The sequence below is a fragment of the Lates calcarifer genome, linkage group LG4, assembly GCF_001640805.2.
Source record: "Lates calcarifer isolate ASB-BC8 linkage group LG4, TLL_Latcal_v3, whole genome shotgun sequence".
NCBI lineage: Eukaryota > Metazoa > Chordata > Actinopteri > Centropomidae > Lates > Lates calcarifer.
The window spans coordinates 6,165,493-6,666,159 of NC_066836.1; the positions used below are offsets into that span (position 1 = coordinate 6,165,493).

The 500,667-nt window shown below is 40.4% G+C and overlaps 16 protein-coding genes and 6 long non-coding RNA genes across 44 annotated transcripts; 12 read left to right on the forward strand and 10 right to left on the reverse strand.

The window, feature by feature from the left end:
• The first annotated feature begins 737 nt into the window (after positions 1 to 737).
• twsg1a (twisted gastrulation BMP signaling modulator 1a) lies at positions 738 to 15,192 on the forward strand. Of its 2 annotated transcripts, none has more exons than XM_018678020.2 (5): positions 738 to 1,463; positions 2,370 to 2,573; positions 9,540 to 9,639; positions 13,644 to 13,904; positions 14,714 to 15,192. In XM_018678020.2, the coding sequence occupies exons 2-5, from the start codon at positions 2,442 to 2,444 to the stop codon at positions 14,893 to 14,895; spliced, it is 675 nt and encodes a 224-aa protein (XP_018533536.1). In that variant the 5' UTR covers positions 738 to 1,463; positions 2,370 to 2,441; the 3' UTR covers positions 14,896 to 15,192. The 2 variants fall into 2 exon arrangements, with proteins under 2 accessions (XP_018533536.1, XP_018533535.1); XM_018678019.2 differs by having other exon boundaries at positions 742 to 1,463; positions 2,409 to 2,573.
• A 1,434-nt stretch (positions 15,193 to 16,626) lies between these two features.
• ralbp1 (ralA binding protein 1) lies at positions 16,627 to 26,244 on the forward strand. Of its 2 annotated transcripts, XM_018678017.1 has the most exons (11): positions 16,627 to 16,723; positions 18,993 to 19,295; positions 20,375 to 20,806; positions 20,908 to 21,257; positions 21,785 to 21,946; positions 22,861 to 22,992; positions 23,292 to 23,402; positions 23,512 to 23,633; positions 23,739 to 23,859; positions 24,446 to 24,748; positions 25,527 to 26,244. In XM_018678017.1, exons 2-10 carry the CDS (start codon positions 19,046 to 19,048, stop codon positions 24,743 to 24,745), a joined length of 1,980 nt encoding a protein of 659 aa, XP_018533533.1. In that variant the 5' UTR covers positions 16,627 to 16,723; positions 18,993 to 19,045; the 3' UTR covers positions 24,746 to 24,748; positions 25,527 to 26,244. The 2 variants fall into 2 exon arrangements, with proteins under 2 accessions (XP_018533533.1, XP_018533531.1); XM_018678015.1 differs by having other exon boundaries at positions 24,446 to 26,244.
• Positions 26,245 to 27,012: 768 nt separating this feature from the next.
• rab31 (RAB31, member RAS oncogene family) lies at positions 27,013 to 35,378 on the forward strand. The gene is made up of 7 exons (XM_018678014.2): positions 27,013 to 27,197; positions 29,025 to 29,104; positions 29,961 to 30,042; positions 31,547 to 31,618; positions 32,109 to 32,215; positions 32,837 to 32,946; positions 33,220 to 35,378. Exons 1-7 carry the CDS (start codon positions 27,162 to 27,164, stop codon positions 33,315 to 33,317), a joined length of 585 nt encoding a protein of 194 aa, XP_018533530.1. The 5' UTR covers positions 27,013 to 27,161; the 3' UTR covers positions 33,318 to 35,378.
• Positions 35,379 to 37,945: 2,567 nt separating this feature from the next.
• Positions 37,946 to 51,963, forward strand: vapal (VAMP (vesicle-associated membrane protein)-associated protein A, like). Its single transcript, XM_018678013.2, has 6 exons — positions 37,946 to 38,112; positions 44,184 to 44,336; positions 45,575 to 45,678; positions 47,674 to 47,754; positions 50,632 to 50,811; positions 50,995 to 51,963. The coding sequence occupies exons 1-6, from the start codon at positions 38,055 to 38,057 to the stop codon at positions 51,154 to 51,156; spliced, it is 738 nt and encodes a 245-aa protein (XP_018533529.1). The 5' UTR covers positions 37,946 to 38,054; the 3' UTR covers positions 51,157 to 51,963.
• A 1,549-nt stretch (positions 51,964 to 53,512) lies between these two features.
• On the forward strand, positions 53,513 to 57,334 carry LOC127142356 (uncharacterized). The gene is made up of 4 exons (XR_007813012.1): positions 53,513 to 53,899; positions 54,787 to 54,850; positions 55,974 to 56,035; positions 57,009 to 57,334. It is a non-coding gene; the product is annotated as an uncharacterized LOC127142356 (long non-coding RNA).
• On the reverse strand, positions 56,549 to 74,658 carry LOC127142355 (uncharacterized). Its single transcript, XR_007813011.1, has 6 exons — positions 72,188 to 74,658; positions 71,061 to 71,508; positions 70,171 to 70,618; positions 69,280 to 69,727; positions 68,878 to 68,951; positions 56,549 to 57,035 (listed from the first exon to the last, which is right to left on the reverse strand). It is a non-coding gene; the product is annotated as an uncharacterized LOC127142355 (long non-coding RNA).
• A 741-nt stretch (positions 74,659 to 75,399) lies between these two features.
• Positions 75,400 to 96,559, reverse strand: LOC108884231 (protein APCDD1). Its single transcript, XM_018678011.2, has 5 exons — positions 96,119 to 96,559; positions 87,901 to 88,084; positions 86,457 to 86,982; positions 78,700 to 79,021; positions 75,400 to 78,154 (listed from the first exon to the last, which is right to left on the reverse strand). Exons 1-5 carry the CDS (start codon positions 96,156 to 96,158, stop codon positions 77,691 to 77,693), a joined length of 1,536 nt encoding a protein of 511 aa, XP_018533527.1. The 5' UTR covers positions 96,159 to 96,559; the 3' UTR covers positions 75,400 to 77,690.
• A 36,423-nt stretch (positions 96,560 to 132,982) lies between these two features.
• On the reverse strand, positions 132,983 to 135,685 carry LOC108884230 (zinc finger and BTB domain-containing protein 14). Of its 2 annotated transcripts, none has more exons than XM_018678009.2 (2): positions 135,586 to 135,685; positions 132,983 to 134,958 (listed from the first exon to the last, which is right to left on the reverse strand). In XM_018678009.2, the coding sequence occupies exon 2, from the start codon at positions 134,933 to 134,935 to the stop codon at positions 133,763 to 133,765; it is 1,173 nt and encodes a 390-aa protein (XP_018533525.1). In that variant the 5' UTR covers positions 134,936 to 134,958; positions 135,586 to 135,685; the 3' UTR covers positions 132,983 to 133,762. The 2 variants fall into 2 exon arrangements, with proteins under 2 accessions (XP_018533525.1, XP_018533526.1); XM_018678010.2 differs by lacking the exon at positions 135,586 to 135,685 and adding an exon at positions 135,308 to 135,543.
• A 1,759-nt stretch (positions 135,686 to 137,444) lies between these two features.
• Positions 137,445 to 186,522, reverse strand: LOC108884228 (band 4.1-like protein 3). 12 transcript variants are annotated; one of them, XM_018678008.2, is made up of 25 exons: positions 176,269 to 176,479; positions 167,986 to 168,182; positions 164,347 to 164,490; positions 158,863 to 158,967; positions 158,501 to 158,543; positions 158,313 to 158,388; positions 157,847 to 158,065; positions 157,128 to 157,215; positions 155,254 to 155,406; positions 154,426 to 154,523; positions 153,733 to 153,908; positions 153,015 to 153,220; positions 151,967 to 152,551; positions 150,543 to 150,596; positions 149,433 to 149,468; positions 147,967 to 148,155; positions 147,188 to 147,250; positions 145,941 to 146,657; positions 145,060 to 145,092; positions 144,787 to 144,848; positions 143,080 to 143,161; positions 142,225 to 142,323; positions 141,898 to 141,978; positions 141,421 to 141,536; positions 137,445 to 138,585 (listed from the first exon to the last, which is right to left on the reverse strand). In XM_018678008.2, the coding sequence occupies exons 2-24, from the start codon at positions 168,169 to 168,171 to the stop codon at positions 141,426 to 141,428; spliced, it is 3,606 nt and encodes a 1,201-aa protein (XP_018533524.1). In that variant the 5' UTR covers positions 168,172 to 168,182; positions 176,269 to 176,479; the 3' UTR covers positions 137,445 to 138,585; positions 141,421 to 141,425. The 12 variants fall into 12 exon arrangements, with proteins under 12 accessions (XP_018533524.1, XP_050925843.1, XP_050925849.1 ...); XM_051069886.1 differs by lacking the exons at positions 145,941 to 146,657; positions 151,967 to 152,551; positions 176,269 to 176,479 and adding exons at positions 148,868 to 148,933; positions 186,380 to 186,522 and having other exon boundaries at positions 143,080 to 143,163; positions 144,771 to 144,848; positions 167,986 to 168,155; XM_051069892.1 differs by lacking the exons at positions 145,941 to 146,657; positions 151,967 to 152,551; positions 176,269 to 176,479 and adding exons at positions 148,868 to 148,933; positions 186,035 to 186,270 and having other exon boundaries at positions 143,080 to 143,163; positions 144,771 to 144,848.
• On the forward strand, positions 138,592 to 146,425 carry LOC127142357 (uncharacterized). The gene is made up of 3 exons (XR_007813013.1): positions 138,592 to 140,932; positions 146,087 to 146,155; positions 146,294 to 146,425. It is a non-coding gene; the product is annotated as an uncharacterized LOC127142357 (long non-coding RNA).
• A 1,484-nt stretch (positions 186,523 to 188,006) lies between the features above and the next one.
• On the reverse strand, positions 188,007 to 193,305 carry LOC108884225 (transmembrane protein 200C). Its single transcript, XM_051069896.1, has 2 exons — positions 193,153 to 193,305; positions 188,007 to 190,238 (listed from the first exon to the last, which is right to left on the reverse strand). Exon 2 carries the CDS (start codon positions 190,203 to 190,205, stop codon positions 188,637 to 188,639), a length of 1,569 nt encoding a protein of 522 aa, XP_050925853.1. The 5' UTR covers positions 190,206 to 190,238; positions 193,153 to 193,305; the 3' UTR covers positions 188,007 to 188,636.
• Positions 193,306 to 196,552: 3,247 nt separating this feature from the next.
• Positions 196,553 to 209,214, reverse strand: LOC127142331 (uncharacterized). Its single transcript, XR_007812918.1, has 2 exons — positions 208,871 to 209,214; positions 196,553 to 198,893 (listed from the first exon to the last, which is right to left on the reverse strand). It is a non-coding gene; the product is annotated as an uncharacterized LOC127142331 (long non-coding RNA).
• Positions 209,215 to 212,692: 3,478 nt separating this feature from the next.
• Positions 212,693 to 368,758, reverse strand: LOC108884224 (protein tyrosine phosphatase receptor type M). 6 transcript variants are annotated; one of them, XM_051069897.1, is made up of 34 exons: positions 368,251 to 368,758; positions 322,136 to 322,258; positions 310,358 to 310,632; positions 306,448 to 306,526; positions 304,531 to 304,646; positions 303,054 to 303,228; positions 296,803 to 297,096; positions 282,880 to 283,188; positions 281,207 to 281,316; positions 277,017 to 277,218; positions 276,189 to 276,291; positions 267,762 to 268,035; positions 265,531 to 265,567; positions 264,592 to 264,666; positions 262,891 to 263,026; positions 261,462 to 261,491; positions 252,645 to 252,862; positions 249,232 to 249,312; positions 248,489 to 248,515; positions 245,308 to 245,501; positions 240,914 to 241,001; positions 239,841 to 239,917; positions 235,063 to 235,099; positions 228,786 to 228,883; positions 226,348 to 226,464; positions 224,911 to 225,065; positions 224,031 to 224,166; positions 221,897 to 222,040; positions 221,291 to 221,464; positions 219,273 to 219,404; positions 216,602 to 216,727; positions 214,542 to 214,705; positions 214,207 to 214,342; positions 212,693 to 213,663 (listed from the first exon to the last, which is right to left on the reverse strand). In XM_051069897.1, the coding sequence occupies exons 1-34, from the start codon at positions 368,321 to 368,323 to the stop codon at positions 213,610 to 213,612; spliced, it is 4,569 nt and encodes a 1,522-aa protein (XP_050925854.1). In that variant the 5' UTR covers positions 368,324 to 368,758; the 3' UTR covers positions 212,693 to 213,609. The 6 variants fall into 6 exon arrangements, with proteins under 6 accessions (XP_050925854.1, XP_050925855.1, XP_018533511.1 ...); XM_051069898.1 differs by having other exon boundaries at positions 216,602 to 216,715; positions 221,897 to 222,046; positions 368,251 to 368,757; XM_018677995.2 differs by having other exon boundaries at positions 221,897 to 222,046; positions 368,251 to 368,757.
• On the forward strand, positions 235,841 to 240,338 carry LOC108884226 (uncharacterized). The gene is made up of 2 exons (XR_001961006.1): positions 235,841 to 236,125; positions 239,889 to 240,338. It is a non-coding gene; the product is annotated as an uncharacterized LOC108884226 (long non-coding RNA).
• A 4,921-nt stretch (positions 368,759 to 373,679) lies between the features above and the next one.
• LOC108884134 (leucine-rich repeat-containing protein 30) lies at positions 373,680 to 375,142 on the reverse strand. The gene has a single exon (XM_018677800.2). It carries the CDS (start codon positions 374,852 to 374,854, stop codon positions 373,955 to 373,957), a length of 900 nt encoding a protein of 299 aa, XP_018533316.1. The 5' UTR covers positions 374,855 to 375,142; the 3' UTR covers positions 373,680 to 373,954.
• Positions 375,143 to 384,369: 9,227 nt separating this feature from the next.
• On the forward strand, positions 384,370 to 390,554 carry LOC108884223 (GTP-binding protein Rheb). The gene is made up of 8 exons (XM_018677988.2): positions 384,370 to 384,674; positions 385,528 to 385,599; positions 387,030 to 387,097; positions 387,252 to 387,334; positions 387,446 to 387,502; positions 387,602 to 387,649; positions 388,107 to 388,188; positions 389,732 to 390,554. The coding sequence occupies exons 1-8, from the start codon at positions 384,623 to 384,625 to the stop codon at positions 389,822 to 389,824; spliced, it is 555 nt and encodes a 184-aa protein (XP_018533504.1). The 5' UTR covers positions 384,370 to 384,622; the 3' UTR covers positions 389,825 to 390,554.
• Positions 390,555 to 390,806: 252 nt separating this feature from the next.
• Positions 390,807 to 392,306, reverse strand: ly97.3 (lymphocyte antigen 97, tandem duplicate 3). Its single transcript, XM_051069733.1, has 4 exons — positions 392,209 to 392,306; positions 391,853 to 391,922; positions 391,370 to 391,492; positions 390,807 to 391,104 (listed from the first exon to the last, which is right to left on the reverse strand). Exons 2-4 carry the CDS (start codon positions 391,899 to 391,901, stop codon positions 390,998 to 391,000), a joined length of 279 nt encoding a protein of 92 aa, XP_050925690.1. The 5' UTR covers positions 391,902 to 391,922; positions 392,209 to 392,306; the 3' UTR covers positions 390,807 to 390,997.
• Positions 392,307 to 393,687: 1,381 nt separating this feature from the next.
• On the forward strand, positions 393,688 to 396,517 carry LOC108884222 (gamma-crystallin N-A). Its single transcript, XM_018677987.2, has 4 exons — positions 393,688 to 393,885; positions 394,115 to 394,363; positions 394,797 to 394,942; positions 396,179 to 396,517. Exons 1-4 carry the CDS (start codon positions 393,865 to 393,867, stop codon positions 396,312 to 396,314), a joined length of 552 nt encoding a protein of 183 aa, XP_018533503.1. The 5' UTR covers positions 393,688 to 393,864; the 3' UTR covers positions 396,315 to 396,517.
• A 2,342-nt stretch (positions 396,518 to 398,859) lies between these two features.
• Positions 398,860 to 411,976, forward strand: LOC108884221 (activin receptor type-2B). The gene is made up of 11 exons (XM_018677986.2): positions 398,860 to 399,557; positions 401,626 to 401,833; positions 404,002 to 404,117; positions 404,589 to 404,740; positions 404,942 to 405,085; positions 405,700 to 405,843; positions 406,611 to 406,759; positions 406,953 to 407,067; positions 407,716 to 407,854; positions 408,131 to 408,261; positions 408,536 to 411,976. The coding sequence occupies exons 1-11, from the start codon at positions 399,506 to 399,508 to the stop codon at positions 408,728 to 408,730; spliced, it is 1,545 nt and encodes a 514-aa protein (XP_018533502.1). The 5' UTR covers positions 398,860 to 399,505; the 3' UTR covers positions 408,731 to 411,976.
• A 1,301-nt stretch (positions 411,977 to 413,277) lies between these two features.
• On the forward strand, positions 413,278 to 442,599 carry LOC108884220 (rho GTPase-activating protein 29). Of its 4 annotated transcripts, none has more exons than XM_018677980.2 (22): positions 413,278 to 413,440; positions 413,940 to 414,288; positions 426,261 to 426,404; positions 430,358 to 430,454; positions 430,727 to 430,799; positions 431,016 to 431,076; positions 431,708 to 431,857; positions 432,332 to 432,396; positions 432,543 to 432,653; positions 433,173 to 433,253; positions 433,689 to 433,859; positions 434,022 to 434,159; positions 434,660 to 434,847; positions 436,122 to 436,291; positions 436,871 to 437,005; positions 437,479 to 437,577; positions 438,316 to 438,479; positions 438,652 to 438,840; positions 438,944 to 439,081; positions 439,364 to 439,596; positions 440,071 to 440,371; positions 440,692 to 442,599. In XM_018677980.2, the coding sequence occupies exons 2-22, from the start codon at positions 414,000 to 414,002 to the stop codon at positions 441,868 to 441,870; spliced, it is 4,176 nt and encodes a 1,391-aa protein (XP_018533496.1). In that variant the 5' UTR covers positions 413,278 to 413,440; positions 413,940 to 413,999; the 3' UTR covers positions 441,871 to 442,599. The 4 variants fall into 4 exon arrangements, with proteins under 4 accessions (XP_018533496.1, XP_018533500.1, XP_018533498.1 ...); XM_018677984.2 differs by lacking the exons at positions 413,278 to 413,440; positions 413,940 to 414,288 and adding exons at positions 429,161 to 429,361; positions 429,681 to 429,803 and having other exon boundaries at positions 426,305 to 426,404; XM_018677982.2 differs by lacking the exons at positions 413,278 to 413,440; positions 413,940 to 414,288; positions 426,261 to 426,404 and adding an exon at positions 427,817 to 429,361.
• A 2,878-nt stretch (positions 442,600 to 445,477) lies between these two features.
• Positions 445,478 to 482,436, forward strand: abca4b (ATP-binding cassette, sub-family A (ABC1), member 4b). Its single transcript, XM_018677977.2, has 47 exons — positions 445,478 to 445,636; positions 445,816 to 445,955; positions 446,876 to 447,003; positions 447,208 to 447,405; positions 451,365 to 451,454; positions 454,524 to 454,761; positions 455,148 to 455,287; positions 455,869 to 455,985; positions 456,092 to 456,289; positions 458,201 to 458,406; positions 459,367 to 459,543; positions 460,375 to 460,597; positions 460,806 to 461,027; positions 461,253 to 461,457; positions 461,553 to 461,645; positions 462,486 to 462,692; positions 463,182 to 463,359; positions 463,691 to 463,822; positions 464,224 to 464,363; positions 464,512 to 464,649; positions 465,083 to 465,264; positions 465,489 to 465,594; positions 466,530 to 466,735; positions 466,928 to 466,982; positions 467,263 to 467,322; positions 468,350 to 468,513; positions 468,826 to 468,950; positions 469,185 to 469,283; positions 469,785 to 470,066; positions 470,285 to 470,317; positions 470,464 to 470,569; positions 470,653 to 470,727; positions 471,053 to 471,222; positions 471,961 to 472,138; positions 472,367 to 472,482; positions 472,833 to 472,980; positions 475,360 to 475,483; positions 476,237 to 476,366; positions 476,565 to 476,685; positions 477,401 to 477,463; positions 479,141 to 479,247; positions 479,897 to 480,038; positions 480,326 to 480,460; positions 480,740 to 480,843; positions 481,041 to 481,133; positions 481,558 to 481,807; positions 482,299 to 482,436. Exons 1-47 carry the CDS (start codon positions 445,515 to 445,517, stop codon positions 482,413 to 482,415), a joined length of 6,783 nt encoding a protein of 2,260 aa, XP_018533493.2. The 5' UTR covers positions 445,478 to 445,514; the 3' UTR covers positions 482,416 to 482,436.
• LOC108884218 (uncharacterized) lies at positions 477,542 to 498,305 on the reverse strand. Its single transcript, XR_001961004.2, has 7 exons — positions 498,049 to 498,305; positions 497,305 to 497,526; positions 485,355 to 485,413; positions 483,311 to 483,439; positions 482,349 to 482,424; positions 481,027 to 481,122; positions 477,542 to 478,110 (listed from the first exon to the last, which is right to left on the reverse strand). It is a non-coding gene; the product is annotated as an uncharacterized LOC108884218 (long non-coding RNA).
• Positions 498,306 to 500,667: the final 2,362 nt, after the last annotated feature.

The following is a 500,667-nucleotide window of genomic DNA, read 5'->3' on the forward strand; positions in this document are numbered from 1 at the left end:
TAAAGTTATAAAATGCATCTTCACCTTGTGCCTTTAATTGAATTAGTACTTTTATTTTTCATACTTTTTTGTGGCTAATACTTATTCAGTTCAGATTATGAAAGCAGGATTTAGACTTGTAATGGGGTATGAAACACTAATTAATAAAAGTTCTGGGTATGACAGTCTTTGTCCTGGTCAATCAACCCAGACGCCTCCAAACATACCTCTCTTTAAGGCCTAATATCTAATTATAATTTAATTTAATAATTAGAATTTTTAATAATTAGATTCTTTATTTCATGAAAGGGTGGGCACTTTTTGAATGGGAGTCCGTGAAGTTACCGATTCTTTTGGAGCCAGCCCCTAGCGGCTCTTGCCGGTATTGCATTTCATTTTTCAACATCCATTTTTTTCCGTGGTCCAGCTGCATTTCGCTGACGTCATACGCAAACAAGCTACTGACGTAGGATCTGTCCAATCACAAACAAGAAGTTTTGCGCCACCCTTTTTTAAAATGTCGCCTTGTTTTGTGAAATTTGTGTTTTTTGAAATGTCGTTGTGTTTTGACCTTCAGGACCACCATACACAGACCTTCACTTTGAGGAAACCGCCTCACTCATGAGCCCTCACTTCTCTGTAGATATAATAGTTAGGATTTAATTTATCTTCTCATGTCGTTGTCATTTATTTCGTTGTTACTCTTCCTGAATGTGATTGAAAATGTAAATGTACCCGCCTCGACTGGTTGTGTCTGTTCCCCTGCTGATCCACAGGCTGGAAGTGGGGCCTGTTGTGGCTTTGACGAGTTCTTAGGAAAACACATGTAAACACCTGTGGAGTTTAAATGGCCTGTCAGAGCTTTTTCTGCGGCGGGGAGAGTTACTACAAATGAGCTGTGGGGACGCGTCTCAGCGGGAAGTCCGCTCAGCTTCACAGCTTCCGAATCGCCCTTTCTCACCTAATGAGCGCACCCACAAGGCCACTGATAAGACTGGAGACAAAAGGCTGTTTAATGGAGTTGGGGGGTGGATACGCTTGTGCATAAGAGGCCAAACAGATCCCACATGGGTTGGCTATCAGTGGCCTGAGTCTTGGTTAAAGGGAGATAAACAGAAGATTTTACGCACAGGACTTTTACGCACAGAACTCCACATGGAGCGGCTGTGCATTTAATCACTTGGTGATTATTTACCGGTTTGATGAGGCGGATCATTCATGCCCGTTGCCCTGAGGACGCTCAACCGGTGTGTGTGTGACCCGAGGCCCGGTGTTTTCCTCCGCAGACGCTGGGTAGAAAATGGAGTGTGTGCCTTTAAGGCGCTCGACTGCCTGTCGCTTTGTGCTGCGGAGAGACTGACGCCCTCTGGACACAGTGGACACTTGAGCGGCGGCAGAACACACCATCCTGGAGAAGTTCAAAGAGAAAACAACCCCGGTCCCCCTTGGAAAAGAAAAGTCGTGAACTTGTTAACAGCGCCGTGGTGAGTTTTTATGCTCCTTTATATCTTTATTATGTCGCTGTTTTTTTGCGCTCGATCTTGTTGCGGCTGCGCTCGAAAGAAGCAAAGTTTTGGTGTTAGCGATGAGCAAAGGGGGAAAAAAAGAGGTGAAGAAACGCGTTCATGACTGAGGGAGCTAATGTTCCTCACATGTTTTCTCTCCGTCATGTGTAATGGTACAATGTGCAGCAAGTGGTGAGGTGTAAAAGCAGAGATCAGACAGCGTGTTAAAGCGCTACATATGAAAAAAAAAATAGGTGAAGGAAGCTGATGTTGCCAGATGTGTGTGTGTGTGTGTGTGTGTGTGTTATTCCACAGAAAAGTGAGCAGTGTTGGCTTTGAATGAAACATGACGCACGTTCTTCAGAAAGCTGATGTTTACATGTCAGAGCCGATGAGTGCTTTGCATGACAAACCTGTGATTTTCATCAATTTTCACCTCAGTTTTCACTGAAGTTTGCAGCCTAGGTGTGTGAGTCTTGGCACTCAGATGTAGGTTTCAGATGTCACTCTGACTGTACACATGATCTTTGCTCGTTTTATATAGTACACATATGAAGGAAATATAAGTAGAAATCCTTCATTAAATGTAGATTTTTGCTCTGAAAGCTGCTTAAACTGAAAAAGAGGAGGTGAAGATAAAGAAAAGCAGGATATTTTTTCAGAAAGATCAAATCTGGAAAGTCAATAAGAGGCTTCAAGTCATCTCCATCTCCTTTTTTTCTGCACTGTAACTGTTAGATTTAGTGTCAAGAAACCCTCTCTGTTGTTTTACATATTCAAAGTGTTGTATTTTTACCACACATGACACATCATGCACCAACTTGCAGCGCTTAACTTTTCCTCCAGAGGAATTTCTCTGATGAGGGTTTTGTTTATTTGTCTTAGTCGCTGGTCTCTGAGGGTCCTTCGCTTGTGTTGACGTAGGTGTTTCCAGTGTCGTGCTGGTGAGCCGTCAGGATGAGGCCTGGTCAGCTGATCCTCCCCACCGCCACTGCCGCCGCTCTCCTCTTCCTCCTATCAGGACTGTCTCTGACCTCTGGCTGCAACAAAGCCTTGTGCGCCAGCGACGTCAGCAAGTGCCTCATACAGGTAAGGTTTTCACACTTTAAAATACACAATACAAGATATGACTTTTAATACTTTAAATTTGGAAAAGAGTCTGTCTGTTGGTGTCAAACAGTCACTAAACTCCATGAAAACGTGTGTTTCACCTTCAAAGATACTGTAAAACGATTCCTGTACATCACTGCTCGCTAACAAGCTTCACCTCGCTCAGGCCACGTTGTGCCTGCAGACAGATAATCTCTGGTGAGTGCTGAGTGTAGCCCGTGAGCGTGACGTTCTTCTCTGTAGATTAAATGCTGGAAACATCAAGTTCATCAAGTTCAGGCTTTTCATCCGACAGCGTTACAGCTGTTTTGCGTAAACACAGAGTGTTATTTCTCCTGACAAGAACACTGATGAAATGTTGTCTGCAGCTGAAGTCGAGTTCAAGTTAAGAAGAGAAGCAGAGCGGTCACAATCTTGAAATGTGCATGAAATTAGCAGGACAGACTGAAAAATACAACCTTCAACTCGCAGCTGAATTAAGCAGAGGAGAATGTGCCTCGGCTTGGTTCGTACTTCTTTAAGCGCGAGCGCCAGTTTTGCACAAGTACTTCTTTTATATAATAACAAATATTCAGCAGTAGCCAAAGTCAAGTTAAAATCTGCCCGAGTTCAGAACGAGATGGATTTTTGGGCCCGAGAACAAAGATGGAATCTGTTGTGAAGAATGCAGATACATTCCTTCGATAAGCCAAGCAAAGTCTGGGAGGGAGCTTTTTCCCAGAGCGAGCTGCAGAGGAGCAGAGGACTGAGTTTATCCACAGTAACTGTCCTGTTTAATATGTATACCGGTTTTGTTCTCTACCTGTAAGACTGACGCTGGTTAGTCTGAGAGCGCACGGCCCTGAAGCAGGGGATTGTGGGAGAAATTGCTCAGTAATTTTTTGATTTATTTTCATGTCAGCACCTTTTTTGTTTTACTTTCTAACATCACTTCCTCTGTGTCAGATTTTCCCTCACGTCTGAAGCCCAGTGGGTGATGGGATGAGGGGTGGTAAAAGATGGGAAAAAAAAGGTGTTGGCCAGTCTTTCCACCTCCTGTCAAGTTCAATCTGAGCTGCTGCTTGTCCTCTGTTTTACATGAGTGTGTGTGTTTAGTGGCTCTGCCTCCGTCATTAACATGTTTAAAGTCCTGTATTTAACCTCAGTGGCCATTTCACCTGTCTGACCTCCGTGTTCTGCAGGTAGCTGAGGCTGACAGACTTTAAACAGGACGTTCAGCTCTGAATATGGATCAAGGAAACGAGAAATGATGAAAAACTGATGCTGCAAGTTTAAGTAGAGCTGAAACAGTTATAAATAATCAACAATGTAAGGAAGTATTATGTAACTGTTGTAATAAGGAGAATGGAGAGTGTCGTTCCCACTCCAACAGGTACGATCTCCCTCTAACTGGGTGACAGTCAGTGGATTAAACTGCTGCAGAATCAGGTCCGGCAAGTTCAAGAGTAATGCTGAATTATAGATCAGTTTAAGACTAAGAAGTCATTAAAAGCCAGCGATCGTCTCTGATATCCAGCGAGGAAACTTTGAAAATATCAAGAATGATAAACAGAGTTTGGTCTGTTTGTTAGAGCGACAGGAGATTTTCTATTTTTAATCTAAAAGATGATTTTTGACAGAACATCAACACATCTGGATTTTCACAGGACCTGTTGCTCAGTGACAATATGCAGAAGACCAGAGCTGCAATTCATGTTTTATTTAAGTACTGATTCATTGGTCAAGTTTTTTTTTTTTTAACAAGTAATCAATTGATCAGTTTTCCCTGAGCCAGAGGTGATGTCTCCCGGTTGTTTGTTTTATCTGATCAACAGTTTAAATACTCACATTTGAAAACCTAAAAGCAGCAGATGTACTGAGTATATAACTTTTATTTTGTAACTTTTATTTAATCAGATGATCTCTCCTAATGAATTATCAAAATTGTTGATAAATTGTATTGATTAATCACTCTAGCGTTGGAGATTAGAGCCAATCACAGCTTCACAGAATCCACATGACATCTTCAAATGTCTCATTTTGTTTGAGGAGTGGCTAAAATATTTAATTGATTATCAAAATCAATCAACCTGATCTGAAAATTTAATGTTCTGAACTTTAAAATGTGAGAAAAATACTTGCTTTTCAAGTCTAATCACAAAAAGATCAGTCAGAGCAAGAAATTTATTTTCTTATGGCTCATTTTTTACAGACTGAATTTCACAGTGAATTCTATTTTATCCATATTAGATAATTAAAATCTACATTTTCAGCCTTTTTTTGGGGGGGGGGGCACAAGAGAACCAAACTGAACGACCAACATCTGCTCCTTCTGGCTTTAATTTCTTTAAAAACTCAAACATCCTGTTATCAACAGAGCGTTTGTGCCTCCACTTTTTTTCTTCCTTCCCTCTTTTACTTCCAGGTGGCTTATTTCGCCTGATGAATCATTGCTCGGGACAACGGGCTCTGTAGCTTCCGCGACCCTGCCGACACCAACTCGCTAGCTGTCAGAGGCGAGAGCGATGGTGCGTGTGCCGTGAAGGAGAAACTTTTTCCGCCTCCAGCTCCTCTGTAGAAGCTCGGTTGTGTTGCTTGTGATTAGTGGGGATCTGCTGTCTGACGCTCGCTTTTACGCTCTGCTGCCATCTCAAGTCATTTGTCTGAATTCCCCAAAACCCCTGAGGGTGGGAGAACATGAGAGGAGGAGGAGGAGGAGGAGGATGGAGGAGGGGAGGTTAAGGTCAGGAGGAGGTGTGTGTTTGTGTGTGGATGTGGGGGGAGGTTGGTTGAGGGGAAATATACAGTTGGGAACCTGTGAAGTTGTGCAGAGATTCATAAGCCAGCTCCGTCAAGGCAGGGTGGGGCAGCGGATTTCAAAGCGGTTGCTCGGCATGACGAGGCAGCACATGTTCACTTTCTCTCCGGAGTCCTTTTGTGTCTCACTGCAGCTGAGTTTTGACTGATTACAGCGGTTTTCCTCTTTGCAGCAAGGGAAGCCTAATGAGAGCTGTTTAAGTCGTCGAGATAACCTCATACATCTCGCTGAGGAAACTGGTGTTTGTCAGGCTGCAATTCAAGATTATTACGATTAGTTTGTTTGTTTATTCTGTAAAGTTTCAGACAAAAATGCCACAAAATCACATGTTCAAATATCACAGTCTTTAAATAGCTTCTTTTGACCCTTTTAAGAGTCCAAAAGCTCAAACATGTTCAAGTTACGGTCATATGAGGTAAAGAAAAGCAGTGAATACTCACATCTCAGAGGCTGGAAGCTGTGAATATGTATATTTTTTAATTGATAAATGACTTGTGAAATGTTTAAGCGATGGTCAAAGTCCCTGTCGACTAATCTTTTGGGTGATCAGCCGTTGCAGTAATAGTTGTCTGTAGGCTCAGGCAGATGATCCTCGGATGGAAATCTTGTGACTCAGAGCTTTGGCTCTTGTACAGTTTCTGTTTATTTAATCTATTTAGATTTAGTTGGATTTCTATGAAATCTTATTTAAAGTGCTTCCAGCCAAGAGCACAGACCTGGTCCTCCTCTTGCTTTTAGCTGTGATGAAAAGAACAGTTTGACATTTTGGGAAATAATACACTTTTTTTGCAGATGTAGATGAGAAAGTCAATGTTACGCTCATAAATATAAAACTAGAGCCAGAACACGATTAGCTTAGCTTAGCTTATCTTAGCTTAGCATAAAGACTGGCAGTAGGGGAAAAACAGCTATCCTAAATTCAAAAACAACGCCACCAGCACGTCTAAAACACAATATTTAACAGCTCAGGCAGAGACAGCAGCTCCCTGGGCAAATCTTTTATTTCCCTCTGTGGTCATTTTGTGTCTCTTTTGGGCCCCCTGACCCTTTGGGCCCCTGGACCAGTGTCCATGTTTAACACCTTACTTCTTGTTTGTTTAACTCGTGCACAAACAGAGGTGTAAAAATGATCATTTGTCACTTTAGAGCGTAACTATTTCTTGACCTACAACAGTTTATCCATCCAGCATCATACAGGAAGTTCTCGCTAGCTAAGAAATGGCTAAAGAACATAACAACAAATAATTGTTTTTAGATTCGTGTTTGTATAAGGATTAAACAAAAGAGATAAGACATGTTATCTGTTTAACTTTAAAGGTGTTGGTAAGCCGATATTTTAACACTGGATAGAGCCAGGTTAGCTGTTCCCCCTGTTTCCAGTCTTTATGCTAAGCTAAGCTAAAATAAAGACGCTAGATGTGGATTTGTTTAGCTTTTAGCTAGGCTAGGCTAACAGGCCTCACAGCTCCAGCTCCAGGTCTGATAAAACCTTTCCTATCTTCACGAGTTTGTTTAAAAAAAAGTACTTTTTTCCCCTGATTCGTGAAATATGAGCTGCATGTTTTTCCCTCGGGCAGCTGTTTAGTTTCTTATAATTCCACCTTTGAGAGTCATAATTACTCCTGGGATCAGATGTTGATCAGAGGTTTGGGATTGAGAGCCTGGTGATTAAGTGAGCTGTGTGTGGTTTTGCAATCCCTCACTGGTGAGTCATTGGAGAGTCTTTTATCATTGCCGAGACTGTTTACGTGTAGGAGATGACTTGTGCGACGATATAAAAGCAGAGCGGTTGGGGGGAAGAAATTTTTAAAAGAGAGAAAAGAAAGCAAAAGGGAAGAGAAAGAGAGAGGAGTGAGTATAAAAAGAAGGAGGGAGGCTGAGCAGAGAAAAAATAGAGGAGAAAGGGAGGGAAGGAGGGGGGAAAGTGTTGTTGGGGAGCAGCAGCAGCCATGTTCTGTTCTCCAGGTGTTTTCTTCTCCCTCCCGCCGCCTCCTCCCCCATCGCGGTGACCTTGACTTGGAGGAATGTGCTCCCTGTTCGGAGGGGAGAAGGAGGAACTCCTCTGGCAGTCTCACCCACTTTTCAGTCCCACCGACACGTCTCAGTTCAGTTCCCTTCGCTGTCTCTTCGTCCTCCCCCCCTCCGGAGACGAGCCGCGTCGAGGCCGAGGAATGAGGCTGGGTTTTTTTTTCATAGAGTTTGTAGAGGAGCTGTAGAGGTTTGTGTTTGAGGATGTTTGCAGAAGCTCTTGTAATAATATTATCTTCCCTCTATAAAAAGGCAACATGAGAAACTCTCAGCCTTTTACTGTGCTAAGAACAGGATTTACATCCACTACGTTTTCAGTATTAAACACTGTTGCTTGGCTGCAGTGTTGTGTTTAAATCACAGGTTATGTGCTTTACACACGGCTGGATTAACAACCAGGCAAAGCATGCAACCGCCCGGGGGTCCCAAAAACCAAAGTTTACTACATATCATGTGCATCTACATAATTTGATTAATTGCACCACTGAAGTGTGATATCAGCCATGATGGGTCCTCCATGTTGGAGCTTTCTCTCTAAGAGGATCCCTGTGTCTGTGCTCTCTATGTCAAATATTCACATACATACAGGGAGTTTTAAATCTGGCGTCTGTGGCGACATTTCTCTGCTGGTAACGATGCATTTTACATCGCTTACTCAGACCAGAGTCACCGAACAGAAGATCTGAGACACGACTTACTTGAAACTTGACTCCCTGAAGACTTGACCTGGTTTTGACCTGGTGAAATAACAGAACAATAATAAATAAACAGGATTGCATCGGGCGAGTAGCCACGCAGCTTGAACGTCTAATTATCAGGCCTCTGCATTTTAAGGACTGGTGTGGGAAAAAACACTGTTAGCATCGTTTTGAAAGGTAAATAAACTGATTCCATGACTTTTTAATTGTTAGCATTCAAACCTGACAGACTTGCATCTTCCATCTTATGAGGATTTGTCTTAAAAACTGCTCTGAAATCAGTTACAGGCCTTCTGCTCAGCCTCTGTTACACTGTAAAACCATTCAAGAAAATAATCTGAAAGTTGAAAACTTTAACGTGTCCAAACCTGCTCTGTTCACGAACACAAGCACACTGGAGGTCTGCAGTATTTTTTATCACAGTGTCTGTTCTTGGATAAATACCTCTGATGCCATGTGCAGCGCACAGTCGCTCCGTCTTGTAACGGCTTGTGTGTAATAGTTACTGTATGTGAAGCAAACCTGCTGTTGTGTTGTTGTTTTTAATGGTACACTGTCTCCTGTTTGTACAGTGAGTCTACACGTTGTCTGCTTTTTCTTTTAACACTGATGCTGCTACTGCACCTATCAAACCTGAGTCTTTATTATAAAAATGTAATTTAGAGAGATGGACACTTCTGTGAGCTGTGAGCATATGAATTTTTTGGCTGATTTATAATTAAAGGAACAATAATGACGCTTAAATTTAGAAATGAGAAATCCATAAATACTGACTTGTTTGTACTCAACCTATTTATACTTCAGATTGTTGTTCTATATGATTGCAGATCATATTCTGTTGACAGTATTATTTATGCAGCACTGCTCTTTGGGTTTGCTGTATGACAACAGTATTTTACGGCCATTTGTGTAATTTTTTTGTCTGCTTTTTCAGATCTGTGAGCCTGGTCTGTGGCACAGAGAGAGATTTACCACCTCAGTAATTTTCTACATGTTGGGTTTAGATGAAAAGAACATTTGAAGGAAAAGCTGGTTGATTTTCCAGTTGTTTTTCTGGGGGGAGGTGTGAATGTTTAGTCAAGTCAGATCAATGTTATTTGTCGCCCATGAGCTAGTACTTGGCGACTGGTGGTTTTAACATGTAGAAACCTGGAGCTGAACCAGGCTGTAGGTGAGCGGTTGTCTGCCTTGACTGGTTGTGATCAGATCTGTGGTCATTGTCAACACAACACAAAGGAATATCCCCAGTTTACAGCCCAAGAAAGTTTCACGTTGTCTCCATGTTGTCGGCCTGCTTCCACACAATCATACAATTTTATCTGTGATATTTTGTGTTGAGGATCAGCGATGATGATCTCTGTTCGGTGTCAGCTTTGTCTTTGTGTGTCTTTACTGATGCGTGTTTGTGTTTGTGTCCTGCAGGAGCTGTGCCAGTGTCGTCCGTCTGACGGGAACTGTTCCTGCTGTAAAGAGTGCATGCTGTGTCTGGGGAACCTCTGGGAAGAGTGCTGCGACTGCGTGGGTGAGTGCAGGGAATGGTTTATTAACAACATATTTGTTTTAAAGCTGACAGAGAGTTAGTCAGCGTTCTTTCGCACTTGTGGAAAACTTTACTTGCTCCCCGGCCAGCGCTGACGTACAGTAACCGAGCGGGTTCAAACGGACAGTTCAGCAGCAGGACACACAACTGGTGACGACTGCAGAGCTCTACATCTGTAGAAGACATCAGTGCCAGTAAACATCACAACTTGAATTTGTCAGGCTCGTACTGGACTGATGCACTTTTAAAAAGATTTGTAAGACTGAAAGCACAGGCATGAAATCGATTTTGATGTCAGTGTAGTAAATCCAGCTCTAACGTTCGATCAGAAATTTCACTCCATCATCTCGAGTCAGAAGCAGCTTTATTGAGCACATACTGGTAGATAGAGGTAAATATTAGCATAACTATTGGTCCCAGCCACATGATTCCGATTTTTACAGATATTTCTGAGGGTGAAAGTAACACATTACGTAAGGCAGCGTGTGGGGAAACTCAGTTTTAATGATTACCTAAAAGCTTGATTCAGTTCTTCATAACCTCTAAACAGAAATCCAGATTAACTAGAAACCAGCACGTGCACATATTCAGCCTTTTTTTGGGAGAAAGTGAGACGTTTAATATCAAGGATCCTGGGTTTTAATATTGATGGCTCATTAAAGTTGTCCCTAAAGGTTTGTGTAAACATGATGTCGACCTTTTCAAGGATTTTTACGGTCGCAATTAAAAAAAAAAAAGAAGCTATTACTAAACACAGACTTCAAAGAAACCCTCCCATTATAGACCTGTTTTATTGACATAATGTCAGTAATGCTTAAACCCATTCAATATGTGCTGACCACATCCAAGCCCTCGTGTTTGTCTTAGGTTTGTCTAAAGGTTAATAAAAATAAAAGCAGGTGAATAGATAAGACGATGACATGAGTCTGGCTGTTTCTGCAGATTGTTGTGGACATGTTACTGTAGATAAAGTGTATTTAAAACAGTCGGTACAGGGTTACAGCTCTGGGATTCTGGTGTCATGTGACAGATTTAACAGGTGCTGCTGCTGATTGTTTTCACCTGCCACCTGCAGCTGGTGTCCAGTGACAGAACAGAAAAGAAATGAGGACAAAGATTTGTAGCAGTAGTTACCTGCATGTGTTTTTCACAGTGTGCAGTCTGCGTTAACCTGATCGTCAAATTCAGGTTCAAGATATCGATTCCTGTCATGCAAAGTCATTTTCTGGATTGGTTTATGCAGCATTCATTCGTTTTTAGAGTTAGATATGTACAGTGTAATTACTTACAGGTGAATATGTTCAATCAGTTAAATACAGCAGGAAATGAGCCATACAACTGATCACACTGTGACTCTAATTTACACAGAATGATTCTGGCTCTAATCTCTTTCCATTTACATGACACAATCTCTCAGTCGCCTCGCCGCCGAGCACTTTCTCCCTGTGAAAAATGAGACCTGTGGCTTTAATGCACTTGGCAGTGGAGGAGCAGGAGGGTTTAAAAGAGGAGTCAGTTTATTCAGAGTGTTGCTGCTCTGATACAGGATGAGTGTGAGGCGAGTGGAGCCAGAAACTCTGAGAGGTGACGATATGGAGGTTGATGCAGAGCAGAGCCAAGAGGTCTGCCGCCCGACAGGAAATTAAAGGAATATCGTCCCTACACAGAGATCAAAGGAAGGAGGAGCTGGAGGAAAGAGAGAAGGGGGGGACGAGGAGCGAGGAGGTCGACCTCCTGAAATGAACTTTAACTTTCAGCCTCCGACCGGGGAGCAGTGGGGGTGTAAATCCCCGGGAGATCCAAAACAACCGGATTTGTGAAACAAGAAAACATTTGGCTGATTTAACGCCTCTCTTCATCTTTAGATCAGCAGGGGCACGTTTGTAAAAGAAGTAAAAACACCTTCAAGACTCAGATTGTAGACATGTAGAAGGCCCCCATTATAAAGCAGCAAGACACCAAGAATGTCCACATTGACTGTAGGCGTTTTGTGTCTCTTCGTGGTTATTTAGCATTTCTTTCTAGTTGTTTGTGTTGGTTTTTAGTCATTTTACATCTTGTTTTTGTGTCATTTTGGTTGTGTTACAGATTGTTTTGTGTGTCTTTGTGGTCGTTCTGCGTCTCTTTGCAGCCATTTTGTTTCTCTTTCTAGTGGTTTTCATTTCTCATTTTGTGTCTCATTGTGGTTGTTTTGCGTGTCTTTGTGGTCATTTTATATGTTTACAGTCTGTTACATCCACTTTATGGTTTTATGAGTTGTAAAATAAGATGTAAAAGGAGCTGTTGTGGGACATTTGGTGCAGTTGCTTTGCGTCTTGTTTTGTGTCATTGTGTCTGGTTGTTTGCGTCTCTATTCTTTGTTGTTTTGTGTTTTTTGTCTTTGTAGTCAGTTGTTGTCATTTTGTATCTCTTTTTGTTGTCTTGCAGCTCTTCCTCTTTTTACTTTGTACATCTCTCTTTGGTTGTTTTGTCTCTGTTGTCGTCTGTTTTTTGTTGTTTTGTGTTTTTGCCTTTGTTGTCATTTGAGTATTGTTGTCCTTCTGTGTCTCCTGTTTGCCGTACAGCTCTTCCTGGTTGTTTTACATCTCTCTTTAGTCATTTTTTTTTGTCTCTTCACAGCTGCTTTGAGTCTCTACAGCTGTTTATCTGTGTCAGATGTGTTCTCGCCTACTGAAAAACACTCGGTGCTTTTGGTGAGGGGTGGTTCCTGGGTGGAGCGTGCAGGAGGCAGGACAGAAACATCATTGACAGTGACCGGCCCTATGCACATATTGGCTTTGTATGAGGGAGGTGGCAGGGTAAAGTCAGTTTAATGTCCTGCTCAGCGATGATTCTGACGTTTGCGTTCTCACATACATCTCCTCTGGGTAATGCCTCCATAAGTTCAGGGTTGCAGTTCATGTGTGAACAGTGAACAGTTGCTTCCTCTGGAGGTTCTGGTCCTGGTCCTGTACTGTAATGAGGGTGGAGGTGTGTGTGTTCCTGCCCCTGCAAAACCAGCATGCTCTCAGATCAGCTTTGACAGACAGATATTGCCGTACGTGCTGACAAGGAGGCTTTATTAAAGCTCTTTCATGTGGAACACAAATACAAGCATCTGACACTGAGTGCTGAACTCGCTGCTGCTGCTGCTGCTGCACAGATGTTCCAGCGGTGGACAGGCCTTTTTACAACACACTGAAGACAGCCTGTAGCTCGGAGCAAATATGTATTTCTCGTTTTCTTTCTTGCAGCACTAGCCTTATGACCACTTTAAGTAAATTTCCCCTCTAAACATGTTGTCTGTGCCAAACGCTGGCTACTTTGAAGTGTGTATCTGCGAGTGGTTAGAGGAGCGGTGGGGAGAGGACAGTTTGTATTTTAGAGGGAGGGAGGGAGGACACGGAGGGGAGGACCCATGTGTACGCTTTATCTAAAACAGCTGCTCCGGCTCTGCTTTTAGCATCGGTCTGTAATCCAATTCCTCTGTCAAACTCCGTTCCTCATTAAATGATTAACCCATTAGCTATAATTCACTTTGACTCATTTAAAGGGTTAGAAAGATCATATCTGAGGATGTGGGGACTTTGTCGAGTGATTACTACTGTATTTGGAAATTAAATGAAGTGTTAAAAAGATCCTAATGGAGACGAGATAGTCTTGACAAGCGGTGTGGTTTTACAGAACGTCCCCCGAGAGCGGAAATCATGTGTGAAACTATTTAACTGTTAAACCTGTGGAGTCTGAGTAAAGTTAGGATTTTAAAACAAAAGGGTAAGTTCAACAAATCGCTAAAGGAAGTAGAAGTCAGAGCATGTTGGGTCTTTAAAAGCTGATTCAGACTTTTTTAAATGTCTGAAACTGTGACTGTTTTAAGGCAAAATAAATTAATAAAATGTAGTTTTCTCTAAAAGTATCTGAATGGGTGAAATACCACCAGAGGTCAGTGAGAAAATCAACACTCTGTACATGAAGTGACTCCTCTTCTGTCTCTGCTTTTGTGTCAGGGATGTGTAACCCCAAGAACTACAGCGACTCTCCGGCCACGTCGAAGAGCACCGTGGAGGAGCTCCACCGCCCGATTCCCTCGCTGTTCCGCGCCCTCACGGAGGGCGACGCACCCATCAACATGATGGTCGTGTCCTTCCCCGTTGCTGAGGAGCTCTCCCACCACGAGAACCTGGTGTCCTTCCTGGAGTCCCTCGACAACCAGCACCAGAACGTGTCCGTGCCCGGCAACAGCATCCACGCCAGCTACGACACTCAAGGTATCGGCAGAGTTCCTCACAGTGTTAGTTCACTTATATGAACCACAAATTTATCAAGACTCAACAGATAATTTAACAGTAAAACAACAATGATCATTAATAAACTCATTCATTGCTTCTGACAGACCTGAATTAAGAAAAACTAGCTTGTCACTTGCTTTTTCATTTCCTGCTGCGTCACATTGGTTTTACTGCTTGTGCCAAATCCTCATGACTAATAAAGTTTCTGAATGAGTTCCACACGAGTCACGCTACGTGAGAAAATTGTTCACATTTCTTCAGTTTTCTGGTCCTGTCGGGTCCAGTCAAATCTTTCATTTGCATTTATGCATGCTGTGGTAATAAAATCAGGCCAGACTCAGAGCTGAGGCAGACTACAAAGTCTTGAACTGAGACCATTTCGGGTTGGGTCGCATCTGCTGCCAGAACATCTCCAGTTTAGGGAATTGTAACTGGGTTGAAAGATGTTGTTCTGCTGCCATTTAAAAAAAAAAAAAAAAAAAGTAATTTGTGGCTGTTTTGGCGTTCGCTCACTCTCTATCTCTAAACCAGTGCTATTTGCTATAAAGACTCACTCATAATAGGAGCGTTCCCACAGAGCTGAGCAGTTAACTCATCAAGCTCACCAGAACATATGGTCGTACTTAGCTGCAGCAAATTCATTTCACCCCTGAAGTAAAAGTAGGAACGTTGAGGGTTAAAGGTAATTACTTTAAAACTGGGCTTGTTTTCATAAACCACATTTACTGGATCTGTGACTCACGTCTTCTTCTGCTTCTTTTCTCCCTTTTTTTCCCATTTTATTTCAGAAAACATGTGCACAGTGGTCTACTTTGACGACTGCGTGTCCATCCGTCAGTGCAAACTTTACTGTGAGTCAATGGGAGGATCCAAGTACCGCTGGTTTCACAACGCCTGCTGCCAGTGCATCGGCCCTGAGTGCGTGGACTACGGCAGCAAGGCTGTGAAGTGCATGAACTGTCTCTTCTGAAGTGCGGGCACATATTGGTACCAAATGTCTGGGCTACACCAGAGGACTGAGGGCAGAGGAAACTATGACTGTTATGTGTTAGCATTCCTCGGTTACCTTGTAAAATACCCCTTACCCCTCCTCCTCCTCCTACCCCTGCAAATTGTTTTTATTCTGCTGTTATATTTCACTGTATATTTTTAGATATGTTTTCAATAGTGTTTTTTACTAGAGGTGTATATGAATAATGTATTTTTACAATTACAGTCTGCTAAATCCCAGTCTCATGCCAAATAAAGAAAAGTTTGGTGACGTGGACTGCTTTGTCTCACAGAAAGGAGTCTGATTTTAAAATATCTTTTCTTCCTTTTGCTATATTTTGATTTTTAAAAAAAAAGCTGCATAAAACAGCACAGCATGAGCAGAATAGTAAATGTTTGTCTTCTCCGTTGCCTGTCTCCCGCTCTAATCTTAGCCTAGTGTTGCCTGAGTCAGGAAACGCATCATTTCCTGGGGAAACAAAGTTGTTATTATACCATGCTGGTCCACAGGTGTTCAGTGCTCACTGACCGTCTCGTGCAAGTGGAGGGGAAAGGGAACGTTTACTGATGCCAATCTCTAACCGCCACACACAAATGCTCTTTGTAATGCCAGTGCATTTTCAAAAGGCAGCAGGGTGCCCTATCACTGATTCTGTTCCCAATTGGCATGCAACAGCAGTTTGCACAGACTAATGTACCAGACGCACAATGAGAGCTTGTTTGTCTTTTTTTTTATGATATTGAATCACGACCTCATTTTGCGACTGCAGCTGTGGGTTTGGAGCAGATGGTGGAAAAAGTATTCAGATACAGTAATACAGAAAAGCTCTGTTACAGGTAAAAGTCCTGCTTACTTACAGAAGTATAAATCTGGCCTCTCTGTAGGATCGCCTGATAAATCCAAGGGGACATGAGATGACTAAGGAAAGGAAAGAAGAAAAATACACAAACCTATTTTCAGGTTTCTGGTCTTTGGATTAAAGTTTTATTGAATATTTTATAGTTTTGTTGTTGAAACGAAACCATGTAAAAAAATTTAAAGGGTAAATATTTCAAAGACTTCTGAAATGTCACCACGTCTACACATGATTTGCTTTAATAGGTTAAAAACCACAAAGGATGGAGACCACCGGTTTTATTTTTAACAGTGTGGTTAAAAAAGAAGTTATGTTTTTCTTTATGTGTATAGTTTTAATCTAACTAAAGCTGTAAAATAAATGTACTGGAGTAAAAAGTATGACATATCCCACAGAAATACAGTAGAATATAAGTGTAAAGTTTCATTAAATTGATTAATTTTAATGTAAAGTACCTCAAAAATAATAAAAAAAAATAGTTAAGGAAAGTAGTCTAGATCAGTGAATGTACTTAGTTACTTTCCACCACTGCAGATGACTAATGTGTTTCATGTGTCAGGATGACCACCAGTCCTCTGAGTCCAACCACAGGGTTTGGGAAAGTACACATGATTCAGAATAACAAGTGGTTTCACCAAATTTAGATTATAGCTTCTTTTTGAAACACTGTTTGACAGTTTCTCTTGTCCACGGGCTTGTATGACAGCAATCTCGTGGTTAAGATCAAAACGATACCACAGCCTAAACATCCCTCATTAATTCCAGATCATTCTTGGCCAAGAAAACCCTACATAGACTATACATTTGCGGTGAGAGTTCCAAGCAGCCGAGGCGTTCTCTTTCGAACTACATTCCCCGTCGTGCACTTGTGCTGCCGCGCAAGCGCAGACGGGTTTATTTAGTATACAGACAACCGGAAGCTCCACAATTGACCGAACGGGATAGTGCCTGGTAAAGTTTCTTGTCTTTTGTGTTTTGCTCGTTCAACAGCAGTATGGCGGTTACAAGATAGAGTTTAGCACCCGTAGCTAACCGTGTGTCTCATGTTGGTTTCCTCTGGGCGACACAGCGGCTCTAATCGTGACGGATAGGCTGGCTAATCAGCTAGCTTAGCAGCTAGCTGAAGTAACGTTAGCATATGGGCCCTTCCATTCAGAGGAGAGCTTCTACTTTATGACTGGTTTTAATCCAAATATGCTTAAATTCAACAGAACAGAAACCAACCTGAGTATTTTAACAGCAAGTTGGTGTTACTGTGAGTAGTTGTTGTGTTTGAGTAGTTTTCGTCTGGAATAAGGAAGAGGAAGAAAGTCGTGAGGATAATCTGCCCACAGCGAAGGAAGATTAAGTGTATTTGTATGTCAGACAGACTAAGATTAATACTTTATTAATAGTTTTATATCCAGAGCTAAATGAAGACAGTGTTGGTGAATGTGTTTCTGCTGTTTTGCATCAGTTATCATGTCGATCTTCCTGTTTAATTTCTTGGTAAAACTGCCCACTTGAACTTAAAGTTGTTTCTGGTGTCAACATGGAAAACTTGCTGTCAGTTTGAGAAAGATTTTATCATTTTACAGTAAACAGCAGAGTAAATTAAAGCCTATCTTCTTTTATCGTTTATAAACACACCCTGTCAGTGATGGCGTGAATTAATCTACTTCCTAAAACATGTTCAGCTGACAGCTGGGGAATTCCGTTTTTCTTTTTTGTTTATTTATTTGCTTAATTTGACATGAAGAAATAAACAAAACAAATCAAAAGAAGGCATCATTTAATAAACTAACGCCTGCACACCGACTTCAAGCCACACAATTTATTCACAAAGACAACATTTCGATCTCAGACTGATCTTCATCCGGTCAAAATGCTCATAAAAAGTCACCACAACCATAGATCACCATCATATAGCGTATAATATTAGCTGATGACAGGTGTGATTAATCCTTTAACCTTCCCTACGTGATAAACATCTTTGAATGCTGCAGTGGGATAAAGTGAAAACTCAATTAAAAAGAGCCAAGAGACAAATATACTGATTATAATTAAATATGTGCTATGGTTTATTTATGATACACAGTCAGTTCTTCTTAATGGTTTTTCATAGCTTGGACCTTAACATGCATTCATTAAAATGTTAATTTATAATGAGTATGTATCTATTTATTTCAAAGATATTCTTGATAAATAATTGTTTACTATGACTTTATAATGTGTGTAGTGAACCATCCAACCCACCCTGAGTCATCAGTTAGGAAAGGAGATTTTAAAATGTTGTATAAAAATAAACTTAAACTGGATATATAATCCTATAAAGGTATGTCAGAAAACCTGCACACATATGCAATGTATTTTACTTAATACACACATTTTACATATGATGTTCGAGGGAATGAGGAGGTAACAGGAAGAAGCTTTACTTTAAATAAGTCTAAATTAGAATCTACAAATGTTTTACATCATATTCCTGATTGTCAGATGATTGTGTGAACGTCCAGCTCATCAGATGAATAAATGTCTGCTCATCCACACTCATCAGGGTGGAGTGTGTTTCTGATAAAACGAAGCTTCTGTGGTTGGTGAGGTGGACTGTAGTTCAGTTTTTGCTGACTGTCGATGTCTGAAGGACATTGAAGATGTGATTGTTCGTATGGCAGAGCCCCATCTGGTGGGTGGACTTTACTGCTGCAGTTCTGCTCCTGCAGTCATCGTCCACATACTCAGGAAAGAAAGAGGAAGAACTTAACAGTCATTAACTTACAGCATTTTTCAAAATAAAGTTTAAAAAGTGCTTTACATAGTTGGACCAGGACTATGTTATGGTTAAAAATGTTAAACATGTAATCAAAAAGATAAGTTTGGTGAAATGATTTTGCGAGTGTCAGATTTACAGCAGGAAAGAACTACAGCTTGTTTTATTGTGCTTTTTAACTTTGTCTAACATGGTTTCTGAACAAACCAGTCTTTTTTTGTTAACACCTAACTTTAAATAACCTTCTTTAGTATTAATCAGCAGTATACAAACATATTATTAATGGCTTTTAAGACACCCTGAGAACCACACCAACCTGGCTGCTGCCTGTCACATACACAATACCTGGATAACAGTTGAAAATATGTAGACCTGCTCTGATCTAAGCAGAAGGAATAATGAAAGAATGAAAACTGATCTGCTCTCCCTCTAGATTATCTGTGTTGTGTCTTATATTTCTGCTCACTGCAGGTGTGATGGAGAGGTGATGTGCCCACAGCCAGAGGAGTGATAAGGCCAGAGCCATGACCGAGTGCTTCCTGCCCCCCAGCAGCAGCCCTGCCGAGCAGCGCAGGGCCGAGCACCCGGGGGGCGTGGCCCGCACCCCCAGCTCTGAGGAGATCAGCCCCACAAAGTTCCCTGGGTTGTACCGCACCGGCGAACCGTCGCCGCCTCACGATGGCCACCATCACGAGGCACCTGACGCCTACGTCTCAGACGACGACAAAGAGCACAGCAAGAAGAAGAACAAGTTCAAGAAGAAGGAGAAAAGGAGTAAGACATGCTCCTGTAATTTGAACTTGAATGGATGTGAATTCTACATATATACTTGGTTAGTCGGTTGGTTAGTTATAGGTAGCTCCAACGAAAGTGTTTTTACTCAGGAAAAAAACCCATTAATCCATTCATTCAGTCAAGAGTAAGTGTTCCTTATTATCTTAGTATAAAGTGTCCAACACTCACTTCTGTGGGAAAGTGGATAACATGTCCTCAGATGTCAGGGACATAACACAAACACAGTGTAACAATGGGTTTGGCATTTAAGGTGTCCAAGATAAAAATCAGAAAACTGAAAACTTTATGAGGACCTGAAAAGTTTTTATAAATTTTAAACTCCTCATGATGCACCTTTATAAAAATCAGGGAGTTTTTAGCCTTTTATTCATGAAGGACAGTAAGACTCTGTTTACAATAGAGCAGCTGAGAACTGAAAACCATTGTAACACTGCTGAATGGCTCCTCACTCGTAGCCGATGAGAGCTTCCCACATTTCCATCCGGTTGGCTGATGTGGCCTGTAGCAGTGAAAAACCCTCCTACTGAAAATGTTTTTCACTGAGTGGTTGTCAGGCCCTTTGTCCATTCTGTATCAGGATTTTTCCATGTCTGTATTTAGCTCCCTACACCAGGGTACAGTGGGAGAGAGGAAGAGATGGACAGTTTCAGGGCACACCCAGAGAGCCCTGTGAAGGTGTGTCTGAGGCAGATACACAGTGTCTGTTTTGGGGGAAACCCGGAGTAGAGATAATTAGAGGAGGAAAAAACGGTGAAGAGGCCACTTACTGACTTTGACACTATCCTGCAGCTGTTTGCTCGGAGGAATAATATTTAAATTGAGCTGGTTCTGGAGAGGAGAGGCGTAAGGTGCAGTGGGAGCTATGCTAAATCGGTGGCTGACCTCTTTTCCAAGTCCCTGTTCTCCCCCTCCTCTGCTATCTTTTCTCTCTCACACATCTCTCTTCCTGTTTCTATTTCACTGCTATCATAGTTCTGTCGTAAGAGCAGGATAAGAAAACAGGGGTGTTTCTCCCTTCAGCTCTAACCCTATTTCTGCCTCTTCTTCTTCTCTCACAGCGGAGGGCTACGCCGCCTTCCAGGAGGACAGCTCAGCAGATGAAGCAGAGAGCCCGTCCAAGATGAAGCGCTCCAAAGGAATCCACGTCTTCAAGAAGCCGAGCTTCTCCAAGAAAAAGGAAAAGGACTTCAAGGTGAAGGAGAAGGGCCCCAAGGAGGACAAGGCCAAGGATAAGAAATCTAAAGACCTGACGGCCGCGGACGTGGTGAAGCAGTGGAAGGAGAAGAAGAAGAAGAAGAAGCCAACAACGGAGGCAGAGCCGGTCCCGGTGGAGACCCCCACCTTCAGGCCAATCTTTGGAGCTCCCCTGGCTGAAGCTGTGAAGAGGACTGCTCTGTATGACGGCATCCAGCTGCCAGCCATCTTCAGAGAGTGCGTGGACTACATTGAAAACTATGGCATGAAGTGTGAGGGCATCTACCGGGTCTCAGGTATGGAAACTTTGGGATGTTGTTGATTTTACTCCATCTTGACAAGACAAAAACTAGTATGTTAGTTAATCTGATTATTTGTATGTGTGATTGATATGAAGGTATGAAGTCCAAGGTGGATGAACTGAAAGCGGCATATGACCGTGAGGAGTGCCCCTGCCTGGAGGAGTATGACCCCCACACGGTCGCCAGTCTGCTGAAGCAGTACCTCCGCGAGCTGCCGGAGAACCTGCTGGGCCGAGACCTGGCCCAGCGCTTCGAGGACGCCTGCGGTCGGCAGGTGGAGGCCGAGAAGGTGACAGAGTTCCAGAGGCTGTTGACGGAGGTGTCGCCTGACAGCCGGCTTCTCCTCTCCTGGCTCGTCACGCACATGGACCACGTCATCGCCAGGGAGGCCGACACCAAGATGAACATTCAGAACATCTCCATCGTCCTCAACCCAACCATACAGGTGAGAGAGGGGAGGAGAGGTGAAGCAGAGCATGATGATGATGTGTGGCAAGAGCAGTGATTCAACAGCAACAGGGAAACTAAACATCAAATGCTAAAAATGGGAATTTGGCTCAGGCTCAACTGTACCTAAAAGATAAGAAACCTCCCCTTAGCAACAAACCAAGTGAGTTTTTATTGGATCAAACAGTCAGTTCATCTCAGAAACCCTGGCCCAGTTTAGTGAAGCTAATTTATTCCCAAAGGGGGACAATCTGTAGCTGCTCCACTTCTTCTGAACCAGCAGCAGCACTAGCCACATCACTGTTAAGTAAACAGTTCTTTCAATTAATGAGTGGAGTCCAGAGTCAGTTTAATCAGGCTGAGTAAATATGCAGGAATTTGTGTTGTGTAGAAACTGGCACAGAGACAATTCACACCACAGTCTGACACATAATACAAAGACTACATCACTCGGCTGGTTAGTTTGTGCAGTGCTCTATACTCCTCAAGCATGATTTGTATTCACTGTTTTTACCTTATGTTTAGATCGGGAACCGTGTTCTTTACATGTTCTTTACACACGTGAGGGAGCTGTTTGGAGACGTAGTGCTGAAGCCGGTGGTACGACCGCTCCGCTGGTCCAACATGGCAACAATGCCGGCGCTGCCCGAGACACAGGAGAGCATCAAAGAGGAGATCAGACGACAGGTGGGTTCAGGCCTGACGCAGATAATGTGTTATAATTTAATAATTTAAAGGAATAGTTTGACATTTTATTCTATGTCTTGCCAAGAGATAATCATGATCATGTCTGTGCCTTTGATATGAAGCTGGAGACAAAAAATAGTCTGACACACAACCCTGTGTAAAACCTCAGCTTGTCGTCTTTACGCTGTGATTTCTGTATGAATTAAACATATGTTGATTGATTAATTTTAGACGTGCTGGTAGGCAGATTTTGACTTTGGATAGAATCAGATTAGTTCTCAGCGTTTAAACTAAGTGAGGAGTCCTTTTGGATATAAATGTGAATTACAGGGGTCAATTGATCTAAAAAAGCAAAAACTGTTGTACAGATTAATGATCAATGAACATAACTGATCACAACTCAGTGCATTTCTTGCCAAGGAGTCCTTGAACAAGACACTGGACCTAAACTATTCAAAGCAGTGCTGCTGTTTTTAGCACCTGCTTTATGATGCTTGCATATACTGTTCATCTTCAGAGAAATATGTAGAAATTAAGTCCTTATTATCCTGGGTATATTGCTGTTTCTAAGCTCTCTAAAATACTTGTCTTTTTTAAGTAGGGATTAAAGTGTTACAAGGCAGAGACACCGTAATGCAGCAGGAATTTAGCAAAGTAAGCTTCTTTTGTTTATAGTACATTGTCTCATCAGCAGTACAGATCTTTATCTTTGGCTCAGTTTCTCAGTGTGCCAGGACTTGATATTTTGTCACCATGTGTTCCTGAAGTTCCTGCTGTGTAGTTTATCTGCCTGTACATGCATCACACTGCAGTGGAAACAAGATTTACCCTGGTTTAGATGTTCTTAACTTTACAGCTTGATTTGAGGAAATAAAACACCAAGGGGTTCTTAAACATGACTCTGTGTGTTTCAGGAGTTCCTGTTGAACTGCCTGCACAGGGACCTGCAGGCGGGGGTGAAGGACTTGTCCAAAGAGGAGCGACTCTGGGAGGTTCAGAGAATCCTGACAGCTCTTAAACGCAAACTGAGGGAGGCAAAACGTCAGGTAAGTTGTGTCTGGATATTATCTGTATATATGTTTCTAAATTTCTTTTAAGGGCAGATTTATTTTGGTTTAGTTGTTCTGGTGTGGGAGGTCACTCCTGCAGTATTATGGAAACTCTTTGCCAGAAATTGAGCACTAGAATTTATGAAGGAGTGAACTTGACCCACAAACCACAGCTGAAAAAATGACCATAGAGCTGAATTAACACCTCAAACAGATTTCTTCACTGTTGGACTGTTTGCATGAACTGTTTGACCATTGTTCTCTCTTTCTGTATCTTCCCTCTGTCGGCCTTTTAGGAGTGTGAGAGTAAAATAGCCCAGGAGATAGCAAGCCTTTCAAAGGAAGATGTGTCAAAAGAGGAAATGACTGAGAATGAGGAGGAAGTTATCAACCTCCTCTTAGCACAGGTGAGTCACTCAAATAAACACAACAACACACACGTTCAGGATCCGCTCCCACCAACAAAATGCCTGGAAAACCGGCATTAAAAGCTTCTTTTTTTTTGTTCACAATCAGGAAAACGAGATCCTGACAGAGCAGGAGGAGCTGATCTCTCTTGAGCAGGTGCTTCGCAGACAGATAGCTACTGAGAAGGAAGAAATCGAGAGACTGCGAGCGGAGATTGCAGACATACAGAGGTAAGAGAAGGCTGAGGATGTTTGAGTATGAAATGTGTTGTAATGTGATGCACAACGGACACTACACACTCTATTAAGTGTGTAATCCAGTGATGTTTTCCTTAGTCGGCAGCAGGGTCGCAGTGAGACGGAGGAATATTCATCAGACAGTGAAAGTGAGAGTGAAGATGAGGAAGAGCTGCAGATGATTTTGGAAGATCTGCAGAAGCAAAACGAGGAACTGGAGGTGAGAAAAATGCTCAGGACCCATTGGTTAAGTATCATCTATATGTTGAGCTCTAACTGAGTAAAATCTAGAGACTAGTCTGCTGACGAATAACATTTTCATTGATGAACAGTTTCTTTCTTCAGGGGCTTTTTTTATGGACCTCAGCAGTAATAGTTCATATATTTTCACTAGCATACACGTAAATCTGGTCCCTTAAATATGCAGCCTCAGTGGGCTCTCTTCCCATTTTAATTTCCTATTTTTAACCAGTACTATTGACAAGTAAACATAATCTGTAGTGGTTATTCTGATTTATAATGCATTTAAGGAAGTTAATGCAGTCTGAAATCGCAGCATATTTAATTTAATATTCTCAACATACTTTAATTTTTGTTACTTAAGGTCTTCATTTTAATGTTTTATTTGAAAAAGTAAAGTGAATTAGTCTGCAACTGGTGCTAAACCTGTTGCAACATAGAAAGTAGCATAATAAAACTTTAGAAACCAGAAGACATAAGACTGTTGTAATGCTGCTGTAAGCACAAGAAAAAGTCAGAAAAAAATCAAAATAAAACCAACCTTTCTGTATTTTGTTTCCCTGTAGAACAAAAACACCCACCTGAACCAGGCCATCCACGAGGAACAGGAAGCCATCTTGGAGCTCCGCGTCCAGCTCCGCCTCCTGCAGAGCCACAAACTGCAGCAGGAACTGACTGTCCAGCCACCAGCCGAGCAGGTGCCGCCCGCGCAGCCAAGCCCTGAGGCTCGCAACGAGGAGCAGACCAAACGCTCCGTCACCGCAGTGGCCGCCGGCCCCGACACAGCTGCCTCGGCCAACGGAAAGGCAGCTAAGGATCCTTCAAAGCCCTCGCCAAGCAAAGACAGGAGAGACACCAACATGTGAGAGGTCGGTGATGTATTCGGTGGCTCTGCGCTGCCTTGCGTCTCTGCTGTTGCGTCAGTTGTCCTGTAGTGTCACTTGTTATCCACTGGAGATTTCACACTGCTGGATTCATTAGTAAATAGTGTCCACCAAGTGGCAGCCATGTAAAAAGTCTCTTATGTCTAATGTCTTTGGCTTCCTGACTCTCTCAGTACAAATCAATTTCCCATTTTCCCCCATAGAAAACACACACACACACACACACAGAAGAGCTAGTAATAGAGTAGCTGCTGTAATGGACAACAGGCTTCTAGTGTGAGTGACGAGGAGGGAACATATCTTCAAATCCACAGTGCCAAGCCTGTATGGAGGAGGAGGAGGAGGGGGGTGGATAAGGCACGAAGGGATTTCTAAAGCGAGTAAGAGGATAGAGGCAGTTCACAGAAAGTTTATTTTTTACAGGTAAGGGCTTCAGAAATAATCACTAGATATAATCTCAGCCCTGTAACTCCCTGTTTTGTCCCTTACCTGGATGAAAATTTGTCATGTGAGGACAGAGACCATTGTGCCATACCTGAAGATGCCAGACTGGACAAGTTCCCCCAGAGAACCACTAATACAAAAAAGCTCTTTGAATAATGAAGAATTTATGATCGGTCTGTCTATATATTATATATTTAAGTGGTATTCTGAAGAATACAAATGACTATTCAAGAAATACATTGATTTTAAATTACAGCTTTGTAGTAATATATGAATATATGTATAAATATATTGTAGATGCTTTCTTTTCTTTGAACAGCAGTGGTGTTTGTACCTCGCGGCTGACCTGTGGATGAAAACACGAACGGCAAACGAGAAACTAAAGAATCCATCACTGCTAAATGTAGACAAATAAAACAGTTTTCTCTGCAGTGCAATCGTCCTCTCCGTTATCTCTGCCTCTCTTTGCACAAAACAAGGAAACATGGGAAATGGGATATCAAATCTGTAGTGATGATTTTTGTCTCCAGAGACACGCAGGAGGCTTGTTTTACTTTACTTGTGTACTTGTTCGTGTTTTTTAACTCTTGACGTGTGGAGTTGTTATTCGTGGCGTCAGTCGGCAGTAAGTGAACACAACATCAATCATTTCATTTCATAACCGACCCATGTCTATTGCTAAGTACTGTCAATAGCATGGCCTGACTTACTTACCGTATCTGTATATTATTGTAAAATTGCAAACATACTGTGTTTTCAGCTCTTATGTTTTGTCATATGTTTTCTTTTTTATTATTAATGACCTGTATGAAGTATGCTAGTGTGACTGCGTCTGCTTTGGTCATGGGCAAATCGAAGCAATCTCATCCGGACTCATGATTCAATGTGTTTATTAATCCTGTGACTGAAACAGATAAATGCTAGATTGGGCTCAGAAGCTTCTCATAAGGTTATTTTCATATTGTTCCAGGCTTTTGTAGCTTATTGTTGCAGACGGAATAATGCTGTGAAGAATAAAAGTGTCAATCTGAATCATTTTTCTGAATCTCTGTCTCTTTCTTTGACACAAAGCTTAAACATTTACCTTTTTATCCAACTATGTTTAACTGGAAATGTGGTCCATATTTAGTGATTCCCATTTTCCATTACACATTCTCTGAATACTTCTCCCTCTCACTGTCTAATGAGGCTGTAAATAAATCCTGTGCACCTATTTTGAGGAAGTGGACTCTGTGATAGGTGGGTTTTTTCAGAGTCCAGGCTTCAACACTAAAAAGATAGTGGAACCACCCGACTTTTTTGTCATTGCTGTAACTGGTTTCCGATTTGGAAATTAGCCATATCAAGTAGGACAAAAACAGCCAGAAATAGACCGGACACTGGCACATTTGTATTTCAAAATTAAAGCATACTCAACTATATGACTGCAGTAAATGCAGTCTCATTGCTTGTGATCATTGGTATCTGCAGTGGAGGAATATAAACAAGTAAATTTTCCATCATTATCTTCATCTTAAGAGGAACTATTGCACTTTTCCTTCAAATAAGTTATGTCACAGTTTTATGTAGTAGTCAGTATTATGTGATTTAAAACAAAGAGATTGACTTAATGCAAACATAAATTGTGTCTTTTTAAAAGCTATTTCCGTAAGGGATCACAGGTTAAAAAGAAGGACAGATCACTGATTTCATACTTAAAAATCCAATATATTTTATAAGCATGTAGTAGTTTAGAGAGCTATATGAGTTTTATTTTGAAAGTCACCCCGGAAGTTATCTTTGCCATTAGTTACACTTGACTCCAGTTTAAAGGAGATGGTCAGTCTGTCTGTTTGAGGGGCTGGGTTTCTCTTTTATCCAAGAAGAAGAAAAAATCAGAGTTTCAAGCATGACGAGACAAAGACACTGACTGAAACACTGACAAATAATGATTTAAAAACTTTTACAACTCACCATGGCTATAAGGGAGCTCAAAGTTTGTCTTTTAGGGGTAAGTGGCACAGGTTTTTTTTGTTGTTCCATTTTGGGGAAAATTCCTTTAGCCTGCTGCGAGTGTAACCAACTAACCGACAACATTTTGACGTTAACAGCACATTAACAGAAGTTGGCGTCTCCAACCGACGCTGTCAATTTCGGTTACTCTGCCGTTTCTTTATCGTGTTGTTCGTCCGAAAACTTGTTAATGTAACTAATGTTTAAAGCTAGGTGACTGAAAACCCCCCAATAGCTCATCGACCGGTGGGCGCAGCAGTCATTTTGGGTCTGTTTTCTCGTCGTACTGCGTCTAATTTTCATGTTTTAAGACGACTAAATGCTGCTTTTGGTGTGTTTTTGTCTTACATTTTTAACGGTTCTGACAGTTTATCATCCATTACGTCATCATTAGATCAACCGCTACAAGCCAGCCGTTAATTTCCTGCTGCGTTAGCAAAACACAGTCTTTCTGTGTAAACGGTGACAGGGATGGTCAGAGGCGTCTGGGCTGCAAACTACCAGCTTATCAATGGAGTAAAAGCGGAACTGGGAACTTGTAAGAGCTACATAACGCTTACCAGGCCTGTGCATGCCGCCACAGGCCACTGACATTGCTCACCAACACATTTTAAAAGCCATATACTGTCCTCACCAATCTTTTGTTACCCGTCAGCTGATCTAAACAGAAGATTGTACATTAATATTAGCAGCAAAATGTAGTTAAAGTATTAAATAAAAATACTGGTTTGGTCCCTGTGAGTGCTATATTATTGTATATGTGATTATTATGTGATATAGTGATGCATCAGTGTGTAAGCTGCATGTTACTGTGGCAGCTGGAGGTGGAGCTGGTTTGAACTACTTTGATTTATAAGCAGACTCCAGACAAACCTGAGGGGTCATCAGGTGATTGATAAGAGAGGAAAGAAGAAAAAAGACCTCCTGACAAACTATGTGAGAAGCTTAGAGGGAAAAATCAGTTTGGTGGAGCTGTTAACAACTTAATGATATCTGACCCCAAACTACTACATGCTGCTTTTTTTTTTTTTTTTTTTTTTGCAAGGAGTCAGAAACCAAGAAAGTTGGAAACCACTGTTTTAATATTTTGTGTAAAATCTTAATCTTAAAAGTAACGAGTATCTGTTAAATAAATGTGGAGTAGAAAGCACAAGTACAATTCCACCACTGCAACATATATGAAAGAAAGCCAAAGTAAAATAAGTTGCTCAAGTGCTATTGATCACATCACACTCATAGATTATATCATTTTAAAAGTAAAATGTATTTCTGTGAACTCTCTATATAGATAGGCATGAAATTATAGAAAATTGAAATAGAATTTAGTACTACACTGACGCGTGCAGACAGTAATGATGCTTAGACAGTGATTGCCAATGGCAGTGCATCTCAAGAGTAAATGCTTCAGTTGTATGCACAACACTTTGTTTGCTCTGTATGCTGCTTGTGGTTTGTTTTGAATCGTCTCTATTGTGCTTTTTTTCCCCTTGTGTGTGTGTGTGTTTCATGTTGTTTTAATCAAAGTTTTTTTTTCTCTCTTCTTTTTTGAATATCTGGACAAGTGTGTTGTTATGAGTGGGTTGTCTTATGATAGAATCAAACCAAACAATGAACTGAACAGATAAGTGATATTGACTATAAACACAGGGCCAGTTGCAGGATTCATGGACTAACAGGAACCTATCTGATGGGGTAGGCATGTGACCAGGCAGTTGCATAATCAGTAGTGTTCAATAGTGAGCACTGACTCTGTTTACGAATGTGTGTGTGTGTGTGTGTGTGTGTTCAGGGTGCTATGACTGACGTGTAACCTCTTTATTTTCAGGACACTGGAGTTGGGAAATCCAGTATTGTTTGCCGGTTTGTTCAGGATCATTTTGACCACAACATTAGTCCCACAATAGGGTAAGAGCATCACAGTGTGAATCCTGATGAACAACCATAAGAGCAGGAAATAAATCAATCACATAAAGCTATTTAATTAGATAAAAAGGTTTGATATCAGTTCAAGCCTTAAGTCAGAATCTGCAACAACCTGGTAAAATTCAGGTTAAGTGAAGTTTTTCCTGCTAAATACAAGTGTCAAATCAGATCATGTACAATAATAATAATTAAGTCAGCACACATACTGATACAGCTACTACCTGCTACTGCTGATTATAGTAATCAGAAACCTGTCAGACTTAAATGCCACACTAAGAACCATTTAAAGTCAAGCAATTTGCTTTATGGGGAGAGGGAGTTCAAGTCTGATGTAGAAAAAAGGATTACTCCATTTCACAGCAGACACAATAGAATATGTTTCCTTTTTTTGTTCATTTAGCCCCAAACTATTGCTGATTGTTCAGGTTTCTATTAACAGATGTTTAAAGCTAAATCCTAGGATGTAGCATGAGCAGGGAGTTACATTATAGTTTGTGTTTGTTCACTTTTTTGTTAAACCTACAGAAAATAGACTCCAGTACCTGGCCTGTAGGGAGCAGTATTATGCAAAAAGTCAACATGTCTGCACATGACTGCACAGTAGAGAAACACTGAGAGAAAATTAGACTTACCTAGACTCTGATTCCTCAGAGGGAAACATTAATCCTACCATTAGTGTAGTTTGATGGTTGTTTTATTTGGAGTATGTGTCTGTACATGGGTGCAGGGTTTGTTCTCAGTGTTACTCATCTCCTGCTGACGTGTACAGATTTGTTTCCTGCGTCTTTTAAAGAACATGCTTACAAACGAAAAAGTAAAATGCACCATATCATCACAGAGCATCGTTCCTGACCAAGACAGTGCCATGTGGTAACGAACTACACAAATTTCTGATCTGGGATACAGCCGGACAGGAAAGGGTGAGTGCATCTACAACTGAAATTCAGTTTACTTACTGTTGCTTTACTCCATGGATCACGTTTTAAAAAATAGGTTAATTTTTCTTTTACTTTTTTTTGCGAATCAGGAAGCTTGCAGTGACACAATGGCTTGACTGTCAGGGGTCCTCATGACCTGGAGTTATTATTAGGCGTGAAACAGGATGATTCGCACAGGGTTCAAGGGTCACAAGACTGTGGTAGCGTCATAGTGATTCATTTGATGGAGGCGGGGGATGGTTGTTGTGTGTATTTAGCTGAAGCTTGCCAGACTTGCTTACAGCATGGAAAAACCAGTGCAAGTATTTCCTGCTTGTGTGTTAAAATGATACCTTGAAGCCTGTTACCAGGGTTCAATGTCTCTCTTTATTTGTGGGACTAATATCACATTCATCACACTCGACTGTCTTCTTGATCTATCTTGTTCAACATCTGTGAAGAAGATAACACCATCAAAAATGTGAATCTAATACCACTGTGAGTCTTTTAGAGGGTTATTCCAGGGAATTATGTCACTGCAGTTGATTAACAAAGACAACGTTATTATGAACACTGGCAGCGTGAAAAATAAAGACTCTCTCTGAAGCTTTTCACCACTAGTGGTGCTATAGAGCAGTAATTTGATGAATAAGCCCCAATATTGTTTGACTCACATTTGACATGTTTTCAGGTGGTGTGTAGTGTTACTATAAAGGCAGCAAAGTGCCTGTATAGAGCATAAAGGTTGAATATAGCCTGATTGATGCAAGACTTTGGGGCTGATACTGACATCAGAGTTTGAGATAACAATAACAACCCTTACATTTGCTTTTTCTTTTTTTTAATCAACTTGTTAGTACTCTCTGATGGACACACTATGTGATAGAGACACTGTTTTTATATTATTTCAAACCTGGCATCTGGCATTTCTGTATTGCAATATCACATACTCAGTGATGTATCTGCATTAAGCAGATATCAGCTGGTTTATCAGTCTGGCTCTAGTTTTGAAACATTAAAAAGGTTTTTAAAAGGTTTTAAAAGGATAGAAATCAATTGAACCTGATTGTTAGATCTTAAGGATGCACTGTAAGAATGTACTGTAAATACTTTTCTCCACAAGGGACATTTAGGGTGCTGCGGTGCACAGTGGTCAAAATATACAAAGTAAGAGAAAAAACAAGCATCGCAAAAGTCAAGTTAATGTGATGTGTAGTGTCCATATGGTAAGAGGATAACCTCCAGAGTGAGGTAAAAGTGTTGAAACATGTGAGGACACAGCTTTTTTCCATCTGCCACTCATCACTCAAGAATGTATGGTCACAGTACAGCACACTGAGTTAGTCTTTTATGGGTTAACACAGCATTTTTAGTCTTTAGTCTTGTGCGTTGGTTTCACACGTAAGATTAGTTTAGTTATAAAGGTCATGCTATGGGTTTTATTGCTGTATGACGTTAGAGTTGGTGTGAATCACTGCTTTAAATTGTGTTGTATTGTCTTTTTTAGTTTCACTCCTTAGCTCCTATGTACTACAGAGGATCGGCTGCTGCTGTCATCGTCTATGATATAACCAAACTGGTAAGAATAACACAACACTCATCTCTCATCTCTAAATGAATGGAGTGGCAGTAATTTAAACTTGAGTTAGGTAGTGACCTTTAAAGCATCAGAGCTGAACTGAGCAAAAATGAATAATGAACAATCTTTTTTTCCCTAACTAACAATTGTTAAAGCGTTCTTGAGCAACACCCTTCACACCTAACTCTACCAGAGGAGCTGCTGTTGTGTTCAGCGACTCCCCCCGCCCGGTGTATTAAATGTGTGTAACTGAAGAAGCCGGATTCACACTAAGAGCTTGATGTAAAATTCAATTACTTTTCCATCACTCTGGGATGCCTTGCTTCCATGACCTACAAATGCCATTCTTTCCTGGTCGGTTAATGGAAACTTGTCTGAAAAACACCCATCTAATGCGATGAATATGTGACATGGCTTGAAGAAAATGTGCAGCACACTCTCATAAAGTACCTATCCCCAGAATTGACCGTGATGTGTTCTTGTTACTCAGGACTCTTTCCAGACACTGAAGAAGTGGGTGAAGGAGCTGAAGGAACATGGTCCGGAGGACATTGTTGTAGCCATAGCAGGAAACAAGAATGATTTAGGAGACATCAGGTGGGATTATCTCCCTCTCTCAGGCTCTCATACCTGTAAAAACATGAACAAAAAGCTGCTTTATAAGGAAATTTAGTGACACTGAAGTGATACGATACACATATCACATGTGAAATCACATGTTCTGTGAAAATGTCATTTCACACTCTCTATAGAGCCAGTACAGTCTGAGTCAGGGCTCTTGTTTGACTGCATCACTTCCTTTAAGACTTTCCACTCAGTAAACAAGGTGTCTGTCGGTCGTTCACAACAAAGGCTCATTGTTGTGCACAAAACAATAAAGTCACCTTCTCGTCGTACCTGTTATGTCGCTCGTGTCAAGTGCAATATGACAACTGCAACTAAGTTGGCAGCACACCTTAGTTGAGGCATTAGGAGTAAAATTATTCGCCATGCTTTGACTGTCACTGGCTGTAATTTGTTCTGTACATACAGGGTCTAATTAAACACTTCAAACACATTGATTAAATACATCATAATATCAGTAAGGGGAAACTATAAAGTCTGTTCCCAGAATCTTTATGTGTCCTCCTCCACGTATCATCTTCCCCAGGAGGAAGTCATCAGTGAAAATGTAGATTTCCCACAGGACCTTACTTCACTTGTCCTTTTCTTTTACAGGGAAGTTCCGATGAAGGAAGCTAAGGAGTTTGCTGAATCAATTGCGGCTATTTTCATCGAGACTAGTGCCAGAAATGCTGTCAATGTTGAGGAGCTCTTTCAGAAGATCAGTAGGTGTCATGCCTTTATGTTGCAACTGTATCATGTTTGTCAGTACTGTATGAGAGAAGAGAAAAAGACTTGTACCATCGACTCAAAGCTTTGAAAGATTCTGATGAGGAAATGTAGTGGAAGAAATGACTAAAAAAAAAAGGCCTAACTAAATATGGCTCTTACTATTATAGAAAATAGTTGTAATGACAATGCACTGCCAAATAAATGACAATATTCCCGTTAAACACAGCATGACTGCTCTGTCAATGACCCTGTGCTGTGTCTTTTAGGTAAACAGATTCCGCCGCTGGAGAATCCCGAGGTGGACAGCAACGAGTCCTTTAAATTGACCCGGCAGCCCACCATGTCCTCCAGGAGGTGCTGCTAGTACCAACAGTGGCAGCTGAGATCACTTCTTTCGGCACCAGGGACCCCACCAGCACAGCACATAGTCCACAATGCACACAATGTCTTACTCCAGGGAAAGACAAGACAGTGGACAGATGGATGTCAGCTTGCACATGTGGTCACCTGCAACAGAAAACCTGCCAACAGTATTATAAATGGGTCTGTGGACATTTTATTTCATTTAATTGTAGCAATCTGATGAGGTAAGGAAGCAGTTTGTCCCCCTCAGGTGGTGTTTTGCCTGAATTACATTTCTGTCTGTGTGATGTGACACAAAGCTCATTACAAAAAGGCAGTTTTATCCTGTTATCTACAGTAACTTTGAAATTAAGCACAAATTAATAACAAATCATTTGGCTGGCGTGCTCATTAAAGCTGGGTTTTGGTTGTAAATGCAACTACATTACATTTTCATTTCAAGAGTTTCATTGCACTGTGGCTCTTAGGGGGCACACATTAAATGAAAGTTTTTTTTAATATTAATTTTTTTCAAGACTACACTTTTTCTCCTTGCGGAGCCTTTGTGTTCATGTATGTGTCACTTGTATAGCATTTGTTTAGAATATTTGAATAAGAGGTTCTTAAGATGCATTCGGTTGAATAGCTCAGATACAGCGGCTTTACATTCCACACACGTTTGCTGTATGAGGGTTTAACTGTAATGCTGCAGAATACAAACAGCTTAGAGGCCTAAATTGTAATTACAGTATGACACCCCCCTGTTGAAACACTGTGACCAATACTAGACTTGTTTACATAGTGATTTGTTGAAGATGTTTTCTACATGCTGAGATGTATTGTCTGAGATTTCACTACAGGGAATGACTGTATACGACTGCCAAACATAACAAGTGTTTTATCTGAAAAAAGGGTTACATTTATACCGTTAGGAAGAGAAAAGACTTGCATGTATTTTAATCTAATCATGTCTACAGCTGTTAACGCTACAGAAAGGTTGTGTTGTATATAGTAACCAAACTCTAAAAGAATTATGGGAATGTATTCCTAATTTTTGGCTTGCAAAAAGTGGAACAATGAGCAAAGTCCTTATCCCAGTTGTGTAAAATGAGATTATGTATTGTGTTTGTTGCTGTTTCTTTGGCAGTTGTGCCCTTGGTTTTGATGCCTTAAAGAATTTATAACAGCACTTTTGCATACATTGACCACAGTATTATTCAGGAGTAACTTTTTAAAGTACTCCATAACAGTAGTATTAGATGAAAGATTGAAATGGGCATGAAAGTTAACTTCACAACATGGTTTCATATGTTAACTAGTCCCACATTTCCATTGCTTAAAAAACATGTTTACATTTGTTCTTCGCAATTATAGCCTAATTTTGCCAATAGGTACTGCTCTCTGTGTGGAAAGTCACACCAAACTCTATTCAAAAATCTACCAATCATTGTGGCTTTGCTCACTAGAAAAAAAAAAAAACATACAGTACATTCCTCCCTGGATGTGATGTAACTTTTATTTAATCCTGAGTTTTCTGTGGGTAAATGTGTCTCACAAATAGAATCTTTTACAACAAGCAAATGCCAACCACAATCTTCCTCCAAAAAAGAAAGACAGTGATTAAGTGAAACTGAATTATGAGTTGCATAGTAGGCCAGATGTACTGTATATCAGATTTTACTGGCACGTTGAGAATAACTTCATGAAATGCAGATTTTTTGATGCAGTCTGGTGTGACATTACCTCCATACCAGAGACAAAGATACAGAGAAAATACATTTTATTAGAAGTTTCATGTTGCCATTTCCAACACATACTTTATGTGTAGCCACACAAGTGCCTTTTGTATGTTTTTCTAAACAAATGTATGACATGGCTAAAGAGAGCGTACTGCTAGAATAATGCATGAATTACTAGTCTAAATCTGTACAGAGTAACCTGTACGCATAGCAGTCAACTCTGAAACTACCAGTTACCTGCAGCAATCCTTATACTGTATGCCTTAGTCATGCTTCCCTGTATCCTCTGTAGACCAGATTAACTTTTGTATATTAATCAGTGTAATAAAGTAGTAATTATTCTATTTTTTGTTTAGTTTTTGTGTTGTTTTTCCTACTGATTCTCTGATTTTATATTTTAAGTTTTGTCAAAAACCAGATAGATGAGCAAGTGGACTCGCTAGTGAAAGGTCATGACTTGGATTAACCTGCTGTCGTGAGAGCGTGGTATGCATTAGCCACCTTGACGCCTCAGAAATCGATACTCAGAGTGAAACGTAACACAATTTGGTCACACAGCACAGGAGCTGCCTTCATTCCTTATTGCAAACCACATTATGTGTAAGTAGTATGCCCTGCTTTGTCCACTTCACCCACTACAGCCTAAATTTAAAATTTTGCTCTCCCTTTAACCCTTGTGTGGAAAAACAACTCCTCTGGAAAATTGATATTAGTCTCCCACAACCTTTGAGCTTTAAACCCAAAATAGGAAACACTTAACAAATTTGTTCTGTGTTATTTTTGCACATATATGGTTAACATGAAAAGCTCGGCACAAATTACATGCAGAATGGAGTTTTCCATAGGGTCCCATTCAGTACACTGCAGTGACTTAGTGCAGATTACTTTACCCTCTCAGCAGCTTATAGAGGGGAGGTCTACACTTCTTGTCACGAAGGTGGATATAACGGCAGCTACAGTTGTCAAAGATATCTAAGAGAGACTATGAAACACCAGGATTCCTCATAGTTTCTTCTCCTTTATATATATTTTTTGTTATTTTTTCTAACTCACATTATCAGCATCACAAGTTGTGGAGGAAAAAAAATTCTCTTGAGGAAAATTGGGGATTTTTTTTAACTTTCACTTCGTTACAGTCAGTTTTTTTGCACGCAGTCTCTAGAGCCCATGAGACGAACTGTATCATGAGGATTTTCTGAACTGGCTTTAGTATTTAGACAATCAAACATGGAGACATGTAGACAAATCTGAAACTGATCCTATAGTTTGACCTGCTCAACAATGGTAATCTGAACACAGTCTTCTTGTTTACAACTCTAATTTAAGTCAGAGAAGTCCCAGTATTGAAAAAAAAAAAAAAGTTTTTCATTTGGGTTTTTTTTTCTGGTTCTGTCAAATCCTACACCTACATTTTATTTCATGGCATGTACATTTTATAACTCCTGAAGAAAAGACATCTTTGTTAGTGAGTTTAACATAATGAGTGCTAATAATGTACTGATTGACAGCATGTCTCTTGTTCTTACAAAAGGGGTAAACAGAGTTAATAATAGTTAAGTGTGGGAGAGAGGAATAGAAAAGAAAACCTGCTCAACTAAACACATTAGTTTAATGACCAATAAAGTGGTAAATAGTGCTTGTGGTGCTGTTAAATCATTTCAGGTCAATACATGTAAAAATTATATATATTTTACACCTTTGATGAAGTTTTCTATTTATTTACAGGTTTATTTTAAGGTTTTAGTGCATGTTAACTACAAAGAGCCTGCAACTAATGATAATGATTATTTTCATTATCAATTAGTCTACTGATTATTTGTCAGTTAACTGATTGAAAAGACAGAAAATAGTAAAAATGCAGTCCAGAATCCAAAGATACTCATTTTATTTTAATGCATGACAAAGAAAAGTATCAAATTCTCACTGAGGAGTAAATATTTGACCTTTTTGCTTAAATTATGACTAAAATGATTATTCAGTGATCAAAACAGTTGTTGATTGATTAATCGATTAATTGACTAATCAGTTTAGCTCTAAATTACATAAGATATTGTTAGTACATTTGGTTAATAATTAATAACCATTTTAAAATGTCTTATATCTGCTTACAGAGTGGTGTAAAACCATTTATGAAAAATGCAAAATAGGAAACTTAAAGTTACCAATGTTGGACAGTTAATACGTATTGATAACATGTGATTTTGGGTGTAGGAAGTAATTGAAAGTAAAAGGTGAAATAACTAAGTCCCACATGTTTAACCCAATTGTATTTTCTTGTGTACAAAATAACCTCACAGTGTGTAGTTTCTAGTTAAACCACAAACACAAACCCAGGCTGCATTACCAACCAGGCAGAGCAGAGGGCTGCCCAGGGGCCCCAGACTCTCAAGGACTCAAAAAGTCCCAGGTTTACCATACAGATTTGATTAATCATGTAGACCCAAATTACATGGAGTAAACCTGAGGCTTCTGGGCCCCTTTTGGGCAGTTGCTCACTTTGCCCTGACACAAGAAAAAAAGGCATTGTGATTAAACACAACTTTAAAAGAAGTGACACTAAAAAAAATGGAAAAAATATGCTGATTTTAAAACTAGATTTTGACACAGACTCCATCTACATTATAGGGTTTCTATGGAGTAAACCTTTGTTTTGTGGGGCCCCTGAGTAGTACTGAAATAAAAGTCTGTAAATAAACAAGTCTGTTGTTCGTTGATACTACAGACGATTAAGGACACGTAAGGGTCAAATCAGGATTGTGTCGTTTTAATAGCTGTTTTTTCCTCCGAATTATATCAGAGCACATCCAGTATAACTAGTTTACTGTACCATAATCACATCAGTTGCTGATCCACGGGGGCGCGCAACAGGGTCGTGCACCCGCGCGTTCAAGTATTTGTACCCACATGCTCGTTCGCAGAGCTCAGTCAGCATTTGACTCAGTGGTGGCAGGGGATCCAAGATTTCCACTTGTCAGTTACTCCCCGGTACCGAAATCAAGTGCATCCCCTGAGCTAAAAAAATGTCAAAGTTGGATCAGGTCCTCGTTCTTGACCCTCCCTCCGACCTAAGATTTAAAGGTAGGTGGATGAAAATTTCTTTAATGGAGTTAGGAGTGTTGCCCGGCTGAAACGATTTCACACTCCCTCAAGCGAAATTTCGTTGCTAGCGAGCTAGCTAGCATTCACCGCCATTTTAAGTTAGCCAGGGACAAGACGGGCCGCTGTATCCTCCTCGCACTGTAGTGACGTGGATAAACCGGTGTGGCGTGTATCTGGACGGCCTGCCATTCATGACAACACCTAGCAAAGTGGTGGAAGAATGTGAGGCAGCTGCCTGTTGTTGTTAAGATAAAATTCAAGTGAACACCGTGTTTTCCAGCATCCTCACTTTAGCGGCACCATGAGCTACTACGCTGCTTGTTGTAGTGTTAGCAACAGCAAACTGTTGTTTCCTTGGGGCTCAGCCTATTCCCTGAAATGCTTACTGCTCATAACCCGGACGTTAAATGGAAGGAAATTAACTTTTTTAGCGACAAATGAAGCGTCCAGCCTGACACACCTCTTTTAGACACTTTGCCATGTCAAACTGCTAAAGTGACTGACAGCTGGGGTGACAAACTTAGCTAACTAATGTACATTGTAACGTTAACAGCCTACAGGTTTCAGCAACATTGGGCTAGCTGTATATACTCAGTAAAATATGTAAACGTGTCCTGGACAATATTATTGCTTTTCACATTAACAAGAAACTAAAGTAATTCGTACATTTGACCGCAACTGATTTGTTTTCTTTGGCAGGGACAACGTTCAACGATGTGTCATTTAACCGTTGGCTAACGTTAACCGTTGGTTAGCCTGCTAATGCAAAAGTTGATATCTAACTAGCCTCATTGTTAGCCACTCTCCAACAACAAACTCTCTTCTTTTACATTTAACAGGGCAATCAACCACATCTCATCACTTCAGAAATCCACAGATGTAGTTAGTTTGTGACATTTATTTGGTTCCAACTGTTGCTCTTGTTATTAGCTATGTGACCATTACAGGTGATAGGAGAAACCATAAAACTGAATTATGCTGATGTGCAAGTTTCAGTGTTTCTAGTGGTGCTGTAAAACAATCCCAGCATCTGAACTATTTATCGCAACCATTACTCATTTTGACCCAGAATTCCTTTCTGCATTTCTTGTATTTGTCCCAGTTTGTAATCTCCGTCTCTGCTGCAGACATTATTGCCAATGAGGCATTTTTTTTATTGTTGCTGAATGTACCACTGTTTTATAATCAAGAATCTTTCAGCCTATTGTCTTGCTGACTCTAAGAGGCTGATTGTTAGTTAAGGACTAGCTGTGAGTGGATACTGGTTGTAGCCTGAACTTGACAGAGTTGTTTGGAAGGTCACCGGTTCAAATACCAAGCCCACAGGACAGCTTTGGGTGGGGTATAGTCATTGAGATGTTTTGGTGATGAGGTGTCCTGTGTGAAACTCATTTATCACATCTTGAGGCACCATTACACAGTGCAGATCCTTTACCTGATTATTCCACAGGCTGTGAAGAAGCAAGACAGCCTCATGTTGATGTTAAAACCTACAAACACTCTCCTTACTTTATTAACCTGGTCAGTGTTTTCTTCTGCTGCTGTTAGGTCTGTGGTTGTGAAGAGAGTCTTCCAGCAAGAGGCAGACAGTGTATGGAGGATACGACTGAAAATTTATTAAATTCATTTTGAGTTAAGGTCAAAACTAGCCAGTTGAAATGTAGCAGTTAGAAGAACTGATTTAAACTTGACCGTACATTCCTGCTGTGCTGTAATCGTCAACTTCAGTCTTCAGTCAAATTGTTGTAAGTCTAACAGTAAATGTGTGGCTGCATTTCTTTTTGATAAATATAGATTTAAAAAAAGAGGTCAAGAGTTAAACCCAAATACATAAATGAATGTTTGTCCTTTACTCTTAAATTGATGCTGACAGTCAGATGGCAGAGACATGGTCCATCATCATCTGATCATGGACCTCCTCATTTTACCTGATTACGAAATTCAGTCATTCATTCAATTCAGTCACACGGTTTACATTTTCTTTCATCAGATTAAACTTTTACCCTGTTCTCTACTGGGGGGCTAAATTGCAAAGTTATGACAAAGGTAATGTAGGTACTGATAAGCTATAATTGATGATCATTAATCCACCACCTGTTTTGTTCTGTTGCACCGTCAACAAAACACATAATTAAGGCATGAGGAAGAAAATCCCATACTAATGGCTTGATATGAAAATTGTATAAAATTTTGAAATTTTAGATGCACTTATATTGTTATTTCTGCTTAGGAGGAGAATAACCAGGAGTTTATCTGAATACTGTGTGTTATGCACAGTAAGAGTTTGGTTTTTGCCTGCCCTTGGCACACACTCAGTGTTTACCACTGGTACGATCCAGCATAAAATTAAATGCGAGATTGATCAAATATAAACCAAGCCCCTCAAATTGAAAGCGAAAGGATCAGGCAGTTTGCATAGGAACGCAGAGGAAAATGAAATGGTTCCTGTTCGGTCTTTGAGAAGCAATATGAGGAGAGGGAAGATGACCACAGCTCCGTTACTGTCACAGAGACCGAGCTAAATCGGTCTGCGTGTATCTGAGAGCTGGTCTGTTTTAGAGCCTCTGCTGGGATTCCTCCAGCGAGCTAGAGGGGGCAGCCCTCCTTTCCTTGGTTGGTATTTTTAGAATAGGACTGGCCTGGGGGACCCTAACTCAGCATACATGCAACAAGATGAGAGAGACGATGCTAACGCTGCTCGAGCAAAGGTGGCATCTCAGAGTTAGGCAGTGGATGCAGGCTATGTGGGTGTATCTTTGATGCGCACAACTGCACAAGTGTTTTATCTGCTTCAGTCTTGGTTATAGAAATGCTCACAGTGTATAAAACACACACAGTAGAATTTATCCTAGTCAACATTTGGTTGTTTTTTTTGTAGGAGCAATTTCAGTTGTCTTAAGTCTGAATGTGGATTCATTAAATTGAGTCAGTGTTTTACTTCCTTAGTCTTTCTGGTTTAAAGAGCAGGTGCTGCTCTTGATAATTTCATATGTGTGGTGCGTTATCCAAAAGGATCTGTTTCCTGTTTGTCCCACCAGCAGATACAGGACTTCAGAAAATGCTTCAGGCATGTCCAGAATCAGGAGGAATGGTTTACAGGCTCAGACCTTTGACAGGCTATAATTATCATGTCTGCCATATACTTTTTATCTGCACCAAATGATGTTCACTTACCTTAATGCCTCACTTGTGCAAAATATCTGAAAGATAATTATTGGACTGACATTACTGCACTGAGTCAGCATCAGCATCATTGCCAGTTTCTTCCATTTGTGTTTACTAGGTGTGGGATGGTGGATAAAACAGTACATCCTAACAAACAACATCCAGGGTAGTCACCTGTAGAAGTTTATAACCTTGCATCTGTGTAGAACCACATATTCTTTGCCACTTGCTTCATGGCAGCTATGTAAACAAAACTGAGATGTTGGATGCAGAGGTTCCTGGTAGAAATATCAGATGTTACAAACGCAGCACCAGTTACAAGGTTTTTCAGGTTTCCAGGAATGTCTTTGTGGCGCACCTGTGTTGATAACAACGCCCCAGTCATCACCATAACTCTGTATGTTAGCTTTAGCTGGGTGGAGCCACGGCAATCTGGTCATGCATTACTCCTTATCTCTCTGAGCACTGCTTGTGAAGGAAGGCTGAATGTGGGCTTTGTGAACTCCAGAGCTCCAACCAAGAGTATAGAAAGTAGAGAAGATATTTTGAATGCATGTCTTTATATGGCTTAAATTTTTATTTATCAAAACAGTGCAGAGAAGTTAAACTGTGGGTGAATTAGTTGACTTTTTTTTTTTAATACTAGTCCTGCAGGTCGGGGGAAAGCGACACCTGATGATTATTTAGTATGTAAATCTAGGTCATACAGTGTATCATACAATGAGCTTAAATGAGCAATTGAATTATTGCATTTTAAAAATTGGAACGTGTCAGTTAGCGGGTATAAGATTTTATAAGCTTGCATAAAAATTGCAATTTGGTCACTGAAGACATAATTTGGCCATCATCAGCACTTCACATACACAAAGGGGTTATCTACGATGAAGAGTATAATCTGATATTGCCGTCCCAGATCAAAATAAAAATATTAAACCCAGGCTTTCAGTTTTAATTGCCCAAGATCTAACTGCATGCACTTTTCAGCAAATAGAAAACTAGAGTTCTGTCAGTTCAGAGGCTGGACCCTCTGTAGGATTCATCCCAGAGAGGTGGATCCCTCAAAGGATCTGATGGTCAAGTTTAACCAGGGCTATATTCAGTCTCAAAACTGTGTACACCGTTTCTGGGTTAAATTATGTATTTCGTTGAAACTGTGTGCAGCATGATTCAAGGTGCATTTTCTCTCATTTGATTGGCACATCAGAGGTGTTACCCAATCAGCAGAGACATGTATGTAAACCCAGTGCATTACTAAGCCGGTGCGCATGCTTAACACACAAGAATGTTCAACCAGCCACTGTTTCTGTTTAAATAAGCATTTTACCACATTTCGTCTGGGCTGAACGTGACCCAGGACTTCCCTCCAAAATGAGATGGTCTAGCCTCACAGATGCTCCCTCGGAGATCAAGGTCCAAAATTTTCAGGCATATCAAAAAATCTGAGACAAGTATGAAACCCAAGTTTTATTGTAGAATTTCTGACATCAAAATAAATATGTGATGGACATCTGATAAATAGTGTTGCAGGTAAAATCAGTGGACCTCCACCATAGCACCCATGTTGTTGTCAGTTAACCGTGCATCATGGGACATGTGTTTTTTCCAGGCTCCCAGGCTAATTGTGCTGATCGAGTTTGGGGTACCTCTGACTTGGCGTCCAGTTGTGTTTTCGACATGTCATGGCTCATCAAAGCTGGATGTTGCTGACCATGGTTAAGGACCTAATTTGAAGCCAGCTCTGTCACAAGATGGAGAGCTAACTATTGATCTCCTGATATATGACCTGAGCAGGGCAGGACCTTAATTTCCAATATGAACATGGGACATCTTTATGAAATTAGCCGTCTGGAGCAGAAACGTAATTGATTCAGGTGGTTTGGCCCGTTGCTTCTGGAGGGGAAGTTTTGGAGATCCTGGTCCTTCATTCTACATGAATGTCTCATGCTAAGCTTTGCATTTATAGGAAGTAATACTCCTACATCAGGGCTGGTGACATATTTAAGATGCATTTTTAATATTGAATAAGTTCATACTTTTAAAGAGGATGGCCATCTCCTTAAACAACGTGCTCACTGTCGCTGGAAGTTAATACTCCAGCACAGATAATACTAGGCATGTGTATAGAATGCCTAGTATTATCTGTGTGTGTGATGATATGTGAGTTTTATTCTAGGCATAAGATTTTTTTTTTTAATGGATTGATACATAAATAATTTATAGATATATTTCATAATTGAATCAAATGTGTAGCAGTAACCGGTAATGTGTCAGTGTTGTACTGTCCACTGTTTCTTCATCTATTGCGTTTACAGAATATTTACAATGTAACGATCCTGAAATCCAGCTTTAAGCCAAGAACTCACTATTCGATTAGTCGTCTCAGTTATGTAGGCCTAATTGAGTTCCAGTCTGACAGTATTTTTCAACTAATCTTTTTAAAGTTCTCTTTGAACCAGGACACCACACCACTACAGGTCCATCTGTCTTCCAGGGATAAGGTGTAACTTGAAATATTGAATTTCCTCTTATTTCTGCAGTTTCACTGTAAACATGCAACATATTTACCCTCTATTATCTGCTGCTAAATTCAGCCAAATCTGCTGTTTCCTTTGCAATTTCATGCAGCGGTATGAAACCTTCAGCCCTGCAACTAGTGCAGGATGTGCTGCCAGTAAAGTGTTCTCAAATATTCCTCCAGTGATTAATCATAGCAAACACATGCCTGTTAAAGTAGAGGACTGCACTGTCTTGTATTTTTTTAAGAGAAGAAATACTTACAGGATACTTTTTGTTGCTTTTGCATTTTTATTTTTTGGTGCACCCAGAGAGTGTACTCCAGAATACAGGAATAATAATGCACTTATTTTTGTCATTCTTTTTGTCAGGTCCTTTCACAGATGTAGTCACCACCAACCTCAAACTGAAGAATCCCTCTGACAGAAGAGTGTGTTTCAAAGTGAAGACGACGGCGCCGCGCAGATACTGTGTACGGCCAAACAGCGGTGTCATCGATGCCGGTGCTGCTGTCAACATTTCTGGTAAGTTTTTCATGGTCCTTTTTCTTCAAGGTCAGTGGGCAAACTTTGCCTTGGCCCACAAAATTTTGTCGATTGATTTGAGAGAAATAGAGACTGGGAAACCTGTGCAGCGAACTGGGTCAGGGAAATGTAGCACAGTTTGGTCAGAATTTATCATGGCCACATGCAGAGCTGAAGCTGAGGTGTCAAAGACCCAAGCTGTGACTTGTGGAAGCAGTTTTCATCCAGTCCACATGATCTCCTTTTCTAATTATGGCCTGTGTAGTGTACATACTTGACAGAAACTGACTTGTACAACAGTTGATGAGTAGGCTGTAATCACTACGCTGTTATTTTTGAAGGTAGAATAGTTACATAATGGTGCTTTAATGGACTAGCCCTTAAAGGACCAGAGGTAAACATCTTAACTGGAGTAATGCTACTCTGAGTGTGGTGATAATTCAGTTGTTTTTCATGTAAATGTAGCAGTTGGCAAATGCCTTTTTAAAGTTAAGTTAGCCTCAATTTGGCTGCTGTAACTTGTTTTTTGGTTCCTTATTCGGGACTGTTGCCTTGTGTGAATTGTCTATGTTAATGTTTCAGTTTACTTCAGTAGAATGATTTGTTTATTTTAAGATTATGGCTGTTAAAATTAGGTTTGCTATAGCAACAGCTTGAAGTCATGCAAGTTGCAAGGTACTTCAATGATAACATTTGCACAGTGAAGTAAAAAGTGCCAGTGTCCACAGAAACCTCTCAAACCACTCCTGCAGCATACTTCACTTGTCTGTTCAGTATGTTCCACATTTATCCAGAATATTGGATACAGTGCTTCCATTTGTTGCTTGTATATTGATTAAGCAGCTGCTTTGAAAGCACATCAACACTGGAGTTTATTATAATGCATATAATGTATTATAATACATTATAAGGAGCTATAGATTTGGAAAGAGTATGACTTGGCAATGATCCATGATCATGGCAATTTATATTCACTAAATTAAATTTGGAAAATAAACAACATCCTCTTGAAATTGGATAGAAGATAGTTTGTGAAGCAGTTTTAAAAAAGGAACAATCTGACATTGATCATTGCCTCATAAGGAAAATAATGTTTACCTTGCTCAAGTGTGCATCTGCTTATACATGGGTATTGTGTCATGTATAGGGCTCATCGTGCTGAATGTTTAGGTGTCTTTTTTTTCTGTTTGCTGAAGGATTGTTTTGTTTTAACGTGTCTTTTTACCTTTCATTGACAGTCATGCTGCAGCCCTTTGACTATGACCCCAATGAGAAAAGTAAACATAAATTCATGGTGCAGACGATTTTTGCCCCGCCAAATGTTTCTGACATGGATCTATTGGTAAGTGATTTTCTTTTAAGAAAATTTTTGCAAAGATGATGTTTAAAGTGTGTGTGACAGAAGCACATTGTAGCAGTCTTAATTGTACATTATCTGTTGTGATTTAACTGTTAAATTCAATTCAATTTTATTTATATAGCGCCATATCACAACAACAGTCATCTCAAGGCACTTTTCATATAGAGCAGGTCTAGACCGTACTCTTTAAAATAGGTATTTACAGAGAAAAACCCAACAAATCCCACCATGAACAGCACTAGGCGACAGTGGAAAGGAAAAACTTCCTTTTAAGAGGCAGAAACCTCGAGCAGAACCGGACTCAGGGTGGGCGGCCATCTGCCTCGACCAGTTGGGTTAAGAAGGAGAGGGGGGGTAGAGAATAGCGAAAGAAGAACATAGCATAACACAGGTTCCATATCAAGGTGGGGCCAGTAATACAGCAGTAGTAATGATAGTATATTAGTACTGATAGATAGTAAATGCATTCAGTTGCACCAGTATGATGATTCTAATAGTCCCTGCAACATAAATCTGCATTAAAACATTATTGTTGTTCATTAGTTTTTATTGGAAAAAATACAAAAAGGGGGATAAATCAGAGCTTCACCTCCTCTGCTCTTTACAGAGTCTTTCCCTGTTCCCTACAGATACAAAAACACACATCTCACATATATACTTAATAGACACTTGCCCAGGAGAGTGGTCTGGATGGGCGGGCGAGTGTGTGTGACAATATGTGAGTTTTATTCTTTTCAAAACGCCAAAATGAGTCTCATGCTGGTAGTTTTACTAACAAATTGTATTAATGTTTGTACATTTATTCATTTATTACATCCTACATGGAGCAAGCAGCAAAACATAGAGTATATTCAACATATCGCCCACGCCTACTTTACAGTAAATTAGGGCCTCTGTAGCGTGTACTGCTCAGTGTGCCTCGCCTGATACAGACTGAAGTAAAATGCATCAACTGAATTTTGGATTATTTATTTTTTCTTTTCCATGTTATTTTTTAATATATTCAAAACACAGATTACTGTCTTCATTTTGTTTATTAAATGAGCCTAATGCCTCAGAAATCTAACCCACACTCACACACGGACATGATTGATTGAAAACTTTGATATTCGACAAATGTTCCACAACTCGTCCTCAAATTTAAATTTACCACACATATTGAATATGGTTGTTGACTGTAGCAGTATTGTCATTCTGCTGAGCTGCTTAACCAGGCCAGGCTCTGTGCCCTTGGAGAAGTTTTTTGTACAGACAAACTGAGATGGGTTCTCCAGTTGTCCACCAGAGGACAGCAAAGGCTCAGTCAGTCAATAAAACATGCTCATACCCTGTAGTCCTGGTCATGAACTGACTTGTCTTGAATGAGAAGCACAATCCAGGAAGTAGAGAGGAACAAAGGTCTGACTGGTCCTGATGAGTAAACTGGAATCCAGTAAGGTTACTCATTTGTCAGATAAATTAGTTCCATGGCATTGCTGCAGTTCTGTGTTACACCTTTCACGTATGACACAGGTTATTCCTTTAACTCGCCCATAAAGTTATTTAGTTCTTCATGAGCTTTTTAAATTACAAACATGTTTGTCATTGTGTGTATAAAATCACAAAACAAATTGCTCTGAGTTAAGGAGCTGACTTTATGGAAATTAATCATTCTAAAAATACCGACCTAAAACCAAAGGAAACATCTATACTTCAGACAGTTTGTGGCTATTTTGTGTAGGAAAATGAGTCTGAGGTTATGACTGGTTTTTACATGAAGCTGTGCATGTTTTATATTTATGCAGCTCCTATGGATACAAGGCTGCATTGCATGTGAATAGTATGAAGTAGGTTGAAGTGTGTGTGTGTGTGTGTGTGTGTGTGTGTGTGTGTGTGTGTGTGTGTGTGTGTGTGTGTGTGTGTGTGTGTGTGTGGATAGATTCCAGCTGCTAGCAGTTTGAGTTGATGAATAACATGCCCATTTTTCATCTCCACCAGTGGAAAGATGCAAAACCCGATGATCTCATGGATTCCAAGCTGAGATGTGTCTTTGAGCTGCCTTCTGAAAATGATAAAGTGGTAAGAGGTGCTGCTGCACATTAAAAGCAGCTTATTTCCACATAACCTGAAGTTTCATTTTGTTGATGAACAGAAGTTTGAAAATTGCCAGAATAGCGTAGCTTTCCATAGAAGCAAAAACACTGGAAAAATACGCCGCTATAATGTGAAATTAGTAGAAAGTGCAGTACCAGTGGAAAAACTGGCCAAGGCCTCATGTGAAATAATATAAAAACCATAGCTTCATAGGATTTTCTTCTGTGCATTTCTCTCGCTTAGTCACTCATTATCAACTGTTTCCTTCCTAAGACTCATCTAAAATACTTAATTGTATTGTACTATGTCAAAAAGTCACTTTTTCAAATGTTGAAAATTGATTAACTGGAGGATATACATTGTTAATCTCTTGCTGTTAGGTGAACAAACAATCTGACAGCTCCAGGCGTGTCAGTCTAGATGTTTTCAGGTTTGATAGACAACAACCAGTAAGAACTTAGCAGATGGTACATGCTGAACCTCTGCACTTGATATTAAAAACTGCCTGTGCCAAAAAAAGAGATTGCACAATTGATAAAATAAAAGCACGGTACAATGACAAGAAACAACAGAAGACTTCAATTTACGAATATGTTTCATTGTTAACTCCTCACATACCTGCTCAAGTAAAAATTGTAGTAAAATTTAAAAGCAGCGTTGACATTCAGCAAAATCAAAAATCACACTAAATGTTCTATTGTATGATGTATGAATTCTTTGCGTGCACCTTGTTGTGGAGCACAAGAACCGCAGCCGGTTGGTGCCTTTTGCACAAGATTTTGCATTTTAGCGACTTACTTCACCCCATGGCGTCTGCATCAAGCACCAAGCATGAATAACAACTGCAGCTGCTGTGAAACTCTTTCAAGGTGAGAAAAGAGGGTGAAAGATGTGGGTAAGGGGTTTAGTTTAGTAGCTGGCTGCTCCAACTTCTACAGACTGTGGCAATTAACACTGAAGAGTACATATGTTGAACTCGCCAAAGATTAGTTCAGACTTTATATATTTTAGAGGTTTTTGAACATAACCATCATTCCCCAGGAGTGAAGAACGTGGTTGTAGAGCTGTTTTATTGGACTGCAAGAGGTTTCCAAGACAACTCAAAATGACGATATAGCTGAATAAATGTATTTTATTCATTACTGTTAGAGTATATTGAATGGCATTAGGTTTTAGTTAACTGTGAATACTGTGAGCCTGGATTAATGAGCCCTCAGTGTAAATAGGATTTAGATCAGCAGTGCTGCAGGATAACTCAGCAGGCTCTCACAGTTCAGGTGAAAATGCCACCAAGATTATGGGTATGTGGACTGCTGAGTCAGCACAGTATCTGCTCTCTACTTTGGCATGTGTAGCATGTTTGTAATCTGTAACATGTAAAGTATGTAACTTTATAGGATTGGGGTGTAGTGCAAGGTGTAACATTATAATGCTGAATGCATGTTGAGAAGCTGCGTATTTGTAGCGTGTTTGGAAAAAAAAGGGCTAAGTGGTATTTTTGTACACGTTTGTGAGTGTGTAGCTACAAGTATCAACAACCTAAGTACTTGTAGCTGGTAGCTATGACTTAATTGTAGACCAGAATGTGCATCAGGTGCAAAACTGAAAGAAACAAAAATAATCCCTCACACTGTTGACTGCTTCTTTTATCTAATGAGAAACAAAACCTCATAAATGGAGGGAGTACAATGATTGACTCTGTGCAGGGGTTTTGTTTCTTTAACAAGCAGATATTTTATTTAGGCTTACGTCTTGTATAGCTTCTCATGTTTTAGACAACATTTAACCAGGGCTGCAGCTAATGATTATATTCACTGATTAATCACTTGGGCTGTAAAAAAAAAAAAAAAAAGAAAAAAAAGTTTGTTATGATGTTATGACCAAACAAAGCAACATTTATGTTTGAAACTGACAATTATCAAAATAGTTTTTTCAGCTCTACTTTTAACAGTTTCAGGTTATTTACTTCCCTTTGAGGTGCTTGAATGAATAAAACATCTATGAACAGAGGTGCCCACCTGATAACATCAGTCACAGGTCCACACCCACTCATCTGTCAGACAGAAAAGCTCAGTGTTGAATACACAGGTGTAGATTTCAGGGGTGACAGAGTATCTATCAGGTCTTTTTTCCTCAGCACTGGCTCTTTTTTTTACCCCCACAATACAAATATGAATTATGAGCTGTACAACCACTGACACACACACACACATAACCTACTCAAGGAGAAAATAATCATATGAATAATGGCAGTTGAAGTCTTAAATGTGACTTTTGTGTAGGAAGTACCAGTGATTGAGGGAGAGTGGCAGAAAGAGAGAGGGATGGTGACAGACAGACAGGTAAGAGTTCAGACTACACTCAGGATCCCAGTGGTCATGGAAACACCTTGACATTTTAGAAAAGACACTTGGTGCTTGAAAATTCACCAGACTGCAGGAAGTGAAGTGTTTGATATTTGTCCTGATATCTGCTGTAGCATTTACTATTTAGCACATACACAGTATACTGTATAAATACTTCTCTTGGATTTTGGCACAAGGGAAAATAACATCACATCCTGTCTGGGTATTGATTGTCATCCTTCATCTACAATGCAGTGGTTGTATTTTCATTACAAAGCCCCCCATCTCCCCATGCCGTCATGTCGTCTGCCCCACAAAACAGAGCCACATCAAACATGACTTCTGGAGGGATGCATTTCCTCCCTGGTCTCTTTGATCTGGCACTGTGAGCCTCTGGGCCTCGGGACAACTCTGCCTTTCTTTGGCACTGGCTCCCGTCTAGAGGCTAACCTCTCTACTTAGCTCAGGGCATGCTGGATTTCACTTCAGCGGTTCTCTCCCTCTCCTTGTCGGGCAGAATGACGTGGAGGCGACCAAAGCGGCCCCCATGATGAACTCCGCAAAGGCCGATTCAACAGCATCCACGGTGCCTGCCAGCGCCTCGCTGGATGATACAGAGGTGAAGAAAGTGCAGGACAAGTGCAAGAGGCTGCAGGCTGAGATGAGCAAGCTGGCTGAGGAGAACCGGCAACTAAAGGTTGGCTGTGTTGAAAAGTAATATTCATAATATGATGAAATATTGTGATTTAATTCTAATGTGTTTTTAAACAGGACCACACTAAAACCAACTGTCTGTGTTTTATATAGCAGAATGAAACTCAGAAAATATTTAGTGACTCTACTGCGAAAAGCTCTAAATATGATTTCCTTTGTTTTACAGGAGGATATTATTAGAATGAGAAAGGTACCCCGCTCAGACCACATGACATCAAACTCAACTAGCCTCCTCGGCCGAGAAGCCACCACCGCCTCCCTGCCCTCCCTCCTCGTCGTCATAGCAGCCATCTTCATCGGATTCTTCCTAGGGAAGTTCATCTTGTAGACTGGGAGATGCATGCCAGCCGTATCACCCGCCCCGGCTCCGGAATCAAAAAGGCCTGGAAAAAACCAAGAAGTCTTTCTGTTGACTTTGCCATATCATTGGTAGTGTGGCCTACAGTGAACACATCTGTACAGCATCATTCAAAGGCGTCGCCTTTTTTACAATCTCATACGGTTAGTACACACAGAGAGTTGAGAAAAGGCGACAAAAAAGTGATTGCTCCCTTTTTTTTTCTTTTTTTTTTTTTTGATTGCTGGATTTTACAGGTAATGTGGCGGGACAATGAAAGATGTATACTATCAGTCAACATGGAAGATGCACCCAGAGTGAACCATGGGCAAGAGGCAGTCAAAAGATTAGATTTTTTTTCACTCTCTCTCTCTGTTGTTTTTAATAGGAATTGAATGGAATGTTAGGTGTCTTGTAAATGTTGTTTTAAATCCTTTTAAACAAAAAAGGAAAGAAACTTCCATCAAAATGACCTTGCTTCCTGTTGCTGGATTGCCTCTGAAGTAAATTTGTTCAGTTTGTAATTTCTACTTCTTGTCTTGGAATGTTCAGGTCCAGCTGGGGATATAGGTGCCTCCTTGTACATTTTTGTCCTTTCCTTTTCCTCACAACACCAATGCAGACTTTATATTATTATTATTAATTATTATTATTATTGTTATTATTATTATTTTATTATTATACAAAGCATATATTCCTTCTGAGGCAAATATTGACTGAAATAAGGTCTCCATTCTTAAAATCCTGTCCCATGGTATTAAGCATTGAAGAAATAAAACTGAAAAAATGTGGTTTTGATAGCCGTCTTTTCCTGTGTCTCTCTTCAATAATACACCTCAAATATTCGTTATTTAACGCCATGAAATCAATGTACTATGATTGTGTGCCGAGTTTCCTGTCAGCGTGGCTGCCAAAAATTGTAGTGGATACTTTTTTTTCTTCTTCTCTTAGGACAGAATGTGAGCTAAACATGTGTTTTAAATACACTGGAAATTTCAGCTATTATTATTATTTGTCTTTCAGTTAAAAGTTGCCAAGAGTCACAAAAGTAGAAAACGCTTCTCAACCTCAGACATCTGCTTTTTTATGAGCTTGAAGTGAAAGTTCATTCTCTGCTATTTTACAGTGTTTTTTACACTGACCAGATGAAACAAGGTGGAAGTCTGGGTCTGTTGTTGATACTTTTTAATTAAATTTAGTTAGAAATGGAGGGAGCTTTAATATATTCTAATGATTCTGATCTTGTACAAAATAGGAGCTGTTATTCAGTAGTTCTGAGTTTGCTCTCTCAGTGTAATTTTATACATTTTTTGGTACATCATGGCAGTCTATATGACAGACTCTGCTGTGGTCATTTGGCCCTAAACTTAACTCATTTCAGCCTGATGGGCAAAATACAGAACCCTCTTTACAAGATGCTTGATTTTCCCCAAAACTGAAGCCTACAATCATTTCATTAAAGCATAAAGTAATATGCTTCACTCTGACTCCTGGACGACAGGGTAGCGTGGGAAAAGACCACAGGATTTTTTTTTGTTTTTTCTACTGGGCAGTAAAGAGAGGGAGAATTACATGTTACATTCTTTACTGTGACTTTATGGCAGTGGTGTCAGACAAATACGTATAAGAGTTAGAATTAGAAGTAGGGGTGTAACAATTCTCCAAATCCACAGTTTGGTTCACTCCTCTTTTTTTTTTCTTCTTCTCTTTTGTTTTTGTTGGGGACAAACCAAATGTTCCCACACTTCTAACCTGAATATACATTCAGGGATCTGCAGTCCCAGGGTTAATGTCCATCTTGAGATAATTGGTAGTCTGGTCTCCTTGTGGACGTTTACATTTTCGAATTACATTTTCAGCCCCAGTTTAAGAATCGTTACACCTCGAATGAGCAGACAAATTCTTGAATCTAAAAAGGATACTTAGGAGAAATGTCAGCAAAATCTTAACTTATCACAGATACAGTCATGACCAAAAATATCGGCACCCCTGCACTTCTTTCAGATAATGCACCACTTCTCTCAGGATATTGCTGCAATTAAAGATGCTTTGGTATTCACATGTTTATTCATTTTGTTTGCAGTGGAACAACACAAGAAAACAGAGGGGAAAGGCAAATCTGATATAATTCCACACAGAACTCCAAAAATGGACTGGACAAAATTATTGACAACCTTAAGAGTTGCTAGCACATCCTTTGAAGATTTCATAAATCCAGTGCCACGAGCAGCAAAGAAACCCCATAAATGACTCAAAGCCAAGCCTTCACACAATATGATATTTTGATTTTTGTCAGTCACTCGTCAGCGTTTGTTCTTGAACGTATTTTTAAAATTAATTAGCCTCGTAAGGATTCACTGACATGACACGGCAGGTGATTTTTCGTAACTCCCACCGTAACAGTTTACTTCAGCCTATATCCATAGTTAATCAGCGTTTTACTGCCAATCTTAGCTGACGTGTCTCGTCATTGGCCACGACATTCTGGGGGAGGAGCTTAGAGAGGCGGAGAAACGGAAGTCGGAAAACAGATTTAAACCAAGTTTGAACCGTCGCCTCTGTTTGCCGGTGCTGTGAGAAAACGCCGCTATCGAAGAGGTCTGGATGCTAAGACAGACTCTGGAGCTGTTTTTTGTCTTTAACGAGGAGGTTTTGATGCTAAAACAAACTCTGAAGCTGTTTTTTTTGTCGAACACGAGTGAGACTGGACGCTGAACACATCTGCGGTGCGAAGGTAAGGAAAACTGTTAGCGGCTAGCGTTAGCATTAACGTGATTGGAGAGCGTTCGCACTAGCGGCGAGCTTTAGCATTAGCATTACCTTGTAATGATATATTTTAATTCCACTTTCAGTCGTTTATATCGCGTTCCCCTGACATGAGTTGTGTTTAGTAGCCTACTGTTTAGTAGCCATACAATTACTCTGCATACATTTTACGGCTTCTTTGTACTTTTGTGCTCCGTCTTGCTCATTTTAAGTCAGTGGCGGATTATCATGTCGATGTGTCTATTTGTGGTGGTATCGCATCGTTGTGCGTCTCTAGCTGGCTGTTTTACACCCACTTTGGTCAGCGTGGTTGTTTTGCATCATATTGTATCAGTGTTCCAGGTAATTTAACGTTTCTTTGTGGCCATTTTGTGTTTCAGTTTGGCAGTTAAGCGTCTCATTGTGATCATTTTTTGCCTCTGTCGTTTTGTGTGTCTTTATAGCTTTGTGGTAGTAATCTGTCCATAGCCATCCATTGATCCCCTGTCGTGTATATTATTGATTAGACTTTGTTTGTGTTTACCTGAGGCCTTATTGAGCTCAGTTTTGTGTTAAATACAAGCTTGAAAACTAGATCTTTAACTCTGTGCTCCTCAACAAGTTTTAAGCCTCAAGAGTAGGTCACAATGTATGAGCTGAGATTACTGTTAGAAATAAAGACTATTTAAAAAAATTGCTTTTTCCTCTGAAACCAATTAAGTCATATTCTTGTAACATAATTAATTTATTCACCCCAAAACTCAAAGTGTGATTGTCAGGGTTCTAGTGTTAAGTGCCAGTGTTAGTGTTTAGAAGTGAACTATTCTTTATCAATTAGGTTGTTTGTTTTTCATGTGTTGTACTTGTGTTTTCCAGGTTTACTGGCTCAGCTGCTGCAGCCTGGACAGAAACACCAGCTCTCACCTTACAAACCCAACAGGTATGTGTCCTTAAGATTTACTCAGTATGAAAAAATGTGTAACAGTGTTATTGTTTAAATCCTTGGTATTTAATCAGTCTAGTGTTGAATATAATAATATCTGATTAATCATGTCTATAAATTGTCAGAAAAAAAGGTAAATATAATAATATCTGATTAATCATGTCTATAAATTGTCAGAAAAAAAAGGTAAATTACAAACTGCTTTACATCAACTGTCCAACACAGAGCACTGAAATTAAATAACATATCTTCAGTGATTGATCTGAAGTCTGAAGAGTTTGATTTGTCTTTATTTACATAGTCCATGAAAGTGCAGTTCATAGAAAATTAAGACTTTAAACATCATCTCTCCCTCATGCTCTAAGGCTGGGCACACACTAAAAGATTTTTAAAATCTTACCCAATTTAGAAAATGTGAGAGCCCACACACACATGACAACAAATAATGTCAGATTTCACGGTTTTGTTCTCATAGTATGTGATGTGCAGAGAGCAGACCTACACCGCACACCACACACCACACACTAACAGATTCTGGCCACCAACAACCAGAGTCTTGACTCTCAAAGCTCACAATCTCACACGATCAAATGAGACCGTAGAGTAAATAAGCATGGCAGACACCCCGTTCCACATGACAGTCAACCAAGAACGCGCTTGGCTCTCCTTGGTGTTCCCCCCACACAAGTCTCTCACTCTTTCCCCCTCTGTCTTTCCCTCTCTGACTCTCTCATTAGTACAGTAAATCATAAAAATATGTAGAACTTAATCAGTTCAGTTTCACACTAGAAACACTGTCATTTTGGCTTCTATCGACCAAATTCAGTTCATATTTTAACTGACTTTGGAGAAAAAACATTTCCATCCACTATTGTGAATATCAGGAGCTGGTGGAGTCAGTTCTCCAGTCAGAGCAGCAGCTTGTGTCTTTGAGTATGAGGCTAATTTAACTCTTGGGCTAGTTCTGATTAGTCCAGAACCAGTTAGTCCACACTTTGGTTTCTTTGTAGATTACTTCTCTATCTTTTGACAGTTTGAAGTTCAATACCCAGAAACTCTCTCTTATTTTGCTGTTAAAAGTCACATCTTTATATGATGTTTGTTGTGTTTTTCTCCACAGGATTCAAACTTCAACCATTAAAACACAGAGAGAAGAGACAGACGTGAAGACATTTCCAGAAGGTCAGTGTTAGTTTATTCTTTTCAGTCTGACACTTTAAAATCTGTTGTCTGGAACAAATAGCAACAAATTAAAGCTGCTGTGACTTATCAGTTGTAATTAGAATTAAATAGTATTATTATTTTTTTAAGTCTTAATATATGTATAACAAAATATAAAGATAAAACAGAAAATATAAACCCTTAGAATAGAAACCCTTTAAATAAAACTGTATAAAACTTAAAATATATATAAAAAATGAAATAAAATTAAATGTAAAACCTTTGAAGATATGTGTAAAAATAAATATAAAACCATTAAAAAATAAAATAAAAACCATAAATAAATAGGTCCAAAAAGTAAGTAAAAAATAATTTAAAAATACATGTCAAACCTAAACTAAACATTTTTTTTAAAAAAAGTTAAAAACAGGTTTGATAAATAAGGTTAAAACCTTTTAAATATTCAACATTTAAATATATATTTAAAACTAAAACATAAGTATGAAAGTTTTTAAAGATTATCTAAAAACTCTTAAAAATATGTCTGAACAATGAGTTTAAAAATTAAGCGTATAAAACCATAAAAAATATGTTTTCAAAATGTTTAAAAATAGGTCTAAAAAAATTAAAACATGAGAATAATGAAATTTTTCTTAAAATAAAATGATTTGTATAACATCAGTTTCAAAACAGAGAAATGCAACTGAAAAGTTTAGGAAGACACTTGTAATGATTTTGTTCCAGACAACATACAATTATGAATTAATTTTAATTAAATAGTTGTATCATAAGCAGTTGAATATTCTCACAGGTCTTTAACAAAGACATAGGTCTATGGAAAATGTGCCCATGACAACATTACAGAAAGCAGAGAAAAACAAAGTTTTTTTTAGTTAAATAACAGGAAACCTACACTTTACACTTTACCAAAGTTAGAGGTCTTTTATGTAATTAACAGCGTCGTAACACTTTTGCTTTCTTTCATCTACTTCAGGTCTTCAGCTGCTGTCGTCCTCTCCCCCTGCAGAGACAAGAACGCATGTTAATCACAGAAACTGACCTTATTCATTTCTGATACCTGATTACAATGATTTACACTAAACTTTTCAGTTCAGGATATCAGTGCTCAAATCCAAACCATTACTGTTATACTGTTCATATTGTTTGTACTTTTTACAAATTATATATACTCTTGTTTTATATCTTGTCTTGTTCAAGTCATGCCTTTATCTATTTTTGCTGCGATGAGACTAAAAAGGATTATCTTACTCTTACCCAAATAAATAGTTCTGAACACTGAATATTTTCTGTCTGTTAAATATTGTATGAAAGTGAATATTTTTTACCAGGGGTTAGGGTTTTTAGCCTCAATTATACATTTTAACTGCAAGTAGAGATTTTTTGACCATTTTCATCCCTTATTTTCATTTTTGGACCGATTTTGACGCCTTATTTTACTATGACATTATTTGACCAATTTTGATTCCCTACCACCAGTTTTGAGGCCAAACAATACAGTGACAATTTTTCAGAATTTTTGATGCCTTACTGTACTATGACTTTTTTGGTGGTTTTTGACCTTTTTTCATGCCTATGACATTTTTTGACCATTTTTCATGCCTTACTAAACTATGACTTTTTTGGTGGTTTTTGACCCTTTACTATACTAGGACATTTTTTGACGGTTTTTGACCTTTTTTCATGCCTTACTAAACTATGACCTTTTTGACCATTTTTCATGCCTTACTAAACTATGACATTTTTTGACCATTTTTCATGCCTTACTATACTATGACATTTTTGATGGTTTTTGACCCCTTACTATACTAGGACATTTTTTGACATTTTCTGACCATTTTTCATGCCTCACTATACTATGACTTTTTTGACCATTTTTCATGCCTTACTAAACTATGACCCTTTTGACCATTTTTCATGCCTTACTGAACTATGACTTTTTTGGTGGTTTTTGACCCTTTACTATACTATGACATTTTTTGACCATTTTTCATGCCTTACTAAACTATGGCCTTTTTTGACCATTTTTCATGTCTTACTAAACTATGACATTTTTTGACCATTTTTCATGCCTTACTATACTATGACTTTTTTGGTGGTTTTTGATCCCTTACTATACTAGGACATTTTTGACGTTTTTGACCATTTTTCATGCTTACTATACTATGACATTTTTGATGGTTTTTGACCCTTACTATACTAGGACATTTTTTGACGGTTTTTGACCATTTTTCATGCCTTACTATACTATGACATTTTTGATGGTTTTTGACCCCTTACTATACTAGGACATTTTTTGACGGTTTTTGACCATTTTTCATGCCTTACTATACTATGACATTTTTGATGGTTTTTGACCCCTTACTGTACTATGACCTTTTTTTTGACCATTTTTCATGCCTCACTATACTATGACTTTTTTGGTGGTTTTTGACCCCTTACTATACTATGACATTTTTTGACCATTTTTCATGCCTCACTATACTATGACATTTTTGATGGTTTTTGATCCCTTACTATACTATGACATTTTATGACCATTTTTCATGCCTCACTATACTATGACATTTTTGGTGGTTTTTGACCCCTTACTATACTATGACCTTTTTTTGACCATTTTTCATGCCTTACTATACTATGACATTTTTTGACCATTTTTCATGCCTTACTAAACTATGACCCTTTTGACCATTTTTCATGCCTTACTGAACTATGACTTTTTTGGTGGTTTTTGACCCTTTACTATACTATGACATTTTTTGACCATTTTTCATGCCTTACTAAACTATGGCCTTTTTTGACCATTTTTCATGTCTTACTAAACTATGACATTTTTTGACGGTTTTTGACCATTTTTCATGCCTTACTATACTATGACATTTTTGATGGTTTTTGATCCCTTACTATACTATGACATTTTCTGACCATTTTTCATGCCTCACTATACTATGACATTTTTGATGGTTTTTGACCCCTTACTATACTATGACCTTTTTTTGACCATTTTTCATGCCTTACTAAACTATGACATTTTTTGACGGTTTTTGACCATTTTTCATGCCTTACTATACTATGACATTTTTGATGGTTTTTGACCCCTTACTATACTATGACCTTTTTTTGACCATTTTTCATGCCTTACTATACTATGACATTTTTTGACCATTTTTCATGCCTTACTCAACTATGACCCTTTTGACCATTTTTCATGCCTTACTGAACTATGACTTTTTTGGTGGTTTTTGACCCTTTACTATACTATGACATTTTTTGACCATTTTTCATGCCTTACTAAACTATGGCCTTTTTTGACCATTTTTCATGTCTTACTAAACTATGACATTTTTTGACGGTTTTTGACCATTTTTCATGCCTTACTATACTATGACATTTTTGATGGTTTTTGACCCCTTACTATACTAGGACATTTTTTGACGGTTTTTGACCATTTTTCATGCCTTACTATACTATGACATTTTTGATGGTTTTTGACCCCTTACTATACTATGACCTTTTTTTGACCATTTTTCATGCCTTACTATACTATGACATTTTTTGGTGGTTTTTGACCATTTTTCATGCCTTACTAAACTATGACCTTTTTGACCATTTTTCATGCCTTACTGAACTATGACTTTTTTGGTGGTTTTTGACCCTTTACTATACTATGACATTTTTTGACCATTTTTCATGCCTTACTAAACTATGGCCTTTTTTGACCATTTTTCATGTCTTACTAAACTATGACATTTTTTGACGGTTTTTGACCATTTTTCATGCCTTACTATACTATGACATTTTTGATGGTTTTTGATCCCTTACTATACTATGACATTTTCTGACCATTTTTCATGCCTTACTATACTATGACTTTTTTGGTGGTTTTTGACCCTTTACTATACTATGACATTTTTTGACCATTTTTCATGCCTTACTAAACTATGGCCTTTTTTGACCATTTTTCATGTCTTACTAAACTATGACATTTTTTGACGGTTTTTGACCATTTTTCATGCCTTACTATACTATGACATTTTTGATGGTTTTTGATCCCTTACTATACTATGACATTTTCTGACCATTTTTCATGCCTCACTATACTATGACATTTTTGATGGTTTTTGACCCCTTACTATACTATGACCTTTTTTTGACCATTTTTCATGCCTTACTAAACTATGACATTTTTTGACGGTTTTTGACCATTTTTCATGCCTTACTATACTATGACATTTTTGATGGTTTTTGACCCCTTACTATACTATGACCTTTTTTTGACCATTTTTCATGCCTTACTATACTATGACATTTTTTGACCATTTTTCATGCCTTACTCAACTATGACCCTTTTGACCATTTTTCATGCCTTACTGAACTATGACTTTTTTGGTGGTTTTTGACCCTTTACTATACTATGACATTTTTTGACCATTTTTCATGCCTTACTAAACTATGGCCTTTTTTGACCATTTTTCATGTCTTACTAAACTATGACATTTTTTGACGGTTTTTGACCATTTTTCATGCCTTACTATACTAGGACATTTTTGATGGTTTTTGACCCCTTACTATACTAGGACATTTTTTTGACCATTTTTCATGCCTTACTATACTATGACATTTTTTGGTGGTTTTTGACCATTTTTCATGCCTTACTAAACTATGACCTTTTTGACCATTTTTCATGCCTTACTGAACTATGACTTTTTTGGTGGTTTTTGACCCTTTACTATACTATGACATTTTTTGACCATTTTTCATGCCTTACTAAACTATGGCCTTTTTTGACCATTTTTCATGTCTTACTAAACTATGACATTTTTTGACGGTTTTTGATCCCTTACTATACTATGACATTTTCTGACCATTTTTCATGCCTTACTATACTATGACTTTTTTGGTGGTTTTTGACCCTTTACTATACTATGACATTTTTTGACCATTTTTCATGCCTTACTAAACTATGGCCTTTTTTGACCATTTTTCATGTCTTACTAAACTATGACATTTTTTGACGGTTTTTGACCATTTTTCATGCCTTACTATACTATGACATTTTTGATGGTTTTTGACCCCTTACTATACTATGACCTTTTTTTGACCATTTTTCATGCCTCACTATACTATGACTTTTTTGGTGGTTTTTGACCCCTTACTATACTATGACATTTTTTGACCATTTTTCATGCCTCACTATACTATGACATTTTTGATGGTTTTTGATCCCTTACTATACTATGACATTTTATGACCATTTTTCATGCCTCACTATACTATGACATTTTTGGTGGTTTTTGACCCCTTACTATACTATGACCTTTTTTTGACCATTTTTCATGCCTTACTATACTATGACATTTTTTGACCATTTTTCATGCCTTACTAAACTATGACCCTTTTGACCATTTTTCATGCCTTACTGAACTATGACTTTTTTGGTGGTTTTTGACCCTTTACTATACTATGACATTTTTTGACCATTTTTCATGCCTTACTAAACTATGGCCTTTTTTGACCATTTTTCATGTCTTACTAAACTATGACATTTTTTGACGGTTTTTGACCATTTTTCATGCCTTACTATACTATGACATTTTTGATGGTTTTTGATCCCTTACTATACTATGACATTTTCTGACCATTTTTCATGCCTCACTATACTATGACATTTTTGATGGTTTTTGACCCCTTACTATACTATGACCTTTTTTTGACCATTTTTCATGCCTTACTAAACTATGACATTTTTTGACGGTTTTTGACCATTTTTCATGCCTTACTATACTATGACATTTTTGATGGTTTTTGACCCCTTACTATACTATGACCTTTTTTTGACCATTTTTCATGCCTTACTATACTATGACATTTTTTGACCATTTTTCATGCCTTACTAAACTATGACCCTTTTGACCATTTTTCATGCCTTACTGAACTATGACTTTTTTGGTGGTTTTTGACCCTTTACTATACTATGACATTTTTTGACCATTTTTCATGCCTTACTAAACTATGGCCTTTTTTGACCATTTTTCATGTCTTACTAAACTATGACATTTTTTGACGGTTTTTGACCATTTTTCATGCCTTACTATACTATGACTTTTTTGGTGGTTTTTGACCCCTTACTATACTATGACATTTTTTGACCATTTTTCATGCCTTACTATACTATGACATTTTCTGACCATTTTTGACCCCTTACTATACTATGACATTTTTTTGACCATTTTTCATGTCTTACTAAACTATGACATTTTTTGATGGTTTTTGACCATTTTTCATGCCTCACTATACTATGACTTTTTTGGTGGTTTTTGACCCCTTACTATACTATGACATTTTTTGACCATTTTTCATGCCTCACTATACTATGACATTTTTGATGGTTTTTGATCCCTTACTATACTATGACATTTTATGACCATTTTTCATGCCTCACTATACTATGACATTTTTTGGTGGTTTTTGACCCCTTACTATACTATGACCTTTTTTTGACCATTTTTCATGCCTTACTATACTATGACATTTTTTGGTGGTTTTTGACCATTTTTCATGCCTTACTATACTATGACATTTTTTGACCATTTTTCATGCCTTACTAAACTATGACCTTTTTGACCATTTTTCATGCCTTACTGAACTATGACTTTTTTGGTGGTTTTTGACCCTTTACTATACTATGACCTTTTTTTGACCATTTTTCATGCCTTACTAAACTATGGCCTTTTTTGACCATTTTTCATGTCTTACTAAACTATGACATTTTTTGACGGTTTTTGACCATTTTTCATGCCTTACTATACTATGACATTTTTGATGGTTTTTGACCCCTTACTATACTAGGACATTTTTGACGGTTTTTGACCATTTTTCATGCCTTACTATACTATGACATTTTTGATGGTTTTTGACCCCTTACTATACTATGACCTTTTTTTGACCATTTTTCATGCCTTACTATACTATGACATTTTTTGGTGGTTTTTGACCATTTTTCATGCCTTACTATACTATAACATTTTTTGACCATTTTTCATGCCTTACTAAACTATGACCTTTTTGACCATTTTTCATGCCTTACTGAACTATGACTTTTTTGGTGGTTTTTGACCCTTTACTATACTATGACATTTTCTGACCATTTTTGACCCTTTACTATACTATGACATTTTTTGACCATTTTTCATGCCTTACTAAACTATGGCCTTTTTTGACCATTTTTCATGTCTTACTAAACTATGACATTTTTTGACGGTTTTTGACCATTTTTCATGCCTTACTATACTATGACATTTTTGATGGTTTTTGACCCCTTACTATACTAGGACATTTTTTGACGGTTTTTGACCATTTTTCATGCCTTACTATACTATGACATTTTGATGGTTTTTGACCCCTTACTATACTAGGACATTTTTTGACGGTTTTTGACCATTTTTCATGCCTTACTATACTATGACATTTTTGATGGTTTTTGACCCCTTACTATACTATGACCTTTTTTTGACCATTTTTCATGCCTCACTATACTATGACTTTTTTGGTGGTTTTGACCCCTTACTATACTATGACATTTTTTGACCATTTTTCATGCCTCACTATACTATGACATTTTTGATGGTTTTTGATCCCTTACTATACTATGACATTTTATGACCATTTTTCATGCCTCACTATACTATGACATTTTTGGTGGTTTTTGACCCCTTACTATACTATGACCTTTTTTTGACCATTTTTCATGCCTTACTATACTATGACATTTTTTGACCATTTTTCATGCCTTACTAAACTATGACCCTTTTGACCATTTTTCATGCCTTACTGAACTATGACTTTTTTGGTGGTTTTTGACCCTTTACTATACTATGACATTTTTTGACCATTTTTCATGCCTTACTAAACTATGGCCTTTTTTGACCATTTTTCATGTCTTACTAAACTATGACATTTTTTGACGGTTTTTGACCATTTTTCATGCCTTACTATACTATGACATTTTTGATGGTTTTTGATCCCTTACTATACTATGACATTTTCTGACCATTTTTCATGCCTCACTATACTATGACATTTTTGATGGTTTTTGACCCCTTACTATACTATGACCTTTTTTGACCATTTTTTCATGCCTTACTAAACTATGACATTTTTTGACGGTTTTTGACCATTTTTCATGCCTTACTATACTATGACATTTTTGATGGTTTTTGACCCCTTACTATACTATGACCTTTTTTTGACCATTTTTCATGCCTTACTATACTATGACATTTTTTGACCATTTTTCATGCCTTACTCAACTATGACCCTTTTGACCATTTTTCATGCCTTACTGAACTATGACTTTTTTGGTGGTTTTTGACCCTTTACTATACTATGACATTTTTTGACCATTTTTCATGCCTTACTAAACTATGGCCTTTTTTGACCATTTTTCATGTCTTACTAAACTATGACATTTTTTGACGGTTTTTGACCATTTTTCATGTACTTACTATGACATTTTTGATGGTTTTTGACCCCTTACTATACTAGGACATTTTTGACGGTTTTTGACCATTTTTCATGCCTTACTACTATGACATTTTGATGGTTTTTTGACCCCTTACTATACTATGACCTTTTTTTGACCATTTTATGCCTTACTATACTATGACATTTTTTGGTGGTTTTTTGACCATTTTTTCATGCCTTACTAAACTATGACCTTTTTGACCATTTTTCATGCCTTACTGAACTATGACTTTTTTGGTGGTTTTTGACCCTTTACTATACTATGACATTTTTTGACCATTTTTCATGCCTTACTAAACTATGGCCTTTTTTGACCATTTTTCATGTCTTACTAAACTATGACATTTTTTGACGGTTTTTGACCATTTTTCATGCCTTACTATACTATGACATTTTTGATGGTTTTTGATCCCTTACTATACTATGACATTTTCTGACCATTTTTCATGCCTTACTATACTATGACTTTTTTGGTGGTTTTTGACCCTTTACTATACTATGACATTTTTTGACCATTTTTCATGCCTTACTAAACTATGGCCTTTTTTGACCATTTTTCATGTCTTACTAAACTATGACATTTTTTGACGGTTTTTGACCATTTTTCATGCCTTACTATACTATGACATTTTTGATGGTTTTTGATCCCTTACTATACTATGACATTTTCTGACCATTTTTCATGCCTCACTATACTATGACATTTTTGATGGTTTTTGACCCCTTACTATACTATGACCTTTTTTTGACCATTTTTCATGCCTTACTAAACTATGACATTTTTTGACGGTTTTTGACCATTTTTCATGCCTTACTATACTATGACATTTTTGATGGTTTTTGACCCCTTACTATACTATGACCTTTTTTTGACCATTTTTCATGCCTTACTATACTATGACATTTTTTGACCATTTTTCATGCCTTACTCAACTATGACCCTTTTGACCATTTTTCATGCCTTACTGAACTATGACTTTTTTGGTGGTTTTTGACCCTTTACTATACTATGACATTTTTTGACCATTTTTCATGCCTTACTAAACTATGGCCTTTTTTGACCATTTTTCATGTCTTACTAAACTATGACATTTTTTGACGGTTTTTGACCATTTTTCATGCCTTACTATACTAGGACATTTTTGATGGTTTTTGACCCCTTACTATACTAGGACATTTTTTTGACCATTTTTCATGCCTTACTATACTATGACATTTTTTGGTGGTTTTTGACCATTTTTCATGCCTTACTAAACTATGACCTTTTTGACCATTTTTCATGCCTTACTGAACTATGACTTTTTTGGTGGTTTTTGACCCTTTACTATACTATGACATTTTTTGACCATTTTTCATGCCTTACTAAACTATGGCCTTTTTTGACCATTTTTCATGTCTTACTAAACTATGACATTTTTTGATGGTTTTTGACCATTTTTCATGCCTTACTATACTATGACATTTTTGATGGTTTTTGATCCCTTACTATACTATGACATTTTCTGACCATTTTTCATGCCTTACTATACTATGACTTTTTTGGTGGTTTTTGACCCTTTACTATACTATGACATTTTTTGACCATTTTTCATGCCTTACTAAACTATGGCCTTTTTTGACCATTTTTCATGTCTTACTAAACTATGACATTTTTTGACGGTTTTTGACCATTTTTCATGCCTTACTATACTATGACATTTTTGATGGTTTTTGACCCCTTACTATACTATGACCTTTTTTTGACCATTTTTCATGCCTCACTATACTATGACTTTTTTGGTGGTTTTTGACCCCTTACTATACTATGACATTTTTTGACCATTTTTCATGCCTCACTATACTATGACATTTTTGATGGTTTTTGATCCCTTACTATACTATGACATTTTATGACCATTTTTCATGCCTCACTATACTATGACATTTTTGGTGGTTTTTGACCCCTTACTATACTATGACCTTTTTTTGACCATTTTTCATGCCTTACTATACTATGACATTTTTTGACCATTTTTCATGCCTTACTAAACTATGACCCTTTTGACCATTTTTCATGCCTTACTGAACTATGACTTTTTTGGTGGTTTTTGACCCTTTACTATACTATGACATTTTTTGACCATTTTTCATGCCTTACTAAACTATGGCCTTTTTTGACCATTTTTCATGTCTTACTAAACTATGACATTTTTTGACGGTTTTTGACCATTTTTCATGCCTTACTATACTATGACATTTTTGATGGTTTTTGATCCCTTACTATACTATGACATTTTCTGACCATTTTTCATGCCTCACTATACTATGACATTTTTGATGGTTTTTGACCCCTTACTATACTATGACCTTTTTTTGACCATTTTTCATGCCTTACTAAACTATGACATTTTTTGACGGTTTTTGACCATTTTTCATGCCTTACTATACTATGACATTTTTGATGGTTTTTGACCCCTTACTATACTATGACCTTTTTTTGACCATTTTTCATGCCTTACTATACTATGACATTTTTGACCATTTTTCATGCCTTACTAAACTATGACCCTTTTGACCATTTTTCATGCCTTACTGAACTATGACTTTTTTGGTGGTTTTTGACCCTTTACTATACTATGACATTTTTTGACCATTTTTCATGCCTTACTAAACTATGGCCTTTTTTGACCATTTTTCATGCCTTACTAAACTATGACATTTTTTGACGGTTTTTGACCATTTTTCATGCCTTACTATACTATGACATTTTTTGACCATTTTTCATGCCTTACTAAACTATGACCTTTTTGACCATTTTTCATGCCTTACTGAACTATGACTTTTTTGGTGGTTTTTGACCCTTTACTATACTATGACATTTTCTGACCATTTTTGACCCCTTACTATACTATGACATTTTTTGACCATTTTTCATGCCTTACTAAACTATGGCCTTTTTTGACCATTTTTCATGTCTTACTAAACTATGACATTTTTTGACGGTTTTTGACCATTTTTCATGCCTTACTATACTATGACATTTTTGATGATCCCTTACTATACTATGACATTTTCTGACCATTTTTCATGCCTTACTATACTATGACTTTTTTGGTGGTTTTTGACCCTTTACTATACTATGACATTTTTTGACCATTTTTCATGCCTTACTAAACTATGGCCTTTTTTGACCATTTTTCATGTCTTACTAAACTATGACATTTTTTGACGGTTTTTGACCATTTTTCATGCCTTACTATACTATGACATTTTTGATGGTTTTTGACCCCTTACTATACTAGGACATTTTTTGACGGTTTTTGACCATTTTTCATGCCTTACTATACTATGACATTTTTGATGGTTTTTGACCCCTTACTATACTATGACCTTTTTTTGACCATTTTTCATGCCTTACTATACTATGACATTTTTGATGGTTTTTGATCCCTTACTATACTATGACCTTTTTTTGACCATTTTTCATGCCTTACTATACTATGACATTTTTGATGGTTTTTGACCATTTTTCATGCCTTACTATACTATGACATTTTTTGACCATTTTTCATGCCTTACTATACTATGACATTTTTTGGTGGTTTTTGACCATTTTTCATGCCTTACTATACTATGACATTTTTGATGGTTTTTGACCCCTTACTATACTATGACATTTTTTTGACCATTTTGACCCCTTGCTATACTATGACATTTTCTGACCATCTTTGACAACATACCATACTATGACTTTTTTGGTGGTTTTTGACCCTTTACTATACTATGACCTTTTTTGACCATTTTTCATGCCTTACTATACTATGACATTTTTTGGTGGTTTTTGGCCCCTTACTATACTATGACATTTTTTGACCATTTTTGACCCCTTACTATACTGACATCTTTTGACCAGTTTTGACACCATACAATACAGTGACAATTTTTCAGAATTTTTGATGCCTTACTGTACTATGACATTTTTTGGTGGTTTTTCATGCCTTGCTATACTATGACATTTTTTGATGATTTTTGTCACCTTACCATTCTATGACATTTTTTTGACGCCTTACTATATTGTGACATTTTTTGACCATTTTCATCCCTTATTTTCATTTTTGGGCCGATTTTGACGCCTTACTTTACTATGACATTATTTGACCAATTTTGATTCCCTACTCTACTATGACAATTGTTGACCGTTTTTGACGTCTCACTCTGACATTTTTTGAGCATTTTTCATGCCATACTATGCTATGAAATGTTTTGACCGATTTTGATGCCTGACTACTATGACATTTTCTGACGATTTTTGATGCCTTACTAGATGTAAAGTTGTTAATTACCTGGAGGCCTCTGGTCGGTCCTGGTCTCAAAGAATTTCTTCATTGTACGAAGACTCTGTGATCATGGACTTAACCTGGAGGAAATCAAAGAGAAACATACAAAGGAAAAATGATCAATACACTACTACCTATTCCTCATCAACAGTTTAACCATGAAAACACAGATAAATACGTAAATAAGTGTAGAACTGGTACATCTTACTTACATTACTTACATCTTACTTGTGATATTGCTTAATTACTTTAACATTACTTCTATTGATACAGATTACTAAACATGATTTTTTATATAGCAGATTACTTCTATTATAACACGTTTCTGATAAACTGAATACTGAACAAAAACAATTTAATGTGAATGCTATGGGTTGGACAGTTGATGTAAAGCTGTTTGTGAATTACCTGGAGGCCTCTGTCCTGGTCTCGAAGATCTTCTTCATTGTACGATGTCTCTCTCTGATCGTGGACTACGTCTCTGTGATCGCGGACAGTGTCTCTTAGATTATGGACAAAGTCTCTGCAATCATGGACAATGTCTTTGTGATCGTGGACGATGTCTCTGAGATCATAGACGGTGTCTCTGTGACCATCGACAATGTCTCCATGATCGCGGGCAATGCCTTCAAATCGGTGACCCCCGTCTCCGCCGATTCTATCGCAAGGTCTCTACGAAGCATGGGACAATGTCTCAGATCATGGACAACGTCTCTCTCGTCTTTGACAAGGTCTCTGTGATCACAGACGATGTCTCTGATCGTGGACAATGTCTTCCTCATCTTCAACAATGTCTCTCCGATCATGGACCATGTCTCTGCGATCATGGACGAAGTCATGGACTAAGTGGTGACACCTGGAGGAAATCAAAGAGAAACATACAAAGGAAAATGATCAATACACAACTACCTATTCCTCATCAACAGTTTAACCATGAAAACACAGATAAATACGTAAATAAGTGTAGAACTGGTTGTTAAAGATATTTTTAAAATCACCCTTTGACCAACAGTTACAATTAACACACTAATGAACAACTCTCTCCAATATTTTATTTGTATAACTTTTACTGTTGCAAACTACAGCTAGTAACAGATTACTTTGACTATTACATCTTACTTGTGATATTGCTTAATTACTTTAACATTACTTCTATTGATACAGATTACTAAACATGATTTTTTATATAGCAGATTACTTCTATTATAACACGTTTCTGATAAACTGAATACTGAACAAAAACAATTTAATGTGAATGCTATGGGTTGGACAGTTGATGTAAAGCGGTTTGTGAATTACCTGGAGGCCTCTGTCCTGGTCTCGAAGATCTTCTTCATTGTACGATGTCTCTCTCTGATCGTGGACTACGTCTCTGTGATCGCGGACAGTGTCTCTGAGATTATGGACAAAGTCTCTGCAATCATGGACAATGTCTTTGTGATCGTGGACGATGTCTCTGAGATCATAGACGGTGTCTCTGTGACCATCGACAATGTCTCCATGATCGCGGGCAATGCCTTCAAATCGGTGACCCCCGTCTCCGCCGATTCTATCGCAAGGTCTCTACGAAGCATGGGACAATGTCTCAGATCATGGACAACGTCTCTCTCGTCTTTGACAAGGTCTCTGTGATCACAGACGATGTCTCTGATCGTGGACAATGTCTCCCTCATCCTCAACAATGTCTCTCCGATCATGGACCATGTCTCTGCGATCATGGACGAAGTCGTGGACTAAGTGGTGACACCTGGAGGAAATCAAAGAGAAACATACAAAGGAAAATGATCAATACACAACTACCTATTCCTCATCAACAGTTTAACCATGAAAACACAGATAAATACGTAAATAAGTGTAGAACTGGTTGTTAAAGATATTTTTAAAATCACCCTTTGACCAACAGTTACAATTAACACACTAATGAACAACTCTCTCCAATATTTTATTTGTATAACTTTTACTGTTGCAAACTACAGCTAGTAACAGATTACTTTGACTATTACATCTTACTTGTGATATTGCGTAATTACTTAACATTACTTCTATTGATACAGATTACTAAACATGATTTTTTATATAGCAGATTACTTCTATTATAACACGTTTCTGATAAACTGAATACTGAACAAAAACAATTTAATGTGAATGCTCTGGGCTGGACAGTTGATGTAAAGCTGTTTGTGAATTACCTGGAGGCCTCTGTCCTGGTCTCGAAGATCTTCTTCATTGTACGATGTCTCTCTCTGATCGTGGACTACGTCTCTGTGATCGCGGACAGTGTCTCTGAGATTATGGACAAAGTCTCTGCAATCATGGACAATGTCTTTGTGATCGTGGACGATGTCTCTGAGATCATAGACGGTGTCTCTGTGACCATCGACAATGTCTCCATGATCGCGGGCAATGCCTTCAAATCGGTGACCCCCGTCTCCGCCGATTCTATCGCAAGGTCTCTACGAAGCATGGGACAATGTCTCAGATCATGGACAACGTCTCTCTCGTCTTTGACAAGGTCTCTGTGATCACAGACGATGTCTCTGATCGTGGACAATGTCTCCCTCATCCTCAACAATGTCTCTCCGATCATGGACCATGTCTCTGCGATCATGGACGAAGTCATGGACTAAGTGGTGACACCTGGAGGAAATCAAAGAGAAACATACAAAGGAAAATGATCAATACACAACTACCTATTCCTCATCAACAGTTTAACCATGAAAACACAGATAAATACGTAAATAAGTGTAGAACTGGTTGTTAAAGATATTTTTAAAATCACCCTTTGACCAACAGTTACAATTAACACACTAATGAACAACTCACTCCAATATTTTATTTGTAGACTTGATATTGTTTTGTACAGTGTAGTCTAGTGTGTCTAGCACATATGCAGCACAACACAACATAATTAAGAATTTCTGATCATGTACAATCAAACTGAAGTTAGGATATTTTTCAATCCCCTTTTGACTGATCCTTAACAACAACATTTGACATTTTTCATCTGTTGTGGATTACCATTACTTATGCATTGCTTTTATATCACAGATTACTTTTACCATTACATAATACTTTTCTAATTACATATTACTTCTATATTTACAGATAACTTTTACTGTTGCAAACTACAGCTAGTAACAGATTACTTTGACTATTACATCTTACTTATGATATTGCTTAATTACTTTAACATTACTTCTATTGATGCAGATTACTTCTATTATGACACGTTTCTGATAAACTGAATACTGAACAAAAACAATTTAATGTGAATGCTCTGGGCAGGACAGTTGATGTAAAGCTGTTTGTGAATTACCTGGAGGCCTCTGTCCTGGTCTCGAAGATCTTCTTCATTGTACGATGTCTCTCTCTGATCGTGGACTACGTCTCTGTGATCGCGGACAGTGTCTCTGAGATTATGGACAAAGTCTCTGCAATCATGGACAATGTCTTTGTGATCGTGGACGATGTCTCTGAGATCATAGACGGTGTCTCTGTGACCATCGACAATGTCTCCATGATCGCGGGCAATGCCTTCAAATCGGTGACCCCCGTCTCCGCCGATTCTATCGCAAGGTCTCTACGAAGCATGGGACAATGTCTCAGATCATGGACAACGTCTCTCTCGTCTTTGACAAAATCTCTGTGATCACAGACGACGTCTCTGATTGTGGACAATGTCTCCCTCATCTTCAACAATGTCTCTCCGATCATGGACCATGTCTCTGCGATCATGGACGAAGTCATGGACGAAGTCATGGACTAAGTGGTGACACCTGGAGGAAATCAAAGAGAAACATACAAAGGAAAATGATCAATACACAACTACCTATTCCTCAACAGTTTAACCATGAAAACACAGATATATATTCAACATTACAGCAAAACCACAACATTTAATAAACATTAGAGAGCTGTTTCAGAAAATGAACAGTTGACTGTCATCACCTCTTTAAGAACCAACAACAACAAATGTTTGGGAAAAAGTGATTATTAATTGTGTGTCTATCAACTAATCACTGAAGCAATCATGTATGTTACTGTGAACTGCATAACAATAATAAACACTATCAGTTAAGTACATTTTTTAATGCAGGATTATAACTTGTGTTGTTTATTATACTTAGTATTTCTCCCACCATAGACAGTCACATACAGAATCATTATTTCACATTTTAACCTTCTTATTAAGACATATTTAAAATGTCTGTTTTGTGTTGTTCTGTGTCAGTCATGGTATAATGTTACGTTTTATGCAAGCAGTCAGATTTGAACGGCTTTTTAATAACGTTCTTAAGTGTTTGCATTAAAATATAATATTAACAACTGAGGTGTTCTTAGGGTGAAGTGGAGATTTGTTTTGAACATGTACTCCGAAAAAGGCTTTCCCATGAGCTTCCATGTTTTCCCATCTTTACCCACACGTTTTTCTGAGGCCATCAACTCATAGGTGACGTCATTCTCAGTTTAGAGACCATATCGTGTAGCTGTAACCATCTCTTAACTCTGTATCATGCTTGATGAAAAATTTGGTCAGTCTCTGCACAGTATTGAGTAGTACTTTGATTATTGTTTGCAAGAAGAAAAATTTAGTTTTATTTATTTTTGTTATTTATATTTTAATTTTTTAATGTTCTATTTGAGTAAAAGCGTTAATTTAGAAGGTCACACACACACACACACACACAGAAGTTAGAAACTCATAGAAATTTTGAAATGCACTTGCATTGTTTGCATTTTGTGACTTTCAGTCAAATAAAAGATCTAAAAGAATAAAAGATCTTTCCAGTTAAGTCATTGAAGTTTTCTTAAAAATAGTGTCTTGTGATCTGAGTGTATTGTCACACCCCTAGTAGATATTAATTATTATAGCAGAACCAGGACTTTCCTCAAACACTATAGGAGTGTTTCAGAAAATGGGCTGTTTACTGTCACATAAAGCAAGAAAAAGCATCAACATCATTAGGAACCAACAAGAAAGTAACTAAAATCAGGCTCAGGTTTCAGGCTCAAACTTGTGGAGGAGCACAGAGTTAAAATTTAGTTTTCAAGCTTGAGTTTAACATAACTGAGCTCAATCAAGTACTAAGACAAAAAAAAAATTCCCATAGCTATGGACAGATTACTGTCACAAATCTACAAAGACAAACAAAAACGACAGCGAAAAATAGCAAAGACGCAGAATTACGCAATAAGGCCACAAATAGACACAAAATGATCATAACGACGAGATTATCAGACAAACAGACTAATTAACAGTTAACTTGCCTCCGTACGGTGCTACAGTCACAGAAACACAAACACACTTTAACCCACACAAATAAAAACGATGACAAAAGGAAAAAGCCCCGAAGGCATTAAAAGATAAGACTAATGCTAACGCTAACATCAGGTGTAAAGCAGCCAGGTACAAACGCAATATAATACAAAATGACCACAAAGAGACACAAACGATGACAACGACATGATAACGGCTATAAACTGAGTTAAAATGACCAGGACGGAATATAAAGTTACAAAGAGATGAAAAATGTCGGTAGAGTGACTGTAAACAACTACAACAGGGATTTAAACAGACTATCAAGAGCTCGTTTTGTTTTTTTTTAACCCATCTAGGTTGGGGGTCCACAACTCACGTCAGGGGCGCCTGAGTCACACTCTTACACAGGCAATAAAAAGGGTTGAAAATGTAAATAAGGTTTTTAAAAATGTCATTAGACGAGAAGGTTAATGCTAACGCTCGCCGCCAACGCAAATGCTAACGCTAGTCGCTAGCTAGTTCTCTTCTTAGCCTTACCTTCGCGACGCAGGTGTATTCAGCGTCCAGCCTCACTCACGTTCGACAAAAAAGCAGCTCCAAGGCTTGTTTAAGCAACCAGGCTTCTTTGATAATGGAATTTCCTCACAACACTGACAAACCGAGTCAACGGTCCAAACGTTGGTTTAAATTTGTTTGCCGACTTCGTTTCTCCGCCTCTCTGCGCTCCTCCCAGAAGGCCATGACCAATGAGAACACACGCAAGCTTTTGATCTTCCGATTCTGTTCTAATAAGAACTGAATACGGCGTCGCCGCTCAGCCATGCAGTCATTTTTTTTTTGCATTTTATACTTTTAAGCCATGGAGCTTTACTCTTTGTAAAACTTTTAAAAGCCCAGAAAAGTCATGTTTCTCCGAGTGACGTCGCGGCTGTGTGCGGGCACTCTACGCGCGGCCACGTTGTGTCTCGGGAACGAGGATTGTTGCTAGCTTACAGCGGGCGCTGCGTGATGTGAAAAATGAAAGGTAAAACTGAATAAATGACTCAAAGCAGAGCCTCCATTTTCATACACTGTGATATTTTGAAGGCGGATTTTGCCTTCAGTTGCTCCTGTAAAGCTGTTCAGTGGCCTCCAGCACAGGACTGGTTGTCCTTGGCAGCTTCCCTGTATAACTCCCTCCTACATCTACTCCCCAAATCCATAAAAAACAAGGCGTTTTAAATGCTCCGCTGGGCACCATAAAATCTCATAAAGGGATTAACAAAAAATACTGTATGTTCCCTGTTTAATGTTCAGTATGTAAAATATACAGAATGTCTATTAGAACAGGAATGTTACTATACATAATAGATGGACACTGAAAAGTGTCAAACCTTTCATCTTATACATGTATCCAGTTACAAAGACATTTCTTGGAGACTACTACAGGTTTTTTAGTCTGGGAACACTGAAAAACTGGCCCTCAGAAAGCATCGTCACTTAGTTTTCCCATTGCAGAAACAGAGTTTGCTGTGATGGCCTGTTAGTCCTTTCTCTGCTGAACAGTTTTCAAAGTTTATGTGAGTTAGAGGCATGCTGCTAAGTTCCCCAAACAGGTACTGGTCCATGATCCAGAGGGTGAAGACATCCCTGCAACCTCTGTGATCCCACAAGTGAACCCATCAGTGCTGATACTGCACCACAACCTGGTGACTTTATTCCCAACAGAGGTATTTTGAATTTATTCCACTCTCAGATTCAGAAACCACCTGGAGGAACAAAGAGCACTAATCTGTTGTTTCCTTTCACTGGTTCCTCACTGGAAGAGACTGATTCATGGAGCCACACATCTGGACAGGTAAAACGTACTCTGCTTCCCATTGTCCTGTCTTCATACTGATTGCAAATCCAAAAAAGCATGGAACTAAAATCCAATCCAATCCCTGATTAAACTTCAGTCTTCTTTGTCATGACCTACTGCTTAAAAGTTTGACAGTAGAGCCACAACAACGCCATACTGTAAAACATAATGGAAATGAGGGACCTACAGTATTTAAATATGAGAGTAAATTTAAAGGCAGATTTTGATACAGTGCCTCTGGTTTTTACAATATCACTTTCAGAAATTGGCAGCAAGTTGAATTCTGATTTGCACACTAATGATTTAACATTTCTCCAAATCCATGGTTCAGTTCATACCTCAGTTTTTGGGTTTGTTTTTTTTTTTTACATTCTTACACTTCTAACTTTAATGTGCCAGGCCGTCTGTAATCTCAGGGTTATTATTCATCTTGAGCTAATTAACCTAGCCTTACTTTTAACGCAGCTGTGATCACTTGATCACGATTGTCTTGGTTTCAGAGTCGATACATCCCTTACGCTAATCTATTACTTCCTTTCACAGACTCGAGGCAAAATTACCCCTCCAAAAACATAAGCTGGATTTATGTATCTGGGTCTATTTTCAACCAAGAAAATTGAAGCAGATAAATGCCATATTTTGATATATCTGCTTTATTTTTTCAAGATTTATGAAAACAAAGTTTCACTGTGGTATAGTTAAACCATGTAACAGCTACAAGACTAGTTAACAATTCGATATCTTACAGTGACAGTATGTAGTGGAATCATATTGTGTAGCTAAATTCTGCTCTGCTATTTAAAGCTAAAACATTTTACACATGTTAAGACAGGGCAGAATTTGTTGCATTATTTTTTCCATGTGGTTTTGAATAGGTTTACCATTTTGATATAGCAGATAATTATTCTCATCAATACTTTATTGACTTAAGCCGCATTGCCCAGTCCTAACTGCTTTAACCATTTTTCTGATTTTACAGTGCATCTCAAGTGTTCAGTTGTTGAGGCAACTCTAGTTTATACGCCAATTTTCCAGGTACAGTTTCCCAATCTGAGCAGGACATAGTTTCAAAATAGCCCCAGTGGAAACCAGGTCAAGTGTCGACCAGTGAAGATGCAGCTGTGAGCAGGAGATAATTGCCTGCACATGAAAGAGTTTTATTGTATCCAAAATAGCAGTATGATCTTTATGTGGAATAGATGACAGAAAATTGTTGCTGAGTTCAGGCTATATTTAGAGAAATTGGTTTAATATAAGTACTGTAGTTCCCTTTTACTGTAAACAGTGACTCACAAGCATATCTCCTTGAGACAAGGAGCTTATTGTCAAAGAGTTCATTGTAGAAAACGCTTCCACACATCAAATCGTGTTTCTTTTTTTTTTGCCGTACCAAACCAAGAAATGACTTGATAGTTCTAGGTAAATACACTGTATAAAACATACTCTCAGGTCTGTGTGGATATATAGACATCTTTGTATATTTGTGGAAACACAGACATTTTTGGTTCCACTGTAAAGTGCAGTTTCTGTGGTGCAGCAGTGTTGGAGTCTTTGGTAGCTGGGCAGGAGTTCAGAGGATCAGGGGCACCAGTTTTCATCCTCATTCTCATCAGAAAGGCAAAGTTAAAAGTTTACATTTGCTGTTTTAACAAGCAGTCTCCCAGTACGCTCTTGTAATCCACACTCCTGTCTTGTGTCTTCATGTAGAAAAGCTGCTCTCTAGCTTTGCCAGAAAAGGAGCGCAGACACGACGAACGCAACCAAAGCCACAGTGACGTGTTTCTGGCTGCCTCTGTGCCATCCTGTGCAGTCATTGTGGTGCAACAGAGGCCTGTCGCCGTCATCCCCTTGGCTGTAGTCGGACGGCTGGCTGCTTGACGAGCACTGCACCAGGGGCATCTGGTAGGATGTGGCCCGCTTCTCCGGCCGGTCCGGGCTGGTGCCATCGCTGGGTCGCTGGCCGTTGTAGAGCAGGTAGCGGCCGTGGGCGTCCTGCTCCATGCGGAAGAGCTCATACTCCGTGTGGGGGAGCCGGATGCCCAGCGCCACGCAGCCGTTGGTTATGGTGACATCCTGCTCCACCCCGACCTGCCATGACCCCTGCGCTCCGCACTCGTTACCGTTGAAGACGTTGAGGAGGGAGGTGGTGGCCAAGTCCATGGGCGTCACTCTCATGTGGTTCACTGGAGGAAGGAAGACAGGAGAAGACATGTTGGCTGCAGTCGCAGGTAAAACAGACACACTGGCCTCACGCAAGAACCAGAACAGATGTTTTATTACGTGATTCATACACTCAGATTTTGAATTTTGTCTTAGGTACAAACACAGTCTATAAGTAGCCCTGACCTGTCGATGATGCACATTGATTATGATAATGATGATCACCTGCTCCTCAACAGGTGTTAATCATCAGGCTGAAACCAGTGATTTATGACCAGTTTGTGCCGTTAAAGAGTTTAACTTAGAATGATACGTGTAAACGTCAGAGAGATCTCCTTTCCCTCTCTCCCTATCTGTCTCTCCCTCTCTCTCTTTTTGCATCTCTATCCCTTTATCTCTCTCTCTGTTTGTCTCCTTGTGTCTCTTTGCCTCCCTTCTCTCAGTCTCTCTCTCCCCCTCCTTGTATCTCTCTGTCCCTCTCTCCTTCTGTCTCCCACTCCACCCCCCTGTCTGTCTCTCTCCCCCTATGTCCCCCCAGCTCTCAGAGGAAAGAATATCACCCCTTTACCTTTGAAGACAAAGTCTGTCCCGCCCATGACTCGGGTGGAGTGAAGCCCTCGGCTGTAGCGTCCACGGGCGTAGATGGTGAAGGTGGGGTGTTTGCAGACGGGGTCAGAGTAGTGGTAGTAGTGGCCCTCCCAGGTGTGGTTGTTGTCATGGAAGATGAAGTGGCGGGTGAGGAAGAGGACCTCAGGGCGGACTTCGCAGCGCTGGCTCACCCACTGGCCGTACAAACCCACGGTCAGGTCGGCCCGCGGCGGCAGGATCGGAGGGTGGAACTCATCGGAGCGGTAGATGATTCGACAGGCGATGCAGCCGTGGTCATGGTTCTGGACATAAACAGAGGGGAAGGCGTCACTTAGTTACCTCTCAAAATGCAATAAACTCAAGAAATAAAGTCACATTAAAACGTGTCAGCTTCATTTACACAACACTGATTTTCACCAGTGAACATGTTAACAAACAGATGCCTATTTACACATGCAAAAAAGACAGGGGAGTAAAATATACATATAAAAGTAGAAATTAAAACCTGTGGTGGGTGATTTTGATTACGGATACTGGATATTTGAGGCAGATTTGATATGAATATGATTTGTTATGAAAATCCAGTAATAATATATCTCCACATATTATTTGATTTTTTTTATATCAGCATGCACTATTAAAAAACCCTTAAGTTTACACTAAAGTAGTCAGTTCTCTCTAGTGGACTAACAATGTGAGGAACATAGCATTTCTGCACAGCAATTTCTTCTTATATCAATCACAATATACACTTATTATTGTATCTGCAATAACCCAGTGTGATGAATCGTTTTGGCTCTAGCAGACAACAACAATATAAAGGCTAATTTTTACAGACGAGGTCACAAATCCGAGGCACCTAAAGTTTAGAGATGAATCTGAATCAATTAGCTGTTGAGGCTGTAAAACTGTTTACAAACTCAACATCACTGGATGAAAATCCAACACGCTCAATGAAACCTGTCAGTGCTGAGCGCTCTCTTAATCCATCATCAGTATATTGTGTCATGAAATTCACATAAAGGACGGCTGGCATCTGTTCAGAGGTGAAAGGAGGAAAAACTATTTCCTTTCGGTCTGAACCTCTGGAGTGTTGGAAGCCAGACAAGGTTCCAGCATTTTCTCAGTGTGATCACATCATTTTTACAGTAAAATACAGATGTCTGGTTGAACAAAAGCCGTGACACTGGGAACAGCGAGTCGGGCTTTCATGCTCCTTACAAACAACACTCTGACAACCTTCATTCACTCTCCTATTGACAAAAGAGGGTTCGTAAATCCATCAATGACCATTACTCATATTGAAATTCACATCATTTCTGGTTTAAGTGGAGCCCTGGAGCATCCACAGACAGGACAGCTGTGGGTCTCTGGCTGCATAAAAAGATTGGAGGGTCCTGATGGATTTGGAGCTGGAAGCCTTCATACTGAACTCCATGAAACCTTTCTCAAAGACCTAACTCCAGGGAGGCAGTGGAGCTTTGCTTATTTGAGGGTGGTCAAAATTTAAGACCTAACCTCCCCGACCCAATCATTCTTTTCCCAGACAACATTATGTCTGCATTAGATTCACAGGGAGTTTTTTAAAAAAAGGGAAAACTGAGAATGCTAAAAAAACAGGAGTATCACTGAATCCTACAGATGAGATAATCCCAGCGCAGCTCTATAACCGCCTCAGAGTGAGAGGTTAATGGGACGACCGGAGGAGAGGCCTCTTGCGACTCCAGCACTGTGCGCATGAGAGCAAAGTATGTTTTTATACACTGCACAAAAGAGACATTTTCTTTATCATTCAGGCGGCACATTGAACAAATCTGCTTTTCTTCTGTCCCATTTCAACATCACGTAAAATCTCAGCTGGACACAGAGAGATCTTAGCTTAATTCTCTTCTCTTTTTAGTCTGTATATCATCAGCTCTCTAAGCTTTCCTCTAAGCAAACACACACTCTCTGAACAAACGAATGCTGAGCTTTTCTTTGTTAAAAAATGCCTCACAAAATCCTGAGCTGTAGAACAGTGTGCATACATCTTTTGACTAAGAGCCAATCATTTGTTTATCCCACATAAATATCTTTTCTTATCTGCCTGCTTTCTTCCATATCATGTAAACAATGAGAGATACACATCTTTCAACAATCCTAATAGATATAGTTTTTAATTTTCCTGCATTTATATGTATTTTAATCAACTGAGCAAGTAACTAATTATGTTAAAATGGGTTATTATGTTTTTCATAATAATAAGAGCAAGATATTTTTGCCCCACCAAGCCCCAGGAATAAGGTAGGACAGCCTGTCAGTAGCCTGAGAGGCTGAACCCAGGGCGAAATAAGTGTTTTAAAACCACTACCACTGGTATTGACTCAAGGTGGCAACAGGAGGGCTAGAGAAGCATGTTCAGAGAGATATTCCATCTGTTAAAAATGAATCTACAACCAGCAGCATGTTAGTTTAGCTTAGAACAAAAGACTGGAAACAGGAAGAAACAGCTAACTCTGTCCAAAAGCAACATCTGTCCAAAGGTGTTGTTGTCCTCTCATCTAACTCTCAGCAAGGAAACCTATAAGTGTATTACCCAAAATGTCTAATTATATCTTTAAGGCTTCAGATGGGTGTGTTTGCCTTGGTTAAAAAGTCTCTCATGCTTCAACTCTAGGCAGTTTGGTGGTTGCAGTTTTCTTGCTTCACCCCAGCTCCATCTTGGAGCCCAGATATGTATTTTTTTGACTCCAACACCAAACAAAATCACAGTGAGCGTTAAACCGAACTCTAGGCCTGCAATCAGTCTCACATTAGCATGTGGTCTTTCCTTGACGTCTTTCCTTCAGTAAGCCCCCTCAGGGATATCTGATGTAAAATAAGTGAGCCCCTCAGCAACAAAACATGGCAACGGATAATGATAATCTATATTATCCATTAATCTGCCAGTTATTTTTTTGTCATAATCAATTTTTTGGTCTATTAAATGTCAGAAAATAATGAAAAATTCATTTCACAAAACCTAAAAATATTCAATTTATTATCTAATAAGACAAAGAAAAACAGTTAAACAATGACTTGAGTGATTAATTGATTATAAACAGCTGCCAGTTATTGACACTTCACTGCCAATAAACAGAAGTGCTGTTTTAACAAACTTTCCCTTCATCTGAATGGATTCAAGCATGAACCAGATGATCACAGCACAGTACTGTACACAAACAAACAATAAAATCACAAACTTAAACTTCAGATTTAACAGGAAATCATCAGTGAGCAGGTCTTCTTCCAACAGAGCACCTACAGTGTCTGACTTGTACAAGCTTGTGTTGCGATGAACTGCTGCAGTTTTTGCTGGAAGCATTTATACCCTTTAACTGAAGAAACACAAGGAAATGAGGGAGGATATTACTGCCTTTGATTCATATAAATTACATTCATTCATTTCATTTTTTACTGCACTGGGCAGACGCTTTTGTCTGAGGCGACGTACAAACGAGGTACAATCCAAGCCACAGAAGATCAAGGAGAATTAGAAGTAAATTTCACTTTGCTTGGCAGCCATCTTTCATTTTGGGCATTTTGGGGATTACCGCCATGGTTCAGAGGAGGACAATATCCAGAAGCCAATGTTTTACAAGGAACAGAAACCACGTCAGGCTTTAAAATGCTTCTAAACCTTTTAGTGATAGCATCAACACTACACCCATGTTTTTCTATGTTGGTATCCTTAAAGCTTAGACCAGCATCTTTCCTGTAAGTTGACTTCCCAGGAATTCATAATAAGAGTCTTATCGCAGACTGACTGGCTTCATTGCTGAAGTTTTAAATGTATTTCAAGGGTTTATAGGATCATAAAAAAGTAGGAAAAGACAACTTAACATAAACCAAACCCAGGAAAGCAAAATGCATCTTCACGAATGAGTCTCTGCATGAGGGGTATACGTAAAAACACAACAACCACTGAAACACTTTCCCCAACAACAACAATATAAAAACCCAGATCCCTTCCTAACAAGGCTCATTATCAAGTGGTCATTACTCCGCCTCAGTGACGTAGCAGCGAACCAGGCGACAGAAAACAGAGGGGGAAAAAAACGAACGATGTCTGCTGCCTTGCCCTTGCATCACTGCTGAGATCCACCCAATAACCACAAAATGCTGGCACCAGCAAGTGTTCTGGACTGGGACCAGCTCTGGGTACACAGCTTAAGATTAATGGATTGGATAGTCACCATGGCAATAAAAAAATCCCTGAAAAGCAACCATTACGACCTCAAGAAATGGTCAGGTTGAGAGTGGAAGGAGTGAGGCATTTTCTACTAATGTTCAGCAGAAAAATATAGAGGTTACAAACTAATTTACTGTATGTGTTCAGTTGATGACCAGTTGGGCTCGAAATTGACCAAAGCTGTAGAACTACTCAACATGCAGGCTTATTATAGAATCGTATTACCAAGCTTAAAAGGTAGTTCAACCAAATTACGAAATATCAAATGTCTTCACTTATCTCTACTGGGATCTAGCCATTGTGTTTCTGTGTCAGAGATTTCAGTTTCCACCCATTATTATGATTAATTTCTGACCACCTGGGGGCAGTGCAACAAGTGGCATTTAATAAAATTGAGCAGTTGCCTATTTACACATGCAGAAGACACAGGACAAAATCGGCATTCATTTGAAGTCATTTTTCAGGCAATTTGATAAATTTAAGTCCAATTTTCATTCTCTTTTTGCTCCAGTTTGGTCTTCACCAACTCCTGAGGGAAATATCTGGCTCTTTAGCTGCTACATGCTCTACTTATATTCACAAGCATTTACTCAAAAAAAAAAGGCTCTAAAAAACCACCTGCCTGCTTCTTTAAACAAGATTAATGAGATTTAACCAAAAGCATTTAAGTCTCAGGTTGTAAAAACCAAAACAACGAGCTGAAGGAAGCTAAAATGTTTCACAGAGCTGAAGGGAAACTGTAGAGCTGGGTGAGAATTCTGTGAGTTTGTCACTACATGGACACTCTTCACATCAAACTTAGTTATTTGAACCACTGTTTATACAAAAATCAACAGCCGCCTCTCCTTCCAGAAAAAATGTCCCAGTTACTCAGCATAATCAAGAAAAACACACTGTGAACAGTTTATATTGGAACTAGTTTCTGCCAATGAAAACTGTTAACAGCATGTTCTTTTGATTATCCACAATAAGGAAGGGCAGTGTTTCTGGAAAGAAATGTTGCCGTTATTTAATTTTTTAAAGTAATTTTTAAAATGCTGTGAGCATCACTGAAGCCGGGTGGCAGCAGAAATCTTTAGACGTGTATCTCAAAATTCTGGGAAACAAACAGGTGATCTTTTATTAAGTAGCAAGTAAGTTGGCAATAAGTTTCCTGTACTCATATTTCACTTGAGTATAAGTATAGAGTGTTGTATCTATATCATATATTATAATATATTAAAGTTATTAATTAATGTTACAGCAGCTTATAACAGATATGGATTGGTTTTTAAATTTGTAATCTGAAAAGTAATTATCACTTTCAAATAAATGCAGTAAAGTAAAAAGTACAATATTTCTCTCAGTAGAGTGAAAGCCCTAGTGAATCAAACCTGTACTTAAGTAGAGTACTTGAGTACATGTACAGTTACTTTCCACCACAGCGTATGGCTAGATACCACCAGCGAGATGTTAGTTTATTAGTAAATTTGGTGAACTGACCCTTTAAGGCAGTGCTGTAATTATGTTTGACTATAACTGTGAGTAAACACCTCGTCTTCCTTTTTTATTCAGAAAAGATGGCAGAGAAATTGAGCACATGCAACACTTTTTATCTGAGCCTCAGGCATGCATAAAATCAGACCTGGTATGTGCTCGCTGGAATAATTCATATCGCCGCATGATTCCAAATTCTAGGAATACCACATGTTGATCGCTCCCAGAGATGGGCCGGGTTTCACGCTGCACCTCTACGGGCCAGAGGGGGGCTTAAGGAGAGCAGCTCTGGTCATTACAGCGCCACAGGGGAGTTTGTCTGATCACAGCTCTTCACTCCACACTGTGTTTACATTCTGATCAGCAACACCAAGCCCCATCATCCCCATACAAATGGATGTTTATTTAGACAGAGGACCTGAACAGGATTTCATTGTAATCTCTGTGGAGGGTGACAGTGAAAACACCACTCTAGGGTTTCACCCAGCGGAGAAACTGCTGTTCAGCAGTGTAAATAGAGAAATTACATCCCGTATGCACAGCAGAGGGAAGAAAGGGCTCTTTCTTAACACTAGATCTGGAAGATGAAATCAGCATGTACATAGTTTCTGGTTTCTACCAGTGCAAATGTTTAGTGTATAAGGGTGTAAGGGCACGATTATTGACATAAGCACTGATCCTTAATCAGTATTTCATGTTTTGTGTGTTTTAATCTTTTTGGTGAAACAGGTGGGCGGAGATTACAGATTGTATCACAACGTCTCGATGACAGAAAATTAAAATAAATTGACGTTTGAGCTTTCTACACTTGCTAGGAATTAATTGTTTTTCTGATCGGTCCACCTCTTTGATACTTCATAACCAAAATGTTGCGACTTTCTTTCAAATATTGTTTTACCCAGGTCTCCTCACTACCTCCAGTAGACTATGCTTGAGATAACTCGTATAAAAAAAAATTGTGTTTTTAAGGTCAGTTTAAGCTCTTTTTGTTGGTGTGTGTGGTCTTTGCGGTGTGGAGGCTCGACACAGTAGGAGTAGAGTTCAGCAGAGGTTACTCACTGAGGCGCATACTTGGGACAGAAAACAAAACTCCGGCCTGGTCATACGTTCCAACAAACACAAAAGGCAGTTCGCAGGTGGGAAGCTGCCGCTACACCAGTGACTTGTACTGGTAATAAGTAATGAGAGACGTCACGCTGGCCAAAACAAACTTTGTCAAGGTCTTTGCAAATGCTAGACGTTCAGTTCAGACATTCTGATAATCACTGGCTTGGTTGTCATTAGCAACTTTTTAATTGGCAAAAGGGAAGAAACATTTGCTTTAAATGCCATCACTGGAGAACTCAGCTTTTTTAAGATAAAGAGGTTTTTATTTGAGGCCAAATTATCAGCAGAGGTCTCCTCGTCTCCAAAACTGACTGACTGAAACGGATAAAAACACTGAATAAAGCAGTTTCACGAAAAAAGTCAGTGTTTTTCCTTGATGCTCTTGGGCGGACACAGGATGTCAGGGGGAGTGGCTGTTAACTTGTTTCTCTGATTACTTAAGAGCAGAGAGATGCTTCATCCAGTTAAAGATAACAGTTAATAGAGGAGGCGGTGATGTGATTTGAAATATTATTAAAGTAGCTGGCTGAAAATGTTTCAGTGTTCAGCCCTCTGGCTGACAGGTGGTGCTTATGGAAAAGTCTGTAGTTGGTGGCAGAATCATGGACAAAAGCATTGTGAACTGCAAAATCAGATGTAAGAAAACATAGGCTTTGAAAATGTTCTATGTGGAAACACTGAATCTAAATATAGTTTGTTTGTTTAAAAGAAAACTAAAAAAAAACCCTATTTCCTTTATATTGCAGATTTACGTTCTTTCTCGTTTCCTATCCCAGTAATCATCCCACAACCTTTAGACCCCTTCATCTTGCAGCCTCTTGCAGGAGGGAAACCAATAATCTACCAAATTCCAGCAGCTCTGAAAAAACTGTAATTTTTGTTCTACGAGTCCAGAGGCAAACTTCACCCTGAACTCTAAAACAGGGGCGGTATAAGGGACTGACCTTGGCGTTCTGCAGAGCCGTCTGGTAGCTGGACGGCTTGTAGTAGAGCCTCTGCGACGGCTCGGTGTGGATATCTCCTAGAAACAGCTCCTCCACCAGGTGATCCAGGTTGTGATGCAGGTACTGCTTCTCCACCCTCAGCAGCTGCAGCTCATGCATGGCAAAGTTAAGCTCCCTGGAGCAGTCATAGCCGCCCTCCTCGCTCCACAGCTCGTAGATCACACTGGGCTCCCAGGAGCCCCTCACCGCCCCTCGGCAGCTGTGGTTGAGCCTCTGGCTGAGCTCTTTAGCCACGGTGGCCGTGTGACACACCATCTGGACACGGTGGAGGTGGTACTCTGCCTCTGTGCCGCCACGGATGATCCAGGAGGCCTGGCGTAGGCGCAGACGACCCCGGATTACCAGTGTGTAGGTGGGTTTGGTGCAGTGGTTGTCCTCGTAGTAGAACTGGTGAGCCTGGAAAGTGTTGTTGGGGTAGAATCTGTAGGAGCGCGTCAAGAACTCCGGTCCTGGTCTCACCTCACAGCTACAACAGAAAACAGAGGAGTTCAGAAACAGTTAGCACATCCATTATTGATTATAATCAGGTATTGTTTATCTTAGAACGTGCACGTACACTGCTGTTTGAGTAACATTTTAGCTGAAGATCAGATCCTTGTAGAGATTTAAAATTTGTTCCAGTGTTAATGAAGCTAAGGGGATGTTCTGGCTGTTTGCATGTCTGTAGCCTGGCAAGTACAACTTACACATACTTAACATCAGCTTTAAGGTGGATGAATGATTTTGTTTCTATGACCCAGACAGCCACTGCATTTAGTTCACTCTAGTGCAGTAGAAAAGTCAGTTTGCAGAGAGTTAAAACCTTGTTATAGTCCACTTGGTGTCAAAGTTACATTATGTTTGTGAAGTAGTATGTCTGAGCAGCTGCCAGCAGGGGTTAACTATAAAAAACGGTGCTCTGTGGTGTATTCAGGGAGCCTCAGAAATTCAAGATTTAACAGTTAGCTGATATAAAGCATGGCATTTACAAGGTATGGCTTTTAGGGAAAAAGATAAATGAGATGTAAAAAAAGAACACTGTGAAAACAATCATGTGAATTTAGATTCAAGATTTGGATAAAAGAACTGTGACAAATGTAATCTCAAAGCATGTTCAAAACAATGCTTGCTCTCCCTGCACAAATATAATCATGAACTGCTGAAAGCTCTGTATGAAGTAACAGTAATTGCTACTTAAAAAGCAAAAAATCAATCTTCAAACTTATGATAGAAAAGGTCCCCAATAGCATGTCTATCACTGAAACTATTTTAGGCTACATGCCATGTTTTAATGCCCCTGTTTAAAGTGGATTAGATTATGTATATATGTATAATATCAGAACTTCCTGCCTTCCTATAAAAAATGATACACAGAAACCAGGAGGGAAAATCTGTAGTGGTTTACCTGGTGGACACCCAGTGACCCTCGACATTGGGAGGCATCTGCACAGTGATTCTGGCTCCATTGTGGAGGTGCTTCAGCATGTGATGGCACTGGGAGTCTTTGACTGACCGGCCGAAGGTTTTCTCCAGGGAGAGACGGCTGGAGCGGCCGTCTGAGTAGTGAAGAGAGGAACCTGTAGCCCAGCCTGAGGGAACAACAACAACAATGATTTAAGTCAGGTCAGAATGAATGTTTGAGGGGAAAAGCAACATAGAAACATTTCATCCAAGACATTTTTGTGTCAAATGGAGCATTTCAGGACTCAAAAAAGATCAGCAACTTTCATGATGAGAAGGCAGAGATGGGAATGAGAGGGACTTGTTCTTTTGCTGACAAAAATTCAAATAATTTTCTTGTTAAAAATATGAAATTCTAGGGTTGTTAGTGTCTTTATTTCATTATCTTTGAGTAAGGGCATGGTTATATGTGCACACTAAAACCCTGTAAGTATAAGTTTAAAAAATGCAAACCACAAAAATGACATTTAAAGACAAAATTGATGCTTGACGTGCCATTCAGCAATGTTTTAATGTAAGCTGTTTGCCACAAAATGTGACATAAACAACTAAAGAATTGGTTTAGTTTGGCAGAACCTTTTCTTTTAGATCTTTATGTCCTAATAAATGAAGCACAACTCTGTTCAAGGCAACTAATAAGAAAGTTAATTACACTCAGATCAAACAGAAAAAGCAGTGGCCTTTTTAGTCTGAAGTTAGCTCTCATGTTTTCAGTATGCCATGACTCTTTGAAGCGTTTAGAGGGTTTAGTTCAGTCATTTTAACTCATGTCATCACCCGGGGATTACAGGGCTTTATCAGTGACCTCCAACACCTGGTATGAGTGCAGTCTTTATGGGTTAATATTAGCTGATCATGTGATGAAAAGGCAAAGCTTGGATGCCAAAAGTTGAAGACCTGACAGGTGACTCTCTGCTCTCACAACACAAACTCTGACATCAAGCTGCAAACAAAGGACGCGAGCGGCATTCGAAAACTCTCAGTCCCCATCCTGTCCGCGTACCTTCGATGCACCATATGAAATAACAATACCTTCAACAATGCGCTGAGCTTAAGGGGATAAAATATCGGAAATGAAAGCATTTCCAAAGCCTGCAGCTAAAGAAAAGCCTTGAAGCTCACATTCCAGGGAGGATTTTATTCCATGTAATACTCTAATATCATCAAAATCTACCTTGAAATATGAAGACTTTGCATTAAATTCTTTTTATCAGACCCGACTTGCCTTGCAATATCACTTAACACCAAGGAATGCCGCTGCGGTTGCCTCTGTGCTTTTAATTTGAGACTAATAACACCAGCGGAGGAACAAAAACATCTGATTAAAAGAGGCCAAAAGCTCCATGAAGAACAAAGCTCCATCCAGCTGTTTTACACCCAGTGAGGCAGCTCCTATGTGCGTTAGCCGGGGCTTGTGTGTAAATCACCACATCACAGCGCTGCTCAGTGGAAACACTGGACAGTGGGGAGACTTGATCCCCCAACTCAGCTGGTGGCATTAGTAACGCTGCTCTGCTGGAGCTGTGTTAAAAATCAAAGGACAGGCTTCATAGTTTGCTGCCTGTTACGTGTGTGTGTGTGTTTATGTGTGTGTTGGAGCCCCCTTTTTTTGCACCTGTAGTCAGTTTGGACCAGGGCGAAAGATCTTGAGTGGCTGCCAACAGCTTGTTTTCACAATGAGAAGAACAGAAACTACCAGTGTGTGTGTGAATTTACAAAGGAAACCTGGTGAGATGTGTAACACAAACACACTTTTAAACTCAATGAGGTTTTCTCTGGTCAAATACCACCACAGGTTTAATGGCAGGTTAATTTGAGGGTAAAACACAGAAACTCTCAGAAAAAAACTCCCACCATATTTAAATATTGAAAGCAAATGTGTGACTACATGCATGGAATAGATGCACTGTTCCATGGATAATATATAAAATAACTAGGGCTGAATAATACACAAAATATATCAAATTACCAACATCATCAGTCAATTACAAACTTAAATGTGTTCATACTGCAGTTTCCTAGAGCTGAAATGATCTCTCAACAAGTCAGTCAATCAACAGAAATTTTACGGGCAACAATCTTGATTACAGAGCCACAAAAATGCCACAAATTTACTGGTTCCCAGTACTGGTTTTCTCAGTCTTCCATTGATGTCAATTCAGTATTTTTGGATCCCTTTGGACTCTAAATCAGATAAAACCAGACATTTGAAGACATCATCTCAGGCTTTTGATCAATTTTCAATATCTTCTGACTTTTTTTAGTCTTGACAAGTTATCGATCTATTCAGAATGAGCAGTTTGTCACTACGTAACTGAACGCCAGTAAAAGAAGACAGTGGTGTTGTAATCAGTGAATAAATGCATGAGAAACTGCAGAAGGTTTACAAGACATTATGTGGAAATACTTATTGGCTGATGATTCACGGTCAATTCTTTAGTTAATGGTTACTAAACCAAACGCTGGCTCTCTCTGATTTTCTCCTTGCTGAAGCTGAAGCATAGTCATCCAAAACTGGGTCGTAACAGTCATTGTCTTGATTGTTCTACAGGTAACAATATTTTCTCATGTCTGGCTACCTGAACCATTGGGAATTGTGGTTCATATCAAGTAGATCCAGCAATAATTGTTCAACCAAATGATGAGTAGTTAGCTTTGTGTTAAGGGTTCTGAGGATTTTCCATTATGTAGGCTCAGTAATAAAGTAGGTATCTGATATGACGCTCATTTTGGCTTGAGACATTTGAGTGGCTGGAATATTCATGTGCAGATTTCATGGTAAATCAAATCCAAACCTTTCCTTCCCTTCTCCAATTTACATTTTTTAAGCAATGAGTAGCCCTCAAATGCAAGAAAAAAAAGCATGGAAACAGTCTATTACTAAGTATGTAGTTAAAAGTTTTTTGATGGAGGAGAATCTGAGTTCAGCCAACGCCCCTGGTGACAGCTCATCTATTTTCAACATCTGCCAATTAACTGACAATAGCTATGGTAACCAGTGACGTTGAACCTTAAGTTCAGCCAACAGCTATCTATCAACCACATCTCACAGTCTTCCTCAGCAGATGGAGTTATCATCACATGATCTAAATGTGGAGCTTGAGTCACATGACAACAGGTGGTCATATATATGGGGGACATTGTTGACCCCTGTCTATGAAAAGGAGATGCTGCTGAAAGCTCCAGAAAAAGCAGATAAATGGATTTATAATTGACTATAAAATGGATTCTTATATATGCTGTTGATTTTTTTCAGTCCCAGCTACTTTAAAAGTTTCTTGGGGATATTAGAGAGTTTGTGTCAACTCCACTCACACACGAGAGGAGCTGAAAAGACAGACGACGCAGTACTGCAACCAAAATCCCTGACAAGCTCCCAAAGCTCAGATAAGAGCTATCTGCTTTACAAAAGGACCCGGACGTAAAGGAAATGTTGTATTAAGACACCGGAGGAAGCCAATGATAATTATCACCTGATGTTTTGCTGCAGCTTTCTGGGGATTCAAAGTAATGTATGCCAATGTCAACAGAGATACTGTGGAATATTTTGAATGCATAAAAAGCGTTTTGGAAATTTAGTCTGCCAGAACTCGTGCTGCTGAATAAAACAGTCTGAAAGGGTTCAGAAACTCTAAAATCAAAAACTTTCTCTCCTGTGTCTCCAGTAATTCATTAGTTTCCTTCCCAGCTCTCAAACAAACTGTGGACTATCCTCATTTTTCTCTTTTCCAGATTAAAAGTTCAGCATAAGTCTTATCTTGCTTTTTTTAAATGGTAGATATGGGTAAAGTAAATGTTAGCCTGTTTGATCTGATGTTAAACTGTGCATCCAGAATCAGCACTTGTTTAAGAACCACTTGTGGCTTGGTGAAATGAGCTTTATTTAGAGCAATTTTAAACACAGTTACAAATCTTTACAAAGAGTTATGTTAGATTAAAGCCAAAAGTGAACCACCTCAAACAGGCTTACAGGGAGATAAATGGGGAAATGATTAAAAGGAGGTTATGTGTAGCCTGTTTGTAAAATTACTTTTAAAGAGGAGGCGTCATACGCCTCTTTCTCTACACATTTAACAAGTGTTGTATGTGTGAGTAGTGGGAATTTCTTCCAAAAGCTTTCAGTACAAAACAAAACACAAAACAAAAAACCCCTCCCTCATTAGAGCAATAATCAGAACGGCTTGACTCAAACCCTCTCTGGTCCCTTTCCGTCGCCGCCACTTTCCCTAACTGCTGCTCTCTATCTAAATCAAAGCGCCCACAAAACTCCCAGAGCCCTGAACCACAGAGAACATTTCCAGTTGGCTTGATCCCACTGGTGAGGTAACAGCACTGGGACCCCTGACAAGCAGAGAGACTCCACATCGTTTATGGGAAGAGAAAAAAAAATCCAGAAGTGCCAGAGCAGAGACCAGACAAAGGACTGTTCTTTGTGTTATCTCAGAATTTGGCAGTGACTGAGCAGGACTTGAAGGGGGTAGAGAAAATAACATGACACGTTTAAGGACTTCAACTTTAAAGTAACTAAATCCAGCAGTGGGAAATGACCAAGTACTGCAGCACAGTTTTAAAGATGGTACTGGTGCATTAGTATTTCTGTTTTGGAGGACTGGATTTCAGTAGTTCTCTCAGTGTATTCCCTAAGTTTATAGAAGACTTTGGTATTTGTTGGGAGGTTTGAGTGTCCCCACCCATAAATATTTAAATATGCAGTTTCACATCATGTTGGACCATTATTATTAGTATTTCTGTGTACAACAACTTGGACAAGCTAGAGCTTATAATAAATAAACAACTTCCAAAAAGCTTAAAGACATCTGTGGAGAATCATTTAGTTAGTTCTGATGCTCTCCAAAGTTACTTAACATTAATTCGGCTTAGGTGGTGCCCAAAGTGGTTTGGGCGCTACACCTAAGCCTTATAATGGTAGGAAAAACTCTGCGACGCTTTTTGTACTCCAATCCACATTTATCTGACATTTCAACATCTGATTAAATACCCAGCATGTATTGAGTTCTTAAAATACTTGTTTTGTCTTTGGGGTAACGAGAGTTTACGGCCATGCTAGCAGGACTGTGGCGATGCTAACGTTAGTAAGCTAACATGCTCGAAATACCTATGCTAATGCTAATGTATAACTAAGAAAATAAAGGAATTATCCATACAGTAGATTAAATATGCTGCCTTCTCGCTAATATACTGTATTATGTACTATTTACTGTAATAACACTGTTTATATAATTCGTTGAAAACCAGCATTTTTACATACATCATCTTAGGTAAAAATTATTAGAGCATTGCTAACGTTAATGTCAGGTCCGACAAGCAGCGAACTCAACCTACATATATTAGCTATTTGGGCTAGCCCTGGTTAGCTGCCCAATCGTCTAACATTAATCATTTTAAGTGCATAATTCAACCATCTCATTCCCACCTGCAGATATAACAGGTGCGTCAGTTCCGGGTTTCAGCTGCACTCACTCGCTCCTGACGCAAAGATTACTGCGCCAGTCACGCACTTGGCCGATACTACCATCTATTGGTGAAAAAGAGTACTGCGCTACAACTATTTTAAGTGACAGCAGGTGCATCTTAACCTCTTCCAACAGTGAAACAAACATTTTAAATAAGGGATATCAAGGTAATAACACAAACTACTAACAGATATTAACCATTAAAACGTCCAGGACGCCATATTAATCTTCAAAACTAAACTGAACTGAACTTCATCCTCTAGGCACAGTGGACAAATGTACCTAACTTCATGACAATACACCCGCGTCTCACAAAAAGGCAGAAAATGTCAACTTAAAGACGACAAGAGATTAAGTCAGGAAACAATGAATGTCTGTACAAAATTTCACGCCTGTCAATACTGTCAGTTCAGTCTCATCCCAAAGTCCAAGCAGTTTCAAGCTTTTCTGAGGCTTTTTTTGTTGCTAGAAATAAATGGAAATGAACATCTGCATTTCCCTGATAACCTGCAAACTCCATCTACTCGTGAAAGTCAGAATCACGAGTTCAAAAGTTCCATAACAGTGACTAAATTGACCTTAAGGGTGTGAGTGTTTTTCTAAGGGTCCATTCTTCAATCTCAGCACTGCAAGATTAAAGAATATTCTCCCACTGCGGTGCTGCTATTTTCAGCTACATGAAGAATTTGAGTTGTTCTTCCACCTCTGAATGAATCACCACTGAAATGCTGCTGATACATTGGGACACACTGGGCTGCATAGCAATTAGCACCATCTGTCTTTCCTCAGTTTGTGTGTTTGAACTTGTGGTTGCCCTTTCTTTCTGTTGCTGAAGTTTGACTGCATTTGTCCAACTTATATTGACATGATTTTGACTTTGATTTTTTCTGACTGTTCCCCTCTGACATTAGATTATTATTTTGCCAATTTTCTGACTGATGCCTCTATAATTACAGCGCTGATTATTTGGCCTTGTTGGAGCGCTGTTAGTCAGCTCGTGTTACTTTGAAAAGTCATAAATCAAAAAAGTGTTTATTTCCAGACAACTTTAGCAGCTGATAAATGCTGCTAATTGGCATTCAACCTGAAAATGAGCAGGACTTGCAACAATGTTCAACAACATATCAGCAGCTGATATCTTATCTCTTTGGTTGAGATGCTTTGAAAAGCACATTTATCTTCTCACTTGCAAAATCCTTTTCTAACATTATTGTATTATATTTTGTGCTTTGTTAGCTATTTACTTTATATATGAAAGCTAATACATATATATGTATGCAGCTATATGTATGTACTGTATATGCAATATGTATGCAAATAAATAAATACATTCTGAGTATATAAAAACAAGGGGTACATTTTTGACACTTATTCTTCTCAGTGTCCCTGTCCTGTCCCTCGCTACACGCCAAAGCTCCTTCATAGCTAAATTTGAGTGTGCATTGCTAAAAATGCCTTTTTATGTAAGTTGTTTGAGTAAAGAAGTTTGGTATGATGCAGCATCGGTCCAGTTCTAGCTTGTAATTGTGATTAAAATTGTTAAAAATCTTTTCTTTGATGTGTTTTTCCAGTTTTTTGTTGCCACAGTCTGGTATTTTGTGTGTTTTCTGTGCTGGCATTGACCAAAATCTGGGAGAAACTCACACATATTTTCAATTCCAACCACCAAGAAGAACATAAAAAGTTGAGGGATAGGCCACTACTTGAGCAAATCATTCTCATGCATTTTAAAACTGCTGAATATATACAGATGGAATGAAACTTAAAGATCCTGTCGAGCGCCGGCAGAAGATTCATATCAGTGAAAAGGTGAAGCACAAGCTGCTGTTGCTCCACCTCAGTCCATTTCTTTATGGATGTCTTTTTATTTTTTACTTTGCTGTTTTACTCTCCGGAGGTTCGATGAGGTTTTCTCCACCAGTAAATTTACGGCACACGCTAATCTGGGCTGACAGTGCATTTTCATTGCCACTATGAAAAGCTGCAATAACACACCACTTAATTGAATGTTAGATTCACTTAAACACACTTAAGGATAAGTGGACTCTGAAATATCGTTTTATCTCAACCCGGTCATTTGAAGTTGCAGCCAAATGTTGCCTTCCACTGTCACTGGCGGCAGATGGATCGGGTCATCTGCAGTCCCATAATCCTCTGCTGCTCAGACAGGGTTTTCATCAGGAATGGGTGCTTTAAGTGGCTCTTAACTCTCCCAGCGCTTTCATCTGCCCACTTGCCCCGGGGGAAGCTTTTTATTGCATTTTAGCCTTCAAACATGTACATCACAGTGTCACAAGGGATAACTTGTCCAGAAAATATTATTATTATTAGTCCTGTTGGACACACAGACACAAACACACAGCCATGATGGCAGACAGGTGTGCTGAGGTCAACAGAGGCAAGTCAGCTTCTCAACTGAGAAATATGCTGCACAGAAAAAGTGGAAAACGTGAAGATCCACTGGAATTTCTAAAACATAAACACAGAATTTGGATGATCTCGTCCATTTTGATGTTAAAGCTAAACTTTGTGCAGCAAAGGCTCTCTCACTGGCTCGAAGAGCGCTTTGTTATCCATGCACACGTGAGATAAACATGTTTCTTCTCCAAACCTCCACACTTGTTGCACCACTCTGACACACCAGCGTTAAGGTCAATAAATCCAACAGAACATGGAGAAGCTTCTTACCTAAAAAAGCAATGAGAAGCAGTGTGGATGACGGCCCCATCCCGCTCTTTGGAGGATCGAAACGAGCTTCACTGGGTCACTCTGGGGAGTTTAGGTTTTCCTTTACTCAGCGTCCTTGTTTATTCCGACACAAATCCTCACATTATGGATCCAAAGCGTGGGGCAAACACTCCTGTGATATCCGAGCATCATAGGAAACACACCTCCGGTTCGCTAGAGAGGAGGAAAAAAATCCCGCGATACCTGAGGCTCAAATCTGAGAATCGCACATGTGCAAACAAAGGAAAGTCCAAACTTGTTCTCTAACGGACACCCGGAAGGAATTACACTTTATATCACTGATATAATTCAACGTGAAAATGACACAGATCGGCTGCTTTGACGCGCGTCCTCCGTGCGTCCTGCGCCCCGGAGGAGTGTTAGTGAGTGACTGGACAGGACTGAGACCCCCCCGCCTCTGTAGACATTTTGTGGGCGTGGAGTGTTCAAGTTTTCTCCCGTTAGGTGCACGCTGCTAAAACGCCCATGTGCGTAAGGTGTATTGAACCCGGAGATGCTACATCAACAGCATAAAATCACAGTGCCAGTGATATTTTTGCAGGAAAGACATTTCACTTACTCTTTTTTTAACCGATTCTAAAAAATATATTATTTATAATATTATTTATTTTGATAAATATCTTCTTTCCTCCTCATTATTCAAAATCACAATCCCCAAATGAGACATTGGGATAATCTAAAGTTATCTGAAGATTATTATAAGCACTCACTGAGTACAACAATGATGTCCCATAGGAGCAGACTATAACTAGAATATCTGAGATGTTTGCTTTAAAACCCTCACACAACGCCCCATTTTGTGCACAAGCCCAAAATGTTAAACCCTAAATAAAATACTAATTGTTTTTAGACTCTTTGGTTTACATTCCTGAAGCGGTCGTCAGATTAGAATTAAACTTGTGTTATTTGGAATTAACTAATGGTTGAGTTGTCCAAAGACCAAACTGAGTCTTTACTGTTGAGTTTTCATTCATTTCATTTGTTTCCAGCTTCCTCCTTGTTATCATTCATGATGAATGCTGCACATTTTTCTTGACCGTGGCTTGCAAATTATACACCCTCTCATCATAGCCTGAATGCCTGGAGGGAAGAACACCTGCTCAGTGTGTGTATATGTGTGTGTGTGTGTGTGTGTGAGAGAGAGAGAGAGAGAGAGAGAGAGAGAGTGAGACCTTGGCCTTGAGTTTCTGCCTCTTTTCAACTTATGGCTCTTTGCTGGTTTCTCTCTGATCTTTTGACCCTCAGGCGACTCTCCAGCTCCTCTTCTTTCATCCAGTCAGAGTCTGAGCCTTTGAACACTGATTGTATCTGTGCAAAAGCCCCAAACCTGTTTTTGTTTCTCTTATTGTATTACATACATATTTTGTCGATTTAAACTTTCAGCTTCACAGCTCATGACTTTTATTAGTTAATCAAGTTTAACTTTAAATTGTCAGTTAATAGAAAATCTTGGAAAATAACAGTGTGTACAGAGAATAGAGGATATATTTCCTGTTAAAGCTTCACCTTTAATTTTCTGATGGAAGTTTTTATCATAGTAGAGCAACAAGTAGAAGAGAGCTCCGCAGATTTAGCATTGCACTCCTCTAACATTGTCTGACTCTGGATGGAAAGTTAAAAAAAAGAAAAAGATCAAAGTCAGTACAGCAGACCCAGAGATATTCTATTTTCTATTGCATGCATTCCTCCTCCATGTCAAAACCTGGCGACTTCATTACCCACAATGCAGCTTGACCTCCAGTACAGTTGGAGATTTGGGTGTATTATGTTTATAGAGGATTCAAGCCTCTAGCGTGCCCCAGAGACAAGGAGCGGGACACAGAAGTCTGAAAAGGTCACTTCTTTTGAACTCCACACCCTCAGATTCTTTTCATTTTGAAACTTTGGTCCCAAATGACGTCATTTATACAACGTTTGTTCTCACGTATGTATCAGTACTCCCTGAGACTGTCAGCACAAATTCATGGCATAGAGCCAAACATTGTCCAAATTCACAGGACTTTATTTTAAATTCTAGTGAAGAATGCAACAGCTGCAGTGATAATACAGGGAGGTGATGATGCATGAGACGTCTCAGTGCAGCCATTAAAAACATGTAGTCTGAAGTTTGAATATTTCACAATATTTCACTGAGTGTAAACATCATGTAACTTTAATGAAGACCTGAAACTAACTGCTGCAGCTAACATATACCGCATATTATGTAATTAATTGATCATTTAGTGTAAAAATGTTGGAAAATATCCATCATAAGCTCCCAGAGTACAAAGTGACGTCTTTAAATATCTTGTTTTCTCCAACCAAAGTGGCCACCGCCCAACGATGTTTGATTTAGAGCGATATGACACAGAGAAAGGCAGCAAATCCTTACAATTAAAAAGCTGGAAGCAGTGAATTTATGATACTACCAGACAGTGTGGAAGCAAGACTTTTTCCAACCTTAAAGCTACTTAACGGGGGGAAAAGGGCTTACAGACCAAGTGAACATGTGTTGTGAAATCCTAAAATATTTTTTGCAGTGTAAAGTTTGTGTCCATGCTTTCACACATAGAGAGGAGTGATAGAGAAAAGGAGGTTTTCATGTGCTTATCCAATAATCCTCAAATCCTTAATCAGTAGAGCAATGCTCCACTGAGGGAGTTCTAATTAATTTTCTATTGTTTGGAGTCTTAAACCTCACGCTGCCTCCCTCAGTACACTCCATGGTATTTGCTCTTTTTCCCTCTAATCCTGGATCCACGCTCTGGGAGAGTGACTCCAGCCCTCCTCTTCTCTCTCAATTCCTTCTTTTCTCAGGATCCGGAAAAGCCGCAAGAGCGAGATCCGGACAAACAGACTGATGGGATTTGGAAGAAGCCCCCGGAAGGGGTATTAATAAGGGGGCTGTATAGAGGAGAGGCTGGAGGCAAGGAGGTGAAACTGGGAGGCTTGTTCTGGTGTGCTGACCCCTGTGTTGTCCTGTGTGGCTAATCAAAGCATCACTGCACTCTCTTTGTGTCCCCACAGGAATGTGATCTACGTGAGGTGGAAATAAGACTGCCTTGACTGTCAAAAGGCTCAGTGAGACAGTAAAACCAGGGAAAATCTGAATCCAAGTTATTTTGAGATTGCATTTCCTATAAGAAGTGCTGATATTATCTCGTAAAAAGCTGTCACTGCGAGACGTGATTATGCTTTTGCCTGCTGAAACTTGTTATTCTCTCTGTATGCAGCGAGGGACCTCTCTAACATGTTTTTTGGATTAAACCTTTATCATCTGTGTCCCTAAACATGTCAGAGCAGATGAATGTGAGTGGGGACATTTCAAAGTCACTGTCTCTCTGTTTCTGATTAAAGCCATGTTCTGAAGATCTGGATGACTGCACTGTTTTCTGTTTTGCCTCTCTCTCCGTGTCTCCCTGCAGACGTTTGTGTCATTTCTACAGGGTGCTGTAAAAAGCAGAGAGTGAAGGGAGTGGCGCGCAATGAACATAAACCTCACACTGAGTTATGGGACGTTAATTGTTTAACTGTTGATTGTTTGTTACTGTATGTCAGGGCAGAGCAGTTACTGTGTTAGATTACTGACAGCAATAGCAGTGTGTTCCCAGTGACATGTTGAGTTTTACCTCTGCAACCTCAACAACCTACTGGTGAATCAGTCAGTGTATATTCATACCGTGCAGCCAAACACACAGGATTTTATCTTCAATGGTAGAAGAGGCTGAATACTGGGGAAATTCTTCACCCATATCAAATCTAAAGTGTCAGGTTTGCATATTTAATTCAGTGTAAAGATCTTATACTATACTAAGACCTGGAACATGCAGATACAGAATGTACATGAAACTGTCAGACAGAGTAGAATAAGGTCATTTTCCAACCTTAAAGCCACTTCAAGAGAAACAAAAGAGGGAAAACGAGGTTTAAAATGTCTTAATTTAATTATTAAATACTTTGTTAAGAAATGAGGGGAAAGGGGGAATCGAGCATGCAGTTAAAGGAGTTCCTCAGTTATTTGGTATTTGGTGTTACTGACGTTTCTTTGTAAGACAACCAGAAACATTTTCCAGGTATGGGAGGATGTGATGCAATTCTATCATGCTGGGATGGAGAGTATCCTCAGCTTTGGAATAAGTGTCTGGTATGTAAACACCTGAGCATAAATCCACAGGCTGGGAGCCGCCATCTCTGGAGGCTGAAATCTACAGCAAAGTGGACATGAGATCCTTCATGACTCATCTCACCTCCTTGAAAGGAGGCTACTTTCCTTACATGCAACTCAAAGTTCATGTGTTGGTCAAACACGACCCCTGGGTTCTTTGAGGCTTGCATAACATTTGCTTCCAATGGACCAATTTCTCAGACATGTGCTCAGGGCTGATAGCACGGACTTCTGCTCTGTCAGGGTTAAGTCGTCGGACATCCAGTCTGACTATGGTCATCTGGTCTAATGAGAAGTACTGCTGTGCATCGACCACATAACAATAATAGGAAATATGCTTAAAATGAATAATTAAGGATCTATCTGCCTCTGATGAAAACCAGACAGGAATATTGTTGTTGTCCAGGACCTGAAGAGACTGGCTACAGAATACTTTCTTTTGGAAAAGAGAGGAGGTTTGGAAGTAGGTTGATAGTTACTGGGATGTGATGGGTCGAGGTTTGGCTGTGAGTTCCTCTGAAGAAATGGGGTTAAACTGGTTCAGTAGAAAAACTTGGGCTGGACAGTCAACCCCAGGGAAGGCAATACATTAGCTCTTATCAGTGACCTTATCCACAAAAAATGATCATTCACAGTCATTATCTGAAAAGACCAGAACAGTGGAGGGGCAGGGCTCACCGATCTGTCAACTGTGCTGAACAAAACTCCAGGGTTCTTGTTTCTCTCATTTTCTGACAAAAACATAAAAGTAGCTCCTTCATGTTGGTAAAACAAAGCTGCAGATTAGATGTTTTCCACCTACTCTCAGCCTCTCTCCATTCTTTTTTTAGACAGAGTAAATTATCATTTATCCAAGGGGATGTATGAACAGTATGAACTGATTTGTTTTTAAAAGGAGCGACCAAATCTAGGTTGTTAAAGGAGCAGACTGTCACTGGTCTGGACAGGGAAAGTCATATCCTTTCTAGTATCCGTAAAGATAGAGGAAAAGTTGTTAGTCGCTATTGAGAGCATGTGAACGGGCAGTGTGTTTGATGGACTGCACGTCAGCATAAAAAACAGTATCAAAAATATGGTCGGACGCAAATGAGTTGACAAACAAAGGGAATTAATTTTCAGACCCAAAGTAAAAACAAAATCAAGAGAACGACCGTGACTGTGGCTGCAGTAAATTCAGTGTTATGCTTAGCAACAAACTTATCTGATGTATCATCGACGTGTATATTGAAATCACCAACAATCATAACTTTGTCAGACTTGTCAAACAAACAATGACAGAGAATAAAAACTCAGTGAATTCAGTTAGAAAGCCATTATTTAGGCCAGGTGGACGGTAAATCAACACGGAGAAGAAAGGATCTGACGATCCAGTCCTGAGCTCACCAAACCAAATTCCTATCAGCTACGCTGAAATGTCAATGAAGTATTGAATTTTTAATCTTGAATCTATTACACTTCAGTTCAGTTACAGGGAAATGGCACAATCTGTGCAGCAGAAGCAGGGATACCCTAACTTTTAGTCTCTGGTATGAATTAAGCTCCAAAAACACTTGATCCTACATTACCCATAATGCATAATCCTGCTAGATTTCACCTCCCTGGAAAATATATGACTGCAGTTTGTGATGTACAGTCATCAATACACCCAGTATTAGCTCAGTATTAGCCTATGAATCTTTACAGTAAAGATTTGAAGTCCACACTGAGAAAACCCTGCTGACATCTTAATGAGTTCTTTTCTTTTCTAGAAAGCTCGTCCAGAGTGGCAGAGGAGGTTATACAACTGTTTTCACAGGCTGAGTAGTTCTTTTCATCACACGTAAACCGAACCTGTGAGATGAAACACATAAAACATATCTGCAAACACTTCCTAATCCCAAGCTGGCTCCGAGTGCAGAAGGAGAACAGTGATCCTCCACCACCTCCGCAGTTTCCTCCCCACCCCCGGCCAAACAATGAGTCAAACATGTGCAGTAGCCCAGAGCCCGCTTGAGAAGGCCTGGCTCCAAGTTTACTTTCAGTATGGCCGACATCTGCTGCTGCAGAGACAATTGAAACAGTACAGTTAAATCAATCCAGACTGAGAGCGGGAAACAGAGAGACAGAAACAGGAGGGGGGAAAAAAGGAGAGAGAGAAGGTGGAGAAGAGGAGAGGAGGGGAGGGAAGTCTTTTCATCTGTGCTGCATTGGTAAATACTCCCATGTGCAGTGAGAGATCTCATTGTGGAGGAGTTCTCTGAAATAAAGAGGCCTGCAGGGTCAAGGAGAAATTGTCCCTGCAAAAAAAGAGAAAAAAAAATTCCCAGAAACAACCTGGAGAGAAGGGACAGTAATGAAGGGAGAACATGCCGAGGCTGAAGAACTCATATCCTGCTGTCTTCATCTTGTTTTCTTTTCACTCAGACATTTAGATTTTTTTTCTATAATTTTCAAACCCAAGTTTTCATGTCCAGCTTCCAGTAGCTTGAAATAAATCGTCCCATGGGAAGACCCAGATGTTACATTAACGTTTGTGAGGCAAAAAGCTTTTGAGCGAACACTTCCTCTAGGAGACCTCCACGTCTTCCTGCGGGTGTGAGGTGATTGACAGTAAGCAGAGCGTAACGTTATATAGCGCTGATATGAAAACACTCTGCTCGGCGCAGAGGAATAATGATAAAGCTGAAACACTGACAGAACCCATGAGCTGTCATGTTTTCTGTGATGGATTGTTTACCTTGGGCGATTTTCAGGACTGCTGAGGTTGTTTTTCACAGTGGACAAGAATGAGCTGCAGCAAATGGCTCCAACTGAGGGAGGAAAAACAACAAAGTGAGGACAACGAAAAACAAGATGGAGGCTTAATTACTGGCAGACACCAAAAAAAAAAAGAAAAAAAAAAGAAATCCTTAAAATGAACAGAAATCCATGATGCAGCATGACCATTTCTCCTGCTAAACCAACCTAAAAGAGGCCTGAGTTTTTGGTCTGCCATGCCAGAGTCAGGATTCTTGTGGTTTTTGTGGCCTCTGGCCTTCTCTGACAGGCCCCTGTTTGTCCTCTGTGGTGCCAGCTGCTTGGGTGAACACACAGGCTGACTCGGCACCGTCCTGTTCTAGCATGGAGCAGGCAGAGGAAGCAGAGGTCCTCAGACGACTGAAGCTGCAGTGATTTATGCTAAAAGCACGGCCATAACCATAAATATACATGATGGATTCCTGTAGTGGCCAGAAAACCAGCTCTGTAGGTACTAAGTGTTTGAAAAGAGGGAATACAAGAAAATAAACTAGAGAAGCCGTGAGTGTGCTTCTTCAGATGTTCGAGCAGCTTCGAGTGCCATTGAACCACTGTAGAAGAAGAAGGTGAAACAGAAGAGAGGTGGATGGTGCGATGGAAATATCACATCTACACATCTATAGTTTCCCGATCCCTTCACACAGATCTGATGTTTTTATCTGCTGCTAATTTTAATCTCTCCAGCGGATATTTAGGTCACATGCCTCATGTTCGTCATAATCAACCCACCCAGCCGAGCATGAAAACTTTTCTGTAATATTTTGACCTTTCTCATCATTGCTGGTGTTTCCTCTCAGTTTCTTTTCTGTGCAAATTGAAGAGATGTATAAGAACAGTTGGATGGAAACAAATTTGCACGTCATCCAAGTCTGGTTGCACTCAGATGTTGCATTGCAGAGTTATGGCAGATTATATTAACAGAACCAACACCTCCAACACTTTAATCAGGTAAAGAAAAATGATATAGGATACCAAAAACAAATGTATGAGCTGTGTTTGGGGTAATCCAGTCATGGACTGTACCAAGCCAAGTGAACATCAGATGAAATATGGAGACTCTGAAACAAAAAATGAACTGAAAATGCTGGACATCGTCACATCCGTCACAGATCTTATCTTTTTTTTCAGGTCTAATTATAGGGATCCTGTACACCAAATGTATTCTTTGATACACTGCATAGCATCAAGCATTTTTAAGATAATACACATTTTCTATTGATTTCCCGCTGAAAATAATATAGCTGGAATAAAAAAGTTGTGTTGGTTTTGTATCCAAGGACAAAACGTTAACACTTCTATCACAGTTGAAAACATCTGTTTTGATAACAGATGTTGTCCCGGCTTGATTTTGGTGCTTTATAATGACACGTGTTAATAGCATTTGTTCAACATAATAATGTTTGCAGGGCAGAATTGCACCAGTTGGCAACTTGTAAACAAAACATGAAAAAGAATCAACAGTAAATAACAGCTCGGTTGAAGGGTTGCCACAAACTCAGATATAGAGATTTAATTTTATTTCTGTCCAGGCGGTTTTCCCCTGGGTGTGACAGGCAGCTGCAGGCATCAAAGGCTCTGGCTCGAGTCTGAGGAGGAGGAACTGTAAACTGTGAAATGCTCCCCAACTATCCAGAACGTTCTGCTCACAGGTGGCAGGAAGATGACTGCCTCGCAAATCAGGCGTCTCACTGAGGATTGTGATGACGCTCTCACAGAGCCAAAAATGTATCTGTCATCGCCTTTTAAAGTCATGCCATCACTTTTAAGTTCATAGAACTTTCTTTTTGTTTAGACCATGTTTTTAACCAGACAAGTTGATGACATTATTACTTATGGTGGAGCTTTAGGGGGATGGAAGTTGAAAGTAATAAAAAGAACTCTTCACATGAATAAATGATTGTTGCGACAGCTAGGGCCAGTTTATTAAGGTTTAGCATTTGCACGCTGCAGTGATGTCTTTTATGATTATGGTTATTTGTTCAATAGATAAAAGGAAATCCGAGAAACACACAAGGTCAAGTTGTACTGGAGCTTTTGATTATATCAGACAGAGGGAGTTTTCTGGTTCTCACTGAACTGAAGATGTTCTTTGCCTCTTTGGCCTAAAAGTTGTGACTGAAATTTTATTCTTGACCTCAGAATCAGTAGTTTAACTCCTATAATCTTGTATTCACCAGCCTTGTTGTAAACATAACTCTTGCTATTATAATTTTCAATTCAGGCATGTAACAGAGGATAAACTTGCTGAAATCTAAGATTGTTGTTAGTTTGGTTTTTCAGTGGTACACTGAGGTAATTTAATACAATTAAACTGATGTGATTACAGTAACCACCTGGACTTTTAAGGGAGCAAATGAGTCTTAATTTCAGTTATTAGAGCATTACAGAAATATAAACTGATTGTTTTTATTGGTGGTTGTTGCCCTATGGTGATCAGTGACTGGAAGTAGTGGTTTATTGACGGTGCAACCACAGAAATGTTGTCCTGCTCTAAGGCACCTAACAAGTAGCTGCTGTATGACAGTAAAGTGTGTCTCGTACCTCTCTTCTCCTCTCTTCCCAAAAAGCTGTAAACCAGTGTCCACAAAGCGAAAATGTGTCCAATTATTATGCAGCATTTAAGTTCAATCTGTATACAGTTCTGGGGCTTTGTATAGTAGGCTTCCTTAGTGGGAGGTTTTCCCTTGAGCTTGTTGGTGCGGCTCTAAGCTTTATCCCCTCTGTCTGAGGACTGACAGGTGGATTTGACCTCTGCACTCACAGTTTCTCTTGCTAGCCCCGGGGCAGGAGGGAGTTTGACCCGTCATTGGATTTTCAGAGCAATGAGGTCACGGCGTTGGCTCTGCACTGATGCTGTGTGTGGTCGGGATTTTTATTTCACACCACAGCACTGCAGCTGCAAGACAGAACATTCTTCGTTTTTTTTTTTTTTTAATTGTGTTATGTTACGATGTTATTGTGATTTCAGGCCTCTTCTCTGGAGGAAATGCCTTACTAATGTAGAAAAAGATGAGGGAACTGGAAAGCAATTACTATCACAGTGTTATGATGTGTGTAATAGTCCACCATTATCAGAAACGGTGAACATGACACAGATCAAGTGGTTTAAACACTTTTAAAAGTTGTTATCTGGCTATTTACGCGAATGATCTGTGATAGATAATTGTCCACATTACACTAAAATTCCAACATGACTCAACCTCGACAAACTATAATTATTTAAAAGCAAGCGAAGCCTCTCAATATCAATAACCAGCATGGCTGTGGTTGCTGTTTTTTAATAGTATAATAAAAATTGGTGAAACAATATGTCACATTTCACCATGTTTGTCACTGTCACTCAGACTAATTCCGACTTTTTGGGATTAAATTCCAAGTTACCATCACCAGAGACCAGGAGTGCTTGTTGAAGGACTGAAATACTCATCTGTGTTGGCAAAGACACCTTCACATTTTACGCTGAGCACTACAACTCTGTGGGCCCGGCTGTCATCTGTTACTAATATAGATGCCTCAAAGCAGGGACTAAATGTAATGTAACGGTAATTCATTACTGTCCACATCAGTTGTCCAAACATGCCTGTGCAGAGTGAAAATCGCTCTCTCTCAGATCTCAGCTGTCAGAGACAAAGAGCAGCAGTGGCAGGAAGCGGCAGGTACTCTCATGTTTGTGTTTTGGTGCCTTTCAGTGATGGGGAAATTGCTAAAAGGTCACATTTCAAAACGTTACCATCACACCCCTTCAACATTTGATCTTCTTTTGTGTATGTGTGTGCATTTGTGTGTGTGCAAGCCTCAGCCTGAAGAAAGGGAAGGCATTAAAAGGATTTTAGATCACTGCTGAGCTTTTTCATGTTTCGTTTGTTTGTTCGGGGCCTTCTAAGTGCATAGAGGTTGAGCTTAAGTCTTGCCATTACAGCTTCACTGACATAATTGTATAAAAATGATGTAACACTAATATAATAGAGACTGACAACAAATTTTAGAGCTTAAAAACTTCTCGCCAAAGCCTCTAAAACAGGAAAAAGATGAGCGTGGGAGCTAAAGTCAGACTATCTGTGCAAGTGAAGTGGTCAGGGCGCGGAGATTGATGGATCCTCAACACAACGCCACTGATGTGCGCTGCAATTTTTCCATGAGCAAAGACAGATTTGTGGTGTGTGTGTGATACAGAATTTGTCCCAGATTTTCTCTCTTCTTCTTCCTCCCTCTTTGCTCTCCTCTCTTCTCTGCGGGCTGGATGGAAGGAGCTTTGATGTGGCACTCTCTCAGTGTTGTGACCGCAGGCCCAAGAGGAACCAGATGCTCTTTGGACTGGCTTGTGGTGTGAGAGGCATATATATAAATAAAAAAAGAGAGAGAGAGAGAGAGAGAAAAGATGGATGCAGGGTGAGAGGGGTGGGTGCCTCCATGCCAGCCGAGTTTACTGTAAAGCTTCCCGCACCAAGGCAGACAGAGAGGGTCTTGGTAGTGTAACAGCCTGTGTAGGCAGGCAAAATGGTGACTAACGTGTTAAGGATTTTGAAGCAGGAATATATCAAGTCATCGGCATACAAGGACATTGTAGTTTGGGTTCAAGCTCCTAAGAACACCATCAGGCTGTGAGCATACTGGCCGGAGTTGATATTGCATATCACATGATGCTCTTGGCCCCAGAAAGACTTTTGCCCCCTTGTACAACTTTTACAAAATAAAAGTCTGTAAGAGAAAAATAATAAGATAAAAAAGAATATAAATGATCCCAGGAGGGAAGGAGAAGAAAAGCTACGCAGCATCACAAATCTGAAAAAATCTGTATCAATCAAAACTCAAGCCTATCTTTACATTTTTACATTTTCACGCTGAGTGGGCCATGTCAGCCAAAGAAAGGGTCTAATGAGCATGCCTAAAAACCCAATGTGAAAACCCGAAGCAGCTTTAGTTGGATTTAATTGTTGGCCATCTTGTGTCAAACTATTCAGTTCTTCTAAGATTTACACGAAAGGCGAACATCACTAAATAGACTTTTTAAAAGGTACTTAGAGACTTAAGTGAATAATAGTATCTCTCCATTTCATAAGACTTTGAAAAAGCCTCTGAAACTTTGACCATCATGTTGCACAGTGAAATGATTGTTTTACATTTCTTGTTTATTTATAAAATCACTGGGTTCAGTTAAGTTACTTAACTTTAAATAGGCGTCCTGCATCATTACAGGTTAAAATATAACTTCCCTGAATGCCTATGTGCTGTAGAGAAAGAAAATTTGGTGGATTTACCCTTTAGGAGGAACGAGCCCTTAAAGAGAGACAGGCTATGATTTTGGCTGAAGAAAAAGACATTCTTGTATTGACCTGTGGTCATAAAAGTTGCAAAAATGAAAATGGATTTGTTTTTGGCTGTTCATTTTTTGTTCACAAAGACTCTCTGCCAAAGCAATTTAGCAGCTGTTAAAACTGGTTGGTTCACCCTTATTAAGACATACGACTACTGTTGCTAAATGATCAAATAAAATTTAACTTGATTGTAGTATTTGGCTGTTTAATGACGATGTGGTCAGAAAGAAAAGACTAATATTAACAGTGGATGACATGACTTGCTGATGTGGATTTTTTCCATGATATTGTTGCTGAATATGACAGTCAACAATAAAAAGCAGATAGTATCTCTCACCACAAAAACAGAATCAGGTTCATGGAATCTTCAGACAAAAGAATTAAATTTGTTGAGGAAAACTGTTCTGATTTATATCCAGGATTGTGATTTAATGAGGAAGACTAAATCCAAACAGCAAGCTCAGAATCACAAGACTATGACTGTGCCATTTACACTGAAACTCTTCAAGGTGCTTGATTGAAGTTAATTAGTGTTTGTTGTATTTTACCCACTTTCCCCCATTAATCCTATTAACATTTTACTTCAGTTAGCGGTTTCCTACATTACCCATAATGACTTGTGACGACACTCTAGAGAACATGCCTGAACTTGCTTCTTTCGGCTGTGGAGTTTTTCTGTGTAGGTGGAGGGAGTGGTGGCGGCTGCAGTAAAAGCGAGACAGCAAGAGTTATTCTGGTCAAAAAAGGGGGAAAAAAGTTGCAACTGTTAAAAAAATTCTGCATGTTTTGTTGTCTGTTGTGGCTATACTGTAACAACAGACTGTTGTAGTATATTGAGATCAGTGGTGGAAGACTGGAGAAATACCACAGTGTAAAATTAAAATTAGAAGTTAAAGTCTGTCATTAAAAACTTGAGAGTAAAGTAAAAGTACAATGTATCAGATATACAGTGGCATCGGAAAGTATTCAGACCCCTTCAGGGAGGTGATCAAGACCCTTACAGTCACTCTAAGAGCTTCAGACATCTTCTGCAGAGATGGGAGAACCTGCCAGAAAAATCATCTCAGCAGCACTCCATCAATCAGGCCCTTATGGTAGAGTGGCGAGACAGACACCTAAAGTAAAAGGCATATGACAGCCTGCTTTGAGTTTGCCAGAAACCATATAAAGAACTGTGAGAGCATGTGGAAAAAGATTCTCTGGTCTGATGAGACAAAAACTGAACTCTTTCAGCAGAGCTCCAAACACGAAGTGTGGTGAACACCAGACACCGCTCATCTCATCTCTCTACACTGAAGCATGGCGGTGGCTGTATCATGCTATGCGGGTGCTTCTCAGCAGCAGAAACAGGGACACTGGTCAGAACTGAGGGAAGAATTATTAAAGAGTAGTCCTTGAAGAAAACCTGTTCCAGACTGCACACTGAGGTGACTTGAGTGGCAAGTCTGTGACTGTCCTTGAGTGTCCTAGCCAAAGCCCAGACTTAAACACCATTGAACATCTGTTGAAAGACCTGAAGGCGGCAGTTCAGACTCTTTTCATCCGATCTGACAGAGCTTGACAGGATCTGACAGGAAGATTGGGATAAACTGCCCAAATCTGCTGAAGGGGTTTCTACAAACTAGAATTACTTTTGTAATTGGTGTTTGATGTTTAATAAATTACCAAAAATGTCTAAAAACAGGTTTTCCTGGCTCTCAGCTTTCCAGGCAATGAATTTCTAAAAGGAGGATGATCCCTGAAGTTTTTAGATTTAGATTAAAGATAATTCCATCATTAGCTGTGTTGGAAATATGGAAATGACGCGGTCCTTTCAACATTTGCCCATTTACCAGAATAAGACGAATATACTCCAAAACAATAAAAACGGACTCTTTGAAATCCCCTGTACATCCCCAGTGGGTGATTTTCCATGCTGACTTTTCCTTCAAGGACACTTCAGCAGTCTGAATATTTGCTGACACAGCGGGTTTTCAACACTGGTCCCATGTTTGAAGGACAGTCTGTCTGACCACTGGGCCACCAACAACCACACCAGCATCAGTAGCATGACAGAACACGAGCTGAATCGAATCTGTCTCCTCCACGACTCTCTCCATAACCGCCCCGTACTGTACCATTACGCAAACCTCATAATAGTTTTGATTTATGACCCTCATGTGACACTGTAGAGCCTGGCAGGAAGCCTACGGAGCTCCGTCTTTGGCTCTGACCACAAAAACATAAAGACGTACATTAAGAATTTCCCTCGGGTCGCCGGTCAACAGGGGACGATAATGTAGCCCAGAAGACATGAAAAGAAATGAGAGCTACAGACAGAAAGATTAATCTGACCTCCTCATAATGATGTTTTCTCATCTCTGTCTGCTTGGAGAGGAAGGAAGGATTATAGCAGAGGAAAAAGTCAGTCTTTCCATCATCTTTTCCTTCCTCTGCTTCCTCCTTCTTGTTTCTCTCTCAATCTCTCTGTGAGGCAAACATGACATGAGCTGTTTATCTTATATGTCAGATAACTGTTTATGCAGTAAACCAAAGCAGGGCAATACAATGGCTGGGTAATGGACACTGGACGCTGGTAAGTACAATAAAATGAGCCAACTGTTTTGATTGGAAGGCAATCGGACCCGGCAAACAAAAACAACACAGAGCTGATTTTGTTTAGTAAAGATGAAGACAAATACTGAGAGCGGTTCTGTGAGTGACAGTGTTTGAATCCTGCTGCTGGGGCAATTTCTAAAGGTTTTAAATGAGCTGCAGGATCAGAATCACTTTAATCGTCACGTATAATAAACACAGCAGAGTTGGTGAATTTACAAATGAGGGACAACATGATCGTCCAACTGGACTGTGTAAGACTATGACATTATACAAAACATGTAACATTTAGTGAGTATATGGATGCAGAGCTCTGCAGGTACAGGTAATCTGAATGGCTGGGTTGACGCTGACAAAACATTTCTTTTCCTCTACCTTTAGGCTGTATTCTGACCTCTTGTCAATGAGTCAATGAAATGAAACAGCAAACACAACAATAACTGAAGCTCTTGGCAAACAACCATTATCACCATCACCACTGCTGCCACCCACTCCCAGCAACAAACCACATTCAGCAGCAAAGAAAACAAGTGATAGGTTTAAAAGCTTTCCACCGCCGGAGACAGCTCTCAGTGAGTAAAGGAGTGACGTTTGATGCTGAACTCAGAGCGTTTCTTCTAGACTGGTGAGTAAACAGCTGTTAAAGCTAATGTTGGCTATGTAGTGATAGCAAGAACTTACATATAGCTCCTTTAATCAACCACTGCTGTTAGAAAACAATTGGAGATACAGCATTTCATTGTTTTTTTCCTCCTGACAATTTATGTTTGTTTAAAAGTATGATTTTTTTTTTAACAATCCTGGTTCACATGCACTGTAGTTTAGATTAAGCTTTATTCATCCTTTAAATGTGGTCTTTCTGATGGGTTAGAGGCAGGGTATAATGAGTGTCTACTTGTCTACTAAGTGGCACAACAACATCAAGTTGTATCCAAAAACCTGTTTCTGATAGCCCATTTTGCATCTTCTTTCTTTTGATATACCACCTTTTCCATCTAAGCCAAGCATAAAAACATATTTTAGCAATATTTCAGCTGTGAAAAAAGTCCTGTTGCTTCCACTACTTTATGTGCAAATTAAACATGCACACAAAAACAGGTGGATGGTAAAATACTACTACCAACTCATGTTTTGTCAACTCAAGCTGGAATTATGCCTCCACATCTCTAGACTGATATCCCTCTTCAGGGAAGGATGTTGCAGGTAACGACAGATCACAGAGGAGGTGAATCACACACCACCTAAATGTTAACAGCATGTTGTTTGCCCAACAAGCACGCTGACTGGTGGATCCAACTCCTTTTGGCTCTTCAGCCTCCTCAGGTAACATCCAAATAAAGAGAGTCTCTTTGACTCTGCCCACTCATGTCTCTCTTGAACAATAAAATGTTTCCTGCCTCAAACAAATCATTGTGTTGCTAAACCTACAAAGTGCTGGTTTAAGAGTTTTAAAAAAGCAGATTTTTTCCTGCAAGCATCAAGTCAGACGAGAGTCGTTGACAGAAAAACTCCCAAACTATTCCAGTGGCTTGTTTTATGTGGAAAAGTGGTGCCAATTTAAGGATCCTCTTTGGTTTCCCTCTTAAAGATCAAAGGATCTCAGGGTAATCTATTTGACTGGGGCCCGCTGTCTCCACGACAACAAGATCACAGACAGGAAGCCTGTCCTTCCTTCACGGGCCCTTGTCATCAACAATGCAACCACTCAGCAGTGTCTGACTCTCCCATAAGTCACTGTGTATGTGCACGCAAGCCTGTTTGGATTGGTGTGTAATTCAACTCTGCAAAACATGAAGCCTGTCTCATGTTTCTCCTGTGTCTGCGCATGAGGGCATGTTTGTAGAAATCCTCTAGTTTTGGAGTGATACGCAATCTCTGCTGCTTCTCTTTTTATCCTCAGGTGTGTGAGATGTAAGTGAGAGTGTTGAGTTCTGCTTCAGTGACCCAGAAAACATCTTTAAATGCTGCGTTTTGAGGTCACTATAGAGCCCAACACACGATTAGAAACTAAGACTAAGCTGTTGTCTTTGGCTCTGAGAGGGGACGAAGCAGTACCACATCATCAAATAGATCTTCTCTTGGAGAAAACTCTGGCTCTGTCTTTGATGGGAGTCTTACATAAAGTGTTCTACCAACTGATACTTTCAGTGTGTTTATAGCTTTTAAACATGAAAACAAAACAGCATCAAACTAAAGGGTTCGGTATGCTTCAAAATAACCAGTGTTGTCTGAACATCTGTAAAGTTGAAAATGTTTATATGTGTTCTGAATGGCCAAACTCCCTTCTCTCTTCTCTTTCCATCCACTTACAGCAGACGAAGCCTCTCTCTCCCATAATTTCTCAAATGAATATGTAAAACAAACATAAAAGCCACATTTCTATCATGTTTTTCTTTAGTTTTAGGTTTGAATGGCACTTTTTTAAGCATTGCACCCTCTTCTTCTGCAGTAGTTTAAGTTACTTTGATGCACCTTACTCTTAATATTGGCATAACAGTATTAGATGGAAACACAACAGTAATATGACATTTTTTTGCAGAAGTTCTCTTAAACTTTGCACTACATGTGTATGGATTTATATAGAAAGGAGTTATTGTACTAATGCTGCACATTTTTGAACAGTCTCTCCTTGAAGGTATTTGTAGTGTTGTATGATTACACACAGGAAAACTGTTGGAAGTAGTCGTGTAAAGAATGAAAAATTAAAGTTCAAAGTTCAAACCCATATGTCAAAAATTTCAAGGTCTCAGAAACTTTTTGATGATCCAGCAAGCACTTTGTGTAAAGGATATTACATCTTAAATCATAGCTTCATTTTTTTCCCAAGTCTGTCTTACAACAATACTCACACACCATCTGCCGAGACAGTTATTAATCACTGCAATCATTCATCTTCTCGATGCTGGCTGTAAAGAGATGCCCTTGTGACATGACTAGGCTGTAAAAAAATAAATAAATAAATAGGGAAAGTCCCTTGTTTGTGCAAAGATGGAAAACAACTAATAAAGCTAATATGTGGCTTAAACAGTCTGAGTTAGTCTAATAAATTTGGCATCTCTGTCCTGGTAGTTGTGTGTAGGTTAATTTCTGGTGTTTTTTCCTGGCAATACGACTACCAGGACTTTTCCTGTTGCTGTGGGTCAGTGAGGAAACACTGTTTGGGGAAACACAAATTGGGAATTTCGTACTAAAAGATTTGTAAGATACTCACTAAATTTGGATAACACAAAACAATCTCCACAGACTTGGCTTGGTAACCAATGGTCCTTAAATGGATTCAAAACTAAACTGGATGGAAAGCCTCGCCAGTAATCTCATCTAAAGTTTCCAGAGATCTAACTTAATTTCCTCCCGGTACATTTCCAACCAAAGATTACAGCCTAATGTCCCTCCCCAACTCTTTTGTGCTCCTTGAGGTTCACAGTTACCAGTGGAGCTGTGAGCACAATGTGCAGATCATCACCTCACTCTCCTCCTGGCCATGGCCTGATGAGAACAGTGTGTGGATGTGAATATGTGTGTGTCACAGACTTTTTGTCATCTCCAGACTGTTTCAAGCTGAATGTGAACAATATGATTTGGATGCCCCCTAGGCCCTTACGGACTTGGGGAATGTGGAATCTGTATCCTATTAAGAATCTGTTATAATCTTATGATTGAAAGATGGAATGAGGCCGTGAAAGCTGGGGGGATCAGCTGCGGCACATTAGGACTTAAAGCCTGACAGATCTCGCTCTTCTGGGTTCAAGAAATGGATTCCATGGTGTCCAACTAACTGGATTTTTTTCCCTCTCCACTCCATCTTGTTTGCATAACATCAAGAGCTGGGTAAATTGCAAAGATAATCCCCATTCTTTTGTGTGTTTCTGTGAGGTATGTGGTATTTTGTGCACTGAACACTGAATGTGAAGCAGAAACAGCCGGTGCGTATAGAGGACGTAAAATATGAGCCTCGTTTGTGAGCTGGATCAAACTGCATTCAGATACAAATAGCTTTTAATGGCTTGTTTGAGCTTTTTTCCGAAACATGGTTTTGATTTGCCCACGAGTACATAAATGTTTAATAGTACCGCTTTAAATCATACTTTTTAGGTTTATTGCTTGGTAGTAATGGCTGTAAAATGGTTAATAATGCTTTACAGGTCGCCAAAAGACAACATTTGGGTGCCTAGACTGTAAAAAAAAATCCCTTTAGCTGGTGTATATCTCCCTTTTAGCACAATTAATACTTTCTTTTTAGCTAGTGCTTTAATTCATCTTGGTGGCAAATTAGAAAATAAGAAACCCCTGCCCTTTATTATTGACTTACTGACATTTCTAACTACAAACTCAAATGCTTATTGTAATGCAAGACACTTCATTAATGACTTAGCTACTTTTTAAATCTTGAGCTACCATGACGAATTAGCTAAAGAGCTAGCTAAAATGACTAGGGAGTTAGCCTGAGCAGGTACTAGAGGGGGAGTGAGCAGTGTGGGCATCATTGGTTGTTTACTGAAACATGTCTGAACAGTCTGTGTTTTCCTAACATTTTTCTAACAAACAATGTTTCATGCTTATGCAAATAATGACTTTTGTAATGATTGTTGAAGCAAAGATGTCATTGGTGGGACTGACATTGTTAGCGCCACAAAATCTCTTAAAGAACGGTCACAGTGACCTCAAATGAGGCTTGAATAAAAAAATTCAAGATGATGTTTTTGGTTTAACTTGCCCTGTGAATATACATGTGTATATCAGTGTATATCAGTCTTATCTCCATCTGGTCTTCTGCTTTATCTTTATAAACAGTAAACCCCAAACCATTTTTAATAATGAAAATGTAAAATAGGAGCCATGAAATAAAAGTAATTTAGACAAAGTTCAATTTAACGTAAAAAGGTTTCACTCATACAAAATGGATGCTTTTACAAGTATTTTATCACATGACAGAATAAGAACTCATCATTCTACTCCGATGAGAGGAGGGGCTGGTTTACCAGAATATCACTTTTCATTGGTTGAAACTGCCTAAGTGGTACAAAAAGTAGCCCAAATCATACCAACCCAGCCAAAACAATTTTATCCGCCCAACTGAATAAAAAGTAAAAGAAAAGAAAATCACCCAGTCTGGCAACAGTGGCTAACATGCACACATGTGGCTTCCATCACGTCTCCCACCAACAATCAATGCTGGTGTCTTTTAACCATGACCACAATCTCCCCCTAACCTTAACCGAGTAAGTTAAGTTTACTGGACTGTCAGAACATCTTGCCAGAGTTTCCAAGTCCCAAAGAGTCAGCATTAACCACAAACCATTCACCATCTTAAGATCCCAAAGACAGGAACACCCCAGAAAAACAAACTGGAACATGGAGCAACAAGAACCGTAGACAAAGGACTTAATGATCTCCAGAACCAACCAACATCAGCTGTTAACATCACATCAAGAACTGGGAAGTGGTCAAAGCCATCAGCCATCTTGAACAGAAGCAGGGTTTATAATCTTTCCCTATGTACAACCATCTGTTACTGGTCTCCCAATGACACCTGAGCCAGTTTAAATCCCTGATGAAGACTGTGAGATACGGTTAAAAGCTCTGGATGGGTGCTAGGTATTAGGACTGGTTGGACATCTTGTTGGAAAAATTAAGCCATATAAAGTATGCCCCAATAGAAAATGGTACCAGTTAAACCAATCACAAGAATGCAGACTTAACTGTGAAATGAACTCTTTGTTCAACTTCTTGTAAACCCTACCATTTGCTTTCTTTGGAGTCTGTAACAATAGTGTTTTATCCCTGGTGGGAATGATTTAATTTCAACTACAAACCATTGTGTGGTTTACCTCAGCGACCTAACACTGTCCACCCATCAGAAAATCCAGATGTGCTTCCCTCACCGTCACCATCTGAGGTGAAATATTGAGTAAAGTCTGACTGTCACGTTAGAAAGACACTGATTAAGAAAAGTGTCTCAGAGCCTCAGATGCTGAGTTTATTAATGGTCAGGCCAAAGTGTTGTATGACTCTTTCAGCCATTAGAAAACCTGCAGAGGATTTGTCACAGAGCCTGAAACCGCCTCATTCCTCCCCTCCTCCTCTCCAGCCCGCAACAGTTTCAAACACTTCATTACTGATGAGTTGTGAGGCAATGGATTTTCAAACATTTCACTGACTCCGTCTCCTGGCAGGGTCGTTCTTGTCTGGTCCCTGCAGCAGGTTGGAAACAGATGGAGGAGTGACCGAGGAAAATGTTGTTCCATATCTAAACTATCTCGAACACTTGCCTCATGATCTGTCAGAGTGCCCGCGATATGCAATCTGTACAGAAATCTCACAAGTGCAGCTGCAGATTTTCAGTAAACACAAAATACTCCTGTTATTATGCATCTTTTTAAAACCTTTTTCTGTTTGTCCTCATTGTATAAGTAGGGAGATCTCTGTTCTGAAGGTAAAGTATGTTTGTTTTGGTTTAAAATTAACTAAGCTGATTCAGATTAATACTATTTCAGCCTCGCTAAACCACATAATCGTTACTGGAAAGCAGGAACAATCCTCTCACAATTTTTCTATTTATTGCTATTTAAAGAGGGCTCCTCAAAACTAGTGGGCAGCGTCAGAAAATTCCTTCTGGCTGCTTTGAATGGACACAGTTGTGTTTTCTGTAAGTTTTATGAAGAACTGGTATTATTATTTTCATGCAGCTTTCCATCATTATCCCTCACTTTTTTTTTCCTTTTCATTTATGAAGCTTATGCAAAGCGATGCAGATGAACACATGGCTGTTATGTGTTTAATGCAGTTTCTTTTTTCTTGCTTGCAGCTTGTTGCATGGTAAAGGAGAAGGAACGCATTTATCCAATTCTGCGACACATATGCTAGTAGATGAAGCCAAGTAATTCATCATTTGTAAACATTTGGTTTCTATTTTATAAATGCATATCAGATTTACATAAAGCACAAATGAGTCCCCAACCTTTGTCAACAGGGACTGTTTCTCCGAATGAAGCTTTTTTTTCCCTTGCATACATGCTTTGTGAATTAAAAAACGTCCCTGATTCTGTATATTGTGACATTTTCCTTCATATTTATTTGCAGATTGATTGATGTTTTCAATATACTGCCCTACACCCAGTTTAATCAGCAGGACAGATATAGCACTATAAACAGATTTTAAAACTTGGGCGCACACCCCGAAATGCAGATTACATGTGCCTTATTTTGAGGATGTGAATTATGTGAAGCTGCTAACCCGAACTACTTTTCTGAATCACCAAGAAAAGGGTAAAAATCCTTGTGAGTGTCAGGAAGTGCACACCAGGTTATCAGAGTAGAAGATAAATGAAGAGTATGTACTAATCCTTTAACTACTGCCTGTCTCTACTCAAAAGGTCCTGTGTGTGCAGCTTTAGTTTTGGGGTGAGGAAAGGTATATCTCTCGCTTTAAAAAGCAGGAGAGAACACTCTTGTCTCTGTGCCACCAAGCAAGGCACTGATCCACCACCTGCTATCGGGCATTGCTCTTACTTTCACCTGTAGAAATAAAAGGTCGAATAAATAATTTTTAGGGCTGCAGGAGGAACTGGCAGGATGTGACGGCTTAAGTAGGGTTTTATGCTCTGAGGTTGTAAAAAAAACCCTCATTATTAACATATATGTATGTTCAGATTTTATAGTAGTTATAAAGATTTTATGACGGCCCTGAGGTTCCTAAAGCCTTAGCTTGATTTAGGTAAACTCCTCAGCCTGATCCTCAGGACCAATACTCATGCTGTTTTTTTACTGTATTATTTTTGCTGTATTTTTAAGGTGGTCTCAAAAGTTACTCATTAAAAAGATATAACAGCTCAAACAGAGGTATTTCCTTTAAGTTCTCTGGTTCTCCTTTAAGTGTGTGATAATAAATGTTGCCCTTTCAGCCACTCAGGCCCATGAACACACACTAACTGCTGCACAGGTTCACATACTGAGCAGAAGCTGGACCAGCTTTAAACCTGTCATCGTACTTTATTTCTGGGGGCGTTTGTCATCGACATGTGTCAGTTTCACTGGTACAGTAACAGCAGTGGCAGGTGAAATGATTAATTGGGGGTGAAAGGTATGTAGTTGTGTAGAGTTTCAGGTCCAGCAAGAAGCACATTGAAAAGGTTTACTTAATTTTTTCCTGCATCAATATTAAAAAAAACTATTTTCCTCATAATAGCATTAATAATATGTGAAGAAAGGTCACAGGTTTGGTGACAATGAAGCAGAACAAAGTGAAAACACCATACTTTGACTTGTATTGGAACATCTTTCGGAAAAGGGAAACGCCATTACATAAACAAAATGATCATATGCAAATAAAGGGGCATTTTAAGCCATTAAACACAGTTAATCTAAAGCAGTTTAACTTGATTCATGCCTCTCATCTTAGACTAAAACACCAGTTATGGCCTCAATAGTCAGACATAAAGCCATTATTTTTTATATGTTAACCATTTAATTTGTTACTCATTAAAGAAAATTGTGCTTTTGTTAAGAATTTGTTTAATTGCCTTGACTTTCTGTTTTGGAAAGGACACTAAAAAAAAGTCAGAGGATTGTAAAGCAAGGACACACTTGTGAATCCATTCTCAATATTAACATATAGAGTACTGACGGGTTAATACAATGATGCATTTCAGAACAGCTTGAAGGTCCAACATGCATGTTTGCAGGTGGCAAGGTTTAGGATCAGAGGGCCAAATCAGATACTGAGCGACAGAGCAATCTGTATGAGCTCAAAGGCAAACTTTCAGCATTCCTCTTTCAGGGGTGGACCACCCAAAAAGACCCCCACACCACCCCCTCCCTCCCAGCTCCAGCTCAGCCCAACCCTCCCCTCTGTCTCGCGTTACAAGGCATCGCTGGTCTCCAAAGGAAAATGTCACAAAAAAAGGGAACTTGAACTTCAAAAGGCGACTAATCTGAAGTAGTCTGAGTTAATCGTGTGCATCTGTTCCACAGCTCTGAGGCTTCTGACCCCGCAGGAGTCCAGCTCTGCTGGCTGCCACACTGCGCAGCAAGCACCGCGAACAGTAACCCAAACACTGTTCAAATTATTACTGCTCAGTGTTTGGACGAAGAAGCTCTCTGGTAAATTTTGTTGACAAAGCCACATGGAGAGATGGACTGTGATTTGGAGGTTGTGGAGGCTGATGTTCCCTCCAAAAAGTCTGATTTTATGAGACTGTTGTCAAGCTAGTGTCATGACCTCAGTGGAGTATTTCATCTTAACCCAGAAGAACCACTTCATTTTGCAGATACTAAAATCAGGAAATCAAATCAACCAGGGGGGTCATCAAGTAATACTTCACTTATTATTTTGTCATACTTGAGGTTAAGTAACCTCTCATCGTAAAAAAAATACCATCAATTACGAAACTTTTTGCAGTGTTGAGCTTGTAATGTTTCGAAATGTATCTCTCTCAGTTGAACCATAACAGTATTAATCCTTCTCTTCAGCCTCTTGGAGTCAACACAATATTATCACCTCATTAGGTTGATATGGTGAATGTGTTAACAAACAGTTGCTAATTGTCACATCCAGCAGACACAAAGCAACAATAGCATTCATTTGGATTTGTATTTCTAGTCCCTGACAAATATAAGTCCAACATTCATTGTCTTTTCAGGTGTGTAGGTAGTGTACTGTTGAAGCACAATCATTGTGGACTGTAAAAACAAAATAGACGTGCAGCTCTATGTTTTAACAGACCTGCAGCAAAGCTACCTAATTTTCTTAACTGTCCAACAGGTGACAGGTTAAATGCCTTTGTTCAAACACAACCACACAAACTTGGAAACAAGTCCTCACCTGAACTGCTTCAATTATCTAAGACCTGAACCTTGGTACACAAAAGAGAAATGCAGTGAAAAGTTTGCATAAAGCACCCACACTGAAAACAGTCTCTTTGGCTGCCAGTGTTCAGCATCTGGGTCAGTGTCTTAAAGTGATGAGATCTGTCCTGACAACACTTTCTCCTCAGCCGACCAAGCCCATAGGCTTTCCTCTCTACGCTGTTTTGGACTTTTACAATATGCTGCTAGGCCAAAGGACACCAGAGCTAACCTAGGTAAACAAAAGGTGTTCCTGGCCAGTGACAAACAGCTCTTAACGTTCACCAATTAAGAGATTATAGATTATAGAAAACTTCAAATTTACCTTGATGCAGTGCAGCCACAAGGAGTGTGGTGTTTTGAGGTGTGTTTCCATCTTGTGTGACTTGATTGGAAAACCTCTCAAAACACCTGTGGCCCACAGCTGAAAGGAGTAAATTTGGGTGCAGTGCACTCTGGGAAATGTAGGATATCCACATGAACTTAGAGCAAAGACGGTTGAGGTGCATTTAAGCAGGTCATCACAGAATGACAAGTGAAAAAAATGTAGGTAACTTCTAGTAGCCTAGTTATTGTTGTTGTATTCTGCACTGGATCGACCTGTCTGCGATCATGCGACACACAGGAGCCAGCATCACTGACATCAGCTACAGCAGCATTAGATTCCTCTCTATTTGGGAGTAATGACATATCCCCGACCAAACTGTCTGCATTCCTCACTGTGGGACAGAGGCAGGGAAAACATCGCCTATCACATTTCATCCTCAGCACCACCTTTGCCAAGCAGATAGCAACTCCAGCAACATGTGGCCTGCCCTTGAAGGCTACCCAAAACCACATGTGTGAATCCCCCACCCCCTCAGACACACACACACACACACACACACACACACACACACACACACAGACAACCTGGTGTTGTTGCAGTGGGGTGATTAGGGGGAAGCCAAAATCAAAGGTACAAATCTTGAAAATTAAAGGACTTGCAGACCGGCCATCTTTTCCTCTTTCTCAGGCAGGAATGCTTTTCATTAGACGACCGCCTCAATGTGAACCAGCAACCCACAGATGCAGATTGGAGTGGGCGTTTGCTTTTCGAAGCCTCTTCAGAAAAGCGAAACAAAAAAATGGGGGGGGGGGGACTTAAAAACTTAATGTTTTCAGTGTGTCCGAATGGGTTCAGCTCTGGATTTAACAGGGTGTGTTGCAGGGTTTAAATCACATTGATCTTTGATGCACAATGAGAGTTAGTCTCCCCACAAAAAACATATATTCTCACTTTCTTGTAGTGGTTCATAGCAATGAAAAGGCTCCGGTCTTGTGGCCTAAAGCTAGTTATTTCTTTTACTCAGTCTCAAAACAACAGAGCAAGATAGATGGATGACATGAGTTAATAACTTGTCTCTGCTTATGTATTTTTTTTATAGTGCAACAATTCACCAGACATTAATCATGCAAACTGACATAGCTCAAAATTTGATCTCATTCAGACTGACACAGATTGTGACCAAGATTTTATTAGACCCATCTTACACAGTGTGACATGCAATGATCCTCCAAAACTGTTTTCATAGGGACTTTTATTTTGTAGGCAGTTGTTGTTTGTACATAAAAAACAAGATATATATCTCAAAACCTCAGCAGATAAAACTGAAGCTGCGTGAGCTGAAAGACAGATAGAACTGTACGATGATGCTAATGTAAGGTGATGGATGGGAGCAGGTTAAAGAGGTCAAACAATAATAATAATAATTTAATCATTAACTAGCTCACTTCAGTTACAATCACCAGCCTTTCTTTGTGACAGGAACAAATTTGTAAAGTGTCAGAGTCAAAAAGATTAGTTGCTCTCATCTCTGGAAGGCCATTACCTTACCTTGGGAAAACAACAGTTTAACATCTGAACTAGTGAAGGTGTGGAGAGTCATAAAGCAGCTGTCAATAAATCACATCCCTTCCTCCACCCTCCTCATCTCTCTGTCCATGACATGATGCATAGATCACGTGTTTATGTTTAAAGCTTCTCAGATATTAGACCCGTTGCCCAACACCTATGCACATGTTTAACTTATGTGTGTGTTTGTGGAAGGCGGCGATGGGTGATGGATGAGCAGGAAGTGCACATTCAAAGTTTACCCCCCCCTCGCCTCGAGTTTCGAACCCCTGACTCGCATCAACTTTATCGAGCTGGTGAATTATTCACAGAGAGAGCCATTTAATCAATGCTTCTTCAACCTCTCAGAAAGCCAGCCTGGCGGCCAACAGGGCCGTGTCATAGGTGTGTGTACACTGGAGGGAAAGGCATCCGCTAAGTGAGTGTGTGTATAGAATCAGAGTCAGCACCATATCCTGTTTACATTCACACGCTCCACTCCCATAAGCTAGTTTGCAGTCCGGGATAAGTCAAGCTAATGTCCGATCGCTCCACGCTTTTGTTGCTATTAAGCAGCATTAGCTTTAAGTTTAGTGTATCACAGATGTGTAGAAAAATAGGTCGCCACTCTTGGGCCCCCTCCCCTTCCTCTTAGCCTCCTGTAATGACATCGTCATCGTCGCTCCACCTGTTCCCTGCACAGTGTGTCCATTTTGTCTCGAAACAGCAACTGTTGGGCTGCAGGGGATTGAAGTCCCTCTGAGAGCGGCCCGCCGACCTTCTGCCTGCGAAGTGTTTATGGCAGCAGGTTGGATTTTAGGCACTTGAGCTATGTGACCCCAGCACTCCCACCCCGATCCCACTCTTAAATTTAAAAACAGTGCCTTCATTCCTCGACCAGAGCCCCTACCACTGCTAAGCCTCGGTTTGAAATCTTAGATTGTGGGAATATGGCAAAGAAATGTTCACTTTTCATCTCTGTAAAGGACTCAAAGGCACTTCTCGTTTGATGCAGATAAACGCGGCCTCAGACGATTTCCGAGGAAGTATGTGCACGCAACAACTGCAAACTACACTCATATCTTTCCACCACTCTCTTTGTTCTATTTCAAACATTCAGTGGGCTGGCGGGCACTACCTGGAAAATAAAGAGATTTCCTTCGAAAACGTCAGCTACAACATTGGTCTGATTGAATAACTGCTTCACTGTCTCTGCTGATCCACCACATTACATGATGTCGGATGCTTGGTGCCAGATAGTGAGTTCAAAACCTTTGACTGCGGAGCTGTTGACCACTTGTGAAGGTTTCGAGACAAGGCCTCCCCTGTTTGTGGAGCAGCTCTCAGGGGCTACAGCTGCTGATAACGCTGGCCCCGGACTGATTTGAGTCATGTGTGGAGAGGATGAAAGCAGACGCATGGAGGGTGAAGTTTAAAGTGGTAATCTCCTGGATTGATGTTGCTAAGCGGTTATTGCTGTGGTACCACACCTCCCAGTGATCACTTGTCAGACTGAGACTTTTCTTCCTGTGACGGTTAAATGTTTTTAATGTAGACAAGAAAAACATGGCAGTGTTTTAGAAGCTCTAATGATCTTTAATCTCTTGATTGTGTAGAGAACAAATAAAGGTTGTTAAATGTTGTGACACAGGCATGTAAGTAAGTCAGTGAGCATGCCATCTGCAAACATGTTAAGCAACAGCTGCCACGCAAAGTTAGGTGCATTACACAAAGTCAAAAGCATCATTTCAAGCTGCGCTAAATCAATATTTCTTATATTAACAACAGATTAAATGACAGCGTGTGTCAAGTCAAGTCAAATTTTATTTATATAGCGCCAATTCACAACAGAAGTTATCTCGAGGTGTCCCTTTTAGCTCTAATGCTACAAGCAAAGTTAGCAGCTAGCTGCTGAACGTAGTGAAGCATTTAACAGCTAATGAGCCAGACATTTCTCTACAGTGGTCGTGGAGAGTAAAATTTATCTCTAAAAATCATGAATATTCCTCTTATGTTCACCAGGTGGCCAGAACACGACTTCAGTTCTTGTGTTGTATTTTTTATAAATTTCCTTTAAACTGACGATAAGTAAAGTGTCTTTTTTCTCTGAGTAACAATGAAAAGGTTTGTGTTTCTTTAGCTGATGTTCTGTCCTTTGGCTGTTCACCCTGTTCCTACCAAACAATGATTAAGTAAGGAACAAGAAAACTTTTTTTTTTCCTGGAATGACCGACCAGACAGACTCCAAACTTTGACTCAAATCACTATTGTTTTATGATAATCTGTGATAAAGAGCATCCAAAATGGAAATGTATTCAAATGAAAGTGACATGGAGTTTCCTTTGAACTTACTGACTTTCATGCTTAATTCAGAATATGACCCAGCGGTCCACAGCTGTGCGGTAACAGAGTCTGTGACATACAGGCGCAAAAATGAAAAAGCGGCACTTTAAAGCTCTCAGAGTTAAGCTGCCATGATTCTTCAGAAGTGTGTGACTGGAGGTGTTAGCTTAACTTAGCATAAAGACTGGAAACAGAGGGAAACAGCTAGCCTGGCTCTGTTGAAGCTAAAAAAAAAAGGCTGTGTCCTTACTCTATTCTATTAAAAGAAACAGAAATTCTGAGTTTAAAAAACAGGCATATCCATGTAACACAGATGCTCTTATTTCAAATTCCACAGAAGTGCGTCTCATGATGAGTCAATATTTTCAAGGACTCCCTCTAACCTCGCGCGCTGCCCAGTGAGGGTCCTGTGGTCCGAGGGTCTGGCAAGAGAAAACAGAGGCCCCTGTCATGAACCCAGACTGACATCAAAGTTTCCCTCCACGCTCAGACACAGACAAGACACAGAGAGAGGCCAAGCGGAAAAAGATCGAAGCGATACCTTTACTCATTTATTTTCTCTCAGTGGGGACGTCCTCAGATTAAACATGAAAATAAAAAAAACACTCCTGGAGACACAGACTGGGGAAACAAACGCTGATAATTGATATTTGAGCACCTGCTGAGCAACAGAGGGCAGCGAGGCTCTCGACTTCAGGCCACATATGGCAACGTCTTAACACAGCTATTGTTCTCTGAGGATTCACTTAACATTCAGCTGAATGAGATGTTTGCTTCACCTCTGTCTGTGCTTTGACAGACCTTTATGATAATATTGTCAAGGTTGACATGTGCCTTCTTAAACGGCAAGACATACATCTGAATCACAAGTAGAGAACATCAGTGAGGCCCGGGATAACATACAGGTTTACTTCACCTTAAAGATGAGTGCCCCCCCCTCAGGGGAAAAACCACAGAGTAAAATGTTGTGGTGGAGTCATACTCCAGGAGGTGGAAGAAGACAAGAGCGTGGGCTGTCTTTGCCCTAAGTTTCGTCTGGCAATGATTACAAAGCTGATTTGGAAATGGATCTGACTTTTCCAAGAGGCTTTTAAGTGAAATGCTATTTGTATAATTTCTTATGTCATGCGAGTAAATCAAGGTTGTCTACACAATCTTTCACAACAGAGTACAGTGTGAGGTCGCGGGGGCAATCACTCAAATCCTATCACTGGTTAAACTCACTGTGTTTATGTGTCGGGTTAAATGCTCTACTGGGGATTCACCATTGATTCTTCCTCAATTCCACTTGAAACGCTTTTGACAGCAATATTCTCCTTTGAAAAAAAAAAAAAACCCTCTGAGCTATGAGGAATAATTTATAATACCTTTATTTCTAAAATGTGTACCACCTGCTCTGAAAGATTGATTCAAACATGGAATAGGATGCATGAGAATATAATTACATGATCAAACAGGGTGTGGATCAGAGTTAATTTAAATTGAATTTCAAATTTGCAAAAAGCCATTTAGACATCCAACTTTTCTTTGTTTGTTTTGAGGATCATCAGACATTAATCTTGATATGTCATGGCTGCTTTATTTTAAGACAACATAGTTAAGATTACATCAGACTGTGTTCATGCAGGGTGGAGTTCAGAAATATATATACAGGCAGGTGTAGCTCTCAGCCATCTCTCTTTATCTCTTGAAAAAGATTTTAATCACATCATCAATTTGTATCTGTTCAAATAAAGGAAATTGAGATGAATGTAAATATGTTATGTTCTGTTGTACATGACATGTGTCTGCAAAAATATGAAACAAAGACAGACTATGTCTGCTGTAATTTATGTCTAATTTCTGCACAAACTGACCTCAAACCATGTGATACCTCTGCATCTTAAAACACCACTAAAAGTGAAGTAATACATCAATCTACAATCTGGATTTCTTCCTTAAGAGAGATCCTATTTCCAGTATAATAAATGAGCACAATGTTGTTATGTTGCCAGGATTTGATATGATATTATATACACAATCAAATACAGGATGGTAGCCAGGATTTTAAAGCTACTGAGGTCAGAAGTCCAGGGTTATTATACACCAGAATATTCTGACCAGGCAACAAAAAGAAAGTATCTAAATTTATAATGAGGTAGGATCTTTCACATGTTCTGTCTCATTCTTTATAAATAAAAATTACCATCACAAAGGTCATTTCACAGCTTGTCATCTCAACCAGGAGTAAATTCTGGTGGGGAAATAGTGAGTCCTTTATCTACTGCTTTATGTTGCCAACTTAAGGGTAGCTTCATAAACTTTAAAGGAAATGACCTCATAGTGCACAAATGCACTGTAATCTACCCAATGTTTATGTCTGAGAAACAGATTCCAGATTAGGACAGATTACAGGTAACTTTTTTTTTTTTTTAAATAATCTGATTACAGCTGCTTTTGCCTTTCATGCCCTCAGCTACTCCCCAGATGTGTTCTCCCAACAAACGCTGCCTTTAGATCCGTCACTGTGATCAGCGGGGGAATTTCATTAGAGTGAGACCTCCCTGGACGAGACTGATAACAGCAGAGGAGAAGGGGGAGGGAGGGGAACAGCATGTGCTGTGTTTGACCAAAGACAGCCCTCAGTTGTTATCTCTGATGGAGGGTGAGGAGGAGAGGAGAGGACGTGAGGAGGGGGGAGATGGAAGGCAGCTATGGTTCAGATAAGAAAAAAAGAGATGATGTGGGGGGTGGGGGAGAAATGGAGGGAAGGGAGAGTGGGGAGGAGAGGAACGAGAGAGAGTTGAGGAGGGGGGGATATGAGAAGATGGTAGGGGAAAGGTAAAGATAAGAAAGACAAGAAGAGAGGAGAGAAGAGGATTAGGAGACAAAAAAGAAAGGAAAAGAAAGAAAAGGAAAAGAGGGGGCCAGTAATAGGGAGTAGAGGAAAGGAGAAGAGAGGAGGAAGGAAAGGAGAGGACAAGGAAGTGAAAAACAGGAGAGGGGAGGACAAAAGAAGTTGGGAGGAGAGATAAGAAAGAAGGAAAGAGGGCAGGAGAGAAAAGAGTGATGGAGAGAGGAGAAGGGGAGGACAGGGAGAAGTCAGGGGAGAGGGAAATATAAGGGAGGATGATAGAGGAGAGAGAGAATAAAGAGGAGTAGAGAGGAGGAGAAGTGGAGAAAGGCGACAATTTAGAAAGGAAAGCAAAGGAAACTACGGGTTGAGGGGGAGGGAGGGGGGTAGAGGAAAAGGGAGAGGGACAGAGGAGAGGAAAGACAAGAGAGGAATGAGTAGAGAGGGATAAGGGGAGGAGAGAAAAAGGAGGGCAGGGAGAAAGATATAGATGAGGAAGGGAAGGAGAAAGGACAAAGATGTACAGGAAACCACGCAGGTGGTGAAGGTAGAGAGGTAAAGAGGAGGGGGGGGTTACAGTGACGTAGGAGAGGTGTGAGCAGGTCTGGACTCCCCACTGAGGAGTGATATGATGGTAATCTCTCAGCTGGAACATCTGGTCCAGCCCTGAATAATGAATCCTGCAGGCAGATCGCAGCGATCCGGCCCGGCTCTCCTAAACCTGCGGAGATGGCCTGATAACCCACATCCACTGGTCTGACTCCGCAGGTCAACGCCATGCAGATCAACAAAGACGTACCTTGTGTGAGTACACCACCGGGTCACAGTTAATAAACCTGCTTCTATGTGATCTGATGGGAAAGGAGGAAACTGGTCAGATAGGAGATCCTGTGTTCAAGGTGATGAGTGAAACCCCCCCGGGGAACATTCCTCAGAGATCCTCCCCGCATTAATGTGACATTCACCCTGAAGATGAGCCATTAATCGAGTGTTATTTTACAGTTGTGTCATACTTTAAGTGCTGCCTCACAAATCATTTAAATAGTGTGTGAGTATGTTTAAACAGTAACTGGAAATATACACATGAATGGATTACTTAGTGGGCCCACCAGGCACAGGCCCATGGGCCAAAGAGATGCAAAACTCCAACAAACATACACAAAATTACTACAAAGAGACACAAAACTGCAAGAAAGAGGCAGTAAACAACTACAAAGAGATGCAAAACAACCTGAAAGAGACACAACAATCAAAATGAGCCACAAAATAACGTCAAAGAGACAAAACTACAATAAGCAGATACAAAATGACTACAAAAAGAGGCAAAAACAACTACTAAGAGAAACAAAACTAAAACAAAGAGGCACAAAATGACTACAAACAGATGAAAACATCTACAGAGATGTGCAAAACAATATAAAATAACCACACATGAAATGCGTGACACAAGAAAGCGCTACAAGGAGGCATGAAACATTTATAAAAAGACCAACAAAGAGCAACAACAACAACAAGAGAGACACAAATCTATGACAGAAAGACACAAAATGACTAAAAAATGACCCGAAACAACCACAAAAAGACACAAAAGTAATACGAGGAGACACAAACTGACATAAAACTTGTGTTTGCAGTTGCTTTGTGTCCCTTTCAGTCTGAGGGACTGAAGGTTGGGGAGCCTTGTACATGTCTGAGTTCAGGGGCCTGTTGTCTCATTATCTGTCCATAGATATACAGATGATTTATGCTTTTTTTTTTAGGTTTAAGATGCTTTGGAGATCAGATCAAGGGCATAAAAAGACAGTGGGGGACAGAGAGACACCACGGTCATGAAGTCCTTAAGAGCCGAAGACATTCCAGATGGTGCCCAAGTGGAGGACGACATCACAGGAGACTATATGGCTCATGAATGTCAACAACTCTGATTAAAAGCCATTCCGCTTGGGGGGAAAAAAACTGCTGGCTTTGCCTTTCATGCCCATTTATCACATGGAATTGTTTGTATACAGTTGTTTTATTCTCCCCAAGTGTGTGTGTGAGTGAGAGAGAGAGAGAGAGATGAGATGAATGTAATTAAAGTTTTTTAATTAGACGCTGTTCTTTTCTGGGAAGCCTGTGGCAGCGCTGGGTGGAGCCAGAGTGGAGACAGGAGGTTTGTGGTCTGGCTGAGGGAACCACGCCGGCCGGGGTAATGGAAACCGGGTGTTCACTGTACACATATACACATACATGCAAACACACACACACACACGCTACCATACAAATGCACCAGCGCCCACACACACACACACACATAAACCGAAGCTGGTGAGGGAATATACACACACAGAAAGCCACATAAACTTATGCAGAAATGAATCTGAATGCACAGCCCCCCATAATACTAATGTATGCTCTCTCTCTCTCTCTCTCTCTCACACACACACACACACATATGCATAAAGTCATTCATGTGACTACCTGCATTATAAGATTCAGTCTGCTGACACGTAAATTCCCTAAATAGTGATGATGTGTGCATTTGCATGCACATGCATGCGTGCAAGCTCATGCATATATAAAGACAAATAAGGACTGACACACACACACACACACACACACACGCAACCTACTCCATACTGATACGCAATCCACACGCACAGGCATGGATGAGTACACGCAGAGAGGCACATGCATGAATGCACACTCACTCGCCGCCTGTCACTCACACAGGGATGTGCGTGTGCAAACACAGAGCACATTATAGATGCATATACTGTTCATATGCACACAAACATGTAAACACCCTCTGATGCACGCACACACACACATGGATGAATGCACACTCCCCCCCCCCCAAACTCACCCTCTCCCCTGCCCCCAGTCATTACACATGCATACACACGCACACATGCATGCACACACATATAAATGCGCTTAGGCACATGCTTGAGCACACACATACACGCACACAATAAGCCCTCGTCACTCAAATCCCATGGCACGCACACACAAACACACACACACACACTACATTTCAAACCTTCTTCACAAACACACACACGCACACAGGCAGTCACGACACAAAGGCAGGCACACACACCCAGCTCCAGTCAGTCCAACAATGTGATATAAAACCCATATCCTGCATCATTCACTGGCTTTAATGCACATTCACACACACACACATATATACACACACACATACAGTACAGCAGGGCCAGGAAATGCAGAAAACAGATCTCAGGCATCTACTGACATCAGTGAGGCAAGGCCCGCCTTTTCCATTAGACACTGACGTCAGTTTTCCACAAAACAGTTTCACCCTAAATTACAGGAGATCAAACCCTTCCTCTGTTGACAGTTAAGAACAGATCAACCTGAGATACATGCAGCGAACACGGACAGCGGCGAGGACGTTCTCCTTTCACACTGTGTGGTCAAACAGGTACAGAGTATCTCCATCTGACAGAATGGCGACTGTGAAACCCTGATACAAACACTACACAGTCTCTCTCCAACCACTGGAGCCTCATGTATGTAAACATATGTAAAACACTGAGGTGTGAGGGCGCATACATTTAACACAGCCACCATATGGGCTTTTCAGTGAGCTCACCCTCACTTAATCATAAACCTCCAGTGGCTTTTATTTTACTGTTCCATCAGTATCATCAGTGCTCCTCTTTAGTCCTGGACAGTCAGCATGAGCAGGTCAAATTGGGCAGCAACAGGTCAGTCACTATGAACAGGGCACCATCTAGTGTTGCATGCAGAGTATGGGAGAGCTGCTGAAAAGTTTTACTACATGAAGAAGCCACAGCCATGTTGGGTGTGTGTGTGTGTGTGTCTGCTGGCTCTGTGTCCTGTGCACAAGCGTCTTCACCCTCATGAAACTCTGAGGTCGCTGAGAGTTCAGTTTGACATCAGAGTTAAAACATTGACGGAGCTGAACAAAGCTGAGGTGCAGTGGACTTCAGGGTTGGGTGGGGGTGAGGGGTGAGGGTGGGGGGATGGGCAGCAGTTGATGATTGTTTGCATAGGCCAGGCTTATAAACACACCAAATCCTGAGGTGCTGCTACATCTCTCATTGGAGATTTTCAACTTGTACTTAAGGTTCATTATTATGAGCAGAGCTAAAGCTTCAATTGACTAATTGTTTCAGAGCTGCAAAGCAACTTTAAATAACTGTCACCACATTCAAATGATCAATTAATGGTTTGAATATTTTTTTAAGTGGAAAAAAATTATCTTCTTATTCTTTCGTTTCTGCTTTTCTTTGTCTTTTGATTCTAAAACCGAAATATCTTAAGGTTTTTGGACTATTGTTCTGAATAAAACGACGAGGGCTGAACATTTTCTGACCAATACATTAATCACGGAAATTACTTTTTAATGAAAACAATCGTTAGTCGCAGTCCTAGTTATTATACTGCCATTATGTAGACAAAACATGACCACAAACTGCAGCCAGGCACTATTACTTTTCAATCACTTCTCCAAGTGTGAGTCGGATCAGTGTGTGTCACCAGCACGCACCTGTAGCTCCACTCTGACCCTGTGGTTTGACCGGTCAGAGGAGAGCTACAGGAGATACAGGTGCCATTGTGACGGTTAGCAGGTGCACTTCACACCTCCTGTAGCTCCACTCTGACCAGTTGAACCACAGAGGGTCGGAGCGGAGCGACAGACTCAGTGTCAGTGACACAGTTTGACTTCAATCAATCTCACTTTTGTGTTTCAAGTGCAATTAAGTTTTTTTCTTTCTTTTTTTTTTAACGGTTTTACTCAACTGGACACAAATGTCACATGTAAGTAATTTTGTGCTTTAAGGTTTGACATTAAGGTCAACACACCTTTTCACAACGACCAGAGCAAACAAAACACATCAACATCTGATCCATTTAACTTTTGATGCCTCTAACATTCTCTTCTTTAAAGTACATTTGGTTTCTACTTGTTCAGTTGGAGATATTATCTGTCATATTTGAAAGCATGTTTTCAGGTGCTGAACGCCTGATTTGGGCGTGGCAGATGAAACTGAACACTGCGGGATACAAATCCTCAAAGACTCAACACAAAAACCAAACTTTGCAAAAACAATAAAACACAGCAAATGGTGTTTATTGTCAAAGTGTAGGAGTAGGACAATGTTATATGTGCATAATTCATTATTGTGTACTCTAATTGTGCAACAAACTAAGCTACAGTATATACAGACATCTATCATTAACTGTTGATAGCTGGATGACAGTTATACTGTATAACAGTAAATCTAGTTGGCCGGTTGCTTGGGCAGGACAGCCATTAAAAGACAATCCGTCGAAGGCCCAAGACTTTGGTTTCATCTGCGTCAAATGCAAAATGGTGACTCTTACTCTTACAGTGTAATATCAATCAATACAACTAAACACATCCATTAAAAACATCCACATGAATATACTCAATGCAACAAATGTTATGCAGAAAAATCTTTTTTCCCCCCCAGACTCTGCTTCTCTCTTTTATCTCCATAAAATCCAGTAAAGGTTAAACAAACATTTAAATGTTACATATCCCATAAAAGTAAAAGAGAATAATGTTATGAGAACCCCCAGTCTAGATAGCAACGATGCTTTGTGAAAAATATATGTATAGTAGAGTGAACTAAACATTTACATGATTTTACAGGTGGAAAGAAAACATTGTTTTTGACATAACTTTTTAGAATAATAATACAGCCCCACAGTCTTATGAACATGCTATGATCTCTCGTTACTCACTCCGATCATTGTCCATGTCAGGCCTTCAGCCTGTCACAGGGTTGTGGTTGTGTCAGTGTGTTTACATGTTTTAAGTGTGTTTGTATATGTGTCAGTATGTGTCTGGTGTGTGCGTGCAGGCTCAACAGTCCCCCGAGTTATGCGAATGTGGCCCGGTCTCCATTTTCCAGTCTCTCTGGTCGGTGGCGTCTCCCTGGCCGTGCTGGGAGGCGGCGGGAGACAGGGACATCTGTCTGCGGGGGTTGCCGCTGTGCATGGTGTTCCAGTGGCGCTTCAGATCCGACGCTTTGATGAAGGCTTTGTCGCAGGAGCCGCAGTTGAACGGCCGCTCGCCTCGGTGCTGCCGTTCGTGGTCTTTCAGGTGGGACTTGTGCTTGAAGGCCTTTTCACACATTTGGCACGCGAAGGGCCTCTCGTTGCTGTGGACCCTCTCGTGCCTCTTCAGGTCGGGGCCCCTGATGAAGGCCTTTCCGCAGACCACGCAGCGATGAGGCTTGAAGCCAGAGTGGATCTTCAGGTGTTCCTTGAGGTGGGCGGCGGTGGTGAAGGCTTTGGGGCAATGCTCGCAGCCATAAGGGCGGTTGGCGGTCAGCAGCCGCTCCTTTTTGGCGTTGTGGTCCATGGGCTTCGCTCCCGTGCTCTGGCAGGAGCCGTGGTCGCGGTGGCCGTACAGCAGGTACTCCAGCTTCATGTCGCTGGAGGAGGAGGAGCCCCAGCCGTGGCTGTGAGGATCTTTCCCCATATTGGTGTTGTAGTTGTGCGGCTGCGTCACGTGCGAGCCGCCCGGCCCCATGCCATCCATCCCCTGGTCGTAGAAGCTGTTCTTCCTCACCTCCTCCATGGCCAGCTCCTTCAGGATGGCGTCCTGAGCTCGCATCCCATGGTCACCCGGCGCCTGGTTCTCCCGGGTCTTCATGTTGGTCAGCTCGCGTTTCTGGGTGCACAGGTTATCCAGGAAGTTGATCCCCAAAATCTGGCCGGACGACATCATCATATTGATGTCCTTCTTCCTCACAGCGAGCCTGGCTGTGTACATGTAATTGAGCACCTCTTCGAAGATGTCAGAGCGGATGAAGTCCAACTCCACGATGGAGTTGTCCTCGTCGCTCTGTTTCTTGAAGAGCTTTTTGAAGTAGTTGCTGCAGGCCGCCAAGACACAGCGGTGAGCCCTGAACTCTATGTTTTCCACCACCACCACCACATCACAGTGCTCACCTTCCATCCTCTGTTGGTTGAGCATCTTCAGAAAGGTGGCTTTGTGGTCATAGTCGATATATCTCAGTAAATCAGACATGTTGCAGGTCAAATAGGAGCAACCTGCAGAGGAAACACAGCAAGCAGTCAAATATTTTGATTCCCACAACAAAACTGGGCATGTAGATTCAACTGCACAGCTGAGGGTGGAGCTCTGTTTGCACGCCTCTTACGATAATATATACAGGTTGGGTATACACTACACATTCACAATTAAAAGAGTAACTTGCAACCAATATTGCATTTTCTTTTTTTACACCTGACTGTCAAAGATGCAGAGAGTAAACAAAAGTGGCTAAATCAACCATGCAGAAAGCCTTTGGAAAAAAAAATACGATAGGCCCGACAGCGATAAAAGCCGCAGCAATGTTAATAAAAATATAGAAACACAAACAGAAACAAACAGACGCACTTTTCTTAAGTTGAGTAACGCGTTTTCGCCGCCGTGTTCGCGTGACAGTCGCGTCGCGTGCAAAAAGGATAACCTTAGCAAGAATATTTCACATTTCACTGCGCCCAGCCATTTTGGTCAGCAAGCCTCCATTGGCATGTTTCTGGTGTCTTTAAAGCAGTTCACAAACAGCGGAGAAGACGGCGGCGAGCGGGCGAACAAGACCGCCGAAAAACGCCGCGACGTTTTCTACGCCGTCCGGGGCGACAGAGAGAAAATAGAGAAAAAAATGTTAATACCCGAAGCCTGAACGCGATCCCTGTGTTGTCACGCAAGGCAGTCGACGACGATCCAGAGCTGTCGTTTTTCCTCTTCCTCCTCTTGTTGTGACTGTTGGGCTCCACAGGAAACGCTGCATTGTTCTGCTGCCATCTACAGCACCGGAGCAGGTACTCCACCGAGATCGTCTACGTCCGAGACGATGACTCACTCTGAGGAGGAGGGAAAAAATAAGTGTTGATTATAAAGCAAACAGCTCCCCAGGGCTCCATGTTTAATTCATATCATTTCAGGCTCCATAAATTAAAGATTCAAATCACTTTTTTTGGTTTTATCCAAGGTCAAAAACCTTAAAATGTTGTGTTTACGGTCATCAAAAACTGGGAAATATTCACATTACCATTCAATTTTTGTCATTTTTGCTGAAAAGATTGTCGTAAATTGTTGCCAATTAATCAGCCAACTGATTAATCAACTAATCATCAAGGTTTGCCCAGTGACCTCCCACTCGATATGTAATTCAATGTTTTGTCTCACAGGTGGGTGGAAAGTTGAGTTTTTGTTGGCTCCTCCATCTGTGGGACCATAGAGTTATCACCATAATCCTGTCCTGCTGTGTAGTGTTATAACATTACACTGTAAACAGCTCTCCATCTCCACTCTGAACCTATTTCAGAAACATAGCTGATCTAAGCTTGTAAAATATACTGCATGTATGTAAAATTAGCAGATTCACCTTTCATTTATTCCAACAGGTGTCCATGTAGAAATTGCACAAAGCACAATTTACAATAAATTAAAATTATTATTGTTTTCTTTAAACAAATTTAAATGGGTTTTGGTGTTGTACCCCACTTTTTTAACATGTTGTCTTTGAGTAATATGAGTTATTATTACTCATATTTGCGAACAAAGAAAGAAAGAAAAGAAAAAAAAGATGGTCACTTACTGACGGTCCAGATCCACAGTTCAGCCAATTAGTTCACAAACTGAGGAGGCTATAGCTCAGCTGGCTCCTTTTTAAATGAGTAATTCATTTAATGTGGTATTTCAAATTATCTCCACAAATATGGACCAAACAATATGAATCAGGAATACATTAAGCTACAACTTAGGAAGTAATAATAATTTAAAAAACAAAAACAAAGAAACAGAGTATTTTTTAGAAAATGGGATGTAAAGACAAACTCTGTGACACACAGCTAAACACACATCAGTTTGCTGCGATCCACTCGCACCCAGCAACAGAAGCAGAGTGAGAGCTCTTATATTTTCACCTCTCTCTGGGTAACACGCACATATCCAGCGAGGGCGGGGCTTCAGAGGCCTCGGTGTGTGCAACATAATTACCCACAGCAGTAAAAATCCTGTCTTAATTAGCCCGAGGGTTCTCCTTTTTACAGATCAATTAAGTGTTTAGAGCATTTGGTTTAATGAATAATAGATAAGCTACAGTTTATAGATTAAACCCACTGCAATTAATACATTTAATTATTTTTTAACCAATGTTTAAGCTTTAAGGTCTTAATAATCACACCTTGATCATCAGGTTATTTTAGTTCCTGAGGACACGAAATCTGTGATTTGTCTCTTATTGCTCAGGTTGGGCCCATCAACTTTATCACATTTGTTGATGGATTTTTTTAATCGTCCAATTAAAATTGAACAAATAAATTATAAAAAAGAGTTGACTAGAATTTAGAATATTAAATTTAACACGGCAGCCTCCTAGAGGTAGTTATAATATTATGGCTCAATCTATGCATCAGGGCTACAGAGTGTCATATACCTTACCTGTACAAGTCATTACTGTGATATAACCCTAAATCATTTTAAAGTATATTTGGCTCTCAATCAATACGTGCACTGCGGACACAAGTTTCATTACTGTGGTCGACATTTTATTATTTGAGAAGAAAACAGCAAATTAAAAACAAATGCATTTGCCACTTTTATTTCACCATTTTGAGGAAAACATGGCTGTACATGAACAATACTTGGTTATTCAGATACAGATAAACATATGAGGGAGGCATACAGCGGACATGTTCAGAAGGTGGTAGTGATGGAAAGGGGGGGTGGTTGACAGATCTCTTTTGGCTTTGCATCTAGTTTGGGCGTAGCTCGGCAGTCTGAGCCCTTTGCCTCACAGTCACACAAACCTGGGGACTTGTGCTGCAGCCGATCATCTACCCTGGAGAACATTCAAAGCCTGCACAGGCACATAAAAATCTATTTCTTGCACAGAAATTCTTGATTCCTTGGCGTTTTGCCGTAATAGACCTCAAAAAAAAAAAGAAAAAAAAAGAAAAAGATGGTCGTGGTGATGGAATCAATGGATGAGAAACAATAAAAATACTGAAATGATCATTAAAAAGGAAAAACACAATTCAAGTAGACATGACAAAATCAACTGTGAAAGATAATTTGCTATTTTCCTAAGGGAAGCTTTGATATGTACAGTACTGGGCTGCAGTGATTTCTGTAGTGACACACCTCACGGAAAATCGTTGGGTTGTTCAAGTGGGTGAGGCGATGCTTGCTGGCAAATGAGGTTGGCACTTCTACAGCAAGGTTAAATAGTGTATGCTCTCTAACATGTACAGCCTACGGCGATTTAAAGTTTCTGGAGTGATGGCTTTATTTCATAAATAAAATGTTGCTACAATAATTATTCTCAGTAATCATAAAAATGCATCAAAGTCATAAGGCAGTGAAAGCAAAAAGGTTTTGCTTGCTGCACACAGGGATTCGGCGTGCAGATGGAGATTGAGAACCATTTTTTAAAAATCGTACGGTTTTCTGTATAATCTTGCCATTTGTTTGATAATGCAACATTGCATCCTTCTCATGCAAAATGCTTATTTATTTTGCAGTTGATGGTTGCGACTAGCGGCGAGCTGCAGCATTTGGAGAGTAAGGAGCCTTTCTAGTCTTCTGAGAGTCCCGGCGTTAATATGAGGAGTTCTGGATGTTGGATTGTGGGAGGTTGAACAGAAAACAGCCCTCGGTGTTTACTCCTGGAAGAGCAGAGGAAACAGCAGTTAGAGCATCCTGCATATTTAATCATATCTGCACCCTGCCAAAGACTGAAAATGAACCTCATAAAAGGTTATGGCAGTTTTTATCCCCATAAATAGATGCACTACTGAGGGACTACAAAAATGTAAATACACAGCGTAGATACACACAGGTTTCTTGGGCTTTCTGGCTTTAACTGCTCCCTGATGCATCCCAAAAAATAAAACTACTTCACATTATTAAGCGTGAAGCCAGCTTGTGTCATATCTGAGTAACAAAGACTGTAATACTATGCCACATGTTTCCTCTCCAGTAAACCAGGCTTTATACACTCAGTGTTTCTGCCTTCATCAAAGAGAGAGGGGGGAGATGTGGAGGAATTGCTCCCTAAGAGGGGGAGGCGCTCTGGATTTCTAAATTGGGCATATTAAGCCCAAGAGGGTTAAATGAGGAATTAAGACTTGAAGCCATTTTTTGCAGAGTCTACTGGATTATATACGAGCTCAGATCAGGAACATTTTGGAGAACAATTGGAAATTTTGTTCATGTGCGGATGTGTTGAGGTTAAATGAAGACAGACTTTAAAATTAGCTATGATAATTTAAGTTTTGGAGGGAACTAGAATATGCTGTGCTATGAAAAACTAATCTTCAGTGTAGTATTAAGCCTGGCAATTGTCCACGTCAGAGTAGTGGTTGTCAGGACAGTGACAGGCTCAGATTGTGACTAAGTGTCAGACAACATTATGGATAGGATTCCTACAGAGATCCTTTCTGTTTAATCAGAGACATCGCTATATGACTATATTGCTACCAGACTCCATTGACAAAAACAGCTATTTTACCGAACAGAACACAGGAGCTGCTGGAATACCGCTGCCTCCGTCAGCTCCTTTATGTTACTGTGTGACTTTCAGTGGTGGGAGATGTATTCACATCCCAGTACTGCACCAATACTCTGTCCTGTATTTATGATCATATATATTTCAAACTACAAATAATGACAATTTGTATGACATTTTGCATGATATTTATGGTGATTTACAAGTCACACAACTGATTAATGAATGTGTATAAAGACACCTGAACAACCTGAGACACCCTGATGCAGGGAAGATATTGTTTGGTGAATAAAGCACTGGAGGAGAGCTGTGTGGCATGTTTGAATTTTAATGTTAAAGACACTGTGGACAATGCAACATCACATTTTTCTGATTTTGCCCCAGCATGCTGTGTGTATCTACAGTGGAACGAGACAGGCATCCAAAAGACCACAGAAAAAAGATTTAGTAGCATGTTAACAGTGCTACTCAGAAACAGCAGTTCTGACAGACAGATATTAGACAGCACACACACACACACACATACATACACACATACACACAAGACTGAGGGCAAGGCTGCAGAAACAAAGCCAAGCATTCCCATCTGGTGAGTCCCACAAGTACACACATGCACACTTGCACATTTGGTTATCCCACACCCTGCACCTTAGGATCATGTCAGTCTAAAGCTAATGAAACAAGCTTCAGAGCCAAAAGGTGAATTAGAATAAACTGAAAAATGTGTAGTTTCCAGAGACAAACAACAAGGAAAAAAAAGCTTAAGAGAAAAGGTGGCGGGGTTATAACAACATGCTGTGGTACGATGGAATGAGAGGCTCCCTCACGCAGCTCCACACCTGACATAATGCTGACACTACTGACAGCGGACAAGTTGAAACACAAATGGCTGCATTTGTGAAGTTTGTGGAAACACTGCCACAAGGACCGCTGACCTATTTCCCCCCCGACACAGAAAGGAAGAGTGCAACTGAAAGGAGCAGTGTGTCACAAACTGTGTCCCAGAAACACAGTTTCAGTGATAGACCCCAAGCTTGAATATTCCTGCAGAGACTGCTTAGTTAAGCTGCCGTGCAGTAAGAACATAACCAGCATAAATAAACATTTTCCTGCAGATTTATCTATGATCACTTTCAGAATTGGTATCAGAAGGAGTTTCCCCATTTCAACTGGTGATTGTTCATGTGCGAGTTGAAAATAGACTAAAGCACATCTATGTATGCTCAAGATCAGATTACAGTCCATACGGGTACGTTTGCAGCACTCACTGAGCGCTCTGAGAAGCAGAAGCCGGTCGAGCCGGTATTTAATCGCTCATCACTGCCAGTGTCCCTTTGTGAGGCTACACAATGTAGACACAACAATGCATAGACATTTTTTTTTTTTTACAGAATATTGCACGGCATGAGTCGATGGCTTAAGTATTTCAACTTCTTTTTTTATTTTTTCCACCATATTTTCTTATGAAGGAAGCAGCTTTAACTTGTTTTGGAGGAGTGTTGCAGGTAAGATTTTTTTGAATCACAAACCAATTGTCTTTACAAAGGAGAGAGAGGTCTGTGTCACATGTACTGTACATGCACAGCAGCTCTCTCTGATAAAAAGGGATTGTGGTTCCTTCCAGCAGGGGGGAGTGTTGCAGCCTAATTACAAGAGATTGCATGAGACTGCCAGCAGCATTACTGTAAAGGTTTTTAAGCCTTGTCATTACGAGTAGAGACTATAATACCCGTTGTGTGTGTGCACACACGCACCAGCCGACCTTTTCCCTGCAGGGGGAGCGGAGCTGGAATGACAACAGCATGATGCATTAGCTGTAAGTGCTACAGAAGCAGGGCTGTCTGTACAAGTGAGAAGAAGTGCTGATGGAAAAGCAGCATGCCCGAGAAATGGAGACCAGCTTGAAAAAGCCCAGTCCAACTAAATTAAAACCAGACCAGATCAGACTAAACCGGACAGCGCCGGGACCAGGACTGGGGCCTCTTTGTCTTACCTGGGTCAGTCCTCCCCCTCCTCTGGCGTGATCTCTGTCTCTTTATGTACCACTACTTTGGTCACTGACATGTCAGGATGCTGTTCTTTAGCCTCCTTTATGGCCTGAGCCAGAGCCTATGTACGGGAGTGCAGTGCCAGGAGGGATCACCAGGGGGAGACAGAGAACGGGGAAGGGCAGGGAGGGAGCGGGATGTTGGATTGTACATCAGTAAACCAACAGGGAAGTCACCTTTAGTTACACTTATACTTCCAGTATTTGTTAAAAGTCACATCACGAGTTAATACTGTTTTGTTAAAAATGTCACATGCTAGGCCAGTCTGTATCATCTGTCTGTGCTAAGCTCACAAAGAGCCAGAGTTAAGGTCCTGGGTCCTTGCTCAAATTCAATCACTGACTTCAAAGGCAAAGAAAAAAATAATGACAATAGTGGATAAAAATGAAAAACAGAATGAAAAGATAAAAAGTCTAAGAGACCTGATCGTGGTCGATGTCTGCGTCTCCTGTGATGACGATCCTCTTCTCGATTCTTGTCTCTGATATTCCTCCTTTCACCGTCTGACCAACAGAGAACAGAAGGACACTTTAATCAGTACAGAGAACACATATGGCAACAAATATTTTAATTGAGTTTTATAGGCCACATTATTTTCAAGTTTAACTACACAATATATTATATATATGTTATATATATATGTTTTCTATTCTGCAGTAAGCAGAGAGGCTCGCACATGCAGACGCTCCTGGCATGTTTGAGGATTCAAGTGTTAGAGAGGGCCAAAGGGACAATAGATGAACCCTGACCTTTGTGATGTGTGTGGTTGTCGTGGTGCTGGTGGTTTCCGAGGTGATGGTCTGAGCGCTCAGCAACACCCCGGGGTCTGCGTCACCGTTAGTGTCGACCTGTTGATCGGCAAACACATTTGCAGATGACATTTCATGTTTGTGCTGTGGATAAAGTCGAAATACTCATTAAGACAGATTAAATGAATATGAATGAAGAGTCTTAAAGCTGCATGAATTAATTTGTTTTGCCACTGGGGGGCAGACGAGCTCCTCAACAAGCTGAAAATAAGACGTGACAATTATCTTGTAAAGCTGAAGTTTTTAACAAATTTAGCAGACACAGAGCAACATTAGCATTCATTTTGTTGTGTCTGTGTTCACCACAGTCCAATATTCACCTTCCTTTTTCTCTCTCATGAGAGGAAATATATGGCTCTTCAACTCCTAGACTTACTTAACCAGCTATAGAGTGTAAGGGCAGCTTTCTTGGCTGATGACAACTGCTTGATGTGACTAAAAACAGGATTAATAACTGAATTTCAGCCATGCAAAACCAAAACAATGAGCTAAAAAGGCTAAAAAGCTCATATAAAAAACATCTATATTTTTATGTTTATAAGGACTGGAAGTGGAAGGAGTTGCTTGTAGTGGCGGACCCACAGACACACAACTATGCAGGTCACCTCAGTCCTACACTGCTCTCATTAACCTCATTTTCAGCAACAGCAGGCAACTATTTTCAGAACACTGAAAACTACCTGCCCTGTGACCAAAGAGTGGACAGACAAACTAAAGAGACTAGTTGAGGGAACAAAGTGGAGAAACTGGCAGATAAAAAGCAAAGATATATAGAAGTGATGTCAGATTTTGTACCTCTGCAGCCTCATAGGTGATGGTTTTTGTCTCTGTGTGGATCACAGGCATCTCTTTGGTACCTACTTCACTGATCTCAAGACTCTGGAGGGCAAAAAACAAAACAGGCACAAATAAATACGCAGAGGGAGTACAGGCGTACCAAAGCCATCTGTGCTCTAGTTAATTTAGACATCACATCTGAAACAAACTGCTGTAGGTGTTCACTGTTAACTGTGCACCTTTGTTCTTAAAACAGCACAGCAATCTCGTAATGAAATCAAATTGACACAAATAAATACCACATGCTAACACACTAAACCAAAGACGCTCACTGAAGGGCTTAAATCTCTCAATGAGCATGCAGTCATGCATTAGAGTCCCTAATCCAGTGAAGGAGAAGATACCGGAGAATGCAAATCACAAGGTTTTGATCAAGTGTGTGCACCACATCATATTCAGGTCCCCTGATCTGCTCAGTGACAAAGTTAGCAAGTTGAGATGCATATCCATGCTTTTGGTGGAGTCTTGCCCTTGATTATTAGCAGCAGATTGTGTCAGAGGGAGGGGAGGGTGGTGGTGAAGTTACAGGGCCGAGGCTTAGGCCACTGGAGCTGATGCAGGGTTACCTCCAACTGAGACATGGCTGGAGGTGAATGCGTGAGCGCGGTGTCAGATGTCGGGGGTTCAATCAGAGGCAATTCATGTGAGCTGGACTTCCAGTCTTGTTCCTGCATTTCCTCTTTCTTCAGTACTTCAGCTTGGACTAGTTTCACTTCCTCTGATACCATAACATCTCTCTCTTCTGAAGCCTTTTCATCAACACAGCCTTCTTTCGGTTTCGAATCCAGTTCTTCTTCATCGTACTTCTTTGGTTCTTCTTCTCCCTTTGCATTCATCTCTTCCTCCTCCATTTTCTCCATTTCATCTTCTGAGCTGTCTGTCTGTACGTGGTAGTATTTCTCTTTTTCAAAGGGCAAAGGTTTTGAGATACCTGGAAAGATTTTATGTCCTTCATCTACCTCCTCAAAACCATCTTCTAACTCTGTAGGGAACTCTTCTTCCTCAAAATACTGCACTTCATTGGAGAACTGGACTCTCTTGCCATCTACTTCTGTCTGCTGTCTCTCCCTTGCATGTTTTAAATCTCTTAATTCATCTTCCAAAGCCTCCACACAACTCTCTGCTGCTTCCTCTTTCTTGTGTTCCTCCTCTGCTGATGACGAATTCTCTTCCTCCTCCTCACAATCTCTGATGTAAGCAGGAGTTACAGTGAAACTGAAACCGTAATTTTCATTTTTTGACATCAATTCCTCCCACTCAACACCTGCATCCTCTCCCTCCTTATCTATTGCTTCCTTATTTTCCTTTTCTGCAGCTAAGCTGAGCACTGCGGGCTCTGGCACAACCCTACTGTCAGACAGACTCTCGTCAGACCCCAAACTTGTTGCTACTGGCTGCATTTCTGCTTTCACAGATGCACACTCTTGCACTTGCTCTAAAGATGGTGCGGTGCCAGAAATAACAGATTTTTCACAATTAACAGAGTCAGCTAGCGGATCTCCTGGGCTATTGTCACTAATATCCCTGTGTAACATTACTACACCGCCTGGCTCCCGCTCTGCCGGCTCTGCTGACACTGTTTTGACTGCGAGCTCCACTGTAGTGAGCACTGGTTCGGCCTTTGCAGCCTCTGTGGTCTGGATATTCACCGTTGGCCCTGTCGACTCAGCTGGCACTGCCTCTGTCTCCGTGGCAACCACTGCCTTCTCCTCTGGATCAGCGGATGTCTGTGAATGATAATTGTACCATTAGATGATGTGTTTGTATCACCACGACAAAGAACAGACCCACGCAGCACAGGGCAGTTTCACATCAAACCTGATAGAGAAAAATGCTCATGTTGGTTAGCAGATTTCACTGTATACAACTTGATAGAATTACACATAACAGGCACATATATTTAAAGATAATTTATGACGACCAGAGAGGAGTGGTCACCTTTTGAGAGGAGGAAACCCATCCCAGTGTAGACTGATGGGACAGAAGGATGGACGGACACAAGAACAGAGAGAAAAGACAAGAGAGGACAGTCATAAAGTCATAGTGAACACTGGACAAAGAGCGAAGGGAGAGAGGGAGGAAAAATGAAAAGGTCTGGAAAGTAAATATTGTATGGAATGTATGGAATACCATTATACGGCTCATTAAATCTGCTGAACATAATACCAAGTTAAACAAATCCTAAAACCTGAAACCAAAAATCTGATTCCAAAATTGCTGAATCCAACAGAAGCAAATTTTAGCTAATCTGCTTTTGGAAATTGTTTCTTAAAGAAAAGTGAAATCTCTTCTCAGGTAGACCCATACATTTATTTCTCCTGACTCGTTACAGAGGCAGAAGGGGGATTTTGGGAGGATGAGGTGGGGAAAGCTGCAGCGGTGGCACTGAGCCAGGGCTATGAAGTCACCGCTTTCAGGGAACTGATAACAAGAGCTGAAAGAAAGGGAATGGTGCAGCTGAGCAAAACGGCAAATAACATTTCTTCCTTATCAGCTGTGGGAGCCAGCTGCTAAGGCAAGGTGAGCTGTTTTAGCTGTCAACAAACTGAAAACAAACCCAAAACAGTTGTATCAAAAAAAAAAAAAAAAGAAGCGGCAGGCTTGATTGCAAAACAAATCAGCAGTTTGGCAAGAGTGAGAGTAAACGCTGGGTGTTAAGGGGCCGTTAGCCATGCACAGCACTCGATTACACTGTTGTTAGACTGGTTTGGCTGCTGCTGGAGGGAAGGCAATGGGAATAGGCTGCAGGTGGTGGTGGTGGAGATATGGAGGGAAGCAGCCAAAACCAGGTTGTTGTGTTTTTAGTTTTCATACAGTACCACTGCTAAGGATGTAGCTGAAGATTCAGAAACTGTAATTTGAGTCAGGCTGGACTTTGACTGCTCGGTGTGGACTTCTTCAAAGGTAAAGATTTCTGCTTTCTGCTGCAGACTTTCAGAAGTCATTTCTTTGACTTTCTTTGTAGACACACTGATGATCTCTGATGCCCCGGTCTTCACCTCCTCAGAAATCCATGATGCCATGGCCTTTTTAGGTGAGTCAGTAGCTTTAATCTGAGTCATGTCATCAGTTTTTATCTCAGTTTTTGGACTCATTGTTTTGACTACTGTGGTTTGGGCTTCTATGATAACAGCAGTGTCTTCTTTGACAGTTTCTTTCTCTCTCAAAGCAGGCAGCAATTCTTCCTCCTCAGCATCAGCTTCTCCAGGGTCCTCAGGCTCCTCTTTTTCACCCATCTCTTTACCCTCGGTGTCTACTTTATCCTCTGCCTCCTTCAAGATAATGAGTGTCCCTTTCTTGTCACTAATGGCCTGGGACACTTCCTGTCTGACAGCTCCTGGGCTAACCTTCACCATCGACCTCTCTGACACCTCATCCTGTGAGTCAGGCGTCTTCTCCTCCACCTCCCTGAGGGTCCCGTCCATGAAGACATCGTCGTCCATAGTGGTTGACAGACTAATCCCGTGAGGCCCCGAGGAGGTGGCCCCATCAGTTACGATACTATCCACCACGTATTTCACCAGATATCCTGTCGCCTGGGGAGACACTTGGCTTATTGGAAATGGATCGTTCAAGTTAATAGACAAGGGGAATCAGATTGCCAATACACAGCAAAAATAATCACAAGAGACAGTTCATCTGAAAATGACACACGTTCACTCTGAGCTCCACAAGTACTAGGACAGAGACGCACACTTAAAGAACAGTGAGAGCAGTGCGTGGATTTACATCAGGGACTGATAACATCAGATATTTGTTCTAAAAAGAATAGATTCATGATCACAAAATATTGTAGTCGTATGATTTTTTTCCCCAAACAGTGGAGAACAAAGTAGACATTTGGAGCTTTGATTTTAATATGAGATGATGGGAAAAGGGAAGAGGCAGAAATGCTCCTCTTTTACTGCACGTGAAGTAGTGAGAACCAAATTACCAAATGCTGTTCTTGTGTCCATATACGTGTGGAGCTAGGTAAATACAAAAGGCAACAAACATCACCACAATCACAAAAAAAAACCACCAAGTTTTCAAAAGAGACAAACTGACCAGAAGCATTTTTTTTTACCTGAGTGACTTTGGGTTCCACCTCCTCTTTTGTCTCATCTCCTGCGGGCTGCTCATCTTTAGTCTGCAGAGGAAATAAGAATTGAAAAGTCACACACAATGAGCCAGACACAAGAAAGGACATGACCAGCGCAACTACATGTTGAAATGGACAAGAGCTGGGTCCCAAAGCTCCTCGAGAGAATTGGCCTCTTTTCATTTCAAGTCAGTCAGATACATGTGATGTCAGTGATTATTCTTCAGAGACTTCAATTAGTGTCGCTTATTAGTCCTGGATGAGTTCATCAGATTGTGTCACACAACACAAGTAAAGGAGAAACTCTGTCAAAACTTCAAATAATGTCAGCACAACAACCTCATTACTGATAAATGACTTCATCCATTACCGAGACTTATTAATATGTTAATCAGCTGCTGATGAGATATAGCGAAGACATAAGGTGATAATGGCAAAGAGAAACACACTTGCTGGATTAAACGTGCAACTTTATTCACGTACTAACTTTGAATGACTTTACAAATTAATTCCCCTATCGAGGATCCCATATTCTCTTTAATATGTGCCAGAGCCATTTGCAGTTTAAATATACTGCACCAGATTCAATTTGATGTAGAAAATATGACCCTAGTCCCATTATGAATATCGAATTTACTGCACTATGTCTCATTATGCAATCACTCCTCAGATTGATGTCTTTGTTGATACAAAAATCTCCGTGGTGATGTCATGCTTCACACACACACACGCCGTCATTCAGCCTGCTGTGGACTGCAGCTTACATCCTGTGGCTCCAGGGGCTCTATCATTGGTGGTTCATCAGTTTTGGGTGAGCGCGCAGGCGACGAGGAGAGTCTCTTCTCCCATTCCGTCATGCCTGGCGTGGTGCTGCCGCCGGTCTCGAGGAAGGAGCGCTTCAGTTCGCTGATGTTGGTTTGGTGCTTGACCACCTCCGCTGGAGGCTCAGAGTCCTGCAGTAGCCGGTCAACCATGATACAGAGAGATGAGGGCGGGGGCAGCGCGGAGGGAACGACGGCCATGCTTTATGTATGCAGCGGTAGCTTGCATATCCAATAAATTACCCCCAAAAAATGTTGGGCAGCATAAAATGCAGTTCTGAAAAGGTCTGGATCCAAAATGTAAACTGATACAGACCTAAATCAGTTGCATTATACTTCTTTCTTTGTGGTTCACAGGCCTGTTTAGGAGGCTGTGCAGGCTACCTGTGCAACAGCTCATACAAACAGCAAAATAACAGCAAAAGGCCCACCCACATGGCAGCTGTAACTAAGAGAGCTCCAGCTTGTACTTAAATGCTAAGGGAGCATTTAGGACCAGCTTAATTCAATGAAAACAAATGGCGTCATGCATATGTTCACAGATTTAGTTTTACAGGTTTAGTTAAGCACAACACTCCCAAATCTCATTAGAAGTTAAGATCTGTACAAACACTGACTTAGTTCAGTTTGATCTCTGTTGCTTAATTTCTCACAAAAAAGAACTCTGTTAGATTAAAGTGTGATAATAACTCCCATTCACACGGGAACTCCAGAAAACAGTACTCCACTGGCAGAGCTACTAGCAGGTTAGATATAAATGCTATCAATCCTGTTATTAGTTAGGATTCCTCATAACATAAGCACCTGCATGCATATTTCAGTCATGCGTTGTTTTCTTACCAACCTCTAGCATCAGATTACTATGCCTGATAAAAACGTTCTCCCCTTTCACTCGTCTTATGAAACTATACTGTAAAGAAAAGAGGGGAGAGGGATTGTAGTTAAGGTTGCTATTGCATTTTAAATTTAGACTCTTGTTAGGAGAGATGGGAGCTTGGACTTCTTAGACATGGATGTCAATGACATTATGGCAAAAGTCACTGAAAAAAAACCTTGAAAACTGTAAAATCTGAGTGTTTGGTACAGCAGCGGGAAAAGAAATCGTGACTCCACCATTTACAAACAAAAGCACTTGAGAAATGAGCTGGAATGGTGTGTTTCGAAGCAGCGACAGCTTTGCAGCAGCACCAGCAGCAACAGTCTGTGAAGTGAATTCAGGCGAGAGTGAATAGTCAGTCTGGTGTGTGGTGTGATAGTGAGTGTGTCAACAGTGGCAGAAGCAGCAGGCAAGCCAAAGGCAGAGGGGATGACACAAAGTGACTGATGGCTGATGTCTGAGTGGCTCAGTGCATCTGGTGGTGGTGGTGGTGTGATGCACTGAGCAGGGCCATGAAGCGAGCCCAGTGTACCTGAGTCCGCATCTCAGAGTCCTCGTCTGCTTCGGACTGACAGCAAGTAAAGAGGGAGAGGACAGAGAGTGTGAGACAAGGAGGAAAGGAGCCATTTAAGAGAGGAAATGCAGAGGGCAAATCAAGTGATGGGAGAGAAAGTGAGCAACAAGGAGTGGCAAGACGAGAGACAAAAGAAACTGACTGTTTGTTAAACCCCTCCCTTAAACATGCTTAGCAACCATAACTAAAAGCAAGCCTGTCAAGATTTGGATTTGTCCACGTGGTGTGCAGTGAGAGTAATACTAAGGATTTAAGGAGTTTGCAGGGTGGTGTAAGGACTGGATGGTTTGTCTGGTAAAACATAAGCTGCTAATATTAGCATGCCCAGCTAACCAGCTTTTATTTCTGTCTTCTGACCAAGGGGGAATGTGTATTAGCTCTTTCCTGCTTTTTACTGTAATGCTAATCCAGCGACCCCAGCCAGTGCTACTGTCCTCATCACGTAAAAATGAACTGAACATATGAACAAGAATGTAAGCTAAGCAGCTAATCATCTCATCTTACTTTTTTTCCTTCCTTTTAATGCAAATTCTGTTCATGTTCATTAAACTCATGGAGCCATTGTTAGCTTAATTAGCTAGCTAACTACAGCTAGCAACAGGTGTCATTTCAGACAGCAAATAATCAGCTAGAAATGAGAAACTTGATTTCATCTATCAATGTATGAAACTGTTGCAAATTCTACAGATTTTAAGTGGTAAATCTTCTGATGTTACCACTGTAAAGTCGGGAGAACAAAATTGCCCGGCCTAGCAACGGTAACTAAGGGGGCAGAGCTTGGCAAACAGTCAATTGTAATGTTGGTGGTTGAAAAGATACTGATATGGAGGAAAGTGTGTCAGAAACGTGTTGTGTTCATTTAAAGTGTGTTCATACATTACATAAGAGGAAAAAACAAAAACTCAAATAACAAGATGCAACGCATGCATAGCATGCAAATCACCAAGAAAAATTCTTCTGAATGTTTCAATGGGCATTACACCAATGATCCAGCATAACTTTCTTTCTCTTCTCTGTCAGTACGTCTCTCATGCCTTAAATATGACATTTCTCCTCTGGTGTACAAACCTCGGTGGCGGTCATCTCTCCATCAAAGGCAAAGTCAGTTTGTTCGCTGTCAGTCTGCGTTCGCAAACAGACCGAAACCGTTCCGAGTGGCAAGCAAGAGAATAAGAACCCAACTTGTAAACCCTTGAAAATGCATTACTCATCAACAGAGATTCTTCATAACCACAAATGGGACGAATGGAAATGCACTGGTTGTTTCTGTAAGCTTCACAGTATCAGACAAACACTACAGGTAAGGTTAGCAGAAGGAGAATGTAAAGAAAAATAAAAGCAAATGCAAAATAAGCAAGCAAAACAGACTCAGAGGAAGTTGAAACCTTCGGTCAGTCACTTTGACATTTAAGCGAGATATTAATAAATTTGCCTTAGATTTGAAAAGGCTAAATCCTGGTTATAGATTTAATGAAATTCAGTCTAGGCAGCTAAAATATTTGTTGTGTTGTCACACATCGGATGACAAAAAATTTTTGATGTGACGCTTTCGTTGCCGAACAGTAACCTGACTTTCAGGCCCTCCCCCCTCCTCTCCATGCATGTTGACACTAAAGGTGATCTGGGATGCATTTACGTGTCAAAGTCTCTCTGCATCACAACATGCATTACATTACATGGATTTGTGAATCCAGGGGGTGTTGCTTGAGGGAAAAATATCACATCTTGGCACACTCCACGGTGAGCTACTTCGCTGAAATGCGAAGAGCCCTTTTCAGCAGAGGTTCCATTTAAATGATTGAATTTAATTTGTGCTGCTTGAGTCAGATGGCGATGCAGAGAGACTGGGTGCTGAGATAAATATGGAAGTGTTTCCATGCAGCTGGTGTTGAACAGTCACTTTCTATTCTATAAAGTCATGAATGTAGATGATTAACACTGAGATGGGTTAGGCACAAAGATATGTTTTTAAATATGAAGTGTGGTGAGGGATTAGTGGCTAAATGAAGACAGGTGACTTCTTCAAATCCTTATTATCTCTAATAAACACATTCAATCAAATATTTAAATGTTTGCATGATGAACTGTTTTTACACTGCAGTGATATTTCATGGTAACTTGTTAGTGACACACAGACGTGGTACAAAGTAAAAAGTCCCAAATGGCACACACTATTTGTGTCTAACCCTCTCATTAAGGTGAATAAAATACAAGCCAATCAAATATGAAATGGTGACACTTGCAGGTTCATCTCTGTGTACTTGTGATGTTGATGGGGATGTAGTCTACGGGATGAGAGTATGACTGGGCAGAGATGAGGTTCTGAAAGTAGGAGAACTGACAGACACTGGGACAGACACAGTCTCCAGGTCGGCTCTGAACTGGTGAAACAGCAGAGCGAGATACAGGACAGGATAAGGGGTTAACTGTTATAATGAACTGTCATTCTAAGCCAGAGTCGGGCATTGGAACATAAAGGCGTACGCACACACCTCCTCTTCCTCTGAACTGTCATGGTCATGGTAGCCCTGGGCTATGGAGGCGGTCAGGGAGGCTGCCTTGGGCTCCAGGTAGCAGAGGCACAGCGCCAGGGGGAAGGAGAGGGTGAGGGCGTAGGGGACGGAGAAGGAGGTGGAGAGCAGGAAGAAAAAGATGAAGAGGAAGCAGGGGATGAGTGAGGGTGACTTAATGGGGAGAAAGTTCTGCGCGCACTCAGGGAGGAAGCGCATCTCCGACAGATCGGGGAAGGTGATGTAGCCATCCTCGTCCAGGATGGAGGACAGGTCGGGCAGGTGCAGGGAGAAGGAGAAGAGCGTGCCGCCGCGGCTCTTGCCCTGCTCCAGCCTCTGCTTGCGGGCTGAGAGCAGCAGTGCCTGCTCCTCCAGCAGGGCGGCTTTGCGATCGGCGTGGGCTTGCCGGCGGCGGCACCCGGCGCTGCTCTTGGCCGGACTGACCGACGAGGCCCGTTTGCGCGCGTTCTCCCTGCGCCTCCGCCGCACTTTAGTTGATGAAACAGGAGATGAGGGGAGTGAGAGCTCGGAGCGGAGGGGGTCGGTTGTGTATACAGGAGGGGAGTACTGATGGAGGGAAATGTCAACGAAGGGATGACGTGTGTGTAAATGGAGGGGAGCGAAGGGGAAGGGGGCGAATACGCATGAGCACACACGAGTGTAGTGTGGGGTCAAAGGAAGGACAAGAAAAGAAAAGCTAATTAGTAAAGCGCACACAAGGTGAAAGCACTTAGGCCTAGTCTACTGCAGAGGGTTAAGCTGAAAGCAACTGGGAAATTCTCATCAGCCATTAAGAAGTTAGAGAGAAAGAAATTTTATCAAGAAAGAAAACAAAACTGAAATCTCAAGAAGGACTAAAAAGACAGGGTCGCAGCAGCTTCTAAGAAACATGATCCATTTCTTTGAAAATCCAGTGGCACATTTATATATGTATATCCCTCTTTGAACCAAATAGAAAAAATAAATAAATCAAAGCCTCTGAAAGGTTCTTTAATCTAAATTAATCACAGGTCTGACTGCAGTGGTTTACCTTTGTGTCCTGTCTGAGCGGTGTGGTGGCAGCGGGCTCTGGTGTCTCCACAGCATCCATCTGAGCGTCCTCCTGCTCCGCCTTCTCTTCCTCTGCTTTCTTCTCCGTCGTTACCGTGGTGATAATGTCTCCCTTGGCGATGACTTTGGCTGCCCCATCAGCGGCACTGTCCTTCATCAGAGTCTCGTGGTTCTCCATAATGGGAGCTGAAACAACACACAGATGGATGTGTTGGACTGGAATCAGTGTCGTTTTATGGACAGCAGCGGTCTGGGAAAACTGTGAGCGGTGTAATTACAGGTTTGATTTTCTCCTGCACATTGTTGTTAAAATACCCATTGTGGCTTTGTCACTGCACAGTGAAAATGAGCCAGACATCTTAGCTTTGCCAGCTTTCAGGTGAAAAACACATTTTTCTTCCTTTTGAAAGAAACACAATAGGAACAAAAATTTATTTAGCACTTTTAACAAAGAAACTTTTATCTTTTAACAAGAGACGGTTTTCTTCTTTCCTCAAGTGTGAAACTAGACGAGTGTTTGACTCAGAGGCTTATTTAAAATTAGACATTTATTAAAAACAACACAAACATGCAGATGACAAAAACAGGGTCACTGCTCAAAACAAACTGGATAAATAAAGAAGTCTTTGGTTGACAGCATTTCAGCTTGGGTGGCACTTGTGGCCAGCCATTAATCACCACCTCACACTGCTCCTCACCTCCATCTAAGCTGCGGGACATGTTGTAGCGTTTGCTGGAGGAGCGTTCGAAGTACGGAGCAGGTCTGATGATCTGAGAGCTGGCCCTGCGGGTCTGAGCCTGTGTTCTGCCGCTGTAGCGAAACTTGGAGCCGAGGCTCAGGAACTTCTTCGGGGGTGCCTCCGGGGATACAAGCCTGTCACAATTCACAAACCCTCACATTAATCAAACCAGAAAACAAAATACAGATTTAGGCTACGCACTGTAAAAAATGAGAACTCCTACTCATTTGAATACTCTCTGGAGGGCCCTCAGGCTTGGCTCGCCGCTCGAAAGAGCCTGGGAGACCATTTTTTGCTTAAAGCAGCACAAAGCAACTTTGCATGTTGTCCAAATGGCAACAGCTACTAACAGTCTGGACACTGTTTCACTACAAAGACATCGTTTGAGGTGATTAGTAGTACACTCATGTTTACAAAGCTGACATTATTGTGATCACTTGTAATCAAAGGAAGCCAGAGAGTTGAGAAAACAAAGCAGCTTGTGTTTGGTGAGTCTAACAGTCTAAATGCTCTCTCTCCGCTATGAAAATTTTGAATCATCACTCATTGAGGAGAGCAATGAAATAATTCTTCCTGCTTTCAGGTATATCTTTTATTTAAAATCAAAATCCTGATTCCTGTCATAGTCAAAGGTCATCTACTATTTCTTACCTGAAGAAGGTGTGGTGTTCAACACAGACCTTCCAGAGCCTTTTGGCAGCGCGATGATTTGGAAGCTTGAAACCAATCGTGCTTTCAAACTGCTCAAACTGCAACACAGACAAAACACTAAGATTCACTATATGGGTAACTCTAAGTCATTTATTTTTAATCCCTTTCCTACTAAGATGTCGTATGTTGCAATGTTAATGGATCACATTTTACCAGTTGTTTATATAAAACTCTGTAGAAAAATAACTGCTTTAATTTGAGCATTACATAAATAGTGATCCCATTATTTTTGCCCCAGATTTCAGTGAGTCATTTAATCGTCCCCTGATTCCATGTCCTACCCTCATATTAATATTTTCCTACAAAAAAACAGCTGCACACTTAACAAAGATGCTACAGTTTACATAGGATGTTTGACAGGTAAATGGCTCTATATGATCAAAATATCGCTGCATTACAGTTTTCCTTTAATGCAGTGTCAGTAAGAGAGGGATGTCAGTGCAGACATGTTGGGTTAGGAAATTTTAGACAGTAATAGGACAGCGTCTCTTCATCTTCAGAGAGTTCAGAACTTTAGAAACTATTTTCAACCAACAGCAGCACTTCAGAGCTGTAGGGCAGCTATAAGATGTTGCTGTAACAGAAGCAGATTTGACAGCTGCTGTAGTGAGAGGACAAAGTCTTTAAGAATAAGAAACTGGTTGAGCTTTACAGCAGCTACTGATTAAAAAAAGCCTTGATTGACCTCAACACTGAACCAACAGACATCCCCATAATTAATATATATAATTTATGTTTTTCAGTATGTATCATTGATGTTCTCTTCACCTCGCCGGGCCGGATTTTGATGTAGAAGTTGTTCCTCTTGTAGGAGATCTTGAGGATTTTTGGCCAGGCAAACCTGTTGATCCGCAACCTGTCTCTGTAGATGAGGAGGCCACTTGCACAAACTCCCAGCATGATCTCCACACCCTCAGAGTCCTGTGAACATCACACACACACCAAGAAATTATAAAGAAAAAACACACAAAAAATATAAAATTAGTTAAATAAAACTCCCTCATGATGTGTCACTTTGGTAGAGTGACAAAAACTCTGACAATCTTAAAGAAGAAGCAACTAAGCAACTAAGCACAGTCCTTCTTTTCCTGTTCTGCAAAACTTAAACCTATTCCATAAACTCAGACGCATATACTGTATGGCAGGTATTCAGGAGCCAGTGCACAGCAGGGTAAAGTAGACTTCAAAAAGAGTCAGGTGTGTGGTAATTACGGGGTAAAGCAGGCAGGTGGAGAGTGGAATCAGGCATACTCTAATCTTCTCTATGCAGGCTGTGTTGACGTCGAACAATGACAAAAAGGGGCACAAAGTGAGTGAGAGTGGCAGAAGCAACAGTGAAGTCTTGGGAAACGGTGGAGGAAGCACAAAATGATGCTCTTCACTGCACAAAGAATGAGATGAGCAGGTGAAACCGATGAGGTTTTTTTTTTTTTTTAGAGGGGAGCGCTGGTCCAAAGCAGGAACAGCCAATCTTAAATAACAGTGGGATGTTGAAAATGACACATTTGTATGTAACCATGCACAAACCACACACACACACACACTCAGGTAAGCACATGAAATGCAGCCTCTTACCTCTCCCTCAGCTGGAGCCAAGCATTCATAGAGACTCCCTACCAACTTTGCATTTAATGAGAGAGGAGAGAAGACAAAACAGGGATGCTGGTCTGATATGTACATATTTTTCTTGTGTATCAAAACTATGACTCACAGAACCAACACTGAGCATTGATGTCGACTCAGTTTGATCAAGGCCGCTTCCTCGTCTCTGTCATCTCCTCCATTCTGATCTAAATCTGCAAAGGCAATATCCTCTCCATCACCCACATCTAGACCCATTTTTGACTTTCAAAGGACTTTTGATAGTGGATTCATAACACGACTGATGACTGTAATTTAGCCTTTTTTTTTTTTTTTTTTTACAACGACAGTGGTCCTGCTGTCGTACTCCAGCTCTCCCTTTACTGCCTGTGTTCTAAAGATGCGTTTGATCCCCATCTGGCCGGCGGATTTAGAAAGAGCAAACAAATCATTCAAGTCGAGCTGGGCTCCAGACCTCCCGCCCTACCCCCACATCGTCCCTCCACCCTTCAGCCCCAAAACCACAGAGGCAGCAGCAATATAATGTCAGTAACTCAGCAGTGCAGCAGAGGCATGTTAAACGGAGGCATTTCTGTGGCAGCCATGATGTTTCTGAAGCAGCGGTGTTGTGGTGGCAAGCGTCACTATTGACTGCATGACTGGAATGTTAGTTTTAGACTGCATATAGAGAACACAAGACATTATGTTCAACATATCACTTGAACACGTCTTAATGCATCGTGGAGAGACCCACCATTACTGGAGACACGAGTTCTGACAGTTTGGGAAATTAACCTTCTTGCCGAGAGTTTGATGAGAAGAATGACACCGCTCTTGATTCCATGAGGTAAATATGAAGCTACACCCAGCAGCTGGTTAGCTTAGCATAAAGGCTAAGCTAATGCTCTAGTTTGATTTTTACACACTGCTTAATCATTAAAAAACTTGACATCTACAGCTATGATGAGCCGTCTCCATTGTTTAAATTTAGTTTGACTTGTGAGAGACAACAAATTTGTAAACTGTACACAAAGAATTAAAAATGTGTAGTGACTTGTTACCTTGGCATGATGGAGGTCCACACCATACATAGACAGCTTCTTGGCGTTTTCCAGGAAGTGCATCTCTGCTTCGGCTGGTGTCATCCCCCTGATGAGACAGGGCAGATCAGACATCGAGGGTAAACAAGTGCAAGTAAAGCAAAGAAAGATTTGATGCTTTCAGACCAATGTGAATATGTAAGACTCCAGCGAGATCTAAAACAGGGATAATTCACAGATTTATTGCATAAAAGCTTTTTAGAAAATGGTTGTTTTTATGGATGCTTTTAACTGGAGTGCCACAGAGTACCATGAGTGCATCCAATTTTAGCAGAGATGGCCTTTAGAGAGAGACCCTAATCCTGGCACTGTCATTGCCTCGCTCCACCCACTGGGCGAGACGGGATCGCATCAAATTACCCACAAATCATTGTAATACAGGGAGAATGGGGGGGCTCAGACAAAAGGACAGCCAGCTAGATCCATTTATAGATAAACACAAATCCAATGACTGCAGACATGTTGCCTGTCAAGGCAGATTATTACCCCGGGATATTAACATCACTCAGGTAGCCTGACTGACTGACTTCAGGATTTAAGGCTTAAAGGATCCAAAAACCTATTTTCCCAATCAGCTTCATATTATGATCAACAGGGTAAATATGTAATCTCACAATTTTAAAACAGTTTTGGTTGTTTCATATGATAGATTTCGATACACAAATCAGTTGTTGACTGACTTGTAGGTCTTGTGGAGTTCCATGACCTTCTCCTCTAGCTCTTTGGTCTGGTTGGGTGCGAAGCGCAGTTCGCTGATGTAGTCGCTGCCCAGTTCCTCAGGGTCGTAGTCTCCCAGTTCAGACTGCACTGTGTAGGAGCCAAGCACCGTGTGTGTGGCAAAGGAGCAGGGCAGGCGACCTGAAACCACGTCATCTCTTAGCTGCAGGCACAGGTAGTACCTGTGTGAGGGAGCAGAGACAGAATACAAAACAGTAAAACCATTTTGTCTGGATTTTCTTTTGCATTTCTTTGAAAACTTTTTGAGGGTTTTTTTTAATACACTTTCATCTACGTAATCATTTTTTATTTTAAAGTTACATTTTAGGCATCTAAATCTAAAACTTCAAAGTCTATTTATAAGACCATTACAAGAAACAAACATCCACAACAAATCACATAATCACTCTAAATGCACTGCTCACTCACCTTGTGATATCCTCAGTCAGCTGGGAGGGATCTGGGGGGTAAAACTTTACATTGAATGCAAAGTTCCAGGGACCCACTGGGACACAGCGAGAACATTAAATTATTACGAGCAGCATTTTTCAACTCATCTGTGTCTTTTCAAATCAGGACAAAATACTTGACTGCATTCATTTGGATATGGGACTTACTCCTTATCTGCTTCTTCAGCTCCTTGGAGGGGTCCAGCCAATTCTGCAGCAGACAACCACAGATGAAAAGTGTTAATTATCACCAATTTGTGAGCAAATTAATAATAACTGAACTCCCTAAAGTGGGACATCTGCACTGTCCAAGGACATAAAATGCAAGAAATTAATAAGACATTGTCACTGTGAAGATGCTTATCATGTTAAGCAGAGTCATGTTATAAATTTCTTACAAAGAGACATTTTTACATGAGGGTGTTTTGGTGTTACATATTTCAGTGCCAATTTCAGTATTTTCCTCTAGTCTAACTTGCATGCTAATTAAGATGTGATTGGCAGATTATACTGTTATTTTTTTAAATTACCTTCTGGTTCTCTACATCTCTGTATGTGATTCCAAAGTAGTCTTTCTCCAGTAGATTGAGGTGCTCACACACTTTATCAAACAGCACTTGTCCCTTGGCTCGTTTCTGTGAGAGGAAAAAGAAAACAAAACACATATTCAGTGCAATTTGAAGGCAGTATGCATGTCCACATCTTTTAGACGTTTTATGATCAAGAAATTGTCATTTAAAAATGATTATACCAGAGATATCTGTTAAATTCTAACACACAAAATTTGTATCCAAACTGTATTCAATGGTTACAACAGAAAAACATTTACATAAAAAAGAACACAAGAAAACCTGAGACATGAACATCCAAAGTTTTGAAATTGGGCTGTTGAATTTGCTGATGCAATATGTTCCCATTTATCTTGGGATAAATAAATTAAAATGAACTCAAAGCTCATTTTTACAGAGCAGCAATGTGACATTTTTCAATTACAATAACAGCATGATGAAACAGCACATTACACTGCTGCGTGATGGGAGCTTTTTCTGCACAGGCTAACCCTCAAGATATTGGAGCCTTGTTCGACTGGCTCAGTCACACTCTGAATCAATTCCTTCTATATAAAGTATTAAAGTTTATAAATACACCTTCAAATTCCTGAGCTCTAGGTGAACATCAGCTATGTGAAGGCTCAACAGCGATCGATTGCACATCTCTAACTGAGTGCCGGATGCCATCAGCTGGAGCTCCCTGTCGTCTCTACCCCGCCCCACGTCACAGACTCATTTGGCCGACTCACATGGGATATTTTAAGGCCCGAGTTGCCACAACACAAACGCCTCCTGCCTCAACAGAGCTGAAGCCAGCTACTCATGTCTGGAAATGCTGAAAGCCACTGCCACATTCTAGCAGCAGGAGTCATAACACGCCCATGCATCTGTCCGATCCACAACCTGGCAGAATATTGCCCACATATTCCAAGACAGGAAGGCAGGTATGTAACAGAAATAGCAGCAATATGGTCTTCGACACATATGGTACATTTGTATGAGTATTCACCACACTTTTTAAGCACACACGCTGTCTTTATGAAAACTCAAGTGTACGTGCGTGATTTTAACTGAGCCACAAAGCTGCTGGTAGCGCAGAGTTAATCCTACCAGAGCATCTCAGAGGGAATTAGCAGAGTCGTGTCAGACTATTGCTGCCTTGCTGTGACAAGTGGCTTCTCGATGCAACACTTAACCCTGGCTTTACTGACAAAGCCTACACACACATGCAAGACAGATTGTGATCTGGGAACCTCTGTTTAGGCTCAGTCTCATAGTTGCCTGCTCAATATGGCTGCAGTAACTAGAGTAAATGTGTTAGTGCAGCAGTTGCAGGTGACTGATCTGGCATGTACCCTGAATTCCCAGGAAATTGATGTCAGATTACAAAAGAAACAGAGACTGGAGATTCATAATGATTTCATGAAGGGATTGGAACTCACATCACCAAACCACATATTAAAAGTTGGTCTACAAATAATTACTATTTTCATTATTTATTAATCAGCAGATCACTTTCTTGGTTAATCATTTGGTCTGTAAAATCTCAGGAAATATTGAAAACTACTCTTCACATTTTCCCAGAGTCTTTCTTAAGTTCATTAGACAATTGTGTTTTCTCCAACCAACAATCCAAAACACAAAGAAATTCAGTTTACAGTGATATAAAACAGAGAAAACCACAAAATCAACACATTGGAGAAACAGAGAATCTCTGGCATTTTGCTTAAAGACATTACTTTAATGATTAACAGATGATCAAATTAGTTGCAGATTAATCAACTAATTGTTGCAACACTGTCACTGTTATGTACTCAAGATGTGCATCTAAACTTAAAAGATTTTCAAAACAAAAACAAAATGAGATGAGGGATTTTTTCCCCCCTCCACTGAGACATAACACTCTCTGAAGTCAAGCAGAGGAGGTTCAGCAGTTCTGTGCCACAGAAAATGATAAGAAACGATTAGTGCAGACATTTTTTCCCAGAGGAGAAAATTGAGTTGAGCTGGAAAACTACAAGGTCAGGAGGATAAAAATGTCAAATCTCGACTTTCTGGGCCAGTTTCAAATGGGACTGGGAGGAGGATGAGGACTCTCTGGCAATTATCTGAGGATCCCCTGACCTCAGTTGTATCACTGTGTCAAACACCATAAGCTGACCTACTGTAGCTTATGTCTGCTGCGTTTCACCCCGGCTGACACTTCCATACATACACACATATATATATATATATATATATATATATGTGTATATATATATATATATATATATATATTTTTTTTTTTTTTTAAGTTTCAGGCAGTATGACCAGTCATGTTTGTGCCTTACTGGTTGCTATAACAACTCCTGTGGGAGACAGGGGAAAAACAGCTACAATGTGACATATCTCGCTTTTTAATGTAATGAGTGTTTTTTTAATGAAACCTTTTCAGTCAATATTAGTAACTATTGTATAAAATACACCCATGAGAACATTGTTACTGTGATTAGATGAATTGTCAAACTACCAGCATCACGCAGGTAGGACTCATGCTTTATGCATCACCACTGCTTCAATTAGCACAGCTTGATTTTGCATTACTGCTCTTTAAAAAGGCTCCTGATTCAGTCACGACCATGTGAAGAAGCAGGTGAGACTGTTACTTAGACACGGTTGTGTAACCAATAATACAAAGGCTTGCTTGAGTGCTCTTAAAAGGTCTGCAATTAACTTAAATTTTCACTTCATTTAACAGTTGTTTTTTTTGGATAATCAATAAGGTCTATAAAATATCTACAAAACAAACTGATCATCAGTTATTTTGATAAGAAAACACCTGTTCGAAAACTTCAGCTTCATGGATGAGAATAATTTCAGATTTTCCTTGTCTACTATGAGAGTAAACTCATAATCAGAGAGCAATGTCTTGGGTTTTGAACTCTGAATTCCTCAGCTAATAAGTGCCAGTGTCGGAGGACAGTTAAGTGGGGTGAGACCCAGGTAGCAATACTCTATTAGACAGAAACACACAAAGTAAATGGTGATGTTTGCATTTCTTCAGTGTGTTTTTGTCAGAGTCACACATTATCAGAGATTAGTCAGATCTATTATATAAAGGATAAACCCTTTGAGATGTATCATTTTGCTTTCAAGGGGGTCCCAGTAGATTAAAAGCTCAACCGCAGTGTATATATTGTAATTTAATTTACACTCCATATCCCCAGGATAATTACTCAACTTTTTTCTGATTAATGTGTGCTCACAGAAACTGAAATAATTAAGATGCACTCAAAAGGCCAATTATTGATTTTCTGTTCATATAACTGAAGTATATTCATTTAGATAATTAAATAATCAAAATCCCAGATGAAAAATAAGCATTCTTGTATTTTTAACTGCTCATATGTAATAACACAGACTTTAGATTTAGTTGCTCTCTGGTGTTAGTCCATCTATTTAAGCGGGGCTGTGTGACGCAAAAACTTCTGTCTGTCTCAAGGGTAAGAAGTTCAGTTTGACCCCCATTTCCAGTGTCCCTTAGAATCCTTCCTTGGTCCCAGTGGGACATCAAATAATCATGCCAGTGCACAGAGTCAATGACACTGATTCCCTTCAACAAATGCTCCCATTTCACGGTCAGAGCCCCTCACCTCACCACCGCCACCAAAACAGTCGGCTAATCCCTCTATCCAAACCCCTGGTGGGGAGGAATCTGCTCAAAGGAGATTTGAGGAGAAGGGTCTGGTTCTTTCCATCAGCCCGCACACATTTTGGGAAAAGTACAAAGCTGAAAGTCTCATAACTTTTATAAAGGCTGAACTCTGCATTATTATTAGGAAGAAAATATGCAGAGTGAAATGTCAGATAAGTTCACGGGTCAGATTTATTCCAGAATTCCTAATGCTCTGAGAAAGAAAGACTGTTTGAAGGCAGAAAGCAGCTATTATGCTGTGGAGCTCCTACACTTAAAATTACAACAAAAAGACATTTTCCTGGACTGATTGTGGGCTCTACTTTGATTAGAAGGGTTATTTGTGAATACTGGAAATGTAAGAGCTATAGATAATCAGAGTAATTGTTTCGGTCAAAGCCACATAGTGCTGCTGTGGGGAGAAAAAATAACCTTACGCTGCAGTTTGACACAATACAAATGTAAATGTGCAGTAGGACTTATGATACACACTTTATGCTGGCAGCCATTGTATAGAAATGCAACAAAATCTTGGTCAATTAAATTAAAACATTTAATATTAGTCTTTTGCGACATTGTCCAGCCCAGAAAATAATGAATCTATTCAGCACCTCACCCTGCTCTCATTCTAACCCATTATGATTAACATCCAACTCATGCTCTATTTCTTCTCCTCACAAAAACATCCCACCTCCATATTTAATTTTTCCACATTATGATAAAAGCCACACTGCTGGGATGGTGGGGCTGTGTGCGTCACATTTACAACACAAAGACACATGTTTTTCACTGATCGTTGGCTCTCCTTTCCTCGCAGGGTTTATTTCTGGATTGTGGATGAGCTTTGAAGTAAGAACTAAACATTTAAGAACCATTGTATGAATTATATTTTTTCTCTCAAGGATACATAGAGAAGAAGCTTTGGAGGAAAAACAAATCCCCCAAAGCAATTTGACACAATGCAAATGAAAAAGCACAGTGAAATCCATGAAATCCCTACTTCTAAGAAGCATTGCCAAAATAGAACATTTTATTCTATTTTATTACAGTAGGCCAAGTATCACAAGACTAATATAAGGAGAAATATGAGAAAGTCTTTGTGGGACACGTTTTTATATTTAAATATCAACACAGAAATTGAAGTTGTTTTCCTCTATGGAGCATAATTTTAATGTTTTGGAACCCAGGCCTAAATGGTGCCACATGTTGCATTATTGTGTTTTTTGAAATGAAGATAACTTTTCCATGAACCCTTTTCCTCCCTTTGTGCAAAGAAAAAAAATCACATTTTTCATACACAGAGTTGAACAAAACAGTGAATATCAAATAGGCCTTCAAACTTCAGATGAATTAAGTTACAGTGGAAGAGAAGTAAGGTGTACTACTTTCAAACTTATAAAACCTGAGTCTGAGAGCCTAAGACCAGAGACCAAGAATACAAATGATGCCCTATATACCGTACACCTGTTGCATTCCTCTGGCCCATGTAGCAACTTTCATCTGTACTGTCTCTGATAAAGTCTATGAATAAAAGAGTCCTGTGTTGTGCCATCAAAACATCTTCATGTCTGGTCTGGTTTTGGCTCGAAACCGTTCCCATGTGGGTTACATCTCTTTCAGATTAATGAGCTGTAAAACGACAGAGTAATGAAAAAGCTGTTCGAACCTTATGTTACGTGAAAGTGCTACACGCGACATCATTAAAATTTACCCTTGCTCTTTTGATGCAGTAAAACGAGAAGGGATTTAATAATCAGACACTCACACCCACTCTGCACCACCCGTCTCACCTCCACATTGAGTGTGTAGTCGGAGCCGTCCAGCAGGGTGACTTTACACTGCATGATCTTCACCTTCTTCACTCCTCTCAAAGGAGACCTGGACAGACGACTGGTGGACGACCTGTGGGACACCTGGTCCTCTTCCTGCTGCTCCTGAGAGGAGGAGAACAAGAATCACTTAACACTAATGAGTTGAATAATTCATTTATATGTATGGTAATTACTAATCAGTGAGATGTCTCAGTTTATTCGTTTTTGGGCTGAATGTGTTCACAGACCAGAAAAGGAAAATACCCTCTGCACCCCGTTTCCTTACCTAACTGCCTCGGACTGACCTAGATGTCAGACACAGTTGTAGCTGCCTTTGACAAAACCGCTAGTTCTGTCACATGCCCAAAACCTAAAAATAAAAACCGGGACCCTGAGTGAATGTAATCAGGTCCCACTGAGAAGACCTAGAGGTGTACCGCCATTTTGTCTCAAACAGAGAAAATCCAATTTTCCACCTCGCTGAAAACAAAGGCTTCCTGACTGACTTTATGCTGAAAAAGAAGCTTCTGGCTCCGAGATATTTCTCCTTCTTACTCACGCACAAAGTGGATTTAATGCCCCCTTTTCATTCCTATATTAAAAATTTCTTATCTTGTTCTTCGGGCTATATCCATCACATTGTTTCTACAGTATCTACAGCAGCTCGTGTGGACCAGTGCTCCCAGTGGACCCATTCATACATATCCATACAAGAAAATTACGATCACTTTTAGAGAGCATGGGAGTTAAAGTGACAGTATCATTTAGATTTGATTTACTCAGAATTTCCACAAAATACCAAAAGATGTATTTCAAACACTTACAGATGATTTATGAGCAGTAAAGACAAGCACTGCAGGGGCATGAAATCACAGTGGAGAAACTGTGAACGGAGGCCAGTTCATTTATATGTGCACCCTCACAGCAGAGACTGTGTTGTGACAGAGTGCTGTGATTTCTCTCAGTCATGTTTCTGCCAGTTCACACAGCTCCGACAATGGCAGAGCAACGTCCATCACCCTCTGTGGAACATTATGAGCGCTATGCAACCATGATACGGAAGTTCACAATACAGTTTTTAAAAAATTTTGAGCTGTGCCAGCAGCATCGCTCCAGGAATGTCAGTGTCAGTGTGTTTGGTCCACCACTTCGGTCCAGACGGAAATATCTCAACAGTTATTGGATTGATTGTAAAGACATTTGGACAGACACTTATAGTCCCGAGAGGAGGACTTGTAATAAGTTTGATCCCATGACCATCTAACACCAATATCAGGTCAATTTTCTATTTGTTTAATTATTTGGTTTATGACTGAATTTTTGCTAAAAAAAAAAAAAAAAAGACATTCCCATCAGCTTCAGTTGCACTTTGTGTTTAGCGCAAATTAGCAAATGTTTCCATGTTTCTATCATCTCTATGCATCATTATCTGGTCCAGTCCAAGTCATTCAAGAGTGGCTTTAACATCAAAACATTAAAATGCAGTTATGATGTCTTGCTACATTGACCTGCTTGGGTTGTAATGAAACTACCCCATCACCTCAGCCCTGCCTCTGCTGCTCTCTCATTACAGCCCATTATGATTCACGTGTAAACTCACGCTCCATTTCTTCTCTTTATCAAACACCCCATTTACTTTTTTTCACATCATGATACAAGCCACACTTCTAGGTCAGTGGGGTTGTGCGCCTGAGCATGCCCAAATTGCAGTTACATGGTTTAACATGAGGCAGATCATGAGAAAGCGAAACCTCTCAAAACCAGCTCTACTCTTTTCAACACTTCCACATCTGGCTGTTGCAGCTTTGACCTTTAGACCCATTAATACTGGTTTCTTGTACAGACATCTACAGGTTTAAACTTAATCCAGCGCTGCAGTGAGATAAAACCATCAGCTACATGCCTACAATGTCAAGTAAAAGCAAAAATAATAAGACAAGACAGCTCACAGCTAATCCCCACTCTAATGCGGTCTGAGAACCTACATACACCGGACATCATTCAAAGCTCTTCTATCCATTTTCCAATTGGATTTTGAAAATGTTTTCTGCTCCCTAAGTTATACCCATCGAGAGAGCAATTTTGGCCTGATGAAAAATAAACATAAGTGGGTTTCAAAACCTTGTGCAATGAGAAAACATGTTCTGCAACTAAATTGGTTTGATTTCAAGCTTGTGCACATGGGGCTCTTTAAAGCAACACACCAGAAACAGGCTCCAGTCTAGGAGCTGCAGGTACTCCAAACTTCAATTGTAAGTAATTTGTTTGGGATAAAGTAGTACCCCGAGGTACATCTGTGCAAAGGCTGCCCATACAAATCTGTATGTATGCACAGCTGGCCGAAAGGTTTTCCTTCAAGGTAGTAAATTAGCGAATAGGCAGGAATCTGTAGTAGACTGTAGTTTCTAAGTATTGGAAATTCAATCTACAAATCGATTAGATAGTGAGCCCAGGAGGTTGTCTGGCTCAGAATCTGCAGACAAGCACTTAGTAACATCAGAAGCTACCTGGGCTGTCTGCCTATATGGCATGGACCAGCCAGAGGCTACACTTTTATTCATAACAGAGACGAAAACACTGGCTTGAAAAACACTTAGCAGGGTTTTCCACTGTTCTATAACAGAATATAAAAATAACTATTTAGCTCACAAACCTGCTGATGGATCATGTTTTTTGTTCATTAAATTTAACAGCAATAATCATCACTTCGTTGCAGCTGTTTATGTGACAAAATGATGGGGATTTTATGATGAAGTATCCTACAAGAAAGACAAGACACTTACAGCTTTGCTTTCCAAAGACGGTGAGTCAATGAGATAAATTTGGAGATGATGGTTGTTTGAAAAACGTTTGAAGTTTTTCAAAAGAAAGCCTCCATCACAGATCAGCAGAGTCAACCATACCAGGCGTTCCCACAACTATCAAACGTTACTAACTTTTGGTTTTAGGGCAATGAAACGAACGGAAATAAGCAGAGATCTGAAACCATCAACCACTAAAAGCCATGAGGTTTTACTTTCAACCAACTTCAGTAGCTCGGTTTACTTTTTCATCCCCACAGCTGTGTGAAGCTGTGCTAATCAGTACAATCAGCTGACGTAATGCTGGCAATGAAAACATCCACACTTTGTTGGCGGTTTCTAAATCTGTGTTTTCACCCCATTACCAAAATAAAGGCACAGAGCACTGATAAGCGCATGTCTATTTGTCTAATTGTTCAACGGATGCATTTGATGCAGGGCCTTAACCGCTACTGAGGACACTGAGGCCATGTCGTCAGTATGTTTTTGTTCCCCCCATGTTCATTTCCATTTTTCACACAAAGACGCAATTCAGGGGAGGGATGAATGGTGCGTATTGTTTTTGTTTTTATTTTTCTTCATTGTTGTCTTAAATTTGAATTCAAGCCTAAACTATAGGAATATGTGCAGCGTGTACACCCTGAAAATCCATCCTCAGTCAAAATATTAAAGTGTATCTTGTATGGTAAAATGTTGAGGACAATACTGTGGTGAATGACATTTCATTAAATTCCATGTCCATGACAACTGGCTGGATACTGTGTAGGCCCAGTTCAGACAGAAATAAAGGGGTGGATGTGGTTTTGAAGGGGCTGACCTGTTCTTTCCTGGCCGGGGTGCTGTGTCCGGCAGCGGCTGGAAGCTGTTCCGGCTGGTTCTGAGGCGAGGTGGGTTCGGCTGCCGCCTGGCTGGGCTGGGATGCTGCTTTAGCTTTCCCCTTCTCCGTCTCCTTGTTCTCCTGCGGCTGCTTGGCCTCCGAGTCTGCGCCTGATTCAGTTGTCATGGTAAATCACACTAGAGTGGAGAAAAGAGGAGGATATAAAGAGGAAAAATAGATGAGTCAGCTGACTTGCTCTGAATTGATTTACTGTCGGTCTCTCAGCCCTATGTAACGATAAGCTCCTCTATGATGCAAATGCAGAGATGTGGATATGGTTTGACAGCAGAATAAACACTGAAATTAAAGTAAGTGGCTTAGGTGCACTCCAATCTCTTTTTAAATAATCTCAGTGGTTTCAGCAGCTGATGATGGAAAGTGCTTAGACTGCTGGTCCACAGATTCTACAACATATGTTTTCTCACATGTACTCATGTGCCTGGATTAAACTGGTAAACTATGGATTGCTTTCATTATTTTTGATCACATTCTTGATTAATCTATTAATCATTTGGTAAAATGTCAAATAACATGAAAATACACATCACCATCTCCCCAAACCCAAAGTGATGACATGTTTTGTCTGGCTAAAGATGTTCAATTAACAATGATAGAAAACAGAGACAAAATAGTTGCTGATAAACAACCAACTTAATAACTGACTAACTGTTGCAGCTCTAGTCTCAACCTCTGCTAAAAGCATCTCTTGGGTAATTCAACCACCCTATTAAACTGCTCGTGAAACTATTAGCTGATTAATTCATCAATTAGATTAGACCAATGAGATGATTAAGGGAAAGTGAACTGACAAAATTCAATAATGTATTATTAATCTTAAGAAAATTTTCAAATGAAAATGCAAAATAGCAAAATAGATCTTGTAACAATAAAATCAGATTTATTTTGATTAACTGATTAATGATAAGTGTAAAATATTAGAAAATAGAGAAAATTGAGAGACTATTTCCTGAAGCCTGAAGTGACATCTTCAAATGTCTTGGTTTGTCTGACCAACAGTCCATACCCCAAATACATATATATTTTTTTAAGCTAAAAAAGCTAGAGAACCAGAGAATATTCTGCATTTTTGCTTTAAAAAAACAACAATCAATTAATGAGGAAAAGATTAATTGTTAATGGAAATAATCAGAACAGCATGCCCCTCAATTTCTGTCATAGCTCTCCTGTTCCTCTGTGGAGTATTTACACACAACCATCCAAAGTATTTGAACAGCAACAGTCTTTCATAGCATGACCTTCTCCCTCTGAATAGCAGCATACCAGCACCAACAGATGCTGTCCCAGGAGCCTAAAACTGGGTAATAAGAGGAAACATCTAATGGCCAATTTTGCCAAACAAAGATGACAGATAGGACGGATAGCACCGGGGGCCCCCACACTAACTGTACCCACAGGCTTTGACATTGGGATGTGGGGTTTAGAGGGCCTGTGAGCGTGGGACAACACACTGGGCCTCTGCTCAGAGTCCGGGGTGGTGTGTAGTACGGATGCCTGTCATTCTGCTGTTGGCTTGCTTCTCCCTGAGCTCTATTTATAGGGCCCTGTTTACTCCAGGGGATGATTCAGGGGAGGATCTGTGACTTCCAGCCGTAGCTGGGGACAGCAGCCTCTGGATCAACAAAGACAACACTGTGGGCTGAGGTGATCCCCAAACTACTAACACGCTGATGAACAACTCAAACAACCACTATGGAGAGATGCGGCTCTGACAAACAAAGTGTGGCAAAACAGAAAGAAAAACACAAGGTATTGATTATCTGTAAATGTTTTACAGATTACCACTTGCAAAAATGTTTTGTTTGTTTTTACAATTCGTAATAAAAACTTGTCTCAGCCAGAAAACTTCAGGCTTTTTCAAAGACTAAATTTGGCCCACATGCCTAACTCCTCGTGCCCTGCAGTGAACAACACCGGCTGGCACATAGCTGGATTATGAACAGCTGGAGTCCTCATCATGCCTCCGTGTTGCTTTGTTCATCTTGCACCTTGTGACAGACGCAGTACTTCAAAATACTCTGCGCTGAACGGAGCTGAATGTTTTGTCGTCTCTGATAAAAACCCACAGGAGTGATTACTAGTGTGTAGACTTGGCAAACTAAGAAAAGTCTCTTCATTCAATATCATTAGGTATTACCTCTTAAGTAGGGGATTGCTTTTTGAATGAAACAGGGTAATCTATCTTTGCTAATGAGCAGTGGGTTGAATCCCCAGTAAATCTGGACTCAGAGATGAGTCAAACAAGTTGGGAGCCTTGACATTTTTTTAGCTTTTCTGCCCTTGCTTTGAACGAAATCAGAAGCATGGGTTTGAAGCATCAAGGGTCACTGAACACAACATGCTGATCCGACTCTTTCGAATACTCAACCTCAGTAACTACAGGTGCTATAAAAAGGCTGTAAAGATTACCAAATCTAAATTACAGGCTTGAGTAGCAGCAATGTGAAAGAAGTGATGTAGTCACAAGATCTGAACTCCAACCCCGGCTTTTAAAAGGAACATGTTTTCCTGAGCGAAGATAAGCAATTTAAAAGAAAAACCACACAGCCGAATCCAACCAGAATCCTGTCAAAAGCTCTCTGCTGTTCCTTCATTGCGCCATGTGTGGCAGAGTTGAGGAGCGGTTCAAGAATCAGCTGACAGATGATGGCTGCACAGCTAACCTTTGCTTCACTTAAACCCCCAACCCATGAAACAGGAACTATGGTAGGAGGAGAGGAAAGGAACATCTTAGCACCATAGAAATGGAGGAAGAATACGTTCAGTCACTGGTGACAGGCACTCTTCACAGGACCACACAACAGCCCACACAGTAGCCTTGTGTGTGACCCTCACCATGGACTGGCACATACATTATGCATTCAGAAAGCTGTATTCACAACTCATTTAGTGCCTTGGATTTCTCCTAGTATACAGGGGCGGCTGATGATTGCACCAATATAGCTTTATCATACTGAGTGCAAGACTGGAAAATGCAGGCAAAGTCTTTTTAATCTAATCATCTGTGATACTTTCAAATAAATAAATGTGCTTTGCCGCTCTATTGCTGATTAATCTTGCGTAACTAGAGATCCAATCTCTCGGGTCATGAAAGCTTTTTACATTTGGAGGCATAAAGGGCTGGTGTTTAGTAAGTTTCAACTGGGAACATCCTCAGGCACACTGGAAATATGAGTGGGGTATGACAGCATTTTATCAAATCTAAATCCTGCTGAATCCCTTAGTGAATCTTACGAGGTTTACATTTCAACATTTGCAATTCGCTTAAGGCTAAAAACCACACAAGCCAAAGATGTCAAATCACCTTCTGTTGCCAGAGAAGGCATAAATATGACAGTTTAAAGGGTTTACTAAGGGATTCATTAGCATCTGAGCTTAATGGATCTGGATATTTGGTTGACTGGGAACCAGGTCCAAAATGGAACCTGCTGTTGAAACTCATTCCTCAGTAAATTTGAGGAATAAATAAAAGAGGAACTCAGCACTTAGCATGAAAGTGCTGTGACTGAAAAGACGAATGAAGAGAATGCTGAGAGAAGAAAAAAAATCTCAAACCTCAGCTACAGTAAATGCTAAATAACCCTACAACAATGAGCACTTAGTGTCAAAGATGTCATCAAATGCATCTCTCAGATTACAACTTGGAAAACAGCTTTCCACTCAGCTGTCACCTGATGGAAAACACATGTTTATCTCTGCTATTTTCAGATAGAAACTGATATTCTCAGTAATAAAAGGAGAGACGTCTTCCTCCAGGAACAAACCTTCCTCAGTTGAACAATTACATCATTAGTGCGACACACCCATTTCTCCTTTACAAAATAAATCAAAACAAAACCACAGTTTATCAAACATGCTGTCTGCTACAAGAGAAACTAATTAAATCAGAAATCGAATCGCATTCAGACATAATGCCGAGACAACCCACTGCAGTGGACATTCATGTCCATACTAAAAGCTCAGCAGAGGCTTATCAGTATGTAGCTGCGTTACATAATTGATCACTGACTCTAACGGCTGTGGTGCTGCCCCATGGATGCAAATCTGCATTTTAAGGTCCATTTGTGTTTGTAATGCACACTGTTGGAAAGTGGCCTGTGCACATGGAGTCTCACATGCACACAGACACAAATGAGAGGACAGGGACTGCCATCTGTGCTGAGTGCCATTAGCCGGAGTGCACCACAGCTGGGCCCATCCCTGCCACCCCTGCCCCCACACTCCTAACCTCCCCCACACCCACCCACCCCTCCCCTTGGGGGCTTATGGAGGTTACATGGAGGGGAATAGCTGGCGTTTTTTGACACGTCAAAGCCCATCCCGAGCAGGCCTGTCGTACATGATGCGACCCCTCTCCATGGCTGCAGGGCTGACAGCTGTCACACAGAAACCCAGCTACTGTAACAGGATACCATGTAGCTGGTCTGGCCACTCAAATGAGACACCTCTGCTGAGGGGTTACTGATCCCAAAAGTGTTTTTAAATGTTCTGACTTCAAAACAACAAACAACATTATTGACAGGTTATGTTGTCATGAATGGTATGTCCTCTCATAGACAAACAAAAACAAAATGTCCTAGAGTATTTAGTGTCCCTTTTACAGTAGATTTAAGGCATTCAACAAACACTGTTAACTGCAGTAACTTATAATAGATGCAATATTATATTCATCTCTGCATGCATAGAGTGCCACCATTAGTGGCAACCACTGGTTAGGAGTTGTTCTGCCACAAAAACAGAACCTGGTATTATGTTTGGGAAGACACTTTTACATTTGGTTGAATAAAACAAGACAGCTGATAGACATTTTTCACTGTTGTATGATGTATATAAGGCAAACGACTGAATAATCAAGAAAATAATTACCACATTAATCGATAATGAAAACAATCAGTTGCAGCACTAGTTTTGCATAAACCTTTCACACATCTGTCAAACATGCTCTTCAGGATCATCCCCAAAGGGCTCAAAGTTGAACAGTTAAAACCAGAAAAACTGGAATGAACAGAGCTAAAACTTAGCTGCATTGAAAAGCAGAAGAAGAGGCTTTACACTGACGTGTGTTTACCTGACTGTCAGTAGACCTAAACTGGTGTAACAAGCAACACGAGAAACTCATTGTTTATCTGACTCTGCTTTTTCTGTGAGAGATAATAACAAATGACCGACATTTAACTTGTCATAAGGCATCTGCAAAATGTTACTAAATAACATGTCACATTTCGCTTAGCACAGTTTGTCCTGCCTTCAACAATTCAATATTTCAAACAACCCAGATCTGTTTTCTAACTCAGTGTGTTCAGCCAGGACATTCTCCTGCTCTGGTAGCATGGAGACAGATCTAGCAACTACTACTTTATATAAAGTCAACAAAGATGTTTAACCAAACCACAGAAACAACCCCGTACAAAAGTTCCTAACAAGCTACAAAATGTCAAAAACTGTAACATCAATGACTCAGCAAAACATCTCAAGACTGATGCTTTGTGGCACCTCTTTATCTATTTTTCTCATTAAAAAATCAAGATATATTTTGCATAAACACTCATGCATGCCATTACACCCACAAGTGTTTCTATTAATTTGTCCACTCCATCTATATCATGAGGTATGATTGGCTAAAAAACATCTGTATCATGCAATACAGTTCAATAGCACCACAAAGCCCTGCCTCCTTCTATGAAAACAGTCTCATGACAGCAAACTAAAACGTCTTAGTACATTTGATTTTTTAGCAGCCATGTCAGAGGCTTTTACATTCAGCCCTCGTATCAGTTTTCAAAAATCACTTAGTTGAAGCCTTCCGGACCAAAATGGACGAGGCACTTCACAGCTGAGCAGCAGAGCAGCAGTTTTGGGGAAGGCAGACTGGTCACATGAAGGTGACTCTATACAGAGAGCATTTCTGCTGAGGAGGCCATAAATCCTGTCAGCTTGCTGCGTTTACATTCTTAGCATTACTGTCTCTAGCAGCGAGGCGTTCGGGGGATACAAAAGACAGGCCAGCAAACTTATTGTAATCTCAATTTGACTGACTTGACTGCACTTCGTTAAGCAACGCAATCAGTGTGTCTTCATTGGTGTTTTGTTGCTTAAGGCCAGGGTTGGTTTCCCTGAAAGCCTGGTACAAACGTTACTGAAGTGAAAACAAATCATGAAATACACATTAGCGCTCAATCCAGCTGTACTGCTCCGTTGACAAAGGGAAAATCTCCTATTTATGTAAAAGATTAGAGCAAAATCTTGGCAGCTAGATGAAGAGCTAATAACGTCTCATACAGCGACTGTGACGGGCCAGCAGGGATTAAGCATTTTATGAGATTAGCTATAGGTAATCAGTAAATCAGCTGTAACTTGATTACCAATAATGTCTGCCGGCAAGCATAAACAAGGGTCAAAGCAGCAGCATGTCACAAAACATATCTCAATGTGGAGAGCTGCTGTCAGAGGCTTCTGTGACCCAGACTCATTCAACAGCCTGGCAGCAGCACAGAGATACTCCCCTCCAAAGTTTTAGGGTGAGCCTCGCCCTTCTCACCAATCAGAGATCCACCATCTGGGGTGTGAGCTCATGTCCGTCAATCAATATATGAAGGGACTCCAGGTTTGCTACTCCTCTCCCAAACAGGCTCCGAACTGCTGTTAGCTGTGTCTGACTCGTAATCTAGTAAGCTCCCCATTCCTCCATTAGCAGACGCGGCAAACAGAGAGGGGATGTAGGTGAAGGACTGGGTGGAGCGGGGAGAGGGAGGGGTGGGTGGGAGAAGTGCTTTCGATTCTCATGCTAGCTCTGACTTGTTATCTAGAACTTGCATATCGTAGCTTTAAAACAAACCTTTCGGGTTTATTTTGGGTCCTCGCTATAATTCTCTTTTGAAGATAGTTGTCAAAAACAATGAAAAGATGCTTTTATAGAACCCAAACCATAATATTGTATTATACTGGGACCTATTGTACTTTACCAGGAGGAGTCACAGTTGGAGTGGATGATACATTGTTTTTATGTCATTTTTTGCTTTAAAAATATGCATCACCCTTGTTCACCTCAGACAAAACCAGTAAAAAGAAGCTGTTGCTATTGTATTTGCCTTCATACTGCATGACCCCATTGTGTCTCTGCAGAGCCCAACAGAAAGTTTAAAGTGTGCAAGTCACATATTTGGGGTGTTTCCTTATCTACATCAAGCGTCTAAGGATAGAAAGTGTCATACAGTAAGTTATGATTATGGGCTGTAAGAATAGACCATGTAAAGCAGATTTTTGGTAATGCTAATAGCTCTGCCTAATTCATATTAAAAGATGTCAGCAGTGTGTACCTGCATTTTCCAATACACTGTATGCAAGTTGAAGTAAATTCAGGTTGCTCTCAAACGGTTCACTCCCAATGAATGAGCTACAGTACGAAGCCCTGCAAACTAGGCCCACGATGCTGCTGCCGTTCAATGCTACTGCAACAACAGCTTACTGTGCATCTTAATTAAATTGTCAAGTCAGACTCCGGCCATTGCATGCCGTGCCTTCTGGGATGTGAGGATGCTAAAAGAGGATCCAGACCGTGTCATCCAGCCCCTAACCACGCCTACCGCACTGCAGATCAAAAACACCCAAGTATGTCGTCTTAAAGATCCGACAATTTGAACAGTTTTAATCCACGAATCGTCTTCAAATGTCACCATGTCTGCCGGTGACTCAGCGCTGTCCTTCACCGATGTAAAAGCGCTGGATTAAAGGGTTGGAAAAGCATCTCTGTCGTGTCGTTTCACCCATTTTACACTTTATGCCTCGAAACTGGAGCACGTTAGCTCACTGTACCTTAAGCGGGTTGTTTCTTTGAAGTATCTGTGCAGGCTTTGACTTTTAGCTACAAAATAACCACCGCTGCAGGCAGCACATTCAGCACAAAAAACACAACAACACGCTGCTACAATGTTACGCACCGAAAGGCTACAGTACAAAAATACAAACCATAGCGGAATTCAAAAGGTTGACCACGGTTAGCCACGTCCACCCGACTTTTCCGCCTGAGTGAATACACCAGAAGTGTATTTTAATGTTAATTATCTGTCATCGGCGGTGGGTGTTGTGGTCTTCAGAGGCGAGAGAGGGAATAAAACGGGGATTTGCACAAACCGAGTAGCAAGCATCTCTATTAAGAAGGTCACATAATAATAAGGAGAAAAGCAGCAAATAAGAGAGGTTTGTTACCAGGTAAACCGTCTTCGTTCAGATGGTTATGCGAGTTGCATTCGTAGTGGGCTTCTGTTTCCTGACAGCGGTGCTACTCTGCTGCAGTTCCCCTCTCCACCAGCCTATCAAACTCCACTATGCAGCTGAGAGTAGAATTGTGGGATATCAGGACAGCCGCGGCATTATTTTAGCAGCACTCCCCCACCCCATTACTTCCACACACACGAATACAGGACACACATATACACTGAGCATGGCAATTAATGACACGAGGTTTGTTGTTTTACTGGGAAAAAAGCAGTGCGAGTAATCTCTATTTAAGGAAATGTGATTAAAATGAAACTGAATCAGCGGTGGAATGTAACAGGGTACATTTACAACAGTCCTGTATTGAAGTACTAAATTGAGATTCTTGTAAGCCTGCTTTTACTTGAGTAGCTACCTCCAATTTATGAATGAATAACTTAACTTCATGTAATGCCCAGCCCACATAAGACCACCTCTATAGCTAAAATGATGAGTTGATTAATCAATTACTCGATCAACAAATAATAACTGACTGCAATTTTCATAATCAATTAGTTGTTAAAGTCATTTTTCAAGCAAAAAGAACAAACATTTTCTGGTTCCAGCTTCTCATTAGAGAAGATCTGCTGCTTTTCATCATCTCATGTTACATTTAATGAAATATCTTCAGGTTAGTTGGATAAAACATGCAATTTAATGACTTCACCAAGTGCATTTTTCAGTATTTTCTCACATTTTATAAATAATTAAACAAGAAAATAATCATCAAATTAAAGTTAAATTGAATTATGAAAACAATAAATGAAACTGCAGCCCTAGATGCCACAAATTCATATAAGCCAGATACTGAGCATCACGTATACATTTTCAAAACATTACTACAAAAGGTCCAAAAAAGAAAAATGATTTGTATAACTTTCACTCTTACATGTTCTGTTATTGTCTACAAAATAGGTCATAAGGCTTAGGCTTACAAGACAAAATTAGCAAATTTATTTTTTACTTCACTACATTTCAGAGGGAAGTGTAATTTTTCTACTTCCCTGCATTTATCTGACAGCTGTAGTTACTTTTCAAATGAAGATTTTATATATAAAACCTGTGACTTTGCAAAATATGATACATTGTTATAGATTTTGAATACAGAGTAGTTAAAATTAGCTTGCAATGATCCAATAGTGTAATACAACACTGACAGGAACCATTCTGCTGCATAATGAACATTACATTTGATTTTTCAAGTACATTTTGTTGTTAATACTTCTGTAAAAACTGACATTTATTTTAGTATTTTTACATTATCGTACTGCTACTTTTACTCAAGTAAAAGATCTGAACACTACTTCCATCACTGAACTGAATATAAGACAAAACACTTGATCTGTTGCTACTGAATTTCAAACAGACTTCCTGCCTGTGAGCACCCAGTCTGGACCACTTTATGAAATTCTCCAAATTGGAAAACATAATCCAGGGCATATTAGAACAAGCCAATAGTAAACACACAAATATACTGACACACATCTGCTACCCTATATGTTTGTGCGTGCACAAACATGGACATAAAAGCACGTTTTTAATTAGTGTCTGGGTTGTTCCCTCCAAGGATTTGTGGGTTTTGCCTCCCGCCTCCCACTGGGAACTTGACCCAGCTTGGTCATCCATTTGACTTTTATTTCATCTAATTGCTTTCATGCTCAAGTAGTATACCACATGCCAACACTTTCCTGTACAGTATGCAAACAGAAACACACAGTTATGTGCATTTATGTCTTCAGAGAACTTCCTGCTACATAAGTTCCCTAAATACAGACGGAGACATGGCAAGCATGCTCAGATAGTAGAGGGTAAATGTAATAACACACACAGTGCAGCTCTTATGCACAGCAGCCAGACAGCTGGCTCCTCATTCAGCCTCTAGCTAATTGTAGCACAGCTCATAAAACAAGCTCAATGACAACAACGATGAATGTTTTACAGTGAAGACATGTAATTTACATTACAATATGAGGTGATTCAGCTACTTTATGTGCAACTTTAAATTCCTAAACACCAACCTTACAAGCAACCAGCAATAAGGAGGGAGAGAGAGGTTTAGAGCTACAGTAGCCTGACAATAGATGTAACAAAATATTCCTGTAACCTTCAAGGCTAGGAGGAGAAATAATAGCAGAGGGAGGCTGTCAAAAGGATACTTCTTTCAGAGTGATCTCACACACTGTAATAACTTATTGAGCTGTCATCCTGAGCCTTAATGTGATACCTCCATTAAACATAACAAGTCAAAGTTCCACAGTTGGTCACTTTAATGATTCAGTGTTTTTTGGAATTTTTGTTTTTTTGTCACATACTGTAATTATTTCATTTCTCCAGAGTTAGTTTCTTTCACTTCCCCCTTCATTTCTTCTTCAAACAGGAGCATTATTGTAATAATAACCCCCCGCCCCCCCCAAAAAAAATGTCATGTACACTGACACATCACCACAATGAGGCTCTCTGAGAACACATACTGTATAAAAGGCAGCAGCAACTAACTGAGAAGTCTGTCCTCTGCTCTGCCAAACAATACTTATCTACATTTAGAGTAGGTGGAGTCTGGCACAGTATTGTCATGACCCAACTGATCGTCTCAGACATAGCTCATCAGGGCTTGTCTGGCCAGTGGGTGGTGACTGTGTGCCTGTAATGCAGTAAACAATCTTAAAATGGAAATGAGGGGTTACATACAAGCGTGTCTCCAAAGGAAATATCAAATCTTCCATGCTTGCATTGTTAAAAATGGCAAATTACAATGGAGCTAAGATTTATGATTTTTTTTTTCCTTTTTTTTGTCAGATGAAGTTTTCTAAATTCTACAGACATCAAGTCAGGACCCTTTCATCTTAGAGGCATATGCAAATGTACTGTAGCTGATTCTAATGAAAACTGAGTGCAATAGTATAGCACATATACAAAAGACAGAAAACAAAAACTCAATACAAAAAGAAGCGTACATCAAGAGACCCATCTAACCAACCTGGCAGAGTCAACCTTTATCTACATTTGAGGATAAGAACTTAGGACCTCATTAAGAAAGAAGTTGTACTCATAATGCGGAGAGTCCACAGGGACTAAGGTCTGGGGCTGCACACAGGTGTTCAGACTATCATGGACTTGGGCAGATGACGAAATTGTCATGCAGACCCACACAAAATCTGGATGCAGAATCCATGAACTGACCTTTAAGGTTGCCTTAAAGGGGGCAAAAGATCCACAAACATTTAGCAAACATGCTAGTTTCCCAGCAGATAATTCAATTGCCAAAACAGGTAGAACACTGATAAGCTCATAAACTGAAAAAGCTAGCCTTCAGCTTTTTATACTATTGTGCTTGTGAACAATTGCCTATGTAATAAAAACAGAATAACACAGGCATCTGCTGCGAGTCCCTTTCATCTACCTGTTAAATTTAGGTCTAATATTGACTCATGTTTTAGGCCTGTCTGGTTTTGTGACAGAAATATTTCACTCTCTTTGGTTTGACTACTCTCCAGCATTCTTCATCAATCCTTCATTTCCTTCAAATCTAGTCTATTTTTGTCTGGTGTGCAGTTGTGTGGTGGCAGGCTGGAGCTTACAGTTTTATATTTAGTGGCATTGTGTTGGTTTTGTCAGTCTGGAGAATCAACACAGTGAGCTAACAGCACATGAATGCTGCTGCAAAGTGTTGATCTTCAGTGGTATCAGCAGTACTATCAAAGCTTTCACAAAACCAAGAGACATTTGATTTAACATTAATAAATCAAACGACTAGGAGGACTATGAAGGCTAAGGTTACTGTTTCAATTCTTCAATTCTACTTAGTATGTCTGAGCAGAACCAATGGAATATAACAGTCACAGCAGAAAAAAAAATCAAAGCATACTTCACCTCTGTTTTCAGCTCTTTTGATCAATGTGTAATATAAAACAGGCAGCACACTCTTCAGAGTGTTTAACTGCTGACCAGTTTTATTCTGTCTAACACGAGTGAAACGGCACTGAACTTTGTTATCTCATAACAATCAGCTTTTTTATACTCGTTAGTTAATATATGTTGATGATTACATCCCTCTTAGGAAAAATGCTCCACTGCACCAGAGGTATTTTTTTGATCATGGTATATCCCGCTCTGCTCGACTGAGAAAAGATCTATGGTAAGTTTAAATGAGGTGTAAAAACAGATTATTGATGCTATAATTTGTAAAATACCAGCCCCAAACTTGTAGAAATATCTGATGTTCTGAGTTTCTTCTGTTTGAGTGTGAGTGCAGACCTATGACTCCTCAGAGCCTCCAGAACAGCCCTTGGTCGGCAGAATGACTAATACCACACAAGACAGACAACATGTGATCTCTGGACTCTACTTAGCTTATGTGGCTGCTTAACTCTTCACTTTTTTCTGCTGTGTACAGACACTTACTTCCTGTGCAGCTCATCTGTTCCAAAACCTGACCTTGAACTTTGTTAACCTTGAATCCACAGCCTTTACTCACAACTTAAACCAGTGTTAGCGTAACCGGGCAACGTAAGATTATGTTTTCCATTTTCAATTTTAATCAGCCAATCCTGGTGTGTATGAATATGCATATTTGCCAAGTCTCTAGAATCAGTAACCTTATGAACCTCATTACAGCAATCCAATTTCCAATGCTGCAGTCAGAATAAGCAAGCTGGCACTTCATGAATCAATACATAATTACATTGAAGCATGTCCCTTTACAATACATGGCAAATTACCCATGTGATCCAATTAAAAAACAAGTCCTGACCAGCAGTCGCTGCCATCCCCAGGGTCTGGGGAAAAATAATTGCTGCTCAGAAAGGACCTCTGCCCAAACATAGAATCACATTTCCATTTTGTCTCCTGGCTTTCACACAGAACCGCTGTAATCAGGGAATTTACAAGGCTCTCATAACACTGGATTATGTGTACTGCATTTGTGCAAACCTATGTCGTCCTCATATGAAGCAATTTCTAATTAGAGCACTTTCAGGCTGAGGTTTCACTCTAAAACAATTGAGACTTTATGGTTATTACAGTACATTTATTGCAGTGAATTGGCTCTGACTCTCTTCTGTATTTCACAGCTAACTCACCAAAGCTACTATTCCCTGCTGTCCAGCTCTACTTAGCTGTGAATGCCTTCACTCCCAAAGGGCTGCAGGTCAGCAAGCACACACACCAAATTAGTGTCCGGTTCTGACACCCCCCAAACTGGGCCAAAGCTCCCTAATCAGCTGCCTGCCTTGAGCTCACCCTCATCACACTACATCTCCTGCTAGGGAAGTCATTCTTTTCAACTTTGGCTCCCTTTCATGTAAAGCCAAGGGTTACAGAGATTAATATGAAAAAATATATATATATTTTTTTTTCACAATGGTGAGGACCACTCCCTTCTTGTTTTTTGCTTGCGGGAAACACATCTTATCTTGAGGAATCATAAACGCGGTCTGTATTTCTAACCTTTGGAAAGTGGCAGGCTAATGATTGTGCCCTTCGAGTGATTGCAGACGAGGACTTTTCAGAGAAAGGGAGCATGTGGTTGAACAGGAAAAAAAACTGCAGCAGTATTTAGAATCATTCTTCCCTTTCAGAGATTTCTATGGATATCAATATTTCAACTTAGGACAATAGCCAAGCAGCCATGTGTGCAGTGGCTAAGGCAGTGACATCACTTAATTGATTTCATTTTGACAGCATGGTCCAAGATATTGGATTATGTCTCTTCTCTTTTTAAATCAAAAAGGACACAATATGTTCAGTCAGGTTTTCTGTTTTCATCTATACTTTTAAAAGGAACTTGTAGAACTAAAATAAGATACAATGATCATTTCAAGAGACTGTGTTCAGTTAGTAGTAATCAAAAAGTGAGGAGACACATGGTGCTTTGGATACACTCAAGTGTGTTCATAGCAATACCCTGAGGAAATTAACTGGAAGCAGTGCTACAGAGTTTTTGGCAGTAGACAAAAGTTCCTGCACAATAGCACATTTGAAGAGGACTTCAAATAGAGCCCAGTTTGAGACTAACCCCGACTCTCTGCTATAAATACCCTGTGATTGTCAAGGTGCCATCCCAGGAGCTGCAGCTTTATAAGGCAAAGACAGCCCCACGCCGCTCTCAAGTGATCAGGCATCACTGGGAGATAACAAGACTCCCAACAAGCTTATCTCTCCACTCAACAAGATTGAGTCATATGTGTTATCTGCTCTAGCCTCCCGAAGGCTTTGGTGATCATGAGCAGCACTGCACTCACGTGTCGAGTTCAGCTCGCTTCAACTGACTGTGAACTACTGTACACCCTGGAGCAAAAAAGAAAAAAAAAATTTTTGCTGATGGTTTGGGCTGAAGCTCTTAATATTACAATAAAAACAACAAGGCTGAAGACTGAAATGATTAATCAATTATCAAAATAGTTGCTGTTATTTTTCTATAGGTTCTATTTTATCTAAGGGAGGGAAATCAGGCTGTTTGGTTAAAATTTTTGAGTTTGGTCGCTTCGTGTCACAGGAGATTTTACATGGGTAAAATAACACAATGTATTAAAAAAATGTATTATTGTACTATTGATTTTAGAGCTGGAACAGTTAAGCCATTGATAAATTACTCGATCAGTTGATAATCAGTGACTATTCTGATCATCACTCTGAATCTGAATATTTGATGGTGTTCAACAGTTATGATAATACGATGAATATTTTGGGGTTTACTGTTTGGATAAAACATCATATTAGAATGTTAACTTGGCTTTTGGGAAACTGTGATGGTAATTTTTCACTTTTTTCCCCAGACATTTTATAAACAAAACAAGTGTCTGATATATCCAGAAGAAAATAGCAGATTAATCAGATCAGTGATAAAAATAATTTGTTGAAGCCATAACTGACTTGAAATATTCTGTAAAAAGTAAAGTAAGTAAAAATAATATTAAGAAAAAACTAAATTTGTATATTTTAGCATTTAAGAGTTAAAACACAAGTTACATTTTACTCCACTGGGGGTTCAGTATGTGCACTGTGGGAAGGTCGTGGGTGTAATATAATAACTCAACACTTGGCTCAGCCCTTTTATTTCAAAGAGTGTCTCCAGATATTACTTTACTCCAACCTTTGCATGGCTTATCACTAAATCATGATAATGGCAGAGATCTGCAGACTATTTCTCTTTACCTTTAACCCCTTATTTCTGACTCACTCACACACATAGCCTTTCCACATCCTTCATTTTGCCACACACAGCACAATGAGTCACAGCATCAAAGTGTAGTGCAGTGGGTGAAATAATGTCTTCTCCTGCGGTACAATGCTATTGATCATCATCTAAACTGACAGTAATATTGATTTAAATTCCTGAGATGAAGAGTCAGAGATAGTCTTTATCACTGGTAATACAACATCAAAACAGTGGGAAATCTCTTCTGAAGAGCTTCTGAGAGCTTTAGATGTCTGCAGCAGAGGAAGCAACACTTGTGAACATGAATGACTCTTGAGAAATTAGATTTAATCTTGTTACGTCATGCTGTAGGGGGTAAAGAATGTAAAAACACGCAGGGTGATTTCCTCGGAGGGTGATTGTTCTTTCTTTCTGAGCAAAGGTCATGGGGGTCACAAGATGATCTCCACCACAGGTCGCTAAAATTGGCCTTTCAGTCACAATACTTTAACCACTTCTTCAGACTCTATACCTGATGAAACCTACAGTTTTTGGTACATACACTGCATTCCACTCAAGTCAAAATTTGGAAATTCCCCACTGCTTGCCCATAATTACAACCTTCCTGTGTTCCAGTGGCCTGGCTTGGAAAAACCAGGCAACAAACATGGTCACCCACAAAATTTAAATACACTTTCCCATGTTAGAGTTGGTATCAGGTAATTTGGAGCATATACTGTATGACAGTGTTTACTAGTTAGTCTGTAAGAGCAACTTTCCATTTTGAGTTTACAGTCATGAGATTGTGACATTTTTAACAGTGTGGCTTTCTAGTGTTAAACTGCAGCCAGTTTATGTGCCGTGAGACATCATCTTGGAAACCTCTTGTTTGGAAATAATGCCTGAGTTTCCTGAAAGGATTTCCACTTTAAATGCCATGAAAAGTTGTTTTTTCTTTTTTAAACTCAGTCTTGCTATGAGTGACAGAATCCTACATGAGTACATTTTTTTCTGCCAAATTTAGAACAGTTTTGGTTCAGTCTCACCACTCTGATGACGTCATTTCTGGCCACTGCAGACAGTTTTTCTTAGTAAGAAATGTCTAAAATGCCACTGTAAACTACCTGCTCAGCACCAGATGGCAGAAAGACACAGTTAGAACCTAGCTGGTGAACACAGTGGAGCATTTAGCAACTAAAGAGCCAAATATTTCCCCTCAGGAGTTCGTAACGACCAAAAATTGAGCTAAAAGAGAGGGAATATTTTGGACTGCCACTTGCCATGTGGCTGAAGACAATGATGTGTAAATAAATTACAGGTTGCCTGTCAAGATTTCAAGGGATTTAAGGAGCTGTTTGACTTTGTTTTTGAACGCAGCACATGAGCTTTGGTTGGTGGCTTTGTCAGAGTTTTGCCTACACTGGAGCACAGTTTCAAAGAGTAATCACACATTTTCTCCCTGGGGATCCACTGCCTTTGGTTCCACCTCTCAGAACAGACAAGTGTAAATTATGTACGACAGCTATGGGGTGACATAACACTAACTCTCCTGCATGCATGGTGTGACATACATCAAGTACTAGCATCTCTTAAAGACAACTAACTCCCAGCACAGGAATGCTTGAGCACGGTACAGAGAAATGTGCAGGACTGTGCACGCTGCCATGAGCCAATGAGCAGGATGAGTCCCACGGACTTTGCCCGAGCCTTATCTCCCCGGTCCTGTACATTCACCTTCATCATTCAACCTCATAAACTTGTTAAAACTACTGAGCTATCAGAAAGGCCATGTGGCTCTGTAAAAGGTAACAGTCCATCTTAAAAATATACGTCTAAAACACTTAATATCAAATAAGAGTTAATTACAGCCATATAGACCCATAGGACATTAGGGAATTACAAAATTGAACAAGCAATAAAGTGTTTAAGTATCTCTCTTGGTCTCAATGTGCAGTTGAGAGTACATGAAAGAATATTAAAACAAAGAGCTTTCCTCCTTTGATTCATTCACATTTCTATTTTGAGGAGAATCTAAACGGAAACACATGCTGTGAGAACTTCCCATTTCCGAACTGCCTGCCTGTGCCCAGCAGACTTTTGATCAGGTGTGTGTGTATGAGTGCATGTGCCTGTCAAGGAAAACAAGCTGTGCTTGCTCAGCAGTTATGAGAAGAATTGAGTTAAGGAACAGCCAGAGAAAAACGCTGATAAAGACTCTATAGACATGTCACCATGACAGAAGACAATCAGCACGTTCAAAGGCTCTCAGACCAAAGTGTCAGTGGATTTCTTCTGATTTTGAAATATTTTCACTTTTAAACAGCTGCCATACCAACTTTTTGTACACATCAGTATTTTGACAAGAAGGCAAAGCAAGAGTTGTGATCACTCTATTAACTCTTAACCTTTAATGACATGTTAGTTTTCTGCTTGATCCTGTAGCCTGAAGTAGAGAAACTAAAACTTTTTTCTTATTTCTTTTCGTATATTGAGTCAGACTGTCTAATCATGTCTCTGTCTATTGTGTGTGAACTCGTTAATGTGTTTTACTTCCCGCTTTTGTGAATGAATACTTGTACTCACCATTTCACATTTCAAGTTAGCAGGAAAGCAGCAGGTCACAGTGTGTCGGGAAGCCCGGTGGTTGCAACATAAAGACAAATGAAAAATGAAACAAAAATGTTACTGAGTGGATAAACAGTGAGTCATATTGTGGAAATTACCCTGCCAGATGTTAACAAACAGTAACGCTGCAGTTAATTCTGCCCAAACTATGTAAAACACACTTAATTCACCGTCCAGAGACAGTGTAAATATGTAGTACAGTTGAACGCAGCTAAACAACTCAGAGACACAACAGGACACTTTACCTGACTCTTAACGTGCGGAGACACAAACTCCCTGAACACTGAGACCAGTGTGAGTTACCGGAGACCAGGAATCCCGACGTGGGGCTTGTCTGGTTTGGAAAGGACCAAACACCTGTAAGCGCCTGTTTTGGCAAACCTTCGCAGAGACAGACTCGTGCTAACCCCGCCCCTGCCGCCTCCAAAACGGCCCCCATTGTACTCATAAACGGGCACGCCCACGATAACAAGTCAGCCGGTATCGTCCCAGTGCCACCTGGTGGTAGCTCGCGGGAAGAAGGGTGTGTTTAATAATAATCTTTATGTCACATGACCACTAGATGGCCACATTAGTTGCTTTTACGATGAGTCTGCAAATCAAGGACAGTGTCCATAAAAGGTGGCATTTTTAACTCAAGTAGTAGGGATTGTTGACAGCATGTAGGCTACTGTGTGCTTCATTACTGAGTGAAATAAATGTGAAAATCAGTGGCTGAAATATTCAGATCCCTTACAAACTGTAAATAAAAGCTGCAATATTCCAGTAAAAAGGAGGCACTGATTCAATGTTATGAGCATGTTGGAAGCTGAAGTTTGAGGTGCTGTTGAATTGTACTGTGTTGGACTGATAGGTGTTTCTATTATTTTGTTAAATAACAGAGAAAGCTCTCTGAATAATGCAATACAATTCAATACAGTAACCTCCAAAATAAAAGGTCAAATAAATAGTAAGTAAAATATAGAAATAAAGTAAAAAGTACAATATTACCTTCTGAAATGTTGTTTAGTAAATATATAAAATAGTATAATACTCAAATAATGCACAGTACTGGAGTAAATGTATTTAGTTACATTCCACCACTGGTGAAATGAAACTGCTCCAGGTCTTGTAGCAACAACTGAAACCAATCAAGGATCCCTGGTGGTTCAGGGACCACATTCAGATGACCACTCACTATGGCAGAAAGCTATGTAGGAATTATTTCCATTACAGCATGCACAAAGTGGTGTTATACAGTATGTAGTGAAAATACATACAACGTGAGTGGCAAAACATATTCAGAAGTTTCCCTACAGGCAACAGGGCTCACTGAATGATTTGAGGGGTATGAAAATTATATGAATCGTGCTACAACCTTTGAACAACTGAGGGAGAATTTGGAGTGATGTGTTTGACAGCGCTTTCAACCACTGCCATCAAAACAACAAATTAGGAGATATCTTCTGGGGGAAAATGGTACTGGAGTTAAAGAGACTTCTAAACTAAGGAGCTCTGAAGTTGTTCTAGAGGCTTGTGGTGGCGAAACACTTTATAGTTTATATTAGTTTTTCCTTTAATTTGTCGCTCATCTGAATCAGCAGAAGTCAGCTAATTTCCTTTTTTTTAAACAGTGAAAATAGTTATTAAAAAGACTTATAGGTTACTGGTCTCAGTTCAGTTAGCACAGATAATGTAATATCAATACCACTGCAGCAGTCTTTCCCAGTAATGAGAAATGCTGCCAAAGTGCAAGGAAAGAAAATCTATAGCTTTAGGTTTGCCCATAGGGTTTACCACACACTCAACCACGCATAGTCCCACCTTGTTTTAGATTTTCATCTTTTTAATTTTTCTTAAAATTCTAGGTAAAAACTATTTGGAGCAAACAGACCATTCTGCAATCGTTGCATTTAATCTAATATCACACAAGGACACCTGTTAGACTGAAGAGGAGGTGTTACAGTCAAGTTTATTCAACCATGAATGTTTCATATAAACAAGTGTGCACATAGGGAAGACCTTGTCCTCAAGGTCCCGATCCTAAACAAAACGTCTACCTGAGATTCAATTCATTTCACCTATTCACGTGGTATTCACACAACAATGTAGAGAAATAAATCTAGACTATCTAGTTTTCTGTGGCATATGTTAATGCTACAGTACAACATGTCAGACAGGAGATCTCAGTGATGGTTTTGGCAATTCTACAAGCTACAATGTTTGCCTTACTGTTATACAAAAGAAAAGTTAAAACTCATCAGATTTGATTTTCTTTTCTTTTCTCTTTTTTCTTTTATTTTTTACAAATCTCTACTAAATCTTCTAACAAGTCTTTAGTATTGCTCTTGCTACATTGAAAAAAATAGAAAAATTACATCTGAATATTGAGCTGTGGATGTGGTATTTATAAAGAGCCTTGCTCTTGAGTGTTCATGGCTATGTTTCAATAGTCCTTAGCTGCTTACTCTCCACATTTCCTTCCCTCTGTAGTGGCAATCGGAGAAAAAAGTATGAACAGCAAAGAACAGGACATCAAAGAGTTTTTAGAGGCTCATCAGCAAAAAACAAAAAAATGAGTCTAGGATTCTGCAGAGGTGCTGGGTGTCACCAGGTCCTCCTCTCCCTGAGCTTCTTCCTCCACTGCTGCTGCTGCGTCCGTTGCTACTTCCTGTTCGGTGGCCACTAAAGAAGTGTCTGTGTCAGGGGCTTCGAAGGACTCGCCCCCCAGATCAGTCAGTTTGATGTAGCCCTTACTGTTGGAGCGCTCCAGACGAGGGCAGCTGAAGCGCCTGGCTCTGTCGCCTTGACTACACACAGACAGAGACAGGCTGCAGCGTCGAGCAGACCTGGGCTGATCCGTGAGGGAGTTGAGCGACAGCCGTGACCCCATCGCCCTGGCAACAGGTGATGGAGGAAACAGCTGGGTCCACTGTAGCTGTGGCTGAGGCTGTGCCTGTGGCGCCCCCTGTTGGCCAGCTGTGTCTATGGAAATGTCCTCATGGCTCTGAAGGGGTGGGAGGGGATCTGTCGTCGAGGCCTCCTTCTCCTTGGTGTCGGTGTCGTCAGTCTGGCTGCTGCTGGCCTGTCCTTCCTCGCTAATGTTTTCAGCAGCAGCCTCGATAACGACTCCTTCCCCCGAGTGCCCCTCTGCCTCCGCTCTCTCTGACTCCTCCACCTCACAGTTGTTGAGTTTGATCACAGGGAGGGTGAAAGCGTTCACAGAGGAGGTGACGATGGAGGTGGTCTCCCACTGTCGGGGTTGTGGCGCCTCCTTGCTGCTATTGCTGTAGTCTTTGTAGATGCTGTAGACAGTGTCTGTGAAGGTCTGGACATCTCTGGACCAGCTACGAGGTCTGCTGGCTAAAGAGGGGTGTCTAAACACCTCATCGCCACCCAACTCACCCTGGAAACCGAGTCCAGTGGAGGGCCAGGAGCTGCGAGTGAGCATCCCACTTGCGGGGAAGGAGCCCGATGGACCCTCAGCACTCCTCGACTGAGTGTAGTTCACCAAACCGTTTAGAGGTGAGTACTCCTTCGACCGTATGCTGTGCAGATCTATCACTGTGGAGTAGATATCCCTCAGGTTGATGATTTTGGTTTTCTTGTCGCGGTTTTCATGGAGGACTGCGTTGGCGCAGATGAAGAGGAAAATGCCGATTCCCATCACCAGAGGTCCGAAGACTTTCAGATTGTCTGAGTACAGGTAATTATCCAGGAAGTCACAGAGGAAGCCACAGTGAGGGGAGGGGTTGGGGGTGCTGCTGTTAGCATGGCTCTGGTTGAATAAAGTTGTCTGGCTGGAGGGAGGCTTATCATGGGTCAAGTTCGAGGAAACAGGTGGACTTCTGGAGTAGCTCATCCTGTTGGCGTGGTATGCTCCAGTTCTGCGGCGCTCCTGGTATGCATGCTGGTTCTGGCTGGGCCAGTAGCCCAGCACGGCCATGGAAATCCCCACCATGAGAACGATAACTCCGACAGCAGCCACCAAACCGGCCGGAGAGCACAGGTTGAGCTTCCCTTTCACCACCACCACATCATTCTTCTTCTTTTTTTTGGATTTCCTCTTCCTCTTGTTTTCCGCTCGGTTCTTGGAGCGGAGGGAATCCTGGCGCCGGTTCATGCGCAGCAGGCCCCCTGTGGCTATCATGGTGGCGACGGGATGGCGGGCTTGTCACTCAACCTAGCAGGAGACAAATCAGAAAAGACAGGGCAGAGGGTCAATAGTGTACATGATAAGCCAAAGGTTTTGGCATATAGAACCAGCCACAGAGTAAATATGTTCATTTCACTAAGAGATTACACATGTAATCCAGATTTATGAAACATACAAGGCTGGATTACTGGCCAGGCAAAGCTGGCAACTACTAAGTACTTTGTTGTATTATGATTAATTCCTAAATTTGCCTGGTGATGTGCACTAAAACAGAAAATGACTGAAATATCAAAGGTTTTAATGAGTAAAAATGTAGTTTTTACACCTTTAAAGACCAAAAAAAAAAACAAACTATTTTTAAATCAGCTTCTTACGAGCAGTGATAGAGTCCATCATGAAAACATGTTTCTGCCACAGAAAGTTGGGGTTATTTTACAAGACATTTCTGTATTTCTTCAGAATATGATTATAGCTGATAGGTTGTTTGGTCACCATCAGTCAAATCTGATCAAACCACACCCACACAGTTGTGATAAAGCAGTTCTTGAGTGTTAAATAAAAAATACCTACAGATGTTTTTTTTTTAAACTGTGATGCTGCTTTTTTTTTAAAGTCATGAATATTTAATGTTAAAGACAAATTCTTAAGATTTGAAGCTACATTTTCAGGCACTTTAATATTCCAACGTAGGAATATTGGTTGGTTTCTGAGGCAGAACGGCTTGGAAGAGGGGAAGGGGAGGGGGGAGGGGGGCTCACTTCTGCCCCAGGATCCACCAGCGGGTTAATCCGGCCCTGTATCTGGGATTATCCCACAGGTAGAGCAAACACTGCTTCTTTGCACAAATCCATCTGAAGGCAGATGCAATATTAGTCATAAGATGGACACTGGACGAACAGATAACATCCATCTGCTGCTGCTGAATCTATAAATACGATGATGTAAGCAAAACAGAGACAAATACCCAAGTTGACAGCAGAGAACAAGGAGTGCTATTTATCTATATTCAGCTGTGTCGGTGCGATATCAGCCTACGAAAATGTAATGTGTCCAGACAGGAGGCCAGCAGGCATGTTCTCCCCACCTCGCCCCTTGCTTCCTTTACTCTCTTTCTCTTCCTGCCTCTCCTTCCTCCCACCAATCTCTCCTACCAACACTTCACCTTCCTGCTTTTCACCCCAAATCCATTTCACTGTCAAATTGACACAGCTGTGCCTCGAGATGATGATGTCTTGTGCCACGTAAGATGTTTGCATTTGTTATGTGGTTTTCTGATCATGCAGCACAGAGCAGTCATAGTAGAAGCTGCAGTCCAAAGGGTAATGAAGCCACCAACACTCATCATGATTACAGACATCTGCTGATGAGTTTCAACCACATGTGGTGAATAGTAATCAAAGGATAAGGCTGATTAATTAGACAGACTCTAGCTTGATTGTGCTGGCTGGTAAGCTAGGTATTTAATTTGACTAATCACGCCTAATTGTGTATGACTTAGGGCTTAGGTTCATGAATAACTTATTCCACAAATTCCTTTCAGAGCAGCAATTAATAAGACGCTTTCAAAGGTTGCTCTGGGTGTTGCTGTCTGAGTCTTAACAGTCAAAATAATGATGATGAAGGCCACCTCAAATCCCTTTATGATCCAAGTTATTACAAGCAGTTTCCACTGAAAGTAGAACACGGAGCTCTGCACCTGAGCTTCAGCAAACATCACACCGGTACTCAGCTGCTCCTTATGACCGCGTTCTCTGTATATCACATCCAATAACCACTCAAATGCCTCCCGGCTGACTGCAAGTCAACCTGCACTAAAACTGATAAAGCGTGGGCGGACCTCTCTCTGTGTTTGGGGAAGAGAAGGGCAGCGGTAACGTGGACCAGAAGTGGGTGTGGACAAGTCGGCTTGTGTCTCTGTCTGCGGTGCTGAACAGGAAGCTGCCAACTCCTCTCTTCGTCTCCCTTAAAAAAAGCCGCACGTCTGGCGAGGGTAGAAAGAGAAAGAGAGGGAGAGATTTTAACGCTCAAGTCCGTCCGAGCGCTGCGCTGTGCTGCGGGGGCGCATATTTTTCGCGCAATGTTGCGTGAGTAATCGACTGTTGACATTACGGCGCATCTGTTTCCCTTCTGCTGGAAAAGCCCGTGAAGCACACACACTCACACACATAAAAAAATATGAGTCGCTGTGGAGCTGGATGTGCCCTGAAAATGTCCAGAGCCACAGCGACGCATCTCGCTCTAACACAAAGCCAAAACACTGTAATTTTTGGGGACTCACAAGGTGCAGACAGATGACAAACATCCACACCTCTTCCACGGCCTGACGAAGCCCATGCTTTCAGAACTAACACTACAACTCAGAGCTGTGCGGTAATAATACACCGCTGTATAAACGAACAATACTGGTCTCGACTGATTTGCACTAATAACTTATTAGAAATGAGCAACATCACAGTCATAAGTAAAGTTTAACTGGATAAAATAGAGCCGCGATTAAAACACGAACGTTTTCTAATACCATCACATTTGTTTTTACTTTAAATCACTCTCTAATCTGACAGATAAGACACTCGATGTGTTTGACAAACCGATATATCTTTACCAAATTGCAGCAAAATCACCATTTTAATCTCTCCGCTGAAAGTAAACGGACTAGACTCAGTGCGCATCGCTTCCTGACATCAAAACTCTTGTCTGTCGATTGATTCAAGATCAAAAAATGCTCTCCAACTAAACCGATCTGTCACAGAATTAAAACACTTCTCAAACCTCTTTTCACTTCGACACAGCCTGTTCGTGCGAATCAGACGCGACTGTAAAACACAAAAGAAGCGCGGATATTCAGCTGGAGGTGAAGGCGCAGGAGGAACTGATGGTAGGCTGCAAGAAAAAAACAAACAAAAAACATAAGAACATTAAAAAAACCCAGCACGTCTCTTACCAGAAATTGTGGCTTGACAATCAAGCATCTTCAAAGGCGCACTCGTCGTTCAGCTCTGCTGCATGTCGTGGTGCGCCACTTTGGTGCCAAGGCTGGAAGAGTGGTTTCCAGTTGAACGCGGATTCACAATAGAGACCGGCAGGGGCGGGCCAACTGCTTTTCCATTGGTGGTGATTATTGGGCAACGTGAAAAAACGAGAGCTGTTCAGGACATTCATCACACTGTACGTTATACTCCAAACACTTCCAGTATTTTTCCTAGATTTTTCCCATGTGTGGACACACATACACACTGAGTCATTAACTGTGCTGAGTTATATTTGATGGTATATTTTACAGGGCCATGCCAGTTGTGTTTTTGCCATCTTTTCCTTTTTTGTTTGGAACAATGGCCCGGGTTTTTTCATGCTAACAATGACAAATGACAAGCACAAGGTACTTATCTGCACGTGCACACCTGTGATTAATAGTTTAAAACATATAATGCATGAAAAAAAAGCTATGTGAAGGGTTTAAAACTGCACATGGTGTAGGTGAGGTCAGAAAAAAGGCAGATCTAAATACACCTAATTCATCATCTTTTGCATCATGTCGCTTCCTCTCCCTACCTTTTCTCCCTTGAGGTGTATTTCTATAATTGCTTGTGTGCTGCATCCCCATGTTCAACAAAATGAAATATGACAGAGTCCAGATGTGTTCCAGTGATGTGAGACTGGAGACAGAGGCAGGAGCTATGCACTGGGGGGGGGGCGTGAATAACAAAGCTTAGTGCTGATGCTCCAGAGAGTTGACTGCAAATTTATGACCCAGAAATGTGTTTTGTTTATGGCATAAATTAGTGGAGGGAACAGAGAAAACTCCAGCGTGTGCATGCTGCAGTCGGAGTCAAAGTATACACGGACATGGGAAATAATCCAGGGGGGGGTTTAAAGAGCTGTCTTTAATCCGTGGCGTTAACCGGTGCTCTGGAGGTCTGGAGGTCTGGAGCAGCTTTCAGTATATAACTCTAAGCTTGTGCAATATAGGAAGATACAGTGACACACAACAGATGTTTCTGAGCCTCTGACAGAGGCTTAGAGCATCTTAGAACTCTGTTACTGAGGACAAATGTTACAAAATATGCTGCTCCAAGATATCCAAGAGAAAAAGACAGCAGCTATTGTTACAAAATGCATCTTAACAGTCTGTAGAAATAATATGAAATTCATGATAGTACTTGACTTGACTACAGGCCTAATGTTGGAGAGCTGCTGTCATTCCTGAAGGGGCACAGGTAGAAGCTTCACCAGTCTGTCCAAGTGTTCTTATAGCCTCAGTTCACTTGTTTTAAGTAGCTATGAGTAAGCAGCTCAGTGCCAAAAATGTAAAATGTAATATGCACTATAATGTTTTTGATCTTCCCACATATAAATGTAGAAATGAACTCTTCAGCTTTAGCACCAGAATCCGATCAAAACCACCCCAGTCAACACCATAACTCACATCGTCATCTGCTCATCATTTCCCCAGTATTATCTCTCATTCAAGAGCTTTCTATTCCCCCTCAACAACTCTTGATTCCAATCAGCAATCAGTTTGAGAGCGTACTCTCAGATTTACAACAACTTTTCTCTGGCACGTGTCCTACTTCTGCTGCGTTTCAAAGCAAAGCCTGGTTTCACTTCTCTACCCACAAAACGAGGTCTGGGATTCACCACGAGTTCCCTCGAATGGATCTTTGTTGACAGTGGCTAATGCGCTGTGTGCCAAAGACTTGCCAGCACCTGTCCTGCTTAATTAATTAAATATATGCAAGAGGAGGGACAACTTAAATTCATCAGTCTTTACACAATGTAGGGCTGTAGAGAAATATTCAGGTTATTGGCTATCTAACAGTTACAGGAGGTGTGGTTTCCATGACCTACAGGTGAGAGAATAGACACTTGCGGAGGCTGCAGAAAATATACATTAATTCTGCACACTTCCTATCTGACCCTAATGACTTTACCTCACATACTTATTAATCATTTCTTATCAAGACATCCCCAGGTAATTAAACTCACCTAGAGTATGTTGATGAATTAGGGGTTCAGTGCGTATTCACTGTCACAAAGAAAGAAAAAGAGAATCTCAAAATGAGACTTGATAGATACAGAGTTTTCCTTGTTATACTCTCTTAATACTGGAGGTTTCATCTTTGGGTTGGGCTTTCCCATCTATTCTGCAGCAGTAATTCAATAATTCAATTTATTCCTCAGTGATCATATCATGTCTATCACAGTTATTTAAGACACCCCTCTCCCATCCTGTCCGCTGTGAATGATGTGCCTCCTACACACGGCCCCATCCAGATCTATATCAGATCTGCTCCTATACCATTTTCTGATGCTTATCAAAAATTAGATCATCCCTCACACAACACACATCCAGGCATCCCAGGAGATGGTGCACCAGAGTAGGGCTCACATATACTGTAGTGTCAAAAATAGTTCCAGCGGATCTCCTTCCGAAATCTTTGTTACTGTGTCTGCACAGCCACAGCACTGAGGGAGACATTCACTCTGTCCTCTGGCTTCCTTTGCTTGTCAGACATTCTTTCTTACAGTAATGTGCTGGTTAACAGCTACGAGATCTATCTGAAGCAGCACCAGGAGCCACGGGGGGTTCATTTCATTTCTTAAGCTCAGGCTCTACTGGCTAATTGGGATTGTGGAAACCTAAAATATGGGCTCAGTGAGAGATCAACTCCCTCCAGGAAACGCTGTCATCATTACTGCCTTAGTTGCTGCGGGAGTCAGAGGGCTTCACAGTTGGAGAGATAAAAGCTGTGCTCCCTTCTGAGGCCTTAGAAATGAAGACACAGTAGCTGAGAGCGTTTTAGAGATTTGTGGCAGATGATGGGTCATCAGTTACACTGAAAACAACTGTTCTGAGTTGTTGTTGTTGAAAAATTTGCCTCCTGTCTGGTTAGATGTACAATCAGTACTTTAAGTATAAGGCTGGCATATTTCAAAATCTTTCTGATACTTTTCTTATCAGCTTATCCAGGCCCATTAGTTCCTACTCAGATCTTAAATCTTGGGAAAAAGAGATCAGTAATTTCCTAGAACAGCTGGGCACTGTAGTTTTTATCAAACAAGACTAAATAGTGCATTTGATGAGGACTACTTTCAGCTGCAGATTAATACACATTTAGCACGTTTGTGTGTATTTAAAGCAGCAGAGTGGACTCAGAATAAACCACTGTGCCCATGTTCACAATAACAAAGAAGCATGTCTCTCAGTGCAACAGTGTGGTTCAGTTGTGTGGAATAAACAATTTAGTTTTTTGCTATGTGGGCAATACTTGTTAGTAGGATCGATTCATTGTTGGTTTTGGTCTTTTAATGGGATTTGTTGATAATATCAATCATCCTGTAAGTATAATACCACTCTTTATTTACACCTGATACATTTTGGAACCTGATTATCCATTAAAACTCTACCAAAAAGATCAAACTTTCAAGCCCCTGCATCCTTCAGTCAGCGTACCAAACAGGGGCAAGAAGACATACTAGCTTTTAAAACCCAAAGTGTTCTTCTTCACCAAACCAAACTATAATTGATAGTAATTAAACTCAAACACATCAATCAGTCTGTGACCTTCAGTTTTAGACTGAAGCTACAACATGTTCGTTATCTTGCACAATGGAAACTCAAACAGTAGAAAGGAGAACGTCGTCATAAATCACACCAGAGCTTCCCACACTAACCATCACCTGCACCATTGTCTGCTAGGCACTGTAGGGAGAAGGCCTTATTTTGATGAATGACCATTAGGGTCCATTTGCACCGTTTCTGGTCGTGGCTAATGAGATGCGTGACAGTGTAGCGACTGATACAGGTCATGGAGACATATGGGCATTTCTGGCGCATCCATTGCTATGTTCGGCAGCCATGTGTCTCTGACATTGTGTGGAGCTCTGGAAATGGAACGAGACGCCCAGTTGTATCAGGCAAGGGGACCAGTAGTTGGGTTACACGGGAATAGGGATCAGGAGGGTGTGGGTGGGTGGAGGAGGAGGGTGGGAGTGGAGAGCAGCAGGTGAACACTTGTTCCCAGCAGGTAGCCGGTTCCCACTGGTGACCTTGTTTCATTTCCCCAGTATAAGTGGCTGATGAATAGGCAACCAAGGACCCGAACACGAATAGAGGCCAGCATTAGCTCACATATCATCAGCTGGTAACACTAATGGGAATTCATGGATAAAATATGGAGGTAATATGTAACGGAGGATAGCCCTAGTTAGGGAACTCAGACTCTTTTAAGTTTGAAGTGAGTTGTACCAAAGTTTGCTTCAACATAATGTACAAACTAGTTCTTTTCTTTTTCCGCCACTTTCTCTTAATATGCTTATGAAGTGGATAATAAACAGCACTGAGCAGCGTGTGCATTATCTCAAGAAAAGACAGTAATTACAATCCTCGACATCAAAAGCTCTGCTCCTCCTAAACTGCAGGATCATGAATCCTGTAGGCTGAGCAGCTACAAAGAAGCTGTTTTTCCACTCTTTAGCTTCATGGCCACATTTTGCAGTGCAGCGAGGCAGTTGCGCAATCAGGGCTGATTCTCGGGGCTTGTAAGATGCAGGCTTCATGGGATCACAGTGAGAACGCCTTCTTTGATCTCCCATCCTAGATAATATAGGTCATCTCTTCAGGGAGAAACAACAAAGACCAAATGAGGCGGAAAATACCATTCAACCCACCTCTGTGGAACAAGAATTAAATAGCGACTGACCATAACAAATAGCCTTACAGACCTATTTGTGGGGTCCTGATCTTTGGCATTTTTAACACAATGGTCCGTCAGCTTTTGTATGCTGATGAGAGAAAAAGGAATTTTTGAAATGTGAAATATTGCATCTGTCATTTCCTACTCTGCTGCCTGTATGTGGAGCCTGTTCAGAGTGGGTATCCATGGCAACCGTTTTATAATGGCTCGCGAAAACACCTTAGAAGAGGTTCCTTTTTATCTGGGCTGGAGGGCTGGGACAGAGGCAGCACAGAATCAAACCAGAGGGCAAAAGTGATGGCTGACGGGAGCTTGTTCATCAAATATTCTTTTTAGCTGACCTGTTTGTGAATCGCCCCCTCAAAAGGTGTGACTTAAGGCAACGTAGGGGAAATAATGAAAAGAGCTCACCCTGAGAGACCAGAGGAAATGTGATGACACAAGAATATGTCCATTTTTCATAGCAATGCCAAATCTCCTGACAAACCTCTCCTGGGTTGCAGATTCAGAGATCCTGCTGCTGCTAATGCTTATTTTTATATTAACATTTGGGGCAAATACATAGAAAGACTGCAATCGCTGCATGTGATTCAGTGAGACATTCTTGCTCCGACATTCACTGTACAGGAGCATGGGTTCCGTGTCCTAGAGGACAAGTCCAGTCATGTGGAATACAGCAGGCGTGAGCATGATGGGAGGGGGGCATACAGCCAGCTGGGTCTTCTGCAGGGGTAAGTCAGAGCCCATGCCAGGAGCTGACAGGACCAATCAGGGAAGAGCTCGGGCCTCATCCATGCATGCTAATCAGCCCTGTCGGAGGAGCCCGGGTCGAGGGTATCTGCAGGTGTTCATTGCCATGGATACAGCAGCAGTCACACAATATTACCTGAGCAGGTAAACCAAGCGGAAGGAATGCGGTGTCTTGGCATTGGTTGCACGAGGCTCCGCGACCTTCAGTTACGTCATCGCTTCTCAGAACAGTCAAAGGCTGTGGAGTGAGGAAACAAAAAGGTTGACTACTTTTCATATTGTTTGGATGCTTAGCAGCTAAAGCAGTGCTTGATTAATGAAGGATTGCAAAAATGAACATTTTCCATTGTTTTCTGCACAAAGAGTTGGGGAGAGAAGAAGAACACTGAGTCTGAAAACTAAAAAACAAGAACACAGAGTCTTAAAAACATGTAGGCTGTGGAAAAAGAAGTCGTTCATCATTTCAGCACAATCCTATAAGTGGATTTTCAGCTAATGCGGCCAGTTTGTCTTTTTGTCACACCTCCACTCCTATTTCTATTTTCAGTTGTGTGACACATATGGTGTTACCTCAATTTTGTGTCAGGTGATTTTGATGATGGTGTGATGGGAGACCAACAAGCAAACTCCCAAGAGTGTTCATTCTTTGGATAAGCTTGTTAATCACATTAAAAGGCTCCACTGAGTCACCAGAGTGACTGATACAAAAACATCAGTAGATGATAGATAGATATAACTGTTGGGAGGGGAGACTTAATTATATTATTTTGACTTTGAGAGGATCAAATATGCTATAAATTTGACAATGTGGATTCTCTCCAAAGCTGATTCGCTTATTTGCACTACAACACACTGTTTTTCAATGCATATATTTAGCACATTAATCACTTACCTCCATCACAACATTTGTTGTCAGTTGTGTAGCAGCTGCTGGAAAACGTATTTCCAATCAAAAGGGTTTCATCTTGGTGGTCGACCTAACACAACCACTTTTGACTGCTTTTATCTGGAGCATCTTTGAGGTCATTCATCTTTTCATATGCTAATGTTTTAATCAACATCTACCAATGAATTAAGCTTTCGCAGGGCTCAGACTCATTTGTGTTATCGGGCAAATTAACCTTTACCGCTGGAAGGACAGTTGAAAATCTCAACTGTCCAAGTGCATTCAGGAGGTATTAATTTCCCCTCAACAAACTGAAGACTGTGAATTGAGTGGTGACATATTATTGTGGGTGTATTTTGCAATTTGCTTCAAGCACAATCCCAAAATACATTGAACTGTTCAGATTCTTTTTCACCACAAACTTAAACAAGGTCTCACTTTATCACACTGACAGCAATATGATCTAATAAATATTGATTCTGTGTTATCCTCCTATTTTTGAGGGTCAGAAAAGGGTCACGGTTCTCAGTGATATACAACCTGTTCTGTCACTGATCTCCTGTATTAAAAGGTGACATAAAAAGAAATAATGGTCAGGAGAAGATTCAAAGAAGCAAGCAAAGCAGAGCAAGTAAGCAAAACTTATATAGGACATTTTATTCCAGCATGGATACAATGTGCTCCACAGGGAAGCAAAAAACATTGTAGGAAAGGATTGTTTTCATTCTGCTTTTAAATTATTCTTTAACCCAACAAACTGCAAACAAAACACTTATATATTATCACCTTTAAAATGTGATATGTTGAGCGTTTTACCAAACCAGCATCGAGCAGAGGGTACATACAATTAGCTTTTATTTGGAGTTGTGTTTCTGGCTACCTGATGAAAGTAAGTCCAATATTCACTCCTCCTCTAGCTCTGTTATTGGTCTGCAATGCACCATCTCCTGAGGGAAATATCTGGCTCTTTGGCTGCTAAATGCAATCTGGCAAAATGTTGCTAGAGTTAGGACCATGGAAAAACAAAATCAGTCTCGACAACTTTCGATTTGGCCCTTGGAAGAGATGACCTAAGAGATGTATTAATATTCGATAAGCAGGATGGGGAGGTACTGTAGAGTGAAGCTATATAGGGCAATACAGACAAGTAAGAGTTTAATTTTTAATTTTGATATTAAACAGGAGTCTGTGCAGAGGTGTGATTTATGTTTGGCATCTGTTGCATTTTGAATTAATGTACTACACTTAGCCCATAGCTTTTGCCTGTGTTCTTCACAGTAGGCAGACGAGTAAGGAGCGAGCTGCAATAATACCTGTGATAAAAAGCTTTTCATTTAAAAAATATATATTTTTAGCCATGCTAGCATGTGGCTCTATAGACAGTAGTGTCAGTTGGTGCATCACTTTGGTTCTGACTTTGGTAGTCCTCTGACTTTTCCTCTGGCACTACAATGACGTTGACATTTGTGGTTTTGAGTGAAATATCTCAACAACTATTGAAAGGTCTGTCACGGCAGTACAGTACAGTTTGTGTCCTTCTCAGATTGAATTGTAATTACTCCTGTGATCCTTTAATTAAGCACCATCAACAAGTCAAAATTTCAATTTGTCCAGTACTTTGATTAATGACCAAATATCTGCAAAACTAATGACATTCCCCTCAGTGGCAGCTGTACTTAATGCAATTTATTGTCCTTGTTAGTATGTCAGTATGCTGAACCGATGATAGCATTTAGCTCAAAACACTGCTGTGCTTAAGTACAGCCACACAGGGCTGGGATAGACTCTCACTTTATATGATAAAAATGTGCTTTTGTTCCACTGGTGAAATGACTGTGGCATATAAAGCCAGAATCAACAATAACCCCCAGATGTCCGACCTTTGTAGAAACCTCATTATCATATTTCCTGGAAACAAAGCCAAAAAAAAGGAGCACATTTTGTCATTATAGTAAATACTGTGCAGTGCCAAAAAGCCTCCTAACATTATGAGTGCATGCAGCAGAACATGTTGTGTAAAATCACTCAGACATACTGTACACTCTAGCATTATCACCTTCTGCTGCTGGGGAGTGCATGAGTGGGAGACAGAAAAGCAGAGAGGAGAGGGAAACACAACAACAAAGCAGGATGTACATTGGCCAAAGACCAAACTGTCCAGTGAGAGCGCCTACTCATCACTTTCCTCTGTGTCTGAAACGCACTGAGAGCAGTGGAGGGTGGCAGCACAGTGACTGATTCACTCCTTTGTTTTAACTACATTAATATCGACACAGGCAGGGCAGAGCTTAGCAGGTGCTTATGTGCTCTGACTTTGCTTTATGTTAATGCACATTATGTCCTCGTTGTGCATCGTCAACTCTTCGCTTTAACAATGGATGTTCTGTATATAAAAATCAATAAACAGGAAGAGACCTACACAAATAGCTTTAAAGAATATGCTCTGGTTAGCATATAAACCATCAATGTGCATTTGCTGAACTTGCCATGGTTTGAGCCAGTCACTGGAAATATATACTCCTTAATGCAGTTTTTTATTAGTTTGTGGCATCTTTGTCTTATCTTATCCTTGTTTTGTTTTTGTTTTTTTTTACAAACTGCTTTATATTTCAGTTTGTGAAATTTACTTGAACCCTAAAGCTCAAAAAACTCTGGAACTGGGTTTAAATTTTTTCTTGATATATTAGTTTTTCTGCAGGATTGTCACGATAGCGCTGATGGTATCACAGGGAAATTCAGACACTCAGTAATCCAGGACAGCTTGAATTGTTTCAGATGCTGTATGATGACTGAAATGTTCCACAGGTATCTCTGTTCAGCCTGATTTGATAGCATCACTGACATCCTGCAGATTTTTCAGAAGCAAATTTATGCAGTGAGTCTGTTCCCTTTTACACCTAATCTCAGCCATGCTCTACTGAAATGAGCCGGGAGTGAAATTAAACCACTCTCGTGTTCCTGCATCCATTGATGAAGGAGCACACACAGTCAACAGGCAAGTTAATAAAAGCTGTGTGCATTCAAATAATGCACAGTTGTTACCAGGGGCCCACTGTTTGCCAAGAAAAGCTAATATGCAACAACCAAAGGCCTGTACATTTGACACAAGGCCGGATGGATCAATCGATTCACTCTGTTAACAGCAAATTGTGACCCTGACATCAGCATCTTGTGACTTGTATTGTAATTCATCAAACCAGCAAAACATTTTCCACTCAATTGTGCAGTCTTGGTGATCGGTGCTGCCAGTACAGCTTGTTCTTAGCTTAAGGATAAGATCAGTTCTGCTGCTGTACTGTTCATCCACTGGTGACAGATTTGCCTGAAGAGATCAAAAGGGCTCCTTTCAGAAAGAGGAGATCCTGAAGGCAGATCCCGCTAAGGAGCGGAGGAGTGCTAACACTAATATCTGAAAAGTAATGCTTCAAGACAGTGACCCAAAGACCAACCACCCTCCAAAGCCTGACATGACAAGAACAGATTGCTGACACATACATTTGATAGTAGGATGTGTCAGTTTTAGCCCTGCAGGTTCTAATGATGGATGGATGTGGATGCAGATGGAGATCAGACTGACAGCAAGGAAAGCATAGAGAAGTTTTCATGAATACGGTAAGAACCACCCTTGGGGTCGATATGGGCTCAGGCTGAAACAGATCATTTTTTTCTCTTGTGCATTTCTCTTCTCTTGAGCTTCATTTTCAGAGAAAGTAAAAACACTTGAGTTGAGGTTTTGCTTTCTATGTATGATGATGATGTCAACTGTGGGCAACCCTGTCAAGGAGGCCCTTCTGTATGTCTTATTACGATCAAAAACGCCTACAAATTAAAGGACAAAATAAGTCATTGGTTTGCTCTCCAAAATGGTAAAGGTCTGTTTAGATTTAGGCATGAAACCAATTTGGTTAAGTTCAGGGAAAGAGCTTTCTTTAAGGTTAGGAACATTCGTCATCATGGTTACAATAATAACCATGGTAAGGGAATGACTAGAATCATGTTTTTTTTTTTAAAAAAAAAAGCCCTACAAATGAGTAAGAAAGAGCTACATCCCACATTAAGGTCTGAAATTGAATTAATATCAAGCTTGTATCGACTGAAGGATCACCTCTTATCTGGACTTTGGTCTTCCCTTTGCTGGAATTAAGTCTGCAGAACCAGAGATAGGAGTCTTAACATTTCCCATGTTCTTGCCAAACTCCGTAGTCTGCTGAACAATGGTTTGCTTACCACAGCTAAATCTCTAACAAATATCTCCCATTGAAAGACCTGGAAGAAGAATTTCACCAAAAGGGGAGTAAGACATCCTTTGAGGATACAAAGATGATGCTCCTGTGGCATGAGACAACTCTATCCTGCCTGGTCCTACAGACCAGTATGCGTTTCTTCTCTGAAAGGGTAAGCAGCAGTAGCAGCAGCAGTTGGTCTGGGAAGGGGTCAGAGGAGCCAAACATGAGTCACCACGCTCAACCTCTTTGTCCTCATAGTGAGGTTACCAAATGGTGGGAGTGATGAATGTAGCACTGCCATAATCTCACCACAGCAAAGCCTGGCAGTTCTCTCAGTCTGGCTCTGGATCCAGAGAGAGGAGGAAGAATGGGCGACTGATGAAGGCCGACGAGTGGTGAATGATATGATAGCGTCACCACTGTTGCATATAGAGGCAGTCTTCGTATGGTTGCAAAGGGTCATCTTGTTTGGCTACACCAAGTTGTGAGATAAGGAGATGAGGAACCACACTTGCAAACAACATTCAACTTCATCTCAAGGTGAACAGTTATGTAACATACCTTGAATACTTTGTCCATCACTAATTACACACAGAGCCTTGAAGTATTTTCTCTTCTACTAAGAGTAAAAAAAATAGGAGAAAATGGTAAAGTATTTACATTTTGTGGCTCATCTTTCTTTTCATTTTTCCCCTGTAGGGTAAAACATTAATCTGGGAGCTCATCCAAATTGTAAAAGTACATATTTTCACATTGCAACTGCAGGGAGTTTTTATTTTATTTTATTTCTCGGGGTTTTTGAGATATCCGTCTCCAACCCAACACAATGGAGGGGATGAGAATTTCTTTTGCAGAGCTCAAAGCATTGAAAAATTACATATGAAAAATTAAACAGCTCCATCTCTTTCCAAAAACGGTGCCCCAGTTAATCTGGATAATCCACAGAACACAAGATATACGTATCACTGATGTGCCTCTCCAGTAGGAAGTTATTCCAATGAAAACTGTTCACAGTGAAAACAAGTTGTGAACATAGTTTTAACATATCATCTCCTTTTAATTTGATATGCTGAAATAGTTTCTGTACATATCTAGCTGTTATGGAGCAAAATTATTACACATTGGAGTTGTGTTTCTGTCCACCTGGTGAATCTAAGCCCAGTATTCACTCTCCTTTGGCTCTGTTTTGGTACCAACTCCCAAGAGAAATATCTGGTTCTTTAGCTGCAAAATGTTCCGTTATGTTCACCAGCAAGTCTCTAACTCTGTGTCTCTGCTGTTTGGTATTGAGCAGATAGCGCACAGGGGATTTTTAGAGCTTCTTCACCAGAATCACCTGCTTACTGCAGCTAGAAACAACACAATGAGAGCAGTGAAAGTGAACCAAAACAGAACTTGTAGGTCAGAGAGCTGAATAATTAAATGAAACCTGCGATTAATCTCCATAAAGTCGAGGGGAGCTGCAGATTCAGGTGATTATTTGCTAGTTTCATCACTACGAGCAACCTTTTACATTGTCACAGTGTTTTCACACTGTCATTTGATACATTGTTATATAAAAATACTGATTAAAACCTGCAGTGTGGAATCTTTGTCTCCCCCCTCTGGCAGTGACTGTTATTACAATCCGTGTTTGTCCTCGCCATTGATGGCTTTCTTTGTACTCCTTCCTCTGAATGCTGGGTTTCTTTTTATCTGGAGCAACGGGAACTTTATTGTGGAAACTTCCTAGGTTTTTCTGCCATAGGCTCCACCATGCTACTAGCTGCTGTAGCCTACTTCTTCTCTGTTGCTACGGTTGCTCTCCTCCTCAGCTCTGGCAAATCAATAACTACTGGTGTGCCGGCATGGGAAATGTCGCCACAGACACCAGATTTAAAACTCCAGTGTACTGTGAAATACAGGGAGATTTACCTGGTGCTGATAGGCTTAATCAGCAGTGAACCCGTTTGGTGAGGACTTGATTGTAATGGACGTTAATTTATATGTGAAAGTCCCTCTCTCAAAGTGGAACTGGAAATGCTTGGCTCCCTGACTTCCTTTTTGCTTGCACACATTTGAATTGGTTCAGTACTTCCTCACTGCAAATGCACCATATGACTGCACACATCCACTCATTCTAATACAAAATGAGTCAGCTGAAGAGTCCACTCCAGGTTACCTTGTCATGCATGTCTCTAACATCCACCATCTCTATGTACCTCCTAATTAGCACCCGATGAACACACCACACATCTAAGCGCAGCACTGCTCTGGATCTCAATATAGATACACTATCTTGACATCTACCTTATCCCACTTTGGATCCCTTTGTCTGCTCACCATGTTGCAAGCGCTGAACACAGGCAAGCTCGGCTCGATATAATGCGTTGGAAGATAAAGGAACTGACTCCCTGCCATGCCAAATCTATCCAGAACGCTATTACGGTGCCATGGCAACAGATGAAGACATGCAGGCCTCTCTGGATGGGGGCACCGCTGGTTCACTCGTCTTCTCTGCTAGACTGACTGGCAGGAAAGCTCCACGGGGCTGCTATGGCAACAGACTGATCATATGCAGAGAGAGGGGCTGTTGGCTGCCACGGCAACATGGGGGCCAAGTCGTCTGTTTCCCCCTGAGTTGCAGGAAATTAGATTGACTTTGATGAGGACTTGACCTCGGGCACATTCCCAATATCAGTTTGCATCTTGAGGATTTATGATGTGATCGAGATTGATGTTAGAACATCAGCATATACTGTACCTGTGTGTGCATATATTTTGGCATGTTAGACCTACAAAAACACAGTAAAAATGTGACGCAATATGCCAGCCATACACCAAACTAGGCTATCCACTTGTGGGTTGACACTAAGCTTGCAACTTCTAAAATATGTAGTCAAACTACTGAAATATGTATGCCACGTCTGTGCCCGGGAACACTGTTTCTCCAGCCTTCTCACATCCACCCTCTAACCAAGAGTACTACAGCACCAGCAGAGTCAGAAGGCTGACAATGCAATCACATCAAACTGTCAGGGGGGATAGGAACAATGTCAGGAGACCAGAGACATCTTACTCTCTCCCCTGTCTCCCCCTCCATCTGCATGAAAATGGAGGAAATATGAGATATGGATTTGCCTGAGATGTGAGAGCTCGACAGGGGCGCTTTTTGTTTGTTGAGCTGGTCCATTGATTGATCGCTCGCTTCCCCCCTTGGCAAACGCTCGATGGCAGGGCTGCAACCGAAAGCAAATACGCTGAATTATTGGAAGTCAGCTCAAAACAGCTGCTGCATCACTCTCCGAAAAGAATAACGAGGATGTAGGAGTGATTAGGAGCTTTAAAGTCTTAGAAATCACTGGCAGAACTTGTCATATTTTGAGATCACGTCAGTGGTGGTTTGCATTTTCCGCACCAACACTTTTATAGTCGATTAAAATATGCAGAAGAGAAAGACACACAAGGGCCATTAGAAGATGATGTCCACTTCTGCTCACATACAGATTTACAGTCCAGCCTGTGCAATTGTTTGTGGTAAAAAAGCAAAGGAAGGGGTTGGGGTGGGGGTGGAGGGGTGGTGGTTAAGAGAAGAAGGCAGGGAGAGAGAAAGAGAGAGAAAAAAAGAGTATAATCCAGTCCCTGGAGATGGAAGCAGGCTGTTGTGCTCCAGTTGCTTCAGCTGCCCTTTGACCTATGTGTGGATCTGTGTTGCATGTGTGCATTAGTGTGTGTGCGTGCATGTGTGTGAGAATCTGCAGTGATGTATGTGAGTGTGCTGCGGGGCTGTTTGCCTGCAGTTCAGTGAGCATCTTGATTATGAGAAAATACACCATTTAATCTTTCATCGGCAATTGCAGGGTGATTAATTATTCATTGGTTTATTCATTACATTGTTACATCAGCGCAGAGGAGACTGAGTGTGAGAAAATATTATGTTCGTGACTTCAGTATGCATATGCAGGGTGGCGTAATAGACAAATGTAGTCCTATAAACTGAAGATATCCGACTCTCCATCTATCTATGTATGATTGACATGTAGAAGTGCTGATTCATTAGTGTCAATACAAACCTGAAATATCACATATGCTCTTATCATCATCAGGTCATTTGAAAAATGTAATAATTTAAAGAAATGTTTTTTATTGAATTATCAACTTTGGTGAATAACATGTTAATGATGTGAACATGAATATGAGCTTTCAACTAGGGATTAAATGTAACCTGAGACTGTATCAGAGTGAAGAGTGCTCTCCACAAGCTGCTGTTGACTTTATTTGACATTGTGCGGCTGAGAGCATTGCCTGCTCTACACTGCCATCTCCTGGACATGTAACGCCACAAAAAGCAACTCAAAGCATCTCAAGGCCAGTGCATCTGCAGCAGCAGACCTTGCTCTTCTCAATTGCAGCTCATAAAAAATTCATTTCCAAAGGTAATGCCTACCATTTTGGAAAATGTGAAACTTGATTCCTGCAAAGTGATGTCTGGGATTAAAGTCAAACTCACTGTCAATAATAATTGAGGCTGGTAAAATAAGTATATGAATAGCAATACATTTTTTTCTGCATATTTTTGACACCTTGTGTCTCCTTGTAGTCATTTTCGAGTTTCTTTGTAGCAGTTTTTAATCTCTTTGTGGTTGCTCTGAGTCTCTCTGAGGTTGTTTTGCATCTCTTTGTGGCCTGTTAGAATCTCTTTACAGTTGCTCTTCCTCCCTTTGATCCCATTTTGAGACTTTTTGTTGTGGTTTTGCATCTCGCTGTGGTTGTTTTTTGTCTTTTTGTGATCATTTTGCTTGTCGTTGTGTTTGTTTAGCTGACACTCCTGAACAGATATTGTACTGAATACTACAGCACACCATACAAATTATCCTAGTGGTCCTGTTAAGTGCTCTATCCATGCATACATGACAGGTATACACTGAGATCAGTTAGTTAATGATCTCTGTCATTTTCTTGGCTTCCCATTCATTTTTTGAGTGTTAAGGATCTCTGTTGCTGATTGCATTGGACATAAATTACTATACAGCTCTGCAAATGTGTTTGTGTGTCCATATGTCATGCCTGTGCCTCTCCACTCAGGGAACATCTGGTGTGAACTCTCCCTGCAGCTCAACTCACATCAAGCATCAGCAGCCGGAGCAGCTCCCCGTCTCCTCCGTATCTCCTTCCCCTTCCACGCTGCGACTCATCAGCTCCCCCGGTCTCCATGTGTGAACAGAGGAATAATTCACTGCACCAGTCTTGCAATGAAATATGAAACCATCCCCGCTGCCACAGCGCCTGTAGCTCTGACCAGACGGAACATTCTGTAAAGGGAAAAGATGATACCTTCAGCTTCCATGAGGCTGTGCCAGAGATTCCTTCCTCCTGTCCAACAGAAAGTCTTCAAGGCACTGCTACAGTCTGCAGGGACAACCTGCTGAATTAAGAGCCAATAAAAGTGAAATATCATATGTTTTAGGAAGTGGGACACTGTTAGCTGTTTCAGTTTTTGAATCTACACTATGTAACACAAGGAAACATGGAAGTTGTGTAAGTGGTGAATTGGTAATTAGTTGTCCAAGGCTGTGTTTCTGGGCATAATAACAGCAGAATTGCCAAGAGATGCATAGTGTTAGCATAATATACGCTCAGTCACAACAACCTTATTTCAGAGGGGTAGAGTCACAAGAGTAGCCTATCAAACTGAAAACCATCATTTACTGACACTGCAGAAAGAAAAACATTTCACCCAGCAAAAATAAGATTTCATAATGCGTTGTTTGCAAAGAATGATCAAACTAACCCCTACTGTTTTCATTTATCTACTAGGTAATCAATACAAGTTACTCAGTTTCTAAAGTCCTACAGTGCTGTACTGATTACTAACAGCTCCAAGTGTCAGAGTTGTTCATCAAATAACTTTATGCAAGCTATGTATTCTCAATCCTGCTCACAGGAGTGTAGCTTTTTGAAAGCAGCAGTCTGAGGCTTACGTTTGAGTGCGTGAGTGTGACAGGAGGTTTGTTGGCTTGGCTCTTTGGACTAAAGCTCTGAAGTATCTGGTGAATTAACCAAAAGCTCAGTGATTCTCTACTCTCAACTGATGCTGATGTGCCCTTAAGTAATGTGCATCAACTGCTCTGGAGTATCTGCTGAAAAACATCTGGTTTTGTGTAAGCTCCCAGATGTGAGTGCGCATGGCAGAAAGAACGAGCAGCATTCAGTCGGTGTCTGTGTTTCAAGCGTCACAAACATAAGCCAGCAGAATGGATCTGTGTGTTTGTTGCCTGCTCTTTCCTCATTTCTTCCACTGATGTGTCCTTAACCAAGACACACTATAACCCCTGAACTCATTCAGTGGTTTGTGGTTAAACTGGGGAGCTTCCAATTCTGTGTCTGTGCACGAGAGTGAGAAGAAGGGTGTCACTGAACAAAGACGATCAGCAAACCTAACCTGGATAAATGAAGTAGTTAATGTTTTCCTGATGTGGGAGGGTGAGTTGACAATGTCAGATAAGATGGAGAAGGCTTCAGTCAAATCTAAAAATTGTTTGCTGACACTTAAATACCAGAGTGAGAGGTCAGGAAATGATCATGTTAAGCTTGTGTCCTAGATTTTTAAGTTTTAAAAATTCAATGGCAAAGACTGTTGAGGCAACAAAACACTTTTGCTCAACAATAAACCTTTGTACATGATTTGATATCATCTGTACTGTAGTATTGATAATGCGTGGGCAACAAAATAATTTCCCAATTAATTACCAGTAGTTTTCCTGCCCATAAAGAGGTTACTGCAAAGAGTTAACATTTTTAGAGCAGTTCGTCCCTACACATGTTATGTGGGGTGACCTGTATTGGCTGTTAAAGTACAAGCAGTGTGGGCTAATTTGCTCACTCTTTGCACAATGACAACATTACCAGAGACTTTTTTCCTCTTTCATTTCATTACTTTTTTGGGGCAGAAAATCCTTTTTTGATATCTGCTAGCCAGCAGTTAATATATCTGTATCTCTGTCCCTGGCAGTGCAGGAGTTATTCTGGGAGACGGCTCATGAAAAGTACTCATGAACACCACTAGGGGGAGAAAAATATAAAAGAAAAAGGAAGACTCAAACCTGTTCAGTGCTTAGTTTTCACAAGATACAGTTACAGGAAATCACACAGACTTGTGGCGATGGACATCCATCAAATCAGCCCCTAATTCCAAACCCTGAATGATTTTACAAAGCTTAACTTAATGAACTGAAAGCTAAATGTGTCTCCAAAGATGTAATACAGTTGTTTTCTGAGGAGTTCTTGAAGCAGTCTAACCACCAGTTTATTTATTTATTCCTCAATTTCCTTTATGCAGTGCATTGTGGGAGCTTAGTATTAACCAAAAGAACACTCAAAAATTGATTTAGTATGCAAATTCATTTGAAATCTTGATATTTACTTTTCCAGCGTGAGCATACTACATACTCACTCCTGTTTAGAATAACTGTGGTACTGGGATGGGACACAGCTGTTCTATCTGAGCTTTTTTCAGGTTTCAAAAAATTCTGGTGATAGCCCTAAAGGTATAGCTAACATACAAATGCTCCTGAGACTACAGCAGTACTACTGTACGTTATATGTTTACTTATCCACATTTCTCCCACTTCTACATTATCAGTCATCCAGGTCATGGTTATGTAGGAAGGGTTGAATCAAACGATAGATACTTGATGTCTCACCGTACATTCAATTTGTTAATCAACCATCTGTGTATGAGTCATGTTTTTGTTTCTGTGCTTCAGGTGCTTGACAAGCTTTTCAGAAATCAGTCTTTGTTTTAATTTTGAAAACAAGCTCAGGTCATCTCTGGCTGATCAGTCAGTATAAAGACTAAGAGTCTGGGGTCATCCTGGTTTGTTCAGCATGTAGTGAGATGAAATAATTTATAAGAAACTGAAATGTCGGTTTAGGTTCCAACTTTTCAAATTCACTGCACACTTAAGATATAAGACTTGGATTTGTAAATAACTTTTTGAAAAGGAGAGTAGCTATGGGCCAAATGTTTAAGTTTTCCACAAGGTTGTAATACTTCTGAATCTTTTCTTTCTTTTTAAATAACTGGAAAAAATAATAAATAATATAATGCATCCCACTCCATCATCACGTATTATTGTCTCAAAGGATGACCTTAGAGCTGCATCAACAGTTCTCTACCAAATATAATAACTCTTATAGAGGAAGCGTTCTATTGCTGGATTTCTGTGTTGGATTGTATTATGTTATTACAACTGTTCATATTAATGTGTCCACCTTCTGTAGGTGTAATCAAAGGCCTTTATTTGAGGAGTCATTTGGCCAAACTCAGTGAAATGAAAGTTTTATATTACTTTTGAAAAAAATACTATCATTGTTTATAATAATTATTTATTTCAGAATAAAACTAAAGATAAACTTGGTTAAATGCCACTATCATCTGCAGCCCTGCATTTATACTGTTGAATTAAATGGCTCATATTACAGGTTCTTATATTTTTTATATACATACAATAAATGGTTTAAGATGTTAAGAAACATTTGGTTGTCTTTCAAAGTGGTAAATAAAAATTATATCCACCATTATTATCTCATGGAGTAATTATATTACCTTCACTAAACCTCTACTAAAATCTACTCACTTGGACACATTTGTAGAACTTGAACTGCAAAGTCTCCAGTCAGACAGTTTACCTTCTTGAACTGGTGTTGTCGTCCACTCACTGTCCACCATTATGACTTCCATATTAATATAACTGCAAGAAAATCATTGTTGTAATATTAAGACAGTGTAATGGAAGACAAATTCATGTTCATGTTCAAGTTGATAATACTGTGGCACCTTTAAATTCTGTCAGCATGGACTGTTTTTCCTCATCTCACCAACAGATGTCCCCCTAACGTCATTCTCTCCAGCTCCACTCAGAAAAGAGGCAGAGATACAGAATCCAATGTTTATAATGTAGATACATTTATATAATATCTTTTTTTCTTTACAATGGAATTGATCATACAAGATGACCAGAAAAAAAGCACACAATACAGTCAATAAACCAAACCTATAGAACATATGATTGTCACTTACTGCGAGTCACAAAAAAAGTACATACGTGAATAAATAATCTACAGTAATATGTACAATATGCACAACAAGAATTCAATGGAAGTGCAAATAAAGCTTTGGATCCCTGTACAGGAAATAAGGTAAGCAGATGTAGACTGAGCCAGCTGTCCCCAATGTACAGTATGAAGCAATAATCATCAAGAAGTCATAAATTTACAGGACATTTAGTAACATTTAGGCTTTGAGCTCCTGCATTTAATGACTTTTAATAATGAGCTGAGCAGAAAAAAAGAGAAATCAGAGAGAATAAAATGAACACATTACAGTATGTACAGTGTATCGCATTCCACAGAAAACTGGAGAGTATTTAATGCTCGTCGTCCAATGAGGATCAAGGCAACAACCACGGGACTACAGGCAGCTGAGAGAGATAGAGACAGAGAGAAAGAGGGATCCAGAGAGGAGGCGACTCACTGCAGAGCAACAAAAAATAAAATAAAAAAAATAAAAAACTGACTGTGCTCCTGCTGGCTTTCCTTAGTCGGTACTGAAAGAAACAGGCTGCGATTTTTAACACTGTACAACTCTGCTACCTTTTCCCATCTAGACCAACCGAAGAGCAGAAGAAGAAAAGAGCTGGTCAAAGGAGCCGGATGTATGGTTGGAGTGTGTGTACCTTGTTCCTTCTCGGGTTGGTAACACACACACTTAGCACAATGCACACAGGTGAGCTGCAGTCATCTGTAATGTCCCAAACTTTAAGTCTCTGGTGTGTGTGTGGGGGGGGTCCAGTCGCTCTGAGTTACCCAGAGTTCAAGTACTCCAGTGCCACTTCATAGCAAAACTTGTACTGGTCCTAGAAGACAAGAGGAAACAGAGGAAACATGAGAGAAAATAAAAAGAGCATGAAGTCCACTGTCTATACTAGAACAATATGTGGTTAGCTGATATTGTGCTTTAATGTTTACAATTACGACAAAACATTTGCATCACAGTAAAGCCAGGGCTTTTGGGGCCCTGGGGTACCTGTCCACTTTTCCCTTTGTTAATCCGAACGTGGACATGTATAGTGAAATAAAAACATCTTATGAAGAATCTTAGAAAACGAGGGGAGATAGAATGGAGTAATGTAAAGACCATGACCAGACTCAAACTTAAGACTTAAAGCTTTAATTATATTTTCAGTCTAATTCATATTTAAAAGAAGTTCATTTCACTGTCAATTGCATCATATATAGGGAATCAAATCCTCGAGCCACACATATTTTACAATGAAAATACCACTTTTAGAAAGTGGTGGAGTGCCTGTTTAAAACCACTTGGTATTCTGAGGAGGGAACAAACTCTAACAATATTTTAAAATGTTTGTATTTTCAGACAAGTCTCAGTGGTTCCTCACCAGTAGGTCCACCATGTTGGGTTTATTGTTCCTCAGTGTCTTGACAGCGTGGAAAACATCCACAGAGCGCTGGTGCTGAAGCATCTCACACACGATGCTGATGGCACAAAATGTCCCGCTGCGGCCGCCTCCATTCCTACAGTTGTAACGGAGGAGAAAAAGGAGTTAAAATGAATTTTAGTTTGATATAAAAAGTCTGGGTTTGATGGTAAGCTCAGAGTTGCCTGAGAGTTTCAGGGTTCAGTATTTATTTTAATGCAGTAAAGCTCTTCGATCAGTAGGTGGAGATGTTTCATTTTTAATGCCAGTGCTGAATGAGTGTTGGGGAAACTTACAGACAGTGGACCACAGTGCGTCCCTCGCCCCCATCGTATTCCTCCTGCCACTTGTCCACCTGTCGAATCAGCTTGAGGAAGGAGCGCTTCGACATGGGTGTGTCTCTGTACATGGGCCAGCCCAAGAACTGGAACTGCTGCACCATCCGGTAGCCGTCCTGAGGCTGGAGGGGAGGGACACACCGGTTATCCCAGGTTAACACACACACACATACACTCATGGGGGGGGGGGTTAATCGCTGCTGTGCAAAGATGCAATCAGACTGTAAAGATGCAGGACTGAGCTAAGCCTCCATGGCGACATGTAGGACAAGAGATGGATAAGGGCACCAAGAGTCACTGAGGAGATGAACGAGCAGATAGACAGGTTGATAGATGAGCACACGTACTGCTGGAGACAGATAGTTAAGCAATCTAAGATACAGACTCTCTAAATCTCACCTAGACATATTGATCAATAACACTTGTCAGTGATCATGTGTGATTAGACTGTATTGCTTCCTATCATGCTGGGGGTGCCTCTGCCGGCCAGAGGATGATACAACATGTTAATGTGAGGAGCGATTATTGACAACCCCAGGCAGACTGTTGGGGTAAGGAGCTTATACAGGTGAGTGCAGGTGATGCCTGTCTGTGCAGTGATGCCTAGTAGCTCAAAGTTAAAGGGTCATTTCACCCAAATTGTACCTGCAGTGATACAGTATCTACAGAGCAGAAAGTTTTGGTTTTCTTTGCCCCAAGCTGAGATATCCCTCTCTGAGATTTGTTCCTCCACTCCAATGAAAAAAAAGCACATTGAATTCAGTCTGTGCTGCTCACAGTATTGAAATGTGAAAATTGAGTTAAAAACTTGTTCAACAACTTGTCATTCTGGAATCAGAATTCATTGCTTGGTTTGTCTGGATAATCAACAAAAACACATTGTCAACTGCTTACAAAGGGACTATTTCCTTATTAGAAAGTAGTTCCAGTAAAAACATTTTAGTGGATTATCTAGAACAGTGGTTCTCAACCAGGAGGTCAGGACTCCCTATGGGGTCCCAATGATAAATCTGAGAGGTGGGGACGAGGGGGGACGATTAAAGGGATAAGAACAAAAAACATATGCATCTCTTTAAGGCTCCTGAAGGTAATTCAAATTAAACAATATCACAAGGAAAGATTGGCTGAATTGTTCACAACTCATACACATTTTAACACTGCTAAACCCTGTGGGTCCCAGGTAGACACTGCTTCATTTCAATAGGTCAAAAGCCAAAAAAAAAAAAAAAAAGGTTGGGGACAACTGATCTAGAGCAGTGGTACCCAACCCTTTTGTCTTATGTCCCCTTAGAACAAAGCATGTCAACATGTGAGCCCATGTCACAGGTTCAATATGTCTATGAGTTGTTAGTGTTGCAAAAAATATATTTTTTGAAGGCCTGACAGTGTAACACTATCCAGTATTCAACAAAAGGTACATGAAGAAAAGTCAAAAAATACATATAATTTGGTGTAAAAGAAATATATTTTCAATTCTTTCCTATAGCATTAATCATCTTGTGACCGTTCAACACTGATCTATGGTAACAGAGATATGCACCACACAAGTTGTTTATTGTGCATTGTATGTAACTTGTATCTAACAACCCCATGACACAGATTCCTGCTCTACCAAAAAGGTGTTGATTAATGGGAAACTCAGAGAGTTCAACTTGGTTTCCACCCTTTGAACTGCTTGTGAAAATTTTGCAGGCTGTCTAAAAGACATGTGACTTGTGGCAGTCACACTTTGGTCCAATCAGTAGTGCAGAGGCATAGTTAAAGAACAGAATGACTCTACCTCTGCACAGCTTGAATGGACAGGCATATGAGTGGGACGTGTGAGGTGTGCAGTCACAGAATAAATTGGCTGTTGTGATCACCGCAGGGAAGACAAACAAGTTACAAAAGTTACAAGAAATGGGCAACAGAGCAGAAAAACGACATGTCAACCTGTTCACATAAATACAGTGTTTGTTCTTTTTCCCCCTAAACGAACACCTTTCTGTTTGAAGCACGACCCAACTGTGTCACCATACCCGTGCAGCATTGTAGATCCGAAATATTCTGCTGATGATGTCCTCCTCCAAGTCGGCAGAGACGAACTCTACCTGGATGGGTCCATGGCGGTGGACTCCATTTTCTGGCCAGTACTGTGGGCACAACTAAACAAAATAGGCATGTACACACACACACGCACACACACGCACACACACATAGGTTCGCACAGAGATAAATGCAAGTATACCAGCACACACACAGACAAAAAAGGAAAAGGAAAAGAAAAACAAAAAACACAAGAAACACAAAGAAAATGGAAGATTCATTAGTTTTGGAATCCAAACTTTACTGACTGAAGTCAGTGACACTGATTTCAACTCCTTACACATAGACGTTATAAGAGGTTTATGTGGGATTACAAAGTTTGAGGACACGAATGATAAGGCACAAGAGGAAGACTGAAAAAGGTGAATTAATTCAATGTGAAGTGGCTTTCTTTTTAAAATATGATGACTTGCTTCTTGGCTGCAGAACATTAAGACAAAAGCTGGAATATATTGTTGAAAGAACAAAACACTAAACACAAATGCACTTTAAGTGTCAGAGCCTTCTCCTAATCATCCTATGTTTAGTTCAAGAAATCAAATAAATATTCCTCAAAATACCCTGGTTGTTATTTCTTCAAGAAAAAAGCACATTTTTTCTATAAAAGCTGTTCTTTATTATTTATTTTCAGGATGAGAGAAAATCTGCCAACTGTCTCTATGAAGAAAAACATAAGAAAAGATATGTTGATAAAAAAGACTGATTAACTGAAGGGTGAATAATTTATTGACAACATTTTTTGATCAGTCAAAAGAAATCCAGCACTCACACAACACCACCATCCATAATCCATTACTTCTAGCTAACAATAACCGCTACTTAGCTTTAGCTAGCTGTTTTCAACTGTTTAGACAAGCAACTGAAATAGTTAGCTAAAAATAATGTCTACATTTTGCTACTTTTATCTAACTATTTCAACTGCTACTGACAGCATTTGAAATAGGTAGTTAAAAGTAATGGCAAAACTTAATCCGCTACTTTTAGCTAACTTTTAAATGTTTAAAAAGTAGCCTCCTTTTTGCTAACTATTTCAACTATCCATCATTTGTAGTTAGGCTAACTATTTCAACTATTTACCCATTACATTTAACTTATTCACCATTTGTCCAAAACTGTTTCTGGATGTTGGACATTACTTTTGTAAGTGTTCACGTTTTTGAGCCAATGACTGTCACTGGTTTCAGCTGACGCTATATGTGGACATACAGTATCATTTTAAATCAAATCATATTTCATTTTTTCCTTCAATGTACAACTGAATCCCCTGGTTGGGAATCAATCATTCATCAAGCAAAGATCTAGTTTTTGAAATGTGCTGACTGGCTGCTTCTCTGTATTTTACATTATTGTAGCTTCAATACTCTTGACTTTTTAAGTGTTGGATGGACAAAGCAAGTTACTTTAAATGTCACCCCGGGCTCTATGTAATTTGTGTTTGGTGGTTTTTGACAATTTACAGAGTATACAATTGGTAAATAATTCAAAAAAATACAATGAATAGATTACTGTGAAATAGAAATATTACAAAGCATTTATTGATAGACAGTGTTACAGACTGCTCTGGCAATGTGTGTGTTGAAAAGTACAGAGGGAGAAATAAACCCCGGGGACAGCCTTGTAAGAGCAGCAAAATCTCCGCTATTTTCGCTCCTCAGGAGAGAAAGCCCAGTTAAGAACATGCACCTGCAGAGCACACTGCCAGCCTCATAGCACTAAATCAGACAACTGGCAGTGTACACACACAGATGGACAGATTCTGCACCGACACACATGCCCACATGCAGAGTCACACAGTCATGAACAAACAAGGGGGGGGACTACCTGAAAAGAAGGTAAATAACAGGCCTGAGTACACGCATACAGATGGACAAACAAATATACGCTCACTGTCTTTCTCTAACACAAAAAAGGCACAAACACACATACAGGCTGCGTGGCAGCTAAAGCACCTCTTTCTACCTTCCTTTGAGAGTGCGTCAAAACTTGACAAATTCAACAGATGCAAAAACAAAGACACTGATGGAGAAGATAGTACACCTCCACCTCCCTTGCCTCCACCTCTACGTCTTCCACTCATCCCACCTGTGCTTTTTCCTTGGCTGGCTGACTGGCTGGCTACAGTGAGAATATTGAATGAAAGGCCTTTTCTATCCAGCCAGTCAGCCAGTCAGTCAGTCACCTAGGGAAAGGGGATTTGGATGGGGAGAGCAGCCTGGCTTCAGGCTTTGATCCCTGGGTGTTATGACAGAGCCTCGGGCTGAGAAATCTGGAGAGTCTCTTCCACAGGCCTGTCTCTGCATCTACCTGCACTTTCATGGCAAGTCCTTTTCCACTCTGCAGCATCTACCTCATTTCAAACATAGTCTGTAAACACATATATATGTGTTTTCCAGTGCAGATACATCCTGGTAAAAAAAGCAATCTTTCTCTGAATCCAGTTCCCATGCTGTTTGGGTGATGTTATTAGAAACAGACTTATAATGAAAGGAGCTGTTCCATGTGTCATCTGTTTGAGAGTGCACTTCTTGTGATATCCCATGAGGATTATTCTGTATATATTGCTTGTATGTGAGTGTTTGTGCACATGTATCAGATCGGGTTTACCTGGGCTGGGTCGACATCGTTGAGCATTACTATGGAAGTGCAGTGGTAGTCCAGCACCAATCTCCAGAAGTCCTTTACTGTGTTTGGCAAGGGGTGTTGGGTCACTATGAATGCAGAGGGCTGCTTGTAACTCTGGAGGAAAGGGAGGAAAATAAAGACAGAAGCAAAAGATTGAGTTAAAAACCTATCACTGAATACATCACATGCATGTAAGCTAATAACTTACCGAAAATAAACCTGTAACCATTTCTAAAATGACCTCCATCCTTTGACCTGCCTCTCTGCCTCTCTGAGTGTTGTTTTCTAATGGAGATTCCATGTCTAGGGAGATTATATTAGGACACTGCACTTTTAATGTGGTTTCTGGCTCCCAAGGTAGCCTATGTTAACTGAGAGGATCCTGTACCTAAAGGGTCACCTGCTCAATCCAGGCAAGAGCCAAAAAGTCCATCACTGAACATGTGCCTTGTGAAGGTGTTCTTTGTTAGGTCCACTCAGAATAAATGTATCACTTGAAAATTGCTATACATTGCACAAACACTGCTTTTTCAGACTGAAATGGCACTCAGTAGAGTGCCTACCTCCGCCAAGGCCAAGCAATCCTACGCGTCGGTCTAGCTTTTAGAAAAAACACCAAGATTCATACATTATTTCCTGAGAAACTAACTGAAAAATGTTGAAAAATGCCCCATGTCACAAGGTTTGATCTACACCAAAATCTAAATGTTTTTTCCCTGACCTATGCCCCATCCTTGCACCACATTTGGTGCAAATCAGTTCAGTAATTAAACAAAAACAAACATAACAAACAAACAAAACAGACATAGATGAAAACATTATGTCCTCCATGGAGGTAATAAACAATTGGAGATGTTGAAAACAAGAAATCATGGACTCTAATAACTGAACTAAATTTATTTTAAACTTCTCAGCAGCTGAACACACGTGTGATATTCTCTCTGTAACAGAAATCAAATATTGCTCAGACATTTTAGTCCAACACTGTTTTACAGAATTTTCCATGAACATGTTGCAGTGGTATGTTGCTTTACTCCCACCTTCTGTTCATCCTAAACTAGTTCAGTGGGGTTTAAGTCTGGAGACAGTGCTTTTCCTCCATCATGTGAAGCGACTGTTTAGTTCTTTACTTCTAATGTTTTGGTTGACCAATGTCTTTTCTTTTTCTTTTTTTTTCTTTTTCTTTTTTACCTTGGCCAGATTTACCACTTGCCTTTGTATCATTTAAGGTTATTCACTGGACTTGAACTGCTTTGTTTGTTTAGTCAGCTGGTAAAGAGTAAACTTTTACCAAGATTTTACCTGAGATTTAATATTTTTGCTCTCAAGTCTCAAGCCAAGTTTATAAGAAGTCAAGTCAAATCTCAAGTTCTTAGTTTTGTGGCCTGTGTTTGACTCCACCACTTAGTCACTGTACATATTCTTTCCATATTGGTTATTTATTTTTAACTACACTTCATGAATATTGTTCAGCACCTGTTGTCAGCACAATAAATTTTAACTTGTATTTGTAAGTTGTTTGTCTTCTCTTTTATGGGTGGGTGGCTAGAATTTGTGATGTTTGTCACTTTACATTTTACTGTGCACCCTGCACTGTGGTGGTGTGCGCATGATAACAAACAGTCACTGACTCCTTGAGCTGAAGTTAAAGTCTCATGGTAATAGTTCTATCTTAAGATGTACAGTGGTCCCAAGTTAAACGATGCTGAGATACCAACTACCTGTGATGTTTTTCATTAACTGTCAAAGGCAAAATACCTGCTTTGACATCAGTGATTAGCGTTTGACAAGAAAAGCAACACATGGGAAAGTTTCATCTCACACACACGGATGGACAGCTGCAATTCCCTGCCTTGTGAGTCAGTGTCAATTTACCACTTTAAAATTACAGTGATGCAATTAGGCAGAATCCAAATCCGGCTCCTTTAAGTGACTCTGCACAGGAATGTGAGCAAATGGGCTTAAAATCTGAAGTGTTCTTGTCAGTGTTTGCCTCTTACATCCATGAGCGCGGCGTTGATGTAATTGGAGCTCTCGCCATCAATGGTGATCAGGAAGGGGAGGCAGCGGTCTGGAGGCAGGACGTCCATGCAGCGGTTCTTCTCGTGGTTCCTGGGAAGCAGGGCGATGCTGCAGTCCTCCACCCGCAGCGTGGGAGTCACCATATTCAGAGTCTGTCAGGTTAAAGCAGAATTACACACTGTCACATCAACACGGGAAGGTAGGCACTTGGGTTTTGAGTGTGCTAATTATCTCCCGATATGGTAATTAACAATGCAATTCTTTAATCAGTTATGTTAGCGATAGCTCTGAGTCCCCTGATGTGACTGTGATGAAACTTAGGGGGATGATGCATCTCATATAGCACTGATTGGTCTGGGGGGGGTGGGGGGTAGGGGGTGCTACTATTACCGATTAAAGTGATATATTTACTACTGATTGGCCCAGAGGGAGACTGTGCCATTCATCAAGACACAACATGTTTACTGTTGTTTTGAACTTATGCTGCACTTGAGATAATGCTTTATTAAGGATTCGCATACACTCATACACTGTGTGTGTGTTTTTTTTTTGTTTGTTTTTTTATTACATCAAAAGCTCCTCACCCTGAATTCCTCCTTGATGGGGCTGGAGTTGGTCTGCGGGTCCAGGCGGTTCATGTCATAGTAGACGGAGCGGAGTTGACTGGCAGGTATAGTGGTGTCGCCACAGAGACATGCCTCCAAAATGGCATCGTGGATGAAGACATACTGCTCCTGCAAAAAACAGCATCCTCATTGCGGATCTATCAGACTACTAAAACTCATGACAACGGACAACGTTCGCAGAAAACACCAGCGCTGGCAGCAGAACTACACGAGCCAGTGTTCCTCTGCATTTTGCTAGAAGAATTAAATGACCTTTCCACGACCTTACCATGATTATTCTTTACCCCTAAGGTAGTTTCTATGACTAATATTTGTCATTGTCTATGTTCAAAGGTTACATTACATATTTTTGCATTTTTTGGTACATAGCTGATTTAATTTTCTTCTAAAACTCAACATTTCATGACATTTTAAAAACCTTAAAATATTTAGAGGCCAGAAAAAAAGGTATTTTCTTCAATTCCTTGACCTTTTGAGGCTTTTCATGATCAAACTTGAAATTTCATCATCATCATTAACATGATCAAGGCACGAACATGGTCGACATCTCAACAACAAAAACACGCCCGCTGTCCTCAGCATCATGCAGAGCAAAACAGGAAGTTGCAATACATGTCTTCCTCCTCCTCCTTACATCAGTCAGTCAAGCAGTCGACATGGTGACACAGCTTGAGGCTTGATGTAAATCTCTTCTGAAGTGACATTTTCAGCTGACACTCCCCTGTCACTTCAGACCAAAATCTGCACACATGCACAAGGGTCACTGATTTACAGATTTACTGAGAAACATGTGTTGCCAATTGTTAAGTCTAGTGCAGAATGTTAACTGTTGACCCAAGAGTTTGACTAGAAATGGCTGGGTCGGCAGGTCAGTGGCAGTAGGTGCCCATGCCAGAAACCACAGACTGATAGATCTTATCTGAGCTCATAAACTATAAACAACAACAAGGCTTTTCATTTCCGCGGACAGATTAAACCACGTTGGAGAGTTAGTGTCTGGCCGCAGGCTGAGGAGCCGTGCCAACGAGCCTGAACACCTGCGAGGGAAAAACACACACATACACACACTCTGAAGGTCACTAAACTTGAGGAGAGTGACTCAGGGTGAACAACATTTGGTCTCCAGTTACTCAAATCCCAATTCGGACGTCAATGATGAAACATTTGCCCATTAAGTCCAATGACGCTTGTGATTTAAAGGGAATTACGGTGAAATGATGCATTCAACGAGACTATGGACACCTCCAGATGGCCAGTGTTCAGAAAAGCGCAAAGTCCTTCGGTAGTCCACACTGGCATAAAGCTGGAGGATGAGCCAGGGATGTTTTCAGCCATCAATATGAGCTAAATGCTGACAGTTACAAGCCTTTAAACCCTTTTATTATAGCATGTATTGCAAAGTATGTGTGTTTAGCACCCTGGGAAATAGTTAGGGTGTGCACTTCAATAAATGTCTTTTGTGAGAAATGATCATTAAAAATGTAAAGGTGGCATGAATGACTACATCATGTACAATAAAATCCACATTCCTGCTCTAACCATAAATAAGTCTGCTGTAAATGTAAACAGCATTCACTTGACATTTCAAGCAGAGTAAAACAAGCACTGAAGAGCACTTGCTTTATAGTCATCAGATGTTAATTAATATTTTGATTGTTTGGTTGCAGCATGAAATATATTCCCACTGTTATGTGAGACTTGAACTGGTACTTGAAAGTGACTGACAGCAAAAAATTAAAACTAATTACGCTGTATTTTAAAACATAATGGGCATCATCAGTCACTGGCAAAACCTCTACCTCACCTAACCTGCAGAATTAATGACTAATAAATGACAGGCAATGATTTATTTTTCCCAGAAATAATACATGTTTTTGGTAAAAGTCCTTTCTTTGCTATTAATTCTAAGCATTTGTTTTGGAGCACCAGAGAAGTGGGGCTTATGCTTAGAATTACTTGCAGATACTAGTTAATCCACCACTGATGGTGACAGGCTGTCAAGCTGCATCCTCACTCCTCCATATTTTACTGAGGAGTCTCTGTGGACCGGCCCAGCTCTGCTGAGGCCAGTGTGGGACCAGATTTGCCGTACCTCAGTCTGGACCATGTTGACCCTCCGTGAGCGCAGCTCCCTCACACAGTTGTAAATATCAACCACACCCTCTCGCTCCGCCATGTCCAGCATGATGTCGATGACAATGAAGCAGCCTGTCCGGCCGGCCCCAGCACTGGAAACAAACACACTGATTAGAAGATTCAGAATAAGATACATTAAGTTTGACATAATTTGAATATGTTCGAATAGTTATATTTTTTTACAGGGTTATTCATACGAGTTTTATCAATAGCCACATTTAAAAGAGAATATTTCCTACCTTACCTCTATTGTTAAGTGGTAGTGGTATCTGACCATGAAGTTTCGATTATTTTTTTTTTGCCTTGAATTTAAAGAGAGACTAAATAACTTTTAAAAGAAGAGATATCATATTCTTCTCTTTCAAATAAAAAGTAGAACTTGTGAATTCTCTTGAGTACTTGAGAGGTTTTACAGCTGCAGCCTTGCTTGGCCTAGTATGGCCCCTGTTAAACAAAAGTTACATAGCTCACTTGAAGCTATCTGTCTGTGAGATTTCTGCCTCTGCTTAAAGATACAATAGAAGGGAACAGAATTTTGTTTGTGGTGTTAACAGCAGTGACAAATTATAATTTAAAAAATCAGGCCTTGACTGAAAATTGTTCCTGGTATTCAGGACATTCCACATATTTTGCAGGCAACACTTTTCTTGGGGACTATTTCTTTGGTAAAAAGTTGTGATGAAAACTGTTCTTAGGCACACATCTCAAAACAAACACCGTCTGCTACTAGAGGTAAGTGAGACTCATGTCAGAAGGACTCCTGTTGTCTTTCATATTCTTTATCTTTTTGGTTAGACAGAGTAGAAACAGAGTGGTCAGTTCCACTGCACACCAACCTGCAGTGAACCACCATGGGCCCAGCGTTGGTCAGGGTCTTGGACTTGACTCTCCTAATAAACCCCAGCAGGCCCGTGGCATGATAGGGCACACCGTGATCCGGCCAGCCCGTGAAGTGAAACTGACGGATCTCCCGGATCTCATGAGCTCCTCTCTGAGGAAGAGAGTGATCATGATAGAAATAGAAAAGACAACAGAAAACACCGGTGGTGAGAAGACAAAGAGATACAGGCGACGTCAGAGGTCCTTATAAAGCAAATACAGAAGCAGGTTGGATACAAATGCACACTTCATGAACAAAGTTAAGGAGTCGGTTGAGCAATGTTTCTATTGTCTTATGGCCTTTTTTCTCCTCCTACTGTGGCACTTCTCAGTCATGCCTAGTCCTTCCAGGAACACAGGATTATACGTTACATTTGTTATCTGGGGACTGTGGATTTAACATATAAACAGCACTTCCTGCAGTTTTAGGAAGTTGAAATTTAGGTTTATTCTGCGGGTGGATTCATTGCCTGTTGCTTTGGGTAATAACAAGTCACAGTATAACACTTAAAATGTCATTGCAACCTAAATTAGTAACTGTTTGTTCTTCAACATTAATTAACCAATATTTAAAGTTAAGCGCTGGGAACCTTGTGGTTAGAGAGGGCTCCACCGGGATGCATTTCAGTAGATAGAGTGAGCAGTATGTGTGATCCTTCTTTAGCAACAGTGCTGGGGCTAATGTGCTACTGAGAAATGCATTAGATTACTCTCATTACAAAGTCTGTTCCTGTTCATATCTTCATTTTATTCTGACAGCATACGTTTGTGTTTGTAGAAATTCTGAACAATCCCGGAGAAAAGTGTTACAATCTATGTGTTGCTTGTAGCCCATTCCTCTGAGTATGATCTATGGGGCAGGAACTACATGCATTACTGACAAACAAACAACAATCCAAACAGCAATACTATTCAAATCCCACAAGTGGCTTACAGTGTTAATAAGAGTTGAGAAAACCAATAATTCTCCAACATGTTATCAAGGACCATGCTAGGTGCTGCTGGTTGAAAAAAGTGGAATTTGAATCATTTTAAAACAACAATTAAAAACACACTTGGCAGCATTAGACATATTGTTATGGCCTTGATGACCTGTTTTCAATAAACTAAGTGTCTGAAACAGAACTAATTAATTTTTAATCAAGTGACATTAAAAAATACACTTTAAAAGATGACCCTCTACCCAGACCACTTATCAACCGCTCTCAAGGTTCTTATGAGCTAAGCACATAACCCATAACTTCTTCAATTTAGTTTTTTTCAACGACCAAAGGTTGGGGGTAGTACTGAGCATCTCCTCGCTGAGTGAGACTGTGGTAGGCTGATGCAGAAAAAGAACAAATGCTGTTAAAAATCTCTTTTAAAAAGTTATGGTCTTAGATTAAAAAGTGCACCTTTTCTACAGCAAATGTCCTGATGACGTATTCTGACAACAGCTCGGTCTCTATCAGCGTCACCTTGATGTCCCTGTAGATCTCGGTGTCATCAGGCCAGTACTTGCAGCACTTCACCTGAGAGTGACAAAAGCATGTGTGTTAAAACCACATGCATACATACTGTGCACCAACATCAACGCATTTTCATTCACAATGCATCCTTGCACTGCACACACTCATACAAATGATTTGAATGTCTGCAAGTTGCTAGGCCGTCATTTTTTTCCCAATAAAGATAATTGTCACATAACGTTACCTCCCATTTGCCACCTGATATCTCAGTTTCTGAAGCATTTCTTTCAAGTTAAAATGAGATTCGCTTCGTATTAGTTTCGGCCCCCGGTCAAGGATCTGCTGTAAATGGGAATCTTATGTATCGATAGAGAGCTCATTCTCACATTATTGCTTTTTCATTCTCACATCGATAATGTGAAAATGAGTGTAAAGGTAGACTGTAAAGAAACCTGGAACAAACCAGAACAGGCACAGAGGGATGGGAATTAGATTTCTCCACCTTAAAATTTTGACTACCAGTGCGGAGAAATAGGACAAAACATTAAAAAAATAGTGTACTACAATTGGATGAGGGAGATATAATGACAATCCAGTAATGATATGAAATAATAAACCCTCAGCTGTTTAAAAGAGATTTCCCAACAGAAATCTAAAACACCCCACTGGAAATATTACTTGTATTAGGTATCATAAGAGCGCAAAATTACCCCACTCCCCCCTTTTTTCCCCCCGTTCAATTAAACTGTTGATACTGAGGGAGTAAGGCTGGTAATAGAGACTGAGATCATGGAGGTATATCAGAGAATGATAATTTTTGATGAGGGATAAATGCGACATCAGCCACAACTAGATTCAATTTTCATTTCTGGAGTCTATGCGCTGATTAGGAATGAAATGAGATTTCGGTTTGTGGAGTGACACAGACAGAGGGGGACTTTCAGGTCCCTCTCTCTGACACCCCTGATGACTAATCCCTGATGACAATCACAAATCCACCGTCCGCTTCCAGCCAGATTGAATTAGGCAAAAGCCATTACCTTATTAGATCACTCTGAATCAGGCGCCTGGTTTGCGGGGGGGAATTAGCCTTTGGGCTAAATTATGCCAGCGTATACACAGATGTTCTTTTGCGTGGACACACTTATGAGTATGTGACTTTGTCTACATGGCTCTTGAACTTGCTTGCTCACATAGATAAAGTATAAGGAAAACAGGCACATGTAGCATCACCTCATCACACACATCAGCACACTACCTTCCAAACCAAATCTCTCATACATCAAAGTGTGCCGGGCACCGCCCTTGTGTGTGGAACCAGCAGGACGGAGTCTGTGTGTGTGTCTCTGTGTGCGTGCCAGGATTTCCCAGAGTTCATCAGCAACCGTGCCGAGCAGATGGCCCACTGTGATATGGCGGAGTGATTTTATGGGGCCCTCTGTGGAGCCACCACCACTGTGACCAACTGTGCCTACCGCCCGCCATTGGACAAGGATCATATAACAGACGGTTTGGGGGCCGGGGCCCGCCGAGGACGGCACCGCAGCTAAGCAGGTGTGGAGAAGGTGTGGGGCGGGCTGGGCTCAGCTACTGTAGAGGAACGGCCTAATGAGGTACCTAGAGATGGGCCCATGAATCATTATCAGCTCTGCTACATTTAAGCCTCACCAAAAATGCACATCAGCAAAATCAAGGTGTGCCTGTGTTTAAGGGGCTTTCAGTGTGAATGTGCTTAAAATTCTTGAGAGAAAATCCCCTGGCAGTCAAAGCATTACAGTGTATGTTAAGACCTTCATTTTCTCTTGATTATAACCTAACCAGGAGGAACTACAGTGCGAGTTAAGTGGAACAAATTAGGACTGAAGTAGGACTGTGGGTTTTTTTTCCCAGAGTCAGGCCACATGCTGTAGCAAGCGAAAAAAGTCAAGGCTCTACCATTAGTTTGAACATTATGAACCGTCCACACCACTCAATAATAGTCCCCTTTGTCCAATGAGGACAACATTAAGAGACGTTTCTGCTCAGAGGAACCCGGCCAGGCGCTAGCGGCTACAGCAGAGTATAATCTCCTGTTATAGAGCCACTCAGATGAAACAGTAGTCAGTCGCCTGGATGCCTCTCTGGTAATGAAGGCCATCAATCAGTTTCTTCTCACTTCTCACTGATCAGATAGATGGAAAAAGAGCTGGCGGCACGCGAGACCCATGCCTCACTAAGCCAGCACACACACATGCACACACACACAAAAACATCTGGGCATGATGTTCAAAAGCTCACACACACTAAAAAACATGGCTCAGTTTGCCTTGAGATACAATCACACTGTCAGTTGTAGGTAATCTTATATGAGATCTGTGGATAGAGTAAACGTGTTCAATACCCACCCTGCCCACTTCCACCAGGTTGGTCACCATGACGATAGCTGCCGTGTTCTCCTGCCAGACCATCCTCCAGAAGTCAAAGACCGTTTCCTGCATGGGGCCTTTGAGAGACAGAAAGGGAGAGAGAGAATGGAATTTTACTAATAACATTTTTCCCACATTTACCCTTAAAATTTTAGAGTGGAGCATATTCAAAGTTCTTTTGATGAAACTGTTCATCAGGCAGAACTGTCAGGAGAATATATAACTGCTTGTCATAAAGCCAGACATGGTTTCCCTTCCATTTAACACCTACCCCCCTCTTGAGGGTGGTCCGCATGAATTAGAACCAAAGGACTTTTTTGATTCTTAGACTGCTAGACAACTATGAAGGCACAACAACTTTTATCTAAGGGATTAGTTGTATAGTCTACCATACATTGCATAGCTCCTGGATTATTCTAACTGTCATGTTAGAAGACAAGGCAGCTTTCTAAAGGCAACAAAGATGGAAGCAGACTACTGTCTGAAATATCACTGATTTTCCTTGACTGGAAATAAAGCACCTGGCTCAAATCATGGAAAACACACCTACCCTTCAGTGTATATTGCTTGTCACAGTAAAGTACATGTAACTCTTCATAGTGCTAGCAGTTTGTGAAAAGCTGCATTCTGAAATACATGATCCATCAGTCTTTTTCTCATTCTGTGTATTTCTAACTGTATTTATTTATGATTTTTTTTATAAGCAACTGTCTGATTCAATGTAATATTCATCACTACATTTTTCTTAATCTACTTTACACTGTCTATACACACACTGTGGCAACATGCGTCTTCATCATAACATCATGCCAATAAATCTTCTTTCTCTGTTTTCAGAAGCAGACTGACACTCACACACAATATAAACACAGGGGATTTGGAGGTATTACAGTACTTCAGCAACAATGCAGTTTATAGAGCATTTTCCCCTCCATTTTCACTCAGCGGATCCAGCAAGTGAAAAACATGTCAAGTCAGATTTATTTATAGTGCTTTCAACAGATTCATAGCAAAGTGCTTACTCTACAGCAAAAAGCTTAAATACAGATGAGAACAAGAGAGTACAAATGAATCACAAATTTGAGGGTGAGGCTAAAGCCTGTGCCTCTACGTGTGTGTGTACGCGTGTGGCAAAGCTCAAAGTAATTACCACTACACCTCATCTGTTCAACACCAACCTTTCCACCGAACCGGATCCAAACGTGTCTGGCGAACATCGAAATAAATGAGCAGAGAGCTATTCATTGCCTCCAATATTTAAAACTTCACCGAGCAATAATTGTGGATTGATAGGAATTTAATTATTATTCTGGTTAATTAAAATGATTAATATTAGTTTTAATCAAGCACCAAGTCAAAAAAAAAAAATTACTTCTGACAAATTAATTAGTAAATGCAAATCTCAGCAGTTGTGCATTCTCCTGCTCTGGCCCAGATCACCTGGAGACATGACAAATTATGCAGACACACACAGAGATACAGGCTAAGACACAACATGGCACAGACACAGATTATTAGTGTTTTTCTTCCTTGGCATTTATGTATTAAGTAAATTAAATAACCTTTAGGCCCCCCAGGTCTGTTAAAAAACAGGTTATGTCGGAACAGTCACTTTTATTGGTTACCCAGTTTTTGCAAGCCAGTAACTGTTCTCTTACATCCTCAGTTGGGCACCTTTGTTACTTGTCCTCCTTTCTCTCTACTCCTTCATTTTCTGTCTGTATTGCACATAAAATGAACAAATGATTTGTTTGATAACTTATAGGAAAAGCTGGTTGACACCAGTTGTCTATCATTGTACTGTTTTTGCTCCTTATTGGCCTATGCCTTGTGCAACAACCTAATTTCCCTCAGGACATCAACAAAATGTCATTAACATTTTATTCACTTGATTGATCAAGCCATGTTTGATCTGCTTTCTGTGGTGTACAGCCTCGTGTGACATGGTTTAAATCACTTCTATTTTTCAAACTGCAATGAAATTCTCAAGATTTTGGCTGGAAAGAAGATTCAAAATGAACCATCACTCTACAATCAGGTTTCTGCTGCCAATATATTCACGTGTCTCTCTTTGGGAAAACATTTTGCAGAATATAATAGTTGCATTTTTGAAAAATTTAGAAATGAACTTCTGCCGACTTCTTTCCATCCCAAATGGATATCTAGAAATTTGGAACAAAGCTCCTCAATATCTTCCATTTGTATTCCCTCACTTCTTCCGCTTTGCATGTGGTGGTTCGTCTTGGTTTTAACTGTAGGACCTCAATCTCCAATTCCAGTCACTTCCATTCTCTCCAATAACTACCCAACCTGATTGAACCACCCACTCAGCTACCTCCTACACTTGTCCCCGAGGGAGGATACACATTGCTGAGAAGTTTGGGAGAGGGAGACTGAGAAGCAGGACAGCTGGTGTGTAGGACTTCAGTAACACAATAACACTTGGCATTATATGGTAAATCATCCAATGGGAGACTCCTGCCAAGCTTGAGCCAGCCAATTTATGTTTCCATATGCATGCAGAGATGAAGAACAGGTGAGGAAGCAGCACTGAGCTTGATGACACTCGAGGAAGTGAGCATAGCTCTTAATAAATAGGTGACAAAGGCATATCAAACACAAACAATATGATAGCTTTCACATTAAAGTCATGCAGAGCTTCTAGAGTTCAGCTGAACTTTTGGTACAGAGGGAAGTTGGACACTTCAAAGGCTCATTGTTTTTGGTTTTTACCAGTCTTCACTGAAAAACAGCTCAATTTTAAAGCAGTTTGGAGTCAACTTTTGCACAGATTTCATGTCAGCATAGATTGAAAAGTTGACACGTCCTTGTTGCAAGTTGACTCTGCAGTTAATGAGTGGTTCTTTTGTGATATTTACATCTCAGAACATGACTCAGGTAATAGAAGACAAAAATTGCGAGAAAGAATGAAAGTATGCTGAAAAACAATAGCATTGGTCATTTGCTCAAACCCTCAAAATGACCTACATTCTCCTGATAAACGACCTCTTGTGGTCATGTGAATAATGACTGTTGTCTGTCGAGAACAAAGGCAGAAGGAGTATAGTGTTGTATTAACACCACAAAACCTCTTATTATGGACCTAAGGGCAGACAGCCGGATGAATAAAATATGTGACTTTGACACGGGAACTGCTGTTCTCACCCAGTCTCCTGCCAACAGTCACCACTGATTTCTGTTAACTGTGATCATGATCCTTCCCTAATCTCATCAAGGTAGTTTTAGCAGTGTCATCATGACTATGATGATTGGAGGGCAATGACAAACAAATTATAAATTGCATTGCATTCATGTTGATTTTTCTGCGAGTGCTTTTTTAGGTTTGACTTAGACCAGGTATTTTAAAAAAGAAAAAAAAAATCTTTACAAAATTAAACCAGAAAACATCTCAACATATATCAATGCATGCATAGATTTAAAACCTGCTTCAGTCATCTTTATAAAAAGCCTTGTTGAATGACTGCTTACAGCACCACAGGTTATTGGAGAGAAATTGGTTTGAGAGCTCACTTGAGGAGCTACAAGGTGAGAGCAGTGTTTCTAGTACGTCGTGCGTGGAGCCTAGTTGGAGAAGTTTGGAGGAGGCACTTAACAGGAGAAGAACACCGGTAGGAGCCTCAGTTCCAGCTGTCAGAGAGCTAACGCTGCTGCAGCCGACGCTGTGTTTTGGGACCAGGCCTGTTCCTCCTCAGCAGCAAGGAGTGTGACAGCTGTAGAAATCCCCCAGCCAGGTATGCCACAAAACTCCTGATGAACGTGCGCCCGTACACACTCGCAGACAAACGTGGAATACGTTCCCCTCTTGCCCATTAATATTACATGCAGCAGACTCTGGCATAATGTACACTCACTTATCATTGATTTGCTCTCTCTCTCTTTCTATCTGACACCCCCACCACCCCCCACCCCCACCTCCCCGCTGGGGTTTGAGATGTTAACCTGTAAATAATAAAACTTTTGCGCTGCTGGTGACATTTGCTGCTTGTGAAGGAGGGGAGGGAAGAGCAGAGAAGACTGGAGGGGAAAGCTTGATGAAATTGAACCCTTTCCTGCATCATGAATATTTCCCAAATCACCAGGAGGACGCGGGGACTTATCAGAGCTGTTTGTACCCGGGCTTCAGTGTAATTCACAGTCTCCACCAGGAAGAAGCTCATGTCTGATCGGTATTTAAACGATCCACGGGATATAAAAATGGACAGAGGCAAAGCGACTAACTGGGAGGGCTGTACTGCATGCACACACTCAATCTGCTAAGTAGGTGAGCTGCTGTTGGCATTGGTGAATTACTGAGAGTCAGTTGTTGTATTGCTGCAGCAAAAAAAGTCCTGGATGAGAGAATGACCTACATAATGACGAGCAGAGCTTGGGTGATGAGGCTTTTATGGAGTGACAGCTGTTCTACCTGCCATTGTCACCTTGACAGAGCAAAGGGACTCGTCAATAAACCCCAAACTAATGAGTGTCATTGTAGTTTATAGCGTAAGAGAACGGGGACAACGTTATCCCACACGTCTGCCATATTAAGCACACCCTCAACCACCTCCGCAACCAATTTATGACAAAGATTTTTTAGCTTATCCAGCACTATTGCAGGTCTCATCATTTTCTGAGCTGCGGCTGGTCCCAGTGGACTCGAGTGGAAGTGTCACTCACTGAAAAACTTTACTGGGGGAGAGAAGAGACTACTTCCTCATTTTCAGCAACTGTGCCAATGCCCAGGTGCTCTTTTCAGGTGCTACAGTATGCAGTTTGTCTGACTGAGAGAGACAGGTCTGTGTCTGGCTTCCCTATCATCTCTGGCTGCTCTTTGCCTCAGTGTCAGCAGACTGAGCCTTCCTTCCTGTCAGTCTGCCGGAGCTGATGATGAATTATAAAAGGGTCTGCTCTCCTAGAGAATACAGATGTTTTCACACACACACACACACACACACACACACACACACACACACACACACACACACACACACACGCACTCCCACTCTTTTGCACTGGATGTGTCTACACAGTGAAAAGCCTTATCGTGCTTGCGATACAGTCAATGGAAAATGAGGACTTATTATGCAAACTCAATGAGAAAACAGGGGCTAATTAACTTGAATGGAAAACACGTTTGGCTTCTTGAGCTTTTCATCTCAAAGCGGGCTGCTATTTGCAATATTTCTTTGACGGCTGATCTCCATATGCATATTTTTAAATGAAATATAGAATGCTTTTAATGACTATAGGATATTATAAGTCATAATATTCTGAAATCCTTTCAGAGGTGAATGTGCCTGTTAAAGCTGCTTGTTTTTGGTTACCGGCGCCCCGCCGGAGAGAGCCGGCACCTGACAGACAGCTCAGTTGTGAGTGTTTGACTCGGTGGTCAGTATATACCAGGTGCTGTGCATACAGACAGACAGACAAACCGAGGGGCTGCTGCCTGATCGGTACGCCATCTCTTTCTGAAGCAAGAGCAAACAGAGGGTTGATTTTAATTGAGACACTGAGGAAGAGAAGCAATGCACTAATAAACAGGTAATTATGCAACTCCCAGCTCCGCCAAAGCAGATTGTGAATCCATTAAGGCCTCTTCGCAAAAATGCCTCTTCCATTTTTTCCCCCCTCCACTGACTTTTTTTTTTCTAAAGTGGTACGCAAAATCCCCGTGCATACAGCCCACTTGCGGGGGGAGTGAGGCTCTCGACGCAAAATTCATAACAATTAACCATCAATCAGGCTTAACCTCTGGGGTCATGGTAAGTGCTCCTCGCCCTGCAAATCTGCCGGCCAGATTAACACAGTGACAAAATGTGCCTGTACATGTCAGCTAATCCATTTATTTATTCAGCTTTCTCCCAGACTGCCTGATTAATCGCTCCCACACCACCGATGGAAGGGAAGAGGGAAAGAGACAGAGAGAGAGAGAGAGAGAAAGCATGCTGCTCTGCTCGCTCAGAGGTGTGTAAGCGTGCGTCCGTGTGCATGTGTATGCATGCGTGTGTGTGTGTGCACCGAGCGGCAACAGATTCCCTGAACACACACTTGACTGAGCATCAAAGAGTAGTTTGCAAGAGCGTATGTAAACAACGATGGGGATGTTCAGAGAGATATTCGTGAACACCTGCACACATCCACTCCCCCACCACCACCACCACCACCACCGCACAAACAAACAGGCAGCCTTAAATTCTCGCCGCCCACACATCCCAACCCAGAGTGCCTTGCAGTTTTTAGAAAGTTTTATTCTTACCTTGAGTCGCGATGTAGTGATTTGGCCTGTGGTAGCCCTGAAAACAGAAAAAAAGTGGGAGAATTTGAGAGTCACTTCACTTTCCTCCTACTCGTAAAAGACCAGCTGTCGTGAGGCCATTTCTCTCACTGTCTTTGATATTTAGTCTGTTTTCTGACGGTGAAGGTTAACCCTTGCATGCAAACAAACACAACACTTTACATCGCTGAACAGAACAGATTTCAACTGTATGGAATCCCAGTTAACAGCTGTTGTTGTTTCAGATGCAGCAAAGATGAACTCTGAGAGCACCACTGCTCCACCTTAAGAGGAATAGTTTGAGAAATCTGTGTGCTGCTCAAGAAATACTGTGCATAGTCAGGCTGCCAGCTGTCGTGTGTTTGCTACTGTACCCCCATTCGTTTCTTTTGTTTCCACATCTGACTAAGTCTGAGTGAAGAAAAATGCACGACTAACAGATCATGATGGCTGCTGCTGGTTGCAAGATGCACTCTCCCTCATGCATTCTATATGCAGCACACCTCTGGAGTAAGCAGCCAAAGTGTTGATAATCCCCAAGATACAACTAACAGCACTGATCTTCACAACGGGCCCCTAGTCTCAAGGATTACTCTAATCCCTTCAAGTTTTATTTGTCCAATTCCTTGTCTTCTCTCCAGAGATATGAGGCAGGAAACAAAACATTAGGACTTAAAGGCTCTTCCCCAGCCCTGCCTCTTTTTGATTGCCCCCCCCCAACACCACCTCCTCCCACCCCCCACCCACCCCTGCTGCTCTGCTTATCTCACTCATATTCAATTTAACTTGGACTGTGATTAACGCTCCTCCAATGAAGGGAGAAAGACACAAAGGATATTTTCCTCACCCTCTCTCTCTCATCCACAGGGCTCCTTCAGCTATTCAGCTGTCCTCCATTTTTAATGACTTCTTTATCTCTGGACTGAGGAGGAGATTTGTTTGTGCTTTCATGTATGTTCTGTCAAGTAAAGTGGAGGCCCAGTACGGCATCGGATTAGAGAGAAAGAGACAGAGAGAAAGGAAGGGCCCTGACAGTGACTGTCAGGTGAGTAGAGCTTACTATAAATGGACTTGCAGCTTTTTATGAGCATGTTACATTAGGTACATAAGAGTGTTTCTTCAGCACAAAGAGATAAATGCAGAAATGTCAATGTTGAAATTATTAATTGAACAGGCTTTGTTTCCTGGGATGTGTAAATTACTAAAGAGGAATTAAATATGTGTTCTATTCTTTGTATTTTGCTGCATTGCTTATTACAATGATCATTTACATAAATTCTTTCCAGTAACAGCGAGATGATGAATGTCTAAAATATGCAGTATGAAGTGTTTTTGCCTGTGGGCATGAATTTGTATTTTCAGACTGAATATTATTGGACAGCCCACTTGTGCTAATATGGGGAGCCAGCCCTATCACCTGGAAAATGCATTTATATAGTACTTATTTGCTTTGCCAAATACATTTAGAAGAAAACAAAGAGTAAGTGCTGTCTTCGTCAACTTCACTGGCAGTGTTTCTTTTCTAAAGCAGAGAGTAAGATCCTTCTGCTACATAAAAGTCATGGAGAGGGGTAAGGCCAGAGTACTGACAGGGCAAAGCAAGTAACTGCCCTGAGGCCCCAGAGCTTCAGGGCAGATTTATGTGTCAGTGGTTTTGTGGTAATTTTAATTTATTGCAATAAACATAACAAGCACAATCCCAACTGAAATTATATGGGCCTTAATGTGGGTCCTCCTTCATCGGCAGTCTTGCCAAGTGATGGTTCCCAAATTAAATCTTACGGTCAATTAAAGATAGAAGCTAAAATATACATGTAAGTTTTTGTCACACTTGCATTTCTGTTAATTTTCTCTGACTTTTACCTATTTTTTCATTTTTCCTTCAAGTAGAACAATCTGAGAAGGCCTTATCTATCATGGGTTGAATGTCATGTTAACTCCTAGCCATAATCTGTGACACGAGGTTCCTAGTAGACACAGATTTGTTTAAAGGGGTCACAACCCAAAAAAGGCAAAAAAACAAAAAAAACAAAAAACAAAACAACAACAAAAAAAACCCCTAGAGCTAGGGCTGTGTGCCAAAATTTAAATGGAGCATATTCCTCAAAAATACAGTGCCATCCATCCATTATCTATATCGCTTATCCGTTAAGGGTTGCGGGGGGGTGGGGGGATGGGGGCTGGAGCCTATCCCAGCTGACATTGGGCGAGAGGCAGGGTACACCCAGTACGGATCTCAAAAACACAGTGTTTTAACCAAATAACCATGAGCAGTGGGGTCAGTAGGGGTCCACTGCTGAACTAATCCAGGGGGAGGATGGATGGTTGGGTGTACAAAGCGCAAGACCAAGGTTTGTGTCCTGTGTGTTGTTGGTTTTAGGCTACAAGCACACTTAAAAAACATCATGATTTTGGTTAAATATTGAAAAAGTTAACACATCTGCTCTTATGCCTCAAGTCTGTGTGGACTTGTACAATGTTTAACCAAGACCAAAACCTTTCCCTAACCTTAACCAAGTTCTTTGAGTTGCAAAACCATAAAAATGTTAAGTGTAGAAGTGTATCTGCTTACTCGCAAATGAACATGAACATTTAGGAGACAGGGTTGGGGGCACCTGAGCGACTTGATTTCTATGCATGCTTGCAGTTTTATCTTGCCACAGCATTATTTTGGTATAAACAATGGTGCACAAGCCCAGCAAACCTTTTTGTGCCCCATGTGCGCACAAACAGAAGTCTGCAGACAACAGACCATTACGTTTCCTTGCCTCTTAAATGCTTATGAAAATACTCAATCAGCTATGGAGGAGAGAAACACACCCGACTGGTTCTGCTTACTCGTACATGACTCGAAATAATCGGCAGTATAATAGAGTACAATAACAAACACTGTGGGAAATGTTCTACACATAAGGGTTTATTGGGCAGGACAAGCTTTTAGATGGGTTAAAAAGCTTTCTGAAGAGCAAAAACATCATTACCCATCTGCCTGCATTTCTACTAAGTACTTTTCCAATGAAGCTGGCAGAGCAGTGGAAATCCTTTTCAATCAGGACCCTCTTTAATATGCGTATATTCTTATCTTATAATGGGGCCTTCTCTATTGTGAGAGTCTTCTCCGCAGCATCCCTTTTCGCAGCATAATGGGCCATAAACTGAATAGTAGGAAAGGTAAATAATTTAAGCCCCCTGCATTTGCTGTGGCACACCTTGCATTATGAATTTATGTTTGAAGGCGTAACAAGAGATTACAAATTACCACATTAGAGGGGCGGGGGAAGAGAAGATGGGAGACGGAGTGAGAGTTCTCTCCTGAGCAGAAAACCACTTAGGGAGTCAGGTACATCACCAGCCCATTACACATGGAGTGGAAGCATCTGCTCAAAGAGGCCAATGAGCTGCTGTGATTGGTCACATCCTGATACTAACACTGCTATTAACAGCAAATCAGGTCAGATCAGGAGGCTCTATATTGTCTAAGTGAGTTAGGTCTGTTTTCAACGGGAGGCATGTCTCACGCCACTTTTTAATGACTTTTACTTACTGTAAAGGCATGCTAAGTCACTTAAGTGCATGTAAAAGCTGTGCTGCAAGTGCTCTCCTGTGGTATGAAGTATAACTAAACCTCTGTACGGTCGATATCTACTGCATCCAGTTTGATTCGCTGTTCTATTGAAGAGGTTTTCCAGTAGAGGCGATGGCAGCTGCCTGGTAGACGCAAAGCAGAGCTACGCTGATACAGCTCTGCAATCTTTCCAGACTGCCCTCACAAGAATAAATGACAACAGGAGCTGACTGTTCGAATGCTTACAATGACCTGTGTTTTTTTTTGTTTACCAGAATCCAGAGGATTGTATGAACAATAACTGCGCCCTCCCTGCTAAAGCTAGGGTGGCAGCAGTGTGACTTTGTTATTGTGCAGCAAAACATCTTAGGAAGTAGATGGTTGTGTGTACAAATAGTCTGCAATTCACACCGTAGATCACAGTTTGCATTATGTTCATGACCAGCAGTTATTACTGGTTTCTTTTAACCATGACTGCATCTTTTCCTGCGCTTCCCCAAGTAGTTTTAGTTACCTAAACCTAACCAGACCTTAATCATAAAGGTAACGGTAAAGAGTATTTTGTTACTTTAGGTATGGAGAGTTGTTGAATATTACTTCATAGATAACATTTGTCAAAAATTAATGATGCAGTAAAGCAGCAGGTTAATTATATTTGCCATACTAATGATTTTGACTTGCTCTATTTGTGCATTTGCTATGTTTCTAACTGTGATGTTCAAGGCAACATATTGTGCTCTCTTTGTGTATTTTGTGCTCGTTTTAGTTTTACCCATCATTATAACTTCACTAATTAATCATCCATGAAACTTCTCCCCTTTTTTTGTCTCCTTTCTGGTTTTCAAAATGTGTTCATGCTGTTGTTCAAAGCAAAATCCAAAACTATAACCTCAGTTTCCCCTGTGTGCTGGTTTGCCTTTTCTCTCACCCAGCGCTGTCAGCCTCTGATCTTTATTCTTCTTAATATATCCAATGAATAGAGTGATACAGCAGCTCTCTAAAGTTGAGTATAAAGGCAATGTGTATGTGTATGAGAGGGTTTCTGTGTGTGTGTGTGTGTGTGTGTGATGGGCAGGCAGCAGGGGCTGCTTTGTCCCTAAGGCTCCCCGCGATGGCGGCACCAGCGCCCTCTCTCTCCCCGAGAGGAAACGCAGTGACCTTTGCGTTGGTGGCGCTGGCTGGTGTGTGTACTTACATCAACGTAATTTGCATTAATGTAATCGGAGCTCTGTTCCCCCTCCAGGGCCTGCAGCCTGACACGGGAGTGATCATCTGGAAGAGAGGCAGAGAGGAAGAAACCAGCATTGAATTAATCATATTAACGAGGGCATCAGGAGAAGAAAAGGGGGAGAGGGACGGAGAGACAGACAGTAAAACACATGAACACTGAGAAAATGTGGTGAGGGACGACTGCAAGAATGACCAGACATAGCAGTATACTGTGGCACAATTACAAGTGGAGCTGATGAGATGCAACATGGCTGATGAATGTGACTGCGTGCGACAAACACAATGACGCCCACTGTCAGTTTAAAACCTTGATGATTTGGACTGAATGAAAGTATCCAAAAAAGTTAGAATTAAAATTGTATTTTTGGAAGTTATTGACCTTAGAATCTTGCTTAATGGTTAGTAATGTCAATATGTGTGCATAATGCAAATGCATTATAATAAACCACAACATTTACTTTGACTTTCTGTGACATAAATTAATGGTCCAATGAATTTCTGAATTAATAACCATCCAGACCTAACTGTTCAGGTCCATACCCATATTCAAATCCAAATTAACATATCAATCTATATTCTAAACTTGGGTAATATACCATTATAGTCAATGAGAAATCGGACAATCACCAAAAGTTGACCTTCAAGGTTTTACAGCAACAGTAGTGAGTTGAAGGAGGGTTAAAATGACATTTCCAATCAGCAGTAATTGGCAAATTTGCATCACAGCTCAGCTCAAGTTTGGATAAGTAACATGAATTAATTGTGAAATTAAATTTTACATTTTTATAAACACTGCTGAGGCTACATGTTATGTGCCATATGCTGCAAAGCTTATTTCTCAGAACTGAAAAGACACTGCGGGAAGATGAATATAAAAGTAGATTGGAAAGGTCAAAGCTGCTCTTGTTGGCTGATAATAAAACTCTGTTTGAGCAGCTTATAGTTATCCAGAGTCACAAGACCGGCCAATAAATCAGCCAGAAGAATGGGAATGGCACACAAAAATTCATGAGCACTGAGGAGGTGCTTTGTACACACATGCAATAATATTCCCATATCGGTTCTTCATGCGGTTCTCATCCTTCTTGGCAGAGTCCCATGGCGCTGACTGTCCTTCAAAAAAGCTCTGAAAAGAGAGAAAACAGAGAACAGAGAGGGGGGAGATGAAATATGGTGTCATGTGTGAGCACTGTAAATGATAACCAGGCTAAAGAACACAGTCTTCCTCTTTCAGCTCTAAAAAAAAACAAAAAACAGGAAAGGAACATTGCAACAGAAAGGAAGACACACAGAGAGATATATTCACATCATTATTAGACATGAAACACAGGGAGGATGGTGGATCCTGGGAAGCTGTGTCAAACAGCGAGTGCCATTAGGGCAGAGGCGGCGGGAGTCACGCTCAAACCTCTCCCCCTGCGCCGCTCAGCCGGGCGGAGCCACCACAGTGACTGTCTGTCTGCCTCATCTGAAGGACTCAATCAGCTCGTCGCGGGGAAAAATAAAGCCAGCTCATCGTCTGCAGATCAAAACTGCTCCGCTCAGATTACCCTCATGAAATATTTATCATCTCTCGCTGGGGAGATTTCCATTCTGATGGCACACCAGGCACAATTAAGCCAAATTATGAAAATACATCTCCACTGCCAGTCCACCGCTGTTCAGTAGGGGCGGGCGGGGTTGGCTCCAAGCAGACTGGTCTGGACAAAAACATGTTATTGTTCTGGCTTTTTGATAGTCAGCTAATGCACATTTGAAGAGTCAGCTACTACATTAGAATGCAGACCATCTGCAAATAAAGACCTGAGAGCATTTATCGAAGGTTAAACAGATTGTTTGGGAGAGTTCTTTTAGTGTGGTTAGCCAGTCTGAGAGAACTGGACGCGCTGTCTTCAATCATCAGTGTTCTAGGGCATGATGGTTTCATTCATCTCAGCGCTATGGCAGGCAGCAGGCCATTTGTCTGGCAAATAAAGGCCTTTCAGACACCACACAAGGACATATTCCTGTATTAAGTCCTAAGGATTAGTGATTTCACTGAGAAACAGCTTTAATATGCTAAAAATATGTCCCATCCTTCCAGTGAAGATGGAGGCATGTCTCAGAGATGGATTATATAAACCTCTCCTCCTGTGGCAGTATGTCTTGAGTAAATGCGCGGGCCAATGTCGTTCTCTCTGTCACTCTGAAGGATACGGGTCTAATATCAAGCATCTGAAGACAAATCATCTTCAAGCTGAGAGGCGTTACCTGGCAACTTTATAATCGCTCTCTCTTAAACTGGGTGACCCTGCCTGTCTCAGATGCTATAGTCTCATTCCTTCAGCTGCTAAATTCGGAAAAAATAATTATGGTGACAAAGTAGTTTGTGTCCAAAGAGACAGAAATTATATAAAGGTTTCAAATTTAAAGGCTCTACATCCACACTGGGAATAATTGGCTACCTGAGATACACCAGACAGTGATAGAAAAACAACGGATGGCTCCACATGTAAAGCTATTTTTTAGCAAATGCCTTTGATGTATTTCACTTCAGTGCATCTGCTGGTAGTTTTTCACCATCCTCAAATGATTCCATTGGCCCAGATCCAACTTAGTATGTTTTTAATTACAGGCTACCTGCTGTACTCCAGTCCCAGCACAGTTTGTCTGCATCGCTGCTTCTTTTCCCGTGACTGCTGACTGTAAGTGTGAAGTACATTACTTAAACTATGGGAAAACCTACAGAAGGTGACAATAGAGCACTTGATATACACACCATGGCAAAGTAAAAAAAAATAAAAATAAAAATAATAATACAAAGGATGGTGACACAAAGAAGCAGAATTGTTTGGTGAATTCCTTAATCATTTACTGTGAGAAAAGGAGACTCATTCAAACTGACAAAGTGTTCATTTGTGGTTGGAGCTTAAAGAATTTCAGGATTCTCACGCAACACATTTTTTTCTCTCACATAAAACAAGCTGAAAACAAGTGAAATACAATGACAGCATGACATTCTTTGATGCAGTTGAAAGTTGTTCTCTGCTTCCTGTTTGCTCACTCAAACCGTGTCAACGTGCAAAGGAATTTAGACATGCAAAATATTTCCTTTTAGTTTTTCTTCTTTTTTTATTATCAAAGATGGCTTTATAAAGCTTTTGTAAAGTATACACAATGAGTTTGTGCTGTATTTTTCATGCTGAATTCCAGTTTTCAATCATATCATCAATTTTAGATAAACTTTGGTATTTAGCCAGTTTGGCCATGTGATAATGAAACACACTAAAACATTTGTTGACCCACACCTTGATTTGTAATTAACTGTTGTATAGTGTCTTTCATGGTGTATTTCAGTTTTCACACTATTATTTTTTGAGTTTTTCTGCTTGTATTGGCAGTAAGTATGCTTTTAAAAAGCTTTGTAAAGCAACATCTGAATTAAGTCACTCAGCATTTATGGATCTCACACTTCCTGATAAAGGAAACACATTTCATAGTGACATTCTCAAGACTTGACATGACAAAAGCTAAAAAGGAAAATGTCATTGTTTCACACATTTCATCATCTGTACACTGCCAGATAGTTTGGTAACTTTGCATAGCTTCTGTTGGTAAATGCCCTTTTCAGATTAGATGTTACGTGAGAGGTTTGAATCCCACAGGGCCTTAAAAAAACAGCCAACAAGCACCATCAATCTGTCAGGTTTGTGATATCATCTACAAGTCTAAAAAAAACTCACAAATAACCAAAAGTATTGGCTTACCTCGTTTATCTGATCCAAAGTTAACGTACAGAATAACAAGAAGCATGGGTCAGAGAGAGATATAGTACAGAGTAAGTCAACAGGTTTAGAGGTGCACTGGGCTCCAATCTTATCATCAAGTTATCATCAAACGGTTAAAAAGGGCATTAACCTTAAGACAGATTGATGTAGAGAAGACAGCAGCGGGAACACAACATACAAATGAATCGCTCTAGCCAAGAGAGAATGAGCTCCGTTACACAGTTTAAGCATCCCACAGGCCTTACTTTTTGCAACAGGCTGTGGACAGCTAGGTGACGGGAAGGTAAGGGGACTGGGGGCCAATCATTCATTGCGGCATTGCTTCCTCTTGATTGACTGCTACGCGATCGTGCGATGCCGGCCGCGTGGACCCCAAAACACCTTTATCCATAATGGATTAGGCCCAGAGGGCAGCCCAAAGCATTCCAGCCCTTCAATGATCTGATGCTGCAGGTAGCAACGGGAGGCTGCATTATTTAATTCTGTAGTCATGAGGGGGAGTGGGGAGTTAATTACTGATAAATCTGGCCCACACATAGTAGAACTAAGCAGAGAGGGGAGATGAAGAGAGGGAAAGGAAAGCAAGGAGGGAAGGCGGGAGGTGTAGATAAGTAGAAGTTACAGAAAAAGACATGAAGCAAGAGAGAAACAGGAGAGCACATAAGAGGTAAAGGATATGAGCTGAGAGGATGGAGAGAGATCTGATGCAAGTTAAAAAGAGAGAGAGGATGGGGATGGAGAAAGGTGATAAAAATAAAGACAGAAGATGTAAGTAAGAAAAAGTCGCAATACTATCAGTGAAAAAGGGAGTGATGTGAGATAGAAAGACAGAAGTGATACAGATTAGATGTTCAAAAAGAAGGATTTAAAAAGTCTAGCTTGAAGCCAGTCTGTTACAACCTGGCATCAGGGTGAGATGAGGCTGCCTGGTGTGGTGCTGAGGGACGGCAAGGAGGCTGGAGAGCTGCCAAGCCCTGCCAGCCTCCCGCACTAATGAGAGGAAATGAGAGTGATGCTCTTCTGGGGAGAAATCTTTTGTTTTGGTGTCAGCAAGAGGCATGGTGTCAGATTATGGATGCTGCTGTGTGACAACAGTCTTAAGAGAGCAGTGGGCTGCCGTCGCCGGTGCCTAATCGGACCTGATTCAGATAAAGGAGGGGACTTAGGCTAACACATAGCTAGCTGCTCCTCACACCTTCTAGGAGGGAGGGATTTTTTTTTTATTTTTTTTTTACATTTCACATTGGTCTATAGCTGAGTCTCCAAGGAGAACTGGGACAACAGCATTTGACACAGACACACGCACAGGAAAATGCACAGGCGCTGCAAACAACATGGAACAGATGAACAACAAAACGAATCACACCATAAACACACTGAGACAGGGTACATTAACAATTTATCATAAAAGTGCATCTGGGGAGAAACAAAACAGTTCTGCTGTGCGGTGCAAAAACAGAAAAAGAGAGACAGACAGAAAGAGAGAGAGAGAGAGACAGATACAGAGAGAGAAACACAGATGAAGCCTCATATTAGACTGATAAACATTTCCACTCAACGATCTCCATGGAGATGTTACAAGTCTATCACCAGGCTTTATTTGTGTTTGCAACCTTTATAGTGGGGGAGGGAGGGGAGGTGGTGACAGCTGTGTTTGCGTCCTACCTCGTACTCCTCCTTGAAGCCGTAACCCTCGGCGCACTTCATCTGGGTGATGTGCTGGAGGAGGTCGGCCACGCGGATGGCCGGGTGCAGCTGACCCGTCTGGTACGGCACGTCGACCGGCTCCCGCTTCCTGAGAGAGTGAGTGTGGGACTGCACCAGGCTGCTGGTGTCACTGCCCATGTTCTGGCTCTCATCTGTGGGACACAAACACAGGAACAGGCCAGGGCAGGTCAGGATGGAGAGGTAGGTACTAACCTCAGGTGACTTATTAGTAGACTGTTATAAGACACATATGGGTGACATAGTGCTTGAAGCAGTAAATGTCAGTGGCATTTTATGACTTTATTGTAGAAAACTGAAATAAGTTCTTTAGGTGTTGTCAATCTTCAACCAGTTAATATCTCACTTACAACTGTTCCCATTAGCAGATGGCACATTATCTCATTTACTGTTAAGCATTATGTCACCACCCTCCAGATTGACAAACAACTCTCAGCTAGTAATCTGCTTGTTATGGATGGTCATAACAACACAACATCATTGAGTAATAGGATGAGTCATGTGGTGGGAAGGTTCAGGTCCATCTGTCTCAGTGTGTGGCTGGAAAATATTCAATATCATAGGCCTACTGTACTGTACAACAGCCTATAGCCATTAGAATACAAGGCTCTTTAAGTAAAGACTATGAGCATTTAATATGGCTAGAGTCAGAATAAAATGCACCAGTGGCCCTCAACTGCGAGAAAATTCCACATGAAGATGCTGTAAAACAACAAGTTCACTTTTTTTTTCACTGGCAGTACAGTATGCTAGTTTGGGCTGCAGCTCATATTGCGAGTCAGAGTCCATTCCAGCTCTTTCATACTGTAATCCAGTCAGTGGCAGACATGAGGCACAGATGCTGTGGGGAGCCAGCGGACGATGGAGGGTGTCCAGAAACATGGAGGAGGAGGATGTGGGGGGGTGCGGTGGGCCACAGTGAGCATGTTGCAGCAGGCACCGTCAGAAGCATCACACAAACACAGCGTGGATTCAACCCCCGCCACCCGTTCTTTCCCAAAAAAGTTAAAATAAAAAAATTAATCAAACCTAAAAAGAAAGGTAAAAAAAAAAACAACAACCCAGGAGGGAAGCGGAGATGGGAGGAGAATGCATGGGGTGATGCTGCCATGGGGCATTGTACGTACTTTGACCATGCTAGGCTAATGGTGGCTTGGTGGCACGGTACGGAGGGTGGTGAAATGCTAACATGTCCACTGGTCATGCAATAAATGGTCGTAATGTCCATGTCAGAAGCAGCCTCTCATTGTCGGCTTGCTTTCTGAGAAAAACACCACCTCCTTCCCCCAACCCAGGGCCCACTTGGGAAAACTTACCATTAATGGGCACTTTTTAGATAGCAGATACATAAGAGGTTACGTATGTAAAGAGAAAGAGAGGAGAAGAGAGAGGAGAGAGGGGATAAGCAACAATACAGCATGAGAACCTGTTACAGTAGAGTGTTTTTAGAGCTACGCTATAGGGCAAGATCACATGCCTTCTCAGTCCAAACTGCCTAGGTAGAAAGCCTAGTCAAGGGGGGATGTTGAGTGGATGGATGGGGCAATTTCAACAGTGCAAGACAAAAGTAAAAGAACAAAACAAGGAAGTCATGGATTTCAAGGGAGAAAATAATGGTGAAATACTGGTCGTCTTTGGAACAAGCCGTAATTGTTTCAGATCTGTAACTTGCATATTCTAATGACGCCAATTATTTTTTTGAGTATTCTGACATTTTGAATTTCTTTCTCTAATTGCTATAATTATATTTGCATGCGCTAGTGGTGACACCTGTATTTATACCTTTTTTTTCTTTTTTTTGAGAGGCGTTTGCGATGAAATCAGAAACATTACCAATCCTCTGTGATCTAATCAGTTTTGATCATTAACCTCAACAGATGAGACAATGCTGTGACTGAATGTGTCACAACTGAAAGCATGTAACCTTTTCTGGCTGCCATAATTTCATGTTAATTGTTTCATGATTCATTAGATGTGAAACTAACATAAGCAGCTGTTGCAGCCGCAATGATGAAAGATGCTGCTTCCAGTTACGATAATGTGAAAGAAAATATGCCTTAACTGTAAGTTGTATACTTAAAAGTGCAGTTATGGTGCTTGTGGTGAAGCTGGAGTAGAGTTGCTTATTGTGTCTTTCTTATTGGCCTTGAGTATTAAATTATTACAGTTCTAGTGCCCCACTTAGTAGCTACATTACGTGCTCCACTGGTAGAAAAGCATCTGCTCGTATAAGATGCTGCTCTTTGGGCTGCTCTGCATATTCAACAAAGGCCAGTAATAATTAACAGAAGAACAAAATGCTTTTTTATAATTCTATTTTATCACTGAACAGGATGAATAAACACTGGGAAAACCAAAACAAAAACAAGTAGGTCACTAGCAGTTAGCCAAAGGCAGGGGGAGCAACATTAAAAAGAATAATAGAAAAGGTTGTTGTTTTGGAGGGAGGGAGGGGAGTTAAATGCGTAGTGAGGAGAGAGGGGAGGGAGGGGAGGGCAACACAGCTAATGCTAGACTTTACATGTTCAGACCGAACGCAACCCGTTTTTTAAAATTTTTTGGTGAGGGGGGCCAAGAGAGACCGTTTTTCTGTCTCCCTCTCACACTGATTTCTGTTTGTGTCTCAGTGCAGCTGCTATGGCTTCAGCACACTGTAGCCTTGGCGCTGGGGCAAACTGCCCCCCCGCCCCCCTCCCGTGCCCCCCTTAGACACTCCCCCACATCCAGTCCACATGTCTGTCCATGCATATGAGAGGTCAAACACGTATGTGACATCACACGCACGACACGCAATGCGGATGGGATGGAGTGAAGCCAGCCTCAGCCCAGGAGAGCACCTCGTTTGACGGGGAGGGAGAGGAAGAGGGGAGGAAGGAGGAAGAGGAGGAGAGGAGGAGGAGGAAAGGGGGAGAAGCGGCAGGCAGGTATGAAGGTGAGGAAGCCATCTTTAGTAAAAGAGCCAACCAAAACCAAAAATGGAAAGAAAAAAAATCTGTTTTTTGTTGTCCTCACAGTTAAGTCTTCAAACAACCATCTTATGAATGTAATGTTCTGTCATTTTCTTTAACATTGAAGTAAGAATAAATAATCAACAGCAATGGGGAAAGAAAATGTGTCTCACCTAAGATAGCAGTTGGCACAAAGGGATCTGCTCATACCCCCATAACAAGTGCAGAAGTTGGAGGAGGAAAGAGAGTTAAAGTAAATAAAAGAAGCTGAGATAAGACCACAAAAAAAAAAACAACAACAGCAAAAAATAATGGACAGTTTTTTTAATTCTCTCCAAGCTGCCTAACAAGAAACTTAGCATATTTTTTGGAAAAAGCTAATTATACAGTAAGTTTAGTTGATTATAAATCTAGCTGCTCTTTACTCCATCTAATCAATGAGCTGTGATCTGATTGCATAAGACACACAATTATGGATTTTATTTGGAGAAACTGAAGTCATAATTGAACAGCTAAATTCCATGTTGGCAAAGTGATATAACAAAGAAAAAAACACTTTCTGTTATAACAGGAGATGTAGCAGCGTGTAAACCCATCTAAAGTCAATTTATCTACCTACCCATTTGTGAAATCATTGTCTAATTTTTAAAGCACATACTGTATAAACTCTATTAGGTAAATTCATACCACACATTACAGCCTTAGTCTGTAATTTACATAAAAAAAGAAGTCTCACAGAGAACATCAAACTAATTAATATCATGAAAATATGTCTCTCATGAATTTATCCTGCTACTTTTGCAGGTTTGCAAGATGACTGAATGGTTTCTGGTTTCACTCAACACCACTGCTTACATAGCGAGCTCTTCTTTGTTGACATACAGGATAAGCATGAGGAAATACAGTGTATGTTTACCTGGGTAGTAGGAGTTGGTGGGGATGGAAGTACTGAGCGTGTTGGCTTTAGGCAACGTGAAGGAAGAGGGCGATGATCCAGCTACAGATGGAAAAAAAGAACACAACACAGGTATTCAGAACTTTTACTTTAATTAAATATACCACTCTAAAAAAAACAACAACATTGCATTCCTGTTTTCAAAAGTACACTTAAAGGACCACATCACCCGAATTACAAGAAGACATGTTTACTCACTTACCCTGGGGTATATGTTATTTTTTAGTGCACAAACAAAATTCCATTCACCTCCACTGTATGGTGGTGGCAGCTGAAATCTCAGAGAACACATTAAATTACACTGCTGGAGGGAAGGTGAGAAAATGTGTTTCTTTGTGATTTGGGTGAATAGACCCTTCAAATAAAAATACAGAGGTATTAGAAGTGAAACTTACTCAGCCCTCTGGAATCCAGGTTGATTTGGATTTATGTTTGCTGATTTTCCATGCATTAATTCTTATCTTCAATTAGCACCTTTTAAACTGCCCTTACCCCACATGCATGGTTCCCCTTTTTTCTAACACAAACTCAGCTCTAAGTCTGACTTCTCATATTGTCAATTTAACAAAGTATAAATCTGCCAGGAACCCAAAACACATAAAAGAAATGTCATGGGTGTCTTTACAAATGTATAATGTTTTGTCCTAATAATATTATCATAAAACAGTCCTGGGTTGTGAAAAATATAGTTTCACAACTTATACACATGAATTCACCATATACAGCATTGATTGACAGTGATTTTATTCCAACTAATTTCATGCTTTTTTTTAAAAATCTATGTATGCATGTACATTGCTGAAAATATTTATAATTCAGTTTTTATTCATTTTTTTTTCAAAATTTTTTTTGTTATTTATGGTCTACAGACATCAATGAGGTGTAAAAGCCTGTGTAAAAGCCCAGCTCATTTCATTTCCCAACATTCTCTTACGTCAGTTGCTTTAAAGATATCATCATTAGGTGGCCCGACTGAGAGCAAGTGAAATGGGACTACAAACAACAAGCATATTTCCAGGAGCTACAGTGTGTTTATTTCATTTTTTTTTTTTTTTTTTTTGGTGATAAAGCCCTTTAAATGTTTGTCTGTGACATGATAAAACATAGTGCAACAGTAGCAAAGCAGAGAAAGGTCATAAAGTGCAATATCTTCCTAATGTTAGCTAACATTAGACAGCATAAACCAGACTGTAGCAGCCAAATCCCTGTGTGTGTTGAACTGAGTAAGAGTGCATTTAAAGGGGCTATTTGTAAGTTTCTCTGCCACTAAATATGGTTTCTTGCTAAGACCGAGTGGTGGTGACGGTCATTTACCAACAGCTTCAGCCATCGTTGTGGTTACAATACAAGAGGTTAGTATACACCCTCTGGCTTGCATTACTTCTTCAGGGCTGTCTGGATGCTACAGTGACTCACTATTGGAAAGTAACATGATTGACCTGCCAGGCTAGGGCTAGCTGGTTAGCATGCTAATTTCAGTAGAAGGGAAGAAGTAGAACTAGAAGCACTTTCCATTTGTAAGAGGAAGTTTGTGTTATTTCTTCTTTCAGATGTTACATTGTGTTGCTATAAAGTAGGGCTGCAACTATCAATTCTTTTCATTATCAATAAATCTTATTTTCTCACCAATTGAATAATTTTTTCAGAGTCCAAGTTACATTTTTAAATATCTTGTTTTGTTACCCAAAAGCCAATAAAACAAAGATGCCAATGTTAATATCATAGAAAATGAAGTAAAACTGCAAATATTCAAATCAGGATCCAATGAATTGAACCAGAGCAGAGCTGTTCTGATATGGACGACAGAGTAAATGTCAATTTTGCCATTTGGCAGTCTGCTTCATCACCTGGTCTCACAACAAAATAAAGACTTCTCGTGCAACATCAACAGAGCCAACTGTCACTAACAGGGTTTGGGTTTCGAGTGCAGTATGTTCAGGACTGTAATCTGTTGGCCATGATGTTTTGAGCCAAAAAGACACTATTGACAGTCACATAAGGTCGTTGAGAGCATGGCACAGATTAGAGTGCAGTGTTGAAGACATTACACTGACAGGCAGGGTAAGAAGTAATGCATTTAAATCATTTGACACCGGCAGACAGATTTGAACATCCACACTAACAGACAGTTAATCAAGGTCAGAGCATCTTTGGGGCTCATCCCCTGCAGGGGTGCGGAGACAGAAGCTGCTGTGGAGTTTTAATCTGATGGTTTTGACTGGGATTATACCAGGTCAAGCCCTGGGTGCAGATTTAGCTGAGCTGTCCATCAACAAAGTATTAAGTTTAACCTGGGACAGGGAAAATTAATAGGTTATCACCCCAGAGCACGTCTGGTATGTGTTTTGTGCTTCCTCCATAACTTGGAAACAGAAGGGGGCCGAGTTTAAGACCTCATGACAGTCTTCCTGTAGTGTTCATGTTTACTGATAAGCTTTGAGGTCAGGTTTGGGATTTCAAGCTGTCTTGATTATTGATCAAAATAGCAGACTCTCTTCAAGCTATTAAGAAGCGTTTACACAACTATTACCACGACTGACCAAACTATAGTGCGGGCGTCAGCAACAGAATCCTCAAAGTAAATTATTCATATTGCTGATTTAAGTTTACTTTTAACTAATTTAACAAAAAATTAATTAGAGAAACTGGAGAATTTTAAAAAGGGAATGTGTAAAAAGGGTAGAACAAACCCTTGAGGGCCTGTGAAGAGGGATGAATCTCCCATTGAAGAAAAAAAAAATGAAACAATCTTTCTCAAAATCATATCAAAGTCTTTTCTGTCAAATGAAAGTAAATTCTGTTCAGCTGTTTTGAAGAAGCCGTTTCCCTCCTGACTACCACTAGCTCTGGAAACAACGGGTAGCTTTTCAAAAGCTACAAAATTACTGTCAAATCATTTGCACTGACCGAATAAAGTCTCGGTTTGAACAAGGCAAAAACAAAAAAATAGAGGGACACGAAGACAGTTCTTCATTAAAAATCCATTTTCAAAACTAATTAATGCAACTGGTTGTGGTAAGTGATAAAAAAACACCTTTATCAGAGTCTTGATACCTGTTGTTCAGCAAATTTTGTGTAGGGGAAAGTCAAAACAAAAATAATTCCATGATTTCATTTTATGTTCACTCTGCAAATTATTATTTTTTTTTAAAAGACTGAGTTTTTTTTCCCTGAAGATGTTCTCCACAGTTCACTTGGAAGAGGACCAAGACTCACATTTTCTAGTTGTCCCAGTGTGAATACTTCCTGTGCACCCAAGTTTGATTTCTTTCTCACCTGACCAAACCAAATAAATTGCTTCCAGCCTGCTCGGTGTGTGTGCAACTGTTAAAAAAAAAGAAAAGGCAGGTGGCTCTGATGCTGGACCGTCTTACCTCGGCCATTGAGAGTAAGGGTGCACTCGCTGCGGCCGTTGAGTGTGAGTGCACACTCGCTGCGGGTATTCAGCGTGTGGTTGTGTGTGTCCATGAAGGAGAGCGCCTCGTCACAGTTGGTGCCCTGCTCTGTGTAGCTCTTGTCCATGGAGTTGACCATCACTGTCATTTCCTGGCGGGTGCTGTTCAGTGTCTCCTTACGCTTCTTAGCCAATTTCCTTCATGGGGGGGGAGATATAAAAACAAACAATCAGAGAAAAAACAACAACGACTGTGCTTGACTTGATCTGATGTGATATTGGTAGCGATGACTCAGTGATGTAATGAGATGGCAGAGCTAATGTGCCCAGGGGTTGTGGTCACATTAGGGTTTATTAGGCTCCAGATGCTTTTTCAAGCAGTGAAATATAAATCCTTGAGAATGTGGAAAGGTGTGACACCCTAACCCAAATACATCAGTGGCCCTGATGATTTAAAATTAGCTATAGTATTTGGGGGCAGAAGAATTAGAGTTGTTGAACGGTGAACTGAAACAGTCAACCTGCTTTTATTGGCCTACTTTGAGTTGATGTGCTGGAGCCTACAAGCAATCTGTTCCTAATCAAACACCATTAAAGCATTGTGTATGGAGTAAACACACAGACACACACACATACACAAACTCACATATATGCACACCAGATATCAGGAGACTGATACTTATGTTAAAGAAGCTGCAAAGCTCACATCTCATCTGTCCTGGCTTCTGGATGAAATACAGAATCTTATGTGAGATTTCACTGATCACCTACATGTACGAGAGCCTGCACAATCAAGCCCCCACACTCATTCATGAACTATTACCTCCTTACTCTTTAAATAGGGCTTTAAGATCTTGTGACCATGGCTTGTTGTCTGTCTCCTGGTCAAAACGCACTAACTAAGGATCATGAGTATTTACTGTTGTGACCCCAGGCTCTCAAACATCCAGTTTAAACAGTGTCTGAAAATATTCTTGTGCAGAGAATCATTTCATTGTTGTGTGTTTCAGCGTTGTTTTGCCATGTGTGTGTTGGTTCTCAGGCTCACTTGAGATATTGCCCTATGGCATTGTTGGTCAGTTGGTGAACCACTTTGATCCTGACTGAAATATATCACCTCAATATATAATGGATGGATTGCAATGTAACTTTGTACATAGTTCCCAGAGGATGAATTCCTCTTCTTTATTAAGTCAAAACTGTAATGTGTCCAATAGATTGATTTATGTTTGATTTGTGTTTAGTGTTAAACACCAAATCTTAGAATGCTAACACCCTAAACTAAGATGGTGAACATGGTAAACATTACTCTCGCTAAACATCAGCATGTTAGCATTACCATTGTTAGGACGTTAGCATGCTGAAATTAGCATTTATCTCAATAAATTTTTAATTTTCTTCTTTTTAAAAATATGCTTTTTCCTGAATTTCATTTGTATTATTATGTTTACTTTGTGTGGTACTGGTGGTATTTTTCTGCCATGTGTGCTCAATTTCTGTGATACTGCTGAATTTATTTTAATAATTTCCACCTGATTCTATCAACTTGCAAAATGGTTGGACAGTGCTGATCAATAAATCTACAAACTAAAGGAGGCATTATGAAGTTTTTGCCTGACTTCTGCATTCTAAATGAATGTGCGCTGAATGAGAACTCTATTAAAAGATTGTATAACTCTTATTTTTTAATGTGAACCACTTTCCTTTTCCACTAACTCTGCTGAAGTGTCCTAAGTAAAGTTCTGAATCCCTGAGGGCATGCCATTCTGAAGCTAACCCTCACCTCTGACCTCCTAGAGGAAAGAGTCACTCACATTAGAGAATTTCCCGATGGTGATAAATAATGCATTACATTATCACTCTGAGGAGTTAACCCTCCTATATTTCCACAGACATTGTACTACAGAAAAATGGCAAACAGCTTGAGCGGGAACATACTGTAGCTATAGCTATATCTGATGCCTGCCGCTGCTCTGTAGCTGGAGGGGAGCAAGCGGTGTAAAAATTAACTATGGCAGCCCTCACACTGATCCTCGCACTTTGTTACTCTCTGTGTGACCCCTCTGCCTATTTGAATTGCAGTCTCTCTCACGGACAACTGCTGTCTAATGACGCACTCCTGCTGCTTTGTTTTCGCAAATCTCCTCTGTTTATTCAATTCTGTCGCTGTCTTGTGCCATATGGCAACAGGCCCCCGCTGCCTTCAAACAGTCATTTGCTCTGAAGGCCGCGACGTGAGGCTAATAGTGGATCCGTTCTTCAGAAAGGAAAGTGACAAAGTAGTGACATTTTCATCTGCCGGACCCACTTTTTGTCTTTAATCTGCAATTAGAGTTGGGAACAAAATGGCAATCTTGTCTCTTTTTTTCTGCTATAGCTTCATATTGTAATAGGAAGGAGTGAAGAGGGGAGGGGGAGCTGTATATACCCCAGGCAATATTAAGACTGATTCGGCACTGTGTGAACTCATGGGGAAGACTGTTTAGAACCACTATATACCAGGCTTTAATACTGTACCACTGTTCTTATTCCTACATCTGCTAAGACTTGGATTTCTGCTTTCCTGGCCTGTGTAGCAGTTGAAGCCGGAGCGTTGGAGACAAACGAGGCTGCACAGACACCAGTGCCAAAATGAGGAAAGCACCAGCAATACTGGGATGTTTGCTAGGCACGGTGGGTGTTAGATGAAGATTAATTGGCACGCTATTCTCTCCTCATTTGTAAGACGGGAAAATTTAATGATAGATGACTATATTACAGGATCTGATGTGCTGAGAGAGATAGTACAAGGAAGTATACAGTAGAGTGTTTGCGCATGTTGATGAATGTGACCATTTATCATATCCCCTGATAGTTAGCGTAAAGCTGCACATGGAAAAACCCCAAGAAAAAATTTGTTGCGCTGATTGCTTGCAGACATGCCCGACAATAAAATCAGAAATTTCTCTGAACAGCACTGAACATGCGTATTAAAGGCACGAGACAGACAGATGGCAGAGATGTCTGTAGAAGTAAAGACTGAGCAAACATGCCAGGTAACTATAACAGGCAACTCTCATTAGAGAGATTGTCTGCAGTTCAGTACATGACAGGCCTGGCATATCCAGGATCTAAGTGAGCAGAGCTCCTAACTCCATGGGTTCAGCTACAACAAAAAGGAAGCTGCTCAGATCGTATGTCTGCGTGTGTTTGCCAGAATGTCTGTTCTGTGGGAGGTGACGCTGCTGCAACTTCTAAAACAGGAGCTTCAAAACCTCAAGCTCAGCATGGTGGGCCTCATTTCAGCACCAGAGCAGCTTAAACCTTGTGACACTGGGACAAAGAAGGCTTCATTAGAGGATCCACACACATCTGCGGTGCATGGGTGTGTGCGTGCGTGGTAGATGACTGACACCCAGCTGGGAGGGGCAACAGAAGCGTCTTTGATTAACCCAGTGGGGGCATTTCAGTAGTTGTTTGCACTCTGTCTCATTTCAAACTTGTCTTCCATCAGGTTGTCTGGTCATCCATCATCTATGTACTGTACTTACTTATGAAGCCAAGACAGCTCTATTCAGCAATGCACAATACGGTTTATCTGCTAACTTGATTGCTTCATCGATTCTGTAAAACAGTGTTTTTTAAATAAACAATAATATAAAGAGTGACCTTCATAAGTTTTTTCATTTTCTGGCTTCTCATCTATCCAACAACAAGAGTGAATTTTGCTAAAAAGACAAAAACAAAACAATAATAAAAAAACAGCAGCAACATGAGGAGCCTTGGTTGTGCTCTCTGGGATTAGAACTGCAGGAGTTCAACTGAAAAACATTGAATTTACTTTATAAAATAAGTGTATATGTTTAAAAATAAGCAGCACACTGTAGGGTGTTTCATTTATTTGGGATTTTAAAGTAACACTGGATGAATTCTGTCATACAGTAGTAATATATAAGCACCATTTTTGGGTGTAATGCCTCTAAAACTCATGCACAAATCTATTTTTCCTCTGTTGGTACTGCCTGTATAATCTCAATACACGTTTTATGTGGTTAAGTAAGGGCTGGTGAGTGCATCTGTGTATAGTGCCAAACTGTGACAAACATGTTTTACAAGTGACACATCATTTTAAAGTGTATCTATTTAAACTTCATTATTCCTTGCATGACATCCCTTAGCCCTGCTCAAGCTGCTCTTCCTCTTCTCCCTCCCTCATCAACATGCAGAGCTCGTAGGTGAAAAAATCTGCAAGGCTTGTACCAATTAATGTGATTCTTGCTGCATGTTCGGCTTGTAAGGTTTAATGAAGGTGTTTGCCCTGAGCACATTGTGTTATACATGGTACATTTAGTAGGCCTCCCATTCTGACACCGAGTGCAGTGAGAAGTGATTATGAAAAGTAAGATTCCTAAAGAATGGTGATGATGATTTATGTATCTGTCTGTCTGTGCATTTCTATTTTCAATAACAGAGGAAGCTATTTAGTTATTAAAAGTTAATTAAAAAAATACTAACAGTGGCTGATTCTATTTAGGTTTCTCTCTGCGAGTCAGAGACAGTGCCAGGCATGCAGGTGAGTCTTCCATTGGGGCCACTCAATAAAATGTACACACTCATCATACGCCACAGGATTTATGATTTAAGTGACCACCTGTCTGATGGAAATGGAATGTCACTCCTGAATGGTGTTGGAGGAAATTGTTTTTTTGAGCTGATACAATAAAACATCTGGCAGACACATCAAGCATGACACTAATATTTATAGACTGAATTCATCAGAAGATAGTTGGTGCAAACATGTGATGTCCTCAAAGAGCGTATCTGGCTCTTTAGCTGCTAAAGAGTCAGATACGCTGCACTGTAATATTAGTTGTTAATTTGCATGTTTGCCGTTTGTTGCTGGGCTGGTAGTGTACAGTGCGGGTTTTAAAACTTTTATGCAAATGAAAAGAAGCTGCGTTCTGCGACCAAAAGGAGTGGTGAGAGTGAACTCAGACACTAAAGTTGCGTGCCACAAAATCAAAACAATCAGCCTAAACTTAAAGCTAAACTTAAAACTAAAAAGCTCTGCAGAACTGAGAGGAACAGCACAAACATCATTACGAAAAGCTAATGGTCTCTTGTTAAAGGCCAACATTTGTTTGATACTTAGATAAATGTCTAGATTGATTTTACCTGCAGCTACAAATGTCTATTAGTAGAGGACCTAAGGTAAAACCAGAAAATCTTCTATATTTTCTATATTTTTAGTTTCTCGTTATATTTTCTTGTGGGTGTGTGGGATTTTTAAGATTATTATGTTGAGAGATTTTCCATCAAGAGATAAGTTTAATGTTATGTTACATGATAACGAAAGTACTTGGGTTAATTATACAGAAGATATCTAGTCAGTCACATCACATACCTGAGTTTTGGAGAGCACATTGGCAAGCCTGACAAATCAGTCAGAAAGTGATGCATTAAGTGTGTTTCTACTTAACATGCCTGCAGCTTGATGGATGAATCCAACTCTCACAGGAATAAAGATCCGATCGCAACCCTTGCCCTATGCCAATTGATCTCTCTCTTGTCCCCCAGCAGCAGCAGGCACAGCAGCCGGTGCGGCCACCTGATTAAAGAACGGTCACATATTTGATCACACATGTAACCGCATCCCTAATGAGCACTCTGACTGATGTTGTGTTGCGTGCTAGCCCCCACAGCCACCTCTGGAAATATACCTAAAGTGCATATTTTGGCGACGGCGGGATGTTCTCATGCCTTTAAAAGACTTTGATGAATGCATGAGAGCATTAATGGGGTTCATCAATCATAGAGGTGTTGTAATCTCATGGCTGGTAACAAGACTGTCATCAGAAGTGCAGATGAGCACTTCAGAGAACGCTCCAGTGGAGAACTTCTTAAGAAAGCAGCCTATAATTAATTTGACAATATAAACTTTGGATGTTTGCAACATATTAGTTATGGCTGCTTGTGAACTAAACCTGGACACCTGGAAAGTCATAACATAAGGGGGGAAGAGGACTAAACATCTATGGTGTGATCAACATTTTCAGTTTCAGGGTACTTCCCAATTAGCTAACATGCTTCTGCTAGCTTCCCTCACTTGCATTGCACCTTAGCTCCCCCCACTTAGACACCAGAGACAGATGTAGGGAGAAGATTGTAGAAAGGGGGATTGTTTTATTGAATGGGACTTCCTTGCTCTCCTCAGCATAATTCTCAACGTCAATTACTCATGAAGCACAGCTGCACCACCTCTTAATGGCCTCGTAGAAAATTCTTTTGCTTTTACTTGGTGATGCAGGCTGAGCGTTAAACACCCTGACGTATTTGGCTGAAAAGTTATTATGACACTTTTTAATCATTTACTCAACAACAAAAAATGTGACAAAAGTGCAAGTAAGATGATGAATATTATTTATACTGCCTCTGAAGTTAAATAATTAACACGCAGTGAGCCTGTTAAATCCATACATTAGACAGCAACAGTGGAGCACTAGGTGAATAAAATCAATCAAATCATCATTAAAATTACTATCAACTGAATTATTTTTGAAATAATGTATTACTCCCTCTAGCTATTCATAAATTTATAAAGGAACAGGCATCTTGCATGACAATGTTATGGGGCTGTTGCAGTTTAGACTTTCTATAACAGTGGGTCAGTGTCACTTGTTGCAGTAACCCTACAGTTTAAATGATATTTAAAAAATCTGAGGCAAAATCACTTTTTCTTTTTCCTTTTATGTCCATTCAAACCTAATTTGCTCTGGTCTTATTTATTTCCACATTCCCTGAGAGCGGTTTATCATCTATTAGTATTTGCTGCTGTCGTGGCACGTTTCCACATGGGGATCATTAATCCTTCATCTTATCTAACTGTATATTATGTTGTTATCTTGTCAGCTTTAGAGAGGAGTCACAACACTTGCAGCCATGCGCTTCCCTTCTTTTTAAATCTTAACAGCAAACCCTCAATTCATTTTGACACACGAGACTGCAGAGAAACATGGACCTAGTGTTACAGAGCCTGCAGTTTGGCTTTGCGCCACAAAACCATCCTGTCAATTGTTGGGAGCCGGAATATTAAACCTGAAACCCTGTCAATCAATGCAAACATGCCTCCAAATAAGCCCTCGTCTGAGGCTTAATGTCCTTTTAATGGAAGAATAGAACATAAAATATAAAATTAGCTGTGAAATCCCTAACTTCTTGTGAGAAATAATTAATTGCCTCTTCTACAGTAAATTAGGGTCTTTCCCACTGTCTATTTCGAAGCCAGCTTTTAGCAGCGACCAGAGGAACTACAGTACATCTTAATGCAATTCTGTCGTGGTTGCTTTGGTACGACTGCATGCATACTGGCATTAAGCCAAGAAAGCAACACACACACACACACACACACACACACACACACACATTCACATGTAATAATTAAAATAACAAAAACACAAAAAACTATATTTTGAATGTTTCACTGACAGCCTCATCTTTTCCTGCTTAGCTCGGCCAATGTGTGTTCACAGCTTTGATGACACCACTCCTCTAAGTCATCGGGCTTTCCATTCAAGACAGCTGTGATCCAATATGACTGACACACTGAGTATTCAGAGTAGTATTATCTCCAGGTGTATTCTGAGATGTTCTTTGATGCGAGGCAGCCTCCATTCTCTCCTCTGATCACAGTCATCTCAAGACAGATTAGTTGGCATCCATCACAAAGACAGTACAGAGGAAGCCTGTGAGCTACAGCAGAGAAGGCAGAGCTGCAGAATAAGCTTCTTTACCATTCAGAGGTGTGATGTGGAATTGTCTGTTATATTAAGAGTGAATCAAGCAGCGCTGTAGCTATTGTTTTCTGATGCTGGAGACATCTAAATAGAAAGGAGGCTAGTCTGTAATCACATTAGCTTGTTCAGTATAGGCGATGCAAAAGTCTTGTCAGCTAAAGACACAACTCCACCATCACCATAGAATCAATGGGGTGGACGTGCAATAACCCAAAAAACATGCTTGGAGAAAAAAAAAAAAGCTGGAAAAAGCATGAGCTGAAAAGCTGAGATGGTTCGATGATATAGTGAGTGGATGGAGCAGGGGTAGAGAAAAACTAGAAATTACCACATGCATATGGAGCCAAATTGGTAAGGTCAAGATGTTAGCTCATGCTTAAATTTTCAGTGTAATACCTACAAATGTGGTCAATTCTACAAAGTTATTGACTGCATTTTTTGGAATTTTGCAGAGTGTATACATAAGTGTACAAAATGTGAAATACTTGAACTACCTCATTGAGGTTCAGGGCACAACTAAAGCAACGATGCACCGTGATAGGCACTTCAAAAAATCTAACTTTGACAAGTCAACAGAGATGAAATCATTGGAGGCGAATGAAAAATTCACACTCAGTAAAAATGCAGTAGCTGCTGCATTGATTTTTTTTCTTTCACAAGATGAGTTTGGCAGCCATACAATCATTAAGGCAGTTTAGTTCATCATTTGATAAACAAACCCCCTTAAAAGTCTAGCAGAAATTATGTCTGCAGTAACATCTTGGTGGCAGGTTTTATTTCGTGGGGGTGTAGCTGCTGTCTGTCTGCTTTTGTCAGAAGTCGTGCCAATGTGACATACAGTATGATGTGCTCATCATGTGGAGATGCATTGGAGTGGCGTCCTCCGTTTTCCTCCAGCAGAGATTACAGTTGGGCCTCTGTAATAGCTCTGGGCAGGAGGAGAATGACATGGCTCTTTGCATGCATGGGAAAACAGCGTGTGGGTGAGAAGCATGGCACTAACATTACACAAAGTGGTTACTTACAGGTAGTAAGTGTAGGAGTGATAGGTTCTTCTGCCGAGTGGGGTGGTGGTAGGATTTAAGCAGTGGAGGGGGGGGAGGGGATGGAATGAAAAGGAAAGAAAAAGTAAAAATATATTAATGTTTGAAAAAAGAGTAGAAATGAACAAAATCAGATATGGTGGCATACGTGGAGGTAAACTAGTGATCGTGAGGGCAAAGGTGATCGCTTGGAGTCATGTCATGCTTTGCGAGGGGGGAGGGGGGCCTCAGTACAGTACAGTTAAAAAAAAAAAAAAAAAAAAAACTCTAATTAAATTGATACTGAGCTAGTCTACACCATGAGTTTGTAAATCAGAAGCAACCAGGTTGTCACTAAAACCCCCTTTTATGAACACATAATTTTATCCACCTATAAAAATTACCATATCTGACCTCCAAGGCTGAAACTTAATGAGTGGTTTGAATGTCTAAACACAACTCTGATTCCCTGTTGGTAACAGTAAATTACACCAAATTCAACCAATGAAGTCATCTCCATCTCTGGTTTGATTAAGGCTAATTGAAAACAATTCCATTACTGTGTGCTGATTTTCACACCCACCCACTGATTGTTGTGCTACACAGACAAGCCTTGCTGTAGGAAATGAAAAATCTTATATTACTGTCAAAAATAAACACGGAACATAGTAATTTTTATTAGTACACAACTACGCCTTCCCACTCAGCTACATCTACTGTACTGACCTTTGCTCTTTAATTCAAGACAAAGCAATCTAAAATTAAAAGGAGAAAGTACAGTAAAGTACAGCTACTAAGTTTGGTAGGAAATTTTATTTATTTATTTTTTTCGTTAAGGAGTTTGGCAATTGAGATATTAAAGGAAACAATCTTGTGCCCACAGACGAAATCTCTGGAGAAACTAACATCGTATTATTTCAAGCCTTGGTGTGGACAAAAGGGGGTTGATATTTGCTGAGCTTTAGCTCCTCTGATTGCTGGGATATGTACAGAGGACCTCTCTCCAGTATGGGGTCCAGGGCTAATGTAAACTTAGCCTTCAGCTATGCGGCCATCCTCTTTCCTTTTGAGCCTTTCATCATATTTTCTTTCTTATCTCCTCCCCGCCTCACTCCATACCACAGGCCTCAAAAACCATTTTTCCTATTCCCATTCCAATGTCACTGAAGCGCTGCACATTTGTTTGAGGGTGCCGTGGAAAGGGATTAATTTTTCATGGCACACTGTATCTCATGGCTGTAAACAGCCGTAATGGGGCGTATCAACATAATCAAATTAATTATTTACTACAACACTGACAATACTACTGTTTGAGGGAGGAACATACAAAATGATAAAACAGAAACTATGCATTTGTGAGCACTCTGCGACTACATTCAACCTCTTCCACAAATCTGAATGAGTATTTCAACGAGTAAGAAAAAAAGCTTACCTTTTCTTCATGAGGAGTACGACTCCTAAGAAGATGATGACGAAGAGGAGGATGCCCGCAATGACCCCCGCGATCTTCACCGTGTGGTCAGTTTGCTTCTCTGGCTCCACCGCATCAGGTTTGTGAGTGGCTGCTCCTGAAAAAGATCACAACGCATAAAGATCGAACAAAGAAAGTGTAATTAATAGAGCGGAGTGTGAATCAAATGTAATGAGTTTTTGCTATTGTTCTACATGCACCAAACAGCAGAGAACAATTCTATATTTTCAGTGTTTCCTCTTATTGATTTGACTGTGTGGAGGACTGGGGTTGATTGATCAATACACTGGTATTCTGTGGCATTCTGTGGACCATAAATATCAATACACAGTTATTGGCTCAGAGTAATGTTTATTCTGAAAGTAAGAGACTCCCTATTGTTCCGAAGACTCCACCTTTAGCTCTGTCCTTAGTGAGCATCAGCGCTCTGTGGATCAAGCTGCACTGGGAGAGATAAGTGCGCACCATCTTTACCCTTGGTTAATCATGTTTGGGGCAAATGGTTGCTTGGCTGTAAGAAAAATGTAGGATGCGGGACGGGGAAGATAATACCCAAGAAGATAAAAAAGCCTGAAATAACCAAAACATTAAATATCAGCTCGGGAGGAGATAGCCAACAAAGAGAGAGGGAAAGGGAAAAAATTGCAGCTTGTTTTAACAGCATCTGCTCCCTGGGAAGTGATAAGAAGCACTCTGAGGACGACAACATTGCCAGAATCACAACTGTCCACCTGAACAACACCATTATTCCTTGTCACTAGGGGTAAATTTAGAATGACAAATTGTTATGTCAGACAAATCTGTTAGAGCGGGCTTCCTTCACTCCTCAGCGCTGCCATTTTCTCTCCCTATCAGAAAGGTAAATATCCATTCCAGGCTGGTTATGACATATTGTTCTTGCTCTGGTGTGTTGTTATCAACAGCCATGTCTTTATTTAAATAGCAGTTTTTAAGGCAGAGCGGCGGAGGATTTCAAGACTGGTGAGACATTAACAATCATGTCTGGACTGCAGGAGTTGATTTTGTCCCAATATACTCTTACGGGCTAATCTTATAGAAATGCTGTCAGTGTCAAATCTCCATTTGAGTGGCGAGAACTGTACGTTTGCTGCCACAAGTCAATATCCTTCCATTCTAGCCTGAGAGAGCTTGAGATTCACACTCAACAAGTAGAAACTGAGCAGAATTTTAATAGTTAGATGCTACGCTCTTGGAAACTCTCAAGATCTTCACGGTGAGCACTTCAGCTTCCTTTTGTGTGTTTACAGTTGTCACAACTGCACCAACCAACACCAACCAACACTTAATCTCCCAGAAATAATGAGAAATATTCATGAAAGGGGATTAACTCCTGTCAGAAATCTCCAACACCAACACATCAAATGACAATCGCACCTCAAACGGGGCTTTCATGTCCAGTAATGCTGAGAAGATGAAGGTAGAAGACAATGTCCGCAAGTCTTTTGATTTAATCACGCTGATTCTATGCAAATAGCAAGGCAATAAACAAAACCACACACATGCAATATTCCGCTTGTTTGTTGTTCCTGTTGAGGGAATCATCAGTATGGCTGCCACATTAAACGTGTAGCAGGTAAAACCAGGCTGTGGACAGAATAACTCAGGATGGTCAGAGAATGTGCAGAAAGCTACGGGTCTGACCTGTTAGTTGGTTGTCACCGGCCGCTGGGGCGATGCGGATGTAGGGGGTTGTGAGCTGAGTCACGAGTATGGCGGCTGAGTATAGTCAGTGGATCCAGGATGGCATGCAGAAGAGAGAGAGAGAGAAAGAGAAAGAGAGAGAGAAAGAAAGAAAGGCCACACTGAAGCTGAAAACAGCCATACCAATAGTTCCGATCATCATGCAACATTGAGGCAGAGAAAGGCACTCATTACAGTATTAGAAAGCATTTCACAACCTGTTTCGTCGAGCCACTCACAAGTTTTATACGTCCGTGAGCCTAATGTAGTGCATAAAAATGTGTCCCCTATTGCTGCTATGATCTTTCCACTTCTAGTATGTGTTATTTGAATTCAATCTATTGAGCCATGTAGATGGAGATATCTGGAACTCCACAGTAAAATCCATAATGGGGCTGCATGCTAACTTCACAATATACAAGACTGTTGGGGCATGTGACAGGACCTCCCACGGCTCAGAACAGAGTGTGACTAGGGCTCCTTCTGGCCTTATCAATTCTGCTCCCAGATCAATGGTGCTTAGACTTCATCACCCCTAATGTGTGGAGCAGGACATACAGGCAGTATAGCTAAGTGCCTGCAGACCTCAGTGGACACACAGGCGGCCTTCCAGTCATGGAAAAACACATGTTCTTAATCAATCTATTGACCAAATTCATGTGAAGGCCATATTGCACATTTTTATCTTTTAAGACATCTACAAATGGATCAAAGCCTGTTTCTAATGTGTGTTTTTAATGAGGAGTGAGACTAAGATGTGATCGTCAGCATATATATCGATTTCAGTGACTCTCAGTCAAAAACATGTTAATTTTGTTAGTTCTCAGAAATCAAACACAAGTGATGTCAGGAACCACATGTGGCAAACACCCTCATGCACACAATCTGGTCTAGTCCTACCTTTGGTGGCGACTCGAACACAGTCGATTTTGGTCTCCTGCGCAAACAGATAAATTAAGGGAGGAAAGGGGACAAGAGGGAAAGAAAAGGAGGAGGATTAGAGATTATTATGACACACATGCACAAACATGACACACACACACACAAAAAGACACACTTACAGTGGCAGCAACACCTATCTAAGAACCCATGGTTACAACAAAACAGCTCGACCAGTTCCACGCTGTCCCCTATCATCTGTTGAGCTCAATGACTGTGACACAAAACGCAGTTAGGCGAGAGGGCCCATAGCACAGATTAGTGGTGCTGAGCTGTTGATTTGTCAGCCAACAGCGATCTGTCGGCAGCCTGCAGCTCAAGGTGGTCAGCCACTGTGGAGAAACCAGAGCCCTGTGACAAGCGACACCAACCCAGCATGCGGGGCTCCAAAATGACACGTCAGGGAGCCTTTCTGAATATGTAATGGAGTTTCAGCTCTGACAACAGCCTTCAACAACAACATAAAAAAAAACAAAAAAACGAAAACACTCCTCATGCTGTTGGCAGAGAAGTTTCTTGTCAACAATGGTCTAGTGAACAGGAAAAAGGACAGAGACAGGAACAGGGAGGCAATGAGTAATACAACACAAAAGACATGAGTGCTGTGTCCCTGGGTTTGACCCAGCCAAGCTGTCCAGTGAGCAATGAGCACACATGGGAGAGACAGCATTTAGAGACCATGAGAGGCATAATGAAGAGAAGAAAGGAGGAGAAAAAAATCAACATCCATGTGATCCTGGGTCACATGCATTCCCATTACTGCAGCTTTTAAGCTGTCAGATGGTCCTTCTGTTACAGAAGAAGTCATATTAGATTTTTATTTGAATAAAAGGATAAAAAAAACCTAGGTATGGATGGCACTCACCTTCTCTAAGTGCTAATTTTGTTTAAGAGGCCCAAACAAATCACTCCAACATCATTAGGCATTAATTAAAGCTTGCAGTGCTATCCACTGACAGTGATGGCTTAATGAAAGAGAGTGCATTTGGCCACTGTAAATCAAAACACTGAATATAAAAATAATGTGAGAAATGTCTCTATCACAGAGATGGAGCTTTATGCTGTGTCAACAAGGGAGTCCTTCATTTTGTTTGTTCAAGGAGGAGTATTATCAGCCAATTCATACCACTCACCGATTCGCCATGGAAAAGTTTCAGACCGCCAGTGCTTTACTCTCGAGAGCAAACTCACTAATTGCATTCAGCGCTGCTTCACGTGTTATTTCTATTGCCTCCTTTAAGACGTGCTGGTGTTTCTCAAGGAGGCTGTTTATGGTGATTCTCATTCAGGGCCACAATCGGTGGGGCTCTTGAAGTGGCCGCTGAGCTGTCTGCACGCGGCTCTGCGGAGGGAGGGCCCCGCCAAGTGCCACTTGATGACAGAGGCTGCGACCTGTGCGATCGGTAACCCCGTTGTTGTCGCCTGCCTCCCACACTTAACTGCCGCTGGGACGAGTGCCTCTCTTAAATGCCGTTGATCAAAGGCTCGTCTGGCATTTGGCATAAAGCTCCATTGGAAAAGGCAGGAGAACAGGAGGCCACAGTAATGGAGGAAGAGAGCATGTCACTGCATAGAGCTCTGCATTCCAAGCTTGACCCTGCTGTAACCTATTAAGAGTGCAGAAAGTGTTGTGGGTACACCCTACCAGAGGCCACATGCAATTGTGCTGCTGCGTGCATGTGTCTGCTCGTGCGCTCAGTTACTGTGTAGAGTCAGAGAGTTCTGTATTCAGGCACTTCAGACCCTTTCAGTCACCTCAGTGTCAGTAAATCTGTCAGTCTGTCAGTCAGCCTTCATTCTCATTAAACCCAACTTAACATTTAACACTGATTCATGTTCACTTTTACGGGCAAATGCATATGTTTAAAAGAAGAAGCATGCTTTGACAAGGACGTATGTTACAATAAGTCAAATAAATGTAGTTACATTTGTTTGACAGTACAACAAAAATTAAGCACAGTATTTCATTACAACATTTAGTATCATAAAATGTAAATATTTAAAGCATAAGAGCCTCAAAATAGTACTTTAGTACAACATTTCATAAATGTACTTGGTTACTTTCCACCACTGGTTGTAAAGCAAATACGTACTAGCCAGGTTTCAAAAATGTCTAATTTGGAGCCACGGCGAAGATTCAGTGTAGCTAACTAAAATTACACAAATTAAATAAAAGCTTGAGAAACACCCACCCCGTTGGCTGTGCTGACAGCCTGGTAATAGATGCTGTAGCTCTTCTGGGGCAGCAGAGGGGCATTCCAATAGCCATTGTAGGTCTTGTTGTCCCCCACAGTGAAGGGCTGGGGCGAGTGGATGCCGGCGGCGGGGAACTGAGCGGTAAAGTAGTACTGGGAGTTGAGGAGTGTGGCGTTCTGGAAGTGAATGGGAACTGGGTAGCAGCGCAGGATTTCTGCTGTGCCTCGTGCTCTGCGTGGACGTTCCTCCTCCACCACCACCTGGTACGCACTGCAAACACAGGACACAAACAGAGTTAACAGACTCCAGTGGGCCAAACAGGCACTCGTAGAATGCTACTGCCAATGCTGGCAATTTTCAATCTCACCAGTTAGCAGTACCAAGTGTAAAAATGCCTTCTTAATGAAAGGCACAGAAATGCATGTATCAAAGCTCCAAATCTCAGAGTACACCAAGGCTCAAGAAACTATTCTTAATTTAAACGTGAGACAGAAGTTGTTAAAAGTGCTATGATATTGTACAAAATATATTTAGTAGAAAGCAATTAATGAAATGTACTCACATTAATGTAGATTTCAACAACTGTTGTCATAAACAAATTTGAGTGAACGGGACAGACTCAAAAACACAGTGCAAGAGAAATGAGCAGCGACACAAGACAGGGCCTGACGTTATTTGCTTTTTCATTATTCAACAACTGAAAAGGTTAACGGCTCTTTCCATTTCCTCTCCATCCAAGCCTTGTGTTTAGCTAGATCAAAACTGCAGCCCTCTGTGCCTCTGACAGAGATGACATTGTCTCTGAGCCGGCCACTTAGCTTGAGGGGGAGACTGACTGTCTTATAGACGTTCATGTTAGTATGCATCTCGCATCCACCTGTTAAATCTATTGAGTCGCTGAGTGACAAAGAGTCTGTTTACAGCTGCCACGGAGAATAACCAGCCATGATTGGGGACTAGTGTTCCATTTCTAAAAGAGTCATGCAAACAACAAGTTATTATCACAGAGGATGGAGCAAAGTTGCACTGCTCAGTGAATGAATGTATGAATAAATGTGTGAATGAATGAATACTATGATGTGACATGCTCTGGTGCTCTAGTTTTGGAAAGCTGGTTTCTGATTTTAGCATTATTTCCTTTTTCATAATCAGATGATACATTTACAAATTAAAAAATAATGAATAAATAATTTGCACATTGTTGAAGTGCATCTTTATCAAAATCACTTTTGTTTCTGACCATTAGTAGTGCTATGGAGCAACACATGTGTCCCCATGCACATTATTTCTCACTGTGGTGATGTCAGGTTACTACATATAACTACACAAATAAATGAGTCATGCACAAGTACACTGTTCCCTTCATTGATTTGCTTCCTTAAAATAGCTTTACAATTTATAAATCTATTTTGCAAACATCATTCAGTCATTGAGAAGTATTTGTATCTATCTAATTATATAAATGTAAAATGCCATTTAAAAAAAACAGTGAGCAAGGATGGGTAGGATGTAGAGCTTCTTGGATGACACTGGACATTTTCTCAGAGTCCACATTATTAGAACAACATGTAGAAAAATATCTGCACTGTATTGGCTGTACTCTTAAGTTGTATAGTGGCAGTACAAACAGCCCTGGAGATGATCAATTGTTCCCCGCGGTTGGTACTGGATGATTAAGTGTCCCCTTGTGTGTACAGCATATGCTCTTTAACCCTACAGTTTATCATAAGGTGCTTGCAGTGTCATTAGAAAATCCCCCTTTGCTCCTACTGGGTGTGTCCCAATTCCTTAGAGCTCTCCTGTTTAGTGCTGGGTTGGGAGGTGATGAAATATTTAATCCTGCAGAGAGTCTGCAGGAGAAATCAGCCTTTAATTACTGTTCCCTACTGAGAGCAGAGGTCAAAGGGCAAATGGAGATGGTACATGGGAGCCACTTAAGTAGCTGCAAAGCAGCAGAGAAATGACTGATGAGGCTGTGTGGAGGCCTCAGCCCAAAGATCTGATGTCAGCTATGACTGGGCAATACAGTATTAAAAATGATAACTGCTGTCAATCATATTCAAGTACTCATTAGGTTTCATGGACGAACAATAACTACTTAAGTTTTAGGAAAAAACCCAAGAAACAATAGAGTTGAAAAATCAGTTATATCTCTCATGAATTATGGCCACAATAAACTACAGTGCAGCTACCAATGTTTTCAATGATGCACACTCACTCGTTTCTTGCCCATATTGGTACTTTATATTCAAAATCAATCTGCAGATAGTGAAATAAAAACAAAAGCTGGTTCCCCCCCGGGTGCCTCCTCATGATATGATGATGTGGCTGTGCCATGACTTAATGATAGACACAGTATGAATGGGACTGGTTTCCTTTCCTCAGGCAAAATACCAAGTGCCAAAGGCTATGAGGCTCCAAGGGTAAGAACTCCTGTAATGTAGAAATCCAAACCGCTGCTGCACTCCTACAGAATATTCACTGCAGCAAGAAACTAAAAACTTGCTCCCAATAAATTTGCAATTTAATAAAACTGTTTTGTTCATCTTTGTAAGTGATAGCGACAATAATATGTACTTTACTAGCTTCACTTAAAGTATTTTCCAGCAGTAAATTGCTGCATGCTTATAAAATATTAAAGAAGCAGCCTTCCCTGGTGTTTGAAAAGTATACTGTTTTCACCTCCTTTTACCTTCTTATAAAATGTAAAACTGAGTCACAATTTCAATGTTGGCAATTTAAAAATGCAATGATTTCTATCTTTTTTTCTATAATTACTGCTGTCATGTTAATGTGCCTCTGAGCAGCTGACACCTTGTCACCCCATGCTGAGTTCACAATTTACATTATGAGTCATTTTGACAGACCAGAGTCATTTAGTCATATTCTTGATTTAATATGACATGAACGAGCAACCAAAAAACCCTACAAAAAAAACAAAAAACAAAAAAAAAACAACAACAAACAACAGATGAACAACAATGGCTTGATAGCAAGAACAAAAAGTCATTTATAGCTGGTGTTTCATTTTATCTGATACCACTGAGAGAATTGTAAGATATGCACTCATACTGACAATGTTAGTCCAGTGATGGACGATGTATTCAAATCACTTACGAAGCAAAAAAAAATACCACGCAATACCACAGTGTAAAAATACTCCATTACATGTAAATGTCTTATATTCAAAATATTACATGAGTAAAAGTATGAAAGCATTAGCAACAAGTAAGTATAAATAGTACAAGATCTCATGCAGAACGGCCTGTGTAAATGTTATATTAATATATTACTGGATCGTTATTATTGATGCATTATTATGTAAGCAGTACTTTAAAGGTGCTATATATAAGTTTTTGCTATCACTGCATAGCCAGCGTTAGCTTTTACAGCTGCTTACTTACCAGTGTAGAAGAAACATTGTGTGAGTTCAGCATCACACCATTCCTTTACCTACCCAGGGGTGTCTCCAGCAGTGGAAAGTAACGCCAATGTTAACTCTTATTTTGCCTCTATCACTTCTTTTCTGAAGTTAGTTTGCTAACCAGCTAGCACATGAACAGCTGTTAATGTTAACACTGGCTATAGCAAAAACTTGCATATAGCACCTTTAATGTTGTAACTGATCAAGGTGGAACTCATTTCAACTGCTTCTTAATACTGGTATGTAGTCTTGTCTGTAAAAACCCATCATATTTTTATAAACTAATTAGGTAGTTTGGTTGTAATATCTAACTGTTAAATATATAATGAAGTAAAAAGAGCATAATTTCTCTCTGAAATGTTGTGGAGACGAAGTATTAAGTAGCATGAATGTACTTAAGTTCAGTATTTGAGTAAATGTACTTAGTTACTTTCCACCAGTGTGATTATCTGTATCTTTCCAAATATACATCCAGTAAGACCTGTTCTTTTGGCAGTGCTCTTGCCAATCAGGTTCAGCTAACTGTTAGCTCCTAATACTGGAAACAGCAAACGAAACCTTCACAAACACACAGTTAAAGGAGAACTCAGGAGAGGAACCCCACAGCTCTCACCGCACTCCTCTGTGAAAGGTGGGTAATTGTGCTTAATTTCAAAAACTGCTGAAATCCTCAACTCCTCCCCTTGAGCAGAAGATGGAAAGACAATGGGGAGACAGAAGAATGAAGGGAGATGGTGTACAGGAAGAATGGGATAAGCTGTTAAAAGTGGTCTGCCAGAGGGGCCGGCAGGGCAGACCTGTATTCCTGCAGTAGTGCTGCAACCTGAGCTGACACCAATTAGGCCTCCTCCAGCCTTGCTGCCCGATAGATTTCAGCTCTGCCGCCATGTGACGCCAACCAATTATGGCGGATTGACTCGGAATCGACTGGATTGTGACCTGAAACTCTGATTTATTTTTCATGTGGGTTGATAGGGGGAGAACTCCAGGCTGTTTGAGCAGATGAGAGAAGGGGTATGGGGAGCATTTCAATCACTGTCTCTCTCTCTAATGCTAATCGGTTGGCTCTATATGCCTACATGTCTGATTTAAGAGCGGTTGTAAGTAACACACTTCTCCTGACCCAGCATCCTTCCTCCTTGCCTCTATCTCCCTACTCTTTATATTTCCCCAGTGTCCATAAAGCTATAAAGCAAACAAATTAGAAGGTGCCATAGATTACATTTGCCATTAAATCGTAAAAAGCACTGAGTTGTGTCACGTTTAGGCACAGCTATTAGTTTTTGCTATGCCGTGATCAAAGAAAGTTAGTGCTTATTTTAGAACTGTAGAAAATCACTGATTTCAGGCCATGGTTGAGTACAGATAATCTGATGCTACAGGGTAGAAGCTACACTGGAACTCAGTTTCCTCAATATGCTCTTTGCAAGGCTGGAGACTGCTGTATTTTATAGCTTTTTCTGTTTATGTACATGTGTGTGAGCTTGCTCAAGGCAAAGGTTATGGCAGAAAAAGAGAGAAGGGCTGATTTAGTGGTGTGAATGATAAGGAAAGCATCTCAAATCATTTATTTCTGCAGAAGCATGTAAACATTTATTTTGATGCTATGGAGTGAGGAGGCGTATTCTGGCTCTGACAAGGGGCCATTGCAAACATTAGTTTAACACGACATGACTGATAGACAGTTCACTAATCCTCTTAAAGGAACAGTGTCCCCTCTGGTAAAAATTGTTCCCGGCTATGCGTGTCGTCCCCAGAGATTAGAAGCCAAATCCAAGTTGGAAATGTTATACTGATTAGCAATTACACAAATATGAAATACTGACTGCCTCCTTCAGCAGTGACAACGTCTGCCCAGATCTATCTAAAATATGATTTGACTTCAGCATGACTGCAGGATGCTGAAGTGAAATGGACATTTGTCGTCTGTTATGCCCTGCTTTTTTTCTTATGACCCAGTGCTATCGTGTCATCTTCCAGTGTGCTCCCCTTCCTGTATTACAGCAAAACATCTGCTGTTTGAAACTCAAATGTCTGGAGCTCTATTACCTCCCAAACCCAATCAGCGTGCAAGATTGCCTTATCAAATCAAGCTTCATGCTGCTCTGCTCTGTAGTGCTGTGGATCAGCGTTCTCCCTTGTCAAATCCCTATTTCATAGGGGCTTTAAAACTGATTTCATAAAGTATTCAATTTCAAAATGAACTACCCACCACTCCAGAAAAATGATGGCTACAGTTGCAACATGAGCAGAAGCACAGACCTTAATCTGACTATGGTGTGAAATTTAAGTCCTTGGTTGACAAAATGCAAACTCTTCAATAGATTGACTGGATCAGCTATGTTTCATAGTTAGACTTCAGGGACTCTTTTCAGTATACCAGGTCCTGAACATTTTGGAAAACATCTCTTTATATGTGTCTTAACTGAGAATGTCACTTAGTCATGCATCTCAACACTATAAACCAAAAGAGATTAGAGATGTTGTTGCTTGGGAAATTTATCATTATTGGCCAGGCAGCAGATCCCAACAGAACGCCTAACTCAACTCCACTGAATGGGCACTACTTTATAGTCACCTTAAATTTTCAAAGGCATCGTGTGTCACTTGAGGTGGAGGTGGAAAACACCTTCAAAAGCCTGCCATGTCTCGTCTTGGGACTGCATCATAATCTCTCCTGTTCGGTGCCCTCCGCCACCTCCTTTCTTTTGCAATTCATATTTTTCGAGACATGGGGCGCACACATGAAGGCAGTACAGTGGCCTTTATGTCCTATGAGACTTAAGTGAAGTGAGGAGGTGGGGAAAGAAATGTGAACCTGAAAACCTCCAAAGTTTAGATATGGAGAGGCTCTGCTGTGATCAAAGGATGCCTCAATTAGTTGCGAGGTGTAGTTGTGCCATGTACTGAACTCCACTGATGAATGTTGATGATTGTTTTGAAATGGATTAACCTGAGACACTCATTAAACATATATGATCCCTAAAACTAAACGTCTGTATCAAAACACACACACACACATTTTCTGTTTATCTAACAAGCACCCAGTGTATTCCCATCTAAAGAAAGGATTACATTGAAAAGTATTAGCACACAGTTATGTCTCAGCTCAGTCAAACAGACTGAGGTGGTTCTCAAACTAAAGTTTATATCTCCAAAGGACAGATCTCTTTCATCTGCTCCTGAGGTGAGCATGCTTTCCAACAACAAACAAAAGAGGAGACCAGCATGCTAATTAATGGAAGCTCTGATTCACGACACTCTGTTAATTATAATTAGGGGTTTGTAATTAGCCCACTGAAAGAATGGCAGCCTGAGTAAGGCCTTCTGAATTGTACCTGTGAGAAGATTAAAAACCGATCACTCTGTCTCTCTTGCTCAGGCCTCTCCGTTTGGTGCTGGGGCATTAATCTGGGCAGCTGCACATATGGTAAACATGAGCTGACAAGCCTGACTAAAGATCTCCAGGCTGTAATCTTTAAAGGACTCAGATGAGTTGATAGTGTAAAATTGAGTTTTACAGCAAGCACAAGTGTTTGTCACTCCTCATATGAAGAAGTTAACCCACTCTCTAAAGGTATCAGTGGCTGAAAGCACAAGCTGTCATAGCCTAAGAACATAAACTGGTAATAACACAACACATAAAATAGACCTTTTTTTAAAAACTGGAATGGGCAATTCAGTAAACATTGCTAACTCCCACTGTTGGCCTAGAAAGGACATAGAAAGGCATGTGTCTCCTCTGACATACATTGAGTTGACAGTCCTTCTTTGTACCTACAACCATGGAGCTAACCAATTAGGGAATGACATAAACAAATCCCAGTGAATGTCCAAACCTACCAGCTGGAGCCGCAAGGGCTGCTTATGTGAACATGATCCCTCACTGGCTTCCCACTACCAGTTGTTTTTGATGGTGCACCCTGGCTAAGCAAGAAGCACCTTAGCTGGGGATTTTTTGTCAGATGCTTTTTACTCTGTGCATTCAACCAAAGGCAGCACTTTAAAGAAGTGGTTTGACATTTTGGGGAATACATTTTTTTGCTGTTTTGTAGAGAGCTAAAAAGATCAATGCCAAACCCATATCAGTGGATTAAATATGAGGTTATTTCCATCTACCAGCTGGAAGGTGGATTTTTGTTTATGTTTGGACAGAGCTGGGCTAGCTGTTTCCCTTTGCTCCTAGCCTTTATGCTAAGCTAATCTAGTTGTCTCCTGGATGTTGCTTCATATTTAATAAAAACATACAAGTGTGGTATCAATCATCTCATGTCACTCTTATCAAGAAAGCAAAGAAATATATTTCCCAAAATCACACCACACTGTAAGAAGAAAATTATGTACTTCTTCGCTTACCTTATTCCTAATATTCTAACTTGATATAATATTAATGTGTTGTCAGCAACCATTCATATTGGTATCTGTATTATATATATAATATGAACGCTCAACAACTAATACTGACCAACAAAAAGATGATCAAGCCAGCAGAATTCCTGCCAGAGGGACACAGTGGCCTTGAGTAAACCAAAATTATGACATTTGCCCAGCAACTTGGCTTTTAAACAGACCAGCTGTACTGCTCCCCTAATAACAACTAATAAATGCAGCATCAAGCAGGTGAAATTCCTCCGTTGCCCCAGAAGCCCACGGTGGCTCGGGGTGGGCAGCCCAGTACATAAAAGACATGTAAAGGCAAGAGATCCTGAAGCTATCCTTGGGTGCACTGGAGCTTTGTTCTCATCTTCAAAGGCTATGCTGCTTTTTCACAGGATCAAAATCCACAAACAAATAAAGCTCAGAAAATGAGATACATACAGTAAGGTACTGAATTCCCTGGCAACTTTCCTTCACGGTGGGGTATTGATACAAAACACAAGCTCTTTGATAATTTTTTGTTGCTGATGGTGGTTCCTGGTGTTTTAATACACAGTTTTGTTGTTTTTAGTCTGTGCTGTGTGTGTATGTACACGTGAGCATCCTTATTGTGAAAGCATACCTCACAGGAGCACCTCTGCTCTGGGCAGGTTTCAGCAGTACAGTGACTGTGCTGTCTGTTTGGTTCAGAGAGGTCTCCTGGTCGTATGCCGGCATGGAGGGAGCTAAGGAGAAAACCAAACACAAATGGGGTTTTTATAGCACAGCCCAGCAAAGTTAACACAGTTCAGTTCTGAGCAACATCAAGTTTTATTATTTTTCTTGCCTTATGAGTCACTCGGCTTGGCAATAGATAGAAAAAAAAGCAAACCCACTTTTCTCACTTTTACACTGAGCACTTACTGCCTTTTGCCTTTATGGCAACATAATTTAATCATTAAGTATAGCAGTAACAGAAGAGTGAAACAGTAGCTGCTGTCACAAAAGAATTCACAGTGTCTAGCTAAAAGAAAGTCTTCAAAGCAGTGCATATAGATCAGAATAAAAACTGTAGAGGGTAAGAAAAATGAGAAACTTGCCTTATGGTCATCATCTATGTCAAGTCCAATTTTTAATGTGTACAACAGGCAACATGTACAACATGGAAACTAAAAGCACAATTTGTCTATGACCAATCAGGCTATTCTAATGTAATAGCCAGATCAAATAACATAGAAAAAACACCTAGCTGCTTCAGTGATGAGCTGTTGGAGCTCATATATTAATGGATGAGACAGTGTATGCACAAAGTTTTTGTTGCCCCATTTCATGTCTTTGGATCAAAGATATCAGTGAAGTAAAACCAGCACAAGTTCCATTCACACATTTTGACATTAAGAGCTACTTATTGGTTCACTAGTTATTCGACATCATCCACACATTAACTGGCCATGCTATTGACCCGGCTGACCTGAAATCTTGGTTGTGAACTGGGTGATGACAGGAGGGCCGTAGCCCTTGGCTGTGCTAGCACGAAGGGTGAAGGAGTACGTGGAGCCCGGGTAGAGGCCTGTGAACATGTGGGTGGTCTCGTTGCCCAGCTTCACTACTTTCCCACTCTGGTTGGAGAGGTCCAGCTCAGGGTCAAAGGAGCTCACCGCCTTGTAGGAGATCTAGGAAGGAAAGAAATGAATATTCTGATAGTGGTCTCTGGTACTCCATGTTTAGCTCTCTTCAGCTGAGGGGGGATTTGTATTCACACAATGAAAACATTTCATGCTGGAGGCATCAGTGAGCTTAAGCATTTACTGTACTCACTGCGTTTAGGTTTAGTATCGCACTCATGGTCGTTCGAGTTATCTCTTTTTCCTGTCTTTTTCCTCTCTGCACTTATCAGTAAGGCCAAAATGCCACGATTTTGATATTGATAGTATATCATTATATGGCAAAAATGCATACAACATTCACTAACAATAACATCTGCTCATAGCAACTAAAATATAATTAAAAAGTTTAATGGTTATATTTAGACAGTCAAGGCTAGGGCAAGACTGATCTCACCAAATATAATCCTGGAAGCATCCCGGCAAAACAAATTTGCGGTTTATAAAGACAATAGGAGATGGGGTTGCAGTGTCTCTATCCCCTAGAGGAAAATGCCACAGACCAATATCTAGAACGTCATTTGTTTAGAAAAGAAGCTCTGGCTTTATGTGTGAGCTTCTGACTTTATGTCAACAAGGCATTTCCAAAATTACAGAAGTAAAAAAAATGGCTGTGGAGTGGCATTGTCTAGTAGCAGTGGTTAGATCCATCTGTAAAAACAGAGGTACACATTTTTAAACCAAAGCTGATGTGAGCTTGTGGTTTCAAGGAGAGAGGAAATATTCTTAATGTATTCTTTCTCCATTAATAAACACAGGGAGCTCTGGAGGGAAGCATTAAGGTGAGTGTTTTTGCAAATATCCATTTTGAATAACTCTCAAATCCCACTTTAAGAAAATGCCTTTGCTCGTAAAGGAAAACCTCCATTATAATTCCAATTAAGGAACACAAAGGGAGTTTGGAGTACTGCATAATTTGTGTCCATCAAGTTTTGCAATGCTTCGAGGCCTCCTCATTTAATCTTTGTCTGTGAAATGAGCCTGTGATGCCAAATCCTATATCATAACATTTCAGGAACAGGAATTTGAAATGACTTGTCAACACTGGGCACACGGAAAGGCTTTTACAATTATAATGGAACTGACGGGAAAAATAATAGAGAATATTTGAGCAAATTAATTTGAGCTTTCTTGTAACTATTACTTGACCTGATATATTAAGCTTTTTAAATCACATTGCTTTACATGTTTCTGTCTGAGGGAGGTAAATGTCAAATTTATGAAGTGTTCATAAAATATAAATGACTATATAATCTCAAGCATCTTTACTTGCAATATAATGAAGAATGTTGTTGATGATAGATCCTGTATAGATCCTCTTCCTGTCATAAAATAGTGAGAGTAGAACGGAACAGAAAACCCACCTAAACTCAGTTTTTTATTTGCAAAAGAGGTTTAAACTTCTTAAGCAGACCTATGGTAAATATTAATAGTCTAAATTCAAGTGATATGAAAAGGCCGCAGGTTTTATAAGAACAGTCACTTTTAAGGGAATAGTACTTTTTGTTTCCTGAAAATGCTATGTATTTTTTATAATACTGTCTATTTCTATAAAAAGTAATGGGATGCACAGCTTTTATGTGGTAAACAACAAACACTACTTCAGAATTAATTTGTATTGCTAAATATACTGATGAACAGGAAATAAATGGCTGTGTACCTTTAAAGAGATGCTGGCTCATGTCTGTCTGGAGAGTTGTCAATAAAATGGCATTCACAGAGCTTGGTCAAAAGGAATGAAGTTGAAATCTCTTTGATATCAGGCCTTGTCAGACAGCATTTCACTTCGAGTCCTTTGATAATGTCAAATCAAAGCAAGGTCCTGACTTATAAGAAGTAACTTCTGGGGAATATCTCCAGAATACATGGTGGGTTACTTTCTTAAACCAGAGTCAGACTGTACAGGTGTGAGGGAGAGACACCTGGAGCAAGCTGCTGGCTGGCTAGACTTTCCTCATCTGTCATCCCGTTTGAGACAGGTTGATGTGAATATTAATAATCTATCTTAGTCTAAAATAAAAGCTGTCATTCTAGGTGAAAACTATAACAATGCTTTACTATATACCAAAACCTGACAATATCAGCATGTCAGTGACTTATTGCTTATTCTAACTAGACACATATTATGTTGTTAATGCGTTCTAGGCAGAGACAGAGAGAAGTAATTGCGGCAGCATATGAATATAATACCCTGGAGTGGTATTTTATAAAGTGAAACACATTTGGCTCAACATAAATAAGAGTGAACCTGACAAAGCAGCAATGCAAACCAAGCCATTTGCTCTGAACGCTTTACTTGTGCCATGAAAATTTAAAAAGATAAATAACTAGAACATGTTGCTCTAAAAGTGATTAAGTGTGCCTTAAACCTACCATTTTTATGGACACTGTTTTCCTGCACTCTGCCAGCACCTCTCAGTGCCATTTACAGATGTTCACTACACAAACTTGAGTAAACAGGACCGTGTTATGATTCTGACTGTAGGACTCCTGCTTTGATTGAAATGTCTCTGTGCCGCTGAGAGAATATCTATTTCATATTTCATTCACCTTAGTCACCTGATGTAATGGCAACGGATGGAGCAACCTATTGCACCACTTTTACCATTCAATCTGCTCTCCTCATATGAGAAGCAGCCCTGTCAATGATTGCTAACCTAGTCAAAATACTAAGCGTGAGCAAACGGTGACAAGAGAGAGAATCAACAGAGGAGAATCAATCTGTGGGAGAGGCTGGAGGATTACTTCCACCTTAAGCTGGTTTAGATCAATGTGTACATATATCGTGTGTGTATGTGTGTGTGTGTGTGTGGAGACTGTTTCTATTATTCAAGACTCAACAGAGCTCCCAGACAAGACTGGCAGGGGCTGCGTTGGAGCCTTAAGTCAACATTTGCTTGGTGCCGAATCGTGATATGTGTTTGAGGTGTGTTTGAGAGATTGTGTTTTTTTTAGAGGTCGCCCATGTGTCAAAGGACAGAAGGTGACAGCAGCTTGCAGTTGATTCTTTTCTTGTAAAATGATGAACATGTTACTTGATAACAGAGTCTAAAGAGACTGAGCTTACTGTGCAAAGTCTGACTTGAGTGAACTGAACAATCTGATTCAGATTTGAGCTGTTCCATAAATATAAGTTAAAAGTGATCAGTCTAATTAAAGCCTGGTTTAATCTGTCAAGATAGTTGTGCAGCATGCAAACTTCATGCACAAAGGCAAAATTCCTGCAAAACAAAGATATAATGAATTTCTGAACTTTGTGGAGCAACATGATGCACAGACTGACATTATAACTCATTAACCTCAACCTGTCACCTTATAATCTTGCCAAGTTGGATTCAAGTCCACTCAATAAATTAGTGTTTGATCTTAAACACGGGTCCTAAGATAATATGTCCGGGATTAAATGTGAACACACATTTGGACCTACCTGTATGTATTTGTATATCAAGGTGATTTATTTTATCACATTTTATGTTGAAGGGCTGCACAGGAAGAACTTTGGAGGAATCACTCTCTTTTACTCTGGTAGGAAGGTTATAACACTTGTTAAGCCTAAGGTGAATTTAAAAGCCTGAGAACTATCTCTTGACCAGGTCTAGCTTGGTCTGACAGAGTAAGTTTCCATGCTATCTTCAACCATATGTAAATACTTTAGTAACCCTGCTTTAACTATAATCTCATTTTATGAAATAACAGACCCCTTTGTTGCGTGGGCTGTCTAAAACCAAATAGATGCAAAAAAAAAAAAAAAAAAATCCCAAGCCTTAGCTCAAGAAAACAAAAAGATTCACATGATAAAAAATCATTTTGAACATTTTTCTGGCAGCTGTATACACCGCTGCCCATCACAGTTGTGGAAAACAGGACTCAAAGAAATGCACATGATCCACTGAGAGGTGGAGGAGAAAAAACAGCTTAATGTTGGAAGTAAGTCTGTTTACCACTCAAAAGGGTGATCAATATCCCTAACATTTTGCTAACCCTGGTGCTTGTGTACCTCGTACTGAGTGATGATCCCGTAGGTCTGCGCTGGTTCTCTCCACTTCAGGATGATCTTCTCCTCATAGGCGCTGCCCTGAATGGACTCCAAAGGAACGGCCCCTGGCACTGTGGGGAAATTATCACACACACATTTGTTTCTCAAATGCAGTAATTTACATGGTAGAGATATGTTTATGAAAAGTCTAAACAATAGGATTTCCTTGATACTTTATTTTATATATTTTTTCTCCATCCATTGTTTGTTAAGTTAAAATTATGTCAATAAAAGTTGGATAAAAGCCATTCCCACTTAAAAGCTTTAGTCTTTTGTATTATGATTTACTCTGCCCAGCACCTCATGCTGATGTGCATAAAGCAATCAATAAAAGAGCTTTTCAAGGACCTACAGTGCACAAATGGCCATGAGCCAAAGTCAAACACATCTTAATAGAAATCTGTGAGATTATTTGAAGCCATTGTTACTAAAAAAACATGTTTTACAGAAATATTGAACACTTTTCAAAATTTGTTACAAAGATGAACTAGTAACCCCATGAGAATAGTGGGAATCTTAATCTTTCCACAATGTTTACTTGTACTGAGGTACTGCAAAAGAGATCTGGTCCTTTAACCCCTCTTGTGAATTGCTTTCATTCCGTAAGTGAAACAGAATGATGTGGAGATGTCTTCTTCTTTTTTTTTTTCCAAGAGTTATCTTTAAGAATGCAACTACAGCTACACCCTGTCTGTACACTTTTTTCCCATGGGACCCTATACACACAGATCCACAGACACACACTCAGAAACACACAGCAGTCAGATAGTGAGAAACAGTTGCCACTTTCAAGTTTCCAACCAGAGATATCTGAGCCAGACATGACAAGACTCTCTTTTCGTCAGCTGAGCCTGTTTGTTATCTGGCGGCCGGGGTTCCTTGAGACTTCTGTAGAGTTCATTTCCTGTGTCTGCTGAGGCAACACAGAAGATGTTTCATCTTTGGAGGAGGTGAAACAACTATACAACACAGAGGCTCGCTGTCTGACTTTTGTGCTCTCCTGAAAAATATCTGGAAAATCCCAAACTTGTTCTTAGTACAAGCTGTTCATGCTCAGGTGAGAATTATTCACCTAGATCCACTTGTTATAACTTTAATAATTAAAATGAGTTTTTGTACTGTTTGTGAATTTCCATGCTTAAAAAAAACATAGTACATTACAATGACTTTGTAATTAAATATATATATTATTACATTTGTCATTTGTTTACTGATGTAACTGCCAATAATTATGACATCTCCAATGAGCATCCATAATAGTTATGTATAATTATGCAAATGAATAAAAATATATAAAGCATTTTTTATTGTTTATAAACTAATACAAATCTGGGTTTTAAACTGTTAAGAAACAGGCTGAGAGCTCATGAAGAAATATTCTCTAATTACAACTACAATATGTTATATCACATTATCAAGCATGAATTGACCAGTAATGGATGCTTCATAGTTGCTTATATGCCTCTTGTCATCAAATTCATTTTAGCAAATTAATTGTTGTGTCTTTGGTTTAGTTATTTGAATATTGGATTGAGTGGTTGTCTTTCACTTTCTGTGTTTATTTACACTCCATTTTTATACATTGAGTTATATTTCCAAGAGGTGTACAGGACCTAACCCTCCATCACACTTACCGTCCTCGTCGGTCTGAACCTCAAGCTCTGTGCTCTCCTTGACCCCTTCCGGATTTCGCAGCACCAGCTTGACACTGAGGTTGGTAAAGGGCGTCAAGTTGTGGATGGTGTGCTGAGGATCGCGGCTCTGTGTGTCGTAACACACCTCCTCCCGGGTCTCCTCCTTGCCCGCCACCCTGGAGCGGTACTGGACGGTCAGGTTGTAACTGTGGCAACGGGTCACGTTGTAGCCCAGGGGCTCCCAGCGCACCGTCACCTGCTTGGACTGGATGTCCACCACTTCCAGCCTACGTGGGCCGTGCATGGGCTCTGGCAGGATGGACAGAGAGAGAGGGAGGAGTGTGAGCATACAACAAGATAATCAATTAGGCCATATGAAATGGCAGGTAGGACAAGATAGTTTCAATAAAATCAAGGAAATTACAAAGGTCTATGCCAGGGCACAGAGACAGCGGTGTTCCTTTGGGTGAAAAAAAAATCTACCAGCAGATTTTTCGTAACACTTGAGACCTGGTCAATACTTTTATTCATATTTGAAATACTATTTCCTCTGTTTGGGAGCTCATATTTCCAGAAAATATTTTAAAATTTCAAAGCCACAGCCTGATACAGAGCATTGCCACATCCCATCACCGTTGCTAACTTGGTCTCACAGCAGCTGCACACACCAAGACACCACAGGTTCTGTTGGTGGAAACTCTCAGCAGGAGGTGTATCATCCCTTCAGAGCGTGCCGTTCCTCTGCTCCTTCTACCTTGTCCTCCGCCTTTTCCTCTCTCTTTTCCATCTCAGCCCAGTGGCGGTCAGCTATTAGCACCACACTGATACAGAGTCAACCAGCCTGTCAATCCAGGCAGGACACAACCCCCACTGCCATACTATCACCTCTAATCACATACACTGTGTCTCCCCGCCTTTTCTCTTCTACTTTCTCAATTTTTTTTCTCTGTGCTTCTATCTCCTCTCCCTCTCTCTCTCTTTTCTCTCTATCCCCCCTCTCTTTTCCCTCTCTCTCTATCCATCTCCTTTTCTGTGGCTCCCCGCATTTCTATCTCCCACTCTCCCACTCTCTCCCTTTCTCCTCATCTCCTCTCTCTGCTTTCCCTCGTCTATTTTCCTCTCTTGCTCTCTCTCTCCCTCTCCTTTCCTTCGGGAGGAAAGCAGCCCAAGCACAAGGTAATGGGATCAATTTCCATTCCAGGTTAAATTCGCAGTCCATTTCTCTGGAACTTAACACTTTACCACCTATTAGGAAGAGCCAGGGCTCAATTTCCCCGTTCCCCAGGAGACACAGTCCAGCAATTCAGAGGCAGCCACGGCAGCCATGTTTAACATTCTGGAGGTGCATGGGGGGAGACTGGACTGGAGCTCCAGCGTGCTGTTCATTTCTACAGACTGTGCAAAGGACATGACAAACAAGCACAAATCTGCAAAAAACACTGTTTCCAACTTCTAATGTGATGCCTCTTAGTTCTTTTTGTCATGTTCCTATGTCCAGTGGATACCTACTGAAATATACCGTCTAAATGATAAAATGTTATTGAGAATCCTTTCAAACTCACTTATAGGAATAAGAGATTCAATTCTATGTAGTACTACAGTAATGCTACAAGACAGAAATGAATGGTTTTCAAGAAATTAGGTCATGACATGTGATACAACAGAGGCTCGTACAAGTTAGGAAGGATAATGCGAGAATAAAAACGGAGCCAGAAAAAAGCACCTGCTAGTTGAATGAAAGATGGAACACTTTCAGATTTCACAAGGAGAAACAACGGATATGATCTCTCCTGCGTTTTCATAGAGCAGATGAAATAGCGTTCGAAAGGGCCCGAAGGAGGCAGAGGAAGAGCTGTTGAAGACAGATGGGGGGAGGGATAGCAATGTGTAGCATACAGTACATGAAGCATACACAAAGGTCTAAAATTCTAAAGTATGCCTGGAAAATGAAAAAAAACCTCTTTCTTAAAGGAAGAAAGCTATTAGCTTCTGTTTAGTAAGGATCTGTCACTATAGGTCTATGCAGAGTGCAACAACTCACCAAAGTCCTTGACAGAGTAATGTCAATCAGCCTTTCTTGACTAACTGAGAGGTTATAGAGAAGTTATCAATTGCAAAAAAGAGAAATCTTTCTCTGAAATGCTGTGTTGGAGTGCTTCTCACAGCACTGACCTCCTATTATTGTTAATTTGAAAGAAATGTTGATCTGTGGTAGAGACTGGTATGTAAGACATCTTTCAAAAGTGATGAGCTATAGAATTAAATATTAAGAGTGAAGTGCCAGCAGACAATAAATAAGCCAGCTTTAGCACACCTGCAAACTATGTCAATAAATGTACTAATTCACAAAGTGCTCCACCATTTTACACAAATTCAATCAGACCCTCCCAGAAAAAAAGAGATTCTAACACAGGACGGGGAAGAATTCGTGAAGGAAAACAGGCCTTTTCAAATCGGTTGCAATGTCGGGAAAGCCATCCAGAAAATAGAAGTTTAAACCCCTTTATTTGCGGAACTATCTGTTGGCCGCACTCGGTAGGCAACGGTTACACTAAAAGCACAGAGAATTGCAGGGTGGCCAGGCACAGAAATCAAATTAAACCAGATGCTCTCAAAGTGACAAATGCACCAAAGTGTGAATCTCAAGCAGACGTGCGCGAGCAGCTAGGAGGGAAGTCTCATTTCTGGAGCGTTCAAGGAGAAATGTCACACTCCCATCTTTGTGGAGCATCACTGATAATGTCCACTGCACCCTAATTCTGGCCGATGGAGGGATGCCAACAAGAATGGGGAGCACTTGTGGAAAACCTAATTTGTGGGGAGAAACAGACCATGCCAAATGAAGAAGAAAAATCCAATTGATTTGTCTTTTATTGGCATGTGGCAAGAACATTAGACATATTTTTGTTGGTTTACCAACAGTAATAGTAAGGGGACATAAAAGGAATATTGGCCATTTAGTAAACAGCTTTTATGACCATTCCATAGCCTCTCCCTGGAGTTTTGTTGAGAAAAGGCTAATTGTTTGTTGCCCCATTGGCTCCCTGCAGTGCAAATGCCAGCTGTCTGAGGGAGGCAGTAAAATGTGAGGATCTGTAGCAACGCCCATTCACAACTTGTATCCCATGACTCAGGATGACATCATCTGTTTGCATGAACAACAAGGTGCCTCATCCATTTCAGAGCCTGGTCATGGTTGACTTTGAAGAAAGAGGAAAGAGAAGAAGAAAAACAACCTGCACCCTCTTCCCCCCTCCCCACTTAATCTGAGATGAACGGGTGACGCCGAGTGGCTGATATCCTTTAAAAATCCTTTGGTGCATAAATGGAGGCTATGCAGCCATTTTCAAATAGGCCCATAGGCCGGCCTGCGAATGACAGCTGATGAGATGAGCCTATTACCCCCAGTCTAGTGACTGCTAGTTATGTTTTATTGACCGGGCGGTAAGAGGCTCAGTATCAAAAGCACAAGCACAAATCACAACAAGGAATAACAGACATTACAGATCACACACTGAGGGCGACATTGGGGTGAAAGTACTGAAAATATGACTCTAATATCTCTCCAGTACGCCAGATATTTCTAGTGGAATAGAGTTATAATAATGGCTATGAAAGCATCCCTTGGAGCAGGAAATTACTGAGGTCTATCTTACGCCAGGGCACACAGAATGAGCTCCAGCGAGAGCCAGATTGGTATTCCAAGCGGTGGACAAATTATCACCTGCCCCACACTCGCCCATGTAATTGAATAATTTGAATTTGACATTTACATTGAACTATTAGTGATTTTTTTGTCATTACAGCCTGACATTTAAATAATGTTTTTAGAAATTATCAGCATATTATTGCCTCTTGTTAATTTGAAGGGGCCCTGCCTGCGTGCCACTGCAGCTGAGGTGATAACATGATTTCCCCAAAACATGAAACAAAAACAACAAATAACTGCGTGTTGCAGCCGTCTGTCCTAGAGGGGGCTTCAAATGGTGCACTTAGCCCCTGGGTAGAGCGAGACATTAGTCCTGGATGAAAGGAAACAAATTGGGCATGTCCGGAGCACAAGCCACTTTACTGCGAGACAAGTGTGTGGTGCATGTGTATGTGTATAAGGGAGACAATGTGTGCTTTTTAGTGGTCTTATGCGAGTAAAGGATTGTCCATATGCGTGCACAGCAGTACACGTCTGGTTCCACAGCATCTCACCCGCTATATGTACAGAAGAACGATTTACTTATCAGATCTTCCTCAGGCTTCGCAGCGTACGAGTCATTCGGAAAGCAAGGATCTTTATCAGATCCACATCGATTAAGAGCAGAAAAGCCTGGTGCTGGCACAGACTTCCATCTCCCTGCTCAGCAAACAGAACCAGGAAGGGGGGGGGACTACTTCCCCAATGATTAGAAACCCCCAGCAAGTCAATGTGGCTCCGGAGCCCAGTCGCTATCTCATCAGGATGAAACAGCGCTCAGGTTGAGGAGGAGGAGGGAACCTTGTTGTTTGGAGATGAAAAAAGAGAAATGCCTCGACTTTCACAGGATGGCATGTAGACTGTCGGATTCCTTGCTGGAGAATGTCAGCCGGGGCTTGTCACACACAGGCGCCTTTGTCGGAGACAGTACCAAAACAACACGACAACGGCGAAGATTAAATCCTGGTCGGAGGGCTGTTTTCATGTAAAGTGTTCCATTCCAGGCAGTGAGGCCTGGTATTGTCGTCACTTATCTCTCCATTGCTGTGTGTTTTTCACTCTGTTCTGTTTGAGCTGGGCGGGCACATTTGTTTGCCTCTTTCTATTACATCTCAGTGATAGCACTGAGGCCATTGAGGTAATGACATGGGTTTTACACTTAGGAAATCATTTTCATATCCCGCAGAAGCGAGCTGTAATGATAGCTTTTGATAACCGACAATCAAAGCTCCATCACCCTCCTAGAGTGCTCCTCTATGCAATCCTCTGGAGGAAGAGAAAGAGAGGAGGGAGGGGGTTAAGAGTGGGAGGTGGAGGGAGTCATGTGTGGGTGGGTGGGTGGTACTGGAGAAAGAAAGCTAAGACACAAGAGGGGGAGGGCGGAAGAGAAATGGTTTTTGTTGCCGTCAAATGCAACAAGTCCAAGCAGGCCTTGGGGTTGACGAGTGTACACATGTTATAATTGATAGCACTTAAAAGGCACTGTACATGGACCTCTTATGTTCCAACATCACCCTCTACACCCATTACAAAGTCAGAGACAAATGCCCACAGGCTCAGGACACACACACACACACACACACACACACACACACACACACACACACACACACACACACACAGGCACTTTGCCCATACACCTTGGAGGCGTGGATAATCACAAGGATTTATTGAATGGTGGTGGTCGCTCCTCACTCTATCAAGTCCTTCTTTATAGGCCCTGTGATGAATGGGACTGCCACGATGGGTGAGGATGAGGGGCGGAGGGCCCTGCAACATGCCGGATCGAATTGAAACCACAGAATGAGCCCTGGTGCTGGACCGGGCTGGGCTGCCACCTTGTCTGATGAACCCCCCGAAGCTGTAGGGGTGGAGATGAATGGGTGAATGCCTTCCTTCTCACAGCACTGAATAGAAAGGGAGAGCGAAAGCGTGCGAGAGGGAAAGTAAGACACACTTTACCAGCACAGGAGGATGATGCATGGCAAGACACAAGACTGTCAAGCCATACCAAGTGAGCGTTTGTCTTTGCTCATGAGCGACCAGCCAATGCTGCCCTACAAAGCCAACTAACAACTGTGTAAGTACAAAACTTGAAAAAAAATATATAGTGAAGTATTTTTATTATGTGTGGCTAAAACTCTAGCTTACATCTGACCCTTTTAACCCATGGGTGTTTTTGCTTGTAATTCACTCCTTCTCTTATCGACCCATTTCTGTCTTGCTTAAAGTTCACTTTTTTGGCAAGTCCGCTCCAAGACTGTTGCATTGGCTATAGCTTTGGCAGTTGTTGTGTGCACTGTACTCACAGATGTATAGACCACAATCAACTAGATTACTTGTCTAAATTTGATGATTGTGACACAAAATATTTATCAGTTATGAGGGTTTATGTTCAGTGGAGCAGTAGAGCGGCTTGTGCGTTCCTGTTTGTCTGCTTTGTGATGCTACAAATTAGCAGTGCAATTAGTGCTGTCCATGTGTCTGATTTGAGTCTAACTGGGGAACTTCATTGCCTTTAATACCCCTTTTAGCAGCAAATATACCTGAAAGTAAAATATACTTTCGAAACCGCGAGAATTGGGCATTAAGGGTTAAAACCCACAAAAAAAGAGTGGGTACTGCTTTCTGTCTTTTTTCTTGTCTTATCAATTCTTCCACTATGCCTGATAATCCATATATATTGTGTACTTGCCTGGAATCAGTAATTTCATGAATTAATAATGGCTACTTTGTTCCACCATGTTTTGTAATATGCTAGCCACTGCTGTAGTTTAAAGTCCACTATTGCTAAGAGTGGTTCTGCAGTTTATTCATCATGATGGTAGCATTTAGCAGGGTGGAGAAGAAGTTATACTCAGTCATACTATGCTGCAGATAACAGTTGTGAAGCACTTGATATTGCCATTGCTAAAGTGTTTTTTTTGTTTGTTTGTTTTTTTGCAAGAGGCAAATAACCTCTTCTAGCTTCGCTTCAAATACCAGTAGTTGTATAGAGTTTCACTTGTTGGTTACAGCATCTAAAAAATTGGAAAAGGAATAAATAAACCAATAACTAACAGGGTATTAAATGTCAGCAGGTAGTCTTTTCTATCAGTGACCATTTATAGGGATTAAAAGAACAAACCTAGCAAGTGTGTCTCAGGGGCAAAAGGTGAACGGAAGCGCAAGTCCACTGACCAGATGAAAACAAATGGACAGCCAGTTGATGGGAAAAGTGGAGACAGCGGAGGTGGAACTGGTTAAATCAATCTTTCATTTCGTTTCCACCAATATGCTGTGTGGTGATTGGGGTCAGAGTGACAGGTAGAATGACCCCCCCTCCTCCTCCTCCACCCCCACTTCCCCTCCGTATCCTCCATCTGTCTTAACACATATACATGCCCACACAGCCATCTCTAATGTCAGACCAGGCTTTGTCTTTCATGCTTCAGGTTCCTGGGGAAAATGCCTGTGGTTAGGGGGCTTACAAACAGGAAGAACACAAGCCCTCATTTACCGACGGGGACGCAATCTCTACAGGAGCAGTGGGAGGTTACCAAGGTGATCCTTCAACTTCAACACTCCCCAGATGGCCCAGTGTGGCATTGTCATTTGTCGCCAAAAAACCTGCATGTGTCGCACTCAAGTCAGGGTGTTACCTTGAGTGTAAATCAAAGTGAAGCGCTTGACTTTGTGAAATGGTTGCTGTGTTTTCTGAGCCACCTACTTAGGAGATATATGAGATCTAAGACCTAGCTATCTAGGTGGGGGAATACAGGGAATAAATCGCAGCCTGCCTGACATTCCTGTCCTTTAGCTAAGGAGGAGACGCAGAAATGTTCTTGAGTTAGAGTTATACAACCAGACTGAATGAGTGCTTCCTGGACGCCTAGCAAGGGGAATGGGACATCTATAATTCAGCAAAAGGATGGAGAAAATCTGTGACAAAAATTACAGCAGATAGACCATGAATAATTAAACATGGAGAATAGAAACATTTAAAGACCTTGAGAAGCATTTCAGTTCAAATTTAAAAACAGCAGAAAAAAAGGATCTTGCCAAGCCTGACTAAACTACCGCTATTTATCATTCCTTTGAGGCTTAAGAGTTGAGGATACAAACAACCTCAGTGATAACTGTTTGTGAGGAGCTGAAGAGGCAGCTCTAGAATGAGAAGTTTATGTGGATGTCACCGGAGTATTGCTTGTGCACATCTGTTCTCAGAGTCTCAATTCCTGCGTGTTTGGGGAATAGATAGATGGAGTGATAGAGATGAGGGAAATAATAATAATGAAACAGCTATAAATGCAGAGTCTCTATCACTATCTTTTTCCTTTCCAACAGCAGTTGTTTGAAGAAGTGTCCTTGAGAAGAACACAATTTGCCTTTTGCGGAGTCAATATCATAGAACACAATTCACCATTCTACTTCCAACTGCCTGTGATAAAAAGACTTTTATTGTGGTCCTCCTACAACCTTCCTGCACACCACAAACTCAATCTACCCTGTTTTCTCTGACTGACAATAGAACCAAAATTCAATAGGCCTCGAACCAAGGCTTTTCATTTGCTTTGCCACACAATATATAAATCCTATAGGTCACATGACCAGCAGCTATTGTGGGTGACAAAACCAGACCAATGTTATCTGAGATGGTGAGGTGAAGAGGTGAAGTTCTATTCATGCCTCGAGGCAACAATAGCACTAATTAGACACATCAAACCTGGCAAACAATTTCCTTTCCATTTAGACCCAGAGAGACAGATCAGCTCAATCTCAGCCTTAGTTAAAAAACAAAAAAACAAAAAAAACAACCATCATAAAAGGTTTAGACCTCACTGAGGCACTTTACCCTGTGGACATGCATGAAGCGATAAAGAGATACCAACTGTAGTTACAGCTGACAGATCATTTCTCTCCCTTTGTTAATGAAATATTAAGGTTTGGTGAGACAAGAATTAGTAAGGCGAAATCTACTGATGTAAACTGATGGAGGTAACCTGGTTAGCAGGCTCACAATTTCTATTCCATTTCTGTCCTTCGGCATCCTTCCTACTCCTTTGTTAACAGTTCCAGTATACACACACCAAGGTAGAAATGATAAATTCTTCTGAACCTGCATACACATTGGAGAGTCTTGTTATTTTGTTAAGTTCCTTAAATTGAAATTGCACTAAAACCAGGTCCCAAGTTCTTCAAAGTGAATAAGAACATTCGCAAACTTAATGTAAGTGGTGCAATGTCCTAACTGTCCTTAAGTCAGGTCAATTTTCTTGTCTATCAAAGTGAGTGGTTTCTTGACAAATTAACAATACATTGGAAAAAGGGCCTTTATACTGTAGACTGTACTTCTCAAAGCCCTCTTTGGCAGCTGAACAATGGGAGACAAAAAAAGGAATGACATTAAGTTACGTAAATCAGGCTTATCATTATTCATTAGTCTTTAAAAGAAAAGATGGTGAAAGAAAAAGTTATTTTTTATTTAAATGCCATCAACAGACAGGTAACTGTACACCTTATATGATTTTTATTATGTCCACGATGCTTACGTAACAGCGTAACAATTTTTTTAGTTTGTGTGTGAACCTCAAACTTTTCAAGGGATAATACAGATCTACACAGGAGCAAAGCTTTCATAATATAATTCATATATCATGTTCTATTTAGAATAAAATATTTACGGTGCATTTCATCATGACTGCAGTTCTCACTCCTTATGCAGTTGAATGCATATCTATTTTGTCAAGTGACACTATGGAGAGATAATGCTTTAATAGATATTTCTTGCTATGATGAACATTGCACCTTTTCTCCACAGCTACCCTCTCTAACCCTTGTCTATTGTTAACTCATTAGTAAAGGGATTCTGTCTTATTACATTTTCAGTATTAACAGTATTGCAATGAACATAAAATGTTCTAATCAATTTCATAGAAACTAGTTTCAGTTGCAAACAACAAACCGACGAGATATTACCAGGTAGGGTGTTAGAAATGGTGACAAATGACATTTAAGCACAGAATGGGGAGAGTTTTTGATGAAGCTAGTATTTGTAGAAGAATATTGTATTTTTATATTTCAACAAAAAAGACAACTGCAACCTCCTTGCTTGAAAAAGAAATTATTTTTTATTAAAGCTTCTGATGCAAATGTAAACAGAACAACAAATTGGCATCATGTGTTTTCAATATGTTTTTTATTACCAATCTGCAAATTCTGTTGTAGCAACTCTGGTGTCCATCTTGTGCATAAGAATAAATTAAATAAATATATATTTATATTATGAATATAAATGTTATATTTATTTACATTTTTGACCACTTGAGTCTAAAATGTGATATTAATGGGGGAAAATGAACGGATTTTCTGATGGTTAAAGTTTGCAGGAATGTTTACAAAGAGACACTGAAAATTGGGTCTTCACTGTACCAATATTCACATTTGTCCCTTAAGGTGTTATGTCCCTGCACCAATGTCACTGAGACAAATGATTGTACTTGGCAAATAAAGTGATTCTACCACCACTACTTTTTCCATGTTGCCAGACACTGGCATCATTCTTATGTGCATCAAAACAGACCTGGTCTATCACAAATTAACCATGAGGCTAAATGCAAATAACCAACCTTGGTGTGGGTGAACATAATTGCGCAGCTCCTCCCTACTCTCCACTGTTGTAAACGACTGTTTAAACGAGGGCTGATCCCTGATTAATGCTGATTCCCTTGTGTTTAATAGCACTCAGTGCAACAGAATGGCAAAGTAAAAACAAACAGATGAGACTACTCCCACGTGGTACCGGAGCGCAGATGGAGTCAACTTATAGATGGAGATGTGGAGTTGGCAGAGGCCGGAGTCTGAGCAGGTGTTTGGACTCAGCATGGACATCATGTACTGCCATTTTTAAAGCGCCTGAGAGCCAGTGGGACGGCAAAGGCCATAGGGTGGAGATGAGGCACACAGGACAGACTGTTCCTCTACCATGGAAACTAGTATGAAATTATCTCTGCTGCATCAGAAACAAGTGCTGTGTGGATAAACACACCATGTACAGACCTTACTCTGCCTCAGTCAATTTCAAATGGTTTTAAAAAGCATTGATTGATTTAGACATTGTTTAAATGACAAAACTAACTGTCATCAGTCAATGTGGGCTGAATAGACAACTTTGAGAATAACGGTTTTATTGGAGTACCAAAGTGCTGCTGCAACAAAACCACATTCAATGCGTCTGTAAGTGTCTTAACCCAAAGCAGATTATTAATGTGAAAAAAGAAAAACTCCAGCTAATATACAGATCTAAAGTACAACTGAGACTACAGAGGAATAGTTGTTTAAGGTTTGTCTATCTGCCTTCCTAGTGTGGGCTGGAAATGGTTTCCCTGTGTGAGATGGACCCTCAGCAGTGTTGCTGAAATGCAGAACACCCTGCTGTGATCCTGGGGCACCACCTGATAATATAGTGTCTTCCTTCAAGTAGCACTTACCAAGCATGGAGGACTCTGAAGTGGTAAACAACTTCACACAGACACAAATTTCACATGGAAGGGAACCACAGTTACCAAGTGCCTTTTCTCTCTCAGCTCAAAAAATGTTTGGCCAGTAATTCTGGCCAGTAGGAAAAGAGCAAAATAACAAATTGTAACAAGTTGTGAAAATCGACATCGACAGTCCAAAGACGTGAGGATATGCAAAAGCAAAATGTTGTTTCAATCATTCTGCAAACCCTTGAAACCCACAAATAACCCCCGAAAGCAATCACAGAGCCTTGGATAAGACACTCTTTTGATGTTCACTAGGAAAGTAATGAAAGTGCTTCATGGGAAAGAAAACCTTTCAAGGCTACTCCCTTTCTTCCTCCTGCTTCTGAATTGAATCGGTGGCGTCCTTGCATTATACATTCCCCATTTTACAGAAGATTGAATTAAAACATCCTTTGTCATCAGAAACATTGCTCAGTTTGCAAAGTGACCAAGGCATGGCTATGAATAATTATGTGAGAGACTGCTCTAAAGTGGCCACAGATTTTCATTAGCGCCTCCAGACAGCAGTGCGGGGAGAGGGGGAGCGAGTCCCTGGGCCTGTCTGTATCAACAGTGATGTATCACACAGCCCTGTGAGTCTTAACCGTTCAATTAGGAGCTCTGCTGAGGCCCAGCCTGTCAGTAGGAAAGACCAGCAGAGAGTCGGACAAGATCAAGAGCTGCTTCCTCAAACACACTTCAGGAGCCTGGGCCATCAATCTCCTCGACTGTGACCGGCAGGGTGGCCAAGGGGCAAGACCCCTGCGGAAGCTGGGCCTGGCTCGGAAGGCTGCACAGGTAAGGCCATTCATCCCTATCAGCCAGACTAAAAATGAATAAGCCTGTGACCTTCACAGTAGGAAGAGGGGGTTACACCCTGGGCAGGGAGGGGAGAAAAATCTCATTTTCATCAGCATTTCTCTGGACACCCAAACAGCATTAGCCTGGGAAACTGCTGAGGCTAGGTTTGTTTTGTTCCCCGAGTTGGCATCCTCGTACAGCATGGGAATTTAGCTGGTTAATGTTGTGAGAAGGGCAATCATCAGGCCTTTCAAAGTGTTTATGTACATGTTGGAGTTTGAATGCCCACAGTATAACAGCAATATAATGATCCAAATTTAAGGTGCCACTCTGCCTCACACATGATATCAATCTGTGTTGCTGATGGATTAAGAAAGTTGCAGGGCGTTTGGAATTAGAATTAGGCTGAATAAACAAGTGGTTATAAAGTTAACCACGTGGCAGGCCAGTTTTCAGCTCTGTGCATGGTGCTGACTATAAATCATATCAATTATTGTGACACACAGCTGTTCGAAATAGCAAGGGGCGTTAAGAGTTTACTTAAACTTGTTATTTTTCCACTGGTTCACAGGTTTTATCAGTTTTTCTGTTACTTTTATATAATGTTTAAAAAGTATGCACAGCTCTAATTGTTCCAGGTGCCCACTGTAGATTACATTACTTGGAAAAAAAGACAATTTATGTCCATATGCCAAACATCTTAATGAAGATCTATAGGCAGAAACAATGAAAGCATAGAGAGCTGTGTCTACTATAGAAAAATAATTACCTAAGTGAACTGGCAAAGATATATGTTGGCCAATAGTAGCTGCAGTTATTTGCTTCACATGCAATGAGGCTTTAGAGGAAACACAATGGAGTTTTACCAACAATGGAGCCCTGATGGCTATTTATTGTATGCAGGGGGTGATTTGTTAAAGAAAAAAAAACAGGAATCTTTCTGAAATGTTTTGTTTGTAAAAGTAAATTAGGAGTGCTGCAACCTCCAATACAACAAGCCTTAGGCAATAATAGTAATATAGTACTTTTAAAAATGCTGAATGAATAGACTGCTTGAACTGCTTTGACCACTCTTTTCATATGATTGTTTTAAATTTCAGTATCTCTATCTCTATTTATTCAAGTGGGGTTCTTTTGTTCATCGTTGTATCAGACAGTCATTGTGTTGGAACTGTGCAAAGTACTGACACTTGCTAGCTCTGTTAGCGGTAACAGAGATGTTATCTTTATTTCCAGATGCAAAGCACTCAGAGGCACTACATTTTAGCTCACTTACAAACTCATTGATTCCCATCAAACAGACTGCAGATTCTCAGTGAAGGGTAGTTAAGTTCTGCCTATTATACATGTGCCAAAACAGTCAATGCTGCCACCTTCAGGCAAAGAAAACACTGCAATTTTAACCACTGCACCACCTGTAGGGAAATAATTGTCAAAACTGGAACTTTTTTCACTTCAACGGTAGCTGTTTTATTTTTGTATTGGTCAGATTTCATCATCATCTCCATGCTGTATGCCACCTACATGTGTTGACATAGCAACCATGAATTTGGTATGGCTTGAAGTGGTTTGCTTTATGTATATGTCCTTCTTGATTCCATTTCTACCTAATACAACTTCCTCTTCAATCCTGGCATGTAACTGTCTTAGAAAAGACAGAATATACTTTGTATAACTCCAGATACTTTGCAGGGTACAAGGTGACTAAGCTTTCAAAGTGTTCATAGGTGCAGCTCCAACCTAAAAAGACCCAATTTTCCCCTCACACTACATTTCACATTTGAATATGAATGGATGAAGGACGTCCAGGTTCTAGTTTAATTACAAAGTTGGAGAAAATCTCTTATTATATTTTTATATTTCTGTATTGATTTATGTTGCATAACATTTAGAACCACTACAAATTATTTTTTGTATTTTTGGCCTTACCAGCACATTTGGTCCTGGCCCTCAGAGGAGGTCCTGGGGCTCCAGTGCCTCCCTCCAGGGGCCTGGTCAGCAGAACACTGATCTCATACTCTGTGTCTGGGTCCAGGTGGCCAATCTTGTGTGTGGTCTTGTCTACAGGCTGCAGGTCGTACATGGTGCCTGACACTGTGCGGTACTCCACCTCCCTGTCGATGATTGGGCCGTCCCCATTGATGGAGTTGGCGTTCAACTGGATCCAAAGGTAAGTGGCACCAACAGCAGTCAGCTGGGGTGGTGCAATAGGCACAGGGGGTTCTGGGGAAACAAAAAAGTTTTTGATGGACGTTAGATAACCATGCTAAAATGGTGAAAAGGAAGAAAGTCTTCACAAAACAGAAAACAATTATGTATTTCTAATATTGTAAAAAGCACCAACATTCTTCCGAAATTACTGTAGATAAATGTTCATACCGAGCAAACAAGATGCCCAAAATCAATTTGTTCTTTTAAACAATCAACCACATCAAAATCCTGTTGGAAAACACAAGGAGTCTCTTCATGTTTTTCAATAAAAAAGGTATTTAAGAAGAGCCACGCAGCAATCAATAGTTCCAGCTTGATGAATGGAATATCTCATCATTGGTACATGCACATTTTTTCGAAAGTGACGGCAATTTCTAACAGAGGTGTAAACGAAGTCACCCAGACCTTGGCAAATGCTGCTACCATTGAACAACGTATTGATTTCAATCAGAGGCCTTCTATGGAAAAGCCTCTGGTAATCGACAACTCCTGTGGTTGTCATCTCTGCTTTCTGAATGACGAGTTGCTTTAATCTCTCAACTCATGACAGCTGTGGAATTTTGTAATTCTATTAAAAGCTGAAAAGAACTGATTAGAAACATTGTATGTTAGCTATTCTTACTTTTACAAGACAATGTAGTTGTAATTTGCCCATATGTTATACTATTATATGTGAGAATTTAAGATTACTTTTTCAAATATATTAACATGTAAACAGTATTTTCATCTTTTAGTTTGCTGAGGTGAAGTAAATTCTGACGATGCTATGTACTGTTGGGTCATTATGCATCATATCTTATAAATCCCACCGTCTAAATACTTTTTAAAAATAATTAGTAACTATGGCTGTCAGATAAATGTAATGGACTAAAAAGTACAATGTTTCCCTCTCTAAACTGAAGCTGATTAGAAGCAAGTTCAGTACTTGAGTGAATGTACTTAGTTTCATCCCACTACTGTTGTTCAAAAGCAGGGCAAGAGTAGGCAACAAGCAACATTTTGAGACAAATTACTGCATTGTTCCAACAGTTTCAAAATATTTTATCCCTCCAAAACATTGTGTGGCAACTGAAAAACTGTATGTTAATATCAAACAGCTAAAACTTGCACATTCAATGTGACCCGCAGTGCGAGGATGGTGTATTCTGTGTACCAGGTTTTGTGTCAACCAGACTCATTGTAAAAATGTTTTGAAGTGCTTACAAATAAGAGAAACATTTTTGCTGGCTCCATTGTACAAATATTTAACGAAAGTAAGGGCCTTTTTTTCTCAGAAACGAAAAGTATAACAATAATGAATCTATTTCTGGACCCTTTTAACCTTCAATGTGTCTGTTTGGATTTTTCTGAAAAATATTCTCCGCTTCTAGTTCAGTACAAGTTTATCTCTTTCAGACAAATTCAATGACAACCTTGAAGATGACCTTTTTCTCTGTTATGTCACCAATGTTTTTCTAATCTTGCTTAAACCTTGTGCCATTTCTGGTTTAATGAGGCTTCTTGAAATGTCAGACAAGTTATTTCAACTGTGGGATATTTTCAGGTTATATATGAATATATATATATATATATATATATATATATATATATATATATATGATAAGGGGATAATGCAGTAACATTTGAGTGGGTGTTAATGGGAAGTGAAGTCTATAAGAACAGTTTTATACTGATGTGTTCACTGTTTTCAAGTCACCCTTGACAAAAACGCACACAAAAGGTCACAGTGACTTTCAGAACATGCAAAGTCTCCTTTCAGTATTTCAATAGACACATTTATTCATTTTCTAGTACGGGGACAACAGAACAAATCCTCCTCTGCTATCTCACCTAGATGTCTTTCATGCTTCAAACACTGTCTCCTTGGTGCAACCAAAAACTTGCCACTGCCAACAAAGAGCTATGACCCACAGCTAAAGCACTGCTTTGGAATCTACCCTTGTCACGTACTACAATGGTTACATGTCCCAAAGGCAACAGTGAGTAGCTCTAATGAGCACACACATGTAACAGAATAATGCCATTAGTCACCTGCTTGCTTCTCATGGAGTTGTCATGGAGAGGGAGAAGTCGCCAGGCACATTAGGAGCATGGTTGAGGTGTCCTACAGAGAATTGGAGGCTCTCCCCCAGCAGATGGTTACCCCACGGTGACCTCTGTTGCAGGTCCCTAAACTCCCACTAATCCAAGCTTCCTGTGTTGCTGTCAAACATCACCTAAAGCGAACCAGCTAATCCAGCGGGTCTTCTCTTGGACTTACACGCAGTGCACCCAGTCTGCGTGCAGGAGCCAGACAGTGCACTGAGGTGATCCAAAATCTGGGTTCAACCACAGGCTTCTTTTGATGGTCTTTTATGGTTTGTTGTTATGTCTTAAAAGGGGTTTAACCATGTTAAGTGGTAATATGCTCAGATTCATTTAAACAACAGATACCACCAAAGGCTCGTACTGTAATACCAGCCTTCATAGTCCGGTGGTGTACCAAAAATATCAATATTGTGATGGTGTCTGGCATTTGTAATATTTAAAAAACTGAAATGAGACTGAAATGTATAAAATGGGTTTGTTGCTTTTGGAGAACAGATAACTCAGGTTTTCTTGTAGTTCTTTGGCTTCTATTTTTTCTCTTGAGGAAAGCAGATGGCATGTACAATTAAAGGACCAGATGTAATTTCTTTTATTGCATAATAATTATCTTTATTCTCATTAAAGAGAACCGAATTAAAAGTAAGAACTTTGTAAAAGATCTAACTAAAAGTACAAGTGAGAATCTGAATTACATATCACTGTGGTACCTCTGAGGAGGCAAGTGTAATGTAGGTTGTTACCAGATTTTATTGACACATTTGCCAATAGTCATTCTATGATAACACCTTGTGATGAACAGGACCAAATGGCCCTCAGAATATGACAAAGTTTCGAGCTGCTGACTCAATCATGACTGGTCCACAGGGTGACAAACTTGGCAACACAAAAATCCTCCAACTAATATCTACTGAAGTTATGTGCTGCATCTTCTGATTATCTGGTTTCACCTGGTTGTATTTTATATGCTTTCCTGTGACACAGTCAGACTGGAGGATACAAATGTCCGGGGTTTCAGGCAAGAGCTCTTCAGTCACCCAATCAGTCTTTTTTCTCCACGAAAACATACTTTTTATTCACTGTGATGCACGGGTGCCGCTGCTGCCATTCAATCGTATTTTTGCTGAGATCGTTCAAGACCATTTCCACAACAATACGACTAAGTAGCATGATGTATTATAGCAATAAGCATTTCATTTAACTTTGAAAACCTACTGCTCCACAAAAGCAACAGCAGGTTATAGTGATGAAATAATTCCTGTAGGTGCAGTAATCCTCTGTTCAACAGCCATAGCAGACGGATTACCGGTGTGAAATACACTCAAGTGCTGGAACACTTTAGGATATTAACAACTCAATTCCCACTGTTTAAGCCTCACGAGGCGGCCTCACAGCAACGGGGACCATGGAAAGGGCGCTGAACTGAGCTCTGCGCTGGCTGGAGTTGGGTGATGGCGTGCAGATGACAGTGGCAGCCATACGCAGGGGTCAGCGAGCAGCTGTTGTCATGATGTTGACCAGACAGGCAAACGGCCCGGCGACAGCTGCGCCCTCCTCTACCGCAGCACCTGCCTGTCTGCCAGAACGCAATCACACAAAAGCACACTCATGCACATGAAATGATGCACACACACATACACACACACACTGGCATGCACATGGACCCATTACCAAATGACAAAGACATACTAAGAGGTGGGAGAAGCTGCAACTACAACAATTATTTTCATCATCAATTAATTTGTCTATTTTCTAAATGAATTAATTAACTTCCTACACACCAATAACACACAATAAAATAACACAGAGGAAAACAACAAATCCTCACATTTGACAAACTGGAACCAGTTCATCTTTAGCATTTTTGCCACTTAAATGATTAATCCATTCTCAATTATCATTTAGTTTTCTTTCCACTGACTAATCGATTAATCAACTAATCATTTCAGCTCTACAAAACACACAGTACATAAATAGCACGTACAAATGCAGACACACACACACCTTGCCACCAATTTGCTATTCAGCACACAGAGAGCAATAATAAGAGCTGCCACTCTGCTCTGTTGTTAGATTAGTTAGACTTGACTGTTTAGAAATCCTTCCTTCATTTGCCCGTTACATCTACTGAGCCTCTCTTGTTAAGATGCAAGAGGTCCTCATTACTCTGTGTGCTCTCCTAATTGGGCTGCTGTGAGTAAAGAATTGATCTGCTCCTGATATGAGAAGAGGTGGCTGCGGGAAAATGACGAGCTTGACTGGCCGTCCTTCGATTTTTGGTGGCTACTCTCATTAGCGCTGACACGGCCGCGCCTCGGCAGCCTTGAGTCGGCAGCATGGCCCAGAATACTACGCTGGAGCGGAGCGAATGTTTTGTGGGCTCCAGGTGATTCTAACCAGGCCAAGAAAAGAGCCAGCACTTGGACAGGGAGTAATTATCCCCCTTTCAGAACCACTGGCCGCACTACAGGAGAGCCCATCACAAGGAGGGGGCACAGAAAAGGGGTTGCACCAGGTCAATCCGTACAGCACCCTGGAAATACATGCAGTGCACTTCCACATAGGCACATAAATCTGACTGAATACTGGCATGAAAGCAGAAGTGATTATCTGGGATAATCAAGCATTCACTCTCCTCATGTTGAAGAAAAAAGGCAGTGTATGGTAATGAGGAATGGGGGGGGGGAGGAGCCGGTGTGTGACTGTAGCAGGCTCATAATCCACAGAATCGCTCCGTGGTCACTCCTCCAAAAACGAGTCACGGACGAGGTGAATACACATTTAAGGAGGATTTACGACTCAGACACAATGCTAGGAGGGTTAAGCTTTTGTTTTATGACTGGTGCGATAAGAGGAGATATCAGCTTTTTTATGTGTGACACTTATATAACCATGACAACGCCTCTTTTCTTCCTTTGACGAGTTAGCTTATGGTGGAGTCATTGAGGTTTGAAATCTCTGCAGAATTTCAAGTGGGTTGCATTACAAGACAATATATTCTTAAATCTAGCAAATTACTGTATTTTAAATATTTATGACAAAAGCACTTTACACTTAACTGGTTTGACTTGTGTAAAGATATATCCAGTAACCCACTGAAAGCAGTGATCAGCAAAAATATTGCTGTCGGGCGAGCATGTGTAAGTGCACAGATATGCGCGTGATTGTGTTACTGAATTTATGCACAAGTGTGGTTTAGAGAGCCTCCAGTATGTCAGTAAATTTTCTTTGAGTACACCACTGAAACCCACTGATACACTCGGGCAGAGAGACTTTATCTCCCTCTTCACTCTGCTGTGTCTGGACCCGGCCATTCTCGTATGATTGACAGACCTCGATCTGGACAGCCAGGATTAAACCTATCAATCACATAAAGCTTGGAGACAAAAAAAAAAGAAAGAAAAAAATCGGGGCAGTAAATTCAATTGAGAGCACAGGGAGAAAATTGAGGTGAAGAAATATAGAAGGCCATTACCGGGCTATAGGGCTGTAGGAAAGTGAGGCCTTGCAGGATTTAGTTTCAGACGACTCCATAAATTCATATCAAATGACTGCAGGAGTGAAATATCAGTGAGGTTACTGTAAACCCTGGTGCCTCTTGCCTTTGTGATCTTTTTGGTGGAATTGTGCTCAGTCAAGGACAGCCTTTACTGGGGAAGTATTAAAGTCCTCTGGATAACAAATCAACATAAAAAGCTTGTATTTTTAGTATCGCCTTAGAGGACATTTTCATCTATGAACATGCAACACTTCCTGTTTATTTCCTGTTGACTTTGCTGTGTGCATAGAGGTCATGTGGATGAAACAACATTCCTGCTGTTTGTGCTGTGTTCATTCAGACAGGCTGTGTTTGTGTTTTACCGCGCTTTGGGACCAATACTTACGTTTTATGGTTAGCTCCCCATAATTGGACACTCCAACCCCTTTGTCTGAGTGGACAATGCAGCGGTAGCGGCCCGAGTCGCCCTTGGTTGTGTTCTCCACATCGAAAGTGCCTATGAAGCGCCGGTTGTTCCAAGGTTTAGTGGCCTTCATCGGGGCCTCCCGTCCACCGATGCCCTGTTTGGAATCGAGACAAACACACAAGTAAGCCTCCAAAACGGAAAGGTTTAATAAGCAAAGTGGCCTGACCTTGTGTGTTTTAGAAACTCTGGTTGAGTGTACTTGTTGTCTGTTCTTGTGCATGTTTGTTTGTGTCCTATCATTCCCATCGGTGGCTGATAGTAGGAATGCATTTATCACACAGGGATGCACGCACACACATACGCACAAACATGCAGTGGGCTCTCCCCAGCTGTCACCCCTCACAGCAGGCAGATGGGGGACATTTGTTCATTAGAAATATTTCTTCATTACTGTCATCAAGGGACTTCACTTAATGTTTGTTTTCCAGCTCCTGTGCTAATGAGGACGTGTTTGTTAAAATGATGGAGTACCTGGCAAAGGACCTTTACACAGCGTCATGCTCCCACTGATCACATGTGTGACAGTGTGCTTAGCAGCAGAGCCGGCAGGGTTATGTCTGCCAGATGCACTACCTTCACTGCTCAGAACAAGGTCAATTCAAGACTGCTGTGCAGCTCAGTTGTGCCGGATATAGTGCACAGTATCCACAGAGCCAACATCTATATAGGTTAAGACCATACTGCGGTGATCTGAAACAACTGTAATCCCCTGCCTCCCAGACACAGAGGCCTCTGGAAATGTGGTGAGCAGGTGAAATCTCAAATACAAAGGCACACTAAAGCAATGTGTGAATCTTTTAGCTTTAATTCGTAAAATATATACGGTGAATTATAAATGCTGCTTCTGTTTCCAGAGAGTAATTTTTAAAAGTGGTTGTGAGACTGGCAAGCAGGCATAAGCTTTGATTCCTACTTTAGAAAAATTGTTTCCATTCTTCAAAGTAAGTTTGACCCATAGTGCTTTTAAGTTAACCAGTAACAAAGCATGAAGTATAGCACATTTGGTCCTATGTAATTAGAGCTACAGTTAAAGGTGCTTTATGTAAGTCATTGCTAACACTACATAGCCAGTGTTAGCATTAACAGCTGTTTACTTTCCAGTCTAAGAGAAACGTTACAAGTTCAGCATCAAACTCACTGACAGTTGTTACCATCTGGCCTATTTCACTTGGATAAAATGTTGATTTAGGAACCCTCTGCTGTCCCTTTGATCTTATGTGTTTAATATGATTGACTTTATGAATCTACTACATTAAAGAAAGACACAGGCCTGCAGGCCTCACAGACCTGATGGCACAACAGTAGCACACATATCAAGTCCCCTGTTCTGAGGCTGATTCAACACCCTGAATTTGTCTCTGATCTAGGGTTAAGGAATGGGATAAAAAAAACTCACCTGAAGCCAGAGGCGGAAGTTGTCCCTTTTGCGGCCATTGACGGTGCAGTGAAAAGAGGCTGTCTGTCCAGCGTTGACCTCTACTCCCTTTATAGTCAGGAAGTGAGGTGTATTCACTATGAAAAAAAGCAAATATTTATCAGGCAGAGGCCAAGAAGTTGAATATCATTACATGCTGAGATGCAGAGTTGGCTTTGTACTTTCTAAGAATGAATCACCAGAACTGGGTGCTGGAGTATCCGCTGAAAGCCTGCATCAAGACTCAGCCAATTCATCTTGCTGCATTTCACTGTTACCCACTTCGTAGCTCTTTTGCCAAGATTTGTATTTAAATTTGGACAACTGAGGGAAGTAGCCTTGAATGGATACTGCTTTTTATTTCACTATCAAAGGAACGTTTCCACTAAACATTTAAAATGAGACAACAGAGTGTGGACTTGCACCTTCCTAAAACCCAATTTCTGCTGTCTCTTAACTGCATCTATTCATTGATTGAGCAGATTTTTCCAAAACCATTATTCTCTTTCCAACTGTGCTCATTATCAGTGTGCTCACTGACTGGGATAGTCCACAGAAAGTAACTTATGTAGAACATTTTTGATTAGTACCGCTATTCTGCATAGAAAAATAGGGCAATTCAGCGGAGCGACCTTGATTCGAAACATAACCAAATCTCTAAAGACTTGGCAAAAGCTAATTCTATCACTTTCATCATCAAGACTTTCACTCCTACTTAATATTTTACAACCTCCTCTTCGAACTATACATCCTTTTGTAACTTTGCCCTGTCAATCCATCCATTGCTAAAAAAGACAAATCTATTTTCCTTATTGCTAATGTCTTCTTTAATGATGGAGGGAGAGGCAGACCACCCAGTGGCATAATCACACCTTTGTGCTAAATATTCCACATGGTCGTATAAATAGAAAATTAATTGGCTGTGCTCCACTGAGGAGTCGCTCTGATCACTTTGCTTATCACTCAAAGAAACCCAATTGCCACTGAGTGGGTTATTGATCCTCTCACACTTTTACGCATTTAAACATTGATCACATTGCAAGGCCTCATTGATTTACTCAAATACATTTATATGCAACACCTATTGCTATATAAATCCATCTTATTGGCATAACATTTGTAGGAATTCGGCTGCTTTCAAATGGTTACCAGGTCATTAGCGCCTAACAATCAGAGCTTGATACTTAAGCTATGAGCAGTAAAGTATAAATCAATTGATGAAAACCCATGTGGTATTGATTTATACTTAGACTGTAGAGTGTGAAAACCTCTTAGTATAAACTTAAGGAGTGCCATATGGACTAACATCACTCTCGGCACTCAAAAGCAAAGACTCGAGGAATCCTGAAGAGCCCTCATGTACTTGTACTCCCACCGCAGCAGCCAATCCCAAAAGCAGAAGCAGAAAAATTCTAAATACGCTGGTGATTACATGTTCATTAGCTCTGCAGTGCACTCTAAAGTGCTCGTACTTCTATTCAGCAAGAGTAGCAGAACTCTGAACATCTGAGAGATGAGATGCTTTTCTGAATATCCTTAAGGGAGGAGAAAAATAGTGGAATCCAAACACAAGCAGCAGCATATTGTATGGTGGTATTTGTTTTTCATCCTCTTTTTTCATTATTTCTCCCATCTCTCAAAGGAGAGATTTAACACAGCCACACTACAACATTATATCCTGAGCACACTTCAGCGTGTCAACTGTATGCTCATAAATCTTCAGGGAGCTAGGAGGATGGAGGTTTACGCTTTGGATTGACTGTAGCATATTCTTTGAAGGCCTTTTGTTTGACTGGGAGGCCTTGAATAGAACAACGATGCAGGTATTTGGGAGGGTGTCATGGAAAGGACAATGACTGTTTGATGATATTCTTTTATGGTGAAGGAAAAAGGACTTACTGCACTGGTGGCCCTGGACCACGACGTCTTTGATGGCCAGCAAGCCACGCTGCCCTGAGGTTACGGCTTCAAACACAATCTGAGGAGGAGAGAGGAGACTCATAACACCAGTGATAAATGGGCACATGTCTTCAAATGGCACCTGAGTGAGGCTGTCCGTGTGCACAGAGAAGTCCAGCTCCTGCTAATGCGATATGCTCTTAGCTGAGCTGCAGCTGGTCACACAGCTGCGGGCCACTGACATTATTTCCACAATATGTCACAGTTGATAGGTGCTATGACATGCAAGTGTTAAATTAAGTTTGAGCCTTGAGACGATTAGCACACAGTCTGCGACAAGCACACAGTGAAGTGGGGGGGGGGCACCTAACACGTTGAGCAATGTTTAAAATTCCAAATTCCAAAAAGCATATTTTCTGACAGACATTTCATTTAATTTGTGCAGGTTTCATGATAAATGTTACTGAGATTTTTGACATAATCCCAGTGAAGGTAAATCAAATTTGGTTTGGGCAGTGAATAATGCCAAAAAAATTCAACAGCAATGCTTCTTTCCACATCAGTGTCCAGGACTGGGTTGCTTGATTTATTTGTAAATCAGTCACTTTGTTCTTAAGTTTTAAGAACAAAGTGATGTTTCAAATGAGTGATTTACTCAATTGGGTCCTGCTAGAGAACCTACTTAAGAAATGTGTCTGTAATGCCATTAAATCCAAAACAATTTATTTATTTATTTATGCAAATATAGAGAATAATAAATTTTTAAGATAAGAATTATTTACAATGAGGCAGAAAAATTTAGTCATTTAGTCTAATATTATTGGCGTAAACATATGAAATTTCAAAATATTTTCAGTTTCCACCATTATTAAACAGTATTTTAATCAAGTGTCGGGTCAGGTCAGATGTGTCGACAATATTCCATTACTTCATTTACTGCTCAATCTAAAAATGTAACATGTTAGCACGCTAATGTTAGCTATGTATCAGTTCCACCTGGCAGTTACTAGGTGTAAATATTTTGTTACAACTACTCCCTGTAGGAACTAGTTGTGATGCAAACTTTTTAATTCAGTGATGGATAAATCTCCAATTAATAAACACATTATAACTTAAGTGCAACCTTCAAAAATACATATATGTCTGCATGGTTAGATACCACTACAAGTGTGAACAAAAGCTTTTTTTCATATTGTGGGTAAACTAACCCTTTAATGCATATTTGAGAAGCTATCTCTTCCATGAGAAGGGACTGCTGTTGCATTTCACAGCTGCTGTGTGTCTAGTGTTACTTGCTCGACACATTTCTGACAACAGAAAAACTTAAATCGAGTACAACTGTGCTGTGTAGGTCTAACTCAACCCTATTTTAAGGGACAAGTTCTCCTGCAAAACAAATGGTCCTAAGCTCTGACAGAGGGCGTGTCCCAGCAGAATGTCAGAGTTATGTACTCCATGGTCTGCAGTGTGATAAAAAGGGAAACAGAATGCCAGTCCCTTCCCAAACCCAGGGTGTGGTGCAGAGACCCATTACACCACACGCATTACTGCTACACATGTTTTGCATGCCATTATTCCCTAAATATATAAGCCTATATCTGCCAGTGAATCGTATATATTAATGGATATGTTCCATATATGGTGTCACCCATAAACTTGTGTCCTGCCAGCTGTAGCTAGGCTGCACATGCATACTTCTGAGATTCCTTTGGTAGCCAAGGAATGTGGATGCAGAGATAGTTACCATTGTCATCTGGGAGGGAGGATGCCTTCAGATAAGGCTGTCTAATTATAAATTTCTTTTTTTGTCTCATGAAATATGAAAGTGAATGTCTTGGGTGCCAATTACGGCCTCATTACAGGCTAATTTAAAGGAAATTAAAAGGCCAACCACTCCATATATCGCCACCAGACAAATGAACTGGCCCCCACTCACTAATTGAAATCCTTTGTTTGTGCAACAGACATCAGTCAGCCTGCCTAATAGCTGTGATATAATTGATTCCAACATCAATGATAGTGCAGTGCATAATTGGGCCTGACCCACAGAGTGAAAATATTCACATGGGACGAGAAGCTGTTGATGTCACGAGAAAGTTCACCATTCTCATTTGTCAGAGAGACAGACAGTGAACCCAACATTCAACGTCTACATCACCACACTGGCTGGCCCTAAGGGACTTGCCTAAGTACTACATTACAGCAGGATTGATTAGCTCTGCCATAGGCTGTACTGTATTGAAATCAAGATAGATGAGGACATTAGGGTTTTTCTTTCTCAATGGTGCCCTGCTGCATATCATGATAAATAATGGGTATTCATCTTATGCCCAAAGTACATATTTTGAATAGGATATAGATTACATTTACTGGAAATTGCAGGGTTTTGCACAATGTTCAGCAGTTTTGGAGATGCATGACAATCTCAATTAAAAGTTTTAGGGATGACCTGACAGAAGAGTAATTATCAAAGGCTCATGATGACTGAAAGCCTTACTGGTAATTAAAAAATAATTTCCAAGCATCAGGTGGCTTCCCTTTGACAATTGCGTAGGTTACTATGCAATTAAAGATACCTATAATTAGTGCCATGCTGTTAATTAGTGACAATTTCAAGCATTGGTCTCTCTTTTCTTGACTGAGAGTGGTGCTAAGATCATTAGCATCCTCGCATTTACCCATGTTGTCAGTTTGGGTCTGGAACAATTACAAACGGAGACAGACCTTCCGCTGGGGTTTGAAAGGCAACAGATGCTGGGAGTTTCCCTGAACACACTGGCAAGCATAATACGTCATTTAGGGTCTAAATGCTCAACCAACGCACAGAGATTTTCTGAAACACACCAAAAACAGCATGTAAAAATGTTCAATAGTATCGAAGTTCACTTAGAATTTAAACGCAACATGTCGTTCGGTTTAAGGGTGCACATTTCTTTGGTCACATTGAGGCTGCAGTTGAAGTCAAAATGTCTGAACTTCACAAACAAAGGCTGAGCAAAAGATTTTAATTTTTAATTTCAAAAGAGTCAGTGACAGTTGGTGCTCAGACTTGTGGTCTGTACTTCATTTCAACCACAAATGTCTGCATGTAGGATGGATCCAAACATAACAAGCTGTGCCTCGACTACAGGCTTCAATCTGTAAGTGTCTTGAGGGAAACTGAAAATATTTGACCAGGCTGTCTTTGCATCATTATGTCACACAAGGGTCACTACCCTGTCAACAGCAAGCAGTGACTATTATTGGTAGCTGCAGCTCATTCTGTCCTTCTCAACTGTTGCCTTCCCCCTCTTCTGTCTTTCTTTTGTCCATGTGCCTCTCATTAAACTTCCTATCTTGGATTCAGGAGTGAGAAGCTCAGCGGTGTACCTTGTTAACTAAGTTATCAGGGTGGCTATGATGAGCAGGCAGGCGGACACCCCTCAGCTCCACTGTGGACCTGCTCCGCCAGGCCATAATGAAATAATTCACCAAGGGACCGTCTCCCATCGGGAGGTTAAGGGGTTGCTCTGCATCAATTAACATTTGGTGGACTCGTGGAACAAGCCCGGTGAAGACTAATAGCCAGGCAAGTGTGAAATCACCTTGCCCCGGCCAGCAGTCATGTGCATTGGTAAGTGAAAATGAGTTTTCAGAATTGGAAAAAAATAGAACTGGCTCAGATGGAAGGGAGAGAGAACAGATTACCATGGATACCGAGGTAGTCCCAGAAATCAATGATCTTAGGTGGTTTGAATGGGCCATTGTGCGAGTGTTTGGACCTTCTCAAATAATAAATTTGTCTTGCTCCACCCAGTGAACAGGCTTTAATGACTTTGGCTTAGCTATAAAGGCTGCTTACAATGAGTAACCTAGTTTTGTGATGAGACATTATGCAAAACAGACCTGGATTCAGACCATATTTCCTCACCTGGTAGAAGTTGGGCCAGTAGGTGCTGATGGCCAGCTCTACCTGCGCCCAGGAGCGAGTAGCTGGACCTGACACGTTCCAAACGGGCATCCCCATGGGACTGTTGTTTTCTTTGATATAGACATTTAGGTGACCTGGGTGGCTGTTGTCTCTGCCTCCTATATAGTAGTGGAAGATGACGCAGTGTGTGTCGTTTTCCTTCAGCTGGGGAGTCAGCAGTAAGGCCTTCTGCCCTGCAAAGCGTCCTGATGTGTTCACCATCATGAAGGCGGAGCCTGCAACATAAACAAGAGTTTTACGTAAGCAAGAGTTTTATATCATGAGCTGGGCTACTTTAATCCAACCACCAGTTCAAACACTGTCAAATCATAGAGTATGTCCTATATACTGTACCTGGTGTGACAGTAAAATATACTACAAAAGTACTTGGAAATATTATTTCAAACATTGGTGATATATTATTAAGAGAAAGTGGTTTTAGCCTGTCGGTCAGTCAGTTGGACAACCAGTTCATCACTTTAGTCATGAATAAAATATTTGAACAAATATTCATGGTTCCCAGATGATGTATCCTATTGATTCTGGTGATCCTTTTGCTTTTCATATAGGACCACCACAAGGTCAAAACCTAATTTGTCCAGTACAGTGGTTTATATACAAAAATAAAGACATTCCTATCAACCTGTCTGTACTTTGAGTTTAGTGCTAATTAGCAAATGTTAGCAGTGCCAAAAAACTGCAAAACTAAAAACATTTTACCTGCTACAAGTTAGCATGTGAGAATTGCTTTGCTCAGGGACACTAGTATGGCTGTAGACTATATACACACTGACAGCCAGAATATGTTCACTGCAGGGAACACTGACATTGTATGACAAGCATCAAAACACATTCATGTCATGTTTTCATGTAGGACCACTGTCCTACTTCTCTAAAATAAAAACAATTGTATCACAGTTGCGTTCTGGTTTGGCTCATCCTGGCCACCATACTGCAACTGTGTCTTCTGTGTGGCATGGTCAGTGTGTGCTTTGGGTGCAACGCCGCATTTGACATCCACGATGCCTGTGCTGCACTTTACTCTCCCTGATTTTCCATTTCCATCACAACATTTCTCCAAACTCACTGTTTATGTTTTGAAACTCGAGCATCGGCTGTGCTGAGTTTCAAAACATCAACACTAAAGTAGGCAAGAATAACATCATCATGTAATGCATCTTTAAAATAAGGCACCAAACTAAAGTACTATTTCATAAGTTACATAAGACTTGCAAAAACTTTGTAATACACTTGGTGGAATAAAGATGGCTATGTTAATTACAGTATTTGATTCAGTTGGCTCTGTTGGTTTTAAGAGGCAGATCCTTATTAATAGCACAGAAAGATATCCCAGACATGGATCAGATTATTACCATTGAACTGGTCCTGAGGTTTAACAGTAACTAAATAAACGACATAATCTTATAAAGTGTATGCAGAAAGCAGGTAAATGACTGTGCTGAGACCGTTCATATTAGCACTGAGAATTGTAGCATGTGACCCTTAATGAGAAAATGCTCTTATCTTTGGATTGATGGAAACACTCTAATTATTATCATTCATCAAAATATGAGGGCAGAGAACGCTAATTCCTAAAAATGCTGGATGTTTTAGAAGAGTATTTTTTTCCTAGATGATAGAGAGAAGGGAAATTATGAGAAATCAATAAGTTAAAATCTATTTGCCAAGCAAGCCCCATTTAGATTTTATCGCTTTGGTTCAATATTAAAGGTTAATCTAATTCTCTCCCCTCTTGCCAATAAAACACAAGTGAGAATTATTATATTGGCAAACTTTCAAGGAGACGCTGAACACATTCTATTTGTCATCATCCTATTTAGCTTGGCTTGGTAATGAGATGGCACAAATCGTAACAGCATTTGAGACACAGCCAAGAGAGACTCAGTTTATGTTGAAATACATTTTTTTGGAAGTGTGGTAATAACTGGGAGACACAGTTTTACTTAGAGGTGAGACAAACAACCTGTTGGCAAAAAGCTCCGCTCTCCTGCACATGAAACAGAGCTGAACCGCAGAGGATGTGAATCTTTGTCATTAAATTTAACATCTGGTGATGCACTCAGATATGGTGTTAAAAAGGGTGAACAACGTCAACTAAATCAGCAGGCTCTGTCCCCGAGTGTGTCAGCCAAGCAGCCTCTCACAAAACCCTATTTGTTCCATCAATGACTCGAGCTAGCCCACTTGTCTTGTTGTGCTGCACTTGTAATGCTCACCAATTCCATCTGTCTCCAGCTTCAGATAACGAGTGGGGGGTTCTGTCATGTTTACACAATGAAACAGGAGGAGAGGGAGCAGCGTGGGAGGAAGAGGAGGAGGAGGAGGTGGAGGAGCAGTGAGTTGCGATGACACTGAGTCAGCCTCCTGGGTTTTGTTTGTCAGGTACAAGTAAGTTGTTGTTTTAAAGGATCTTAACATGTTTGGAATCATGGGGGCATCATATCTTGTGACAGACCGCACTGTAATATGAACTCACAATAACTCTCCCACACATAAAATCAATCAGGAACACAAACCAGTGAAACTATGCTATACTGTGTAGAAACCATACATGTTAGGTATACATAATCCCCAATCAAATGTGGATCACATGGACCCCAACTGGAATACAGAATTTTATAGATGCAAAAAGCACCACTGCACATCTGTACAGCTGATAGTGATGATACCAAATGATGATGATAAGTAAGAGTCTCAATTTTCTGCTCACTATTGAGTTAACTGCTGAGTGTGAATGAGTGAATGAAGCAGTGACTTCGGACCCAGTCGTGCTCTTTCCAGCTGTCATGGAGATACCTCAGTTGTCATCACATGACCTAAGTGTGGAACTTCCGAAGTAGAGAACTGTCACCATGACAACTGAGCCTTTGCAACGTTCCATCACCATCACATGATGACAACTGAGATATCACCATGACAACACCAAGACAGGTTTTTTTTTCTAATACCTCATTTTAAATAAATAGATTTTAATTAAATATGGTGTGAAGAGGCATTTTAAGAATTTGTGTGAACACATTTTTTCATTCACTGCAAACATGTGGGCATTAAAGTTTGAGTGTGTCACGCAAGGCCATTCATAATATCTCCCTGTGTTTACTGTAATAACAGGCACCTTTTCAAGTTGCGATTAGTTATTTATGATTGTGGCTTTTCTGTGTTATAGATTTTCTTGCACAGCATGATCACTCTGCTATGATTCACTATTGTGAACAGCACAACTGCTGTTCTCCCTGCGCTTTTTAATGTATTATTCACCTTCAGTTTGTCTCTGGTTCAAGTGCTGAGGCTAATTATTTCTGAGGCTATGCAGGAAGTTGTGTAATGCACATGCAGAAGGGCAGGAGATGAGTCGACTTTGAGACACTTGTTTGTCCAACCTCAATTGGGTGCCTCTATGTGAGGGCTCTGAGGTCTCTTTAATAACATCCAGCCATCTGCTCAGGTATTCAGAACTGTTTTGTTTTTTCTCTTTGAAATATCAGCAACCCTTGATGCGAACCAGCACTAATAATCAGTTGATGAATTGTTCAGTTGTAGCTGATGTTACAAAGACTAAGATGCTGGCACCACTGCTTTTCTTTATGATTAAAACAGGCTGTTTGCTATTCATTTCAAACAGGAGGTTTATGCACAGCATTGCTCTTTGTTGGTAATTAGAGATGAAAATATCAGATCAGTCAAGCTGCATTTGTACAACCATGTTGATGAAATATTAAGAAAACAATAGCTACCTTTTATAAGTAGTCACTTCTTGTTTAATAAAGCTTAACGCAATAGCTGTTAGTATTTCAGTGCAATTACTTGAGGGTAATACAAGTTAATATTAGGACATTTCTCCCTCACTGTCAGGCAGGCTGCAGAACAGTGGCAATGACGCTGTGAAATTCCTGTCACCAAATTTGAAGCCTACAAATCATCTTGATTTGGGCCAGTGAAGCCAAACACAACAAGGGAGGAGAAAGTCTTTCCTTTCCTCATTATTGACCACCATGAAACATAAGAATACAGTGTTCAAGTAACAGTGTGACAACTCATCACGCAGTTATTGTCTATTGCTTTTGGAGAACACCGATTGTCATTCAGTTTCTATGCTCTTTGAGCCTAATGACCACATACTGTGCAGGACCTGCTGCACCATGACAAACTAATTAGCCAGCGAGACTAAGAGCAAATTATAATGACACTGTGTTAGTGCTGTGCTAATGTGCTAGTGATGCACAAGGGTGTTTTCTCTCCCTCTCTCTTCCTCTTTCTCTATCTCTTATGCCTTAACAATGGTGTGTTCAAGACCAATTAAAAATAGAGAGCTCTCTGCACACTCAAGGCCTGTCTCTGCAACTCTGTAAAGGCCAGGGCTCCGCTATTGTCTAAGGTATTCAGAGGAACAGATTTATTATTATTCCAATGTAGGCCAACTTCAACTTAAATTACAATGATGGCTGAGCATGGAGAACATGGTATAAAAAATAAATTAGTAAAAAGATGGAGTGCTACTGTTGCAGATGCTTCATACATTCAAGTTGCTGTTCTTTGCAGAAGGGCACATATTATACGCAATTTTCATTTTACTGAGATATTTTAGACATTATTAACAAGAACACTGTGCATCAATAAGTGTTTCTGCTACACAACAAGACATTAAACATACATTGAATTTCATACAATTGTGCCAAAAAAAAAGGGTTCACATTTGGTTGTGGGCCCAAAACTCTTGGACCAGTTTCAGTGAATTTCTGTCTGTGCCTTATTTTGATTAAAGGGCAATGTCACTGGTTTTACATATCAAGATCTTTTTACAGGCACTATTGCACACTGTATGAGGAAAAATAACGTATAATTGAACTACAAAAAACCTTTTGTTGCTCCAGAGATCCAAAGTCTGACAAACTGCCTCAAATAATGCCACTTTGAGTCAGGAAATCTACCACACCTCTGTAGCCCGCTCTTCATCACTCTACATTAGCTACTATTAGCATAACACACCTGAACTGTCAGCTGTCAAATTGCCTTGTGGGTAATGTAGGCACCTGGCTCTGACAAGGACAGGAATAGGTTGAAAAGACAACACCTCTGGCTCTGCTGTATCAGTTTTGGTGCATCCAACAATGTTATGGGGGTGCAATACTAAATTTGTGGAGTACTTTTATGAAAGAACATTGAAAACTTTACTAATCGGCTGCTTAAGAATCACTACATTAATGCAGTATTTTCTTTGAAAGTCTAAACTAATAAGACACTCAAACAAACCTGAACCATTACAAGGCTGCAGCTTTGCGAGATGAATATCTGGTGAGCAGCAATCTAATGAGTGCTCTCTATTAAGATGAAGTCTTTTCCAGCAAGTGCAAACCCACAAATGTTCAGGTTCAGCTGGACATTAAGTAATCCAAAATAACAGCCTTAGTGGTTTAATAGTATTATGAGTCATTCAGAGAGAACCATGGACATACTCCAGGGGAAGGCTTCCATCAGGTTAATCCTTTACCCTGTCAGGTCACTCACACTGGCAGAGCAGTTGGGAGTTGGTCACAGCTTGTGTCAGTCCATATGGGAGGAAAAGTTCCTTCAGCTAAGGCAAGAAGCTAGTGGCAAAACGGTAATGAGTACAGAGCTAAATACAGTCATTTCATGGGTTTTTAGCACCTAATTGTTTAATAAAACAACTTTTTGGTGTCCACCAGAACCCTGGTGTTTCTATTGAAACAATACATTAAAGCCTATTTATCTAAGCATAACTACTCTGACATTATCCTGAGGAGACAGTAATAGTAATGACCATAATCCTTTGAATGACTAACAAAGTCATGTACAATATGAATTCCTGCTTTTATGAAACAATCAAAACTCAATTTAGAAAAGACAGCTTTTCAGGATTACAGCAATGTGACAGACCACATCCAAGTTCATTCTCTCAGTTCTCTGCAAGTCCCATGTCTTCAGAGTCTGACTTTTTTTTTTTACAATCATTGTAGGAAGCAAGAGGAGGTTCAGCATTGAAGAAAAGTCGACAGAGACCTGAGACAAATGTCAGATGAATCCTATTAACCCTTTTCTGTTGAATTCATACTTCCTTGTTTGACTGTAGGAATGAAAAACTAAAAAAAACGTGTAACCAGCTTCCAATGTGCAAACATTCCACATTTTTCAAGCAGAATAAAGCGTGATGTAGAAAAATAGGCTGAGCTGGTGAAGTGGCTACATTTGTACATATTCTTTTTTACTCAGTTTCCGTTCTTAAACAGGTAGGAAAGTCTTCTTAATGGGAATAGTCTGATATAATTTAGCTCACGCAAATATGGTACTGTCTAATCCTAGGCATCAAAGTCTATAGGTTGAAGGTATTTAGATTAATTATGAGTTGAGTGATGGTCTGAGCAGAGGATATAATTTGCAATAATGACTAGCGCTCATTATTTCTCCTCCATTCAGGTCCTGAACTCTGCGAAAATCATTATGTGGGGGAAATCAGAATGAAGGGGCGCTCTTTAAACCCAAACCCTCCAGGTCTCATTTGCTAATAAAATTCACAGAGGTCACCACCGCAGAAAAAGCACGGCTGCTGCTTCGGAAATGTCAATGAAGACAGGGCTATTCTCACTGTCTGCCACCAATCAAAAACTCTCTCGCTGTGAGGGTGAGGCTGTTAATGCGAACATCCGTGGCCTCCACTCAATTTTCCAGAACTTTCCCTGTGTCCTTTGAAACATCAAAGAGGTCTGATAATATAACACTGAATAAGTTTGGGCTCCCCATATGAAGGACCTGGCAGGTTTCTTTGACAGTGTCAGATAGATTCACCTAAAACCATCCATCATGTGCAACACGTTTCAGCCCTGTCATTTTAGTCAGGGGGAACAACTGACCCTTATTATGTTCCTTGGCAGCATCCTTTGTTGCTGTATGTCAATCAACAGCAATTCTTAATGGCTTAATATGTCATCTTAATATGCAGTACGCACTACTGGCGCTCTGCTGCAATAAATGGGTCATATAATGGCCCATTTGCCTGATACAAACCCATTAGACAACACAGAGTTTTCACGTGAGACACACTGCTGCATCATTAGCTGTAATTGTACATACCATGCACACTAATGGAAAAAGATACAGTATACAAATATGACCTCCATCATGACAGTACAGTCTGCTGTCATAATCCTGTTTATAGTAATGGGTGCAATCCTGTTTACTCGGACCATGGTACACTTCTTAAGCTCACAAACATGCTAAATTGAAAATCACAGTCCGCCATCCCCAGGAATTAATTCACGAATTGATCAGACGTTGTAATTTGTTGTTCAGTTTCATCCCATAATCATATAATGGGCTTTCTCCTTAACCCCACAACCTTGCCAACACCGTGCAAGGTGTGATTTTCACACAAAGTTGTGAATGGCTCAAAAGCAATTAGCTTATTTTCACAACACGGTGCCCCTCCCTACTCAACAGCAAATCCCATCTTTTGCTGATGTGATTTAAATTCTGATTAAATTTCTCACGTCCTTCAGTCAGTGGATGTTCTCTCCTCTCATATTTTAAGTGGCTATAGCCTTCGACTCTTTCATTTGAACAGCATAAACAACAGCAGTTGCCCTGGTAAGGCGGAGGAGTTTTGTCAATTCATTACCTCCTGATTGAAATGGTCAAAAAGGTGAACAGTTAGCCTTTTGAAATGATCCATCTTATCCATATGCAGCAGCCGCACTCTCAAGAAAGGCACCCCATCTGGGTTCAAGAGTGAGCTGCATTTGCATGAACGCATTATGAACCTGACAAGAAAGAGAGAAGATCGCCGTCACCATATGAAGAACCCCATTCTGCCAATCCTTCACTATTGTCTAGGTGTCACTATCGACCAAGGGCGCGCTATCAAAACAAAGACCCTGTGCAACAGTGAGACAAAAACATTCAATTTCTCTCCCGCAACATATTTAGAGCAGACATTAAGAATAAAACAATAAGTCATTTAGCCTGAGCTGCATTTGCTATTGTGTCTAGCATAATACAAAAACCCTAATTAATCTCAGTTAGAAGACCTTCTCTCTCCTCCTCCTCTTGCTATTATTCCCCAGAATGAGTCTCAGGGGAGAGCCAGGGAGCAGCAGCCTACTGCTGGCAACGTCCATGACACCATCAGAGAAGAGGCAGCCTCTGCACCAGCTGGGGCTCACTAAAAACAGCTTCCTTCTTAATGGCATCTGGACACCCCCAGCAGCACCACACACTGCAAACTTCCCCACCCAGTCGGCTACATCCATTCTTCTTTGAGACTAATGCACCACATTGGGGAACTCATAACAACAGAGAGTAGAGTGAAAACTAGAGAAATCAGTTTTGTAAGACATGATATAAATGTCTTTGATTCAAGTGTGGTAATTTTCTCATCAAATAATATGTAATTAGAGCCAACATCTGATTCTGACAGAAGTGCATCCAGCTCCATTCTCCAAGGCTTGAATGAGTGTTGTCTTGGCTGAGATGGTTTTATTATCATTGTCCAGGACAGATGAGGCTTGTTGGTAATAACAGGACTGATAGTGACAGTTCTGCCGGGGGTTTCTCCAGTTGGCTTGGGAGAGGGCGCGGGCTGGGGAGTGCCCAAGCAGACACTCAGAGCCTCAGAACTGGGCTGAGCCACCCTAAAGGAGCCAAAGCATGCAATCAGAGCTGCGCAGAGGCATAAACAAGGCTACTCTCCATCCAGACGTAGCAATTAGGTAGGGAGCGGATCATCGTAAACAACAGAGAGTTTCAGGCACTGCTTGTCTCCTCTTCGTGTGACCAGGGTGCTTGTTTTCCCTGTTGCGCTTCATTCCGCTTTTCCGTTTTGGTACCCTTTTATTTACATGTTAGGATGGAATCGGGCCAGTTGGGTCTTTGGTTGCAGGATGAAGGAGAGTCCTCAGCAGGCTGACATCAAACTCTGCTCAAGGCCTCTCATGAGCACATTTGCTACACTTACCATATTGACACAGCATCTTAATTTAGGATGTCTCTTATTGATTTCACAAGCCTTTGATACAATTTTTGAAAGCAGATAGACAGTGGGAAGCTTTAAGGTCTGAATGCCTTTTACCTCTAATAAAATGAGAACATCATATCATTGCATAATGAACTTGACAATTTATTTTTTAAAACCTCATGTCTAATCCAGTGTTTAATCTCATCACATTCTGACCTGCATGGTATCTAATTACAAATAGGAGATTTAACAGACAAGAACATCAATGCTCAACGATTCTATAAACTGATTACATTTAAGGATATCTTTTTTTCATCCAGTGACAACTTTCTTTTTTTTTTTTTTTTACCACAATACCTGCTATGGGTGAGGTATGTTTGGGGTTAGACAACTGGAACACTTGGTTAAGGTTAGAGAAAGATCCTGGCTATGGTTGATAAAAAGTGAAACATTGAATGTAGGTCTGCAAGAGAAAGAATGTCAGACGTGTTGCTCAACCTTATTTGCTATATAAAGGGCATATTACTTAACATAAGTCCAGAATTGTCCAACTTAGACATAATTCTTAAGCCAGGATCAGACTACTTGATTATTTTTTTTTTGTCACAATGCTCATTATGTCAAATTAGTCAATCTAAGTGCCATATATTCTTGCTGCATCTTGGTCGGGAGGCTGTCCACACTACAAGTTTGACTCCGACCAATCATCACTCATGTCCTTGTGTGTTGTCAGGGAGGAGGGTCAAGAAATTGTATGCTGTAGGCGCTGTCAGGAGCGTGCCAAGCCAACAGGTGGTGGGATAACCTTTATCCAGTCTGTTTACTCCAGAGAGTGTTCTGGTCAACGTAAAGGAATAGATTGTCAGAGATTACACAGTAGGCAGGAAAATAAAAAATTTGGACATGGCAGACTGTTTGAAGCCTACTTCTATTCTATTTCCATCCAGGCGCCACACCAGGTAGGATAACAATCTGCTCTGTGAGTATGATAAGGTCGTTTTGTGAAGATTCATAAGTACAGGTTGAGAGAGAGACAGCAATCAAAGGTGAGATAGCTTTTCCACCAGTGTGGCTTTCACCTAAATGCATTTCTACCCATCAACCCCCTCTCTAGTAGCCCTAAAACAATTTCAGCCGTCAAGTACTCTACATTTCACATCCCTTTCAATGTGGTCAAAGAGGAGAGATTACAATTTCGCGTGGCAGGTTGAGTGCTCATACCGAGAAATGGGGAAAGAGCTGCAACCTGTTAATTACACACAATTCAAGACGCACAGGTAGAAAACAAGCCTTTCTGAAGTGTACTCAGACTAGGAAGCACAATCAGGGACACCTCTTAACCAGACATGGGATTTTAATCAGATATGTTAAATTTAGAACATGTGCAACGTGTTAATTTGTAGGTCAAGGCTTTTCCAGATTTCGCTGTAACCTTTGCCCAGCCTCCATGTGTCCCGACATTAATCAATTGCGATGGAAAAAGTAGACACTTCCCCCTCCATGGAAAGTAATTTCTCCGGGGCGCTTCAACACACATCATCCTGATGTACACACAAACAGGTCTGGGCAAAGGCTGCTTAAAATTAGTGAGGGCCTGCTAATTAATTCCCCCTGTGTCACTTGGGGGGGCCCAGTGCAATCTATCTGTGATGCAGCCTTTGTGAGATTAGGCGTCAGATAGGGGAGGAAAACAATATCCATTAGTTTGCATCGCTACCTTTGTTATAACGTGAAAACAAAAAAAATAGAAAACGTCATTCCATTAGTCTAATTCCTTAGGTGCCTTCTGCTCAGTGATGGTGATATCTCTGCATTTCAAATCAAATGAAAAGCGATCAATGGAACATTAAAGAGACAAATTGTGTGCGACAGACACAAAATGCAGGGAAGGCATTTTAATGAATTTCAATGTGTGGCTGATGGAAAGACTTCTTTAATTAAAATGGATCTGAGTATTTTGATATCAAATGTCGCTTTTGTCTAAGCTCTTGTGACTGCCCCAAAGATCCTGTGTAGTAGATACTCATGTGGAAAGAAGCTGCATCAACTTCCCACATTAATAACAAAAGAGAAGAAAATAGTGTTGGAACTCAAGAGAAGAATAATGTAGAAATACTGTTTTCCCTTTAAAGTTTATGCTTACAAGACTAAATAGTAGTGCATGAACATATGAGCTGTAATCAATATTTATTAGTCTCTAGCACTAAAACTGTTTACATGGAGCTTTACAGTATATTCTAATTATAGTCAGATTTATAGCCTAATTAGAAAAATGTCTCATGGAAACACCTACATCATCAGACTGAACTGGCCATTTTAATTTCAGAGAAAAAGCATAGCAGAAAAAAAATCTATCATGTAAATGCTCTGTCAAATTAGTTGCATGTTTAGAATATTTATAATTGTTGTGCATATAGCTTGTCCACTTGAGCCAAGTAGTATTTACTATTTTCAAGGATAGTCTTAATCATTGCAGATGTCATGGGCGACTTACCTTCTTCTTTTGAGTATTTTTCTGGAATTATCTATATATTTGTCCTTCACCAGACTGAATATCATTTTGACAAGTGGGTTCTTCCTGTTTAGAAAATAATATTACTTTACGTAAAAATAATCTTTCCTTCAAGGCAGTATACTGCTTCTTACATAAAACAGTCTATGTCAAATGTGCAGACTATGGCAATGATGTATTCTCTGTAAGGTGATGGAATAATCATTTCTCCTTTTCACTGAGCCAGTGTCACCGTCCTTACCTGAGGGCATCCATGGATCTGATGAGGGTTTCTCTCTAGTGTTGGCCTGCTCCCAGTCAAGGTCATCATCTCTGCCTTGGCTGTACCCACATGCTGCCAGAGGCTTCTCAAAGTTACAATCGCCTGTGACAAAAGGAAGAAATGTATATGGTTATACAGTTTTTCCATTAACTTGCTGCTCAAATGAATGAATAAATTAAATTCTTTTTTTCCCCAGCAGTATTCATAATGCAATATGCCCGACAATGAGATGCATTTAAGTGAGACAGAGTGAAGGATTACTGTAGTAGGCTAGGCACAACATACATTACCATCATTAGCAACACGGCAGTCCAATTTCACAATGACAAGTATGAAGTGTCCAAACTCCATCATCGTTAGGCATTATGTTCCCAAACTGCACCGCCATCAGGGATAAATTGATTTATTTTCCTTGCCGGCCACAGAACTTTGCTGTTCATGCGCCCTTACTCCACAGAGCCACTCTAATCCTTTTTACAAGCTGCTTGCAAAATGACAGCAAGCAACCATTAAGGCCAGGCTTCAACCAGGCTTGGCGTGTGATCGATTAATACAAATACCCCTTTATTCCTCGCACCTTAAAGGCCACACAGAGAATGTGAGAGTTGAGCTTTTTTCCCCCAAAGTGCTTTTCAATCCACTCATAAATCTACAAAAAAGGCATGTCCGAACAATATGTGGCTGGAAAGGAGCTCATACAGAGTAAAAAATGTAGAACGAAAAAGCAGCTTTTACACTATAGGAGGTCGTTTTCAGTGAAGGCAGATGACTTAGACAAGAAATGGACAAAATGATATATATAGAGCTTCAAATACATGATTACACTGATTTTTTGTTGATAACAGATGTGCAGCATATTGCCCTGCTCCTAACCAGAAATGAATCCAAATTGTGAATCAGAAAATGTTTGCTTGTGCATTGCTAATAAATTTCTAAACACAGATGACATACAAATTTTATTGCCTCTGGGAATGTCCTTTGAGCCAGAATCTATGCCAGGCCAAAACCAATATCTCATCTCTTACAAGCTCCCTCTGACATTCTGCTGCATAAAGGCTACGAGCTGGGGTTTTTGTTTTCCCATTTATCTCTCTGGTGACATTTACAGTACAAGTGCAAATGAGTGGCCAAACGAGGAGAACACTGGATAATTAATATCCAGCTTCATAGGGCAGCTGCTAATGATATATTTGCTGCTTTGTCTGTTTTTTGAGGGGGTGGACATAGAAAAGGGATGATTGCCAAAGTATGTATGTTAGGTAAAAAAGGTTGAAGAATTGTTGAGAGCCTGTCCAGAAATGCATTTCCTCCTACAGCTAACACATTATCAAAGCAACTTGTTAACTGACTGTACCTGTATGTTAGATAGCTAGGTTAAGTGTTAAGTGTAAAACATCAGCGAGAAGTGACAGTGAACAAAGCCGCTGAAGTTATTCCCAGCCTGCTAGCAATAATTTGAAAAACATTTGAAACTAATCAGCACACAATGGGCTTTTGTCACAGTAGAAAAAACACAGTTGTAATAAAATTAACAATGTCTGTTATAGCTTACTGGGACAATTTAGTAGAACCATTGTTAATGTTATTCATAAAACTTGTGCTTTTGCTGCTATTTCTGCAAAGTCTGACATTAATATAACTATTATATAGCTATAGCTTGTTGTCACCGCAATGCCATTAAATAAAAAATTTTGAATGTATGACTTTTATTTTGGGTATTTTTACACTGTGGTATTGCTACTTTTTAAGCAGTTTTTCCAACACTGTTAAGTTACTGTTTGGTACTTCTTATATTAATTTATGTCTTGATATTCAGAACCATGGACATAGCCAGAATCTTAAATTGTTTACATTGGTCAATGTAAAAAAAAAAAGAGATTCTGTATAAAAATGTAATAATATTCAACACACAGAATGTTTATCTCCATGTAAATTTCCCCTATATACAATAGCTTTTCCCTCCAAGCCATAATGCTAAGCTCATTAGCATTCTGCAACAGCTGTTAACTGCCAATGTATAATTAGTTGTGAGTTCATCATTTTCTGGAGGAAGCTGAACAGTGGATCCACCCACTGTATAGCAGCATAATACACAGCCTGTACAACCTATAATGTTAATTGCTGATTAAATGTGAGGCAGCAGTAACAGGTGGCTGAAAACTTATTCCCAAGACTAGCTGAGAATCTGTGTGAGGAATGAGAAATCTTTTTTGAAGTACCACCAACAAGCAAGGCTCTTAACCCCCAATGGTTCAGTTGGCCACCAGTAGGGAGCTGTGGTTGTCCTCCACCTCCCTGGAGTGTGTGAATCTCTAGGCATATAAAGGCAGTGCTGAAAGAGAGCTTGTACTTCATGCTCAGTCAGCTTCCTCTTTAAATAAATAAAAATGTCTACGTTGCCAAGAACTTGGGGAACATTAACATGAGTCTTTGGCTGTAGCGTCACAGGGACTGGCTCCGTTCCATCAATATTTTGACTCAGTAGTTCAAAGATCCTTCACCCTGTGCCGCCCACCTTCCTCTCACAGCATGGTGGAGCTCAAACAAACCCAAAGAGGTGGCTTTTGTTGGTGTTTGATATTCAAATCGATGGAGGAGCGAAAAGGATTCCGAGTCAGTGGGTGATGGGAGAATTCTGAAGAAAAAAAGCCATCTAAAAGAATGTGACTAAAACAGAGCCCATTTCTTGTTTAATTTTGAGAGGTTTCATTTTTTTTAAAACGTCAGCTCTGTATTTAATAATAAATCAGGAAAATGAGAGGGGTGAGGTCCCAATTTGAAACTTCATCCCTTTCAAAGACATCATTAATGGATCTGTTCTATTAATGATTCTCTTGTTGCTGAGTTAATTTGAATGCAAAAGAAATTAAAGCTGCGAGCAGCGTTGAACGGGCCCTCGCACCCGGCGCCCGTCGGGGGAGCGGCGACCGCGGGACCCCGGCAACCGCGGGGTCAACGCAGGTCGCAGGGCACACGCTGGCGTAACAGTTCACACTTCCCAGATGTAAAAATTTTAAATAAAAGCTTTTACGCTAATTATTTTCTGTGATAATATTTTTCAGAGCTCATCATCTGTGACAGCTCTTGGCTCTCTTGACTGTAACCTCTCTGTGGCAGCTTCTCACAGACTCAATCAACTCCTCTTCCCCTCCCCCCTCAAACACAAACACAAACACAAACACACCCACACACACACACACAAACACACAGAGAAATACCCCCTCCCAAAAGGAGATAAAACTCAGTTTTAACTTGAGTTTACAAGCTTTGAGCTTTGAGCAAAAGCATTTTTTTAAGTTCTGTTATTGGGTGCATATATAAATCATTTATGCTTAAACAAGGGTTATAATGAAGTTATTTGAACAGTGAATATCTCATCTGCCTAAAGTCAGGGCGAAGCCACTAACCAGCTGTAGGGATGGGTATCATTAGGATTTTATCTTTATCCATACAGACCCCTATCAGTCCAGCTCAGACTGTTACTGGTTTAAGAGAGTGAAGTTTATAGCAATTTGCCAAATTTGGAGATTAGTGACAAACTAACCAGTTAGACTACATACAGACAAGCTTTCATTTTAGCTGTTAGTAACAGTTTGCCATGAGCTTAACCAGCGTGCTGTGCTTCCTGTTAAACATGTTATGAGACTGTGGACAACGCTGAAAATATTACTTTACTAACTACTGGCCAAACAGGCGCTTTTACAAAGAAAAGGTAAAGGCCAGCAGCTTTTACTTTTCAATGCACTTGTCGTCAACTTGAGTGGCTTATATTCAGCTGGTTCACCTCGACGCCGGTGGACCTAGTGCACTTTTCCTGTCGCCGTACACTGAGTAAGACGAAAAAAATCAGCTGACCCCGTGTGAAATTTCCTAACTGATCAAAACCAAACTGTAAAGACAGCATCAATCCACGCTCAGCTTTGGTCAAGGGGAGACATATGGTAAGATTACATGAATTCATGTAATCTTCTTTGAGACTACAATTTCAGACTTAACTAAGTCATTCACTAGTGTCTTGGCAGCATTTATGGGTTCTTTAGACAGGTCTCTAACTGGTTTTCTTTCCAGGGTCATTGAAATCTTTGGCTTCCTACCTCTGCCAGGCTTGTTCTGCACAGTGTGGCTCTCCTTGAATTTCTCGGTGACGCTTCTCATTTGAGTTCTTGACGCTTGGAAATGCTGTTATAACTTTGTATATCCTTCTCCTGCTTCCTAAGCATCGACAATTCTTCAAGTCTACAGTGATTTCCTTAGTTTTTGGCATGATGCTTTCTCAAGTGACAGCTCAAATCTTAACTGAAGTTTTTATACCGCGTGTAAAGCAGCTCTTGGCTCTCCTGACTGTAACCTCTCTGTGGCAGCTTCTCACAGACTCAATCAACTCTTCTTCCCCTCCCCCCTCAAACACAAACACAAACACAAACACACACACACACACAGACGCACACACACAGAGACCCCCTTCCAAAAACCCATCAAAGAGTAATACAATGGCTCCATCTATAGGATAAAGTAGAGAGTCGCAACAGGAAGTTACCCCAAAATCTGAGGTTTCAAACAGGAAGTTGGGTTTCTGAACTTTGACGGGCCAGAACCGGCACACGCTTCGACCAAAACTCACAATTTTCGGAGCCAGTCTTCCAAAAAATTCCTCAAGGAGGGGCTGACAACATTTGAAGTGAATCTGGTCACCCGTCTAGAAACTGGACATCACACTATAAAATATGTCATTTCCTGCTATAAATAGGTGGTGCTACAACAATTGTATGAATATTGACATATGGATGTGTGCAGATAGGTACCATTAACAATCCTGTAAAGTTTGATGCAGTTTGGACAAAGTATGGCCGAAATATAGCAAAAATAAAGCAACTTCCTGTTTCGTGGCGAGTAATCGAACTTTGAGGGGCCATAACTTCCACGCCCTTCAACAAAAACTCAAAATCTGCCGCAATTTAACATCGTCTATGTCTTAAGAACATACTATTAAGTTTTGAAGTCAATCGGATAATGCGTCTAGGACTAGTTCGCGTTCAAGCGACCCCTGGAAATGGCCAAAAACACACAATTTTTTCACCTTCCGGTCAAAATAAAAATACTTTCTGTTGGGTTTAGAATATGGCTCCAAGAGACTTTTTGGTGCGTCATGGGATGTTACATATGTGTGCAGATTTTCAGATTTTTAGGCGCAACGGGCTTGAGGGGCTGTTCCGTTTAAAAATGTAGGTGGCGCTACCGAGGCCATTTTACCACGCCCATGCTCAAGACCCCTAAATTATTAAATTTTTCGCCGTGCCTGACGCGTCTGCAAATTTTGGTAAGTTTTCACGCATGTTAAGGCCCTCAAAAAGCCGATCTAAGAGGCGGAAAAAGAAGAAAAAAAATAATAATAATAATAATTAAAGCTGCGAGCAGCGTTGAACGGGCCCTCGCACCCGGCGCCCGTCGGGGGAGCGGCGACCGCGGGACCCCGGCAACCGCGGGGTCAACGCAGGTCGCAGGGCACACGCTGGCGTAACAGTTCACACTTCCCAGATGTAAAAATTTTAAATAAAAGCTTTTATGCTAATTATTTTCTGTGATAATATTTTTCAGAGCTCATCATCTGTGACAGCTCTTGGCTCTCCTGACTGTAACCTCTCTGTGGCAGCTTCTCACAGACTCAATCAACTCCTCTTCCCCTCCCCCCTCAAACACAAACACAAACACAAACACAAACACACACACACACACAGATACCCCCTCCCAAAAGGAGATAAAACTCAGTTTTAACTTGAGTTTACAAGCTTTGAGCTTTGAGCAAAAGCATTTTTTTGCAAGTTCTGTTATTGGGTGCATATATAAATCATTTATGCTTAAACAAGGGTTATAATGAAGTTATTTGAACAGTGAATATCTCATCTGCCTAAAGTCAGGGCGAAGCCACTAACCAGCTGTAGGGATGGGTATCATTAGGATTTTATCTTTATCCATACAGACCCCTATCAGTCCAGCTCAGACTGTTACTGGTTTAAGAGAGTGAAGTTTATAGCAATTTGCAAAATTTGGAGATTAGTGACAAACTAACCAGTTAGACTACATACAGACAAGCTTTCATTTTAGCTGTTAGTAACAGTTTGCCATGAGCTTAACCAGCGTGCTGTGCTTCGTGTTAAACATGTCATGAGACTGTGGACAACGTTTGAGCCAGCTTTGACATCTGCAGATATGAGTTTCTGAAGAGGGGCCTGCTGAGGTTAGATGTGCTGAATAATATCCATTTTCATATCAGAAAAAACACTGCATTAAACATTGTCTTAGCTCACTGAGCTGAGGTCAACAGGTAATATAACCAACCTGTGAGGTGGCTCACCCCCGTAAGATAAACACATAAATGATCCCTGATAGAACCGATAATTAAAGGCACATCAGTGACAGGGAATGCTATTAAAACTAAACTATAAACTGGTGACATTAACTGCAAAAGAAGATTTTTATTGATACATTTCAGGTAGAATTTAGTTTTCAATAAGGAAAATGCTGTAAGAAACCTGAATTTGTTGCAACAAATTTAAAATAAAAGCTTTTATGCTAATTATTTTCTGTGATAATATTTTTCAGAGCTCATCATCTGTGACAGCTCTTGGCTCTCCTGACTGTAACCTCCCTGTGGCAGCTTCTCACAGACTCAATCAACTCCTCTTCCCCTCCCCCCTCAAACACACACACACAGACACACACACACAGAGACCCCCTTCCAAAAACCCATCAAAGAGTAATACAATGGCTCCATCTGTAGGATAAAGTAGAGAGTCGCAACAGGAAGTTACCCCAAAATCTGAGGTTTCAAACAGGAAGTTGGGTTTCCGAACTTTGACGGGCCAGAACCGGCACACGCTTCGACCCAAACTCACAATTTTCGGAGGACTTCTTCCAAAAATTGTCAAGGAGGGGCTGACAACATTTGAAGTGAATCTGGTCACCCGTCTAGAAACTGGACATCACACTATAAAATATGTCATTTCCTGCTATAAATAGGTGGCGCTACAACAATTGTATGAATATTGACATATGGATGTGTGCAGATAGGTACCATTACCAATCCTGTAAAGTTTGATGCAGTTTGGACAAAGTATGGCCGAAATATAGCAAAAATAAAGCAACTTCCTGTTTCGTGGCGAGTAATCGAACTTTGAGGGGCCATAACTTCCACGCCCTTCAACAAAAACTCAAAATCTGCCGCAATTTAACATCGTCTATGTCTTAAGAACATACTATTAAGTTTTGAAGTCAATGGGATAATGCGTCTAGGACTAGTTCGCGTTCAAGCGACCCCTGGAAATGGCCAAAAACACACAATTTTTTCACCTTCCGGTCAAAATAAAAATACTTTCTGTTGGGTTTAGAATATGGCTCCAAGAGACTTTTTGGTGCGTCATGGGATGTTACATATGTGTGCAGATTTTCAGATTTTTAGGCGCAACGGGCTTGAGGGGCTGTTCCGTTTAAAAATGTAGGTGGCGCTACCGAGGGCATTTTACCACGCCCATGCTCAAGACCCCTAAATTATTAAATTTTTCGCCGTGCCTGACGCGTCTGCAAATTTTGGTAAGTTTTCACGCATGTTAAGGCCCTCAAAAAGCCGATCTAAGAGGCGGAAAAAGAAGAAAAAAAATAATAATAATAATAATAATAATAATAATAATAATAATAAACAGACCGAAAACAAGAGGGTCCTTGCAACTCGTTGCATGGCCCCGTTGGGCCCACGCAACTCGTTGCTCGGGCCCTAATTAAAGCTGCGAGCAGCGTTGAACGGGCCCTCGCACCCGGCGCCCGTCGGGGGAGCGGCGACCGCGGGACCCCGGCAACCGCGGGGTCAACGCAGGTCGCAGGGCACACGCTGGCGTAACAGTTCACACTTCCCAGATGTAAAAATTTTAAATAAAAGCTTTTACGCTAATTATTTTCTGTGATAATATTTTTCAGAGCTCATCATCTGTGACAGCTCTTGGCTCTCTTGACTGTAACCTCCCTGTGGCAGCTTCTCACAGACTCAATCAACTCCTCTTCCCCTCCCCCCTCAAACACAAACACAAACACACACACACACACACACACACACACACACACAGATACCCCCTCCCAAAAGGAGATAAAACTCAGTTTTAACTTGAGTTTAAAAGCTTTGAGCTTTGAGCAAAAGCATTTTTTTAAGTTCTGTTATTGGGTGCATATATAAATCATTTATGCTTAAACAAGGCTTATAATGAAGTTATTTGAACAGTGAATATCTCATCTGCCTAAAGTCAGGGCGAAGCCACTAACCAGCTGTAGGGATGGGTATCATTAGGATTTTATCTTTATCCATACAGACCCCTATCAGTCCAGCTCAGACTGTTACTGGTTTAAGAGAGTGAAGTTTATAGCAATTTGCAAAATTTGGAGATTAGTGACAAACTAACCAGTTAGACTACATACAGACAAGCTTTCATTTTAGCTGTTAGTAACAGTTTGCCATGAGCTTAACCAGCGTGCTGTGCTTCCTGTTAAACATGTTATGAGACTGTGGACAAGGCTGAAAATATTACTTTACTAACTACTTGCCGAACAGGCGCTTTGACAAAGAAAAGGTAAAGGCCAGCAGCTTTTACTTTTCAATGCACTTGTCGTCAACTTGAGTGGCTTATATTCAGCTGGTTCACCTCGACGCCCGTGGACCTAGTGCACTTTTCCTGTCGCCGTACACTGAGTAACACGAAAAAATCAGCTGACCCCGTGTGAAATTTCCTAACTGATCAAAACCAAACTGTAAAGACAGCATCAATCCACGCTCAGCTTTGGTCAAGGGGAGACATATGGGAGAAGATGAGTAGAGAGATGGAAAGAAACAGAAAGGGTGATGGAGAAAGATTACATGAATTCAAAATAACCTACAATTCCTTAAAATTAATTTGAAGCCAGTTTAATTTTTTGAGCCAGCTTTGACATCTGCAGATATGAGTTTCTGAAGAGGGGCCTGCTGAGGTTAGATGTGCTGAATAATATCCATTTTCATATCAGAAAAAACATTGCATTAAACATTGTCTTAGCTCACTGAGCTGAGGTCAACAGGTAATATAACCAACCTGTGAGGTGGCTCACCCCCGTAAGATAAACACATAAATGATCCCTGATAGAACCGATAATTAAAGGCACATCAGTGACAGGGAATGCTATTAAAACTAAACTATAAACTGGTGACATTAACTGCAAAAGAAGATTTTTATTGATACATTTCAGGTAGAATTTAGTTTTCAATAAGGAAAATGCTGTAAGAAACCTGAATTTGTTGCAACAAATTTAAAATAAAAGCTTTTATGCTAATTATTTTCTGTGATAATATTTTTCAGAACTCATCATCTGTGACAGCTCATGGCTCTCTTGACTGTAACCTCCCTGTGGCAGCTTCTCACAGACTCAATCAACTCCTCTTCCCCTCCCCCCTCAAACACACACACACAGACACACACACACAGAGACCCCCTTCCAAAAACCCATCAAAGAGTAATACAATGGCTCCATCTGTAGGATAAAGTAGAGAGTCGCAACAGGAAGTTACCCCAAAATCTGAGGTTTCAAACAGGAAGTTGGGTTTCCGAACTTTGACGGGCCAGAACCGGCACACGCTTCGACCCAAACTCACAATTTTCGGAGCCAGTCTTCCAAAAATTGTCAAGGAGGGGCTGACAACATTTGAAGTGAATCTGGTCACCCGTCTAGAAACTGGACATCACACTATAAAATATGTCATTTCCTGCTATAAATAGGTGGCGCTACAACAATTGTATGAATATTGACATATGGATGTGTGCAGATAGGTACCATTAACAATCCTGTAAAGTTTGATGCAGTTTGGACAAAGTATGGCCGAAATATAGCAAAAATAAAGCAACTTCCTGTTTCGTGGCGAGTAATCGAACTTTGAGGGGCCATAACTTCCACGCCCTTCAACAAAAACTCAAAATCTGCCGCAATTTAACATCGTCTATGTCTTAAGAACATACTATTAAGTTTTGAAGTCAATGGGATAATGCGTCTAGGACTAGTTCGCGTTCAAGCGACCCCTGGAAATGGCCAAAAACACACAATTTTTTCACCTTCCGGTCAAAATAAAAATACTTTCTGTTGGGTTTAGAATATGGCTCCAAGAGACTTTTTGGTGCGTCATGGGATGTTACATATGTGTGCAGATTTTCAGATTTTTAGGCGCAACGGGCTTGAGGGGCTGTTCCGTTTAAAAATGTAGGTGGCGCTACCGAGGGCATTTTACCACGCCCATGCTCAAGACCCCTAAATTATTAAATTTTTCGCCGTGCCTGACGCGTCTGCAAATTTTGGTAAGTTTTCACGCATGTTAAGGCCCTCAAAAAGCCGATCTAAGAGGCGGAAAAAGAAGAAAAAAAATAATAATAATAATAATAATTAAAGCTGCGAGCAGCGTTGAACGGGCCCTCGCACCCGGCGCCCGTCGGGGGAGCGGCGACCGCGGGACCCCGGCAACCGCGGGGTCAACGCAGGTCGCAGGGCACACGCTGGCGTAACAGTTCACACTTCCGAGATGTAAAAATTTTAAATAAAAGCTTTTACGCTAATTATTTTCTGTGATAATATTTTTCAGAGCTCATCATCTGTGACAGCTCTTGGCTCTCTTGACTGTAACCTCCCTGTGGCAGCTTCTCACAGACTCAATCAACTCCTCTTCCCCTCCCCCCTCAAACACAAACACAAACACACACACACACACACACACACACACACACACACAGATACCCCCTCCCAAAAGGAGATAAAACTCAGTTTTAACTTGAGTTTAAAAGCTTTGAGCTTTGAGCAAAAGCATTTTTTTAAGTTCTGTTATTGGGTGCATATATAAATCATTTATGCTTAAACAAGGCTTATAATGAAGTTATTTGAACAGTGAATATCTCATCTGCCTAAAGTCAGGGCGAAGCCACTAACCAGCTGTAGGGATGGGTATCATTAGGATTTTATCTTTATCCATACAGACCCCTATCAGTCCAGCTCAGACTGTTACTGGTTTAAGAGAGTGAAGTTTATAGCAATTTGCAAAATTTGGAGATTAGTGACAAACTAACCAGTTAGACTACATACAGACAAGCTTTCATTTTAGCTGTTAGTAACAGTTTGCCATGAGCTTAACCAGCGTGCTGTGCTTCCTGTTAAACATGTTATGAGACTGTGGACAAGGCTGAAAATATTACTTTACTAACTACTTGCCGAACAGGCGCTTTGACAAAGAAAAGGTAAAGGCCAGCAGCTTTTACTTTTCAATGCACTTGTCGTCAACTTGAGTGGCTTATATTCAGCTGGTTCACCTCGACGCCCGTGGACCTAGTGCACTTTTCCTGTCGCCGTACACTGAGTAACACGAAAAAATCAGCTGACCCCGTGTGAAATTTCCTAACTGATCAAAACCAAACTGTAAAGACAGCATCAATCCACGCTCAGCTTTGGTCAAGGGGAGACATATGGGAGAAGATGAGTAGAGAGATGGAAAGAAACAGAAAGGGTGATGGAGAAAGATTACATGAATTCAAAATAACCTACAATTCCTTAAAATTAATTTGAAGCCAGTTTAATTTTTTGAGCCAGCTTTGACATCTGCAGATATGAGTTTCTGAAGAGGGGCCTGCTGAGGTTAGATGTGCTGAATAATATCCATTTTCATATCAGAAAAAACACTGCATTAAACATTGTCTTAGCTCACTGAGCTGAGGTCAACAGGTAATATAACCAACCTGTGAGGTGGCTCACCCCCGTAAGATAAACACATAAATGATCCCTGATAGAACCGATAATTAAAGGCACATCAGTGACAGGGAATGCTATTAAAACTAAACTATAAACTGGTGACATTAACTGCAAAAGAAGATTTTTATTGATACATTTCAGGTAGAATTTAGTTTTCAATAAGGAAAATGCTGTAAGAAACCTGAATTTGTTGCAACAAATTTAAAATAAAAGCTTTTATGCTAATTATTTTCTGTGATAATATTTTTCAGAACTCATCATCTGTGACAGCTCATGGCTCTCTTGACTGTAACCTCCCTGTGGCAGCTTCTCACAGACTCAATCAACTCCTCTTCCCCTCCCCCCTCAAACACACACACACAGACACACACACACAGAGACCCCCTTCCAAAAACCCATCAAAGAGTAATACAATGGCTCCATCTGTAGGATAAAGTAGAGAGTCGCAACAGGAAGTTACCCCAAAATCTGAGGTTTCAAACAGGAAGTTGGGTTTCTGAACTTTGACGGGCCAGAACCGGCACACGCTTCGACCCAAACTCACAATTTTCGGAGCCAGTCTTCCAAAAATTGTCAAGGAGGGGCTGACAACATTTGAAGTGAATCTGGTCACCCGTCTAGAAACTGGACATCACACTATAAAATATGTCATTTCCTGCTATAAATAGGTGGCGCTACAACAATTGTATGAATATTGACATATGGATGTGTGCAGATAGGTACCATTAACAATCCTGTAAAGTTTGATGCAGTTTGGACAAAGTATGGCCGAAATATAGCAAAAATAAAGCAACTTCCTGTTTCGTGGCGAGTAATCGAACTTTGAGGGGCCATAACTTCCACGCCCTTCAACAAAAACTCAAAATCTGCCGCAATTTAACATCGTCTATGTCTTAAGAACATACTATTAAGTTTTGAAGTCAATTGGATAATGCGTCTAGGACTAGTTCGCGTTCAAGCGACCCCTGGAAATGGCCAAAAACACACAATTTTTTCACCTTCCGGTCAAAATAAAAATACTTTCTGTTGGGTTTAGAATATGGCTCCAAGAGACTTTTTGGTGCGTCATGGGATGTTACATATGTGTGCAGATTTTCAGATTTTTAGGCGCAACGGGCTTGAGGGGCTGTTCCGTTTAAAAATGTAGGTGGCGCTACCGAGGGCATTTTACCACGCCCATGCTCAAGACCCCTAAATTATTAAATTTTTCGCCGTGCCTGACGCGTCTGCAAATTTTGGTAAGTTTTCACGCATGTTAAGGCCCTCAAAAAGCCGATCTAAGAGGCGGAAAAAGAAGAAAAAAAATAATAATAATAATAATAATAATAATAATAATAATAATAAACAGACCGAAAACAAGAGGGTCCTTGCAACTCGTTGCATGGCCCCGTTGGGCCCACGCAACTCGTTGCTCGGGCCCTAATAATAATAATAATAATAATAAACAGACCGAAAACAAGAGGGTCCTTGCAACTCGTTGCATGGCCCCGTTGGGCCCACGCAACTCGTTGCTCGGGCCCTAATAATAATAATAATAATAATAATAAACAGACCGAAAACAAGAGGGTCCTTGCAACTCGTTGCATGGCCCCGTTGGGCCCACGCAACTCGTTGCTCGGGCCCTAATTAAAACACTTCAGGTTCAGTTGCATATATTTTCGGATGAAGGCAGTAAGAAAAATACATTAGAAATATTACATATACTGCAGTCTGATTTTTTAGCAATACCAAATGCTTAAGTCGATACAGTGACAATTAAAATACTTTACTTTTAGCAAGGTAATAACAAATCCAATACTAAACAAGAATGTATAGTGATACTAAACCAAATTACATAGTAGCATCTCTTGGTAACTATGTTTCCTTGTTGATTTTCTATGGATTTGATGTAAGAAAACAGTAGGTGGGACAAACCCATACTGCTTTTTCATTGACAGCACTTAAGTACCATCCACATGCATTGCTTGAGCTGAACTATTTTGACCATTAAGACAGGGTAACAGGGTGTGAACAAGCAATAAATCAATTTGCATTGCTTTGATTCTTACACAAGGCTCTTGGTATCAGACTTCAGAGTTGGGAAAATCTCCAATAATGCCTGCAACTTGTTATTGATCTGCTATAGGACTGTTCTGCCCTGAGGTAAACATTCAAGCATCTTGTTCGAGAGAAATTACATGACATCATGATCTTATGTGTGACTTCACCGTTGTGTGTAAGTGCCATAAACCAAAATCAAAATGTCTCACCAATCACATGTTGCACACCATCAATACAAATGGCTGCTCCTGAGTAAAGAGACTGTTCTCATGCATGCAGATGAATGCATCAATCAATAGCATCATAATAGTCCTTCTCTCTGTAGGAGGTTTATATCGCTGCCAGTGTGTGGCACAACCCCCATATAATCAGCTCCGACAGCTGCTGAAATAGATATCCCAATGAGAAGCTGCCAACTCTCTGAAGGAGATTTAACTTTCAATAAAAGCTTCTATGAGGTGTGGGTAGTCTGGGAGTACAGATGAATGTGCTCCACCCTGTCAACATTCCCCTTTCAAGAGAAGCAGACAGCTTGAAGCTAAAAAGGTGGCCCCAGATATGTCATGAAACAATTTATTCCTGAGTGAGAACACACAACAGTCTTTATATTCTCACGCAGAGTGCATTTCAAAGAAATCTATCCATCTTTTCCTGGACTGAGCCAGAGGCCAGAATCAATACCTCAACCCCTCAATGCTGGAGCCAATTTCTCCTAAAGATTTTCAAGTCAGACTTAAAAGGCCTTTTGTTATTGCACCTGTAACAAAAGTAAACTTTCAGCATTAAAAGCTGTGTGTGTGGAAGTTTGGTACTGTAGTGGAGTGCTATGCACATAGCACTCTCCCTGAATGCCAGTGAATGAGTGTGGGAGGCATTGTGCAGGTGGAAATGAAAAATTGTAAAAGTGGATAAGTGGCAAGGCATTAAATGAAAAATAAGATGTTCCTGAACAGGTTCAAAACACAGCTATTTAGTGAGGTTGAAATTGACATTGCTCTCTGTTGTTTTGCAGCATTTTTACATGTTCGCAAGGTTACATTCGTGAAGCCTTTTTTTTTTTTTTTTACTGTTATTGACTGCTTTTCTATTTTTGCTGTATTTATTGCACAGGTCTTAAAGACAACATGACTGTTTAACATCAAAATCAGGGATGCGGATCTGTTACCAACAGTTGTTTCAGGTCCTTGACTTCATCAATAATATAGTCATATGAACAGAGAGTTAGATGAAAAGACACACTCTCTGATACCAATTTTGAATCTGTCCACTCAACATGAAACTTGAGCCAGCAGCCAGTTAGCTTAGCTTAGCATGAAACTGGGGCTAAACAGCTAACCTGGCTCATTCTCAAGATAACAGAATCCACCTACCAGCATGATTAACGTTCATTAATTAACTCATTATATCTTGTTTGTTTGTCACCCATCTATCTCTTGGCAAGAAATCCAATTTTGCAAAAATGAAATATTTCTTTTAAGGATTTTTTTTTTGGGGGGGGGCAGAGACAGAAGACTGGAAAGTTTCTAGGCAGACCATGAACTCAGGACTTTGGAAGCACTGAACATGGTTGGCACCCACCCCACAAGAGCACCTGTATGATAATTACTAGCTACCATATAATTATTGGTCATTTTCCACACAGTAATTTAGAGAGAGTTATGCCATGCTACAAAGCAGGCAAATGAACAACAGTGCCATTAGTGTGTTGTGTACTGTAGCTTCTGTGGCATCAGATAGAATATCCTCCCGGGGAGGAAACTGAGCCCTTTTCCAACATCACCAGTACTTCAGTCCCAGTGGCAGATATCATTGCTGCAAGACCTCCTTAGCCTCTCTGCCAATTCTGCAATTACCAACCCTCCAACCTGTTCTGTCTGGCTAGGAAATCGCAGGTCTGCTCTTCGCCCCAATCTGCCTCCATGTCTGCACTTGTTTTAACAAACATCTTGTCTGCCGGCGTCCCCCGCAGACTGAAACCACAAGGCAATCTTGGGTAATTTAAAACCAATGTCGACTATCTCCCTCCACCACGGCCAGTTTAGAGCTTCACAATCCTGCAGCTAAGCCCCTTAGGGACTGATAGGCCTTTTCACTCTGGCCCTATTTCACTTATCTATTGGCAGCTCCTGCCAAGTCCTATCTCTGGACTGAATTGCATGTATATATACTATCTGTTTGGGGACTTTGAACTGTGGGAAGGGATTTAGACAATCAATCTCAATATCATTATCAATCACGTCTTGCTGTTCACCACATTGATTCGAGGTGAAATAAAGAAGTTGGAGTGGAGATTTCCACTGATAATCTGCCTGGCTGAGCCATGCACTTGTCAGCAATGTTTTGCAAAACAAAACCGACAAACCACATCTAGCGTAACGGAACAACATCGGGGCAAAAAGAGAACATTGCATTTTTTAAGTTAAGATGGTGGAATATGCCTGATGATGTATGAAGCTCTGAATATTTAGTTTTTAAGACGCTGTGCACAAATTCATTATTTAAAAAACCCTTTGGCACTATGTTTAGCTCAAAACCATCTCATTATAAAACCCTCTTTGCCTTTCCAGGGCATTTTTTTTTGTCTTGTCAACCAAATATCAACTTGATGAATGCGCTTTACATCGGCAGTACAACACAGTTCCTGATCAAATCCACCCTTGTGCACGGTTAGATGTACATCGAAGATGACAGGCAGCCTTCTCCTTAGATATGCTAAAGTTTGACGGATGATTTTCAAGCTATGTATGCCAGCACAGGGCTTGACGTTCTCTTCCCCCGTGCCTGTCAAGAACTTTCAGTAAATGACTTCAAATCCGTCTCCATTCTGTATAACCTGCCAGGCACCAATTAAGATGAATATGGAATCCAACTCAGAGACATGGAGGATCCTCATTGTCATTTTTCTCTAAGTAATAAAAATGAGGACTACAGGTCTGTCAGTACCAAAGTATCCTGTGGTGATAACACCAAACATTATGCAAATTTTTTCTGACAGTAGAGGTCCATTGTGAATCACCACTTGCTGGAATTTTACAGTGAGGTTAAGGTAAAATTGTGTAGTTCAAAGGCTCATTTATACTAAAAAAGAAAACAGGAGAGCTCAGATCAGATCAGGTTTAATCAGTTTTGGTAGACTGAGGACAACCACCTGCTGTGCTGTGTGTTCAGTTTGCAGAGAGGTGGCTTAAGCCTCAAATATACTCCCTTGCAGACACACACATGGACAGCTGTGGACCCCACCGACGCAAAGTTGTTCTTGTTGGACTCTTTCAAGACTGCTTGGGGTTAGCTTGGAGGATGCATGCGCAGTTGATGTGTGGACCCTATGCGAACAAGTCCGTGTGGGCACAACAAATTGGCTCTTGCATACTCTCAGATATAGGAAGTATAACACTGGCCTTAGGTGCATCCCGACTCCGACTTGACAGCAACAAGGCTGGTTAACAATGGCTTTTCCCCCTATTGTTCCCAGCATCCTCATTCTTTTCTCTATCCACAGAGAGAGCCACCGTCTGTCTCTCAGTGTCTTTGCCCTCCAGAGAGAGAGGGAGAAAATAAGGCTGTTTCCTATTTAGCTTAGTGCCTGTTGATACACTGAATGGCAGAGGGAAATAGGCTTGTTTGGTTTCCCATTTTGCTGTGTTCAACATGCCCCCAGAAATGATATGGTGACTGAGCGTAAAAGGCGCTCACTGTTTATTTGTTGCACGTGTTAAAACTGCACCGAGGAGAAGATGTGTTTTGATCAGTGAGGTGAGAAAAAGCTGTGAGAAATGTGAAGACTTTACTTGTCAAATATCCTCAATGAAAAAAAAGGAGATATTCTGCCATGTCTGAATGCCCTGCTCTTGTTGATGTGTATCCTGTGTTGTAGAATCAACTCGTGAAGATGGTTTAAAGTGGAATTAATTGATTCACAACATGGTTTTAGTTCAATACTGTTAGACTGGAAATTAAAACTTCCTCAAGCTTGGTTTTACATTTGATCCAAGTGTGATGGGCCAGACCTGGACAGGGAGCCCTCTGGAATAGAAAAAGGAATAAGGGCCCAGCCTGTGCTCAATGCTAAACCCACCCCCCACCTCCCCATCAGCTCACTCCAACAGAAAACAACATCCCTATCCCACAGTGGATGACCCTTCAAACTGAACCCCTTCAATCCTCTCAAAATCTGCTAAGTCAACAAACCTTTGAATTCTGCCTTAAGAGTGTAACAAAGACGGGCTGAAATGCTAATGTCAGTATCAGTAGCTTTCCGCCCCTGTTCTCTCTGAGTTTCCCAGAGTCTAATTTGTCAAACATGCAAGTAACAATGCCAGAAATTAGCCCAAAGGGAGATTTCCTCCAGAGGAGAGAATGATTATGTTTGATCAGAGAATAAACAAGAACATTAACATGCTTTGTTGGTTTTCCAGAACTGGAACAAATGCTTGTTTTTATGTGTGGAGGAGGGAATAATTCAAGGTTGAATGTCAAAGAATTAGGAAATCGCTAAAGCTAATTAGAAAATGTAAAAGAATAGAAGAAAGGTTGAATCAATCCCTCTTGAGAAAGGAAAGAAAATCTAGGCCACAAGGCAAAGCTTGTGCATCCAGGCAGAATTATCAGCTTGATGAAATATCATTACTTTGCTTTTGTGTCATGACATATTGTCGATCTCATATGCAGTGCTTTTAATCCCTCGCCACACAGCGTCGGGTCGAGCTAGGCGAGCTGACCAACATGTGGATGGACAGGGCACAGGTGGAGGGTGGATCCGAGCCCGGGTGAAAGGTTGCCATGCGGATCTGAGCGTTTGCCTTGACAGGTGTGGCTGAAGAGATTTCAATCCCAGTGGGAGCTTTTTCAAAGTGCCGTCTTGGGGTCTTCACCTGCACACTTCAAACACATTCAGACCCTTTGTTTCTCTGCTGAAGCCCCATAAATCAGCTACCTGAAAGAAAAACCCTGTGGCCAGGCTTAATCCTCCTGGGTCAGGGGAGCCAGTGTGGAAGGCTTGAAGCATATGAGGCCCGCTTTCAAATTTACTGCGTGTGCTCTTGTTGTGCTTGGCAACAGGAGAATCTGCAGACTGGTCAGCGAGAATCTCAACACAAGTGGGAGGGATCTTGTCTTACTGTGTTTAACTACAGCCTCAGTTCCTACAGCCATGACATTTAAAGACAATGCAGATAATTATACCAATAAAGATCAGCAACAGCATTTACCATGACATTTCTCTCCTATATAAAGCAGCTAACAATATCATCCACATGATTTTGTCCCTGTAGCCTAAAGTCATTTCTGCAGCTGGGATTACAGACCATTTCCACTGTGTCAAAATGCTGCCCAGTATCACAGTTGATTGGCAGTCAGACTGTCTCTAATTAGGGATTCACCAATAAGATTGTTATTACAGTTCAACAAGCCAAAGTTTATAAGTAAATATAATGACAACACTGTATACAGTGTGGATTGGTCATGTAATGGCTGATGCCCTGTCCACTTAACGTTTTGGGAAATACACTTATTTGGGTCCTTGCTGACAGATGGGAAGATCAATACCACTCCCATATCTGTCCATTCACTATGAGGCTACAGCGAGCAGCACTTAGCTTAGCTTATCATAAAGATTGGAAACAGGTATAAGAGCCTGACCAAAGGTGACAAAATCTGCCTTCCAGCCAGATGACCAGCTGCTAGTTCTAGCTGCCTATGTACCTTACAGACTTGAGAGTGGTATCGATTTTCTCCTCCAACTCTCATCTTAATTTTTGAAGTAGAATACAGTTGCATTTTACTGTTAGTTAACATAGATTTTCCAGTGTCTCAGTGGCTATTTAAAAAGAAATTGAGAATAATCATACAACCAGGGTATCTGCAGGTCTTGAAAAGTCTTTAAAAAAACTGAAACTGAAATCAGTTTCCTCAATAAAAGGCCTTAAAGCAACATTAGCCTCGGCAGCCACAAGTGGTAATTACACTGACACTGGCACATTACATTCTGTTGAGCTCCAAGTCTGAGCAGTTACAGGCACTGGAGGAAGCCACATATCAGAGATCTTTACATTTTGTGGCCAAAACCAGCAAAAATTTTAGTTTGAAAATGAGACAATTCATCGACAATCTAAAGAGTTGCCAGTTTTCTCAGTGGACTAATCAACTGACTTATCACTGCAGCTCCAAAAAGAATTAATTATTTTTAATTACTTCATCCATCCATTCTACTGCTTAACCAGGTCACATTCATTTAATTAATTATATCGTCAGGAATTATTGTTATATTGCTGCTGAGAAGCTCTAAAATATTAAATGATTGTAATCCATAATGTCCCTACTAGTTTTCTTTCACACTCTGACCAGTAATATGATGAAATAGGTATTAATTTGCATTCTATGTGGCATATCAAATAGTTTCAAATCAGACAAATATATGAAAATATCTACTCCATAAGAATCTTTCCAGCTAACCTACTTTATAATACATTAACAGGTCACCTCTATGCAGTGAGTGACAGAATACTGTGAGACAAATTAGACTTTTCAGCTGGTTTGTTATCAGTTCAGACAGTCAAGTGGTATGAATAAGTCAAGGAAACAAAGGAATTCCCTGAGTCTCATTAATATTATTAATTTTTAAATCCAATTATTGTATGACTGCTCGTGACCTATTTTCTGATTTAAGTGTCCTATCAAAACCTTACACATCACAGAGTGGAAAGGAACCTTTAAGGTTTTAGATGGTTCTCAAGCTCCTGCAGGGTGCTCCTTTGGGAGATTTTGGGTTTCCAATCTCGGCCGCCTTCTGTCGTGTCCCCTGCAGGAGAATATTACAATCTAGCTACTGTAACATCCAGGTGACTTATCGTAGGTATTAGTGCAGAGCACACAAACTTCCAAGGCACAGCACCTCTCTGATCTCTCGTTACACTGCAGGTTTTTTTTATTAACAGTGTGACAAACGTCCCTATAAAGTCATAGTGCAAGCACATTCTAGCTGGACAGAAGAAGGAATTTATACTGGAGGATGACCAGTGTGGACACAAGTCAGGCCAGTGAATAGAGTGAATGTGCAGAGGGAAGCAAAATAATCTGATGGGTTCAGTGTAATAATAAAGAAACCAGTTTTTGGAGTGTCCAACATGAATAGCAAAGAAGGAGCCTTATTCTAAATATAAATTAAAGAAATGGCAACAATTTCTTTTACTCGTTCTCGGTCATGACATTCAAGATCAATCTAGCCAGAGAGAGAGCAAGAGAGCTACGAACTTTATGGCTGATCTAAAATCATTTTGGTTTACTGACCAAGACATGGTTTTACTGTGCATGAATTAATTCTAAATGTAATCAAATTTGTTTAAATCTCTCATTCATGTAACATTAAAGTAGAATGTCCACCACATAGCAATGTTTGCAAAGATCAATGACAGTATAATACACAGAATTACACAAACTTTAAATGTATGAGACAGAATGTCAAAAAGATATTAAAGACACTGTTCTGGAAAATAGTGATAGACATTTTTTGCTCTTTTCTGATGTTTTCCATCAAAACGCCTAGCTGATTAATCAAGGAAATAATTAACTTTAACTAATAATGAAAAGTATTTGCAGCCATATTTAGTATAGTATTACACATGTACAAAATTCTGTGTCCACTTGAAGATACTAACCTTTTTCATCACCTTAGAACACAGGACTCAACCTGTAGTCCTTCAAAAGGTCATACATAAAAGCAACATCACATCTGTAAATACGTGCCTACACAACCATGTCAATCAGTAACCAAAAGAAGCTATGTTGAAAAGGTCAAATCAGTCTGATTCACCATGACTAAAAAGAGATGTGGTAAGATGTGGTTTTAAAGTGTAAAGTGTACATAAAGGGTAATGCCTTGAGTACTGTCATCATGAAAACTGCTTCCCTAAAAGTCTTAGTCCATGGCTCATGGAAACACTTAACAGGCCAGCACTGAAGGATAGAAAACTCAAAAAGGAACATATTGTACACACCCTGAAATAGTCTAATGACATGTATTCAAGTGCTACTTCATGGAGCAACTTGAAAACCAACAACTGAAGCTTTAACTCTAAAAGAGAGACTTAAAAATAGATGTAATGTGTGATTTCTTCTTCTGGGTTTTGGTCAGCACACTTGCTACTGTATTTTTGAATGATATATCATTTATCTAAAGCTTTCTCAGATCAGAAAAAAGAACTTCAGCAAGTGGGTAAGTGATAAAGGCAGTATTTTCCTTATAAAATATGTAAATAGAAATATTTCTGTGACATTTACATTCCCTCAGTTTCATGTGGCATGGTGAACAGAGTTTCTGGTCAACACGTGAGCACTGCCTGGCTCTGTGAATAAAACACTGTTGGACTCAGTCTCCATAATTACATACCGCTGTATATCCTGCCATAAAGGTGAGTAGCTGTGAATTTAAAAAGTAGCAGCATAAAAGATGTGTTAGTCATCAGTCACTTTATATTGTCTCAGCTTGAAATGTCACTTGTGTAATTTAGTGAATGCACTGTTATTTTCCAAAACATTGAGTCCATCTCTCAACAAACCTAAGCATTGTGAAATGTACTAGAATTGTTTCAACAAAAAGTTGTTGTGATCAACTTTTATTTGCTCTATTTGGAGGCCAATCATTCGTAAAAGCAATGACATCTGTCAATCTGTCCATCTGATCCCTCAGGTCTCTCTAAGAAGTGTCACCATCTCAATGACCACAAAGGTCATGACACTCATAATTCTCTTACATTTGAGGAAAATGTCTGATCCGGTCAAACATCACTTTGAGACGTCTGCTCTGCTTGACCATCCCACAGGCCTTTCGGCCTATATTGGTTTGGCCAGAAGACGTAAATCAATCATGAAAACAAGGAGAGCTGCCAAAGTGTTCTTTCACACCCCCAACACTGCAGCACTCACTGCCATGTTTAGGCTATTTTGACGTGGTCTCAGAAATGTCACGGACATCAACAGGGACAGCATGGAAACGCTGTGGGGCAAGTGGCTGTCATGAATTTGAGTTTGAGAAGATCGAAAAAGGATGAGACAGAGGGGGATAAAAGATAAGAGATGATAAAATATTTAATGATACTTGGAACAAAGAAACTATTAAAATGCCTTAATAACTCATTTATGGGAAAAGCAGTAACAACCAGAGAAGTTTCATTTTATATGAGATCAGCTACATATTTCTTCTTTATCGGTAAAGTCCCAACACCAGGTTCAGTCACGTTTACATCAAATGCTGCTAATCCAGAATAGTGAAAGAAATGATCCCTTTGATGGAATTTCACAGTAGCGCAGATCAACAAATTGAACTAAACCACAAAACACACAAAAGTACCTCCAGGCAATGTGAGATCAGTAAGAGAGAGGGAGAGAGAGAGGGAGATGGGGATAGAAGGGGGATAAAGACAAGGAAACGGGGGTGGGGGTGGGAGGGTTGCTCAATCTCGCCAATAGCTGCTAGCTTCAGGAGGACTACTGAAGAATCGACCACAACCACATCTTCAATGCTAAAATCAAGAGGCACAAAAACGGCACCAACAAAAGCACATATTTTTTCTCATTAAAACATGAATGTGAATAAATTTGACAGATACTAGACCGAGAGCCAGAACACATTCGATATACAGGAAGAGTGTAACCACACTGAAACTAAGACCAAAACAGTGATACAAACATCTACATCTTGTATCACGATACAGGAAGATAGAACCATGTAAGTCACAAAATCACTGTTCTATTTTGAGCTAGGGTGAGCTGTATATTTTCTAAATATTACACATTAAACCCATTTCATTTAGGCTAGTTTCATTAGCCCAGGATGATTAATAACATTGAGATTACAGACTATCAACAGCGTTGGAACATTTTAGTTACTCGGATTATATGGAGATTTGTGACACCACTAATATATAGACAGAGAGATAGAAACATGTGGTAAATTAAAAGGAAAAACCTGAATGTATGAGTAGAAAAAAAATGAATGCAAATGTCTTCCAAAAAGAGCATGAGGGTTCACTCAGTGGTTTGATGAGTTTAAAAACAAAATGAATCATAGGCTACGGCCTTCACAGTCACCAGATCTTGACCCAACTAACCATCTATGGGAGATTTTGGACCGACATGTAAGATAGCTCTCTCTCGCCACCATATATTTTCATTCCTTTACTAAGGTTCCAAAGATGCATATGAAGGAGAACTGAAACTGTGCTGCAGGCTCATGGTAAGCCGATGCTAGCTCCTGTAAGTGGCTAAGGATCTGATTTTCCAAGAAAATAATTACCTAGCAATCTTTGAAAAGATTTCTGTGACTGGAAAATAGTGATAATACAGGAGAGGCACAGACTGGGGATAGTACCAACACCTTACTAAGACACTTCATGTGGGTTTTCCCTTCAATTTGCCACCCATCTGTAGATCAGCAGTCATCATCTGTCCCTTGTTTTTATTTGATTTCATGTAATTTGGAAGTTGTCCACTTCAATTTGCCATTCTTATAGGCTGGTACGACAAGTCTCACACAGAAAAAACAAAACAGTGTACAGCAGTAGATAGGCACACGAGGTGCAGATGGTACTGCTGTGTATTTTTTGTAGGTAGATATCAGTTATGGTAATCATGAGGGGTTTCACTTTCTTATATTTCTGTATACATAGCTGTGAGGAAATGTCATTTTAACAATGATTTTTGTCTCCTCAGACGGAGACAGGAAGAAAACAAGAAAGTTGTTTCCCACTCATGATGACTGAAAGTAAATTGGAAGCTTTTATTTTAACCTTGTGTAGCCCACTTCCATATGGCAAAACGAATCTGAGAAAGTACACAGTGTAATTATACAAAATATGGTCAACTTGAGCCGCAGTTGTTATAACTCTAACATCCACATGTTTTGAGTGAAAAACCAACAAGGAATTTTACACTATGACCATCTGTATTGCTGACCTGATACTACAAGTTAAAAAAAAAAAAAAGGCTGCTGGTTTTGAAAGCATCTGAATTTGCATCTCCAGCAATTAAAACTGCACTTATTCCAAATACAAACATGGATTCTGTGAAGCACAAACATTGGAAACTTTTAACTAACACACTGGCACTTGGGATAAACCATATGCATACACAAACAAACAATGCACAAAACACAAACTTATCCAACAGATTGAGAGTTGGCAAACTTCCCATGGCTCCTACATGACAAATCTGAATATGAAGATAGCTGGCGACTGGGAAGCATTTCCTCCTTAAAAGGAAAATGTGAACATTCAGCTGTATTCAACAAAAAATACGTGCATAAATGTGTTATCCATCTTGTGTGTAAAATTAACAAGCTGTGCCTCATTTTGACATTCACAAGCTTTCATTTTCTAATGATTAAGGTGCAAAGTTGCAAAGTAAGTGGTAAATTTAGTACTGGATCATTTTTGTGGATTGTGCCTCGGGCTTCGGCTCTTAATGAATTAGATGTGTGAAACTTTTCAAGAGGCATCTTCCATTTCACACACACATTTCATTAACCTGTAGTTCATTCATTATTGCTGTGGGTGTGGAGGAAAGTAGCAGCCCCAGATATAATTGCGTTATTGGGGTTGTAGGGCTGCGGCTAATTACTGGCTGAGAACACAACATAGGCACTTAGACATCAGTCTGATGGAACAAACCACAATGGTTTGTGACAAGAGCTGTCCTCCCTGGAGTTTCAGGATAAGACATGATAGCACAGTAATTCATGACTCATAACAGAATCACATCATCTCCATAGCATGGAAGATGACACACGGACACTGAAATAAGTCAACAAGTTTACTACAACTCAACTGGAAGACCAGATCTGACAGCAAACAGCTAAAAACAGGAGGAACATTTTACAAGTCAAAATTTAGAACTACTTTAATCACCATGTACAAGAAATCCACAGCAAATTGTCGTGGTGATGTGGGTGCTGAAACATAATGGTTACACTGCTCATGGAGTAAACTGGCTCTGAGCCATGGAGTCGCTAAGGTCTTTTTTCAGTTAATCTGTTTACAGGGGCCTTTGATACCCTGAAACTGGGTCTTGTGATTGTCAGAATATTCCAGTAAACCTGTAGCCTCCTGTCCACAGATAGCACAGTTTACCAGCAACAAAGGTAAAGTCTAGTCAAGTCACTTTAATTTTTATACCTAGAATCACAAGTTGGTTTCAAAAGCTTTACAATCAGTGCAGCAATACAACAGCCTTTACCTGTACACCCACAATTCATTTATGAAAACTCTTCACAAAAAAACAATCTTTTAAGAAGAAAGACATGGGAGCAACTTCAAGCTAAACAACAGAAGAGCAGTCCAATTAAGGAATTAAAACATTACATAAATAAAAAGTAGAATATACAGAGTTGGTAGGATACAGCATATAATACAGTATAATAAAGACTGAGAGTCTACAGCCATGCTAGCAGCAATGTGAGGATGTACTGAGCCAAATACTAATGTTAGCTAGCCAGCATCTCCATGCCAATGTCTAGCAGGTGTAATGCTAACTACTGTCACCATCTTAGTGAGCATGCTATCATTTGCTAATTAGCACTAAAAACAAACTATAGCTGAGGCTGGTGGAAATGTAGTTAGTTTTGTAGCTATGTTGTCATAAACCAAACTATTGGACAAGAGCACTGAGCATTAGATTAAAAGTGAAAAAGGGATAATCAATGTATTTCGAACTCATTCTAAATACTAATAATACGGGAACATGAATGTCTGTACCATATTCCAAGACAATTCATTAAATACTTGTTGAGATATTTCACTTAAAACCACAAATATCAACCTTAACCTCACATCAACCTCTTGAGGTATTTCAGCCCTGACCAAAGTGTTGGAATGACCAACAGACAGACTAAACATTACCATTCATAGAATAAAAAAATGTGACAGAATGGAATAACTAAAAATATAAAAAGTATGAAAAAGTCTGCCTGATAACAACCTTGTCCATTAAACTACCTCTAATAAAGGGGGAAAGAAGACCACAGTGTCACCACTTTCCTCTTAGTTCTTAGAATTGGAGCTTAACCAGGTTATTATAAGAAAATTATAGAGCTAAATGTGTCGAACAAAAACCAGATTACTCAAATAATAGGGTTCTCTGCGTAGTCTCTGACATTTTACAGATTATTATATGAACTTGTTAAATAGACAACACAGCACATGGCATTTAAACATCAGCAGGCTTAATGTCTCAATACACATCCATAATCATTGTTTAGCACCTTTAGCGTTCAGTAGAGTACAGAGTAAAAGACCAGTATATAGGTAAGGGTAGTTAGTTAAAGATTCACGCTTTCCAGCTACATTTTGTCTAAACTGTGGTTAGGAGTCTTTAAATTAGTCTCAGTTCCTTCCAACCCATTCATGTAAAAGCCAAAGTAAGCAGCCTGACATGAGCAGTGCTTATCCCACAAGTCAGAGCGAGCCGAGACATTGTCTGTCACCTGGCCTCCCTTATCTTCTGGCCAGCACAATGTCTGACTCACTGCAGCTCTGAAACTCCACATTTAGAGCTCATGAAAAGCGGTTTGGACAAGACATCCACAGCAGCATATTTCTTCACAATCAAAGCTTTACAAAGGAAGAAAAGAAGAGCGCAGACGCTGGAGAGTTATCCTCATGAATCTCTGGCAGGGTTTTTTTTTCTTTATCCTCCTACCGACAGCTTGTCTGATTCTTATAAAACCCATCCGTCACTCGTGTCTGTTTGTCTTTCATTGAATTGGCTGGAGATATCTTCTCCACTCATTGACCTTGAGAAACAAACTAAGAGTTTTCAAGTCCTCATAAACTTCCTGAGTGAAGTATTCAACTTTCAAATAATTATTTTTTCTTTTACATGAAGGAGAAATAAATGAGAAAAATTTTGAAATAAAAAAGGAAGATGTGCAAGTTTTCTACCTTTTTCTGAAAACCTCTCTGCAAAGCTCACCAGCCCCAAAGATTCTGGTGTTGGGAGGGAAGGCCAGACTCAGAGGCTGACTAGTTTATTTTCTCTCTGCCATTTTTATCTCTCTGTTCACATGCTGTTCAGTGTCCATTTATCCGTGGTGAGGGCTTCTCCTTGGCAGGAACGATCACTTTCAACAACGCTCCCTGCGAATCAGAGCGACGTGTCACATCGTTCCAGTGACAACTAACGACTACCAATGTATCTGGGCAGGCTGCCAGTGCGCTGGGTTAGGAACAGCCGGGGGGCGAGGGAGAGAGGGAGGGGTTGAGGGGGTGTGGGGGTTTGAGGAGATGGTGGAGGTGGGGGCTGCACGCTCCAAGGAGACAGAGGTTTAGCTCACCAGTGGCAGCATCAAAACCTCACATCACATCCCCTCAGTCAACAAAGTCCCTTACACATCATGTGTCGAGAGATGAAATCAATCTGCTTTGAGAGGCCGACTCTGATACTGTATGTCTGGAGGCCAGCTCAGACAGGGAGTAAGAGAGACCAATAACACGACTGAGAGGGGAGGGGGTGGGACAGCTGAGACATGGGGGTCATCTGATTCATCCAACAGTCAAGCCCTCTTTTCCTCTCCTCCCGTCTCCTAATTTGCATTCCCAAGGTCAGAGGGGTCGCTAAAACTTTGCTTTGCATATATTTTTTTTGGCATTAAGTTTAGGAGTAAAACACACTATCCCCATAAATAAACACTAATTGGTAGCTAATTTTCTTAGTTCTTGCCTGGATGATCCATTGCCTCTGGGTTAGTATGAATTATTCATCCAAGTGGCAAAACAGCTTTATGTAGAAACCTACAAGGCACCGCATTCATTATGCTATCATGCCGAGTAATTCCAGGCACTGACGGCTGGTATTAGAATAATATGCATATTGGGTATTCTTTTTTTTTCCCGGGGCATTGGCAGGCAGTAATAGCGCTTCCGTTGGCAGGGACTGAGAGGGATGCAACACCCCTCATGGCTGACAAAAACCCCTTGTTTTGACAGAGGATTGAGCGAGGAGGGGGAACGAGTGTTTCAGCTCTGCCCTCGTGGAGAGAGGATTAAGCTGTGTGGTCGTGCTGCCGGGTGGCGCAGGGAGTTGGTAGGATATGTTATCATGTCAATCCTCCCTCCCATGGTACCGCAGATCTGCGCTGGCCCCGTGACTCCAAAAGAAGCACCTGGCCCGGCTGCGGGGAGCTCATCAGGCTCACCGTTCTCCCTTGGGAGCGAGACTGCATCACACTTTCCTCTGTATCCCAAGTCTGGCTGACTGCAGAAGGACAATTCAAAGACATATATACTGTGAGGCTACAGGTTCTGTTTGTGCTCAGGAATAAGCTCTCCCTCCGCTGCTATCAGATCTAGAGCCCTGTGTTTTTCCTGTACACAAGTTTACGGCGACAGCAGCAGAGCGGGGGCGATGAGTCGGACGGGAGACGGTAAAACAGAAATGTCAGTTCAGAGTAGGGTGAGACTGTTAAATGGCAGCAGGCGCCTGGCTGAGGTATCTGTCTTCCCAAGTGTTCCCTGTCTCTGCAGATCTGTCTCTGCGCCGGAGATACCTTGCCTCCGGAGGCCCACACCGTGTCCTCAGGCTATGGAAACAACATCATGAGGAGAACACACGAGGAATACGGGTGGGCTACAGCTGGTTTTCTCTGCCATGTTGTCATCACCAACTGGACGAAGAAGAAGCTTCCTTGTAAGCACTGATTTGACGATTTGTAGGTCAAAAACACAACCAGAAGTGTACTTTAAAACCAGCTAAGTTTGGCTGAAAGTCAATGATTATTTTCAACATGTAGTTAGGACATGTCAGTACACATTTCCCTTCCCAATTTCTCAACCAAATACAGCCTAGAAAGCTTAGGAAAAAAATTGTAACTAAACTTTGAGTTAAGAATCTTTTCTTAGTCTAATGTGTCCAAAATCACAAAGGACATCTTTTGACCCGAATACTTTTTATGGAGATTTGTCTTAATCAAGTCTAAGGTGTCATAAAATTGTGATTTTGAGGTACATAAATCAATTTCACTTGGCTTGAAATCATCAATTTGATGCTTACTGGGGTGTAATTTACCTACAGCTCTATGAAAGTATTATTTTATTAACCAAAGAACTTAAGCTAACCCCTATTCATAGAACAACAAGCTGATCGAGTTAGCAAACTTTACTATTACTGTACAATTCAGACCCCAAGTGAAGCAGTGTGCAGTAAGTATGAAAAATATAGTGTAATTTCTGCCTGTTTGTCACTGCCTGGTATCATTTAAGAGATCTCTGGCCAATGTGTCATTCTTTTGTTGGCACCAAAAATCACTTGGTCTGCCCAGACTTCATGCTGAGCAACAATAAAATGCGATCTGTCTAATAGAGCGTGCACGGAAGGAGGAATTATCTGTACTTCAAGTGTTTTCCTCATTATACTGAGTATCAAACTGTGTGCTGCCAGACATTAGGAGGCATTAACATCATACATGCCAGCTGGGGTGGAATACAGCCTGTCTCTGGATCCAAACTGGGAGCTGTTTTACATGACATTCATTTCAAAAAATTAAGACAACCCAGGACTAGGTCAGGTGAATGGCTCTGCCTCGCATCCAGTGTGCTGTCAAACTCGAATCTGAAGCAAGTTGTAACTATATCCTCTGATTCAGGAAGCACTTACATTCAAGGACAGGGCTTTTCAGCAATTTCGATTCAAGAACAAAGGACACACGACGAAGGACAAGATTTCACGACTAAGAAAATCAACCCTCCAAGACAGCTGCTGTTGACTTTCTCCTATGAGAGCAATACTGTAGATATATTAAACACGTTAAGCAAATCTCTACATATTCCCAAGTAAATTGAAAAGATGTTTAAAAACTTATTAACGGGCAAAGGATAATATCCCTCCTGGAATTAGGGATTGACAGAATTGGAGCAACTCAGGCGAAACATTAATTAAGCGCAGGGTTTGAATGTTCCACCACTGCAGCCAGAGGACTGTTTGGTATCCAGTCCAACATCATGGCAAGAGGCCATGATGCAGGCCTTATGCACACATCTAAAATGTCAATGCATATGTTCAACATGACTACATACTGCACACATTTTAAGAGACGTCAGCGATGCAAGACCAAACTATTCAGACAACTCCATTTTTACTCCCTGAGGGCAAATCTTACAAGCCATGACACAAAGTCACACACTGGTAGAGTACAACAGTAATGAAAAATTGTGATGGAATCTAGATAAGAGTGATATCATAAATCCAGAGGCAGAAACCAAAGGTGAATTTTCAGAGTAAATGTCAGCTCCTCCCACAGGAGGATAAGCCTCTATGCCTCGCCACTGTCACTGCTCCATAGTGTGTGTGCGAGTGTATTAGTATGAGATAAGGTGCGCACATCCGAGGGCGTCCTATTTAATTTCTGAAAATAGTACCCTTTTACAACTGCACAAGATGAACTTCCACCTCGCCAAGCTACTTATAACGATTAGAATGAAATTTCAAAAATTGTCTTCTTCCACAGTTCTAGATAATAGTCCAATGAGCACACAAAACAATGTGACCCCCTCTGCTGACCCTCTTTGTGGCAGGGAAATTGCCTCTAATGACATGCTGTAGCACAGACACATTAAAAAGATTTCTCTTACAGCTTTGCCAATTGACACATCCTCAGAAAAAAAAACTCCACATGCAATAAATACAGTTACACACTGTAGCAGAGTAGGAAAAATGCATTTTTTGCCTTCAGCAATAATCTTGCATCACTCATTCAAAATCACAATGTATTGCTTTGATGTAGTGTGACAACAACTACACATATTTTGAATAGAATCTGGAGAATGAAACAACCTAATTTTTATAGAATGGAGTTGGGGGGCGTGTGTTTAAGAGATATGCACTGCTGGAGTTGCAGCAGTACACTTGGGCATATGAAATTAGAAGGCCAGCCATCAAAGTAAAATATGTAATTATCTTGGATAAAAATGAATGTGCATGAATGCATTAACAAAAATTAATAAGACTAATCCTAATCTATCTTTTTTTTTGAGTCAGGTGCTCCTGGAAAAGCTGGACAATCATCTGGGATTTCTTCAATTAAAAATGTGGCACTAAAGCTCAGACCTGGTTATTATAAATCTCACCCCACCTTCGTTTCATCTCACAGCCAAAATCACATATTTTTCTGTTGTCACTGCTGAGGCAGGCACTAATTACAACTCATACATAATCTTTTATGTAAATGTTTTTGCCTTCTTTGATCTCCCTATGTAGTCGAGGACAGCCAGATCACAGACTTGGGCTAGATCTGTCACTTGAGTAAGAGGGAGAGAAGTGAAGTGGAAGGAAATCTGATTTGTTGTGATGTTTGTCAGCCCATGAGCACAGAGAATGTTTGATCAGGTCATTACATGTGCAGTCTAAAACAACATGGTCAAACCACCCGGATCTTTCATCCTGATCTTCTGGGACAAACAAGCTTAGCCTCAGATGTGAACCAGTGGAGACGGAGGATAGACAAGGATTTGAACACCTTTTAGTCTCAGGATTAATCTTTCCTAAGCTGCAATGCAGTCACTTCATTACATAGTTGTTTAACTTAATGAAATGCTGGCTATAGTGTATGTTAGAGTGAATCATTCTTTAGAATTAACTTTTAAATGGCTCATATAACTCTGAATTTCAATGACAGGTAATGATTGGTATTTGAAATAAATGGGGCAAGTAGCAGCCACCAGTATGAGTCCAACTGAGCACCACAACTCATACTGTACCTCATTTGCGATTACTCCAACATAACAGTAGAGTAGGCCCCTGTGGTCCTTTCTGAGGCATAAACACAGCTGGGAGCATGACAGATAGAGGCCGACAGTACACTACTCCTGCTACCAACAGAGAAAGGTCAGCTCTGACACCCTGGAAGGAGCCCTCAAGCTCTGGTGGACATAAGGGAACCAAACTGGATTTCCACGAGGCAGACTAGTCAGACAGCAAGCCCGGTGCAAGGCAGAAGAGCCACCGACAACCTCAGGCAAGTCCATCCAGGCCCAGCTTAGTGGGGCATTTAACCAACTTACAAAAGAAACATATGAACTCACTTACAACTAGTGGTATCTAACTGTGCAGATAACAATTTTAGTTTTTGAGATATCTGTGTGAAATGTCAGCATGTTACTCCTGTTACAAATCTCATATCACTGTTTCACAGCAAGGTCTGAAGATTAACAAGGACATTGTGACTAGGAAGACACATTGCTGCTGATTTTGTTAAAATGACATTTTTAAATGATGTTAGTACCACAAATGATTCCTATCCATCCCCACTGTATAGAGGAGGCAGCAGAAATCTCAGAGATGAACAAGGGGAAAACCAAATTAAACCAACACTTTCTTCATGGCTACATCCTAGAGTAGTTGTGAGAAAATATGTCTTCTATATTATTTGAGCAACAATTGTGCAACTTGTTATGTGGCCAGTGTGGCCTCAAGTGGTAAATAATGCTTAATACTTAATGCTAATAGTAAATGTTAAAATGTAAAGTCAGTGAACTGAACCAGTGCTGTATGTTATACAGCAATATTTAACCTAAGTTTGCTATCATTAGCCGCCACAGGCATGGCAACCAATGTGCAGCTTCAGACCCTTGTACAGGTGCTATATATATGTTTACGCTATTGCTACATAACCAGCATTAGCATTAGCAGTTTACTTACCAGTCCAGAAGAAATGTTGCAAGTTCAAGTTCAACCAGTTCACCATCAAACTTCTCTCCTTTACTCATCAAAATCTGTTTCCAGCGGTGGAAAGCAACGCCAATGTTAACTGCTGTTTTGTTTCTATTTGTATCGCTTATTTTCTTCTATTGAAGTTAGCATGCTAACCATAGACTGTATATAAAAAGCTAGCTAACAAGCTAGCCCCAGCCCGGCGGGTCTGTTATTTAGCAACAGAGCCATTGTGGTGTCCAGTTCGCCTTCAATCCAAAATGAGAGGAAGAAGTAGCGTTGCCCAGAGTGAGTATTATATCCTCCTGTCTTGTAAACACAACAATGGCTAAAGCTTTTGATAAGTAAACAACTGATAACGCTAATGTTGACTGTGTAGCAATAGCAAAAACTTACATATAGCGCCTTGCTCATGATTTTAAGTTCTTTATGAGATGGAGAATGTATGTGTGTGTGTGTGTGTGTGTGTGTGTGTGGTTTTTTTTTTTTTCCAAACATGGCGTTACTTTAAGACCTACTGGCTTTTGTTACTAGTGCAACTCTATTTAGTTATTTTTCTTCACTATAAGCCAATCTCTGATGAAAAACCAAACACCATGAAGAAAAGGGACAAAGGCTCATCCTGAGTCAAATCTAACTCTTTGAAAGTGAGGGCAAAAGAGAAAGACTTGACAAGGTATAATGAAAAGGAGAAGATTGAAAAGGAAAACTCTGCTGAGTAGAAAATGTGGTTACCGGGGCTATCTTTGGTCAACCAGCGGGGAGTTGTGCATTTGCAGGATTTTGATAAGAAGAGTGTAGGTGTTCCCTCCTTCTGTGTGTTCTACAAATGAACATGACGGGCTTAATTCACTGGTGTGAGGGCTGGACCCGCTGTCTCCTTTCCTCCTGCCAGTCTGGTTACTGCCTCTCTCATTCCCTCGCGCCACAGTGTCACCAATTAGCCAGGGCCTAGGTTTCATTAAGGCATCGGCGCTGCCGCCTGCCGCCTTCTGTCACAGTCCTGATAATAAGCTTGAGATGGGTCCGCTACCTGACACACATGGGGATGAGGAGGAAAAAACACAGACACACACACACACACAACACATAGACACGAGACACCAGCCCTGACTATGCGCACCAACACACATCCAAGTGCACACTTGTGGAAAGCAGCCACAGTGAGAGAAACGCTATAAACACTGTCCACGTGTTTATGTGCACAAACGCCCACACACACACACACACACACACACACGCATGGACGCAGTCAATCTGTCAATGCCTGAGCGTCTTTTGTTCAGATAATTATAGAAATGATGGCTGAATGATGAAATGTAGAATGATAGGAAGAGGGGGAAAGAAAATTCAGTGTGTTGATCTCAAACAAAAGTCATAGCAGCAAGCAATGTCATTACTATGCATAAAACAATTACATTATAAAATGTGACACCTGACTACAAAAACACACAGGAAACAGATCAAACTGGAGTCATGATCAGCAGCAGTTTGAAATTTTTGATACTAGTGCCAATATAACACAAGTTTAACCAGATAACCTAATGTGAATTAAAATTCATATTTGACCTTGAAAACAACAGTTGAGGAAGCAATTTCATCACAAGGTCCACTTAGTAGCCATTTTGGAGCTTTCAGTCATATCACATGAACCTCATCTTTCATGTTTAAACAATATGGAAGAGAAGTCCATGAAGTGCTGAGAAAAATATAAAATTTGAACATCTATAAGTTCATCACAACTGGGAAAACTGCTTCTGCTGATCGAGGTGCAGTTATTAAATGAATCTTGTGGTGAGAGTGTTTTCATAAAATGTTAAAATCTGGGTCTTTATGCTCAAAGAATACATCAACAAGATTAAAAATCTGAGCAGACAGATTTCTATGCCAGTTTTTGTTATTTTCAATATTCTTTCCCATATTACAGACAGTACCAGAGAGGTATTGAGGTTCGACACCCAGCCCTAATTATGTTCAAACTTTCCTCTGTATTTCTGAGTCCAGTCACACACCACCCTGCTGAAGACTGAACTATATTTCCTCTGTACATTTCTGTCCTCCCAGCACAGCATTCCAGTCACAGCACTGCTATTCTGACAGTTTGGAGAAAGCACAGCTGGGGTGATGCTGGGGTGAGGTTTTCCCCAGGGAAAGGAACCTGTGGGTTGAAGGGGGGAGATTTTCAGACACACAGGTGCTGTTGAATATTAGTCTTATGGCAAGAAGTGTGGGCTCATGGGAGTGAATTATTCATCCTCTGAACCCAGCCTGCGTGCTTCTGCCTCGGCAGGCCACTGCAATCCTGATCTGCACTGTTTGATGCTTCTGCATCTTCCCAGCAACTAAATGAGGCTGTGGAGCTGCTCCAGAGATGAGCCACACTGGCCTGTCCAAGGAAGGACTGGGTGGTATATGGAAAATCACAAACACGAAAAAATAAAAAAATTTCACTGATATCAAATTACTTTTGCTCACATCCATATGTTCAGTAAAGTTTTCCCTGTCGTTTCCTCTAAAGAGGTTACAGTGTATGCAGTGACATCCAGTCCACCAATGTCAGTGTCAAGTTTGGTAAAGTGGGCATACCACAAGGCTAAAATAATAGAAATATTTAAATTTTCTACCGTCTCTGACTACAGACATGAAATTATTTAATTAATAAATCATTTAATTAAGTCATGAGGCTGACAAGGACATGAGTAGGTTGCATATAAGATCTGGCACTGAAGTGTTTCAGGTTCATTTTGGCTTTAGCAAATGCAGAATGGAGTGGAATACATGCTCAGGAAACAGTGCCAGCTATCAAAGGGAACACAAGCAATTTGTTAAATGACTTGTAATATACACCTAAGTGACAAAATAAATGGGAGAGGAGAGACATTGATTTTTCTTAAATGACTGTGAAAAGGTCAACTTGTTTTAATGTGTTTTAATTTGACGTGAAACTTCAAGACCTCACTCTCATCCACTCTGGAAAAACCTAGCCAGCTAGAACAAAATGTGTACTCTGGTGGGAACATATGTTGAACTACAGCTGTACATCCTCAATTCAGAACAAAACAGGCCTAAAGAATGGCTTTAAATATATCTACTGCTTTCATTCTGTTTCTATTTATGTATTTTAGCTAGCAAGGTGCTAACCAGCAACTAGCAGGCTTTCTTCCTTGAATAAAGGCTAGTAATTCTAACCATGTACACAGTTTGTAGGAAGAGAATGGCAAATCAGGAATACAGCCTGTCAACACCATTACAAGAAATAGAAAATAAAATGGACATAAACATGTTTACGTTTGGTTAAACAAACCTATGTGGCGACAAAACAGGGAAACTGAAAAAAATACATAGATTTGATTCCAGCTTCTAAGGATTTTTTTCTTGTCCCTGCCTCTTTTTATAAAGGTCTCTGCAGTCAACCTTCAGCTGGGATCCTATTATGAATAATGCCCCATTTAGAGATCTGGGAATGGCAATAGGGAAATCCACGATTAGCCTTGGGACTTGCTCAAAGACTTAGTAGGACAGGGAAAAGATATGTTTGCATTTTAGTCAAACCATATCTTCAGCAGTGGGTAATGATATTCACACTACAGAAAAATATTCACATTGTGTTCAGAGCATTTTAGTTGTAGCTCTCGAGGCTAGTATGCAGAAAGATAACTGGACAAACTGCTTTAAAACTAAAAAAAATCAAACAAAGTGACGTTGTTTCACTGATAGTTTCCACGAAATATAACAAACACAAGTTATTTGCTTTGCAACTTATTTGAGGCGAGTGCTGTTCTTCATGATATGTGACGTTGAGGCGGAGGGACTGATGATAACGGTGCTGAAAAACAAACTGGTGCTAGAGGCTTTCCACATTAATTACTCCATCTTTTGCCCTGATACCAATAAGTCACCAAGACATCACATCCAACTGAATTCATGCTCCCGCCAGGCAGCATACTATCATTACAATCAACTTGTCAGACTTTCACCAGTTTGTTTATTCAGATGTGCATTATTCCAAAAACATGTGTTTTCAACTTTGTTTCCGTTTGCAATGCGGAGCTGCACCCACACTTCTAATGACTCCTGTGCCCTGTAATTTCTTTAGCGTGGCAAACTCTGATTACAGGGTGGGAGTCAAGCTTCAAGCCAAGCATCATCTTTTCCAGTTATTGTTTTGTGTTTGCTCTGTCTTTAACATGGGCCCTGCAGCTGTGCGTCTCAATAGCTGTTACAATGAAGCAGTGTTTAACACCAAAGTGATTTGGTACAACGGTTTGCTGCATTACAGCCCAGGGCTACTGATTTTCAATGCATTGTTTGCTCAGGCATGATGGCAAATTAAACAAGGAATGTGTTAGGAATGGAGCTGGCATCAGTGGTGCTGACTGATTGTCCCTGATAGTGGACGGTCCGAGTTAGCCAAGTTGTCCCCAGAAGAGCTATTAATGCATATGACTCATGTCAGATTTCAGTGAGTTAACAGACTGTCACAGCAAGAGGCACAAGTGAGAATATAATTTATGTTGTGATAAGAGATTTGCCACTTGGTTAAAAATTAAAATGGTGATTGACAGTAAAGGAAAACACTACTGTATCATCTGATAATTCCATTCCCACCAGCTACTTAGAGTTTAAGGGCACAAAAGGGTCATTCACATCATCATCCTCATTTTCCAAATGTTGAGCAAGAGACAATAGTACATCTTTTCTCCAATACCGTTCCCACCACCTTATTCTTTCCGTTTCCCTTCTGCTTCTGAAGGCCATGAACGCGCCCACCCCCCCACCTCCGCCTCCGACTCTGACATCTCCGGAGTGACCACCCTGTGTGGTGCGGAACGTACAGTAATGCCATTAAACCTCCGCCTGGGGAATCAGTCACGCGGAGGTTTGCGCTTAGGGCCAATACAAAAGAGACCCGTTTCAAAAGGAGCCAAGCCCAGCCTGAGGAGGTCAGAAGGCTGTTTACAGAACAACAGTCTCTTATCGGCTGCATGCTTCCCCGAGGAGTCTCCACCGCAAACAGATAACAGCCTCCAAATAGGCGCCAGAGTGTGACCGATAGGAGTATAATCAGGTACATTCTGCTTTGGGAGGAAGAAGTGGAGGATAAGCGTGGATAATAGTGTACTCGACCGTTAGTGGCCAGATCATATGCTACAGGAATACAGCTGCATTAAAAACATACAGAATAGCAAGTCAATTAAAGCTGAAATTTTCCATGTGTCCCTGTTAAAAGGCCATAAAAATGTATATAATAGTTGATTTAGTTTTTTTTTTCTTTCATGTTCTAATAACCATTATTCAACAGCACCGCTGAGGCCTAATTCATCCTCAGGGATCGCTTCATTATTGAACAGTTAAATGGTCAATAGGTTCAGCCAAGGCAGCTTTTAGCACAAGGGCAAATAGACAGTGTAAAAGCCAATGCAAATAACTGGCACTCGAACAAGGCCTAATGCATTAATGACTGGATGACGTGTGCTAATGTGACGGCAACAGATTCGGACTGACAGTAATGGAGAATTTTGCCCCTGGTTATACTCATAATGCCTCAGACTGGGGAGAGGAGGAGGAGGGATGTACACCTGCCTACTGCCTGAGCCTTGACAGAAGCCTAATAAATAACAGGAGACAAGGTGAAACAGCAGTAGCAGTCCCCCCACCACCCCACCCCAACCTCCATCCCCCTTACCTCCACCACCTACACTAGCACGAGTTGTGTGAGGAGCAGCAGCCTACGCTGACAGCTTTTTGGCATGAAACAGAGTCTCCTCTAAGTTAGCAAGTGCACTCGTCCCATGAAGGAGGCAACTTGAGTTATTCATGAAATTACAGGAGAAACTTTAAGCCTTGTCAACTATGCGAGTCTGCCGTCAAAGTGATGGCAGGAGTTTTTATCTGACAGATCTGAAATTAAGCTTCACACCTCAGGTCTAGGCTACTGTATACGCTCACCTGAACCAAATATCAAAAGTGTGCTCCATCAGAATCAATTTCAATTCACGTAATAACCCCTGGGTTACAGGCTGACAATGCAGAATGGAAACCAACTGACTCAACAGCAGGTTTTGAAGATATGTGAAGAATGTGCCAGGGTCAGGGTCAATTCAATCTAAGTGCAAAACCATCTGTGTGGCTGCCAGTCATGGTCACTGATACAAATTTAATTCTCAAGATAGCTAGGCGTGAACAATTGTAACACACAAAAAAAGAAAATGTTACTTTATAAAAAAGTGAGCTGACATCCACCCTGGTATGCAGAGAGGAGGCCTGACACTCAATTGAGCAGACATGCTGTAATGTCCTGATTTAAACTGCTTCTCTTACTCCTCCCTCATTCACCTCCCCCTTTCTCATCACCATTAATAACAATTGAGACCCTTAGAGCATTAATTAGTGAAATTTTCCTGTGTGCCCGGACTCTCTGAGCCACCTACAACGAATGCAGACTTCTGTAAACATGATCTGCTGCATAGTAAGTTGTTTTTCTACCGGGGATTTTTTTTTTTTTTCTAGACATGGTGATGAGATCACAGAATTGTTGGAGCATGCCTAACACACACAAACATCCTCTCTCTTTCTCTCTCTTTCTCACAAACACTCCCTTCTCTGTCTCTCACTCTCTCTTCATTAGGCAGCCCCTGTGCTGGCCTGTGCGCGATTCATTAGCTTTTATCCTCTTCATTTGAAGAAGAAGCTGTGTATAATTAGAGCATCTCTGTTTGTCCAGCATCCTTCACACAGTCACATCTCAAGGCCAATTATCATTCCGCTGCAGAGCTCCCAGATAACATAGCCACATCAGCCGCCTCGAGAATGAACTTCAAACTATTACTGCCTCTCAAGAATGTAAATAAAATCACTTGCAAATCAACAGCTAATGATTGAATGTGGAGTGGCACTCCAGGGATATGAAGATGATGAACCATATTTTGGCATTCCAAGATTTTACTCACTTTCCTTTGCTGGAAAGTGCTCGTGATAGGCCAACACTTAACCAATTTCCACACTTACAGTGCAGTCCACTTGGACAGTCACATGTTTGTTGTTGTGTTGGCTCTGTAGTCCAGCACAGTCATTGTTTCCTGACTTCCTGAAGTGCTTTCAACTTTAATATGAGCTTTTTAGGTTGAGCTGTACAGTAAATATGGGTATTTTAAACATCCCCACCAATTTTAGGACAATGCAGAAGGACAATGATCTTTAACATACAGTCAAAACAGCTATAATAAAGACTTATTTATGGTCAAACAGTGGAATGTTCTTGACCGGCCAGGTCAGTCATCTGACTCTGTCTAAATTATCATGTGTTTCACTCACTGAAGACCAAGCTGAAGGCAAAAAATCCCCCCCAAAAAAATAGCAGCAGTACAGGGAAAATACCAAGTGACTGCTTAGAGAGGCTTTGACACAAGCTGTTAAATTACAGAAAAACACAGACGTTCTTCAGGCATTCGTATTTAGTCAAGCCTACTGGTTTTTTCATCAGGGCAGAAATGGTAACACACCTGGTACTCAGTCACCAGAAACATTATTCCCTCTTGTAATGCAATGACAAATACATTTCTTTGCTTGTTCTTTGCATTTATGTTGTATTTGGACGATTAAGTATAATGACTTTATTTAAGTTCATGTGAACTTATCCAATCACTTTCTGTGCCCTAAAGTTGGGGCCTCTGTATTAAAAGAGCTATAGTTGTGACACTGTTCATTTTAAGTGGATTTAAACGTGCCCAAATTAAAGGTTAGAGTCAAGACTTTAACCTCACAGCTACTGTTTGATTTTAGATCTGATGTGCTTAGTTATGGAGCCAACAAAACAAAAAATGTGTCAATGTGCAAATACAGATTTCTTTTTCTGTCACCGTCTTAAGCCTCACTATAATACTGCTTTTATTAATTTTTAGTTTGTTGCCACTGCAGTAAAATATATTTTATAAGGTAAAAAAAACACAGCAAGGTGGAGAAACAACAGAACAACAAATGGCCTGTTTCTCTTCCTGATCATTGATGAAGACATACTTTTTTACAAGATCGAATGTCTTCTGTGGATAAGTGACTCCTAACAAAATGGACAGTATCCCATTTTAGTTCTCTTATAAACTGTGTCGGTGGCATCTAATCTTGTTTGGTTTAAGTTGTGTTGTGTTACTTGCTACTTAAATTAATGGAAATGTCCACTTTTGATCACTCCTGCACCACTATGCATCATCAATCTGTGATGTTAAATGTGTCCCATGAGTTCTTCCATCTAATGTGTCAATTTTGCCTCAACCTCCCTCATCTTCTCCTTCACTCAGTCTTACAAAGCCCTTGTGGCAACTGCCAGAGAACAGATGCTGACTTTTCCCACAGAAACGCAGTGGAATAATGTGTCAAGCTGTGCGCCCTTTACTCAGAATGCAACATGTTTTGTTATTCTGCTATAATAAGTCTAACGAGGATAGCAAAATGTTGGATAACCTTCTCTTATATGACGGCTTTCTCCTGGTATGACTCTTAAAGTCTGGAAACACGATGTTGATCTTTAATTCTGAGACACTGACGTTAGATTTTGACCTTTGCTGCTGATGCCTCAGATAGCAGATTTTATTTTGAAATGTGGATGGCCTAGAAATAGCTTGGTGTGATATCATGTTGTCTATATTTGGGCAGTAATCTGCGCAGAGAAATGACCTATGAAAGGAATATCACTGAGGGCTGTGTTACCAAGTGTTAAGAGTGTAAGTTTTCTTTAAGAATTGTGATGCACAGATCCTGTTCCAGGTATATTATAACTCAGACAGCAGCGATTTTATTTTTCATATATAAAAGTATATTACACCTCTCTTCCAGTGAAAAATGGATAATACTGCTTGTCAGTCTAGTCACTTCAAACGAATGTGCTAAGTCTATACAGCAGCACTTAATGTTTGAAGGTTCTTAAAGTTAAGTTTTTAAAGTGACACACTCGCCATATCTACCAGCCGTGATCAGTCTTAAGACAAGCTTTGCTGACAAACTCAACAGACCCTTTTCTAGGAAGTCACACATGTACCCGCCGTGTTTGAACAGCTTCAGTAAATCCATGTGTTTCCACCGCCTTCATTATCATCATAATAAAAGTGTCTGAAAAGCAAAGTTACAGAAGAATGTAGACACCTCACTTTCTGCTTTGTACTATCATCAATCACCATGGAGCTTTTTTTTTTCTCCTACAACACTGGTTGAAGCCATCGTATAAAAAAAAAAATCACATGCATATTTAATTTCATTCTCCACTGGCTCACACAAAAGAAACTGCCACCCTTCAGGACACCTTTCGGAAAAAGTCTCTATTAAATCTGAGTCAGCTGGGAGAAAGCAAAAAAAAAAAGGAGAGAAAGAAACATTTCATGAGTGAAAAACTATCTGAATTATTGCCAGACTTCAAATGAAGTGCTGTTTATCTTCCCCAAGCAGCCAATGTGTTGTTTTACTCCTTAGTCACAGCTTGGATGGCAATCAGGATCGGTCAACCAGGACGCTATCAGCAGCAGTCACTCTGCAATGACAAACTACAGCCCTCCACTCCCAAGCATGGGCATTATTCTCAACACACGGCTCACCCCTATCAGAAAACAAGGCAGGTTTTATGGCTGCTGGAAAAGGTGGTAAACATAACAAAGCGCATAGCTCCCTGGAATTTAATGTGCTCGGTCAAAAGACAGAGTATAGATATCAAAGGCCGGGCCTTCTTTAAAAAAAAAAAAAAAAAGCTGTCCTCATAATGTAGAAAACAGAAGCACAGGCCATACACAACAAGTGATTTATAGTGTTGATTTTTTTGGCTTTCTCTCTCTAAACCTAGAGTATCCAGTGTGCATTGAGAATGCAAAAGGAAGGAGGGAGGAGGGGGGGTAAAAGAGCAGTTCATCTCTACCATGCCACTGAGAGCAGATATACAGGTGCATAAACAAGTTCACAAGGGAAGCAGATGGAACTGATACAGTGTGATCCTGATTATAGAGTCAGTTTTTTTTTTTTTTTTACAAGTAAATTAAAAGACTTCCAAAGGACTGCTCTCTGTGATCAAATTGAGGCTGCAGCGGTCACAAGGCGCTGATGCCTCCCACTGAAGTCGACCGGTGCTCTGGTTACCTCAGTGATCTAATTATCACAAGAGCTGTTAGCAAATACCCTCCATAACAAATGTCTCGAGCCGCACGCGCTGGCTCATATTTAGCCCCAACCTCTCCATCCGTGTGTTGCTAATCCGTCACCTAGCCTGAGAGAGTAAAACACATCCAATTGATTTCTTCCTGGTTTACATATTTACACACACACTCATGCAATTAGGAGCACATTTATCGACGGGTTTGGGCACCACTGGGAGCCCTGCAGTGCAAGCCCACTCCAATAAATCTCCCAGTCCTGAGGCTGCCAGCGGGCAAGACTGATAAACCTCACACAAAAATGGACTGGGAATACTTTGAGCTTCAGGGTACGGGAGTTCTCAGTCACAAAAATTGACCCATGGCACTAAGAGTACCAGATAAACACTATACATCCATCATAAAATGTTTAAATACCACTTCTGTTGGTCTCTGAATAAGGAAGATCCCCTCTTGTAAAAAAAAAGAAAACTGTTAGGACCAGGACCAGTCTGGAGAAGACTGGTACACATAAACAAAATAAAAATGTAATTCTTTTTGCAGCTAAGTTATTTTGTTGCCTCAAGAGTTGAGATCAAACTGCAATTTTGCCACAGCACAGGCTCAAGATGGTTTCCAAAGTGCATCTGGATTCTGATCTATGAGTCTGACTCGTGGTCCTCCACTCTGAGCAGCTTAACTTCATCATGTGGGTATCATATTATATGTGTACCATGCTGCCCCCAACAGGCTCTCTGAAAAATGCATCTGCTGTCTGTCGGGTCCCCACAGCAGCAGCATCCAACCGGAGCTGAAACCACACATCTACAACTACAGCTTCAGCTTGCACGCCACTTTCCCAGAGTCAAAGCGGCACGTTAAAGTTTAGCATTCAGATGTGGAGCCAGTCTGTTCCATATTTTTATGAGCTTTTTTTTTAAGTGCAGCTCTAATTGTATTGGCAGTATGGATCACCTTCAGACTGGACACTCATCATCTATAAATTGATTGGCTTGAATATAGGCTAATGTGCCTTTTTCCACATATAATGCCGTTGTGGAAGCAGCAGAAATGACCCCTTCAGGGCATAAATTAGACTCTGAATGTTAAGTCCCCTTGGGCAATCTACAGCCATTACCACTGAAGGTGAAAGTCTGCACTATTATGTGGGTAATTCTAATAAGTAAAACCACTATCTGGTACTAATCCCAGAACTTCTTCTCTCCACAAAGCTTTGAATAGACTTTCAACAAATGAACTTGCCGATGTATGGGAATAGCATTAATTTGAGTAGGAGTGCTGTGTTTGTGTCTGCGTGGAGAAGTTTGCATCAACAGCCCGTCAAACAGTGAAACAACAAATCCATCAAATTTAATGTAGAAAATGACTAAACAAGCACTTCTCTGAAACATCCTAATGCATATCTTCTCAGCTGAAATCAGACTGCAGGCCAGGGGAACAGTTCTGTTCAAAACAATGAGAGACTTATTGACCTTTTTTTTTTGGCAAGTAATGACATTAAACCTAGATTTTTCAAGAGGGACATGAACTGCACACATGACAGAAATACAAAAATATAAAGTGAGTTATATGAACTCTCCTATTCTTTTAGAATAGGGTACATATTAGGGGGAAAAGAAATGTAAAAAATACATTCTATATACTGTAGGTAAACTACTGTAGATGTGTATGACATATGGAATTTTATATTATGTTAAAAAGTTGAATAATTTTTGCACTACAGCTGAAAAACCAAGACAGACACTTAGAATGAAAAGAGCTCTGCACACCAAATATAATCCCCACTGAGCATGTTAGGATGGGAATTATACTTTGAGGTGACTACATGGTGACTGGGACAGTAGAAATGAAGTTCTTAAAGAGTTCAAGGAGGGAGTAAAGACAGGAGGTCCTGTTTGGCTTATAACCTCGCTGTGTACAACCAGCAGCGCACGGTGACACTTCGGTGCGCGGATCTCTTGAGGTTAATCACATTAGACAGCAACTTATCAAGATAAAGTTAGACACAAACACTGAACTCCTTAAACTCGCGGTCATAACGTGGCACTGAAAGCAGCGGAGCAGCTCCGGTGCCCGCAGCGCACCTGCTCGTTGCGTACAGCAGCTCCAAAAGGTGAGATACGAACTACTAATGAACGCCACAGCTGTAAACTGTGACGGTCAGGTTCACTGTAAATCAAATGTCAGCAAAATGCATGTTTTTAACTTTGTCTAAAAAATGCCAACCCTCGTGCCACTCACGTTGCTTTCACGCTGCCGCGTGCGCTCCAATTTACACCACAAACATTAGTTAAAGCCGAAAATTTGCGACCAAACTGTCAGACAAAATAGTGGGCAAACTGAGTTTAAGTGCCTTCAGCTTCCACTTCATTCCCCGGCTGTGGCGTAAAACAAGACCGCGCATATGCTGTGTACGTACAAACATCTCCAGGTAATCCTCCTTACCTTTAAAAACTTCCCCTCGCGCGGACAACAGCAGGGTTATCGCAGCAAACAAGCAATTGATAACTTTATCCATGTCGACAGCCTCCGTCGTAGCGTTAACCCCCAGCCGCGGGGTTAACTGGCAACTCTTCTTTTCTTTACAGCAACTTGAATCCTACCTATACTTTTAGGAGTGTTACGTCTAAAAAAAAAAGTCTTCACCCTGTCCTCCGTCCCTGTGCGTGCTGTCGGGGGGGAAGGGAGTGGAGAGGACACTGTCGCCGACACGGCTGCTCCTTGCCGGCTTGCTCCACACTTGGAGGAGGAATGTGTGAGTGAGTCCTGATTCCTGAATTACGCCTGGATTGAGTGGTCCGGCAGCTCCAGGAGAGCAGCGGCTGCGCGCGCGCTGTCTGGCCGGTAGAGGGCACGTGTGAGCCCCGCCTGTGAGTGAGGACAGGCTGAGGTGTCCCCTCCTCCTCCTCCTCCTCCTGCCTCTGACTGTGACTCTGTTGGCGTTTATTTGGACCAGCTGTGGAGACTGAAATTAGTAGAGGTAAAACAGTGCAGTTAACCTGGGCCATGTAAAAATCTGTGGGCTGTTAACCCAGTCAGCCATCTTTAATTTAAGGTGGCAATCAATCAGTAACATCGGTTCAAGGTTTATCATAAGCTCATTTCTAATATTAACAAAAATCTGTTATATCAGAATCTGAATTTTTGAATTATCTTTTGTCGGTGTTAACTTTACTCCCTCATTATTCCCACAGACTATTTCATCTGTAAAAACAATAATAACTGTAAAATCACAGTTTTTCCATTATGTTTATCTTTCTTCTCTTCTGACTTTATTAAAACCAAATATGTAGAAAGGTATTGAATTTTTAATCCTTCCTTTTGCTACTAACTCAATTTGAACATTGAGGTGATAAAACACTGAAATAACCATAAAGTAATATTAATGCAACAAATAGGGAAATGTTTTATATGCCATATGAGATATGCAGAGCAAATAAAAACAAATTTTGCTTGCCATTTGCAAACAAGCAAATACCAACAAGCTGTTATTGAAACTCCAAAACAGAAAATCAAATAGACTTCTTTAAGAGTTGGGTGGGTGCTGCATAATACAAGTACTGTCAACACATGATCTTATTCTCATACACCTAAAATGAAGATCGCATTTCCTAAAATATGTTCATATCATGTCTTTTAAGGACGTTTGACATTATAGAAATTATTCTACGTTAGCATAATTTTCTGTCTTTATGCTAAGCTAAGCTAACTAGCAGCTGGGTTATATCAGTCTTCTTGGAAGAGAGTGAATTTTTCCCAAAATATCAAACTGTTCCTTCATGACTAATGCCAGCCCACATGTGAAAACCTTTAAAACTGAAATAAACTCAACATAGAGTTAATGAAATAATTCATTGGTCACCACTGGTAGATTCATTTTGGCTCAAATCTAGGCCCTCCACTAAATAAGCTACACAAGCCTTTTTCATGCTCAACTACTTGACACCTTAATTTATGAACTTAATATAACTTACAAACTTAAAATCTTTGCCAGCTGGATTCTTAATCATAGTTCGCACTGTGTGTCCTCTCTGATCAAATTCGCACATTGATCCTGTTAAAGGGAAACCTGGGCTGACATTCAAGAGGACCTCATCAGGTGACCTGGAAAAACAGGACTGCATCATCACACACACACAGACACATACACACACGCACACACACACACAGTTTTGTTTTTTTTCAGCTTCAATGAATCAATAATGATGCTTTACTTTAAAATATGCAAATATTTGTGTAAAATTAGTCTTATCTGAGACAGCAAGTGCAAACAGCACCAGGGTATTCTCACAGCAATATCAAATACAGTGATGGAGAAGCAACTAATGACAAAGTCAAACAATGTCATTCCCTTATTGTTTTTGCATGCATAAACACACATGGCGATTTCACTTGTACCAGCACTTTTCATGGCTAATTAAAATGCGGCAAGATTGACGTGGGTCCACATTTAGTTTCAAAATGACCTCCTGTTGTCAAGGATATATGGCTCCAGTGGTTGTTTTTCTACACAAGTCCACCAAACAATGGCTGGAGCGTTTCATAGAAACACCAGTGGTCTCTTTGTGGTCTTTTAGGTATTGTCTTGGCTTCAGCAGTTCTGTTGCCAGGAATGCATGAATGCCAGCCTGAGCAGAGGTGTCATGGGAGTTGGTGAGAATGTAACTCCTCTGATTGGATAGAGGATTGAATGGATAACATCATTGTCTGCAGAGAAAGAGAGAGAGAGAGCGTGTTTGTGAGTGTGTGATTGAGGGGTGTGTTTCAGCGGTTCTCCATAAACACAGTCCTAAGTCATGTTCAATAAATAAATCATAATAATATAGTAATATCCTTCACCAGTGGCTCCAACCATTTATCCATTTAGCTAACTATTTTAATCGTATATCCATTTTCATGCTCTCTTAATCACAAAATGTCCTGTTAAGGTGATAAATCTGACTCAATATGTGTATAAATTTCTATTTTCTATCTCTCCAAGTAACACCTGGCAGCTGCTGGTTAGGAATTACTGCAAAAAAAAGCCCATGTGCCACTTCCATTACTGAAAATACTTTATGTTGGCCTGACACTTTTTTTTAACCCAGCAACATTTCCCAAGCTTACTTTCCATCATGCTCTCAAAGCAAGACACAGAAAAGCTTTGACATCACCCTGATTGGATGGAAAAGACCAGACCAGCATCAAAAGATTCCATATTTAGGCCTCAAAGGTTACAGCAGTGGGCCGCCGTTCCAGTGACTCACGGTTGCTGATTTCTGAAACAACATCCTGAGTGAGTGAATGAGTGATATTGACATTTCATTGTGGAGAGTCACCGGCAAATCTATTCCCCTTCATATTTTTCCCCACAGGCATGGTTTAAAATCAGTTAAACATAAGAACAATGAGATAAATAACACTTGGTAGTAATTGACATAAGTGGGAGTATAATGCTGTTTGTCAATAAGTGCCAATCACCTCACCCTATGTGAGGAGTCTCAGTGTGACTGAATAAATCACACAAACTGCAGTACAAAAAGAAAGACTTATTAAGTCTCTCCTCGTGTGGCTGCCAGACAACAGTGATTTTGTCATTTAATTCCATTGTGATTATCCTGTGCCTTGATTGTCACAAGCTCAATACGAGATTGATTAGCTGTCCTTCATTATGGGGAGCCACTCGCTGCCAGTGATGCTAAACTGTTTTCTAAGCTTTCGGCTTATAAATGCATAATGCCTTTGAATGAAGAACACGGGTGCCAATCTGTGTTCTACCTGGTTGTTATATCTTGCCCAGTGTCTCATTATAAAGCAAAGTTATCAGAGCATGCAGCAATTAAATAAGATCAGAAAATCCTGCAAAAGCCTGGTAACTGCAGTCATGGGTGATCCCTAGTGCAGAGCTGACCACCAGTGAGTGAGCAGTGTTCATAGTAAAGGATCGCTTTAATTAATTGTCATAGTGGTTAAAGTGTGTTTTACTTGACTGCACACAAGACACCCCAAACATCACCTTGTTTTTTCAATCACAAATAAGTTTGAATCTACTAGTTGCTTAAGTCACTGATGGAAAATGTCTGTTTCTATATATGTGTAGTCTTTATTTTATCTTAAACACGTGATGCAACTAGATAAAGTCACTGTATATTGTATTATCACAAGAATAGTAACATCACCATGGAACACTAATACCTGAATTCAGGTCATCTGCCTCACATTGAAGCAATATCTTTATAGGTGCTTTATTTGACAACATGTCCCATGATCACTATCTAGGACAAAGACTTATTCAGGAGGGGTTCATCTATCATGAATGCGTGGGTTGTGTGTGTATCTGTGTGTGTGTGTGTGAGTGTGTGTGTCTCAGAGAAAGAGAGAGAGAGAGAGTTAGTGGATAGCTCAGCGTTCACTTTGACTAATGCAGTAACAGGTACACACCAACAGAGGTCACTTTTTTAGTCTTTTTTTTTTTTTTACAGTCCATTCAATCTTCAATGCACATTTCCTTCTTAAAGGTGGTGAGATACATGTACACCTCATTAATATTCACGAACGCAAGTTGACACAAACTCATATTCACAGGGACAACCTACAGAAAATAGGCACACATATATGCTGTACATACAGACAGTAACTCATCTCATGTCACATAGCTGTTCTACTGCTGCAGTTCAGGATAAAGTCACTTGATTAAAAGCATCTTAATGATGCTGAAAGTAGTAAGAGGGAGAAGTGCCTGTTTGTCCGCATCACAGTTTGCCAGGGATTTTACCAAGAGACTCTTATTTTGGAAAACGGAGGACTCAACTGCAACAGCAGGGGTCACTTGTAATTCAGAATAAACCCTCTTCTGTCCAAGTTGACCATAGAGTGAGAGGGTTAATGTGCTTACATGATTTTTTGGGTTAGAACATCTGTTGAGAAGAAAGAATCTTGACCATAAACTAAGAACCAGATCCACAAAAACAGAAAAAGTTTGTCACAGTGGTCACTTAGTGGTCACAGTATAGGGCTGTGTGATAAGATTGAAGTCAATGTTACACTTTCAAAATCACAAAATAATATTCAACTGATTTTCAGTTGTTACAGTGTTGGGTCCCACAAGAAAAAAAGTTTCACACTTGTTATACAAAAATGTCAATACTATTACTTGCAACTTCAGTTTGCAGGGATTTATATATGTTCTAGATCAGTCATTTTATCTGTTTTTAAAAAATGTTTTATTCACTCATAAAAGCTTGTGGGGCAGGCATGCGCTTTTCAGCAAAGGTTTGCACTTTGTAACACCTTCACACTTAAACCACAACAGCTACAGTTTCAAACTTAGGCAGTGAGAGCTATTAGAAATCATAGCATCATTTAAGGGTTCTGCATGATGACTTTATTAATTAATTCTTTGCCTTCTTTTGCATCTTTCTATTTAAGATATCTGTGGCAATAACTACATATATGTAATTTAAAAAAACAAACAAACTGAAAGGTCAACGTAAATTAAATTACATGTAAGTTTACTTTAGGTTATTTCAAGTTAATTTGTTCCACAGTGGTCCACATTTGCTCTGTTTACTCATCACATCATGTTTTGTAAAACTTTTTTCCATAACACCCAACAGCCTCAGAGGAGCTGCCACCCAGCAGCCCTACTCTGATCTGTTGGAGTGGAACAAAGTTTAATCAGAGTCCAAGTCCCTCCCTCCACCGTTCTTTCCACTGACCTTACCCACCTGATCCCAGTGACCTGAACGCAACAAAGACAGTGGTGATCTGTTGCTGAACTCACCCCTGTGCTCCCTCACCGCTACAGGCCAAACAAGATCAACTGACCAGTAATCAGTTCCCAAATGTAGACCTGTGAATTTTTGTGTGAGCTGAATGACTTGCTCTGACAAATGTTTAGACATCACACAGCAGTTACTAGTTCTTTATTTATATCCAAACTTCTATATTACATTAAAAAAACTTAAATCTGTCAGTCAGTCAGAAGATATCCTGTAATATTAACACTGAGTAACAGCGATCTGTCTTGAGTCATAATATCTTTGTCAGTCAGTCTGTGGTAACAGGGGACTTAGAGCATGACTGCCACGTGCCAGGGGTCATATTTGTGCCAAAGTCTCATTACGACACAGTCTTTTAGACACACACACATACACACAGTGTTAGTCCCTCACGTGGGTTTGAGGTAGTTATAGAGGGCGCTAAGTCCTCCTTGCAGCACCTCCTGAATGGGCTTGAGGAGGGGATTGTGGATAATATGAAGTCCTTTATCCAGCGGGTGGCATGCCAACCTCCTGAGCCTGCTCAGTAAATACATTTCTACTGGTACACTTTGTAGGTCATTGAAGTCAACATTGAGGAGTTCTAAAGACTCAAGAAAACACAGAGTCTTGGGCAGGGTGTGGATACTGTTTCCCTCCACGATGAGGATCTTCAGGTTAACCAAGTCCTGGATCTGGTCCGCAATCGTCTCCAGACGGTTGCAGGCCAGGTGGAGGAAGACCAGACCCTTCATGCTGTAGACACAGGTGGGGATGTGAGAGATGCGGTTGTGGCTAAGGTTGAGTTTAGTCAGATTGTGCATGGCTGCCAAGCTGCCAGGGAGGCCTGTGATCTGGTTGTTAGCCAGACTGAGCACCTCCAGACAGGTGCAGGAGCCCAGCTCCTCAGGAACTTCACTCAGGCGGTTGCGACAAGCAAAGAGCACGCGCAGCTTCTTCAGGAGACCAATCTCTGGTGGGAGTCTAGACAGGTTGTTGCCCCACAGGTTGAGGATCACCAGATTGTCCAGAGCACTGAGGGCAGGAGGCAGAGAGCACAGGCAGTTCATGGACAAGTTTAGCTTCTGAAGCTCTCTGAGTTCCCACAGCTCAGCTGGGGTCTCATCAAGCCCCCGCATGGCTAGACTCAGGGTGCTGTAACCAAAGTGCACCGTAGCGTGTCTACGGATCCTCTCAGCAGCCGAGGATAGGCTGGGCTGGTCGTCTCTAAAAACACTCTTCCTCCGTTGACTCATATTCACCTCATTCAGCTCCTTGTTGGAAAAACTGCGAGATTGCTTCCCACCCATCGTCCTCACAGTGACGTTGATTCTATCGTCTATAACAAGGCGATTAGCTGATTCACCTCCACTTGGAGCATTGAGAGGATTGCTAAGGATAATGGCTGCTCATTGATCTCCAGGGTCCTTGAACAAGTCACACAGAACATGATCAGCTCCAGTGGCACTGTGGTGTCTGGTTGTTGTAGAACTCCTGGTGTTTGGCAGCAGTTACATTGAATCCTGGCTTGGTTTTTCCGAGTTAAGTTGCAGGCTGCTGTAACTGAGCAGCAGTTGGTCTCCTAGACCAAGTGCCTGTCTTACTGGATTTCATTCCCCAGCTGGTCCTGTCACTTTTCAAGTCCACAGATAGCACTATGCTCCCCACCCACTACAGGAGGGCAGGACTGGGGATAGGATGCTGTGTGTGTTCAATCAGTTGAGGTCACTGCCATGATCTCATAGCCTAACACACAGAAATACACCGGTGCTCACAAACTCTGTCACACATGGTACATAACCATGTTTATTTAGTTACCTACAGCTGCTATCTTTTGTATTATAGTTTGCATTTAAAATGATTCACATATTTAACATACCTTTTCTGGCCAACCATAATCTCTTCTCACTTTTTTGTCACGTCGGCCCGTGTGCCTTTGTGCATGTTCCCCTTGTCTCAACTTAAATATGGCACTAAGCTGAGAGCTGTGAAAACACTGAATCATCTCTCAAAAAAGTAACAGTTCTTAGAGGAATTAGTAGAACCTTATGCACAGACATGTGCCAGTTTAATCTCAAGTGCAAAAGGACATGGAACATTCCGGCATGTTCCTAGAAAACTCTTCTGCTATTCAAAATCTCATTCATGTGGCCCCGAGGGGTGAAGCTCTCTTTGTGTGAAAGAATACACTGTAGTGCATTTACATTTTAGACTGTCTTTCCCCCGAGCAACATACACACTGAGGTAAAAAGTTCTTCATGCTTCTCGCCTAAAGAGTTCTTTAAGTAGAGTAGCGTAAAAAAGCTATTTGTTCCACTTCCTTTCAAAATCAAAAGAAAAAAAATCTAATATTTACTTATATTTATTACCATTTATCTCCTATCTAAAAGTTGTACCTGCATGTTTATTACACATTGTAATGTAGTATAAGAACATTTTAACTTTTTATCTACATAAAATGTTAATATACATTATTTTAACAATTACAATTTCTCCTATGAAGATGTATTTAATATAATCATATTATTTTGTCATTAATTATATGTTCACATAGAAACATATAGCTATGGATCCTTGACAGGAGGAGTTTAAGAGTTAAAAGTACCTTATATCTGCTTAAAACTACATTATAGTGTGTTATAAACCACATATGATATATATATATATATATATATATAAATGTAGAATAATAGGGATTAAAATAAAGCGTGATCTCGTTCTTGAAGATTTGTATAACAACATGTAAGTAAAACTGTTATTTTGTGGTGTTTATTTTATGGCAGTCATGTTAATTTAATGGCGTCAGTCATTTTCCATGAGGTGTCACTCTAATGATTAAAGGGGTTTGTGCAACAGGAGAGGTCTACATTCATGAGCCGCAAACACATTATAAAAACGTTAGGGGTGTAAATGGGTCCTTGGACTTGATCCACTTTCCTCGACAGCCTTACAGAGTCTGACTAGGACTTAGAGTGGCCTTAGTCATCATTCTTCTCCCAGTCCAGTAATCAAAGTACTTGGATGACAGTTAGCAGCAATATCCAACTCTGGGGACTTGGTGGCTCTGCTCTGAGCACGGCTACATCAGCACTTATGAATGACAGGTTGAATCATGTGTTTGCTGAATTGGACACTGGAGATAGGGCTATTGGGCTGCTTTGCCCAGTGCTGCATGTCTCATCTGGACATTTTTTAGTGAATGTTAATACCTTCATACCACAGGAACTGTGCAGAATTAGGTTTCTGGCTGACTGGTACATTTCTTGTACGTGTGCTCACAGCAAAACATTTCATCACAGAGTCTTTATACAGCCCTCAGTTTTAGGAGGAGATGTGCTACTGATCTTGTGTATATGTGTGCTACAGCTAATTTCACAAACAGCATGATTGCTATATCCTGCCATCCTCTATTTACATGAAAAATGACACCTCAGCTGTAACCGTCAGAGCATTCCCCCCATATGCAAACAGATCCCCGGAGTGGCAACACGAGGCTGGGAACACATGCTGTCAAATATGCAGAAAAACCTTGGCTTCATATGCATATCCCTCATTATGGGTTAACTGTAGCATTGCAATACCTGGATAAAGCTGAGATGGGTGGACAGATGGAGGGGAGGAGGGTGGGATAGAAGCTAGATAGGTAGGTGGATGAATGGACAGGGGGAATAATGCTCGTTTCTGTGACAGAGGGATGTCATCATGACATACCTCCCCATAACACACCATCGTCTAACACTTCATCATCATCTTGTGAGGCATGAATCTTCATTAAATGCTCCTTTTCTTATCCTGTGCATGTTTTGTTTCTAGGCGAATCCTCCTTTCTATCAGAGGAACAGATGTGTGGAAACAGCTTGAGATTTAAATTACAAGAAAATGGGATTTACCATTCCTCTTGCATTCGCACAACACCTTAATACAGAGTCCCATTAGCACCAAATGAGGATGAGTTATTTACTCTGAGAACAGTTACACCCTCCAGTCCTCAGGGTGACAAAAATGATCTCATTTGAGAAAGCTCATCTGGTTATGTGGCACAATAATGACTCTGGATGAGCTACCTTTAGAGACTCAAGTTCAAGATATGTACCATTATTACTTGTTCATTACTGTGGAGGCTTCCAGCGATGACAGATGATATATGGCCTTGCTGCCTCAGAATCTGCCGCAGGTGTCTCTGTCCTGTTGAAATGTAAGGAGTACCTGCCAAGACCTGAGGCTCTTTAGAGTCTATATTGCAGACACATTAGTCCCTGAAGCCAGCACTCTTACTGAAGAATATGTTCCGTCTTCAGACAGAATACAAGACAAGATCAGGTACGGGAGACAAGAAATATGCATTTTAGCAAGCCCATTGAGTATTCTAGACAAAATTAGCACTGTGAAATGGGAGAGAGCTTGTGAACAGGGGTGGATGGCGAGCCACCTGAGCTGATAATCGTCTATTATTCAGCAGGTGCAGATGTGAATATTCACACCACTGGACACTTTCCACTTTCCATTTGTGCATGAATGCGTACACATCCCCCTCAGCTAATGGAGTCTGAGGAAGTGGCCATGCATTTTTTTGTCAAAAAATTGAGAGTATGTCACACATTTGAATTGCCATCTGGAAACTGGCTGCAACACTGCTCTGCCCAAGCCTCCAGGTGACACAAAGGATCTACTCAGCAATGCAAATTAGCGGGGAGGAAATTTGAGGGAGTGTCCAACAAGTCTGCTTGGAGGCTGAATACTAGGCCAAGAACATTTCATTTCAATGTTTCAAATGTTCATTTATTTACCAGATTGGACACACTGAGTTTGCCCCCCGGCTGGCTGTGCACATCGTCACCATGGAAATTACTGTAGATCAAGACGGCTTTAGCATATTCAAGACTACTTTGAAGACAAATCGGTGCTAAAAGAGCACAAACACGAATTCATAACCATTCTACATCTTCTTAGAATATTTTTCACCTCCTTATCAACTCTAAGTGAAGCACCTCCGCTGAGTATCTTTGTAATCTACTAATCTCTTTCCCCAGGCCACACGCCAGGTATCTGTAGTTAGATCTGTAGTGAAGCAGCCAGATTCATCTTGAGATAAACTGGGACAACATGATGAATAGATAATAAAGGCACCCAGGGGAGAGCACTATCCGGGTTAACTCCACCGCATAAAGATACCATTTGTAATGATGGCTGGAATCAACGGGGAAGTGCAGTGAGCGAAGCTAACTGGGCTCCAAAGTGACCAAATCACTTCTGACTTTGCTGATGCAGCAGATGGGGAGTACAAACCAATTGTGGCGGTGACAACAACAAGCAGAGTGATAAAGTACCACCGAGCAGCCTATCTGGGTCTCACCTGCTCACAGTGGCTGCTATAGGCTGCTGAGTGCTAAACAAAGCAGTAGTACAGTGAGCACCGTTGTGGAGTAATCATGACCAGATAAACTGTCAGTGCGTTGGGATGCCAATGAGATTGACTGATTGATCGGGAGTCCATGCTCTGACCTCATCACTCCTCGCAACCTCAGCAGACTCCCACGAGTGATGATAATGAACTTGGTGCATTAGATACAGAGCCTGACGCCAGCTAGTATGTGTGGTATCTAATGTGTGTGGGCCAGGCACCAGCCACCATTCCCCTGCTAGGCACCTCAGATCACTAAGGGAATACAGCAGTGAAATCTCAGTGCCAGGCAGCAGCTGCCTTGTGATTTTTCTTCAACAAACTCCCTCCAACCGTTGGGGGAAATACACTTTGATACCCAGTACTTGGAGCTGAGTTGGATAATTCAAACCCTCAAGACAGTCCAATACAACAAGAGACAATCACAACAAAAACAAAACAAATCAAATCTGCAGCACAAAAAGAAAGGAAAAGGTTTGTTCTTGACCTTGGATATAGTAAATATTAAGTTGGCTTTTTTTTAAAAAAGACCACTTAATAGCTTTTCCCAGAGCTTTCAATCAAATATCGTGGATGGAGTTTCCATAGTTGTCATGGAGATAACTGAGTTGTCATTACAAGAAAGTAAGTGACAGTTCATATTATCTTAAATACTGCACATACACAGGTGGCAACAATGTAAGAGCATACATTAGCATCAAGAAGATATCAACCGCCCACATGTAGATCTGGGAGAGAGTGATAAAACCACCAGCAGTGATGGCTGCCTGATAATGCAAAACACAGACCAGAGCCAGGACATCAACTCAAAATATGCACGTTAGCACATGTAGCAAACACTCATGTTAGCTTGGTGAAGCGCGGCCGTGATCCCAGCACCTCACTGCAGAGAGTAAAGCCTTGAAGGGGTTTTATGGTGAAGTTGTTGCCTATTAACACATCCAGCAGATAAAGGGCAACATTAGCTTTCATTTGAGTAGTGTTTGTGTCCAATATTCACTCTTCTTCCAGCTCTACATCAGACCCTGTGGGAAATCTCTGGCTGCTTAGCTGTTAAATGTTCAACTGAGTTCACAAACTAGCTGCTAACTTTGCCAGTAGTTTGGTGCTGGGCTGTGAGCAGCTAAGTTTTATCATTTATTTGCTGAAAACAGCTGCCTACTGTCTGGAAAATACAACCCTTTCCTATTACACAGTCATTTGATCTATTGTTAATTTAAAAATATTGATTATAGCAGGTTTAGCCTGGTTTCATTGGAGCTAAAGAAAATGCTGTCATGACATGTTACATGTTACATTCAGCGGCTGCAGAAAGTGCATAAAAACAGAGTTAGCAAATCAGCAGTGGAAGCAGAGGAAGTGACTCTGCCAGGTTGAACAGACTGCCTTATTACAAAGGATCTGTTGGATATATACAGTGTGAGTTGTCTGTTTGAACTAGGCCTTGATGGTGTGTCAGGTGTGGTTGAGAAACTTATATTACAAAGTCCTCATTGTGACCACAAGTGATCGTACAGAGGTTCCAGGGCTGATGATTTTTATGTTCATGCCACCAGAACTAGAGACAATAGGATCTGACAAGCTCTGTTCTAGAAATTAGGATGCTTGCCAGACCACCACTGCCAGCAAGCCATAAATGTTTCATGTGGTGCTGATATGGTAATCATTGGATCCCTACAATGACACCTTGTGAGAGTTGGATAATGATGGCTGTCTTTCAGGCCTGTGTGACTCTGGACACAGTCCAACAGCCGAGGCATAGCCTGAAGTGTGAATCTGCCAGTTAAAAAGGCCACGTTGCATCCAGTAGGTTGGTAAAAGTCTCAAACATCGAGCGAAATAAAGGTGCAATGGGTGTCCTCCAGGAATCACACTGATATACAGGCTCGCTGCTGAAAGACACCGCACAAATGCATTCCTCTGAGTTAAATATGCATTCCGTTTCATGAGGTTTTTTGCGAGTGGGTCCAGGTGCCCGTTGGTGGCACAGACCCAGCTGGAGGATGTGGCTGACTCGCTCCGCTGGCGCTCAGGCTGGCATACTAACAGAGCCAGGGGTGCTTTCACAGTGAGTTGAAAGAGGCTGGCGCCGGTGCCACACACCATGGTTCAGAAACACAGACTCCAGCTGCATGTCCACTAGTTCGCATATAGTTAAAGAAATGAGAGACTGGAAATCTAAAGTGAATTTTCAACCTGCAACGCCGTCCGTGGCAGGAATATTGATCTCATGACATTTACTATCACGCATAGCACCACCACCTTAATCACATCTGTGACTTATTGCACACAAGATTGTGTGAGATTAATTGTTTGGATGAAAAAAAGAAAATTTCCAATCACAGGGGATGAAGCAATAAATGGCTAACATGTCTAAAAGAGCTTAATGTATTATTTCTCCGAGGCTTGTGTAAGCCTTTTATTAAAGTGAAACAATCTTGTCAGACACCTGTTGCTCTTGCGGGGGGTATTTATTGTTGGCCTATGTCAGCACACTGTAATCCCTGGGCTAGAACATGGCTGTATTACCAATGTGACCTATTCTTGGTCATCGTAATTTCCCGAGAGCATGTATGAGTGTGTATGTGTGTGTGTGTGTGTGTGTGTGAGAGAGAGAGAGAGAGAGAGAGAGAGAGATTGGAAGAGGGAGAGGCAGAGAAAGTGACAGTGTCCATGCGAATGAGTGTATATTTGTGAGTGTGTGTGTGTGTGTGTGTGTGTGTGTGTGTATCCACTGATTGCAGGCACCCTTCAGCCATTTCAGTCAAGGTTTTTTTTTTTTTGACACCCAATGTCATGCAGAACAAATCGCCTATTGCTGACACCAGTGATTTCTTGTCTCCACTGCTGAGAAGTGTATGTGGAGGCAAAACAGTTGGGTCTTACTGACGGGGAGTTGGACATTTCTGTGATTAAGTAGTAATGGCCCGGGACGTGACAGGGAAACAGGGGATTTCATCGGTCACAGGGCAGGAAAAACTGCACACCCTTGGGCCCGTGGGCTATTTTTGAGGGAGTATATAATTATTTCAAGTTTTGCCACCAACACTCTCTAAACTGGCATTTAAACTGTGAGAAAAATGTAAATATTTCAGCAGTTTTAAGACCACTGTATAGAAAATGCAGTTTCACAGACTGCATCATTGAGTTTGTGAAGTACGAAGAAATGATTGACATACATGAGTAACGTTAGATTTTAAAAGCAAACAGGACTCTAGCCACCTTCACCACGCCTGCCTTGAATTCCAGTGTCTGTCTCTGGGCTTAACCCGCTAATTGTGGCTTTAGTTCCTATGGTATTGTTGCATGCCTGTGGTTTGGTTTAAGGCTTCGGTTATATTAAGACCTGAGTATTTTTACCATCTATAATGGAATACACCATCAGCTCAGATAATCAAGGATGTGTGTTGTCTGATTTATGTGTGAGGTTGTTGAGGTGCAGTGTGTATGGTGTTAACAGCTTGAGAAAATAGTGCGTCATTCATCTCTGAGTCTGAACCGAAAACAAGAGATGGAAATAAACAGTAATTAGAAGGTGATGTTTCTATGGGAATATATAATAGTTATTTGAGCACTTACACATATAGGCTCCATGGTACTGTAGCTGGATCCTATGTGAGATTTAAATGGTGTTATGGGGACATCTACTGGCGAGTGAAGGAGGCTTTTTTTTCTACTGTTGAACAGCCTGTTAATTTAGATCATGTGGTTGTATTCCAGTAATATTCTCTCTGGGGATTATAGTACATGTATCTGTGGTATGAGTCCATGCTGTTCTTGTATTTCTCACATGACCTCTCCTATTTCTCTCATTAATGTTCCTTTAATATTTCTATTGGCACCAGGGTGTGAAGTATCCAGGATTGTAGAAAAATCTAAACTATTCACAAAAAAATATGACGAGTCATTAAAAGTCTGCAATTTCTCCTGTTTTCCACTCATTTTATTCATTAATTCATTGAACTGTCCAGTTATATATCTCCATGATATTCCTACGTCTTCCTCAAGCTGTCAGGATCTAATTCTAGTAGTAATATTTATATCTCTCTTATAGTTTCTATTAATATTTTTAGCTGTATTTAAAAAGACAAATTTTAAGATATTTAGTCTAAACGATATCAGAATTAGCAATCAAAACCTACCACGTGTAATTTGTGTTTAATCATGGTATTGGTAAAACCACCAGATTTCCAGAGACAACACCTTTAGTTTAGTAAAAGTAGGAATACCACAGTGTAAAAATGCTTCATTACAGGTAAACAACCCGCTCTCAGATTTTTCACTAAAGTAAAAGAACACATGTCTTACCAGCAAATTGTAGGTACAGTGTAATCAAAGTGTCAAAAGTAAAGATACTCATTATATGTTGCATAACGGCTCCTCTCAGAGTGTTAGTGGTGCATGAATATATGCAGTATTTTAATGCTGTAACTGGTCAAACAAGACCTAATTTTAACTTTAATGTTGAGGTTCATTCTTCATCTTATCTTGGGTCCATTTAGAAGCTGTTGTGCAGCTTTTGATCACAGCACATGATCTTCATCAGCGAATATAGTTTACTCAGTTGACAGCTACACTTTAAGGTTGTCATGTTATTGTTGACAATAAAAAAAATAAGTCCATATACAGCTAAAATTAAAATTTTGTTCTACAATCGCATGATAACTGAACAAACTCCATTTGCTGATGTGGATCATGTAATGCGATCAAAAGCTCAAGAAAAGCTACTAAATGGACCTTGAGGCTTGTTTTGGCTAAATTAAACAATAAAAATGTCATATTGTAAGCTTGTGTGCTTTGAATGTAAAATCTTTATTTGTAAATCACCTACAGCTGTAAAACAAAATGGAATGCTGTTTTTTTCCCCTCAAAAGTACTGTAGTGAAGAAGAAAGTAACATACTACTGGCCTAGTTAGATTATGCACGACAGCTAATAGGCTATATTGTTTTAATCACTTATTATTGGCTATAACCCATGAAGACACTGGTTGTATACTAAATTTATAACCCTATAATATTACTATGGGCAATAATGGTGTGTCAGCGATGAATTTATATATCTTATTTAAGCCCATTTCCTAGTAATTTTAGTCGCTATATAATCACTATGATGTCTAATGTTTTTACACTGACTAACATTGTGTCATTGATACAGAATTACTACGCTATGTCTGTGTATTTAAGAAATGACGACGTCCTCTCAGTCAGCCCAGTCTCCCTGCTCCCTGACCCTAAAGATGTGAATGACATTGCACCCGACCACCCAGCACGTCATAATGCCTGTAACAGCCAATCATAATTCAGAAACCTCGCGGTGTTGCTTGACGAACACCTGTCTCATCCAATCAGAGTTTTACAACAGGCACCGATGCCCGCCTTCACCTCCCGTGTGGCCAATCAGTAAGCAGCAGTAATTACTAATTCATTACATTGCAAAGGGGAGTGACGCAGTTATTGTAGATCTATAGATACTCCATGCTTTTTTCATATGACCTGAAATAACATTTTATTTCAAGCCGTGGACGCAGAATTCCTCATAAACACATTAAAGAAGGAGGATTCCCGCTGTCATCTGGAGACTGTATGTCGAATCTCTGCGCCCCTTGAATTTGGATGCCATTCCGGTTGGAGGTTGCGGTACACCCCGAGGACTAGATGCGATAACCAGGACGAGATATGCCGCAGCCGAAATCACGAAAAATCGCCATCCTCGGGTACAGATCCGTAGGTGAGTCCCAACCAGACAAAATGTGTATGTGTGTGTTTATGGTTGGACTACACCTCAAGGGCCTCGGATGCGACGCTGAGACTACATTTCAGCGGCCTTTCGGGTCAATTGAAGTCCATTATGAGAGCGGTTTACGCCTCCTATAATAGACTTAAATTATAGGGAGTAGCATCTGTCACGCAACATCACTGAGCGGGCGAATGAGCGCCGCCAGGTGAGATGTGGCCTTGTAGGATTTTTTTAAAGCACATTGGGCGGGGAGCTCCCATAATGTATACAAGATGGGATATTTTACGCTAACTTGTCCTCCTAGTTATGCGTTTCTATCAATGACCCCAATCCCCGGCTGCGTGAGTTAGTGCCATGCTCTGTGAAGGCCCTGAAGCGACCACCGGATTTGACGCATTACAGTGTACTTTACCAAAGAAGCGCACTTTGTATGCGGTAAAAGGATGTTCAGGATGGCAAGATGGCACACACAGATAGCACTACGACTGGAGGCCCAGCCAGCATGCCAGCACTAACAAAAAGAATCATGTAATATTCCCATGGAGACTCGTATTGTGTTTCTGGTTGCCTACACTTGAGTGAGCTGATACAACCCCTGTACGAATTGTAAACATCTCTCCTACTGTCAGGGTTTTGTATGGTGTATTATCCACATAATTTTTTCTCAGTGTGGATGGGGCAATCATCTCTTTCATTTTGCTTCATCTTCTTCACTAGTTGTGAATGACTAAAAAAATATATTAAACACTCTGAAGCTGTTAATGTCTTATTTCCACATTCACAAGCATTTTCAACACATCTGAATAATCCCTCTGTCTAATCATTATTGTTTGTTGTTTTGCAGGAAAGTCCTCTTTGACAATTCAGTTTGTGGAAGGCCAGTTTGTCGACTCCTATGACCCAACAATAGAAAACAGTAAGTGGGGATTTTAGTGGACTTACACCTTGACACAGGGTTTCCCCCAGGAAACTGTTTAGTCGAGGTGGTTAGCCGCCCAGATCCTGTGCAGCTCATCTAGTGAGCTGTGTAGTGAGTTAGTGATAGCCAGCCACACAAACAGCAGCCACACAAAATACGCTGGCTTTTGAAATGACACCTCTGCTCTTTTTTCAAGGTTAATGTTATAATTCTTAAATATGTATTAATATAATATTAGAGGAGGTGGTCGACTTCTACTATGAAATACTGTGGGGAAACTCATCATGAAACTGAGTGTTGTATACGCTCAGTGGCCAGTGTATCAAACTAATACAACTGTCTTGCAATAATTCAGCTGAAAAAAGGACACAAGACTGGACAGTATGATTGAAATCATCAGTATTATGACTGCTGTTTGACAACAACCACAAAAAAGGTGGTTCCAAAGGTTTACTCAATTTTACTCATTAATTTTACTCATTGAAACCAACGTTTATCACATTAAACTTGATGATGAATGGATGGAAAGTGTGATGCCAGACAAAAATGTGGACAGTAATCCTCCTTAAATTGTTTTATCATGCCTCATTTTGCTACTGTTAATGTAGACACTGAAAGATGATAAAAGATATGACTGTTACCCAGCAGGGTGCAATGTTCCCTCTAAACCAATGTGTCCAAACACTACACCAGCTGATTTCACCACTCTCCACACTTTTAATTGGAAGAACTTTCGTTTTGTGAAACTTTTCGGAAATCTGCTCATATAATGTTTGGGTGAAATTAAACCCTGTAGACTTTCTCGTATATGCCTGGACATCTCTGGCTTAGGCAGGGACCTTGCTTGAAGGTACTTTAACAGTACATTTTGCTGAGGGAGAGAACATACAGTAATCCATCAACCTCCTAAACACACACACATATTCCCAGACACTCTAGAGATTTGAGTCTAAACTTTTGCCTGCAGGCTGTTTCTCTTCTTCACCAACATGTTTGCTCACATACCACCCTGCGTTTTCTCCAATGTGTGGTCTGTATCTATAAATAATCCATGGATGGTTAACATAAAGTGAAGTATCAGCATTATCAGAGAAATGCTGCAGGCTGTGCTATCCCTCAGTTACTGCTGTAGATAATATGACCCATCTCCAGGCAGATATTGACATTCCTGTGCTGAATGAACTCAGTGGACCCATGCAAACCAAAAATGGATCCATATCTGGGTTGTGTCTTGTATGTCTCGAGATCTGCAAAGTGAAAACACCGAGTAATGAAGACGCAGTCGGCTGTATAGTATGCAGTGTTTGACACTGTATCTGTCGTTTTTGGCTTTTTCTTTCTTTTCCATCTTGCTCTCCATCCATTAAAATGTTTAATTTGTCATTTCTATTGGTTAATTTCTAATTAGTCTTTTCTCTTGACTGCAGCATTTACTAAAATGATCACAATAAATGGACAGGAGTACCATCTTCAGCTGGTAGACACAGCAGGACAGGTACGACACACTGCATCTTTTATTAGCCTGTCAGCTACGTGTTAATATATGTTGGTATAATGCTGTTATTTCATATTTTGGAGCTAACTCTGCTTCATTAATTTGTCCATATGATGTCTGATTTCTTCAACTTCCTCTCTCTCTGTCTCCACAGGATGAGTACTCTATCTTCCCACAGACTTACTCCATAGATATCAACGGTTACATTCTGGTCTATTCAGTTACGTCTAATAAAAGGTATACTTTACATCCCCTCTTTAAAAGGCAAACAAATTGCTCTATTTAATGGGTTGGACTGCGTGAAGTTCATGAATGCTGAAGCAGAAACGTTCCCCTCATTTCTTCCAGCTTTGAAGTTGTACAAGTTATCCATGAAAAACTGTTGGACATGGTGGGAAAAGTTCAGTGAGTATCACCTGTTGTCCTTTTACTGTCTGATGCATTCAAAGACATAATGTATCATGCACAAATGACATTGTGCCATTTACTTTCCCTCCATTGCAGAGTACCAATTATGCTCGTTGGAAACAAGAACGACCTACATATGGAGCGGTACGTCCTAACACACACTCAAATTGTACATTAGGTCCTCTATATTCAGTAGGTATGCACATGGGTCAAAGTACTCTCCGGTTTTAAGCATAATTTTTCTTCTCCTAATTTTAGAGGCTTTCAGCAGCATAAGTACAAAACTCAACATTTCTGTCATATGAGACCAAAACAAAAATACAGAGCAGATGCTAATATTTGGTGCACAGATGACCCAAGTGAAGACGGCAGCCATTTCCACCAAGCTAGCGTGTTAAAACTTGTCTCTGTGTGTTTGTGTGGTCCCTCAAATGTGGCACATTCAGGACCCAGTCAATAGAATCATTTATAAGTTCCTGGGAATTAAACTCTGGGGGTTTTGTCAAAGCCTGACACTGCAGCCTTACTGTGAAATATTTATGTGTTTTATCCTGACTGGCCTGCTGTTCCTGTGGATGTTTTTTTTTTTTTTTGTCTGTAGAGTAATCAGTTGTGAAGAGGGAAAAGCATTAGCCGAATCCTGGAACGCTGCCTTCATGGAGTCCTCAGCTAAAGAGAACCAGGTAGGAATTGAGGCTGTACATATAATATCCACCAGCAAGTATTTTTGGATTTGATTGTTATCAAAGTCTATTTATCTACCTATTTGAAAAAAAAAAATTACAATTAAAAAAAGAACAGTTGTTACAGGTATAGGGCGACGTGGTGATTCACACTGTCGCCTCAAAGCAAGAAGGCTGCTGAGGCTGGGGCCTTACTGTGTGGAGTTTGTATGTTCTCGCTGTACGTGCGTGGGCTTCCTCCCACGGAGACATTCAGGTCAGGTTGACTGGCAGCTCGAAATTTACTGTAGGTGTGAATGTGAGCATGACTGGTTGTCTGACTTTATGTGTCAGCCATGTTATTGATTGGCAGCCCGTCCAGGGTGTACCCCACCTTTCTCCCAGTGTCAGCCTGGACCAGCTTCAGTCCCCCCATTCCACTCTAAGAAGTATAGATAATGGATGGATGGATTGATGGATACCTATTGGCATGCATTTGTTGGCTAAGTAGTAACAAAATGTTTTTGTGTGACTTGTCTAACAAAGGCCTCAGTCTCATGTAAAGTTATAATCCTTAAGGTCTTGGAATTTTAGTCTAAACACAATACCACAGGCAGACTTGGAGAGTACAGATTTGTAATAGAGATTGAAGACATTTGCCAAATATCAAATTGCATTATGGGTGTAGAAAGTGTAGGATCTAGCATGTTTACAGCTTGACCCAGACTAGGGCCTGAAGGTCAAGGTATCTCTGCCTCTGCTGTATAAATTTTATTATCCCTCTATGAAGTTTTTCCATATGGAATATGCCCTTCCTGTACTGGATTCAAATAGCATACCCACACATATATCATATAACTGTGTGTGCTGCAAACCAGTACAAGTTGCTCTTCTTCTGTTCCATTTCTCACACCACTGACCCCAGTCATCGATACATTTTAAGTATATTTCATGTAATTAAGTGCCAGTAACTACAGGTGTCATAAATCAACCAGAATTTAGATATTTAAGGTCTGTAAGTAATTTTAAAACTACTCTAGTCATTATTTTCATATTAACAATGGATTAATTTATGTCTTTACAACCTATTATGCTGCCCCCAAGTGGCCAAAAAATGCAGCTCTAGCAATTATTTAAAAGTTTATCCACCACAGCCTCCAAGATACAGCATGATGTATACACTGTTCTTGAGATATTATTCATTTACATGCAGGGAGAGGCCAAAGTCTGGCCAGCATAAGCTAATAGTCAATAACAAAATGGCAACATGTGGGAAAGAAATAATTTTTTTGAAACCTTCTTTCCATTTTCTCGTGGATGAAACAGCTCAGTTTCACATTCAGGAAGTCAGCTAATCTGCTACAAATCAAGTTAGCGAGCAATATTACTTGGCTGTTTAAATGCAGATACAAAACAATGTCTGTTGTACGTAAAACCAGTGAGGCTCCAGTGGATGTAGCATGTGTGCTTCTGGAAAATTCAAAGTGGTGTGACTGAGGCATGTGACAGCATTTTTGTGTGTGTGTGTGTGTGTGTGTGTGTGTGTGTGTTATTTTTTTCTCAGACGGCCGTGGAAGTTTTCCGGAGGATGATCCTGGAGGCAGAGAAGATGGACGGCGGCGTGCAGCCAGGAAAAACGTCCTGCTCCATGATGTAGAGCCGCCCAATCAACACACAGGACACTGCACTGGGATATCCCGTTACTTGAAGGCTATCTGCCAGTTCTCCTCCACCTCAGCTGACTCCACCCCCCAGGGTCCTAAATATCCAATACTGTCTATTTATGGCTCTGAATCCACTGTTATTTATCAGTATTTCCTATTCCCTTTTGTCATCCTCGTTTTTCTTTGTGTGTTTGATAAAAAAATGGATGAGTGGTGGTTCCCTTGTCTTATATTTCCCACAATCCACCCCTCCTCCATCTCTGTGCTCAGCACTGATGCAAAACACAGAACATCATTTGGGTGTATCAGAAAAAAATGTTTTCTTATGCTCGGTAATGACTACAGCCGTAACTAAGGCCAGAGACAGTAGTGGCTTGATGCATCTTAGCTTCTCATTATGCAGCTCCCATATAGGCTACGAGCCCTTATCTGTTTAAATAACACGAGATAGGAAGAGAGGAAATGTCATGTCTGCCATGCATACGCTCCGAAAATGGTTAAGTAAACACAGACGTTTCTTCTGATACATCACCAGCTGTTTGGTCCCTCCAATATACAGCTCTTTTTCTACTTCATCTCCACGCAGTACCCACCTCTCTGTCCCTCAGTTTGTTTTCATAGCAGTTACTGTCAGCCAAAAAATCTGCATCCATTTTCTAATGTTGAAAATGTTGTACAAATGTTTTTGATTGTAATCATTAAAGCAAAAAGTGGTTATGTAAAGCAGGCTCGAGTGTGGATTATTAGTTTTGCTTATGATTGTGATTTTAAGTTTATTTATTTATCCCTTGCAGGAGGGATAAAATAAATACAATAGATGCTCAGCTTTTAAAGTTAGCATTAGAGCACAAGCATAGAATTCATCTATGATTCTTGCTATTTTTTCAGGATCACGGTAGGCACATTTTGTTATTGACTTGATGTGACTGTTAAAAAGAAAAGTCAAAGAACATAAGAATGAGCTCAGACACATGCTCTTTTTCAAATTCCTTTATTTGGGATCAGTGGGGTTTAGTGTTTTTTTTCCCTTCTTTTTTAACTAGCTGTTCTGAATTCATACATGTGCTTCTGGAAGATGCAGCAGCTGCAGTCTGCAGTTGCTGAGGGACGTATTCCTTGCTCAAACATACTCCCAATACATTGTTCTCTTATTTTTATACCACATTTTAAAAGGTGTTGCACATGTCATCGCTACAACACTTCATATCGATGTAGGCATTACGTTTCAGCATTTCGCAGTCTGACATGGCCATGCATTTCTGGTACTGGCCATCTAAGAAAGTAAAAAAAGAAAAAGGTTAGCTTTTAATTCACACACTGCAGTAGAGACAATATAATTCACTAGTGATGCCTTTTGCTGTCTAATTTTGGTGTCATGGTATGTGTGCAAATGTTCTTCTTCAGCGAACTACTCCTTTAACTTAACTGGGTTTCACAGCAAAGACAATATCTATATTTTACTCTGGTTTGTGAACTGCCAGTCTTGAGGCCATGTATTTGTTATCGACATAACAGTTTTATTGTTTTGAGAAACTTACATGGTTCTCTGAGGAACTTGGCAGCAGCACAGGCATCCTTCCCTGTTCTACAAGTCTCTACAGAGAGCTCACAGTCTCCACCGGCCGTTCTGGAGACACAGTGGTGACAGTTCAGGGCTTCACCTGGGAACAAAAACAGCAAGAAAATATTACACATTGTCCTTTTTTTCCTGGCCACAATAATTGGCCTGGCCAAAATATGGCAATTTTTTTAGTCAGAAATCTATCCTGGGATAGATTTAGTCTACTTAGATGTTAAGGAGGCGGATAGAGACATATAGGAACATCACAAGTCAGTCAAATGCTTTTTACATAATTACTTCCATTTCTCAAACTCCTCTAGTCTGTTGCAAAGTGAAAAGAGTTGTCTTTGAGTCTCTGACAGGTTTGCTGTGATTGTGCTCCTGTGCAGTAAGACAGAAAGCAGATCTGCACAGCAGCGGAGGTTGTATTTATTCTGTGGAGAATCAGTGACAGACTCACCAGCTGTAAACAGCAGGGCGATGGATAAAGCCAAGGCCAATAACTTCATTGTTCTGTTCAGTAATGCAGCCTATGAAAGATAAAGCACAGAATTGATAATACTGTATGTACTGTACTTTGTCTTCTATTGCATTGTGTTTCAGTGTGAGACGTGATTATCTTATAGTTTTGAGGAACAGATTAGAAGTAGAGCTCATGCACAGTGATACTGACAAATATATAGAAACATTTCTACCTAATACTGATTTTAAATATATTGTTATTAAACACATTTCCAAAAAAGCACTTAAAAGGTTAAACACACAAAATAAGATAAGTGAAATATGAAGAGAAAACATTGTCTTATGTGCACATACCTGGCTGATTTGTTTGTCTCGGTTTCTGTCAGCGACTGAGATGTATTCATCGACTTGAGCTGTTTTTATACCTGCTCATACTTTGTCCTGTCATGGTAACGTCCCATTAAGTGGAGTGTCTTTGTTGAGTCAATATGCTCAGCACCTCACTCACCCTGGGTACACTGTGTTCAAGGGTTACAGTTTCCTAATGTTCAGATTCCTGCATTATGCAAGAGCTGTCCACCCTTTGTCCACTACTGTATATAATTTATGAAACTTTTGTAAATATTAATGAATGCATTTGTCACAGACTCAACTAAAGATTATATTAACAGGATTTGTACCTTAAGAGGACAAGAGAATATTAGTCAAAGGTACAGTATGTTTGCTTTAGGTGGATTATGTCTGACCCATATGAGCTGTAATACCCTTGGCTTAGTGGTCTTTAACCAACATTGGCATCAGGCATAATAGACTTAGTAAATACGAAGCATACAGTCTGAATTTACCTGCACTAGAGCTTAATATAAAACTAATTAAATGAGAAAGAGTCTGCAGCACTGTAAATGCCTCTAACTCATCAATACAGAGATGCTGCACAATAGACTAAAATATTTTCTCCATTCAGCTTTAATCCAGTTCAAAATACATACAGGAAATTGATCAAGTACTTGAAGGCTGACAGGGAAAATAAATGTTAATGCTTTACAATAAAAATAAAATAGTCTGTTAAAAAGCAAAACATACACAAAAACCTCAAGAGGCCAAATGAACTGACATCTCTTTAGATACAGAGCAAAAGTCTGTGATTTTTGAATGCATATACATGCAAATGTTTTACACGACTCAAGGCCTTGAATGACTGCTCTAATATAAATGCTAAATGTTGTACTCACTACAATCACCCACGCATGTTTTAACTCTCTGTACGCGGGGAGATGGAGCTACAGTAGATGAAAAACAGGTTCTATCTGTCTTGTTGTCTGTTCCCCATCCCTAAACTTAAATCTGATGGTGTTTGATGTCGCAGCTGAGTCTCCTCCTCCTAGGTTTTCACAGGTCAAGGTCAAAACTGATCCAGGGATCGTCTCTGGATCAGCAGCAGAGACAACAACGGAGACAAAGACAAGCTGGAGGGAGATCTGCTTTGGAGTTTGACATCTGGGCTGCCACGCTCACCCTGCTGCCATTAAAACTCAGACGTGGATAAGTAGCTCCACGTCGACCGGGACCACACCCCATTGTTCCCACATTTTCACAGTTACTCTTCCAATCTGTCAGAGGATAGGTTTGTTATTCACACTGGGTCGTCCATGTTCTTTCACCTCTGCTTTAACTTTCCCTCTCTGTGTTTGTTTTGCTCCCCTCATCTGGACGCAACCCAAATATTACTCTGCAACCCTGACTCAGAGCAACATCACCCTCAAAGCCCAATCAAAGCAAAATCTCTCTCATTCTTTTGTTTCGCCGTCTACAGCCAAAGTCCAATATCAGCACTGGCATATGTAAGGGAAACTGTCCATGTGGCAAAATGTCTAAACCCCCCATTGTTGCGCTTTTGTGGCCTCGGCCTCGCGATACCACCTCGCTCCCCGTCGGCCATATATATCTGGGTGTCCAAATTTTTCCAGCCTTATACTGTGTGACTAGTGTGGAACAGCTAACAGTGGAAAAATGTCTCAGTACTCAGGAAAGGTGAGTACCACAGCAAGGGTGCAGCCACAGAGGGGGCTTTTCCGAAACATATGCAGGTGTCTCACAAACAAGTCAATCACAGACAATATAGATGACTGGTCCGACCTCATTTAACAGTGTTGAATGGCACTTATATCTTTCTGATTATCTGAAGCTCAGTGTGTCTGTGCAAGTGTCTGTTGGGAGGTAAAATGTTTAAATCTTCACTGTTGTTCTGGCAAACAAACAGATTGTGTTCTATGAGGGAAAATGTTTCACGGGGAGGAAGCTGGAGATCTGTAGCGAGTGTGACAACTTCCAGGATCGAGGTTTCATGAACAGGGTCAACTCTGTCCGCGTGGAGAGCGGCGCCTTCATCTGCTTCGACCACCCAGACTTCAAGGGCCAACAGTACATTCTGGAGCATGGAGAGTATCCTGAATTCCAGCGCTGGAATGCTCATAATGATCACATGGGCTCCTGCAGGCCAATCAGGATGGTAAGAGTGTGTGTGTGTGTTAGACTCCAGGGACTGACAAATATTTGGTTGGTGAAAAAGAAAAAAAAAAGCATGGCAGACTGGCATATGTGTCGACTCATTTGTGCACATCTGTTTGTGAGACAAATCAAAGTCAGAGTGGTTTTAATTCCTTGCATTTAGAATGATGCATGAATAAGTCTTGCAGCACAAAGGCGTATCATCATCTATTCACATCATCAGCTGAAAGAAAACCAGACATTTAGAGCACTTAAAGCATACTGCAGACTGTGGGTTATACATGCTTTCATCCACAGATCATCTTTAGATTTATATAAGTGCACAAAAGTCAGTCCCTGTCACGCCGAGGAGAAGGCCTTGGTTTTTTACAATGAGGTGAAGCCAAACACTGTTGCTATGACTCAACGAGCTGGCATGTCATTATCTTCCCCAGCACGGAGAGCACTACAGGATGGAGCTGTTCGAGGGAGACAACTTCACTGGCCAGTGTGTGGAGCTGTGTGACGACTGTCCATTTCTGCAGGCGCGAGGCCTGACCAAGAACTGTGTCAATTCCATCAAGGTTTATGGAGATGGAGCGTACGTGTCTCTGCAACATCTGCTCAAATGTTTTAATTCATTATACTTCACTGAACTGTTAACCAGGTCACTCAAATCACAAAAGGAATATTTCCTCACATGCCTCTTTTGGTATTTAACCATGCTTATAGTTTTAGTTATATTTATTAAGAATATGACTGATCCAGCTGTGAGGCAAATGAATTTTGTCTTTAATACTATCTTCAGTTAATTTTTGCCTTTATTAGACAGGAGTAGAAAAAATAGGCAGGAACTGTTGAGAGAGATGGGCGTGGCGTGCAGCACAAGTCCTTAACTGTACTCAGATCAGGGATGTGATTACATGGTCACCATTTTAAAAAACCCCAAATGATTCTTTCAAGAAATAGTGTCCTTGTTACTCTGGACAAGTCACTAAACACACTGTCAGCAGTTTAAATAAGGACTATTTCTTTGGTAAAAGAAGTAGCAGTAGTAGTAGTTCCACTGGAAACTTTTATTTTGTATTTCAGTTTATTTTATTTGTTTGCACGTTGGACAAATACAATCATTATAAGAGATATGACACATACACAGAGACATTCACCATGTGCTAACACACTCCTACTTACATACATTCAGATATACATGAATTGAAAGTAAACAAAAGCTTGTACAGGAGAGGTAGGAGCTTTTAAAAGCTTATACAAAGATAAGTCAAGGCAAAAAGAATTACAGTACATTCATTTTTTACATGTCATTTTCAATTATTTTAGCACAGCAAACAAAATGTCATTCAACCTCATTGTGTTGGGGAGCCCTAGTGGCTAAGGGGTTTAAGGTGTGCCCATGAACAGCAGCGTCCCCTGGGTTTGATTCAGGCAGAGGGACTGTGTTCCATATCCATTTCCATCTCTCTCGGTCTCCCTTCATTTCCTGTCATCTTTCAACACTTTATTGAAAACATAAGAAAGAAAATGTTTCTTTTAAAAAAATATGCATACCACATACATACCACAAAAGGCAAGTAATGTGTTTTTAATCATTAAACGTGCCCTTTAAACCATCCATAAACATCACTTTAGATGTATATAAACCAGGTCAGGTAGAATAATGTCAGAAATATGTCATAAACTTTACTTGTATGTTTTTAGAAGTACTTCAAGCACCTTGAAACTTCCTCATGTACAAATTTTGCTGTATACATATGACTCCTCTGTATTATACTAAACACTGCGTATCTAAACCTCATTATTTTGGATTTATTTCTCCAAACAGCTGGGTGTTGTATGAGGAGCCTAACTACCGTGGCCGCATGTACATCGTGGAGAGAGGAAGCTACTGCACCCATATGGAGTGGCAGGCAGAGAACCCCAACATCCAGTCTGTTCGCAGAGTGTCAAACTACTTTTAAAAGCACCTCACTGCCACTGACAACAATGTGATGGCAGGAGTTGGGAAACATCCATTGAAGAAAAACTCACTGTCGAGTAATCTCACGCTGACTCTGTGGGGCCGTAAAATAATAAAAGATGCAGAAAATGTTTGACGTTGCTCATTGTTTTATTTTTGTACTGAATTATTCAAAGGCTGAAATAAAGTAGTGATCCTACAATATGTTCAATCTTATTTCCATTTTTTCTCCTTTTATGCTCACTCAGTGTGAAACTCCTAACTTACCCATCCCATTTGATTGTAGAAATGGCTGCAGGCTATGATTCAGGTAATTGCTTTCTATTATACGCCATAACTACAAAACCTTTAAGTGCTATGCTTTCCCTCATACTAATGGATCCATTACCAAGTTATATGAGTTATATGATTCTAAAAACCACTGAGCAAAGACTATCAGATCGATATATAGGCATTTTATTTATCCAGGAGGCAAATTAAAATGTTTTGATAGTAAAAAAAAACTTGTGGCCCAATAATCAACTGAACAAAAAGCTTTAATTAGAACTCACAAAGATACAAAAAGCTGTCGCCCAGCCTTTAAACACAAACATTCCCTCATAAATGAATGTTTGGCAGTCAGTAGTGAACAAAAGAAACTGTGTACCCTCTCTGCACACACAGTGTATAAATCAAGAGTGAAAGGGAGATATTGCACAGGTTGGAGCAGTATCGGCACCTGCCCCAGGGAGCTCTGCTACCACCTAGTGTCATTTATCTATTTTACTGTGAAGTCGTGACGCTCACCTCGGGGTGTTCTAAGTGATACAATGGAGACTTCCACCTGCAAAGGCACAAATAGATAAAAATATCAGAATGCTTAGGATACATAAAAGGAAAACATGAGAGCAGAAGCACAAATTTCAACTCATTAGTTAATTAGTTAATCTGCCTTTGGAGTCTATCCACCTTTTATCCTGTTTTTCATCACATTACACACACAGTGTAGTATTATTGCTGTGTACAATACAGTATAAGTGAGGACAGGCTGGAATATATTGCATTTAATAATGTTTTACAACACAACCACCTCATAGTTCCCTGTTTTTTGAAGTACCACTGCATCATCTCGCCCTGTGCTCTCTTTCTTCGAGGGATGTCACACCACGGTTGTGGCTTGTGGACCTTTAATGAGCACTCATGTGCTTTCTCCTCCAACTGTCATGACAACAGAACATCTATCTTTACAAGGTTTCGCTCATGGCCTCTATTGAGTTACAGGGTCAATATAGGATAGCTTAATGAGGAAATGCTTTGTCTTGAGTTACACTCAACGGCACTAGTTTAACAGCGATTACCTATTGCTAACCTTATTCCCCGGCCATTTGCTGCATGAATTGGCCGGGTGTCACCAACATGCCATTAGTCTGGATGTCAAAGTTGGGTAAGAGAGAGGGACCTGCGAGCAAGGCTTAATGGCATTTTAACAATGTCACTGTTGATTTTCTGTGATGATGGGATTTATTATTTTACGCAAAGGGCTTCAGTTTTGAAAAAGCTGCTATGCAGCAAACTATGTGACAGGATACTTTATTATTGTTGGCAACTATTCTATTTCAGAGACCTAGATTATTTGCTCTAATGGAGGTAAGAACTTCTTAAGAGGGGAGATTACAAAAGAGAAGCAGACCCAATTAGCCAGAGGAAAAGAACTTGAACCTTAATTCTTAGAAAAACACTTTTGAGGTGACTGTCTGTTGACTGGGAGACTGGTAGAGTGGACATGCAATGCAGTGTTACAGATTGGAAACTATCAATAGGAATACCACAGACTATTAAAAGAACACCATATTTGGAAATTAGGGAAGATTATTGTCATCCATTTCCGGCCTTTGAGATATGAATAAAAATGCTTGGTGGTGCATTGTAATCCACGGTTTGCTCTATTCTATTCTTTTTTTTTTTTTTTTTTTTTTTTTTTTTTATTTTGCTGTGTGAGATATATTTTAAATTTAACACTGTGCGGTGGTGAAATGAGTAATTAGAGGGGAATAAATTTAAAATAGCATTTATTGTATCCTGTTACTCCAAATTGGGTCAGCTATTTTTAGCACTGCCACTTATGCATAAAAGATAATTCAGATGGAGAAAAATAACATAAGAGTTTATACTACTTGTGGGGCTGAGAGATATTTTATCCTGTTTAAATCGACAAAAAGCTATACTATATTGCATAAATATACGACGAGCTTATACATTTAGACTTTTAATTTGTAAGGGCTGGTTAATTGTATTAGTATGCTTGTGAAAATACAGGCTGTATGTTTAGCCTGTCTTTGTATCGGGTAGCTGTTCTTTCTCGACTAAAATATTCCAACACATTATTTCTGTAACACCGCGTTATTTTTTAAATAATAAGTCAAACATTTCGCACTTCTCTTTATATATATATACGGTAAATTCAGTAGGAAGTAACAAAAACTAGAATTTAAACCTTGGGCTAAATGAAAAGAACAGAAAAGTAGACCGAAAAACCAACTCTGACGACAGAAAGTGCAAGTGTTGTATCAGCTGGAACCGGGACAAATACCAACGTGGAAAGCTCACGGCTTTCACCAACCCCTACTATTCCTTTTGTTAGGGTTTATATGGTTAAAATAACGTGATATTTATCGACACGAGGCTAAAATAAAGTCATTTCAGGCGTGTATCTACGGTGTCGTGCTAAGGTCATCCGCTCGCTGCCTGAATTCCCCTCTTTGTGTTTACACATCCGGGTTTCCCTGTTTGCAGCCCATTCCCCATTTAGAAGCCATTTTGGACACAGATCAGTAACATGCATGTAAACCCCGACCGACCTCCCGACGCAGCGGTGCTACTATTCAAGTGAATAACCTCAAAAAGAGCGCTGAGTTTTCGTCTCGGATTGTTCAACGGCTTCCCATTCGGTTTCTGGATCCCGTTTCCGATGCGAAATGCTGCACCTATTAATGGACTAACAGCCTGGCAGTCAATTAATCGCCCCTATCTTTTCTTGCAACATTGTTGCACCGTCGCGGCTATTGACACGCGTTGTGGTGGTGGTTTAGACCGTGCTGGAGGGACCGAAGGCCTGTGGTCGTTTTGATCCTGGACTGATGTTTTGGACAACCTGAGTTTTAATGTTCGCTACGGAAAGCGGGGGAAATCTCTGTCCTGTATTTAAAACGGAACATGTCTTTTTCATGGCTGACTTGTTCACTTCTTCTGGGAACTTTATGCGCAGGTAAGCTGCTATTGTTGGTTTAGAAATTGCAACAGTGTTTCCCCCCCATTCGTCCCTCCCGAGGCAAACACATTTTTGTGTGTGTAATTGTCTGTGTTTGAAATTTCGACCCGCGAACGAGTTTACGATTGTTTAGTTGTTTAAACTTTGTTGGCAGTGGGTGCTATCGTGGAGCTGTGGGAATTTTATTCTCTTCCCCGTAATCTCGTTTTCTCTGTTTGTCCCTTAACACACCAAATTTCCAGTCGGGAAACATCAAAGGAATAGCTGCGACTTTCTTACATTTCAGAAACACATCTCGGCGTCATTAAATGTTGCGTTCAATGCTAAGAAATTTAAACGTATTAATCTAAATTTAACTGTTGCGTCCCCCCTTTGCCTTTCCTAACAGTGGCAGGAATAGAAGGCAGCAGCTGCATCAACATCCTGAAACCTTATAGGCTACATCTCAGGTCTGTACGCTTGTTTTGTGGTTAGAGCCCGAACAAGAGCCACATTTCCTCTGTTTCTTTTTTTCTCTTTAATAAATCGATGGCGTTTGATTTGAAGACACAGCAGCTGCTCTCGTCTGAAGTCAGGTCTTTACCCCGAATTGAGGTTACTGTTACACACAGCTCCGATTCCAAGAGCCTGTGACTTGCTACCACGTGAAATTGAGCATGAGCGTTGTTTTTCTTTTGTTTGCCGTGCTTTTTTGCCAGCGTTTGCAACTCATATGGAAGATTTTATTGTGTCTCAGACATTAACACAACATCTACCATAGCTTACGTGATGAAATAGTCATTACGAAAACAATAATATCCACTTTCCCCCTTCACGGAGATATATATTTTTTAGTTTTTCCTCGAACTTTAATAAAATTTTAATACAGGCACAGCTGTCTCCAGTGTGCCAAATAGCTCTGTGGCTAATGCCTTTATGGTTTATAGATTACGACTCGGGAGTGTACAGTATAAGCTGCTTCTCCAGAATTCGTGTTGTTGTGGTGTAAGCCTCAGTAAGTGACAGAGGGAGGGGGGTTAGGGAATGATCTTGTAGTAAAAGTCCTCCCGGATCATGTGACCACAGATATCAGAAATGCCATCTCGGCTCAATGGAGCATTGAGCATCACCGTTATGTATGTGTGTATGTGTGTATTACTTGTCCCTACTACCTTCCTTCCTTCCACCCTTAATAATGAGCATGATGTTTGGTCATTGCATACATCCCTATATGCCATAATGAAGTCCATTGTATGCTGCTGGACAACTAAATGCATTTCTGTGTTAGTGGATGTGTGCCTGTGTGAGTGTGTGTGTGTGTGCCTGTGTGTGTGTGTGTGTGTGTGTGTGTAATGGGTTGGTGGGGATAACACTGGGGGATGGGCAGCCTCCTATAGGCAGGGATTTAAAGAGACAGGCACTATTTTTTCTGTGAACAAAGATCAGGCATGAATGTCCATAAATATACTGTGAATGACGTGTACTGTTACATGTTATGTGCTTTACTGTCTATCAGAAACACGTCTCCTATTTAATTCTGGAATGTGTTCAACATTGTACCCACTATGATGAGTAATAATACATTTGTCTATAAGGAATTCACCATCAGGAGACTGACAGCTATTGTTACATTTCAGCTTGGTTTCCCCTTAAAGAAGAAGGTCTTATCTGTCTTTCCAGATGTGTCATACTCCAGGAGGATGCAGGAGTCCTTATCTATAGAAGCTGCATGTCAGTGTGTGTGTGTGGTGTTTTTATACCACAGCAGGGCAGATCATTGTTCTTATATTGCTAATTAAATCCTGTAATTTTCCTCTTCTTTACTTGTTACTCTCTGAAAAGATTTTTTAGTGAATGGTATTATGTCGAACTACTATTCAGCAACAATTTCTTAGCCCAGAGGAACTCCCTTTTTTACTATAGAGAGCTCCCAAAGTTGGCTGTGTGCCAGAGTGATGATAGAGGCGCTGCTCGAGAGATGTTTCTTCGTGGCACTGAATGGATCCTGCACCATATGTCTGTGCTTCCGCCGCTGAGTTTCAATTCATTACATTGCGAGCTGACTGAGGCCTTCTGTCCATTACAGGGTACAGTCTGGGCGAAGCAGAGACCCGGGAGTGTGTGTACTACAATGATAACTGGCGTACGGAGAGGACCAACCAGAGCGGCTTCGAGCGCTGCGAGGGGGAGAAGGACAAGCGACTGCACTGTTATGCCTCCTGGCTCAACTCCTCAGGGACCATCAAGCTGGTGAAGAAAGGCTGCTGGCTGGACGACTTCAACTGCTATGACAGGTCGGGTCACTGAGCGAGGTCATCACCACCGCGCTTTTACATTCATATTTTAGGTATCTGGCTCATACCCAGAGTGACTGGCAGTGAGTAAAACAGCCTCTGCACTCACATGTAGCTCAGTACGGCTTTATTTATATGGCCTGGGGCGTGTTCAGGGACAGAAATAGCAGATCAAATGTTGAAACACCTTGTCAATTAGCCAATAAGCTGAAAAAAGTTAAACATTTGCTGCTTGTACCCTCTCAGATGTGACAGTTCACAGTTTTTCTCCTTTTGTCATATCACTGTAAATTTAATATTTTTGGGGTTTTGGCCTGATGGTCACACAAAACAAGCTATTTGATTAGATGTCATCTCATGGTCTGGGAACATTTAGGCATTTTAAGTGTGAACAATAGAGCAACACAATTATTAATATCATCAATTGCATCTCTAAATCCATCCCAGCTTGCTAAAAAACATGACACAAAACAAAGAGATGCATGATCTATACATCACCAGAATAACTGTGAACATTTGCATATTAATGGCTTTCTTAAAAAAAAAAAACACACATTTACAGTCCTTTATCCCCTCGCATTAGTCTCAGTACACAGTTTCCCAGAGCCCAGGGTAACCTGCCTCAGTTGCTAATTTTTATGATCAACACACCAAAGCTCTCAGATGTTCAATTTTCAATGATCCAAAGCAGAGAAAAGCAGAAAATGTACAAATTTGGGAAGCTAATGTTTACCATTTTAGCTTGTAAATATGGCTAGTATTAATTTCCCGTTGCTCAATCAATCAATTAATTGTTTCATTTCATGTGTAAAACCTGACATTAACTAGAAGGCATACAGATTACTCCACACATCTATACACAGAGAATACACACAGTGCACAGTATAGTGAGTGTAAATTATTAAATATGCTCTACAATACAAACTGTAAGGCCAGCCAAACAGATTGAGGGTGGACTGAAATGATTTCAAGTCTTGATATAAAAGCATAGATAGAACCAGACTCTATTAGATGGGGAAAGTGATTTCCACAAGTAGGGATTTATGTTGGGGTAAGATGCTCTGCAACCAGCCCAGCTCCCATCTATTCTTTCTGGAAATAACCAGCAGTCTGCATCTCAGTGTCCACAGCCCCTATGATAGCAGATAGATACGGTGGCACCAGGCCACTCAGGATTTTCCAAGCCAGGAGGAGAATCTTAAACTGGCCTTTATCGGCATGCAGTGCAGAGTTGTGTGGCACAATCAAACTATCGTCTAGTCTTTAATATTCAAGCCACAGCATTTTGAACAAGCTGGAGACCTCTGGTGGCTCACGAACACAAGCTGGAGAAGAGAGCAACTGCAATAATCTCTCCTAGATGCTGTGTATAAAATAGGTCTTTTTGCTGCACAGCCTTTTTAGTATTTAATGTAAAAGTAGTTGTGAGATTGACCTGCAGTTTGTGAATATTACAGAATCAAGACTGGGGTTGTGGAATAGCAGTTAAATGACAGCTACCTCGAGTGACACAGTGGCTATTTGACGATGATCAGCGTGTGTCTACATTAAACCAAAAGCTTTGCCAGATCGGGGTGCATACAAATTGTGGGCTTAGATGCGCCTGCAAATATGTTGACATTTTCTCAGGAAAATTTCTTCAGCCTGAAGTGCTGTTGGAAGTAATTACAACAACAGAAGAGGAATATAATGGGACGTGGAAAAGTAAATTTGCTCCCGGTCAATTTAATCTTGAGTGGAAAGCTCTGTAAAATAGTGACAGGTAATGAAAAGGTGGGCAGTTTTGACGAAGTTAAGAGACAATGTCACTAAGATTAATAGTTGTATTTAAGAGCAGAGATCTGCAGTTATGTGCAGATTGTGGTAGAAATCCTCTGAATTTGGCATGTTTGCTGAATTGAAAAGAGGCGATATTCTCAACGAAAGGAAGATGTTGAGCACTCCAGCACCCTACAAAATTTAGTCTTTGTTGGCTCATACATTACCAAGAACCAACACCGAGCGAGCGAAGCACCTACCTGATCCTTTAAATTAAAGTCTAGATCACAAAATGTTATGTTGGTTTTACTGTCATGACATTTTGGTCCTATTAATTATTAAAACAGTTTGATGTGTATCTTGTTTTTTAATCTGAGCAATAACGCAGTGTGTGGCATCTGCTGTTTTAGGCAAGAGTGTGTTTCCATGGAGGAAAACCCTCAGGTCTTCTTCTGCTGCTGTGAGGGCAACTACTGCAATGAACGATTCACCCACCTTCCTGATATGATTGGCAGTGGCAACCGAGGTGAGCAGCAAATACATCCTGCATATAGTACAAGCAAAAAATAGGTCTTTGGCTTTTCCCTTCAGATTAGTGGGAGTTAAGCTTAGCCCTGCACCCAGTCGTTAAATATATGTGCCGATCCCTTTTACTAAATTATTCTTTGCTCGCTTTAGAGAGCCACAGTTTTGGACTTTCATTCTTGTGATATTGTAGCATTTATTATTTTTATTTGCACAGTCCATCATTGATTTTTAGCTGGCTAGATGGTGGCAAGGTGAATGTTTTTTAAAGTGCTGTCTCTTGGCTGTTTGCTGTATTTCTACAGATTCTAATCATTTGTCAGTCGAGGATCAAGGTTGTGCAGTGTAGATAAAATGTTACCTCGCTCTTTTTAAAATCGGGTCGCAGTCTGTGACGGACGTTTGTGACGCTGCTAATAACCCACATGCCATAAAGCTGACATGCTGTAATTATTCTGTTCCTCCTCAACAGTGAAAATCCGGCCTCCGCCCCGGGTGCCGTCCCTGCTCAACGTGCTGGTGTACTCCCTGCTGCCTCTCTGTGTGCTGTCCCTGGCCCTCGTTCTGGCCTTGTGGATGTACCGCCACCGCAAACCTCCGTACGGCCACGTGGACCTCAGTGAGGTGAGACGGGCCATACTCAATCCGACTCACATCTGAGTTTCCTCTCTGCTCGTCAGCCATGTTGGCTGCTTTGTTGATGCTAGTTTCCCAGTTCTTCTGTTATATTCATGTGATATTTTGCAGTGAGGGATGTCAAAGTTTCACATGTTTAAGATAAATCTGGCAGAAGAATGAGACATGTTTTCCTTCTCTGTTATTTAGGATCCAGGACCCACTCCTCCCTCCCCATTGGTGGGTCTGAAACCTCTGCAGCTGCTGGAAATCAAAGCTAGGGGGCGCTTTGGTTGTGTTTGGAAAGCCCAGTTGATGAGTGAATATGTTGCTGTAAAGATATTCCCTGTTCAGGTACGAGAACAACATTAATTCAAGACATTTGGGTACATTTTTGAAATCTCGTTGAATGTTTTGTAGTCCCAGTTTGTGCCGCGTGTACTTACATTATATTTTGGTCACGGTGATGAGAGAAAAATATATATTCTGCAACCTCTCAAAAACACAGAGTGTTGTTAATTAACACTTGGTGCTGCTGTGAAATCATTCTCTGATTCATGAAAGACTCTTTTAACCATCTGGATGATGAAATATTCTGTCAGTTGCATGATTAAAAAGTGTTATGTTGCATGAAAGTATATAAGTTGGTATGTAGCAGTGTCTGTATGTACCGTTATAACTCTTGTCATTTTTGGCTTTTTGTCATAGTGTAGGCTGAATATTTTTTTAGATAGAAGAGTCTTTTAGGGTTCTGGAAATACCTTCAACTTTTTTCATAGACTGCTATGTATATGTTTTTTTGAAAAAAGGATGACTCGTGTTGTCACTTGAATGTGATGATAATATATAAGAGGTACATTCTGAGGCTGTCTGCTTTGTACTACATATAAGGAAAGAACCCCATTATAGTGCTTGTATAAATCATCAAGACCTAAACAGAACTCTCTGCTCTGTGTATGTTTATATAGGATAAGCAGTCATGGCAAAATGAGCGGGACATTTTCATAACTCCAGGGATGCGACATGAAAACATCTTGCGTTACATTGCTGCTGAAAAACATGGAACCAACCTGGAGACGGAGCTTTGGCTTATCACAGAGTTTCATGAGAGGGTGAGCGCATGTCTACTCGTATACACCCACATATAACAAATTCCTGGTGAGGTATAGGGCTTCTGTGTTGACTAGAACTGCTTTCCTATATTGGCTGAGGCCTTTATTTACCTCAACAACAGACCCTCACAGATTTGATTAAAGATTTTATTGCTTATGGCAGCTTTGCAGTACCAAGTATGCCTTAAAGAGACAGAATTGTGTTGCTTGGATTTATACATAATACAGGCATTTATGTCAAATAATACTAGTATTGAATATATCTATAAATACACCTCAAGGCTACCAGAACATTCTGCTCATAAGTTTTGTTTTAAACAGTAAATGCTATAACATGTAGCATTACATTTGTGCAGTGACTGTAAGGCGCCTGCTCATAGCACCTTTTTAACCATGGCAGTGACACAAACAAACAGACAAAACATATTTAGTCACATTTAATTGTCTTAGTTCCACGAGTGTGTGTGTGTCATCTCTGTTTGCTTTAAATGTTTCCATTTTAGTCAGTACTTGTAATGATATTTTAAGCTGTATTGTATGAATGAAGTCCTGGCAGTCAGGCTTCAGGCTGCTCTATATGGCTGGCAATGGAAGTGGAACATAGGACAAATATAATCTATACCTGTTCCTTTGTACATCAAACAACAGTCAACAGGATCGTGGTTGTCTGACTCCCTCCCTCTGACAGTAAAGCTTCTAAGAAATGGATTTAAAATTAGATTTTCGTGCAGTTGTTAATCTTTGTGTGTGTGTGTGTGCGTGTGCAGGGCTCACTGACAGACCACCTGAAGGGTAACACTGTGACCTGGACTGAGCTGTGTCACATAGCAGAGACCATGTCCCGCGGCTTGGCCTACCTCCATGAGGACATTCCCAGCTACAAGGGAGAGGGGCCGAAACCCACTATTGCACACAGGTATGCGAATCTGTGCTTAATACACTGAAAACAAGACTTCATTTGATTTTAGATCTCATCTTAAATTAATGGTGCACTTTCCTGGTTGTGCTCGATTTAGTAATTTTTAACCTGGAAAATAATGGACTAATTTATGTGACTCAACGTCTTTATAATTACGGCACTGTAATGACTTCTAAAATGATTTTCCCAGGGACTTCAAGAGTAAGAATGTGATGCTTCGAGATGATTTAACTGCAGTTATTGGAGACTTTGGGCTCGCTGTACGATTTGAACCAGGAAAACCTCCAGGAGATACTCATGGCCAGGTAATGTAATATCATCACTGTGGTTTTAATTTCTGCATTATCAATATGGTGCATATCCAAGTAACGCTCCCCTTGTTTTTGCCGACACATTCATAAAAGCTTCATACAGTTTTTGCAATTGACAGTTTCTCTTGTGAATCCTGACTTGAAAGGAGTGAACATTAAGTTATCTTTTTCTGGTCATCTGTTTCAAATAGCTCAAAAAACCCAGTGTGATTCAAAATTTAAAAAAGGTTAAGTGTCAGTGTTTATACAGTAAGTAGGAGTTAGGAATAGAGCACACAGAGGCTGTTTCCTATTGGGAGATGGAGTTAAAGATTAATCATGAAAAGAATTCAAAACTGTTTATACAGGCAACAAAGTAACAAGATAAGTTAAGAGACTGCTGCCTTAAGTAGAGCCAGTTTACCCAGCAGCCGGTCTGGATGTTGTATGATACTGAAGCATTGTTTCACATTGATTTAACTGGCTCCTGGTTACATATGTTAAATGTCTAGGGGTCATAAGATAGCAAGTTTCAAACCAGGCAAAAGCCACAGATTTGATCAAAGTATTTTCTAAATAAATGTTGCTCGTTTGATAGCATTGAGTGCCCGTGATGATGTATTTATTCACACTCACAAAGACTCAAATCCATTGTCCTGCCAGGTGGGTACGCGGCGTTACATGGCTCCAGAGGTGCTGGAGGGAGCCATCAACTTCCAGCGAGACTCCTTCTTGAGGATAGACATGTATGCCATGGGCTTGGTGCTGTGGGAGCTGGTGTCTCGCTGCTCAGAGACAGACGGTGAGTCAGGCAGTGCAGGAATGCTGCTGTTTCACCCACAGGTGATAGGTCACTGTGCTTCAGGCCGACCCAATAAACAAAGGATTAGTTTTCGTTTTTGTCTGGGGGAAGCCATCTGATCCAGGTCAAAGGCGTAATGTGGCTAAAGTTACCGTTTAAATACAGAACTAGGCTTGACTTTTGTTGTATCCTTCCAAAATCCAAACACTGCACTATTTACTTGGCTTGATCTCTGTGTAATGCTTTCTATCCTGCGGCCTCGCTGCCTCTCTTCAGGTACAGTTGGCGAGTACATGCTGCCGTTTGAGGATGAAATAGGCCAGCATCCCTCCCTGGAGGATCTGCAGGATGTGGTCGTGCACAAGAAGATGCGCCCAGTCATCAAGGAGAGCTGGCTCAAACATCCTGTGAGTAACAGTGGTAGAACAGTTCCTGCAGCTTCAACAGTTATACCATGCATCCTTTTATCCAATGAATACAGCACGTCATAGTTCCATGAATCAGATATGTTTCTGTTGTTTCTGAAACTTGAAACTTGTCTACAACTTTAAGCCATAGAGAAAGTGAGAAATATCTGCCTTATTAAACTGATTGTTACTTAATGTTTGGGTCCAAACATATGCACAAATTGAACTTGATTTGTACTACAAATTGACTCTCCTGTCTTGTTTGTGACTGCAGGGTTTGAGCCAGATGAGCGAGACCATTGAGGAATGCTGGGACCACGATGCAGAAGCACGACTGTCGGCCGGCTGTGTCGAGGAGCGCATCGGCCAAATCGCCAGGGTGATCAGCAGCACTACCTCAGACAGCCCCGTCTCCATTGTGACGTCTCTCACCAACGAGGACCTACCTCCCAAAGAGTCCAGCACCTGAACGGGTGACCAACCATCCTTCACCTGAGCTCCTGACTTTTTATTTTTCAAACCCAAACTCAGCGGATCTCCGTGAATATTTAAAAAAAAAAAAAAAAAAAAAAAAAAAAAAAATGAAAAAACAACTAGCAACTTGAATGCAGCTGCTATTTTATCCCAATACTGGTATTTTTTCTGTTTTAATGTTTTCAGTGTTTAAAGTCAGATCTTACTAACACATCCATCTGCTGTAGTTTTTAAGTAGTAATAAGCTATGCGATGGGCACATCTGATAACACCCATGTGTCAAATCTTAAATGTTGTCATTACCTCATGTATTTCTCTTGTGTTAGTCTGTTTTTTATTACCTCATGAGTCGTTATCGTTTCGTTTTTTTTTTTTTTTTTTCCCGGTCTTGGTCATGATCGTCTGCGGCCAAATGAAATGAATCCTTGCTCCAAACCTCGGACAATGTGCTGCACACCTCGGAGGAACCGTTTTGAGACTGTTAGAAAAATATATTCATCTTCCTCAGGGGTCGAAGCTTCTCAATTTTTTTTTCCCCCCAACTTGAGTGTGCTCCCATATTTTAAACCTGTGAATGCCTCAGAATGAAAAAAAGTTTTTTTTTTTGGTTTTTTTTTTAAATCAGAGCACAGCTGTTTTATTGTAAGGGAGGGAGCTAAAATGGAAGCTGAACAGTTGTATTGGACTTTTTGAACCTTTCTGAAGATTTGGGACGAGCGTCTTGTCCCCGGGGAACTACCTCTCAGGTATCCAGTAGGCTTCTTTGGAACATTTTCTCTAATTTGAGAGCCAAGCTATCCATCTAGCTATCATGGACATATATTCCTGGTTTTTCTTTTCTTTTTTTTTTTTTAATTGTAGAAATTCAGAGTTACTCCTTAGCCAGTGCCAGGGGCATTGACGGATGCTGTCTGGAGTTGCAATGTTACACATTCTTGATTTTAACTATCTGTGTGAGTGTGTACACGTGTGTGTGTGTGTGTGTGTGTGTGTGTGTGTGTGTGTATGGGTACCTGTGTGAGAATTTGAAGACTAAATGATATGAGATGGATAGAGAGTGTTTTTGAGGAAAGAATCACGGACAGGTAGTTGGGGTTTATCCTTGCGAGGGCCATACTTGAGTAAGCAACATGTCTGTTTTTAATTTCTTGTGGCTGTTTGTTCAATAGACTCAGTCGGACACCAGTCCCCAGATACCTCAGTCACTGTACGTCATGCAAGGAGAGCTCAAATGGTTGCCTTTGTCTCAAATGCAATGCCATAGTCGTACCATAACATGAATACCATACATTGAATGTCCGTTATGCTGCTGTGACTATTCCAGGATACTCAAGGATTTGTAGGTGTACATGTATTCTTTGTTAATATAACGCTAACATGTGATAACTATCCATGATATTATGTGACGCTAATATTCTGTTTTTGTGTTGTTTTTTTTTTGTTGTTTTTTTTTTTGACTGGGTAAGCCCTCAGCTGCTTACTCCTCCAGACTGACCTCAGATATTCTGACAAGTACCTCAGGCTTTTTCTACATGTATATCAAGTTGTGTTATGTATTTTATTGTGTTTTAGTAGTCGAGATATTTTATCGCCGGTTGGGCCTCTTTGTCTGTGGAGATTTCTTTTTGAAATAGAGCCTGACCAGTTGTCACAGTGTTAAATGCTGTACAAAACCTAAAAGAAGAGAGGCAGATTCTTGTAAATAGACGTGCACACACAGTTGCAGAACACTGATCTGTTTTATATATATATATAAAATACAAAAAAAACAAAATCAGGGCATTACAGTTCTCATTTCACAGAAACAGAAAGGGATTTCTCAGTTCCACCTCTAGATATTTAATTCATTTGGACAACAAGCCCTGTGATTATATATTCCGATTTTTCAAGAATGGTGGTTGTGTTACTGATTTCTATGAATAATGGTATCAGTTCCTCTGGATCAGAAGCTGTGTAGGTAGCACTTGCATCGGAAAGCTTAGTGAATATCATCAAAAAGATCATTTTAAAAAAGGCAACAAAAAATCCTAATGTTTCGGGGCGGGTGGCGTCTGTGATTGGCCACTTGTTTGAACAGTATTACCTCAATATTAACCCACTGATGTGATGTTCAGACCTTGTTCAGTGATAGTTTAGCCACCTTGGATAACACACAGGGCTCGTCTGTTGTGCTTTGATTAGTGCTGTGGAAAGATGGTGATTTTTTGAAGTGGTCTGTAATGCTTGCTCCTGTGCAGTTGTGGTGAAGAACATGCGGAACAAAAACATCAGTCAATACAGAACAATGTTTTTAGTGTTTGGAAGTCATCTACGTGTCTATAACCACATGATTGATTGTGATAATGCAGCCCCATTAGGAGTCGTGTAAACGGTGGCATGTGCGTGGTCCAAGGGTCCAGCAATATTTATTATACAGCAATAGTCATTTGAATATCATAGTTCAAGTCCATTATACTCAGCTGTGACTTAGCAGTTTTCTCCTGCGGATCAGTCAAGTACATCTCATCACACCTGGATCATGTTCTGACGAGGACACTGTCCTGATAGAAAAATGTTGTGAATGTTGTGAGGTTGAATTTGTGTGTGTGTGTGTGTGTGTGTGTGTGTGTGTGTGTGTGTGTGTGTGTGTGTGTGTGTGTGTGTGTGTGTGTGTGTGTGTGAGCTGAACGTGACCCAGGTGCTCTCACGTATTGTGCCAGAAAAAAACACAACGATCGTGTGGGAAAATCTTGCTGTGATCGGTGGTAATCTCCAAATGCTGTCTTACACCCAGCTCTTCTGAACAGAAAAACCAGTTACCTCATGCAGTACCTCGTTAGTAACACTAACATGGAGTCAGTCTCATCTTCAAAAAAAAAAAAAGAAAGAAAAATATCAATTATTGTGTATATATTTACTTGACAAATGTAAAGGGTTTCTTCCTTTTCATGTGTGAATCCTGTGAAAGCAAAGCCTTTTTTTGATTTACAGTCAACATATTGTTCATTTCTTGTAGCGTGAATGGATGTTGGACTGAATCGTGTGACCTTCCCTGTTTATGTGAACTGTGTGTATGTGTATGTTTGTGTGTGTGTGTGTGTGTGTGGGCGCGTGTGCGTAGTGTGTGTTTGTTGGTTTCACTAAAACAGTACGAATGGTAACTTTATCTGTGAGTTGAAATGCTTAGAAATATAAACTAGATGAGAATACATCCATCTTTTTGTATATTAAAATAAAGACAAACACTGATTAACCATGAAAATTGAATTCTTTGAGTGTTTCTCTCAGTTCACATCTGTTCCACCACACAGACATACTCTTACATGACACTTCGACTCAACATAAAGACGAGATGCAACTGATAAAACCAAGAAGCTGGGTGGTATTTTGATGAAGTATTGAAAATACAAAAGGCTTTTGATAAGCAACATATCATAAAACTTACAATGTGCATTACTGTTTTTTTTTTACTGTAAATCGTCTGTGATAGCACGTAGGATATTTGTTTTTACTCCTATAAATACTGTACAGTATATATACAACATCCCCAAACTACACTTACCAGGATCTTTAACATACTGTAACATAGGCCTCTATAGCACCATTTGTACACTAGATGGCAGCAGCACCATCAGCACTATGGGCTGGTTTACTATTATTATTTTTTATAATGCCTATTGCTCAAAACTGGATAATTAAAGTTAGTCTCTTTACTACAGACAACAGCACGAATGTGCAACAGTCATTATGAAATGAATATTTCAAATGTATAGTGGTACTGTGACTACTTCTACTACCACAAGTGCTACAACAAGAATTAACGATGATAATACTTTTTTTTAAATCTCTTAAATAGCAATCATATAAAAGAGAAAGCAAAAGTACAAACATATAAATCAACGAGCTAAATGCAATAAACCTTTCAGTTATATATCAAGGGCTCCTGGTGCCCTTTAAAGGCTACTTAACAGGAAACGTGTTTTAAAAAGGATTTATTTCAGCAAAGAAATCAGGACTTCTTGGCATACCTTTCTCGACTCTCTGTGTCAAAAAATTCCACTGCTGAAACAACAACAAAAAAATTATATTACAACACAAACGTAAGGTGTGGCACGTTTGTCATGTAAAGGTTACAACTCTGACATAATGATTTATTTAGCTGTAGGCCAGAGCTGTTAAGGCCATAAATGTTATATGTTAGGAAAACAAAAAACAAAATACACACACACACATTCATAGGTCATAAGAACATTCCACTTACAGTTGACATAGTGTGATAATGTGACAGTAAGTGTCTTAGACGTTATAACCACAAGAACCATTATTTTTTAAAACAACACATATTCTATAAATGTGCATTATACTACCACCCACTCGTTAATTCAAAACTCCTCCAGTTAGAGTTGAGCTGTTTTATGTTTATTACGAGATTCAGTTATGGTACAGAAAACGTTCGCCAGCACCTGAAGGCATCACAGCTCCGTTCCGTCTGGCCAATCAAAACGCGTCTGGTAGATCATGTGACAAACCGACTCGTAAATTACAATTGACTTGAGAGTTGCCGATAGTCGGCTACTTCTCGATGTACAGTGACTCGAAGCGGACAACTTTTTGCCTCTGTTGGAGTTTGTTTTGTTAACAGAAATGCCGTTGGGTTTTTACAGACACTGTTAAGCAAAGTGTTGTTCGGATATCGTGGCCATTATGTCAGTAAACTGCCGAACAGGTGAGTTTAAATAGCGTTTTTTGGCTGTGCCAGCAAAGCAGTTTATGACCCGGGTCGACTGTTTTTACCGGGGCAGCAGCATCACTTTTCACTGTAAACTGTCCGGAAAAAGAAACGTTGAGGTCGTGTAGTTTTCGTTGTTGTTGAGTGTTTTAAAAAATACTTTTCGTTTGGCTTTGTTAACGTGTTTATTCCTCCAAAGTATTTTATTTTTATGAAGATGTATTGAAGTGTTTTCGTGTATTGATAGGCACTGTTATTTTACAAATGTAGCGTTAAGCTAAGTTAGCTAACATTAAAGCGATGCTCAACGTATCAAGAGACACAGCAGAGAGCTTTTAAAGACATCAAATAACTACTTTGGGAGTTAACATTTATGACAGTAGACACTGGTTTAAGAGTTCACTACATATGTTTAACAGGTCTTAAATAGTTCAGTTATACAGTAGATAAATGATAACCACACATCATCTTCATCTATCACTCTCTTGTCTCTCAGCCTTCCAGGGACCAGGGCTGTACCCCCTGTAAAAGGGTGGTAGCTGCACTGGCTGCTGGGATGCTACGGAAGAACAGCAGCAGCAGTGGTGGCAGTGGGACAAAGCACACCCAGGGTCTACCACGACACCTTTCCAAAACCCACACAGCATCTCTGTCAGCCGGATCTGCCAAGACCTTGGATATGGGTCGCAACTCCAAGAACTCCAACCCTCTGAGCAGCATGGGGCTGTCCTCTCGGCTGGTGGGGGCACCAGGAGTGGACCCAGAGTATGTAATGCAGCTGGTGAATGATGTGCGGTGGTTCGCTGATGTGCTGCTCAACCTCAAGGATGCTTTCCAGTATAAAGGTGAGTTCAGGAGGAGCTGGAATGTGGGGGGAGTTTGTAGAGGGGCTCTGGGGGTTAGGGAAGTGGAACACAATGAAATGGCATTCTCGAAGAAAGAAAATCCACTTTTGGGTACTTGTTACCTATCATCAGCATTGTATGTTCAGTGCAATGTATGTATTCAAAAGAAATGTGTCACTTTCTACTTCTACTTCTTCTTCAGTTTCAGGTTTTTTAGATATCCTAGAAGGACTTTAAACAAACCACAGATAGCAGTGGGGAATGTGCATTCAGGTGCTGTTTGAGAGAGCAATATCTATAACAAGATAAGGGCAAGAGAGATCGACTTTTTCAGGTTGAAGAAGTGCTTTACATAAAATCAAACATGTCAATTAGCTACATTACCCCCCACTTTCATAAAGGCTACTGTCTGTGGATAACTTATCTCTGTCTCCTCTATAATGCATTTTTCCTGGTGTATACCATTTCTCTAAAAAAAGAACCCTTGCTCTTTGAACTGAGGCACTGACACTAAAATCTGGTGTTTACCAATGATGTTATAGATAGCTGAAACTCTCTACTTGCAAATTCCATCCTAGATATACTGGGAATGTATTGACAAGAAGTCAAGTAGTGTTTGTTTGGCCAGTTGCCCACAGGAATGAGGAGTACTAATGTGTAAACACACTTTAAGCCTTTTAAACAGTATCACAGTTAACACTTTTATTGACTCATAGCTGTTCTGAAAAAAACACCCACAAAATATAGTTGCACTCATTGCACTTTGAAGTGTTTTGGATAAAATGTCCAGGAAGGCTGTGTGTGTTTTTGTTATGTTAGAGATAACTAAAGCCCAAAGTTTGTCATTGTGACAGACAGCCAGAACCACCTGTGGAGTGTCAGTGCACAGTGTGATAACAACCTCACTGCTATCATGCTGGAGCGCTTGCTGTTAGTGTCTTAACAGCTATGTTCAACCACACACTGCTACACACAGGCACACAAGTGGAGCAGCAGACACAGGTTACTTACTTTCCCTCTGTTTTTCTCACTTGGTTTTGATGGCTTGGCACTTGTTTGCAGACACGCACAAACACTCAACCCACACAAATGCACAGACAGTGTTAAACAAGGCGTTACAGCAGCACAAACACTGATGATAGCTTGCTGTATGTTGTTGTGTGGGTGCAGTTACTATTTTTTTCTTTTCCAGTTAATCTGTGCATTACTTGTTTTGATTGATTCATTGTTGACTTTATAAAATGTGTGAAAATAAGGATCTCTACTTCACAGAGTCCCTCTGATTTTGCTTTTTGGTGTGTGTTATATTAATTGACTAAAGTAATTTGATTGCCACTGTTACAGCTGCTACTACTCCTACTGTACTGCTAAAAGACACATACCTACACACAAGCGCACACACACACACTGGGATCCAACTGAAGGTCTGGCAGGAGGAGTGAGTTGTTTAGCCATTCCTCTGGCTGGAGGAGTGAGGCCTCTGTGAGTGAGCCTTGGCTTGCGTCAAGCTGAGTGTTGTTCTGGGCCATCACAAAAACATTTGGGATATTTGCCTCCCCGTTTACAAGGGCTCTTATTCAGCAGGTGGGGATGAAATCATACCATATGACCCTATAATGTCATTCAGCTATTTGCCAGTTAGATTAGTGGTTTATTTTTGTTTTTCCTTTCTCTGAGACACTAACACAAGTGATTTGGTGGAACAACTCGTGCAAGATGTGGTTGCTATAATGTGGTTTTCAGTCCAATGAAAAGCAAACACTGAGTCATTTTCATTACTAATACAAGGAATGGTGGAAGATGTCCACTGTTTAAGAAAATGTAATTTGTCAGTAGTCCTCCCAGCTCTAATACACCGTGATCTGACTGTAAATAACACCATACAAGCAAGCAGGGACCAACACCTCTGTCATCTCTGAACTAATATTTGATTTAGAGACTGACAGTTTGGAGCTTATGAGGATGTGTTCTTCACTATTTAAGGAGTTTCCAGTGTCCCATATACTTTACATCCCGAGTATTGTTAGTGATCAGTGTGGCTCCTGCTTGCTGGCACTGGAACAGCCCTAGCCCTGATTATGGGTTAGGGTGAGAGTTAGAGTTGGAGTTTTTTCATTGGCTGGTTCATGTGATCTTCATGTCCATAGACACAGGTATTTATAGCCTTACAGAAAATATTTAAAAGAAAACACAAAACCTTACGGTCCCTAATGACATTGTACATAATAGTGATTTAATAATCTTAATCTATCTCAGTATGTTGACTTCTTGTTCAGTGTGTGTGTATGTGTGTGTCTGTTTGTTTGTTTGTGTGTTTGCATTCATAATTGGATTGGATTAATGACTTGTCTGTTTGTCGTAGGGGTCAGGGAGGTTACACAGTCTGGGTAAAGAAACAGTCAAAGTTCTGTTTTCTACTGATTTAAAGCAGACTATTCTCTATTTAATGTATGGAATCAGTGCATTACATTCACAAATTTAAGTGATTTAAACTGTCTAAAGTCAAAATTACTAACTTTAAAGGAATTTAGTAATTGGTATTTATATATTTTTATTGATATTTACAAAAATGGCCGACAATCTCTTAAAGGTACCTGAGAATTTCTGCTCAATTTTCATGAGAAAGCTTTTTACATAACTCAATCAGCATGATTGCACCTCCAATAACAAATTCACATCATCTCAAGTGCTAATAGGGGCGTATTCTGTCTCTCCAGCACACACTGCATCTCTTCCTGTAATGTCATGTTTATGTTGTGTAACTGCATGTGTTAGCCTTTTGCTTGAGAAGACAAACAGCCGGACAACAGCAGGTCTCTGTATGGTTGAGGGAAGTTGGGAGGAGGTTAGCGAGGCACATGCCAACTCTCATGTTGTGCTTTTCATATTTGGAAAGGTCCGTCACCGGAGTACTGTGTGAAACCAATATAATATTTTTTTTGGTTTTGTTATGGTTTTGTTTTTTTGCTGATAGGCGTGCGCCCTGTTGAGATCTGGCAGGCTTGTGTTGCTGTTACAGAGAGGCAGGTTTTACTTGCTGTGTGTCACATAGCTTCTCATACAGAGAAAACTCTGTGGAGCATTTAGCTTGGAAGATGCTTATTGTTTCTGTCAAGGGCACCTGCCAGTTTTTTGAAGGACTTAGTGCATGCACACAGCATGTTTGGTTGATGGGAACCCACAGGGGAACTCCATCAGTGACTATAAGCTTGGGTTAAGTAGACCCACAACGTTCACACCCACACCTTTACACCTATGGATTCCCCAGGGTCAGATTGTGGTGTAGATTTACACTTTCTCTTGTAACTGGGCTCTCAGTCACGAGTTGGGCAAGAACTGTTGACCAATAATGGTGAAGCTGTCAAAAGAGTGTAACCAACGAGAAGAATGTGAGGCTGTATGAGTTTTGACTGAGTAGGTGACCTCTGTCCCCATCTCCCTGTTGTCCTGAGATGATCTTTGTTCACTTAACATGTGGCGTCAACACACGCCGTTGATCAGTGAACCTTGCCCTCTCATAGCTACGCATCATACTCATATTAAAGAAAGCACATCTTATAATGGTACATTAAACCACTCAGCAAAACCTTGTGGGATCAGATTGTAATTGTTCTTAACAGTAAATATTTTCTTAAGCTAGAATATGTCCAACTTGCTCTTACCTCAAGCACACTCATTGTGGCTTAAATTCCCCTGATGTCAGTATTACAAGCATTCAGCAGTAATAGTACAAGAGCAGTAATTGTGCAGCACTTCAGGCCCAATATAATAAAAATGTCAGAATGCTTTCCTCATTCTTTGCATCTGCATAGCAGAAGACAGCTTGGTTAATGGTTTTAATCAGGATGGAAAAGGAGTCCTCTACACACAGCCATGCTGCTGTCCCCCTCCCATCCCCCCACTCTCCTGCATACTCTGCATTCCTTTAGAACAAATGTTCACTTGTAGCTATAGTGCCTTCAGTAGAGTAATGGTAGGTGTGAGGCAGATTGACCATGAAAACTCTACTAAAATAAATTCAGTTTAGAGTTATCTACAACTCTTAATGATTATCTGCTCAAGGCTGTATTTCATTCAGAAATTTCAGGCTCGGAGAGTGGAAAAATAATGGCTGTTTTTATGGAATTCAAGGGGAATATCTCCGGGGGTACAGCTGCAGTACTTGAAACAGATTAAATGCAATGGTATATTTTTATGAGTTAATACAGACTGAATGGTCCCTGAGGAAATTGTAACCTGCGTGTAGTAGTTACTCAGAGGAATTTACTCTTTTCACTTTGTTGACAGTGAAGAGTCTTTTTACAAAATGCCACTGTTGCACAAGCTCATATGCTAAACACAAGTTGTCACTTCACCATTTCACATTTTTGTTTTGCTTTTATTTTGGTGACTACGTCAGGAAGGAAACAATTGCAAATTTCCCATCAAAGTGTCAGTTTTTTTCCCCACAAAGTGTGTTTAAAAATTTCCACATAGTTGCAAGTAGCTCAGTAGTTTGCTTTCATTATCAAGCCAGAAAAGTTTAGGAATGTGTGTTAAGAAATGTGTGGTTGTAGTTATGGATAGTGTACAGGCCAACAGGGCTGAGCAGGGTGAGGTTTTAACTCTAAATGACTTGTGCTGAAACAACAGATAGCCATCAGGACACCAACGGAAATTCTATTTTCTTTCAAGTCCCTTTGCTCAAGGAAGTCTGAGTTACCTATTTCATCCTCATAGCCACAGGTGGAAAAGAAAAACAAAAGAGTTTCACACCAGCACTTTTACAGTTCCACTTCAGGCTAGAACAAACATCTTGCAGTGTAGTTGCAGAGCAGGAGGTTGAAAGCCTATTTACTTGATGTATGGTGTGCACTGTACAGTTTGTTTGACAACAGATAAACCCTGGAACATTTCACCTCCCATTATGCCACAGAACATGTTCTTCATACAGTGGTGTGCCGTGACAAGAGGCATTAAGTGACTGTAAATGAGGGGGAACATATCTAGCTGATTCACTGGTCCTTGTTTCATTATGAAAACAGTGGCTTTTTTCAACTGTTGGTGTCATCATGACACTCTGATAAGATCTGGCTGTACTCCAGCTAAAATGCATTGTTCAGTGTTTCACAGCACCAGCCTCTAACTGTGTTGTTGTTGTCAAAAGGGCTGATTCCTCTTTTAGTGGTATATGTTCAGAAACTTGTTATAGTCTTACAGGGACTCATTTACCTTGATAGTGATTTTAACAAAGTTCTCTGTTCAGAAGAGTTTGAATTGCTGTTGTTGAGGATTAGAAGTGTTTGTTGTATTGAGTCATTTCTCTGTATCCTAATCTTTAAGAATGAGGTCAATTTTCATGTTTTAACCAGTTTAAAGTCCCAGTTTACGGTCCATAAAAGCCACCACTACCTTGTGAAAAGTAAATCCAGCAATAGCTACCACAAACATCTCCCCTTCCCACACAAGTGCCCCTGTGCCAACTGAAGTGGCCACTTGCGGGTGGTGCCTTCAATCGAGAGAAAAGCCAAATTCTAGCACATAATGGTCTAATGGCCTGCTGCTCTTTGGAGAAAGAAAGGAGAGATTTGTTGGGCAGTAACTTTCCCCTGTGATGCTGAAGGATGTTTTTGTGCAAGCTTGTGGTTGGGGTGTGTTTCCTGGGGTGGGATTTATGGTTATGGGCTCTGGATGTTTGTGTAGGAGATTGGTCATGGCAAGGGGTGGATTGGACAGTGGAGCTCCCTGCTAGCAGGGGGACGTCACTTGCTGGTGATTGGGCAGACCTGCTGAAATTTACAACTGTGGATCAGGCCTGCCCTGGAGGGGGGCTGAGGCTCGTGATGCTGTTTTGTGGGTCAGACTGTTTTGTTTTTTGTAGAAAACCAAAACCGGCTAATGTTATGTTCAGCTTTGAAAGACACAACAAAAACACAGTTATGCCCGTCCCAGCAAATTCTTAAATCCTTGATTCACACGTCTGGAAGAATTAGTCATTTCTCTTGCCCAATTCAGTGCACTTTAACACCCATTCCCATGCTGTATTAGGTGACATCATTAATTCAGTTGGTGGAGATTCATTCCCAAAACATTGTACCACCAACATCTTGAGGTGAAGTCATCCACAGTTGTGCACGTCTGGGCACTAGTGGAATACAATTGGATGACAGTATCAGCTATCATTCTCTGTATGTCTTTGTCCCTGGTAGCATTACAACATTGCAGTTAGAGCTGAAACAATTAGTTGATTAATCAATTTGTCAGACAAGAATGCCACATATTGTCTGTTTCCAGTTTGTGAATGTGAGGCTTTGCTGTTTTTCTTTGTCTTGTATGCTAGTAAATCTAATACTTTGGGACAAAGTAAGCAATTTGAATGTTATCTTGAGCTCTTGTAAATTGTGATAAGCAGTTTTCTGGTGTTTTGTAAACAAATTAATCACAATTATCCAACTTTGTAAAAATAAAATAAGAATACAAAGTAGATTTGTTTCATAATCTTGTAAAACTCTGTGGTTTGGATTGGAATTTTTGAGTGGGTGGCTTTTATTTCCTTATTTCCTTTTCTGCTTTCTTTCATCTCCTACTGTAGCTGATACCCAACTGATAGACTGTGTTGATTCGAGAATGCAGTCTTGTTTTGCACCTGCTTCTAAAGTCCCTCAAACATGTAATGAAGTGTCAAAGAATTAGCCCGACTGTGAAGCCCAGACCCCACAGAGTGTGGTTCACTAATAGGCTGAGAGCAGGTAGCTGTTTATGGAGTGCCTGCTGTTTACTGTCTGTGTGATGTCTGGGGGCCCGCTCTGTCTCCAAACAAGGCATGGGAAAGACAGAGCGGCACCCAGCAATGCAGCGTTTGTTTGGACAGAGGGGGAAATTAGTATTTGGAGATGGAATCCTGACCAAACAATTCCACCTGTCGCAGATCAGGTTGCAGGCAGCTTAGCAATGCAAGCAGAGTGTGTTACAGTGAGTATTTAATGTTTTCTGGCCTCATGGTTTGTGTTTGAAGAGACTTGTGGATAATCTGAGCTTAGTTAATTGAGCCCAGTTATCTGTGTAGAAAGGACAAAAAGGGTCCAGTTTCCAATCAGAGCACTTTGGGGTGATGACTGAGTCTGCACAGAGGACAGTGCGTCACCATCCTGGAATGAGGTTGACGGATACACATCTAAAAAAAATATCTGAAAATCATCTGCCTCTCTAAGTGCAAGTCCGTCACCCTCCCTCTTTCTAGCAAAGAGAAGGAGGGGGGAGGGATGCTGATGGAGAAACGTGGCCTCCTTGGCCTCCTGTAAAGCCCTGCGGCTGTTTCCCAAGCAGCACTGTGTCACCAGAGCTGCTGAGGCTTGTTTCATGTCAAGCAGATCGCGTGTCCAGACAGGCCAGTTGATTGCCTGTTGTTATCAGTGGGGGGAGCAGAGGCTGTAACCTCTGTCAGGCCACCTGAAGATTTGGATTAGATTGGTCCTTCTCTGCACTAGACACACAATGAGCTTTGTTAGACACAATGGGAACCCCCCACACACAGCAGTTTAGTGGGCGACATTAATTTAAAAGGCAAATGTTTGAGCTACAGTATTGTGTTAAAGTTGAGTCACCACTTACACCTGCAATTTTTTGGCACAGATATTTGTATTTGCAACACACTCAGCATAGAGATTGACAGCAGAGAAGTGGTTTATTCTTGATAAGTGGTTTAAAAGGTTTCCGTTTTAGTTTGTATCCAACATTTTCTTGGGAAAACTCGTTACTAGTGGAATTTGTTGTAACTGACATGGTGACATGATCTAGAGAAAAAGAGAATCCTTTGCTTCAGGAAAAGAAGAAAAAAAGAAAGCAACACAATATACTTGTTTGTGTGTGTTGTGTAAATTCAGAGTCTTACAGGGGCGTTTTCTGTTGTTCTTTTTAATCTGTTGACATACTGAGCAGCAAAAGGATAAAAGTTCAAATTATAATAATAAGCGTGTGACGAAGCATCCTGAGCATCATGAGCATTTCAACCTTGCATCAGGAACACTGATGGAAAACTCTATTGAAAGAAAGTAAATTTAGACCTTTAGTCTGCTAGCCTGGTGACTTTTAATTCTAAATTAGATTAACAAAGTTATCTGTACAGTTAGAGCTAAATCCATGTACTATAATTGTATTTTTAACACACAGCTGTCAGGAGTTGTGTATCAAAAAAGGGAATAGAAGCATGAAGAGCATGACTGTCATCAGGTGCATGGCTCTGCTGCAATCGCGTCAATTGACAGAAAATTAATCAGCAACTCTTTTGTTAATTAATTAATTGTTAGATAATTTTTCAATACCAAGCGTTTAACTGTGCCAGTGCCTTTTTTTCTCATCGTACGTACTGAATTTCTTTGGGTGTTGGACAGTGGAAGTCAACTACTAGATCTATTAGTCATAGTAAATTTTTCTCTTAAAAGCAAGGGAGGTCCTGATCTTGTAGAAAATAAGTGAAGCAGACCGAGCGTGAAGCGTGGCTGGGACACCATCTCATCCCACCACTGTAAAGAAAGACAAGTCGGCCTTGAGCTGCATTGGCATTGGCAGGGGGTCTTCGTTCAAACAATATGGCCCAGCTTTGTGCCTCTGTGCTGTTATCTCTACCAAAACAATGGCATGGTCCCTCACAATCGCCAACAAATTTCCAGTGCGCTTTTTGATGCCATTGTTGTGACAAAACCACTCACCGCTGATTTTTTACCAGCTTTCTCTCTGCTGTCTCACGCTGCACTGAGCACAGATCCTCTCACACAATTCAAAGGGCAACACTGGTGGTGGTCAGTATGAGCTGTCACACAAAATTTGACCTTGTTTTGATAACTTTATTCCCATTTCTGATTGTTAAATGGAATTCTTTTGTTTGAATTTTTAAATCTGGGTTTTTAGGGTGAAGAATTAACAATGATCTGAGTAGCCTAATTGCACACAGGCTTTGATGACATACACATACAGTCTGGAGGGCTAGGTCATGTGCACAGTTGTGTTTGGAAGAACGGGTAAACTATATTTTAACCATCATGAAATATGTTTTTAATATCTTTGAAGAAAAAAAAACAATGCTTGGATTTTACTTATCGCCAGGCATAGTTGCAGTTTTTTGGTTGAAGTAGGCTTACATTATAACAAAGAGTACGAAAAGAATTTTGAATATGTTTGAAATCTCTGCATAAAAATACAGCATCTGTGAAGTCTAAGATGTTGCTGGAAATAAATTCAGGATTTTGACAGCCTCTTTTTCCAGCTTTGTTGAGCTGTGGTGTAAAATATTGGCGTAGGTGCATGAAGCCCCGCTGTCATTAGTGTGGAGGTGTTCTTTGTTCACTGAATTGTCAGTGTGTATATCATTAATTAAAATAGCTGGCTGCTGTTTATTTGTTTGTGCCTCTCCGTAACAGTGTTTTAACTCTGCAGCATGGTGTGAGAGCTGGCAGTCGGTGACAGTAAACAAAGGATACAGCCGGTACCAATCCATGAAAATAATGCCCTTTTTGGCCTCAAGTCTGGTCCAGCACATTGGCTCAGGACATCCTTCTGTCTTTGTTGCCACAACATCACAGCCATTGTTATTTCCTCTCAATTTGTGTCCCCTCTGCTTCTCTGCAGAAAAGATTAGTCTAATTAAATTGTTTTCTCTTCAGAGGAAAAGGAAATGGGTGATCCTAAGCTGCATTACTGCTGTGATCCCATAGCAGCACCTTCAGTCATGTTCTCTTGTGTCATGCAAAGTAAAAATTCTCAGGTGATCTCATTACGACTGGCTCTCATATGCTAATGCACAAACCACATGCTGACTTTGATAAGAAAATCTTCAAACGTCAGTGGGCCAACTAAAAATACCCCAATGACCACAACTGAGGAGGAGGGTTTAAAGGAAGGGGAGGGTGCTTAATGAAGGTCCATTATCTGTACTGGTAGGGATGGTGACTTCAAAGTGTGTGGTGCAGGGTCAGGGACCTCTTGCCTTGGGGCAGGGGAGCAGGTGAGCCCACCCCCCATCCCCCAGCATGCTTTTTCTTTAATCCTCAGGGGTGGGAACTGGGGATAAGGATTGGGAAGCACTTGACAAGCAAATTGAATGCAGTCATATTTATGTTATTTAATTTTAGTTTGTTTGGAGCGTGTCATCAATAAACACCTTCTTTTTCTTGTTAGTTATGTTTCTTTGTGATTCTTTTCTTGCTTGGTGTCTTTGTTAATACCTATCTCTCCTGTTGTTCATGAAATAGTGTCACAGATGGCCTTGGCTTATGTTGTCAGTTGTGGATTATGCCTCTTCTACCATGTTTTACACCAGCCAATTCAATTAGTACATGTATGTATGAATATGAGGGGAGCAGAAAGGGTAACACACACGCACGGACACACACACACACACACACAGAGGCTCTCATTTTCACTCCCTCTGTAATTCCTTTTAACGTTCCAATAAATTCAGTCTCTCATCTCACCCTACTGCCTGGTGGGGATGGCCTTGATTAAAAACAGATGGCTTTTCTGTTTCCAGCCGATGCCCTTGCTTCTTCCAAAACAGTGAGTTAGACATGAACTCACCTATTGTCTGATGCCCACTCACAGAGGCCCTGCCAATTATTCTGCATCAGACCCTGACACACACTGTCTTCCTGTTGACTGGAGAAAATTCATCATGTCTCTATTTGTTTTTTCTTTCTTGTTGAATTTTTATTTTGCCCAAAGCATGAAACTCACTGCAACACTGATACAGGGATTCTCATGAAAAAATGTATATAGAGGACCTTTAAGAGATCTGAAAAACAGGGCATAGGGTCACTCTTGGTTAAACACATAAATGCAGGCAAATGGGGTACTACTCTTCACGGCTTTGCCTGGTTTTACAGGAAAAGCAGCTTTCATAGCAGAGTTACTGATAGAATGTGATATGCTCAAAAAACTAAGTGAGAGGAATAATCTGAATGCATTCTGTACATTCTTTGCCTTTTCAAGTGTCATCTTCTGAAACCTCACTGGTAATGGAGAGTAGTCATCTTTTCCTGCCACTCACTGTCTGCTGCTGATTGCTGCAGGAAAAGTATCGCCTGCATAATAGCTACCATGTGTGCCACGTTTGTCACCTCTAAAATTTAATTTCGTCATCTTTGGCACAGCTGCCATTTTATTGGTATGCAGTTTACAAATCCTGTCATACACAAGCTCAGACTCTGCACCATAATTGTATTTACTGGGTGCTTAAGCAGTAAATAGTCAAATAAATAAATAAATATGACATATAGCTGTCTGTTAACACTACCAGGGACCAAGGACTGCTTTCGATGGGTACAGTGGCTGTTGTGTAGATAAAATCTGTGGTTTTTATGTTAAGTAGGATGTTTGACTCTGCCTCACATGTCACCTCAACAGCACAATAAGCATGTCATCATTTCTCTATTCATCATCTCTACCTGTGTGGGAATGCTATATAACCGTGACTGAGACTGTAAAATGTTTATAATACGTGCCTCTTCCGCTGTACACGGTATCTCTGTCTGCCTGGAGGAAGCAGAGAAGATGTTGCATCACAGTAGTTTCGTGCAGCTGAGTTTGTGACTGTGTCTCAACCACAAACGTCTCTTGTCTTCCACATTTCATCTGAAGGTAACATAAGAGAGCATGTACTGTTATTTATTTGTCCTGAGGGGAATTGTCTAGATTAGACAGAAGATTGACAGCATAGTTTCATAGTTTCAAAATGACAGTATTTGCCAATGTGTGTGGCAATGACAAAAGGAATGCAAAGAATTAATTTGACGCTGGCTAACCTGTGACTCAAACTGCACTGTGGGTGCAGGGTGGTGATTGACTAATACATGAAAACACATGAGTGGAAAGTGTCCATGGTGGTTGACTTTTGTTGGTCTTGTCATGTCTTGATACTTATGACCTAACCATGGTGACATTCTTGTGCTTTCTCCCTCTCTCTCTCTCTCTCTCTCTCTCTTTTTTTTTTTTTTGTCCAGACAATCTGGAAGGTCTTCAGGAGGTGGTGCAGGAGCGCTTAGCAGAGTTACTCCGCGTCCTCAAGGCTGTCATCGGCAAACACCAGACACTCAACTCGGTGGACATCCTAGGAGCGGCTGGCACGGTCATTGCCAAGGTCAAAGGTAAGTAAGTACTCAATAGCATGCATGAGCGCACACAGACGCACAGGTAAACACACGCAGGCGCCCAGATGATGCTCAGATATCTTGGCATGAGGTCTTATTGTTGCATTACTGGTTCAGGCTAAGGGTCTACGTCAGTCTTTCAAAACTGGTGTGGGAATTACCTAGCAGGAATATTTTATTGATTTCTGCTTGGTTTGAGTTGGCTTGCAGATTTGTTTTTAAAAGGTCACTGTGTGAGAGGTTATTATTCCTTCAACAGAAAACCCATTTCCTATCCCCTGAATGAATACAAAAGGAATCTCAACTCACTAGTTTATCTGCTAGAAATATGATCCACTGCAGGGGTAATTCCTCACTTGACTTGCACACAAGAATCTCTACAGCGGAGACTACATGGCTGTAATTTGCATTCCATATTTCAGCCACTGCAGAGGCCCCTTGGCAGGCTGTTTGTCGGCCAAGCACATCCACATTTCTTCTTTCTTTTCCCCGTGTCATGAGGGATAGGTTGTCTGACAGCTCACCTGCTCTGTCTCAATGTCTGAGTTGTGACCTACCTCTTAAGAATGCATGTTTGCAGTCTTTAGGCCACTGAGTGGTGCTTTGATAATGTTTAGAATGCAGAAAGGAAACAATAGAAATCCAGGTTTAGATCAGCCAGTGAAACTATTGGCATGGCTAAGACAAAGTGAAGACAAATGAGACAGACTTTAATGTCAGTGACAGGATGGAAAAATGACACCAAGCAAATTCTTTGTATCATGGATCCTCTTCTGAGTCTGAAATGAAGTTTGAATTGACTGTAGTTTCCTAAAATTCCTACATTTTCTAAAGTACTAAGAAATTGCTTTTTCATAGTACCAGTGGTGATGCATATTAAACAGTGTCTTTGTCAGTGTCGTCATAAAAATCTAAATTTCTGCTATCAGTACATTCATTCAATTTTGGCTAGCTGCCATATCATTTTAAAAAGCAATAATTTCATTTAAGAAGGACTCCAATATGTTCTATGCAGTGAGGTAAACAAGTTTTAAATTTGGGAGGAAGAGAATCCAATCTCCAAAAGAACTTGTATCCAATCAGTACTCAGTATCAGCTGAGGTTGAGTATTTAAATCGGTATTGAGATAGAAAATCACATCACTCTGTCAATCTTTTCCCAAATATTCTGGATATGAAGATTTCAGAAAAGTGTATTATCAATATATTTAGTATGTTGCATCTTAAATTTGTCTGAAAATATGTGTAAACACCCAGACACAGATGAAATAATAGTGTGACTGTAAAGTATGTGTGCCACTGTTCCTATTGTTGAAGGAAAGCTCTGTCATTTAGTCCTGCAGTAAACACACAAGTTGTGGACTATATCCAGCTGACAAGTAAAAACTTGGGAATTTGCCTCTCCACAAGGGGGTGCTTTACATCACCTCACTCCCTGGCTGGACTGTCCCTAATGGCCAGACAATACTAGCACATCCAGAAAGCCAGAGGAGAACTGAAAAGGAGACTGAAAGAAGAATGAATCAGTGAGACGTCAGAGATCAAGACTCCAAGGTTTGGATGATAACAGGTCTTGCGCACCTCTCTGTCTTCAGAGTGTGTTGTCTTCTTACTCATGTTGCTCTTTTGATGCTTGGTCATGACACTTAGGGCATTTGGACAGCTGCCAGAATTTACTGGAAAAAAATCCTCCTCCCACCCCCTCTCTCCAAACACATGGTTGCCTAACCAGTTTCAAATGCCATTTACATGTCAGTGCTATCCAGTCAAGGTGTTCTCCTTCTATTGTTTTTCCATTTGACACCTCAGACACATTTTTAATAAACCTGAAAATGTCAAGAACATATTCAGTGCCATTCATCCGCATAATGCACAGGGTTTCAGTCTAGACAGAGACAACTATTGTATCACCCATCCTCCTCTGTTTGTGTGTCATCAAAGATATGATCTTTGCAATGGCTTTCATTGGCCTAAACCAGACGCAGACAAGGTTTCTATCCTGGTCACATCTAAGAGAGTGTTCATTTTCCCCTCTCCTTGCTGAAAAAAAAAACAAACTTCAGGGCACTGCAATAAAAGTGTCAACCTCCTCAACTTATTGAAATTCTTTCCTTGCTTTCTTTCCCCCTTTGTCTAGAGAAGATGCTGGCAGCTGACAGAGTGTATTTGTTTACTGCAATCAATCTTGTATGTGCATGCCAAAGATTTTTTCTTTTACTGTGCAGATAAACATATTGTAGGTTTATTTAATTAAACTAATAAAGTCATGCTGCTCTGTGTTAATGGAGACTCTTTTCTGCATTTAATATGATCGTTTTTTAGTTTGCCTTCCTAATAAACCTGTTATATTTGAGTAAACTTTTGTTTACTCATATTATATCACAACATAATTATCAGAAAATTTTTATTTTCTATTTTAATTCACTCAGGGTCTTTTTTTAGGGGTTAATTGTCCCAGTTATGGCTCAACTGTGAGAAAACAATGGCCCCTGTACTTGAATGATGCAGTTTCCATATTTCAATGGTGACAAGGGGGGCAGAGCTCTGGAATCATTGTTATGAGACCCACAGGATGTCCTGAGGAAGAAGTCAGTGCAAAGTTGTACGCTAGCATTCAGGGCCAGGGAGGTGCTCGGCAGGGAGGCTCGCTCCACTGCGTCTCTTCTCTTTTGGTGTCTCCCAGAAGAGTCTCCCTGGAACAAGGGGTTGCCTCCCCGACCCAGAATGCCATGACCTTTCTGTGCTTCTTCATAGGTTGGGAATTCACAATTACCCAGCCACCACTGACATGGATTGATTTTGCGCTCATGAAGAGAAAATGGAAGCACAAAAGCTAGCGAGCAGCCTCGAAACTGGAACTGCTTAGAGCTTTGCTTTTTTCCCAGCAACTGATTCATATTGTTGAGGTTTTCTGGTCCTGGTCTAGACTGTGATGCCAGGTGACAGAGAGAAAAGGTAAGTCTTGTCACAGCTGTCTATAATATAACATGTCACAGAACTCAAGCTGTGTGAGTGTTTCCTGTTGCAGGGCAGACAGGAAGTAGTCGGATTTCACTGCCTGTGTCTTCGGTTCCTGTCACTGCTTTCTGCAAATGTCCTCTTGCTGAGTAAACTCTTTTCTGAGAAGGAAAGCACTGTGCACATGTTTACGGAGATTTGTCGAGCTTTGGTGGCCTTAAGGTTTTAAAATCGCCGGACGTCTTGCTGTCAATAGATCTCAAAGCGAAGAATGTGCACAACTTACTGCCCTTTTTGTGTATGATCAACATGAAAGATGACCTATGGAATTACAACACATTGGAACAAAGGAGGGAAAATTTGGGATTGTTTCTGAGTATTCCTTGAAGATCCATCCTTGAAGATTCTTGAAGTGATTCCAGAAGACATTTATGATTTGGTAGGAAGACATGCTGTAGAGTCTGTACTTGTCATTGCCTTGAGCTACCTCTGCCCTAACGGATGTGGTTTTTGAACTGTTTTCACAGCCTTTTCTTTAAAACCCTTGACCCTATGTAAGTAACCAGGGGGGTTTGACTTTTGGTTTGCCATTGAGGATCGTGTCAACACTTACTTGAAATAACTTTAGCCCTTGTAGAGGCGATAAACCACTCCCCACAGAAGCCAAACGGTTAAGTATGGTGTCAATTGATCATGATTGCCGCAAGAACAAAATAAAGACAGTGCTGTGGGGCAAATGACATACATCCAGTCTGCATTGAATACATTGTTGTTGGTTTAAAAATTAAATTTAGCTTTTTGTTTAACTTCTGTGTCATTTATTTGATCTATTGACCATGTGTTTATGATATCTGTGGTTAGAACGTCATCGCCCACCAACATACAGGCCCACTTCTGTAAATACCTTTGTTGAATGATTGAGTATACATAAACTAGTTTGCAATACAGTTTTATTTTGGCTGACGTTTTTGTGTATTTTATCACTCTCCACAGGCGTTAACTTCAAGGAAGTGAACCCAGAATACAAAAAAGCTATATTTGGCGAGATACACTCATCCATCGACACTTTGGCTTTCACATTTGGCAATGTGTGAGTTCAACATTTGTTTTCCTTTTCAACACCACTGGATTTTTATTACTGTTTTGTGTAACTTGCAAGAAAAGTACAGCCAATTTCAGCCAACAGATGTGAGCTTGTTGGTCTTGTCAAACTTAGAATCCTTCTACCTTTATGTATGTTTTGAGTCATTTCCTTTGTCTGAATAATCAGTCAAGAGTTACTCTTTACTGAGTAGGTTGCAGTTATGACCATATCAGTCTTTACTTTTGTCATTTATCTGTATCTACACATCTGCCCTTCAGAGTTTCTGACTTCCTTATGGGAGATGTGGACAGCGGTTCAGGGTTGGGGATCCCCCAGACCAGGAGAAGCAGGGTGAGACACCGTTTTTCTTTTCCAAGCTTTGAATCATGACAGTTTTCAAAAGGGTGCACTTAAAGCAGCAATTTTACCATGCATCTCTTAAAAAAAGTCTCAAAGACTTGCTTTCTGTACTTAATTGGGGTGTTGAGAACCCAGCTGCTTCTGATGTCTGACTTTGATTGTACGTCTGCTGTTCCCTCCTTTTAATCTGAAATGTCGTTTTCACAGTCTTTTGACAACCTCTCTGTGGATCCTGAGGAATATGTCTCAGAGAAAAGTGACCTTGTGGGTAAGTGTTATTCACATTTTGTCTTTTACCTCTAAGCAAAGTGGGTGTAAAATAAATTCATTCTGAAGTGTAATAGCTATTAATGGTTGCTTTACAAAGCATTTAATGGTTGCTTTGTAGCCCAGGGCAGACTGGAGTGTCAGTTTCTGAGTTAACTGAGTGATTTAGGCTTTGCACTCCTGAATGCCTGAGGTAGACCCGCCCTAAACCTCTGCTTCCACCCCTGTTATTTCTGCTGCTTTTTTCATACTAGCTGCTCGTTTTCCTCCTCTGTGTCCACATATCTGACATTCCTTGCCTGTTAAGCTGTAGTTCCGTGTGGGATGGGAAACACATGGGGTTTGTGTTGAATCAGATGGCGGGTGGCTGGGAGAGGTGTATCACGGTTTAACCAATAAAAACAAAATAATGCTTTTGGGCTATTTTTAAAGATACCCAGCACTTTTACATCCTCCTACACTGTCAACTTCAATTACCTCAATGTTTTTTTTCATTTACCGCCCACGCATGTCTGTTGGGATAGTGGAAGTGAGACACATCAATCCAGTATTTGGCAATTTTGTTGATAACATGTGTTTCAATTCACTTTTTGTGTGTGTGTGATTTTTTTAATATGTGTGTCTTCCCACAGGCCCAGAGGTGTCATTGTCACGGGAGGAAGAAGTTGACTTGACCCTGCTGAAGAATGACAGTGGAGTGGAGTCCGCTCTACTCTACGCTAAGGCCTGGTCCAAGTATATCAAAGACCTTCTGGCCTGGATGGAGAAAAGAATTGCCATGGGTGAGACATTAAGACTATTAACAGTGCACTGGGTTACAAACAGAGGGTTACCACATTAGGACAGTCTAATTCATTATATGAGAAGGTATGGCCTCTCTGCAAATTCTGTAGGAATAAGGGCTTCTCTCCTTTTTACCTGAAGGCAAACTTCATAAAAATGTGGTAGAATGCCTTTTTTCATTATCTAAATGATAAGAGAAAATGTGTTACCTTTGGCAGGAAGGATATGGAATTTCAAAATCAGCTTTCTTGCTGATATGCTATACTGTATATGCACATATTCAATATTCAAGGGTTAATGTATTGTTATGCTTTAGCTGATTAAATGAACAAGCAAGCTAAGTAATTTAACATGCCTGTAGAGAGCTACAGCTTGATTGGGATCTCACAGCTCCTGCTCATATGCATTTATTAAAAATCTCATTACAGACATAAACAAGTCATCACCATTGTGTGCACTTTTTTCTCTTCCAGATATTGAGTATGCTAAAAGTTATGCCAAAATGGCTGAGTCTGCTAAGACACTGGCCAGTCAACAGGTAACCAATGAGCTATTTTTTAAAAGAATATTGACTTTATTGGTAGTGTGTAATTCAAATTGAATTGTTACCCCACATCTTTATAAAAGGAGTACTAGTGGCAAACTATAATATAGACATCAATTTCTTTCTTTCATCAATCCAAGGACTACATGCCATTCAGCGAAATCTACGTTTCAACATTCAAGAATGACATTGAATACAACCAGCTGCTTATTCAAACTGCAATGGCCCTTCAAACCAATAAATTCATACAGGTAAGAGTTATAAGGGGAATTAGACTGTAGCCCACATAGAGCATTTGAATCTGTTATCTTGACTTGCTCCTAACCAAACCTCCTAACCAAACCTCAAGACAGAACAGAACTATTAATTCAGTTTATTAGACTTAATTCAGTTCAAACCTCCTGGCTAAGATACCACACTCTTAAAGCAAAAGGTATAACCTCTACCATAATTTATTTCTTATATTACATGTGTTTTTCTTATTCCTAGTCCATTTTGTGTCCTGTTCAGCCAAAGGTTTGCACATACCCAGTGCTTGTAGCAACAGAAGTGGTCTAGAAAGTTTGGACTGAGGAGGTTTTCTAGGGTTTGGATGGGGTCTCCTGGATTCCTTGAAAGCATCTAGTTGATAGTAATATTATGTATGACTACCAACTGATAAAGACACAAGTATCTCTAACATAGTTAACATACACATCTTTTGTCTTTTGAGAATAAACTTGGTCAGAAAAGGGCCTCATTGTAATTATAGACCTTCCATCTGTTTTCAGCCTCTTCTGGCTCGCAAGAATGAACTGGACAAGCTGAGGAAAGACATCAAGGAGCAGTGGCAGAGGGAGCAAAAGAAAATGGTATGTAAAGATAGTTACTATCAGTTCAGTAGCAATGCGAACAGTCTTCCTTTCTGTGTAATAGACTAATCAGCTTTCTGCAGTAAATGTAGAATTGTCAGCCAGCCAGGAAGCTGTCAGATATGTAAATGTCAGCACAGTTGGAATCATGCCATACTGGCAAAAGCACAGAATTATTTGAGAATATTTAACTATTACTGAATGGAAATAAGAAATGAGAGTTTTTTCTGCTTAACTCTAAGCAGTGTTTGTTTTGTGGATTAATAATGTCATAGTTTCTTAATAGCCTGGCTGTTTACAAACTTTGCTGTGTTACTTCACATGCAAAGCTGATCAGCCACAAAGGTGTGTCTGATTATATTTGAGATAACTGTTGCACATATGCCCCAATTTAATCACATGGGCTTATGTGGTTGATCTGTGTGTTTTTGGCAGCAAGAGGCAGATGCAACCTTGCGTAAGGCACGAGCACTCAAGTCCCAGAGGAGAGAAGAGTACCAGAAAGCACACTCTTCTACCAACCGCTCCCAGGAGGACCAGTCTAATAATTCCGGTAACAAACAGCTGGAGAAGAAAAGGAGGCTCGAGGAGGAGGCCCTGCAGAAGGTAGGCAAAGAAGAAGCTAACAGTGGGAAATTAATTAGTAACAATATCTGTCTTTACAGATGCAGGTGCATTTCAGTTGAATTCCTGCACATGTATTTTCTTGTCAGTTTAGTGCTTCTTTCACATCCTTATACTATTCTCTGCATCCATTGTTTTGGTCAGGCGGAGGAGGCCCAGGACCAGTACCAGAGCTGTATGGCTGACGCAGGCGTCAGGAGGATGGATCTGGCCAACGCTAAGAGCACCATCCTCACACAGATCCGAGAGATGGTGTTCCAGTGTGACCTCACACTCAAAGCTGTGAGTAGACAGCACATAATATTATTAGTCAGCTAACAACCCAATGAACTTAGAGAGGAAATTTGATTTTCCAATAACATTTAGTGTTATATATACATATCTTAACGCTACAGTGCATGATGCTATTTCATTACCTGAAATTAAAACATAACACTAAAACTTATTTCTTTCAATTTGATTTAAAGATCTTTTTCTACATGGACTAACACTAAATTGTTGTTAGAGACTTCAGAAATCTGTCAAGTACTGAGAGTTTACACTAAATGCGTAGTCAGCTTCTCAACTCATTTATTTATTTTTCTGATTTAAATAGTCATTTTTTAATTTACTGAACAGCAGGAAAAGAAACTGTGGTACATGCAAGGATGTTGTCTGCCTGTATTTCTGTTTATATCTGTCTGTCTATTTGCAATCACTTCATTACTCATTTGCCTGTTTTTCATTCAGTCAATGAGTGACTCACTCACTCACTCATTTAACTTTTACTCTTAACTCTTCAGGTGACAGTGAATTGGTTTCAGATGCAGCAGGCACAGACTGTGTCATTCCCTGCCCACTACCAGGCCCTGAGTGACAGTGCCAAGTTGTACGAACCGGGTGAATGCTATGCTGAGTTTGCCCGCAACCTACCCAAAAATCTGCCTAAAGAGCGTCTGCACTCTGACTCCATCTCATCTGACAATACCAGGTACCCAAAGTCTGTGGCTTTGAAACTGTTACACAAAGCATGAAATTAAAATCTCCAGAGTCAGACTTAAGCTCCTCAGTCTTTTGCAAGTATTTTGAAATCAGCTTGCTGCAGTCATGTATAACTGTTTACAGTAGTTTAAAGACTTTGGTCATGGGGCAGATTGTTGCACATGCAGCCATAATATGAGACAGTCTGTGCTGTCCGTGAGGTCATATAGTTATATTTGTTTAGCTGTAATGTGGTTTTAGGTCATTTTGGATTAACACTCAGTTTTAGAGAGCAGTCTTTCGAAATATCTTGAAGTCGCTCCCACCCATTTAGAAGTTACTTAGTTCTTCTTTCAGCAAAGGTAACAGTGAGTCAGAGCGGGAGGAAGCGAGAGAGAGAGAAGCAAGGAGAGACAGAATGCGTGTTGAATTTGTTGCCCTTCCTCAGGAAATATCTGTGGTGCAGGCTGAATGCAGCAGGGGAGATTGTGAGCGTGAGAGTTTGGCTCTGGTTTAGAGCTGTCCCTAAGACTCTAAGATTGTCAAAGCAGTATCAGATTCAGCTTCCTACACACAAACGCTCACTACCACAAAGAAAATAAGCAGTGCTTTATAACTTCAGTTTCTTTGTACAAAGTTAATGTTCAGATTAATGATGTTGTAGCTCTGTTAGTTTTTAGTTGCACTTAAACAACCACAGTGAGCATTCTGGATTTTATAACTTTGATCAACATCAATTCACAGCTAAGGAATTAGAGCTCTCAAGCTACAGTTATGTAAGTCTGTAATGGATAGAAACAGAGAGGTCACATTTTAGCAATGGAATTAGGTGAGCTAACTGTAACCTAGAGGAGGTAATATACCAATAATGCACAAAAGTACTGTATTAACTACATTTGATTATATTACAGCTCAATATTACCCAGTAGTACTATAGTATACAAATGTCAGATAGAAATTTGGCTTAATATGTTCAAATATGTTGTGTAATTAATTGCTCATTCATGACAGTGGTCCATCACTAAGTAGTTAAAATGACTGTGGTCTTGGTATTAGGTGTTGGCAAAACAAATTACATAGACAATGAAAATGAAAGCCAAAAATATCAGTGCCCTGTGAAGTAATGGCTGAGTGACTGGTGACAATCAACCATCTTTAAACTGCCACAGATACACACTGTGTAATGTAATAATAATGAGTTTTAGGACAGTTGAGGCGATAGAAATATTGCTGAACAGTAAAATTAATCACATGTAACCTTAAATGCTGACTTTATTTCCCCAGGTTTCTGTTCAACAAAAGGTCAGTGGGCAGCACTCACTCCTCCCATGGCAACCTGTCGCAGGCATCTATCACCTCCTGTGACGTGCTGAGCGGAGATGAAGTGGACAATCCATTACACCGGCCAGCAAAGATCAGTGAGCAGAGGTCCAACAGCAGCACAGACATACAAGGTGCATATTCAGATGTCATCTAAGGTGCTCATGTGGCATGATCACAAGCCAAACAAGGAGAGCCTTTGTATTTGCAAGTGCTATGAATATCAGCAGACTTTAGAGAATGAGCTACTTGATATCTGCTTTTGTAAAGCAGATATCAAAGTAAAGAGTGCAATATCAATAATCAGTTACTAATTGATAAAATTGCACTTTTGTAGACATGGGTAATTGTTATTTTGACATCTTAAAGTAAATATTTTTCCAACATGCGTATGTACATGTTTTTGTACTGTTGCTGGAGGTTGCTGGTAGGTTATCTGTGGATCAGATCAGCCTGCAAACCTGCTTGTACATTTATATGATCCTCTCAGGGACTTACCCTTTGATCTGAGTCATGGAAATTTTCTCAGGACTGAAATCAAAACAGTTTGAGTTGTGTGTTGCTTACTCATCATAAGTCTGGAATATCTGTGTGACTGCTCTTCTCTGAAAATAACCAAAAGAGTCGTTAAGAATATCACTTAACATGTTGCTGTCACTTAGCTGTATTTCTCTGTTTGTGTGTGACTGGTGGTCTGTATATTTTTCTTACAGCGCTAAGAAGCCAGATCCCGCTGAGAGCCTGGGCCTCCAGCAGTCAGGGAAGCCAGGGCGGGATGTGCAGTGACTCGGAGAGTGCTGGAGGCAGCAGCGAATCGAGGTCCATGGACTCCCCCACCGCCAGTCCTGGTATGAGGATTTTAAAATGAGCTTTTCTTGGTTTAAAAAACATTTTGAAGCTAATTGTTGATGGAAATATTCAAATACTGGAGGAGTGGGTGAGGACATTATATTTGTGCAGTTGAGATTAATAAATTAAGTTAGAAAAGCAAAAAAACATAACCAAATCACAACAAAACTAAAGGAGGATGAAGCACTATTATAATCTTTTGTCTAACTTCCTCATTGCACACCAGACCCACAAACTACTCATCTCATACTTCACTTCCCTCAACAACTGAAACTACTTGTCACACTGTACAAAGCTATGAAATGTTCAGCACAAAATGTACATAGTGTAGAGCATCATAGCTTGTCTGTTCATGGTACTGCACTGCACTGTTGTCTTTCTTCCAGTCTATGGCAAAGGTACACAAGTGCCATTTACAGTTAGTCTTTTTACTTGGTTACGTAAAATTAATGACCTTCCTTTATTTGTGCAGGTGACTTCAAACGACGGCTACCCAGAACCCCCTCTACTGGAACGATGTCCTCTGCTGATGACTTAGATGAGAGGGAGCCACCATCACCCTCAGACAATGGTTAGACATGTCTGTCTGAGTGTGTGTGTGTTTTGTCTTTATGACAGTGTGTTATGTGCAGCCACCTCCTCAGAAGAATGCATGCTGATGTGTATACCAATTTTGGGCTTGTGTCTGCAGTAATACAGCCAGTCAGCTGGTCCATTTATGTGACAGAGAAGTTGAGGAGGAAGGGAGATCACTGCACACCTTTGCAGATACATAACACTAGTGTATGGGTCTGACTTTGTGGGGAGTTTGCTAACATCAAATGTTTTTTTCACTTGACGCATCTTTACAGAAGGGGGTCATGTTAGTTTTTTGCATGTAGCCTCAGCTTACACTTCCTGTGTCTATGGTGAGCTTGTTCCAGTTAGTGCATGTGTTTATTTTCTCCTTGTCAGTTACAGCAGCAGACCAGCTCTTTTATTTGACCTAAATTTAAAAAATTTCTGTGAGAATTGACACGTATTTGTGTGTTACACAGTAAAATAATGGCAGTGTGTTTTATTCATGTCATCATATCTTAATTTCATCTTATCTGACATGGCTTTTCATAATTAGGAATGTTTTGAATTGGGTTTTGAATTAATGAGTAACCAACTAGAATAACTAGAAAATGGAAACCACTCTAAGCTACTATTTGTGTAATGACTTGACACTTCTGTAATTCCTGCATAGAGTTTCAGTTTTTGTTGCTCTGAACTAATGTTAGCCATCTGACTGTTAAGTTCCCTCATCAACTGATATGATTTTCAGGTCTGGCAGAGATGGTGACAGAGACGGCCAGTTCTCCTGGTCCTTTCCGAAATGCTCAGATGTCCAAAGCTGCTCAAACCCATAAGCTAAGAAAACTGCGAGCTCCGTCTAAGTGCAGGGAGTGTGACAGTCTGGTTGTTTTCCATGGAGCTGAGTGTGAGGAGGTACAGTACATTCACAATTTAATTGGCTGCAGAAATTACAATGTTTACATGTTTATTTACAGTAAATATTAACAAAGCATGAAACTTTCTCAGCCACTAATCTAAGCATTTATCAATCAGCTACTAAATATTTGGGTTTGTTTGACTTTCTCTGTCTCCTTTTCTTTGCCAGTGCTCCCTGGCCTGCCATAAGAAGTGCCTAGAGACGCTTGCTATCCAGTGTGGCCATAAAAAGCTGCAAGGCAGACTACACCTGTTTGGTATTGACTTTGCCCAAGCAGCAAAAAACAGCCCAGATGGTATCCCCTTTATCATCAAGAAGTGCACATCTGAGATTGAGAGTCGAGCCCTCAACATCAAGGTAAAGTCAGTTTTTACGATGCATGGTGGAGTTTTTTGTATTTATCACTTGACATCTTGTTTTACAGTGCTTTTTCAAGCTAAACATGTACTTCTTTTCACAGGGGATTTATCGTGTTAATGGTGCCAAATCACGTGTTGAGAAGCTCTGTCAGGCATTTGAAAATGGGAAGGACTTGGTTGAGCTGTCTGATCTCTCACCACACGACATCAGCAACGTCCTCAAACTCTACCTGAGACAGGTATGTCTCATCTTCTTAAATAACAGTCAGGGAAGGTTATTGAAAATCAGAGGTTCACTTATTTTAAAATATAAAGTTAAATTTGTCATTCTAAAATGGGACATTTCAGCAAAGGAGGGAGTCAAAGATGCTTTTACTGTTATTCCTTAATTCTTAAATTTTGGACTTAGTTAGCCATCTTTTGGGTTCTACTCTTACATATTGATACATATGCTGTGGTAGTTTCTTAACACATTTCCCACTACTAGGAGCACTAAACACATTACTTTTTCCATTAAACAGTTACCAGAGCCATTGATCCTGTATCGATACTACAACGACATCATTGGCTTGTCAAAAGAGTGTCAGAGAGTGATAGTGGAGGAGAATGATAAACCTCAGAGCACCCAGACAGGAGAGAAAGCCGGTCCGAGTGTGCAGCTCAACAGAGTCATCTTCAAGATCCGAGATCTGCTGCGCCAGCTGCCCTCAGCCAACTACAGGACTCTGCGCTACCTTATAGCACACTTGAACAAGTAAGGGCTCTAAGTCCTCTGAAAGGATTTCTGTCACACAAATACACTGATTGGCAAACTTCCTCAAAAGATGCAAAGGTAACTGGAAACTTCCCTGTAGCACAGAGGAAGTGGTACAAAGAACATAAAAGTCATGCTGTATTTATAGTCTTTTTCCTTGGGGTTTTTTGTTTTGTTTCTGGTTTTAAAGTCTGACACAATCACAGATATTTTTAAAACCATTCTATTTAAATTTCATGATTTCCTTGCCTAGAAATTACTGGTATTTGGTATTTTACGTCTTAGTTGTTTTTGAATGTGTGCAGACTTTCGGACTGTCACACGTCAGAGAAGTGTTAGCAGCTTTGGTAAAACGTTAACTCACTTCTTGTCACAGGCAACACTGGCCAATTTTATAACTTTATAAAGGAGAATATATTGGCCTGAAATATGTGTGTTATAAATTAAACTAACAATTGCTCTTTACTGCCACAGAGTGACAGAGCAGGCAGAAGAGAACAAGATGACTGCGAGTAACCTGGGCATTATCTTTGGCCCCACACTGGTGAAGCCACGGCAGACAGATGCAGAGGTGTCCCTGTCCTCCCTGGTGGACTACCCCTACCAGGCCCTGATGGTGGAGCTGCTCGTGCGACACTTCAAAGCGGTCTTTGACGCATCACTCCTGTCTGGCTCGGACATGGCCCCCACTGGCCAAGGGTCTCCCAGACTCACCCCTCAAGAGAAAGTGCAGAGGCTCAGCAGACACTCCACCTCCCTGATGGACATCAAAGAGGTGAGGAGGGATTCAGGGTGTGGGTAATGCTGTTCTCACATCATCATCATCTCCACATCATATTGTAGAGAATGCTGTAGCCTGCCTTTTTTGTGTTGTATGTGGAAGTAATTGTGTTTGATTAGGAATACATTTACAAAGTGAAGAGGGGAATGGGATGTTAACTGTTCTTGTCCTAGGTAACCATTTAATCCTCAAGTTGTACAGAAATTGTGCAAGTTATGTAATTTTGTTATGTAATAATGTAAATTATTACATAACAAAATTCACTTAACTACATTTCCATGATTCAAAAACAACTGTTCATTATGTCCCTCCAGAGTGCCAAAGCCTACAAAAGATATTCATCAGTGATCCCATCCTCACACATCCTGGACGAGGTGCAGGAGGTCCAGCCAGGAAAAGACAGAACAGAGGTCTCAGCCCTGGATAGACTCAATGGGATCCAGACATCTAGTGGAGCAGAAGTCCAGAGGTCAACCCTAGTGTTTGGCCGTCCCAGCACCACCGTGGCCTCTACCACCAACGTGGCACCAAAAGTCCAGCTACGCACCCAGCGCACCAGACAGGCGTCTCGACCGATCAGCATGCCGCTGGAACGTCTGCCTGCCCCCGCTCAGCTCAGCGAGAGGAATAATCGTAACACTGCTGCTAATGTTGACGTAACCTCCTCTGAGCGGGATACCACCGCTGAAACTATACAGGAGATACCAGAGCCAGAAAAGGCACGCCAAAGTGGCTCATCCAGAGTAAGCACCTACTACATCACGCCATTCATTGACACACAGGCGATGCAGAGGAGAACATGGGACAGGAAGTACAAGCACTATGATGTTACACCCAGGACTGCTATGATCGTTGCCAACCTGCCGCCTGCCAGCTCTGGAGTGGCACCTATAAAGGCAACAGTGCCTCTCAGTCATAACCCAACTGTAACTACTGCCTCTGTGGCATTGACCACAACTAGTGTGAGCACCATATTCTCCACCAGCCCTTACACAGCGTCAGCCAGGCCTGTCTGGACTACTAAAAGGGAAAATGACACAAATAATTCAGTCAGTGAATCTAGCAGCTCACCAAACCTTCCACTAACACTCAGGGCACCGAGGACTCTGCAGCCTCCTCCTGGAACTTTCTACAAGCCGCCTACTTCTATTAACAGCAGAGCAAGGACGCTTCCTAACTGGACTACTACTGTCACCACCATCACCACCACCACCACCACCACCTCCTCCTCACTTGCCCCCATCACCTCTAGCCAGGTAGTCACCCCATCCCCTGCCCCTACAAGCCCCCCACCGACACGGCTCCAGACGCAGGACTCCACTGACAGCGCCATTGACCCTGGGGTCTCGACCTCAGCTAGCCTCTCACCCCCCCAGTCCCCACCCCCAAGTAGCCCTGACGACCTCAGCCCCAGCGAGACTAAACCCGTCTACCAAAGACTGCGACCTCGGCGGCTGCAGGAGCTTGAACACAGAGAAGCTCATTTTGTCTGATGCCAAAAAAATATATTATATCTGTAAATATTAATGTATCTGTGCCATTGTGTATACTGGGGGAAACATCAGCAAGCTGAGATTGGGGAGAAAAAAATGGGTCTGTGAAATAAACCATGAAAGTGTTTTAAGTACTAATATATTCTATTCTACATGTTGAAGTCATAGTTTCAACAGTGGTTGGTCTAAGCATTCAAAACAAGCAAATAGCAAAAATGTGGCACAGACTTGAATGTTTAGTGTCACATTTTTAAATAAATATATGTGAATCGTCTGTTTTTATGTCAAAAATGTCATTGTCATGTCAAGTTATGTCATTGCCAACCACAAAATGGATTTCTTTCTATCAATGTTTGATTTGTTCCAAAATTATATTTTATTGTAATCACACAATGCACTTAATACAGGTTCAAATTGTAATGTTGCCTTTATTGTTAAAATGTTGTATTTTATTCCACAAGGAATGGATGGAAGTATTTTTAACATGAGGTTCTTAATTATAAAGAATTCAATGTTTTAAAGTTTTGAATTTTCCATTGTAGCCTGTGATTGGTACATTTTTTCTCAGTATGTAAACCTTATGTATCTGTTTACGATTTTTATATTCATTCATACATACTGCATGTTTGTCACAGTAATTTTGTCTCATTGCAATATTGTGACTATACAGAAGAAAAATGACATGACAACAGTTCTTGCTGCAAATTAAAAATGTAGTTTAAACTGTTACTACTGCTCCAGTTGAGTTTTTTAAAATGATCTCTTGAGGGCTTCAGAGAACAAGAGTTGCTTTTTAAGCTTTTGTTGTTTTTTTGAAGCCCTGTAGACATATGTTTTTATTGTTTGTGTTATTTATACTGCTTAACAATTCCATCCCAGTATCCCTGTTAAATTTCAACCTATTTTGTATTTCACCCACATCTCCAATCAGATCAGATCTGCTTTATTTTGCTGTACTGGGCAAATTAGAGAAAAATGCAGTGTTATGGTTTTAGATCCAGGGCTGCAACTTATGATTATTTTCAGTTCTGTTTTATCTGCTTTTTTTCCCCTCAATAATTTTATGTTAATTTTGCCCATTAACCAGCACATTAACCAACTAGTCATTTCAGCGTTATTGCAATATTCAGTGCCTCAGAGAACCACAGTTATAGCTGAAACTTTTTTGACAGATTCTTCTGCAGCCATGTAGACTCACTGTAAGTTTACTTTATGTGTATTGTTTATGCTGTGTGTTACATTGCAACCTATTGTGTATTTCAGATTTGTGGATTTGTTTTGCTCTATTTGTCAATTAAGAGAATTAGGCAGCTACCTGCTCCACCACGACGCACGGAGTTAAGCCTTAAAATTAACCTCAGTCTGTTCTATGCATATAGTTCACAGCAGGTTGAAGTGGTTTTACTGTGCTTCTGTCAAGGCGTCACATTCTCCCAGCCTAATTACCCGTGACACCTGTTCCACCTTGTCGAGCTGCTCAGAGCGGTGACTCACCTCAGACGTGTGCGTACACAAAACCTGCAGCAACGATCATCTGAGTCTGCTCTGCTCTGTATGTTAAAGTCAAAACTCTGATTATTTTGTTGATGTTTATCTGAAGCCTCACATGCAGAATTAATTACAATGACTCTGCAGGTAAATCTTGCATGTCTACACAGTGTTGGCTGCTGTGTCAATCAAACCTCTATCCCCCCACGCCCTCTACCTACCCCCCATCCATCTACAGAACAGTGTTTCTCTTCACCCATCCTCTTGATATCCCCCTAATTCTGCCTCAAAATGGATGACTGTTGTCTTTTTCTGCCTGCCCATGTTGAGCTGGGAGATTAGAGCAATCAGATTAGGAGTGCTGCTGACCTGCAGGCAGAGGCGAGAGAGAGAGAGAGTGGGCAGCTGGGAGTCATACGGAGCTCCTTTACCTTGCTTATTGTTTTCCATTACTTCAGCTTGTTCCTGAACCTCTTTCTCTAGATGCCGTTCAACTTTTCTATAATTTCCTAAGAGGTAAGGATCAGAATCTACTGTTTTGTTCCTCTTGTTCACAAAATTAGATGTGCTGGAAGAGCCGACAGGTATATGTTTGCTAATTGCTGCTTTAGTTTACAACATGGTTAGATTCTAACGTAATGCAACGATGTAAAAACAGATCCCGGTGGATTTTTTTTTATTCTTGTACCTGTTGTTCCCAGTTATTTAAACATGCAGCAGATAATGTGTTAGCCACAAAATTCCTACACGTTTCTGTTAATCTTGCACAAGGAAGTCCTGTCATGTGTAATTACTGTATCAGTGTTTGAGTAATACGGTGATTTCAGTGAAGTCAGACACATAATGATAGCCTTTACTCTCCTCTTTTAGTGTCATGGTCTTTATCCTCTTGTTTTTCTAGACAAGTGTTTATGTCCCTGCATCCTCAGTCTGACAGTCAGGAGTAATCTATTGGACATGTCACTCTGAACAAATTACTCTTCATGTTTGACATTTTCTCAGGCCATCTGCACATAACCTGTAGATGCGATTGGCATTTGAGGGGGTTTTTTTTTGTTTTTTTCCCCTGTGTTGCCAAAATGAATTTGTCTTTTGGAATAAGTCCCAATCAGGTATACAGTTACATGTGTATACATATACCAATTCATGTTTGTATGTTGTTAATAATGGTATTCAACTATAAGTTTTTGTAGTTTTAAACATGTTACACCAACTTGTTTTTCCTTGTAGACAATTTCCCTTGGTTTGCCAGCACTCCTACACAGTTAACCTTAAAGCTGATAGTGTTTTGCACAGGAGCACTTAAGCAGAGTGTATATTTCCAGTAAGTGGTAGGTCCAAGGTTGTTGTTGTTGTTGTCAAGACCACATTAAACAAATCCACGGTCAGGCACTGTGACGTTTGAGTAAAGGTCAGGTCAAAACCAAGACCAACCAAGCAAATTCAATCCATTTCAAGGCTAAGAATAAAGGCAAAAACCCAACTCTCCTCCAAGAGCCAACTACTGTAGTCCTGGGTCTTTCTGATGACTGGACTTAATAAATGTTATTCTCTAATTTGTCCACTGTCTGTATAGCAAGTGTATGTCATCACTAACGGAGTTGTGTGCCTGTAGGTTTGTCACAGTCTGATGACCCCTTCCAGGGGTTAAGCTGCGGGGCAATGAATACAGGCTCTCAAATCCGCCTGTTGCTGTGGAAAAACTGGACTCTCCGCAAGAGACAGAAGGTAAATTCATTTGTGTGAGGTTGTGGACAAAACCTTAGAAACACTATTCAGCCTAATGCAATACCATCACAAACTACAACTTCCATTATCGATAGCAAAGTCTTAGAATAAACTCAATAAACTCAACGTTTTAAGTTTCAACTTATAGGATTAAATCTAGGACTGCACAGGTGCTCCTGTTTTTCTTATGACTTATGCTTCACCCATTTCTGTCCAGATCCGCTTCCTGGTGGAGATCTTCTGGCCAGTGTTGTTATTCATTGGTCTGGTGTGGTTGAGGAAGGCCAACCCACTGTACCAACAACATGAATGTAAGAATAAATTCCTGACTAACAAGCTACCTCAGTCTACAGTGACTTGTATCTAGGGCGTCCTACTAGAGTGCCAATGTGTTGTCTGTTTCTTTAGGTCATTTTCCCAACAAGGCTATGCCCTCGGCAGGGATCCTGCCCTGGATTCAGGGCATTTTCTGCAACGCCAACAACCCCTGCTTCAGATATCCAACCAGAGGAGAGTCTCCAGGAGTCGTCTCCAACTATAACAACTCTGTGTAAGTCACGTAGACTTCCACTGTAGCAAAAACCTCATAAAACTGTAATTGCATAAAAAAAGTTGACATTTACACATCTGCCTTTAATACAAGTAATTATTTGGTTAGCAACAATCTATATAATGTAAAATAGTTTATAAATCAGACCAATTTAGTTTTTTTTTTCCTGTTTTTTCCAGACTGGCACGGTTCTATGTTGATGTCCAGGAGCTTCTGCTGAATGACACAGAAGTCCAGCAGTTTGGCCAGCTCTGGCATGAAATGTCATCCTTCTCAAACTTCATGGACGCATTACGCAACAACCCATCTCGGGTGTCAGGTAAAAGGAAAAATCTGTGGCACTATCCCTGAGAGTAAAGCAGTAATTTTTTTCCTTTTTTCCACTGTAACTTTAACCAGAATCCAGCTGAGGCAAAAGCAAGCCAGTTATGATATTGAAAGTAATTATTATTCTTATATTATTTTTATAATATTTTTCAAGCAGAAAAGTGAAGTGTCTTTCATTTCTGGGGATAGAATACAAGAGTAAAAATGAAAATGAAATAATGGAGTCATTGTGAGTTTCTGGCCAAGTTGTAAAATCCGAGCTGGAAATCATTTGGAAAGTCTGTTTTTACCCTTACTAGAGACGTTGCCTACCACCGGATAATCTTAATGTTGGCATCCTGTTGTCTTTACATCCTCTCTCTGTTAGTGTTTCATGGCCTCTGTTTTGTTTCTGCCAAAGCGTCTCCTCACTTTCTCTTTCATTTTTTAAAATTCTGTGTCTGCCTCTCTGTTTATTTCTTCGTTCATATTCAATGTTTCAAAATCATTTGAGGCATTTTTTCTTGTTGGATGTAAACCATATAAGATATTTACAGTTGCCTCTGTGACTGCTGCACTAAGATTATCCAGGATAAAGGGGCCCTATTCCACTTACTCTTATTTTGATTAACTGCTCAGATATTCTCCTGGTCATTCATATGCACAGGATTGTTCATGACCCGGCCTTAAGGCACACACTAAAAAGTTATTCTTAATATTACTTCAGTTGAAATTAACCCTACCTGTTGGCACAGATTTTTACTTATAAACACATGCCTTCCTTTTGCTCACTGGACTTTCCCTGAAGACCAAATCCCTGCCAATCTGTCTTGCTGTGAATCATTTCCTCTGAGCAGTCCAGTGCTGGTTGGGTCAATGTTGTCTTCAGTGCTTCTGACCTTTCCCTATCTCTGTTTCTGATTTTCCGTCTAGGCCGGGGGCTCAAGATAGATGACATTCTGAAGGATGATGAGGTTCTCACAGCCTTCCTGTTGCGAGATGCTGGCCTCTCAGAGTCAATAGTCTACCAGCTTGTCAATGCACAAATTAAACTGGAACAGGTGCATTTGCAGCTTAATTTAATATTAGACCATTTTAGCTTATTCCTTACTCATTCTTAAGTTATGTCTGGGTTGCATCTACATGTTGGGAAACAGTATTAAAAACTTCTGGATGGATGAACACAGAGCCTTGTCTTTAATACTTGTCCCTGAGTCCAAACATAACTATATAGCCCCTTTTCCTTTCTCTTCCATGGTCTCCAGTTTGCATTTGGTATCCCAGACCTGCAGCTGAAAGACATTGCATGCAGTCAGGCCTTGCTGGAGCGCTTCATAATCTTCCCCAGTCGCATGGGCCTCCATGGGGTCCGCAACGCCATGTGTGCTCTCAGCCAGCAGAGGCTGCAGAAGATAGAGGACATCCTCTATGCTAATCTGGACTTTTTCAAGATCTTCAGACTGGTTAGTAGCCTGTGTGAAAGTACTTTTTGTATATTTTCTAAAATGAGACACTGCTACATCATATCTAGTGATCCTCTGACATTGAAAATGAGAAATATTTTGCAAATGTGTTTTTTCCAGTAACATGCCAGTCGTTATTTCCACTCTGAAATCCTGTGGAAGGCTGCGGTTGTTGGAAAAATGATGTCCCTCTTCCTGTTCTGACAGTGAAGGCCATACCAGTCTTCCTGGTGGTAGTCACATTTGAAATGTATTGATTCAACTGAATTGACAAATCCTATCCTGCTACTATATTGCAGAGTGGTTTATGTGTGCATATGTATGTGACTGTGTAACAGCTCCGTCCAGGAAGCAGTAAAGGGCACGTAATTTTAAAATAACCCATTTCTTAGTGAGGCCTTTCAAGCGACGCCAAATTTTCAATCGCTCTGCCTTTTTCCCTCGCGCATATACTGTGTGATTTACGGTAATGCTGTGACGGACGTCGTTCCGTTCTTTTTCTCTTGCGCATATACGATGTGATATTGCGTAATACTGTGAGGAGGCTCGGGGTCGCGCGGGCTACATACAACTCACCTGTACTCGAGGTGGATCGTTAGTTCTACTTTGCTACTGTTTTGTCATAGGAATAAACACTCTACATCATGCCTAAAAAGAAGCTAACAACAGTAACAGCAACGCCGGCAAGACGCCAAACACGAGAAGTCAGGTCATTAACTCTTAAGTATATTCCTGATTCGCCAATTGACGTTAGCATGCTAATAACGTAGCTATCTTCTTAGCTAGCGCGACGGGTGTTACGATTTGTGTTGCGGGCTTCAGAAATCCGTCTGAAGTACCGCAGTAAAGATAATTTTGGGTTGGATATTCGACAGACATTCACAGCTGCCATCTTCTTATTCAGTTTTCCACTTAGCTTCGTTGACTGTAAGGGGGCGGTTAGCCCTCCTCTGACCCCACGCTCTTGACCACAACTTGACCAGCTACATCATACATTCACATAAATATCAAGTAGTATAGCTTCACGTAGATGTGACCTAACCTATCAAAGTAACAACAAAGGTCCATCTGCACATATTAGTAAAATTACTTCAGCAGTTCTTAATTATTATCAAAAGTACAGATTTAAAACGTTCGCAACCCATTGGGGCTGTGTTCTATTCTACCTTGACTCTCTCCACACCTGCCTCTAGTTGACTAAATGCTTCAAACTAAAATTACCAGAATTATGAAGCTGCTGAAAAAACCTCAGCCCTCTAAAGCATTAAAAAATAACAATAATAGAATTAGGAAATATTACGCACTGTAAGCAAAATTATCAGCCCACAGAACAAGAAATTTTCACTTGCTAAGAATTTTCAAACAAAATATTATTTTTGCAGCAGCTTTATATTTGTGGTTTTTGAGTTTTTGCTTTTAACTTTGTTTATACTGTTGGCACTGAACAACAGTAGCAAATTTAAAAGAGTGCTGCACTAGAGGTTGCTGATGGAGGGGAAGACATGCCCACCTCACCTTAATTGTTTCTGTAGGTCAACTAGCATTCTGAATTTATAAAGGATGTTCATTATCAGTGCTGGTTTGTGTTCATTTTTTATGTGAATTATTGCATGATTGCTGGTTATATATGGAGCTGGTAGCTGTTCCAGCACTACATGTGAGGTCTAGTAGCTGATTCCAGGTTGCAGCTGACTCTGCTAAACCTGCTGACTTAGTCACTGGCTTTATTTGGGGCTTTAATAAACCGTGGGCTCTGTTTCAAACTGTTTATACGGTTTTACCAAAGAAACACGAAGGCAGGCAAAACAAGAGAGCTTCTCTTTTTTAACCTCTGAAGTCACCTTTTAATGAAAAAAAAAACTTTGATATTTATTTGAATGTATTTGTCAAATATATCGCCTTTCAGAAGTAGATAAATCTCAGCAAACGTAATAGAAGAATAAGGAAAATAAAAGTACAATTAAAGGAAACAAGCTGTACTATATTTGTACTTTTTCCTTTGACATCCTCCATTTTCTTTACTGTTCAACCTGAGTCAGGTGAATTGGCTCAGGGAGTTGGCATGGCATTATCCCTCTTGGCCTGTTTCTCTAATGGGTTTAGCGAGGGCCCGCCCACAGCCTGTGAGGTATTCTGTAAGATGTGATGCTGTGTGTTGTATAAATACATTACCAACATGTGCCAATCTAAAGAATTCAGTCAGCATAGCCGCCAGCACACCTGGTTACCTTTTTGCTGGAAACCTTGGCTGTAGGACTGAAACAGTGAGAATGCGACAGGGTTACAATGCTTTGAATGACCTATTTATTGAAAGTATATAGATGAAGATTGTGAATATGTGAGAAGTTGGAGAAAATGTTTGGACCTGGTACACATAATTATCCCTGAGAGGGTGTTTAAGAGTCTTTGAGCAGGCCACCAAGCCCGATACTGTGCCACCAGTGAGTGGATGTGTGAATGAGAAAATGAGACATACATTGTAAATTACTTTGAGTGGTTGATAGGCTAGAAAACATGGTATAAATGCGTTCCATTTACCATTTTACCAATTAAATGGCACTGAAGGATAAATGGACTCTAACAGGTGCAGGAGTTACATGAAAGGGGTACAGCCTTGATAGATGTAATGGAAGTTGTATTGATGGATAAATGACTATGATCAACTAAATCCACTGGCTGGTCATTTCATAAGCTTGGCTGTAAAATTGTTCAATTGACGTTCTTTCTTTCTTTCTTTAATGCAAAAAGCTCTATGGTGCTAGCAAGTGGCGATTAACTGCAAGAAAGTATTCATAAGGACCACTTCATATATACATAATACTATGTATTTCCCTTTAACTTCTGCTGAAATATTAAAGTTGATATAATAATAATAAAATAAAGTTGCAGAATACCTGGTTGAGCCGAGAGGGGGAGAGAGAAAGAATTGAAAAAGAGCTTAGCTTTTTCTGTCACGAGCACAGTGCCATCAGCAGGGTTTTTTTCTGGATTCATTTTGCTGTTTTTATTTGTCCTAACACAACGTCTGGCCTCACACTGTCATTAGCCACTATCACTCACTTGCTCTCGCCAGGTTTATTTGAGTTTCTGCTGCTCTGAATTACGTGGTGTAATGACACATTGTCATTGGCTGAGGGCAAGGAGCGTTCGTTTTGATGCAGCGGGTGTCTGATGAAAATGCAGCAGAATCGTTGTCATTTAATAATGAGATCGCATAGAACTCTGAATCAAGATCGCGATTTTAATACAATTAATGGTGCAGCCCCAGTGTACTCTATCATTTGTAGTACAGTAGCATCTTAGTGTTGATCTGTGCATTTAAACCATTAGCTCTATTAAGTTTAAAGTCCATTACTGCAATGACCTCTGCCTTGTAACAACTTTCCTCCCCTCTTGACTCCCTTCTCCTGTCAACCTCTCACCACCCTCCCTTCCTATTCTCTCGCTTTCTCTTTTTCCCCTCAGCACCGTGCTGCCTTTCTCCTTCCTTCGTTCATTGAAATGCAGGCACGAGGAATGCGAGAGGAAGGATATCTCATGTGCGTGTTTGTCTTGGCATTCAGGGTTTCCGTAGCCCTCAGCACTCTGGCCTGACCAGGCATTTTCTAACACCTACTGCTAATGGTTTCTCAAGAAGATAAAGTCACTGAAGGAGGTTTTAGAAGAATAACGTCAATGTGTTTCCATATCAAAAAATTCCACTACTTAATAACAAATTTTTCTTGGAAGTTTCCAGTCATTTAAGGGTGTTTCTTTTTGCTAGAAATGAATGTGTTTATCTGTCCAAGGTCATCATGGGACACAACTTAAAAAAAGCACCAGTGGTTTTAATGCGAAAGAATAAAGAGCGGATTGTGTTTATTGTCTGTGTTTTTATCTGTATTTATCTTAATTTTCAAAACACTGAATGAATACCGGTCACTTGACTGATGCATCTTGTGACTTTTTTGTTTCCCCAGATGCCTCAGGTTATGGACAGCAGCTCCCAGGGGGTTGACCTGCACTTCTGGGGTCGGGTTCTTAACGCGGCATCAGAGAAGATCCAAATCGTAAGTGCCCCAAAGTCCATCAATCCTTTCCACTCCTGATCCAGAGCCTGCTCCTCTCTTCTTCTCCTCAGTCCTGCAGGATCAGAGGCCTTAGTATTTTTAGCCCTTGCAGGAAACTCACCTCTTCCGCTGCTCCCTGTTTGAGAATTGCTCACAGAGGAGGCTGAGTGATGGGCTCAACAATGTGGGGTGTACATGCATGTGTTAATGACGTACATGTGCACTGTACAAGCACTGATGTGTTTCTGTAGGCTCATGTGATTTGTGTAGGGGAGTGTGCATATGCATTTGTGTATGTCTTGTGTATGTGTGCACAAATGTACAGATTGTGTTTGAGTTGCCATGTGCAAGTAGAGTTGTGCATGTGCCGTGAATGCATAATGAATACAAATTAGAATAAAATAGAATGGAAATGGAATATAATTTAATCACAATTCTGGAGGTTTCAATCATATCACATAAGTTTTATCTTGGGGGTGTAGATGTTCATATTTCTTTATCTGAGCACTTTTAACAACTTCTTGTCCATCTTGACATAAAAGTTTAAGGCCAAAGTTCATTCTTGACCTTGAAAATGACAGTGGAGAAAACAATCTTACCACAAGTTCCATTTAGTAGCATTTCTGGGGCTTTTCCTCATAACACATGATCTATACCAGCAGTTGTCATGAAATTGTAGATCAGATTCAAAATAGGTCAAATTTCCTTTTTTTCAACTGCTATAGGGCTTATTGTCCATGTTAAACAAGTAAAGCGCAGAGCAGAAATTGAGGAGAACTGAATAGGAATTGACTGGGATAGAAAACAAAATAGCTGTCATAATTATCTAACCTCAAGATCAATTTAGAAGCTTCCCTGGAGCTTTCGGTCTTATCACATGATCTCTGTAGCAGATGGAGTTTGCCTGAGTGCTCTGGGTCTTGTCCATGTTGGATGAATATAAAATAGACAAGAAGAGAACATAGAGTTAAAGCAGAAATTAAAGAGAAATATAACATAATACAGTGTGATAGATTATAGAGGAGAATATAGAAAAGAATGGAGTAAAATAGAAACTGAAGTGAAGTCGAAGAGAAATATAATATAGACATAGTACAATAGAATGAAATATAATCTAGTGTGTTTACTATATTAACACAATTTAAATTGGCTACACACACACTCACTTTCACACTCACGCACATTCACACACAAAGACGAACAACAAATAGACTGGGATTGTGTTGTGTGTTTCAGCACGTTCACTCTATGTCCCGGGGGAGGTGTATCCCATCATCACCTTAGCCATGGGTGAGAGAGAGTAAGAGGGGAATGGGGCGTAGAGAGAGAGAGAGAGAGAGAGAGAGGGAGAGAGAGACATTCTTGTGAGGTGACACATCCTGTAGGTGGGACCTTCGTATCACCGTGGTGACAGAAAGTCGAGCCAAATGCTCTCATTACCCACCTCTCCTTCCTTTGAATTTAGTGAGTGTGTGTTTATGTGAAATAATAAATAAGAGAAGGGAGGAAAAGGGAGTGAGGGTGAAAGAAATCCAGGCGTGTGTTTTTAGCGTGTGTGTGTGTGTATGTGCATTTTCACACGTAATGGTTATCTTTGAGTGGGGGACATAGAAAAGCTGTGAGTCATTTTAATCACTGACCCCTAATCAGTGTTGCAATACAGCCTATGTTTGAAACTGAAGGGGGTTTATAGAGCCATGTTAATAAAATGTGAACGATTATGAACAAATGTTCCTGGAAGAACTGAACTCCACTTAAAATCTGATCCCCTATGATATCATCACATTTGAAACGGAAATTTGATTACATTACAGGATGATTTCATTATTACCTGATTTCATCTTTGGAGCAATGTGTTACTCTCCCTGTTAACAAAACCAACTCAAACATTAAACTCAAATTATTGGCAACCTCCTCCCTAATTCTTTAGAAAGGAAGTGATACTCACCGGTGAGAAATGCTCTTGGATGAAGCTATTTTGGTTCTATCAATTGGAGGATATTTAGTCCCCCCCTACAACCATCCCCATCATGTGAGAAGAGGCAGCCGTCTGACATATTTGCTTATCTTTGAAACTATTGTTTTCTGGCCATAGTTTATGCAATGAAATTCACAGGGTATGAATGAATATAAAAAACATAAATATCCCTACCTTGTATATAATTATCTGATTAAAGGTCAAATTGCTCAAACCTAATTGTTTATACATCCCAACAATACTCAACCTTCACTCATCCTGTTGAAATTTGGCTCTGCTTGGCAACTCTGATGACCCGATTTGAGTATATGATATTTTTTGTTGTAGTTTAAAGTAAAGTATCACCTGTTGTTTTTGGTACTTCCACATCATGACAGTCAATGAAACACAGGATTGAATTTAATAACGTGACATTTTAAATATTATATCTACACTACACACAAAAAAATCAGACTCATATCTGTTGCCTACTTGCTTTTCAGTATTTTTTAATATTTAAATGATGAGACCACAGACAGTTTGTTGTCCTGGTTAATTAATGGTGCTCCATGCTAACACTTAAATGTATTTTACACTGTGTTTAGTAAAAATAGGTTATTAACCATTAATTAACAAATGTTAGCATGCTAGCACACAGAATTAAGACAGTCAACAAGGTCAACTTTATACCTGCTAAACATCAGCATATTAGCATTGTCATTATGAGCATGTTAACATGCTGACATTGTCATTTAATTAAAAGCTCAAGGTGCCTAAAGTGCCTCATAGAGCTGCTAGCATGTAAATGAACTATAACTGAAGTTTGGATTGTTGCTCAGTCGTTGGTACTGCACCCTCATTGTGAGAAGGTCTTTCAATTTCAGTCGTGTTTAGTTTGTACTTATGTTTTAAAAACTCAAAATTCAAACTACTATGTGTGTCAGCAGTGTTACAAACACCTAAAAGTTAGAGGAAGCGGGTATCCCAAACTGAAATACTGTTAGTTTCTATGGACTATGAATGGATGTATTGTATAAAGGTCTTAGTTTATCAAGACAGGTTGACTGCTGAGAAAATCTCTTTTCAAATTTTCCTCTTTATATCTCCTACAGCTGATGGAACGGGAGAGCTCTCAGGAGCTCCTGAAGGCAGTCTCCTCTCTGTTCCAAGCTGGGGGTCCCTCCTCCTTCACCCAGCTGATGTCCAGTGTGTCGAGCCTCTTCTGTGGATACCCAGAGGGAGGTGGCTCCAGGGTCCTGTCCTTCAATTGGTACGAGGACAACAACTACAAGGTGTTTCTGGGGGTCAATGGCACCAAGAGCCACAACTATGTCTATGATGACACCACCAGTAAGTGAATTTTGGTGCAATAGTCTCCAACAACAGCACAGCAAAAGCTAATCTAATTTATCAGGTGTATGACATCTCTGAGTACACTTGAGTACACTTACACTTGTCACGTTTCTACACCACATATTCAAAACCCAGTTTAAATTACTTCACAGCTGTGGTCTCACAGATTTACTTATATTAAATCAGTTGCTGCTGGTATTTACTGTATTTAACATTCAGTATTTACTGATAATTCACATTATTTGAATGGAAATTAAATTGTGGCAGATATGAGGAACTATCTGTGTTCACTGAATGATATTATATGATGGTCCTTTGTTTGTCTTTCTTTTTGTGTTTTCATACTTTGTTACAGATTATTTTTGCAATTCTTCTGTCCATAGCTCCTTTCTGCAACGCCCTCATGCAGACCCTGGAGTCCAACCCTGTCACAAAAATCGTGTGGAATTCAGTCAAACCCCTGCTGATGGGAAAGATCCTGTACACTCCCGACTCCCCTGCCGTCCGCAAGATATTAAGGAGTGTAAGAGAGACCACCTCCAGCCCGACCCCTCACCTCTCTCTCTCGCCCTCTCCCTCTCTCTCTCTGTCTGTCTCTGTCTCTCGACTCGCTCTTTCTCTCCCTCTTCATTTCTTTTAACACCCTCAGAATCTGTTTATATGCGTCAAAACCCCCACCCCTCTTAGGAATGAGCTGACTACCAAAGCAAAGAAGGGTGGAGGGATTGGGGGTGGGCGGGGGGCAGTCTACTGCGGTGTGAGGGAAGGGAAGAGGAGGGGAGAAATAAACAATAAATTGCAAGTGAGGGTGCAGCAATGGAAGAAAAAACAGAATATATGCATTCTGTCACGTCTTAGTCATTTCTCTTCACACAAAACAGATCTCAGCTGGATTTCATAGATTTCATTGATGTCATCTGGCACTGTTCCCATACAACAGAAAGCTCTACATTACTCATTATTGATTAATATTACTAGCACAGAACAACCGTGCTACATGTTGCCTCTTTGTAGCAGGTGCACTAGTCTGGATTTGTGAACTGTATATCAGTGTTTTTTGACTTTAAATTGTGTTTATGTTTGTTTTAATTTGTGTGTATCCAGGCCAACACAACCTTTGAGGAGCTAGAGAGGCTCCAGAACATGGCTAAGGCCTGGGAGGAGGTGGGACCTCAGCTTTGGGCTTTTTTACAAAACAGCGTCCAGATGAACATGATCAGGGTATGAAGCATAAGTTTAACAGATATGCAGACATGAATACTATATGTTATCATACCCAGAGGAAACTTATTTACAATTTTATGCACTTGTGTCTCCATAACTGCAGGACACACTGAGAAACCCAACAGTGATGGACTTCATGGATAAAAGTCTTGAGGACACTGACTTTACCACCAAAGACATTCTTAACTTCCTGTACAATGGTCCTGAGGAACAAAGGGAGGCGGGAATGCCAAACTTTGACTGGAGAAACATTTTTAATATCAGCGACCAGATCATACGTATGTTCAACCAGTACGGAGAGGTAAGAAACCTGCTTCACTCTGCTTTTCTTTGTTTCCCCACTCACTATTTGCCAAATCTCGCATATTCCCAGGACTGTGGTTTTGGCCTGTCTGTGAGACCTACTCAGTTCATCAGACAGGAGCATCAGTCTTCCAGGTCTGCCCCCAGGAGACTGCACCCAGGCCCTTTTGAAACATAGCAGGCCACTTAGCACAGCTATAGAGCCGCTCTCCTTGTCCAGTAGGCTGAAAGGTGGGGAGAACAAGCCTGCTGTCACCCCCTTCCTTTGCTTCCATTGTGGAGCCAATAATAAAGTAGAGAGTAGGTGGGAGTGAGTCACCCCCCTATGAGCTCAATGCTGTTTTAGTGTATGGCCCCACATTGAAACAGACCCTTGCGCCTGTGAAATCAAATAGGGCAAATCACTCTATCCATCCCTCACGCCTTTCCTCTTCTGCCTCTCTTCCCTCTCTCATCTGATTTAAATGGGGGGGCAGGGGTGACGGTTTTGGAGAGAGTCCTATCAGTGCAGGCATCTCAATCTGTCCTTTGTTTCCAAGTTCAACACCAAGACCCTTCAGAGCCCCCACAAACAAACCCAGGCGATTTAGCCAATTAGATATAGCTGTCTGCTAGCATTTGGCTGTAGGATTACTGCTGTAGTTAGCATTAGGTCCTCTCACTCTGTCAGGGGTATGTTTCTCACACTGAAGTCCCATTGGAACATGTGTGTCAGTGAGAATCTGTCTTCTCAGCCCATCTCTGAGTGAACATTATTGTGTCGAGAATGTATGGTCCCGTAAAGATGAATGGGAAGTGGTCTCTCGTCTTTCTTTGAGCACTCTCAGGGTATTATACAGTAATGTGAATAGAGACATTAGACACGGTGTGCATAGAGTTGTGGGGGGGTTGGCGAACAGCGTGTTTGTGCGTGTTTTTGTGTGTAGGGTGGGAGTTTCACATGGTAATTATGCATGTTTCACAGAGTGTGTGCATGGGAGTGTTAGAGTTGCATGTGTTTTTTGCATGTATGTGTCCATGCCTTTGCTTTGCTGCATTTGTGTGTGTGTGTGTTTCTGCCTGTCTGTCACTGCAGAATTAATAAAGTAGCTCAAATTTTCCTATGTCACCTGATCACTTCAGTGAAAGGCATACTACCCACACTCTATTGACAGGGTTGGGTGTTTGCATTTTTTCAGCACTGGTGCCAAGTCAGTAATATGAGTTTGGATTTTTTAAAACATTTTTAATGTTTATTTCCTGTATCACTTATAAATTAGTCAAAACCTATTTTTAATTTTTATTTCTGTCAGTGTATTTGGTTTTCATGTGTGTCCAGAATTTGGTTCTAATTACTGTGCCAGTATGTAGACATTTACATAGCTTGATATGTACATGTATTCTTGGTAAAGCCTAATTGGTTACTGTGATATATTGTGATCATAAAAACACAAGCAGCCATACAAGAATTTGTAGCAGAAGCGGTCTAAATTGTATGATTTAATTCAGGGAATATCTGATAAGCAAACAAGACTAAGACTCTGACCTAGTATTCACTGCTGTATTACAGTACAAGACAGGTTTTGATACTGGATGTTAGAGACACATTGTGGTCGGGACTGAAAAACTATTGACGTTCAATACCTAGCTGTATTTGTCAGTTGTTTCTAAACAGAGCAAATGGCACATGCACTTAATCCAATGCACAACTGAATTTTACCCAAACACACACTGATTAGACACACACTCACACACAACCAATGACTCCAAAAACATCTCTTTTTAAAGGAGCACATAACCAAGCATTCATAAAAAAATACAATCAAATATTTATTCTCGCAGTCCAATCTTCCCAGTTCCCCAAATCCTTTTGAAAACTAAACCATTGAGCCCACAGTACTCCTTTCTTTCTCCTCTTCTCTGATTGCAGTGCATCGACTTGGACAAGTTTGTGGCCCACACAGATGAGTCCCAGATGATTCACCAGGCTTTGTACCTGCTAGAGGAGAACAAGTTTTGGGCTGGTGTGGTCTTCATGGACATGTATCCCTGGACTACGAGTGTACCGCCACATGTCAAGTATAAGATCCGCATGGACATTGATGCAGTGGAGCGTACTAACAAGATCAAAGACAGGTCAGTATTTTGCCTTGTCTGGGTTTTGTTAACATTTCCAATAAAGTTTTTCTCCTTTCATTTGAGTTCATGTTTGAGACATGTAGTCCTGAATTTTAAAGGAAAGAAAATGTACGTAATTTCTTAATTCCTGTCCGGTTAATCATGCTGTAACCAGGATACTGATCTCCAATCCTTTAGGGCTTCAGTTTCCCAAATAGTCATCGTACAAAAAATGAGGGATATAAATGTTTTGTTAGCAAAGAACAGAAGGTTAATTACAGGTACTTTCCAATTCATTTCTCTGCCAGTTACTGATATACATATACACTGGGGATAACTACAATACAGCTAGCAATGTCTTACTACCAAATGATCTGCTGTTTCAACATTTTTTTCATGTTGTTAGTTTGTTTTAATGAGGCAATTTATATGGACTTGTCACATTCCTCAAAGGAGGAAAAAAAGACCTCTCCAGCTGGCCTCATTGTGTTTTCTGAAAAGTGTTGGTAGTCCTCTATTAACTCAATACCTGCCCTTTCATCCTGCCATGTGAGGCTCTTATATGCATTTTTCTTTCCCTTTGATCCCTTATTCATAAACAGACAGTATGTCAATAGCCCCCAGGGTGAACAAACACTTTTAGCTGTTTGCAGCGCACCAACAGGGTGTAATGGACCCAGTGGGAGTCTTGCCTTTACACAATTGAGTAATCAGATTGTAAGAGGGCTTTGCCTCTGACTTATCCGCTTAGGTAAAGGCAGTGTATGTGCGGTGTGTGTGCGGCTTTGGGGACTTTGGCTTTAGGATGCTTTATTATTACAATGTTTTGAATGGACAACACCAAAAATGCTTACATAATTCAGTTGTATAACCTCTTATGTGATGCATGATGTAGTGGCCACATTTTAATAGCTACATCATCATGATATTGGAACCTAAGAGACACCTCTGTCATTCACTCCCTGTGTCCTCCTTCAGGTACTGGGACCCTGGCCCCCGGGCAGACCCTGTTGAGGACCAGAGGTACATCTGGGGAGGCTTTGCCTACCTGCAGGACATGATTGAACATGGCATCATCAAGCTTCACACAGGCAACGACTGGCCACTCGGGGTCTACATTCAGCAGATGCCCTACCCGTGTTATGTAGATGACCTGTGAGTAAACTGGTCATTTAATGTAATTGCAGGTCAAAATATGTCAATGATCCAAATTGAGCACATGTTGTTGTGACGTTACTGACTTTCAAGGATACAAAAACCTCTGCCATGATGCTTTTTATCAAATAACTAGTAAAAATAATTATGCATACCTGAATGTGTTATGGATTTGTCAGAGGGCATCAAAACTTCTGCACACTGTCTCCTACTACTGATTTATTTATTTAATATAACATTTTGGTGTCTTCATTAATCTAATTAACTGAAAAAAACAGACTATGAGCAGAGGTTTTTCTACTTTTCCACATATTCAAGCCATGATGTTTTTAGAATTTCAAATCAACACCATTCATTCCACTTCCCTCTTGAATTGGCCAGAAATGCCTTTTTCCTCATTTTGCATTAGTTTGATGTGACATTGAAGGGCCCCTGACTGAACCAAATCTGTATATACTAATTTGTTGGTGTGAATATTGAGTTGGCTGAAAACATAAAGTTGGCTGCTGTGTCAGTTTTTCCACTTGAAGACTTTTCTAAAAACAGGGAAACACGCATAGCATATTTGTGCACTTCTATGAAAAATTATCTGTTAGTGTGAAGCTATAATTTGTTTACACATACTGACTTAATGATCAGGTACCTGACATGATTGATTGGCCGCTTGTGTGAGCGATTACATTTCCATGTCGTTCATTCAAAGTGCCAGCCCAGTGAGGGCTTCCTCATAGAAATCAAGTTACCAGGCAAAAAATGGTTTTTGTTTTGCTTAATGACTTCTCTCAATCCAGTATCCCCTCTCACCACCTCCTCCTCCTCCTCCTCCTCCAGCTTTATGATCACACTGAACCGCTGCTTCCCGATGTTCATGGTGCTGGCCTGGATCTACTCTGTATCCATGACTGTGAAGAGCATTGTGCTGGAGAAAGAGCTGCGCCTTAAAGAGACCCTCAAAGCCATGGGGGTGGACAATGGCGCCATTTGGTACACGTGGTTCATCGACAGCTTCATCATGATGACTGCAAGCACTGCACTGCTCACCTCCATCGTCATGGTGAGAAAACAGGATGAGTAGTGTAGAGAAAGAGAAAGAAAAAGGTTATGTTGATAGCAAAACTAGGCTCAAGTTTTATTTGCAGGTTTGGAAGGTTCATGTTTTGTAGTGTGTAATGGTGCCCTCTTGTGGATTATTTCAAAAGCTCTGAGTATGGAGAGAAAATGAAAATCCTGTCATCACACACAATCTGTCTTTTTCCTCTCAGGGTGGGAAGGTGCTGAATTACAGTGACCCCATCCTTGTCTTCTTCTTCCTGCTGACTTTCACCATTGCCACCATCATGCAGTGTTTCCTGATGAGTGTTTTCTTCAACAAGGCCAACCTTGCAGCTGCCTGCAGTGGCATCATCTACTTCACCCTCTACCTGCCTCACATCCTCTGCTTTGCCTGGCAGGACCGCATCACAAAAAACATGAAGTTGGCTGCTGTATGTCAATATTTTTTTGCTTCAGGACTTTTTCAAAAGCAGGCAAACACAAAACTAATAGGAGTGCCCCTGATGGAGCAATATATATGTAAATTTCCAAGCTGTTTTTGTCAGAGACATTAATAATTAAACTGAATTGAGTCCCATTGCTACTGTATATGTAGATATTATACACCGTTTGCAAGTAAATTAACATCCTGTGTACAACCCTCCTTATTACTTTAGAGCTTGTTGTCTCCAGTGGCTTTTGGCTTCGGGACAGAGTACCTGTCACGGTATGAGGAGCAGGGTTTGGGCCTGCAGTGGGACAACATCCAGACCAGTCCATTAGAGAAAGACACCTACTCCTTCCTCACCTCCATCCTCATGATGATGTTTGATGCTGTCCTCTATGCTGTCCTGGCCTGGTATCTGGATAATGTCTTTCCAGGTAGGGCTGCTGATGTATGATATACTGTGTGATATACTTTACAGTGTATCGTAACACTTCACAGGTTCTAAGAGTTTCAAATTTCTCCTCTACAGGACAGTATGGCATCGGCCGGCCCTTCTACTTCCTCTTCCAGCCCTCATACTGGCAAAGACTTCCACCCTCTCACACAGAAATGGCTGATCCAGGTTAGTATCACTGCCTCTGAGATTTTACATGCCTCTTATCTGTGTATGTTTAATGTGAAGAATCCAGTGACTGGAAGATTGTTACTTCACTCAGATTGGTAAGTCAACCTGAGATAGAGAAGTATGTGTTTTTATCCTTTGTTTCAAAGCTAATTCCTCCTGGGTTGGTTATCTAACACCCAAACGGCAACAAGTTGTACTGAATAGGTCAATATAAAGTACATTATGAGTCAAGGTCCCACAGGAACAATGTGCTCTCTTACACTCCTAGCACCCCAAGAGCATGGACTAAATCAGAGTCTTGGTAAAAGACAGTAATGTAGAGTGCCTCTTTCCAGCACAGGGTCTGAAAAGTCCTGTCTTTGAAGAATGGTCCTTCTAACCACACTGTAGGTCATTCTAGCCAACATAGTTTAAATTTAAGGGAAATAGAGGAAGCTTTCTTTAAACTTCCTTAGGAAAATTCAGCTTGTAACTGCAGCTCTTGATCTTAGATGTATATTAACATTTTATCTTATTTCATACATACAAGCGATTTGGGCAAATGACACGTGTAAGCAAAGGCATTCATGTTCATGCAATTCCCATATAAACCAAGTATTTCTCAAACCCATGTAACTGCAGGTAAAAAGGTCACAAACAAAATAACGTTTTGAAATTCTGAGCCTATCTTGTTGTCATCTTTAAGATATTTGGCCGTCCCGTGTCCCAAGATGATAAAACAGTTAAGAGTAGATAAATGTCCCCAACACAACAATTGTAGTTGAACTTTTCACATAAGGCAGATAAATCTTGATCAGCTGTAATCATGAGAAGGCTCTTACTATCTGTCTCCTCTAGATCCTGAGAAACCTGAACCAGAAAACATGGAGAAGGATGTTGAGAGGAGGGGCACACCAGAGACATACACCTGCAACGGCTCAGCCAGCAGGAAAACCTGCAAGCACCAAAGTAAGAGGGAACAACTTGAGAGAGAGAAGGAGCTGCTGAGAAGACAACAGGAAACTCCAAATCAGGAGGAAGACTGTCAGGACTCTGGGAAAGAAGGTGAGGATACAAATACAGAACTGCAGCCCTAGGATGAAGGATGGATTGATCGAAAATTGAACACTCTGAGGACATCTAGTGGACAGACAGGGTGACACACCTCACCTGGATCTGGAAGACAGACCGGGAAGAGATGAGAGACAAGGGAACACTTGAAGAAAAACACAGCAATAGTGTGGCTGTGTCCATATTCATGATGAATAAGAAGTGTAACCGACTAGTGCTGCTATTAGGGACACTGAAAATTTGATGTTGCATGTGAGTTTTTAGGTTACAGGACAGATGTCAAAGTCAAACATGATACAATCTTTGTCATTAATGACATGTAATATTCCAGTTATGTGAAATAAACAGTCACAGTAATTGAAATCTCACAAAATTATTCATTTCTTAAATTACAATGAAGTTTAAACCATAGCCACACTATCAGTTATATTATAGTTAAGAGATGTGTTAATAACTTTTTTTTGTATCTGTTTACCAATGCAGGTCAGTTGTTCTTTGAACCTGACCCAGTGGGACTGACAATGGGAGTCCAGATCCAGGACCTGGTAAAGGTGTTTGATGGAAGCTCTCGTCCAGCAGTCAACTGTCTCAACATCAATTTCTATGAAGGCCAGATCACATCCTTCCTGGGACACAACGGGGCTGGAAAAACCACAACTATGTAAGCTGAAATCAGATCCAGAAGTTATGAATCACTTATATTTGTAATTGCACAGAATTGTTGCATTTGTTCACAAAATTCAGACTGAAACCATCCGAAAAGATGTTTTTTTGTTCTTGCATGGTTTTCACAGCAGAGTCTACATTGTTAGAAAGCTGATGGCAATAATTTTCCATTTGAACATAACAATCAGATCTTATTATGTTCTTTTTAAATTTGCTATTTAGAAACTCTTTTTTTCTTAGCCTCACATTCAGACTGAATGTAGGTGGTGAGTCATTTACCTACAGTTTGGCCAGGCCTCTGTTATGGATCTCATACTGTTTTCCAGGTCCATCCTTACTGGCCTGTTCCCACCTACATCTGGCACAGCCTACATCAATGGAAGAGATATTAGGACTGATATGGAAATCGTTCGTTCCTCTATGGGCATGTGTCCTCAATACAACATCCTCTTTAAACAGTAAGTTCCACTGCAGATAGTTAAATGAGTTCAGTTTGACTTAAGTCAGTAAATTACTTGCACACATATTTCCAAACTTTTGGAACACAGCAAAAAAAAGAATGAAAGACAAAAGAAAAATTATTCATTTTGAAGATTGTATTTTGTTTGTTAAAAGTTAATAATTGAACTTTGAAAGTTTAGAATATGTTCAGCTGTGATAAAGTGGGGATCAGCCTTTGTTAAATTCGATACACATTCTTCAAAAACAAAGACTTTTTGTTTGCAGTTAAAAGTTGAAAGCTAAGAGTTAATTCCCCATCCAAACTGTAGCCATTAAAGCTTTCCCACAGTGAAAAAAACAATCAAAATGCTCTTCCTCTGTAAACCTCTTTATTACCGCTGCCCTGTTTTTGTTCCAGTCTCACAGTGGAAGAGCACATCCTGTTCTACTCGCTGCTGAAGGGTCGGACTCAGGCGGAGGCAAAGAGGGAGGTAGAGGACATGCTAGTGGACCTGGGGCTGCCTCACAAGAGAGATGATGAGGCTCAGAACCTCTCAGGTCAACTTCTTGTGTGTGTGTGTGTGTGTGTGTGTGTGTGTGTGTGTGTGTGTGTGTGTGTGTGTAAGTAAGAGAAAGTGTGAGATAATTTCATTTATTATTTTGTTTTTCAATTCTTTTAAATATCTTTCTCTCATATGCGCTACAGGTGGTATGCAGAGGAAACTGTCTGTTGCCATGGCGTTTGTTGGAGGGTCAAAGGTTGTCATCCTGGATGAACCCACCTCAGGAGTGGACCCCTATTCCAGGAGATCTATATGGGACCTCCTACTGAAATACAGAAATGGTAAAAAAAAAAAAAAGAGAGAGAGAAAGAAAGAAAGAAAGGAAAAAAAAAGTGCACTGCTGCAATGTCACAAGTCCACATTTTACCCCCAATGCACCATGTTCTGGCTGTCTAAATTTTCTAAAATCTCACACCTATGGTCTACTTTTTACTATTACATTTAAGACACTGAAGAATGAAGCAAAATCTTTCTTTACCAGTTTCTCATCTTTCCTGAGGCTTTTGAATTAAGTAGTGAAATGATCAAATGGAAAAATTCAGCTACACCGTTACAACAAAAGCAAAAAAATGTAGTCATAAAATCAATATGTTTTAGAATCTGTTGACAAAGGCACTTGAAAGCTGTGGTAAACTCTTTTGACAATTAAAATGGAACTGAAATTTCCCTTTGATTCAGCAAAAGAACTTTATCAGACATTTAACCCTTGCGCAGGCCGTACAGTGATTCTGTCCACCCATCACATGGACGAGGCTGACCTGCTGAGCGACCGCATCGCCATCATCTCAAAAGGACAGCTGCACTGTTGCGGGTCCCCCCTTTTCCTCAAGAATTGTTTTGGAGTAGGTTTCTATCTGACACTAGTCCGCCGCATAAAGGACCTGAGGAAGGGTGAGGTAAGGATCACCTGTTACACAAAATCAACCTGCTGCAGTGTTTCCTTTCCCTGTCTGTTCATTCTGCATTAGAAATTGTACTTGCTTCTAAGACACTGTAGACACACAAAAGACAACACTGGCTTTTCTTCCATTGAGGAAAGGTTTACTTTTCTGGCAGGATTTTTTTATTTTTATTTTTTGCATTGTTAAAAGGTTTTTCTTGTCATTGCTGTTTCTGTCAGAATGACTGCGACTGTGCCTCAGACTGCTCCTGTTCCTGCTCCATATGTACCAGATACAAAGATCAGTCTCAGCACCAGTCCCAGCACTTAGATAGAGTTCTAGATGGTAAGTTTATATTGTATATTTCTTCTACTCATGAGCTACTTAGCTACTACTTTGCATGCATGTATGTGTTCTCATGCATGTTGTCATTTTTACTGATGTTATATATAGTAGAACCTGTTTTTAAAAAGGGAGACATTTCGGTTAGTCCTTACCTCTTCAAGGTTTGTGTCTGGTTGGAATTAGATATGTAATTGTGATCGTTAAGGTTGGGATAAGGACCAGTATGTTTATTAAAGGTATTTTTCTGTCTGATTGAAAATTCATAACTAAATAAACAACAATATAAGTCCAAAAATAAAATCTTAAGTTCTTATTTAAAACTTACCTAGTCTACTTAATTAGGACAGTGGGTCTGGTCTTATCTAATTTTACTGACAGACATTGTGCTGGCATTGCAAATAAGCAACCCCAAAGCGGTCATACAAAGCGGTCATGCTGTCTACTTAAAACCAAAGAGAAGATCACAAATGAAAATACAAATTTAGAAATCTCCCGTGTAAAAATACCAACTGTTTCAGCTTTGTCAGAAAATTATCTGCCCTATTGCTAAACAAAGCAATACAAATATGTGTTTTCATCCAAAGTGATGTGTGTATCTGGTTGGACATGATTGGCCCACTTATCTCAAGTTGTAGAACAGACACAGAAACAAAACAGGATTTTTCCACATTTATAATTTAGTGGTGATATTGACCCAAGAGCCTTTTCCTCTTAATTCTGCCTGAGGACACTGTACTTGAGATGCAGTGCCATGAAGCTGTCCAAGCACAAATTACTCATGCATTTTTTAATGCCTGAATAATACTGTTTGTTTTTTGTTTTTGGCATAATTAAGCAGTTTCCCTTTTTCCCGTCGTCGTCTTGGTTTCTGCTATTTCGGGAACCTTTTATTCTTCAGTGCCTCTTCCATGTGTGATTTTCTGTTGTCTTCCCAGGGGATGTAGACAGCATCACAAGCCTCATCCATCACCATGTCCCAGAAGCCAAACTGATTGAGATGATTGGACAGGAGCTGACCTATCTGCTTCCCAATAAAGGGTTCAAGCATCGGGCGTATGCCAGTCTGTTCAGAGAGCTGGAGGAGACTCTTGCTGATATGGGTCTCAGCAGTTTTGGCATCTCTGATACATCACTAGAAGAGGTAGAGATATCTCGTATTTCCTGATGGAAACTTCCAACTTCTGGTTATGTTTTTTTCAGTAGATCTTCAAGTTTAATAGGGGAAAACAAAAAACCTGTATCTTATAACCGCTGAGCTTAGAGGAGGAACTTTATTTCTATTTAATGTGTGAAAAGTTTTGAAAGTTAAAAGATTTTTTTTTTAAATTTTCAGATATTCATAAAGGTCACTGCAGATGGAGAAGCAGCGAATAATGCCACCACTCCTGGTAAATAACACCACTGATATTCTGCATGGCCTTTTCCTGGAATTGAATTTCTGACCTGTTGCCCTGTCTCTCCAACATGTTGTTGATCCATTTGCCTCACACCTGTTTTCATTATGCTGTTTTTGTGAGACAGCTGTCACTTGTCCAGTAGCCACAGTACCTGTACCAGTACCAGTACCTACCAACTTTACAAGTTGCGTGGTGCATTTGTCAGTTTTAACCCTCTAGTTTGTGTGTGTGTGTTTTGTGTCTCACTTGTGTGTCAAACTCCCACCTCTAGAGCAGTGGGTGTTACAGCGGAGAAAAAACAACAGCACTGGTGGTGTCGAGGGAGATGAAGGTCAGAGACTTGAGAGCCCCTTGACAGAACTCTGGCAAAAAAAAAGCTTTTTTCCTTTTTTGTTGAATCTACTAGACCTGGATCAATCAAAAAGAATTTCATCCATTAAATTTGAAACTGTATCTTTTTTTATGTGGGGTTTATCACATAAGGATAGTAGTTTGGATATCATTATGTAAGTCTGTGATTGTCTAAATTTTATGGCAATAATTAAGTCTCAGTTATTTGTAGGGGTGTAACGATACATTGATTTATATATATACATTGATTCAATGATCCGGTAACGTCAATCCAAATTAAAACATCGATTAGTCATCATACATATTGTAACGTTCCTCACCAAACAAAATGCAAGCAACTAGAAAAAAGTCAGTGAAGTGGAGTGAACAGGAGGTCTATCTTTTTTAATAGAGAAGATTGTTTTTCATTTTAATGTCTTTTGGAGCTCAGGAATAAAAATGTCAAATGGTATTTTAGTCGCTATTTGTGATTTGATATAAATGGAAAGGATTGTGTTAAATCAGCAGATGATATCGTCTCATATCGATTGCCGGCTCCAGAATTGAATTGAATCGAAATTGTATCGTAGCAGACTTTGTGATATCGGCAAACATTGAATCGTTGTCCATTGAATTGATATAATATCATATTGTGGTCAAACTTGTGATTTACACCCCTAGTTATTTTGGCACTCCATGCAGTTTGAGTGATCCAGGTCTGGGAAGATGAACCTGTACAGTAAACAAGAATGCAGGGAGCTTTCAGAAACATTTTGCTGCTTCACGTCCTTTTCTTGCACAGCCCTGCATCAGATTCATACATTCACTCATTTTTGCTTAAGACCTGCACAGAGCAAAAATCAGAAAGATGAGTTAAGGTCCTCTCCTCTGTCAGACCTCAGCAGTAGAGCTGCTGATCCGAAGCCTGCCTCTCCAACTTGCTCACACTGCCTCTCTTGCAATTGTTTTGTCCTCCATATATATTTTAAAGTGCAAAACTTACTGAATGTTTTTCTTTTTGACCATAGAACATAATGGCGTGAATGGCACTGCCCACGGTGAATCAGACAGCAGTGCAGGAAAGGGCTCCAGGCAGGTCAAAGGTGCCACTCTGATCCTGAAGCAGTTCCATGCGCTGCTGGTTAAGAGGTTTCACCACGCCACAAGAAGCCAGAAAGACTTCCTGGCACAGGTACAGTTGTTGTATAGGTTTGTGTTGTTGACAGTTACTTCTCACAGTTTGGACTGATGGTAGACTTGGGAGCTGTGAATAGTCCTTATGTGCAGCTGAATGATGGTATATTTACTAAAGAAACAACATTGCCAGAACAATGCCAACAAGTGCCAGACGATTTTTGTCAAAATAATGTAGAAATTCAATGCTAAAAACAAATGAATATTTGACTGATGTCACTATCTGATCCCAAACAGATGGGAAACATATAGTAATGCACAGACATTCCCTCCAGAGTGTTGTGACTATTTTTTACCTGTGTGATTTCAGATCATCTTCCCTGCCAGTTTTGTCCTGATAGCGTTGATTTTCACCATGATTGTCCCTCCATTTGGAGAGTATCCCAGTCTGACTCTGACGCCCTGGATGTATGGACAACAGTTCACCTTCTTCAGGTCAGACCTCACGACAAACGCTGTGAAATGGCAGTTTGCCAGGTCCATGCAAATGGATTTTTCTTAAGTATCTGTAAATAGGTAAATGTACAGGACACTAGCTTTAGATATGGTGTCAGTATCACGTTAACACTGAGGTATGTGAGAGACTGGTGATGGTAATCTTACTTATATTTCTTCAGTGAGTGTCTTCAACCTGTTGTTTTTCTTTTACATTTTCTCTTCTCTGGTTAGTAATGAGCAACCATTTGACCCCAAAATGAAACGCTTCACAGAGCGTTTGTTAAATTCACCAGGCCTGGGGACACGCTGCATGAAAGGAGAACCACTAGGGTGAGTATCAGGGCAATAGGTAGGATAAGACAAAATAGCATACAACCACAAACAGTAGGAAAGGATGAAATTATTGCAGAAATACCACATAACTTCTAGCATTTGAAATAACTGTTCTTCCTGGCTTCCTGGACCATTGAAAGATATTGAGGAAAAGAAGAGGCGCCTACCTTGTCTCCGATCCCTGGAAATACTGTCTGTCAATATGTTTTATATGTATAAGTATATTTTTTAGTCATACATTTACACTTTAGGCAGATAGTTAAAGGAGTTACTAGTGCAGAGAGATATAATACAGACCATGAATTTAGTAGTTGTAACAAAAATGAAAAAAGTAAATACATAGAAAAACACACTAACTGGAACTAACTTTCAATTAAGGAGGAGTGCACAGAGACAAAGCAACCAAATCATATACTTAAGTAGATACATACTTATTGCCTCTAAATGCTCAATGATTTGACCTGTTACACTCAGATTTCTCCACACATTTCCCTTCAGAATGCCGTGTAGTAACAGTACATCAGAGTGGGAGAATCCCGATGTCTCGCCTGTGGTCAGAAACATCTTACAGAGTCCCGAGTGGAACCAGAGAAACCCGTCTCCCTCCTGCCAGTGCAGCACCAGTAAGAAGCTGACCATGATGCCCATCTGTCCGATTGGCGCAGGCGGCCTCCCCCCTCGCCAGCGAATCGAGGCCACGGGAGACACGATGCTGGATCTGACAGATAGGAACATCTCTGACTACCTGGTGAAAACCTACCCCAGTCTCATCAGAACCAGGCAGGTTTATGTGTGAATTAAAAATGATAAAATTTGGAAACATGAAATACAAACCCTCAAAGGGCAACATGTCTCAAATTAAAATAAAAACTACATTCCATCTTTCCTCAAAGTTAATAAAAATGCTTTGATTGCTTTGTAAATCATTTTGTCTGACTACTGATTTAATCCATTTAAATACCTGTCTGCATAATCAAATTCTGATTTTCATTTCACAGTTTGAAGAGCAAATACTGGGTGAATGAACAAAGGTAATAATTTGCACTTTATTGCTGCAAGTCTCTTTCCATACCTATCAGTCGTAGTCTCCCTCCTGTGTATATTATTTGTTACAACAGCACCTTGGAGACAAGTTGAGGTGTAGTAATGGGTGTAAGTTTTCTGTCTCTGCTGTCAGATATGGAGGTCTGTCAGTAGGAGGACAACTTCCTATCCTGGATGTGGACCCCAAAGACATCCAGAACACTTTCCATCAGCTGGGGCAAATGCTCAACATCACAGGGGTAATTATTTTTTTGTTGTTCATTTAGTAGACACAAGAGTAGTGTCCATTAAGTCATTTTACAATGATTGTTGCCTTTCACAGGGTAACAGTTCTAAACTTGCACTGAGGGATATTGGTCCATTCTTGCGATATATGGAAAGTGAATTCAATATAAAGGTATGTGTGGGCTGATTAGAAGCAGTAGCTAACCAGTGAGTAGCAGAAATAATGTGCAAACATTCTTTGTCCCTGGTCTGGTCTGATGTCTACTTCTGGCACTTTGCTTTTATATCACAAACTTTTCAATTTATAAAGTCAGTCATATCACAGGGACGCTGACTGATGGCTGTGCTTGCTTCAATAGCTTTGCTTCTCTCTTAGCAATAAAGCTTTTATGTAAACAAGGTCAGCTGGCAAACTCATGTATTATAGATCAGGGCTGTAAGTATCAAGTCAGAAGGCTGTGAGATGCATTCACTTAAATCTGCTCATTGTGCATCAGGTATGGTATAATAATAAAGGCTGGCACGCCATGGTGGCCTTCATGAATGTGGCCAATAATGCCATCCTGCGGGCCCTCCTACCCCCGACTGCCAAACCTGTCGAGTTTGGCATCACTGCCATCAACCACCCTCTGAACCTCACCAAAGAGCAGCTCTCCGAAGTCACTGTGTGAGTGTTACTTTTCTATTATTTATTTTATTTATTTATTTTTACATTAAAAAATGCCATTAATGTAAAAGATATGTACAAATTCAAGACAAGACATTCAGTAATAATTTTACCTACATATACCTACATACACTGTACGTGAAATTAATGTAATCAAAAGATTGTGCAGGAGAGGTGAAAGCTTTCACAAAATCTCCTTTATAGAGGAGTCATATACAGTTTGCTGAAATTTAATTTTATTTTCTTTATTTATTGCTACATTGAGCAGCTACAACACCTGCTGCTCTTTCTCTGACATTTCAACACCCAAAAAATTGGTATAAATAAATCAGATCACTATTGGAAACGAGTTGACATGACCTTAAGGTCTGTTAAAGTAAATAATTTTATGTTATCAGTAGTATTTTATTTCTCTTGGAAGAAAGTTCCACCTGAGCCTACATGCTCAAATTACTCTGACTTTTATTTTAAGCCATCAAGTGTTATTTGGCTTTTGGTGTAAAATCTTTATATGGATTTCCTTCTTTTCACCTCTTGCTTCTAGCAGAATTTAATTTATTTTATTTTTCATAAGTACATCTTTCAGTCAAACAACTATTTTTACCCTTACTTTTTTCACATTTTAATTGTGAGTTTACATACCAGCCTTTGTGGAAAATATTGTGGCAGTTTTAATGTTTGATACCAAATTTCCATGCCAGAATGCAAATCACTGACTTTCTTGGCTTCGTTCTTCAGGTTGACCACCTCTGTGGATGCCGTAGTGGCGATCTGTGTTATTTTCGCCATGTCCTTCATTCCTGCCAGCTTCGTCCTCTACCTCATCCAGGAGCGTGTCACCAAGGCCAAACACCTGCAGTTTGTCAGTGGGGTCAGCCCTTTAATCTACTGGGTGTCCAACTTCTTCTGGGACATGGTAAGTCAAGATGAGTTGGACTCGATATAAAATCTAAATCTAATCATTCTAATATCAGTTTTCAAATCATCATTGGTTTTAAAATAATTATTCACATCGTATTAATAGATGTACTCACCTCACATACTCACAAAGCAGATATTGTGGATTAGAGTAAAATTTGCATATTACGCCTTGATACTATTGTATAATTGTTAATTTCTGTATTATTATTATTTTTTCTTCTAGATTAACTACTCTGTCAGCACTGCAATGGTGGTCGGCATTTTCATGGCTTTTGACAAAAAATGTTACACATCACCGTCCAACCTGCCAGCCCTAATAGCACTGCTTCTACTATATGGGTAAGGCTTTGCCCAGTTTCATTTGGTTCACTGTTGTTTTGCACTTAGAAACACAAGGGGAAAACACAGACTGTGCAGGTGAGGTAATGATATACTGTAAGAGCACCCAGAGGGCCTTATTAGGATGACTCACATCCGAAGCAAAAACAAATTTGTAAACAAATGAGACAAGAGGAACTGAGTAACACACCAATTCTCCAAAAAGGAAATCCATAGAGAAAGAACAAAATGCATAAATGACACAAAGGGGACATGAAATAAACTAAAACAGACAGAAAATTAATGAAAACCCTGATGACTGGAATTCATTTTGAAATATTTCTCTTTTCTCTGGCTCCGTTGCCTTGCAGATGGTCAGTGACACCCATGATGTATCCTATGTCCTACATATTCAGCATCCCCAGTACTGCATATGTGTCTCTGTCCTGCATCAACCTGTTCATAGGCATAAACAGCAGCGCCATCACCTTCATCCTGGAGCTTTTTGAAAATAATCGGGTAAGAACTTACAGTATAGATGATAAAATATCGCAAGAAAAAACACACACCAAAAAACCCAGATTATATCCAAAGGTTTAAAGTTTTCTATTACTGCAAAAAGTAGTTGTGTTCTTTCTGATAAAGATTTTGTTTGGTGTGAGGCACCATGTTCAGCAATATTGCAGAGCTGTGGCTCCGGTGTTTCATCTGGAGAAAATGCTAATAGTCTAAGTCCTCAGTGTATTGATTAAAAATGTACAACCTAAATAATTTACTTTTTGGCAACTTGGAGACACCAGAACAATCTATGAAGCAACACTGATATATTATCAACTTAGAAAAGTGGTTTTGGTGAACTTTCTAGCAAACAGTTTACACATCTTGCAGACATAAAGCAGCATCAGCATTCATTTGGAATTGTGTCCTGGCCCCTTGGTGAATATAGGTCCAACATTAACTCCAAATATTTGCTTAGCAGAGAGTGTACAGTGGATATATCAAAAGCTTATTTGCTGAAAACAGTTGCCTGCTATATTTTTATAGAACCAAAACTTTAAATGTATAGACAAGATGAAAGATGTTTAAATGCTTTGTAAATCTGAGGGGAACTGCAGTCTGGTATTATATAAGAACTTTTGATTGGTGAAGCTTTAAAAGGGCTAAAGACCTATATCTGTAATATATAGAATGGATCAAACAACTACTTGTATTGGACTTTCATTGTTTCAGGTTTCCAGAAATCCAAATGAATGCTAATGTTGCTCCCTGTCTGCTTTGTAGAAGGAAATTGTTTGCTAACACATTGTGTTGTTCAGCTGCCCCAATGTGGCCATAAACTCAGCTAATGTGGCCTTAAGCTCATTATTTGCAGAAAGTTTGACTCTTTTAATGAATCATACAGATTCATTGCCTCCAAGTAAATCCAGCAATTTTCATGCTTTTAGTGCTGTGTCAAGTGTTGGGTGGCTTTTTAGCAAACGAGAGGAGAGACATGTAAGGTAGTTTGGAACAACATCAAGTTATTGTAAAAGCACAAATTAGTTTTGGATTCAAGAAATTAGTTTGTGTGTGAGAAGACACTGTGTGAGTCCAGCATGAAGATAACAGACCTTTTTCACAGCAGACATTTCGAGCTGTCATAGCAGGAAAATCACAGGTGCTACTAATTACACCAACAATAGCTCTGTTCTAGTGAGCCAGCATGAACAATACCAGAACCTTGAAACTTAATCAGCTAAACCATTTATTTTATTGCTGTGACAAAATGTCTTGGTTGAAAAGGGCAACTTGACAAAAAACTGATACAGTAGTTGCATAAGCAAAGACAAGGAGCAGCAGGATTGACAAGAAGATGAGTCACAGGTGTGCAGGGCAGAGGAACACGCTGAGTTTACCTGTCGGACTGGCAAGGAATGGCTGGATCTAAACATCCAACAGTAAATCTGGTACAGTTACTGTGTGCCATCTGTACATTTTAAGGAAAAAATACAGGTGTAGGCAGAAACAGAAGTAGGGGAAAAGGGTGCAGATGCTGCTGTTGTTATGACAGGTGACTTCCATCTCCGTCAAAAAATGGACATGGTTTTTCCCACCAGATGGTTCTCTCCACCGTACATCTGTACACCTCTTTACGGCTCTCATTGATGGATTTCACAGCAGATGAGTCACGAGAAAACCACCGGAGGTGGCGTGACCCAAACTGCATTTTATAGTGATATTTCGAGTCCTAAACTTTCTTCTTTTTTTTCATCACTTGCAGTAAATCACAGCTGAATTAACATAACCGTGATTACTGGACTAAAGGAGGTTCTGGTACAACTCAAAGAAAGGGTGATTAGTTCCTCTATACACAAGGTCTCCTCCCTTACAAAATTTCTTAAATTTAGGACATGATAATTGATCTGATGTCAAATGTGTTGTTGAAATAGGAAACGTGTGGACAGGAGATGCAACTCACATGACTCAAACATGACTGGTTTCTGGTTTTGTACAGCTGATAAAAGCTCTGATAGCCAGTGTTCAATACAGACAATAAAGCCAAATGTTCTCTGTTTTCTGCTTCAAGTGAAGTTTCATCAAGTTTAGCAAGTTAAATCAAAAGCAATTTAAACCAAAGCTTTAGAAGCCAAGCTTTAACCACAAAGCTATATGTATTAATGTAAACATAATTTGTTTTAGTGCACTTCATGCTTAGATATCGGGCAACTTGAATTTATTTGTTAGATATGAAAACTAAATACAGAGATACAGTGATTAGTCAAATATTTAGTGCACAACTTTGGAAATGGGTCAGAAGTTTAATTTGGCCCAAGATATTTCTCCAACAGCACGAACCAAAATATGAATTCTGCTCCTCAGGGAAATGTGAATTAAATGTGTGTGATCTTGTGTTTCCAGCCTTTGCTGACGTTTAATGAGTGGCTGAAGAAAGGCCTGCTGGTGTTTCCTCACTTCTGCCTGGGGCGAGGACTGATAGACATGGCCATGAACCAGGCTGTTACTGATGTTTACGCCAGGTTTGGTGAGTGTTATACAGGTCATTTCAGTTGATGAAATCTCATGAGTGTTCTATCATTTATTTATTTTGATATATAGCATAATGTCCATCACTAGACATGTGTCAGATAGCAGACTTGTTTGGCTTCAAAAGCTAAACTCCTACATAAGTAATAAGAAAAAAATGATTAAATGATTGTTTAATAATTGGCGATGAACACCTGGTAGGAATGTCCATTTTGCCTACATTTTCCAGTGGACAAAGGTAGAAATTTTACAAAACTGAACTTAAGTAGTCAAAGTTCTAGTTGTTTACTAGAAAGTTGCAACCAGTTGTCAGTCATGTCAGACTTCTGAGTGACAAACGACAGTCACTGTCCTCACTATCTGGAACTACCGTAATTTCCGGACTATAAGCCGCTACTTTTTTTTTTTCTTGGCATCAATGAATCAATGGTGAGACGTTGGAGACGGGAGCCAGAATGTGTAAATATCTCATGTTACAACGTAGACACCTGCGGCTTATACACAAGTGCAGCCTATACACACACACACACACACACACATATATATATATATATATATATATATATATATATATATATTTATTTTATTTTTTTTAATTTTAGTGGCTTATATTCAGGTGTGCTCAATAGTCCGGAAATTACGGTATGTTTGTACAGCCTGTGAAATACATAAGGTAAAATCATGTGGAGTTTTCTGTTTACTCACTGAACAAAGGGTTCATTTTCAGCATAGACCTCATCTCTGTTTCCAGGTGAGGAGTACATAGCAGACCCTTTCCGGTGGGATTTTGTGGGAAAAAACATTGCTTTCATGGCAGTGGAAGGCTTTGTCTACTTCATTCTCAATCTTTTCATCCAGTACCGGTTCTTCTTGGACCACTGGTAAGGGACTGGCTTAACACATATCAGTGTACAGGTTTACACAGACAGCAACTCAACCTCTTTATTACACCAGTACTCTTGACCTTTCCATGGAAACTTAACCAGAGAAAATGGATTCACACATTAGGACTCTGGCCAAGTTATTAAAAGATAAAGGTGCACTAAATGTTTGACAGATGATTTTCTCTGACCCTTCAGGTTATCAGACAACAAGCAGACTGCAATACTAGATGAAGACAATGATGTGGCAGAGGAGAGGGAGAGAATTTATGATGGAAGGAGCAAGACAGACATCCTGCAGATCAGAGACCTCTCTAAGGTAAAAATCACTGACTTGAACATGTCTGTGACCAAATATAACTTCATATAATCTCAATTTTCTAATCATACAACATGCAGTAATAGATGTTATATGTAAAATAAGCCCCTTGGTTTCTTTTTTGCCATTCTGAAATCCAGTTTAATTCATTATTGAAGTTTTAGTTGATTTTTGTTTTCATTAATCCTTTGACTCATATTTATATTAGTATACACTTAAATGAAATGGAATTTCTCCCATGAGTAGCCATGTAGTCATAGGCACTGAATCAAAAAAAAGAGAAAAAGAAAAAAAATCAATAAAATTCAAATATAACAACACATTAGAATTACAGCTCCCTTTATTTTATTTTATTGATGTTTCAATGAACTTCAGGTTTTATAAAAGAAACATAAAACACGCACAAAAACAAAAAGAAGGCATAAGATAGACACAATACAGACTAAACGATAAGAAATGAGCAATTTCTTGACAAGCCCGACAGCACACAATATAATCAATATTATATAATTAAATATCAAAGACATTGTGGATTTTGTTTGGTAGAATTGAATTCATAAGACTGGTTATATGCAAAAGATTAGATATACATGCAGCTTAATGCTTAATGCTTTATATAAAAAAAGGCCAACATAGAGTCATGAGTACACAGAGAGTACACAAATAAAATTACAAAAATAAAGTGAGTTATTATTGTTTCCCTGCCTCTGCACAGACGTATGTGGGCAGGAAGAGGGCAGCTGTGGACCGGATTTGTGTGGGAGTTCCTGCAGGAGAGGTAAAGTCATTGAGTTCATTGAAAGCTACTAATCCTTTTTCTGCGTTTCCAAGTTTTGTCCTTTTGGGTTTGTTCAAGTAAACCCACACACTGATTGAGCTTTGAGCCAGACAGCAGTTACCATCAGTAGGCAGCATAATGAGGTATATTTATCTCTGGTGTTATTTTGTCTGGGTGTCTGTTATAGCTCTGTTATGTCCTCGCGTTTTTTTTATTAATACATTCACGTATATGGATTAGAGGTCGCCGATGGGACGTTTTACAAACTATCGGAATCGGCGGAACTTGGCTCTGATAGTGGCCGATGGCTGCAGTCTTTTTCCACAGCGTCATAAACAAAAACTCCCTGTCGCTCTGATCACTGAGGGGCGGGGCGGCTCTTCACAGAGAGAGAGAGAGAGAGACGTGTTAATTTAGAACTCCGCTGGTGCGCGGGCGCCCCACGTGATAATTCCGTGATTCGTTCATCATTCATTACATTTTGTGATAAAAGCGTGGAAATTATGTTAGCGGACTTCGACTTCTGGTCGGTCTTTCGACCAATGAGATGCTCCGATTTCTTCTTCTTTTGTTTTTATACTCATATAACTATTGATCCATTCATGTGGCATCATTTTAGAATACATATTATTATTGCCCAGGTTGTCCTGAAAAAAAAAAAAGATGTTCATTACTTGACTGTGCATGAAAGGGTTGAGATTGCATTACATGCATTAATAGACAGAGAGGCCATGCGGACAAAAAATAGCAATAAATGGCTTGGTTTTTTAAGTTTCGTTGTGTGGTTCCTGAGATATTCTGCAAAGCACAGACGCTGTCGCGTGGGGCGCCTGCGCACCAGCGGAGTTCTAAGGGTTAAGCGGCAGCAGAGAGAGGAGACGACACGCGTTACTGTAAATGCAATAGAACCTTCAGGAGTTGAAAGTCAACAAACATAACCAATAAGGCAACAAGTCCCACTTGTTCAACAAGCATAAACGTGCATCATATTTCAGCATAAACAGCCACATTTCCACCGGCATGTTTTAGCCTACATGACCGCAGTGCTTGTTAAGCTAACAATTAACAGCTTGTTAAGAACACGCTAAAATGAAAGCTGTCTGTCTGTGTGTAGTCTGTTCATCTTAGTTTGCCATGAATCTGAAAATTTCTTGTAAACTTTAGCTTTGAGGGAAAGAAATAGCTCCCACTCCCACTTATTAATCACTTTGAGTTTGATGTTCAGTTCGAGATTTATATATTCATTTAGTTGTTTACTTTGAGACTGATGTTCAGTTATTCAGATTTCTTTATTTATTTAGGTATTTATTACTTTCATGTCCATTTCCAGGATTATATATTTATTTTGTTATTTATTACTTTTGACTGTTCAATAAAACGATTAATAATAAAGTGAGATTGTTCATTGCCAACAGTGTTGAAAATGATGATATGATATCGCCCGATTAATCGGCTAACCGCTTTTTCCTGCTCCAAACTATCGTTATTATATCGGCTTTTAAAAATCCACTATCGGTCCTCTAATATGGATATTTCTAGCCATTTTATGAAGCCAAATAGAATATTAAGAGATTAATAAGGCAGCAGTCATTCTCTTTAGGGGAGTTCGTTTCAGTGCTTCACTTTCAGTATCGCAGCTGAATGTGCTCTGCATGATTTGTCTTTTGTCCCGTTTAGTGCTTTGGTCTCTTGGGAGTTAATGGAGCTGGAAAGACGACGACCTTCAAAATGCTGACTGGTGACACTGATGTCAGCTCTGGGGACGCTACTGTGGCTGGTTACAGGTACAAAAAGATCAGTGAAAACTGTCCCTGGACGAAATAACACAAACCCTTTTCAGGATGGTATTTATTTTTAAAAGAATCTTTTAGTTTATCCCGCATGCAGTTCCAGATGGGTTAATCACTGGAAACAGTCCAATGAGTTAGAAATGTTAGAGACTTGGGAAGGCTTTTGAACATAATTCACTGCCTGAATCAAAAACCCATGTGTTTCTCTAAATAGGCAATAAATGTAGAGGCTAGGGCTTGATTGACAAGTTTGAATTACCAAGCCAAATTTTGCCATGTAGCAGTGGTTATGGTGCCTGTATTATATTGTTAATACCATCTATTTGAAAGCACCCAGTTTTCTCCTCAGAATTCTGGATACTTTGACACATACAGATACATAAAGTAACTGGCAGTAACTTATAACAAAAAGGTAAAATTAAATGAATAAATAAAAAAGAAATTAATCTCCTTGTCAACTGTATTTATTCAGATTTGACATAATTTTGCTTAGAGGAATCAGCATACTCTCAGCCCTAGAAGACATGTTTTTTAAAAAAAATGACATTTAAGTCCCACCAATTGATTGATATTTTGTTATTCCTACAATGTTGCGTTCTGTCATCTCACGAAAATGAATGGCACCTTGTGTCTTGTTTTGTAGCATCCTGACAGAGATTCTGGACGTGCACCAGAACATGGGCTACTGCCCTCAGTTTGACGCCATCGATGAGCTCCTTACCGGCAGGGAGCATCTCTACCTCTACGCTCGTCTCAGAGGGGTTCCCGAGTCAGAGATCCCCAGGGTGAGTACGACTCCAGCTGCTTTACATCTTATTCTGCTACCCAAATAAAACTATTGGTTGGCTAAGCACTAAAGAGAGCTTATCTGTTTTGTTAATTTTGTTTTGCACTCCCCCTCCCCAGTACTGTTGCTCAGTGTTTGCTAATGTTTGTTTTGTCATTTTAATTTTGCAGTAGTGCTGGTGTGAAGTGCTCAGTAACAGCAGGGGTCCCCCATTCTAAAAATGTATGCAGTAAGGCACTTAGGGTAGAATGTACCCTCCACACATGTATCCTCTTTCCCTTGTAGGTGGCAGAGTGGGGCATCCAGAAGCTGGGCCTGACAGAGTATGCCGGCTGCTGTGCAGGGACCTACAGTGGAGGCAACAAACGGAAACTCTCCACAGCTATAGCAATGATTGGCTGCCCAGCGCTGGTGCTGCTGGTGAGTTAGCCAATGACGAAGAGCTCATGAGCCCATTATTTAGGTTTTATGCAAGGATTTATCAATAAAATGGTCTATGGATCCAGATGGGAGACCATATGGGTTCAGTCAAGCCTGGCCTCGAATGTTTTATACATTGGCAAGCAACAGCTCAGTTCAATTCAAATTGGCATAAATCTAAGATCTTTGCCATATGCTGATAGAGATAAGGATTTGGTCTCTGTTCATATGGAATTGCGTGCCCAGAGTGTGAAATTTGGCGTTTGTGTGTGTGTTAAGGACGAGCCCACGACAGGGATGGATCCGCACTCTCGCCGCTTCCTGTGGAATGCCATCATAAGCGTCATTCGGGACGGCAGGGCCGTGGTGCTAACATCACACAGGTTCAGTATCTAATAATGAATCCACTGCACACATCTGCGGCAGCAGCTGACCAAACACAGTTAACTGTTCTGCCAAGAACTGTTAATGAAATCACAACTAGATTGGTGTTTGCTTGATTTTTACTGTGAAATTATGATTTATTGCTCGTAGACATGAAATGGCAGTAGTAAAACATGGATTACTGTTTTTCCACCAGCATGGAGGAGTGTGAGGCCCTCTGCACTCGACTGGCCATCATGGTCAATGGGACCTTCAAGTGTTTGGGTACCATCCAGCATCTGAAATACAAGTGAGTGGTTTTGGGTATTTTAGCAGGCTTCTGCATTGTTTAGAAACTATTTTAATATCCAGATTTCAAACCTTAAACATACAAAAACCTAAGCTCTCTCAATGATATGGGACAACAGTTCATACATAATAAAGATGCATGTTCTAAAACAAGCTGAGATGTGGTTAGCCTTAATATGCAAAGGGTTTGTTGTCTAAGATAGAAGGAGATGAGTTAAACAGCTCTCATTACATGCACGTACAGTCCAACTCTTTTGAGTGATTATACAGAAAATTTGAAGTTAATAACTTAAGTGGCATTTCTGTTTTGGGTTACTGAAAATTGCAAGTCAACACAGTCTGAGAAAATGGACATCAGCTTTTGGGCAGTCAGTCTCTGAATGTGGATTTGAACTTGTTTTTATGTACGGTTTTCCCTTATCCAGGTTTGGTGACGGCTACGTAGTGACCATGAAAATCAAGGCAGCTAAAGCTGGCTCACCCCCAGAGCTGGAGCCTGTTGAGAGCTTTATGGAGAGCAGCTTCCCCGGCTGTGTTCAGCGGGAGAAGCACTACAACACACTGCAGTATGAGATTGCCTCCTCCTCCCTAGCCAGAATATTTCAGGTGGTGGTGGCCAATAAAGAGAGGCTCAGCATTGAGGACTACTCTGTTTCTCAAACAACACTGGACCAGGTATGTCAGAAACTTCAACTGTGTTTAATGAATGTAAGTGAATTTGTCCTACAAACATTTGTGAAGGAACTATTGTCAGTCACCTCCTGACAGCTTATTAAAATGCTTCTTCTGTATAAGATTCAATATAAAAATATTTTTGACCTCTCTTTAAACTGTTAAATTTTTTCTTTTAAATATATGAGGGGTGATTGGTCAGTTTGTGGCCTGAGGGAGAGAAGTTAAACAGCTCTCATTACGGGCACATGCAGTTCAACTCTTTGAGTAATTATGCAGAAAGTTTGAATGTAACGAGAGCTGTTTAACTCATCTCCTTAGATTATCAATCAACCTTCATAGTCCAAAAACTCTGCTGGGAATAACTAAATCATGACAATCAATCCTGAACAGATGCAGTATATTTCGGTGTGCCATAGGTCAGTTAAAAAAAAACAAACTGTTCTTATTGTTCCTTCAACTAGATTAGTTTACTGAATCACTTTGTTGTTCAGGTCTTTGTCAACTTTGCCAAGCAACAGATGGGAGAAGATGAGGACGTTACCTTAAACAGACGAATGGCAGGCAGAAGAAAAGACATCAAGATCTCACCAGTGAAGAGGAAAACATGAAACGGTGACCTGCAAATGTACAGTGACACAAATGTTAACGTTATTACTCTGCAGGGCAGTTAATTAACTTTTAACTAGACCAGCCTGACCAGGTTAGCTGCCAAAGTCACTGGTAGAACAGTTAATCAAAAACCAAGTATGTCAGACACAAACTGAAGCAAATATGTACATATTGTATGTATGTTAATGTCTACAGTAATGTACACACCTCAATTTTATTTACTGGTTTAAATGAAGTGTCATTTAATGTTGGCTGTCTTCGCTGTCTGAATTCAAAACATGTTTACTATCGCTTCCACTCTTTACAATCATTTACTGTTGTATATCTAAGTATTTCTTTGTTTGCTGTGTTTCATACATTGCCCTGTCACATTGTTCCCCAGTGTCAGTACAAAATGTTCCTCTTACAAGGATTAATTGAGAAAGAATAGGTTTTAGATTGATACAGCTGTAAATTAAGAGGAATTATATTTTGTATCTGGCCAAATAAACCTTACACTTGCTTTATACTTCATGCTCTGTGCAGTCTTGCCTACCTGATTTGTACTTCATGATCTCACCCAAATAAAACAGTCCTAAGTTTCATAAAGTATCAGTGAATCATTAAATATTTCAGCCCTGCCTTGCTTCTGTGGGTTATTTAGATTTGAAAGGCTTTTTATTCTGCTGACCTACTATAATTCCTTTGACCTCCACTGAAAAGCTAAGGAAGCTACTGCAGGTCAGTGGAATGGCTCAGAGGTACATAGCTTGGCATTGGGGCCAAGGAAACACTGTGCTGAGTGGCTTCTCACAACCTGGATTTATCTGACACACAGTCCAATTACTGTTCCTCTGCTGCAAGTGATGGTGTCATTGCCTCAGGCCGCCCACTAGCCTGAATTTCATTGGTTACCTGAAAGAAACAGAGGGATGATGGTGCTGTGCAGTCCGAGGCCGCTAATGAATTCTCTTGTGTAGATCTCTTGCTCCTCTCCTGCCCATATGGTCATCTGGATGAATCTGATGAGCATGAATAGTGCCACTGTGGGAGGGCAAAGAAGTCATACTGTTACAGGCTGTGAAATGTGATTCTTTGTGCACTGCTGAATACTGGAAAAGGCTAATTTAGAGCATGCTGAGACAAAAAACCTGCTACTGTCTCTGTTACCAAAATCATTTTAACACAAATTCATATTAACAACACTGTGGACAGTAGTGGAATGTTACTAAGTACATTTACTCACTACATTTAAGTACTGTACTTAAGTACAAATGTGAGTATTGAGTCCATTTTATGCTACTTTATAATCTACTCCACCACATTACAGAGGGAAAATGCTGCTTCTTTACAAATCAGGATTTCACATACAAAACACTGAAAGACTTAATCAACTGAATTAATTAGTCAAGAAAAAAGCACTAACAATCACCCACAATAGTGTCAAACTGTTCAAAGTTGTTTCCCCTCAACCAACTGCAAGAGTAAAATGCTGCTTTAACATGCAATACATGAGTCATCAAATGATATACTATAGTATCATATCATATAGTATCATAAGATAAACTATAGTATTTACAGTCACAGGGGATAATATTCTGCAGAGTGCTTTTACTTTTGATACTTTTTTGTAATTATTTTTTAATATGTCCTCCACCTCTGATTGTGCATTCAACTGATATTTGTGTGATTTGTGCGTGACACAAAAGGAGAAAGTGAACAGTGGCATAACACGTATTCAGATCCTACTGTGTAATGTTTATCGAACAGCAAGCACAGTGGCTACAGTATTGACAATTGCGAGCTATTTATAAAACGTGGAGAAGAATAAAATTTTGTATGCATACTCAGTAATGTCAGTCACACAACAGTATGACTCTGCAGGGCCACTTACAAAGCCATAAATTAGTCGCAAATTAAGAGTATTGGTTGAACTGAACAAGGTTTAATTTAGTAGATTATGAATTCAACATTTTCTATTTGAAGTTTGATACCACTTCGACTGGCAGAAAGACTGCATATAACTACTATCTCATAATGACTTTTCTGTTTGTGTATGTATTAAACAAATAAAAGATAATGTGTTAAGAATTGAGTTTTACAGATGACTTAATGCTAAATGATAGTAATTGCTGTTACTGATTAGCATGAAAGCAGCATTTTACTGTCAGGTGGTTGAGGTGGTGCTAAGTTTATGTACTTTATATTCTCTTAGGTAGTTTACCCTATGTTTTGTCTTCCCCTGCAAATTAACTAGTATGCTGTCAAGTAACTGTAATGGAGTAAAATATGATGTATGTACTGTGTAGTACTAGAGTAAATGATGTTCGTTATTTGCCACCACAAGAGAAGATTTTTGAGAAATACTTCTTGGCTGACTCCCTGTTGCCATGACAGAAGTGAGAGACAGTTACTAAGTGATGGAAATATCTTTCCTGTGACAGGAGAAGAGAAGTGTATCAACATGTTCGGGCTCAGGTCAATGATTAAGTCATGCCATACATCAGTGCACAGCTGTTACCCTCATTAAACCCTTCTCTGTAGCCTTGTTTTCAATGTGGCAAGAAGTCAATCTACTGGAACTGTTGCAAAATTACTGTTGACTTCAGACCCCTCTGCTCTTATTGTCTTAATGTGACACTTCTTCGTAACGTCTGTCAGCTAAATGCCTGAAATGTGACTTTAATGAAGTTTAATTAAACATAGTGTGTGTTAAGAAAATCTAAAATCACAGGCGGAACAACAGCTACTACTAAAGGAAAGTGAGGTGAATGTGATATAAGAAAAGTAATTAATTTACTGCAGCAGCCCTAAATTATTGAAGCACAGTTAATGGAAAACTGCCTAAGTCACATAACTAATCAACCTAGAGATTTTTTTAAACCAGTCTCATAAACTAAACAACACTATAATACATAATAAAACTTTTTAGATTAGAAGATTTCATAGTCAGACTCACCTGGTGGTGTGGACAGCGGGTGATCAGTGTAGCTGCAAACCCCTGCTGATATGGCAGTCCTGAGAAGAAGATATGAAATGTTTATATTTTTAGTATTGTGATAATATCAAAGACTTTCAGTCTACATGTTGCTTGCACAACCTGACAGATATTCTTGCACAGAATTCTCTTATTTTTCAGATGCCATATGGTCTAATGCAATCTGACTGCTGTAGAGCTTTTTTTAAAAGTCAGACAAACTTCATCACTAGTTATTATAGTGTAGAGTCGAATCTGTTCATCCTAGAAAACAGACCCCTGGGGACTTGACAGGACCAGTGGCTATCAGCTTAATAAGCACTGCAGCTTTTGTAGTACATCAGTCTCTACTAATAACATACATACCATGTATTGATCCGAGGCTTCCTGCCTTCGATCAATACATGTGAAGTTAATTATGTGATAAACTGTTTATTACAAAATCCATTCTACATTGCAGCAATTCCAATATAAATAAAACTGTCCTGAACTTTAAAAGTCTCACTACCCTAAAATACAGAATCTGGTGCCTTCAAATTAAAATGATCTAATGCTTTCACTTAAAATACATTGAATTTTTCTCTGTATTAAATGAGTACTATAAAAATAACTGACATGACTTAATACCTGGTATTGATTTCTGCTTACGGCTTAGCATCAGACTACTGGAGGTGTTTAAAGGCTTGATTAGTCTCACATAGCCAGACCTATCTCCACTAAGGCACAATTAAAACATGTAAAAACAAAACATCATTTTGAAGATGTCAAACAGTCTTTTGATGAAACAAGTTGCACCCACTGTAAGTTAAAAGGGGTTGGAGTTTGACCCAAATGACAGAGTCTCAGTCTCTTCTGCATTGATCATCCTTTTTTAGTCTGCGTGTCCCTCAGTTACATTAACTATATGTTGACTGTTAATTATGTTTTAGACATTTTCTTGATCTATCTTGATATTCTCAGTCAGTTTTAAAAAAATATAATGAAAGAAGCACAAAGTCTGAAAATCAGTATCAAATCATTACAGGTAAGCGTGGTTAAGTTTAGCCGCGATAATGGTACAGGTTGTAGTGGAGACTGTACGATAATTCCTCCTCCAGCAGAGATACATTATTTTGTTGACATAAGACATGTAAATTAGTCTTTTTCATCTGTGGAATAAATTAGAAATCTTTATTTTATCTTTTGCAAATTTTAGTTAGCATAGAAAACCTAGTTCAACTGTTGATGCTGCTGTGAGGTGTGGTGTGAGGGCTTGTTGGAGGCAGAAATATGTCTGATGTTTTTTTTTTTTTAGTTGAAGCATAATGCCCTTTTAAGCCTTTTTTTTAGCTTGTGAGCCAGAGCAGTGGATATTTTGGGTCATAAGTTTAATTGGGGGCATGGTTGAAGGATGGACTCAGACAAGGTTACTGTTGTGTAGAGAGTCTATGTAGAGATATCGATGTAGAGAGTGGACAGAAAAACTAAATTCCTGGATGAGAGACAAAATTGCTGTTCAGCCAAAAGGAGGAGAATTGTATGTCCAGGTTGGTGTGTGTTATAATCTACGGCCTGTGTTGTCTGAGAGATTGAGACAGGGATGGACAAAGAAAATGAATGATAAAGACTCGCATGTACAATAACCGGTAAAGATCCTGATTGCACTGGACAAGAGGAGCAAAACTGTCACTCTGACTACACATTCAGCATTCAATCACTGTGCATTCAGGCAGCTTTCCATATAGATGTCTGCAGCATTATCTGTAAGTGTCTAGCAGCACAATCATCTAATGCACCGTGAGACAGCTGACAAGAGGAAGATGAAAAGCATGAGAAAAGAACAGTGTTCAAAGCATTTTGTTACCTTGGAATTATTCAAAGTTTGTTCACTCATTTCTGCAAAACCTAAACGTTTCCTTTTTCTATTTCCTGTTATTATTCTGGCATACTGAGTCTACAATATATCAAAAGTTAGCTGGCCATCTGTGCTTACTAGGATGAGATATAAAGTACTGTGTAACTGGATTACATAATGCAATTTTTAAGATTTCACATTTGTCCAAATCTACCATAAAACAGGCAGAAGCACAGTGAAACAGAGAAAATAGTTTGAAAGCCAATTGTATTGGTAAGATTAATAAATATATCGAGTGATCCATTTAAACCTTACAGGTCCACAAAGTTACAGAATCAGAAAGGTTAGAGAGGAACATGCCCATCAATAAAGTCAGTACTGCTCAGCTGTTTCCTAAATGACCCTACTCATGGCGTTTTCCCTGGGAAGGCTGGGATCATCAATCATTTGTTGGTAATCGATCAGATACTGTGCTGATGGAATCAAAGTTGGGGATGTACGTAGTTACAGTAGAAGAGCTGCGGGACTATTATTTTGTTTTCCAATATACTGCAGGATTTAGCAGGCGATGATTTCTGATAATATAGGACTGTCGTCAAACTTTTGTGCTGTTTTGAAAGTGTTTTTGTCCTGTTTGCGATGTGGAAACAACCACATGAGGGCAGCAGCTTTATGAGAACACCCCAATAAAGTCTTATGTCGGAAAAAAAAAAGCATCTCTGCTGAGGCATCCCCCCTGTGATCTACTGCGCTCTGTGGCCCGAACCTTCAGGAGGTGTCTTTTGAAGTCTGAGGGATGTGTGGGCTCATAGAAGGAATTGCTGATCAAGTGTGCTTTTAAAGTGCATCAGAACTGCGCAGCCGGCCTGCATCTTCCCTACCTCGTACGTGTGGGTTCTCGCCTCCACGGAGGCTGCAGGAGCCGCCCTTGAGAAATCCTGAGCAAATATTTCTCTCCCTCCTTCACACACCCACACACCATTATTCATGCTACATAAAATGTACTCATGAAACTCCCAAAAAATACAAATGAAAAATGCTGCTAGCTCAAACTTTCATTGTTCACACTTCAGCACTCACACTATACTCAATCAACAAGTGAAGAATAACTTATGTCCTTGATAATTTGTGGTAAATTGGTAACAGAAAAAGCTGTGGAGAATTTCAACTTGTGGACTAATTACTTTGATTTCTTAAATCAATGTTAATGTATTTCTTATGATTGTTAGCACTTCTCTGTCATCTTCTTCAGTTGTGCTCTGTACTTTGCCACAACTCGAGACATTTGGTCATTTGCATTTAGAGTGCATACTATAGATAAAAAAAAAAAAATACAGCTTCAAAATGAAGTCACTTGGGAGTTAATGGAGGCAGATGAAGTTCTGCCAGTGGATTAGATTTGTGAGGCAAAAAAGGGACAGTGAGAGAAAGTTTCTGGAGTTATCATCTCAGTATAACTCTAGAGTAAGCTGATACTGTTGGTCTGGGTGTGTGGGCTCGTGTGGGCCTCAGGGACTAAAATAAGCACGCTCTAATCAATAGTAGAGTTGGCTTATCATTAGTTTGCCATTCTTGCACTCTTGCTGAGGCAAATACCAACTTCCCAGCTCTGTGTGTTTAGGCTATCATTTACCGTGGCACATTGTCAACGTTTTCACAAGTTTGGCTCAGAAAAGACTCCTCTGCCGTCAATTTAATGCTCTCCTGAGGTGTCTCATCAGTGCAGCCTGGTACACAGAAGCTAAAAATCCTAAGACAGAATGCATTTGCTTCTCTGCAGTCATGATTACCATAAATCTCAAGCCAAGGTGCTGTGGTGATATAGTGAGCCATTAGAGATATGACAAATACATTCATTAGCTCCCTCACAGCACCTCAGCTCCATGCTGTTATTCCCTGGGGGGAAAGTGTGAATAACTTTGTTGTTGCCTCTAAAGGCAGAGGTATCGACCCCAGGGGTAATAGAGGAAAAGATGATTGAGAAAGATGGATCGACATGGCTCACCTTCAAGTGCTATTCTTGGTCTATTGATTATGATTATGAAAAAAGTCAGGCACGGGTTGTTTTGCTGCACTGACAGGTCACAAAAGTAAAGAAAGAACAGCTGTGAAGACTTTTCTGATGGAAATCTCAAAACATCTGCACACAGGGTGCCACCGTTTGCACATATGTGACAGATTTTTGAATTAGAGCAGAATCGTCTTTACTATAGGTCTTCAAAGTTGCCTCAGTTATTTAAAGATGCTGTACAACAAACTGAATATTGAACACTCGTAACTTTACATTTTCTCGTGTCTTAGTTTACAAAACAACATGAATTAATTGAAGAATTTGTATTTTTAACAAGTCGTTACGTCAGTGCAGATGATTCAGTCCAGTCTCCTGAGAAGCACCATCATGCCAATGAAAAACCGATGCTTTAAAAAAACGAGATGGGATGGTGGAGGTTACACGATCACACATCTTTTATCTCCTAGGAACCAGTCCAGCTATGACAGCTATGACCTTAACGTCCAGTTTTCCACTTTTATTTCCCCAAAAAGTCAAACTGAGCTGAAGTGCTGATTTTTTTTTTCTCCTGGTCCAGCATACATATCTGCTCCTGTACTTCCCTTTGAGCCCAAAAGGTAGAAAATCATCTCCTGTGTTTTTCGGTTTCATGACAGTGCCTATTGAAACTAGATGGGTCATAATTAAATTAACAATCAATTCAGTTTCTGACTGACTGACAGACCAGTGATGACTACATGCAATCTCTCTGTGTGACTTGATGGCTTTTGTCTAAGTTTCTGTCGAGTGAGCAGTTAATTGTAATTGCTTGATCTTGGTTGATTGACAAGCAAGTGTCATTATGAAATAAATAAAAACGACCTTTGGAGGAAAAATAAACTCGCATTAAAAAAAAGTCAAAAGCCAGCTTCACATAAACACTATAGGACAGAGTTGGAATGACAGAGTTTTAGAATAATAAACAGACTAATTTACAGCACTGAGTTTGTTCCTGTACTTATCTTCCATGTGTTATATATAAACTTGGTATGATCAAAATCCTTGTCTAATTGCAGTTGGACTTTATATATTGGTTGCCTTTTCTAAGTCCTTATGAATTCTCCTTCACATCTTTCCTTGACCACATCGTGTTTTCCATCGGGGTCAAGGAAAAAGTGATTTTATTTCATTTATTTTTTTGACATTCTGACCACAGCCAAGACCAGAACCAAAAAATAGCATTTCTGTTATTTCCACAGACCGTATTTTCCCTCCTGCTAAGAATTAAAAAACTATTACAAAAAACCAACTAAACTGATTTCAGTTGGACAAAGTACGCGGTTGGGAAAATCATCTAATTGATTACTGACAATATCTTATTCCAACTTTTAAAAGTGCATGATTTTATACACATTCTTCAAATTCAGCCTGACATATTTGGTATTTTTGAAAACTTTGGGATCTTCATTAGAATTTAACTAAAGTTCTGCAAGTTTTAACAATGCTTGGCTGCACATCACAGGCTTGTAATGACTAATTCACCTAGGAGCTGCTGAAAATGATAACTTGGTCTACCACACTAGCTTCTACTAGATATTACCAAAAAGGAAAATCAAGATAGCGATGGTTAGTTGACCAGATTAACTACCCAACACACCTAGTATATATCTACAGTGTATTATCTAAACACAACTTACACCACTGTTGCCCAACAGCTGAGACTTTCCAATATATCTGCCAAAATCTGAATGATAAGATTACAGATTGTGTTATCACCTGACACCATCTGAAACATCCTGATATTGTAAGCCATATTTGACGCATCAGGCAATGCAAAATAGATTAGCTGAACCATGGAGGCAATTGTGGAAACTGAACTATGACTAGTTCCTTTTTAAAGGTCAGTCATGCTTCATTTACAGAATATAATTGAATCATTTGCCTGGTGAATACATATGATTCTCTCATGAATGGCTAATTGATTTAATTTTAGACCATTAAAAATGACAAAGTCAGAACCAGTTACAACGAGCTGAAAAATACAGCACTTAAGGCACAAGGTACACTCACATCCACTGCACCACACAGAGAGATTACACAGTTTTTGGGGCAACTACAGTCAAAACAAAATCCACAACAGTTGCTGAGTGACAGCTTTTAGCAACAGCTGATGTGCCCACATCCACAGTCTGCTTCAATCTGTCCTAATATAGAGCAGGCTGACAGCACATTTGTCCCACCTAACCTGCTGAGTGTAATGGAGGTGATGCCATCCCCACTGTTAGCCCATTAATGTCAAAGGCAATAAGGAGGACTGCCTGCAGTCACACATTGTAGCTTATTGCAGGTCACTGTCAACCTCTATTCTTTCCATGACTGATGCAGGAAACTAATGCACAGGTTATATTAACAATGCTGACAATATAGTGAAATAAACCAACTGTATGCTTGAAGAAAAAAGGAATAGTTCCACATTTTGGGAAATATGCTCTCTTGGTAAGAGTTAAACAAGAAGAATGATTCCACTCTCATGGCTTTGCATCAAATATGATGGAGCTGTATGAATTTTGAGTTTGGATTAAACAGAGCCAATAGTTATTAGTTATTTAGTTCAGTTTTTTCTGTATCAGTTTTGAGGGGCTAATATGTGGATTTTTGAAGACAGGGAGCTAAGATAGCTGCTGCCCCCTTCTTCCAGTCTTTACACTAATCTAAACTATAGCTCTATAGAGCACAGAGAAGGTGAAAAAGCCTTTCCTAACAGTACAGCAAAATTTCAACAAAATTCAAACAACAAAACTGTGTAATGATTAAAGACACTCACACAAATAAATACACCTGCAAAGACCTTAAAAACCTGTGTCTGTTTCACTTGACTCATATTGTGTGCAATAACTTTTTCAATTAATTCAGGGTTTTGGAATTTTAAAGGAATCTAACCTCTGCAGGAACTGAAAGAAAAGTGACCCTGTCAAAATCTGTGTGTTTCTATGTGTATGTGTGTGTGACCACATCCTAGACAATGATTGTAAGTGACTTAATAGAATTGCCATATTTCTTTTATCATGCTCTTTCTCCCATAACCCTGGGAGCTTTTTCCTTGAAAGAACGGATCCAATCTCTTTTTTACAATACGCTCACCAAGGCCTTGCCAGTCCTTGGCACAGATCAATCTCTGAGGCTTGAGCAGGGGAAAGTTAATCTGGAAGAGGGGGGCCTATTCTTCTCTGCCTTGACATGCCTGGCTGTCAGTCAAAGAGCTCAGCGTGCACCTGTCCTGACAGCTGTAGAAGCTAACACCCCAACCATCCCTCCCACGACTGTCATCTCTTTATCATCTACCGAACCCATTAAAAAATTCTTGCAAAAAACTGAAAGTTGACCAAGTGAGTGACTTCTACTCTACTGTCCATCCTGAGCAACTTAAAGTATGTGCTACAGACTGTACTATTAGACTGCCTCAAGCATCAGCAGTTCATTGGCTAAATGACAACCATGCAATATCATTTCAACTGTAGGTTACTGAAAAATAATACACCAAGACACTGTTGTATTCTTCAGCTCAAAGCGCTGAGAGCAACAACAACTGAGCAGAACAACAAGCAAGTGAACTATATTAAAAGACTTTGTGTTTTAATGCCATTGTCATGTGTGAGCAGAACGCCACATTGTAAATCTGTAGCCAAACTGAAGCCAATAAAAAGGATGGATCCCTGTAACCTGAGTCAGTACAGAGTCAACAAGTCTGGGCTGTGACAGGTTTATTGAGCCCATTCATTCAGAGAGACAAACCCTTAGCTGCTGTGCACACAGATAAGGGGTGATTGCAGAGGAGTGCAGCCAAATACAGAAATGCAAACCTGAGAACAAGTGACATTCAAAATTAACACAGTGTGAGGAGCAATGGCCCGAACAACAAAAATCTCCCTCTATCTTTCTATCCATAGCTGTCCATCTCTAACTATTTCTATCTATCAAAAGAATCTCAGTTTCCAAGCAGGGTGTATTCTTACAAAAACTAAAATAAATTCAGAAGAAGTACCCTGTTTCCATTTCCTCTACTTTATCTCCCACCATGAAATATCTTAAAATCTCAGATGATAATTCTCGCCTCAGGGTTCAGTAATTCGTTCTAGCAGACAGACCAGAGTTTACAGTAGCTTTGATCATCTGTAACAACTCGAGGGGATGTGACATTTGCAGGGCTCATGTGTACATGGTTTTTTTGTCAATAACTGCTGGAGGAATATTGGAGGAATAATACAAAACAATGTTGTGGAGAAATAAAGGGAGGTGTTGGCAGAATGTACAGAAATGTTGTAGCTGTTGTGTCTGTTTTATTCAGGGAGTATTTCTTCTTCTACCACATATCTGAAACTTTAAAGACAGAGTAGCGAAGTGATTCCCAATCATGCATTAAAAGTTCTAAACTATTTGCTCTGCGAGGATACAACTGTCTCCAGCTGTTATGTAATTCTATTACAGTCTGTGAAGAATTTTGGTGCTGACATTTTGAATCTAATCATTGTTTGTATAAAGTATATTAGCCTGTGGTGTTTAAAAACAGATAAAGAAGAAGCAATGTAATTTTAAAGCAGTATTTCCAGAGGTTGTTGTTGAATTTGCTCAGAGAAGAAATTTGGAATTAAGGTTAGGGCTGAACAACTGACAAACAATATTTTGTAGAGAATCAAGATAAGTAATGCTCAGAGCATTGTCAGAGTAAAAGAAAATTAAAACACAAAATAAACAGACTGAAGCACAAAGGCCGTGAAGAAATACCGGGACGCAACTTTTAAAAGAAGAAAGCCAATGAAAATTTGTACAAAATTTCACTCTGGGATTTTTACTTGGTATTTAATTACTAGAAGCTTATGGAGGCTGATGTTAACTAATGTTAAAAACTTAGATATAATAAAACAACTTCACTAATATGACTCTACTTCTGTTATTGTTATGTTATACTTTATTATTTCAGTGTTTTTTCAACAAGAGTTAAACAAGATGTAAACAAGGCTTGCCTCACAACAAGACATGATGGTGTTGATGCCTTTAGAGCAACTGCCCCCAGAGTATCCTGGGAAATGAAGGAAAATTCAGTATGCATTCATCCTGTAATTATGATGACAGTTGTTTAGTAATGCTTATCAGAGTCTTACTTAAAATAGAAAATGACAGCAGGAACAAAAATGTTAGTTAACAACTAACAGCTACTAAGATGTAATGTATTCAGAATTTGCTGCACTTTGGCTGCCCCAACTGTGCCACTTCCAGCTATTCATATATTCAACTCTAACTCTGTTTTTCATTTCTGTATTTTGGGTTCTCTGGTAGAGGCAGACTCTTTACTCTTCCACTGCAAATTATAAAGGTTCGGATAAATGTCTGGATTTTGGTAAAGTGTTAAGTAGGCTTTTACTACCCAAATCAACATTTCAGTGAAGCAGAGATTTGGCTCAATCTCAAGCTATTATATGTTAAAATATCATAGCAATCAAAACCCAATTATAAAATCTGACATGTAGAGGGATGCTTTCAATGGAGACTTGTTATAGTCCAGCTATAAATGTAAAGTCTAAGTGTTCCCTTCCGCCAATAGCTGTTAACTTTAATGACTTCAATCACCACAGCTGACTTGTTTTGCAGACATCAGTCTGCAGCTCTCTCTCTCTCTCTCACACACACACACACACAATTGAAACTGAATTGATGTTTTCTAAAAGCAACTTTTTCCCTCACTTAGGCTGGAAATTGGCACAGGAACTGAAAAAATGTTTTTTCAAACAAAACACTACTGGATGCCCCCCCCCCCCACACACACACACTTTTCATAAACATAGTCACATCCATCTCAAAGTGGAAATATTCCCCTGTGTTTTCCCATGCCTGTCTTTTGTGGTTGTGAAAATCCAGCAATGAATGTTTGATTATGATTTTAACACAGAGATAAGGTAACACAACTTGGTCTCCCACTCTAAAAGGATTATTTCTCAGCTGTCAGGATGATTTGTAGATCACATGCTATCATTTATAATCCGATGTGTACTTTGCATTTCAGCTAAAGTAAGTAAGTGGTAAAATGATACTTTCTGTAGTATAAACATATGATTTCATTCTGATCCTTTTGCGTTGACAACAAACTGACAGCTAAAGTCACCCATGCTGTTGGTCAAAGTTAATGTTTACGATGTAATAATGATAAGTAAGTAGTCTCGGTGGACAGCATCAAATGGACAACAGTAATTATGTTTCTCATTTGGGTGGTGGGCTGGCTCACAAAGGAAAAAAAGGTGCATTGTATGTTAAGTACAGCCTCTGTTTCATTTCTGCGGACTGCTTCACAATCAGCAGTCTAAATTGGTCTGGGTTTATTTCCTGTTAGGGTGTTTGTTTATATCAGTGGCTGACAGGAGATAAATTTCAACCCCAAACTGTTACCTAGCAACACAAATGTGATGAACAGGAAGAGGATTATCCTTAATGTTAACAGCCCATCACTGCACTGGCTTTGAACTTGGCATATTAATGTACTTATATATCACTAGCATCCTATTTAAAAGTTTAGCTCAATTAATTTCATTTGAGTGGGTGCCACAAACTAGCTCTTACATATCCATGACATGCTATTTTCTGTTAGAGGGCAACTAGAGCACCATACCCATCATACCTAACTACACCAACTTGGCAATCCTTTTACAAGCAGTTACTTAGAATGTGTGTTCATGTGTGCACTGCAGCTGCTATTACTGCAAGAGTTTTCTTCACCCCAGCCTCTGTCTGCTTTTTAGATTTGTTTGTGTGCACCCTGAAGGGTTTTTATCTCTAAATCAATCCATGCTGGGGCTGTATTGCCTTTAATGCTCCCTGCATGTTGTTTCTCATGTTGCTGTGTATTTCATGCTGTTATGCTTTACCTTCTGTAGCAACCATTATCAAGAGCAGAGTGATGATGCCAAGTCAAACTGAATTGCCAATTGGCCACTTGATTAAATGTCAAACTGTGCATGACTCTCTACAGAAATTCACCCAAAGTTATTTGTTGTTAATGGAAAATCTGCAAAATGTTATCATTCACAACTTCTATTGTAATGGTGTAGAGACTTTTGGAATAGCAAGAAAAGTTTGGGAAACATACCTGTGCACCTTGCCAAAAGAAGATTGATGACACTCTCATATCGGTCTGGTAAAGCTGATATTACTAGCTGGCAGACAGTTAGCTTAGCTTAGTATAAAAACTGAAAACAAGGGAAAGCGCTAGCCTGGCTCTGTCCCAAGATGACTAAATCTGCCTACCAGCACCTCTAAAACTCACAACTTAAGGGGTCATATCTCATTTTTTTTTTAATCGGTACAATGAAACAAACAGCTGCTGCGATGACAACAAGATCACGACAAAATATGTCCACTAAGGTGGTTGTTTTTGCCACTGACAGGCTCAGATTGTTACTGTAAGAGGATAGGACTGGATAGGATTCTTACAGAGGTAGACCTTTTTGTTTAACCAGAATCATTGCTATATATTGCTACCAGACTCAATTGACAAAAATAGTTATTCTGTCAAGCAGAGCACAGCAGTTGTTTCCAACCTTTTTGCCATATGATGTCTTACAAAAGCAGTGTAGTCTGGGTCACATTTCAAATATCTGAGAGCTGTTAACAGCTCCACCAAATAGAAATTTTTCACTCCAAAGTTTTCACAGAGTTTAATTTCAGTAAATGTTCAAACAATCCCATATTTCACCAAAAATCAAAGATTTGAGAAAAAATCCAAAAACTGAAAATAGATTTGTGAATCAGAACTTTGTTCTTTCTTTTTTTTTTTTTATCTCCCATTAATCATCTCACGACCCCTCAAGATTTTTCTGGTGACTTTTACTGAAGTAGGATTTTTAATGCAGAACCTTTCCTTGTAATGGAATATTTTTAGTGATCTATTGGTACTTTTACTTAAATGAACTGAATACTTCTTCCACCACTGCTGAGAATATACTAAGTAAGCCTAATTCAAAGTTTAGATACTTAATTTGATGTCAGAATCGCACCTGCTTTATCCAACTATGATATAATATAATGGCTAGTGGCTTCGCTTATCAAGACAATTCATTTACCTTATAGATTGTGTAACATTTCAGTGACGTCCTCTGGCTCTGGGTAATAGGCTGACTCATGGAGATCCAGCAAGGCCTCTGCACCACCTGAGATCGTCTCTGGACTTCATCCTCACCTCATGTAGATGTGATGTATCCGACATGGGCATACCTCTCTGATAACCAAGGTTAACTGCAGGAGCCCAGTCTACAGACACAATGTTGTTGAAACACTGGGGCAGCCTAAAGAGGACAACAAAACCATAATTAAATGCTTGCAGGAATAAGGTTGTGTCACACCCATGAATCACACAGAACTCAAGATAGACAGATTTTAACAAAGAGAGGATGGTTTTAATCTGAATTTTTTTATTTGGCTGGTCTTAAGTGGCTTTACTGATAGTGAGTGCAAGTGCTGACTCATCTGGCTTAGAACAAGGTACCATGTCTAAAGCAATAGTCGTATTAAATCAAAATCACAGTATCCCAAAATAGTAAAATAATTCTGTTTAAACTAACACCGCGGAATTCAACCCCTGAGAAACCACGTTAGCATTTACTGACGGATGCATACTGCGGTTTGCCGTTACCTAAGTTATAGTTCCTTCAAACAATATAACGAGGCACAACACAAATCAACTATTAAGAAGAAAACATAGCTAAGTGAGCGGACAAAGTTCCACCCCGCAGAAAAAATAATGAATTTAACGTTAGAAAGTAGTAGAAGGAAACAGTTAGCTACATAAACACAGCTGCATGAGTTACCTTAACTTAGGGGAGGTTGTCAGTACACACACGAGCATTAGCACTATCCGCCTCTGCTCCAAACACCGGGTGTAGCCATTTTGACGGCGTTTTTCGGTCAGTGTCTTAAAATTTCCTCCTTATTAACAACAACATTTGGTACTCCATAAACGGTAACGACGCAAACCGTAGGCCTGTGATGGCACTTCCCATGTATGAACTTATCATCAGATTCACGTCCCCGCGTGGCATGGCAGTGTAAAGTATCACTTCCTGTATTCCAGTGGCGTATCGCTGACGTCATACGCAAGGAAACTATTGACTTGGGTTTTGTCCAATCATAAACAAGAGTGGTGTCTCACCTTTCCCCTAACCTGAAACGTTGAAATGTTTTGTGAAATATTGTGTTTTATAAAATGTTGATGTGCTTTTACCTTCAGGCTCACAGCATATTTAACAAAGGAAAAATAAATATACATTTAAATATAGTTGTAAAAATCATTCAAATATTGCAAGAATATCCATTTTAGTTCAACACTTGTGATTGTTTTGATTAATACTAAACAACCTGATGACAGTAGAGTGTTACAGCCTCACGGTGCATGAGCCTCATTGTGCTATTTCAAGTCTTGACACTAATGAAACATTTACTCTAGAAATATGATGTAGCCACAGTGTGTTTTCTGGAGAAAAACTGTGCTCCAGATCTGGTGGATCAATGGTGCCAGAGGACAGGTTAAGTCTGCCTATCAACCCTGATTTAAAATGAAAAACATGGGAGTAACTATAGACCCCAAGTTCATGGTATTTTGCATAGCACCATCGTGTAAATATATGTTTGTGGGTCCACATAAATCTGTTCTCTTTATCAGTGAGAGGGGTACAAGCACTTACAAGAACCTAGCTGAATAAGAGTGTGTTGCACAAAAGCAAGCAACGGCACAAAGATGTAAAACATGAGTGAACATGATTGTGCCTCACTGAATCAAGTGCACTAATAATAGAAAAACTGAAATGCTGGCCAGTGGCAAAGTTAGTAGCGCTCTTGCTTGAGGGAGCTAAGAGGAACTACTATAACATGTTAGATGTACAGTATTGGATTAATCCCGTCAGGATTTTTTTTTTTTGGGGGGGGGGGGTTCACGTTTATTTAGATAGGGCAGTGGAGATGAAACAGGAAACAGGGAGAGAGAGCAGGGGAATGACACACAGTAAAGGTCCAGCTGAACCGGGAGTCGATCCAGGGACCAGCGGCTTAGGGCACTTATGCCCATGTGGTACGTGCCCCAACCATTTAGATACACCCCCTCCCCTGTCAGGATTTAACAGAACTTTTGACTTCTGCTGTATTGTAAGGCTTGAAGTTATAGTAATTCAAGAGTTCAATTCTTTACAATGCTGAAAGAAGCGTATGAGTACTTGGGGAAGTGCTTAACTTCGGTGCTCTCAAGGGATCAATATCTCAGGAGATCCATACTGTGTTTCCTGAAGGCATGGAGCTGGTGTTGCTGCATCTCTGACCTTTGAGATACTTCATGTCTGGCTGACCTGCATTGATCTGACCTGGAGAAGAGTTTCAACACAGAGCCTGTCAGTTGGATATCAGTGTGTCCTTTACATGTGTATGAATGCACACTTGTGTGTACAATATATTCATATGGTCTAAGAAAACTTGTTCTTTACCTTTGGGCATTTGGCAGTGGATGGCTAAAAGAGTCCTCAAGGCCATCACACACACACACAGTGAAATCACACCTCCTCACCACAGAAAGGCTCCCTAATGAGTCAACATTCACGAGTCAACAGACCAGCGCTGCATAATGTGTGACTCTTAACAAGATTAGTTTGCCTGAAATCATAAAATTCTGTTTTTCTTTAAACAATTCATCATCGTAGTTGGTTTATTTTTGATGTAATCTCTCTCTATTTTGTATTAGTCAGTATATTATTATAACCAACACCACTTGTCACAAGTCATAATTTACAATATAATGATGTTGAGAACAAAGATTTATTTCTCAACTGACCACTACATTAAAATGCTTGGAAAGTTGCAGTTTTTTACACTGAAAAAGAATTGCCTCCCTCATTAACCTTACAAGAATGCTTGGGTCAAATCTGGCTGCCTAAAAATGTGTTTGCCTCACAATTAATTTCTATTCTTGGATTTCACTGTATCCACCAAATACTATTTGAAAACCTTATTGTTTACCAGTGAATTCTTACCAGATTCTTATCTTACTAATCTCTTCATCTTGCATTAATTAGCATTTTTATTTCAGAACTAGAAAAAGTTAAACAGCTAGAATCATGTGAAAAACTCATTTTATGTCTTTTTATTCACACACATTGAGTCTTCATCCATCTGAGTGAAGGGATTAGGTGTAACTTGTAGTTTTAGGCTTGGCTGCCTGCTATTAATGGTCCTGGTGCAAGTAAGAAGGGTTTATTATCTGGTATTTGTGCCTCCTCTTACACATGATGAATGGTTCTGTAGAGAAAAATAAAAACGTTTTCTTTTGTTAATCCTTATACTATTATACTAACACTTAGTCTCTGCAATGGATTTCAGAATTATGTAACACTGAAATGAATAAAAAAAGATTTAAATGAACGTAACATTGAAATTGATATACTTTC

Excerpts from the sequence above, each read along its gene's own strand:
- vapal (XM_018678013.2), top strand. The coding sequence starts at position 38,055 with ATGTCAAAGTTGGATCAGGTCCTCGTTCTTGACCCTCCCTCCGACCTA. Across the intron at positions 44,337-45,574 it reads TGCTGCTGTCAACATTTCTG|TCATGCTGCAGCCCTTTGAC; the intron begins GTAAGTTTTTCA and ends TTTCATTGACAG. Across the intron at positions 47,755-50,631 it reads CTTCTGAAAATGATAAAGTG|AATGACGTGGAGGCGACCAA; the intron begins GTAAGAGGTGCT and ends CTTGTCGGGCAG.
- twsg1a (XM_018678020.2), top strand. The coding sequence starts at position 2,442 with ATGAGGCCTGGTCAGCTGATCCTCCCCACCGCCACTGCCGCCGCTCTC. Across the intron at positions 2,574-9,539 it reads TCAGCAAGTGCCTCATACAG|GAGCTGTGCCAGTGTCGTCC; the intron begins GTAAGGTTTTCA and ends TGTGTCCTGCAG. Across the intron at positions 9,640-13,643 it reads AGAGTGCTGCGACTGCGTGG|GGATGTGTAACCCCAAGAAC; the intron begins GTGAGTGCAGGG and ends CTTTTGTGTCAG.
- ly97.3 (XM_051069733.1), bottom strand. The coding sequence starts at position 391,901 with ATGAAGTTATTGGCCTTGGCTTTATCCATCGCCCTGCTGTTTACAGCT. Across the intron at positions 391,493-391,852 it reads CGCCCTGCTGTTTACAGCTG|GTGAAGCCCTGAACTGTCAC; the intron begins GTGAGTCTGTCA and ends TTTTGTTCCCAG. Across the intron at positions 391,105-391,369 it reads CAAGTTCCTCAGAGAACCAT|ATGGCCAGTACCAGAAATGC; the intron begins GTAAGTTTCTCA and ends TTACTTTCTTAG.
- LOC108884221 (XM_018677986.2), top strand. The coding sequence starts at position 399,506 with ATGTCTTTTTCATGGCTGACTTGTTCACTTCTTCTGGGAACTTTATGC. Across the intron at positions 407,068-407,715 it reads CAGGAGATACTCATGGCCAG|GTGGGTACGCGGCGTTACAT; the intron begins GTAATGTAATAT and ends TTGTCCTGCCAG. Across the intron at positions 407,855-408,130 it reads TCGCTGCTCAGAGACAGACG|GTACAGTTGGCGAGTACATG; the intron begins GTGAGTCAGGCA and ends GCCTCTCTTCAG.
- LOC108884223 (XM_018677988.2), top strand. The coding sequence starts at position 384,623 with ATGCCGCAGCCGAAATCACGAAAAATCGCCATCCTCGGGTACAGATCC. Across the intron at positions 387,503-387,601 it reads GACATGGTGGGAAAAGTTCA|AGTACCAATTATGCTCGTTG; the intron begins GTGAGTATCACC and ends CCTCCATTGCAG. Across the intron at positions 387,650-388,106 it reads AACGACCTACATATGGAGCG|AGTAATCAGTTGTGAAGAGG; the intron begins GTACGTCCTAAC and ends TTTTGTCTGTAG.
- abca4b (XM_018677977.2), top strand. The coding sequence starts at position 445,515 with ATGCCCTCGGCAGGGATCCTGCCCTGGATTCAGGGCATTTTCTGCAAC. Across the intron at positions 461,028-461,252 it reads AAAACATGAAGTTGGCTGCT|AGCTTGTTGTCTCCAGTGGC; the intron begins GTATGTCAATAT and ends TTATTACTTTAG. Across the intron at positions 481,808-482,298 it reads CTCAAACAACACTGGACCAG|GTCTTTGTCAACTTTGCCAA; the intron begins GTATGTCAGAAA and ends TTTGTTGTTCAG.
- LOC108884134 (XM_018677800.2), bottom strand. The coding sequence starts at position 374,854 with ATGGGTGGGAAGCAATCTCGCAGTTTTTCCAACAAGGAGCTGAATGAG.
- ralbp1 (XM_018678015.1), top strand. The coding sequence starts at position 19,046 with ATGACCGAGTGCTTCCTGCCCCCCAGCAGCAGCCCTGCCGAGCAGCGC. Across the intron at positions 19,296-20,374 it reads CAAGAAGAAGGAGAAAAGGA|CGGAGGGCTACGCCGCCTTC; the intron begins GTAAGACATGCT and ends CTTCTCTCACAG. Across the intron at positions 20,807-20,907 it reads GGGCATCTACCGGGTCTCAG|GTATGAAGTCCAAGGTGGAT; the intron begins GTATGGAAACTT and ends ATTGATATGAAG.
- rab31 (XM_018678014.2), top strand. The coding sequence starts at position 27,162 with ATGGCTATAAGGGAGCTCAAAGTTTGTCTTTTAGGG. Across the intron at positions 31,619-32,108 it reads TCTATGATATAACCAAACTG|GACTCTTTCCAGACACTGAA; the intron begins GTAAGAATAACA and ends CTTGTTACTCAG. Across the intron at positions 32,216-32,836 it reads AATGATTTAGGAGACATCAG|GGAAGTTCCGATGAAGGAAG; the intron begins GTGGGATTATCT and ends TTTCTTTTACAG.
- LOC108884220 (XM_018677980.2), top strand. The coding sequence starts at position 414,000 with ATGCTACGGAAGAACAGCAGCAGCAGTGGTGGCAGTGGGACAAAGCAC. Across the intron at positions 414,289-426,260 it reads GGATGCTTTCCAGTATAAAG|ACAATCTGGAAGGTCTTCAG; the intron begins GTGAGTTCAGGA and ends TTTTTTGTCCAG. Across the intron at positions 430,455-430,726 it reads GCTTTCACATTTGGCAATGT|AGTTTCTGACTTCCTTATGG; the intron begins GTGAGTTCAACA and ends TCTGCCCTTCAG.
- LOC108884225 (XM_051069896.1), bottom strand. The coding sequence starts at position 190,205 with ATGATAGCCACAGGGGGCCTGCTGCGCATGAACCGGCGCCAGGATTCC.
- LOC108884231 (XM_018678011.2), bottom strand. The coding sequence starts at position 96,158 with ATGGGGCCGTCATCCACACTGCTTCTCATTGCTTTTTTAG. Across the intron at positions 88,085-96,118 it reads GCTTCTCATTGCTTTTTTAG|GCTGGGCTACAGGTTCCTCT; the intron begins GTAAGAAGCTTC and ends TTGTTCCCTCAG. Across the intron at positions 86,983-87,900 it reads GGTCACTGGGTGTCCACCAG|CTGTGAGGTGAGACCAGGAC; the intron begins GTAAACCACTAC and ends TTTCTGTTGTAG.
- LOC108884224 (XM_018677995.2), bottom strand. The coding sequence starts at position 368,323 with ATGGATAAAGTTATCAATTGCTTGTTTGCTGCGATAACCCTGCTGTTG. Across the intron at positions 264,667-265,530 it reads TGTTCGAGTCGCCACCAAAG|CCGCCATACTCGTGACTCAG; the intron begins GTAGGACTAGAC and ends GACTATACTCAG. Across the intron at positions 248,516-249,231 it reads CACCAACTCCTACTACCCAG|ATCCCTTTGTGCCAACTGCT; the intron begins GTAAACATACAC and ends GGGTATGAGCAG.
- LOC108884230 (XM_018678009.2), bottom strand. The coding sequence starts at position 134,935 with ATGTCTGATTTACTGAGATATATCGACTATGACCACAAAGCCACCTTT.
- LOC108884228 (XM_018678008.2), bottom strand. The coding sequence starts at position 168,171 with ATGACAACTGAATCAGGCGCAGACTCGGAGGCCAAGCAGCCGCAGGAG. Across the intron at positions 148,156-149,432 it reads ACTCTGAGATGCGGACTCAG|GACTCTGAGCCTCCAGCGGA; the intron begins GTACACTGGGCT and ends CGGCTACTGCAG. Across the intron at positions 144,849-145,059 it reads GGGTTTCCTCCTCTCAAAAG|ACATCCGCTGATCCAGAGGA; the intron begins GTGACCACTCCT and ends TATCATTCACAG.
- LOC108884222 (XM_018677987.2), top strand. The coding sequence starts at position 393,865 with ATGTCTCAGTACTCAGGAAAG. Across the intron at positions 393,886-394,114 it reads TGTCTCAGTACTCAGGAAAG|ATTGTGTTCTATGAGGGAAA; the intron begins GTGAGTACCACA and ends GCAAACAAACAG. Across the intron at positions 394,943-396,178 it reads AAGGTTTATGGAGATGGAGC|CTGGGTGTTGTATGAGGAGC; the intron begins GTACGTGTCTCT and ends TTCTCCAAACAG.